At 46.6% G+C, this 576716-nt stretch overlaps 2 protein-coding genes across 6 annotated transcripts; one reads left to right on the top strand and one right to left on the bottom strand.

Annotated features, from left to right (window-relative positions):
* Positions 1-6556: 6556 nt before the first annotated feature.
* Positions 6557-23777, top strand: LOC138569965 (repulsive guidance molecule A-like). Its single transcript, XM_069648458.1, has 3 exons — positions 6557-6715; positions 14031-14524; positions 22437-23777. The coding sequence occupies exons 1-3, from the start codon at positions 6637-6639 to the stop codon at positions 23109-23111; spliced, it is 1248 nt and encodes a 415-aa protein (XP_069504559.1). The 5' UTR covers positions 6557-6636; the 3' UTR covers positions 23112-23777.
* A 66514-nt stretch (positions 23778-90291) lies between these two features.
* Positions 90292-563990, bottom strand: CELF5 (CUGBP Elav-like family member 5). 5 transcript variants are annotated; one of them, XM_069648412.1, is made up of 13 exons: positions 563545-563989; positions 492202-492284; positions 344500-344551; positions 199738-199866; positions 198020-198099; positions 176504-176650; positions 163126-163270; positions 132060-132206; positions 131168-131233; positions 130180-130263; positions 108284-108427; positions 106141-106310; positions 90292-103397 (listed from the first exon to the last, which is right to left on the bottom strand). In XM_069648412.1, the coding sequence occupies exons 1-12, from the start codon at positions 563774-563776 to the stop codon at positions 106183-106185; spliced, it is 1437 nt and encodes a 478-aa protein (XP_069504513.1). In that variant the 5' UTR covers positions 563777-563989; the 3' UTR covers positions 90292-103397; positions 106141-106182. The 5 variants fall into 5 exon arrangements, with proteins under 5 accessions (XP_069504513.1, XP_069504521.1, XP_069504546.1 ...); XM_069648420.1 differs by having other exon boundaries at positions 344503-344551; positions 563545-563988; XM_069648445.1 differs by lacking the exon at positions 563545-563989 and adding an exon at positions 562325-562420.
* Positions 563991-576716: the final 12726 nt, after the last annotated feature.

The raw sequence follows: 576716 nt of genomic DNA, 5'->3' as shown, positions 1-576716 counted from the left end.
CATTATTTGCTTATTCTTAATTTTCCTCTGATCTAAGTGTATATTTATGTATTATGTGTAAAGCTTGAATTTTCTTCAAGCTAAATCACATTTAAAAATAAATAAATAAAGAGACAGAATTGTTTAACTTGTGAGCTCAAAGCAGAAACTCACAATCTTCACATCGCATATGTCTTGCAATTCAAGACATCATTCTATGAGGATGAGTTTTGAGATCACTGAAGAGTAGAGCGCCCAATTAGCATTACTTGATCAGAAGGATTTCAAGTAGTGTTGTAGGTCAGGCTGTTGATGTCGCGGGGCACAGCGCGGCAACAGGAGAAGCAGAGTAAAGCAATGTAAAGCAGGCCAATAAATCAGGAGCTGAGACAGGAACGTCTTGACTGGTCTTTAATCAAACTTGAACTGCCGAACTGGCGGTAATCCCGCCTTCCCAATCACGTGGGTCGCAGCCCACTCATAACTGCAATAAACAGAGGACTGTTCCTCTCAAACACAAATAACAACAATGGAAGTAGGACATTACATCTCCCCCCTCCTTAACAAACAATTTACTAGTGTTCAGTTGAATTCCTCAATCCATCTCATGGGTCTGCGAATGATCCGTTTGGATGGGCTGCGCAGAGGTGGGGCCTGGTTCACTGGGGTGCCGTCACTATCACTGCCGCTATCGTCAGCATCTCTGTCCTCTTCATGATACTCAGAGTCTATCTCTGAAGAGTCATTTGGCAGTGTCGTTGAAGTGTTGATGGGGTTGTCCGTGTTATTAAATGTCCTGAAGAAAGATGAGTTCCTGGTGACCGTGCCCTATGAGTTGGCTGCCGTTATCATCGAGCCCTGGATGTGGGTTACTGTCAGGGGGTCCGGCTTGAAGGCAGGCATATCCTTCGTGACTTGTTTTTGTCTTACTAAAACTTGACCCCCAACTCCGATTTGGCTCGGTCTGGCCTGTCTCCGTGTGTCTGCATATTTCTTCATTTTGTCTTTGCTCTCTCGGTCTTTGCTTCTGGCGTTAATTGCATGCAAGTCTTCGGCCTTGGCTCGTATGTAGTGAGGGAGCCTTGTTTTGATGACACGTCCGAACATTAGCATTGATGGGCATTCCCCTGTCGAGCTGTGAGGCGTATTCCGGTATTCCCGCAGCAATGTGCAGATGGCTTGCATGAACGATCCATTTGTGATGGAACAAATCTGGAGCGTGCGTTTGAGATTTCCCATAAAACGTTCCACCATTCCATTTGCTTGTGGCCAAAGTGGTGTGACTTTGTGGTGCTGAAATCCTAGGTGTTCTGCGAACATTGCAAAGTCATTTCCAGTGAAAGGAGGTCCATTGTCTGATTTGACTCTGGAGGGAATGCCATAGTCCGCAAAGGTTTTGTCCAGTGCTGGTATGACGGCTTGTGCACTAGTCGAGTGGATCAGGTGAACCTCTGGGAATCGCGATATTTCGTCTATGATCACTAGCACATATTTGCCGTTTGCCAAACGCCCAAACATGTCCACTGCTACTTCGTCCCACACCTGCAGAGGCATCACAGATGCTTGAACTGGTTCCGGAAATGTGCGAGGTGCCACCGCCTGGCGCGGTAGTCATTTCTTTAGTATTTGTTCGACCCGCTCGTCTATGGATGGGAACCACACTTTTGTTCTTAATTGTCTTTTGGTTGATACTATCCCCCTGTGTCCAGCGTGTGCAATGTCTAATATCTGGTTCTGCAGGGCTGCAGGAATGACTATTCTGTTTTCTTTCAGCAGTAGGCCTTCCGGTGATGTGGACAGGGTGTCACGGACGAGTTTGAATGTGCGAAAGTGTTGTTCCTCCTCGGTGGACAAGAGTGATGCCCCTCTTTGTCTGTTCTGCCACTGGTTGGATTTTAGACATGCCTGTACCGTCTGGAGCAGATGGTCTTTCTGTGTCGCCTCCAGCAGCTGTGCTGTGGTGACGGACTTGGGTAGTGCACTGTTAAACAGATAGCGTAGATATTGGTTTGCTTTGTGTGATTGCCGCTCACCTTGAGCCGGAAGTGGATATCGCGACAGAAAGTCTGCGGGATTGTTGTCCTTGCCCGGGTGGTGTATTATTTTGAATGAATACTCTTGTAGTCTCAGACCCCATCTGGCGATGCGTGGTGGCATTTTGGCTGTTGGTCTGCCATAGATGGTGGTGAGGGCCTGGTGATCCGTGATTATGGTAAACAGTCGTCCATATAGGAATAAGTGGTAATGTTCGCATGCCCATACTACTGCCAGGCTTTCCTTTTCAGGTTGGGAGTATGCACATTCTGTGGTGGAGAGGCTTCGGCTTGCATAGGCTACTATTCTCCTCGGGGAGTCAGGTGATGCTCCGCGTTTGGATTGCGCTAGGATGGCTCCTAACCCAACCGGGCTGGCGTCTACTGTGAGTTCCGTGTCCAGATCGGGGTCGTAGTAAGCCATGCATGAGACTGTTGCAATCCGTTTTTTAATTTCTTGAAATGCTTCTTCGCAGGTGTCAGACCATTGGAATTCTTCATTCTTCCCAGTGAGCAGTCGTAGGGGCGTGCTCACGGAAGCAAAGTCCTGGATATATCGAGTACAGTAGCTCGCCATTCCCAGGAATGAGCGTACTGCTGATACTGACGTGGGTGTAGGGGTTTCTACCAGTGCTTGGACCTTTTCCGGATCTGGTTTTAGTCCATCTTTTGAGAAGATATGTCCGAAGAATTTGAGAGTGGATTTGCTAATCTCACATTTGTCTGGATTGAGTGTGAGATGGGCGTTCTCTAGCGCCATGCAGACTCTCCTTAGTGTGTCGTCATGACTGTCTTGCATGGTGCCGAAAATTAATATGTCGTCCGAATAGTTTAAACAATTGGGAATGTGCTTTATCACCTGGTGTATTTCGTTCTGAACGATTTCTGCAGCTGAAGATACCCCAAAGCTGAGTCTTTTATATCTGAACAAACCAAGGTGGGTTGAGAAAGTAGTGATATATCTTGAGTCAGGGTGTAACTCCAGCTGATGGTATCCCTTATTTAAATCTAACTTAGAAAATACTTTGGAGCCATGCAGTAGGTGCATCATATCAGTCATTCTTGGGGCAAGGTGTCGTTCTCGCTCTATGGCCATGTTTGGGGCCCTCATGTCGACGCATATGCGAATGCTGTCCTTGTTGTCCTTCTTCGGCACAGGCACAATGGGGGACACCCACGGAGTTGGTCCCGATGCTGGTTCTATGATATCCTGGTGTAAGAGTGACTGAATTTCATCCTCATGTCTTTGTAGGTTGAGGGGTATACCCCTGTAATGTTGTGCTATAGGAGGGACCTGCGGATTGATATGCAACTTGACTTGTTTGTCCTTCAATTTTCCTAGGACTGTGAACAGGGACGGGAACATTTTTGTCATCATGTCCTTTGGGCTAGTCGTGTATGCTGACATTATTTGATACATTATTTGAATGAGACCCATTTGAATTGCCGATTTGAAGCTTAGGATGCTGCCGCCTGGTACATCCCCTTTTATGACATAAATTTTGATCCTTTGACTCTTGTCTTTGTATTGACAGTGGGCAGTAAACATCCCTTGGCAATTGAGCGGCTTGTTAGAGCCGTACGGATAAATCAATGTGTCTGCTTCTTTCAGTGCCTTCTTGTGGGTGAGTAATCTGTATGTTTCATCATTTATGACATTGACTGTCGCTCTCGTATCAATCAGAAATTCTCTGTTTTGTCCATTTACTTGTAGTAGCAGAGTGGGGCTGTATTCCGCAGCTATGCTGTTCCCAATAGCGTGTACATATCCCCTTTTCCTGTCTCCGCTGGATGAGGACGACTGAGACTCCCGTCTTCTGTGAGGCGAATCTTCTAGATATCTGATCTTTTGTCTGGAGTGTCGTCGTTGTGAATCATGTCTGGTATTGGTATGTCTTGAATATTCTCTTCTTTCTTCCCGCCTTCTCTCCTCTCGCGGGGTGTCGCGTGATGAATGTTGAGATTTATGTCTGGAGGCTGTGGGTGTCTCTTGCGGGATCTTGAGCTTTCTCTTGCCGAGTTTTGATCTTGCTGCCTCCGTGTGTCCCCGTTTGTGTCCCCTGGCTGGAAGAAGTTGATGTTTCTACACACTGATTGGAAGTGATTTTCACCTCCGCACTTGTCGCAGTTGTGTCCGATGGCAGGACATGGACCTACATGTGGAAATTTAAAACCACACCTGTAGCACTTTTTTTGTTCCGCGGGGTGAGGGTCCCTTGATGTCCTGATGGGGCATAGTGAAGCAGTGGAGGCAGACTGTGTAATTTTGATGTTACCTAGAGATTCCGTCTGCTGCATGAGAGCGGAGTCAGCTCGTGCAAGTTGTAGTATTTCTTCAAGTGTTCTGCTTTTCTGAAGTAGCTTTTTTCTGAATTCATGTGACGCGCAGCCGGCAATGGTTTGAGATTTTAGTGCTTCATCCGTTGAATATTTGTCGAAATCGCAATATTTTGCTCTTTTCCTTAGGCGCATTACGAAATTGTCCATGGTTTCACCGCTTTCTTGTGTTGACGTGTGAAAAATGTGTCGTTCATAGTCGACATTTCGCAGTGGTGCAAAGTAGGCATTCAGTGCGTCAATGATACCTTGGAATGTGTCCGTGTTGGATTCAGGCATTTCGAAAACGATGTCACGTACCACTGGGCCCAGTGAATGGAGTAGGATGCCTCTCAGACGGCGCTTCTCCCTTACCCCCAATGCATCGATGTAAATGTGCAGCTCTTTGAGCCATCTGGCCCATCTGGGGGCGAGACTACTAGTGTCCGCCATGTCAAATGGTGGCAGAGCTTGTAATTGTAATGATTCTGAACCACTATCTTTGTGAGTGGCTTGGCGAGGTGTGGAGCTGGAGGAAGGGCTCAGGATTCCACTGTCCAGATTGTCCTCCGACATGATTGATTACTCCCAGATAACGGTAAGGCCTTGTTTGTGAAACACACACACGTGGCGGAGCCATGTGAAGTAATGCAGTGTCCGTTTTATTTCCAAACGTGTTGCAACGGTATTTGCTTGGAAATGTCCCTGCACCGCGTTATGGGCGCACGCGTATTGATACGCCGACTCCCACGTGCATTTCGCGGTGAGTATAGCACGTTTGCCGGCTGTCTCTGGCCGCTCCCGCGGGTGCCGTTAAACGGGCGATGTACCTTTCTTGGATGAGATTCTTGCGTTGCGTGGGTTGCAAAACAGCTCCGGAGACTGAATCAAGCGTGATGAGACGGTTTCAGCGTCGGAGTGGCTATTCGACTCTCCGGGCTCCGTTGCCGTTCTGCAGAAAACTCGTTGCCATTGTTGTAGGTCAGGCTGTTGATGTCGCGGGGCACAGCGCGGCAACAGGAGAAGCAGAGTAAAGCAATGTAAAGCAGGCCAATAAATCAGGAGCTGAGACAGGAACGTCTTGACTGGTCTTTAATCAAACTTGAATTGCCGAACTGGCGGTAATCCCGCCTTCCCAATCACGTGGGTCGCAGCCCTCTCATAACTGCAATAAACAGAGGACTGTTCCTCTCAAACACAAATAACAACAATGGAAGTAGGACATTACAAGTAGTCAATTGTATGTTCTCAAAATGATGTTTGCTATTATGCAAATCACCAGGATTGGGATCCTTGAAGAGATAGGGTGCTGGCCGTGTGCCTCAACATGGGCTTGAGCTCCACACTTTAGCCTCGCCCACCCCTACCTCCAACTGCAGGAAAGGGGAGAATGGACCCAGAGACATGTTTTTTCCCCATTTCCGGAACTGCACACATGTATAGGACTAAAATGAGAGGACATGCACATTATTTGCTGATGTAAATGCTTTAATAGTTTCATTGAAACGCTAAGGATGAAACATCTCCAAGGTGGTGCCATGGTCCCTTGTTCCGCGCTTAGAAATCTCTGGGTATTAAGCGCGTTATAAATACGCACCTAAGACATATTCCTGTGACAGCGACTCGATGCCTCCGGGCTGTGTGAGCGCTTTAAAAAGGCAAATAAATAAACAAATGAAATGGTCAAAGACATGATTGCGTCGTCGACCATTCCCTTCATGTTTCTAACATTTAATAACTTTAGTTTTTTACAAATCGTCCTAATTTTACAGCATTATGGATAATACAGGATTCAAAACATACACAATCAAAAACTGTCACCGTATCAAAAATGACTGAGCGGGTTTTACTAGCGACTACAGCTTAACGATAAGAGGGCGGTAGAAATGGACTCGCATCATTATAGCAGTCAGGGCATGTGTTACTGTTCTGGTTGACAGTGAAATCCGTAATTCGAAAGGTTAGCAATCGACATTTTAGCGAATTCTTAAAGGGCGCCGAAATACCCGGTCTGAAACGAGCCCCTTAAGACTGGCACAAGATATATGCAGAACTGGAGAGAGGCCAGCCTGGTGTGTACATTAGCCTCGCGAGTAATGATTGGCTGAGCCCGTTGTGAAGGGTGGGCTTCAGACTGGTTAGAGGCAGTTCCGATGGCGGTTTTGGCGCCCTCGATTGGCCGAGTTCCTAAAGGGGCGGGATTTACGCACGCTGCCTCTGGCCGGTTTAGCCTGAAACCCGCAGACGCACTTAATCCACCGAGGAGTCATACAGGAGAAAGCGGCTCTCGGAGGCTCGAGCCGGATGGATGGGCATGGGGGAGGAGCTCCTTCTGCGGCTGCGCGGAATCATGCTACTGGCCCTTTGCGCATGCGTGACTCCAGCAGGTATTAAGTGTGCACTGAACGAGCGGGCTTTAACTACCGAATGTGTTATTTGTATGCCGTCGCGAACGCATTCCTTTGGTGTAGCATAGTAGTGCAATTTAAAGGCAGAAAGAGCGAGAGTGTCGATTGAGCAATATCTAAATTTACCTGAATCCGTGGAAACTTTGGGGGACGTGGTTAAGACTAGTGCGAGTCGATATTCCTGGATGCAGTTGAGGAAATATCGACAATCTTACTATCATTGTGTGAGCACGATATTGATGGAAGTAGGGACTGGAGAGGGTGGGTACAGTTGAGGGGGAATGGGTCTCAACGGGAGGCTGCTAGAGAACTACTGGTCCTAGCCCCATTCAGGCCCCAAAACGTGGCCCCTCTGTATCGGGCTTAGCCCCCACCATTTCACAATGTTACTTTGTCTCATGCTCCACCTTGTTCTGTCTCCCCACATCTCAGTTACTCTGCCGGTTCGGGCATTCTGTTGTGTTTCTTGCTTACTGCTTGCTGTCTACTGTGTTGGTGGCATACAGCACTTGCTGCCCTTTGCATGGTCTCTAGGGTCTCTGGAGAACGAGGGAGTTTTGGTTATGGTAAGCGAGTAATAATGAAGATGGCATTAAATAAAAGAATGCATTGCTGCGGATGCGTGCAGTTTGGGGGTACATTCTGGGGTGTTATGTTAGCGGTACTTGTATAGCGCACCGTCACCAACGGAATTGGTGCCCTGGCGGATCTGTAAACAGGAAGGGTGGGTAGGGTTAGTGGTGTGTTTTATGGAATGTAGATGGGGTCACAGCGTGTGAGGGGTTAGAACAAAAGTTTAGTTGGGGATAGTTGTAGAACTCTCATTAAAACGTGCATGCCCCTTTCACAGCCCCCCAAAGCACTGTTGAGCTGCCTCTTTCTGTCCCCAATGGCAGTTACTTAGTGCCTCAATTAAATCAACCTTTTTGGCAGGTCTAGAGCTACAAAGCTTGCATATTAACATTCATTGTTTTTGATGCCTCAGGCTTCTGAGTATTCTGCTGCTGTGCTGTGCTTATTCATAGCATGATTTTGGAGTTGTAGCTTATATTTGTGCGCTATGAAACTTGCTGATTTGGAATAGCTTCCTTGATTTGTGTATTGTAGAAGTAGTGTTGCTCGTTTTCCACTAGCCCTAGGTCACCATAACAGAACTGATCTTTAGGAGGCTTCTTGTGCAGCCTCCTCCCATCCATTATACCGGCAAGCACTAACTGCATTGCCCCCCACCCCCCGCCAATCCCTTTTTCTGTTTTGTTTATGCGTATCGAATTACGATGAGCCGAACTCGTGGTTTGTCTGGGAATTGGACCATGTGTCCCGTGTTTTACTTCCCTCATTTGAAAATCCCTGTCCTGGAGACACGGGGTTGGTGTGTGGGCCAGTATCGATAGGTCGTGTCGCGTGTTTCTGTGACAGATGTCATGTTCCTCAACTATCTTGTTATTTGCTTCGTCCCTCTGTCTCCCCTACTCGTTGCCTGTCCTTGACGCTTACATGGATCCCGGCTAAGATCTGTAACACTCTTTTTGGCCATAACTGCTCGATTACTGTCACTTAGTCAAACGGTGGTCCGTGGCAAGATTTCTCGTCTAAAACTATCATTACCCATTGTCCACAGTAGCCTCCGCTCCACGGTTCTTATTGCCAGCCAGGATATAACAAGAACTACGCTGCTTTATCTACGAGCGGATTTTGGGAACCCAATCCATCACCTCCCACCAATATTGGACGGAAAACTTACGTCTTCCGCAGAATATGTACTTTTGTGAGTCGCATATTTCTGTGAGCTACACTGCAGATTGATGGGCTTCTGGCGGGAGCCTCGTGTTTGGTCTCTCCGTCTTGAGACGGCTGCGTTAGTAGTGTGTACGGTGTGGACCGTAAACTCGAAGCTATATATATATCCGGGCGCTGTCAATACGTGTGTGTTACCCCGCTCTTGCACACACACGGCCTACACACATCGTTTTTATTTTTTTATAGGGGAATCGGGAAACTTTCCTTGCGGGCTTGCGCCTTCACCGCCCCGCCCCCCAGCCGGAGAGCTGGGCCTGTGGCCTCTGCCAAAGAAAACAATCTGCTGCTCGGAGCACAGAGGCGCCTTTCTCCTCCCAGCTGCAGCGCAGAGACCAGGCTGGGACAGGAGCAGGGTTGGGGGCAGGGGTTTCCGACGGGGGAACTGTTCGAGGTTCTCTTTCTAGGGCGGGGATGGGTGGGCGCTTGACTGCATCACACCTCGGAGGCGGCAGCTTTGTCCAGCAGCCGTGCTTGGCCCCGTCCTTTCAAGCGGGGGATCTGTTTTTGGGGAAGGGTTGCTGCATGTTGTGCACCTGAAAGATTTGCATGTGTTAAGAGGGAGGTGAATGGACTTGGGGTGCAGAGGATGAGTAACAGCGTGGAATCTAGCCGGGAGGTCTTTGTCTAATGGGGTGGGAATACATACACACAAGGATGTAAATATTGCAGAAGGCACGTGCAGTTTGAAGATACGAAGACGAATTTACTAAAAAGTAAACGGCCTGGGCGGGACTGCCTGGGTTTGCCCGTAATGCACTTTAGCACCCTTTGCCCAATTTTGGTCCTTTGTGCTCCAAGTGTTAAAATAAGTTAACGAAACGTGTACTGGCCGCTCATGTGCCATTATACATTCATGCAAGCTTGAGAATGGCATGCACGTGTTGGTGTATTAGTTGCATTCCTTGCCCTTTCTCAGCATTTTGAAGGAAAATTCCCTGAGTACAACTTTCTTGTGTCCGGTTTTCACACCCCGTTTTGCATTCCACTGACTTGCAAGATCAGTCCAATGTTTGGGGGTGGGGGCGTGTAAATCCCTCTGATTCTTATCTGGTTCTATGATTTTTGTATTTGCATCATTTTAGTTGCTTGGCAAATAGAAGTTAGCTTTGTTAGGACAGATCAGAAAGCTTTGTAACCGGCGACATCTCATATTGTCTAAATCCTAAATGTCAGATGAAAGGGATGCCAGGCCTGTGATTGGCTCTCAGTCCGGCCTGTTGTATCCCTTTACTCTTACTACACTCCATCCTTCTTGCTCATCAAAGCTCTCTACACTATGCCCCAGGCCGCCTGGAAGGCGGTCATTGATTTTTAGCCCAATTTCTCACTGCAAGTTACACTTTTTTTTTTTTTTTTTTTTTTTTATTGATCAGTCTTTTAGCTAAGACTGTCAGTTCATCACAATTACACCTTTGTGTTTGTTCCAGGTTCTTTTTGGATCTATGGATAGACTCTTTCGTACTTGTGGGGAGTCTAGACTCTATACCTGGACAACTTTGTCACCCGTTATAAATGAGCATACTCTGGAAAAAAGACCACACCTCCCACCCCCTACAACATTGATTATGGCCCACCTGTTAACCAAAGAAGCAAACTAGCCAATACTTCTTATTAATTATAACGTATATACCACTTGCAGTGTTGGAAATTGGTTAGTGGGCACCCAATCCCCTTTAATACCTATTTGTAGAGTTTAAGGTGATGGCACTGTTACTCGGTACGAAACATTGCCCGTGAGCCTATATGCTTTGGTCCCTCATTTGGCAATCTGCTCTCCCGCCCCACCTGCACTCTCCAAACATCATCCGCTCTGACTTGACCCAAAATGAATCTGAATTCACTGTGCTACCTGCACGGGTAGGGAGGTAAATGCCCCCAGACTGGTGCTAATTGAAAATCTTGTTAAAAGGGCAGAATTCCACAGCGATTGGTATTTTCCCTCTTTCGATTCTTGGTGGAGTTTACAGTTTGGGAATCTGTAATCTTGCTCGGAAGTCTCGCGTGACACGCGCCTGTCAAAGGGTGACAGTGCGTTGTGGAACGGGATTTGAAGGAGCAGATTGATACGTATCTCTCAGGGCTTACGTAAAGGGAACACGCTTCCCGTGTGTTTTCAATGAATTATTATTTTTTTGTATAAAAAAGTGCTACTTCCAGTCAGTCCTGTGTATAAGGCGTCAATCGGTCACTTTTCCTCCCTAAAATGGGCAAATACTCCACCCAAAAAAGGGAATGGGTGCACAAGGGCCCATGCCGCGGCTCCTGTGTATGTTTGGACCAGTAGTACGCATAGTACTATTACTCATCCAGAGTAGTACACTGGATCTTTTAATGTGCATAAATAACTACCTGCAAAGAAGTGTTTTATTAAAAAAAAAAACTTTGCGGCTTTAGAACTGAAACATATTTTGACTTCCTTATTAAAAAAAATATTCCCATTGGGACTGTCAAACAGCTTTTTACTCCGCCAGAAAGTCTGTGCCATGCACTTGGTATCACTGCAAGTGAGACACTAAAGCAAAGGAGCGCGACCCCCAACACAAATTGTTTTCAATTCATATTTTCCACTTATTCTACATTGACAACAGATTGTCTTTATTTACTAGAACCTTTCTCTTCTCCCGGAATCCTGACTGCCTTCTTGCTATAGTAAGCACGTGTACTCCTTTCTGGTGAACGTTTGTTCCTACTTTTATGCTTTGCTTACGCCCTCCTGTATGGCTGCTTGTGATATCCTGGCTGCTGTCAGTCACCCACCTGTAAAACCGAGGTGACTGCTGTAGTGAGTGCCTGTGCTTAATTTTGCGGCTTGCTTTGGGCTTGGGACTAGGCCATCTGCAAACAATTATGCTCATACTGCTGGTCAAGTTTCCGATTAGTCATTTATATTTAGGCTTTCTTTACAACAGACAGAGCTGGGTTTTGGCCGACCTTAAGAAACAGTCTTCATTTTGTACTTCTGTTGTACTCCTGTGGTGTTGCCTCAGATACTCCAAAAATAATGTTAATGTATATGTCTGTAGTTGGACTAACATCAAAATATATGAGACAGAGCTAAAAAAACAGGTTGCACAAACCAAATGGGTTCCTAAAACTGTATATAAACTTTAAATACATATTAAGAATCAATGACTCTCTCAATTCACAAATTCCTAAACTAAATTACAAAAAGATCTGATTAGATGATCACATAAAAAAACAAGGATTTTGTCAATTACAATCAGATGGTTAACATAAAGTGCAAAATACATTACCAGCTTATGTTGAATGTATCGGTTTCTAATCATTATTAGATAACACAAGCTGTTAAAACCCTTATACATCCAGGAAATTGTCTCGAGGTGTTTCTGTTCTTAGGGAGTTTCTCAGAGAACATTCATCAGGAGGGTTGTCATAATCACAAATCCAAATTAAAACAAATCAACTGCTTCATAAGAGGAAAAGTGTGGTGTACACGTGCAACCTGTAAATTAAAAGAAAGGGGGACAGATGAGGAGCTGGATCTATAGCTAAATACATTTGTCTTATTCCCCGAGGTGTGAATAAGAGGACCAAACATCAGGTTTCTATGACCTTTCGTGGTGCTCGTGGAGGCTCGCAGCGTAAGTTACTCGGGTTGTGGTAGGCTGCCAAGTAGCTAAAGACCTGTAATAAATACACGAAAACCCTTGATAATAGTTTTTCAGATGAGCTAAAAAAACAATCCTCGAGAAATTCCGCAGTTACAGAGGGAACTGATAAGGAGGTGAGAATACTCATTAGGCACACCTGAATGGTGTATATTATATGTAGTAAACTCAGAAGAATGAGACAACGCCCATGATGTGGCTCCACTTCAGAACGACGGGCCACTGTCAGTAGTTATAATCTTAAGTCACCACGTGCGTGTTGATAGGACTATGTAGTCACTATAAGGAGAGTGAGTGGGGTACACTCAGTATTAGGTGACAGTTAACCCAGACTGTCTGTAATTGGAGCTCGGAGAGAGGAGTGCAGCTGGGGCACCAGAGAGGAGTATTCGAAAACGCTGAGCAGCATAGACTAACACAGGCAAACATTGAATTCATCTTTGGAGTGTCTGGCACACCACAGTAGCACGACATGAAATCCAGTCTTTAATTCATTTTTGTATTTTGTAGAAGCGGAGAAAGCCCCATAGGCATCAAGGCGCAGAGTTTTGACATATTCACATCTGGGGTTGTGTTTTCAGTCAATGGTAGGAATCGGGATCATCTTCCTGTTACCTCATCAAGGAGTTGGGAATACAAGTTGGTTGCCTTCCACTGTTGGGGTGACCAGATATTCAAGACGAAAAACCAGGACGGCAAATCCAGCCCACCCCATTCCACAGTATTTCCTTCACTGCTCCTGCATATACATTGCACCCCATCCCACTGTATTTCCATCACTGCTCCTGCATGTGCATTGCACCCCATTCCACAGTATTTCCTTCACTGCTCCTGCATGTGCATTGCACCCCATCCCACAGTATTTCCATCACTGCTTCTGCATGTACATTGCACCCCATTTTTCCTTCACTGCTCCTGCATGTACATTGCACCCCATCCCACAGTATTTCCTTCACTGCTCCTGCATGTACATTGCACCCCATTCCACAGTATTTCTATCACTGCTCCTGCATGTGCATTGCACCCCATTCCACAGTATTTCCATCACTGCTCCTGCATATACATTGTGCGGTTTTGCATACTAAGGAAAAGGGCCTTGGCTCTGATATTACAGGCCTGGCTGTTTTTGTTTTCCCCAACCCATCTCAGTGGCAAATGCAATTAACGTATGTGGTGGGTAAGGTTGGGGGTTCGAGCCCAACCTGTGATGGCAGCATTCTGAGGGTACTTTTGAATATTTATTTACTTGACAATTGTTGCCTTGTTGCCGGTTAAGTTGTCACCCACCCTTTCCACAGAACCGGGATGGGGTTTTTAAATGTAGACAGAAGACCCAATTTTGGGTCAGTGCCGGCAATACCTCTTGTCACCCTGTCCCATATGCACGTTTGTTGACGTGGCCAGGATTTGAGGAGCACGGCTAGTGTGATTTCAGGGCAATGGGCCCTGGCCATATTTTTTAGGGAGATCTCCAGATCTAGTAAAGCGTGAAGGCTGCTGCACCTTGCATAGGAATCCTATCCTGTCGATGGTTTCTGGGAGCCGCACCTGTTCTATGGGGGTTGTGATTTTAACCTATGCGAAAATCTACGGTGGCGGGTATTTTACTATGCTGCCAGTTTCAACCCCAATTCGTAATTGTATTTGTAATCTTAGGATACCATGTCGGTGTTAGGACTCCGGATAGGTGTCAACAACAATGCAAGCGTGGGACTGAAAGCAGCTGCCGGGTTGCTGTGCACGGGGTGTCCCTAATCTTTAGCTTGTGCTCGACCAGCTCTTTAAGACGCACCCATGGTGGCAATGTAAATGGTGAATGCGCCAGGGCAGTCCCACTGTTCTAACACGTTTTCTGTTCTCCACAGTGTATTGCCAGCAGTGCCGGATCCAGTGGTGTAACACCGAATACCTGTCTGCCAACTCGCCCAGCCACGCGGCGCCCGACGAGGCGCAGTCCGACGTGGACTACTGCATCGCGCTGCGCGCCTACGCCCAGTGCACCCGCAAGACTGCCAAGACCTGCCGGGGGGACCTGGTCTACCACTCGGCCGTCTTTCGCATCCGCGAGCTCTTCTCCCAGCACAACTGCTCCAGCGATGGGCCCACCTCCTCGGCCAAGGCTCGGCACACTGTGGACCCTTTGCTCGCAGAGGCCTGCAACTACGAGAGCAGGGCCAACGTCCAGAGGCGCTTTGCCCACTGTGGATTGTTTGGGGACCCCCATCTGAGGACCTTCAAGGACGAGTTTCAGACTTGTAAAGTGAAAGGGGCCTGGCCTCTTATTGACAATCAGTACCTCTCCGTCCAGGTCACCAACGTCCCTGTTGTCATGGGGTCCAGCGCGACCGCTACAAGCAAGGTAAAAGCAACCTATATTGTGGGGGGAGGGGGAGGTTTAACAAACTCAATTTCCAACCTTATACCTACTTTTAATACCACGTAAGTGGCCTGGCAAGCCTTGGGGGTCGGCCTCTGTCAGAATTCATGCTGGTGCGCTTCGTTTCTCAAGATACAACCCATAATGGCCTACCACTGACGCCCAACATACACTGGTCAGAATGGTCCATTAGCGCCTTAGTAACATTTTAATGTCTTGGACTGTGGTGGTAATATGCTGCCCTCTTGTGGCCATCCATGGAAGTTAATGGACTTCTCTGTACACAACGCCATCTAGCCATTGAAATGATCGCACATCTGCCTCTCCCGCTAAGCTGCTGTCCCCCCTCCACGTTTTCTTTCAGAACCATGCAATAACTGGCTATATTGCCGTGTTACATTGTGGGATAGTAGCTACTTATTTGTCGAAAGTGTTTTAAAAAGCCGCGTCTGTGTGATGAGTCCCGAGCCTCATCGCATTGCAGGCTATGTTCTGTATTGTTCTCCATGGTTTAGTTGGGGAATGTCAAGCTTGAAATTCCAAACTCGGAGTTTACGTGACATTTTGAAATCAGTTGTTGTTATGGTACACATAGTAACAATGGGTTATGTGGGTTTTCCAAAAAGTAAAGGATGTGCCGATTAGGCATAATGTAAACTAGTAGAACAGGGTATAAAATTGGTTGACCTATTTAGTGTCTGGGTGGGACCTAGAAGAGCCTGGTTAGATTGACACCAACAGCTACCAGGAGATATATTCATTTTTTATTGTGCATTTGTAAGGCGTGTATACATCAAGTACATTGTTTCAAAGCGCCCGCAGGGCAGCAGACAGGGCACATGGGAGCACAAGGAAAATATACTACTCAGGAAGAGAAAGAAAGGTGGTCCTACTAGGCCTTGTGAGCGTGCAAGTGCAAAGGGAGAATGACTAAAGGTGCATGTTATGAAGCCTGCATTGGAAGGTCAGTAGGTGCTAGTCGTCTGTTAGTGTACGTTGATTTGGATATTTAGAACGAGTTTGTGACTAAATTAATCGCATAGCAGCACAGCTGGTGTAAGATGTAATGGATGGATTCGGTATAGGATGTAATTACCAAGTTTAAATTACCGATCTCACCAAAAGACCAAAACAAGGATACCTCCAAACGTTCCAACTACTAAAAGTTCGAAACCTTTGGTGGTATGTTTGTTTTGGTGGGGTTGGTTTAAAAAAAAAGGCAGCAGGGAGGTCCCCCCCTCCCCACACTTTACAGTATAGTGAGTGGCGGTTGCAAGGGGCACCCCTGCAGCTGACCTGGAAAAAAAATCGGAACTTTTAAATGCAGGCATTTCCATGGCGGGGAATCTTGCTGCGCAATACATGGATTCCACAAAAGGTTTACGCCAAAAGCAATTTACATGACCAAGGCCCCCAAGCCCACATCCCATTGCCCTTTCACTTAAACGGAAACGTCTTGAGTGCTCTTCAAAACTGGTGGAGCATCGCAAGAATCCTGATCTCTCTGGGGATACTGTGCCTCAACGTTTTCCCAAAGACTCCAAATCTTCTACCTCTCCTTGACACACATACTAATGGGGGGTGGGGGAATGGTGACGAGCAGCAGATCTCTTGAACATAGGCACCTCGAAGGTTGGTACTGACAAATATTGTCTCTTAAATGGGCACGTGCTAATCAATTAAGGCGTTTAAAAATGAGGCACGTCACCTTAAACTTGATACAGCCCTCTACGGCCAATCAATGCTAGCTGAGAAGGGGGGAGGGTTCCTGGGCTGATATGCCCACATCTAATGGCCACATTCTGAGCTTTTTGGAGCCACTACTGTTTAGCCAGGATGCTCATCAACGGACTATTGCAGTAGTCCAGATGGGCATTTGATGCACCCACCACTGTCGTGCAATCTTTATCTGGGATAAACTGTAGATCCTGCCGTAACAATTGCAGTGAATAAAAGACTGCCTGTACCTTCACTCCTATCTGACATTTGCTATCAAGATTGTCCTGCCAGATGCAACCTTGGAAGCGAGCCCCAGCACAGTACTTAGAGGGGAGGTACTAGCAATTCTTTAGCGGTTTTGAGTAGACTTCTGGGATTAAACAATATAAGCTGTTTTAGACTCCTTTTAACTGGAGCTGATTCATGTCCATCCTCTCACTTCTTTCAGACATTGCTTGACCTTAATGAGGTTCCTCACTTTCCAATTTTGATGAAGATCTGGGCCTCATCATTGTAAGAGTGATAGTTCATCCCGGGGCCCCTCAGAATCGCCATCAAAGGTTGTAAATACAAGTTAAAAGGTGACAGTGAAAACCCATGTGGTGGTCCACATCCCTTCGCAATGGGGTCTGAGATATAACCCCAGACCCCAGTTTGACCTGCTGTGGTCCGGCAGGCATGATCCAAACCATTTCATAGCATACTCAGACTTTGCATACTCAGACTTTACCTATCACTCACAGCCGGTCGAGCAGAATGTGGTGGCCACGGAAAGGTCCAGCATCACTAATGGCTCTCCCTGATCCGCAACCCCTAAAGATCGTCCTGTACAGCCAACAAGTCTGTCACTGCACCGAGCTTGGGTCGAAAACCTGGTAGACCCCTTTCAAACAGCAACTCCTTTTCCACGTGATCCTGCAACTGGCAGGTAACTACCTTCTTCAAAATGTTAAGTGCCCCACAACTGGACGGTAATTTTGGAGGTTGATGCAGTCCAGATTCTTTTTTTTCTTTCTTTTTTTTTTGCATCAAAATAGTACTTTGTCCTCAGGTGCACTTTTCCTGGGTTTAGAAATATATTGAAAAACTCAGTCAAGATTGCTGTAATCTCTTGAGCCATACTTCTTGCTGCGCAAGCAGGCATGTTGGACAAGGGAGGTCGGGCTGTGATTAATGACTGCACATAATCCTCAGATACCTAGTGAAAGTCAAATGGGGCAGTCAGGCCATCGGCCCAGCTTGTGCTTTAGCCATAATATTTTAAGTTCAATTTTCACCTTAAAGAACCCATTAAAAATATTGGCCTGTGCAAAAGACGGTTCAATAATAGAAACATTGCAACTATAGGCTGACAAAACGTGGACACATTTCGCTTGACTGATTCTTGGCTACAGCTATTTCCTTATGTGGGAAGTCCCTCCATGCCTTAAAAATGGCTTGTTTATGTCTGCTCAAAGCCATCCTTGACCTGCTACACCCCTTCTGGGGTTCTGACTTCCCATTCCCGATTCTTTTTACTAACCAGTTTACAAAGGGGTACTACATTGAGTAGCAACCAGGGTTTAGATGTCCCCTTCTTAGGCCTCAGAGGTGCAGTATTGGCGCACATTGCATCCATAGTTCTTGCCCATGAGGTAAAAAATTCCTCACTCGCTAGTGTTTCTTTCAATAGTAGCTAACATTTGTCTCGTTCTGTAGTCTTGTAAATGTCTCTACATTTCCGGGCTAGTGCTAAAGGCCTGTCCTTAGTATCTAATGTATTTCCTGTTGGGAGAAAAAATGCACAAAGTGAACAGATAAGGTACTTCAGTGATCGAAATAAAGATTTGAGGAGCAGGGGTTAAAAGCAGCTCTTTGGTATTCACATCGCAGAGTGAGCAGGAGCTACCTGTGGGGAACGAGGCGCTAGTAAATGTGCTGCAAATAACTTCCACATGAGGGGCTAACAATACCTTTTTATGATTGCCAATTATGCCCTAATGTATCCCAATATACCATTATACACTTTTACAGAGGTACTCTTGTTTATGTGTCTATTTAGAGTCCAGCATAGATGTTGTCAGCCGGACCAGGCTGTACCGAGGACCTGAATAGCTCCCAAGAGTTCCCATCACTGTATTTGTAGTCCTACATTTATCGCGAGAAAGTAACAATTGGATTACAGGGGGGAGTGGTCCCTAGAGGGCGAACTCCCCCAGGGGAAAGTGTGCCCATGATGTAGGGTATGCTCTGGTCCCTGTGTTGTGCACCAAGCTGGGAGAGTATCCTCTAGACTGGCCGAAGGGTTGGGATTGGTGTAGTGGTGACCGCACACACCTCTGCATGCACTGAAACGTAGAATCCAACATGTCTTACAATGATCAGCCGAAGTCTGCCACGAATGGGCAACACATTTGTGCAATCGCTGCGCGCAGAGTTAAGTCCTTGTGCGTTGTTTGGTCTTGATGCCACTGATTTCCAGCTACGAGTTCCCTGCACTTAAAGGGGGGCCCGCGGGACTGCTGTAGTCCGTTGCTGCCCCTCATTTGTGTTCAGTTCCCCAGGCTGCTCTTCATTCATGTATTCATGCATGCATGCCGGCTGTGACCCTGAGGACACCATAATGCTTTCTGCAGGCCCCTGGACTATTCCCGTACTGTCGTAATGCAGAGGCTTGCTGATAACTGTCGCACCAGGCAGTAGGCCTGCTGCAACTTCCTCTATTATCCCCCCTGTAGCAGAAGTGCCTTGCTTCTGTGGGGCAGGACTGCCGGGGTAGCAGCCAATGACCGAGCACACATTCCCTCACCATGATGCCCTGCGAACCGATCGGGCCACGTTCCTTTTCGCTGTGCCCTTTCGCCAGTGTAGGCAAACCCAGGAAGGGCTGTCTGAAGTGGGCCCAGCCCAGCAGCCATGACGCGGCCCCAGGTGAAGTATGTTATATTTGGCAGGTCCACCCACATGCTGCTCAACCTGGTTTGGCCCCATGACAGGTGAAAACGGATTTCCTTTAATTGTCTGGTCGGGTTAATGGCCTGGCAGGTGAATGATCGGATTCTATGGTGGGTGACAACCCTCAAATGTGTGTTCTGCATCTAGGTTGTTCCTCTGACAGTGCAACTTAGTTCCTCCCAACGCTCACTAACCAATCTGTACCACCACTATGGGGGTAACCCACCACTCATTATCCTATATGGCATCAGAGGGTGGGGGTTCACGGATCCACTGCACCGATTTTGAGAAGGCATGACATGTCCACCGAACATTGTACTGGTGCCGACATGACAAGTACTGATGTAACGTCCTTTCATTAAGGTGACCAGGTTTTTAAAATAAAAAATGGTGTTGCCACTAACATAAAGGTAGGAGTACTGCTCTGTATTGGGGGTGGGGCGGTGAGTATGGTCATGGCGGGCGGGGGGTGAGAGGGTGGCGTCCAGAATTTCCCCCCTGGGATATAAACTCTTGGGATATGGCTACGACTGTAAAGGGTGTTAACATCATTTGCTGATTGCTAGTAAAGCCTTCTTGCATGTCACCATTTCAGTGTCACTGAAGGTTGGGGTTTCGAGCCCATCCTGGGATGGCAGAACTTTCTTAAGTGATAATGTACATTTTCAAACTTACTATAATATTCATATGGTATATAACTTGTACGTTGAATCATTGCTAAACAGTCATTGGGCATCGCTGTTAAGATTTAAACTCTCCCTGAAATCGCGGTTGCCATTTTGCCAGTGTTCACCATCCCTCTGCCCAAAAGGCGGGGCTGTTTTTAAAAATATCTGGGCAGGGGCCCAATTCTGGGAAAGTGAAACTGCAGCGTTTGGTCACCCTACCTTCCAGCCAGCCCTACAAGGGGTACATCAGCCACGTAATGGGCAAATACTCCCAAAAAATATAATCGGAAGTAAACATACTCCTAACAAATAGGAAACGGCCACGTAGGACCAGGTGCCCCTGCTTTCATCCACACAGGTATATGGATATGCTTGGACAAGTAGTGGACATGGGGCCACACGAAGACACTACTATCATCACTGCCTGATTGGAAGAAGTAAACATGTATCTTTTTTAATGTGTTGGAATAACAGTGCAAGGTCATTATTATTATGACATCACCGTTTTGAAAAGAAAATATATTTTTACTTGCTTATAAAATACTCCCATTAGGAATTGGACTTACATTTACTCCCAGCTTTAAGAAATGGGGAGTAAAATACTCTTACTTCAAAATATGATCTGGTGCGCTGCTTCCACCCAAGCAGTGCACCCATACTCCCAGATGAAGAGCATGTGTAGTGAGCGGTTACTTGAGCACAGTGCCCTGCTCCTGGATCAAGGACTGGTGTGATGAGTTGCAATCTCAGTAGAACAGGAATTTTTATGATGATGATAATAATAATAATAATTTCGCATTTATATATCGCTACGAACCCTCCGGTATCTGAGCGCTGCTTATTATTACCCAGTGTGTGGTACTCATTTATCGACCTCGGAATGATCAAGGGCTGAGTTTGGCCCTGCCGGGGTTCGAATCCGCGTTAGCAAGCTCTGCACGGATGTCAAAGCAAGCGCTCTACTCTTACTCCAAACTATGTGTGTAGCCTATGTTTTCGCAGAATTCAAGCAGCCATAGCGGCTAAGGTCATGGCTGGAATAATCGAGGAGCCGCTATACTGGTAGAAATCATGTCGAGAGCTCTCGCTGCAGCCTGCCACATACCCTGTAGAATTTACCTGGCTAGTCCCTGAATAGGTGCAGCCGTGCACCACGCTGGATGCCATTTCCGTCTGTATGGCAATACAAGAAGTTCAGTCATGATCCTCGTTCTGCGTGTGTGCACTTGTGTGGGTGAGGTGGTGTCATCTGGAGGATGAATATGGGATAACCTGTTTGCAGTAAATTGGAATTGAGGCAGATATTTGGAGCTAGCCGCCCCCGTGCTTTAGACCAACCACATAGGGTTTAGTGGCATTTATATTTTTCCAAATTTGTGGCAAGATAAATGTTGTCGAAAAATATGCACATTTTGTGTTATTTATGTTTAAATTAGTTAATGGAAGCTGATAATCTTCTGTGTCTAATACTTCTGTCTTCTGGCCTCGGTCTTCTGCCTCCAACTCTGCAGGTCAAACATTTCTCCAAGCAGAGAGTGGGAGGTAGATTCCCTCTCCTTGGCTGGTGTCTCCCTCTAGAACATCTTCTCCCGCCCCGCCCCTCAGACTTGAGCCACCAGATCTTAAGTTCTGGAAACTTCTCAAGACCTTCATTTTCTCCTCTTCCTTCCCTCCCCACCTGCTGCTGCGATCTTCAGTCATCCAGGGACTAGACCCCTCGCCCCCTCCTACCAGTCCTTCCCAGCATCTTGTGCCACCTCTTGCCCTCGGCTCCCTTTCTCGGACTATCCCAATCCACTCCTCCTGTCCACTGCACTTTCCTCCCTTCCACCCTTGTCTTGTGGTGCCTGGAACACTTGTGTATAGGCACCATATAAATGTATGTACTTATTGTGCAAGGATTGGAGGCCATCTACCAAGTAAGGATTTGTTTCATGTCCGTGATATACACGGCTTGGAGGCACAATATCAAAGTGTCCTGGTTATGTTTGTATTTATTATGAGTGGCAGGTGGGTAAACTTCATTTTGTGTTTTTAGCATTTCGTCTGAATTTCAGATATTTTGCAGCACATTCAATAAAAAGTTTATTTTGGGTGCTTTTTTTGGTTGTTGGTGGTGCAATATCGTTATAGGCTGGATGAATGGTCGGTTTTAAATTCATTTGTTTTTCAACTTCTAAAATAGGACGAACATTTTTTAGTAACCCTTTCATGTTTTGAACTTTAGGACCTTCTTTCACTCGACTGGTATTGCTGCGAGCGGTACTAGAAAGTGTCCTACCTTACTCCCGCAGGAATAGAAGTAGGTAGGTGATGAGGGTTACCTTATACAGTGAATTCCGCAAGTGCGCAGGGTTCCTAATCCTAGTGTACTGTCCATGTTACTGCTAAAATAAGCCAATATTCAAAACCAGCTGCTCTGGTCTGTAGGGCTTGCATTGGGACCTGGCTTGTGCGCTAATTCCCTACACAGGCCTCAATGTGGGATATTGGTCTTGCTCTTCATCTAGTTGGAGTCATTTGTTTTGTGTTCCATGATTTTATGACCTTCATGTTTGTTCCTTTTTTTTCAGATCACAGTGATATTTAAGAGTTTTCATGGCTGTGTTGAGCAGAAGGTCTACCAAGCCACAACGGGAGACTTACCGCTTGCGTTCAGTGATGGGACGAGAAATGGTGGGCATCAGGAAGGAGCAGGCAGCCTCCGTATCGTAGAGAAGCCAGGGTTTGGCCAAATCGAAATCCAGGCAGTTTACATTGGCAGCACCATCATCATACGCCAAGTGGGGCGGTACCTCACCTTTGCCATCCGGGTACCGGAAGATACTCTGAACTTGTCAGAGGAGAGTGGCAGCACCCTACAGCTCTGCCTGCATGGTTGCCCCAGAAATGAACTGATCCAGGAGCACCGACTCAGCCTGGAGCGCGCTAGCCCTCTCTGGCCAGCCTCCCGCAGGGCCTACACTGTTGAGACTGCGACAGAGCAGTGCCGGCACATTTTGCAGGTGGAAGATGTGTATTTCCAGTCCTGTGTATTTGACTTGCTCACCACGGGGGACCCCGAGTTCTCGATGGCAGCACACGGAGCTCTGGAAGACTTGAAGGCACTGTATCCCAGCAGACTGAAACTTAGCGCAGCTGCAAAGACAGTTGGCCTGCCAAGTGGATCCCCTGCAGCACTTGCACATCCCGCTAGCCCTTTGACTTACTGCATTCTTTTCTTTCTCACTGTGCTCTGTTTGGGTTGAGACTCTAAACAAAGGATATTCTTCGGTCTACCACAGAGCAGGAAATCTTCCATAAGAGACTGGATGGGATGTTGGAACGCATTCCATTCATTGAAGCTGCTGCTTTGGTGCTTGAAGACAGCCAACCATCTTGTGTATGCTGCTGCTTTTTATTCTGGCTGTATTATTTTATTTGCCCATGCACCACAAGAATTTCATTAAATCAAACGGTGGGAAACCTAAAATCTTGCATGGCACGTGGCTGGTTGGAGACCAGCAACCCGCCCTTCTTGATGCTCTGAGTTGATCTGCCCATGCCTTCAGCACTACTTTTCTGGGTGTTCTTCACCACAATGGAAGAAGCCTAGACAGAGAGGTTTCCTGACACAAGCGAGGTGATGTCCACATAATGTAGTCGGTTGTGTATTTCTAAACATGGCTGTGACCAGCCTATCCCGTAAGGAGACAATACATTCCTGGACTGTGGAGCCCCTGTCCTGACTCCTGGCACCGTTTCCCATGGCCATTTGAGTAATACAAAAAGAACACCCCTCATTTCTAGATGGACGCTACAACGTGTAAAAGTTTTTTTTTTACATGAGGACTTGTGTAACATTAACTTTTATTTGTCTTGTCGTGTTGTAAACTGTGATATGAACTGGATAAAATTCTTATTTGCAATGTAAATATGGGTTTATAATTGTCCCCCTTTGCAGAAACCACTGCAAAGTCTTTGTACGCTGGTGGTAAAATGCAGAGGTATACCCTGGAGAAAGATGGGTGCTAGCAAAGCCGATCTAGTGCTGTGGATTTTTAGGTCGAGACTAGTTGCTGCTTTAAAGCCATGCTGGCAGAGTGAAAGGGTAGGGTACATGAGCTGTACACTACTGCCAGCAATTCGAGAGTACATGTTAAAGAGGTACTTTTGCATGTTCCCTAAAGTTTTGTGTCCTAATCCTTGCACACCGAAGCGAGTTGGTGTGGATCCGTAATGTCACATGACCTGAAATGTAACACTCCAATAGGTTTTAGGGGACAGTCTGCATTACTGGATCATCAGGGAGAGTTGCTATGTCGGAGTAGGAAACGTACAGGTGGTTGGTTCTGTGAACTGTTTTGTGCAACGTCTCACTCACTTCAGGAATAGTACAAGTGAAGACTTCGAGTGGGGCTATAGGGTCTGGATGGTGGTTGTGTACGTGGAACCCAAGCACAGCTGCCTCCTCCCCCATCTCTGTCAACAGTATGAAATGCAAGACCACTGTACTTAATGCATAAATCCTATTGGGACATGGGCACACAGCTCTGAAAACCGATAACAATGTTCATCGCCTGTGAGCTTTAGTAATTGGCAAATCCAGGTGCACATGACTCTTTTTGACGTCAACATATTTTGAGGTCTTAAAGGGTAGTACAGTGCCTCCATTTTGATGCCCCTGGAACTGCAGATGAGTGGTGTGGGTTCATCTGTCCCTTTGCTCCTCTCCCCCCCCCCCCATCCCCTTTCTGAGTAACCCCTAAAAGCTACACTTGGAACATCCTCTTAAGATTTTTCACCCCTGAAATGTGCACAAGACTTGGCTTATGTTGGTAAGTATGGTTGACAAGACCGAGGTTTGTCATTTCATGCCATCCCGTTTCTTTTCTGTTCTCCAACGGCAAGTAGTGCTGGCTGCCGTAGACCACCCTTTGCTAAATTCATGTTGGGTAACACCCTTCTCCACGGAGTTGTTTTTCTTTTCCTCCCTCATATACAGGGGTGGACTGGCCTTTAGGGAACTCTGCAGATTTCCCGGTGGGCCTCTGCACCCTGGGCCTCTTTTCTGTGGTATTTCCAAATGTTCTCATAGGAAAAGCATTGGGCTTGCTGAAAATGTGTCACATAGGGCCACTTTGAACTTTATTTCCAGGGCCTCTTTTGGTCCCCAGTAATTATTTCCAGGGCCTCTTTTAGTTCCCAGTCCAGCCCTGCTCATATAGGTTCAACGTATGCATCTTGTAAATTTTTTTTTAAAAAGACAGATTTGGGGGTGGCCAGCCAAGTCCCTCCGAATAGAGGGGACACCCTGCTTTGTACACTGGGGAGATTTGTGGCACCTGCAAGAGCAGTCTCCAGAGCCTGTGGGCTGCAGCTCTAGGTCACAACACCGTGCTCTATCCTGTGAACGCTACACTGTGCACTCGGTCACTCCTGAGTAAGGCACTTGATGTATCTTACATTGCACACCAGATGTCTGGTTTAAGCATTGCTGTTTGAGTACAGGTTGGTATGAACACTCCTAATACCGACCTGTGGGAAATGGTGTCCATAAAATGTACAGTCACTGTAGCATTACGCTAATAATAGTTTTGTCAGCTGTCGCAGCCCTTAATGACAAAGGTTCTGAGAAGATTAACTGGAAGGTCCTACTCTGGGAGTCAATCCCTTAACTCTGAAGTGAAAACTAGCTCCCTAAGTAGAGGAGTTGCATTGTGGGTTGTATACCGAGTACCATAGGCAGAGCTCAATTTTAAATTGCCAATGGCGAGGCAGTCATAATTCATTACCCGCCCCCTCCATCCTGCACATACACAGCACACCGTTTCTTACTTGCCAGGATCCATTTATCGCTAGGCAAAGCCTAGTGCAAACATTTTGCAGACTGTTATAGCTACTGCATCGAGTAACTGAAGGCTTTTGCCTCTATTTAAGGGGCGACATGGCATCTTGATGTCCAGTAACTGCCTGAGCTAAAGAGGTTTCACAGCATGGTCTGAAACTACCATCCAGGCATATTGTTTACTAAATGAAACTTTAGAGGTGATGTCAGTTTGGACATTACTTGCTGCAAGTGTACTGTCCCAGCCTTGGCATTGTAAGAGAGGGATCGTTGGTTAGTATAGAATTTCTAAGTTGAGGCAGTTCAGTTTTTGCACTGAATAACCTGCTGAAATTAGATAGGGAACAAGTCTATGATCTGCTGTTGGCAACCAGATCATTATAGAACCCTCCTTCCATCTGAATATACATTAACTGTGCACCTAGTGTATGCCATAGAGCAGAATAGTCCTCCGAAGGAACCCCAATGGAGACCTAGTGATGACCTGGACACACAGACTGATCTATTGTTGACCCATCCATTTTTGCGAAGTGGTGATGCTTGGAAACAGAGCAATTATTTAGGATGCAGAAACCGTACAAAAAGGTGCTGGTACTGACTGTCCTTTACTTATGCAAACATTTTATCATAAACTTGCCTCTTATATATGTATATATATTTTTTGGGGATAGATCGCTTAGTTGATGTATAATATCTGGAGTTGTCCTCTTTCTTGAATAACGATATTGGCAAACCCACATCTCTTTAGGGAACACCAGTTAAATCACTGTGTTAACTTTAAAGCCGTTTCAAACTCTGTCAAAGGCACATCTAAAGTTTCTGTTTTCAGGGTGTTCCCAAGGTGCCATACATGTTTGAGAACCTTTCCCACTAATCGATCTAAATTTTGGAGAACCAGGGATGCTATGCAGTGGTTGGATTGGCAAAATTTGGTTAGCTGGTCGTAACTGGTGCGTGCACCCGGTGGAGGGGGAGCCACGCCGAGGATCGAAATAAGCATTTGACCAGCAGATGCTAAACGTTTCTGTGTTTCAAGAATGCCCGTGAGCATGAGTGGTAATCTAGCATTAGTACCTCTCCAGACCATTGTATTGTTACACACTATCTGATTGGCCCTCGCCGGGTCCTTATCAGCCCAACAAGGCATTGTTCACTGCCATGTCCCTCGGTGTGCCTTCCCCGAGTGGCTGTCATGCAACAGAAGGGACTAGATGTCTCTTCTCCTGTTCCATGGTGGCCATATTCTATGGCCTCAATGGAAAGGGAGTACAGACCTTGTATCTCATTCCATGGCGGCCAGTTTGTGTTTTATATATAAATCTGTTTTTTTTACAGTTGCTAAATGCTGCAGCGTCTTGCAACTAGAAAAAGATGCCATTAGTACCCTGGTCCCATGGGCCGGAGTACTATGGCAATACGCCTCGAGCTGGGGGCATTACCTGTGGTGGCATTCTCAGTCTAAATCTGTACCCGTGTTAGATCCAATTTTTTTTTTTTAACAGCCCTTATTCCTGAATCAAGGAGTCCATAAAACAATTGCAACACCCTGATATTTGAAATTGTCTAACCTGCACAGACAAACGGACATCTGTGTATTGCTCTACTTGTTTTCATTCCCAGAATGTTTATCACACACGTGTTTAAGTGTGTATGCATTATTATCTCTCTGGTTTCATTTCAATGTAGACACATCGCAGACCAGCTAGATGTAGAATTTATTGTGGACTCTACAGAGAATGAGGGGCTTTGCACTGCTAATGGCCCTTTCACAGTGAGCGGTGACTTGTCGGGGGAAAGGGGCCATTGTCAGTCTCTGGTGCCATTGTCTATCTCCATTACACTCGTGTCTGACTTCAAAGAAATGTGCACACACAACACCCTTTATCGTGATTTCAGAGGAAAAACTCCGTGTTTCACACCTCGTTTTCAAGAACAAGGATGCACCCAGCTCAGGGCTTACTGCTTAATTCCCTTCAAATGTAATTGATAAAAGTTGCAAACTATAACTTTGTCAATTATATATGCCTTATTATTTTATAATGCTCATCTATACATTCCCAAAAAAACAGATTTGATGTCACATTGATATGTCTGCATAGCACCAGTTAGCTTGCAGAGTCCAAAGTAGCTCCTGGTAGCTGTTTGGCTTGCCACAATCAGGCTCTCCTAGGCTGTAACCAGTAGTTGAATAGTTCCCATGCATTTCACCCACTGCATTTGTTTGACTGTAGGGGTTCATGTGAGGTGGTTGTGAAGTGAGGTTCGGTAGACTCCCTCCGCCCCCAGCCCTCCTCACCCCCACAATAGGGGGGGAATTGGCAGCCATACAGGGAGCTCCTCATTTTTCTAGCGTCTCTAAGATCAGGCTGTCACAGTGAGAACAGGGAATCCTATGGCCAGCCCTGCAACATAATTGGTGAACACAATTTTTCCACAAACCCCGGATCATTGAGAAATACTTCCCACTTTGAAATGGCATCACCAAGCAAGCGTAACCATTAATGTGTCCAACCAATGACTGCGTTTCATACTTAATTTTCTCAAGTACATTGTCCAATAGGAATCACATCACTTCCACTTGTAGAGCAATAATGACAGACCCAATGTAGCCAAAGTAATCAGAACTGATTCTGACCTAATTCTAGCAATACTGCCTAGCCCAATTCTAGCAATACCGCCTGACTCAATTCTAGCAATACTGCCTGGGCAACTATCAATCATGACTTAGGAAGAAGTAACCCTACAGATACGCTTAGAGCAAGACACTTACTCTATAAACCTGGGTAAATACATGAAAATAGCAACACCAAATGGGAAATCGCACACATCAGAAATTTCCCCCAACTTCCACCAACACAGCTTCACAGATGTGTTCATATCGGTGGTACCAACAGAAACGTGCCACATGAAGGATCTGTTATTACTACATAATCCTACTTAGCATTTTTTAATTTGCACAAATTACTAGGTGCAACTAAGTATTTAATGCAAAAAATATTTTTACTAAAAACTTAAAAAGATGAAGTTCATGTCAATCTTATATGGCGTCCTGGAAAAGATGAGCAATATTTACTTTTGACGACATGCAAAGCCCAAGCAACACTTCGAAAGGTGCTTGCTTTGTAGGTATTTAAGATGGTTGGTTTAGGACTGGGTTGCCCAACCAGCAGAGGCTTTGTTCACAGGCCAAGCGAGGCAGCGTAAAATAACACGTTCTCGCTTCAAGTGAGACTAAATGCGCTGGTGGGGAGGCTGCTGAGACTTTTGCCATAATGGAGCAATTGCCGGAGATGGCCTGTCCTAGAGACAGTACAGAACTTCCTATTGGACACACTCTTACTCGCCCTTCCAAACGCACCAGTCCCGCTCACCGGCAAATCCTTTTCTGGTACTCGAGGCAGTCTCCCGATCCAGCGTCCTCGGTAATAGGTGCGGTGTTCATTTATTGACCCTGTGGAATATTTTTCGCCTTCTTTTACTCCCCTTTATCCTGGTGAGGTTTGGGGTTTGGCTGAAGAGGATTTTTGTTTGCCAGGGGGGTGGTTCCTTGGTTTTCACCACTCTTGTCATGGCAGTAGAGAAAGAATGCGTTCTTAAGTGTTCGTTGCCTGCTAAAGTTCCATGTCCTTGTGGAGGCAAGCTGCTCTCTGTGGCTTTCAGCACTCTGAAAGGACAGATGGGTATGACCGACTGTTCACAGCAGCTATTGCGTTAGAGCTGACCCCACAAGAAATGCTTGAAAAAAAAAAAACATTGAAAAGGTGAGGCTTTTGCATCCATTGTTACAGGAAGTCAAAGTTCTACTACACCAGTGGTGAGAGGAGACGCTGCCTCTCGGAACTGATACCTTTTTAACCTGCTTCCTTAAAGAGAGGTCTCCCATTCTGGACCTGATACGATTGATCAGATGAACTAGGACTCTACTAAGCTTAGCCAGGTCCGAGATTTCATGTTTGCCATCGACCTTGGAGACGCATACCTTTTTAAGTTTCAAAGCAGCCAAGATGCAGCAGGTGTTTGATTTCAGATCGGTGCAACACTAACCTGCCGGCACCAAGAGCCTTGGCAAAATGTTTATCTGTATTGACTGCACTTTTAGGTAGAAATGGTGTGTCTGTACTTAGGTGACTGCCTGAGTTTTAATGTTTTTGCAGTGTCTTCAGCACAACCCATGAAAGCTGCCTCTTAACACATAAATGTTCCTACAGCCAACCTAAAGAGGTCCCTCCAAGTCAAAAGAGCGTGTTTTTGGTAATATAAATAGATGTGGCAGCTTCCAATCCATCAGCATAAATGTTGAGGACCTTTTACGACCCCATTCTTCTTTATTATATGTTCCAGTTCCTTTTGAGAAAGGTAAAGAAAGTGATGGGGATGATGTTCTCTTGTATCCAATGTAACATTAAACATGAGTTGAACACATGAGTGCCACAATAGACCATAGTCTGGATACTTTTCTTAGTCCTGCTTCCTCAGGTCACCAGGGCTACCGATGTATCTCTATAGGGCTGGGGTGACATTTAAAAGGATTCTCAGTACAGGGTGTATGGACAAAATCTCAAAGCAAATCATAACATTTTACTAGAACTCAAGTTGATGGGACTCCCTTGATAATTTTAAACATACATCAAAAGCAAGTCTCAACACAATATAGTAAGTCTATTGTATAAACAAGTGGGGAGTGTGACAGAATGCCATCTAGTGAGGGTGTGACTGCCCTGGCTTTTTTTTTTTTTGTTGGGATAATTAACAAATGTCAGGCGTTTTAACAACAAAAAAGAGGCGTCAAATAAAATGTGTAAGGCCTTCGTAGCCGAGCAAGACAACAGATTTGCATAGATTTCATTATTTGTTTTTCGAAACAACGGAACATCCGACAGGGCATGTCAGTAATACTATCCCCAGTGTGATGTCAACTGTACCCATTATTCCCTCACGCGTCGGACCCTCAGATTGTTTTTTTTCCTGCCATAGTCGGATGCATGTTGCAGAGTTCCTCCTTTCTGGCTAACTCCGTCGATTGTACATATTTTAAAATGGGATTTCTTCCCATCCTTTTGATGCCTATACCACTGTGATCTTCGGTGATGGCTTGCAAGGACAGATTCTTCGACTACTACGTTGACCGTCTTGATGAACTTTGACTGCAGCCTTCTTAGGCCTCAATGGGCTTTGGCCCTTCACAGTAAGTAGAGCGGGGGAGGTCATACCTTTTTTCCTTTAAAGAATGCCCATTTCCCTATTCTTGCTTTTTCCATCGCCAAGCTGCCATCGTTCCATACTATGGAAATAACACCATTTAAATGTTGCCCTTCCTATAACAGGAAGCTTCCCTGGAAGGACTCTCACAGGGAGTGTAACCTCTGCCTCCCCAGGTACCACCCCTGAAAAGCATTGCAAGTTCTGCAAACGTTTTTGGCCCAAGACACTAAAGGACTGTAAGTCTAAGCGCTGGACCCATCACGCCATGCAGGCAGAGGATGCTATGGATGTGGAGGGAGCCTCCAGCAACATCTGCTGAGGGCGAACGGGACCCAACTGTTTCCCGCATGCGAGCCCTTGACTCCATCAGGCAGGCCAGTGGTTTTGCTACAGAGACGACACCCGGCAGCTGAAGTGCCTACACTGCACGCTACACAAAGCACACCCCCATGGCGGACAGTTGACCACTTCATCGACCAATAAGCCACACACCGTGTCGAAGTGAAGGTCTGAAAAACCCCAGTCCTCTGGGCCATCGTAATAGCATTTGCTATATGACATGCCCCCAAAACAGACGCCAAAGTCTGTTTCTGACACTGGACAAAGCGGACAAGCCCTCTGGTACCAGCAAACGTGTGTCGAAAGACGCTTCGACTGCCCTTTCCAATGACTCCAAAATGAGGGAGCTTATCAAAAATGTCCCAGACACTCTCCTAAGTCCAAAACCTAGAAACACAATCTTCCATTCCCATACTCGCTAAATACCCCCTATTTCAAAGGCTAAGAAAACAATGGATCTATTGACACCCTTTCAGGGGTAATGCAGCTCAAACAACCCTCTACATCAGAGAGCATCTCTACCCCTATTCCCACAGGTTTTCCAAGCACCACCCAATGGACCCCTGATCAATTTGACAAAATGCAGAGAATGTCATGCCCTGTTAACTTCTTTTGATTGTCACCCTGATCAACTGTCCACCCTCCAAGGGCCCTCCCAAGGGGAGGCTGCTCAAAAACCAACCTGTCTCCAAAAGACCACGACTAGACACTGCCCAGACAAGTACTTCACAGGACATTCCCAAAGACCTATACTTCATTGACACTTCAGGCTCTCGAGATGCTGTTTAATAGCAGACCTACATGACGTCTACATCATACAATCGCTGGACCATCATGACCAACCCGTGGCAAACTCCCTTGTGGATAAAAAGCTGCAGTATAATGAGCTCCTTTTAAAGGCTGCCCAACATAAAGATCGATACCGAAGAGGCACAAGTCGATAAGGACTTTGTAGAGGACATCCTTGGGATAAGAGGTCTGCAGCTCAGTTTATACGACTCCTGCAGTCCATCCAGAGGTGCTTTCAGCCTTCATTACTTAACCTTAAGAGAGTGGTTAACCCCTGCATTGAAAATGTTCAGACCAGCCCCCTCCAACCCATTATACATGAGGGGTCAATTAAAACCTGACTCTCGTAACTACCTTAAGAAAGAGTGGGCAACCCTTAGCCCCTGCTGAAGCTCCTCCTGACAAGGAGTGCAAAAATATACATACGCTGGGCAGGAAAGTAGTTTTCTCGGCTGCATACCAAGTAAGGCTAGCTAGCAACACAACGCTCTGGGCAAGTTACAACCGCCACAAATGGGACTAGATCTCACAACAGATCGACTTTCACAGAGCCTCTTGAAACGCAGCTTTTAAAAACAGTAGCTGAGGGTAAGCAGGAGATAAATTGCACCCTGAAAAATAATCTGGATGCAGCAGATAATGCAGGCCATATAGTAGCTGAGGGTACTCTCATTAAAAGCACCATGCGTGGCTAAGACCATAAGATGGAATCTCAAGCCACCCTGCTTAATATTTCCGATCAAACCAAACACCTTATTTGGGAAAGCAGTCAAGGATGCACTGAAACGTGCTAAAGGCCAACGTACTAACAAACCTTTTGTACAGAGGTGCGTTTAATACACATCTTTTGAGGACGAACTAACTATAGTCAGGGTGGACAAACTTCATCTTGGGGTTCCTCGCAGGGGCAGTACTCACATCAAAATATTCAAAGGGCACGGAAGGTCTAGGAGTAGAGGCAGCGCATGCTCCACCAGAGGCACCCCCAAAGCAATGACCACCTGCTCCAGGTCCCCTCCCATGCTTCTCCAGTAGGATGTTGCATTTGTCATTTTACCCACGCATGGGAGGGGATCACGTCAGACAAGTGAGTACTTTCCACTGTAGTGGAAGGCTATTGCATATAACTCATACAGAGACTACTCAACCACCTGCCAAGATAGACAAACCACGCAGGAGCAACAGCACATTAAAATGGATTGTGTTCTCACATGTATTCCTCATCTTATGATGTCTTTGTTTCCAGCTTCCACTGCTTTGGAAAACATTTTCAAAGTGTGCTAGTTTCACATGTGCCCTTGCAAAGTTTACATTCTCCCTGAGGGACTGCATAGTGATGGCGGCTGACCACATCCCCAAGGGTGAGGAAAGAGACGGCTTCATGAACCTGACGAGGGATGGCCAGAAGGCTATGTGCGAGTCTCTGAAATCAGGTTTGGGCACTGCTGATGCTGTCAGCAGGTCCATGGCGGGAAGCACTGTCATAGATTTGCGTGGTTGAGGAAATCAGAATTTGCACCTGATGTACAATCCATACTCCTTGACATGCCCTTTGATGGCTCCATTTATTTGGAAATAAGGCTGACTAAAGCCTTGAAAAGCTGCAGACTTCAAAGGCAGTAGCCACGTTCTTAACGGCAGCCACAGCTTCTTCACCCCAGCGGATCAACTTGGAGGGGTAGGTCTTTTCCCTACTACTCAGTTGGAAGGGCGAGAGGGCAGGCTGGTCAAGGAGGAATGAGAAGATTCCCTTGTGGTGGATGAGGGAGAGGTGAAAAGCCCACCTAAGCAGCGGCGTCTTTACCATCAGCCGCTGCTTCAACCGCCTCAAAAACGACTGAGGTTTGACTCACGACACCCTGACTATCACAGCATTTGAAAACATGGTGAGGTATGGATGCATGGGCACTGGAAACAGTAGCCCAGGTTTACTGCCTCCCCTATATACAAAGACTCTGGGATCATCCACCGGGAAACCATTCGCTAAATGTTCCACATCCATTCCCCTTGCAGGAAATGTTGACCCTGCTAGAGAAAGGTGCTATAGAACTAGTACCTGTGATGGAGAGGATGGTGTTCTCCCCATTTTCTAATTCCCAAGGAGACTGGAGGGCTGAGCCCTATCATGGACTTGGGATACTTTAACAAGTTCCACGGGAAGGACACGCTCAAGATGGTCACACTTTCTCAGTTCCTTAAGGCCCACCAGCTCCAGGACTGGATGGTATCGTTGGACCTTCAGGATTCTTACTTTCATGTGCCAATCCATCACAAGCACAGGAAGTACCTGAGGTTCACCATTGCTGGTTTTCATTATCAGATTCGAGTTTTGCCAGGCCTGTCCTCCGCCCTGAGGATTTTCACCAGTGGTGGCAGAAAGTCTCAGGAGAGGGGAATTCAAGTCTACCCCTACCTGGACGATTAGCTGATCAGGCCACGTTCACCCCATAGCCCCAAGAACATCTCCGTATCACCTGCCACTCCCTCCACAGATGGGGCTTCTCCCTCAATTACAAGAAGCCTCACATGATGCCATCTATGAGACTCCAGTTTATTCCTGCATGTATCCTTGGGAAAAGCCTCTACACCTGAGGTGAGGCCTGAAGACATTTTGCAGATGGTCACCAAATGTCACATTGTCAAGTGTCTTCCTGCTGTTGACTTTTTGAGGGTGCTCGTCCTCATGGCCTCCTGCATATTTCTGGTGCCAGAGACTCGCCTGAGAGTGAGATCCCTTCAATGGGCTCTCAGAACACATTGGTCCCAATTCCCAGGCCTCCTTCAGATTGCAAGCAGTTTCTCACAGAACCTTCTGTGATGGGCCTGCCACAACATTCTGAAAGTAGAACCTTTTTGGCAACCATGGCCGGAGAGAACAGTATTGTCAGATGCCTCACTCATGGTGTGGGGATCCAACTCGAACGATCTCACAATCAGCGGTCATTGGTCTCGGGTTTGTACCTTTTTACCTAATATAATGGTTCCCATGAACCAAAAGTTCTAAAAATGCTACCACCAAAGGTTCGAACACCAAAAGTTCGATCCTTTGGTGGTAGCATTGTTAAAAAAAAGAGAAACGTGCTGCGGGGGTGTCCCGAGCATCGCCCCGCTCACTATACTTTGTAGTATAGTGAGCAGGGGTTATGATATGGCATTTATAACGCGCCTATGCACAAGTGTTTTGTGGCGTGCCGAGGCAAGGGAGGGTAAACGGGGGAGACAGACAACGATCTTACTAGGCCAGGTGTCATTCAGATTGCACAAGTGCATGGGAAGGGAGAAAGGGAAAAGTGCGTGGGGGAAAGTGCAAACATGGGATAGTAAAATAATAAGAAATAAAACGGCCAGATCGTGCCAAGTGCAAGGTAAGAGCAGACATAAGTACTGGTAGGTGGATTGTAGGGATACAGAATAACAGTCCCCAGGTGCGGAGGTTGCCAGGGAGGCAGTGCAGGTGTGCAATTGGCGTGGCCTGGGCCCAAGATCAGAACGATTGGCCAGGCAACCAGTGCAGGTTTAGCCAGGAATTCAACAGGAGAGAGGGGGAGAGAAGGCAGAACCAAAGAGGAAGGTTTTAAGGTGCTTCCGGAACTGGAGATGGTTCTCAAGTTTCAGGGTGGCGGGAAGGCTGTTCTAGAGGGAGGCCCCTGCCGAAGAGAGATGTACCACAAACTCGTTGCTTGGAGAAGCGACTAACCCTGAGGGAGTTGGAGGAGGATGAGCGAAGAGCTCGAGAAGGAAGATATTTGGGAAGAGAGAGTTGAAGGTATTGCGGTCCTAGGCTCTAGAAGGCCTTGTGGACAATGCAGAGGGTTTTGAACTTAATCCTTGCAGCCACTGGGAGCCTGTGCAGAGATGTCAATCCTGGCGATATACGATCCCTGGGCTTGAGGCCAAGGATAAGTCTCGCAGTCCTGTTCTGGATAAGTTGAAGAGGGCGGAGCGTAGAGGCAGGTAGATTTAGATAGAGGTTGTTAAAATAGTCCAGCCTAGAGAGAACTAGGGCTCTGGAGACATTGAGCTTCTGAGGGAAGGAGAGGAAAGGAAGAATACCTCTGAGGAAGTGTAGCTGGTAGTATGACTTCTTAGAGACGTCAGAGATGTGAGGAGAGAAGGAGAGTGTGGAGGCAAAGATGACCCAGAGGTTTTTAGCCTTGCAGGTGGGAGCAGGAAGAGGGCCAAGAGAGTCCGTCAAGAGAGCTGCAGGGAAGGAGGGAGTAGGTGTGCCAATGGGTAAAATCTCGGTCTTACTGACATTAAGGCAGAGGTAATTGGTGGCAAACCACTTCTGGATAGCAGACAGACAGTCGGAGATAAGGGAAGGAGAGGAGGAGGCCAAGGGAAGCCTGAAAATGAGCTGGCACACTGAAAATCGGGGTATAGAGCAGTGATGCAGTGGGCAAAAGATATCGGGGAGGAAGGACCCAAGTTGGACCTGGGAGGGTCGGTCGGAGAGGAAAGAGGTCAGCCACACCAGAGCCTGACCAGTGATACCCAGGTTCTCATGGAGACGGTTGAGCAGGATGGCATGGTTGACTGTATCAAAGGCAGAAGAGAGATCAAGCAAGATGAGGACACGGGAGGTTGGAGAGCAGGTCTTCACGGATGTTCAGGAGAGCAGTTTCTGTGCTTCTGGCAGCTCTGAAGCCAGACTGATGGTCATGAAGACAACCAACGGATTCAGTGTGGCGATTGAGCTGGGAGATGGGCAGTATCTCCAGGAGCTTGCCCAGGAAGGGAGTGATGGAGATTGGGCGATAGTTGGCTAGGCAGTAGGGGTCGGCGGAGGGTTTCTTACGAAGAGGGTGCACAAGAGAGTGCTTCAGGGGGGATGGGAAGACTCCAGTGGTGAAGGAGTGATTGCAGAAATCAGCCAGGGTAGGATCCAGGGAGTCGATGTGGTCCTTGATGGTTTTGGAGGAACAGGGGTGAACCTGTTTCAACGAGACTTTCATAGATCAGACTTGTCTAGAAACCTCATCAGCAGAGAAAAGGGGCATGGCAAAGAAGGAGGGAGGAGGGGTTGCTGCAGGAGGGACAGAGGAAGAGCAGGGAATGGAGGGAGGGAGGTGATAGGAGGAGAGTGAGGACAGGATGTCCTGGGTCTTTTAGATGAAGTGAGAAGCCAGTGCCATGCAGAGGGCCTGGGAAGGTACAGGAGTGGTAGAGACTGCGGCAGGATTGGCTAGTTCCTTGAAGATTTTAAAGATTTTAAAGAGTTCAGCCGACTTGTTTGATGCCACAGAGATGCGGGCTTGGATATGAGCTCTCTTCTTGGTGAGGATGGAGAGACGGTATTGTCTTTGAAGCAGGTGGCAGGCCAGTTTGTCAGAGGATGAACATGAAGCACGCCATTTCCTCTTGTCCACCCTGCACTTGCGTTTAAGGGCTACGAGGTCTGAGTCATACTAGGAGTAACACTTGGCTTTAGGCTTCAGGCAGATTCTCATGGCGGGCAAGGATATCAAGAGTATCAGATATAGAGGAGTGGAGGATGGAGAGGGCTGTGTCAGGGTGAGAGTAAGCCAAAGGGGGAGGAGGGGTGTGAAGGTGGTGGCTAAAGCCTCAACTGACACGCACTTCATAGGTCGGATGACCGAGAAGGTGGGTGGCAGTGATGGAGGTGGCTTGGCCTGAGGGGTAGGGAGGCTGAGGTGGGAGGATAGGAGAAAGTGATCACTCCAGGAGAGAGGAGTGGAGAGAGGGACGGAGAGGGGAATGTCAGAGGAAATCAGAACATCAAGAGAGGGCCCTGCAGAATGAGTCGGGCCAGAGTGGAGAATGGTGAGTGAGAGAGAGTCGCAGAGGTCGCGTAAGAGTCCAGAGGAGGGACAGGAAGCATCCAGGTGGATATTGAAGTCTCCAAGGAGGAGTTGAGTGGTTGAGGCCAGGAGTCAGGAGGTGAGGTCCACCCACTCAGAGAGGAAGGAGGAAATCTGACCAGGTGGCCGGTAGATAGTAGCCACAGTAAGGTAATGGCTAGGGGAGAGAGAGCCAGCAGACGAGGCATCAAAAGAGGAGTAGGTCTGCGTAGGAATTAGGAATGACAGGCAGGAATCCACTCGGGGAAGATAAGGGCTACCCCTCCACCGGCTTGGTTGGGCCTGGGCGCAGAGAGGATCTTGTAGCCGTCAGGTAGGAGCGTTCCAAGGCTGGTGACAGAGGGAGGGGGAGGGCAAGGTAGCCGAGGAAAAGGGAGGGGGGGACAGCAGGAGAAGAAAGGAAGTTGATTAGGCGCGGGAAGCGTCTATCAAAGAGAAGGTTGGCCTGAGGGCCTTGGACCAAGACGGTCCCATTAGTGTAGACATTAATGATGACCTTAGAGGAGTGGAAGGAGGCCAGGAGGACGTCTCAACGGGTGCCACCATTAATGGGAGAAGAGGAGAAAGGATAAAGCACAGAGACCGTATGAAGCGTCCATATGTCAGGTGGAGGAGGCACTGGTGTAGGTGTCAACGATAGGGAGGCCTGGGTTGGAGACCAGGATGTCCTTTTTGAACTTCTTCCTACCAGATTTAGTGAGGAGAGCAGGATAGTCGATAGAGAAGCAGTTAGAAAAGATAGGAGAGACAGAGAGCACCCTAGAGTAGGTGGGAGAGGGGGAGAACTGGCGAGAGTAGGCAGACAAGATAGCGAACAGCAATCAAGGACAGATTCTCAGGGTTAAAAGGCTCACAATGCTAACTAAAGAACTGGTGAAAATCCACCTAAGTTTGTGAATCCTGAAAGGGGAGAAAAAGGCCTAGTTTTTCACAGCACAAAAAATGATTATTTAAATGCAAAGACAGTGCGTATTAGAGAAACATGTGGAGAAGCCATTTAAGTTTGAGAATCCTGAAAGGGGAGAAAAAGGCCTAGTTTTTCACAGCGCAAAAATGATTATTTAAATATAGAGACAGAGCGTATTAGAGCAACACAGGGGTCCACACAGCCATGATTCAGAGAGGTGGGGAGGCTAGTGGGACTGACCAGGGAGACTGACTGGCAACTGGCGTCCCCTGCAGACACCACAAGAGCCGCAACTGTGGGAGTCGCCCTTTGCCCAAGGGGCCTTTAGCCATGGGGCTGCCCTGGTAGCACCTGTAGTAAGGCGGGGGGACGTGAACCAACCAATCAGGGAGGGTTGGGAGGGGTAGGAGGTGGGAGGGGACAACCAGCAAACATCATGGAAGGGCAGAGGGGCCAGGGGGCACACAACGAGAAGAAAAAACAAACAAACACGCCTTTACAAAATACAACGGCCCACCAGGGGCTGAATACCTGAGTATGGAGCCTGCAGTTCACCCGCTCGGCCCTGGATGTAAGTGGCAAGCGTGGTGAACTGCTAGGCTACCTAGCTTGGCCCGGCATGACTATCATCCAATCAGGGAGGGCTGGGAGGGGTGGGAAGTGGGAGGTGGGAAGGAGGGAGGGGACAACCAGCAAACACCACGGAAGGGGAGAGGGGCCAGGGGACACACAACGAGGAGAAAAAACAAACAAACAAGCCTTTACAAAATACAATGGCCCACAGAGGGGCTGAATACCGGAGTATGCAGCCTACAGTTCACCCGCTCAGCCCTGGATGTAAATGGCAAGCGCGGTGAACTGCTAGGCTACCTAGCTTGGCCCGGCACGACTATCATCCAATCAGGGAGGGCTGGGAGGAGTGGGAAGTGGGAGGTGGGAAGGAGGGAGGGGACAACCAGCAAACACCACGGAAGGGGAGAGGGGCCAGGGGACACACAACGAGGAGAAAAAACGAACTAACAAGCCTTTAAAAAATACAACGGCCCACGGAGGGGCTGAATACCTGAGTATGGAGCCTGCAGTTCACCTGCTCAGTCCTGGATGTAAGAGCTAGTCTGATTGCCGCAGCCTTCCATATAAAAAGGGAACTGGCGCCCCAGGGACCCAGTGCCAGCGTGAAGAAGGTAAGTGGGGTTTGTTTATGTTGGGGTGTGTCATGGGTGTGTTGTGGGTGGGGGTGTGGGTATGTACATTTGTTCGCATGAGAAAGGTGCAAACATTTTGTAGGTCGCACCTTTCTCACGTAAACTTTCCAGCCATGGGACATTCAGTCGCGGTCGGATCACGTAGATCCGTTGGTCTCCATCCGAGTCCAAACTACACAGCAACCTTTTAGAGCTGGGGGCAATCAGACTAGCGCTGAAAGCCTTTTTGCCCTCTGTGCGGGGAAAGAATGTCCTGATAATGATGGGCAACACTGTGGCCATGTACTACCTCAACAAGAGAGGAGGCGTAGGGTCAGTGCCACTGTGCAGAGAAGCAATGCAGCTCTGGTTCTGGGCAATTCAAGAAGGAGTCTCTCTATCAGCAGTTCATCTAGCCGGAGAGGAGAACACGGTTGTGGACACTCTGAGCAGGCAGAGCCCAGTCTCCTACGAGTGGGGAACTAGCTCAGGAGATCTTCACCCTTTGGGGAACCCCTCAAGTGGATCCGTTCACAACCATTGTCAACCGGAAGTGCGAACTGTTTTGCTCCAAGGAATTTCATCCAAGGGGAGCTCTAGAGCGCACGTACCTAGTGAACTGGGAGTTTCCACTCCTGTATGTGTTTCCTCCAGTCCCCGTCTCACATGATCAGGAGGTTGAGAAAGTTTGGGAAATCCATGATCTTAATTGCCCCGGATTGGTCCAGGAGGACGTAGTACCCAGGACATGTCCATGTGCCCTCCAATACGTCTTCCACAAAGAGAGACGGGTTCTCCATCCAGAGGTCAAGACACTCAGCCTACATGCATGCTTTCTGAGAGGCTGAGGTACAAGGATTGTGACCACCTGGATGAGGTAATTGAGGTTTTGTTTTCGGCCAGAAGGCCAGCAACAAACTCCTTATACAAGTTCTGCAGCTGGTGTAAGGAGAAGGATGGGGATCCTTTTAAATGCGATACATCTGCACTGTTACCTTTTCTATTCATTTGGCAAATCTGGGGCTCCAGATTGGAACAATCAAAGGTTCTCTAACAGCGCTTTCCATATTCAAGCGCAATTTAGAGGCATCCTATTTCAAAATACCCATAATTCAATTTCTTAAAGGACTCCCAAATGTGTTCCCTCCTATACCATTCCAAATACCAAGTCTGGACCTTAAACCTGCTTTTACAGTTTTTGACATGCGCTCCTTTCGAGCCACTCCATTCCTGCCCTTCAACGCTGCTAACTTACAAAACCATTTTGTTAGTAGCGATAACATCACCCTGCAGGATGAGTTGCAGGCATTATCCTGTAAACCTCAGTTTACCACTTTTTACAAGGATAAGGTTAAACCCTCTTTCTTCCTAAGATTGTGTCAGATTACATTTTGTACAGAAAATTGTGCTTCCGGCATTCTTTCGTCCTCACCCTATTAAGGAAAATAGATTCCATAGATTCGATCTGAGGAGAGCACTAAGCTTTTATATTTCAAGGATGGCAAAGTTGTGACAACACGACCAACTTTTCATTGGATGCACAGGACACAAACTAGGTCTGTCAGTCACCAAACAGACCCTATCCAGATGGGTCATACTGGCAATTTCGGAGTGCTACAGGCTAGCTGGGAAAGACCTCTCAAAAGTTTTAAGGGTTCATTGCACTAGGGGTATGGCAACTTCCTCTGCCATTCAGAGAGTAGTTCTGATAAAGGACATCTGTGAGGCAGCTATCTGGTCCACCTTCCACGCGTTCATAAAACATTATTGTTTAGACACTTCTAACAATAAAGGAACATTTGGAAAGGCAGTTCTATGCTCCATTCTGGACAAACAACTCTCAATTCTTACTTCCTTCTCCAAAAGAACCTAATCATACGATGAGGAATACTTGGGAGGACACAATCCATTTGAAGAACAAGTTATTTACCCCTGGTAATGTTCTTTCGACTGGATGTTCCTCCCACATATTCCTCATCGTCCTCCCAACCTACCCCACTGTAGAACGCTACAGACCTTGCGCTCATTTTATGTCTTATCAAGGCCAGTAAGTCTGTATATTGGTGGTAAAAAACCAAACTAAACCCAAAGGGGGCTGCGTGTGGTATATATAGTTGACGGTGACATCAGCCCAGATGGAAGACCTTGAGTGACATCGAGTTGACCGCCATAGCGCCCTCTGCCGAGAGAAAACAAATTCTGAAGCAGCTGAAGCTGGAAATTAAGATATCATAAGATGAGGAATACGTGGGAGGAACACCCAGTCGAAGGAACGTTACCAGCAATAAGTAACTTGTTCTTCTGCTGGAAGTTGATGCTATAGAGATTGTCCTGGCAAATCAGGTAAACAAGGGTATCTATTCAATGTACTTCCTTGTGCCAAAGAAAGACCTTACAATGCACCCTGTCCTAGACCTGCACCTGAAAACACATTGTAAAGACTGGAGGGGAGTGTCTGTACTTCTGCTCTCTATATGGTAGAGGAGAGGACCCCAGACAAGATTCTCTATTATTGGTAACGTAGCAATCAAGGCCTAGCTCAAGGCCTAGCTCTCAGGAGGTGATGCAGGCTGGTTCTTAAGTACAGTGTAGTCCCCAAGCCCCCATAAAGGAATGTCCACACACTGTATTACTGAAAACACAGTCTTTATATAATTAATATTCAAAGGTATTTACACTATCACAATAACGCACTTTGTACTCAGAAATCAACAATGGTAAATATATACAATTCTAAAGTGTACCACCAATATTATCAGACCTCTTTAAAGTGCATCAACTATACTGTTAGAATGTCACACAGATCAATAACAAGGAAACCAGCAATAGAGATAGGAAGGAAAGCAAGATGGTTGACACAATTGGCAGACTACTGTCCCAGCTACCTAGACACAGTTCTGTGTGGAGATCCCCCTACCTGGGCAACCTGTAAAATAAAGATATATAGCACAAGCCCAGTCCATATATTGCTCAATAGTCTTGTTCTCTCCTATAATGTTTTTACCCCCCCTCCAATGTACCTGGTGGAGGAGAGTTCTTCGAAGAAGCGTCGACTGATCCTTCTTGAGTGACCCCCTTTCAAGCAGGAGTCACGGATTGTCGAGAGGCGTCGAAGGAAGTGAACTTGGCGTCGACGGCGTTGATGAGAAGTTTGAGGGTGCCGAGACCACGGCGTCGATCCAGACGGTGCTCGTCGGCGACGTCCTGCGAGGATGAGGTGTGCGGGGCACCTCAGCGTTTGATAGTTCTGGACCGCAAAGAGTTTCAGAAGAACTGTGGGCCAACAAGGGCGCTGAGTCGACAAAGTCTTTGTGGCCTTCAGGTGGCGGGAAACCCACCGGCGGACTCTCCTCGGTGCTTCGGCGGCCTTGACTCTCACCGGCAGGATAAAGCGGTCGTCGGTGCGGACAAGGGAGTCCTTCGATTGAAATGTTCTTAGGCAAAGGAGCGGGCTGCTCCGGTCGTCAGCGGCACAGCGTTAAGCGGTCCCCTCTTCTGGGGCAATACAACTTCGACGGGCCTCCAGCGGTTACACAAACGTGCGAACCCTGGGCGACGGCAATGGACTTTGACAGCGGCGAAGTCCTGGTGCTTCACTTCGTTCTCCTCAGCGGTCCCGTCTCGGGTCGGCAGCCTTTCGAGGGTCTGACTTCCAGGGAGCTTCGGCGAAGGTCAGCAGTGCTCGATGGTCCCTTGGAGCACAGAAGAGGGCGCCTTACCAGGTCCTCTCTCGGATCAGTCTTCGTCGAATTCGGCAGCTTTCAGATCAGGTCGAAGCAAATGCAACAGCAAGTCTTCTTCTTCCAGCTGGGCGTCGAGGATCAGCAGTTCCAGTTACTCTTCAAGTGTAGACACAGCGTCTGAACAATTTCTAGTGGTGAGAGATATACTATTCTGTCACTCATCCACACTGCTGGGTCACACTCAGCAGCCAATCATACAGAAGGGCATTCATGCAGTCAGTCAGCCAATCAGGCACACAGTGCATTCAGGCCATACTCCTCCCTCTCAGACACTCACAACAAGGAATGTGGATTGGGACAAGTACCCAGCCATTCAACACTACACACTGCATTCAGGCCAGTTTTGGGCAGGGCTGTCTCAGTCTTTGTCTCTCATACCAGAAACCAGACAGCCACAACTAGAAGTGCATATTGGTCCAACACTCCATTCACCCAGGTCCCACCCACAGGGTGTACCCAAAACATACAGTCACTGGGAAGGCGCCAGCCAGTCTGGACTGGACTTCACAACAACACCATATATGGAACTTCCACCCAACAGTCAGTCAGGGGGAAGGGACGCTTCCCAGGACTTTGGAAAAACAAGGTAACAGGCAATAGAAAGCAAGAGGCTACTGGAGCCATCTTGTTTTCCATCAGGAATCAACTGATTCCAATGGCAGGGCCTGGGTATCCCAAAAAGGGAGGATACTCAGAGCACCTGTCAAATTCAGCATGGAGCTGCCACCAGCCCATACCCTGCTCTGACCAACGGGTCTGTACACCAAACCAAAAACAGGAAGAGCAGCACTGCCAGGAGTCCCACATGGACCCCTGGGCAGAAAACAACACAGAACACAATGAAAAAGGATTACAGGGCAAGGACAGGGAGGCGCTGTCCCTCCAATGCATTTCCACCATCACACACATATGTCAAGCCACAAAAGTTCTGAATGACAATGCTACAAGAAGTAATCCCACTGCTAAAACAAGGGGACTACATGGCAACATTGGATAAGAAAGATGCATACTTTCATATTTCAATGTTCCCAGCACACAGAACATTTCTGTGCTTTAAAATAGCAAATCCACACTACAAATTCAAGGTGCTCTCCTTTGGCATACCCTCTGCTCCAAGGGAATTCACCAGGGTATTGGTGATAGTGGCAGTGCACTTATGCAGAATATAAATCCCAGTGTACCCTTATCTGGATTACTGGCTGATCAATTTTGAAAGCGAAATACCCAAAAAACAATCAAGCTTTGTTCCAATTGGGGTTTTCAATCGATGAGAAAAAATCAAGCCTCGTTCCAAGCCAAACCAAGCAGTTCCTAGGAGCTTTAATAAAGACAAAGGAGAGGCTAGTCTTCCCCTCAAACAAAAGGGTTCAAAACATACTGCTGCAAATACCTCATTTGCCGGTCAACAAATAACCGCACGCAAGGCCATGCGCCTGCTCGGCACGATGGTTTCATGCAGTTATCTAGTTCCACGTGCACCCAATTCAGGAGTGGTCACTAACCCTAGTACAAGCACTTTGTAGGTGGTCCAAGGTAAATCTGATGAAAGCTAAAGCCTTTCATAATCCTCCAATACAAGCAATAATTACACCAGGCACCTCACTCTCCGGATGTTGAACCCATTACCTTCACCACAAAGCGCATGGCCTGTGAACACAGATCACAGCCCAAAACCACATCTTTCTTCTAGAACTACTAGCAGTACTCAAAGCCCTGCAAGCTTTTCAACTGCATCTAACAGCCCAAGCGGTGCAAGTCCTCACAGACCACACCACTGCCATGTTCTACATAAACTAGCAGGTAGGCACACCCCCTCCAAGTCTGTTCAGGCTATGCCAGAACATTTGGAAGTGGGCACTCATGCGGAAGATGTTGCTAGTGTCTCAACATTTTTCCAGGGGAACTCCATTCTCTAGCAGACTCTCTAAGCAGAGATCCTCTACACGAGTGGCAACTCAACAGAGGAATTCTAGACTAAGTATTCTCCCTCTGGGGTTATCCTCCTTTAGATTTGTTCGCCACAGACCTAAATGCACAAAGCCCATACTTCGCGTCCTGGTTTCCCCAACCCAGATCCAAGGGGAACTCCCTGTGGATGAGCTGGTCAGGGCTTTTCCACCAACACCACTCCTGAGCAGGATAGTGCTGTCAGATCCCTTAGACGAAGTGCTCCTTGTTGACACGTCGTGAAGTATTTAATTCTTCCTACCAATGTGATTCTCAGGGGTACAAGAGGACAAACTGAGAAACTAATTGATCGAAAGATGTTGTAAATTCGTTGGAACCGCAACTGCTTCACGATTTCGAGGATATCCAGGTACTCCAGATAACTACAGAGAAGTACAACTAATTACCAGCTAATATAGAAAACCTCTAATAAATATCTACAATAATCAAAACACTAACCTGCAGAGAAACGTGGCATTAAGCAAAGAAGTTCCATACAAATTGATCCTCGAGACTGATGAGTTCTGGGGACCACAAGAAAACAAAAGGTATTTAGCAATAAGGTAACAAGAGGTACAGAGAAATGGCAAGAGAGAGAAAGTTTTCTTACCAGTGTTCTCAGGATGTGTGAGACCCAGGCGAGTACTTGTCCTTGTCGTCTCTCAGGATTCCACTCCAGTTCCGGGTTTGTGTTCAAATCACCAATCGCCTGTCCCGACGGCACGAGGACGCTTATGGTGCCAAGGCAGTCTCTAGTCCAGCACCCCAACCTATTCCCGCCGGCACGAGGACGCCTAGAGTGCTAGGGAAGTCTCTAGTCCAGCACCTAACCTGTGCCCGCCGGCACGAGGACGCCTAAAGACAACACGGGAAGGAGGGACAGTGGTACAAAAAGATAGGAGAGTAAGAAAAAAAGAAAGCAAGTAAACCCCAGGGAGATTAGAAAACAGAAGGAAGTATCAGAGAGGAAGCGGTCACCAGCCTCCAAGGTCCAAAATCTACTGACACAAAATCACTGGGCAAGAATATCCTAGAACGATCCAAGGTCAAAATTCCTAGAAGCAATATAGAAGGGCAATCCGGGCGAGAAATCCAAAATACGTAATCCGAGGTCAGAAGGAACCAGAAAATCCAAGCATAAACAAAAGCTGCTGTCAAACACGATCAGAAGCAGCGATTGGAGGGCGAGGGAGAGTTAAATACCGAACTACCGGCAGTAAGTCAATCACGTGACCCACTGCGTAAAGAATCACGTGGAAAACTACGCGTCCACTGCTGTAGTCTCCATGGTAACTTCCACACGAAGCGTCGGAAACACGGTTTCCGACGAAGGGGTCTGCAAAAGGTAGTTCGTGGACAAGACACCACCGCCCCCCGTCTTTCATCCGGTAAACGCACCCGCTGCTGCCTGCGAGCGGACAAGGTAACTGGAGGGATGTTGCGAACCTGGGACCGATTTCTGACAGTATCCTCCCCCAAAGGACCCCCATGCCTCCGCGAGGCCAAAAACTGGGAAACCAACAAAGGGGCATGCACATTACGCTCCGGTTCCCAGGTACGATCTTCCGGGCCGTACTCCTTCCAATCCACCAAAAAATACCTGACCCCACGAGAAATCTTAGAATCAAGTATAGCGTTAACCTCATATTCCTCCACACCCTGAACAACCACCGGAGACGGTGGCGCAACAATCCTAGTATGGTCGACACAAGGTTTAATCATGGATACATGGAATACTGGATGTATCCTCCAAGAGCGTGGTAAGTCTAATCTGACCACCAACGGACTCAAGACATCCTTGATGACATAAGGACCAACAAAGCGTGGTAGCAGACACCGACGCCCCGGGATGCGTAGATTTCTTGTGGAAAGCTAGACCCGCATGCCTGGAATGTATTCGGGTGAATCTCGGCGGTTACGATCTGCGTATACTTTGGCCTGCTTCTGAGCTTGTACTAAGTGTTCCAAAACACTAGCTTGGACCACAGACAGATCCTTGATACAAGACTGCACAGCCGGACAATCTGCAGGAAGTTCCCAGTCCAGAGGTAGAGTGCGAGGGTGTTGCCCATATAAGGCAAAAAAAGGTGACGTTCCTGTGGATGAATGACTCGAATTGTTATATGCGAATTCCGCCATGGGAAGGACCGTTAACCAGGATTCTTGATGCTGGAGGATGAGACACCTGAGATACTGCTCCATAGTAGCGTTAACACGCTCAGTTTGGCCATCCGTTTGCGGATGGAAGGCTGTGGAACATCGATCATCGACCCCCAAAGAGGACATGAGGTGCCTCCAAAAACGAGACGTAAACTGGGACCCCCTGTCAGAAACCACGATTTCAGGGAGCCCAAAAAATCGAAATATGTGTCGCAAAAACAATTCTGCAAGCTTAGAAGCAGAAGGCAGACCTTGGCAAGGAACAAACAAGGACATTTTCGAAAAGCTGCCCACCACCACCCACACGGTATCATAACCATCGACCAAGGGTAACTGTACTACAAAATCCATAGTGATCATCGCCCATGGTTTCACCGGTACTGGTAATGGCTGTAGTAGCCCCATAGGTTTCGCCGAGTGTGATTTACATTGGGCACAAATAGCACAGGTCGATATATATTGCGAGACATCTCGCCGCATTGAAGGCCACCAGCACCAACGTTTGAGAAGTTCAAGTGTTTTCTGCGAACCAGGATGAGCTGCAATAGCAGCGTCATGACATAATGCAATAGCCGCATAGCGAGTGCCATGATCGGGCATATAAACGAGACCCTGGACGTAAGGCAGACCATGTACAACGTCCATGTTGTATTCTGCTAATTCCGCTGGCTCCTTAGTTACCCAGGTTTGGAGCGTCGTCTTCAAAGTGGGCTGTAATACACATCCACACACTACTTGTGTTGGCAACATCAAAGACCCATCCTGTAGACGTGAAACAGAACTCCCAAGGCTTCTGGATAGAGCGTCGGCCTTGGAATGCAGAACCCCTGGACGATAAGTCAAGGTGAAGTTATACATAGAAAAGAATTCATGCCAGCGGGCGTGCCTGGCAGTAGTACAAGTCAGAGATTGCAAGGCCAACAGGTTTCTGTGGTCAGTGTATACTTGGACCAGCATTTCAGTACCAAGAAGGTGATGCCGCCAGACCGTAAATGCGTCTCTAATAGCCAATAATTCACGTTCAGTGATGGTATAGTTTTGCTCATAAGGTGTTAACTTCCGTGAATGATAGGCAACTGGATGCAGATCGCCTGTATCAGAGCAAGGCTGGGATAGAACAGCTCCTACAGCTACATCCGAAGCATCTGCTTCGACGTAGAAAGGTTGTTTGACGTTAGGATGCAACAAAACAGGTGCAGAGGTAAAAGCTGCTTTCAAAGATTCAAATGCTCGTTGAGCGTTATCGTTCCATAGAAAAGGTTTCTTGTTACTGGTCAGTTCAGTGAGTGGCGCGGATATATAAGAGAACTGTCTAATGAAACGACGGTAAAAGTTGGAGAAGCCCAAAAACGACTGTAACTCCTTCCTGGTAGAAGGTTTGGGCCAATCTAGTACAGCTTTGATCTTATTTCTGCTCATCTGTACTCCTTTGTTGGTGATATCATATCCAAGAAACTCAACATGGGTCACATGAAAAACACACTTTTCTAACTTCACAAAAAGAAGATGATCACGCATGCGTTGTAGAACTTCTGAAACATGGTGCACATGCATTTCCATGGATGGGGAGTAAATGAGTATATCGTCGAGGTAAACGATAACAAACCTGTTGATCATGTCACGAAGGACGTCATTAATAAAATTCTGAAAGGTGGCCGGGGCATTACAAAGCCCGAATGGCATTACCAAGTACTCAAATAAGCCATATCTGGGCTTAAATGCCGTTTTCCATTCATCACCCCGGCAAATCCTCACTAAGTTGTAAGCCCCCCTAAGATCCAATTTAGTAAAGAACTCTGAAGAACCCAACTGATCTAGCAAGACAGATATCAAAGGAATAGGATACTGATTTCATACAGTACTTGCATTAAGCTCGCGGTAATCTATACAAGGTCTTAATTCACCCTCCTTCTTAGGCACAAAAAACAACGGGGAGGCAAACGGAGAATGAGAAGGACGAATAAAACCTAACTCAAGAGCCTTATCCAAGTATTCTTTGAGAACGGCATCCTCCTTTTGGGTAAGAGAATAAATGCGTCCCGATGGTACCTTAGCCTCTGGTTTGAGATCAATTGGACAATCGTATGGCCGATGAGGAGGCAATTTCTCAGCTTTACCCTTATCGAATACATCCATGTATTGTGTATATTCAATAGGCAAGACAGTGTTTACAACTGCTCCAACAGTGACTGCGGAATCCAATAGGGCCCGACTAGGAGCTGCAAGTATAGAACCTGCCGAGTTACAAACCTGAAGACACCGCTGGGAGCTAAAGGCAATAGCCCCAGTCTCCCAATTGATTACCTGGTTGTGGAGCTTGAGCCAAGGTAATCCCAAAATCAATTTGTATTGGGGTGCCATAATGACGTCAAAGATGATAGTTTCCGAATGGTCGAGACCAATGGTTAACTGCAAAGGTATGGTATGTTCAGTAACTAGTCCAGATAGAAGAGTAGAACCATCAACAGCATTCAACACCTCTGGAACCTTCTTCGGTAGAAGAGGTATACCCCATGTTTGGACATATTGAGCATCGATATAATTTCCAGTAGCCCCAGAGTCTAAGACCGCTTCAGAACTCCATGGCACGGCCTGTTGATAGCTCAAAGAAATGTTAACATAAAAGGGCATAGATATACAGGAACCCTGCATAGAACAGCTCGGAGTAGGGGTTCCTTCTACTGCCAGGCTTTGGCGTTTCCCGACTTGTGGGGCTTCTTAGGGCATCCACGAAGTAAATGGTTAGCAGAACCGCAGTAAAAGCATAGATTGTTTTGTCTCCGGTTTTCTCTCTCTTCCACTGTTAACGGGCCTCTAACTGCACCGATTTGCATGGGTTCTTCAGCGCCAGTTACGGGAACCGGAAGACCAGCAGGGTTAGACAGGTTTACTCTCTTTTCCCCTTTTCTTTCGGCCCGTCGGGCGTCGATCTGGAGTACTAAATCTAGGAAGTCAGGGAAAGATGTAGGGACCACCGGAACCGTGGCTATAGTATCCTTCAATGAGTCTGATAACCCCTTATAGAACAAGGCTGCCTTCTTTTCTTCTGGCCACCCGGTTTCAGCAGACAACTGATTAAATTTAGCTAGGTACGATAACAACGGAGCTTCTCCCTGACGGAGATTTAATAACTCCAAATCGGTGGCCTGAGTCTTATACCGAGTATCGAATACCCGAGTCATAGCAAGTATCAAAGCATCACAATCAAACAATAGCGGGCTGCCCTGTTCCAATAATGGGTTCGCCCAAACTGCGGCCATACCTCCGAGATTCGATAAAACAAAGGCTGCTTTAGTAGTTGCATCAGGAAACGAGGCAGGCCGACACAAAAAATGTAACCTACATTGATTAATGAAGGTCCGAAAGGTTTTAGGATCCCCGGTAAATCTTTCGGGAGGGGCAAGCGGAAACTGGGCGGCCACATAAACAGGTGCAGAATCTGGTCTGGCTGAGGACCCTGCCTGTCCTGAGGTACCCGCGGAAGCCAAAGACGGTGAACCTAAGGCCACTTCCCTGATCCCATCCTGCATAGCATCAATGCGTCGGTGGGTGTCAGAATGGGCAGCTGTCATATCAGCACGTAGGTCGGCCACTAATTGTACTAAGGCGGCCAACGGGTCACTAGTTGTATCCATAAGGAAGGCTTCTGATTCTGTCAGATCCCTTAGACGAAGTGCTCCTTGTTGACATGTCGTGAAGTATTTAATTCTTCCTACCAATGTGATTCTCAGGGGTACAAGAGGACAAACTGAGAAACTAATTGATCGAAAGATGTTGTAAATTCGTTGGAACCGCAACTGCTTCACGATTTCGAGGATATCCAGGTACTCCAGATAACTGCAGAGAAGTACAACTAATTACCAGCTAATATAGAAAACCTCTAATAAATATCTACAATAATCAAAAGACTAACCTGCAGAGAAACATGGCATTAAGCAAAGAGGTTCCATACAAATTGATCCTCGAGACTGATGAGTTCTGGAGACCACAAGAAAACAAAAGGTATTTAGCAATAAGGTAACAAGAGGTACAGAGAAATGGCAAGAGAGAGAAAGTTTTCTTACCAGTGTTCTCAGGATGTGTGAGACCCAGGCGAGTACTTGTCCTTGTCGTCTCTCAGGATTCCACTCCAGTTCCGGGTTTGTGTCCAAATCACCAATCGCCTGTCCCGACGGCACGAGGACGCTTATGGTGCCAAGGCAGTCTCTAGTCCAGCACCCCAACCTATTCCCGCCGGCACGAGGACGCCTAGAGTGCCAGGGAAGTCTCTAGTCCAGCACCTAACCTGTGCCCGCCGGCACGAGGATGCCTAAAGACAACACTGGAAGGAGGAACAGTGGTACAAAAAGATAGGAGAGTAAGAAAACAAGAAAGCAAGTAAACCCCAGGGAGATTAGAAAACAGAAGGAAGTATCAGAGAGGAAGCGGTCACCAGCCTCCAAGGTCCAAAATCTACTGACACAAAATCACTGGGCAAGAATATCCTAGAACGATCCAAGGTCAAATCCTAGAAGTCATTCCTAGAAGCAATATAGAAGGGCAATCCGGGCGAGAAATCCAAAATACGTAATCCGAGGTCAGAAGGAACCAGAAAATCCAAGCATAAACAAAAGCTGCTGTCAAACACGATCAGAAGCAGCGACTGGAGGGCGAGGGAGAGTTAAATACCGAACTACCGGCAGTAAGTCAATCACGTGACCCACTGCGTAAAGAATCACGTGGAAAACTACGCGTCCACTGCCGTAGTCTCCATGGTAACTTCCACACGAAGCGTCGGAAACACGGTTTCCGCCGAAGGGGTTTGCAAAAGGTAGTTCGTGGACAAGACACCACCGCCCTCCGTCTTTCATCCGGTAAACGCTCCCGCTGCTGCCTGCGAGCGGACAAGGTAACTGGAGGGATGTTGCGAACCTGGGACCGATTTCTGACAAGTGCACACGATGTACCAGGAACAACCTACTCTAATCCTGGTAGCTCCTATGTGGGCGAGACAACCTTTCTTTCCACATATGCTCAAACTAGCATTGTACGAACCAATCAAGAACCTGTGCCCCTACAACATGCTGTCCCAGCACGGGATGACGACATTCCACCCACATCCTCAGTCTATGAACTTGGCAGCTTCGCTCCTGAAGTCATAGTGATTGGCCATTTAAAATTACCTTAAAGGTGTATGGAAATCCTCAAGGAGGCAGTCACACATAACACCAGGCATTTCTACTTCAACAAATGGAAAATATTTGTAATATGGTGCCGATCATAGGATGTAAACCCCATTGAATATTCACCTTCTCACGTTCTTCACTACTTCCACTTACTAGACTCTGACCTAGTATTTAACTTCATCAAATTTCACCTAGCGTCTTCGAGTCTATGCACGAATCCAGCCTCAAACACCTAACGTACAAAACAGCTTTTCTGGTAGTCCTCACCTCTATAAGAAGGGTTAGTGAGCTACAAGCTTTGTCAGTGCAAGACCCATTCTTTGTTATCCACAAGGACAAGAACACACTGCAAGTTTCCACCTAAATTTTTATCCACTTGCTTTCAAAATCCATCCAACTCAGCTGAGAAAAACCTCCATACACTGTATGTAAGGATGTAAACAAAATCGCTAAGAAAAACAGATCAATTGTTTGTCTCCAAAGCACCTGGCAGGGAAGGCGATCACGTTTCAAAGAAACACCTTTCCCTGATACTGCTTGCTACTATATGGATATCATGTGATCTAAGCAGATCCACAAACCTCAGAAGAGATACATTAACCACCGTAATTGTATTTCTGGTGCTTCTATCTGCTTAGATTCACATGCGTCCACCCTTCCTCCCCTCTTGGAGTGGAAGGTGCATAGTGGGTTTTCTGGCTTTATCATGTATCGGCTTTGTTACATCTGTGCTCATGCTACACTTCATGCTACCTCATGTCACAAACAAAACAATCTGACGGAACTCGAAGAGTGAAGGACCATGGTTATATTGTCACACTAGGGATAGTATTACTGACGCGCCCTGTAAACGTCCCCTTTCGAGTTTCGAAAAAACACTTAATGGGCCTCATTACAAGTCCAGTGGTTGCCGTGCCGGAAAAGACCGTCAGGCTGCCGCCGGACCGGTAATACCATTCCGCCCCCATGATTGCCGGAATCACTGGGGCATAACAACCCCAGTGACCCGGTAATTCTGGAGGTGGAATTCAGTAAATTCCCATTCCCATGGGGTCCGGTAGGACTCCATCGGGTTGGGGACCATGGAAACACTGGTTCTGTCAATGACAGAGCTGGTGTTTCAATGTCCGCTTGCAGTTGGGTGGTGTTAATCCCGCCAGGTCAGACCTGGCGGTAGTGACACCTCCCGCCTGCAGGACTCGGAATCAGCCGGTCTGGAAACAACGGTGGCAGCGGATTTACTGCCACCATTGTTTCCAGAGCGGCTGACTTGTAATGAGGTCAAATGTAATACTCTGCCACTACCACTAGCTGTCGCACACCCACACAGGAGATATAATGTTTGGAACCTGTGTGTGTGGTGATAATGTTTTTTTAAAAGGCTTTCAGCTCTCTACATACCGCCTGCTTAATGTTGGTGTCCGATAACCAATGTCGCAAATCCCATTCTGTATTTTTCTGTGATCCCAAACTGATGCTTGCAAACATCAAATGGCATAGTTTTGTTCCCCTGCATTATATTCCGGGCCTTCACTTGAAATACTTTGCATGTTTTTCCTGGCTGGACACAGTCTGAATGTACATACATATGGTCTCCTTAAGTCCAATTTGGGCTGGCTTCTGAGATTCTATCCATACACCCTACTCCAGATGTCATGTAATGGCTCCAAATATTACCTTCAACAAAAATATGTAATCTATTTATTCATCCATCAAAGTCGAAGGCTTGTAAAAGATGCATTAGCCAAGTTCAATGAAAAAGGTGACTGAAATCCAGATGCTCTGAATATTCAATGGTAAACGATTATGGAAGATATCCACTCCCAGAGACATTGCTTATGTTGCTGCGATATGAATTACTAAAGCATGCTGCCATTTATCTCATAATCTTCAGTCTAGTCTCTAAATGTTAATACTGACTTGAAAATATTAGCTTTATGATTCTACCATATGCTAGGAAATAGTTCTGACCAAAAGCTAAATTAGCATCTCTTCATCAGGAGTTTTTCCCCTCCTTTGATAGTGATGTGGCTGGGCACATCATTACCTCTGACAAGGCGGGGTGGAGATAGAGGGAGATATGGCATATACATTGGACAGAGGGAATTAAGGAATATGGGAGATGGAGATTAAGAATGGAGACAACCTGGAGATTGCAGATCAGGAGGATTGTTTCTTGGCAGATGTGATACCAATCCGTTGAGAGAGGAGAAAAGCCTGTAGAAGTCAGACCTGTCTGAGCTTGGGGATTGATTACCAAATACGCCACCTGAACTGAGGGTTTGCGGTAGGAGTGTGGTCTGGCAGACTGGGTTCCCTGCTGACTATCCAAAACCAGAAGTTACATCTGGAAAGGTAAATTAACCCCAAATGAAACCGGGTAACATCTTGCATGACAAAAGCAGGGGAGCTGCTATTTGAAAAAAAGGAGTCCGGGTGTTGAGATTTCTACGTCCGTTGATCCTATAATTCCATTGAAAATAAACTGAGATGCGGTTTATTTAAGCTCCTGTCTACTTTGTATTGGAAAACGAAATTTGAAATTTAATACATTTTAGTACCACTTTAATGCAGAGTAGTTTATGTAAAAGATTCACTTAAAGAAAAGTAGTGGTTTAAAATGGTGCAGAGTTGATCATGCAATGATATTGTTGCAACATACCATGACCTAGAGAGAGCGAGAACGCGCTTTACGTAGTTGGGGAAATCTATAGTTCTAGACCAGATGTTTGTGCAACTAATTGCAAGCTGAAAGAATTCATTTGATTAAGAACTGTGTGAAATACAATCCTCTGCATTCTCTTGCCTTTCAATGTCTAGGAAGAGCCACGTGTAATGTGGGAGGGAAGGGGGCTTCATCTAAGTATCTGTTATTGGAGAATGGTGCATCTCCAGCCCAGAAATATAAAGAGACTAAAAGCATTAAATGCAGGCCCCTTTAAAACTGTGTATGGATCTAGGCTGAAAGGAATACATTAATATTCAAGGAAAGCCACACACCCTCTGATAAGTGAACAGAACAATCCAGGTGTAATGAAAGCCCCTTACACACAGAGAACTGCCCCCACACATTCAGAAAGAAATTGTAAATGTGGGTTCAGAAGAGGACATATAGATTCCCAAGAACATTACCTTTAAATTCATGAGGCAATGCAAACAAATCACATTTTGCATGTGTGAATGGCTTAACACATAATTGAATAATTTTCAAAGCAGGGTGGTAACAATATTGCAAACAATAAGTTTAAGTTTAAAATATAGTCTCCATCATTGAACAATACTAAGTAAACACTTTGGAAATGGTGACTTCATATAGTTTTATTTTCAAAAGATAAACTTTGATTTGTAATTAAATATGAACAATATTGTTACTGTACTAAGAAACCATTACAAAGTTTCCCTTCAATACATAATTCATTTTAAATATATTAAAAATAACGAATCTCTGTAACACCATCTCAGAGCAGCTGTGTTTGAATAGACCTGATATCTAATGTTATGTGCGTAATGCCATTATGTCATCATAACTGCATAATTTAAAGCCGCCATTTTGTAAAGGTGGTTCTTGGCATTTGGGTGAGCGCGAATTAAGTGCTGTAAGAAAGGAGTTGGCACTCCTTATCTTAAAGATGGTACTAACTATATAACTTATATCCACAAACATATCTTGTACATACATAATGTAACACTAGTAGGAAAGACGTCTACAGTAAATAGTTCTTTCCCTTTATTCTTTCCTACTTCCATATAGGAGACTTTGAAGATCATCATAACCAGGATGGATTAACTACTCAAGACAAAGAAGTTTTCAAATTAATTAAAATGAAATCTCTATTTTTTAAATATATACATTAACTATAAGAACTCTAATTAACAAAAATCATTATTTAACCAATCCAGGGATGCAGTTATTTACAATTAAAAACACATTCATGTCCTCCTGATGAGCTATGTTTATTGCTGAACACGTGTTGAGGATCAACTGGATTATGAAGATAAAATGTATGCACATTGAAAAGCTTAAATGGATTCATGAAAGGATCAAGTGGAATCATGAAAGTTAACTACATTTTTGGATTCACTGGGGATCAATTAAAATTCATAGAGTAAATTGGATTTATAAAGATAAACTACATATTATGACAATACATGAACATTCATTGGATTCACGTAGATCATTTGGACACATTGTGGTTATATATTAAGAATCAAATGAAGAAAAAATTATTTGGAGAAACCAAAATATATTCATGATTTGAAATCAGTTTTCTTTTTTGTCCTTTTGTTTTTAAAGTAAGATAGTTGAATGTGCAAATTAGAAGAATGTATTGCACACGAATAAGCCACATCACAGCTCTACTTTCTGTACATCTCTCTAAGCAGTCCTCGATTCTTGCTTTACTTCATCACTTGGTTGCCTTGTGTACTGTTGGTCACACTATCCGTTCTTCTACCCTTTATTTTCTAGGATTTGCAGATTCTGTATTTGAATGGTTTTGTTCTTGTATCTCTGATCCCAGATACTCTGTTTCGAGGTCCTCTTTTTCTTGTTCTTCCTCTCCAGAATGGGATCCTGCAAGGCTCTGTTCTTTGTCCTTCTTTTTTTCTTTCCCCTTCTACTCTCTCTGCTATGATTTATTACATTAACTTTTCTTATCACGTCTATACTGATGTCTCTCGAATTTTCTTTTTCTGGATCCCTTCCTTCCACTCTTTATGCTTGTGTCTTGGACATTCAATCTTGTATGACCAATCCCTAACTCTGAATCCTTCTAAAACTAAGGTTCTATTGTTTTACTCCCCACTCCCGACTTCATTTTTCTGCTTATGCATATAGTTTTGGTGTCATCTTCGATTCTTTCCTTCTTATATTTCTAATATTGGCAGGCCTCTTTTCATTTATACAATGTTTGTAAAGCCTGCCCTTTTCGTGATACTAAGCTCCTTGTATCTGTATTTTGTTATTTTCTTTATTACAGTTTGCCACTCTTGATTGGTCTCCCAGACTATCAACTGACCCATTTTCATTCTATTTATATTTCGTTTTAAAAAAATGTTATTTAAACTACCTTGTTTCTCCACTGATGACTTTATCTGCTTCTCTTTTCTGGCTCCCCTTATTTACTTTTTAATGTTCTCTCTGTTGCCTTTAAGTTTTTCCAGAGCTTAGGCCATCCATTTCTCAATCTTATTTCTGGTTTACAGCTTGCTCGCTCCGATTTCAATCTCATTTTCGTCTTGTAGCTGCCAACCCCCGCTCTACCCTGTCTCGTTTCCTTTCCTTTTTCCTCCTGGTCACTAATCACTGGAGCCAACTTCCACTTTCTATGAGATCGCTATGCACCTTTTCTAGATCGCTATGCATCTTTTCTAGATCGCTATGATTCTTTCCTATTTTCCCCTTATGGTTAAAAGAGCATTTTCGTTCACTCGCTCCCTCTTAGCTTTCCGGATTACTGTAATTTTACTTCATTTTGTACTGACTTCATTTGTTCACTGCTTTGTAGGTTAAATACAAAAAGATGGGTTTTTAGGAAATATGTTGTTCATTAAGTTCTATAGAAGTTCATTTCTAAACTGAAATCTTGCTTTTCCAAGGACCCAATGCCAATCATGGAAGCAACCCAAACCCATACTGAATGAGAAAACGATTTGGCTTATGGCATATTTAGATACATTGCTATTTATAAATCATGAAGCGTTTATAATTTGGCAAACGTGTATCTGTAATGATAGAGAAAAACACATAAGATACATATGATGTGATACTGAGGTTAACAAGCCATCTTCTATTTTATGCTGCTTCCATTTTGTTTTTGCTTCTGGTGGGGGCACAAAGAGACATCCTATGGCCAAAACGAATGCTGTAGGCAAGAGGAAGGAGGAAGGAGGGGTGTGTTTTTCATGTGAAAGAAGCTGCTCACCTTAAAATTATGGAGAAAAAAATCTTGACACACAACAATGGCATTCCGTTTTGCAGCCAAATTATAGGAATCCAAAAATGTTCAGTCAACCATAAAAATCATCTGAATGTCTACTTATGGAAAAGGCTTTGACAGGTCTCACTGGCATGGGTAATTTGTGTACCCGAAGCCTGCTGCCCAGCACTGAATGGGCTGACCTAGCAGCCATGGTACGAGTCAAGAAAGCTGAACCATCTCATGTTGTGCAGTCATTTGATGTGTGCATATGGCTGCGATGGGGATGAGCTTGGAGGGACTTGATTGGCAAGGGAGAGGAATTGGTCATTCCGACCGCTACAGTACTTTAGCATATGCATTTTTCATTAAGGGGTATACATTTTAACATATGAGTTCAAAATATGAATAAAAAAGGAACATTAAAACATGCCCTAGACCAACTACCTTGGAAAGTATTGCTCAGGCTTTTTTGCAGCTCACCTTGTTAGGTTGCATATTAACGTAATGCAGACTTCCTTGTTTTAAGCATATTGTGAATTTACATAATGGCATCTTTTTAATCAATGCAGACAGCGTGCTAAAATATGCTTACTTAAACCAATTTTACCTTATTTGTGTGTGTGTGACCGCTCCCAGGTCTGTTTCTGCCCCACATAGTACTGACTTTTTAAGGACGCCTCTGAATTATTCAGAAGAACAAGGAACACTTTGCGGATTATAAAATGTTTACGGAAATAAAAGCCATGAGCTTTTAACTTTTTTTAAAATAATGCACCACAATCAAGTACAGCAAGAAATCTACATAAGTAGGAAGAGCGGTCATGCATGATTTACAGAAAATACAGAAAAGCTGTATTAGCAAAGTCTACATCCTCAAACACAAGGACAGGAGACACAGTAATCGCAGGTAAGTATAGATCATAAGGTTGATACTAGTGCCAAACCTGGCTCTAACTATCCCTTTAGTAACACTGCGCTACACTGCTCGCGCGAATCTATCACCCAGCATTCCATTCCTTCATAGCAACACCTCACATAAGCCAGTATTCACCATGAATATAGATTGAAACACATTGTCACCACTGAAGAAAGCAACTAAAGATAAACACAGGAAAACCCTGAAAATCATAAACAAAGTAATATTGGAGCAAAAACACGTGCTCGCAAGTTCTGCCACTCAGATACACTGCTCGGTTGCTCTACGCTACAGAAACCTACAACAACAGTTACGGAGCGAGGACCATCTGACATCTAGTCAAGCAGAAATGTATCTTCGCCAACCATCAATAACCAACCACGAACATCCACACAAACCAACTGCGTAACAGCCGGGAAGTCAAAAATAATTTACACTGACGGTCCACACTGGGAAACAAACATGATAACGTCTGCCCAGAAACTGGCAATCCCACAACCATTCCTGGCTATCATGTGAAGAACCTGGCCTTGCCGACGACCAGGTGCGACCCCATTTACACAGGCATGCAAAACACTACATATTATATTGCTGCTGCCCAAGTACTTTCAATACATCGAACGATACTCGACCAGCAATCTCCTTGAGTGAGGGCTCGTTGGAAAGGGGAGACTCTCTCCTTCCCAACGAGCCCTCACTGAAGAAAATGGGGCTAGAACTTCCCGAGCAGCACGCAAATTCATGGCGCTATATTTACATGCAGTAGCTCCGAGGCTTCAGCATGTAAATTTCACTTCCTGATGACGTTGACGCAGGTAGCGTGTGCCGTCATCAGTGCTGACCCCCAATCACAGCCTGGGGGTCGGGCACAGAAGCACAGCAGCCAGAGGTTGATTCATCCCACTCCCCCAGGGGTAAGTAGTGCAGAGGACGAGCTATATGGATAGCTTGCCCTCTGCACTTAAGGGGTTAAGTCCCAAAACACCAAAATTGCAGTTCAATAGAAGAGACAATTCGTTTGCTTTTAAAGAATTATTGTCTACTCTATTGAGCTCATACAGGGGTGCAAAGACGTCACCCTGTCCTGGTTTCAACAAAACAGTTTCCCAATGTGGACCTCCTTTTCCTCAGGGCTTACTCATTTTTCTCAGGACTGACTTCATTTTCCAAAATTTCTAGGAGTATCTCCCTCATTTATTTCAAGGCTCTCAGGTAAATATCAGGCATATTTAAAAGTAGAGAAACAGTAATGTGTAGTTAAGGCATAGCCCATCTGGTTCTGCCACTTCACAGAGATGTGAACTCATTATAAACCCAGCTGCTGGAAGCAAGTGGCCAAATGCCTAACCTCCGTTGCTGAAGCTCCTTCTCCACTGGAGCTTTCCCAACTGCCCTGAAGCCCTTCCCTGTGCACCCTCTGCTCAGAAAACCCTCTGCTGACCCCTCCATTCTGGAAAATGACCACCCTATCTCCATCACTCCTTTTTTTGGGCAAACTCCCGGAGGAACTGGCTATCGCTCAGCTGAACCTCCACACTGAATCTATTAGTTCCTTCCACGACCGTCAATCTGGCTTTAGAGCATCAAGAGGCACAGAAACTGCTCTTCTGAACACCTGTGAAGACCTGCTCTCAAATCTTGACACTAACTGTCTGTCCTCATTCTCCTGGACCTCTCCTCTGCCTTTGACATGGTTAATCACGTCATCCTGATCACATGTCTCTGTGACACCCTGGGAATCACAGGTCAGCCTCTGCCATGGTTAACTTTCTTCCTCTCAGACTGTCCATCCCGGATGGAACTCGGAGCCTTTCACTCGACTATCACTTTCTCAACCTGTGACGTTCGCCAGGGATCTAACCCATCCCCCTGGTTCTTCAACGTCTACATGGCAGCCCTGGCACGTGTCATTGCCACTTTCCTCTCTAACATCCAGTGCTACGCAGCTGACACGCAACTATCTTTCAGGCTACCCTCTGTCGCCTCCTCCTCCTTGCTCATTGCGCATATCTGACTGTCTATCTGCTATTCAGTCTTGGTGTGCTGCAAACAACCTCTGCCTCAACATTACTAAGACAGAGATCGTTCGAATTGGGACTCCTGCTCCTGCTTTTCCCACTTTCGCTCTGGCCAGCCTCCCTTGGCCATGTGCCCACACCCACCTACAAAGCAAGAAACCTTGGAGTCAAAGATGACTCCAATCTCTCCTTCTCCTCTCACATTTCAGACATCTCTAAAAACTCTATGAGCTTCACCTCCTCAGAGGTATTCTACCTTTTCTCACTTTCCCCCAGATGCTCACTGTATCCAGAGCCTTGGTTCACTCCAGGCTGGACTATTGCAACAGCCTCTTCCTCAACCTCCCTTCCTCTGCCCTGCACCCCCTGCAACTCATCCATAACAGAACTGCAAGACTTATCCTTGGCCTCAAACCCTGGGACCACATCTTCCAGGGTGGTCCCAGGTGCTGAATTCCCTTCACTGGCTCCCCGTGGCTGCAAGGATAAATTCAAAACCCTTTGCATTGTTCACAAGGCTTTCTGGGGCCTTGGACCTACCTACCTGCAATGCTGCCTAACTAAACACTGTCCCTCACGAGCCTTCCGCTCATCTACCGCCAACCTTCTGCGAGTGAGCCGGTTCTCCAAGCAGAGATTTGGAGGGAGATCCTTATCCTCAGCAGGTGCCTCCCTCTGGAATAGCCTCCCCGCAAACCTTCGTCTTGAGCCGGATCTCCTTAAATTTCGGAAACTCCACAAGACCTTCCTCTTAACCTCCTCCTTCTCTCTCCCACTACCCTGCTAACCCAGCTTCTTTTTTTTACCTCTCATCTGCCTCCTCCTTACAGCATGCTGACTGGCCGCCGGGCGCACTGCAGAGTCTCAATGGTTCCCGGCACCCCCTCCAGTCCTCTCTCGCACTTGCCCCAGGGCCCTACACCCCTCCCACACTCAATGCACTTGAGAAATTAATCCAAGAAAGTGACTCTCTCTGTACTTACCCCAGTCTCAACTGACCGGTTGCACTTGATCCTCTACCAGCCCCCCGTGACCCTCTTGCACTTGCATGATCCATACGCACCACGCCTGATGATCGTCTGACTGTTCTCCCTTGTCTTCACTCCTAAATTGCAGTATCCCCGTCAGGCCTATTTGCTGTCTCCCAAACTGTTTAATTGTATTCTATTACGCACTTACTCCGCCTGTGCAGACTATTATCGTCTCACAATTTCAATGGCTCTGAGCGACTGTTTTTTTTTCCCTTTGTACCCACCCTCCTTGAGCGCTTTGAAACACTTGCCTTTGTATAGGCGCTATATAAATAAACAAAATCATACCAAGCCGATATAGGGTTCTACATCATCCTGCTTGCAATGAAGCCAAAAATCTTCTTCCAGCCTCGTAATATCTTTTGGCGTGCCCGTGAATCACCAACTCGCTTCTAAGCAAGGAGAGGTCTGCATCAAATATGAGGCAGAGGGGTGGTGTCTTTTTCATGGCATGCCTCTCATTACTAAAAGTGAGGATTCCTCCTTCTGCATCCACCATGGGTTGTACTACATGGTGGCCATGCCCAAGTACTCTTAAGGGGCAAACTGAAGTGTGACTGCTGCTGAGGAATTGTGTCCACGGGAGGCAACTGGCACTACTCCCTGGTGCAGCCTGCCCGAGTCACTTGGGCCAGGAGAGGGCTTGACTTTCATTGCAAGACCAGGCTAGACAGGTTTGACCTGACAGTGCAACTGTTTCTCCAAGGATGAGATGTACTCCTGTTTGTTAATTGCACGTTTGTATTTTGTGTATCCTTTTGCACAATATTGCCTGCAATATGCTGCATCTGAAACATTCACGTAGTTGAATGGCATTTAAAATATTCAAAACAATAATCTTCTGCATTATAAATATTTATAAAAGTATTTGCCCTCTGGCACAAACATTTTCATTCATGGAAACTCCTAGATTCTCCAAATCATGAATCTTCCATTCGTCTATTGAGTTTATAAATTCTCTCTCGTGTTAGTATATTAATGTAATCTTCTCATTGTACATTATCCATCCTCTTTCAATGTTGTTCATTTATAAGATCCTCTTGCAATCTTGGGTATTTATAACATTGTCTTTATGTGTATATTTAAAATCCTCCTTCAATTCTGTGTATTTATGAGTTTCTGAACATGTTGTTCGCTACAGTAGTAGCTCAGCAGGATGATATGTGAACCTAGAACACCGGAAGCAGAATGAGATCTCTACATGAACATATTGCAAATAAGTTGTAAGTTGCACAATATGTAATAAAATAAATAAAATTGCCAACCAACCTGAAGTATTCTGTCTCCATGGCAATAGGATGTTGCAAGTTCTTAGTCCTACCTATGTAGTTTTAAGTACTGTCTTTACCAAAATATCTACAGGACAAAATATTAAAAATATTGAAGGGAGGAATCAAATGATTCTATTATAACTTAAATATAGATACCATATTCATGAAATAGAGATCTTAATGGATAAATATTTACTGTATGCGAAGAATTAGAGGTTGAATTGAAAGAAAAAGAGAAAATCAAAGTCTGTTTGCGCATTTGTCCGCTTGCAGCTAGCACACTTTTCCTGGCCCACCCAGAAAGGATAGTAGATGTTTTAACTTGCACATTTTCTTATTCTGGAGTTCTTAATCTTCATGCGGAAGGAGGAGCCCAGGGCAAGGGTTCTCACTTTTAGGTCACTACTGCACAAAGTTTCTAAAGCCCATTTGCTCCCTCCTGGCCTCTTCCCTTTGCAATATAATTCAATGGCATGTATTCACTGCATGTGTAGAAATTCAGGTAGGTGTACCCCTATTTACAACCTCAGATACTGGGGTTAGTCATCATAGTAATTACACAAAGGTGTATCTAAGGTTCCCTACCAGGGCCGATCCCCTCTTGACACAATACATTGTAGACACAAACATAATCTTTTTATCCAAAGCCTAAATAATTTGGCAATTCCTCGTTAGGATAGCCCAGGGGCAACATGCTCATCTTGGAAGCAAGACGACACGGAGCACCACAGGTTCGATCCCCGGGTCCCCGCTTTGTAACCTCTGGGTATTAATCGTATTATAAATAACCTATCATATCATACCCAACAAATGCTCATGCATGTGTAAATCAATGCACACAAACAATATCGGTCCCAATCTAACTAAGACAATTTGTGAATGCCAAGAGCTTCTCCTTATCTCATCACAAAGAAAGCAACATGCAATAACATAGAACAACAACTAATGAAAAGCTGGTTCTTATTGTGTCCAGAATTTCAATGATAAGTACTCAACCAACTGGGTAATATATACAGTTGTATGTCCATAACATAAATTAAAAAAAGAAAGACATTTTCAAATCTTGTATTCAGAAAAACAACAGTCACTGCAACCACTTTTATATTGAATAAGTGAGCTGTGGTACTTGAGTGACATTGCTGCTTTTGTTGCATAGAGTACAATCCGATGACTGCTCCCCGGACAAGTGCATATTTGGGTGAACCCATGAAAATTGCTCGTGGAACACGATGTATACTTTGAACAAAGAACATTACTGTTTTTTCTAACTAAAGGTCAGCATAAGTCAAGTGAGGGGAAAGAAAATCAGTTAAAAGGGGAGAAAAGATACTGTTGGAAAAGGGTCCTGCGGTAGCTGATGTGCTGCACACCAGAGAAGCAGAGTCAGATATTGATATTTTATTTATATCGCGCTCGTACACAAGTGTTTCAGAGCGCGACAAGGCAAGGGAGGGGAGCAGGGGAGAACAAAAAAAATGATTTTACTAGGCCCAGTAACATTGAGGATGCGCATGGGAAAGGGGAAAAGTGCCAAGAAGGGGGGAAAAGTGGAAAGTGCGGGACAGGGGAGAAAGCAGATAAATAATAAATAAAATAAAATAAAATAGATAAATAAATAAAAGCGAGAAATGGTGGTAGTGCAGCCAGCACGTGGCAAGTGCTGAGTTTAGCCGACAGGGTATATCTGATAAGTGCATGAGAAAAAGAGAAGGGAACTGCATGGGTACAGATACAGACCCCAGTTCAGGGGATTGCCCGGAGGCAGTGCAGGATGGGTGGCAGGGTGAGCAGGTACCTGGGCCCGGAGTACAGAGGATGGCCAGGTGCAAAATGCTGAGAGAGAAAACAGATCAGCAGGGGTGAAGGGTGGCAAAGCTAAGAAGCAAAGCGGTGCTTTCGGAACCGAAGATGGTTCTCCTCAAGATCACACTGATAGGCAGAAAAAAAGTATACCGCTCCGAGATTTCCCCCGCCGAGGGGATGGAGGTGATGGAGGTGATGGATGTCTTGGCTGCACATGCATGTGCATAGACATACTGTGCACAGCTGTGGTTTAAACAGTTATGAGAAGTAGTGTCTGCACCCAGTACTAGGTGAAAGTGTGTCTCACACTCTAGGACAATGAAAAAGCAAACATGTAACACATTTTCTTTTTTTATTTTTTATTTTTTTAAACCAATTTATTAAATATTAACAGAAGAAATATATGTAACAAAGAGATACAATAGACAATTATCCATGCAATAATAATGAAAAAAATATATAGAGAAAAAAAAGTATAATAAAATTCATTAAAAAAAAAATAATAATATATATATATATTTACAAAAATGATAATAATAAAAGTAATAATAATAAATAAATCAATAAAAGGGGGCAGAAAAGGTGTGATGCAAAAGTCAAAAAGTAACACATTTTCACACTTATAGCCTCATCTACAGGGCATTTTAAAGTCATAAATGAAAGAAAGGAGCATGGGAGAGAACACACTCTTAGAATAATTGTGTGTTTTAAACTAATTTTATCATTCACAGGGCAGCACTTCATCAATAAGGTTGCTTGGGTAGTAGGATTTTCTTAGCAGTACCATCCCATGTCAGGTGCAACCTGTTGGCTTCTCAGGTTCTCTCTCTGCCCCACCTACGGTCTCCTGATTTCCTAACCTGTCTTTATAGTTTGGCCTATTGGGTGGCAATTTAGCACAACCTATAAAATGAAACTATATCATTATAATACATATAGAGAGAAATGGCATATGAGGAGCGGGACACACATCTTGTAGGTGTTGTTTGGTTATCTGCCCATCCATTGACTGGCCATGGCCATGCTAATTCCTATGGCCATACCCACCCAGTTCCTTCCCCTCCCGCCCAAAACACCTTCTCATGGGAACTCTTTGAGCTTGCTTTAAGCAACCCTTACCATCAAACTTTGCACTCAAAGTGTCTGCCAATGTTTCCTCAAAGTAGTCTTCTGAGAGTTAATTACTTAATTGGAGTTGTAAATGTGCTACAGGTGTGTGTGAAGTAGAGAGCCAGACAGCCGTTATGCAGAATTCAGCCAAGATCTGTTTTTCTTCTTAAAGATAAACTAAAAGGAAACAGCTTGTTTTCAGCAACCCAAAAAGGGAACACACATCTGTGTAGTAATTCTTAACAGTCCTCTAGTAGGGAGATCTCTGAGCCGTACTCCTCTTCCTTCTGGCTTCCACTTTAATAGGCCCAACAGTATTCGATTCCCTCTGGTTCGTGGTCTGTGTCCTGCAGTTCAAAAGATCCAAAAGACACATTGTAGCATTTCTGCCCGCTTTTATACACTGCTCTTGCCTCATTACCCAATCAGCACACACTTCCCCACCCGGGCCAATCCCCTCTATACTGAGGAAGCACCCGCCCCCTTCCCTTTCCATCGGGATCGTGGGCATTTTGCATGTTGCATTTTCCACTGCCTGAGAGTTCCACGTTTTCTCCCCTCCCCGATTCCCACAGCCTATACGGATCTTCATTGCCCTTTCTACTGGTGAGTGAAGTGAAAATGTACATAATAGTTGACACTGATGAGGGTTGGTGCTGCGGTGTCTTTTTCCGTGTCTATACGTTGCCTGTAACACAGACTGACGCTGCATTATGCAGTACGTTCATAGTCAGCATCCTCCTGTGAGGCCATTGTCAAGCCTGACCGTGCATATGAGTCGGGCTTTGCAAATGAGACTTGCTTGTCAGCAACCCAACCTCCTATCAGTCACCCCAACACTGCCATGGTCTCTGGCAGTAATAGCCTTACTGCTGCATTTAAGGGCTACCGCCCGCCTCATGATGAGGCCCTATGTGTTTCCTTCACTGAAGTCCAGTTAAAACGAGCATTGGCAAAACCAACAGTTTTGGCTTCTCTCAGTACTGGTCTTAGATGCACTTCTACTCACACCATTCTGCACCTGCTCATCAATAGTCATTTAATACCACTGCGGAAGTGCCTGGCACGTGCTGTCATGGTATATCACCCCATTTTGCCCTGCAGGGTTGGAGCAACAGGTGAGACACCAACTCATTTCAGAATTACCCTTTATAATAGCAAATTAGGATTGGTTTTTAGATTGTTTTAAAAGGCGCAGTAAACTGAAGACCCTTGAAGGGAATGATGAAGTCTACACTGCAACACTTAGAATATCAATAATAATAAGAATCATGGCTAGGTATTCCCCTTACTTCATAGACACCTGAGGAGAATCGTAATGCGAAATACGAAGGTGGTGTCTCACGAAAAACGCAACTATTATTCTAGTATTCTTTAAAAGAATGTAATGTCTCCTGGAATCTAAGAGGAACAATTGATTTGTCCAGGCGAGTGAATCAATACATAAAATAATGTGCAAAAACCAAGCACTGGGAATTTGAATAGGTTGCCCTTAAGTTGTGGGTATTTTTTGTATGAACATCCTTCAATATTTATCTGTGGTATGTAATGTATTTGGGTTCCTTGTCCTCTGTGAAAAGTATTACTTGTGTGTGTTTAAAATGTGATATTCCTTTGTGATAATTAAGTGGTTTGTACCACATTATTGCTTCTTCAAAGATTACATTCTATTTTTAATATATGAGTTTTTGCATTGACTCACTTAGAACACTAACAGTAGTGCTGAAAACAGTACAATGATGCTCAACACGCTTTACTGCTCAAAGAGGCTCCCAGAGGCCTGTACAGCATTGTATTGCAAAGTAGCTACATAGCAAGAGAGCTTTGGTAGGATTGTTACAAACACAGAATGAGAAGTGTTTCTGTGTTAACAAACATATATTCATTCCTTCATTTATGTTACCATTTAATATAGCAAAGTGCTAATCAGCATCATAGCTTGGTCATATCATACATAAATGCATGCAAACAAGCTCACATATATAGTTATGAGCAGACCAGTACATAACCCCATGGCATACATATAACAAATAACTTTGAGTAGGCACTGAGATCAAATCTACTCTATTTTCTATGTTAAAGGAATAAGCAGCATTTTGCTTAAGAGCTAAGAGAAAACAACATGTCGTTGGTCCTTGAACCAGGCACAATCAGATAATTTTGCTTGAAGCTGTAGTGATAAGAAGGCAGGTCCCAGTCATATTGTTTACCTACATCATATAGCATACAATTGAATTGGGAAGTTAGTTCTAATTTAGATTCAGGAGCAGAAGATTTGCCCACCAAGGGACAGCATTTATCGTAAGTGGGATTTCCCACAAAGAGGCGCTATTAATATGCCAGGGCTGCAGCTGGTGTGTATGCTGGTGCCAGTGCCAGAGGTTGCAGGCGGTGCTAGCTCTGAGATACACTTTAGAGTCATGTTATAGATTGAGATGCAGTGGGTTTTGGCTTGATTGAATAGTGTGCAACAATTCTGGTCCTTAGCTGTTATTTTGGATTAGCATTGAATATTGTCAAATATTGAGATACATATGGTTCCTTTATTGATTTAAGCTTTAGGTTTAATTTGAAATTAAATACGTTTGAGAGCCTTTGCACAATATTTCCTCAAGGCATTGAGCATTGTGATTTGACTTTAGGAGTGTTATGCCTTTTCCTTACAGAAAGGATAAAGGATGGACAGGGCTTTTTGCATTGGGAATGTGAATTAAGCTCTGAGATTGATGTTCATTGATTTAGTTAAAGATAAGTGACATGCTACCATCACACTGATATGTTTGAATCTTATGTTGAACTAGCGAGATGTTATGGGGGAATTGAAGATGTCAAATGTGTTTGAGCAGTGTGTTGGTTCAGCAAGATGAAATGAGGGTTTATAATTGTAAATAAAATGCATTAGGAGCAACCCTGTGGGTAAACTATCAGGATTGGAGGGATTTTGAATTTCTATGACAGCGAGGATTGAAGAGACATAAGCCTTTAGGCCCACATACTATAAATCTAATCCTTGTTGCACCAGCATAATATAGACTCTAAATTGGCTTAGGGGGATGTCCTCTGTGCTCAGTCCAATTGCTGATAGCTTCATCCGTCGCTTTAAAAGAACACTAAACCTCTATCTGAGCTGACAGCTAGGGCTGAGAACAGCCCCCTTGAGGGCATAGTTCTTACTGACCAGGGTGATCTTTAGTAGACCCATGACAATTAGTGCCCAATGTGTGGCGATCAAAGCTCTCCACCACCCTGATTAAGCCATAGCAGATAGAAGAACCTTGTAGTGTCAAGAGAGTGCATGGTTTGGTCTTGTTAAGTAATACGTCTTTTCCTCTGCTAGTGAAGAGCAGCATAGGTTTTGCACAGAAGGCCTTCTAAGAATTAAAAAGACATAAAGATAGGAAGCCAAGAGAGACATGCCTGTCAGCTAGAGGCCATCGCCGTTAATATACATTTCCAGCGCCACGTAAACTGGCAGTGTATTGAGAGATTTACAAGTTGTATCGCTTATGACACAGAAGCAGGTGTACCCTCTGATGGTGCTGCGGAAGGGGTTTTAGAAACAAGGCAAAGGCAACGCTGAATCTGAGCCCATTCTTACTACCTGTGGTGTCCGGCAGGGTGCCTGCACCTCTCCCTGCTTTTACAATATATTTACGGCTCCCCTGTTTGCAATGTTAGACCATGAGAATATTATATTTACCAACTATGCGGATGACACTCAATGCGTCATCCCGCTTCTCGGGTCTCACAGACTGGATGAAATTGCCATTAATAAAGTCTTTACTATAATTGAAACCTGGATGGTTCATAACAAGCTGGCACTAAATAAATCCAAGACCGAACTATTGGTAGTTGGCTCACCGCATACCATTATTAAACTTGGCTCACAGTACGACAATTTCCAGCTGGGTGATAAATCCATCAAACCTTTGAAAAAAGTAAAAACTCTAGGAGTAACCTTTGATCAACATCTGTCGATGAAACAGCATGTTAGTAGTATTGTTTCTTCCTTTGCATACTACATTAAACTTTTAACACATCTAAGGCCTCTCATTTCTCAGGATAATGCAGAAACTATTGCGAGAGCAATAGTAGGCTCTAACATAGACTACTGCTCGAGCCTTCTTATGGGAATTAACAAATCTGAAAGTAACAGGCTACAAATCTGTCAAAATGGGGCTATTAGAGCCGTTATGAAACTCAAACACAGAGATCATGTTACTCTAGCGAGACATGAGCTGCACTGGTTGCCTGTGGCCGCTAGAGTTCTATTTCATACCCTGACTATTGTCCATAAGTGCAGATCTGGGAAAATGCCGGGATTACAACAACTGTTACCCATAAGAATCAACACAAGAGCACTTAGGTCCAATGACTCATTCCTCTTATCTGAACCTAAGTGCAACACTGTCAGAGCAACCGATTCAGCCTTCTTCTCTGCTGGTCCCAGAGCTTGGAATGCTCTGCCGCTGGAGCTAAGATCGATCGAATCTTTAGAAATCTTTAAAAAAAGACTAAAGACATATCTATACCATTAAACAACCTTTTTGCCTGTGATATTCTCGCTCGGCCCTGCTTCATGACACAGTCTTTTGTTTTTCTGTTTTATGTGTTTTGTAGTGCCCTTACGCCTTCGGGTTCATGGCCGCGCTATGCAAATATATTAAAGTAAAGTAAAGTAAAGTAAATTGCAGGTGGAACATACTCGTCATTTACATATGACAAGTACATTCATTTGCAATGCATAGATCAGGTAAATGCTTGGCTATCTGCATACAATGTGTAGAAGATCAATGAAGATTTCATAAATCAGGTGCAGCAGCCTAAGACACAGATTTCCATAAAATAACGCTCTTCACTCCCCTCCCCCCCACCGTAGGCATCCACTGGTGTGCAGCATCTTCTTACACAGTTATACTTACTTCCTTGATACTCTCGAGTCATCTCGGTAATGAGCCTCCACCACAGGCGCACTCTTCCACTGAGCGCAGGATGGTGCTCGGGACCTGGCAGACCTTTGCAAACTCAATGTCTTTAGAGCCTCCTCAGTGATGCGCAGTGAATAGGTCTGCGGTCGCCATACCTGGCCCCCAGGAAGGGCAGCCTGTATACCCTCAGTGGTCAAGGGAGGACTGAGATATCTTGATGGGGCCTCCAAAAATGTAGTCAGGTGGGGGGGCATAGTGAGGGGGTGGGTTCCACTAATTAGAGCATAATAAAAACCACACACTACAAAAGTAGAGCAAACACTGGGCAAGAAGCAACACTGTTTATTACAGCTAGGTGAGCACAAATAAAACGTAACAGTGGATACGCTCTGATCAGAAGTCTGACATCTGAATGGATAACCTGCCCCCCTGAAACTTGAGGAGAACCATCTCTGGTTCCAGAAGCACCTCAAAACCTTTCTCTTTGCTTCTGCTTTCTCTCCTCCTCTCCCCTGCTGATTTCCTGGCTGATACTGAAACTGCACTGGTTTACCTGGCCACCCTCTGTCTCTGGCCCAGGTCCCCTCCTCCACCAATCGCACACCTGCACTGCCCTCCTGACAACCCCCTCACTTGGTGACTGTTTTCTGTATCCCTACAGTCCCACTACCAGCACTTGACACCTGATGCCTGCACTTACCTTTTACCCTTGCACTTGCCACCTGCTGGCTTTACTTTACTATTGTTATTTATTCTATTATCCCATGTACTGCACTGTTCCTCCCTTTTCCCCCCTGCACTTGCCCCCTTCCCATGCACTCGCGCGGTCTGAATGACAAATGGCTTAGTAGGATCATTGTCTGTCTTCCCTCTGTTCCCCCTCTCTTGCCTCGTCGCGCCTTGAAACACTTGTGTATAGGCGCGTTATAAATGCCATATTATATATCATATATCATATATCATTACCTACAGAGGTGCTTTATGCATATGTATGCATATGTAAAAACACCCTCAGTGAGAATTAGGAGCAGATTCAGATGCCTTGTGTACAGAGCACATCAGGCAGGAATAAGCTACTTGTCAACCACTGAGCCAGAACTCTGGCTTTCACAGGAGAGGTAAATGAGCCGGTTCCCAAATGGGTTAAGGAATTCCTCTGGTAATTTGAGACATGAGATTGTAGGTCAGGAACCTTGGTCCTATGAGAAGAAACTGGGATTTGATCCCATCAGAGCTAACAGTGCCAATAAATGCTATGGAATATGAAACAATAACTTCAAGATGGTTTAAATGTGAGCTGGACCATGCGCAGGTGGTGGTTTCTAGAATCGCCAGTTTAATGTTCAGAGAATCCTCTAAACATCTAAAGAGACATCTAAGCAGCAGGAGTCAAATATAAATCAGAGACAGGCACTGTCAGGTCCATCCTCTGATTAAGCATGACAGGGCACCAAACAGGCGACTGAAACCGTGGGCACAAGATTTAACTTCAAAAAGATTCCCTAAAAGAATGTCTACAAAGTCCTTTGACAATTGGCCAAATTCTAGCAACATGCAGTTGAGCACTACTCAGCAAAACCATGAAAACACTACCTCTGAATCAGCCTGAAGTGTAAGAGAATTAAAACTCCCCCTTAGACAGTGACAGGCTTAGATCAAAAATAACAAGTACCTTAAAGAAGGGATTTGCCATCAAACACAACTGACAGTGTGTGAAGTTGGAATTCAGAGCCAAATAAAATGTGCGCTTTTAGCTTAATCCCTGCACAAACAGGAAGCAGCTGTAAATGTATATCCATCTTGCCTAAGTAGTCACACAAAGAAATAAAAGGTTCTCCTTTTAAACATGTCAATGTGAATTTGTATGCAATTAACATGCATGCAGGTCAGATAGCAAAGTGAGTTGAGTGCTTGCGTCTGATATCTGTGCGCAGCCTGCTCTGGCAGGTTTGACTTCCGGCAGGGTCAACTCAGCCTTTCATTCTACAAGGATGATAAATTAAATACCACTTTGGTATAATGATTTCATCTGTTATGTCAGCGCTCTGAGACCCATGGGCGTTTAGCAATATAAAAGAAATAAATGATAATGCATGCACTTACAATTAAAACTAGTGCAGTACAGGTGTGGTAATAACATGAAACAGCAGCATGTGTATGGCTTTGATAGTCACTCCTACATAGAATGCAGACAGTTCAGTGGGTGTGTGCTCTCACAGCTCTCAATTGGGAAGTCCATAAAATCCAATTAAAGGGGAAGTTCGCTCAAAAGTTTTACTGTCCCGATCGTTTGGGCATGTATTTTTAAGAATACTGTAATCGGTCTTTAAAAAAATTCCTATGCATTGTACCTTAGTTTTCTTCAATTTTACACATGCAAAACAACGGGTTGGGCGCTGCCATCTTGTGCTAATCTTATCTGTTGATGTATCGCCCTAAATTCATGAGCCCTCGCGGCAAGAATATAGATTGCCTGCCCCTCAAACTGACATCACTAGACACTTACGCCCCCTTTCACAACGCCAATGCATGTCTCGTGTCACCATTCTCTGTGCGCAAGCTATTGACGTGTCTTCATGGAAATGCCAGGACGCCTCTTTCCTCGACAAGTATAAACAGACCCTTTCTCAGCAGGCAACATTGCAGTTGCTTTTTCATTTGTCTCACTGTATTTAGTTTCGATCGCCTGTGACTCGTTTCTGCTCTGTTCAACTATCTTCCTAGAACGACACCCCGCTAACAGGTACTTACACTAGTAGAACTGATTTAACTCAGTACGTTTCATTTAAATATTTCTCATATTCTGTACCAATGTCTTCACCAAACCTTATTTAATTTCTATTGTGTGAATGTGAAATGTCATAGTTTGTGCCGATTGTTCATTTATTTGCTCAATGGGTATTTGTAACATTCCAATGTATTCTCTTCTCCTTCTTTAACAGTATTTGCTGCATACAAACCAAAACATTTTTATTTTTCAGACTGTGGATTTTGTAATTATTCAATATTCAGGAGCTATGGCAACAATACAGCCCTACCAGTACGAGCCGGAATATTCAGAAGAGGAACTGATTGAAAGAGAAAGAGAAAGAGCCTAGTCGCATGGAAGACGTTTCAACCTGGTGTACCTGCAATTGTTGCAAGGTCATGCCAACTGCTTGGCATGAAGACACTGCACCGCTATGCGTTACCAAGCTGCATGACTTCAGAGCAACCTGCCTCACAAGGTCCGTGTTGCGGATGATGATGGTGTTTATGCACGAACTTCACGCAATAGTTTGCACTCGGAATCCAAGTAATGAGTAAGTAAACTCTAGATCTGATGTAAGTTTGACCACTGAGACGACTAACCTTTCATGTTGTTCTCCTACATTGTTGTAACTTGGAACGATCACTGACAAATGAATTTAGTAAATTGAATACATTTCTCATACTTATTGCAAACCAGAGTGTTCGTCGCTAGATTTAACTTCTGAAAAAAAATGTGTTTTTCACTTTCGACTTAAAAGCAATATTTCTCTATGGCCCAAACCGTTCTGGCTTGAATGGGTGTTCACATTTGTAATGTGTCGATATTTCAAAGCATAAGTACATTTTTTCTGAAAGCTACTTTTTTAAGGGCAACTATGCCATCAAATTTAGGATGCATTTTCAAGTTAATGAGTACACTTAACAGGTTCATTCAAGTAAAATATTTCTGTTTCTCTTTCACAGGTGGTACAGGCTGGTGGCCTATCATGCGTTTACATGGTGGATTCCGCGTTTGATGAGTAATACCTGCCTGTGTCGTTTGAGCCATTCGTGCCAAATTACCAGTGACAGCGGACAGTACAGAGGATTTTTAAACACTGTGCCGCGACCTCATGTATACAATTTGTAGTTTGTTTGTGCCATCAACATCATCAAACTAAATAAAATACAAATTAGTTATTATGAATAGTTGTTTGAATTTTTCAGTGAGTCAAGAACATTCCCTATTGTCTATGAGGGTCATACAAGAAGGTTGGTGCCCTTTTGTGTTTGCCTCGTTACCATCTATCCCCCCTCCAGTGTATAAGTTTGTGTCCCGTGAGCAGTGTTCCGGGCCTTTAGCATTCGCCTCGTCCACATCCACACCCTCCCTTTTGTGCTCGCCTCGTCACCATCTATCCCCCCTCCAGTATCAATGGCAATTTGCACCTGTTGCCGTGCGGTTGCAAGAGGGCTGGGTGAATAGGAACGCTCAAGGTGCCAAACACCATGTATACCTCAAAGGGATCTTCTGCACGGTGACCATTGTTCACATGGCCTCCCCAGACCTGGTGTCTCCAGACTGCCCTTTCAAGACCCCGTCCCTGCAATCAACATATGTTTGTGTCCCTTGAACAGTGTTCCAAGCCTTTAGCGCTTGCCTCATCCACATCTATCCCCTACCTCCCCAGTATCAATGGCAGTTCACACCCGTGGCTGGGCGCTCGCAAGGGGGCTGGGTGGGAACACTCAAGGTTCCAAACACCATGTACACCTCAAAGGGATCTTCTGCACTGTGACAAATTTTCACATGGCCTCCCCAGACCTGGTGTCTCCAGATTCCCCAAGACCCTGTCCCTGCTATCAACATATGTAAGTGTCCCTTGAACAGTGTTCCAAGCCTTTAGCGCTTGCCTCATCCACATCTATCCCCCTCCTTCCCCAGTATCAGTGGCAATTCACACCTATGACCGTGTGCTCCCGACGGGGCTGGGTGGATGGGAACGCTCAAGTTGCCAAACACCATTTACACCTCAAAGATATCTTCCGCACGGTGACCATTGTTCACATGGCCTCCCCAGAACCGCTTTCAAGCCCATCCATCGTCCGCCCTCCCGCCCCAGTATCGATGGCAGTTCGCACCTATGACCATGTGCTCGCAAGGTAGCTGGGTGGGTGTGGATGCTCAAGGTGCCACAAGCTGTGGAATAGCTAGCCTCTGTGTAGCATTGAAAATATACATTACGCATCATACACATATGCAGACTCTTTGTTTTTGTGTTGGCAATAAATGGCTGTGGCTTTTATTAAACATAACAATAATAAATGAAACATGATTATTCTGTATATTTCATAAGTGAACAGGTGTGCAGCGTTATGATAGTTCTGTACTTTTTGGGCACTTGGACCAGGAAACAGGAACTGGCCCTTCTTAGCTCACTGAGTGTCCCCATTGTGGGCTGTCAGGTCTGTGTGTTGGGGACCTTCATCTTGTCTGGTGCACACTCTTCCGTTTGCTGGCAGCTGCCAGGCCTATGCCACCACACCTGAGTGGGTCCAAGGCCACTCGGGTTCACCCAGAAGACCCTTGATCTCCTACAGCTCTGTTTGCATCTCCTTGTTGCTAGTATGTTTAAAATCCCCGTATGGAATAATTCCATCCCATTTACTGATAGGTGTGTTCTATTTTTGTGGAAATGCTCTGGGTCAGAATAGACTACGCTCCCATGTCTTGTGAAGTTCCTGCCCCTGCTTATACAAAATGTTTCCACTTTTTCCATTTAGCTTTCTTCTGGCCATAACTATGGCTCTGTTAGATGCTGCCCCTCTCCAGATATTCCTGGGCAGTATCTCAGACATAAATATTTTGTTATTTCTCCAGTTACATGCTATCCCTTCTAAGGTCTTAGATGTGTCCTGGGTCAGTCTGGGGGGTCCCTGAATGCAACCAAATCTGCTAATCTTTCATGTATGCTGTCTCATTCCCCCCCCCCCGGTGCTTCATCTGGATTTGATTGTGTTTTGAAACGATAGTTTGCTTCTTGTCTCTTTGGTCCACTTTCCTGTCCGATACACAAAGGAATGCCCCAGGATCAATGCTGGGTTTCTCTTTATCTGTTAAAAGATATTGCTTATGTTAGTTCTGGTCTTATATATCTTGTGAAACAATTTGATTTCCAACCTCCTATCTTGTTGAGTACTTGTGTCCAAATGCCCCCACGCCATGCTGACGTGGCTGTGCCTATCCTAAAAGAATGCATCCAATGTTCTGTGATATCCTTTGTCCACATGGCCAGGCCACACCCAGTGTCTCCAGATTCCCCTCTTGAAGACCCTGTCCCTGATATCAACATATGTTTTGGCCCCTTGAGCACTGTTCATGGCCTTTTGCACTTGATGGGGATGATCCCATCCATCCTCTTCCCTAGTATCAATGGCAGTTGGCATCTATGAACAGGGTCGAACTGGGACATAAGATTGTCTCAGGCACCAATGAAAACATGGCACACAGTTCCAAGTTGATATTCATTTGTTTTCGGACACTGTTTGAATAGTACCTGAGGGGGAGTATTTTGAGCAAAAGGTAATGCAAACTGTGCATTTAAAAATATATATTTATTCAGCAATACTGTTCACTACTACTAGCCGCATATTGAAGTAACTCCTCAAACTGGACCACACTGCCCAAAAAAGTTGGCTACTTTGATTTTAAAAAGATGGCCCACGCAAGCATTTTGTGTTTGCGGTTCAGTACTGGCCTTATTGCCCTATGGGCAGTATGAGCAGGCCTTTGCCAGTGCGCTCGCAAGCAGGCTGGGTGGGTATGGCAGATGTGAAACAGTGGCATTGAGGCTGAGTGGGTGTCAAAGAACATGTCACACATTCAAATACACACCCACTTTTCTAAGCCTTTATAAACACCTTGGCCCTCATTATGACCCTGGCGGAGAACCATGGTGCAATTTGCACCATGGTCCATGGTGCTAAGCTGCCAACTCCGCCATGGGGGTTGGCGGACTTACCGCCCCATTCCGACCTTGGCGGGGTGGTAAGTCCCGAATCCCCATTTACCCTTCCCCATTCCCATTTTTGCCCCATAGGGTATAATGGGAGTGGGGAAGGCGTTAATTACGCCACCGTAAATTACGGTGGCGTAATTAACAACAAGTCCCGTAGCGCCATGGATTTTTCCGCCTGCAAAAAGCAGGCATAAAAATCACCATGGCGCTACGGGAACTCGTACTCAGGCGGAAAGGGGCGCCATGGTTTACGCTGGCGTAAACCCCTTTCCGCCAGGGTCGTAATGAGGGCCCTTGACATTTACTAGGAGAAAATCTCTGCAATCCACAAGGTATGTCGTCATCGAGCTACTTGTTCCCCGGCTGCTTGTTCCACGGCTTCTTGTTCCCCGGCTACCTGTTCCCCGGCTACCTGTTCCACGGCTTCTTGTTCCCCGGCTTGCTGAATCGACTCATGTGTTCATCCAAGTAAGGGTAGGTCAGGTATTTGGTTCTGTATGTTTATCAATACCTGCTCCGAAAGTTTCTATTGATTTCCACCTAATGTGCACAGTATTGTAATTTTTATTTATCTCAAAGACTTCACCATTATCGAATGTTTGATGTATTTTGATCCCGGGAAATAGCACATTGCATCACAGTGCATTGTAACAGAATGGAATGTTTCGTGGTCCATGTTTGAAAGCATGTTTTCTTTTGGTGGTTAAACACTCATTCAAAGGACCAGTAATATGTTACAATTTGCGGTATAACAATCAATTCGAGAAGAAAGTGATAGTTGTTTTAATTAGACTAGGTTACACAGGTTTTCTGTATTTATTTAAAACAAACTTTACAGACAAAGCTGTGTAATATTTGCTTTATCCACATTCATAAATTATTATTTGTAATAATTAATTCTATTTTTTCGACAGACCTTACAGACTTTTCAAGAATGCATGTATTTTCATGTATCTTTTTCGGTTGCCCTTCTGTGAGCCATGTCAAAACTCTGGGCACAGTCCTAAATATATTCCCGAAGGATATCAATGTAATAAGAAGATGGATTACAAATTGTGGTTTTCCAGTGGACTAGATTGAAAGTAGAGGCCAGGCTGTCTGGGGAGACATGAGGGCCAATCAATTCTGCGTCGATGTAGCCTGCACTTTACCGGTCATATGTACAAACAATCAGAGTACACAAAAAAGCTTTGACCCAGAATTCTTCGTAAATTGCTTCTAAATGCAATCCCGACTCAATTTCCGCACACACTGGCTCATACGAGTAGTGGACAATGAATTTGTTATGTTTGTTGGTATGTAGGACAGTGGTCTGTATAAATATGTCTTCTCAGTGATCTCTCTATCAATTAAAATAGTGTATTGAAAAAGTAACTTGATGAACGGTTTAGAGATTTCAGTGTTTAAATCCATCTATTTTGTATTACCCAAATAGCCCTCGTTACCAGAATTACCAAACTTTGAAAATGTTTCACTTTAGACTACTTTCTCTATCCACGCTTTCGGGACACTCTAATAAATCAGTGAAATATGACCCTTAGTAGGCCACATTTCTAACACTCATGTACCTTTTCCAATGTACTCTTTTCTGACAATGTACTGAAAATGTATGTGCAAGATTCTTCATCAATGACTTTTCCAGAGTAAACAGCAACCTCAATTGCCTATCAAGTAATTATATTGTATTAGTCCTTTATATGCGATGGAATAATACATGCATGTGTTATGCTTGAAATTTAAACATAATGAACATTATTATGTATAGAATTAGTTATTTACACAAAGTGGCATGGATTGGTGTCTCTCAGTATGGACCACTGTCTGCATCTCATGTTTTCAGTTTAATTTTGCTTTTACATCCATATTAAAACAAGTACTATGTTATAGAGGGATGCTGGAACTTCCACTACAATCACTTCCTTGTTTGCAACAGGTCCAGTGTATGAGGGATGCGTACTTACAGTTTCCTTGCTACAATGAAAGTAAATTCTACAAAAGATATACTTTGAGACTGAACTGCATGTAACCTTGTAAGGTTTGAAACTTTTCTGTTTTTGGTAGTAACATTACACTTCCTTCCTAATGCAGAATAGATTCAAAAGGAAACATTACAAATCAAACTACTTTTGAAGGAAACATTATAATCACTATATTTTACTGGGTCATCTCAGATCAAGTCCTTGGGCCTCATTACACGTGTGCCGGTCCGGTAACAATGTTACCGGAATCAGCACACTACGAGTCTGCGGTCGGGTGCTGTCCCGCTCGCTAGTGTCAGACTTTCACGGAAGCACTGGCACTGTTGCGCACGGTGCCAGTGCTTCCATGCTGCCCATTCCCATTGAGTCCTATGGGACTCAATGGGAATAGGGATTTACATTTTCCGGCGCCTGACTTCACGGACCGCCAGTGTTTCCATGAAGTCAGGTGCCGGAAAGATTTGTAAGTCCGGTGGCAACCTGCCGGTTTTACTGGCACGGTTACTGCCGGACTTGTAATGAGGCATCTCTGAAAGTTATCATGTGAAATGTGAAATGTATATTATGACCAAATCACGAACACAGTTTTTGAGGTTATGTTAATATTTATTTATTTGATTTAATTATCGGTTTATATTGCGCCGAAAGCCTGCGGGCTTTGGTGCGCATACATGTAGGCACGGATTAAACATATAAACGAGACATAATTTCCTACTTAGCTAAAGGTTCCCACCCTTGGGTCAGGTACTTTCATCTAAACAGATATGTTTTCTGTGCTTTTCTGAACTTTTGATAGTTCTTCTATTGTCTCAGCTGTTTCGGAAGGCTATTCCATTTCTGGGCTGCTTTCACAGGAAAGGCCCAGCCCTGTCCACTGGCCATTTTCGTGGGGGCGCAGATGATCTGGCCCCGAACCTCTGATCTTAATGATCGCACTGGTGCATAGAGTGTTACTTTTTCTTTAAGGATAGGCATCTGTGAATCACAGTCATGCACTTAAAAAAAATCCTGTCCTCTACTGTCAGCCAGTGGAGAGATTTCCTGTCCTCTGTGATGTGGACACATGCTCATAAGAATTCTCTATTCGTGTTGCAACAAGAAACCTTATAGTATAAGGTTCGCAATCATTTTATAGTACTTTGTGGAGAAGTGCTCTGTGAAATGATAGATTTTACATTTAGGTTCGATTGACATTTAACTTTTTTGCATGATTCTTCTCTCCAAGGAATGTATTGAAGATGTCAAAATTAAAGAGACACGTGGACCAGAGGTGTACATAACATAATATGAAATACAATTGAGCATCACATCGGATTGGGATGACATTTTGAAAATGTTGTAATGTTTTAACGTCCGTCAAGTTGGTTCTGTTTGTAGATATGTACATGTGTTTCTTTGAGTTGAAAAGACATTTGCTTGATTTAAACCATATAAAAACGCAATTTTTTCAGCTTGGTGTTGTGGTCGGCTAAGCGAAGTCCACAGTTTCTAATCAAATTAAGAAAACAAGGGTACAGAACAAACCAGTTTGTTTTGAAGACGTTTTAAAGCAGATATTTTAGTCATATTATGTCTTTAGTTGAAAAATCATATCTTCTGTATGTGTGCTATACATTGAGCATGTTTTTCAATAAGGACCAGGAGGAAGAGGAGTATAAAGACTCAGACATCACTAAAACAAAAGATGTAGCTTGCCAAACAGATTATACAATGGAGCAACTACCTTTTGAGGCAGAGCGTGGTCCAGTCAATATTCGTGGTTGTGATGCATATGCCAAGTGGCCGGAAAATGAATAGAAACTCACTTGCGTACCATATAAAGTTACCATGGACCATTGCTACTTTGTGAAAAGTCACCCAGATGAAACTGAAGACAGTGAAGATGCATTGCAATTGCTTGCAGACCCATTGACACAATCTACACCCTCTAAAAATGTTACACCCACCAAATATTCAATATTACCTGTTTCTCTAATTCATGCAGAAATATCACCTGGCTAGTCCCCAATTATCTAACTTCTACAATGTTGCATTGTGTGTGCCTTCCTATTGGTTTAGTGCCCATAACTCCCCACTCCCAGGGTCCTGAACAGTGATTGGCTAGAGCTAATGCCCCCTCACCCCCAGCCTGGGATAGAATTTGTTCTCAGCTTGAAATGTACCTTTCCAAGGCAAAAAGTAACTGTCTCTTTTGCATCATAATTATGTGTGAACCACTGATGCACCTGAGTGCACTCGCTCTCAATGCAACATGCATGCCCTACTGTCACAATTTTGTTTCAAATCACGTCTTGGTTTTGCGAAAACTGTCCTACATTCCCAGCAGCATGACTTGGCTTTCTGTCAGCTCTGCTGAACCCCATGTGATGACACCGTGCTCTGGGCCTTCTCTACTCTGAATTAGTTGTATTTTATGAAGACTTAATAACGCCATCTCTACCAGTGTTTACTGTAGTTCAAGTGGGGAATGTTATCTGAAGCACAAGTCCTTGGCTCAGAGCCTTGATTTCAAGGTGCACTTCCATTGTCAGCGTGGATTCCCAGTGCCACTTGCCACTTGCTTCACTGAGAGCTGTACTTGGCTGTGATTTTCCTGAAGCCATGCATGGCTACCACAGTGTGCCATCTTATAATGCATGAATTAATTAGTTATAGCGCTATCAGGTGGTCGAAATGCTTTTGCATTTCCATACGGTTATGTGTTTTTCATGTCTAACGTGGCTGTCATGAGGCCTCTAACATCTTCTTGGCGCTTTTAGTCGAGGCTGTCAATTGTAGTGTCTTTGACAGCATCCAGAGACTCTTCATCTACTCTGGGCAACTGGTGCAAAATGGTGAGTGCACTCATTATTCTTTCTGCGCTTCTTCCTGTTCATGCGTCTGGAGGAAGGGGGAGCAGGGGTAGATTTCGGCCTCCCCTCTTCATCCCCACCACATGCGCCAATAATCGTCCCTCTGGCAACAACCCCTCCAACATCTGGGGTCCACCCCTGGAAACATTTTGGAAAGGTGCACCGGGTCCCATTGCCATCTATATAGTAGTCTCAGGCCGTGTAGTTTATACTGAAAGGCTGTGGATGTCCTGTACCGCTTCTACATAACATTCCCCATAGTTCCTCCCCAATCTCAGGGCCCAGGTCTATTTCCCACTTCCTGCTGTGCACCCCAATGTCTCCTGCCATGGCAGCCAGGAAGGCTTGATACATCTTAGAAACCAGTCCCTTCATAGAGGTCTCGGTGCTCAACACCCATTTGGTTGCCGTTAACTCCTGCTGTACCTTCTCCTTCCATTTAGCTGCCATTAGCACCCTCTTTAGTTGAAGATATTTGAACACAGACAGAGTACCAACACCCAAACTCTCTTCTAGTGTCCTGATGTCCACAAACCCCTCCTCCACCATCTACCCAACTTGCTCCAACCCCACCTAGTATCAATCCTGGAACTGGGCCGGGTCTAGGATATCATCCCTTATCGGGGGGCATATATTATTCAAGGGGAAAGTCCATGTCGTCACCCTGTTCATCTCCCTCTTCCATCTCCACAGCCCCCATAAGGGACCGATAATCTTGTGTACCTGGACAGACCTGGGGATCGACCTGGGAAGCACCCAAAGCCACTCCCCTAGTGTTACCCACCGAAAGCCAGTAATTTTCTATCTGCACATATTGTTTTTGCCCATCTACCCTTAGGTGAGGAACCAAGGCTCTGAATTGCACAGTCCTAAAATACATATGCATGTCTGGGAGCCCAACTCCCCTCTTTTACTTTGGCTGCACCAGCATCCTATAACATACTCTCTGTTTCTGCCCTTGCCATATAATCTTCATGCTCTTCCGCTGTACCTCCACAAAATGGAGGACTGGCATGTTGATCTACAGAGCCTGATACAGAATTTTCGGGAGTAGGGTAATCTTTATCGTGTTCAGTCTACCCAACCAGGAGAGGGTGAGGCAAGACCAGGATTCCATATCCTCGAAAAGCTTTTGCATCATCGTGGAATAGTTGAGTGAGAAGAGATCAACTACATTTCAGGGAATCCACACTCGCAAGTATTTCAGTTTACACCACTCAATTGGAATCCCCAAGTCCCTCAGATCGTCTCTTAAGTCCTCGACGTGACATAAGGGGAAGAGAGTGGATTTATTGGTGTTAACTCTGAATCCCGATACCCTCCTGCAATACCCCAGCTCTCTAATAACCCCTTGTACGGAACCTACTATATTCAATATGTAGAGAAGGATGTCATCTGCATATAAACTCATCTTGTATTCCACTTCTCCCACCTGTATGCCTTCAATCTGTGCTGCCTGCCTGATTTTCATCCCCAGTTGTTCTATGGACAGGGAAAACCAAAGGGGGGCCAACGGGCAGCCCTGAACTCCCCTGAAGTCTTCCCATTGACCAGGACCCTCACCACCGGTTCTGGGTATATCACCCTGATAGCCTGGAGTATCCTCTTTCCAAACCCCATTTTTTGAAGTAAAGCGAAATTTAAAAAAAACACTCGACCCTGTCAAAGGTTTCTCAGCCCCTAGGCTGAGGAGAGCATAGTCCCCTCCCTTTTTCAGCAAATATTCCATCAGGTTCAGGGTATTCAATATAGCCTCTGCATGCTGCCACCCTGCAAAAAAGCTGACCTGGTCTGGATGTATCAGGCGCGGCATCGCCCTCTCTAGATGATTGGTCAAGATTCTCGTGAACATCTTCTTGTCAACATACAGGAGAAAAAATTGAGCGATACGATGAACATTGCATAGGGTCCTTCCCCTCCTTGGGTATCACTATAATCAGGCAATTGATAAATGACCTTGGTGCTACAACTGTGTCCACTGTGTCCATTATATTGTTATAGAATGTCCTCATATGGCGTAGGAGGGAGCCCTCAAATCTTTCGGAAATCAAAGTGTGTATCCATCCTCCCCATTGGGAAGTCAGCATATGGCTGCCCGCACTTCTTCTGGGGTAATCGGATCTTCCAACTGCCTCATCTCGGTACGTGAGAGCCCCATTACCTCAGTGCTTGTGAGGTACTCCTCTACCTCCCCCTCTGTCCCTGGGCAATCCGAGTCATACAAATTCCCATAAAACCACACAAAGCTATCTTGTCCGCCATATCTCTGGAGTATCTCTCCATATCATTCACTGCCACTACCCACCGTTCTGCCCTTTGCGCTCGTGATCTGGCCACTAGCAGTGCACCTGCTTTATCTCCTTTCTTATAATATTTCTGCTTAAGGTATTTCAATTTATGCATCATGTCTCCCACTGTAAGCGCCCTAAGCTCCACTCTCATCATCTGCACCCTCACTAAGTCCGTCTCCTCATAGTTTTTCTCTGCATGCAATGCAGATTCAGTATCCACAATGTCCTTTCAAAATGTATCCTCTAACATCTTACACTCCCTGTTCTTGCAGGCTCCCTCTCTCATTAGTATCCCTCTCCAGGTATCCTTCAAGGCGTCCCAAACCACATTAATGCCCACTTCCCCTGTGTCATTGATTTGAAAATACTCTGATATATCCGCACTTAATTGCTCATAAAAGACAGGGTCCCTATACAGGGAGTCGTTACACCTCCAGTGAGAATCCCCCCCCTGCGGATACCTTCCACATCCATGTCCATCCAAACCATATTGTGATCAGACCACCCAATAGGTCTATTCCCGCAGCTCACAATTCTTCCCCCATGATCTCTGGGAAACAACAAATAATCAATACTTGTAAATGCGCTATGGGGTGCTGAAAAAAAAGTATACCCTCTCTTGCCAGGGTGTGTTGCATGCCATACATCTACAAGCCCTCTGCGCTCCAGGGTTTTACCCGGGTGCCAGTCTGATCTCTCCTCCCTGAGCCTTTCAATCTGCCTCCTCGACTTCCTATCCGTACTCTCATCGGCCCAGGCATTAAAATGTCCTCCCACTACACAGAGGTCTCCAGGGAGCGCAAGCGCCACATCGAGGGCCTCTATAATAAACTGAGCCTAGCCCTGATTAGGAGCCTACAGAGTCCCCAGCACTTGAGCCATCCATAAAACCCTCAACAATCAACATTCGCCCCTCAAACAATTTGATCGCAGATACCGCCTGTAGCTGACACTGCTTATGCAAGAGTATCTCTACGCTTCCTCTCTTGGAAGACCCAGAAGCCCCGTATACCTGCCCTATCCCACCTCCCCATAACTGCCATTCCTCACCAGCCACTAGATTTTTTTGTTTTTTGATTTTTTGAATTTATAACACGCACAAGACCGCACAAACCGTATAGAGGCGCAGATGTAACAATTGAGCAGAGGTTGGATTGACATCCAAGAATGTGAACTAGGTGAGTTTCCTGAATAAAAAGCACATTGGGCGCTGCATTATGAAACTCACACACCAATAGGGACCATTTCATGGGGGAGTTTAGCCCTTTCACATTTTCACCCCTTTCCGGGACCCCATCATCCAACCCTACCTCACAAGTGTGCAGTATCATTTCCATTTTCCGTACGCCCCACCCTTGCCCCAGGTAGATTCACGCTCCAGATCTCGCCCCAGAAATCTTGGGTCATGTGCACCCATCCCAACCTAAGAAACTGAAACAAAACTAACAATAATAACACTGACTGATACTGACCTTGCAACTAGAGAGGACAACGAAAGCTTAGATGCCCTCCTTCCCACTGAGGGCCACCAGGAGCAGATAACGACTGTCCCTCCAGTGGGTCTTCGGGGAGGGGATGTCCTGCCCCCCTGTCCGGGTACAGCCTTTCCCAGGCTGCGCACGCAGTGACACGTCGTCCCAGAGCATCAACTATCCAGGATTCTTCTGTGGGAACAGTCCATTCAGCCGTATTACACGCCTTCTCCTCCTGCGAGGAGCAATTGCCAGTGGAGCCGATCTTCCTCTGGCTGTGACCGGACTCCCCTGATGCTCCTCCTGATCAGCCGCAGCCGATGTCAAATGACCCAGGGCTTGCTCTGCTTCCCGCTGATGTTATTGGATATTCAATTGTGTCCACTTCGAACTTCAATGCGAATGGGTATGCCCAACGATATTGAATGCCCTTGTCCATAAGCCACTTCGTGAGCGGCCTGCAGTATCTTCTCCTCGACAGGGTCAGGTTGGACAGGCCCTGATAAATCTGTATGTGGGAGCCCTCAAATTCTATTGTCTGCCGTTGCCATGTGCATGTGCCAGGACCTCAGATTTGTCCTTGTGACTGGAGAATCTGACAACTACCGCTCTCGGGCCATTTCCATAGGGCTTGCCGCCTCTGTGCGCCATTTCCAGCTGCACAACTTTCCCTCCCTCGTCTTCAAACAAGAGGTTAATCATCACTAGCACCTTTTGTTCTACTCAACTAGGCATTTCTCCATCTTCTTCTTTCAGCCCTAGTGTACGAAGATTGTTCCTTCTCTCCCAGTTCTCCAGATTACCCATTTTGATGGTTACTACTTCTTCTCTCATTTAAAGTTCGGTCATCGGGGCATCCAGGCACATCTCTGGAAGTTCAGCGTTGAGCTGGTTGTTTTCCAAGACTTCCACCTTGTTTTCCACTGTTTCCACTCTCCTCTTGAGGCCTGTCAGAGATGCCTGCAGATCCCCCCAGAGTGCTCTGATTTCTGCCAGAATACTCCAATGTCATCTTTGGTAGCAAACTGCGCCAAATCTATGTCCGTCAATATTCTGCTGCTCCGCACACTGGTCTGGGAGGCTCTGCCAACTCTCTTCGGGGGCTCCTCCTCCATGGATGCAAGTTGAGGACGGAATGGGGGCCCGTACACACGTCCGCTTTTAGGTCTAGGCCTCACAGCGTGTGGGGAACACTGTTACCTCCTGCCTCTTTGTCATTAGATCAAGTGTCACGGGGGGGCGCCCTCCCAGTCTGCTTGGGCCCAGGGATGGTCCTCCTGCCGGTCTGACCTGTTGCACCCACTCAGATCACTAATGCGTAATAATAATGTCCATGCATCTGCAGGGTCGGGCCTTCGGTGTGGGTGCTGCCCACTTGGGCCAATCTTCTGTCTACTGCCCCTCTGGGGCCTAAACTGGTGTTCTAAGCAGGGTGGAGGACCACTCCTAGCTGTCCCCCTTCTCAGCGGCTTACACCTCTTACAGCTGCATGTGCACCAGTCTGCACCCCATCTGGGACCTTCTCGACCTGTGGGGCTCCTCGCTCCTCTGACTACTGCACAACACCACACACGTTTCCTTTGCGGTCTACAAACGGACGTTGGGGTATTCTGCTACCTTTACTGCAGGCGGCTGGTCATCCTGCGCTACCTCCATATCACCACCTGATCTGTTCCGCTGCAGGTCCGGCTGCCTTATACAATGTCTGGAGTACTGCCGGCATCACAGACACCAGGTGTAGGCTATCACCAGTGGCGGGACTGCGCCTAGGGGTGCACCCACTCTTTCGCTGTAGTCCAACAGTTGCTGACACTTTCTCGTCACTTTTACTCCAGTGGGATCGGGAGGTGCTGGTTGGACAGCCATGTTACTATGCTCCCCGTCCCCCCCCCCCCGGTGGTCTCCTGTGTGGTCTGTTTTGTCCCTTCAAAAAAAGGCCACGGGCATTCCGGCTGCTACCCCAAGCGGAGAATTATAATAATGCCATCCTTCGTGTGCTGTACTGGAATTGTTAAAAACGTCTCTTGGTTTGATCGGGCTTATAAACTCAGGTGGTGGTCATTTCTACCTGGAACAGACTACCAAGAAAGGCATTATTGCATAAATAACAGCAGATTGTGTTATTTTATATTGTTGCTTCTAAAGCACTGTAGACAGAACATGTTTATTAGTTTGGGCTATTAGATGTCTCTTGTGACCCCCATAAGCCGGAACTATTGCATTAGAGTACAGATAGGGAGGCATGGCATATGAGGAGGGACACAAAGCATGCAGGTGTTGTTTGGTTATGTGCCCACCCATTGACAGCCCATGGCCATGCTAATATCTATGGCCATTCCAAGCAAGTTTGTGTGCTTTCCTGCCCAAAACACATCCCCATGGGAACTCTTTGAGCTTGCTTTAATCAAGCTTTACCATCAAACCTTGCATTTGAAGTGCCGACCAGTAATTTTTCAAAAGAGTCTTCTGAGAGTTAATGACTTAATTGGAGTTGTAAACCCGCTACGGGTGCAATATAAATCTCTTACCAGGTCTGCCCTCAGCCAACTGATTTATAAGCACTATGCATGTACTTCACTGAAGTCCTGTTTTAAAAACAAGCATTGGCAAACCCAACAGTTTTGGCTTGTGTAGAAGTATTTGGCATTTGCCAGGCACTTCTATTAGATGCCCAGGTACTCGCACCATTTTGCACCTGCTACCATCAATGGCCTGTTAATACCACTATGGCAGTGCCTAGCAAGTGCCTTTCCCATGCCTACAAAAAGCCCAAACGGTTGGCCTTGCCAATGCTTGTATACAATTATTATTAGCCAACAGTAGTTGGTACTCACTGTTACCCAATATAATGCTTATCAGTTTATCAACCTCAGATGCAAACAGGGCCTTGTCAGCCGAGCAAAGATTTGAGCCCTTGACCTTTGAACACAGAAAACAACAACAAACACATAGCACACAGAGCTACATAAGAATCTCTGCAACAAAAAACTGCACACGTCTGGAATTATCAAGTAAAACATTTTATTATTAAATAAATGTTGGGATCTTCAGACCACAGGGGTTTTTGACATTAAGGTCACTATATTCTCAGATTTCAACACCCTGCAGTCGCTTCAGAAAATTGGAATGGATGCAGCACATTCTTAATTTTCATCCTTCAAACAAAATCTGTCTAAAAATTCTTTCAATTTTTTTTAAAGTTTTTTGTTCATTTTCATTTGTACATTGTTCATTTATTTTCGCGTTCACACTGCTTTTAAATGGGCCTCGGAGAGTCTGTGTTAGTGAGCAGCATAGCCTCTCTTCCTATGTATTCTGGTTCCCTGTTACTGCTGGAGGGTAGTGCTATGGCTTTACCGGGGCCCCCACGCAGATCCACTTCTAGCACCTTGGTAGGTACAGTGCATCCAGAGCTTCAGTTAATAATTGGGGTAAGGAAGTCATACAACTCCACGTTTAATAAATTCATGGAAACTGATGCTGGGATCACCAACGACTCGTGGATTGATTCTTTATTGCCGTGGGTACCTCCCTGGATGAACCTTGGTTTGAAGATTCTGATGCCTATTTTTGTCTTTTTACTTATTCTTTTTTGTTCCTGCCAACTAATCCTATGTTGTTGCTCTGCCCAGGACCAAGAGTTGCTGCCATGATGACTGTAACCCTGTCCAAGGTTAGGGCCACCACTGCTTCATCCCATACGGGTACTCAGACTGAAGCTGCTTTGTTTCCTCCAACAAATTGGCCTGCTTGTGTGGAGCAGCGGGTAGATTGCGGAAAGGGTGGGGGCACGAGTTGGGTTGTTTCAGTGGAGGAGTGTGCCCATATTGAGAATGTGGTGAGAGATGGTTGTACAGATGTGCCCCAAGAAGATGATTATAATTTGTTCAAGTTTTAACTAAATGAGGAAATGTCGGGGTGGTCAACGAGGGACCCCATTATTATGAGGGATTCATGTTGTGCACACCATATTGATGACGGGGGGATGGCAGAGAACTGGAGCAGTGTTGCAAATCCATATGAATCGAATGGAGTTAATTATGGATGGGATATATTACTTTTAGTGTTTCAATTGTTTAGAAGGTATACATATTAGATCTTCACGCACATAGTGATTCGCGCCTTGAAAGACTTGTGTATAGGCGCGTTACAAATGCCATATCATATCATATCATATCATAGAAAGATGCAATATTAAAACTGAAAATGCAAAGTGAACACAACACACAATGGGGTGTTTTGCTCTACGGTTAGCTGTTGCACATGAATTCTAAGTATCAGCGACATTCTTGACGGAAAGAAGAATGAGTTACCTAGTAAGAAGGTCAGCATATGAACAGTACAAGGTTTAAAGTCCCGCAAGGGAACAGATGTTATCTCGCCCTTTGTATTAAAATCTTTAGAGGGGATTAGTCATTCATTTGGTGGTAATAAACATGAGGACAAGGCCAGGGTATCCGGCGGTTGCATGTTTTTCCAGGTCATCGGAGGCTGTATGTGGCTGCATAAATTAGAAGGTCTTTAGGAGCTGCCAGGAGTCTGGGGAATTGAGATTGCAATCAGTACTTCAAAGAAGATACTGTTTATGCAGACCTTACTCTATTTACTAAAATACATAAGTGGACCATGTGCAATCACACCTGAAGTTAAAAGCCTTAGACAAGTTATTGCTAGCAATAAATTATGGTTTCAGTACCAATGTTTAACCATGTACTGATGTCATGACCTACTATGGATGAATCCCAAGAAGAGGTGTTTTTAATATGATCTTAAGATGATAATCAAGATAAGACTGGCCAATTAAATGAAAGAAATGGGAAAAGATGGGATTTCTATGAAGAGCTTTTGTCCAATCATATTTGGGGGGCAGGTGGATGGTAATAAAATACCTAGGAGTTTTTTAAATTGTTGCAAAAAGTATATACAATGCCAAATGATGTTGTATTGTTGAGAATTTGGTTAGTTTGGTCCTGCAAAACCATCTAACCGCTCCCTGGAGCTTTCTACAATAAACTTGCCTTATGCACAACTGTGTACTCACTTCTTAAGTGATGGGCCTGTTTTGGGCTAAGGTAATTAAAGGCCCATCCCCACACTTACGTGCTTAAATACTTGCCAGGAAATGACTTCCATGACCAAAAAATGTATGTAGTTTAGAGCCTGGTGTAATCCTGCTCACCTCTTGCTGTTAAGAGTGATAACAAACTTAACACAAACCAACCAATTGGATTTGTAATGGTTTAGTCTAGCCACAAGCACTGGATTGAGGGACTTGCGTGCACAGGCAAATCTGCCCATCGGGGTAAAATTGCCCATTCACTAGTCTAAGAATACTTCTGAGGTTCTACAGATGGATATCAACTTTCCCAACCACTAAAGCCAAAAATGGGGCCAACCTCTTGTTAGCAGGGAATTTTTAAGTCCGAAACCAACTACCCAGCATGTTCCATGCTCTTACCATAATCCACCCTCTACTCCCTACAGGAGCCCCCACCTCGAGGGTAGTTGGCAGCACTCCTGTCTGTGGCATCAACGCTGTACAACCTGAGGCAACTTCCAACTTTGCCCTCCTACTCCAGTGTTCTGATCACCAACTACTCACAATGCAGGAAGTTGGACAGAATTGACTGACATTACGGGTTTGTTATTTTTTTGATGTGAAAACATTTTTACATAGGCCTCTGGTTTTGCAGGACAACACCTGTACTTTTTTTTATGTATTACATGAAAAAGCCTTGTGCTAAAAACCTAAAATGTTGTATCTGCCTGCGGCCCTTAAAACAAGAAAATGTTTGTAAATAGTTAGTACCCAATCGAATTTGGTGGTGATTTTATCAACATTGGAACGATGCATACCATAGAGGAACTCGAAAGGAATCCAACCTGTTATCTGTAATTAATGTACTTATTAAAGTTGTGCATTCTTAACTGCTACGACTGTTATATTGTTATGAATACCGCATCGACCAGTCCAAGCCTACGACTTTTGGCTCTTCAGATATTTTGAACGACAACAGCTATCAGGCCCAGCTAGCACAGTCAACTGTGAAGGATGGTGGGAGCTGTAGTCCAAGACCTGTAGAGAACAACAGGTTGCAGTTCCGACAAGGAAAAAGACATATAGAAAGAAGGAGTCATGCAGAAGAAAGGGATTTTGATGGGAAATATAATAGACCGGAAAATAAATATTCTGCATTCACATAGGTTCAAAGAGAGTGCCCAACAGGATTTGATGAAGTTACATTTCTCCTTCCTTCCATATTCCCAATAGCAGTAGGACTGGGTATATGTCTACATTACTGGCTTTTCATTGCAGGTGCCTTTTTTTTAGAATATTTTCCCCACCTTTTTAAGATTTTTTTTTTTTTTTATTGCTGAAGCGTTATCCCAGCGCCTCCTTTTCTTCTTCCGGATTTAATGCCCTGTCTCCTTTTTCTACCGGTTTGTTTACTTTTTGTTTTAGATTTTCTACTTTGTTGATTCCAATGAAATGTCACATATGACATACCAGGGAGTTGGATTGGATGAAAAGACATGTTGTCGTAGAACTTTCGGGAATGGACTGCGGATATAGAGCGATGGAGCAGAATATGAAAGATAGGGGGCTCAGCCCTGTCCATAGATCCCATCAATGCCCCCCTTTCTAGTGTCACTGACCAACCTTTCTCCTGTTTCCTATGTGTCCAATACCTTTTATTCTAATATCTGTTATTATGTGTTTTTATGTATTAACTGCAAATGTTAGCATCTGATTGCATATTTTAAAAAAAACCTGGACCTCTAGTAGGGGGATTATCCAAAGGCCCAGTGCCCAAAACTGCTTTGTGACCTCTAAAAGCCCACCGTCTTGATAGGTGATTGCAGTGGGATACAGCCAGCAACGCAGAGTGATCCTACAACCTTCCAGCAGTTCAAAGGTCACAGATTGCATCTCTAAAACAGACTCGCCGTGGTACTCCTTTCAATGGTTTTTAAAAAACATTTTAGCCAAGAGAAAAATCTTACATCGTACAAATCACATACGCAACAGATGTGAAGTATAAAAATGGTATTTACACTCTGCAAAGAAAAACACAGCTCAGAGTTCATTTTCGCAGGTGATACAATTGGATGGTTGCTGCCCATCACCACAACAGCCTCGCACACGTCCTTACACACTCATCCACAGACTCTCACCAGTGTAAGGGAAGGAGTGTTACCTGGGGTGGGAGCTAATAAGAATCGCTTGGAAGGGGGTCACCCAAAGCAAGAGAAGCAAAGCAATCCTCCATTTCCAAAATGTCTGCCCTCGGAGCATGCTCAGTGTCTCGATTGGTTGTAAAAACCCACCTGTCCTCTCCAAGTCCATTTGTTGAGTTTCTAGAAGCACCCTTCGGTAGCGCTGCTCGTTTACCAGGTTGCTGATGGAAAGCGACTGTTTGTTACCTGACATAGGATGGCAGCAACAGTGGGATCAGAGGGTGGGCACAGTTTACAAGGCAGACACGGCCTCAAGCAGGCCACTGTCCCCAGCGAGCACCTGATGACTGGCAGACAACCATCGCGCAAAGCTAGGAAAGCATCCAGGCCTATCTACTGTAAGGCTGGGGGGAGGGAGGGAGGGGAAAAAGCCAAACAGAGTTCACTTATGCCTCCTTTCCAAGCCTCATCAGCAATAGCATGGACCAAGTCTGTGAGCAGCACTTGCATCAGTCGATGGAGCGGGCACAAACCCATCCTCTGTAAACTTTTCTTTAAATAAACCTTGTAAATGGCACATATTCTCTGGCATATAACCATGAATCAAATTTCTGCCTATACTTTTCTGTGAAAAAACAAGTTGTCGCAGAAATCTATCAAACAAAATAATGTATATACATACAAACATGGCCTTCCTGTTTGTAGAAGTGCACTGCTGCCTCAGCGACGGGTCTGCGGCTGTCCGTTTTTTGTGTTGGTGCCGTTCGATGACGTGAAAACAGGTCCTACTCAAACGGCACAAGGTTGACTCAGAAAGCACAGCGCAATGTACAAAGCGGCTGGAGGCCCCGGGTGACTGACTTGGGAGAGTCCCCTACGAAAAAAAAGTGTGAACGAAGATGCGGGATTGGCTCCGCCTCTTTGTCCAATCGGAGTCTCTTCCGCAGGTTATGAGCATGTATACATGGAGGTCAACTTCTGTACAGGACTGTGCAGGAGCACATGGTCATAGGGGCGATAGATGGAATTGGACACAGAGTTTCAATCCGAGTCCCCCAGAGCTCAATACAGCTCCCCCCTTACATGAAAAGTGCACCCAGGCTGTTGAGGAGAGGAAGCTATGGAGACCCCTGCCCGTCATCATGTTTGCTCCTCAACCAAGGACATCTTAGTCCCTCTGCTCTTGAGGGGAATCTTCACCCTCCCCCTGAGTTTGGCAAGCTCACCGAGAGGCGGGACAGCACAGGACTCAGCTGTCCCAATGGATGGGTGGGAGGGGCGGTAGAATAGGGAAGGTGCTGGCTTTGGATTCCCAAAGAGAAGGCAGTGGCATGAGAAGTTAAAAAGGTCACTTTTTCTTTCATCCTATTGTGTTTGTAAACACAGTCGGAATAAGAGGAATGTTTAAGAAGATGAAAAATGGAGCGGCCTGTTCCGCCATGTAAAAAAATGCATTATTCCCCCATGTGATATATGCATTGTTTCCCCGTGTAATATGCTGTATGCATTATTCCCCCATGTGATATATGCTTTGTTTCCCCGTGTAATAAACTGTATGCATTGTTCCCACATGCAGTGTGTGCGTAATTCCCTCAGGTAATATTGGCATTGTTTCCCCCATGTAATATATTTATTGGCCTTGCATGTGGTCTGTGCATTGTGCCCTCATGCTCATGATATATGTACATTGTGCCCTGATGTTAAATCTGCACTGTTCTCCTGAAGCCGAACGGTTTCTGACCCTGTTGGCTTGGCATGGGCCAACGAGCCGCTGGGACTGGAGAACCACTTTTGGAACTGTGGGGCTCTTTCATTAAGGCTCACCCGGTGTCATACTTGTGTGTTATAGGCTTCAGTAATCCACCAGCTACCATCCTAGCAGGCGGCACCAAGAACACCGATCCGGCAAAGGAACGAAACAGTGTGGATTGTCAAAAGTACAGGTCAGCCCCCCTTCCTTCCGTCCTGTAGGCCTTAAAAGCAGCTGAAGTGTACTGCTGTCGGCCTGTGTGCTCACTCTGGCACGTTGAAAGGGTGGTGGCAAGTTGGCCCTGGCATACTGGGCTGGATCTTGAAAGTGCTTTGGCCCTGGCATGCCGGGATGGAGCTTGAACGTGTTGCGGCACGTTGGCCCTGGCATGGCGGGCTGGAGCTTGAACGTGTTGTGGCACGTTGGCCCTGGCATGCCGGGATGGAGCTTGAACGTGTTGCGGCACGTTGGCCCTGGCATGCCGGGATGGAGCTTGAACGTGTTGCGGCACGTTGGCCCTGGCATGGCGGGCTGGAGCCTGAAAGTGTTGTGACGCGATTGATTTCTCCACATTATCTAATAAAAGCTAACCCTGATTGCCTTCTGCCCTCAGCTTGGGGGGGGGGGGCGAGCCTTCGTATAGGGTGGAGTCTTCTCCACACTGCTAATGCCCCCGAGTAGAACAGATGCAGGTTCGGGCATGTTCACAATTGGGGTCCTAGTCACAGACGCGGTGCATAGAACTCCTTGAAGGCTGGCTGCTATCTGGCATCTCTTTGGAGTTTGGCACCTACCCGTGGAAGCTCATTTCTCGGTTCTTGAGATGCCCTCATTGGAATGCTGCCTTTTGTTGCTTTTTGTTGCTACCCGTTGTTTTTTTTACTGGGATCATCTGGGAGCACGTATCCGCATTGGGCATGAGTCTGCCAGTTTCACGGGGTCAGTGAAGTGTTTTGCCAGACGCACCTCGACTCAGACAGCAGTAATTCTAGCAGACCTGCATCATCCACCACCATTCTCTGGGTTCTTCTTCCTGGTCCCCAACCAACAATATTAGACCGACAGTGCAGATTTGCACTGCACTAGTGCCAGTTATCAACTGGTTAGGTGCGTTGTGGAACAGCAAATGCCCTAGCCCAGATCAGATGGAGAGATTCTAGACTTGGGCCCCTGTAGGAATAGTGAGGGAGATGCAGGGATAGTTTGGGGGTAGCATGTAATGCCAGAGACAGGAGGCTGGCTTGAGAATGGCCTCTTGGCCAGTGGGCTGCTTTTAGTTCTTGCCTTTGTGCAGTGCAAGTCACTGACCCTTTCTCGTTGGTGGGAGGCTAGTAAATAAACTTTAGAATACTTATTGCATTGACACAGAGCTGAAGCCAAAGCAAGCTCTTCAAGGGAGTCTGTTAGGGATGAAGAGATCAGTGGATGAGCACAGCTCTGTGCTTGGGCACTGCCAATAATTGGACGCAGGCCTGGGATCCGGCATAACTGAGAAGAAGAGATCAGTGGATGTGCACAGCTCTATGCTTGGGCACCGCCAATAATAGGACGCAGACCTGAGATCCTGCATGACAGAGAAGAAGAGATCAGTGGATGTGCACAGCTCTCTGCTTGGGCACCGCCAATAATAGGACGCAGGCCCGGGATCCTGCATGACGGAGTAGAAATCACTGGATGAGCACAGCTCTGTGCTTGGACAACACCATTTACTAGGACGCAGGCCTGGGATCCTGTATGATGGAGAAGAAGAGATCAGTGGATGTGCACAGCTCTGTGCTTGGGCACCGCCAATAATAGGACGCAGGCCTGAGATCCTGCATGACGGAGAAGGAGAGATCAGTGGATGTGCACAGCTCTGTGCTTGGGCACCGCCAATAATAGGACGCAGGCCTGAGATCCTGCATGACGGAGAAGGAGAGATCAGTGGATGTGCACAGCTCTGTGCTTGGGCACCGCAAATAATAGGACGCAGGCCCGGGATCCTGCATGACGGAGAAGAAATCACTGGATGAGCACAGCTCTGTGCTTGGGCAACACCATTTACTAGGACGCAGGCCTGGGATCCTGCATGATGGAGAAGAAGAGATCAGTGGATGTGCACATCTCTGTGTTTGGGCACCGCCAATAATAGGACGCAGGCCTGGGATCCGGCATGACTGAGAAGAAGAGATGAGTGGATGAGCACAGCTCTGTGCTTAGGGCACCGCCATTACTAGGACGTAGGACTGGGATCCTGCAGGACATAGAAGAAGAGATCAGTGGATGAGCACAGCTCCATACTGTGGCACTGTCATTGATAGAACACGGGACTGGGATCCTGCATGACAGAGAAGAAGAGATCAGTGGATGAGCACAGCTCTGTGCTTGGGCTCCATCATTACTAGGACGTAGGACTGGGATCCTGCAGGACATAGAAGAAGAGATCAGTGGATGAGCACAGCTCTATACTGTGGCATTGTCATTGATAGAACACGGGACTGGGATCCTGCATGACAGAGAAGAAGAGATCAGTGAATGAGCACAGCTCTGTGCTTGGGCTCCACCATTGCTAGGACATAGCCTACGTCCTAGTAATGGTGGAGCCCAAGCACAGAGCTAGACTGGGATCCTGCAGGACATAGAAGAAGAGATCAGTGGATGAGCACAGCTCTGTGCTTGGGCTCCACCATTACTAGGACGTAGGACTGGGATCCTGCAGGACATAGAAGAAGAGATCAGTGGATGAGCACAGCTCTATACTGTGGCACTGTCATTGATAGAACACGGGACTGGGATCCTGCATGACAGAGAAGAAGAGATCAGTGGATGAGCACAGCTCTGTGCTTGGGCTCCACTATTACTAGGACATAGCCTACGTCCTAGTAATGGTGGAGCCCAAGCACAGAGCTAGACTGGGATCCTGCAGGACATAGAAGAAGAGATCAGTGGATGAGCACAGCTCTGTGCTGTGGCACCGTCATTGATAGAATACGGGACTGGGATCCTGCATGACAGAGAAGAAGAGATCAGTGGATGAGCACAGCTCTGTGCTTGGGCTCCACCATTACTAGGACGTAGGCCCGGGCTCCTGCTCTTTGGTGACATTATTCCCTGAATGGTGGCACACAGGTGCTGCTAGACACAACAACATGAAAGCAGGTTTCCCTTTGCAGATCTGTTGCACTGAGAGCTCAGTACCTGAGCGCTGTCTCTTTGGATAAGTGGGGTCCCTGTGACCCAGCTGTCTTTACTTTACTCAACTTGTTAATTGCTCGTTTTCAGATGTGGAATTCAACCTACTTGGCCAAGTTTGTCATCTTATGAACTACATTTGGGGTGGCAAAATGATTTTAACATGGCCATAATGATGAAACTCTGCTATGGTTGCACAGGGGGAAACATTGCGAATGCACGTTGAGGGTCATTTTGTACTGCGTGGTGCGGAAAGTGAATGTGTAAACTTGCTTTTATGTTTCCATTTTCAGCTACAACTCATCTCAGTGTCATTCCGAGGCATAGGACGGTAGCAACGCGGAGCCAGCCTCTCCCCTTTGCTTTCCTGCGTCCTCTGAAAAGAGCACTCGCCCTTACTTACGCCTGCATGGGAGTTTCATGCATGTGTACAACCAAAGATTGCAATGGAACACGAATCCCTTATGAACTACCGCCTGCAAAGAGTGTTTAGAGAAGTGTTTTATTTCTCTCAAAGCGAGGATTTCGCCTGGCTTTGCTCTTCTTTCGCACTCTGCTTTGGGGGTGTTGAAAATTGCATGCAGGAGACCAGCAACACGAAAGTCAAGGCACAAGTCGAGGGACCACGTGGGTTGATGGCGTCCGCCCACATTTTTGAAAGTGTGGGTGCCGTCCTCCCTATGTGATTAAGGAAGTAAAAAACAGAATGTGCTGCACGCACTTGACACAAGCTGTGCCACACCCAGGAATCAAGCCGAGGTGGTGGGGCTGGCAGGCGTGACACTTAGCCACAAGACCACATGGATAGCTCCCAAGAGGGCACAAAAATCGGATCTATTGACATTCTATAGTACAGGACGTGTTTTGCTAAAGATTATACGATTTAAAAGGTGCAAATGTTTTATAATTATCCAGCAATAGAATAAGACAATCTGTCCTCTTGGCGCGTGCTTAATGCACAATTGAAGAAAGTGCACCGACTGAATAAGCACGCGCCGAGAAGACAGATTGTTTTAGCACGAATGAGCGTCCTATTCCAGTGATTAACCCCCTGCGAGGCGCCGGAGCAGGGAGGGACAAAACAATTGTGGTGCCCCTGCCCCAACCCCGCCTCTCCCCCTGGCGACCAGGGGCGCGCGGGGAGGCGAGGTGCATTAATCCACCCAGGGCACTGACGTGCGGCAAGAGTCCCCCCACGTATCTTTTTAGACTGGGGTCCTTAGAAAGTGCAAGTGTTGGAGGTCCCCGGCATTCAATTACCCCCATTGTTTTTAAGAATTTTTGCAAAAAGGGACATGTTTGACCCAGTGCAAATACTATGCAAAATAGTCCTGGGCTGATGGAAGGTTTCTGTACCATACACCGCAGTGTGTTTTGGCTTCCTTACTTTTTGCTTTGACCTCCCGAGAGCAACACAGACAGTTTTAATCCATGTCATTTATTGACCCCAGCTCAGCTATGTGAAAGAAATTCTCAGATTTTCGTGGTTTTATTCTACATCTGTGTGCATTATTTACATTACCTGCCTAAATAGGGATTACTGAAAAGTGATTCCGTTCTGTATGTTCGCTACAGGAAAGAGTCCCACTCATATACGGTTTAATTCCATATATGATAATAACAGTCACTTTTTAGAGCACGCAACAAACTGAAATGTCATGTGGCTCACGTATAACGGCACCACTCGAAGAAGAGCCTTGGGCTATGGTGGGGGGCAGAGTGCCATGGGCGAGGCTCTGGGCAGGACAGTGTGAGTTGATCCGGAGCCTCAGACTGTGGGTACTTACCAGTGTGCAATGGCCCCCTTCTGAGCCCTCTGCTCGGCTGAGGCGTGCTTCCCGGGTGCTTATTGGCAATGGGCACATATATTCTGCCCCTCGGCTGCAGCCATTATGGGTCTGTGTACACCAATGGTATTTGTGCTCCCATGTGACCCCTCCTAACAAGGATTTCTAGGTAGGCCACTGCGTTTGGGTTTGGAGGCCTGGGCATCTCGTGGTCGTCTGCTTTGCTTGCTGTGTATATATATCGCAATACACAGGGGATTGTGCTTGCCCTTCGGGCCTCCGCTCCCACAAACACTGATTCCTGCTGGATATTGTCAGTCCGAAGGCCGATGAAGCCCTAATTGCCTCAGATGGTGTCTTTCATCCTTGGATACCTTAAGGCAGAGGTCTGCAACCTGTGGCTCTCCTGCTGTGTTGGACTACAACTACAATGATCTCTCACCACTGACTGCCATGGCTGGGGCTGAAGGCTGTTGTAGTCCAAACGATCTGCAGAGCCAAAGGTTGCACAGCCCTGCCTTAAGGTGTCTTGAAGATAGAAATGGACCGTTTAAATTGCTCCTAATTTAAGGAAAACACCTGAAACCTCAGGTCTCTGATGACAAGACATGTGTATGCCACCTGCTTCCAAGCTATGAGCTTGGCCACGACCCCGCCCCTGCCTGATGAGGTGGGACATGTCTTGCCAACCAGTTGTTTCCTCAGTGGTCCCTGGGAGGAGAGGGCAGGCGGGGGTCAAGTGCTTCCCCCTGTTGCACAAACCATTGTGAATGGGGCAACACAATAAAAGTGGACTTTACAAATGACCTGTCCACTGCCCCTTTTCCCATCAGCCAGCCTTGCTCTTTCTTGTTGTTGTGCACGGGGGATCCCACGTGCCTTAAAGAACCCTCAGTTGAATGTGCTTGGAGGGGGCGCTACGGACTCCCACCTCTTTGCTTGGTGAGCAGGTCTGTAGAGAAAGATGACCTTGCAGCATTGTTGCTGTTAAGGACATCATGTCCAGTACGGCGGACATCCCATATATCAAGCTCTCTATATATCTATATCTGCATCTATACACCTCTCTAGGGTATCCCCACTTTGTTGGGGTTAGGCAGAGGCGTAGACAGGGTGGGGCCTAAGCGGGCAAGGCCTACCAATCATCTGTAAGTGCCACTCAGCAGGGCGGTGTGGGCATTTGCAGGTGTTAATGTGACTGCGGTGGTACCAACTGCATCAGCTTCAGCCCCGCGTTAGACAATCCTGGCTACACCTCTGGGGTTAGGTATATAGAAAGGGGGGATGAGGTGCACGCGGGCTGTCTCCCCCCGCCCACGCATTTTGCAGTGGCTAATCGGTTAAATAAATGTGATGTCCAAGCAAACGTGGTAGATCCCGCTGTATAGAGAGAGCGATATAGATGCAGCTATATATATATGCTGTGCTTTCCTCGCATGATCCCGTACAGGTGACGATGAGGTCAGCGCCCAGATCCAGGGAGCTCAGCCATCAGACTCCATCCTGATGGGCCGAGCGTATGATTCTTGTGCTCTGAAAATGCTGCACTTAAAGTGCACTGGAGCAAATAAACAAATGTCCCTCTCATGTTTCGGAACTAATCTCTTGAAGCTAAATTTTGGAGGTATATAATATGTAAAAAGCCCCCCGCCCATCTAGTTCACATACTTCGTTTCAACCATGACCTCTGACCTTTCCAGTCCAGCCACGCACAGGTATGTTAGAAGCCAGGGGGAGGAGCTACAGTCCCAGCCAACAAAGCCTCCCCGCCAAACGTGAGCGCAATATATAACATCTGACTTGAAAAAATTGGTCCCCTTGGTAGCGTAAAAATAAATTAAGTTGAAATAAATAAATATATATATATCAGGAAAAAAATTGAATTGGCAAAGCAGTGTACGCCTTGGGTGGCTGGCACACCTCGGGACTTCTCCAGGCCCCTGTGAGTTCTCGCTTGATGACGGCTTCCTGGTTAGTTGCTTTGGACCAGGTGTAAAGTAGGCAAGGAGGGACCTCGTGTGGAGGCGCTGGAAGCCGTGTTCAACACACCCTGTTGGAAGGCGCTGGCATAAGGTAGGAGCAAGGGAAAGGGTTGTGGGAGGGGAGGCAGGAGATCCGTTGCAGTGCAAAGTCTTTTGTTTTTCTTCATAGCGTGTCACGGATCTCCTTTCCGAAAGATCTATTTGAAGTTGGTCACCAAAGTCGAGAATGTTCCTTTATCCTACAGCGAGAAGAACGAGAGAAGAAAAAAGATGCAGTCAGGAAACCTAGCTATTACCTTTGATGAGTAGAAGGGTCGGCTGGAGTACATATGCATGGGAGTAGAGCAAGAGATGTGTATGGGTATGGCCTGTACCGCACATTCATGCTAGCCACTGTTTCTGGCTATGCTCACTGTTGGGCCGACCTGCCGCTGCAGAGTTACAGTACCCACCCAGCTCGTTCACTTACAGGTGTCCGGTGGTGGGGCCAGCTCCGGCTTGGGAGGACTTAAACCCTCCCAAATTGAGGAGGTTATAGGCAGGATGCAACCCAAGTGGTGTCAATGGTAACGGGTGCGATTGCAAGAGCCTGTCAAATTTATCACCCGAGGGAGCACAGTACATATGTTTAAACAGGCATTAACATGGCAGCAGCCGCAAACGTGCAGTGGCAGAGGACACAAGCCTGCCCAGGCGATATCAATATACCTCCTTGATGAAGTCAAAGGACTCGTTTCTAGATTCAGCTCTTAGATGGCCCACACCTCCAATAATAAGCATCATTTTGTGAAACCTAATAGCCTCTAAATTAGAGTAAACAATTGATCTGATGTGCCAAAGGAAGGAGTAATAGTGGTTCAGCCGGCTGGGCTCAGAGGATTGTGAGGGGTGCGCTCGCCAGTCGGATGAGTTAATGGCCCCAATCAGAATCAGCTTTTAAAACTGTCATCCAGCCCGTTCCCCCGCAACATTTTGAGACTGGCTTCACCCCTGCTTCTATCCCCCTACTTTCCACCTGCTATTTGTACTGTATTTCCAGGTGTATGATACTACCAGGCTGCCATCAGGTGCACAGGACTTTGAACTTTGCATGCAATGAGACTTTTAAATGCCAACATCAAGCATACCAAGGGCCAGCCTCTTCCATGGAAGGGCTCTGCTGGTTGCTAGAGTACCCTATGTGGGCACGAGGGTAGCTTGCTCAACTACTTTAGATTAAGGCGCTAGATAAATAACACATCATTATCATTACTTTGGGTGTGTTAGGGCAGGTTGTGTAAACTCCATATTTAGGTTGTCAGAGTGCTGTGTGTGGGTGCAGGTTGCGTGCCCCCTGTGTGAGGTACTTATGTGAATTCACTGTTTGCTTGCTGCTTGTGGAAGTTCCATGTGTGCGGCTATGGAGTATGCAAGTTGCCTGTGTGGGGGCAGGATGTGTAAGTTTCTTGCATCAGTGTGGAAAAGCACCTTTCTTTGGAGAACCGTTTTTGTGGAGGAGGTTGTGTAAGCTCCCTGTATGAGAGGTGATGGTACATGCGTGGGGCAGCATACACAGTCTACTTGTTTGATGAGCTGTGTGAGTTTGCTCTTTGGGGCAGAAGACTGTGTTGGTGCTTGACCCCAGTGTGAGAGCAGGTTTTGGGAGTACCCAGTGTAGTGGCAGTATGCGAGAGCTCCTGTTGTGGGGCTGTCTGTGTACTCTCTTTGTATGGGCCAAGGTGTGTGAATTTGAGCAGGGTGCCTTCCCTATGAGGCACGTTTTTGTGTGTGTACCCTGGGTGGGGCAGTTTTCATAAGAATCCTGTTTTCCGGGCAGTTTGTATGAGTTTCTAGCACGGGGCAGGTTGCATGCGCACATCCTATTGCACCGGCAAGATATGCAAGCTCCTTTTGTAGGTATAAGGGCCCGGTACATAGACTTGTGAATCTTTCTTCCAAAACCAACTCCCACATGCAAAACAACGCTCCCAGATGCCAGTTACTCCTGGTTCTGAACCTATCTTATCCCCACTAACACACCCGGCCCTCCTCTCTTGCAGAGCCACGTGAGCGCCTGGATTCTGCCATTGGGTGGTAGCAGTGCGCGGTATAAATCAACATAACATGGCTCTCGCATCTACACACTCATCCGTTATCACATGGTTTGTTTTTGACAAGCGGATGTGGAGTTGTACGACTTTCAGAATGTGTACTAGTCATGTACAAAAACTCACAGAGTTACTACGTTTTTCACAGACACCATTACATTGGGTTTTCCACACATTTATTAGGCAAATTCTGTTTTAGCATTATATATGGTGCTCTGAAGGTGATGTATTTTTTTCTCCTCCGCAAATAGCTGCCACCCAAAAACAATTTCCGGTAACGTATACCTGTTGAACCCAGAAAGTCTGTGCAGAGAAATATTCCCGTAAAACACAACTCGCTGAAACGATCGCTCACAACCAAATTGCTTCCAGACGGAAAGGAAGCTAGAGCCGTACTTGCTATGCGCATGCAGGCACCTCGCGCCTGGCTGCACAGTACCACTTCCGGGTCGGGAACGCCCCTGAGCGATGATTGATAACATTCCTGTGTCTGGGAGAATCGGGACGCACCCTTTCTTCTTCCGTGCGAGCCTCTCACGGTTTCCAGGCTACAAACATATGTACCTAATAATTTCATGTATTAGCACTCATTATTTCATTTTTGGTGAACGTTTTTTGGGCAGAATGGAAACGTGTTTTGGTTTCTGTTAAATCTTCTTTAGTGGTAATGTACTTCTATGGATGTTTTGTTTTTGGCTACGTGCGCTGTATCAGTTATAAACTGCCACACATGCATATTATCATTCTCAGCACAATTTAATTTTTGTGACGTACATGCCGTACATGTGTGCAATGATTCTGAGCTGACACGATAATTGGCGGGCCATTTTATCTGCTAAATAAACGGTGTGGGCTAAACTCTTAGCGTCCAGTCCCGGCATGAGTTCACACTTACCTGCTTCACCATGGCTGTGCCAGCTCGGCGTTGCGCGGCCTGTCAGTAGGGATGGCTGGCATCCTTCGGCCTCTTTAGCTGCACCTTCAATCGCTTCATCCCGATCTGGAACCCATTCATTGCCTGAATGGCGGTTTGGGCACTAGATGGGTTATCAAAACTAACAAAGCCTGTGGAGGACAAGTGATGGTAAAGGGTTAATGCCGTCACTCCTGCACATTCTCATCAATAAAGAACACATTCGGAAATTATCGTACTAGTGAAGTGGAATTACAGCACAGCAGGGGTTAATAAAAATATTCAAGGGCTCTAACACTAATTTATCAGAGAAAGCAAGAGGGAATGAATGTGCCCCGGTGTGTGCGCCTATGTGATAGTGCATACGTGAAAACTCTTGAGAGGTGGAACATGTGAGAGAGTGACTACATGTATGACTGAGGAAACGGAAGTGGAATCAGCATCTTGGGAACTCATTGCGTGGCATGGGCTGCATGTAGAACATGGCTCTTGCTGCTTCTGGTAGGGGTAACATTAGATTATCTATAACATACCTCACACTCTAAGGGTTTGTTGGACCTCTGAGGGCTAAATGAAACTCCTCTATGTGGGACTACTACTGCAGCCGGTATGTGGGCTGATGAATCTCCTCTTTGAGTTATTGTGGGCTACTGCAGCCGGTGTGTGGGGTAATTAATTTCCTCTGTGAGGTATTGTCGGCTACTGCAGGCGGTGTGTGGGATAATTAATCTCCTCTATGAGTTATTGTGGGCTACTGCAGCCGGTGTGTGGAAAAATGAATCTCCTCTGTGAGCTATTGTGGGCTACTGCAGCCGGTGTGTGGGAAAATGAATCTCCTCTGTGAGCTATTGTGGGCTACTGCAGCCGGTGTGTGGGAAAATGAATCACCTCTGTGAGCTATTGTGGGCTACTGCAGCCGGTGTGTGGGAAAATGAATCTCCTCTGTGAGCTATTGTGGGCTACTGCAGCCGGTGTGTGGGAAAATGAATCTCCTCTGTGAGCTATTGTGGGCTACTGCAGCCGGTGTGTGGGCTAATTAATTTCCTCTGTGAGGTATTGTCGGCTACTGCAGGCGGTGTGTGGGATAATGAATCTCTTCTGTGAGGTATTGTGGGCTACTGCAGCCGGTGTGTGGGCCAATCAGTCTCCTCTGTAAGGTTTTGTGGGATACTGCAGCCGGTGTGTGGGATAATTAATCTCCTCTGTGAGGTATTGTGGGCTACTGCAGGCGGTGTGTGGGATAATTAATCTCCTCTGTGAGGTATTGTGGGCTACTGCAGCCGGTGTGTGGGATAATTAATCTCCTCTGTGGAGTATTGTGGGCTACTGCAGCTGGTGTGTGGGATAAATACTCTCCTATGTGAGGTATTGTGGCTACTGCAGCCTGTGTGTGGGCTAATTAATCTCCACTGTGAGGTATTGTGGGCTACTGCAGCCTGTGTGTGGGCTAATTAATCTCCTCTGTGAGGTATTGTGGGCTACTGCAGCCTGTGTGTGGGCTAATGAATCTCCTCTGTGAGGTATTGTGGGCTACTGCAGGCAGTGTGTGGGATAATTAATCTCCTCTGTGAGGTATTGTGGGCTACTGCAGGCGGTGTGTGGGATTATTAATCTCCTCTGTGAGGTATTGTCGGCTACTGCAGGCGGTGTGTGGGATAATTAATCTCCTCTGTGAGGTATTGTGGCTACTGCAGCCAGTGTGTGGGCTAATTAATCTCCTCTGTGAGGTATTGTGGGCTACTGCAGCTGGTGTGTGGGATAAATAATCTCCTCTGTGAGGTATTGTGGGCAACTGCAGCCAGTGTCTTGGATAATTAATCTCTTATGTGAGTTATTGTGGCCTACTGCAGCTGGTGTGTGGGAGAATGAAACCTTAGCTTTGGTGCATGTCATCAGAGCTCATCAGTGTATCTTGTGCTACTTTGTAGTCTGCAGACTATGTTGAAGCTCTAACAGAATGAATAAGCAGCACTTCCCTCCATCCGATACTCTATGTGTTTGTTGGTCCTCATACTTGTGAGTAGTATGGTCGCCTTTCATGCAACTGAGGCTTCCCTGGATGCAACCATACTTACTCATTTCCATCAACACCCGTACACACAAACACATGCACACACATACTTACCGAAGCACTTGCTCTGATTGGTGGCTCTGTCCATAAACACTTTGGAGGAGATAATGTTGCCAAAAGGCAAAAACATCTGCATCAACTCGTTGTCCCCAAATTCTTGGGGGAGATGGTAGATAAACAGGTTACATCCCTCAGGGCCTGGGGGAGATGAGGGTTGACAGTAAGAGTGAGCAGAAGCAAGAATACAAATCACAAAATGTAGAAGGTGCACAAATTGTTGTGTTGGGATCCCTCTAACACAATACAAACACAGTAACCTTAATTAACCCCTAAGGAAATTCCTGGCCCTCCTTCTTACATACCAAGTCACTCGCCTATAACAATGGTACCCGATTACCAAGAATGGTTAAACGGAAAACCTAGAGCCAGGAAAGGATCCCAGAGCACTTTCATTTAGCAGTGAAAAACACGGATAGCCTCTCAGAGTCATTAAGGGCTGTGGTCCTCATTACGAGTTCAGCTGTGCAGTAAAAAAGTGGCAGCAATTCCATTAGCAGCACTTTTCTGGTGATAACGGCTAAACCGCCACTTTTACTGAATTGACGAATTTCGAGTTGGACATTCAAGTGTAGGATTTACGTCCAGCATAACGCAAAAGGCCTGCAGGAAGAGGGCCAAAAAGAGTGGGCTGAGGGTTTCAGGTTATTTGAGAAGGATTGGGGGAAACAAGGGAAAATTGGGTTTGCCCCCGATAAACAACCACGCAATGAAATGCAACTGCGATAAACTGCCTAAATCACAGTCTGTTTCCAGCTTTTGCAAAACACTCCATTGGTTATGAATCCGAAAGAGAATACAATTCTAAATCTTCTGCCTGGTTAAGGGGTGTCGCCAAGGGCTGGCCCCAGCTTATCTTGCTTAGAAGATCTCCCATTATCAACCTCAATCTCAAGATTTATGCCTGTCTGTGGTTCCAAAAACCAGGTGTAAGACAAGGAGCGATTGGAGATCCTTGGAATACATACCCCGTTCTCTTTTTAATAAATCCTTTAAATCCTTCCCTTTTTGCTATCTAAGTTCTTCTTCTCGGTACTGTTTAGCCATCACATACGCTATTCTCCATTCCATCTGCTTCCAGGTGCAGTTTAATTTGACGAGTTTGTGCATTCTTAAATAAATCAAATCAAATTAGATTGCTCCTCTGAAAGGCTTTTATTTTGCAGAAAAACAGGACATACTAGTAGGATGAGCAGAACCTAATGCAAATCACAATTGATCGGCTATCCTCTTGTTTTCCTTATATTAGCAGCAATGATGGGGGGAGCAACCAATTAAGTTGCTCGTATCGTGGGCTGAATCTACCGATCAAAGCCTGTGTTTTCCGAGCAACCTGATGGCTGTTTGCCCCGCTATCTTCCTCCCACCCTACTTTTTGAATTTACCATCCCTCCCAACTCCAGTCCCACTTACCTGATTTCGTCAGCGGCGGTGGTGGTGCCAGCCCTCCCCCACCGCTGCCGCTGGTGCCACTCTGTCTTCCTTCTGGCCACCATGGAAATGGAAGAGGGGCTCCACTTGGAGCCCCGTCCTCCAGCTCCGTGGCGGCCATCTGGAGTCAGTTTGTTGTATGAATTAATTCATTCGTACAAGAAAAAATAGCTGTGAGCACCCCGGGTTACAGGATTGGCAACCTGGGGTGCTAATACCAATAACCACCCGTTCCATAGGTTGGAACGGGTGGTACGGCACCAGGGACCCCTGTTAAAGGCCTTCACGTACTCACCCCCGGGCCGTTACCACCCGTTTCAGTACGTGGAATGGGAGGTTATTGCTTAAGTAGTACCTGGGGAGAAAGCACCAGCCAATCAGGAGCTTAGGAACGTGGGCAATAATTTAAATTAAAACAGAGAAAAGACAATGCAGAATCTTGGACAGGAGGTCTAGGTTGGCGCTAACTAGGAACTCTCTCACCATTATGAAAACTGTAAAAAGCCCAAAGCCACCATTTCACTTGGGCGTCTTGTGGAAGGAAACCTTATGAAAAATTGACACATTCCCCCGAAGAAAATTTGGCTCAAAACTGCGTGTTTACAAAAAAGGAGCCACCTACAATATGGACAGAGCTACCTCTATGTCACAGGGATAGAGAGTCTATTCAGAAAGGTTTTCTTTTCTTTTTAAGAGTCGAGTTGCCAGACAAGGTTTTATTTTAGATGCTTTGTACATGGTCAATATTGTTAATAAGCACTGGTGGCGGGTGCGTGAGCCTATCAGTTAATGAAGAATGAGGGCTATCCGTTATGGATGATGTTCTTTCATTTTCAGAGTCAATTTCCATGTCAGATATCCTCAGGGTGCCTCCTGCTCGTCTCCCTCTTGATGTGGCCTCTATGTCGGTCGGTCCTGGAAGGATGCTGTGGCCTCTGGGCCTGGGAGAGTGGTGATACCGACCACTTACATAAAGGCTTTCTCTAGGGCACGGCATGTCTGTCAGATAGTTTGAAAGGGTTTATTGACTTTATTTTCGAAGAGAATGTTTCAATCAATTGGCCTGTCAATAAACCTTTCCTGCGCTTCTTAAACCGCCCGCCGTGAGGGTCTTCTGATTGGCAAGAAGCCCATGATTGGCAGATGCTTTGGGTGGCTGTCTGATTGACATTATGGGACATTGGACTCGCTTCAACTTGATTTCCTGAAGGAGAAAACAATTCTTAGAGGTTCTCCATCTTCAATTTAGACAAACACAACAATATTTGTCTCAGGCTGTTTTTTTTTACCGGAGTACAATAATCCATCGCTGCTTTCTATAGGACACAGAGCAGCTGTATGATCCAGGATAAAACAATGGCACTGAACAACCTGGGGCCTCTTTCTCGAGGCCCCATGTTGGCTGCATGTGGGGTGTACTCCATCAGCCAAATTTGGTTTATTAGGAAATAACTGGGGACTTGGAATCTGAGTAGAGCAAACTCAGCCTGTCCTGCTTCTCAGATTGATGGAGTAATGACCATGAATGTAGACTATTCTGTGTTTCTATATCTCTAGAAAACTGCAACTCTGCAGCTGTAAAGGTTACATAAAACCCTTAGGCCTGTGGGAATTGCAGGGGGGAGTTGCTCAATTTGCACCTTCGTGACATACGGTGCCCCCCCATGCAATGTTCTTTATTTTTTAGACACAGTGAAAAAAAAGGTCTTGAAGCTGGTGATTCCAGTTCAACACTGTTTTCCCTATGTTTTGTTAAATGTTAAATGTCAACAGTATTTATATCGTGCACCGTCAACCAACAGAGTTGGTCCACAGGCGCTCAGGCGGATCTGAAAACAATAGGGGGCGTGGGTTATGTTAGTCAGGTGAAGAGAGAACAGTAGAGTGAGAGAGAGGTGGTGTGCTGTTGGCAGCTTCAGTTCAGTTTCCACCTTGCGCTGAGCTTCGGTGTGAGTATCGGACCGGGCCGAGACCTTGTGTGCTGTTGGTGCTGTTTATATGTTGTTTGTTGTTGTTGCAGTGTGGTGAAGTGCATGCGGGTTGCTGGGTGAGTGATGGTTGTGTGGGTTTTGTCGGTGAGTTAGATATGCAGAAATTTGAAAAAAAAGTTTGTTGGTTACCTTTCCTGGTTATAGCAGGTCTAGTTTGTTTAACTAGCATTCCTGTGGGTAGGCCTATTTGCGGCTACCTTTCTTGACCATCTAACTGTTGTGAGAGATGGAGTGGCACATTCCTGGTTGTGTTGTGGTGAACTAAGTATGATGGGGTTGGATGTGTCTGCCCCCCCTCTGGTGTTGGTGCTGTGAATTGGCCACCTCCTGTTCCCTTGCTATCTGTTGTGACGTTGGTCTGTTGGAGCTTGGTGTAATTGGGTCAGGGTGCTATTGATGAATCGTCCATGTCATTCCATCTTGGTTTGCTTGTGTGTTCAGTCTTTAGAGTCATCCTGTCGTAGCTAACTCTCAGTTTATGGTGTGGTATATCGTAGAATGTCTTCCTTTGAGTCTGTGTGTAGTAGATCACTTGGTCGGATCATCATTGTTTTAGCTATGTGCCTGCCCCTATGGGTGCTCGTCTAGTTATGCAGTGAAGAGTCAGGATTTGAGCAGTTTCCTGAATAGTAGGTGGTTTCTTGTGTTACATATGTTCTTTGGTAGGTCTTTCCAAGTTTTCAGTGCTTGGTGAGAGAAAGAGGATCCTAAGGGTTTTTTTTGTTATAGGGCTTCGGTTCCAAGCGGATGTCGTTTCTTGATCTGAGCGTTCTTGTTGGTTGATGTAAGCGTAGTTTGTCTCTCAGGAATTCTGCGCCTTGGTTGTGGATTGCTCTGTGCGTGTTGCCCATTGATTTGAATTTGATTTGTTGTTTTATTGGTAGCCAATGTAGTGTTTTTAGCGCAAGTGTGATGTGTTCTCTTTGGGGTAGTTTGAGAAGCAATCTGGCTGCTGCGTTTTATATGCGTTGTAGTTTTTTTAAAGTCATTTGGGCATACCCAGGTATAGGCTATTGGCGTAATCTACTCTGGACATGACGAGAGCAATGATGGTTAAAGTTTTGTTAGCAAATGACAAGAACGGTAGGATTCTTTTTGCTGCTCGCAGGAGAAAGAAGCATTTCTTGAGTAGAGCATTTACTTGTGGCTCTAGGGTAAGTTTATTGTCAATCAGGACCCCCAGGTTTTTTACAATCGATGATGGGGCTGGGGTTGTACTGAGTACCCTTGGCCAAGGGATGTAGTGGTTGTCTTCTCTGTTTTTTGAGATGATCATTATTTCTGTTTTGCCTGGGTTAATTTTGAGGTAGTTCGAGTTCATCCAGTTGAATACCTCATGAAGGGAGTTTTCTAGAGTTGTGTTATCTTCTAGAGCGTCTTGTGATTTGCAGACTATTTGTGTAACATCAGCGTAGTTGCAGCAGGTAAGGCAGTGTCTTTTGATGATTTTGATTAGTAGAAATAGGTAGATGTTGAATAATAATGGGAGAAGGATGATCCTTATGGTACTCCCCATGTGGAATCTCTTGGGTTGGATTTGTAAGGTTTTGTTTTTTTCTTGTCATGGCACCGAGTAGTGGGTGAACCAAATTACCATTGCTCTTTTATGTGAAGGAAGGAACAGTTTTTCTTTGGAGATTTTGTGGATCTTTGTTGTGATCCAGGTGTGTAGTAGATCTACCATTTTGTCCAGGACAGCCTCTTCCATTATTGTTGGTTGTGGTTTGCTGAGTTCAAGAAGTTCAGTCAGGTTGGAGTTTTTGAAGGTTCTCCAGTTTCTTTTCATGGATATCAGTGGTTTATCGTGTTGCTTGTTTATTGGAGTGGTCATTGTGATTACGAAGTGAATGATGAGTTGGTCACTCCAGAGTATTGTTATTGGGGGTGCTGTAATAATAAGTTCTTTATTGGCGAAGATTGCGTCAAGTGTATGCCCTGCCGAGTGGGTCGCTCCTTTGACTAGTTGTTGAAGGTTCATTGCTGCTAGTTGGCCGGTTAGAGACTGTTGTGTTGGTTGTGGTTTCCTCGTCGAACCAGATGTTGAAGTCTCTGAGGACGATCAGATGGTTATGCTCGATGGCTAGGGTGATGATTGCTTCCGTGAAGGCGTCAACGAAGGTTGCATCGTAGGATGGCAGTCTGTATAACAGTGTGAATTTCAGGTTTGTTTTGGGGTTTACTGATAGGCGTAGGATTAAGAATTCACATTTATCGATGTTTAGTGGGTCAATTTGGTAGCCAGATGTTCCTTGTGGATGATTGCCAGCCCCCCCCCCACCTCCCTCTTTTGGTTTTTCTGTTTGCTTGAATGCATTCGAAATTTTCAGGCAGGCAGTTGTTGAGGGGAACTTGTTGTCGTCTAGTCATGTTTCAGTTACAAATAGGATATCGATACCTCCGTCACATAGGAGGTTGTATATTTTGGTGTTATGTTTGGACATTGACCTTGCATTGATTAAATTGCAGTGGATCTTTTTGGTGCAGTTTTGTTTATTAGCTGTTCCTTGTTTTGGTTTGTGGTTGTTCAATTGGGGTACTTCTGTGTTGACGTTGGTTGGATGAAGATCAGCGAAGGCTGCTTCTTCGTTGAAGCATACCGCTAGATTGGTAGCTTGGCTGTTAAATCTTTTTGCTTGTCTACTGGTGCCGATTGGTTCAAAATCATCGAAGGCTTCTTCATTGAATCGGTCTGTTAGGTTAGTGGTTGGGTTGATGGTTATTAGGGCTTCATCGTCTTGTCTGGTATGTTGTGGGTAGCGATGGTGCCCTTCTGTTTTTGTGATGTATGGGGCAAAGGGGTTGGAAACTTCCCACTCTCTTCTTCTCTGCTCACATCTTTTTTCTGGCCGTTTGGAGGAATACTTTGCTTGTTTCAAAATGTCAGTGTTGTGTAGGTATCGAGGCTCTGTGGTTGTTGCGAGGTATGGTGTAAGATATTGTGATTCTTTGCTTAGGTGGTTTGTTCTGATGATAACGGTGTTAAGCAGGGTGTTTTCTGCATTTGAGGCCGCTTCTACTGGGGGCAGTTGGATTTGTGTTTCTGTGTCCATTGTTGCATGATATTGCTCTCTTTCTTGGTGTCCATTTCTGCGTCGGGGCCTTTTGGTTCTGCGTGCATGGATAACAGGGCAAGTGATCGTCTATAATGTATTGTGCTAGGGCAGTATTGGAGTTTCATCTAATCTTGATATGCTTGGTTGCTTTTGGGTGCCATCTATTCTTCCATCAGTGGTTAGGTAGGTTTCCTACAGTTGCACTGTTCGATGGTGTCGGTTGGGTATCGGGCGTTCAGTTGTCGGGGGGTCTAGATTTCAAAGGTGGTAATGGTGTGGTTCCCAGGGTTGTCGGTTGCAGGATGGTGAGACCTAGTTTTCCCCGATGTTATGAAAGTGAGTAGCACGCAATGCTTAACGCCTCAATTGGGGACCTGGACTGCGAGAGGGAGGCTCGTGTTTCAAACGCTCTCAGGTAGTAGTTCGAATAGCTGGAATTGAGACCCCTTGATAACTGGCGGGGGGCGGGTCTAGGTTTCTGAGAGTGACAGGTAGCAATGTAATGCCCAGATCTGAGCTGGCCAGGTGGTGGGGGAGGGCTAGGCTTCTGATAGTGGCAGCAGTATCACAGTACAGACTTTCTGGATGTGAATCAAGTTAATCTCAGTGAGCTCACTAGTGTGCGACTTTGTGCAGGCTAGCATATGTAATACTATAGCAGTGCGTAGCAGGCCAGTAGTCACAGTACTAACACAGTGGGGAGGCTTCCATATGCAAGTCTATATAGTCTCAGCAAGTTGACTAGTGTGCAACATAGGCTAGCAATTGCAATACTAACACAGTGTGGACCGTCTAGGTGTTAATCAAGTTAATCTCAAGAAATTTGCTAGTGTACGACGCAGGGTAGCAACCACAATACTAATTTAGGGAGTAGCAGGCCAGTAATCACAATACTAACACAGTGTGGACCCTTCTAGATGTGAGTCTAGTTGATCTCAATCAGTTGATGGGTGTGTCGACGCAGGCTACCAATTACAATACTAACACAGTGTGGGCCCCTCTAGGTGTGAATCTCAACAGATTCGATAGTGTATGACGCAGGTTAGCAACCACCGTACTAACACAGTGTGGACCCTTCTAGATGTGAGTCTAGATAATCTCAACAAATTGACCAGTGTGTGACACAGGCTAGCAATAGCAATACTAACACGGTGTGGCTCCGGTTAGCAGTTACAATACTAACAGTGAGGAGCAGGCTAATAATTACAATACTAATACAGTGTGGAGCAGGCTAGTGATTACAATACTAACACAGTGTTGCACAGGCTAGCAGTTACAATGCTAACACAGTGTGGAGCAGGCTAGCAACCACAATACTAACACAGTGTGGACCCTTCTAGATGTGAGTCTAGTTGATCTCAATTGGTTGACTGGTATGCGACGCAGGCTAGCAATTATAATAGCACAGTGTTGAGCAGGCTAGCAGTTACAATACTAACACAGTGTGGACCCTTCTAGGTGTGAGTCTAGTATATCTCAGCAAGGTTGACTGGTGTGTGACACAGGCTTGCAATTACAATGCTAACACGGTGTGGAGCAGGCTAGCAACCACAATACTAACACAGTGTGGACCCTTCTAGATGTGAGTCTAGTTGATCTCAATTGGTTGACTGGTATGCGACGCAGGCTAGCAATTATAATAGCAGTGTTGAGCAGGCTAGCAGTTACAATACTAACACGGTGTGCACCCTTCTAGGTGTGAGTCTAGTACATCTCAGCAAGGTTGACTGGTGTGTGACGCAGGCTTGCAATTACAATACTAACACACTGTGGGGCCCTCTAGGTTTGAATCAAGTTAATTTTAACATATTCGCTAGTGTACGACGCAGGCTAGCAATCACAATACTAACACAGTCTGGAGCAGGCTAGCAACCACAATACTAACACAGTGTGGACCCTTCTAGATGAGAGTCTAGTTAATCTCAACAAGTTGACTAGTGTGCGACGCAGTCTAGCAATTATAATGATAACACAGTGTGGTGAAGGCTAATACATACAATACTAGTACAGTGTGGATCAGGCTAGTGATAACAATATTAACACAGTGTTGAGCAGGCTAGCAGTTAAAATGCTAACACAGTCTGGAGCAGGCTAGCAACCATAATACTAAAACAGTGTGGGCACTTCTAGGTGTGAATCAAGTTAATCTCAACAAATTTGCTAGTGTACGACGCAGGCTAGCAATTATAATATCAGCACAATGCTGAGCAGGCTAGCAGTTACAATACCAACACAGTGTGCGGCAGGCTAGTAATTACAATACTGACACAGTGTGGACCCTTCTAGATGTGAATCTAGTAGATCTCAACAGGTTGACTGGTGTGCAACGCAGGCTAGCAATCAGAATACTAACACAGTGTGAAGCAGGCTAGCAGTTACAATACTAACACAGTGTGGAGCAGGCTAATAATTACAATACTAGTACAGTGTGGAGAAGGCTAGTGATTACAATACAAACACAGTGTTCAGCAGGCTAGCAGTTACAATGCTAACATAGTGTGGAGCAGGCTAGCAGTTATAATGCTAACATAGTGTGGAGCAGGCTAGCAGTTACAATGGTAACACATTGTGGAGCAGGCTAGCAACTGTAATACTAACACAGTTTGGACCCTTCTAGATGTGAGTCTGGTTAATCTCAACAGGTAGACTAGTGTGCGACGCAGGTTAGCAGTTACAATACTAACACAGTGTGGAGCAGGCTAGTAGTTACAATACTAACACAGTGTGGACCAAGCTAGCAACCACAATACTAACATAGTGTGGACCCTTCTAGGTGTGAATTAAGTTAATCTCAACAAATTTGATAGTGTACGACGCTGGCTAGTGATTATAATATTAACACAGTGTTGAGCAGGCTAGTAAATTACAGTATTATCACAATGTATGTTATTTTGTTAAGTGGTGGCGATTCCAGGGTAGAGTAATTGCTCTATCACTCCTACCTTGGTGGCTGCTGCTGGCTGACGGCTGCCACTGGCTTCCCCTCATGACACCTGCAGACACGTTCTGGAGCCGCTTCTGTTGGAGCCGCCCTTCGCCTTGGGGCCCTTAGCCGCAGGGGCTGCCGGGCAGAGGGCTGCCCTGGGTGGGTGAGTTAAGTGCACGGAAATGGCCAAACGTTTGGCGGGAAGGAGACGGGAGGTGGGAGGAGGACGGGTAGTGGAAGCGGATAAACAGGGGAGAAGAGAGGGTACATAGGCAGGGGTGGGGTCCTCAGATGGTGAGAAAGGGCTCAAATAGAGGCTCTCAAGCCTATTTACCAAATACACTCACCTGCAGCTCCTCGGGTCGATGGAGCAAGCTGGGTGGAGCGTGGTGAGTACACCAAGAAGGGCCGATGAGGGCGGGCAGGGAGGAGGAAGGGAAGGGGAAGCGGATAAGTAGGGGAAGGGGGTATGAGGGCCGGGGGAGGCTCAGATGGTCAGAAGGTGCTCAAATAGAGGCCCAGGAGCCTATTTACCAAATACACTCACCTGCAGCTCCTCGGGTCGACAGAGTGAACTGGATGCAGTGTGGTGGATACACCAAGAAGGGCTGATGGAATAAGGCCAATCAGGGTATGGTGGCGGGCTGGGAGGTGGGAGGAGGGAGGGAAGGGGATGTGGATAAGCAGGGGAGAAGAGAGGGTATGAAGGCCGGGGTGGGGGCCTCAGATGGTGAGAAGGGGCTCAAATAGAGGCCCAGGAGCCTATTTACCAAATACACTCACATGCAGCTCCTTGGGTCGACGGAGTTAGCTGGGTGCAGCGTGGTGGATACACCAAGCAGGGCCAATGGAAAAAGGCCAATCAGGGTCCGAGGTGGCCTGGGAGGAGGGAGGAGGCAGAAGGGAGGGAAGGAGAAGAGGATAAGCGGGGGAGAAGAGAGGGTACGAAGGCCGGGGTGGGGGCCTCAGATGGTGAGAAGGGGCTCAAATAGAGGCCCCGGAGCCTATTTACCAAATACACTCACCTGCAGTTCCTCAGGGTCGAAGAAAACTATTAAATGCCTCCAACAATAAACAATTGCTAAATGCGTTTATATTGAAATCCTGTGGAATTTACCTGCTTTAAGAAGTTGAGAGAGCGGGAATGAAAGCAGTGCTGGACTGGCCCACCGGGACCCCGGGACTTTCCCCAGTAGGCCTTGGGGCATAGTGCCTCTTTTCTTGCTGGGAGACTTCGGGGAAGGATACACATATTTTGGACATTAATTCAATAAAAATATCAGGCCAGCCTGGGTGGTTCCCTAATAACTGGCTGCTGCATGCTGTATTTCTTTTCTGCCAGGGGCTGACGGGAGCTCACATTGCACAGGTGCAGTGCAGCCGAGGCCGCCTGTGCCGACAGTGTACTGCTGACTCTGCTCTGCTTCTGGCTGAGTGCTCGCCTCGATGGCGACTGAGGCTGAGCGCAATTGCTGCCATCAGGTGCGTGCCACGCCCACGGTGATTGGCAAATACCTCTTTCTCCTACTGTGTTTCTCCCTAGCTCTCCTCCACTCTCTGTGCTCCTGTCTCTGCCGCCTTCCCTGTTTGCTTCTATCTTTTTCTATTTCTAGCTAACTGGCTTCATATCAGACTTTCTGTCTTTCTCACTATATGACCCTTCTCTCTTTTTCCTTCTTTCCGTTTTTCCATCCCCATGTTTTTGCCAATTCCAATCTACCCCCCACTCACCTCCCACTCCCTTTCACTTCTCTGTCTCTAATGCCAAGACTTTCCCCAGAAGTTGCAGATTTATCGGCTAATATTGTGTTTAAATAATAATATAAATATTTCTAAGTTCTTTGTAGCCTGTAATTTTTGTTTGAAACGATACTTGATGTCACAGTTCGCTGGATATTTCAAATGTTGCCACAGTGCACAGGCGCGTAGCTTACTCCAAAATAATAGCAGGGGGAGGTGGTGATTGAGTGGTTCTGTGCTTTTCACAAGTTACACGTTGTATCCACGCCATATTTTGCCTTCGGGTCTTTAATTCCCCGCGTTTGCTTGCAGCATTGCACGGCTCTGCAGTGTGCAGTGCTCCATGAGGTGAGGTACATGAAACTCCATTCAGGTGAACATGTGAACCTAATGGGATGTGTGACCTACTTAAAAAGTGCGACAATGACTTGCACAAAGTCGGGATCGACAATTTATTCCATTTAAAAAAAGAAAAATGAGACTGTTCATCATTGTAGCCCCACCATCAAAGTATATGGTATGGGTCATTATGACCCAGGACCTGTTCCATCTCAAATATCCGCTCAGGCCCTGGGCCACGTTTCCGAAAGAGATGTGAAGAGTAGCACCTTCCCGCTGCCCGCTGAGGGACAAAGACTTAAGTGGTAATGCATAATTCTGTGTTACTCAAGAGATGACTGGCGTAGTCAGTATAAGACCTTAATAACAGAATTTCATTTAAGTCACATAGTAATGTGGCACTGCTTAAACCCCTCAACCTCCCCAGCAAGTGCGTGGGTTTGGACACAAATACCATGTTACACTATCAAGGTGTGATATGATATGGCATTTATAACGCGCTTATACACAAGTGTTTCAAAGCGCGACGAGGCAAAGGAGGGTGAACAGAGGGAAGACAGACAACGAATATATTATACAAGCAAAGTGAAATGCAGGCACCCTGCGTGACCCCAAACTTAACCGAAACTGGAGGGGCCGCTGCCTCCTCGTAAAAGACTCTGCTCTCTCTATTGTCCAGAAATGAAGCAATCCAGCATGTTGCTGGTGGGGAAAAGTGGGCTACCTCCTCCAACCTGACGACCAAAATAGAATGGTCAACCAGGTGAAGGTGGCAGAAAGATCCAGCAGCATCAACATGGATGAGAGACTATGGCCACGCGCTCCAGGAGCCTGGACTTCAATTCCAACAATGCAGTCTCCATTGATTAGATGTTGTGCAATCTGCCTGTAAGCAACGCGATCCAAAATTTTCAACAAAAATGGGGTGTTTGTGAAGGGCCTATAATTGAGAGAAACCTTCATAGGTAAAGCAGGTTTTTTGAGAATAGGGCTAACCCAAGCTTGTTTTAGGTTCGTCAGTACATGACCTTCAGTGAGGGAGGCATTCACAAACTGGCAAATGACTACCAATAAAGTGGGAGGGCATGTTTTAATTATCATGGCTGAGCAGGGGTCACTTTTACATCTGGTGGTTTTTAGTTGTTTCACTACAATCGACAACTCCTCAACCTTGATGGTAGACAAATTGAACTGGGGAATGGTGGCACATCTTTAAAACATCTCCTTCCTTATTTCACTAAAAACTGGAAGGAGGTCATCTTTTCTGTGCACTATATCTGCTCTAATTCCATTCAATTTGTTTAGGATAGCATCCTGGATTTCCTGTGTCCTTCACTAATTGGCTAGTGTTAGAGGAGCTAATAGATTCTTGTTCCGTGAGAATCTTGAAGAGTTCCTTAACCTCATGAATATTAATGAGGGGTATCCTGACAACCAGACATGGATCCGGCCATCACGGTTTAGATTTGGACAACCCTGGAGTAGACACTTGGGCAAGCACTGAGCATGACATTGGATGCAATGCAATTAAAGTTACAGCAGATGTGACAACAGTTGTAATTTCAAAGGCAGTCCAGGGCATTGACCAAAGTGAGATAAGAGTCAAAAGTTCCTTGTGTTGACAGTTTTTATAGCCACAGTGGGAAGGATGCTGATTACTACAGGGGCTGCTGTTTATTCTCCAGCTCACTTACCCAATACTGTACGGATGCAGCAAAATATGCACCACTCTTTTAGGGGGATACACATCCCGCCTGACTAAACCTCTTCTTATCAGAGGACATATACAGCCTCTGAGACACCTATGGCCTCACAGCAAGTATTTATGACTACTGCCTTTATCATTTTGAGGTATGCATACTATTAGATTAGAGAAAGGAAACATACTATAGAAAAATTATTTTATAACACCCTTAATACCGTGGACCTGTTTCTAAGCGCAAGCCCCGGATTCGAACCAGTGTTACTATGCGTTACCTTGCATTGCCCCTGAGTTATCCTCCCAGCCTTCTACTATTGCTAGGGTGATACCAAAATGTGGCACTGTAAGGGGGGGAGGGCTCATTTCTATTCTACACAGTGCCATGCAAGTGAGTCCTGTCTGTCAATGTACACACACCAAATGCAACTACATACATTGCTCTTGCAGCATGTAACACTGCATGTGTGTGATGGGGCTGTGATGATATGACTATTGCTCTGAGTACTGGGATGAGTACTACATACAACGCCTATTCTGCTGCACACTACTACTAAACCAGCAGGGACCCCACTCATATAGTAGAAACGGGCCAGCCCGACAGGTATACCTCCTTCTCCTTTTGTGGTAATGTTTGCCGAGGCAAGACTATACTCGTGAGGAAGGATGTGAGCTAGCACAGAAGGAGTCTAAGCAGCAATAGTATTATGGTAAGAAAAGAAAAGAATGCCCACCTAACTACGTATCCTACTAAAAATAGAATACTTTAATTAAACTAGAAATACAAACACACCAATCAAAAACATTATAACTCACCTCTGTAAGAGAAGGCACAGTATATGTAGACTTTGTAATGAAAGAGGGCATTTTGTTCTGAAGACAATCATTTCCGCAGCAAATTCACATTTACCAACAATGACTTTGAAAAAAAAAAGAGTGGCGTCTTACTAGTCACGCTGACCTTTTGAGGCAACTCAGGGGTTCAGAACCACTTTAAATACCCTGTAGGCTTATATTGGGGGCTTCACAGTGTCGAGTCAGGCTTCTAGGCACTGTCCAATGGGTTGCAAAAGCACTCAGACATTTTGAGTTGGTTGTTCCCAATCGATCGTGGACTTTGAGACACTCAAGTCGGTGGTGATGTCTTTAGTGGTGATCATCCCAAATCAGTGAAGAAAAGGCAGATGATGGTTGAGTTGGGGTTGTGTATCAGCCAAGTCAGCTTGAAGAGGTCCGACGATGCGATCCAGATCTTCAGTGGCTATCGGTTTAAAAAGGCTGATGCGTATGCAGGTGATGAACACCTGCTCGACAGCAGATTGAAAAGCAGCGAATGTCACAGGAAGCTTTGTGTAGTATTTCATGCTTCACACATATTCCATGCTGAGGTAAGGGTGGAATGTGGAGTATGGAATACAAGGAGAAAAATGCAGAGAGAACAGCATTTGAAGAGATTGTGTTGATGAACCAGTGGGCATTTGAATAAACTCCAGTAAATAATTTTACCTCAAAGCACCTAAAAACCTTCCTCTTTGCTTCTGCTTTCTTTCCCCCTCTCCCCTGCTGAAGTCGTGGCTGATTCTGAGACAGCAAGGGTTACCTGGCCACCCATCTGTTCTCGGGCCCAAGCCCTGCCAGTTGTACGCTTGCGCTGCATTCCTGGCAACCCCTGTACCTGGGGACTGTTTTAGGTATCCCTACAGTCCCCAAACCAGCAATTATGTCTGCACTCATCCTGCACTTGCTACCAGCCGGCCGTTCTTCATTTATTTAATGTTATTATTTTATTATCCCACGTACTGCACTTTCCCCTCCCCACGCTCCCCGTACTTTTATTATCCCTCTTCCCTTCCACTTGCGCAATCTGAATGAAACCTGGCCTAGTAAGATAGTTGTCTGTCTCCCCTCTGTTCCCCCTCCCTTGTCTCGTCGCGCCTTGAAACACTTGTGTAAAGGCGCGTTATAAATGTCATATCATATCATATCATATCATATCATATCATATGAAGTCTGTGTCCTTCATCTTTTTACACGGGTGCTTGCAGCAGCTCAATAAAACCCCTTGATCAGTCAAGCCAGCTTGAAAATGGATCACCGTGGGCAAACAGTGCTTAGAGATGAGTCTTTATTTCTGGTTGCTGATGGAACCTTGTCCAGGGACAGGGTGTATCCTTTTTTCCCACTTCTCAGCCAGCTGTAAAATCCAGTGAGCGGGTTCATGGGTGCCAGTGGTCTCAGGTTGCAGTAGACTGTGTCCAGTCAGCAGAAAACCCCAAATGTTCCTCAAGGATGAGTGAGGGGAAGGGTATTTCTACCTTTTTGGAACCTTTCTCTTCATCTCCTTGGAAGGGGGCTTCGTGGCAGACGGTATCCCCAATGAAGTTCCAAGTGTATTCCCTCTTCTTTAGTAGTCCAAAGATGATTCAGAAGATGGGTGGCTTCACTGCCTTAAAAAGGCAAGCTGCAAAAGTGGATTGGCCCTACTAAAGCATTCTGTGAAGGGTTCATTCCTGACTGCTGTTTCAGAATCTTTTACCTGGTAATGGGGGTCCTAGAGAGATATATCTGTGGGAAGTGGGGAGGGGGTACACAAAGTATGATATGATATTGTATTTGTATCGCGCTCATACATAAGTGTTTCAGAGCGTGACGAGGCAAGGGAAGGGAACAAGGGCAGACAAAACAGCGATCTTACTAGGTCCAGTGACATTGAGAATGCGCAAGTGCAGGGGAGAGGGAAAGAGGAAAGTGCATGGGGGAGGGGAGGACTGGAAAGTGCTGAACAAGGGATAAAACATCAACTGGTAGTGCAGCCAGCATGGTGGCAAGTGCAAGGCTAAAGCGCAGACAAGGAGTGTCTAATAAGTGCAGGCAAGGGGACTGTAGGGTTGCAGATACAGACCCATGTTCAAGGGTTGCCAGGAGGCAGTGCGGGTGTGTGGCTGGGATTGGGTCCGAAAATCAGAGGGCAACCAGGTGCCTGGTGCTGAAGCACACAGATCAGCAGTGGAGAGATACAGTGAAGGCAGAAGCAAAGAGGAAGGTATTGAGGTGCTTCCGGAAACAGACATGGTTCTCCTCAAGTTTCAGACAGGCAGGAAGGCTGTTGCAGAGGGAGGCCCAAGCCGAGGAAAGAGATTTACCCCAAACTCGTTGCTTAGAGAAGCAACTGACCCTGAGGGAGTTGGAGGTGGAGGAATGAAGAGCTTGAGATGGAAGGTATTTAAGGAGGCGGAGTTGTAGGTATTGTGGACCCAGGCCCCAGAAATACTTGTGGACAATGTAAAGGGTCTTGAATTAAATTGTTGCAGGCACTGGGAGCCAATGAAGAGATTTCAGGGCTGGAGAGATACGATCCCAGGGCTTGAGGCCAAGGACAAGTCTCGCAGTCCTGTTCTGGATGAGTTGCAGAGGGCGGGGAGTAGAAGCAGGCAGATTTAGAAAGAGGCTGTCGCAGTACTCCAGGCTAGAGGGAACCAGAGCTCTTGAGACAGTGAGTTTCTGGGGAAAGGAGAGGAAAGGAAGAATACTTCTGAGGATGTGCAGTTGGTAGTTTGACTTCTTAGAAACGTCAGAGATGTGAGGAGAAAAGGAGAGTGTGGAGTCAAAGATGACCCCGTGGTTCTTAGCCTCGCAGGTGGGAGCAGGAAGAGGGCCAAGAGAGGCCGGCCAGAGAGTGACAGGTAAGGAGGGTGCAGGTGTGCCGATGAGGAGAATCTCCATCTTACTGGCATTAAGGCAGAGATCATTGGTGGCACACCACTCTTGGATAGAAGACAGACAGTCAGAGAAAAGAGAAGAAGAGGTGGCTGAGGGTAGCCTGAAAATGAGCGGAGTGTCATCTGCATAGCACTGAAAGTTGGAGCAGAGAGTGGTAATCTGGTGGGCGAGGTACCAGGTATTCGTTAAAAAGCCAGGGAGAGAGGTTAGACACCTGGGGAATACCACAGGTAGAGAGTGAGATAGAGGAAAGGAAGGACCCAAGTTGGACCTTGGAGTGTCGATCAGAGATGAAAGAGGTCAGCCAGGCCAGGGCCTGATCGGTGATACCCAGGTTATCACGGAGATGGTTGAGCAGGATGGCATGGTTGACCGTGTCAAAGGCAGAAGAGAGATTGAGTAGGATGAGGGACAGAAGTGATGGTAGAGTCGAGGTTAGAGAGCAGGTCTTCATGGATGTTCAGGAGAGTTTCAGTGCTTCTGGCAGCTCTGAAGCCAGACTGATGGTCATGGAGACAACTAACAGAATTGGTGTAAATATTAAGCTGGGAGATGGCCAGCTTTTCTAGGAGTTTGCCCAGGAAAGAAATGATGGAGATCAGGTGATAGTTAGCCAGGCCTGAGGGGACGGCTGTGGGTTTCTTGAGAAGAGAGTGCACAAGAGAGTACTTCAGAGGGGAGAGGAAGGCTCCAGAGGCAAAGGAGAGGTTGCAGAAGTCGGGCAGAGCAGGAGCAAGGGTGTCACTGTGGTCCTTGATAGTTTTGGATGAACAGGGAAGAACCTGTTTTGATTAGACCTACTATGGGAACCCTAGGAGAAACCAAGATGGGTGGGTCCTTCTGTGGACTGGTGCTTCTCTTGAAACCAGTAAGTTTTGGCCAGTATAATTGTAGATTTCCAGAGACCACCATTTCAAAATAAGACATGTCTCATGTTTAGAATTTCACCTGCCACCAGGCTGTGGTAGCCCCCAATTATGTAATGTTATATCAGTGTTATCCGGTTCCATGTGTTAATATCCCCACAAAAATATCGGCATACAAAAATATCACCATATTTTTGGGGCAATATCAAGGCATGGAACCTGCGGTGGACACCCCCGCAGCCCCTGCATTATGTTTAAAGGAGTGGGGGACACCCATGCAATCCCTGCTCCCAAAAACACCCAAAATTATCCCCCTCAAAAATATAGCCTATGGCTGTTCCAAACAACCATATATAATATACGGCGATATTTGTGGTGGGGATAATATGTAGTGATACCGGCTATCCATGGTTAAATGCAGACCCTGGCAGGTGGAACTTTGGGTTTTATCAGGATTTTGGCAGGAATATACATATCCATTTGTAACTACCAGGCAGATTCTGGGAGGTGTCAGTAGACATACTCAGAAGAGGTACATGTTTGCAGTATACTTTTCAGCATGGAGCATTACAAAGGTGGGGTCTGATTAGAAGACCTCCCTTTCTGACACAGAATTTCCCACATAATCTTGTATAGATTTCTTTTTTTAACTCAGGCTATTGCACCCTCCCATATGGTATTCTGTCACCGGGGCAAATGCGCAGTACGCAAGCAAGTATGTCGTATGACAGTGTATATTATAGTCCCCTCGGGCTGAAGACTGGACAAAATCTTGGAGCACATACTTTAGGAATCATTTGGTTACTCAATAAATATATACAAGACAGTAGGAAAATGCAATTTACACTAAAATATAGATAACATGGTATTTAAACTTACAAGAAAAATAATAAAAGCATATGATAATAAAATATTTTTGTGGATTTTCTTGTTGAACAAAATTCTTTTGAATTTAAAGCAGATGGGGCAGGGTGTTGCCTCCAATGGGGAAAAAAGAAATTGGCCAACCCTGCGTCAAAATATTAGCTTAAAAAACAGACTGATATGAGAAGATGAAAATTAACACAGTGACATACTTAAACATTCCGATCAGCCTATAAAAGGAAAACAAATCAAATTGGAATCCAAAATTAATATAAATCCACAGTTCAAATATCTGTAATGACCCGAGTGCTAAGGGTCACTGATTGTATAATTGGAAAAGGGTCAGTCTGACCCTTGCCCTCGGATAAGTCCCTGGGTGAGGACTTGTGGGAACCCGTTTAGCTGATTTCCATTAAACAGTTTCTTCTCTGCCACCAGCTGAGTAGTGAGGACCATCCAGGCCAGGATGGCAGAAGATGCTGAACCTGGTTGAAGGGTCATATGAGTGTGGAGCCGGTGCCAGGTTCTCTGTGGGATGAAGTTTCATGGGTTATGTGTCCATGACTCAGGTTCAGGCCACACAACACCCGCTGAGATGCTGGTGGCTGCAGGTTAGTCTAGTATCCTTGGGACTTGCCCACCGTTCCATTTTCCATGAAGCACCCAGAAGAGGTATGATTCGATGCCACCCCAAATAAAAATGGCCAAAAATGGGCAAAATGCCCTTAAAACCAAGAAAGTAATTTGGTCAGAAAACAAAGGCAGACAAAAGAAGGGAGCGTGCACTGATATGCGTAGGTGTTGAGGGCACAAAGTGGAGGAAGATGGAGGCCATTGGGGGGCCCACATAAACACACAGAGCATTGGCAATTAATAGAAATCGAGGCAAATTTAGCCAGCATGCCCATTGGGAAGATATAGGCCCGATAATAGAATGTGTACATGGTTACTAGTCGTTTCATTAGTAAATAATGTATACATTGGCCCTTGGCACTCTGCTGTGGCCAGGTCCAAGCTCTGCCTGGTGAAAGGTGTGGACACGCATCCAATCCCAAGTAAGAATAGGTTGTAGCATTGCACTTCCTGACATGGGAGGGATCGTGGCAACGGGGGAAATCTAGACTGTGGGCCTCATTCCGAGTCCGGCTGTAACCCTGTCCGCGCTCATCTCTCCCTCATGGTGCTTTCACATCTCCCATGCGGATGTACCGCACGGATCCCACACGTTGTGCACTTGCAAACACATTTTATTAACGGCGGTGACATGATGAATGTATATATTTTGAGTTGATTGTTTATATTCCTAATTGTCTGCATGTTAGATTCTTTTGAAGTGCAAGTATCAGCGCCGTCTTGGCCTCTTGGCGCTGAAGAGTCCTGTCCGCAGTGTCCTATCATTGGATCATCCTAGCAGCTCAGGAGGTTCTATAGAAGGCTCCTTCAGTGGCTCCTACATTGGGTAGCAGCAGGTTCCATGGTTCAGTTCCAGGAAAGAATGGCTTCCTTGTACATTTTGGAAGCAAAATAGCTAAGGAATTATAGGGACAGAGAACATGCCAGGTCTGATAGTGGACACCTTGCTCGATCAGAAACCATGGCCGCTTTCCATAAACGTGCACCATACAGACTGTCTGGAAGCGTGCGCGCCTGGCCATTGCCAGCCAGTGCAAATACCTCCAGGCGGGCGATGCATGCTTGGAGGTGCCTGTCCAGAACAGTAGTCCAACAGCCAGAGTCCTCACTCTTTGCAAGGGGGTTCTCCAGGCTGGCGATACATGCTTAGAAGTGCTTGTTCAGAACAGTAGTCCAACAGCCAGAGTCCTCACTCTTTGCAAGGGGGGTCTTCAGGTAGGCGATGCATGCTTCTTGGAAGTGCCTGTCCAGAACAGTAGTCCAACAGCCAGAGTCCTCACTCTTTGCAAGGGGGTTCTTCAGGTAGGCGATGCATGCTTCTTGGAAGCGCCTGTCCAGAACAGTAGTCCAACAGCCAGAGTCCTCACTCTTTGCAAGGGGGGGTCTCCAGGCTGGCGATATATGCTTGGAAGTGCTTGTTCAGAACAGTATTCCAACAGCCAGAGTCCTTACTCTTAGCAAGGGGGGCTTCAGGTACAGTGGGATCCTTAGGAAGATTCTGTTGGAACAGTCCACACGAGACTGCACTAATTTTCCCAGCGCACACGGAGCAGAACAATGCCATGTGTCATGGGTTCGATACCCTGATCGGGCTGTTTCTGCGGTTCATAAATGAAACCATGTGTGGGTAATAAGAGTGGCACTGATTATAACAGTGCTGAGAAGTTGAAGGAATCTGGCATGAAGTGCTACATGAATCACCAAATTAATATTATCCTTATTCTTATTAACCATGATAATAGTTGTGTATCTGACCCTGGGCTTATCCGAAAGTATCTGCCACTCCCACATTCACCCCACGCACCCACAGCTGATACTGTCATGACATACAGAAGGAAGCTGAACTGAAACAAGTCTCCTGGTGGTTACAGGAGGCCGCTGGCTGTTTCCAAAGGCTGTCCTCTGTGAAGTCGAGCACCCACGGACTAAGCCTTCCTGGATAAGAGGGACAATGAAGTGCTTCCCAACTAGTGCATATGGATCACTAATAATGGCTCCTCTCACAACCTATCCTGGCTGTCTGCAAGCCAATAGCAGGTGGGAGTTTTGCAAGGAGTGGAGTCAACAACATCAGCGTAAATGTTCCTAAAGCGTGCAGGTGCCGCTGCTACTCTGCAGTGTGTGTCAGGGTTGTGAGAACTGCTCGGCCCCACCCTCAAAATAACCCTGTTGTTGTAATAGGAGCATGTTGATTGAATGGTATGATTGATGATCATTAGATAAAAATGTTTGTAATGTCTTTTTAAATGTGTTTTTATGAAAAATAATTCAAGAGATTTATGTTTTGCAAAATTGCATTCAGCTTCAATAACTATCCCCATTAGGGTGTTAACCCTGCTAATGATTTAGACAGGGACCCTCCACCCGTACCTGTGTTACATACAGGACCTCTAGAGAGGGGTAGTCAATCTGTAACTTACACTTTCTCTCCTTTAGACTCTCCCTTCCAACAGATTTGACCCCCCGTCAACAAAAATTAGGGAGTACCCAATTATCTCTTCCCTCCTTCTCAGAGGTCATGAGACACGAGGTGCGGGTGTGGAGGGCAGATTGCAGATTTTGGGGCGGTCCTGACAGTGGAAAGGGATTGCAAGAGTGCGAGGAATGTGCCAGGTGCTGCTCATCGCTTACCTTCTCGCTGTTGATGCTGCAGGATAGGAGGACCTTGAGGAACCGCCTGGGCCACAGGGGTCAAGGCGGCCGTCGGATAAATGGCTGCATGGACAAGAACACATATGGTTAGGTTATTCTGGACAGTCTCCTTGGGCCCCTGCAGATGTCCCCAGGGTTTGCCAGATGTTTAACATGTTGAGATGCTGCAAAGATCCAGCCATCAATCTTTTATGAACACTTTACTCAGCGCTAATGCCAAACTACTCGAATTCTCCCCACTTTTTGGTGACATTCCAGTGGGGTTTCAAAAGCACGTCATTGTAAGCTGCTAGCTACAAAACAATAGCTTTCATATGATACGATCTGGCATTTACAGCGCGCCTATACACAAGTGTTTCAAGGCACGACGAGGCAAGGGAGGGGAACAGAGGGAAGACAGAGATAGCGATCTTACTAGGCCAGGTGACATTGAGATTGCGCAAGTGCAAGGGAGAGGGGGAATTGGGAAAAGTGCGAGGGGGAAGGGGAAGATCAGTACACAGGATAAACAGTAAATAAATAAGAACAATAAATAAGAATAAATAAGAAGTGCGGCCAGTTGGTGGCAGGTGCAAAGCTAAGTGCAGACATCAGGTGTCGAGGGCTGGTAGGGGGTTTACCAAATATTTCTTTATTTCTTTATTTTTTAATTCTCTTTATTGGTTACAGATGGGATTTATTTAGCCATTTAGGGAGTTATTTTGTTGATTGGGTTTACATTTTGTAAGACTTATTTTAAATTCTTGGTATTGCTGCTTTTTCAATTGTATTGTATCTAGCTTTCAAAATGATTTCAAATGCTCTCTGTCTATTGACTTCTAATCAGCAGACTAAAGTTGAGCCTAGGTAATGCTGACACACCTGACTTCTGCTCTATGATATGATACGATAAGTCATTTATAACGCGCCTGTACATAAGGGTTTCTATACCCCAGCAGGTGGCCCATATGAAACGACAAACGAGTACCTGCATACTGCTGCAGGCCGGCGAAGGCTGGGTGTATCGTCTCTGCCGTTAACGAGGGACTTTGAGCTGAAAAAAACATGGGGAGAAATGCGAATCAGGAGATGGAAACACAAGATATGTGAACAGACAACAACAAGGTTGGGCGCCAGGTGTCGGCAGCCATTCATTGGTGCAGAGCAGACATTGGGTTAGCCAACGAGCGATCGTGTCGATCCATCTCTAGCGATCACGTGCAGGTTTATGGTGGCAGCCATGATAGAGCGGTTCCATGTTCTTTCATCGACAGGTTTTCTAATGCCTGCTATTTCAACGTGGAAAGAATAACGAAAACGTTCATCGATTGCTTTTATTTTATTTTAGGGGGGTGCCACCCCAATCCCTCCCTCACCCACCACTTTTAAACTATTCTGGCCCCCCCAACCTCTTAACAGCCCTTTCCCACACCTCCAAAAAAATCGATGAAACGTTTTCGTTATTCTTTCCACGTTGAAACAGCCGGCGTTAGACAACCTGCCGATAAAAGAATCTCGTACCGATAGACCTTCCGTTCAAGGTGACGAAAACACAGAGTAAGTCATATACGTGTGCAGAGTGCCCAAGGGTTAAACATAAGGAGAAGCTTCGGGTCTCCACACATGACCATCCGTATTTATTACAGTGTCTGTGCTCATGGTCCCAAATGGATAACCTTCCCAAAGCCAGACAAGCTGCCTGTTCGATGCATGCACCCAAATATGTCAACAAATAAATCAGAGGATTATGATACGCAAAACTTATTTGTAAAATTCTCGGTCTGAAGAACAGATTATTTTAAATATTCATAAAGAAAGGTGAGGTGTGGCGACTCATGCCTTGTGATATCTGTAAGGCCAGGGGAAGGGGCGGTGGGTACCTGGGTAAGGCACGAGTCCATTGGTGTAAATTGTCTCTAGTGCTGGGTGTCCATTGGGAAAAGGCATCACCCCGGTAAAGCCATTTGTTAACGGCGCCACGAGGCCGGGAACTGATGCAGTGCCAATGACTGGAGGCGAGTGCAAACCTGCAGGAAACAGAAGCCATGCAAACACAGGAAATTCATTTAGCATGTGTAGAAATACTGCGCTCCAGACAAGGTTAAAGGGCTATGAAGCCAGGATTGTATCCTTTATGCGCGCATTAGCCTTTTCTAGTATTGTTGGTTGTTTTTTTGTGTGCAGGGAATGTATGCTTTCTCTTAACCTGTGTCACCTTTTTGATTTAATATGTTCCATTTGTTGTTGGTCAAGATAATAAGTTATAACAAAAAAATAGTGACTAATCACCCCTCCCTTAACTATACACCTTACTGTTAGGCACGCTCGTTTGTCATGCTAGGTGTATTGCAAGCATGTCAGAATCCAACCATCTTAGAACACATTATTCAATATGTATATAACTTTATTCGTCATACTCTCAAGATTCATATACAAATGAATTGGTGTACAAAACATTCAAATATTCTCAACAATAGACATTTCATAAGCATTTCATAAGCAAACTCATCATAACAAATTATAGTGTTTAGGGGTTAGTATCATTGTGGTTCGATATATTTAAAGCTATTTATCGTCTGAGACAGGATAATAAGTGTTATTAAATAGTGGGTCATCACATATCTGGACTCGTCCTGATCAGTTCTTTGATTTATAGATGTACGTTTCCTCCTGGAGAGACCAGGGAATAGCCAGGTGCCCGTTTAGGTTTTAGACGGGGTTGTCTACATCCTTAAGAACGGTCTCTCTTAGATGATAAAGCTCTGGATAAAAAAACACTGCCTATAAGACAAAGACTATTTTCTGGAACAAAAGGCACGCTCATGTTCACACTAGGAAGGCATATTCAGTGGCTCTGAACCGCAGGGGTGGCATGTGGGGCATAGCTGCAATGCCCTATTCTATACACACATTTCAGGTAGAAGGACTCTTCATGCTTTTATACACCGGCCATAACATTCGTAGTGCCTGCTTAGCATATCCCAATGCTCCAACCACGAGGATATCACACTATACTGCCCGTATGATCCTTAATGAAAGTCAACCACATATGTGGTTGTCCCTTGAGAGCCATCTACCCGGGTTAATCAAGCTATGCTTAATTAAGCGCTACCCTGAAAGACAAGGATACTTCTCTGAAGCAGGAGACATGCTTCTGAGCTAATTTGCAAACCCACAATTCATTTCCACTGGCTCTGAACTGTCGGTGAGCTTCCAGAGATGACTACTGGGTGGAGCAGTGGAACATGTGGCATAACTGGACTAGCCTATTCTACGCTCTATGTATATATCTTCTCGCTTTCTTAGTCCAACACTCAGGAGAGGGGACATCAAGGAGGGTAATCATGCCTCTGGAAGGTCTGTAAGGGGTCAAACAAAGTTTCAGGAGGATTCGATCTTCGAAAGAGACGATGTACCGTGCTATGGTTGCAGGTCCCAGGGTATTGGCGAATAGCAGCCAGAGAAGGTCACAGCTCATCGTGGGATGGCTCAAATTGTAGGTTGTCTTGGGACTCATTGGGCCCACGAGTCCAAGGGAGGGAGTCCTCCTCCTTGGAGCTCCCCTGTTGCATGGAAGATGGGGACAAGACTGCAGCGGTCATTTGGCGGGCTCCGACAGTCACTAGAAGTTGCTGCATGTAGTTCATGTCATCCTCTGCATCAAGATTCTTCATTCCAGTGGTGGACTTTCCTTCAGCCTATTGTTCCATCCCTCTTATGCTATAACCCAGCCAATCAGCAGGCATACACCATGAACACTATGGGTGGTGACTGTCCTTTCAGGACAGCCAGCCTCCCAGTTGGAACTGGTTCCAGGCAGGAACAGCAGAAGAAAAAGAGCAGCAGAGTGTTTGAGTTCTCCCCTGTTTTCTGTCTTTGCAGACACACTGGCTCCTAGGTGGGATTTCCCAGGGAAACCCGCCAAAGACACAAGTCAAACCAAGGCCTCACCCACCCTGCATGGCAGAAGAAGGAACAAGAAAGGACAAGCCATCTTGAATTGGCAAAAAAAGAGCACTGTCACCATCAGTGGTAACCATTCTGTGCAATACCACAGCTGTGGGTACAGCCTGTGAGTACAAATTATACACAAGTGGATAGGATATAACCACTGCCACCAGTCATTCAAATTGGCTTGTCACCGTAACCAAAACGTTACAGGAGTAGTGAGGAACAGGATACAGTGTAACCCCTCAGCACTCCACAAAATGTGGGGTGTGCTGATCCCACAATAGAAAAGATAGGAAGGATATACAATATCCCCCAGTCCTTGGGAACATGCGTTCTCACAAGGAACATGGCATAGAATAAAAAGGGAAGCCCAAAGGGCTTCCACCAACACTGCACAGAGAGTGCTGTGTGCTGCAACAGTCAATGACAGATGCCACAACACTTGGGGGAAAGCATGACTCCAAGAAAAACATATTTAAAAAAATACAAAGTGTCCCATAGATAAAGCAAAAAAATGAGTGCGTTCCCACGCACTCAGGAGAACTGACCTAAAAAAAATCAAGAAGTGCTGGGGACTCACGGATGGAGGAGATTGTAAATACAAATGAAAATCGACCCAACAGAAGGTCCACATCTCCCTTTTGGGCTGCTTGGGTCTGGTAGAAAGGTTTGAGAGAAGTCTGTCTTTGGAAAGTGATCTTTGGCCCATAGACATTTCTGCCATCTCAGCCTGATCACATGACACACCAGGCATGTTAGGAGCCGAATCCTGGCTGTAGACAATTCTTCATGCCATCTATGCCTATGGTTGGTCTGCTAAAAGCACCTTGAAGGGTTTAAGATCCTCAACATTGGCAAACCACATCTGCCCCTGTTTTCCTCTGCTAATTGGCAGCTTGCAAGTGAGGCTTTACGCTCAGGGCAATTCTTGCTCGATTGAACCAGTACATCGATTTTCACAAACCCCAGGGGTTACGGTTATTGCAGCAGAAGCAGCTCTGCCTTTGCCGAATGCAGAACACACCACCCACAAATCGAAGGAGATCAGACATCCCCTGAACATAGTCCTGTGAATCTCTAAACATGCTGACAAACACTTCGAAAACTATGCCAGAATACAAAGGTTACATTTTTAAGCATAATTCACTAGAGGCGATATACGATCGTCTGTCCTGTGCACGAGGCAAAGACTGCACCATGGAGGCTAACGCATCAAACAGGATTTTAAATAAAGGTTGACCTTAAACACATTGATCGCAAGGTATTCACAGGGACACACCTGGCCATGGATACTCACTGTGGGTAAAGAGCCAAAAACACCCCCAGGCTGTGTGCCCCTCCTCACATAGCACTGCTTCTCAAAGGTTTCTCTGGTGAAAATACACTGCAGGGCACCTTTCCCTTTTAAGCCACAGAGGCACCCGAACGTAGATGCCTTTTTTGCACAAACAAGCGTGTGGCAGGGGTTGTTTCTTCACATTTCTAGGTGCTACCTGACTTCAGAAGTGGGGTATTACACTTTGATATGATAGGTTATTCATAACCCGCTTAATACCCAGAGGTTTCTAAGCGCGGACCCGGGGATCACACCTGTGGTGCTCTGAGTCGTCTTGCTTCCAAAGTGAGCGCGTTGCCCCTGAGCTATCCTCCCAAGACAAATACTGTTTGAAATACAGAGAAGACTAACACAGGGGAGGCTCACTGCAGAAGATCCCCTCTGACCTCTTTAAGAAGCGCCAATAGGAAATGATAAATTGGCTAAAAATAATGTTAAAAAGAAATTAGACCAGGGATGCAAAATAAAAGATTCTATGTGATATGGTGACTGCAAAATGCCCGCGGCCAAAAAGAACGAATTTATTTTGCACTTAGCGACACATTTATATGCGGGGGATAACCCCATATTTCCCCCATACTCCGCTTTCAATAAATGGTTACAGTTGAAAAGTGTACATTTTAAAAAAAAAAATCTGTCTTTTTGCCCGCAGGATTTTTTGCGGCGATCATATCACTGGACCCCAAATAAAGAACGTTTTTCAGGAAGGCATTTTCACATGGCACCCCATGCAGTAATGAAAAAAAAGCGTCTTCTTGCGTAAAGTTCCTGATGACAAGAGATTATATCATAAAATGCCCCACCATGACCTGCAACCTTCTCACAGCAACCTATGTGTTCCCCACTACAAACATCTCCATACCCAAAATTAAGGAGAAAAATATCACCAACTCAAAATCTCGACATTTCTTTTAAAACACACGCGAATACGAGACCACAAGAGGGCAGCAGATAACGTTTTTTCACCAGATTACAAGACTTGTTGCAATGAGAGAAGACTTCCCATCTACAACAGGGACACATGCCTGAAGCTCTAAGCTAATATTAAGCAATACATCCAAAAGCCGGGAACATATTTATAATGGGGATCCTACCCCACCTCCTCTCCCCACTGGCAACACTTACAGATTAAGAAGGCATATTACAAGGTAAAATAGACAACCATTTGACTTACCATTAGTTTCCAAGAAAAGCCAGCAAATCCATTCATTGTAAATCAAGGAATACAATTATAATTCATATCTTCATATTTCAAAAATAATTTTAAAAAACAATATTTGAAACAATTTCCGGATCCCTATCGCTGAAATCTCTATATGAAATTTCATTTGAATCTGTTCGTAACTGCTGAGCGCAAAAGGTTGTGGGCTCAAAATGTAGCTATCCCTAAAACCTGTAGATTTTGCGGTTTATATGAAGAGACTTTCAAACACCTAACTATATTTTGTACCGCCTTCCGTATGGAGAGAACGAGATCTTTGGGGACAATCATCCTGAGTCGACCGAGCTTAACTGCAGATGACTGGTGGCAAATCTTATTCGATGAATCTGATCGAAAATTAACATTGGCCCTAACATTCTTTTTGGATGCATTGAACAAACGGATAAATGAGGATCTATGAGGTTTCAACCAATTGAACTATGTATTTACGATGCTACGATAGTTTTCTTCTTTTTTTTTGTTTGTTGCTCAGTCTTCCTCTTCTATGTTGTGATGTTTAATGGAGTACTTAGTTTTTTTGGGTAATTTTAAATAATGGGAGCTTTGTTTTTTTCCTGAAGACATTATATTTTAAAGGTTTGTAACAAACTAATAAAATAAAAAAACAATATTGTGAAGTATGTTTATGGGGAAAAAAAGCCTAATCTTTAAGTAATCCTGGTGTGTGTTTGACACATTACAATTAATGACTCCGGACTCAGTGGGGAAACAACCACTGACAAAGCCAACAGTGCAGAAACATGCCGAAGGCAGTCTTCCTTACGTCGTGCCTTTGCTGTCGTTTGCATTTCATACTGTTGTGGGCACACTTTCTTTTCTGCTCATTTTTGTTCTTGTGCTAAAAATTGTTTGTATTGTTTGTTTCTTTGTTGTATGCGCCCATACGCCTTTGGGTACCCGGTGCGCAATAGAAATAATAAACATAAACTTAATAATAAACAGTGTGTGCTTTTTTGCATGCATGGGATAGACGTGGGTAAGGCCAAGGCCATCTTAAGCATTTTTGGGGCCTGGGGCACGGTCACTTTTGGGGCCATCTTCACCGAACCAAAGGAATGAAGGGACCCAGAATATCTGGTCACGCTCGCACCTCCCCACCCATCGCGATCACAACCCATAGCTCTGTTTTCTGCCTCACAGCGATGAGAATAAGCACGGGTGCTCCCCTCCAGTCCCAGTACCCTCTTCTTTCTTGCTGCAATCAGAATGATAAACCAGCAGCATTTCAAGGTCCACATTAACAGTCCATGACAAGGGTACTTGTGTTCTAGCGTAAGACAGGACACTTTTCATCCAAAGCAGTCACGAGGACAGTGTACTGGCAACAGTATAAATGCAGGGCAAAGATCGTACGAAAAAGGTGCACAAGGTCCAGAATAGACAGAAGACTCAGATTAGCAACCTGAAAGAATGCAAACATGCTCAATCATGGATACAGGAGACCAACTGGAAGCCAGGAGAAAGCTACACATACCATAGCAATGACAGAAGCTACCAGGAAGGTGTCCACGTCCAAACTGACTGAGATGAAGAGCGACATGGTTTTCAAATACTGTTGCCATTGGAGAGCACAGAAATAAGTGGCTGCGGTGCGCAATATATCAGTGCCCAATATTATAGAGGAAGGAACACTATAGTCAGTGAAATTCTGAGTGAGGCCTTTTTGAATATCAGACTTTGAGAACAAAATCATTCTGATGAGCAACAATTTTGAAGGGTGTATGGCAATTTTAACAGGTTAGGCAAATCGAGATTAAATGAGATGCCCTGGATCACACATTGGTTAAGAGGTGACGCTGGGATTTGCAGCCAATCTCCAATTGCTGCACTTTACCACTTTCTTTTCCAGTTCTTAACATGAATTAAAATAATCCAGTTATATACAACTCATTTAGAAAGTACACAAATCACATAATCCAGCATAACCATTTTAAAAATAAAATGTCAGAGAACTATATGAAGCAAAATAAGATTGATTCTTGCATCGTTGTCTCCATCATCAAGGAAAGTATATAATAACTGATGTGCTCCTAAAAGATCTTAAATGGATTTCTCTTTTGTATTTTAAAGTGTTAAATACATGAAAAACACAGGCTTGTGATATAGTTATTTATAAATGTGCATACATTGTTAAGAAAAGCAGAAACCTTCCATATCTGGTCCGCTTTCTTCTGTCTAGAACCCCTTCCACTCCAAAGGCCTCCATAAAGCGAAAGATTGAGTAATGGGCTAAACAATGTCACCAGCATGCGAGAGGGCAAATCTTTTCACAGACAACAGCACAGTAATGTCAGTGATATAAGATGATGGCCCTCATTACAACCTTGGCGGAGGACCATGGTGCTATTAGCACCATGGTCCATGCCGCTAAGGTTACGATTCCGCCATGGTGGATGGCGGAATTACCGCCCCATTCCAAGGTGAGTGGGGCGGTAATTACCCATTCACCATTTGCCCTTCCCCATTCCCATTTTTGCCCCCATAGGGCATAATGGGAATGGGGAAGGCGCTAATTACGGCACCGTAAATTACGGTGCCGTAATTAGCTCCAAAGTCCCTTTGCGGGTTGGATTTTTAACGCCTGCTAAAAGCAGGCGTTAAACACCAACCCGCAAAGGGACACTTGTAATCAGGCGTTAAGGGTTAACGGCGCCGACGGCGCCGTTAAACCCTTAACGCCTGAGTTGTAATGAGGGCCGATGTGTCCAGGATCATTGTATTCTCTGGTGGAAAAGCCAGTGCACAAGCATGACAGCTTTGGTTTCACAGTCTAGAATTTGGATACCTAATCACTTCTCCGGATTAACACGTTATGCTCATCATTGGAGGTGGCTGCCTGGTTTCACAACTCCCCCTCCGAACAACCCAATTTCTAGACCTTCCCATACTGATGGTATGTTTGTTTTAACAGCAACCGCTATCCGGTGCAGGCTCATTGCTGATAATAGCACCTGTTCTGCTACAAAGTACATATTCATGCAGATTTATCAACTTCAGACATAGGAAAAACTGGGGCGGCTTTGCTGGAATTTGGTATTGTAATCTTGCATATGAAAAACAGATCTATGCAATCCGTGCTTAACACACTGAGCTATCTTCCGAACCATTGCAGCACTCAAATGTATAAATAAGCATTTCAACTTTGGCTGTTGCACATGGTCACTATAGTCCCCACAGAAAGGGGAGAAGGCTACTGGAGTTGTGCTATAGTGAACACACAAACTATGTATGCCACAGTGAACACAGAAATCATTACAAACAGACAGGCAACAGCTTTAAAGCCTCAGCAGCACACCATAAACTATCCTGATGTGTGCTATTTAAGTTTGGTGAACGATAGGAATGGACTTCTTTAGATCAGACAGCCTTGTGAAGCCCCCTCCAAGGTGGCGGTCCGGGGCAATGCCCCTTTTTCCCTCCCATTTAAATGACATGCCAGATCCACACTGAGCAGCTAAAATATAGTTTTAAAATGCTAATTCAAGCAGAGGTTTCACTAAAGATAACTTAGAAAATAGTCCTTCTTCCCATTATTTTTTGTTTTAGATATTAGGTGGCACTAAAGCGCCACCTATAAGCCACAACGATTGCATTAGTGTATAGCTAGGCATTAGAGTACAGATAGGGAGAAATGCCATATGAGGAGGGACACACAGCGTGTAGGTGTTGTTTGGTTATTTACCCACCCATTGAATGACCATGGCCATGTTTATCCCCATGGTCAATCCCACACAGCTCGTGTCCCTCCCTGCCCACAGCACATCCTCCTGGGATCTCTTTGAGCTAGCTGTATCAAGCCTTAGAATAAGACGTTGTGCTCCAAGTGCTTGTCAGTGCTTATTCAAAGCACCCTACAGAAAATTAATGACTTAATTGGGGTGGTTCAGCCACAAGCACTATGTGGGTCCTTCACTGAAGTCCTGTTAAAAACAGGCATTGGCAAAGCCAACAGTTTTGGGTAGCATATACATATTAGGAATTTGCCAGGCACTGCTATTATATGCCCAGGTACTCGCACCATTTTGCTTTCCAGCTGATACCATCAATGGCTAGTTAATAATGCCTTCCCCATGCCTACACAAAAGCCAACAATGTTGGTATTACCAATGCTCGTTTATTATTATTAAACAAAAATAGAGAATCATAGGCTGCACGTATTTCATATTCTCCATTTTCTCACTTTATTCATTTTGGTTGAAATTGGCAAAAAAATGAGCACAAAATGTGGGTGCACAGAAAAATAGAACCACATCTCTCTTTTTATTTCGATAGGCATGGTTTTTATTAGGGCGATGTATCCCCCTACGAAAATAACATGTTTTATTTTCACTTTTATTTGTTAAGCAGTTAAATGAAGTCTCTACTTTTTGTGTGATAGCTATTACCCGGGTGAAGTGGCAGCCCTTTTGGTTGGGCCTCCTGTTGTAAACAGTGGGGGAATGGAGGCCTTCAAATATGTGGGTATGAGCCATTAAAATGAGCCTTGTGTGCTAGGCGTTGCCACTTGAAACATCACATCACATCATTGCAGCTCAGAGCCAGAGCCATTGTAGATGGTAAATGTTAGGTCTGTGCTATCCTCGACATGAAGCTTCTATATGTCCATGTTGTGTTTTGATATGGAACTAGCGTGGATGAGGGGACAGGTCATTTTGTTGTTCCATTCTGTCCTTCGGTGGGTGCAGGGGGAGTTCTTCCTTGTTGTATGGTAATGGTGATGATGCTGACAGATGACTCGTGTTTGTCTTCAAAGAGGCTTAGAAGGCGCTTCTTAGAATCAAGATTATCTTCCTGGCTGTAATGTTGGTTGGTATGTGGGTGATGAATGGTGTGTTCTTCAGTGACCACTAGTGTAGCGACGCCCCCCCCCCCCCACACTCCCCGTGATGCATGGGGCCCTTTCACACCAGTTCTTGGGGGGCACAAGCCAGTCCTCCCCCAATAGGGTGAAGGCTGATCCGGGGCTTGCAGCAGGCGAAGGAAGCGCCCTTTGGCAGGTGTAAAATGAAACATTCAGCTCCAACCCCTTCTCCTCCAGATTTCTTGCAGCTCACATACAGGAACCAGCAAGCTCTCGCAGCATGGAGGAGCTGAGGGTGGCCTGAAGTGACAGACCGAAGCTCGGATAACAGGTAAGGAGGCTTTAAAAATATGTGATGTGTATTATGCATGTGTGAAGTGCATGCCAGATGTAGGTATGTGCTATGGGTCAGTGAGTGGTGGGTGAATGAGAAGACATGTGATAGTGTGTGTTTTTGAATGCTCTGGGTGGCTGGGTGGTTGTGTGCCTGTGTAGAGAATGCAGTGAGAGGGGAATGTAAGATCAGGTGTAAAAGTAAGAATGTGAAAGTGACTGTTCTGGATGTGTGGGTGTGTGCCTGTGTGGAGAATGCAGTGAGTGTGGATGTGAGGGAAGGTATGTGTGAGTGCCTTGTGGGTGAATGAGTAGAAATGTGCTAGAGTTTGTGTTTGAATGTCCTGGGTGTGTGGGTGCCTGTGTGGAGAATGCAGTGAGAGTGGATGTAAGAGAAGGTGTATGAGTGAGTGACTGCTGGATGAATGAGTAGGAATGTGATAGTGTGTGTTTGAATGTTCTGGGTGGCTGCATGCCTGTCTGGAGAATGCAGTGTGGGTAGATGTGAGAGAAGGTGTATGAGTGAGTGACTGCTGGATGAATGAGTAGGCATCTGATAGTGTGTGTTTGAATGTTCTGGGTCGGTCTGTGCCTGTGTAGATACTGCAGTGTGAGGGGACGGGAGAGAAGGTGTATGGGTCAGTGAGTGGTGGGTGAATGAGTAGGAATATGATGGTGTGCCTTTGAATGATCTGGGTGGGTGCATTCCTGTGTGGCCAATGTAGTGCAGGTGGACGTGAGAGGTTTATCGGTGAGTGAATGGTGGGTGAGTGAGTGAGTCTGTGTGTGTGTAAAGTTCTGGGTGGGTGCCAGTGTGAGTGTATGTGAGAGAAGGTATATGGGTGAGTGACTGGTGGGTGAACGGGTATGAATGTGATTGTGGGTGCATGTCTGTGCGGTGAAAGTAGTGTGAATGAATGTGAGAGGATATCTATGGGTGGGTGAAAGAGGATGCGTGTGTGTGTGGGGGGGTCCTTGGGAGACTCGGGAAAACTAGAGCTTTTTTTTTGACACATCCTTTATTCACCTTGCTTGTTTTACTGGTATTTACGGGCAATGAAAAGTTAATGTATGTCATTACCTGGCTAGACTGACATTTTGGTACAGCCAGTCAAGCCATTGCTTACTGTGGCATGACATTTATTACTTGCCATCTTTGATAAAGCAAGCATGATAAGTAGTATCACCTCGCTAGACTGACGTTCTTCTGTAGCGGCCTGTATATTTCTTACTGTAGCATGACTTCTTATTAACTGAACATCTATGATGAAGCAAGGATGATATGTGTTTTTATGGGTCTAGTCTGGCTTACATTGGAACCATTTTGGATATGTTTTCTTATTGTGACATGTCACTTTTTTTTTTAATAACTCTGTTTATTGAATTTAAACAACAGAACATAAGAGACGTATGAGAATAAGACATGAATCAGCAGTATACATGTTGAAGGCAATCGTCCATATCAACAGGGCCCGTGGGGCCGAGGACCAAAAGACAACAATAGGACCAGGCAGGCAAACAAGGCAAGCAGCACTATCGGTGCACCCCCACCCGCAGAGCTTATTGAGCGTCTAGCCATTTACCCCATATTTTCTCAAATTTGCGGGGGCAGCCCCTTGCATTATAGATTCGGCGCTCTAAGGTTGCGCATCTGTCCAGCTCATTACTCCATCGGTTCAGGCTCAGTGGTTCGGCCGATCCCCACTTGGCCGCTATAAGTCTTTTGCCCGCCCCCAACGCAGTTGCCAAGAACATTTTCTCATATTTGGACAGGTCTACTCCCCCCCCAATGCCCAATAGTACCATCTTGGGGTCCCTGGGAATTGGTGTCACCAGAGCGGCTGAGATTGTGTTAACACATTCCGCCCAGAAGGCCTGTATCGCCTGACAGTCCCATATCATATGGTAGAAGGTGGCGGGTTCGGTTTTGCATCGGACACATGTCTCGTCTTCTATTCCACCCCATCTGGCCATTGCAGTGCGTGAGTGATATGAACGATGTAAGATCCTCAACTGTATTAGTCTAAGCTTGGATTCTATCCCAATTTCTCTGGGGGACATTAACGCCTCTACCCAATCTTCAGGTTCCAGGGGGCCCAGATCCCTTTCCCACTTTGCCTTTAGCCCGTCGAGTTGTGGAGCCCCGAATGAGCTAAGGGCCTGATAGAGAGTGGAAGTGACCCTAGAAGAGATGTACTGCGGGAGAATATTGGTCTCGATGGGAGAGCAAGGGGGTAGGACCGTTGTGTCGGGGAATTGGGCGCAGATTGCGTGGGACAGTTGCGCATGCCGAAACCGGTCCATGGGTGCCAGGTCAAATTGTTTGCGCATTGTCTCAAAGCTCAGGAGGCGGCCCTCTTGTATTACTTGTGCTAATGTGTGTATTCCTTTGGTCAGCCAGTGACCGAATGAGCCCATTTTTACCAGTTCCGGGAGGAGCGAATTGTGCCATATGGGTTGCGACAGTGTTGGCTGGCCTTCCCAGCCGATTAGTTTGTGTGCGGCCCGCCAAGCTCGCCGGATGTGGTGGGTCATTTTGGGCAGCACCGGGAGTTGGTCGCGGGTGGCGTAGTGGACTTGGAGCGGTGTTAGTGTGGACATGGTCTCCAGCACTATACGGATGTGTGGCTGTGTGGGGTCTGCGTGCATCCAGTCATTCACTACTTCTATCTGTGTGGCCAAGTAATAGGTGCGTATGCAAGGTAACCCGATGCCTCCCTCCCACACCGATCTCTGGAGCGTGTCAAGGGCAATCCTGGATTGTTTCCCTCCCCATAGCAGTGTGCGCAGATTCTTGTCGATGAGTGCGAAGGTTTCTCGGGGGATGGGGAATGGGGCGTTCTGGAGGACATACAACAGTCTGGGAAGGGTCATCATTTTGAATAGTGCGGCCCGGCCCATTAGCGACAGGGGGAGAGATTGCCAGTGGGGGATGTCTCTATTGAACCGCTCTATTACTGGTTGCATATTAAGTCGGGGGAACCCACCGAGCGCCGGGTCGAGCCGTATACCCAGGTATTTGAATTCCCTGATAGAGACGTGATATGGGCAGGTCACCGCGATCGCAGACTCGCCACCCTGAATCGGGAAGAAAATGGTTTTGGCCTCATTAACCTTTAGGCCTGCAAAGTACTGATATTCCCTGAGTATGAGGGAGACCGCCGGGCACGAGATACTCGGGTTACTGAGGTATATGAGCAGGTCGTCCGCATAGAGTGAAAGGCGGTCTTCTCCCCCTCCCGGCCAGACGAAACCGTTCCAATTGGTGTTAGCTCTAAGCTCAATCGCTAGTGGCTCGATGGCCAGGAGGAAGAGGAGTGGAGACAGCGGGCATCCCTGTCTCGTGCCCCGACCCAGGGGGAATGGTTTGGAGGACATGCCGTTCACCCTCACCGTGGCCTCCGGGGATGCATATAACAGTCTTACCCAGGATATAAATGTCTGCCCCAAGTTCATCCTGGCCATGATCTCCCACAAAGCATCCCACTCCACAGAGTCAAACGCCTTTTCGAAGTCCACCGCCAGGAGGGCGAGTGGGGCCGGTATTTCCTTTGCCCTGGATAGCGCCAATTGGACCCTGCGCAAGTTCATCCGAGTTGACTTATTGGGCATAAAACCACATTGGTCCGTGTGGACTAGGGTCTCAATCACTTGCAGTAGTCTGTTGGCGAGTGTTTTGGCGAGGACCTTCGCTTCGCCATTAATCAAGGATATCGGGCGATAGGAGGCGCATTCCTCTGGGGGTTTCCCAGGCTTATGTATGACCACTATGCATGCCTTCCTGAGGTCTGGGGGAAGTGCTCCCAGTTCCCCGCTGCGTAGAAACATGCGGTACATGTGGGTGGGAAGCATGCTACCAAGGCACTTCCACGTTTCTGTTGGGAACCCATTGGGGCCCGGAGTTTTCCCGGGTTGGAGTTGTGCCAGTGCATCTTGCACCTCGGTGTCAGTAGTGTCAGCATTCAGGAGGTCTGATTGGTGCTGCGGGAGTGTCGGAATCTCGATGTGGTCGAGGTATCGGGCGGGTTCAACTGATGGATTTCCAATGGGTGGGGTATAAAGATTTTTGTAATAGGTGGCGAATGCCTCGACGATATCTGAATCTTCCGTCAATAATGTCCCATCCGGAGATCTGATTGCCCTAACATGTCCCCTGCTCTGCACGCGTCTCTCCAACCAGGCCAGTGTCTTGTTAGCTTTGGCGCCCCTTTCATATATTTGGCTTCGGACTAACTGGTGAGCAGTTTGTGCATCGTCTAGGGACAGGTTACTGAGGGCGTCTTGCGCCGTGAGCATCGCCTCCTTTGCTTCTTGGGTGTTTTGTATAAGGGTTTGTCGCTCACACTCCAGGACGCGTGCTTCTGCTTCCCTGACCTTCTGGACTTGGCCTTGTTGGTAGGCGGAGACAGTGGAAATAACCTCCCCTCATAGGACTGTTTTGTATGCCTCCCAGATCGAAATCGGGCAGTCTACCGAGCCCTCATTGAGTTCGAAATATGCTGCTGTCGTCTTCTCTAGCTCCTCCGCAATTTCAGGAAGACGGAGATGGTATGTATTTAGGCGCCAAATAACGATCCAGGCGGCAGGAGGAGTTCTTGAGGGTTAAAAGAAGCGGGGGAGTGGTCCGAAATGCCTCTTGCGAGGAATACAGCGTCGAGGAGCCTGTGGGTTATGTTGCGGGGGATGAAGGCATAGTCGATCCTGGAGAATGATTTGTGGACCCCTGAATAGAAGGAGAACCCTGCCTCGTCACCATGAAGTGTGCACCAGGTGTCCACCATTCCTGAGGTTTCCGCGAACGTGGTGAGCGGCGTGAAGGTGGGATGTGTTCCAACTCTCCTATAGGTTCTGTCGATTGTGATGTCCATTACTTCGTTAAAGTCCCCTCCGAGCACCCACACATCCGCCTCCTCCTCCAGGAGCAAGTTCTGTAATTCGGCGAGCAGTTCCTTCGTCAGCGTGGGGGGGGCATAGAGTGCTGCCAGGCCCCATCTCTCACCCCAGATGTCCGCCAACATCAGCACATAGCGCCCCCGGGGGTCCACCCTGATCTTCCTAACCTGGAGAGGAACTCTCTTGTGAACGAGTATCATTGTGCCCCTAGCCCCTTTCGTGAATCCGGCATGGTAGACCTTCGAGTAGTTGGATCTTTTGAAAAAGATGGTGTTTGTACCTGTCAGATGCGTTTCATTTAAGAGGGCAATGTCTGGCGAGTGTCGGTTTAGGTACTGGAGCACCAGTCTTCGCTTTATGCTGGAGCTGAGGCCATTGACGTTCCAGGACAGTATCAACACTTTGTTGGAGTTCATCCTGTCAGCGTGAGTCTATTTGTTGGGGTATCTGAGAGGATTAGTGGCCGTTTCATTTTTCCCCCGGGGGCGTACGTTGTTTTCTTCTCGGGGTGGGGGGACCCCCAGCGGCCGCCTCGCACCGGAGTGCCTGAAGACTGGCAGATACCTGCGTCTCTGATCCTGGCCCAAAATAGTGTTTGTCTGACTTGCCTGCTTTCGTCGGTTTCCAGCTTTCTTTTCTGGTGATTTCGCTTCTTCGAATCCCCAAAACTCCACCCACCCTGCACTTCCCCTCCAACTGGGAGCACCTGTCACCCAAACATCGAACTTATAACTTGGTGAACTTATACTTCGTCGGAATGACCCGACCTAGGGTGGTAGCTCCAGTGGAGTCGCCTTGACTGTGCTTGAAACTGCGGTGTCAAGGTCGTGGTGGCCGCAGTGGTGTAGTTTCCATGGTGTCTCTTGGTGACTTCAGTACTGTGATGCCCATGCCTCATCCGTTCTCAGTGGTATTCCTGGGGGGGTGCCTTGGTGTTTCTGTTTCGGGGCCCATCGGAATAGGAGACGGCGAGTCCTGCCAGGGCCCGGGTTTGCGAGCGGACGGCCCAGAGGGCGAGCGTCGGGCCGCCGGCCCATTAAGGATCTGTGTTTCGAGCCAATCCCATGCTTCTTTGGGGTTGTGGAATAGGTGCGTCGTTCCCTCGTAGTGGACCTTGAGCAACGCCGGGAAGAAGAGGGCGAACTTAATTGACAGAGAGTGAAGTTTTTTCTTAACCGAGTCAAACGACTGGCGGGCCCGCTGGACCTCTTTAGTGTAGTCCGGATAGAACCCTACTTTATAGCCGTTGTATGTGATTGGGCCGGAGGCCCGTGCCATCTGGAGGATGGCGTCTCGGTCTCGGTAGTTCAGGAGGCGTGCAATTATAGTTCTCGGCGGGGCTCCTGGGTTAGGTCGCCCAGTGGGTACCCTATGTGCTCTTTCGATAGAGAAGAATTTCGACAGTTTCTTGGGGGCAAAGATGTGGGTCAGCCAGTCTTCTAGGAAGAGTTCGACACTGGGGCCTTCCTCTTTCTCCGGGATCCCAAGAATCCTGAGGTTATTGCGTCGTGCCCTGCCCTCACTGTCTTCGGCTCGGTATTCTAGTTGGTTAACCTTCTGGGCAATTATGGCGAGTTGTTGTTCCAACTGGCGGACGTTATCTTCTGTGTCCGACACTCTTTGCTCCGCTTGTCCGACCCTGGACGATAGATTGCGAAGATCCTGACGTAGGAGAGATACGTCCGTGCAGACTCCGCCAATTTTGAGTTCCAGCGATGTTCTCGAGTCCCCAATTGCCTTCATTAAGTCGCTCAGGGAGAGTTGGGGGTCCTGAGCTGCTTCCCCGATATCCGCTTCCGCTGGGGTTTGCATTTCCAGGCGGGGGGGGGCCTCCACAGTGTAGAGGTCCATTTTGCTTTGTAGGGTTTGCCTCTTAGCCTTGTCCTTGCCCATGGCGGAGTTGGGTATTTTTGTGAGGCGCCAAGTCCGGATGGGTCGTATTGGTGCCCCCCAGGGGGTTGTTGTGAAGTCTGAATTGGGGTAGGTTAGTCGGGCGACGGTCTTTCACTATTGTGTCCCTGTTCGGGAGTGTCGGCGGGATTGCTTTGGCCGCTGGGAGCAGACCCCTGCTATGGTTGGCCCGTCGTGTTTATTGGAGGGTCGTAGGCCCACAGAGATGGCATCCGCATATATGCCCACCCAGGGTCCGTGTTATGTTCTTTTCGTGAGTGGCGTGTGGGGGGCGGCTGCCGCGGCCCCCCGCTGTGCGCGCTACCTTGTGCTGCCCCTGGAGGCTGTTAGTTGTGTTAATTGTGGGGTAGTTCCCTTGTCGTTGGCGGTTCCAAGGGTCCCTGGTCAGGGTTGGTCCGGTAAATTTCGGGGTTTACCCCAATGCGTGGTCACACACGGGGTAATCTCCCCCCAGTGGAGTATCCGCCCAGCTCCTTATCCTTGTGAAGTTGTGGTCCTTACATCGGGGGCCTCCGTCCCTCCCAGGGCCGCAGATCGTTTGTGGAGGGTGCTGCAGGCGTTGTCACCAGTTCTGGGTGCTAGTGGTGATGGGGGAGGAGAGCATCCCCAGTCCCCTCAGCTCCGTGCCCCCCACAGATGGACCTCTGGGTTCACTTTTAGGCAGGGGTGTGCCGCCTCTTTAATGCGGGTCGGTATCCCATCATTCGCAGGCTGGAGGAGGGGAGGGGGGGGTTTGCCCTTACCTCGTTGATGCTGATGGGGGAGCGCAACACCGCGTTGCCAGTTTTCGTGTCACGGCTCAACCCCAGGTGTTGCAGTCCCGCAGATTGTGGGTGAGGGGGGGGTGGAAAGGCCCCGGTCCCGCGGCGCACAGCCCGCCTCCGTTTGCGCCACCGGGTCAGGTAGCACAGCGTAGATAGCCCCCGCTGTCAATGTCCAGATGCCCCGCGCACTGCAGGTGTCCAGGGTCGCTGCAGCTTCAACGCCGAACGTCGGCAGCGGCTGTGTCCGCGGTTCGGGCACTCGTCAGCCACCTCAAGTAGGGAGCTCAGCAGGGGGGAGGGCCCCGGGCGGCAGTCTGGAGGAGCCAGAGCGATGCCGCAAACAGGCGTCCCTGGCCCACTCGCTCCCCTGGGGCCTCAATGGCTGCCGCAGCCCATGGGGGGAGGGGCGGAGGAGCCGCCGTCAACCGACCAGCAATGGCGGCGAGGCTTGCGCCGGCGCGCGCAGGGACGTCCCTCCGCAACCCCCACTGGTCCGATTATGCTCATGGCTGCAGCTGGTAGCGCCTGGATGGGTCCGCCACTGCTGTGTTGCTTCGGGTGGTCGGGCGAGTTCTCAGAGCAGAGTATTTTCAGGATATTTATCGCGGCCACCGGGAGCCGACGCGATTAGTTCCTCATGCGCGGCTCGCGCATGCGCAGTCCGACATGTCACTTTTAATGGCTGAACCAACAGGAGTATTTTTGTTTACATAGGAGTACTGGCATATATTGGCTGAGCCAGCTGTGTGCCTAGTGTCAGGAATGACACTATAAAAAATATCTCAAAGAGAACATGAGTATGAACTAGCATATGTTGGCAGAGCCAGCATGAAAATATTTTTTATACTTTCATATATTACAGGGACCGGCATGACAATGCATTGGGAAATCCGCTTGCGCACGTTTGGTGATTTGCATCTATTGTACTTTTTTCATGAGTTACCCTACACCCTATAAAAGCGATTGCAAAATGCCTGGCCTTTTACCCACATTTTCACAGAAAGTGTGCTGTGTAATGCACCATTTTAACCCATTATTCCAAACATTTTCTCATGGGAGGGGAAGAATCCCCCTGAACTCCTCAAACTTGTTTTCGTTAGTTCGGGCCCCCTCACTATGCTCAGTTGCCATCTCTTATTTGTGGCCAATATCTACACCCCCAATATAACAACTCACCAGCCACCGATGGTGGCTGGAATATTTGAGGACCAGGCACCGCCCCCTTCTTTCTACACTAGTCGAAACATTTAAGCTTTGATTAAAAAACATATTTACTTTTCTCACTTGGAGTAGCGCATCCCCCTGCAGCAGGGTACGACGTCCATTCATCGCCTGTTTTTTTAATGCATTTTTGTCACAGATTTCTTTATGCAAAAACTCATTGAAAAATGTGCGGGGGTGGGTAAAGGAATTTAAGGGGTAAGGGGGTGTGGGGACTACATTGTAAATAGCTGGGAAGGGGGAATTGAGGGGAGTAACCGCCCAAAACAAGAACATTCAATGAGTTTTTGCGGCAAAAAATCAGTGGCAAAAAAAGCAGAGGAAATAAAAAACAGGCGGTGGAATGACATAACACCAAAGCGCCATACTCATCATGGACACTGCGTACACATGGTTGTCCGATCCGGTCCTGAGTATAGTATTCCCTGTACTTTGTTTAGTAGCTCGGGGGGAGCGGGCCTCAGCATGACTCGCTGGGGGGCCCAGATTTTGTGCTCCGCCACTGGAGGAAGAAAGGAAAAAGATAAATGGTAAACAAAATATATCTCATCATTCAGGCATGGATGGCCACACACGGTCTATGTCTAAATGATGAGAAAACCGAAATCCTGCTCCTCGGATCCAATACCAATCTCAAAAAACTCAGTTCCAACTATAAGGCCTTCAACATTGATGGCAACACCATCACAGTGGCCAAAACAGTGAAAACACTAGGCTTTCACCTTGATGCAACCATGTCACTAAAAAAACAAGTTAACTCACTAGCATCCTCCACCGCCTACACATGCAAGCTAATTAGGGCAAGCAGAGCCTTCCTCACCCAAGCTAGCTGCATCATCATAGCCAACGCCCTAATACTATCCAGACTGGACTATTGCAACGCCATGTACCTAGGAGCCAACAAATGCATAACCAACAAACTACAGACACTACAAAACAACGCTCTCAGAACAGCCCTCAACCTACCCTCTAAGGAACACATCTCCAACAAAAGGAGAGAACACAAATGGCTTAAAATCCACGACCGCATCTCCCTCAAAACGGCATCACTCACCTACAAATGTTTAAACAACGCAGCCCCCCCCCTATCTCGCATCCAGAATAAAGAAAAAAACGTCCACCCGCCCCACCAGATCGATTAATTCCTACTGCCTGCAGGTACCCAATTTCAGACAAAAGAAAACCGGCGGCAGCAGCTTCCCTGTCTTGGCAGCCCAACACTGGAACGCCCTCCCACTCTACATTAGGACAGACCAATCCTACTATAGCTTCAGGCGAAACACCCTCACTTGGCTGCGGGCCAATGACCCTCACGACTAACCCTGCCATCTAATCTGATCATGCCAGTGCTATAACCTGACTACCATGCACAGCCTTAAATATGTAAATATGTAAATGCAACCGAACTGCCCCTATGCACAGCACTAAATATGTAAATTTGTAAGCTTTCGCTCAATTATATGTATATATGCACATCCCACACAATGTAACTGTAAATGCAATGCTCTTTTTCTCATGCCTATCTTATTCTGTAACCAAGTTTTTATGTAATCCTATCTTCCTGACCTCTGTTGCGCCCTGTTACCTCTGGGTTTTGCGCGCTATACTAAATAAATAAACAAACAAACAAACAAACAAACAAACATAAATGGGATGTAGCCATGTGGAGCAGGAAATGGCATTCAACAATAAATATATCCACAATCAGATTGTGAGGTGCAGCAATCCAGGAGCGGTTATGCCATGCAATGCAACCATCCAGGGACCATGGCAAGGGACGCATGGCTACTGATTTATGAAGTGCCACATTTCAGCTACTATGAGAGTAAAGCTATGGAATTCGGCATAAAGGATTTTATGCAACAGCCCAGGATCTATGATAGGGGATACTCAAAAACAGGGTGCCTGCCTCTTCCATTATTTGCCCAGGCATCAATACATAAACAAAATGCTCAGGGCGATTCCAGATTAAGCTTAACCCATTCAATTATTCTTCATACAGGTGGTTGTAGTTTTATTCTGAGCAATTAAAAATTATTCAAACACAACAATAACCAAAACAGTGTTCCACAGGAGTGAAAATGCTGTACAATACTTGTACATTCGCTTTGTAATTCAAAATATTGCACAATCGCAAAACACAGCACCTGTTACTGACCTAGGGATATCTACGTCTATCTGCCTTCTTTATTAGGGTAAGCGAGCAGTGTTAATGTGTTTCACTGCAAAGCTCTCCGCTTGTTGACACAATAGTGTTTCGGCCTCATGAGCTGCAGAATGGTTATCTTGTTATAACAGCCTTCTTCAGGACAGAGATGTTTGTTCTCATCTCTCTCGGGAGTATTCCTCTTTTCAAATATTGTGCACGTATGGCTAGGTAGCATGGGAATGTTGTCTGAGCTTGGCTGTGTTATATCTTGTTCTCTTATTTTCTGTGATGTTTTATTCGTTTCTCCTAACTCCAGCCCCGCGGTCCGGAACTCTTTAGTTTACTAGCACATGGAGAGCCCTAGCTATAACAGAAACACATTTAAATTACCAAGTAAAGCCCTGCTGGCGCTTCTGACCAAAAATCAGGAGACACAAATAAAACATCATGGAAAATAGAAGAACAAGATACAACACAGCCAAGTTCAGACAACATTCCCATGGTACCTAGCCATATGTGCACATGGCTTGATGAAGTTGCACAATATTTGAACACAGGAATCCTCATGAGAGAGATGAGAAACAAATACCTCTGTCCTGATGAAGGCCCTTATAACAAGAGCGCCATTCAGCAGTTCATGAGGCTGAAACTCTGTTCTATGATAGGGGATACAGGGAATAAGAGTAGTAAATGGGGATCCAAACCATCTGTTACGGTAGTAAAAGGCAACAACCAATTTATGGGTGAAAGAACAGTCTGTGGAAACAAGATGAACATTTGAATGCAGCAGTACTGGCAATAATCTATGAATGCAATAGCAAAATGGATCTATGAGTGCAATCAATCTATAAGTGAAATCAATCTACTATGAATATGACAACCGTCTATGGATGCAGAATAATCTATGGCTGCTGCAAATGTGTATGGGTGCCAGACTGCATTTGAAAGCAATAGCACTCTGTGGAAGCAGTTCAGACTATGAAAGCAAGCACTCGATTAGTGCAATAGCTCCATGGATGCAAATGTATTTAAAGGATCAACTGCACATCAATGTTTGCACCGGCAAGATCCATCTGTGAGTGCAATGTCAGTCTATGGAGGCAAAACCATCTAAGGGATCAACTGCACATCAATGTTTGCACCGGCAAGATCCATCTGTGAGTTCAATGTCAGTCTATGGAGGCAAAACCATCTAAGGGATCACCTGCACATCAATGTTTGCAGCGGCAAGATCCATCTGTGAGTTCAATGTCAGTCTATGGAGGCAAGATCCATCTGTGAGTGCAATGTCAGTCTATGGAGGCAAAACCATCTAAGGGATCAACTGCACATCAATGTTTGCACCGGCAAGATCCATCTGTGAGTGCAATGCCAGTCTATGGAGGCAAAACCATCTAAGGGATCACCTGCACATCAATGTTTGCACCGGCAAGATCCATCTGTGAGTTCAATGTCAGTCTATGGAGGCAAGATCCATCTGTGAGTGCAATGTCAGTCTATGGAGGCAAGATCCATCTGTGAGTGCAATGTCAGTCTATGGAGGCAAGATCCATCTAGGAGTGCAATGTCAGTCTATGGAGGCAAGATCCATCTGTGAGTGCAATGTCAGTCTATGGAGGCAAGATCCATCTAGGAGTGCAATGTCAGTCTATGGAGGCAAAACCATCTAAGGGATCACCTGCACAACACTGTGTGCACCGGCAAGATCCATCTGTGAGTGCAATGTCAGTCTATGGAGGCAAGATCCATCTGTGAGTGCAATGTCAGTCTATGGAGGCAAGATCCATCTGTGAGTGCAATGTCAGTCTATGGAGGCAAGATCCATCTGTGAGTGCAATGTCAGTCTATGGAGGCAAGATCCATCTGTGAGTGCAATGTCAGTCTATGGAGGCAAGATCCATCTGTGAGTTCAATGTCAGTCTATGGAGGCAATCAGTTTTATGGGGGAAAGATCATCTATGAAAGCAACAGTATCTGCGAGTGCATTAATAGCCTTTTGAATAATAAACTCTCACTGTACTAAGAACATCTATAACTGCTATGGAAGAAAGCGACCTGTGAGCAATAGCAACCTACTTCTGCCAGTGCACTAACCTCATAGGATGCAAAAACACACTGTGGATGTAAGCCAACTCAGTCTATGAGTGCAAACAATGTATGGGCATAACAACAATCCATGGAAAAAAAACAAATGTTCCATGAGGATGACAACAGTGTATCGATCTAACACCATCCAGGAGTGCAATAATAGTCTATAGGGCGCAGACTGTGAGTGCAGTAACAACATCAGTCTATAATGTATAGCATGCATAGATGTATTGCTGCCGTCCACCTACCACTCCCCTATCAGTCTACCGATTCAAGCAGGGCTGTAAGTGGGCTGGAGCTAGCTGGGACAGAACTCCAGCAGTCTCTGAAAAGTGTCCTCTATCCGGGGCACCCCTGAGTTCTCCAGGAGCCCTTCCTTTGGCCAAGCTGACCCAACTGCTCGTGTGCTCATGAGCGCGCTTTGGGCAGTGTGAGCTCACCTCGACGTCCAACCTGTTGTGTCAGGAGGGGCGGAGAGTGAGATGATCGCCACTGCGGGGGATCAGTGCCACAGTTCGGAAACAAAAGAAGAGGTGGCGAACAGTGCCTCTCTCCTGTCCTGCAAACAGCCTGACAGTGTGGGGCAGATGCTGCAGCCTGATAGTGATGAATTTAACAATTCCAAGGAGCTATTCACACTTGTTTTAATATTTAAACAAAGCGTGCTTCACCCAAACATTAAACGCATAACCTGTGCGTTTTTGAAAACAGAAAACAATGGCAAATTTCAACTGGTGTGCGCGTTGTGTTGTACTGCCCTCAACTGCCCCAGGGGGGCCTGCACAGATGAGGAAGACAACCTTCCATCTGAATTCTGAACCCTGCCACTGCAAAGGAATTCTGACTTCAGCCAAAAGCACTGCTACAATCACTGCAGCGTCAATCACACACGCACAGCCAGCAGGTGCACGACAAGTAGGTAGGTGCAGCACAGGCCAATGGGCCGGCTCTTGCCGGTATGAGATCCGGCATCAGAAGTCTGGCTGGATCTCGGGATCCAGCCTGACCTGTTGGCTCGGCGATCAAATCTGCTCCGTGAAAGCACACGCAGAGCAGATCACATCACAGAGCCCCCATTTTCGCAGAGGGAATACACACGAAGCTGGGGGCTTGGTGAAATATACCAGCAGTGATTCTAGTATTTGTAGTCTCTCTGTCAATCTCAGTCAAGATGGGGGAAATGTCACAACTGTACACGTTTTGCCTGCCATATTTCTCTGTATGTTTATAAAAGATGGCTTGAAAAGTACACAAACCGTGGTAAGGTACACACACACACACAAATATATAAATCTTTACATTTATTTGTGTATGTGTGACTTTCTATGGTTTGTGCACTTTTCAGGCCATCTTTTGTAAAGCAGAGCATTGTTGAAAGTTGAAAGCCAAACACGGAGGTCAGGAGGGAAGATGTGAGGGCAAGTGAGTCGTTAATATTTGCCCGGGATGTCATGTGGCAAGAGAGTTTACAATCCTGGCGACTGGAGAAGTTATTTGACATGAGTGTGGCCCTGTGCTGCTTTTCAGGGCGCAAGGAAAGCATACACTGGGGTGGACAATGTTGCTTTTTTCAGAGGGCAGACAAAGCACCCCTTGGTTTTTTTTTTGGCTGGCAATCTTGCTCAAGTGTTCTGCTACCAGGATTTCACACAGGTTGCACGTTCCCAGTGTTGACACTTACCCAGAAGACCACACAAAATTGTCATCACAGCACATGTGTCATATTTGGATATTTTGATTTCCTGGAAATATTGCACTATAGATTGCTAGGTTTAAAAGGCGAGTACCTTTTATATTTTGCCAGCGGAGTTATTGCAAAGAAGAAGCATGAAAGAAATTGCACCATTTTTAAACTATTATTTTGAACATTTCCTTTGAGCACAGTTCAACTGCCAGCATCGTCCCATCGGAGGTCCGCCCCCTCAGAAGTCCGCCTCCTCGTAACCCCGCCCCTCCTCCAAACTCTGTCTCTATCCTGGCCCTTGTGGGATCCCCGTTTACATTGTTTCCATTTCCACCACTGAGTAGGGGGGTGTGCTTCAGGGTCAGAGAAGAGTACGAAGAAGGCTTTTCTGTAATCTAATCCAGGGTGGGATTTGAATTTGAAGCAAAACAGTTGTTTTCTGCTGTGTGCGGGAGGCAGGGCCGGCCATAAAGGCAACAGCGCCCTGGGCGAATTGACGCCCCCACTCACCCCTGCGCGCCCCTGGTTAACAGGGGGTAGGGCGGAAAGGTGGCGGGCCGGATGGGCCTCTTTTTTCTTTTTAATAACCTCCTCGCTCCGGCGAGGAGGTAAGGATATGAATAGGGCGTGTCAGAACCCCATTGTCATTGAATGAGCCCGCGCCCGTGGGTGCATTCAATGAGAATGAGGCCCCTGCCACGCCTTCTGCCACGACGCCAGCTCGGGGGAGCCTTTGGAAGACTCCCCTGAGCTGGCGTGGTGGGGTGCTAATGGTGCCTTTTGTCATTAAAGGCGCCCTCAGCGGAGGGGTGCACCCAATGCTGCAGGCAGATTTAACAGCAAAACCCTACCTGCCACACCTTCTCCCACTACGCCAGCTCGGGAAAGCCCTTGAAAGACTCCCCCGAGCTAGCGCGGCGGGGGCTAATGGTGCCCTGAGGGGCATGGTGCACAGAGGGGCATGGCGCCCCGGGCGGTCACCTGGCTCACCTCCCTCTAAGGCCGGCTCTGGCGGGAGGCCTGACAGGGTTCTACGCCATGTGCAGTCACCCAGATGCTTGCCCGTGGCCTGTGGTCAGTAAATACTGTCCTTGCTGAGCTCCTTTTGGGTCAGTAGGGAGGAGAACATGCAGACTATCTACACCCAGACACACCTTTCCAATTCTTATCAGTAAGCCAGCAGCCGCCTGCCACCTTAGGCCGCGCCCAGCACTTTTAGCCAAGCCACACCCCCCCCTGCTAGAGCCCTCCTTCGGTTTCTCATTCCAATTAGAGCTCTGGGTGCAAGCAATGAGTAGATGCAGTAGGTAGCACGTGCTGTGGAACATACCAGGCCAGCCTATGATTGAAATAACAGTCTATAGAAGGACAGACGTGTCTGGGGTGGAGAGGTCGCGGGCAACGCATGGCATGGAGATCTGTCTGTGGGTGCTACAAGCAATCCATTCACCGTGCCAACTAAGGGCCGGAACATTCAAAGCGGCAACACATCTATGCGTGCAATACCAAGCTGGCAATGGGCAGACAGAATACTCAGTGTCCCTTCCTAGTCTGTATTCGTCCAGTTCCGTGCGAGGGCGGGGGCAGAGTAGGGCAAGGTTGAGCCGGCAAACGGGCACCACCTTCAGCCATTGTGTTTTGCCAGCTGCCCAGGCAAGGCTGCCCTGATACTATTGGAGGGCTGGCTCATGTGATCCATGACACAGCCAATCCAAATGCTGGAGCGCACAGGATGCTGGGAGGTAGTTGGGGAGGGCTACCTATGGTCGCAGAGAGAGGCCTAAAAATCAGTTTAGGAGATGCTATGACTAATATTCTTAATCAGGACCAGAGGGGTCCTTTCCGCACATTGGCTGCTGAGAAAACATATGAGAGTCATCAAAAGCCTTGCTTACGCCTCTTCTTTCCAATTAATAAAGAAAGGCTCTGAGTCCGAGCTTTACATGGGCGCAGTGCTGGCGGTGGCAGAACATTGCTCTTGAGTGAGGACCGTGCTGGGGCTCCCGCAATGACTTCCCCGCCTTGATTCCTCAGAGTGCTAAAGTTAATTAAAACATGCGTGACCATCTTTTGCCCAGCAGATGTCACTATCATCCTATGTTTAAAATCCTATCATCCGTTTCACACACTTGAGTTAGATTGTTTTGTAATACACCGAAGGGAAATATGTTTGACTACTGATTAAGTTATATTGAACACCTTTTCAGAATATTTTTTATTTTTTTCCTTCTTAAAACAGTGTTTAGAATGATTTCTTTTAGAAGTGTCCTTAGGATGCATGCTGCATATGATGAATACTCTGATGTTCATTCGTTAGGGGGTCTGCAGCAATGCCGTTTGTGTAGAAAAGATCGATGTGTAGCTTTGCAGTGCCCTCTAGTGGTCAAAATAGACAATTATAGATTAAAGTCGTGCTGCTAAAGGGGGAAAACGGAACCACGCCCCTTTGTTATCACCCACTGTCTGGATCATGATAGTTCTTTTCAAGAGACAGAGGGTTTCAGACCAAGAACAACTAAATCATTCCCGAGACCCTCTCAATGTATTGTGTTTGTAGAAGGTCACTTCAGTTCAGGTCCTCTGACGGGGCTGCATGTTTGCCCGTAGCAAGCACTCTAGAGCAGAGATAACTACCCTGACTACTTCCAAAGGATCCCGTATCAAGCAAGCAAAAGCTCAACAGACCCCAAGCTCCCATCCCGAGTAGCACATATAAAATTATGTACCCCATACATGTTCCAAAATACACTTTAGTGGCCCCACTCCCCAGAGGTCACACCCGTATCTTGTTCAGAGTTTGCAGGAGCTGCCTTGATGGTCTTCTCTAGAGCGGCTCCGTGGGCGATCGCGCCTTTTATCAATATCGATTGGAATGGGGAGTCGGGGAAACTCAAGTGTGGGGCCTCGTTCCCGCCTCTTTAGTAACTGTTGTGAAGTGCCTGTCTTTGAATGTATGAGCTGAGAGAATGTTGATGTGAGTTAGTGGAATGTTTGGTCATGTATGTCGTGTCAAGGTTCCACCCTGGGTCAGCTGGAAGAAGTTAGCCTGGGTGATGGGGCCCAGTGGTTCGCTCTATAACAGCTTGAAGCAACTTACAATAAAGCGTATATGAAGGAACCTACTGAAGTGTCCAGAAGACAGCTTTAATACAGTAACAAACTCAGCGGGAACACCACGTACCTGCCCTGGTGGTCATCCCTAGAGCGGCTTACTGGGCGATCCCACATTTTATCAATATCGATTGGAAAGGGGAGTCAGGGACACTCGGGCGCGGGTCCTCGTTCTCTCCACTGTTCGCTGAGCCAGGGGTCCATGCATACGGATTTCTGTTTCCAGGTGAAAGAGCAAGCATGTCGCTTGGCTAAATCCTCAAAGGTACAGGATTGGGATTGGGAAGGGGCTGGGGGGGGGTGGGTTTGGAGCCCCAATTTCCTCTTCTGTCTCTCTGTATTGGGGTATGAGAGAGGGGGCATATTAGGAAGGGGCTGATTTTATGGAGCTCCTCGCGTGCAGGAGGGTGGGGGTGTGGCTTTTGAGCTGGGCTTTATTTTCAGACGATAATAAGGTTCTGTTTATGTTATAACGTATCTCTGTCAAGGTGAGGGCTGTCCTAGACCATCCTAATGAGGACCTGGCGTATTCACGTGGCATAGCAGGAGTGAGCTATGAAGCACCCATTGGAAGCTAGAGAGTCAAATGTTCCTGTTAAAAAAAGCAGCTAGCAAACTATTGGAACCTACTCAAAACATATCCCCAGGAGTAGGTATGGCATTGGACACAGAGGCGAAAAGAGGCCTGAGCTAGGCACTGATGAACAAAAAAGATGGCGCTAGGGACCCAACGCTGCCCAACAGTCTCACACCTCTAGCTCAGGTTCCGCGCTTATGAAATGTGAGGGCAGCTGCCCTGGGTAGTGCACAGTGGAACAGGACTAGAGGGCCCATGCAGACAGGGCTAGGAGGTTCAGTACACAGTAAGAACAAAAGCGCTTGAAGGCAAGGGAGGGAACAAGGGAAAATGCAATGACATTCTTACAGGCCATGAACAGTAAGGATGTGAAATTAACTATCCTACTCAGCCTGACAACATTTCAGAGCAAGAGCTAAGACATAGATAAGACATGGTAATACCCTTAGCTAGTACCACCTTTTGCTGATTTCTCCGTGCATCATCCGATTTGTACATACGACATAGCAGGCATATATTCCGCTGTTCCTATATTAAGTAGTAAGTAAACACGCACACACCTTACAGCACCTTACACCTTACCTTTGGTTCTCCAGATGTTTTGGACCACAATTCCCATAATATCTGGCTAGTCACTATGTTGGTTAAGAATGATGGGAGTTGTAGTCCAAAACATCTGGAGCGCCAAAGATTGCAGACCCCTGCCTTACAGTATGAGTCCAGCATTTTTGAAATTCTTTCTAATCAAATGTTTGGATGTAACTCTATTGAGAGAACCTGGTTGGCCCATGCAAGTAGTTCATGACACTGTCCCAAATAAATATCATGTTTACCGAGCCGAAGACGGCGCCCCTACACCGTGAGAAGCACTCCTGCTCACACTTGGCCTACTGCAATCGCTAGCTAAGGATGTGGGCACATAACTTTTCAAAACTTAAAACGATTAAGAAATACATCCAATTATTATTCAAGGACAAGGGTGTTTGTTCCCCCCCTCCCCAACTTTTGTGGCACGCCATTTTGTCCCACTGATTTGGCAGGGGGCCCTTTAATGTAGATGTAATTCCCCCCAAGATTTTCAGCAAAGTTACTCCACTGGTGACTGGAGTGATTCTTCGGGTCTGCTGGTACCAAGCTACACAGGGATGCACACTTCTGTGTCACTAACCTTTGACCCAGTCCATACGCACAGCTACGACAGGAGAGCTGCTTCATCGAAGAAGTATTCTGACCACAATTCTGGGCAGGCAAGAACTCTGATTTGAGAGTTGAAGTGCCGCAAGGCAACCACTCAAGAAATCCTGCCGCTGGCTCTGCCGCTAATGGTGCATAGTCACTAGGACAACAGGTTGCTGGGAAAGCCCATAAATGGCACAATTAACCTGGCAGGATCGTCCTATTTAGTGGCAAGCTAGAGGGCCACCCTCTGGAAAACACCCTGAGGGAGGATTCACGCAATAGACCTTTGGAGGCTGTATTTCTCCTGCCAAGATGCCCTTGCTTGGCAGAAGAAAGGTTTCCGGGGCGCTGAGACAGAATGCCTCTAGATGTATTGCGATATCCTGCCATATTGCATGGCGGTGGGAGTCGTGCTTGCTTTTGAGAAACAGTGCTTGAAAGTGCCTTGAATCAGAGCCTGTCAGTGCTGTGCCCAGTCTCCAAAGGACATGGCCAGGAGGATTCAAAAGGGCCTGTCCAGGGTTATTTGGGGGTGGGGGGAAGTACAACAGGATAGATCCCTGTAATTAAGAGAAGTGATCAAAAAAGAAATGGGTCAGGACAGAGTACAACTCTGTTGGCTCCAGACAAGTGTTACCCGGTACTCTGATCTGGCAGCAGAGTCTGAATAGATGAAATAGCAGCAAGAAACTTCAAAAGTCAAATCTGCAAAAGTGGGTTACTTCTGGAAAATAATTCTCTGGACGTTCAGTGCATTTATCTTTTTCAACTTTGTACCTGAAATGCATTTTATCAATCACCACTGAAAGACCTGGAAGAGAGAACGTTGCTTTGCTGGAGGACAACCCTGGAGAGTCAATTGCTGACCAATCTCTCCCCAGCCCTTCACTCATTCTCAGACCCTCTAGTAGAAACCTAATGCTATTGCAGGCATTTCTTAAAGAGTTTCCTCCTTTTAACTTTTGACTGTTTTTAGTATATCTATTGGTATTTTGTTAAAACTATGCTTAATATCTTTTGACGTGCATTAATTTAATTATAAAACATTTAAGTTTATTTTCTAGCCTGATTTCTCGGCTTTTCATCACAGAACTATTTAGTGGTAGCTAGTAATACTTTGTAATTGTTCTTATAAATCCCTTGGGTTAAGACCTAGTGACATTGCTTCTAACTGTACTGGATTTAGATTGTTTGATGTCTGAATTCCCCTAGCATCTCTGGCATAATTAGAGCCTGAGCTCAGCCTCCGCTACCTAAATGTGAGCCACTGGTATATCAGCAAGACCCTTAGCCTGCCTCTATTTGGGAATAGCTGACTGGGTGCATCACAGCGAACATAGAGAACGTTAAGCCTCTTTCCGCTGTCTATCTTGACTATCCCAGGTCTTTCTTTACTCATGGTGATGATGTAAACAAGGACATGAGGAGTGTAGATAGGACTGGAGGCCTGATCTTCTAGGAACATCTATGTGTCATTGTTTAGTCTAACAATTCACCCAATGCATGTACCATCGACCCAAAGCAAACATACACAATGCACTAACACCCTGCAATGAAGGCAGCCCCAGGTCCTCCTTATTTACCACCCAATAAATGACTAACATAAACAGCTCGATAGCCTCTCATCCACAATACAGGCACCCCTTCCCCCCACACACGTTTCTTTCTCAGTCTCTTTCTCAGTCTCTTTCTCAGTCTCCTCCACTGTCATGTATGAGGTACTGACCGGAAGCTGGCGTTATCGAGGTGGCAGGAAGTCCATTCAAGCTGACTGCTCCAATCTGCTGAATGTGGCAGGGGGGAAAGGCCACACCAGGACTCAGGTAGCTTCCGTGCGAGGTGGAAAGGACTGTTGTCTGCTGCTGCATCAACTAGGAGAAAGGGATACACATCTATCAATACAGGTAGTGCTATGTTTGCTTTCCCTCATCCTGTTTTAGCTGCTCCCCTCAATCAGGAAAATGCACACTGATCAGGCACACAGTGGGGGGTAAACTCCTTGCCTTATGGAGGAACAGGTGGGGGATGCTGCTACATTCAAAAGAGTGTGTGAGGCAAGGTGACAAATGGTATGCAATGTTTCCCTGTGGTTAATGTGTTTAATGCTATATCACTGGAGTAAGTATCATGTGCAATAGAGTTTTTATTGTGATCAAACGTATAGGACTGTTTCAGGCAAAAACTTTTTTTTTTTACAGTGATACTCAGCAAGAGGTGATCTTTAATTTGATAATTTAAGGAGAAATGCTCAACATGTTTCGGTCAATTATTTTTGGTTAATTAAACTGTCTTCAGGATCAACACACTGCTGCAGATGAGAATAACAAAAAGACAACCGTAAGTGTTGACTCTTCTAAGCAAATGTTCTCAGCAACTAAATAAAAAGAATGCCACATAGATTCATGCACTTTATGTTTTCTTATTTGCAATACCCAATTATTACAAGGTATAGTGGGTAGCCAGGCTGAAGGGTGACCTCACCCTTTACAAGTGATAGTAAAGGTATTCAATACAGAACAACCAAAATGCAACCCTTCAGCCTGGATACCCACAACCAATTGTTTTGCGATTTAATGTTCGCATTTTGGTTGTTCTGTATTGAATACCTTTACTATCACTTGTCACTATAGGTGGTGGGCACAGATGAGTTGGAAAGCACCATTGTGTTGTATTTCTGTATACTTTTAAACTCAGTTGCTATTTCAGTCTCATTAAGGACTTATGAAAGATTAAGAACTGTTTACTCTTAATGCAACGTACCTTTTTCTCAAAAAAAGATTGTTAACGCATGATTTTGAAATGCAGCAATAACTGACAGCTAAATAAAATTTAAGCTGCCCCCTCTATGGTTATTTTTTGTCTGAACTTCCTCAAACTCTAGGAGTACTAATACATCTAAAGCGATTTTGTATGTATGCGACATGATAGAATAAGCTAAGGCCTACTGAAGTTAATGAGTAGACCCCAGAATTCTAGACGTCAGAGCAAACCCCCTTTTTGAAACAGGCAAATTAATAGACATTAGGTTAGCAGAAAAGTTGGGCTACCACTACAGGAAAATCAAAGATCAGAGGGAGTACAATTTGAAGATAGATCCCCGTTGACGTCAGGCCCTATCACGCAACCGACACAATCGTTACAAATGGTATGTACATCCGGACATTAGAAGGAGATTACTTTTGATCTGATAGCTGCTCCTTAGTTTGGCCTCATTTGCCGGATGCCCTGGTTAGTGAAGCACAATCCCGTGATCAACTGAGCTAAACAAGAAGTGTCCTTTGAATCCCAATGGTGTAAGGGGCATGCCCAGGATCTGATGTGCCTTGCCACATTCTTGAAGGAGGGTGCTCAGGTACAGCAATTTATAGGGGCTGTGGAGACAGTTCTTCCTCCCCAGTACAGAATGTATGCAGAGGTGTTTGAAAAGGGGCGGGCTAAGAGGTTGCCTCTTCATCAAGTATATGACTGTGTAATAGAATTGGAACCAGGTGCTAGATTGCCCTATAGTCGAATGTAGGCTCTCGCTGAGGCAGATAACCAACACTTGAAGGAATATATAGATGATATGCTAGAGAGAGGTTTTATATGGCATTCCACCATACTAGTATTGTCCCCTCTATTTTGTGTGCCAAATAAAGAGGGTACGCTCAGGACATATATCGATTATCATGCCCTGAACAAGGTGACGATCAAAAATCAGTTTCCTTTGCCATTGATCACACTCCTCCTCAATCAAGTCAAATCAGCAGTTGTCTACACAGAGTTGGATTTACTTGGGGAGTACCATTTAATCAGAGTCAAGGCAGGAGATGAGTGGAAAACAGCCTTCAGAACAAAGTGTGGACTTTTTGAATACTTAGTTATACCATTTGGTGTGTGTAATGCTCCCGCTGCTTTCCAGCATTTCATGCAGGAAGTTTTAATGGATTACATTGATGTCTTCATCATTGTGTACACAGATGCCATTTTGATTTACTCAGAATCAAAGGAACAGCATGTGGGGCATATAAAAGCAGTATTGCAGAGGTTACATGAATACCAGCTTCATGCTAAACTGGAGAAATGTGTATTCAACATGGAGAGGGTGGAGTTCTTGGGATTTATTCTAACACCAGTAGGCATCATTATGGATAGTAAGAAGGTGAAGACAGTAACAGGTTGGCCTTCACCCCAGTGTGTGAAAGACATACAGTCCTTTTTAGTATTTGCCAATTCTTATAGGAGATTTATCAGTAATTTCTCTCACATTGTGACACCCATTACACAGTTGCTCAGAAAGTCAGCACAATTTATTTGGGATGAAGGGGCAGAAAGAGCATTTCAGGAATTCAAGAAGGCGTTTACAAGCACACCTGTGTTGAGACACCTGGTCCTAGAGAGACCTTTTTAGGTGGAAAAGGAAGCATTCAACTGGGCATTGTGGGTGGTGTTGTCCCAGAAGGATGAGGAGGGCATATGACATCCAGTGGCATATTACTCTCAAAAACTCACTAGGTGCAATCACAATTACTCCACCATGGACAAAGAACTGTTGGTTATTAGAGCTGCATTTTTGGAATGGAGATATCATTTGTTGGGCGCTAGACATCAAGTGACAGACCATAAGAATGTAGAATACTTTAATATAGCTCAGACCCTAAGCCCTAGACAACTAAGATGGTCTCAGTATTTTAATAGGTTTGACTTTGTGCTGACATACCACCCAGGAAGGAAAAAGGGGAAGGTGGATACGGTGTCCAGTCTACAACATTTAGAACATGTGGTTCCAAAGGTGAAGCCTCTCAGAACTCCTGGAAAGATCATTGGGGCAGTTACTGAGGACCTATTAGGACAAGTGTGCAAGAGTATTGGGAGGAATGAATTAATGGTCTGGGTGACTTGTCACACTTCCCGGACAGTTTGGGAGGGTCTTCCATACCATTTAGGATGGTTGCATTTACCCACTAAGGAACGGCAGGAGAAGGCTCTGTATTGGTGTCACAAATCCCCTTTGGCTGTGCATTCTGGGGAGCAAAAGACCAAGTGTAAGTTGGAAAAATATTTTTGGTGGCCAGAAATGAAGAAAGATATACACATGCACATTCAGGAATGTGAGACTTGTATGCAGTGTAAGGCAGATCACTCCAAGAAAATGGGATTTCTGCAGCCCTTGCCCACACCCATGAGTCCACGGACTCATGTTTCTATGGATTTCATAACAGACCTTCCAAAAGATAACAAACATGATACCATTCGGGTTGTGATAGACTATTTCTCCAAGCAGGCTCACTTCCTTTAACGTGTTGGGGTTCCTAGTGCCAGTCAGTTGGTGGACGGTTCTTGCAGCATATTATAAGGTTGCACAGTTTGCCAAAGAGTAGTGTATACAATAGAGGACCACAATTCCCTTCTAGGTTTTGGCTTGCCTTTTGCAGAATGTTAGGAACCATTTGTGCGCTCTCTACCAGCTACCATCCTCAAACGGATAGGCAGACAGAAAGGGTTATCCAGACTATGGAACAGTATATTCAGTGCTATTTAGGGGACGGTATGTCATATTGGGTGCAAGCTTTACTTCTAATGAGTGCCTTTATGGGTATGAACAGAACATGATACTGGAAATATTGGCTGAATCAGCTTGGATTCCCACCCTTGAAGAGAAAAAACAGTTGCTTCTTGACATTAGGTGAAAGGCACCACACAATTTAGAGAAAGCTAAGGCCGCCTACAGGGCTCAGGCAGATAGGAAACGGCAAAGTGCGCCTAGGTATAAGGTGGGGGACAGAGTGTGGTTATCCACCCGGAATCTACAACTGGTGGGACCATGCAAATTTGCATCCCGGTTTATTGGGCCATATGAGATTGAAAAATGTGTGTCACAGACAGCGTTGCGTTTACGGTTATCCAAGAATTTGAAGATACATCCGCTTTTCTATGTGTCTTTGCTTAAACCACTGCATTTTTTTTACCAATATATTCTTTTGACTCTACGTCTGTTTAGTGCATGTGCAGCAACTGCTACATGTAGTTGTTTTATACTGCTTATCTCGTTTCTACTTATGAAATGGCATATTTCTGGGTACTCAGTTACAGAGACTGCATGGCGGAGCATGTAGTTGCAAAACACGCTCTCAAATCAGAGTGTGTGAGGTTAAAACACATTACCAAGCCAGTGTGGGCAAAGTTAGGTGAAGGACTCATTGGTTGCAACATGTTATGTATTTGTTTTGTCTCCTCATGTCACACATTGCCTGTCAGGCCATGAGCCATGTGAATCATGTGGGGGAGATTCCCCAGTTGTATGTTCCATTATGCTTGTTCATTTAATGTTGCTCACTATCGTCTGCTTATCATGTTTTGTACTTAGACTAGCTGTTGTTGGTTACTCAGGTTGAACGGTGAATGAATGTTAATCTTTGAATACATGTTCATGACTCCATCTATGAATACATGTTTTGATGTCAAGGAAATGTTCAGGGGAGATTACTAGTGCAAGTTTGTGTTTCATACAAGTTATGCAACAAACAGGTGAGATCAGGTCACAGGAATATGTGTTACATGGTATCAACCTGCTCTTTTTCCTAATTTCCCCTCTACACATCCAATCCTCCTACCCTAACCCTCTTTCCAGTTTCCAAAACTCCCCCTTCCTATCCACAACCTCTTCCTAATCCCTCTTTCCCCCATTGGCTGCCACGTGATTACCTGTACCCCCAACATCAGGGACCCGTGCCAACCACGGTGGGAGGGTCGATCCAATTCAGCTTCTGTGGTTCGGGAGAGGGTGTCGATGCTCTCCCTCATATTGTCTTGACACAATGATTCTGATGGATACCAATGGATTCTCGTGAAAGCGCTATTAAAGCAGGGTTTACTTTCAGTGACATTGTCCGACACGTGTTTCATGCCTTTTGTTATTCTCAAGGCCATGAATAATGTTTGCAGGAAGTAACTTCCTTTGGATATTAATGTACATTGATAAGTATCAACAATACAGAACGTGGGGACAACGGGGTACTTTGATTCTTTCAATTCCTCAGAACAATATATCACATTGATGAAAGAATCACTTTTAAAGGCTCGTATTTCAATCACTCTTGCCCTATAAAAAGAACTGTGCTCACCCTTTTGAAATATCAAGATTATCCCCAGTGATATGTGATGTGCTGCCTATCTATAAAAGTGGATAGAAAAGAAGAAACTAATCCTCACCGTAATGTGTCACTATTTAGCCAAACTGTAATTACTAAACTAAACCTACATTATTAAAAAAAAGAATATAAAAACATTCAGAAAACCTTTTTTTTCAAACAAGGAACAGAAAGGAATCTCCATTCTTTATTCTATCTTCCTCTATGTCCCTAAAAAAAATAGAAATGTGGTTAGAAAATGATTATGTATTGAGAGGTTGTTTGCTAGACAACACTACCGAGGAGCTGATTTCCTGAGGGTATCTCTAAAATTATGAGATATCCCTATTCTTATATAGTGTCGACCGGTTTCAGTGACATCAAATTATTAGATCTCCTTCTTTAGGACTGGTTATGACCATGACTATTGGAGCATTTTAATTCCTATGAATAGTGTTTATGATAAGTATCATCACCTTATAACTGTGGGATCCGCAGTTACATCTAGAATTGTGGAGCTGGTGGTCCGTGAGGTGCCAAGAAAAGCGTCTGAAGATGCAGTGGTGATCCACCATGCAGGATTGTGAGCATGCCTTAGTGCATTAATGGAATCAAAACTGTCTCTGGATTGGGATTTTTTGGGGCTCCCTTACCAAAATGAAGCAGATGTGGACAAAGAAGCTGACAATGTACTTCATTCCCACAACGTCTTGGATTTCCTAATGTGCACACCGACACACATATATGTATGCATGCCTACACACAAATACACACACACACATCATGCTCATATAGATGGAGACTCACCGAACACACAGAAAACACGCACATTGGCAGAAAAACAAACATACTCCACATAGACTAATACACAGTTACACAGATACACATACATATGCAGACAATAACATACGACGCCCATGCACACACACACACAGATCCTCACGTACAATGCAATGCATACATCAAAAAGAAGCACAAACAGAGAGTGTGCCTGCCACGAACCTCCACCTCCCAAACACACACAAAGACATAGACACGCACATGAAGACTAATCTCACACACTGTGGGCTGCAGAACCATGGTAGTCTATTTTTAGCACCCTCAGACTGCTGTGGCTAGCCTTGCTCGTGCTCTGGGCCTTTCACCTTCCAAGCCACACTTCGGGCTTTCTAGGTCACGCCACAGAAGTGAGAGGGGTGTTGTGTTCTACACATTACTGTCCCCAGAGGGCACCCTACACGTGGGCAATCTCCCCTCCCCCACACTCCTGTAAACCCGTGCATCAGTGGCGGCCCTTCAGGGAGGGAAATTAAGCTACAATGTGATATCAGAGTTTGGAGGGCTACAATATTATGAATATACAAGCACAATCATTGTACTAGAAACATAAGAGAAACAACGGGTGAAATACACAAAAGCAAAATAAATGAATCCTGGAAAGCAAAGAATTGATCACTGGTTCCTGATTCCGCGAGCTACCCTAAATCACGTGGGTAAGCCCAGACGTGGGTCCCACGCTCGATGTTGCAGGGGTGCCAAGCTGCACATCACACACATGTCAGGAGTCCAGCATGGGATGCCTTATGCAGGAAGGTGCAAGGCTCCTTTGCATAGGTCTTTCCTAGTTCTGTATAGGAAACAATGCACTGAAAACGATAGCATGGAAGGTGGCACAGATGAATTCTCAGTGGTCATGATTGATTTAATGATTTCTGTATATGACATCTGATTTATTCATGGAGGACCAGAACACATCTACCAATACAACAAAGCACTTTCTGCATTTGGATGTGGGCTCTAACAAAGCTAGGCTGGCTATAAAACCATTAACCATTACCGCCATTCGGTCCCGCAGACGTACCACGAGTTTACACGTGGAGGTAAGGCGGTGTTAATCCCTATGTTTGGAGTCCATTGGATTCACTGCGAGCAGTCATGCAGATGAGGCCAATCGGGTTTTTTATTTAGGTGAAGGAGAGGATTCACCTCCAGCAATGTGCCGGGGTTAGTCCGCCTCTTCGCCTCTTATTTCAGAATTCAGTGGTGTGCTAAAGTGGCAGCTCTTTCGCTACGGTCTTTACATTTCTTTATGGCCTCATTGTCTTTCATCTCTTGTCTCTTTTTATCTTCCCTCTTGTTCTCAGTCTCTATTTCTATGATCAGTTCCTGCCTCGTGTGCTCAATCACAAGTTTGTTCTTTTTGTTTGCCTGCTCCACTCTACTGGAATGCACTCCCACACTTTCTTCGTTCTATCACCTCCTACGGTCTATTTCAAACTACTAAGAGCCATCTCCTTCAGTCCTGATGTAGATCTTGGTGATGTTATATATTTTGTAAACTTGATTTTATTGTATTATAAGTGTGTTCTGTACAGTGCTTTGGAGAAAAGTGCGATATAAATGTCAAATAAATACAAATGGAAATACTGCCATTTTGCTGCAATTCTTCGCACACTGCAAAACTCGTCATGTGGGCCTATGTGATGATGCACAACGAGAACTTGCACAACGTCTATGTGATAAAGATTTTCAAAAGCCATGACACCCCTTTCCACATTTTGTTTCCTCCTTCGAGTTAGCCAAGGATGACTGTGGTCTCTCTTTTGTATCACCTACTAGACTGAACTGATTGACTATAAGCAGTAGTTGTGTAGAAAAAGAAGGCTCTACAGAGAGTCTGTGAGATCCATGCACTGCACATATCAGAAGGAAGCACAAAGGCGAACTCTTTCAGCCTTCCCTACAAAACGAGTGTGAATTCCATCCCGAAATAAGGGTGCCGGTAGCAACGTACCAGCACGCTTTCCGGACTGCCATACTACGAGAATGCCAGTTGGGGCATGGTTCCCCCGGCAGGCCTGACCTGCCGGACTTTTAGGCCCGACTTGCATGTCTCTCACTGAAGCACCGGTACCCACATTCCCATGGAGTCCTATATGACTCTATGGGAATGGGGATTTACCGTTCCGCCACCACTTGTGATCAGTGTTACGTGTTGATGGCAACCTGCCGACAGAACTGGCGGGTAACTGCCAACCTCTTAATGAGTCCGGCACTAATGTCACCATTCTATCCATGTCACTGGTCCCCCAATTAGAATCCCTCTTGCTATAAAAAATCTAACAGTTCTTACCCCAACAGAGACCAAAGGAGGCCCTGGAGTATGTACCCACAGCATTCTATTATTATGCTGTTATGCCAGCGGAGGTCCTTTTCTTTAATGAATTCATTTAGCCACTCTGGTTGCACTTCCTCAGTCCTGGACATTGGTTGGAGTCATCCATCTATGGTCTGAAAATGGTTGCTTTCCAGATGTTTCGGATTATGACTCTAATGATCTCTCACCATTGGCTGTGCCGCTAGGGTTAATGGGACTTGTAGACCAAAACATCAGGCGAGTCAAAGGTTGCAGACATCTGTACTATAAGAACAATAATTATGTCCAAACATAGTGCTTAGTATCCTTCCTTGAACCGCCACAAAAACTGTTTAACAGACTAGTCCTCAACAGCCTGATTCATCAGCGCTGCCTAAGAAAAATGTTTTTCCCATATTCGGCGAAGATGGATTTGTTGAATCCATCTTTGCCGATTACGAGTAGCTGAACCTGTGAGGCCGACTGTCCCGTACAGTGAACACAGAATCGGCAAAGGTATAGTACACTTTCTATATTCAGCATTCACTGCATGGGGCTGGGAAGTTGAGTGAGGTATGGCAAAGAGTAGCAGGTAAGGAGATTAGGGAGAGGGGGGATTGGAGGATGAGAGGGTTAGGAGGTATTGAGTGAGTTAGAGGGCCTGGGGGGGTGGAGTGGGTAAGTGCGGTCAGAGTAAATCAGGCAGATGGGTCTCAGGACGGGTTGCACGGAGGCAGACCCCCCTCATTCAGTGTACAGAAGGAAGTGAGGTGGGGGAGAAAGGTGCATATGGGGTTGAGACCACCCGTTAGCAAGGAGAGAAGGGGCAGGAGGTTGGAGGATCACATTTTATGGATTTGGGCAGGTGGGCACGCGGGAGAGGAATTTGGGGATTGGGTTTTTTTAAGGTGGTGGATTTAACTAGATGTGAGCTGGTCGAATCACATAGAACCAGAAAAATATCTTGCTAATGGCCTAGGTTGTTGCTGGTGTGTGGTGTGAGAAACCTAAGCGTATTCTCCCATTTCTCCCCCCCTTTTTACCTATCACCATACCCAGTTCTTCCCATCTCAGCCAAGACATATAAAGGAGTATACATACCCTCCGAGAACTACCTGTCCCACAATGCCTCACATACTGACAAATGGAAGGGAATGCTGGGAAATGGGAGGAAAGTACCCAGGCCTGAAATTTGAGATCCCCCCTTTCACCTACTCAAGCCATAACCCTCTCTTCTTTAGTCAGGGGTCAGTTACGTTCATACCCCATATGCCCCTCCCCAATCACTGGGACGAAGAAGAACAAGCAAAGAGCAAAGGCAGATTTTGCATAGGGATCAACAGAGAACAGCTTCCTATGGAGGAAAACTTCCATGTTGTCACCTTAATGAAGTCAGACAAAGGGCCTCATCACGAGTTTGGCGGTAGCCCTTAAATCTGGCGGTAGCGCTGTTATCGCCGGATTTAAGGGTCCGCCAAATAACGGCTTCGGCTGATTTCCCCCCAGCTCTGAGCCGGGGGGAAATCTGCCAAGATTGTGCTGATTTTCGGCACTTTTACTGCCGGCGGGAAATCCGCTGGCAGTAAAAGCGCGAAATTTCCCCATTGAGCCCAATGGGGAATGGGGAATTCCCGAATGGGCACAATGGGGAATGGGCAATACCCGTTCCACCAAACCCGTGATCCAGCACTAATAGCGCCTGTGGGTTTGGCGGTAGGGCTAATAACGCCAGCGCTATTAGCGCCAGCGTTACCGCCCAACTCGTGATGAGACCCAAAGTCAGGAAATTCATTTAAATCATCCACACCTGACTTCACTTGGCCAATATTCAATCTATAAAAGGTGTAGTTCTAAACAGCACAGTGAGTGAGCTGGGAACCTGTTTCACACTGAGGAGACCGCAAATCAGTGGAAAGCTGGACCAGTGGTGAGGAGGAGCACAGCGTGCCAGATTGCCGACCCACTGAACAAGAAAGGCTTCAGCACGGCAAGGAAGCCGTTAGCAAAGAACTTGCTACAGACTTTGTGTGGACATGTGCTTATTCCCTTGGGGTAAAAAGAGTCTAGGCATCAGAGGTGCTGTGAGAGGGAGCCCTGATCCCAAGGCTGAAGGAAGGAAACTGTTACAGTGGCACACGGCAGCCCGTGAGTGTCCAAAGTTCAGAGGAGCCCGGTGCGCGTGTGTGTAAGGATTAAGTAAACACAACTAAAGGAACATTTTGTATACATGTGAAGTGCATTGCCACCAAGGAAAGGGCATGTGACAGCAAGATTTCTGAAAGGCAAGTAAGAGAAAGAACAGTATAAACAGGGTGCAGAAGCAGTGCATTCTAGAACCAGAAGTTTAAAGTATGTGAATATGAAAAGAAAAATGCAAGAACAAAGGCTTATGGGACTTGTGGCCCGAAAGTGAAAAGTGAAACTAAAAACATCAGAGCCACAAGCCACAGACAGGATATCAGGGGGGACCCGTACAGGTTTGGGGAAAAGATACTGTGCATTTTCGAAAGGCCATGATGTTAGGAAGTAAGAAGGAACAAGGGAACTTTCTTGAACTGTGAAATCAAAGTGGCCCGAGCCCGAACGAGGGAGACCAATTGCAAATATTGTGGAAAGGGAGCTTGAGCCTGAACAAGGTGGACTCATGGTCCGAGCCTGACGGAGGGAGACCAATTGAAGATTTTGTGCCAAAGGGGGTTTGAGACCTGTGGAGGGCGTCCCGGGGTGAACAGTAAATCACCCCAGAAGTTGTACATGTGAAATCCTAAGAAGAAAGGAACTATAATGTTTGTTGTTTTGCATCAGGCCCCCTGGAATAAGAGACTTTGAATGGCAAAGAGAATTTGGCACAGAATGTCCAGATGTTGAGGTTTCAAACTGCATCCTTGTGCTAGAGAAGCCAGAGAGTGTGCTAAGCTCAAGTGTGCCACCTTGTCCCGTGCTGAAACGTGGGAAGTGAAGCTAATGGCTTGAATATCCTGACATATCATTTGTTGAACACTTTTCTTTTGCATAAAATTGTTTCCCACACTATTTGTATTTAGAAGTAAGGATTGGCAATAGGTTTATTAGTGTAGGCCCTTTTATTTTGACAGACTCGACTAGGACTTCATTATTATTATATGGTGGTTGTAGCTTGCTCCCATGTTTAGATTTAGGGTTAGATAGGTGTTTTTTAAACCCGATTTAAGTTCAATAAACACCCTTGAGCTGTGATCACTTGTGTCTGTCTTACTATTGATACTATGCCTTGCTTACAGTGGACAGCTCAACACTGCTATACATGGTACCTGGTGATGATTGAATATGTCACACTTAAAGGTTCCTGTTATTTCATTTTTATAGGCTTGGAATCTGCCTTTATTGTGTTAGCTCAGGCAAAGCATCAGCAATTTATGGTATTAGAGATGGGCGCTTTCACCCGTTTCTAGGCAATTGCTGGCATTTTAAATTGAACAGGGCATGTGTTGATTCCATGCCCTTCCACCCGGCAGATGTAGGTTTCCTCCTGCATGCCAGAGGTGGTGGCGCAGGCGTCCCTCCTTCAGCACCGTTCGCAATTTCTAGGTGGAGGCTGAAGACAGGACCCGCTGCAGCAATGTCGCATTGAGGGTGGTTGGAGCATGGACATGGTAGAGGTACTAGAGGGGGAGAAAATGACCCTAGTGTACAGCACGCAGTGGCATTTCAGAGTGTGGCACCGTGTGACTGCCCAGTAGTAATAGACAGACACTAGGAAAGCAGGGACACCCACTGGCCAGACTTCGGTATTGGTGGTAGAGGTCAGTAGATTGACATGTGGAGGCCACTCTATGAGGTCGGCTGAAGACCAGGGAAGAATATCAACCAGTGACAATTATTGGCCAAGCTTACTATATATGTGCTGCATGCTGCAGAGGTCATTGAAAAGTGCAGCAATGTTCCAGTTGCCACGCTGACCATACGTGCTTGCGGAGGCCATTACAGTCACTTGTTTTATTGCAAGGCAACTTCTGAAACATGGCTTTTTATGTCCCCTCTGAATGTTCTGTAGTCTTCAGTTCTAGGCAGTTGAAAGGAATATGACTTTAGCTAATGTCCTGAATGTACAGAGCGACCGCCAAACATTGATGACGCCGAAGTATCTGTCGGATTGATGGCGGTGCCCAGAAGTCTACAGTGCCTGGACTTCGGCCTTCCATCCTGAGGTACCAATGCACGGTGAGGAGTTCAGAAGTGCATTGGACTGTGGGCGAATAAATAAGGGCCCCCTTTCTTAGCATGGTTTGTGTCCCCTCAACAAGGGGGGGAAGCCAGCACTTGGCTTGGGAGGGCTTAAGCCCTACCAAATAGAGGAGGTTACAAGCAGAAGGTAGCACTCTGCCATTACACTCAGCACATCTTCTCACATGAGACCCGGGCGGTCACAAGACGTTGTCAAATGTCTCAACTGGGTTCTTCATTTAAACAATTATTAACAATTATTAGCATGTTAGCAGCAAATGTGTAGCGGCAAAGGACAAAAGTCTGCTCAGGCGATATACATATACCCCCATGATGAAGCCAAAAACGTAGCTGCTGGACTCAGCCTTTCGACGACCCATGCCTCCAATGAGCACGTAATAGGCCAAGGAAAGGCGCAATTGCTAGTCAGCCTCCTGGGCTCAGAGGAAGGGGCTGGCAACAACCCAATGAGTTAATGGCCACACTCACGACCAGCTTTCAAAACTGCCAAAACTTTGAGGCTACCTCCGCCCCGGCCACTCACCCGCTGGATCAAAGAATCACAGGTTGGCAAGTAATCAAAAAGATTTCATTGGACCTCACACCTCATCCCAGAAATCGCATGGCTGCGCCGCGCAGGGCCACCAGGTACTCACCGCTTGTGCGTACGCACTGTAAGGGCTGAAGGGCAGTGTGAGTGACGGCGTAAAGATGCCGAGCTGTCCAACCATTTGTTGCATCCGCCGAAGAGTCCGCTCCTTATCCGTGTCGGCAAACTTCACCACCAGGCTGGAGGATGCCCCCTGCGCAAAGAGACAGAAGGTACAGGGCCGACTGGCGTTAAAGGCGATCGAGGGCGGCGAAGCTGGCAGGAGAGAGATAGGAAGGGTGCCAAGGAAGATATACGCGAAACAGGAGTAGAGGGGCAAAAGAGGGAAGGTGTGACAGGGGTAGAACTGAGGAAGGAGGGAAGTAGGGAGTGAGGAAGGAAACAGCGGGACATTTGTAGGAGGAGAAAGAAGAGAACGAAAGAAGGAGGAGGTGGTAAGAAGGGAACTAGGAAAGGAGTAAGAGAAAGAGAGGACGTAGGGACTAAAGCGGGTGCAGGAGGCAAACAACGTAGGGCCTTGTGATACAATACTCTAGAGTGAATTGATGAAAGTAAAAAAGAGATAGAAAAGGTAGGCAATAGGACCCAATGCAGGAAATATGGGATGACAAGATACAGCAAAACAGAAATGACAGGCCAAGGCAGCTAGGAAAGAACAGCCAATGGGGCTGTGCTAACTGCATGTTTGGTGCATTTACAAATGATCCACATACAGTGCTGTGACATGAAATAGCATACCATTGAAGAAAACACGTAGAGAGACTCACATGTGCATCCACACGTAGAGAGACTCACATGTGCATCCACACGTAGAGAGACTCACATGTGCATCCGCACGTAGAGAGACTCACATGTGCATCCGCACGTAGAGAGACTCACATGTGCATCCGCACGTAGAGAGACTCACATGTGCATCCGCACGTAGAGAGACTCACATGTGCATCCGCACGTAGAGAGACTCACATGTGCATCCACACGTAGAGAGACTCACATGTGCATCCACACGTAGAGAGACTCACATGTGCATCCACGCGTAGAGAGACACACGTAGAGAGACTCACATGTGCATCCGCACGTAGAGAGACTCACATGTGCATCCACACGTAGAGAGACTCACATGTGCATCCACAGCATTGCATAATACAAGGGACCCATAAGATCATGGAGGCTGGTCTATGCTCACATTTGCACATACACGCATGCTCTGACGCATGTGTGTTTATACACACAAATATTGAGGCACAGCCTCCCTCAAAGATGCACACAGCAACATACAACGCAGAGCATCCTCCAGCAGACATGCCCACAGCAACACACGAATGCAGATCCCCGACCGGACGCGCACAGTCACAGCCACACACGAGGATAAACATGCTCCAAAAGACCTATTCACAGCAGCACAACACACAATACAATACATACTTAATCGCAGGAACTTAACGAGGCACTTCTTTCGATGCATGTTCACGGCAAAACACGCCATGAGACATGTTAATCACAACAAAGAGTGAGACATGTTCATAGCAACATGCAGTGAGACATCATCAAAGACACAAGCTCATAGCAAAACAAAGCTCACCCTCCAACAGACATGCTCAAAACACCACACAAGAATGAACATCCTGCAGCAGACATGCATGCAACAAAAACACAACAAACTCTTTTCAGCACACATGTCCACAACCACAGATGATGATTAATATACTCCAAAAGACTGGTTCACAAAAACACCACAAAACACATTCTTAGACAAACCTGTTTACAGCAATACACTACAAAATACACACTTCAAGAGACATATCACAGAAGCATGACGAGGCAAATATTTCAATTCATGTTCACGCAACACGCAGCGTGACATGCTAACGACAACAGGGAGACATCCCCAAAGACACATGCTCAACGCAGCACACGAGACTGCTCATAGTCCAGTAGACATGTCCAAAGCAGCACACAAGGATGCTCATCCTCTGGCAGACATGCTCAAAACAGCACACACGGATGCTCATCCTCTGGCAGACATGCTCAAAACAGCACACACGGATGCTCATCCTCAAGTAGACATGCTGAAAACAGCACACAAGGATGCTCATCCTCTGGCAGACATGCTCAAAACAGCACACACGGATGCTCATCCTCTGGCAGACATGCTCAAAACAGCACACAAGGATGCTCATCCTCTGGCAGACATGCTCAAAACAGCACACACGGATGCTCATCCTCAAGTAGACATGCTGAAAACAGCACACAAGGATGCTCATCCTCTGGCAGACATGCTCAAAACAGCACACAAGGATGCTCATCCTCTGGCAGACATGCTCAAAACAGCACACAAGGATGCTCATCCTCTGGCAGACATGCTCAAAACAGCACACACGGATGCTCATCCTCATGTAGACATGCTCAAAACAGCACACGAGACTGCTCATCCTCTGGCAGACATGCTCAAAACAGCACACAAGGATGCTCATCCTCTGGCAGACATGCTCAAAACAGCACACAAGGATGCACATCCTCTGGCAGACATGCTCAAAACAGCACACACGGATGCTCATCCTCAAGTAGACATGCTCAAAACAGCACTCGAGACTGCTCATCCTCTGGCAGACATGCTCAAAACAGCACACAAGGATGCTCATCCTCTGGCAGACATGCTCAAAACAGCACACAAGGATCATCCTCTGGCAGACATGCTCAAAACAGCACACGAGACTGCTCATCCTCTGGCAGACATGCTCAAAACAGCACATAAGGATGCTCATCCTCTGGCAGACATGCTCAAAACAGCACACACGGATGCTCATCCTCAAGTAGACATGCTCAAAACAGCACACGAGACTGCTCATCCTCTGGCAGACATGATCAAAACAGCACACAAGGATGCTCATCATCTGGCAGACAAGCTCAAAACAGCACACACGGATGCTCATCCTCAAGTAGACATGCTCAAAACAGCACACAAGACTGCTCATCCTCTGGCAGACATGCTCAAAACAGCACACAAGGATGCTCATCCTCTGGCAGACATGCTCAAAACAGCACACAAGGATGCTCATCCTATGGCAGACATGCTCAAAACAGCACACAAGGATGCTCATCCTCTGGCAGACATGCTCAAAACAGCACACAAGGATGCTCATCCTCTGGGAGACATGTCCAAAGCAGCACACAAGGATGCTCATCCTCTGGCAGACATGCTCAAAACAGCACACAAGGATGCTCATCCTCTGGAAGACATGCTCAAAACAGCACACAAGGATGCTCATCCTCTGGAAGACATGCTCAAAACAGCACACAAGGATGCTCATCCTCAAGTAGACATGCTCAAAACAGCACACGAGACTGCTCATCCTCAAGTAGACATGCTCAAAACAGCACACGAGACTGCTCATCCTCTGGCAGACATGCTCAAAACAGCACAAAAGGATGCTCATCCTCTGGCAGACATGCTCAAAACAGCACACAAGGATGCTCATCCTCTGGCAGACATGCTCAAAACAGCACACAAGACTGCTCATCCTCTGGCAGACATGCTCAAAACAGCACACACGGATGCTCATCCTCAAGTAGACATGCTCAAAACAGCACACGAGACTGCTCATCCTCTGGCAGACATGCTCAAAACAGCACACAAGGATGCTCATCCTATGGCAGACATGCTCAAAACAGCACACAAGGATGCTCATCCTATGGCAGACATGCTCAAAACAGCACACGAGACTGCTCATCCTCTGGCAGACATGCTCAAAACAGCACACAAGGATGCTCATCCTATGGCAGACATGCTCAAAACAGCACACAAGGATGCTCATCCTCAAGTAGACATGCTCAAAACAGCACACACGGATGCTCATCCTCAAGTAGACATGCTCAAAACAGCACACGAGACTGCTCATCCTCTGGCAGACATGCTCAAAACAGCACACAAGGATGCTCATCCTCTGGCAGACATGCTCAAAACAGCACACAAGGACGCTCATCTTCTGGCAGACATGCTCAAAACAGCACACGAGACTGCTCATCCTCTGGCAGACATGCTCAAAACAGCACACAAGGATGCTCATCCTCTGGCAGACATGCTCAAAACAGCACATAAGGATGCTCATCCTCTGGCAGACATGCTCAAAACAGCACACACGGATGCTCATCCTCAAGTAGACATGCTCAAAACAGCACACGAGACTGCTCATCCTCTGGCAGACATGCTCAAAACAGCACACAAGGATGCTCATCATCTGGCAGACATGCTCAAAACAGCACACACGGATGCTCATCCTCAAGAAGACATGCTCAAAACAGCACACAAGACTGCTCATCCTCTGGCAGACATGCTCAAAACAGCACACAAGGATGCTCATCCTCTGGCAGACATGCTCAAAACAGCACACAAGGATGCTCATCCTATGGCAGACATGCTCAAAACAGCACACAAGGATGCTCATCCTCTGGCAGACATGCTCAAAACAGCACACAAGGATGCTCATCCTCTGGAAGACATGTCCAAAGCAGCACACAAGGATGCTCATCCTCTGGCAGACATGCTCAAAACAGCACACAAGGATGCTCATCCTCTGGAAGACATGCTCAAAACAGCACACAAGGATGCTCATCCTCTGGCAGACATGCTCAAAACAGCACACAAGGATGCTCATCCTATGGCAGACATGCTCAAAACAGCACACAAGGATGCTCATCCTCTGGAAGACATGCTCAAAACAGCACACAAGGATGCTCATCCTCAAGTAGACATGCTCACAACAGCACACGAGACTGCTCATCCTCAAGTAGACATGCTCAAAACAGCACACGAGACTGCTCATCCTCTGGCAGACATGCTCAAAACAGCACAAAAGGATGCTCATCCTCTGGCAGACATGCTCAAAACAGCACTCAAGGATGCTCATCCTCTGGCAGACATGCTCAAAACAGCACACGAGACTGCTCATCCTCTGGCAGACATGCTCAAAACAGCACACACGGATGCTCATCCTCAAGTAGACATGCTCAAAACAGCACACGAGACTGCTCATCCTCTGGCAGACATGCTCAAAATAGCACACAAGGATGCTCATCCTATGGCAGACATGCTCAAAACAGCACACAAGGATGCTCATCCTCTGGAAGACATGCTCAAAACAGCACACAAGGATGCTCATCCTCTGGAAGACATGCTCAAAACAGCACACAAGGATGCTCATCCTCAAGTAGACATGCTCACAACAGCACACGAGACTGCTCATCCTCAAGTAGACATGCTCAAAACAGCACACGAGACTGCTCATCCTCTGGCAGACATGCTCAAAACAGCACAAAAGGATGCTCATCCTCTGGCAGACATGCTCAAAACAGCACTCAAGGATGCTCATCCTCTGGCAGACATGCTCAAAACAGCACACGAGACTGCTCATCCTCTGGCAGACATGCTCAAAACAGCACACACGGATGCTCATCCTCAAGTAGACATGCTCAAAACAGCACACAAGACTGCTCATCCTCTGGCAGACATGCTCAGAATAGCACACAAGGATGCTCATCCTATGGCAGACATGCTCAAAACAGCACACAAGGATGCTCATCCTCAAGTAGACATGCTCAAAACAGCACACACGGATGCTCATCCTCAAGTAGACATGCTCAAAACAGCACACGAGACTGCTCATCCTCTGGCAGACATGCTCAAAACAGCACACAAGGATGCTCATCCTCTGGCAGACATGCTCAAAACAGCACACAAGGACGCCCATCTTCTGGCAGACATGCTCAAAACAGCACACGGGACTGCTCATCCTCTGGCAGACATGCTCAAAACAGCACACAAGGATGCTCATCCTCTGGCAGACATGCTCAAAACAGCACACAAGGATGCTCACCCTCTGGCAGACATGCTCAAAACAGCACACACGGATGCTCATCCTCAAGTAGACATGCTCAAAACAGCACACGAGACTGCTCATCCTCCGGCAGACATGCTCAAAACAGCACACAAGGATGCTCATCCTCTGGCAGAAATGCTCAAAACAGCACACAAGGATGCTCATCCTCTGGCAGACATGCTCAAAACAGCACACGAGACTGCTCATCCTCTGGCAGACATGCTCAAAACAGCACACAAGGATGCTCATCCTCTAGCAGACATGCTCAAAACAGCACACACGGATGCTCATCCTCAAGTAGACATGCTCAAAACAGCACACGAGACTGCTCATCCTCTGGCAGACATGCTCAAAACAGCACACAAGGATGCTCATCCTATGGCAGACATGCTCAAAACAGCACACAAGGATGCTCATCCTCAAGTAGACATGCTCAAAACAGCACACCAGACTGCTCATCCTCTGGAAGACATGTCCAAAGCAGCACACAAGGATGCTCATCCTCCGGCAGACATGCTCAAAACAGCACACAAGGATGCTCATCCTCCGGCAGACATGCTCAAAACAGCACACAAGGATGCTCATCCTCCGGCAGACATGCGTAGTGCAACACCACGATGCACACTTCCTAGCAGACATGTCCACAGCCACAGACCATGATGAATATTCTCCAACAGACTTGCTCACAGCAACACAACACACATTCCCAGACAACCCTGCTCAAAGCAGCACACAGTGCGCCACACTCCTATAGCAACAGGTCACAGTTACAAAGGTTCGGATTGGGACAAAAGTTAGCCCCGAGCAAGAACAAAACGCGACACACAATTCCGAAATTCCGTGTGCTCTTTTTCTGTGTCACGACAGACTGTCCGTGTAGCACATTTCATTTTTTGTAACAATTGTGAAAAATTGGGCTTTTGAAAGGACATCGAGTCAGTAGAACTGGTCATAATGTATATCCCACCGCAAAGTGTACAATATCGTCAACTGGACAACACTGGACCATAAAATGGGCCCATACAAAAACGCATTGGACCGGCCCTTTGGCCATCGCCCTACTGGATCAGCCAATCCGAGCCTGGAGTGAGCCTTCTTGATGTGAAAGCACTGGGGTGGCAGATGCCGCCTTCACAGGGGGTGGGTTTCGCTACACTCAGAGAGGTCAACAGTACTTCACTTGTGGGGGTGTTTGCCGGGCTCGCCCCGGGCATTCATTTAGAGCCCAGGCACGTATTGTCTCAGACTCGGTTTGATTATGAAGTGATGATAGAGCACCCATCAACCACAATGAGCAGCTAAGGGTGGCGGCAGCAGTTGTGGGGTACTGCCCGCCTGCAGTGTCACGGGCATGCTGGAAACTATTTGGGCCTTGGCACTTATTTTCTTCCCAATTAAACACTGGTCACACACTCTATTGCTCCAACGTGTCTGCTCTTATCCCCGGCATGGGCACATGGACTATGGTACTCTGGGGTCATTCACATGCCAGTCACACCCAGCCTGATATATGAAGGGCCTTGCTGGCCCTGCAAGCAGAGGCGTAGCCAGGATTGTCTAGCAAATGGGGCCTGATGCTAATGTAGTTGGGCCCACTGCACTGACAAAAATATCTGTAAATGCCCACACAGCGCTGCTGAGTGGGCATTTACAGATTTTGGGTGGCCCTTGCCCCTCAGGCCCTACCCTGCCTACGCCTCTGCCTGCAAGACCACCACCAGAAAGGCCACACACGATGACGTAACACATTCCGTACCCAGGCTGGTGGAGCCCTGCAAGACAGTTTGAACCTGTAAGTGTGTAGTAAGTGTGCAATACATTGCAAGCGATTCCGAGTAACCGTCCTGCTCAAAGTAGCCAATAGGATGGAGAGTGGTGGGGAGGGTAGGCCGGAGTGTGCCCTTCATGAGTCCTGTCAGAAATGAGAGAGCGATGGGCACAGCTAGAATGCCTGCAGACACGGCGCAGGCTGCAATGTTGCATTTTATGCCTCTGGCACTAGATGTCGCTGCTGTAACAGGGACGATCTGCTCTCTAACTTTTCTTTCTACGTGCCCCTGCGAACTCTACCACAAGCGATATTCGGCCTCCTCACGCATTAATGCGCAACTAACTGCTTCCTTCCTCCGATTGTCTGATTGGTGGTTTTATAGAGCCCTCGAACACGTGACGCAGCAGACCCTCTATCATTGCCACATGGTCATGCATCCCTGTTTCCTCCCTTTAGGGTCTCAGCCAAGGCTTCACTCTGACAGACCACGTGGTATCCAGTGGTCGAAGTGCACAAACAAGCACTGGATCTATCCCCTCCCTTGTTTGCCTACCTTCTCGTGCCCCTCCTCCCTGCCACTGTCTAGGCCTCCATTTTACTAATCTAACTGGTAAGTGGCCCTGCCCTGCATTAAAGCAGTAATGCTGCACTGAGGCCAGTAAATGCCATAGATCAGGAAAAGTAGGGCAACTCCGTCCCCTTACTTCCGCCCACTTCGACCACAGGCTGTACCCGCTGTCTCTTTGCTCCTTTCATGGTCTTAGTTACACCAACTGGCCACTGGGTGCCACTGCTTCTTGAGTCACTATCTGCTCCTATCAGGATTCCTGCTGTTGCCAGTAGATGGCAGTCTGGCACAGAAAGCTGGCGGAATTGGGCTGAAAACGCCAGAGCAGGACATTCCGGAGCCTCCAGTTCGGCGCTGGCCAATTTGGCACAGACGTTTGGCCGCAAGACCCGTTTTGGCGCGCAAAGTTTGCCGTGACCAATTGGGCACGACAATGTCACTATTTTAATCAAATAAAAAAATGAAGCATTACTGCCATCTTGAGCCTGGGCCAGCTGGACTGCAAGACCAAAGACATAACCCCAAAACCGTAGATATCTTATTGTGTTTATAAGCACAAGATATATATATATCAAACCACGTCATGTTTCAGAAAAAGGCAAGCAAAGCATCCAGATTGAGTTGGGTTAATATATGTAATTTGTGCACATGACACAATACAATAGTAAAATATGGGTATTGTCCCACACAACCATGCTGGCACCAAAAGATCTCGACGCTGAACTGGGTGCGCCAAAATGGATCTTACGGCCCAACGTTCGTGCCAAACCGGCTCGCGCCGAAATGCGGTGCTATCTCCAACTGGTGTCATTGGGCAGCACAGAGTATCCATAGTGTGATTCTAGAGTCAATGAGGTTTTAATCAATGAAACCGCACTTACCAAAATTCTGATGGTTAGGCGAAGACAGCGCCCATTCAGACCAAGGGCAGAAAGGGGGATTTGTCTGCAAATTCGGGTGAATCCAATTTGTCTTTTTAAAAGTAGGGCTACCAAAAGCCAGGCTATAATTATTAAAGTTTAATTAGCACCCTTGGTGGTTGCGTTCACTAATCAGGTTTCTCCAAGTAGTGGTTACCTAGTGCAACCATTTTCCCTCCTGCTCCCTACTCTCCCCGCCCCTTCCCTAGCCCTGACAGCTCCCACTTTCCTGACATGGCACTGCCGCGTTGCACCTCACCCTCCAATCACAGGGCTTGCTGCATTGGAAATGGAAGAGGGACATCGCACAGAGCCGGCCCTCCATTTCCATAGCAGCCATGTTGGGTGAGGGTGCCTGTGTGTGAAACGACTCATTGTTTGACACTTAATGTGTTGCAGTTCTCACCCCGAGGGCTAGCCTCGGGATGCTAAAACAACTAAGCATCAGTTCTGCAGATTCATCGAGTGGTAACGGCACCAGGCCCAGCATTAAGGCCCTCACTCTGCTCTGGTATATGACTACGGGCACAGGGCCATTACCTCCCGGTGAAGCCCCCAGCTTGGGTGCTTATTGCTACACTATAACTGTGGGATGTTCGGAGGCCAATGTAAACAATGTTTCAGCAGAAGGCCATAACCACTGTTAAAAGGCCTGTTATTTTCCTCCCAACGTTCCACATTCATGCTCAGTGTCTCCCTTAGCCAGAATTCCACAAGGACAATGCTCACTACCAGGTTTGGAGCGCCTTCCAAACTCTTTTCTTTTGGGTTTTCTACCTGTTGTTAAGATTTAAGATTGGCATTATTGTCCTTGGTGAAGCGTTATAACAGGTGTTATCGCTCCTTACCTTCGTTATGGGCCCGAGGTGAAGTAGAGTGTGTTCTGATTACACCTGTTGTAGCCCTCCCGCAGGCTGTAATGTCACAATACTGATACATTTTAATAACTTTACTAGAGTTGGCAGCTGTCCACAAATCCAGGGTCTTTGTGTTATACCCAAAGGATTGTCCAAGCTAAAAGTTCCTGGGTGTTGGTGGTGGGGGGACATCTGAAAGCAGCAACAAAACATTCTGTGATCTAGTGCACCTCCTGTAACTTTGCTCTTTTTGCGTAGGGCACTGCCTGTGATCTTGCTTTTTTTGCTTAGTGTACCACCTGTGATCTTGCTATTTTTGCTTAGTGCACCTCCTTTGATCTTGCTCTTTTTGCTTCGTGCACCTCCTGTGATCTTGCTCTTTTTGCTTCGTGCACCTCCTCTGATCTTGCTCTTTTTGCTTAGTGCACCTCCTGTGATCTTGCTCTTTTTGTTTTGTGCACCTCCTGTGATCTTGCTCTTTTTGCTTCGTGCACCTCCTGTGATCTTGCTCTTTTTGCTTCGTGCACCTCCTGTAATCTCGCTCTATTTGCTTTGTGCACCTCCTGTAATCTTGCTCTTTTTGCTTAGTGCACCTCCTGTGATCTTGCTCTTTTTGCTTAGTGCACCTCCTTTGATCTTGCTCTTTTTGCGTAGGGCACTGTCTGTGATCTTGCTCTTTTTGCTTAGTGTACCACCTGTGATCTTGCTCTTTTTGCTTAGTGCACCTCCTTTGATCTTGCTCTTTTTGCTTAGTGCACCTCCTGTGATCTTGCTCTTTTTGCTTCGTGCACCTCCTGTGATCTAGCTCTTTTTGCGTAGTGCCCCTCCTGTGATCTTGCTCTTTTTGTTTTGTGCACCTCCTGTGATCTTGCTCTTTTTGCTTCGTGCACCTCCTGTAATCTCGCTCTATTTGCTTTGTGCACCTCCTGTAATCTTAGTGCATCTCCTGTAATCTTGCTCTTTTTGCTTAGTGCATCTCCTGTAATCTTGCTCTTTTTGCTTAGTGCACCTCCTAGAGCTAGAAGCTGCACCCCTTAGCTTTCTGCAAATGTACTTTGTTTCCCAGTGGACCCGGCAGAGACTTCCACCAGTAGCAGTGAGGGAACATTCCAGCACGCATAAGAAATCTAGTAGCGGGGCATTCCCCACCATGTTGTCCGGTGACCCATGAGTCGCTGCGTGCTGGAGGAACAACAGATCTGCAGAGCAGCAGGTTTTGTAGCAATTGTTCACGGTCTGTCCTCATCAACCAATGTTGGTGCGATGTGGTTTATTTTCCTCATTCTCTGTTCTAATCTTCAGACTTGGCCCCCTTCTTCCCAAATATCTACCAAGTAATATGTTCCTTCGTTAGTGACTGAAAAGAACTGGTTAGTACTCAGCAGCCAATGGTCACCCCCTTGCTCTTTGTCCTGTCTTCTTTCTAGTTTCATGTTGATTTCCCCACATCCCACACATCTATGCCCCTCAAATGTCCCTGGCATGTGGGACTTGTCTTTTAGTCAGTAACCTCTCCTGTGGGTACTTTTGTGGAATGTTCCTTGTTAATGAGTGATGTGTGTATTTCTATTTTATGTAATTGTAGCACGTTGGGAGTCGATACAAGTTTGACGGTGCGGGAAAAAGTGTCAGTAAAGTGTCAGCGATTCTGTTACCGCCACTTTCCCCCACCGGCAATTTTCAAGTATGGTAGTAAAGTGGAGGTGATACCTTCAGCGCATAGCTGGAGGTATCGCCTCCACTTTACCTGCAAAAAGTGACGGATCACCTCCGGCGGAATTATGGCTCACGGTAATCCACCATATCTACAATGGAGCCCCATGGATTTAGAAATGGGGACTAAGTCCACTGTTTCCCCCTCAGGCAGTAAATACGCAAGACCAAGAGGCAAGAAAGTTAACCTAGTTTGGCGGTTTTTCCAGCAGAAATACTGGCAAACCTGCAATGAGGGTCTTTCCGTTCTATGAGACATGCCTCTGCCATGAACTGCCCAGGCTAGTGTACACACCTCTCACCACAGGGGTACGTGTCCTGTGACATTTGTGTACTGCTTGCATGCTTGACTCTATCAACCAACAAGAATTCCCAGATCAACCACATCAATGAATCGCCATACAAGAAATGCGGGAAGAAACAGGGACTGTACCCCTGTGAGGGGAATGCTGTACACTCAAGGCCCAGGCCTACGCATCCTTCACCCCGGGCACCTGAGAAATGGCAAAGATTTAATCAAAGTCATCTTTATACTGCCCCACTGCATCCACTGCACTTAGGGTTTCAGGAATGTAAACACGTGCGCGTGTTTCTTTCACATTGAAGGACTAGCGACAGTGGAAAACTGCTCCTTCGCAGCCTGCTGCTAAGAGTGTCGATGAGTGCTAAGCGTTCCACAATGCTCTTCAATAGTGATAAGAGGAAGGTGACACTCACCAAAAAGCTCTTGTGCAAGGAAATATACTTTATATTGACTTTATGGTCAATAAATCTGTGTTTCTGTTTTCACACGACACAATGGCCCGAGTCTCAAAAATGAGTGCAAATGAAAAAAGCTCAGATGATGCACTTTCTTCACTTATGGTCACTGCTGAAAGCCTCCTTATTCTCAAAGGTAACCTGTGCATTTCAGGAGGGGCTGGACAGTGGCACAAATTATAATTATTCTTTTATAGCACGCTTAATTCCAGCAAGTGGTTTCTAATCGCGGGATCGGGATACAAACCTGTGTTGCGCTGCATTGTCTTGCAAACGCATTGGGCCTGAGCTATCCTTCCTCACCACAAAGATGAGTTGTTCAGCTTGTTTGAAAACATTAGTGTTAAGAGCACATTGCTGGGAGCTCTTTTCACTGAGGCGGGCCTGCCTTGCTGAAACGCTCGGGGAGAAAAAGCATTTTGATCCCTGGCTGTTTGGGGGGTGGAAATACAAGTGTGACAGATGCGGTTTAATAAAATTAGTGCTCCTTGCCGGATGTCATCCCACATTGAACTGCTGTGATAACAGGTGTTATTATTACCCAATTTAATGGTACTCATTTATCAACCTCATGATCAGCCATGCCAGGATTGTAACCTGTGTCCTGAGGATGAGCACAGGGGCCTCAGAGAAGTGGCTAACTCAGGAAGCTATCGTGCACGCTGAAAGCAAGATGCTTCCCGGGCAGTGTCAAATTCTCAGGCACTGCGCATGCGCATAGGTCGCATTTTGGGTTCCATGCATCTGCAAGGGAATGGATTGTCCATATAGAGTTTTGGATATGAGGAGCACTAGAACCATTTTTGCCCCCGTGAGTGGGGTTGCATCTTTGAGGCCATTTTTTGGATCACACATTGGGCCTCATTACACAGTAGGCGGTAAGGGTTTACCGGTACCGGTAAGGGCACCGGTACCGGTAAACCCTTACCACCTTACTACAAGGTCCCTTTGCGAGACCCGACCTTAACGGCTGGTGTAGACTAGCCGTTAAAGTTGGGACTCGCAAAGGGACCTTGGTGCTAATTACAGTACCGCAATTTGCGGTACCGTAATTAGCCCCTTCCCCATTCCCATTGAGCCCTATGGGGCAAAAATGGGAATGGGAAAGGGCCATGGAGAAAGGGGGAATTACCGCCACGCCAACCTTGGAATAGGATGATAATTTCCCTTTTCTCCATGGTGGTACCGGTATGGTACCGGCGGCAACCATGGTGCTAATAGCACCATGGTTTTCCGCATTCCGTGTAATGAGGCCCATTATCTCTGTTTTGGTTGTTTCTAGGGTTTTCTTTACGTTCCCTCACAATACTTCCTAATTCCTCTTCCAGGAATCTCTGCTGTAAAGCTTCCTGGATTTTCAGGTGGATTTCTTCACAGTTGTTTGTAGGATTCTTTACTTAGGGAGTGTTTGCTGATCTTTTCAGGTCACTTTCGGTTTTGTGGCTGGGGTTTGGTGTGATGATTTTTCAGATTGATATTTAGAAACTTTGTTAATACAAGGCCTACAAACCTGACACATATAATTTAGGATTTATTTCTGATCTTCACATTAATGCGCCTTCCTTTTCACTGTATTCTTAAATAGAAGTGGTGTGTTATTTTCCAGCTAACACACGTGTCTTTTCCCCTATGCATGTAGCCTTTGAGATGAAAGGCTCCCTATAGTCAGTGGCAGAGCATTATCCATCTCTTGAGTGAAAACGGTCTTCACCCCCAATTCGCTTAGCCCTCCATTGCTGCAGATAAACTTCTCTATATCCCGAGGGCATTCTCCCAGAGCCATCAAGCCCTAGAATTGAAAGCCCAGGCCTGTGCCAATTTACTGAAGCAACGTTGGCCTGCTCTGATTATGCTTTTGAAATAGCGCCACCCTGGCTCCCAATGCTAAGTTGCATCTAGGTGTGCTCACTTGAATTGTTAAAGTTGCCTCTAGGTGTGCTCACTTGAATTAGCGCCACCCTGGCTCCCAATGCTAAGTTGCATCTAGGTGTGCTCACTTGAATTGTTAAAGTTGCATCTAGGTGTGCTCACTTGAATTAGCGCCACTCTGGCACCCAATGCTAAAGTTGCATCTAGGTGTGCTCACTTGAATTAGCGCCACTCTGGCACCCAATGCTAAAGTTTCATCTAGGTGTGCTCACTTGAATTGTTAAAGTTGCATCTAGGTGTGCTCACTTGAATTAGCGCCACTCTGGCACCCAATGCTAAAGTTGCATCTAGGTGTGCTCACTTGAATTAGCGCCACTCTGGCACCCAATGCTAAAGTTTCATCTAGGTGTGCTCTATTTATGCTTTTAAATTAGCCCAAACTAATGTTCACTAAACCTCAGCCGATTTTGCACCTACTCCACGCATTCTAGCCTGGTCTAAGCCAGCACTATATTTGTGATTAGCGCCCAACTGCTATCAATGTCAACAGCTGACTGTATGTTGATTATCTATTTAGCCCTACCTGCTAAATTTCGATTCTAGGTTGCAGCATATTTGTGCCTTGTAAACTACCCAGTATCAGCAAGCTCACGCCAAATTGCCCATTATCATAACAGAATGCAGGCACTGCTAACTTTAACTATGTTCCTATTGTGCATTATACCATCTGACATCCCTTGCACTAGAGGTCACTACATTAAGTTTGATGAAGAGTTAGGCAGACTGAGATGTCCCCGTCACCACCCTATCCCTTGCCCTACACCTTTCCTTCCCACATTACCCCCGTTTCCCACCCGAACCACAACCAAACTACATCTAGCCTCCACTATGTGCACCACACATGACAAGTTGCCCCCGTGCCTATAGCCTCAACCGCCTCCCCTCCTGACATCTCTAAGCGCAACGAGAGATTAACCAGTAGACTACCGTCCAGTAGGCACCCGGCATTAGAATATTCCAATAAGATCATAAGCGCAGTTTCGCCCAGGTTCCACTGACAATAATCGCAGGCGCCAAAAGAAAAGGCGTACAGCCCCTCTGAACAACCTAAGGGACATTAGCCCCAGTCTACCAACAGAGGACCCACAATCACAGCCCACTAAGGGAGCATTACTGAACGTCAGGTGATTGGTAGCACATGCAACTGAGATTTGCTGACTTGATTGTGAACAATAACCTTGACTTCCTTGTAATAACAGAAACTTGGCTGCATGAGGCAGCAGGCCCCTCTATTGCCCTAGCCGTCCCAGCTAATTACTCCATTCTTCAGGCAGATAGACCCACGGCTCGTGGAGGAGGAATAGCCATTATCTTTAAAGACACTCTCAACATAGCCACCCCTACGCCATTGGCATCATGTGAACTCCTCTCAGTCAAGTTCCAAACCTCACCCAACAGCACTATCACACTACATATCATTTACAGGCCTCCAGGACCTCTGGGGTCCTTTGAAGAAGATATCACAGCCCTAGCAGCCGACACCAAACCAACGGCACAAAATATTATCTTAGGAGATTTCAACCTCGGTTACAAGGACATTAGCGACCCACACGCCATCTCTCTAGCCTCTGCACTACTAGAACAAGGCTACACTCAAATTAGCACCAAACCTACACACGAAAAAGGTAGGATACTTGATTGGGTTGCGGTTCTAAATTGCGCCATCACCCCACTAGATCCGACCCCACTAGTATGGTCAGACCACCACCTTATCACCTTTGAACTGCATATCAACAACTTGGAAAAGAAAAAGCCCATTATTGCTCCCCCCTGCCTCACAAGGAATAAACGTAACATCACAGCAGATGCTCTAGTTCCTTTGGTAGCCCCACTACTCAATGCCCTACCGGATACAAATGATCCTAACACTCTAATCAACATCTACAATGAGACTATGACTAAAGCCATCAATGATATTGCCCCGCTAAAACTACGTAAAAGCAAACCCATAGCCCATCTTAACTCGTGGTTCAGTCCAGAGCTGAAAACACTCCGCACTGAAAAAAGAAAATGGGAATCACATTGGAAATCATCCCCCACACCTGAAAACAAAACTAACCTGGCCACTATCACTGCCACTTACAAAAATAAGATAATCCAGCCTAAAAAAGAAACCTATAATGACAGAATAGCCCAAGCCAGCTCCAGTACTAAAGAATTATTCAACATTCTAAGAGAACTAGAGAACCCCAACCCACCGCCAGATATATGCACTAAGGATAAAGCCTGGTGTACTAGCATTCAAAATGCCCTCTCCAATAAAATCAAGGGACTGCAGACCAAAATAGCTGACAAAAGATCCCAACTAACAGTCACTACACCAGCTCCTACACCTACTCCTCACATTAACTCAGGTTTCACATTAAAAAAGGTCACCATTCCTGAAGTTCAAAAAATCATTGCCTCTCTTAAACCATCTAACTGTAAGGGCGATAGCTGCCCAGCCCAGATTATAAAAGATGCAGCTAGAGACCTTGCCCCATTCATTACTACACTTGTAAATTCCTCCTTCTCCAATAACTCTGTCCCAAGGAACCTCAAACAGTCCTGTGTTCTACCACTATTAAAAAACAGACCCTTGACCCGGCTATACCCACTAACTATAGACCAATCACGACAGTCCCCTTTCTATTCAAAATGTTGGACAGAATAGCCTACTTGCAAATACAAGATTATCTTGAAGCTCACAAACTACTCGGCACCCGTCAATCTGGCTTCAGACCCCAGCACGGAACAGAAACCGCACTTGTCGACCTCAAAAGCCAGATCGATGAATTGAAAGACAAAGGCAAGATGGCCATCCTACTCCTACTCAACCTCTCTGCGGCTTTGGATCTGGTGAATCACTCCATACTTTGTAACCACCCATTTCTCCAGTTCTGCAGTTGCCTGGATCCAATCCTTCCTCGCCAACAGAACTATGCGCGTGTTCTCACCGTCAGCAGCTGCTGACCCCATACCCATCACCTGCGGAGTCCCTCAAGGATCCTGCGCCTCGCCCACTTTGTACAACATTTTTACAAAGCCACTATTTGACAAACTGGACCGTCTGGGTGTCACCTACACAAACTATGCGGACGACACCCAGATACTCCTACCCCTCTCAGGAACCTACGATATAGACGTTGCGCGGATCAACGAAGTCTACATCATCATTCAGGCATGGATGGCCACACATGGCCTTTGCCTGAATGATGAAAAGACCGAATTACTACTAGTCGGATCATCGAACAACCTTCTCAAACTATGTCCTCATTATACAAAGATCGTCATCGATGGGAACAGTATTCCCATTGCCAAACATGTAAAAACTTTAGGTTTCTACCTCGATGCCCAGTCTAACCTAACTCAGCAGATTAACATGACCTCATCGGCCACAGCCTACACCGGCAAGTTGATCAAAGCCTGTAGACCTTTACTATCCCCCACTAGCTGCATTAATCTGGCGCGAGCGCTTATACAATCTAAACTGGATTATTGCAACAGTCTTTATCTAGGAGCCAACAAAACCATCTTAAGTAAACCACAGATTATGCAAAATAACACGCTCAGAGCTGCGCTGAATATTCCCAAAAGAGAGCATATATCAGAAACTAGAAAGCACCACAGGTGGCTCTCTATACAGGACAAAATTTCCTTAAAAACTATCTGCCTCACTCACAAAGCGCTTAACCACCAAGCCCCCCCCACCTTACAGATAAGTTTACATGGAAGGTCTCCAATAGATTCACCAGATCCTCCAACATACCACGCCTGGTGGTGCCCAGATACAATCTAAAAAGAGCCAGAGGTTCTAGCTTCCCAGTATTAGCCGCCCAGCTTTGGAACACCCTCCCTCAGAATATTCAAACCATTCAAACCTTTAACAATTTCAGAAGTCAGGCTATCACTTGGATACTAAATAAAATAGAAAACAACAGCTCCTGATACCACTAACCGTTAGGTGATCGGCACATTCTACTGCTATGACCCAACTCTCCTCCGACAAACTCACTCCAGTCCTGAGTGCTGCCCTTGCCCTTACGGTTCTAGGCACTAACAACCCCTCCTATCTAGCAGAACAATACCAACAATGCCTTACCCAAACTATTGACCTACTTGCTCCCATCACCACCAAAACCCGTAGACCTGACAAACGTTCCTGTTTTTGGTTTAATGAGGAACTTGTAGCCTTAAGACGCACAAAAAGATCTCTTGAACACCTCCATAAGAAAAACAATACCCCAGAATCGGCACTAGCCTTCGCTGAAGCCAACAAAATATATAAATCAGCTATAATCACTCAAAAAGCCAATGCCTTCAACTTCCGCATTACTAATCCTCCGACAGCAAAGAACTGTTTACCATCCTTAGAGAGCTCGAAAACCCCTGTCAAACTTCACCACCTTCTAACGCTAGCAAAGACTGGTGCACCACTATACAAAACACACTCTCATCTAAAATTCTCCTACTGCAAAACAAAATCGATAATAAAAAAACGCTCCTAGCTGACAAAACTCCACCCACTATATCAACGACTACATCAAATGCCACTATTGGCCCCCCATTTCAATTTACACCAGTGTCTAACAAAGAAGTATTTGACACCATATGAAACTCAAAGCTTCCAACTGTAAAGAAGACCAATACCCCTCCCATCTAGTAAAACTATGTGCCCCCACCCTCACACCCATAATTACCGAATTCATCAATGCTTCTTTCCTCACAAACACAGTCCCCAACAGTATCAAAAAAGCTTGGGTGACACCACTCCTAAAAAAAAAACATCCCTGGACCCTTCAATACCCACTAATTACCGACCTATTACAACGGTCCCATTTCTCCTAAAACTAATTGACAAAATAGCCTATTGCCAAATTCAGAACCATTTGGAACAACATCAACTATTAGGAGACCGCCAGTCAGGATTCCGCCCCAACCATAGTACAGAGACAGCCCTCCTTGATCTGAAGATCCAAATGGATGCCACTAAAGAAGCAGGCAAACTCTGTCTGCTGATGCTCCTGGACCTCTCAGCGGCCTTCGATCTGGTTGACTACGACAAACTCTGCAACACTCTAGCAAACAACTTCAACCTAGCTCAGAGCGCTACCAACTGGATCAAATCATTCTTGGCTGATAGGACCTCCAGAGTGTCCATCGGCAAAGAATCAGCAGACCCAGTGTCTGTCCCAGCAGGTGTGCCGCAAGGCTCTTGCCTATCCCCCACTCTGTATAATACCTATACTAAGCTATTATTTGCAGCTTTGGATGCCATGGGTGTCATCTATACTAACTTCGCCGATGACACCCAAATCCTCATTCCTCTCTCAGGCAATCATGAACAAGACTCCCTCCTGGTTAACCAAATCTACTCACTCATCCAAAACTGGATGGCCAATAACAGCCTTTGTCTCAATGACGATAGAACGGAGCTCCTCATACTAGGCTCCTCCAGCAAAATCAACACCCTTGAGCCCGCCTTCAAATCATTCACCATCGATGGAACCACAATCATTGTTCTTAAACAAGTCAAGACCCTTGGCGTCTACACCAGAAGAGACCACCACTGGCTCCCCATCCAAGCCAGAATTCTATTTAAAACCCTGAGCATCACCCACAAATGCAGGGCTAACAAAGCTCCCAAATACCTCAACAATACAGTCACGATGAAGCCCCAGACCAGACTCCTCAGGTCCAACAAAAACGCATACCTTGAAACCCCCAGATTCAAAAGAGAGAAAGCAGGGGGTAGTAGCTTCAAAACACTGGCACCTAGACACTGGAATGTGCTACCTACCCACATTATGAACGAAACCTCCTTCCCTAAATTCAAAAGCTTCCTGAATACTTGGCTCTTCAATAAGTTCTAACTGAACTAGAGCACTAATCCGCTCCAATTAACTGTACATATCTGACTGCTTTGCATTTTGCTGTATATTCTTGACTGCCTTGCATATTATTGTATATTATTGACTGCTATTCCTGTGTTCCTCTGTGTACTTTCTAAGATTGCATTCTCCCATTGTCTGTAACTACGCCGTGATACCCCCCGGGTCTGGGCGTATAACAAATGTAATAAATAAATAAATAAAATAAATAAATAAATGTATAATATGTATAATGTTTAATATGTATATATGTACCACTGTAACCTTACCTTGAATGTTCAAACTGTATTCATGTACATAACTGTCTATGCTATGACTTGTAATCTGTACTACCCGACAGCGCCCAATTACCTCCGGGTCAGGTGCGCGATATAAATAAAATAAACAAACAAACAAACAAACAAACAATCAAGCGAGAAGTGAAATGCTCTTCTTCCTCAATTTCCTCGGCCATCCAGCCCCACAGGTGAAAGAGGTTGTATCCCCAATGTTCTTAGTTACCCAGCCCTGAGATCAAATGCTCTGGATCCCTACGAAATCACAATGGGCCTTCAAGGCCCAAATTTGACAGCCTCATCCTTGAGTCAATGTACTCAGCCATCCAGCTCTAGAGGTAAAAAGCTCTGCAGGCGTGGCCAGCAGGCTCAGACTGGCTCATAGGGCAATAGGCCCATGGCCGAAACAAAAACGCAAAATGCTTGCGTGGCCCAGTTTCTTTGGTCAAAGTGGGGCATTTTTCTTGTCAATGTGGGCCAATTTGATGAGTTACTTAACTATGCGCCTAATAGTTTTGAGCAGTGTTGCTGAATAAATATTCTTTAAAATGTACATTTTATCAAAAACCTCCCCCGTGGGTACTATTCAAACAGTGTCAGAAAAGGAATGAATTCCTTGTGGGACACTTTTACGTTGGTGCCCGAGACAATTTTGTGCCCCAGTCCGACCCTGGTGGCCAGCCCTTATTCCCTTCAACAGCACATCCAGCCCTTAAAGTAAATGTTTCGGCACGCATCTGTCAGTAAAGTTTTCGGGCATGCATCTGTCAGTAAATGTTTCGGCACGCATCTGTCAGTAAATGTTTCAGCATGCATCTGTCAGTCTCCTAAAGCATTAGTTGAGACATCTTGGGGCTTTAAAGGCTTTGCCTACACCTGGAAACGTCCCATCAGTAAGTAGATCTCAGCCAAGTTTAACAAGGTCTTCTGTGAGAATCGTCAAGAGTGTGTGGTTCTTGGAATGTCTGCTGCAGGTTAAAATAGGTGTGGCTTGTTGAGGACACACAGACAATGATATTCTACTCACTGGCATGGTCTGACTGCCATGTAGGGCCTGGATAGCTGCTTGAGCCTCAGTGTGGGAGGAAAACTTTACAAAGGCACAACCTGTAAGTAACAAGCAAAAGAGAGAGAAAGAAAAAGAGAGAAAGAAAGTAAAGGGATTGTAGGCGAGACTAAAATAGCAAGCATAGCAATTCAGTGACAGACTCACAACACCACTCACCCTGCACAGGACACTGAATGGCAGACAGACAAGAGAGCAATGTGTCCCCTCGCCTGCTGAGACGAGGAAGTGTCCACACCACCGCGCATCTAGGCTACTTCAGACAGACGGATGAGAACCTACACACCACTGGTCCACCAACAGAGCAATGCTCCACTTGACAACATGGGGGTGAAATGAAACTCTTCTCGGCAAGGGCACCCCAACGCTTATAAATGCTCACCTTGTAAAGAGAAGACACTTGTCTGAGTGTGTGTGCGTGCGTGCTTTCCCCACATCTGTTTTATTCTCTATGCAAACTGTTGGTTGTTTTAACTACATCGAGATGAGATGATGTATTGGAAAGCTATGCCTGTGTCCCTGCAACCTGGGATGCCAGAGAATGTTATGATGTCATCATCCAAGCTCTGTGCCACTGGCTGATGATGCCAGAGTAATAGACGAGAGGAGGTAGGGGAGGGAAGGAAAGGGAAGAGAGTCTGTCCCCGAAAAACTATGACAATACGGTACACATAGATACACAAAACACCCCCAAGTGTCTCCTGTGCACAAAGTGGCCCTTAACAGCATAGAGTGCCTCAGTGTTTCCAGAAGGCTCTATATCGATGACGATGACCATACCACCATCCCCCAGTTCAGTCGCATTCTTAGCTATACTAAAAAATAGAATACTTTATTGACCAGAAGCACCATTTTTTATTTTAAAATGTTATTTTCTGTTTGTTCTTTTACCTTCCTAAATCCCCAAACCAGGAAGTAGAATGACCCTCTTCTCGTGACCGTGTTTGTGGCAACTTGGTGCATTGTGGGTAATTTGTGGTGTGACGTTTGCCCCATCTCTGAGGCCTCGGTCAGCGTTTGCCATGGTTTTCCCGGAAAGGGCAGCAGCTCCATTTTGGACAGAGTGGATCCTCAGAGCCTCAGCCGCTGTTGTCCCTGACGGGCACTAACTGGCAACAAATCCTCCAGAGCCTTTGGATGCAGGGGACAGAGAGTGCCTTCCTAAATTACCCTCAGTGCATCACGGAGCTACTAAAAATGGCGCCAAGTAGAGGCTCTTCCAAATTTCATGTACCTGAAAATTGCACTAGTAAAAAGAACACACACAAATGTTTGCTTTAGGTATCTCAGGTCAGTAAAGTATTCGCTTCCTTTGCAGGGTTTCATTACCCTATAAACTCTGAGATCTGAGGGTCTGGGGAGGGAAAACCAGATCATCCAATCCCAGACTGCGACACATAGGCAGTGTAAGGCACCCCGGGCGATTTAGGTACTTCTGGAAAGCATCCCCATCCCTCCGGGTGTGAATGTTGTGGACTATGACATCTACCCTCAAAACACAGAACAATCCAACCCTGAACAAACCTCCCTGCCAGCCATATCTAATGTCACCCAGACTGCGGGAACGCACCCTCATGCTCCCGTGGGGGCTGGAGGCTCATCTCGGCGGGCAACCCCAGAGTCCAGCCCCGGGGAGATTTAAGCTAGAGACAGGTGAGAAATAGAGATGAAACTCACACCTTTACTGCTTCCATCCGGTCCGCGCAGAACTGTACACTCGTCAATCACCCCAAAAGGCTCAAAGAGGTGGAGCACGTCATCCTCGGACTGATGCTTACTGAGCATGCCCACAAACAACTTCCTGTCTCCTATAGTTAAACATAGAACCATCAATCTTCTGTAAATCTCGGGTCAGGACATTAATCCACAGTTTACTGGCTGCAGGCGCACACACTTCAGCACACATGGCATTGGCGTGAAATACACTCGGCGAGACGGAGGGCACGGGCATGGGAAAGACCTGCATTATGACAACAAGCCCCAAAATGGCGGAATTATGGCGGGAACAGAGTAGGGCTGATGGCACCAATTAACTTCTTAGTATTTCAGACATTTCAGATAACTTACAGCCCAGAGATATAACCAGCACTGCCACTGCAAGGGTTTCAGAGAGGGTCCTGCCGCCACTGCTCAGAGATACAGACAGGGCCTGCCAGTGTTCAGCGGTACAGACAGGGCCTGCCACTGCTCAGAGATACACATGGCCCTGTCACTGCTCAGAAGCTCAGAAACTAACAGGGAACTGTTATTGAATAACGAAACATACATACAGGACACAACATACACACTGGGCCCTGCCACTGTATAGAGATAAAAACATACACAGCGGCACACCGTGTCCTGGCACTGATTAGGAACATAGGCCGGAATCAATCACTGCAGAAAGGAGAGGGTGAGTATTTGGAAATATGGGGACCATTCAACAAACTGTATAATTGAGGCTAAACTATTACCCTGATAGTTGTGTATATATGGCATTATTTTATAGGGTTAGTTATAGTAAATGATTCTACTATATGTCTTCATGGTAAAGACTTGAATTGGTTTATATTCTTGTGTAGTAAGAACATAATTGACCGTTTTAAGATTTAACTCACAAATGTTAATTGATGACTATGTTATGTTTATAAATTTGAAATGACAAATAAAGAGTTTTTAAAAAAAAGAAGGATAGTGACAGAGCCCTGTCACGTTTTAGGTACACAGACAGGGCGTGTTGGTGCTCACTTATACAAACAGGGCCTGTGCACGCAGACCGTCCCTGTCAGTACTCTGGGAGACAGCCAGGGCCCAGTATAAGTGTCATAGTAGCAGCCAACACCTTCTTCAATACCCGTCCCTCTTCTCTTATCTTTCCTGTCCCCTCCTCCTCTCATCCCTTTCCTTGCAGCACTTTGAAGCAGACTAAGGACGACTTAGCCACTTGGCAAGCAGCACAATACATCACGTTCCCTCCTTCCTCCACTCCTGCTCCATCCCATAGTCTCTCCTCTTCCACCATTCTTACTTTTCTTGCTCCTGATTCACTTCTTCTGGTGACCCACAGCTACTGGGCGGATCACCTGAGCATGGCAGAGCATGAACCCTTCACACCCTCACACAATACATCCCGTTCCCTCCTTCCTCCACTCCTGCTCCATCCCATAGTCTCCCATCTTCCACCATTCTTCCTTTTCTTGCTCCTGATTCACTTCCTCTGGTGACCCACAGCTACTGGGCGGATCACCTGAGCATGGCAGAGCATGAACCCTTCACACCCTCACACAATACATCCCGTTCCCTCCTTCCTCCACTCCTGCTCCATCCCATAGTCTCTCATCTTCCACCATTCTTCCTTTTCTTGCTCCTGATTCACTTCCTCTGGTGACCCACAGCTACTGGGCGGATCACCTGAGCATGGCAGAGCATGGACCCTTCACACCCTCACACAATACATCACGTTCCCTCCTTCCTCCACTCCTGCTCCATCCCATAGTCTCTCATCTTCCACCATTCTTCCTTTTCTTGCTCCTGATTCACTTCCTCTGGTGACCCACAGCTACTGGGCGGATCACCTGAGCATGGCAGAGCATGGACCCTTCACACCCTCACACAATACATCACGTTCCCTCCTTCCTCCACTCCTGCTCCTTCCCATAGTCTCTCATCTTACACTATTCTTCCTTTTCTTGCTCCTGATTCACTTCCTCTGGTGACCCACAGCTACTGGGCGGGTCACCTGAGCATGGCAGATCATGGATCCTTCAGTCCCTCACACAATACAAAAGCCTTAAATAGCTTACAGCAGCCCGTCACACAGGCCCTGGAGGGTTAGACTGGGGAAATAATCATGCTGGGTGCTCAATGACATTGACCCGCATTCACCAATCACAATTCATGCCTTACCACAATCGACAGTACGATTGGTTCCTTTCCGTCCCTTAGTGAAATGATCTATAAAGTGTTTTCTACAAGTAAACCTTGCCGATAGGAAACAGTGAACCTGCTTTAATGCGAGATGTAGAGTTTCCAAACAAACACTTCTGACATCACTTATGACGTCACTGAAGAATCCAGATGTTATAGGAGCACTTAGGAGATTACAATTATAGACATATTATGCATGAGGGAAAAGTATTCTATGCAGAACAGTCCTGAGGACGCATATTCACAGGATACCAGACAGTTTGGGAAACGAGTCGCTTCAGGCCTCAATACTGAGTGTAGCAGAGTATGGAGGATACGGTAGGTAATATTACAGGTTTCCAATGGTTCAATCGCTATATAAATGTTTGTGGTGGTTTTAATGAGGAGTTAGCGAAGACAGAATTAATTTATTTTCTTCCAGTGAGTTCGCTGTTGAAAATATTTCTTTATCAGAGGTCTGGAACGCAATTAAAGGTTTGCGTTTGTGCAAAGCCCTGGGGCCAGATGGAGTGCCTGGTGATTTGTATAAGCTTTCCCAGGCTATTGGGATTCCTCTTTTACTCAATCTATTTCAGGTTATTCTTAATACCAGAAGATTGCTGGCTATGCAGTTATTGTCTAATATCATTATGTTGTTTGAAAAGGGGAAACCGCGCCAATTGCCCTCAGTGACATTTGAATAAAAATACTTGGGAGGGTTCCGCTGGACAGGCTTCACGCCTGGCCAGAGGAGGATAAGATCAAGTTTAACTCTCAACTTGGCTTCTGCACGTCCATGGGCACAATCGAACAGTGCCTGAACTTGTCTGTTGCTATTGATGAATAGTATGAAGTCACAGACGTTGCAAAGCATCTGGCTTTCATGGGCCTGTCAATGGCTTTCAATATATTGGGCCTCATTACAACCCTGGCGTTAAGGGGTTAACGGCGCCGTCAAAGGCTGCGGCGCCGTTAAACCCTTAACGCCCGATTCACACTTTAACGCCTGCTTTTTGCAGGCGTTAAAGTCCAACCCGCTAAGGGACCTTGGTGCTAATTACGGCACCGTAACCGTAACCGCCATCCACCATGGCGGAATCCGGCATGGACCATGGTGCTAACAGCACCATGGTCCAATGCCAGGGTCGTAATGAGGCCCATTGAAGGGAACTTTGCTTTGGTCAGTTCTTGATGGCTTCAGGATATTATTAGTTATACAATAACACTGAAACTTTTGTCACCATTGGGAAGAACGGAGAATGTACAGGCACCTTTCAGTTTATTAGAGGGGTCTGCCACGGATGCGCCATGGACCCTCTGTTATTTAATCTTTATGTTGACAGCCAGGAAAAAACATCTTTTAATGAACTGTGCTGATGTTCCTTCCTTTTCAGGACACAAAACAGCCAGTTTAGTGTATGTAGACGATGTGGTCTTATTGGGCAAAATGCCTAGAACTCCACAAATCTTAGTGAATTCCTATGTTGAGTTGATGAAATCAAGGGAAATGAAAGCGGCCAGTTCAAAGTCTGTCTCGCTGTTGTATAATAGGTATTAAAGGATTAACCCACTCCTTTTAGTTGGTGTGATGAAAACTTGAAAAGGGTGAAGACATTTGATTACCTGGGCATTAGATTTTATAGGAGAATAATTGGTCGGCTCATGTTGCAAGACAAACAACATTGTCAAATCAATTGAATTGCGGCCTATCAGGTCAAGTTCAGAGGATGTACCCATTATGGTGCTGGCGTTAAGGGCTGTTTCCTCCCATGTCAGCGATCACAGGTATGGGCCGTTTCTCTGTCAACAGCCAAAGAACTTCTGGATTTTGAAAGTAGTCTCACCGCTTTAATTAACCAATTCAAAATGTACCCCTTATCACTATGGTTTTCAGGCTGTACTATTGACAGTACCACCTTGAATAAATCATATTGGGTGATTTGCTCAGCCTAGAGAATAGACGGAGCTCTAGCTGGGTTAACGATATGCTTAAAATATTGCACGCCCTTGTTTTTTTTTTATTTAGCTAGTAACACTCTTTCTATTTCGACTACAAATGAAAACCAATTTTTGATTCATTTAAGAAGAAGCAATTCATTCAGGTAGAACAGAACGAGAATATCAAAGCAACGGTAAGGCTCTGATGTTTAGGTATTTAAATGTTAGTAATAGGTTTTATTTGTCATGCGTTTATTTGACCATAGCCATGATGTTAATAACAATACTGCATTTTAATTAACAGCTTTTTGTAGAAAATAATAATCATTGACAACACCACAAAGAACAAAGATGCCACTGTGATAACATCTTGCTGGAGACCAACATGTCAATTTTTTTTTTCTGCCTCTGATATGATTGCTGTATTCCGAGCTTACCTCTTTTCTAATTGTGATAAGTACACTGTCACCAGCACATTGTGTGAAGAATCCTGTGGACCCCTAACTGAAACCCTGCCTCAAGTCTCCTCCCAGGTGGCCAGGGGAAGACAGACGCTTCCTGATCCCATCCCTGGGGGTGGTGTACTGGGGGAAGATCACAAGGGCGGAGACAGGGTGAAGGGTAGTGAGGAGAATCTGTGGGATGAGACACTGTATTATTTTTCTGAAAGGAAGATTCTTACTAATGTGCCAAAAGAGGTTATGGCTTATTCTCATTTTAATGTCTCTCAACCTTCTATAAAATCTAAGGTTGTGAAGCCTAAGGTTGTAACATCAAAGCACACTATACCAAAACAAAGACACTTTTTGGTATTTAAAAATAAATGCCATCCTCTATTCCAAGGGTTCACTACAAAGGATTGTGGAAATGTCTTCTCTAAACCATCTTCCTCTATAAAAGTTCAAACACACAGCCCTTCTGTAAAAAATGTTAAGGGAATTAAATACACCTTATATGTAATAAAGAAGTGGAGAAACCTAACTTTGGTAGAATTAACTACATGTCCCAGAACCCTAGAGGAACTGAGATGAGGAAGAGGGCTGAAGAGGCATGTAGATGTAGTGGTCAGGCAATTAAGCCTAATACCCATGGCTGTAGTCAGGCAATTGAAACTAATGGTTAACACCTGAAGGCAATTGACAAACCTGTGAGGCATAAAAGGCCCCAGCAGGAAAGCAGAGGAGGAAGGAGCTGGAGCAGGAGTTGGATGGCTGGCAGTAGTAGTAGCAGAGGAAAAGCACGAGGCTGGCAATTTACGAGGAACTGGGATCAAAAAATGGATGCTGGATTGGAAAGACAGCAGATTTCACCTGCAGGTTCTGAGAGGGTACAATGTTCTCAATACTTATATTGCAGAGGCTGGGCAGAGGAAGACGTGCCGAAAGTGATGTTTCCCCCGTATAAGCTAAGTTTCTGTGATTGCAGAGCCAAGAGCGTGCAGGAGCACAAGGCCAGAGGCAGAAGTCCAAGGTTCTTGGGAGTGGAAGACACTCCAAAGTAAGCTGTCGGACCGGAGAAACCCGTGCTTGAGAAGGGTGTGGGTCCCAAGTGAGCCCAAAGTAGTAGCAGTAGTTGAAGAAGTCGAGGAAGCAGAGTAACCCGCAGTGTCCCTTGAGCCGGTGAGGGAAGCACAGCATTCAGATTCACTGAACAAGCCTTGCCGGTAACTGTAACCAGCTCGAAAAAGGCTTGCGTGTAGTTAAAAGTGAGTAGAAGTTGTTTGTTAGTCTTAAGCAGACTGTTAACAATGGAAAATGTAACCTCTGCATTTATTCTGAAAGGTGCAGTGTTCGCGTGATAAGTCAAAGTTATTACAGCCATCATTTAACTCTTTCATTTTACCGCTGTGATCGCGTGTCCTTAATTGGGTGGAAGGAAGGCTTACTGAATCCATTCCGAACACCTGACATTGACGTTTTATAAGAGTTACAAGAGTTAGAAGTAAAAACTGCATCAAAGGAAGGTCACGTGTCACCAATTGGGGTTCCTGTGGGAAGTCAAATGTTGCCTCATTGATACTACACAGGAATACAATTACATCTAATATTTAAAAATCGACCTTAAAGAGTGGTCGCGTGTATCTAATTATGCTTTCACTTTGAAGATGGAACCTTGCATTATCCCGAATTGACATTCTTTACTATTTTAAGAAGTTACGAGACTGAAGAGAAGAACACACATTACCCAAGCCAATAGGCGAACCCTTTACAAAGTGAAGCCAGTCCTGTTTAAACCCATCCACCTAATGTGTGAAGTTTTCAACAGTCGAGTGGCCTCAGATATAAGTGTGGCGTTGTTACATGAAGCTGACAAAGTGGCACTACGGCCTCTGGGTAATTACTTGGACAGAAAGTTGTGGGAAAGCTGAGGAAGGGGAGGTGGGCACTTGTAAAGAATTTACAGAAGTCAACCTGTAATGCTAAAAGACTCCTGAAGCTGAAAGGAAGTCAGTTTTGTGGGCAGAGGCAGGTTGTCTTTGCAGCAGTTAGACAGACGGAAGAGGCAAAGAGGCTGTTCCTTTTCAGGAATTAATTAAAAGGAAGAGTGCCTTGCCTACCTGAAGAGGTCAAGGTGTCTTGTCAATACATGCCTAAAAAGTCTAAAGTATTGAAATCCTTGTGGCAGTCAGACAGACGGGAGAGGCAAAGAGGCTGTCCCTCTTTAGAAAGTCATAAAAGTGAAGAGGGCCTTGACTACCTGAAGAGGTTGAAGTGTCTTGTCAGACTTTGCCTAATAATTACAAAGTCTAAAGCCGTGGTAGAATCACTTGAACTGTGGTAGCAGATGTCACATTGGAGTGGTTTGAAGTAGTGGCATACTGTGGGACGAACGGGATTGTTCTCATAGTAATAACAGTAGAAGAGTAGTTGTTAAAAGGAAGCAGCTACCCAAAGAGAGGCATCCTGACAAATATACCAAATGTACTGCAGAAGTTCTAACCCATTGTAAAGTTGAAGCTCAAAAAGTCATATAACTATTCCTTTTGAACTGTGGCAGAAAGTCTTCAAGAGAAGATGACCAAGATTACCATTGGTGCTGTTTTATTGGATGGAATTGGAAGGGGATCTTTTCAACCAAACCACAGAATTGTTACCAGTGGAATTTCTGTTTAATGACATTTTATTTTGACTTGGAAATGATAAGAACTGGTTCAAGACATTTCTTTTCCTTTGAACATATGAAGCTGACTTTAAAACCTGGAAAAGGATTTTACCCAGGACAGGTGAATGCTATCCAAATATTATTCCGTTATTGTTTATTATTTTATGTTCCTTTGTCACTTTCTTTGAATGACTGTTGTTTAGAGTGAGGGCCAGTTTACCCATGCTAGCGACTGTTCCCTTAGTCTTTAGACTAGTTAAATAATTTCTCGGTAGAGTAGGGCAAGAAAGACTTTGTTTGCAAACGTTTACTTTGATAAAATGTCTTACTTTGAGAAAACGACAAGCAGTTGTCCGCCTTGCATTACTGGCCTTTTACAATTGGTACATCTGTATGCCCAGGTTACCTAGACTCTACTCGAATTATGATCAGCACACTGTCACAATCACATTGGTACATTTGTATGCCCAGGTTAACTGTGCTCTACTCAAATCATGTTCAGCACGCGGACACTGGCAGATTGGTACAGCTGTATTAGCAGGTTACCTAGGCTCTACTCAAATCGTGAACAGCACGCTGACACTGGCAGATTGGTACAGCTGTATTCCGATGTTACCCAGTGTGGCATGCTGGAGAAAGGGAGTTGGACAAAGGGGTGACATTTCCAATGTGATCTTTATTCAAATAATAATGACAAATACCTATATTTCCCTATCCCTAAAGGGTTTTCCCTAACTGGCTAAAGAATTACTTAGGTGCTCATCGTCAGAGTGGTTGTCAAACTCAAAGGGCCTCATTATGACCCAGGCGGTAGTTAACGGCGCTGGTAGAGCCATTACGAGGTCTGCTCGTGGGTCTGCTCGTGGTAAAACCAGGCATCCTTAGCAGGTCCCGCGAGCAGATCCGGGTGCTAACAACGGGCCCACCATTAACAGGCCAGTTGTTAGCATCCTCCCCATTCCCCTACCGGTTCTCCCCTGGCTCCTGTTACCTCTTCTCTGGTGGGGACACGTCACTATATGTTCCTGGAGTGTTGAATCACAGCGTTTCTGTTGACCCCTCTTCTTGCTTCTCTTCCCTTACCCTGCTGCTTTGCTTTGGCTCTGCGGGATCTCCGGCCAGGCGGTGTTGGCACAGTTAATGGTCCTCTCGCTCCACCTCCTTTAGGTCATGCCAACGCCGGTCGATTTCCAGCTTCCAGTCAGGCCTGCTCTGCGTCAGCCTGCAAAGGACTCCTACAAACTGCTGTTGGCGTCCTCCTGACTGGAGGTTTCCTTCCCAGACATAGTTTCTTGCTTCCAGGTTCTAACTTCCCAGGTCTGCCAGGCTTCATGCCTGCTTTTCTTCTAATTGAGTCCTTTGTTCATTTTTATGTCATACAGCTGGATCCTCCCCAGTGGTGTGTCATTTGTATCCCTTGTGTATTCTTTACCCCCCCTCAGAGCCACCTGCTCTCAGCACCTACTATACTTTGCTAAGGAGTAGTTTGTATAACTCCATAAATCTTCTTCTTCACAGTATTCTTGGAAAATGACCTGAGGTCAGACTGGATGTTTATTTTAGACTTCCCTGTCTTGGTGGTATCAAGAGTGTTGCATTAACATACAGTAGTGCTTTCAGATTGTTTCTCAGCAGACCTTATGGGTTTAATGGTCTCAAGGGTAAGAGGGTTAGGGAATTCCATCATGGTACGGGAGTCCTTATCCCCATGAGGGGAGTCTCTCCCTGTGAGGTCCCGCTTTCGCCAAACCAATGGGATTGTTGCATGGCAGGCTCACCTCTCTAGCCTCACGGGGAAGGGCTCCCTTATGGGGAGAAGTGACGTGATCCCATGAATTGTCACACTGGACTCTACTCTAATCATTATCAGCACACATGTCCCTGGGAAATTGGTACAACTGTATTCACAGGTTACCTAGGCTATTCTGTAATTGTGATAAACACACTGTCACCAGCACATTGGTACATCTGTGTTTCTAGGTTGTCAAGACTCTACTCCAATCGTGATCAGCACACTGTCACCAGCACATTGGTACATCTGTGTTTCCAGGTTGTCAAGGCTCGACTCCAATCGTAATCAGCACACTGTCACCAGCACATTGGTACATCTGTGTTTCCAGGTTGTCAAGGCTCTACTCCAATCGTGATCAGCACACTGTCACCAGCACATTGGTACATTTGTGTTTCCAGGTTGTCAAGGCTCTACTCCAATCGTGATCAGCACACTGTCACCGGCACATTGCTACATGTGTATTCACAGGTCAGCTAGGCTCTCCTGTAATCACAATCAGCACACTGTCACTGGAGACATGAGGGCAAATCCCAACTCTGGTAGCGACTGGGGTAACTGAAAAAACAAAGACGAAAGAAGTCGTCCCTCCAGGAATTAATTAATTGGAACAATTATTTAAGACAACAATGTCTTGGTGATGCTGAGCAGGATTAATCAATCACATTACAATAAATCAAAGGCAATAATACAGATATCACTCGTGGGAATGTAAACACTCACACCCTTGTCTGTTACATGTTCCATGCACAGAGGTATAGCCAGTGCTCTATCATTTCTGAGGTATACAGTGAGGGCATCATGTCTGCTCAGAGATACAGGTGTGGCTCTATTACTGCGAGAGATACAGACAATGCTCGATCACGTGTCATATATTTAGATACATTGTGGGCACTGTCACTCCTGGAGGAACAAATAGGATTCTTTCAATGCTCAGATGTCTAGGCAGTGCTCCGTCACTTTCCAGACATATGTGGCAGACGCTGCTGCTGCTCCGAGATATGTTACAGCCTCTGTCCGTGCTAGAGTCCATGGCTCAGACGTCTAGGCAGTGCTCCACCATTTTCCAGGCATAACTGACGACCGCTGCTGCTGCTCCGAGATATGTTACAGGCTCTGTCAGTGCTAGAGACCAAAGCCAGTTCCATGTATTAAAATCGTGGCAAAAAGGGCCATGAACACAAAATATTGCGGCAAAAAGGCTGTGGTTTTGCCTCTGCAATCCATGTAAAGGATGCGGGCACACCCCCCCCACAAATCCCAGACCCATTATGCCATTTAAGAGGAGCGGGGAACACCCCTGCAACCTGAACTCCCCTTAAATGGTGTAATGGGGTACACCTTTAACGGGTCAAACAAAGGCATTTGTGCAGCGATTTTTTGGTCAGGCGACATTTTTGCCGCAGTTTTATCACTGCATACCCCAAAACCCAGACATCTAGGCAGTGCTCCATCACCTTTCAGGCATACCCGGCGGGCGCTACTGTCAGTCCACTGGCATGGTCCGGAAGTTCCCTGTCAATCCTCAGGCATGGTGACAGACCTGCCTCAATGCTCCAACCTACAGAGGGGGCTTCCTCCGTCGCTGCTCAGGCATAGCCACAGGGCCCTGTAACTGCTGTGGCCGACATACAGGGCCTTGCCGCTACTCAGGCATGGTGACAAGCCTCCCTCAATGCTCCAACCGACCTACAGACATGGCTCTCTCTGTAGCTACTCAGGCATAGCGGCAGGGCTCTATCCTGGCTGTAGCCTACAGACAAGCCTGTCACTTCACACGAATCCAGAGTAATACAGATGGGCGAGCTCATATCAGTGAACGGGAGAGGAAGTTGCGCTTGAGCGTGCGAAGCCTTGAAGGCCATGAACACATCTTGGCAAGTTTCAGGGTGAGCAGAAAGCTATTCCTTATTACAAGTGACAGCATCAGAGGCTTGCTACTGCGCATGAAGTCAACGAAAGGAAAGATGAGTCTGGGGTGACTGGAGAGGCAACAAGTCTGCCGGCGTGAACAGTGTGAAGAGTGCACTCATGCAAGGATTAGAGTGTTCTGAGAACACAGATATCCACGGGTGAACTCGTGCACAGGCTGGAAGGTCCTGAACATATTCCGCACCCTTCTCCCAGACACACAGGACGCTCAAGCAAGGATTCGAGGGTCCTAACCCTCTCCAGTCTCCCTGCAGCACTAAAGACGCTCGCACAGAGAAAGGAGTGTTCAAAGCCCCGTGCAGACTCCATCTTGGCTGGGGAAAACAGGACTATTGTTCAAGGAACGAGAGGTCTCAAAAACCTGCAATCTCTTTCCTGCCACTTTCCCGCTTCTTCCACCTTGCATTCAGAACATCAGCCAACTAATGCACACTCAGCAGCTGCTCGGACACTCATAAGGCCTCCTTATTATTGGCAACTCATTTACAGCAGGGAACAGCCACATCATTAAACATCGCAGCTGCTTCGGTGAAATATAAATCTCACACCATCAATGTGGCTGACACATAAGGCTTCACGAGTCTGTCATTTATAACCTCAAACTGCCAGGACCCAAAACAGAGAGCCAACTTCTCAGGTTCCATTTTAAAACCAGCTCATTTCAAAAGGGACCTAAGGACGATATATGGTGCTTATGGGTCTTTCATAGCCCTCCCGAGATTTCTGAAGCCTGTGTTATTATTAGTCCTGCTGACAGTAAGAACACATTTCGGTAGATAGTGTACTGTGGCGTCTCATTTGTGTTTACATGAGAGCTAATGAATCTGGAGATGTCTAGACATGGTATAATATTTTGGGTGAATCAACCTGCAAAAATTATATAATATGCTTTTCCAAATTCGTGTTCTATATTGACTGGTCTACCCTGCGTATGTTCTGAAAGAAAACGTCCAAAATGACAGAGAATAAAAGCCTGAATGTGTGATTTGACAGAATTTCAACCGTTCAAAAATTCCGCTCCACCAAATCACGCACTCGGTGCTGGGGGCTGCAAGGGTGTCCCCCGCAGCCGATCCTGAAAAACCACAATAAAAACAAAAAAAGGAAAGGACCCTGTGGCGCCTGTTCCCGATAACGGAAGTGAAAGGGAACAGGCGTCGCAGGGACACAGCGAGTCGGCGGTCGCTGCAAGGTACGTAGGGGGTCAGGGGGATAGGGGTAGGGGTGGGGGGCGGGGTATGGATGGGTGCGATCCTGGGGTCCAAGGCGGAAATATTTAGGGGAGAAAAGACCAAAGGTTATTTCAGAAAAATAATCTTCGGTCTTTCCTCGCTCGAACATTTCCGTCAGGGTCTTTCAACACCAATCCGTTCTGAAACGGTTATATCATGTTCTTATTTGTAAAAGCAAAGTTTTTGAAAGGACTCATTTTATAAATGGACACAAAATGTCTCCCTGCAACTAATTATCCCAAACAAATCTGCACGTTTTTCTTGAGATAAATGGGTCCTTTCAAAATTTGGTACCATTTCATCCCCAGAATCACCACCACATGTTTCCAACAAACATCTAACTCCCATCCACTCCAGTTTCTCGGTTCCATCAGCCCCAGTCACAGCGCGGAAAAGCAACAGCATAATGACGCGACCTGCAGCTCTCATCGGTTTAATCTGGCAGTCACACTGGGCTCCGCGGGCCTAATCCCACCCTTACCCCAATTATTCATTTATTCTTGTATTGGTTGTGGCAAGCTGTTTATCAAGTTTCCATCATTGTCCAGCCTTTAACCAACTCTGTGAGTTACTCATTTACCACCCTCAAATACATGCACATTCGTTTTTTACACGTCTGCCCAAAAAACGTAAATGTGCTATTGAGCAATTGCACTATAGAGCCTCTGATAATGACGTTTCCACCATTGTTTACCCTTCCTACGCATATAGTTTCACTCTATACAAAGAAGCTTCTTAACCACTCCAAAGTGATCATTTACCTAATTTCATCAACAAGAATAGGGGTCAGAAGACCTGACTCTGCCCCCACTCTAAAGTGTAGTAGGTGAGCTTCTGACCATTATCTGACAGATGTGGGGATGTGATGAACAGACAGACTAAAGCATCTTCTCAGTTCCTGCCCTCAATTTATATGGGTTTTGTGAGATGTTACTAATTTCAAAATATGTCACTAAAACTCCTCGCCTTTGAGGTAAGGGTGTTTTTCTACTTTTGAGAAACTCATTGATACTTCTTGTATGTCCTATGCAAGCCCTTCCCTTGCTCCCCCAGCTCAGATCCAAAATTATTTGTTTTGTACCAACTGTTCATATTTACATCCATCCGCCCTTACCCCTGAAGAAGGTCCTGCACATATCAGGGGACTGAAACATGTAAGCAAGTGTTTTCCATGCTGAACTTGAAGGCTAGTGTGTCCAATGCGGTAATTGTACTAAATGTACTCCTTTTATTGATTGATAATGTTTTTCTGATGTAAACATTTGTATGTAAGTATCTATATAAGTCTGTACAAACCTGGGTTCTTGACAACTTTTGAAATTTGCCAAGCAGTCAGCATTATTTCTGCGTGATATATGTGTTTTGTTAGTTTTCCATTTTGAACATGTTAAAATAAACTATTAAAAAGGGGTTTGGTTTGATAAACCTGTTGGTTACGTCAGTACGTAGGTATAAAGACCTGTCACGCCACATTATACTACCAGAACTTTAATAATTACCCTCGGGCCCTATATGCTTACATACATTTATCCTCCGAAGTAACCTTTGGTTTGAAATTATCCGAGATCCCTTCCTTTCGTTCAATGCTCTTCACATCAAACATGTTGACCTACAATTCGAGCATATGTGTTTGATTTTTAGCCACGTTAGCATAAATAGGAAGACGCAATAAATTAAAAGCTAGCTCTTATACGTTGTTGTTAACCCAATTTCTGGTATTACTCACAATGTGCCTGCTTAGCGGTTTTCTTTCTAACGAAGAACACTTGCTTTCCTTACAGTTCCCCTCTCTTCCATAAGAAACAGAGATTGTCAAGGTTGCTGTAGTGAGGTAGTAGATGGATGCTGCCAACACTTGGGATATAGGACTGGTAATCCCATACAGCCCTGATTGGAGAAGCAAGATACTCCAAAGTGGCACATGGTTTCTCTAGTATGCAAACCCCACCAATCTGCCAAGAGTAGCCCTTAAGCTATGTTTTTGGCTATGTTTCCGCATGGTAAGGGCTCGTACAGACTGGAAATCCCAAAAGACTATTTCCAAGGAAAATAACAAGCCAACGGGAACAACATCAGTTGAAATTGGCAAAAACGGAGCAACAGAATGAGACTGTCCTGAAGAATTGGTACCAAAACCCATGTTTTGAATAATAAGCTAGGTTAGGTTTAGGACTGCATGCACTATAAAACATACACAGAGTTGCTTTTCTTTTGATCCGTGCCACATGCACTTCATGCACTTGGCTTTGCCACAGTTCTTTAAGTGACAAGTGGCAGATTTATAGTAAAGGTGGAGTTCCGTAACCAGTATTGCAAAGCCATGTTTCTACGCTACTGACATGGTATCAGTTAAAAGAAACATGTTTATTGATCTGAAAACATGTGTTGAGCTGTGTGTACACAATGCAGAGTAAAAGTGGAGACTCTGTTGCCTGCATTTTACTTTACTAAAACTTGCAAATAAGGCACACTGAGCTGCCTTATATTCCAGCCTTAAACTCAAGCAGACCACAGGACAGATGCCACGCCACATCTACGAAACAAAGACACCAGCAAAGACATATGGGGACCTATTGCACTTAATGTGTATGGAAACTAGCCGGAGGCACAGCCACTCACCTGCACACATCTGCTATCATACACTACTTTCAGACACATCACACAACACCACTGCCATAAGAATGCATCTACCCGGATGATGCATCAAATGGAGTCATCACTGATTCCGTGGCAGTGAAATATTCCTATGTGGCCTGGGGACAGCAGATGCTTCCTGACCCTGGTGGTGGTTATACGAGGGAGGATCATATGGGAGAAGATAACTACCGGGGCGATATGGTGACTTCATTGGAAAAGACGCAGTATTCCTCCCTTCCCCATGAGGAATAATCCCAGATACCCAAATTCTCAATGGCTTATTGCTATTCTGGTCAGGCCCCAACTTGTGACCCAGATATCCACAACACACACATAACACCTTTTTCTGATGGGCCTTTTTGTGAAACCTCTGAGAGAAACCACCTGAGATTGAAAGGTCCAAAACCATCTATGGACTCGAACTCCCATAATCCCTCAGGTACTGAGATTATAAGGAGGACAAGGGTGTTTATGCAGAGCTGAAAGAACAATGTGCAGGCTAGTTGTTCTCCAAAACCTAAAGTGTGTTGTACCTTTAAAGATAAAAGCCAAACTGCTAGCGGAGGGAGTGTAGGAGAAGACGCCAGGTCCCAGCTGGAGGCTCACAGATGTGAAGCACACAGAAACCGAGAAGGCTGCGCGACCGTGGGAGAGACCACACAGGTTTGCAGGGAGGGCCATGTAGACATTGGGAGCCACGCAGGAGCTCCTGGGTATCAGACCAATCAAGGAATCAGCATTCACCTATCCGGCCGGGGAGGCAAGCCAACCTGTGACCTTCAGAGCCGTGCGGACCACTGGAGGGACATTTGCACACTCAAAGCTGGAAAAAGGTGGAGGAACCACTCCCAAAAGGTGCAAACCACATTAGAGACACAGAGAAGAACCGGTGAGTCTGCCCAAGGCATCTGGGGTGCTAAGAAACCAAACCATACCAGCAGGTGATTGAATGGTGCAAGGTTGCTGATGCAGAAAATACATACAATTTGTTTAAATGCAGACAAGAAACAGTACAAAGGCAACGTTTTTGAGAATGCAGTCAAGGACCAATTCAACACCCAATAACAATGCATTTTGAATGCAGATAATGCAAAGTGGAAAACCTATCAGACATTCAATATGATGGCATAAGATGCCAGTGTGGGGAAGAAGTGTGAATACATATTATTCAACCAGGGAACTGTGAAACACGTAAGAAGTCCCGGGTGGCGAGTATACCAGGTAGTCTGAAACCCTAAAGAAAGGTCCTGGCAGGTGAGTACACCAGGCCACTGAAACTGAAAAGAGATTCCTGGCAGGGGGTATACCAGGGAATCGGCAAAGATACAAGAAAACTCTACAGAAAGACTGTTGCAGAACTTATTTGTTTAATCAAGAACTTATTAATTAAAGAGACATTTTTGCCATCCTGTTTTGCTAATCCAAGGGAAAGACCACCCTCCACCCCCTGTGGATTAGAGGGTCCTTTCCTTGAAGAACATTTTGGTTGGATGTATTTTGAGTTTGAACACTTTTTACCAACATCAAATCAAAGACATTTTCAGGCACCTTTTTGTTGTTTTGTTTAATGGGTGAGGGTCAGGATTGGGTGTGTTTTGGCCACAAGGACGGCTTTTCAGTTACTGACATCCTGACATAGACAAACCCTTCATTTTAGTTTCTTGGTAGGGAAAACTCATCTTTAGAAAAAGTTTCAGAGAGGCCTTTTCCTAACCCCTTTTTATTTAATAAAGAGTCTTAGTTTGAAAATATGACAACCTTGTGTCTGGCTCTCATTTCTGTCCCTCACATCCCCCACACCAAAAGTTCTGTCTAGCTGGACACATAATGAGTCTCCTGCACTTGCATACTCTCCAGCTACCTATGAGCACCCATCCACATTCCGGCTTGACATGGGTAGCTAACAGGGCACTGGCCCCCCTACATACCTTCGTATTGGCTAAAATGAACACAACACATGCATTCTAAACTCCTCTGACGAAACTCCCATACCCTAGACTTCAGTCTAATGAGAGCATTCACCTACAGGGCATTGAGGCCATAACAATGGGAAAAGGCGCTATACAAATGACAATTACATTGCATTGCAAACAAGTTTGGGTCACCGGTACATCTGGTGATTTTGAAATGTGCAATAGTGCAGGCAAGGTATTCTGAAAGACAGCAATGTTTAATATTTTAATAACTTTCATCTATCTGGAAAAAGTTCAGCCAACACTGGGTAGATCCCATCCTTTCTGTTATCCTCAGAATAGGATAATGGGCCTCATTACGAGTTTGGAGGTAGCCATGCCCTTAATAAGTGCATGGCTATCCCCAAACTCGGGTACGGGTTCCCTGAATGGGGAAATACCGGGTCATTCTGACCTTGGAGGGCCCGGTATTCCCCCATTCAGGGAACCCAGACCTGGTCCATCCCCATTCCCATTTGAGCCCCCATAGGGCTCAATGGGAATGAGGAGCATACTAACAATGGGCCCGTTAATGACGGCCCCGTTGTTAGCATGCTGGGCTGCTTGCGGGTCTCGCTAAGGACGTCTGGTAAAACCAGGCATCCTGAGTGGGTCCCACGAGCGGACCTCGTAATAGGGCGGTAAGGGGTTAACGGCTCCGGCACCTTTACCGCCGCCATTAACCACTTAGCGCCCTCCTCATAATGAGGCTCAATGTCTCTCTTGAGAATGGGAGAAGCGGTTGTTTTTGTGTGTTATGGTTGCTTCATCAGGAACACGGCAGGCAACTCCCTACAAGATATCCAGGTATCCCAAGGTCAGGTTGCTTGATCCTATCAGCAGGAACATGGTGGTGGGAGTAAAGCTTCTTTATAGACCAATCTGTCACCATTTTGGTTGAAAATAAATGATGTTTTGGGTTATAGATGCTATCAGTCAATTCACTAGATGGCACCCAATGTGCCTTCTGTAAGAAGACATAGGTGGACCCAAAGATTAGGGGAATATACTATTATTAGTGAATCGTTAGGCTTCCGATCTACACCAATTACATAACACATAACTGAATTACTCGACATAATACCATGCTGTGCGGAGCCACTTTGAAAATTCTTTAAAGACCATCACTGAAGACATCTGTGGGGGTGATGGGGAAATGAGACCAAGTGGGAGAAGGCAATCCGAGATAACAAGAGGGGGGACACTTTTTTAGATTGGTGAAATTCAGCATGTATGTTTTTGTAGAGTTTTTTTGATGTAAAAAATATTTTTGCAAAATTTGAATTCTGGTGATCCGCATGCTCCATTTCCAAATGAAAGTGGGCTTCATTACGAATTAGGTGGAAATTCTGCGGTAAATCTGCCAAAATATTGCCCTAAGGCATTACCGTTACCGCTACTTGGTCAGCACCCATTGGACTCTCTTGCACTGTTGCGAAACGCACATATTGAGAACTGACAACAAGACAACCACTGCATGCATCAAGTAGACTTGTGAGCTGCTCTAACCGGTGAAGGAGCACCCCCCCAACCCCACCCCCACCCCCAGAACCTGTACTTCACTGAACAGGCCCTGCGGATGCGCCTTCAGATGACGCAGGTGGCAAGTTCCGGCTGGAGTGAATTGAAGGCGTAGCATTTTGTAAGTCCATAGGAAACCTTTTTCACTTCAAAATGCAGGCTACCCTGTCGCACGTGCAGTATGACCTGCCCTTTGATGTGGATGAAACTAAAAAGGCCAGATTTGCTGATTTGTGCCCCTTCCCTTTCACAGATTATGTGCATGGGCTCCCCATGTGACTATCAGCCTAAAATAAATATGCCCGAATTCGATATAGTTTTCCAATTTTCACTTCACTTATAAATGACCTTGTTTGGACCTACAGTCCTTTCATTCTTAACCATAATGAAATTATGTTTATGGTTCTTGATTGTCCTAGACTCTGAAGCGGAGTACGATTTTGGGACTGCGCTGCATTACCTTTAGAAAAGCAAAGTGTAACCAGTGAGGCTTTTACCCTTTCTCTTTTTGCAAACAGCTAGGCTAGGGTGATGTGGGACCCCAACTAGAATGTGCCTGTAACCACTCACCCACTTCTTTTATATCTGCAAACTCCTCGCAAGGATATGGTTGATACCAGGCCTACAGAAAAGGCTGCAGTGAGCCACCAATGCTAGGCCCTGCAGCGGCTGCACCATCAGCTGAGCAGGGACGTAGTTTGGATTTGTTTTTCCTTTCTTACTTATGTGAACGCTTTGGCAAACTCAAGACCATTGAAGGGACCACGAGCGAGCGGCAGAGGTCTCATTAAAGTAATGACAATTTGAAGAAGAAGGTCCTCAAGGGAATCTGTGAGAAACCTGAAGGTGTCTCACCCGCTAGTCCCCAGTGATCTGTCATCGAGGTGGCCAGGGCACAGCTATCGCTTTTGGATCGAGTTCCTGGGGTGGATCAGTGTGGGAGGATCACCTGGGTCTTTGGGGAGTGGAAGTGAGACACTGGATGGCGAGACGCGGTACACCATGTCCTGTAACACCTTTACCCCATCCTACCAGGTAAGATACTTAGGAATTCAACCCCCCCCTTTCCCAGCTGAACACTTTCTCACGGACAACTCACTGTGAGAGAAAACTAATACCCGAGCCGTGTACCTGACATGTCCCAATACAATGGTCAGGCAATTACTGATCATTACACACACCTGACTTCCATCACACTTCCCCAAACGGATAAAAGGCGGAGCACGAAAGCACACTCTGAGCAAGGCAAGGCACACGAGGAAGCAGCTGTTCCAAGGTGGTAGTTAAATACAAGGCGAAAGATGGCAAGACGGAAGAGGATTGCAAAAAGGGAAGTGCCCTTGACCTTTTCCACAAAAAAGATGGCTACTTTCCTGATCCTTCGAGAATAAGAAATGTAAGACCAGGAATCAAGGCTGAACAATCCTGCATTGTTTGTCAGAGGTACCCAGGGCTCTCCCGTGTTGATAGCCAAGGCGGGGAGAATTGTTTGCCGCAGTGGTACTGTCCTTGGCTCCTACAAACAACAAAGCAGAGCCAGTGAAGTCAGCACAGCCAATGAGTTGGGGATACTGATACCAGACCGGTCTTTGTTGAGCTGATGGATTTTCTGATATCGCTGGAGTGCAACCAGTTTGTAGTGGTGTGGGTCACCAAAGATGTATACACTAAGCTGATGGATTTCCTGATCACGCTCGATTGCAACCAGTTTGTAGTGGTGTGGGTCACCAAAGATGTATATACTAAGCTGATGAATTTCCTTATAGCGCCGGTGTGCAACCAGTTTGTAGTGGTGTGGGCCACCAAAGATGTACACATTGAGCTGATGGATTTCCTGATAGCGCTGGAGTGCATCCAGTTTGTAGTGGTGTGGGTCACCAAAGATATAAACACTGAGCTGATGGATTTCCTATTTGCGCCGGAGTGCAATCAGTTTGTAGTGGTGTGGGCCACCAAAGATGTATACATTGAGCTGATCGATTTCCTGATTGCGCCGGAGTGCAACCAGTTTGTGGTGGTGTGGGCCACCAAAGATGTATACATTGAGCTGATGGATAAACTTCACCAAAATGCTTGACCTTCTGTTATTTGAGTAACAAAACAGACAAACACGACTATTTTCTGAAAGCAGACGCCAGTACAATGTATCCACAGGTGTGAAGTGATGTTATGCCTTTTTAAGATGTGCAACAGGTGTCACACTCTGCCCCTTGTCTCACGTGTTTGTCCTTTGAAGTCTTCTTTCTCGGAGGTCTTTCTTTGTTCCTGGATGTTCGGGACTTGTACAAGTATGGAGGGTATCCTCTGCCTCCAGTGTGTAGGCCGGACACCAGCCTTGGAGAGAAGGTAAGCGTTCAATATACCAGGAAGATTATGTGAGTAATGGTCTATGTCCGGGATGGATCTAGGAACCAGGGAGGAGTTGCGGTACTCGCAGAGTGCAGAAGGCAGTATGCGAGCATGGAAGGGACAGGACCAAAGGCCCGGGAAGGAAGAGGAACAAGCGGACCCTCAGGCGGGAGCGCAAGGAGCAGCACAATTAAATACCAGGAAGGATAATTGGAACCGCTAACTAGCAGGGGAGTAGCACGGAAGAAGAGGGAAAGCTAGGTACGCACTTGCCAGGTACTCGGAAAGGTAGCATTGAGATGCGCAAAGCCGCAGGGGCGTTCCTGTTTTCTAGGAAGTGGCAAGTCTTGCGTAAACACTAGACAGCGGCTTCTCTCTGGTGTCGGCCATGTTGGTAGAATAGCGGGTATGATGTTTCGGTGCGTGATGGACCATGAAGTCCAAAAAGGGCAGAAACAGCGAATCATGACAGCGTGCCCCCTCTTAAACCTCGATCCACCGGGTTTACCTGGATGAGTTAGATGGAATCTCCGTACCAAACGGTGGGCATTCATGTTGGACACTGGTTCCCATGTTCGTTCGCTGGGGGGATAACCTTTCCATTCCACCAAGTATTGTAGTCGACCTCTCCTATATCTGGAATCACATATCCTGGAGACCTCGAATTCAATCTGATCATTGATGAGCACAGGGGTAGGTCGATGAGCTGACCTGGTGGATTGAGAATAGGGTTTGAGCTAGGAAGTGTGAAAAACGGGATGTATATTGTTCCAGGATTCTGGTAATTGAAGTCGATATGCCACTGGGTTAATGATTTCCTTGATGGAAAAAGGCCAATAAAATCGAAGGGCCAATTTTTTGGGTCGCAGGTGTCAAGGCAAGAGTATAGAGGAAAGCCAGACCTTGTCGCCAATGGCATACATTGGACCGGGTCTCCTCCTGGTATCAGCGTGTCTTTTAACATCCATCCTGGCTTTATCCAAATGATTCTTAACATCCTTATGTACAGTGACCAGATGTTCAATCCAGGATTCAACCGAAGGAACCGGAGTGGGGTGAGGTAGGAGTGTTGGCAGGACAGATGGATGGAACCCTTGACTGCAAAAGAAAGAGCTTGTCTTGATAGCAGAGTGGTCAGGGTGTTGTATGCAAACTCAGCAACTGGGATTAAAACTGACCAATCATCTTGGACCTTGGCTGCAAAGCATCGTAAATATTGTTCTAGGGTCTGATTTACTCATTTGGTTATCCCATTGGACTGAGGATGATATCCTAAAGATAAGGCACATTGAATACCTAACATTTGGCACAGGTACTTCCAGAATCTGGAACTGTATTGAGGCCCACGGTCTGAAATGATCTTGGAAGGGATAACATGCAGCTTATAGATGTGGTTGAAAAATATCCCTACCATTTCTTGTGCTGAAGGTAACTTGTACAAGGGAGTAAAGTGGGCCATATGCGAGAATAGATCGAAGGTAACCATAATGATAGTGAAAACCTTGGAAGGAGGTAATTCCACGATAAAATCAGTGGCAATTATTTCCCAAGGACGGTCTGGCAATGTGGGTTGATGGAGAACACCTGCAGGTTTTCTATTGTCGCACTTGTACTTACTGTCGACAGTGCAGGCTGGGATGTATGCTTTTACCCGATCGATCATTCTAGGCCACCAAAAATATCTCTGGATGAGATGGAGAGTAGCTGTAATGCCCTGATGCCCGGAATGGAAGGTATCATGACAGAGGTTTATTATCTTGGTTCTCAGGGTCTGAGTAGGTATCACCAATCTCTTGTCCTTAAAAATTTAACCATGTTTAGCAACTAGGGACCATTGGTTGGTCATGGTGTAATCCTTCCAGAGATCAGAAAGTGGTGGGTCAGCATGGACATTATCCAATAAGGAACTGGCCTGGGCCACGAAAATAGTGTCAGGAAACATTTTAGGAAAAGCACGTGCCTCAACTGGTTTGTAATCAGGACGTCTGGATAAGGCATCAGCAATGATGTAGGTAGTTCCGGGTACGTGATGGATGTGAAACTGATATTGGGCAAAAAAAAGGCCCAACAAGCTTGATGACTGTTCCTGCACTCCAGGGATTGCAGGACCTGTAAGTTCATATGATCAGTTTTTACTTGTAACGGGGATTGGGCACCCAGAAGCAGATGACGCCACTCAGTAAAAGCCTGCCGGATGGCGAGCAATTCCTTCTCCAGGACTGAGTAATGGGTCTCACTGGGATTCAGAGTTCGAGATAGGTAAGCAATGGGATGTTCCTCTTTGTCCTCAGACTCTTGTTTTAACACTGCCCTAAAAGCGTAATCCAAGGCATAAGTTTCCACCAAGAAGGGTTTATTGATGTCAGGTTGAGCCAGGACGGGCCCTTGAGTAAACCTTTGCTTTAGTTCTTGGAAGGCAGTCTCTTGTTCAACAGACGAGTTTAAATTAATGTCTTTCTTTAACAATGCAACTATAGGTTGTACTATGGCAGAGAATGTAGGAATTAATTTCCTATAAAAGTTTACAAGTCCCAGGAAGGATTGAATCTGTTTGACTGTTGTAGGAGCTGGCCACGAAAGGATAGAGTCAACCTTGGCGAGATCCATTTCTATTCCTTTGGAACTCAAAACAAATCCCAGGTAATGGACTGTAGGGACATGAAAGATACATTTTTCTGGTTTAGCCAGCAGCTTGTTCTCTCGTAGGCGTTGTAAAATCAAGGTCACGTGTTCTTGATGTAATATGGGATTGTTGGAATATATCAATATGTCATCCAGATAAACAATGACAAAGAGGAACAGCATATCTGAAAAGACTCTGTCCATGAAGTGCTGGAATACCGCGGGAGCGTTGGCAAGGCCAAATGGCATAACAAAATATTCAAAGTGACTGCAGGGCATCCTGAAGGCAGTCTTCCACTCATCACTTTCCTTTATGGGGATGAGATGGTAAGCGCCCCGTAAGTCAAGTTTGGTAAAGATTACAGTGCCATGTACTACTTCCAATATGTCTGAAATGAGTGGTAAGGGATAGAGGTCCTTGAGGGTGCATTGGTTAAGGCCCCAATAGTCCAGGCATGGTCAGAGTTCCTTGGTGTCCTTTTTGGGCACAAAGAACAGAGGCCCCAGCAGGAGACTTAGAAAGACGAATGGTCCCATTGGCAAGATTGGTGTCAAGGTATTCATGTAGTGCTTTTTTCTCCGGCTCTGAAAGTATAAACATCCTTCCAAATGGTATAACTGCAGAGACTTCAGTATCAATAGCACAGTCTTCTGATCGGTGGGGAGGTAGTGACTGAACAATGGCTGTCGAGAATACATCTGAAAATTGTTGATAAATCTCAGGTACTTGGGTAACGTTGGAAACACAATTAGAGGATTGTTCTGGGATCTGGGATTCCATGTATATAGTCTGCATCAAATTCCGGGATAAACAATGAGACAGACAAAATTCGGAACCTAGAAACAAGGATCCGGCCACCCAGTTGATGTATGGGTTGTGTTTTTGAAGCCAGGGCATGCCCAGAACCATTGGGTAATGAGTTACCTTTATGATATCAAAACGTAGCATCTCCTGGTGGTTGTTTATTGAGAGCAATAGTTCCGTGGTTTTCTGGGTTGTGGGTCCAGAAGACAGTGGTTTCCCATCTACCCTTTGACTGCCTGGATAGTTTCTTTGGATTCTCGAGTAATATTGTGCTTTAAGGCCCATTCGTGGTCCAAGAATATTCCCATAGCACCACAATCCACTAGGGCCAGGATGGAATGAGTCTCCTTATTGGCGGAAGACAAGAATGCTTGTAATAGCACCAAGGTGTTTTGATGAAGACAGTTCAAGTAAGGAGAAGAAGCAGAGCAAGTATCTTTCTCCCGAAGCTGGGCTCCGTTCAAGATCGGGAGCTGGCGTTTCCCGAAAGGCGAGGCCAGGCTATCGGAGAGTTTCTTACAAGATGTTTATCAGAAGCATAATACATTAGGAGTCCAGTGTTGATCCTACAAATCCTTTCTTGTGGAGAGATTGGACCCCGCAAGAAGCCACGTTGCATAGGTTCAGGATCAGGGGAGTGTGGAGTGGTTGTTTCTTTAGGACTAGGATAATCCACGGGAACCTTTGGGACTGTTCGTGTCTTTCTTTTCTCTGCCTTTCTCTCTTGAATACGGAAGTGGATTTGTAGAGACAAATCTATCAAAACCTGGAAGGAACCTGGACGGGCTACTCTAGCCAATTCATCCTTGATTTCTTCATTTAATTCTCAACGAAACAAGGAAAAGCATGCCTCCAGGGTCCAATCTGCTTCCTCAGCCAATTGCTTGAAGCGTTACATGAGAGAGCATGTCTTGATTTCCTTGTTGGAACTCCAGCAGCTTCTCCTGAGCACTGTACACTTGTTCAGGGTGGTCAAACATGGTTTTGAAGGCATCCACAAATCCGTCATAGTTGTCCAGGAGCGGGTCACCCACATTCACATAGGGAGTTGCCCAGGCTAAGGCATTTCCAGAGAGGTGTGAGATTATAAATCCCACTTTGGCCCTGGGTGTGGAAAAATAGTAGGGTTTAAATGTGAAATGCACCAGACAAGGATCGAGGCAGGAACGCAATGCCTTATTGCAACCGTCGTATTTGTCCACTATGCCCCCTACCAAGGCACTTTCCTGGAATGCCGAGTCTCTGGATAGCATGAGTTGTTTTAGTGCTGCATTTTCGGCTTTGTGGTTCGGAACTTCTTTTGTCAATTCTTGCATTCCTCTCATGAGGTCCTGGGCAGCAGCCTCCATATTGAATTATATATGAAGTCTTTGGCATCTCATACTGTCACATTCTGCCCCTTGTTTCACCTGTTTGTCCTTTGAAGTCTTCTTTCTCTGAGGTCTTTCTTTGATCCTGGACGTTCAGGACTTGTACAAGTATGGACGGGTATCCAAGGTAAGCATTCAATATTCCAGGAAGATAAGGTGGGTAATGGTCTATGTCCAGGATGGATCTAGGAACCAGGGAGGAGTCACGTTACTCGCAGAGTGCAGAAGGCAGTATGCGACCACGGAAGGGACAGGACCGAAGGCCCGGGAAGGAAGAGGAACGAGTGGACCCTTAGGCGGGAGCGCAAGGAGCAGCACAATTAAATACCAGGAAGGATCATTGGAACCGTTAACTAGCAGGGGAGTAGCACGGAAGAAGAGGGAAAGTTAGGTACGCACTTGCCGGGTACTCGGAAATGTAGCGTTGAGACGCGCAGAGCCGTGGGGGCATTCCTGTTTTCTAGGAAGTGGCAAGTCTTCTGTAAACACTAGACAGCGGCTTCTCTCTGGTGTCGGCCATGTTGGTAAAATAGCGGGTATGAAGTTGCGATGCATGATGGACCATGAAGTCCAAAAAGGGCGGAAACAGCGAATCATAACAACAGGTCAAGGAATGGGTGTAGAGAAGAAACATTCCCGGACTGGCAATTACAGGAGTAGCTAAACTGCTCGGCAGGCAGTACACAATGTGGTAATGAGAGTGCAACATAATCTGCCACTTCCCAAAACATGTCCCATTGCCAAGGTGCCCATGTTAGCACCATGTGCCCATGGGTGCCCATGTTACCGGCATGTGCCCACGGGTGCGCATATTAGCAGCATGTGCCCATGGGGCCCATGTTAGCAGCATGTGCCCATGGGTGCCATGTTAGTAGCATGTGCCCATGGGTGTCCATGTTAGTAGCATGGGCGCATGGGTGCCCATGTTAGTAGAATGTGCCCATGGGTGCCATGTTAGCAACATGTGCTCATAGGTGCCTATGTTAGCAGCATGCGCCCATGGGTGCCCATGTTAGTAGCATGGGCCCATGGGTGCCCATGTTAGCAGCATGTGCCCATGGGTGCCCATGTTAGCAGCATGGGCCCATGGGTGTCCATGTTAGCAGCATGTGCCCATGGATGCCCATGTTAGTAGTATCATATGCCCATGGGTGCCCATGTTAGTAGCATGTGCCCTTGTATCTGTAACTCGGCAGATATGGCATATAATTTCAGTTCACACTAAGCTATGTGCCCTGGGTTTGTGTTGGACAATATCAACAAACGTTATGGATTCGCCTTCCAAGTGCACCACAAAGCCTTTCACGTTTTCCTGCAGTCTGCATTTGATCATGGTGTGTTCAGTGCATTTTTGATATTTATTTTTACGTGGACTGCAATGAGATTTTCGAAAGTCCCTACAATAAAAGCCTGCATCAGTCTTCCTCCCATCAACTGGTGCATTGTTTCTCATGGTGCTTTTGTTTGTTAATTTCAAAACCATGGCAGGCAACGTCAATTTCCTGCCACCGAATGTGGTTTGTGGCTGCTGTGGAACTCTAAACCACCCTGGCCTTCCCCCTGGCACTTGCAGATAAGCCCCCAAGGTGGGTCTCGAGGAGTGAGGCCTGGTGCGAAATGCCCACAGACCGTTGCTCAGTTTCAAAACCATTTGTTGTGGTCACAGATTTATTACATGATGTATTGTATTTAAAAAATATGTATGACATATAGAAAATATGTTTATGACAGTTTGTCCATAAAATGACTGTTCCACTCCTCCGAAAACTAGCGAGGGACAGGACACACTGGCCCAGGTAACACCTCTTGCAAGTTATTGCCCCAAAAATTGTCAAAGACCCCTAAACAACTCACCCAAACCTTAGGGACCAGGTCATGTCAGCTGGATATGCAAATGATGAAGCCCAGTCTGACCCCCAAGCCCTCAGGTCTTCATCGGCCCTTCTTTCTGCCAGTAGACATTACCCATGAGCGCTAACCCCCCTGCCCCACCAGAGGGAACATGGCGAACCAATAATAATGGAGTTGGACACAAATTTGAGTGACACTACTTCCACGGCGCCGCTTTGCAGCTCACATCTAACACGTTGCCTGCTTCTCTTGTTATCTAGTTAAGGGTGAGATAATGAGAAAACCGTAATCCTTGCAGGTGACCAAACTGCAATCAGGAAAACAAAGTCTCCTTATCTCAGGGGCAATTTAAAGCTCCCTAAACTGGCACTGTTGCACCTCCTTTCCCGGGATCCCCAGATAAGTTTGTCTACATCCATCGCTGACAGTCATTCTGTGCTGGGGATGACGTCACCCCCTGAATGGGGCAGTAGTGATCCTCATTTGCAATCCGGGCCCCTGCGCTGCTCCAGGCCTAATGGGGGTGGCTCTATGGAGCACGCTTTCCCCATCCTCTCTCAAACATTAGCACCCTGCGTGTGGGCGCAGCCCAATCAGGAGGCTCGGAATGCTGGCTGTACTGTATGGCACAATCCCACGTTCCTAGCTGCCTGAGCAGCCACCCCCCCTTTCCCCACTCACCTTAACACCTGTGCAGTTTCCAACAGTGGTGCTAATGGTGTTTTTCTTTTCTTCAAAACCCCCCAAAGCAACTTACCTTTCCGGCGCGGCGGCGGGTTGCGCATTGTTGCTGTCCCTCAGTTCATTTTCACTTTGATGACGTTACAGTCATCAACATTGAAAACGGACGTATGCTTTCAGTAGCACTATGCGGCCCAGTCGGAGCCACACGGGAAAAGCAAGTGGTAACGGCACCACCGCCCTTGGTAAGGGATCCTCACTGCGCTCGGGCTCTTACCTTGGGCAGCGGGTCATTACCTAGAGGGTCGCCTTGGGGCATATTGCCTCATTCTTAAACAACAGTCTCTGATATAGAATGAATGGGGGGTATCTTTGAATGTATGTCTCAATCACTGTACCAATCTATCTGTACCTTTAACTGTGTGCACCTGAGGGCGCACCTGTGACTAAATTGTATTCACGCAGTACCTATTACGATATTGGGTGCTGTAATAGTGCCTCGTCAAAGCACCCTTTGACTGTGTGTCCATCAGAGTGTATCTGTGGACATGTCGCAGTTGGTGCCTATCTGAGAGTTTATGCAGTGCTGGAAATGGAAACAATGTACTGGGTCAACCCTCTGCGCCTTGTAGGGGAGGGTGTCAGGTTTTCCATACCCCTGCACAATATCTATTACCAGGAAGGTTCTGGGAGCCTTAGTGGACCAGGAGATATGGTCCCCGTTAAACTCCTACTCTGCTTAATAATGGCGGTATCATTGTCCAGGTTCCAATCAGTGATGTGTTTGAACAGGAACTTGAACGTGTTTCCCTGTTTAGGTTACGAGCATTGAGACATGCTCGTCTTTCAACAATTCTATATCATATTCACAGCGGAGGAATGCTGCGATCTCACACAACCATTGCAAGACCAGGATGACATCCCACCTTTCATCGCACTGAGAGATTTGACCCAACCATGCTGGCGGTGATATTACGATGCTGGCGGTGATATTACGATGCTAGCGGTGATATTACGATGCTGGCGGTGATATTACGATGCTAGCAGTGATATTACGATGCTAGCAGTGATATTACGATGCTGGCGGTGATATTACGATGCTGGCTGTGATATTACAATGCTGCTGATCTTAGGTATTAGGTATTTAGTTTCAACTTTATGAACTTCATGACCAATACGCATGACGATCGCTTTACTTCCATTTGCTTTCACGTTTCCATGAACACACGTGCATGATTATATAAAAAGTGAAAGTGGCTTTCACAATACTGTCGATACACTATTGCTGTTTCCCATCAACAGAGGACTGACTTATCCATGTCGGGTAACCCTAACTGTTCCAATGGTTTTCAAGGGCTGGGAAAGCACCCTGCATTGAAATATAACTTTCATATTGTCTCTCCCCACTTACTGCAGCTCTTCAATCTAGAGGGCATGCTCGGGGGAATCTTCTTGCACTCAGGATTCTCAAATAAGACGTGCGCGAGGAACGGAAGGGGTTCTGATATACTTAAAGTCGGAACTTCCTTCCCTTCTTTGCCTTGGTATACTTAATCCATGCTTTCCGAAGGCCAGGTCTGTATACAAGTTTGCCAGAGGGCAGTGGAGAGGAGGGGGTGTGGAGCTGATAAGGTTGGGGCCGAGGGGGTGGGGCCAAGGAGGTTGGGGCTGAGGGGCGTGCCCCAGGCCAGATCACACGACACAGTATCTCTTCATAAAATCCAATCCTGGCAATTTGCATAAAAAAGAGCATTATGGGGAACATAGGAATGCCCAGAAATTGAAATGTGAATCATATCTTATAGTGATTCAGCAAGAAGCCCTTTTGAGCGAATAATGGAAGTTGAACTCTGCTGTTTTCATTGGCCACAAAACTCAACCTATGTCATTAATTCTACTATAACTGCTTTCATAACTGATTTTGTGATTTTGTAACTATACTTATGCTGCACAACTGTACAAATGTTCTTACCTATGCCTGTAACCTGATGTTTAAGCGCCCATATACCTCTGGGTCTGGAGCGCTATACAAATAAATAAACAAACAAACAAACAAACAAAAGAAAATTGTAAATTGCAGGATAGATATACCAGTTTGGACAACTGCAATACAGTATTTGATACTTTGGGCCTCATCACGAGTTTGGTGCTAATGCAGCGGTTTTCCCGTCGGATGTAAATAGCGCTAACGCCAAGGACCCCAGCGGACAATCCGCAAAATCATGAGTTTTCGTGCACGTGCACAGGGACATGGCGTTAGCGCAAACAGCACGCAATGGGTAGAACCCTTAAATCTGGTGCACCGTGCGCTACCGCCATATCGTGCGCCATGAGCGCGCGCTATTAGCGCGCGGGAAACGCGTCACCGCCGGAACGGGAAACAAAGCAGCGGCCATCTTGGAAATCACAATCCTTCGGAAATCACAGCCCCTGGAAGCCATCCACCCCATCTAACAGCAAAACATGTCACAGGAGCACACTAGAGGCAAGACTGCCCTGGACAGGGTGAGAAAGCCCAAATTCAGCGACCAGGAGCTGGCTGTACTGGTGGAGGAGGCCAAGACACATCATGAGGAGCTGCAGCAGCGCAAAACCAATGGCCAGTGCAGAGCACAGATTTGGCGCAACATCAGCCAAAGGGTCACTGCTGTGGGGCGCTTGCCCCTGGATGGGGAGAATTGCCGCAAGCGCCTCAATGACCTGCGTGTACGAGTCCGCGGCATCCTCTCACAGGACAGGAGTGCAAGCAGGGGCACTGGAGGAGGGTCACCACCACCCCCACCCACCCGAACTCACACCTTGGGAGGAGAAGATGAGTGCCCTGATTGATATTGGAACCATCGAGGGAATTGGTGGAGTGGAGGAAGGCACCGGCATTGATATAACTGCAGGTGAGTCCCACCCAGAATGCATGCAACTGAAAGTACCACACATGCAGACCCTGACTGAATGAATGTGAAGAAATGTGTGTGAGGAACTGCAGACACCCATAAGTGAGCCATACATCCATTGAACCGTAGTGTTGCCTAGACGACCCTGCCCGTGCAGTGCATCAATGTTAGGGGCAGGGGATAGACATCCATAGCCATGTTACAGCCACGAAGAGTTTGAGTGTGCAGGAATATACCCCCAAGACCCTGAGCACAGTGCACCCCAACCACGCATGCAGTCTTGTCACTCAAACATTCCCATGCAGTGTACCTCCATACTCACTCACACCAAGCACCACATGGCGACTGAACAAAATGCAAGTTGAATCCATGATTGATACTGTCTGCAATCCCACTTGTTAGCATGAACTGCATTACACTAATGTAGGTAGCATTTAAATCACACCACACCCTATGTACCCCACAGGCACACGTCAACCCCAATGGGACGAAGATGATGGGGAGGAGGCCACATCATCACGGCGCCCACGGCAGCAAGCCTCCACCAGCACCACTACCCCACAAAGAGGCCGCACGGAAGGGAGCCGACGCAGGCCACCCCCACTCCACTACAATGCAGCCCTACCAGACCGCAGCAGCACCCACATACCTGCAGGGAGGCCACGGCCAGCTCACCCCAAGCCACCAGGCACAGCCCAGATGCAGAGGGACTGACCTGTGGATCGGAGCCCGACGTGGGAGCGACACCTCCACGTGCACATCATGCAGGAGGACTGCATTCACCCGGAAGCAGTGACGCAGAAGGGATGGTCACACCACAGGGAACCCCAAGGCCAGGCACACAGCAAGCACAAAGCCCACATGTGCATGTGCGTTGTGTCCGCACACCACAACCGGACGAGGACACGCCATCATATGGCAGCCCTGAAGACCGGCACTCAGAGCCTGGCAGCCCAATCCAAGCCGGCGCCATGTCCCCATGCAGCCCCCCCCCCCGACAGCACACAAGTGGCAGGCTGGCACTTGCCACACCAGGGGTGCCCTTCATCACAGGGGCAGCAGTGATGGGCCGACTGGACGTGATAGAAGCCAAACAGGCCAAGGTAGAATCAATGGCCAAGGTGCACAGCCGGCACATCAAGGCTATCAGTGCATCCATACGCCATGGATGTAAGTACATAGCGCGTGACAATGCGCGCACATGCAGAGTCATAGAGCAATGTACCGCTGCTCTGACTGGGTTTGGACAAAAGGTGAGGGAGTTGTGTGAGGCAGTGTCAGTACTTGCTGAGCAAACAAGGGAGGGAAACAACCTCATCCGACAACACATGCAGGCAACCAGGTCAGTCCCTTCGACCTCAACCACACCCACGGAGGGATCCCTTGAGCCATCTCCTAGGCGCCGGTCTATGAGCCACCTGAGGTCACACATACCAGAGGGGCCCGGACAAGGAAAACACCCACGACCATCCTAGTCGTACATGGCATCGTTGTTGGTGCGTGATGAGACACATGCACCAACCTGCACAGTTGTGGGGAGTTCACTAGGGGGAGGAGGGATTGTGTGCTGGGTGTTCACTAGGGGAGGGGTGATTGTGTGCTGGGTGTTCACTGGAGGGAGGGGGGATTGTGTGCTGGGTGTTCACTGGGGAGGGGGATTGTTGCACTGAAAATAAATCACGTTTCAAAAATCACAAAGCATGGACAGTAGTGATTGTGGAAAAATTCTATTTAATGGTGAAGTGACATCTGTTCAATTTACCCATCACCCGTATTAGAAAAATACATCAATCAATCCCTGTCTGGCCAACTTCCCCTCCCTCAGCCCAACCCTTTGTGCACGTGCAACACCTTCAGGCACGTCATCACGCTCACTCGCATCCTCTGGTGGCCGCACATGAGCAACAGGGGGCAGTGGCACATTTCTGCGACAGCAGATGTTGTGCAGCATGGCACATGTCAGTACAATTTTGCCAACTTTTTCTGGGGCATTGATGTATGCACCAGAAAAAGTTGGCAAAATTGTACTGCGGTTGAGGCACTGGAAGCGTGCCTTCAGCAGTCCAAATGCACTCTCCACGCTGATCCATGTACGAGCATGGGCAAGGTTGTATGCCCGCTCCGCTGCCATGTGTGGATGACACATAGGGGTCATGCGCCACGTGTACTGGCGATATCCAGAATCACCTGCAGGTGACAGAAAGCCGGTATGGGGACAAGGTATGTCCAGTGGGTGTACAGAGCTCAGTCATCAGTGTCATTTTGCCATACTTGTCATTAGATCAACAACATTGTGGAGTGTGCTGTGCTAAGAGCAGTATTGAATCAATGAGGTACTCTCAACTAGGTACTCCTCTGTTTCAGAAAGTAACTGCACTCATTCACTTGTCACTGGGTAAGGGGCCCTTCCATCTACTTCTGCATGAGAGAAGTGGCTGCCTCATGTGTCATTGCCATTCCCTTTGGCTGCAGTTGCATTTGCTGGTTGTCACTATTCTGTACTGTTCTCCATGCATTTCCTTGGCCATTCTGTGGACAGTGTTTGTGGGATGTACATTGCCATTACTCAGGCTACTTATGGGTGGTGCATTTGTGGATGTGGCAACTTATGGGTTACATTTGCATGACTGTCTGGTGGGCAGGGTGGGGTGTCTGTACTGTGTCAGTGTTGGGAGCCATAGTGCTGCTCACAGAGGAGGCTTTATGGTGGTGGGCCTTCCATATGTCACTGTGCTGCCACTTGTCTTTTACATCCTGAATGGGTGTGTTCTACTGTGTTGGACATGTCCAAGGTTTCTTGTGCAAGCTGCTTGAATGGGAATGCTGCAGTAATGGTGCTGCCTATTGTGATTCATGGATTTCATTGTGTGTAACCCGCCCCATCAGTTGTGGATTGACATGCATTATGGTATACATTTGTACTCACCCAGCAGCCATGTGTTTTGCACTCGGTGCCTTTCCATGTACGCTGGCAGGGTACTGTTGCGTAGGACCATGGAGTCGTGGGTGGATCCTGGGTAGCGGGCACAGCAGTGGCTGAAGGTGAGGTCAGGCCAACATGTCATCTGCACATTGAGGGAATGGTACTGTTTCCGGTTTCTGTACGCTGCCTCATGTGCCTGGGGTGGTACGAGTGCTCCATGTGTGCAGAACAGGGCTGCTATTACATTCAGGACTTGGGCAATTGCATGGAATTGACCCTTCAGCTGGTTCACCTGTGCCTGTGCGGCTGGCAATGCGATGTGCTCATTCACATGATTCAACAGTGCATCGAGCACCTGTCCCAGCATGGCACTGAATGTGGACTGGGCCATTCCATGCATCATGGCAACGGTATGTTGGCAGCTGCCAGTCCCAAGGAATTGAAGCACAAACACAAGCTTCACTAGGGGAGGTACTGCTGTGCTGATGGCTATGCGGCTGCCGATGTCGGCCTGGATTGTGTCCAGCAACTGGGTGATGGTAGCCCTGTCCAGCCGATATTCAGTCACCAACTGGCCATCAGTCAGGGCCCAGGGTGTTGGCCTGGGCCTGGGGATGGCTGGCCGCCTTGCTGGTGCTGCTCTCCTCCTCCTTCTCCTCATCCCCACCACACCCTGCGCTCCCAGGCCCCTGGCCTGGTTGGCTGGCCTCTGTAGATCCAGGCGCAGCAGCTAGAAGTCCACATCAAGGCTCCCGGCTCCAAAGGGCAGCATGGTGTTGGTGAGGGTGTGTTGTGCATGGGTGGGTCCTTTGTAGGTCTCTCATTTGCATTGGTTTCACCTGGGCCCTTATTGCTGTCTCCTCCCTGCTTCTGCTGGTGTAATGGTGTTGGGGAGGGTGTGTTGTGCATGGGTGGGTCCTTTGTAGGCCTCAGAATAGCATTGGTTTCACCTGGGCCCTTATTGCTGTCTCCTCCCTGCTCATGCTGGTGTAATGGTGTTGGGGAGGGTGTGTTGTGCATGGGTGGGTCCTTTGTAGGCCTCTGATTTGCATTGGTTTCACCTGGGCCCTTATTGCTGTCTTCTCCCTGCTCCTGCTGGTGTAATGGTGTTGGGGAGGGTGTGTTGTGCATGGGTGGGTCCTTTGTTGGCCTCAGATTAGCACTGGTTTCACCTGAGCCCTTATTGCTGTGGCCTGTGTTCTTTTACTTCCAGCTTTTTGCTAGGGGTATTTTCGTCAGATTATCCGCCGCTTTTCTGGCACTAATTGCGCCTACGCTGGACTCGTGATTACTGATGTTTTAGCGCAAATGGTTACTAGCGCTTTTACAGCCGACGCTTGTACAGCCGGCTGTACTTGCGCCGGCTGTAATGGCACCGGCGGTATTTGGACTCGTGATCCGATGGACCCTTAAAATCGCCGCTGATAGCGTTACCGCTGATTTTAAGGGTTACCGCCAAACTCGTAATGAGGCCCTTTGTCTGTTTCTGTATACAATCTTCCATGCCGGTTAAAAAGCAGATTGCTCTTGCATGTGAGAACTCGGAGTGCCGCTCGGTCATGTTCTGGCTCGTTTCCTACCCTATGTATATGACAGTACACAAATATCTATGATTGTATGCCAGTCAGTATATGTATGTGGGCTACTCAGTATATCAGTGTATGGGTGCTTGTCAGTGTATATCTAAAGTGTGGCATTCAGAGAAACATCTGTGAGTGTATGCATGTGTGTGGCAGTAAACGTGTTTCTGAGTGTGTTCCAGTGTCCGTGTATCTGGCCAAAGGGCATCCGAGTTTGTGTCAGTGGTGATGTATTTCTGAGTGTTTGCCAGACAGCATTAAATTGAAAGAGTTTGCATCTGGAAATGCGCATTTGTATCCAGACATGTTAAGAAAACAGCCCTGGTACTCAGAGCTTAGGCGCTGAGTACACAGGGGCAGTTCACCCTGTACTTCTGGAACCACGGAGGAAGGAGTGTCATTTTGCCTCTCACCTAACCTCTCTGACTGACTTACCAGATCCTCCCAATTACACTGTCTTAAGATCCCTAGATTCAAGCTGCAAAGGTCAAGGGGCAGCAGCTTCCCAGGTCTAGCAGCCAAAAGATGGAACACACTGCCTGTATCCATCAGAGCAGAACCATCCTATTCCAACTTTAGGAACAGCATAAAAAGATGGCTCACTTCACGGGAATCATAACAACCTGCCCACTCTTTACCTTCCAATGCCTCAATTATATGTAACCTGTAATATATGCACCTATTTCTTTGCATTATGTAACTATGCAACTCTATTCTGCGAGATAGGGCTTCTGGCTACTCCCTATCTGAGCTGAGACTCATTGGGCCTCATTGCGAGGTGGGCGGTAAGGGTTAACGGGCACCGGTAAGGGGCCCGCTATTAGCTCCACCCCATTCCCATTGAGCCCTATAGGGGCTCGAATGGGAATGGGGAATGGTTCTCGGAATGGGGACTTACCGGGTCCTCCAAGGTTGGAATGACCCGGTAAGTCCCTATTTCGAGAACCCGGACCCGGAATGCGGTAAGTGGGTAGCACCGGCTACCGCTTACCTCGTAATGAGGCCCATTGAATTGTTAGCATCCATCTTGCAAAATTAGCAAGCACTGCCCAGTTCTAACTAGGAAGGGCACCTCGTCAATGGACCACCTGAGCCTTAATTATGGTGTGTAGGGGGAAGGAAAGGGGTGAACAGGCCAAAGCTGTTTGGCAGGCGAAGAAGAAATTGGGGGGAAGTTGCAGATGCAAAAGCAGAATGCTCAGGAAAGACAGCTCAGCGGGTTAGGGGACTGTTTCCAATTTGTGCTGCAAAATTTGCTTTAGAATGGGTTGTTTCAACCTGGGTGCGCGTGTAGCTCGCTCGCTTCGCTCAGGATGGGAATTTCTGCCTCCGTAGCAAAAATCAAAAGTTGCCACACATGCGACTGAGATGCAGCATTCCCAAACATGGCGGCAGACGGGAAGACCAAAACCAAACACGTGAACCCAGCACTTAAGACCTCCAGCCACACATTCCTTTTGCCTATAAACACTGGAAGGCGCCGGCTGAGAGCTAGGGGTATTGTTTGCTGGTGAAAGGGGTCCTCTAAACCCCCAACAACAAAAGACCACTCTGCAGTTTACTCCTACGGCCATCAACAAAGGCACACTGCGCAGTAAACCTACAGCTGTCTTTTGTCTCTGATAGCCCTCTTTCTCTGCAGATTTATTTTGTCCCACCAGGTGGGGCTAAAGCACCACCAATGAGGTAAAAATAAAAATGAGTTTGGAAGAGCTGTCCTGGAGTGGCTACTGAGGGCCTGTGCTGCCAAGTGTTAATATGGAGCAAAGAAATTCCAGGAGGTAAGCCAGGCACACAGGTGAGGTCTTTTATTGGCATATAGTGACCAGTTCTGGCGCCCTCCCCTGCAGTATCATGTTCAGCTCATGTGATTTCATACACAATATTATCTCCAGATCTGGAGCCCACACCTCGAGAGTGCGGTTCTCCGTTCTAGAGCATTCACCTGCAGCCAGTGGAGGAATTGGGCGGGAGAAGTTGGCAGCGCTGCTCCTCTACTTATTTAAATGAAATGTTTCCGTTCCTATACTTTTATTTAAAAAAGTAACCATTTAAGCAACTTAACATTAAAATGCTGCAATCGCAGCTGTACATGCAGTTAATGGGTAGGTGGGAGGGGTTGCTTTATTCTAGAGCATGCCCCTTAAGAGGTGGAATGGTGGGTGATGAAATAATTCTGTGGGGGACAATGAATAAAGGTAATGGGGGTCGTTCAAAATACATTTTGCATTTTCGTTCACTGTGGGTTTTTTTGCCATACACAGTGTTGGGGGTGGAATGGAGGAAAGGCGAGACCCAGGTATAGGGTATGTATTGCGCGTGCAACGGGTGTGGTGATGGAATTTGTGGGGAGCGGGGACAGGCCAGTTCCACTTCTTTTCGTACACTTTGACCACTGTCTGCAGCATGGTGTCCAACCTTTGTAGCATAATCTGGAATATTGGACCCAGATCTGGAAGCCACGGCTGGGATTTTCTGTCCAGTTCTGGGATTCAAATCTGTAGTATGGTACCAGGTTCTAGAGGCCTCATATGCAGCATGGTGTCCAGTCCTTGTGACATGTCCATATCTAGAAGCCATCACTAGGATATTCTGTTCAGTTCTGGAGTCCACATCTGTAGTATGGCGTCCAGTTCTAGAGGCTTCACATGCAGCATTTTGTCCAGTCCTTGTGACATGTCCAGATCTAGAAGCCATCACTAGGATATTCTGTTCAGTTCTGGAGGCCTCATCTGTAGTATGGCGTCCAGTTCTAGAGGCCTCACATGCAGCATTTTGTCCAGTCCTTCTGACATGTCCAGATCTAGAAGCCATCACTAGGATATTCTGTTCAGTTCTGGAGGCCACATCTGTAGTATGGCGTCCAGTTCTAGAGGCCTCACATGCAGCATTTTGTCCAGTCCTTGTGACATGTCCAGATCTAGAAGCCATCACTAGGATATACTGTTCAGTTCTGGAGGCCTCATCTGTAGTATGGCGTCCAGTTCTAGAGGCCTCACATGCAGCATTTTGTCCAGTCCTTGTGACATGTCCAGATCTAGAAGCCATCACTAGGATATTCTGTTCAGTTCTGGAGGCCTCATCTGTAGTATGGCGTCCAGTTCTAGAGGCCTCACATGCAGCATTTTGTCCAGTCCTTGTGACATGTCCAGATCTAGAAGCCATCACTAGGATATTCTGTTCAGTTCTGGAGGCCACATCTGTAGTATGGCGTCCAGTTCTAGAGGCCTCATCCGCAGCACGGTGTCCAACCTTTGTAGCATAATCTGGAATATTGGACCCAGATCTGGAAGCCACGGCTGGGATTTTCTGTCCAGTTCTGGGGTTCAAATCTGTAGTATGATACCAGGTTCTAGAGGCCTCATATGCAGCATGGTGTCCAGTCCTTGTGGCATGTCCCGATCAAGAAGCCATCGCTTGGATATTGTCTCCAGTTGTGGCATCCATGTCTGTGGTATGGAGGCCTTGTCTGCTGCACTGAGTCCAGGCCTAATGGCATAGCCTGATCTGTAAGCCATCCCTGGAATATTCTGTCCAGTTCTGGAGTCAACATCTGCAGCATTTTGTCCAGTCCTTGTGGCATGTCCAGATCTGGAAGCCATCACTAGCATATTCTGTCCAGTTATGGGGGACACATGTTACTTCCAGATCTGGGAGCCATCTCTATAATATTATGTCTGGTCTGAAAGCTTCCTCTAAAATACATCATTGGGTTCTGGTGGACATAGCTGGAGCATTGCGCCCCGTTCTGGATACCATATAATGTTTTTTAAAGGCATATGGCCATGGTTCGAAGCATATTCACTGGAGGAAAGCCCATATAGGGGGCATGCGAGCGACTTAAACAGAGTACTGATCGAAGCCATTTTTTGTGGAAGGAGTCGCGAAGAACTAGAGGCCCAAATAAAACACCAGTGGGGTTTCAGAGTGCAGGGGGAACCTCAGAACGGATGCCTAGATATAAGGTCGAAGTGCTAGAGAGGCGCCAAATCCTTGCACATATGGTTAAATTGTGCCAATCCAGTGGCCCTGGCGATCCTTATCTGCCGCCAAGCTCCAAGAGGTTGTGCAATACGGCATTCCTACAGACAAACATGTGCCTTCAAGGTGGCTGCTCACTAACACATGGATACGCATGCGTGCCGACACTGAAAGACTCTTACCAGCCATGGACAGGCGACTAAGCTTTCCCACTCACAGACAGACACACAGTCCCTCACAAATTCTGTACAGAAACGCAGCAGACTCGTTTGGCATCGCACACCCGCCCACCACACAGTTTCTTTTCTCTCTCCCAGTCACACACCTTCTTCCCTCGCGCCACACATCGGCACGCTCCCGCCCACACGCTGTGACATGACACCTTTTTTCTCGTGCGTGCCTCTCCTCAGGCTCACCCAGCCGCGTGCGCAGCCCTTCATCACGCACGGATGCACCCCTCGCAACTCCCCCACAAGGCCATGCCTTCCTTAACTCTCCAGCAGCTTTTTCTCACAGAGGCTGACACAGATGTGTCGCGCGTGCTGCGCTCAGTCCCCTGTGTGATGGACTGCCAGGGCGCAGGGCGCGAGCAGGGCTGAGCACAAAACACCCCCTCGGCTCCAGTCTCTCAAAGCGTTCTTCTTCTGTCCCCTTTAGCGCTCTCTGTGGGGAATCTTCGCTAGACACTGGCAGAGATGGGAGTGTAAAGTAGATCATTGGAACGTCGTTTGCTTATACAGAGTGCACCTTTAGTTCAAAGGCTCAAGAAACGCGTCCTGGACGCTTTCTCTTAAGGCGCTCAGGCTGCAAACACATTTCTTTTATCAGGAACGGAGGCTTTCATTTGCATGGTGGCATATTTCCAACTCGAAGAGCTCGCAAAGCACCCGTTACCTTGCAAATCTGTGCTAGTTATAGTGAGCAACACAAAGCGCCCGTTTAAAGATGTGTTTACATCCATGATGTCTACTATCCTGACATGCAAAAAGATAAAGTTGCTATAAGTCACTACCAAATGTTTTCAACATCAAGAATAACAACGAGCTGGAAGTTTGTGACAAAGAATCTACATTTCTGTCTTTGTTTATTACACAACTTCCTGTATTGCATGTCTTAAATCAATGAAAGTACAGTGGGTGGGGCTAACTAGATTTTTCAGGTTGGAATTATCTTGCATTCTGGGACTTAGAGTTTACTATTCATGATGTGAAAATTAACGCAACAAGGATATTCTTTCGGCTTAAGATGTTGCTATAAGGATTTACATGTCATGTGTCTTTATTATGCAATCTGTGTTTTTTGCAAGTAAATTCTATAAGCGAGTATCACTGCAGGTCTTGAAATCCAACTATCTGAGCCACCCCACTCCCTCCTTTTTGGATGCAGCCAGAGTGCCACCAGTTGTTTTTTCCCACTTCCACCACTGCCCACTAGCTACATCTGCCCTCAGTCCCTACAATCTCAGAACCCCTTAGACAGCGCTTTAAATTGAAAAAAGAAAGTCCAGGTACTCACCAAACTACGAAGTCGGACATTCCGGCGCAGCCCTTGCGGTGCAGGTCGTTCCGGCGCGGCACCTAGGGCACAGGTCCCTTTTGGGAACACCCTATTGTTTGCAGGCAATGCCCAGTGAGATTAAATGATGTTGCAAGGAACACACACTTTTGTTAAGCACTGTTCCAGTTTGTTATGAATTGTGTTAAGAAAGTTTGAATATCTATATTAAATGAGTTTCTTTTTTGCCAATCAAACTAGCAGATATCATAGCTGTAAACTAAGCTTTAAAAGGGGAGTTTTATGATTGCTCGCTTTCGTTGGCTAATAAGAAATTCAGTAGGCAACTAGAGCTGTGTGCGAGTATCCCTTCGAAAACATTTCATCACAACTCCAATTACTGAAACATTTACATATTAGAATAGGCACTGCTAATAACAAAGAACCCTCTTAAAAAAGTAATTTCCCGGGGTCTCCAAATCAATCCCTGCTCCATCAAAGGGCTCCAATGGTAACAGGTGAGGCCCACTTAGAAAAACAGTGCTCGGCGCCTAGTCTGCTGAGAGCACAGTAGATGCATGCTTGTCTCTCCTTTTCCTCTGCAAGCTGGGTCCTGGAGGAGACATTATGGGCACTGCAGGTGGTGGTGAGAAGAGGGAGAGGGATGGGGCCTGCTGTCCCCAGCAAAGGTTAGTCCTTTATGCTGTCATAAAGTAAAATGAAAAGGTTTCATTGTCAATTTGCAACATAGTTGAGTACCGGTACTCTCTTTCAGGCATTGAGAAGTGCAGGTACTCAAATGCTCAAAAATAAGAAGTGCAGGTACTGAGGGCCGGCCCCATCGGCCTCTGCTCTTCCCAGAAGGTATTTTCTAAATATTCAGAATAATTGAATTTAGCACTTCCCATTGGCTTCCTTGTGCTTCTAGTCGTCGTTGGAGTAAGCGTTGTTATTACTCAATTGAATGTACTCAGTAGACTTCAGAGTGTGAATGACTGATTTGGATTCAAACCCGCCTGCCGGCTGCACAAGGTTAACAGACGCAAGGCTTGCTCACCATTCTACCCCGAACAGCCGACCCACTTTACCTTTCTCGCTGTCCGTGTCTCGCCCTTTCCTCCAGAAGAGCTCTTTCTCTCTCAACTACCAACTACGTTTCGGTGGCTCTGTAGCAATCCGTATGACTGCACAACCTTTCTTTTCGTTTTGGAGGGTATGCAACAGTGACTGACTGCCAGGACATCTTATGCTGAGTCTGAAACATGTTATGCTCCATCCAAACTGTATCTTATACATTGACTGACTCCAAAGACATAGGACATGTTTAGCTGAGCCTGAGACAGTGACGGACTCCCGAGACATGATATGCTATGTCTGAAACAGTGACTGACTTCCGGGACAGGATTTGCTACGTCTGAAACAGTGAATGACTCCCAGGACATGTTTTGCTGAGACAGTGACTGGCTCTGGAGACATGATATGCTATGCGTGAAACAGAGATTGACTCCTGGGAAATTGTATACTGCGTCTGCATGTCTCTCGGGACATATTTTGCCAAGCCTGAGACAGTGACTGACTCTGGAGACATGATATGCTATGCGTGAAACAGTGACTGTCTCCTGCAACATTTTATACTGTGTTTGCAACAGTGAATGTCTCTCGGGACGTGTTTTGCCAAGCCTGAGACATTGACTGACTCTGGAGATATGATATGCTATGCGTGAAACAGTGACTGACTCCTGGGACATTTTATACTGTGTTTGCAACAGTGAATGTCTCTCAGGACATGTTTTGCCGAGTCTAAGACAGTGACTGACTCTGGAGACACGATATGCTGTGCGTGAAACAGTGACTGACTCCTGGGAAGTTTTATACTGCGTCTGCAACAGTGATTGTCTCTCGGGACATGTTTTGCTAAGCCTGAGACAGTGACTAACTCGTGGCACAGGATATGCTGCATGCAAAACAATGAATGACTCCGCAACATGATATGGAGGTTAATACATGCATGGGTGCGAAGAACTCGAAGTGTACGACAAGTGCAATCTGACCGGGAGCTGTGTTATCTCAGGTGGTATTTGCATAGCACCTGCTGCCATTGGTATGTATTGAAAAGTAATGAAAGGAGTGGTAAAATACGTGTGTGCATTTATTTCAAAATCACAGGTAGGTAGAGAATGGCTAAGTCGGTGACAGCATTCCATATTGCAAGGCTCAAGGAACGGGTGTTGTGTCAAAATGTCAAGCTAAGTGAACAGCTAGACCGAATTTTGCATGGGACACAGCTGTATTCTATGGGTCATAGTGATGTATGTTTAGGGTACTCTATCAGTCAAATAGCATACCTCTCAAAGGTGTGTGTCTATGTGAACAGCTGGACCGAATTTTCCGTGGGGCTCAGCTGTATTCTGTGGGTGAAATGACAGTGCAGCAAAATATCAGAGGCGAGGCAAAATGTAAATGTGGCAGAACGTCGTAGTAGCAGGACTCAATGGAGCAAACCTAAACTGGAAACACTCAGGTGGAAAAAGGAGGTGTGGCAAAACATAACAGCGGCGAGATTCAAAGCAGCAAGCCCACCTTTGGAACACTCTGGGAAGCAAAATGAAAGTATGGCAAACCACAGCATCAGCAGGATTCAAAGTAGCAAACCTACATCTGGGACACTGCGGGTAGAGAAATGCAAATGTGGCAAAATACCACCGCAAATGCAAGTGCGGCAAAATACACCAGCGGCCAGACTTAAAGCAGAACACCTACATTTGGAACTTTCTGGGAAGCAAAATGCAAGTGTGGAAAAATAAAAACAGTGGCAAGACTCAAAGCAGCAAACCTACACCTGGAACACTCTGGGAAGCAAAATGCGAGTGTGGCAAAATACCACCGCAAATGCTAGTGTGGCAAAATACACCAGGGGGCAGATTGAAAGAAGAACAACAGCATTTGGAACACTCTGGGAAGCAAAATGCAAGTGTGGCAAAATTCCACCGCAAATGCAAGTGTGGCAAAATACACCAGGGGGGAGATTGAAAGAAGAACAACAGCATTTGGAACACTCTGGGAAGCAAAATGCAAGCGTGGCAAACTGCAAAAGTGGCGAGATTCACAGTGGCAAACTTGCACCTGGTACACTCTAGGAAGCAAAATGCAAGTGTGGCAAAATACAACAATGCCAAGATTCACAGTGGCAAACCTGCACCTGGCAGAACGGTGGACCTTGGCTAGTGAAAGCCAGTGGCATGGGTTGCACACCCTCAGTCTAGCTAAATAGCCAGAGCAATGTACGTTAATGGTGTCAGTGACCTAGTTGCATTCATAGGCTGAATAAAGTAAATGACTACAGATTTTTGTTGAGACCAAACAATGTTTTATTCAATGTGTTGACCGCTATACTCTGGCCAATGCCAACAAGCTACAAAGCCTATGCATTTTGGACCAGTGGTCCATCGTCAAGGCATATAGCTGTGCATGTTATTAAGAAGGTCATCAGGACCCCAAACCATCAGTGGAGCAAGGGCAACCCAATGCCGATAGCATAAAGATACATCCATTTTGAACCATGTGGAAACATCGCAAAATGCATGTAGTGGTTAAATCCCGCCACCACAATTACATATTCGATATAACAAATAGCATGGTTAAAAAGAGACAAAACATCGTGAAAATGTCAGTGATCCCATGCTCCAATAAGATAATATCATTGAGTAGTGGGCATCAATAAAGCAAAGCAATGATAACAATGGAAAATGGAAGGAAAAGAGAGAAAAAATAAACAGACTGGAATTAGGCAAGGAACAGTACCAATGTCGGTGCTGTAACTGACTAACTGAGCGGAAATGAAATGCACCACATATGTGGCTAGCGTTTCTTTATGACACATATTTTGCAAAATTCCATCTACCTGGCACATGCGTGTGGTGGTGAGGGTATCTCAACGTGTCACAATCATCAGGTGCCCACCTGGCTTTGCACCCAGTGGCCTGTGCTTTCCAATGAGAGCAAAAAGAGAGGCCCCCGAGAGGGTGTTCTCAGCAATGGCTGTCCTGTGTGTGCACGTAATCCTGAAGATGACTCGGTAGTGGCTGCAAGGCCCCGAGAGGGTGTCCTCAGCAGTGCCTGTACCATGTACGCAAGGCAATGTGCATGGGAAATACTATGCGTATGCGGATCGTGTGGATACCGTAATGGATATAATTGGAGGCTGGAGTGAACCAGCCAGAAAACAGTGCACATTACTTGCAGGAGTAGTGCAAGGAGATGCCCAATCAACTACTTAAGTATCTGAACAAGCCAAAGGGGGCCTTATCTCAGAATAAACTAGGTATGTTAGTGCCTGATATGCAGACTCAAGCGCTGCTCGAAGATGCAAGGGTGGGTAACCTAACTCACGAGGGTGGAGTTAATACTGGTCGGGCATGCAGTAAAACTATGAAGTACTGGGATCATGTAGACTTTAGAGTGCAGTTTATTTAGGTGATGTCTAGGTTGCACAGGGTTTTCTCACCACTACGAGGGAATGAGGCAGAGTGTCAATCTAAACAGATTATGTGTTGCAGGAAACGAACAATGACTAACTAACCATATGCGCCGTGCTGCGTAAGGATGATGACAATCAGCAAATGTATCACCTGCACCTGGGACACTCTGGGAAGCAAAATGCAAGTGTGGCAAAATACACCAGTCAGGAGATTCAAATCAGCAAACCTACATTTGGAACACTTGGGAAGCAAAATACAAGTGTGGCAAAACACTCCAGTGGGGTCAGGAATTCGACCATCTGCATGGTGGGTGTGGGCTCACCTGAGCTTTTTTTAAAAAATTTTACGCAAATGGATGATGGTAGACCTGCCTCAGGAAAATGTGTGGGCCCCTAGAGACATTCTAAGACGCTTTCTCCCTTTTTGCTGAGGCCAAGAAGCCTTTAAAAAAACTATTGTGGTTATTAACCATTCCAACTACCCTTCTGTCAGTTTTCAGAGTGCATCCCTTTCCCGTCTTAGAAAGTGCCTGTTCTCTGCATTCCTTTACATGGTGGGTTGTATTTATTAGTGTTATTGATTGTCTGTTGTGACCATAATAAAGTAGATATTTGTGTACATCCTTGACTAGACACTCCTTCTAATATTGGGTAACAATTGTATTTTTGCTGTGTTGCAAATAACCGACGATCCACAACCTTTTGAGGAGATAAGCCTGCCGTTCCCTCCACGTTACCAAATTCAACAAGCAAACAGGGAGGTAAGATGTCCGAAGGAAGGTGCCCTTTGCCTGTGCCCTTCGACAGCTGCCGGGCAAGGCTGTCTTTGGAGTTGCTCTTACGCAGTTGTGTTCCTGGGTCAGCTGACCCCAGAGGAACACCAATCTGGTGTCAGAGGGTGGGATGAGGGTGGAGCCAAGGTGGGCTTGAGGGAAAGGGATGCAGGGAAGAATGCAGAGGCACAATAAGTAAATGAGCACTGGGGCAAAGAGAAAGGGGGAAGAGAGGGCCAAAAGGCCTGAAAGAGATTCACCAGATATGAGCAGGACAACAAGGAGTTCTTGCACATGCCAGGAATGGTAACAATGGAATTTGTTTGGCCAGGATGTTGTGAATTTGTTCCTGAGTTACCTCACCACAGAGGAACACCAATCTGGTGGTAGGGGGCAGGCAGAGGGTGGAACCAAAGCTGGCTGGAGTGTATGGGAGGCTTGGCAGAGCACAGAAGCGCAAGAAGCAAATGAGGGCAGGTGGTGCAAGAAAGAGTTGAAGAGCGGGCCAAAGGGCTTGAAGGAGGCTCACCGGGTATGAGTAAGACAAGGAGCAGTCTTTGCACACGCTGGTAATGGCAAGAAATTGAGTTCTTTGTCCAGGGTGGCGTAAATGTGTTCCTGGGTCACCTGACCGCAGACAAACACTATCGGTGTCAGGGGCGGGCAGAGGGTGGAACCAAGGCGGGCTGGATGGGAAGGAATGTGGAGAGAGGATGGAAGTGAAAGAACCAAATGAGGGCAGGGGGAGCAAGAACGAATGGAAGAGTGGGCCAAAAAGGCCTGAAAGAGACTCACCAGGTATGAGCAGGACCACGAGGAGTCCTTGCACTCACGGGGAATGGCAAAAATGTCTTCAGGAGCTGGCTTTGTAAAAGGAAGCACAGTCTTACGAATCTAAGATCTTTCAACTTTCTGTCTGGCAAAGAAGTCTTTCTACCGGAGTATTGACTGTGTTGGAAGTGGACCTTTAAAACATCTACGAGGCGCGAAGTTCATGACAAGTGCAGTCTGTGGCCGTCTGACCTGGAGGAAGGAGTATTTTATGTGTGCAGGAACTGGCTCTGTAAAAGGAGTGTCTCACTGTGCAGGAGTGTGGTCTCATGACTCGAGGAGCTTTCTTCTTTCTTTCTGGCAAAGGAGTCTTTCTACTGTGGTTTTGAGTGTGCGGGAGGTGAACCTTTAAAACATCTGCGCGAAGCACGCATGAAGTGCATGAAAAGTGTAGTCTGTGACAGTCTGTGGTGCAGTGAGTTCTCTTTTTTCTTTGTTGCTTTTCATTCTATTTACTTTGCTACTTACTTTTTTTGTTATACCCATTTCATTGCTTTGCCAATACCTCTAATGTACGATCTCAAAAGTAAACATCTTTCGACCTACTTCAAGCAGTTTATCGTATGCTGTAGCGCTTAACTGCACTCCCTCTTCACCCTCCCCTGCTACACTTTCTCCTGCTACTGATTCTCATGAAAGAGTTCCTACTGCCCTGGCTTCTAAGAATATGACAAAGATCACAGACTTCTTTGATCCCCAAAACACTAAAGCCCCTGTGGGTACTTTAGTGACCATGCGTCCTCCTGGAAATCTTATAGTCATGACGCAAACATCTATCCCAGACCCGACTTCTGGTATTGATAATTCTCTCTCAGACACTTTCGGCACTTTTTTGCACTGCTGCACATAACAATCATGTACGCTCTACTTTAGAGGTTCATCATGTCACAGATGGCATGTCAGCCACAACTAACATTGGCAGCACTGTATCTTTGAGGACAACTAAAAATCATGCTCCGATTTCTATGTTTTTCTCAATACCACCAACGAGTTTCACCTGGAGTCTGGAACTCTTGAACATGTTTCTTCACCTCATCCATGTCACTCTTCTCTACCGGCCTCTACTTTGGGTGCCGGGTTGGTAATGGCTTTAAATTTCGTTCTAAATTCTCTCTGCAGGATTTGCAACACTATTAAGGATAAGGTGAAGTTGCAAGAAGTCACCTTGAATGAAATTGATTTGAAACTTGCTCTCATGGGGGGGCCTTTTGGCCAACACGAAACCTAAATGCATTGCGTCTACACAAGCTTCAGATCTCATTTCACTTACATCGTCAATTGTTGATGAAGTTCCCGGCTGTCAACAACCCTAAAGTGAAATTCCTGTACATTCACACTCCTTAATAGTGGATTTGCCAGTTCCACCAGCTGGTAAAGAAAGTGAAGAAAATGACCGAAAATTTACCAAAAAGCCTAAGAATATGAAATCCAAATCCTAAAATACCAGCCGAAGTTCAAGGAAATGTTTAAGATCCTTTGGCAATGCTTCTTCTCAGGAACAGGGATGTGTGGTATCTTTTAATGAAGAAGCAGATTCCAGGACCTGTGATGTACATTTTGTGTCCAATGGGACCACAATCATAAGAAAGGGCAATAAGAAGACAAAAAAGAATAAAAGGAATAGCACATCCTGTGATGTACCAGAGGGTAATATTTTGCCTTTCTTGTCTAAACCTAAAGAAGCAAACAAATATACTTTAACACACACTGCGGCCCAGGAAGTGGGATCTTCTTTCGCTGATCTCATGAACACGTCTGTTTATTTCTCAGATCCTGGTACTTTGGATACATCTTCACATTACCATCCCTATGGACACACATAATATTGATGGGGCCCATAGGCCATGCCTTGATAACTTAACTAGGACTCAAGAGGAGAAAGCCACCCGTAACACTTCTTCCACTTTGATCATAACTGGTATCCAGAACACAAAAACATATTGCTTTGACCAACCAATGTCTTCACATTCAAACCTATGTATTGGAACTTAATCAATTTTAAAACCTGCTCTTCTAATATTTTTTTTATTGTGTAAACATCTTAAATATGTTATATTCAATTCCACTTCAGGCGCACAATTAATTCTGGTCAAATTCATTTAGTTTACCTTTATGGGGACAATTGTACATATATTGTACTAATCTTTCCCAAATGTAAACGTGTACAATATGATTTGTAATGAATCAGAGGTCTTTCTGAAGAAGGATATGAGCTTTTAATTCCCCTGGTAATACATTTTAACTTCAAGGTAAATTTCACTCTGTCTCATTGTGATAAAGGTTCTGTAAGGAACAACCTTATGAATTTACATTGCAATTTTGTGGCTCCTGGGGGGCAGTTTATGAGTGTGAAAAGCACCTGGAGATTCTATATTACATTATTTGTGAATGGCGTGGCAATAATTAACATGCAAACATAATCGTAGTAGAAGACTTTAATTCTATTTATGCAAATAGATCTGTTTTTTCGGAAACATTTCTAAATGTTACGTATGATGCCATCTTTCCAGTCTCCAGAGGTATTTTCCAGATTTTGGAAGAGGTATTTTCCAGATTTTGGAAGAGTGTAAGCTTATCATTCTTAAAGGCAGAGTCGTGGGTGATGTACCAGCTAAACCTACATTGAAAAGAGATCTCTTTGTTTCCATTATACATTGTATTTGGGTCTTTAATCTAGTCTTTCAAAACACTAAGTTCTTTAAGGTAATGGATGTCACCAAAAGTGTTCACATTAGGGTGGCAATATAGGGCTGGGATTATCTGAGGTTAGGACAACCTTGGCCAGTACCAGTCTGATTGGTTCCCTAAACTGTTTTATTTATTTCACAACAAAATTAGAGAAGTAGTTTGAGTTTTTTCTTCTGACTGCACACATCTTTTTTCCCCATTGTGATTTGGCTAATACATTTTTTCTGATGCAAAAAGGAATCATTGAAGTTGACTTTGGTTTAGTTCCTAAAGCCTACGATACACATATACATTTACTAGACTTGATATTATTTAAAAAACAGGGAACTATGTAGAGAGCTTCTTTCCTTGGGGAAATCTGAGTATGGAACTATGTTAAAAATAAACTGAAACAGAATTACAGGAATTGGCTTAAGGCACATAAATAGACTATGATCCAGAGGGATAGCGAACATATGCCTGTTATCTTGGCCAAGCACTGAACTCATTCTTTCTGGAAAATAGAGAATGGACTTATTTTGTCACAGAAGGTTTTGCAGCTTAACTCATTCTTTGATAACATCTGGACTGCCTACTTCTCTAAACTATATTCCTTGAAAATGGATGCTTCCAGTTGTAATAGCCAGAAGACGTCTGCTACATCATGGTGTATGTCCTTTACCTTGGAGGACATCCTTGTGAAAATTGGGTTGTTGAAGAATTCTCTGGCTGCTTGCCCTGATGGACTGCCAAATGTCGTCCTTAAAAATAATCCTATATGTGCTAACATCCTTTTCACATTATTTACACTGATTATATCCTGGAAAAAGCTTCCATCCTCATGGCAAACGGCATTTGTTGTCCCAATATTCAAAAAGTGGGATCTGGTGGACTCTGCTAATTATTGTCCCATTACCATTTTCGATACAAGTTGCAAATTTGTTTCCTCTATTTTACTGGATCACATCATTGTCTGGGCTACAGGTGACAACAGGCTGGATATCTTCCAATCAGGCTTTCGGAAAGGGGGAGGAAACAGGGCTCAATGGTCTACTCTTAAGGCTATTGATTTGTCAATCCTCGGAGAAGCGTAAACTGTTGTATATGGTATTTTTGGACGTGTCTAAGGCTCTTGAAAGAGTCAATAGAGCTAATTTATGAGGACAACGTACATCTTTTGGCATGCCCAATGCACTTCTGGATATTGTAATTTACCTCCATTCCAACTCTTCACTCATGGTTCAATTGGAGGCACCTGGGATGTCAACTAAATGAATACCCATGTTTGATGGTTGCGTCAGCGATGTGTGCTGGTACCCGCATTCTTTATATTTTTTTATTTATATCTTTATCTGGCTTGGTCAAATACCTTTCCACTGAAATTTGAGCCCACCCCATTCATTTTTTTAGCATATGCTGACGACCTCATAGTACTGGATAGAACCCATATTGGTCTACAAAGAACCATTAACATCTTTGAGGGTTATTGTGATATCAATGACCTTATTATGAATAAGCAAAAACTGAAAATCCCCCAAATTACCAGTGTTAGGAAACAATTGTCTTTTTTCTGGGAAACTGAGAATTCACCTATCTTGGGTTTCGTATTAGTTGTAAACCTAACATAGGTGACATATATCAAAATCAGCATTAGCAAGCAATTGTATTTTCAGGTCATTTTACCAGGCTTGACCATAAATATGGCCGATTTTCAGCTTTACCAATAATACACTACAATAAAATGAAGGTGACACCTTCTCTTCTATATGGTGTGGAATGTCTTCGCCCCTCAACCCGTTTTTTGGGTCGCCAAGAAGGTTCAATATGGAAGAAGGTCGTGGCCCTTTCCAATTCTATTCCCAGTGTGGTTTTTCGTTTTGAATTGGGCCTTTTAGCTTTGGTAGCTAGGATTAGGTGGCAAAACTTGCTTTTGCATCGGAAAACCGTCGGTCTATCCTTTGACTTTGCTGCTTACTTTACTGAAAAACTCAATTTTGTTGGGCAATTCAAAGATCTTATCAATCTGGGCTTTGTCCTGCGAGGACATTTTGATAGATATGAACATGTCCAGAGATTGCTTGGTAAGGGACCCCTTTAGGTTAGGAAAGCCATGTAGGGTGTGGACTGGTGCATACGCTGTAATCTGATGAAATCTTTTAAATTATATCACAATTTGTTTTCAGAATCGGAGAAACAAAATACCATTCCTCCATATTTAATGAAATGCCCCTCAAGCTTTGTTTGAATTAACTTCACGAGGCTTAGACTAAATCTCCACTTGACGCATTTGACGCACATTATTGGGTGTTGATCAAAAGTACAATGGCCCTCATTACGACCTTGGCGGAGATCCATGGTGCTATTTGCACCATGGTCCATGGCGCTAAGCTGCCAACTCCCCCATGGTGGTTGGCGGACTTACCGCCCCATTCCGACCTTGGCGGGGCGGTAAGTCCCCAATCCCCATTTACCCTTCCCCATTCCCATTTTTGCCCCATAGGGTATAATGGGAGTGGGGAAGGCGTTAATTACGCCACCGTAAATTACGGTGGCGTAATTAACAACAAGGTCCCTTAGCGCCATGGATTTTACCGCCTGCAAAAAGCAGGCGTAAAAATCACCATGGCGCTACGGGAACTCGTACTCAGGCGGAAAGGGGCGCCATGGTTTACGCCGGCGTAAACCCCTTTCCGCCAGGGTCGTAATGAGGGCCAATATCATCTACGATATTGTAGACTATGTCAAATACAGGATAACATTGAGTAAGAGATATTTGTGAAAAGTTATGTGTAAACTATAACACACTAAATAAAAATATAAAAAAGTTAATGATGAGGTCTCATGGGAGTCATGGATGGCTTAGCTGACCATCTGCAGAACCCTAGCCTGCCACTCAGAAGCTGGGAAGGACTAAAACTAAAAGTCTTCTTGATGGTGTATTCTTGGCAAACTTTCATCGACGACTTGCGAGTGGAACACTTCTTCCCAGTGTCCAACCACCAGAGTGTTCCTCGGTGTGGGCGATGGCCGTGTTTATCTGGGGATGCGTATATACGCTGGAGACACATTACAAGCACTCACTTCCCAGGGATCTTCCTTTGCAGGATCTTGACACTGCCTGCACATAATTCGTCAGCTGCAACCCAGATGACCTAATAAACACCCAGCTATTCGCCCCATGCATTCCCAACCAATCATAGCGCGAATGGGGAAGCGTCTTCTCGAGTCGGGTGCATGTGTAATTAGCACGGACCAAACGAATCAATCTCAGCACCTGCACGTGCACGAGGTGCGATGTTCTCCGGCTGTCCGCGATGTCACGTGACGTAACCTCTTTCAGTCCAAGTGCTCAACCAAATCGGCATCTGCTTAAACCCACACACAAACAGCTTGACTACTGGAAACGATGATCTCTGAAGCCACCAGGGGGCACTGCGATTCTGTTCTGAATAATCCTCAGTGATTCATAGCCATCCTCTAATTTAGGAAATAAAATACACATAATAATACACTAAAGGCACGTCTCTCTGCATATCCTTGGATATTTAGCCCCGTTTAAGTACGTTACTCGCTGCTTTTTCTATTGCTCCCACGCTATCACACTCTTGCTTAATCGCCCTCCAAATTGTTTTTTCCTCCTTTTGCCTGTTTGTATGGTTTCCTGCCCAACCCGATTTGTAGGTCCCACCCGACCCCTCTAACCTCTGCCTCCCTTAGGGGTGCCCGCCCTTCCCGTAGGCCCCGCCCCCTTCCACTCCGGTCATGGCTTGTTTCTTCGCCACGCCCATCTTTCTTACCCCCCCCAGCCTCCGCACGGCCGCCTTCCGCAGGCATGACTCTTATCAGTCTATTCACCTCTCGTGCAGGTCATCGCCTTTTCTCACTATACCTCTCTCCCATCACCCTACTTAAACAAAAAAAAAGCCAGACCGACCGCCGACGCCTGCTCTTCACCCTCTGATTGTCAATTTCGCATGTTGTCCAGCAGCCATGAACATTGCGCTGCATTCTTGGATGTTGAGTTCCGTCGCCATGGAAACGCCTTCTCCCAGGCAGGCTGTCAGTCAAGGGCAGGAAGGCCGCCTGATGGCGCTGAGGACCACTCCGGGGCGAGCTGTGGGGGGCTGCCGACTACACAGTGACAGCCTCCCATGGCAAGAGCGGGGAACTAGGTCAGCTGGCCAGCAGCTGGGGCTGGGGGTGTGTTAGGGGGAGGGAGCATCGCAGTGTCAGCCCTCAGGCTGCCGAGGCTTTTTAAAGGCAGGGATGGCTGTTCAAGGGGAAACATCTTCGTAACACGCGGTCTAATAGTATGCAAACTAGACACCACAGAACCCGTGGCAGGGACACTAGGGAGGGGCTAGGGACAGGAGAGAAGGCATGGTGGGGAGCCGATGTTAGGGCTGTGGGAAGGCGGGGGTAGTGACAGGAGAGCAGGGCTGGTGCAGGAAAGAGGGAGAGAGGGCCAGAGAGAGGACAGAAGTTGGGGCAGTGACAGCAGCGGGGGATGCTACGTGATTTGACAGACCCAGAGCAAAGCATTATCAGTGGAGAGAGCCGGCATGGATAGGGGAGGAGAGGTCAGAATGGGTGAGAGAACGCATGCAGGAGGGAAACGGACAGGGAAGAGGGCCAATCAGGCGGCGGGAGCATGAACAGTGCAGGGTGCAGGGGCAGGAAAGGTACTGGCAGGATAGGGAGGCAGAAACAGAAGGCAGTGCAACGCTCCGATGGTCTATGTGGTAGAACGCATACTAATGGCAGGAAGGCGTGAGAGGGCGACAGGATGGGCGGGGAGAGACAGATGGGTGTGAGAGGGAGAGTCAGAATGGGTGAAAAAGGCCGGCCATTTTCAAGGGATTCGTTATGAACGCATTGAGGTAGATAGCTGTGAGGGAGATATTCGAGTGAGATGGAGGAAAAGAGACCGCCAGGGGTGTGATGGAGGTGTCCTTATCCCTCTGTTGGGCTGAAGAGCGATGCAGGGAATTCTATTGCTTCATTATAACTGAGGTTGATCGTGCCTGTGCTGCTCTCCCTCCGCCAGCTCAGCCGACCCACATGCACATCTTGTCCTGGAGGGGTTCCGCTTGGCCCCATCCCACTTACTGCTGAAGCCAATTGCACCCACTTTGACCCCCATTGGGATCCATCTTTGCACTCCAAGGTGATCACTTGGACAAAGAGTGTCTTTCCAAATGTGACAGTGCTTGCTGCTTGCCCCCAAACCTCAATGGGATTCTCTGGAACCCATGAATGGGGACTAACACCACCCTACCGCAATGTACATCTCCCAGAAACACCACCCAACTCGCAATGAGGCCCAATGGTTCCATAGTAGGATAGAGGCCAGCAACAGATTCCGCTTGGCTTGTCAACCGAACCAGTCGCACTGCCATTAAAAAAGACACAATGCGCTGCTGTCTAAAGAACAGACTTGCATTGTTGTGCGACTCCGCTGTGGTACCGCGCCAAATGCAAGGTGCTCTGCATGGCAGAGCAAGTATATCATGACAAGGGCACTCATGTCTTGCAAAAAAAGTGCAAGAAAATATGCAACGCCGCAACACCTCAGGGCCACCGTACAAAGCTTTCTTCAAATGTTCCTCATTTAGTTGTGTCCGATGCGGAGGAAGCTTGTTGTGTGTGGCAGCTACACACCAATGGCATTCATTGCCCTAACACATGCCCCACCTAGCCCGCCAATCTGTAAATACTTTGCCCTTTATTCAATAAAATGCTGCCTCTGCAGCCCAGCTCTGCTTGTGGCTGCCACTAAGAGCCCACTCGTGCCAAATATGCACGGTGCAGATGCTCGCGCCTTGAAACACTTGTGTATAGGCGCGTTATAAATGCCATATCAAATCATGACTTCTACACATCACTCCGTTTCTTGCCTCTCTTTTCTAAAGCATGTATTGCAGAAAGGGGTCTTCGCCCAACTAGAAGGTGCTCTGGCGGAGCGTGCTTTTCCCGATTTCTTGAAGGCTACGTTTAGAACCATCAGGGAGACATCAAGTATCAAACAAGTCGGAGCAGGGAGTGCCATTGAGTGTGCACACAATTCTGTCAATAAAACCTGCTTCGTTAGCATTAGTGGGAATGCTGTCACTCTGCACGGGATCCGCACCCACCAATAAGGAGCGTGACCAATCACTACTGAAGATGCTGCATGGCGGTGGTATCCCTTGACCCTGACCTCTCCGATTTACTTATGCCCATGGAGAGGGACTGTATTTCAGCCCCTGTCCTATGGCAGCCTTGGAACTGGCCATCAACACGACCAATGGACTGCTCTTCCTCTTCTGTTTGAACGGCCTTCTGGGTACTGAAGGTGTGAACTGCAGAGAATCCCCTCCTTTCTGCAGCCCAGGATTGTCACCATTGGGCTCTGCTGCTGTTGGACAATTTGGTCTGGCCGCTGGCAGAGGAAGAGAGCTCCTTAGGAAGTCTCCGGACACAGACTTGACCGCAGGCCTCCATGCACTTTGTGGAATCACAGGACCAAGAAGGAGAGGGTGGATGATGTTTGTAGGAAGCGGTGGAGTAAGGGAAGGCATTAGGAAAGCATTATGATCCTAATCTGGGGTGCGGCGGGGTCAACCGGCGTGTTGGTTGGCTGAGAGAGGCTGCTGTTACTGAAAGATTGCAATGACAATTGTCACAATTTGAGTGAATGCTAGAAAGAGGTGTACATGGTACTTTTTGATGGCTCTTATGAATCTATCAAGATATGTCATTCCACCCATTGAGAAGACTAGGTCCCTATAAAAGAGTGGCAGAAGGCGTCATGCAAACAGAAGCCAGATGTGGGGCATTTTTCCAGAGCTGCGTGCGATTGGTCAATTCCAGAGTTTGGTTGCATGAAATAAGACTCACCGGCCTCCATTTGACTGAAGCTTTATTTATGGAATAGTGAGAAGCATGGCCACTAGATCTCACACAGATTTTTTAATGGCAATGATGCAGGATTATGCTTTTATGAGAATGGAGAATATCTTATGTAAGGATCTTTCCATCAATCACAAAATCTTGAGGATGATTTAGTGAGTTGCAGCACGGTGAGGCTTGACAATTCAACCTTTGCATGATTACTCCATCAAAGGGCAATGGCCAAATGAGCTGAAGAAATAGGCCTGGACTGACTATTTGCGAGATGTCGGTGTCTGCAACCTATGGCTCCCCAGATGTTTTGGACTCCCAGAACTCGTCACCATTGACTAAGTGGGGCTAGGGCTCATGGGAGTTGTAGTCCAAAACACCTGGAGACCCCATACATGTATATGCTGCCCAGAAGTCCTGGAAAAGCATAGAGAATGTCTGGCTGACTTCAGAATGATCTGAGCGCCAGTATAGACTGGCGCCATCACTTGCCTGAGGAAAGTGGTTGAGGAGAAAGGTGAGAATAGGTTCATGCAGAGGCGTTGCTGGGGGGGGGGGCTGAAGGGGCTATAGCCCCAGGTCATTTGGTTGCAGCCCCGGATAGAAGCTCAGGGGCTACAACCAAAAGGCTAGCTAGCGCCGAGTCCGAATTTACTGTTTTGCCATTGTTATTATTTCCCCTGTTCCCTTCCCATTTAGCCTTGTGGTGCTTTGAAACACAATTCTGTTGTATGAGGTGCCTAACAAATGCTCAATAAAATAAAAAAAATAAAAATAAAAAGCTTAGTGAGCATAGGAAAGATGTTTTTTAGATTTAAATGGAAGGTAGAGTGGGACGGAGAGGATTGGATTTCAAGGAGCAGGGAATTCCAAAGTTTAAGCTGGAAACGGGAGGGGGCACCCAGCGGTTTGGGCACTGTACGTCGGAATTGGCCTTGGCAGCAGAAAGAACAGGAGGGAACAGAAGAAAGCAAAGAAGCAAGGTGGGAGGAGCTAGACCATGTATACATTTAAATGTGATTCAAAGACAAGATTCAAAAGATAGCCAAGGCAATGAGCATAGAGAGGCAAAAAAGGGAGCTATAGATGTACAGATAAGAGGCAGGATTGGGTGTGAGTAGAAGATTTAAATATTGAGCAGGGTAGGATGAGATAATAGGCAGGGAGACCAACGAGTAGGGCAGAACAGTAGTCAAGACAGGAAGAAACCAGTGTAGAGATAAGTAGCTTGGTGTGGAAAGACAGGAAGGGACACACATTGCGTTTATTGTATAGTTGATAGCAGCAGGAAAGGGCCGTATTGGAGATATGGGTGTTATAAAAGAAGAACAATCAAAGTAGGCACTGTGACTAATTGTGGGATTCATCACTTCTCCCCAGAGAACCTTTCCCTGTGAGGATATGGAAGTGAGCCCACAATGCAACATTCCCCCTAGGGGTGGCGATAAGTTGGACCTCACAGGGAGAGACTCCCCTCTTGGGGACAATGACTCCCCCCGCAGAGGAACTCCCTAAAGATCTCTCTCTTGGACCAACAGCAACATGAATGCTTCAGAAAGACCCAGCAGGCCAGACCACTGTTTGTTATTGTGCCATAAAGTCCAAGATCCCACCTGAAGAAACATCTGGTAAAACTACTGTGAGGATGAAGAGTGAGCGTGTAATATCAGTCGCTCAATGGTTTGAAACCAGCAATGCTGTGACAAGGAGGAATGAGCGAGTAATGGAGAGTGCTAAATTGGAAGAGAAAAGGGACTATAATCTTCCACTAGGGAGGGCCCAGCTATGAATCATAAAAACAAAAGGAGGACCACTGTCCATGGGAAGTGAAACTCAGGAGTTTCAAATCAGCAGTATCGTGGAAGCTGACCGAGACCGGGAGATCCTCCACAGGGAGGAAGTAACCCGCTGGCCTGTGCAAGAAGCATTAAGAGAGCTGAAGGCAGCGGGGAGCAGGAAAAGAAAACCCCAGGAGAAGGAGCTAGTCATGAGTGGTGGCATGACCCATGAGAGGAGGACTGTGCAGTTTGGCAATGATGCCGAGACTGTTGTAATGCTGACACCACGGAGCCGCGGACATGAAGCAGAGAGGAGTGGTACGAAAACTGAAGATGTCCTGACCAGAGGAAGAGAAGTCCCTATCCTGCATGCATGCCTGGTGACACCAATCTGTGGGAATAAAGGTAACGGGGGAGAGGGAGAACTAGAAAATCATTCTAGTTTGAGGTATGTTCACGTGTGGCTTACTACTAGAGCTGCAGTTGCTTATACTCTTAATTCATATTCTTTTTCAAAGAAAATATGGGAATTAGTTGTAGTATGTTATAACATCTTTAGTTTTTAATTGCTTGAAGGCAAAATTTCATCCAGAAAATCAGTGCTACTATTAGTAATTCGCCAATGCATTTCGGACTGAGTCCGTCTTGAGGGATAGGGCACTGCATAATTCAATAATCAATAACAGTATTTCCAAAATTGTAATCAAAAAGAAAAACAGAATCCAAAATATATTGTAGTATATAATTCACCCCATTGTTTATATGCCATTATTATTATGTGCAACCATCACATTAAGAAAGTTATCAATGTCAACATACTGGGCCTCATTACGGCTTTGATACAAGAAAGAACTGAGAGAGTGAAACACATCACGTCACTCATCCTACTCGTCCCAGTGATACGAGAAAGAGCAGAGTGTGAAACTTATTACAGGAATGATCCTACTTGTCCCTGTGACATGAGAGAAAACCAAGAGAATGAAGATCATTACAAGATTCACATTACTTGTCTCAGTATTAGCCAAGGGGCCAAGAAGATAATAATTATTGGGTCTATTATAATTGCCCCGAAGAGAAAATCAGTAAGCCAGAAGAGGAGAATCCTAATATGGTTATCTTACTCATGCGGAAATAAAAGAACCATGGGAATACAAGGAAGAGGAACAACTTACATAGGTATTCTATTTCTCCAGAACGAAAAGAGAAAGAGACTTTCATAGAAACTTGAGAAAAGCATAACAGGTGAAATACAAAGACCGAGAAAGCCGAGGAGGTTAGTATACAAAGATCAGAGAAAGGGTAACCGAAGACTTGCAAAAGTCTCCTAAAGGAACTGAACAAGCTAATGCAAGACATATCCACAAACAATCTAAGAGTTATATACTTAGGCTGGAGAAGCCTATCCAGGAGAAGGGTGTCATTCTCCGGGACTTTAGTTGTTTTGCATTAATGGTAGGGTCAGTGCCGCTTCCTTTTAGATGGAGGACAGCCTGTTTGCTTTGGACTTCACCACAGATGACAAGCACCATAGTTAGTGTTTTTAGGAAGGGAAATCCTCAGGTTAGGGATAGGGAGGCATTTTCACGTATTATTTTAAGAAAACATTAGCAAGAATGCCAGAAACGTGTCTGTCTCCTTCTTCTGACCTGCCACAACATCAAGATTATGGGCAGAGGTGGAAAAGGGGGACATTAAATGCAGAAATGAAGATGGTGGGGAAGATGGAATAGTGAGGGAGGGAAAGAAAATAATCTCAGTCTTAGAGGGGTTAAGATGTAAAAGGCAGCATGCACCCCAGATTGAATTGCAGAAGGACAAGAGAAAATGGTTAAATGAAGTGAATCAGAAGAAGAAAAGGAAGCATAGATTTGTGAATCATCAGCACAAAAGTCTGAGATGAAGGCCAAAAGAGGAAATCACAGAAGATTGAGGAGACGTATAGAGTGGGGTAAGTAGAGGACCTAAGACTGAGCCCTGACGGACGCCTGTGAAGTAATGCAAGAGTGGAAGTGTGTTTACTTGCCCACGAGTTAGAGAAAGAACGATTGGCAAGATAAGATTACATTCTTGTACATCAGTACCTGAGAGCTAGACAGAAGAAATAGTGCAGAGAAGAGTGGGGCGTTCCAACATGTCAAAGGTGGCAGGGATATCCCAAAGAGTACAGATAGAAGAAAGTTTAGAGTATGGAGAAGATGACAACACATAAGAGACACATAGAAGAACCGTTTCTGTGGAAAGAAGAGGGTGGAATAAAGATTAGTGTGTTGGAAGAAGATAGTGGTAATTCAGATAAGAAGCAATCTAAGAGTAAACACCCGCTCTAAGCTCTCAGAAAGCAAATGAAGGAGAGAAATAGGGTGACAATTAGCAGGGAGAGAAAGTATTTTTAGAATCTAGAGTATGAGCTCATGTTTGAAGAAGCAGGGAAGTGAGCCGAGGTGAGGTATTTATTAGTGAGTTTAGTTAGGAAGGGAAGAATATCGGGATATTTCTTTATTTACTTATATTCAGGGAGGAATCAAAACCAGACTTTAGGAATAAGAGGCAAAGGCCAGGGATCAAGAGGGGAGGCAGGTGGGTTGACATACGACTGGAAAGAAATTGTCAAGATCAGCTGGGGTGGGAGTGGAAGAGAAATAGAATTTCAGCGGATTGATAATGTTAGTAAAGCAATTAGCGAAGAGGATAGAGAAGGATCAGGGGTAGGAGGTGGGAGGATATTATTTAGAAGTTGGAATAGGTGCCAGGGATGGGAGATTGGGAAAGAATGAGGTATAACAAATAGTGTTTTTTGCACAAATGAGTGCAGAGTCATAAGAAGAATGTAGAATAGATAGGCAGATGATATTGATAGGTAGGGTAAACTTTTTCCAGCGTCTTTCAGCACGCCGCAGCAGTGACCAGTGACAGAGAAGATAACGAGTAAGCCATGGCTGGGGTTGTTTTCAGGAGGTGTGAAAAGGATGTAAAGGTACTAGAGTGTCCACTATAGAGGTATGGGTAGAATTAATCGCAGAAAGAGCTGGGTTGATTGGAAGAAGGTCAAAGGGTTTCACTAGGATTGCTCAAAAAATGTGGCCGGGTCCCATTTGCTTGAATTTTCTTTTATTTACCCATTTTGCCGCAAAAATAGCAGTGGGGACCAACCGCAACACCCTCCACATCCACACCCCCACCTTAATATATACTTAAACCTTCCCCCCTGAACTAGTTTTTCAGAAAAATATGTCAAAAAAGGAAAAGAGCAAATGGGTATAAACGGGTCATAGTAAGAGAGTAGGGAGAGCAGCAGGGATAGCGAATGAAAGTAGATAGGTTACAGGACCTGAGGTTAGGGCCGTTGAATATATGAGAAGAGGTAGTAAGCTTGCAATCGATAGGAACTGAGGAAAAGAAGGATATTAAGTGATCATCAGAGAAGGAAAAGGTGTAGCAGTAGTGTTGGATATCCAAGGGCGGAGGAAAAAAAGAGAGGGGGGATCCAGATTACTGAGAAAGAGGATGAGGGAGTTGAGCAAGATAGCAAGATTCAAGCAGTCTAAGAAGAAGGGAGGAGAAGTAACTCAGGAGAAAGAAGGGGAAGGAAGATGGAAGAATAGAGGCAAAGAGGGAATCAAGATCTTCCTAGAATCTTCCTAGAAGGAAGAAAATGGTGCACAATTAGGAAAGATGGCGTATGGCATAGGGCTTAGGGCTTAGAGGAGGAAATAACGTGAAATTCAAAGGAAGAGAATGGAGAAAGGCCAACTAAGGAAGTATAGTGTAGGAAGAATGATAAAGAGTACACACCCCACCACCTCTGCCTGTCAGGTGAGGAGAATGGGATAGTAAGAAAGGCAGTATTAACAGTATAGGAGTGAGTGACCAAAGTTACAATTAGAAATAAGAAATGGAGATTGAGAACATAGAAAATATCTAGGATCGTATGTGCTTTGTGGCGTATAGAACAGCCGCTGAGCAGGGTGATAGGATGGTGAGAGGGAAATATATGACTGGGATCAAAATTAAATTATCAGTGTTATATGAGTAAGCAGGGAGGCACTTGGACCAATGGGATCGGACAGGGCCAGTAGTCATGGGCAGGTGGTAGGAGAGTATAGTAGAGCATGAGACTATGATTGGCGAAGAGTGTGTACCAAGTCGCAGAATGATGGAAATGGTTCCCAAAGCCGTATGATGGAAAGGTAAGCTGTGACTATTAGTATGGACAGGGAGAGATGAGAGAAGAAAGAGTAGCATTGCCAGTGCTGGTGGGGTTGCACAGACTCTGATCATATAGCCATCGAGATTGTGTCCAACCGCAATAAACTAGAGCGATAGAGAGAAATGCCCTTAGGGGATGCCGCCCTTTGGAAGGGGCGCCCAGGGCTGAGAAAAAGGGTGCCTGACGTCATGTGAGAGATCATGGGTCATGTGACAGGGGCCTCACAGAGCCCATGGCCCAGTGGAGTGGGGCAGGCAGGCGAGGTGCGCGCCCACGGCATGCAGAATATGACAGCACGGTGTAGGGTAAGGTCCTTGATCCTCAGATGGTAAAGCAGGACGGGGAGCAGTAGTTTAGCACTAGTACAGTGCCTGCAGTGACTGCTTTGGGGAAAGTCATGTACCCAGACAGTGTGAGGAGGTACAAAAGGGCCTAACGGGACCTGGGCAGGCAGTAGAGGTCGAAGGACAAGTCAATGGTGATGCAGCGAGAAGAGATTTGATCATAGAGAGGTGATGGGAAGAGAGTGGCCAGAGCAACGGAAAGCTTGTGAACCCGAGTCGGATGGCCAGGATATCCGGGAATCTACCAACACAGCCTGTGCCAGGCTCCTTTCCACCGGGAAACTGCACCGGGAAGACACAGTGACAAACGACCACACCTGACACCCCAGCTGCAGAGTGAGGGAGTGAAAGAGAGTGATTTAGGTAGTGACCCCTAAGGGGGGCGCTGACAAACTTTGGAGACACTTTAGATACCTTCATCCATCCTGTTTGTTGTTTAGGCCCCAACCTGTACACCAATCCCAAATAAACCTTTGTTCACTTTAGGTTCGAGTCATGTTGTTTATTGATACCTGGTGGCCGTCCTGACAGCTAATAAAGCAAGAAGAGATGGCGATTCAAGCAGAAGAAGGCGATCAAAGCAAGAGACTGAGATCAAAGCAAGGGTAGGTTCAGAAAGTCAGAGAAGGTGCAGAAAGCAGGAGAAGGCGCAGAAAGCAAGTGAAGGTGAAGAAAGCAAGAAGAGATGGTGATTCAAGCAGAAGAAGGCGATCAAAGCAAGAGACTGAGATCAAAGCAAGAGTAGGTTCAGAAAGCAGGAGAAGGCGCAGAAAGCAAGTGAAGGAGCAGAAAGCAAGAAGAGATGGTGATTCAAGCAAAAGAAGGCGATCAAAGCAAGAGACTAAGATCAAAGCAAGAGTAGGTTCAGAAAGCAGGAGAAGGCGCTGAAAGCAAGTGAAGGAGCAGAAAGCAAGAAGAGATGGTGATTCAAGCAAAAGAAGGCGAACAAAGCAAGAGACTGAGATCAAAGCAAGGGTAGGTTCAGAAAGCAGGAGAAGGCACAGAAAGCAGGAGAAGGAGCAGAATGCAAGTGAAGGTGCAGAAAGCAAGACATGGTGATTAAAGCAAGAATAGGTGTCTCTCTCCCTTGCTGACCTTCCTGGCCGCTGAGCTGACTGGTTGCCTGGCTACCCTCAGACTGTTACTGGGTACCAGGCTCCTCCATGACCAGCCTCCCCTGCTCTTCCTCCGGGCCACCGCACACTTAGGGGCTGTAACTGTAACCCTACACCCCTCTGACTCCTTTTGCTTACCCAGAGCCATGCTTCCCCGGCTGCTGACACCCAGAGGATGCTGTTCTGATGGCACTTCGCTATAACATGCACTTTCCCCTTCTCCCTACCCCTGTACTTTGTGTTGTGTGCACTTGCACGATCTGAATGACACAAGGCATAGTAAGATCATTTGTTTTATCCTCCCTCTGTCTTCACCCCCTTGTCTTGTCACGCCTAGAAAAACTTGTGTGCAGGCGTATTATAAATTACTTATATCAAATTATATCATTTCATATCTGCTGGTGGGCTGCCGGAGCCCTTTGGAGTCTTTCTACAGTGGCTGTGCTGGCTACCGGAGGTGGAGCAAGTAGCTCACTCATTCAAAAGCTCCCTTGAGCATGAAGCGTGCGTGATGTGTCATGCAGTGTGTTTTGTGTTTTTTGTGTGCTCTTGGGCTTGCGGCTCAGCCTAAGGGCTCAGAAATCAGTGACCCCTGAAGAAAATCACCAGCGAATCAGCGTATGGGAGAAATAAAGAAATGCGATTTGACGGGAATAACCAGCCAGTGCAAGTAGGAGTCTGTGTATTTTTACCAACTGACCTTGATTATTTATTGCTTCTTCTTTATTCCTTTTTTTTTACTCATGGAGGCTGCTCTCTAAACTTTTATTTTGGCACCTCGTGGTGCAGTTCCTATCCCAGATCCGCCGAGGACCTTAGCAATCATGGCCACCCCACGCAGCATTGTAACCAACTGATCATGCCTCCCAGCTTCAGAGGGAGGCCCGCCCTGATTGACTGGCCATACCCACATCATCATTTGGCCTATGTTAGATCTGGAGCCGGCAGCCGTTCGCAGCCGCCCTCTAGGGCTGTGAGTATAAATGCTCCCTGAAGGAGAGCCCAGCCCTATTGTGACAAGACCACACAGACCAAGAAGAATACAAACCCACGACTACATACTCAACCCGAGAAGATGGAGTAATGAGGCTCAGGCCTCGGTATCCAAAAATCACAGCTGATGGATAAAAATGTATCAGCAAGAAGAAGAACAAGCACGCCTTTCGTTCTTTACTCGTGGAGTCGTGGAATCGTAACCAGCTGATCGTGCCTCCCGGCTTCAGAGGGAGGCTCGCCCTGATTTGCTGGCCATGCCCACATCATCCATTGGCCTTTGTTGGATCCAGAGCCGGCAGACGGTCACTGGCCCCTGCAAATAGGGCCTCATCTAAGTGCCAGGTAGCCCCCCTGTCTGGCACTGTCTGGGCCTTGGAGGGCTGTGAGGACCCCGCCACCTACCACTTTATAAACTTCCATCTTGCCATGCCGTTGTTTCCTGCACCCACCGGTAAGCAAACAACATACTGCATTGTGGTTTGCTCCCTCCTATTACTGCCACCTCCCACTCTTGGCCACTAGGCGTTCCCGCTGCTCTTGGGGTCAAATCGACTTTTATGCTCCCTCAGACTACTACACTTCTTCCACGATTGCCAGCATACCTATGTGTGAAATGCAGACCTTTCTTTCCTCCAACTATTGTTCTCATAATGTTTCGCCCACAACGTTGCTCATTCGAATTGAGGTGTGCTTTCAAATCCATGCATCCCCCATTTTGTGCTGCACTTAGTGCATTCTTGAAAATTCAAACTTAGGAGTGTTTTTTAAATTCTTGCCTCCCTTGGCTGCTAGGTGGCCTTGTTAGTTTGCCGTGCACTGTGCGCCCTCTTCAACTGTCCCTTCTCCTCCACCTCGATGGCACTCTCCATCTCCCCCATCTAACCTAACTGCTACTCTATCAGCTATCCCTCCTCTCTCACGAAGTCTGGAAGATTTTCTTTTTTAAAAGATCTCTTGGCCTCTAATCCTGGCCTACCTATTGCTGACACCTATCTCACTGCTACGTCCAGACAAACTATCTCTGATTTCCTCTTCTTTGTCCCCTCTCCAGACCTTTGGACCTACCATTTAATCTCTACCCTCTCCCCTTTTTCCTCTTCACCCATTACTGGAGGCACTATATAGGAAGTACTCTTGGCACAATTCCCATCTAGATGCATCATTAATGTCTATCACAATGGCACTATAATGGCCCAGGGTCCTCAACCCAATCGTTTTCTCTTTGACTGGCGCCTGCTAGCCTTCATCAACTTTCTACCATCTCTTGCTACTCCTCTTTCCTCTCTCTCTGCACCCCCTCAACACCTCTGGTGGGTGTACCATCTCCCTCTATCCCTCCTTGGAAAGTGTGATCAATAGGGCTCTTGGCATCCCCCTGATCTATCCAGGTAAATCAAGTAGTGAAAGCACAATTGATCAGGGTGACGGCCCTCATCAACTTCCTACCTTCTCTTGCTACTCTTCTTTCCTCTCTCTCTGCACCTCCCTCAACACCTCATATGGGTGTACCATCTCCCTGTACCCCTCCTTGGAAAGTGTAATCAATAGGGCTCCTGGCAACCCCCTGATATATCCAGGTAAATCAAGTACTGAAAGCACAATTGATCAGGGTCTCCAAACAAGAACACCACACCAATATATTCAATAAATCATATAGCAGAGGCCATTCCTGTATTGTTTTATAAAAACAATTTATTTTTCCCTTGGCCTCTCTTCCACCCCCACTCACTCTCTCCTCCTACTCACCTATCACAACGGATGAGATCTCTAGAGTAGTTCGCTCTATGAAGGTCTCATCCAAACAGGTTTCTCCCTGTTCTTCCAGAACCATTAAGGACATCTCCTCTCTCGCTCCGGCCCTTGCTGACTTCTGTAGCCACTCCTTCACATCTGGCTCTTTCCCTTCCTCTCTCAAGCACTCCCTTGTGCATCCCCTCCTAAAAAAGCCTTCAGCCGACTGCTCGTATCCGGCCAACCACTGCCGTATCTCTACTGCACCCTTCCTTGGGAAACTCCTGGAGAGGTTGGTCTTCCAACTGACCCAACACACTGAGCTCGTTGGTTGTTTACACAACCATCAATCTGGATTTCGAGCATCCCTAGGCACAGAAACCGTTCTCTTTAACACCTGTGAAGAACTGCTTGTAAATCTTGACTCTAACTCTCCTGCTGTTCTTATTCTCCTTGGCTTCTCTTCTGACTTTGACACAGTCAACCATTCTATCCTCATAAAGTGGCTCCAAGATTCTCTAGATATCTCAGACCGGGCACTGGACTGGTTGATCTCCTTCCTCACTGACCGCCGCTCGCAGGTTCTACTGGGTTCCTTCTCCACCACCACTCTCTATCTCTATACATATGGTGTTCCCCAGGGCTCTATCCTCTTGCCCTGCCTCTTCAACATCAACCTTGCACCTCTTGCTCACCTGATTTCCACCTCTCCTCGTTTCCAGTTTTACGCAACTGACCTTCCTTCTTCCTCTTCCTCCTCCTCTATCATCTGCCACTGTCTGTCTGCTATCTATCCAGTCCTGGTGCACCTCCAATGATCTCTGTTTTAATGCAGTAAGACTGAGATTCTTCCTATCGAGACACATATTCCCTGTTTCCCTCCTGCACTCTGGCCGCCCTCTATGGGCTCTCCTCCTTCTTTGGGGTCATCTTTGACTCCTCTATCTCCTAACACCCTGGACCTTGCCAAGAAGGCCCACTTTCAACTTGATCTCCTTACAGGCACTCTCCCTTTTCTCACCTTCCCCCAGTAGCTCAATGTCACTAGAGCTCTGGTCCTCTCCAGGCTGGATTATTGCAAGAGCCTCTTTCTCAACCTACCCCTTTATTCCCTCCGTCCTCTTCAACTAATCCAGAATAGGGCTCCGAGACTTATCCTTGGCCTTAAACCCAGCACTGTATCTCTCCAGCCGTATAATCTCTCAATGGCTCCCAGTTCCTGCAAGGATCAAATTGAAGAGCCTCTGCATAATCCATAAGGCTCTCTGGGACCTGGGACCACGCTACCTGCAACTTTCTCTCACTAAATACTGTCCCTCTTTAGGCTCCAATTCTCTGCTGTTCAAACGCTTCCCCAAGCAGAGAGCTGGGACAGATCTCTCTCCTTGGCTGGCTCCCTCCTCTGGAACAGTCTTCCTCTCCACCTTGAACAAGGTCACCTCAAGTTCCGCAAACAACTCAAGACCATTCTCTTCTCCTGTTCTTTCTCTCTCTCCCTTCCGTGCTACCCATTCCCACAGCCGCTGAGATTGGTGGCCCGGTCCCTCGAGAGTCCAATAGGGTCCTGGCAGTTCGCCCAATCACACCAGCTTCGAATGGGGTTTAGAACGTACACCTCCACCCCTGCCCCCTACTTTTTCTCTGCACTTGCACGTTCTGAATGTCACAAGGCCTAGTAAGACCGATGTTTGTTTTCTTATTTATTCATTGTCATTTTCATTGTTCATTTGCTCCCTTCTTCCCTTCCCACTTGCTGTGTGGTGCTTTGAAAAACTGGGCCTCATTATGAGTGCGGCAGTAGGGGGTTAACGGCACCGGTAAGGATGCCAGTGCCGTTAACCCCCTACCGCCGCATTCCGAGGTCCCTTAGCAGGTCCCACTAAGGCCGGCTGGTTTTACCAGGGAGCTAATAACGAGCCTGCTGTTTGCGGGCACGTTATTAGCTCCTTCCCCATTCCCATTGAGCCCTGTGGGGGCTTGAATGGGAATGGGGAATGGTTTTCAGAATGGGGACTTACTGGATCCTCCAAGGTTGGAATGAACCGGTAAGTCCCCATTCCAACTACCCGGACACGGGTTTGGAGGCAGCCAAACTCGTAACGTCCCCCACTGTCTTGTTGTATAAGCGCCCTATAAAAAACCAATAACCAATAAATAAATAATACATTATTGTGATTTTATTTGGCTATAGTGAAAAACTGCCTTTGAACGACGGATCAGATTTTCACGTTACTGTATCCGTATTGGTAAAAACGTTAACTGTGTTTTACTGTTTTTAAAATGGCATCTGGTTTACGAAGTCCTCACCTGTGCCTAGTCAAGATGTAGGCCCGAGTGCGAGGGATGACAGTATTTGTCAGCTATAACAACGGAGCACCAGACACTGACTAACCCTACTCCCAGCAATAGCAACACATGTGGCAGCACGAGTGCACAGATTCATAATGTTCATAACGCCGAAGTTTGACGAGGCTAAGCGGTGAAACGTGCCGAGACCAGCTCTTGCTTTTCTCTCGAATCAACAGGGGGGCATTACAGACAAACTGCTCTTTGGGGGGGTTGGGACGTGATTAGGGGTGCACGGAGGCCTTCGCAACATATGGTAACCGTGGATGGTATTATTGACTTGAATGACTCTTTTAATGCCCTCCTGTCGGCCAGCAAGGACCTGTTAAGAGAGATTACAGACATGGAGCTAACAGCGCATTTTGATCAAATGGAACCTAAACGGAGATCTAAATCACCAGCCAAGGACATTTCTGTCCAGTGCAAAGGGTAAGGGAATCCCTGTTTCACCTTTGCAATAAAAGAGGTTGTAATGTTTTCTGGGTGAACTTATCGACTTGCAATGGACAATTATCGAGAGGAGGGGCACAGATGAAAGAGCTTCACAGGGGGGAAAGGGAGGGAAGGAATTTGCCTGAAAATGATAGCTTACTGGTAAAGGCAACAGTTGCCACTCTTGTTCTATATGGAGGGACGTGGTAGGAACTCAATCCGTCTCAACATCTGTACCGGTGACTTCAGGAAACATGAGTATGCGCGTGCTGGGAAGTACGGGCAGTTGAAGAGGAACAACCTGGGTCTTCTTCTGTGAAACCGGTGTTTTCCCCTTCATCTTCACTCCCTGATTTATCAGTGACTCAATATAGGTTTCCTGCTTCGCAAAATGTGTCCGTTATTTAATCTTTACTCCCCCAGACTCCTGATTGTGACCGAAAGGATGTCTACTCCCCAACTCAATCCAAGATGGGTTATGATCAAGTAAAATTGAGTAAGACAAGTAGGATTGCGGAAGTGGTCACTCAGAAGTTATTCCATTAAAAACACTAATGAGCCAGATAGAACATTTTAAAAAAGGGGAGTCATTGACGAAGGGCCTCCATTACCTCAACTAAGGGATGTGATCGATCATATTGGAAAAGATAAGGAATTCATTTGAACTGGCTATCACTTCATTGCATGATAAAGTGGGGGCGGGGTTTGAGTGAACAGGGTGGCGTGATTTCGGGTCTGGCGCAAAAATTCTCTTTCATTGAAGGTTTCATTTTAGGTTTGAAAGAGGAAGCGAAAAAGAGATACGCAGGAATGGAAGGCGCCACTCATTCGATTGCGTCTCTGACAGAGTTAACATTGAGGCCCTGATTCAAAGAGCGTCTTCCAATGGGGTTTTGCCATTATAAAACACTTCTGTGAATTAGGCACTAAGAGTCAAAGATGTGTATAGGGTGGAGCTGCTATAGGACGACCTATCGCCTGTGTCATCACTTAGCCCAAATATTATCCAAGTGGCAGAAGAATTAATGGAAGAAAGGTATGACGAAAATATTTTGCCAGTAGTTGCAGAAGAGGACGAAGTTCAGGTATTAGATTTTGACATTTTTCATCAAAATAAAACCCAAAATTTGGGGGAGGGTTGAACGTAAATTAAAAAAAAATTAAGAATAAAAAAGCTGTGAAAAAGAATGTTATGAGAAGCTGTAGGAAGTTTCTACATAATGTAACTCTTCCCCCGTACAAAAGATTGTCGCAGGTTTACAAAACCCTGCAGAGATCTTAGAGGCCGATAATTTATTTGTGGCACAAGAACCAGTTGTGGCTAATAGGGTGATGAGAGGGGCTTCTAGCGTAGAGAAGTATCAGCATACAGAGGGCTTTGGCACTCCCGGCAATGGTACGGAACGGATACGTTGGGTCAGTTTACCGGGGTAACAAAGGGGGAGGTCCAGACTGAGTGTGTTAGAAATCACAGGGTTTTCGAGGGAGAAAGAGGATTAAGTGCCAATATCCCCGATATGAACAAGGAGGAAAGGAGAATTGTGCCACTTACGAATATCAGCGACAAACCCCATTAGGAAAGCGATTTATGATCTTGGAGGAATGAAGACATGGAACAGGTACAGGGTGTGGAGCTACGCCAGTGTGGGACCTAGTGGAAAACATTCCCTATCTTTTCAGTGTAGTAGGTTAATTCTAGAGGAATTACCTCTGGACCGAGAGACAGTGGTTCTAATAGAGCACATTTGTTTACGTCTCTTAAAAAGAGCACCGACCCTTGCACAGTTAGTATCTCGGATATTGACTTTGTAGAATTCTTTAATGATCACTCGCTTGACAAGGTTGTGCTCCTCTTTAACTTAAGCCTGGTTAGAGACCATGTTCTTGCTGAGGCAGATTCTATTAGAGCCTGGGCTTATGATATATTTAAATGTAGCCCGAAATAGCAGGAGAGAACTTCAGAAAAGGGTGCTGCTGCCCCAAACCCACCAGAACTTTTGTCCTGACCCTGCCCCACCTCTACAAATTCAGTGCTTCAGAGGTGGAGTTGTGAAAAGACTGAAAACTTCAAAATCTACAGGGGGCCGGAAAATGGAAGAGAACGAAAGTTGTGGGATATTGGCACAAAAGAACACTAGGGTTTTTCGGGCCATAATGAAATCTAATGAGGGCCATCAAACCTGTGCACAGATAAATCCAATTGCCGAAGACAAATGGATTACTCATTTTAATTCCATATATTCGTATGTGGGTGAGCCTATACATTCTGTAGTGTTTGATGCTCATGGTCTCTGGAATGGAAGGTGGAGGAGCTGGCAGTAATGATTACCAATAGCAAGAATTCAAGGGTACCAGGCCTTTATGGTCTGGTAACAGTAGTACTGAAGGGAAATATACATCTCTGAGCAAATGTTCTGCATGGCATCTTTGTGAAAGTAATTGTATCAAAAAAAGTCCCGGCTTCATGGCTATGCTCTATTATAGTGCCAATCCATAAAAAAGGGGCTGTGCATTGATCTCGTTAATTATAGGCCGATAACATTGTTAGATATTCCATCAAAGATGTTTGCAGGCTTGGTTCTGTGAGAACTGGAAAACCGGGTCAAAATTAATCAGAGATTGGACGTCTTCCAGACAGGTATTTGCAGGGGAGTGGGAGCGATCGTCAATGGGTACATTCTTGGCCTGCTTAAAAAGGAGGTCATGGAGACGTCAAGGTCTCTATATATAGCATTCATTGACTTTTCCATGGCCTTCGATAATGTATCTAGAAGTAAATTATGGGCCAAGCTGGACACGTGAGGGTGGCCACATTCGCTGCTGGCGATACCCATTGCCCTACACACAAATACACGTGTCTGAGTAAGGTTAAACAGGATGGGAAGATTGTCTGACCCAATTCAAAGTGAACTTGACCTCAAACAAGGCTGCCTTTTGGCAACTCTTTTATTTAATCTTTTAATATCAGATATTGCCACTTCTTTTAAAACTGCCCACTGCTTTCCCCCCAATATTGTCAGAACACCTGTAAACTACCTGCTATATGCGGACAATATGGCCCATATGCTGATAGGTCTACAACGCCAACTGGCAGACATTAAAATCTATACAACACTTGAATGGCCCAAAGTTTGGAATCATATATCTAAAATCACACCTTCAGCAACACCAACAATGTTCTTTTTTCACCACAGAACTTTCATTACTCCTGTAACTCTTTTCAAATATGGCCTATTATTAGATGCCAAATGTTGGAGCTGCCTTCTCTCCCCAGGATCCTTTAAACACATGATCCTAGATTGCAAATGTGTTTCAGTGTTCTGGACAGATGTTTGGAAAGTCATCAAAAACATGTTTAATATGTCACTGGACTTCTGTCCTCAGACTCTCTTTGCTGGTAGTACTATTGTTCTAGGTATCACATGCAAATATAGCAAGCTATTGTTTGATTTTCGTATTATGTTAGCCATAAGAACAAATACATCTAATTGGAAAAACCTAGATAAACTTAATCATAAAATATGGTGGGATGTAATTTGTAATACCCATAGATTAGACTCTCGTAACACCTCCACTACATCTTTATTTTGTAAGCATAAGCTCAAATGGAAACCCTTCACTGAATTTCTTGCTAAGCCATCAATAGTTTAACCAGTTTTATACATGAAGCATGTTATGCACTCTTCTTTTCCTCCTCCTCTCCCCTCTCCTGAAACTTAGTACTCCTTTCGTGGATGTCTTGTTTTTGTACGTCATGTCTTGTCCATTTATATTCTCCCCTTCCCCCCCTTTTCATCATCCAAAAAATGTAAATATTGTGTACTTGGCCTTATTATAATTTATCTTACAAGTTAAATATTATGCTGCTACTCTTCTATGCATTATGCAGATACTACTTATCAATTGTTTTTGTTATGCCATGTATGATCATATCATAATAACAATCTTTAAAAAAAAAGTCTATACAACAGCAAAAGACAAACGTATTCACGTACTTAAAACAAAGATGCTCTTGTTTTGAGCCGGTAGCAAAAAGAGCAACGTTAACTTTAAATGGTACTTGACGAAAAGGGTGCTTGGAAGTGTGGACAATTTCATCTATATAGGTTTTTATTTATTTGAATCTAAAGCGAAATTGAGTTTTTTAAATATAACAAATTAAAAACGACTGCATTAGCAGTACATACAACACAGATTAATAAGAATTATGGCTACTTTTCATTAATCCCAGCGATTGAATATTACATTAAAAAGGTAACCCCTGTTCTTGCATATGATGCTGGAACTCTGCTATTTGACCTTAACAGAGACTGGCTAAAGCTCGAGGGTCTTTTCTGGTGAGGGGTCCTAATGCTTCTGCCGGGCGTTCTAACACATGTAACACGATTTGCACAAGGGATACATTCACTTGCAGCTATAGTAATATGCATGAATTTAAACATTTGGAGTAAAATTCTTTCGGCAGAGGAGAGTTCTGTTTGATGACACCTGAAACAACGAATGAACAAACGGCTCAGATGAATAAATGGGCCTCAAAGTGCAATGATTATATAGGTATTATAAAAATGCGCAGGTCAGGATTGGCGTAGGCAAGGCTCACGCATGCGCCTGAACCTCTGTTCGGAAGGCAGGGGATTGAACGCTCATTGAAGACCTGTAGATATCACAAGGAGGAAGGAACTATTGAAACAATTTAACACCTGCTGCTAGAATGGCAAGTTTTATCCTTGCGTCGAGAACTGCATTTTAAACACTTCATTAAGAATTTTAGAGTATTGCCATGTGGTTTAATCTGGCAGAATATTTTTTCTCAAACATCGAAAGCCTGGAGATTGGTGGTGGTGTGTTTTTTAAAACAGTTGTTTCCAGATGACGCTAAGATAATCCGATGAAATGGCCAATAGAGGGGCCCTGAAATGTATTTAGAACTGCATATTATGGTGGTGTATTTCTAAATGGGCTGTGATGAAATGGGGTGTTTATATATACGATGATGATGAATTAGTCTTACAATCAATTAATTGTTGTTTTATTGGTGTTTATGAGTATGCATTATTTTTCTTGGGACTTTTGATTGTTTTTTGTGATTGACTTGTATTTGTTGAAAGGTTCCTTGTAGAACTATGACACTAATAAAAGAAAATGTTTAACAAATACAATGTGTGTCCCCATCAACAGTCGCCAATGCATTTGGGAAATGCTCCAGTTTGTAAAAAACCTCTCCTCTCGCAGGATTGTGAGAAGGGCTTCCGCTGGGACCATCCTGTTGGGTAATTGTATAGTTCTGCAGAAGCTTACATTTGTATTTCTTTCCCCAGCTCACCTGTTTCTACCAAGTGAAGGTGGCACACATCAGTAATTCACACATGAAAACACAGGGCTAGAACTTGGCAGCACACAAGAAACAGGCCTGAAAATGGCACAGCTGAGGCTCAAAGTCCTAAGCTTGCAATGTTACAGGTCAATTGAAAGATGGCGTCCTATTATGTGCTCACGTCTTAAGAATGTTACTGATATTCACAGTAAATGTATCTTTATTCAGATCGCCATTAGTCACAGGGAATCAATGATATCATTAAAACCCTCCTGAAGACGTTACATGTATGAGCAGAGAAACACGTGTTGACAATCAAGCAAAAAATGCGAGAATAAAATGGTAACTTAAAGTATCTTCTTAGTTTCCAATTACATTCATTTGTGAGCATGTATTTCAACCACAAACATAAACCTTTGAATGCACTTCCCGCCCAAGAACTGCAGCAAGGCAGAGAGGGTTGTACGCAACGCCTGCAAGGACAAAGTGTAGATGACGGCTAATAATAAACCCAATAATATTCATAATAATTGCAAGGCTCACTTCTTTTGCTTGGCCACTCCACCGTCAGTGGTTCTGCACCCTTATTTTATCATGTTGGGAGGTTTACTTGGCCTTTTTTATTTATTTATTATTATTTATATGTTTCTCCTCTGCTTTGCACTTTCCACTTCTCCCCCCTACCATGCACTTTGCCCCTCCCCCTCTCCCATGCACTTGCACGTTCTCAATGTCACTGGGCCTAGTAAGATCGCTGTTTTGTTCTCCCCTGTTCCCCTCCCTTGCCGTGCTCTGAAACACTTGTGTACGAGCGCGATAGAAATAAAATGTCAATCAATTACAGATGTTCCTTTGGGTGAGAGTGGGTTTCACTAAAATTGTGACATGGTGATGTTATTGAGCTTGTCACATTGTATCTAAGCCCCCCTGGGACTCATCCTCTTGCAGCTCACCCTTCTATATTTGACCATTCTGCATCTCACTCCCTATATACCACCCTTTGCAACTCGCCCACCTGCATCTGACCTGCCCCGGGGCCCACTCTGCGATATATAACCCTTCGAAAGTCACCCTCCTGCATCACATTCTCAGTCAGCTCACCCTCATGTAGTTCAGCCCCTGCAACTCACCCTCTTGCATCTGTCCTGCCAGAGGCCCACTCTCGTACTTCACACACTTAGAAGGTCACCCTCCTGCCTCACATTCTCATTCAGCTCACCCTCATGTAGATCTGCCCCTGCAACTCACCCTCTTGCATCTGACCTGCCCCATGGCCCACTCTCTGATATATAACACTTAGAAAGTCACCCTCCTGCCTCACATTCTCAGTCAGCTCACCCTCATGTAGTTCCGCCCCTGCAACTCACCCTCTTGCATCTGACCTGCCCCATGGCCCACTCTCCGATATATAACACTTAGAAAGTCACCCTCCTGCATCACATTCTCAGTCAGCTCACCCTCACCCTCTTGCATCTGTCCTGCCAGGGGCCCACTCTCGTACTTCACACACTTAGTAGGTCACCCTCCTGCCTCACATTCTCATTCAGCTCACCCTCATGTAGTTCCGCCCCTGCAACTCACCCTCTTGCATCTGACCTGCCCCATGGCCCACTCTCCGATATATAACACTTAGAAAGTCACCCACCTGCCTCACATTCTCAGTCAGCTCACTCTCATGTAGTTCCGCCCCTGCAACTCACCCTCTTGCATCTGACCTGCCCCATGGCCCACTCTCCGATATTTAACACTTAGAAAGTCACCCTCCTGCATCACATTCTCAGTCAGCTCACACTCACCCTCTTGCATCTGTCCTGCCAGGGGCCCACTCTCGTACTTCACACACTTAGTAGGTCACCCTCCTGCCTCACATTCTCATTCAGCTCACCCTCATGTAGTTCCGCCCCTGCAACTCACCCTCTTGCATCTGACCTGCCCCATGGCCCACTCTCCGATATATAACACTTAGAAAGTCACCCACCTGCCTCACATTCTCAGTCAGCTCACTCTCATGTAGTTCCGCCCCTGCAACTCACCCTCTTGCATCTGACCTGCCCCATGGCCCACTCTCCGATATATAACACTTAGAAAGTCACCCTCCTGCATCACATTCTCAGTCAGCTCACCCTCACTCTCTTGCATCTGTCCTGCCAGGGGCCCACTCTCGTACTTCACACACTTAGTAGGTCACCCTCCTGCCTCACATTCTCAGTCAGCTCACTCTCATGTAGTTCCGCCCCTGAAACTCACCCTCTTGCATCTGCCTGTCTTGGGCCCACTCTCGTACATCTCACACTTAGAAGGTCACCCGCCTGCCTCACATTCTCAGTCAGCTCACCCTCATGTAGTTCCGCCCCTGCAACTCACCCTCTTGCATCTGACCTGCCCCATGGCCCACTCTCCGATATATAACACTTAGAAAGTCACCCTCCTGCATCACATTCTCAGTCAGCTCACCCTCACCCTCTTGCATCTGTCCTGCCAGGGGCCCACTCTCGTACTTCACACACTTAGTAGGTCACCCTCCTGCCTCACATTCTCATTCAGCGCACCCTCATGTAGTTCCGCCCCTGCAACTCACCCTCTTGCATCTGACCTGCCCCATGGCCCACTCTCCGATGTATTACACTTAGAAAGTCACCCACCTGCCTCACATTCTCAGTCAGCTCACTCTCATGTAGTTCCGCCCCTGCAACTCACCCTCTTGCATCTGACCTGCCCCATGGCCCACTCTCCGATGTATTACACTTAGAAAGTCACCCACCCGCCTCACATTCTCAGTCAGCTCACTCTCATGTAGTTCCGCCCCTGCAACTCACCCTCTTGCATCTGACCTGCCCCATGGCCCACTCTCCGATATATAACACTTAGAAAGTCACCCTCCTGCATCACATTCTCAGTCAGCTCACCCTCACCCTCTTGCATCTGTCCTGCCAGGGGCCCACTCTCGTACTTCACACACTTAGTAGGTCACCCTCCTGCCTCTCATTCTCAGTCAGCTCACTCTCATGTTGTTCCGCCCCTGCAACTCACTCTCTTGCATCTGCCTGTCTTGGGCCCACTCTCGTACATCTCACACTTAGAAGGTCACCCGCCTGCCTCACATTCTCAGTCAGCTCACCCTCATGTAGTTCCGCCCCTGCAACTCACCCTCTTGCATCTGACCTGCCCCATGGCCCACTCTCCGATATATAACACCTAGAAAGTCACCCTCCTGCATCTCTCAGTCAGCTCACCCTCGCCCTCTTGCATCTGTCCTGCCAGGGGCCCACTCTCGTACTTCACACACTTAGTAGGTCACCCTCCTGCCTCACATTCTCATTCAGCTCACCCTCATGTAGTTCCGCCCCTGCAACTCACCCTCTTGCATCTGACCTGCCCCATGGCCCACTCTCCGATATATAACACTTAGAAAGTCACCCTCCTGCATCACATTCTCAGTCAGCTCACCCTCACCCTCTTGCATCTGTCCTGCCAGGGGCCCACTCTCGTACTTCACACACTTAGTAGGTCACCCTCCTGCCTCACATTCTCATTCAGCTCACCCTCATGTAGTTCCGCCCCTGCAACTCACCCTCTTGCATCTGACCTGCCCCATGGCCCACTCTCCGATATATAACACTTAGAAAGTCACCCACCTGCCTCACATTCTCAGTCAGCTCACTCTCATGTAGTTCCGCCCCTGCAACTCACCCTCTTGCATCTGACCTGCCCCATGGCCCACTCTCCGATATATAACACTTAGAAAGTCACCCTCCTGCATCACATTCTCAGTCAGCTCACACTCACCCTCTTGCATCTGTCCTGCCAGGGGCCCACTCTCGTACTTCACACACTTAGTAGGTCACCCTCCTGCCTCACATTCTCATTCAGCTCACCCTCATGTAGTTCCGCCCCTGCAACTCACCCTCTTGCATCTGACCTGCCCCATGGCCCACTCTCCGATATATAACACTTAGAAAGTCACCCACCTGCCTCACATTCTCAGTCAGCTCACTCTCATGTAGTTCCGCCCCTGCAACTCACTCTCTTGCATCTGACCTGCCCCATGGCCCACTCTCCGATATATAACACTTAGAAAGTCACCCTCCTGCATCACATTCTCAGTCAGCTCACCCTCACTCTCTTGCATCTGTCCTGCCAGGGGCCCACTCTCGTACTTCACACACTTAGTAGGTCACCCTCCTGCCTCACATTCTCAGTCAGCTCACTCTCATGTAGTTCCGCCCCTGAAACTCACCCTCTTGCATCTGCCTGTCTTGGGCCCACTCTCGTACATCTCACACTTAGAAGGTCACCCGCCTGCCTCACATTCTCAGTCAGCTCACCCTCATGTAGTTCCGCCCCTGCAACTCACCCTCTTGCATCTGACCTGCCCCATGGCCCACTCTCCGATATATAACACTTAGAAAGTCACCCTCCTGCATCACATTCTCAGTCAGCTCACCCTCACCCTCTTGCATCTGTCCTGCCAGGGGCCCACTCTCGTACTTCACACACTTAGTAGGTCACCCTCCTGCCTCACATTCTCATTCAGCGCACCCTCATGTAGTTCCGCCCCTGCAACTCACCCTCTTGCATCTGACCTGCCCCATGGCCCACTCTCCGATGTATTACACTTAGAAAGTCACCCACCTGCCTCACATTCTCAGTCAGCTCACTCTCATGTAGTTCCGCCCCTGCAACTCACACTCTTGCATCTGACCTGCCCCATGGCCCACTCTCCGATGTATTACACTTAGAAAGTCGCCCACCTGCCTCACATTCTCAGTCAGCTCACTCTCATGTAGTTCCGCCCCTGCAACTCACCCTCTTGCATCTGACCTGCCCCATGGCCCACTCTCCGATATATAACACTTAGAAAGTCACCCTCCTGCATCACATTCTCAGTCAGCTCACCCTCACCCTCTTGCATCTGTCCTGCCAGGGGCCCACTCTCGTACTTCACACACTTAGTAGGTCACCCTCCTGCCTCTCATTCTCAGTCAGCTCACTCTCATGTTGTTCCGCCCCTGCAACTCACCCTCTTGCATCTGCCTGTCTTGGGCCCACTCTCGTACATCTCACACTTAGAAGGTCACCCGCCTGCCTCACATTCTCAGTCAGCTCACCCTCATGTAGTTCCGCCCCTGCAACTCACCCTCTTGCATCTGACCTGCCCCATGGCCCACTCTCCGATATATAACACCTAGAAAGTCACCCTCCTGCATCTCTCAGTCAGCTCACCCTCGCCCTCTTGCATCTGTCCTGCCAGGGGCCCACTCTCGTACTTCACACACTTAGTAGGTCACCCTCCTGCCTCACATTCTCATTCAGCTCACCCTCATGTAGTTACGCCCCTGCAACTCACCCTCTTGCATCTGACCTGCCCCATGGCCCACTCTCGTACATCTCACACTTAGAAAGTCACCCACCTGCCTCACATTCTCAGTCAGCTCACTCTCATGTAGTTCCGCCCCTGCAACTCACCCTCTTGCATCTGACCTGCCCCATGGCCCACTCTCCGATCTATAACACTTAGAAAGTCACCCTCCTGCATCACATTCTCAGTCAGCTCACCCTCATGTAGTTCAGCCTCTGCAACTCACCCTCTTGCATCTGCCTGTCTTGGGCCCACTCTCGTACATCTCACACTTAGAAGGTCACCCGCCTGCCTCACATTCTCAGTCAGCTCACCCTCATGTAGTTCCGCCCCTGCAACTCACCCTCTTGCATCTGACCTGCCCCATGGCCCACTCTCCGATATATAACACCAAGAAAGTCACATTCGCAGTCAGCTCACCCTCACCCTCTTGCATCTGCCCTGCCAGGGGCCCACTCTCGTACTTCACACACTTAGTAGGTCACCCTCCTGCGTCATATTCTCAGTCAGCTCACCCTCATGTAGTTCAGCCTCTGCAACTCACCCTCTTGCATCTGACCTGCCCCATGGCCCACTCTCCGATATATAACACTTAGAAAGTCACCCACCTGCCTCACATTCTCATTCAGCTCACCCTCATGTAGTTCCGCCCCTGAAACTCACCCTCTTGCATCTGACCTGCCCCATGGCCCACTCTCTGATATATAACACCAAGAAAGTCACATTCGCAGTCAGCTCACCCTCACCCTCTTGCATCTGCCCTGCCCCATGGCCCACTCTCCGATATATAACACTTAGTAGGTCACCCTCCTGCGTCACATTTGCAGTCAGCTCACCCTCACCCTCTTGCATCTGCCCTGCCAGGGGCCCACTCTCGTACTTCACACACTTAGTAGGTCACCCTCCTGCGTCACATTCTCAGTCAGCTCACCCTCATGTAGTTCAGCCTCTGAAACTCACCCTCTTGCATCTGACCTGCCCCATGGCCCACTCTCTGATATATAACACTTAGAAAGTCACCCACCTGCCTCACATTCTCATTCAGCTCACCCTCATGTAGTTCCGCCCCTGCAACGCACCCTCTTGCATCTGACCTGCCCCATGGCCCACTCTCCGATATATAACACCAAGAAAGTCACATTCGCAGTCAGCTCACCCTCACCCTCTTGCATCTGCCCTGCCCCATGGCCCACTCTCCGATATATAACACTTAGTAGGTCACCCTCCTGCGTCACATTCGCAGTCAGCTCACCCTCACCCTCTTGCATCTCCCCTGCCAGGGGCCCACTCTCGTACTTCACACACTTAGAAGGTCACCCTCCTGCATCACATTCGCAGTCAGCTCACCCTCACCCTCTTGCATCTGTCCTGCCAGGGGCCCACTCTCGTACATCTCACACTTAGAAGGTCACCCGCCTGCCTCACATTCTCAGTCAGCTCACCCTCATGTAGTTCCGCCCCTGCAACTCACCCTCTTGCATCTGACCTGCCCCATGGCCCACTCTCCGATATATAACACTTAGAAAGTCACCCTCCTGCATCACATTCGCAGTCAGCTCACCCTCACCCTCTTGCATCTGCCCTGCCCCATGGCCCACTCTCCGATATATAACACCAAGAAAGTCACATTCGCAGTCAGCTCACCCTCACCCTCTTGCAGCTGCCCTGCCCCATGGCCCACTCTCCGATATATAACACCAGGAAAGCCACATTCGCAGTCAGCTCACCCTCACCCTCTTGCATCTGCCCTGCCAGGGGCCCACTCTCGTACATCCCACACTTTGAAAGTCATCCTCTTGTTTCTCATTCTTCGTCATCTCGCTCTCATTTAGTTCAGACTCAGCAACTCGCCATCCTACACCTCACCTGGTATTTACCCTCCTAGCTATCACCCTGCCATATGTCACACTCTATCAGCTCTCTCTCTCTGCAACAGCCTGTCTCCCCCATCATCCTCCCAGGGCTAGCACTGCCCTGCGTATCATCCGCGTATCATCCTTCTGTATCTCAGCCTCCTGTTTCCCTCTTCTCCAGCATCTCGCGCGCGCCCACGGCTCATAAACATTCAGCTCGCCTCGTGCATCTTCCGCTGTCTCTCACCCTCCTGTGCTGCACCTTCATGCAGCTCAACATACAGCGCCTCCTTGCTTTTTGCAGCTCACCCTCAAACAGCTCAACATCGTGCAGTTTATCACCCACAGCTCACTTTCGAGAAGTCCATCCTTCTGCAATTGACCTCTTCCTGTAACCGCCTCTACCCTTGAAGGGATCTACCCCCCCGCCCCCCGGAAGCAGTCATGCAGGTCATGGAGGGTATTACAGGTCACCAACCAGACGCGCACAGACTTCTCCCTCAGGCCCAATGTAGGGTTAGGTGATCCGGCGTCACGATGTCATCGCTTCGCGCCAGGCCAGGTCACTTATTAGATTGCCTCATGCCTGTGAGGTCTTTCGGGTCACGGTGCATAGTGAGGGCTTTGCTTCCCCACCCACCTCAATTAGATGGGAGTTCTACTGCCCCAACAAGCGACGGGAAGGGATATGATATGATGTGATAGGTTATTTATAAGCGCTTAATTCTCAGAGGATTCTAAGTGCAGACCCGAGGATCGAACTTATGGTGCTCCTGTCGTCTTGCTTCCAAGGTGAGCAGGTTGTCCCTGAGCTATCTTCCCGAGACTGGTAGCAGGTTAGGCACCGGCGGACAACAACTTCTCTGGTGTGAGCGTGTTCTTACTTGGCCACCTACCAGAGAGAGGCATGTTGAGATAGCAGCACGGACAGGTTCAGCGGCACTACTATCCGGGGCCTGTAAGCGCGTGTTGTGCCGTCTAACAGCGTTTTGCGGTTCAGCGAGACAGAACCGAGATAGGTTGCTAACAAATGGACCCGTTAAGAGAACTGAACCAATTTATCAAGTGATAAAGCCTGAACCTCGAGTAGACCAGGGGGAAGGCACGAGATGCTTGGAGGAAAGGGCGTTAGTCCCAGAAATGCTCAAATCACCCATGCATCCCTTTAAGTAGACCCCATCTTGCCAGCTGGTGCACGCTTCCAAAGGGGGGGCGTTTCCTCCCTATTAATTTGACCATTTACTTTTCCTAATAACGATCCCGTGTCAGCTTAATTTATCACCAAGCCCGGGTTCAAGGTCCTTCTTTGTATATTAGACTAATAGTTGGCACCCAAGTTTCCGTGTGTGTACGTAGGTTATGTCTCAGTGAGCACAGAAGATGGAGGAACAGCCTGGCCGCGGAGCCGCCATGACACCTCCACAATATTGTCAAATAATATCTCCTACTTAATTGCCTCCTCGGTTGCCAGGGGCAGGCTGACCGACGAAAAGACTTTCTGTCAGGGCAGGGCTTCAGAAAGGGCCATCGAACAAAGAGTCATCATGACACGTTTCGGCATGTAGCCGACTCTTTCCCGCCCAGACTGGCCCTTCAATAACACCAACTTGTCACAAAATCACAAAATCCTCAAATCTTGACTGGCTCGTCCACCATCAACTATGTTAATCAGTGCTCTAAATGGAAACATGAAGGTGCTGGTGCCCCCCAATCTAGGATTTAAGGGGGCCAAGGATGAGCCACACAAGGGGCCAAAAAGTGTCCTTGCGCCAGAGCCCTGCTGGGTCTCCTAGTCCCATTTCTATTTCTCTCACTGTGTGTGCCCCTCTCCATCTCAGCAGTTCTCTATTTGCCTCACTTTCTCTGCCTGTCTCTTTGTGCCTCACTCTTTGTATCCGTTTCTATTGGTCTCTCTTCCCAAAGACTCACTCCTCCTCCCCACACTCCAGTCATGTTCTCACCCCCTCTTTAACTCTCTGTGTACGTCATAGGTGAGTACTGGTACCCAGTGCTTTAAGTGGGGTAAGAAATTGAGGGGGGGCCCTCGTTTGGAGGCGTGGCCTCCAATATGGGCGTGGCCTAAAAGTGCACAAATCATAGTAAGGTGCGCAAACAAATATATAAATGCATTTGAGCATTTATATATTTGTTTGCGTACTACTATGGTTTGTGTATTTTTCAAGCCTTCTTTTATATTCATAGCAATGTTACATATTTCTATGTTTATAAAAGGTGGCTTGAAAGTGCACACACCATAGTAAGTTACGCACACTTGTGTGCTTACCTTACTATGGTTTGTGTACTATTCAAGCTGCCTTTTATAAACATAGACATTTGTAACATATGTCTATGTTTATAAAAGACGGCTTGAAACGTAGGCATCTTTTATAAAGCGTTGAGGACGGACAAAACCCAAGGTGGCTTTGTCCGTCGACAAAGCTTTATAAAAGTTGCTTTGAATTGTGTACGATTCAAGCCATCTGTTATAAACATAGAAATATTTCTACGTGTATAAAAGATGGCTTAAACGTACACAGTTGAAGGCATCTTTTATAAAGCCTTGCCAAAGGAGAAAGGCGCCTCGGGCTCAGTGATCTCTGCTCAGAGCACTGACCCCGAGGCGTCTTTCACTCTCTGCGAACCCGCGGGCTCCGTGATCTAATCTACATATTAGATCATGGAGCCCGCGGGTTTGCTGAGGGTCAGTGACCTGGCGAGGGGAACTAAGGGACTGTAGCTTCCTCTGATGGCCCCACAGATGAGGGGTCATCAGAGAAAGTTACAGAGACTGACGGAAGTGCCAGCCAGTCACAGCGACGCTGTGGCTGGCTGGCACTTCTGTCAGCTTGCCTGACGTTTAACTGGCGGGCGCATCTCTCGTTGCGGCTGCGGCCGCGGCGGGATAATGCGTCCTGCCATGGTGGTGGGGCTGGGGGGCCCCGGCAGGGCCCCGGCTCAGCCTCACTTTTTGGAGACTGCCGGGGCCCGGCCCCGGCAGGCCCCGGCCCACTTAAAGCACTGCTGGTACCCTCCCTCAGCGTGGAGAAGTCCAGGCACTCCATATTGTTACATAGTAGAAGTGTGGATACCAACGCTATCTAGGAGCAGTTCATGTAAAGTGCTGTTCCTAGGGCGATTAAGGCTTGGAAGAGGCATGGTCTCCTCCTAGTTGTTTCCCCGGTGCACCTCTGTGATTGCGCCTTCAGAGCGAGAGTGGCAAAGCCTCGTGTTTCGTGCCATACTCTCTTCCTCAGCAAAACGGTGGTCAGATGTCTTTTACCGGCACACAGGCACTGATAAAATACTAATGGCATAACAATACAGGGAAAAGAGACCTCTCCCTCCCTCACACAGAGGTGCATTGTGGGCCGAATTAATCATTATTATCAGGGGGAAATCCCTGGCACCCGGGCGGCCTCCCTCAAATTGTCTTTTATGAAAAGGAGACGTCCCACAAAGAGGTGGACGCACCGGGGCGTAAAGGGGGGAGAGGGCATATAAACATATAAACTCAATTTTGCACGTTTTCCATAGAGCACTGAAGTGGAATTGTTTTGCTGGAATTACCCTGTATTATATAGAATATCTGAGTGCTTATATTTATTTTCGTATGGAAAATAAATTCCTTCTGCTTTCTCCTAATACATACCTCTAAAACTTTGAAGACCAAACATGTCAACTAAATCATAATAATAATTTGCATTTATATAGCGCTACGAACCCTCGTCTGAGCGCTGCTTATTATTACCTACGGTGTGTGGTGCTCATTTATCAACCTCGGAAGGATAAAGGGCTGAGTTTGGCCCTGCCGTGATTCGAACCCGCGTCAGCAGGCTCTGCACAGACGTCAAAGCGAGCAGCACCACACCCCACCCACGGCAGATCTTCTCTCCCCTCTGGGAACAAATACTGACAAGGCCCCCTAAGCTCCAAAACGCAAAACGGCTCATAGCACATGTCGAGGTTCAGAAACGCGGCCGTCCAGTCGCTCGCCCCGCCTCCCACGGGCCCAGCGAAAAGTCATTCTCTAGGAAAAGCAGGTGCTTGTTTTAAACAATTAAGTGCGCCCGTCAGTCGATAAGCGCAGGCGCTAATGTCCATCCGGGTTGAAAAGGTTTTACTGGCCAGTAATTCCCCGCTAGGGGTGTTGCTGTCCTGTTAATCACTCCTGTCTAGCATCCGTTTAACTGGACGCCGGGTCAGGAGGTGATTGACAGCTGCGCTGTGATTTGCCCCGGGCCCCAAGTAACCTCTTTGCAAGAGGAAGGGGCGGGGGCTGGAAGTGCGAGGTTCAGGGGTGGAGAGGGGCACATGTAGAAAATATTCTCCCCAGGGAGTGGAAACAGACGGATGTGCCTAAGAGGATGAGGGGTCAGACGCATAAGAGGTATAGAAAGTGGGCGTGGCATCCCTGGTCAGCAGGGTCTCACTGCAGAGGGATGCACTGACCAGGGGTGGGAGACCAGAGGTCAGGGGCAGAGAGAGGAGACAATGCCAGTAATCAGATGAGGGTAGCCGCTAGAGAGTTGGGGTGAAGAAGCCCCCAGATTAGGGATGGCGTCCCACAGAGGAAGATTTGGTAATGTTCCTCGAGTGCGGGTGATATCCACAGGGAGAGGAGTGATGTTCATGAGTGAGAGGAGGTGGTGTACTCAACAGAGGGTGAGTGTTATGCCCTCAGTGTCCCCAGAGAGACGGGGTGATGCCCGCCAGTGAAGGGGCAATGCCCACCAGACAAAGGATCGGGTGATGTCCCTCCTAGAGACAGTGAGGACCTTCTGGGAAAGGGATAGCAGTCACAGAGAGCGGCTTATATCCCCAGGGAGGTGCCTTACTCTATGATGCCCCCAGAGAAAAGGGCTGATGCCAGCAGAGGGTGGGCATGAGTTCAGCAGGTTGAACTGGTGAGTCATGGGTTGGGGTAGTGAAAAGGAAGTCAAAGAAGAAGAAGTGTATAGTGCTTTACGAATCAGCTTATCCAATTAGCTTAGCTAAGGACGACATACCTAAGTATGTATTTCCTGATCTTCTTAGGAAGGATGCGAGGAACACCGCCTCAGAAAAAGAATTCCAAACTATTGAGGCATGACATCCTGATGCTAGATTGGCTATTTTCAACTCTTTATTTCAGAAATGGGCAGATACTAGTTGATGTGTTTCTACTCTCACCTGCACGGGTTAATCAGCATTTGGCGCGGGCAAAGTTGCTGCAAGTGGACGAGTGTTTGTGTCACAGCATATTTTGAAGTGGAATTCCACCTCCAGTTAGCGCCTGGGCCGGCTACTCAGGCATGCAGTGATATGGTTGGCAACTCTTGCTCCAGTATTACAAGGGTATTACCCAAATTGACCTTTTACAATTGACCTTTTGCACAATTGACCTAATTATAGTGGTCCTAATTGACCTTCTGCACAATTGACCTTTATATTATTTTAGTTATTTTATATATGCATTGGGTTGATTTTGGATTAAAAATAATATAAGGGGATTGGGTGGGGGGGTTGCAGGGGGTTTTGGATTGGGTGGGGGCTTGCGGGGGTTCCCCCCTGCATATATGTCCTAATCAACCTTCTAAATTAGGTCAATTCTCCCGAGGTCAATTGTGAAAAGGTCAATTAGTATATGCCAGGCTGATTCCCAAGACGGTTGAGTAGGCTTTGGAAGGCTACTGAATGGAGTACTTTCTCCACCAGAGCGGGAGGGTGCCAGGAATCGGAACATAGGCTTTTTTCCTGAGGAAATACTTTTGGTTAAGTGTGCATTTGTCAGATTGTCAAAGTGGTTTGAAGAATTAGTTGGGAATCAGGGGTGTTGCTAGGTTTGTAAAAGATCTGGGGCTACGCTATTATTGGGACTGTAAGGACTCGGGGCTAGCTAGACTTTTGGTTGTAGCCCATGAGCTTCTATCTGGGGCTACAACCAAAATATCAGGGGCTTAGCCCCCCCCCACCTCCCTCCCCCTAGCAACGCCTCTGTCGGAAAATCAACTGCAGCATCTAATTATCTTGCTTCTGGGACAATGGTTGTGGGAGTGTAAGTCACCTGGTTGGATTGGATCAGTTTCGGATGTTCTGATTACTGAAGTCTGTGGAGCGTTGGTTTGATTTTATTATACAGAGAGATTCCATCCAGGATGCCTGCTGGTCCAGAGATATTTTCAGTTTATGGATCTTTTCAAGAGCTAACAGGAGTGGATAGGTGTCATATACATACCACTGTATGGTCCGTACCTCTGTTATTAGTGCACCACTGACGCCATGTCGAGGTCGTACTGGATTGTGCATAGAATGGAACCCTGGGGGACACCACATGCGAGCATCAGGGAAGAAGATCCAGAGGAATGGAGTTATCCAAACTGAGTACCAATTGAGTATATTGCTAGCTATATCAATTCATGGCTAGTGTATGAAGCAGGGCATACATTGACTGGATCAAAGGCGGGTTAGAGACAGATAGCAAGCACTGCCTTCATGCAACGTGTGCAGAGCTGCACCTAGCACTTGGTGTGTGATGGCTTCTGTACCAGACTTCAGCCTGAATATTGACTAAGGGTCTCATTGAATGATGGTTGTATTCATGTATGGCTGCCATCATAGGGAAGCTGCTTTTTTAGTTTAATGTACCCTGCCCAGAACACCTGACAAGTAACTACTAGTGCAGAGATGTTTCTGCTGGTGAAGTTTCATTGTCAAATCAAGAAAATGAATTTCTTGCTTGCTATTGGTCATGGTGAAATCAATGTTGCCATGGCATTGATTGAGCCACCATAAGAAATCCTGAAGAAGAGCTATTGGTCCATTGCAAACAAAGATGATGTCAATATAGCAATGCCATGTTTCATTATTTTCGCAAAAAGGGTCGGTGTCTTTATTCGGTCCTCGAACGCAGCCATGAATAAGATGGCCACGCTGGGTGCATTCTGCCATTTGTTAGAATGTTTTTGAACAATTTGGATTCACTGACGACTTGCGTGTTTCGCGCAAAAACGTGTTCTGCAAGTTACTGTATATAATTAATTCTGATGGGAACACCCCCTTTTTAGTTACTTTGTCTCTCCAGTTCCCATCAGAGTGGAGACTTTCTCCGTTTAGCATTACTACAGAACACCCGACAAATGCCTTCTACTGCCCACGACGGGCATTGCCTTGATGGGAAAAAAGTCCCACCGGGCCACTGAGCGCATCACCCGAGCTTATTGGAGGGAAGATTGAGGAATCTCCAAGCCTGCCACAAAACATACTAAGGAAGGTGCAATTGGTTCTTGCTGCCCTCATAGTTCATAGTTCAAGCGGCCTTTTCTCTAAACCAAAGCCCTATCGCACTCTCCCACGGAAGCGCTAACCAGATCCGAAGTGCTGTAGTCTATCAGATCTTGGGATCTTCCCTCTGGATAACATACTCCGAATTGTCTCTTCAAATCTATAGACATATAGAAGCAGATTGGCACTCGTGAATCGCATAATTCTGACTTGCACCGATCAGTATAATATGTTTTTCATCCGCCTCTCCCGCTATTTCACAAATGACCCCTTTTCTTAAAAAGCCATGCACAGGGTCACGATAAGTGGCAGGTGGGTGCTATACACGACCACTTACATTACGCTGCATCACATGCCACACTATGGGCCTGATCACGACTTTGGCGGTAATAGCCCTACAGCCGAACTCCCCAGCGCTAATTGCGCCGGATCACGAGTTCGGCAGTAATGTTAATCCTCATTCCCCATTGAGCCCATTCTGGAATGCCCCATTCCCCATTGGGCTCAATGGGGAATTTTCGCGCTCTTACCGCCGGCGGATTTCCCGCTGGCAGTAATAGCGCAAATTTTTGGCGGATTTCCCCCCAGCTCAGAGCTGGGGCAAAATCCGCCGAAGTCCTGATTTGGAGGACCCTTAAATCCGGCAGTAATAGCGCTACTGCCAGATTTAAGGGTTACCGCCAAAGTCGTGATCAGGCCCACTGTATCTTACATGCTCAAGCTTTAGACCAGCAGAGCTATCCCCCTGAATGAACAGCCCATGCATTACAAAACGCTAGAAAATTGCCAGGTAACCGACGAGAGCCCTACTGGCCAAAACATATCTCTTTTTGTAGCTTTTGGAACCCTCTCCCTTTTGGGGACCCCCTATGAGGACAGCTAACACCTTGTTGTGAATATGCTAATCCCTGACAGCCCCTCTCTATCTCCCGAAGGACTGTCCTAAAAAATGAGATGAATTCTGCATGACTGCTTTTGCCCCGGTGCCATCATTTAAGCTTTGTAAGGAACTCAGACAGAGACCCTTACATAGCAAGGGCCCAGAGAGTGTAGAGTCCATTCCCATTCAAGAGCGCTGTCTTATTGGACTGTCTATCCTATAACCACCACCAAATGCTTTTCTTTCACTGTCAGCATGCTTCTCTTCACCTGCCTGCTGGTGTCTCTAGGGTGGTGCCAGATCGGACCCTTGCCCCTTTCTTCATATGTAGACATATGGAGCACAACCCCAGCTGTGGGTGCCCGTGCTTGGTAATCCGGTCGTTAGGTATGTGGATATCAACAGGGCAAGCTAAAGCTGAGGCATCAAACAGATCCTTAGCACACATGCATTGTATTTTTTGTGCGCAGAGAGGACAATCATTAGAATTAGATTTATAGTCATCAGGGGCACAACCTAAGTCTATGGGGACATACATTTTACCTGGGGTCTAGCTGGCCCTATTAGGCAGAGAGAGAACAGAGTTCTGCAGCTTCCTGGACATTACTTGAACAAAGACTGGAAGCCTATTGAGACTTTCCCATCCGTAAACTATCGGTGTGCAAGCACTTGCTCTTTCTGTGAGCGCCCCTCTTGTGTTGGAATATTAGATAGCTCAGCAAGTTGTGCGACTTGCTGAAATCTGTAGGTCACCTGTACAGCACTGCACCTGCTTTCGACCTTGGAGAATCTGACAGGACAGGTTCCCAAAGAACTGTCCAGTTCGTTTGGAAAACACTGTGGTTTGGCTCTGACTACTATTCAGATTCTCCATTTAGTAGTAGGACAAACAACAACCACGCCTCTTTTCCTGAGGGAAAAGATACATTGAACATGCTATTTTTCATTCCCGCTTGAGGCGCTCGCAATTTCAGCCACATGACAGTTTGGTGCCCTGAAGATGGACTTCATGTCCGAAATGCTTTGGCCAATATCGTCAGCCTGGTTTATGATTAATGGGCTGTGAAAACATCAATACAGAACAAGATTCTTTAAGGCCATGATGGAGTAGAGCATCGTTTGAAGAAAAACACCGTGAATATAATCTTGAAAGTAGAGTTTGCTCTATAAGGGTGCACCAGAACCTTGGGAGGGTCGCTGGGTTTTTCTCGTGGTTCTGTATTTCTTCCAATGAGCCTGGTGGATCTGGTGTGCGCCGAATACTTTAACTGCACATTTTATGAACCGATCTAACCATCAACAGAGTTAAGAAGTAAAGATAGGGTGCTGCCAACCTTGCCTCATTCAGTGAAATTATTACAGGCAGAGTTTTATTTTAATGTGAATGCCAGCGTGAGTAATGAAACTGCAGAACTGTTCGTGGCCCGCCTGCTTGTTGGTATTTAGAATGGCATCGGTTTAGGCTTATAATTCAGCCTCGGAGAAAGACCTGGGATTTAAAGGTTGCCCTGTCAGTGACTTGAAGCTTGATGCCATTGTTGGCACCCACATGTGTGTAGGAGGTTGGAATTGTATGAAGAGGCCTGGGAGAATGCGGGAACAGACGAACATAGTTTCAAAGAACTGAAGGTATTTGCAGGGCCATCTCCTATTTATTGTGGTCCGTGTTGTAACAGAATGCAATGTTTGGCGTCTTGGCATCTGTTTCCCAAACTCCTATAATAAAGAGTACATTAAAGATGGGAGATTCAATGACGTCAGTGCCTTGAATGCAGCATCCGTTAGCTGATGGAGCGCTCATAAGCATTCATTTTAAAGGAATTGTGTAGTCCATCTTTCAAATTGACAGGTTGATTTTTTGAACATCTGAATGAGTTTGCTGTAACACTAAATTGATTTCTGCTCTTGCTCCTGAGTTTTGCAAAAGGGGTCCTTTAGAGTCTTGAGCATCCGAATCAGCTTTTGTAGATGGTGATGTTTTGCAAGCCAAGGTTTGCTAATGTGTCCCCATCGGGGATGTAAATATTGATAGCGCATGCTTGTAAACCACAGGTTTCTCGAAGCTAGGGTGTCCCAAAACATCCTATTCACATGTGCAAGTTTCCGCACGCAGCAGGATATGTGTGACACATGGGTTGGTGGTAACATTTGTTTCCAGCTGAGTCCCTACTGTGAACCCTTTTGTAAATCCAGTACTGGGTCTGGTGGCCAGACTTGTTCCTGGGAGAGAGTGAGCGGGATACAGATGTTTCCATATATAACCATGGCCACCACCTGTCTTGGAGAGCAGGGTCTACAGTTGTTAAGAACCAAAGATGAAACATGTTCATGAATATTTTCTAGATTTAAGCTATAATTAACACCTGTGAAAAAACCTGGGTCTAAGTCAGTGAAATTTGAATGAGGCAGCCCCCAGTCATTCGGTGGCTTGGAACATTCTGAATTCAGGAAATCTTTTTACTTGGGAGCTGGGTTACATTTCAGTCTCCAAACTCCTATTTAATCCAAGGGTCTGCATTCTCACCTTGGCGAATCTAGGAACAATCCCCCAAAACACGAAGACGCTTACACAAATAGGATACCAGAGGAAGAGCTACCTTTCCTGTACTTTTACAAGAACTGCTCTAATGGTACAGTTTCGTCTGGTATCCATGGACATAACACTCTTAGAAAACAGAGGGAACTGAGGAACTAGAAATTCCTTTCCTTTGCCAGCAGGCACTGCAGAGTCTCAAGCTTTCAATAACCCCCTGGTCTCAGGAAAGGTTTCTTTGCAGTCCCCGTATAGACCAGATAAGAAGAGGCGAAAACACTAAAAGCGCACACCAAGCAACAGATTCCAAGGCCTCCGGTTGCTGCCAATGACAGAGAACTCCGGACACAGCCGAGTTTCAACACTTAAACCATGTGCTCAATGGAAGACTTGATTGACCTAGTCATTGCACGTATCTTGATCATGAAAAGGGTCATGCAAATTGTGAGGAGTCAGGAAAGGAATGAAACTCGCACACAAGTTAGTTATGTTTTTGGTTAAAGATTTTTATTGAAAACAAAAGAGTTGGGAAAAGACCTCTCTGACCCTGCTCTAAGATACATTTCCCTACCTAAAACCAAAAACTAACGATCTGCCTGTGTCAGGATGTTACAATCAAAATGATCCTTGTGTCCAAAAGTTCTATTCTGACCCTCACACTATAAACTAAACTGTAAGGTGAAAAGGGAAATGCCTTTAACCTTAGGTGATTGCAAAAGAGTTTCTAAAGGAAAAACAAGCAGCTCAACCCAAAAGTTCTCCATGAGTGAAAAGCCTTGGCTCCAGAGGGTGATTTCCTTTCCCTGGAATTCTCCTCAGTATAAATGATTCTTGGTCCAACAGTGCTTTGCGTCTTTTTTGGCCCACAACACAACTGTTATTTACAAAGCTGTTTCGCTTTGTAGTTCCACTTCTTTCAACAAGTTCCTTTTGTCTAGTAAACACAGATCTATATTTCTTCTTGCAGACTTGCAACTGCCTGGAATACTCCCCTGGCAGGTCTTCTATTTCACTTGTATTTGCCTGGTATACTTGTCTGCCAGGGCTTCTTGTACTCATACACAATATTTACCTGATTTACTCTCCTGCCAGGACTTCTCATATTTGCACATTGTTCTTTTTATGACTTCTTGTATACTGTATTCATATACAATTGTAATTGCCTAGTTTACTCTCCTGCCAGGACTTCTTATGACTTCACGTTGATCCTCTTTTACTTCATCGGTTGGGCATACCCTCTTGGTATATTACATCTCCCTGATGCATCATTCAATTTGGATTCCACCATATTTTTATTTCATCCAATCATATCTTGTTAGGGGTCCTAATCACCAGATTCTTTCTTGTCTCTTGTTTCTCATTTCGATTTGGCTTTTCCACATATTTGTATTCAATACAATCATACCTTGTTAGGGGTCTTAATTGTAAAATGCTTTCTTGTTTCTCATTCAGTCTCTTTACTTTTTCTCCTTCTGTGGCTTTATCTATTGCAGTTTGTATTTGGTGTGGTCGCCAACATGCCATGGGGTCCCCACAGTGTTTGAGCTGACTCACCTACTCTTTTTGGCATTACCGGCCCTGTTCACACAGCAAATATGTACCACTTGCTCTTCCCTCTGGACTGGGCTCACTGCACTCCGGTGTCTCCCACAGAATTCGCCTCAGCACGCCTGTCTGGTTCCAGATCCCGGTAGGCAAAACCTTGCTTTCCATGGTTTCCGCAAACCTCAGAGCTTTCCACTGCCTCCTGGCGTGTCTGTGGCGTGACCTGCAGCATTTCTCTTTTCCCCTTCTGGTGAGCCGCTGGGTTCTGTCACACCGGTTCGTGCCCCCAGACCTCACAAGCTTTGCGGATGAAAGACATGTCTTACCCCAAGCAACAGCAGCCCTCATGACTTGGAGTCTGGCCTTTCAATCACCCGCATACAGGTGCACTTTGAAAATAATTAGACCGCTTATTGAGCATGGGGCTCCTTTAATTCTGCATTGCTCCTTCCCTCCTCCTCGTCCCAGTATTTGGATGATTGTGGCAAGAGGAGTCCATTGTTGTCAGGTAACACAGATTACATGAAAAGTCACTTTCAACAGTTCCAAATGAAATACCAGTTCTATATGGTGAATAATTAGAACTGGAAAACGTTGTCTTGGATCTTCAGCATTTTAGACCAGGGATGGAAGTCTGATCTTCAGAGCTTTGTGAAATGGTTTCTCTAGTTTCCCTTACATGGGGTGTAGATGTATGCCAATAGGCTATGTGGGTATTGGGCCTAAAAGTGTCATCTTCACCAGCAAACAGGGATGCCATGTCTTATTCGGCAGAGCCATGACATCCCCGCAGAGGCTGTCTCCTCCCATGGGATCCTCCCTCATGTAGCCACCCCCAGGGTCAGGATCAGGTAATGATTGTTGTCTCCTGGCCACATGGGTAGAGGTTATCAGCGAGGAATCAGTGATGACTCCATTGGATTCATCGCAAAACTCACTGATACACCAGGTAAGTTAAAATATGTGACCTGGAATTACAAATCTTAACCTAGAGTAGAGATGACAAGAGCAGTAGGACTGGTGCCCTAATCCTTCCCCGCAACACAAAATGTGCTACACACCAAAACGACACAGCTGTGGTGCGCCTACTCCACTGAGTGCATCTTGCACATTACTGTTGGTACTGTTGTCAAATGAGAAATGATATCGTGCCTCCTATTGCAATGAATATATGTATATTGGCCTACGCCAAGCTGCTTGTAAGTCACTTGCGAAGAAATCCGTGTTGCAAGGTCCTGACCTTAAATCAATGTAAGCCGCCATTTTAGGTCAATCCGCCATTTTAGCTTTGCTTTGTAAAGTCACCCTGTGAGTTAAAATGGTGGACGATGTCATTCCAAAATACAACATGGCCGTCTTGACCTTGTGTGTAGCTAATATGTAACTTGCCTGCAGGCCACTTGTTGAGGTCGTGAACTGAGACCTTGTCCTTCGTTGACCTGTGTGTAAAGGATTACTCATGCAATGAAACTAATCCACGAGCATATGTTAAGAACAATGTATTCAAATACTGAACTAAGAACACTTATTTAACTACATTGTATTAATGTTTGAGAAGACGTGTATGGGAAATCCCAGAATACACAGTTGCCGTTTAGGCTTGTTGACGTATGTATTAAAGGCAAACTAGTTACATGTGGATATGCAAACTCTGCATTAACCCTAGATCAGTAATGTATTAGAGGAATATTAACCTGAAGTAGGGTTGGACATCATGTTCGCAAATAATATAAAAGAGCAACGAATTCTAATGTACAGCGTCTCTCACTGAATACACCGAACCACGCTGTAGTTTGCTGTGTTGCACTGAGGCCCGATAGCTATCTGATTTTTTTTCTGTTCTTTGTAACTGATTCAGTATAAATTAAAGATCTTTTGTATGTTCCTTTGTAACCCGTGTTCGGTGTATTTCCTTTTGGGGTACTCAGCCTTGATATTTTGATTTTGTTTTCACACTGTCACCACTGATATGATTTGATAGGTTATTCATAACGCGCTTAATACCCAGAGGTTTCTAAGCGCGGGCCCGGGGATCAAACCCATGTTGCTCTGTGTCGTCTTGCTTCCAAGGTGAGCACGTTGCCGCTGAGCTATCCTCCCGAGACAACCAGTGCCTAGTGAGACAGAATGCCATATGTGATGTCGAAATAGCTTGAGCTGTTTTGGGATTTTTTGTAATAAAAGTGATACAGGTAGCTCTGTCTCCAAAAGTGAGGCCTGCTAATCAGAATCCCCTTTCATAAGGCTCACACGTGTGAATATTCAGAGCTTTCTACTGACACTTAGCAGTTGGCTTGTAGTTTGGCAAAATGCCATTCACAAAGTGACATCTGCATTCCTGATAGCAGTTGTGAAGGCCACAATTACAGCATGTCAGGATCTGCCTTTAACTGTGGGCAATAGTGAGCCTAAATTAAATTGTATAATAGTGGGCCCCAGCATCGGGTGGTCTCTGGGACTCCAAAATTATATTGACCAAAACCTATTGAAGTCATTTTAGTATCAGCTTGGATTCTTGTGACCCTCCCAGCCAGAGCCTCCAATGTATTCTCTGGTCCTTACTGTCTAGTAAGACCCCAATCTCTACCTTTTCAAAGACTTCTTCAAAAGGTTTTTGAGTGTCACTCAAACCAAACTATTTGGGCTTAGTCCTAGTAAAAGCCTCCCAGGCCGATAGGAAGCACCCATAGGAGCTAGGGAGGGGTCCAGTGCTTCAAATGGCAGGCTCTGCCAGGTCAAGGGGAGTCATACCTGGGTGTTAATTAACATAGACCTTTTGATGTATGAGAGAGAGGAAGGGTGGGGTAGAGTAGCAGAGGCCTAGCTTGGATTGTCTAACAAGTGGGGCCTGAAGCTAATGTAGTTGGGCCCACCGCAGTGACATCACATCTGTAAATGTCCACACACAGCTGCTAAGTGGGCATTCACAGATTTTGGGTGGCGCTGGCCCACTCAGGCCCTACCTTGTCTACACCTCTGTAGAGTAGCCCAGGAGAGGACTTTCCAGTGAGAGAAAAGAGCCATCATCTTGGATTTCCATAGTGCTACCACAATTCCTGTCCCCCTTCCTATTTCCTGCAGACAAAACACTCTGGGTATGACATCACCCTGCAAGATGTTTCTGAAACACTAGCCAGGATTGGACGCCTTACAGAAGGCTAGAAAGGGACCAATGTGCTTTAGCTTTTTTCCTCTCCCCTTAGTTAATTTATCCGTGGACATTTGAAGAAGGATTCACCCGGAACCTGGTTTGGAGTACAGTCTGCTCCAAAGTCCTCTGCCACTGAGGTGAAGACCAAGGTCTTGGAAGCCCTTAAGACATGAATGGAGAGGCTTAAGACAGGCTTCTGCCTGTCTTAATGCCACCATTCATGCTCGGGGGGATTTTCATTGTTTTTTGAAGGCGGAGTGTGGGGGTGTAATGGGAGTTTCCGCCTCCCATTTGCCCTTCGCCTTCAAAAACAATGTGGTTTCACGCCAGCATGTGTTTTTCATGCTGGTGTGAAACCAATGATTTATTATCGAAACTGCCTGCTTTTTGCACCAGCAAAAAGCAGGTGGTTTTTAAAGGAAATCATTGTAAACGCTGCCTGCCATACGTACATGACAGGCAGCGTTTACTCTATTTTCACCGTGGAGTGCAAATAGAGAAGTGTAAGGAGGCTTCTGCCATCTCTTTACACTTCTTATAGTAATATTATTAGTAATCATCATAACAATAATAATAACAATATTTTATGTTGTGCACACAGCAAATGAATTAATCTCGAAGTCGTTTTTATTGCTTTGCAGAAAATGGCAGAAGAACAGGGGAAGTCCCAAGAAAAAATTACATAAGGGACCAGGGAGAGGAATCTAATTTGGGTACTCACCCCATTGGTCACGGGTAGAAACACCATGCCGATTTCTTTTACCACGTTTGCATACCACGCACGAGTAAATGTGGTTGGGGGTAAGTAAATAGAGAGCAAGAATGGGGGTTTTGAGGGTAGTGCAGGTGGTCTCGCCCGCATTTTGGGGTAAAAAAATCAGCAAATTAATTTGCTGTGTTTACCTGCTGGCAACATGTTTTGTTGTTCTAACATACAGCGGACCAACTAGAGGAGCTAGAAAAATATTCCCTGAAAGCCAGTAGGGGGACAAGATGACTCAAGGAGTAGGCAGAAGATGGACGTGGCACACAGGAAAGGAAAGAGGGAAGAATTATATGGCAGAGCACTTCAGAGTACACCGTCTCTAGGGATGTAAAGAAAGAACATCCGAGGGAATGTTGAGTTTTGGGTGGAGAGACAAGCAAATTGCGATCGAAGAAAGGGGTGGAAGGTGGTTTCTCAACCAAAAGTATGAATGATGACTATAGACAACCGTTAACTGGACCTCTTCGAGGTACACCATCCTATAGCACTGTGAGAGGGGTACCAAAAACCAAGCAGGATATGATGATTCGACCGGTGTGTCAGAGGGTGGCAGTGGCATAGGCGTACCCAGAGGGGGCAAAGAGCCCAATTGCCCCCATTTGCTGTTTTGCCCCACTTAATTGGTGGCCTGCCCCCTCTGGTAAAGAACTCTACGCAGACGTCATTCGTGTGCTTGCAGGCTCTTTGTTTGCCTAGCATGTGTTCTCTTTTCTGGCATGAAAGGGACACCACAGGAATCAATGGGCAGTGCCGGCTGGTGAATATGTTAACTGGAGGGGGGTAAATATATGTTCCAGATATGCTTCAGCGACCGAGTGCAGCGAGGGAGGCCGCACCAATGAAAGTGGGTTCTGGGTTCTTGTCCCCCACAAGAATTATTTTAAAATAATGGATTAAAATGATGCATTTTAGAGCACACTTTTTTGAAAAATTGGTTTTGTAGGATAACTCATGAAAAAATCCAATCGATGCAAGTCACCAACAGGCAAATTGCAAGTGGACAGGCAAATTTCTGTAACACATTTTCATGATGCCTTTTTGCACAATATGTGCCAGTATAAAACATGTTCACGCTGGCTGTGCCCATACATTTCCATGCTGATTCCAGCATTATACCCTAGAATTCCCATATAAGAACATACTCATGGTTGTTTAGCATTAATGCCAGTAATGATACTATAAGAAAACGTGTTCATGTTTGTTCTGCCCACATATGGCAGCATCCCCATGTAAGAACATACTACAGTTGGAATTACCATTAAAATGCATACCAAAGTATGAAAACATGTCCAAACTGCCTGTACTAAAATGCCAGTCGAGCTACATAATAACAATTATCATGCTTGCTTTATTAAAGATACCCAATACTTAATGTCATATGGCAATAAGAAATGGCTAGACTGATTGCATAAAAGTGACGGTCTTACTTCATAATAACACTTATCATGCTTGCTTTACCAAAGATGCCCAATCCAAAATGTCATACCACAATAAGAAATGGCTAGACTGGCTGCATTGAAATGCCAGTCTAGCTACACATTTAGGCTAATTTTGCTTGCTTTATCAACCATGCCCAGAAACAAATGCCATGCCTGCTCCATGGTGCGCCAGCATCTTGCACTCAGACATAATCAGATTAATAATGAATGTGATTATGTGTGATTGCGAGGTGCTGGGGGCCGAAGGGGCAGATGTGCGTCAGGACCTGGGGTCCCAGGTTACAGCCATGGCATTTTTTTATCGGGTATAGATGCCAAGGAAAAACTGTCATGCCCGCCCCCTGAGGCCCCGAGCGCCTCACAGGCACACATTTATTGTGTACATGTGACGTGCTGGGGGATCCCAGTCATGGTATTTTTTACTGGTCATCTATCAGATTCCCATTAATAAATGGCATTCCTTTCCACATTGCCCTCCAGCGCCTCACATGCACAGATAGTCAATTGTGTGTACTTGCGAGGCACTGGGGGGCTTAGGGATTGGGCTTGACATTGCATGTGAGGCGTTAGGATACCCAGCGGACTGGGCTGGCATTCTTTACTGGGCATACCCAGTTAAAAATGCCATGCCTGGCCACTGGGCCCCATTGCCTCATACGCACACGGTGAATGTGATACTGTCATGAACCGCCGTCTGCGTCCCTTCTGGACTTCATGGTCCCTGACACATAAGGGATTGAACTCAGTAATCCTTCCAACATGGCCGCTTGATGCGGAACGCTGCTTGCCAGTCTCTGCGTTACACGCTCTACGTTCTACAAAACAGACATGCCCCGCGGCTCTGTGCGTCTCAACGCTACTGCTTGCCGTAGCTGGACGTGTGTTGCCGGAGTTCGCTCGGGGCTATTTTCCAGATATCTCTATTCCCGGTTACCTGATTCTTCCTCCTTTTCCCTTCATCCCTCAAACTTACCGAATTTCCTGGATTTTCACTCGCGCTCGAGCCACGGTTTCCGTCCCTCCTCACGCGGACATTGTTCCTTTCTGGTTCCGTCCTGGACAGTCTGAACGAAGCACGCTGGAATCCGAAGACCCGCGCACAGGCTTATATAAATCCCGGACCGTGCGGAGGAAGTCACAAAAGAAGGTTGCAAGCAAACAGGAAAGACAGGTGAGAAGGGGAGAGACTTGTGACAGATTGAGACGCCTAAAAATCGATACGGATACAGGGATGGAAGCCACGGTTCAAGACGTCATGCGAGGCATGCAGGAACTCACCAGAGAAGTTCAAAACCTTAAGGCTGAGAACGCTGCCTTAAAGCAGCTGGTATTGTCTCGTGATTCTGCTACCAAGGAAAGTGTGTTATTGGGAGGAGTGGTGGACAAATATAATGGCTCTCCAAAGACCCTTCGTGCCTTCCTTGATTCATACTTGGTGCATTTCACCTTCAAGCCCTACTACTTTTCAACCCCTAGAGCAAAGGTGGGGTTTATGATATCACACCTCACTGGTAACGCACTAACCTGGGCAACTCTCCGAGTCAATTCGGGCGACTCCCTCCTGGATGATTAGGATGGATTTGTGGAAGCCCTAAAGACATGTTTGATCGTCCTGAGCAGGTTTACAGCGCTCAGGAACGTCTACTTGATTTTCGACAAGGATCCCAGGATATGCTTACCTATGTAACCCGGTTCAAACAACATATGAAGGAAGCTGATTGGTCCCAAGAGGCCAGTTTCACTCTCTTTCACAGAGGCTTGAATGAAGAAATAAAGGACGAGCTAGCTATGGTAGCTCGCCCTAATTCCTTCCGGGCCATCTTGGACCTTTCCTTGCAAAATGATTTTCGAATCCAGGAAAGAAAGGTGGAGAAAAAGAAGTCGCAATCATCATTCCAAAAGGCTGTCTTAGACCACCCTTCTAGCCCAGAACCTGCAGTTTCTCCAACCTCAGATCCAGAACCCATGCAACTGGGAGCATTCCGTGGACCCATTACCCCACACTGGTCTCTGCATGTACTGCGCCTCTAATAAACATCTTGTCAGAGAGTGCCCTATTGCTCTTCCACGGCGTTCAGGAAACGCCAGCTCCCGATCCTAGATGGGGCACGGTTTCAGGAGAATGATGTCTGCTCCACATCAATTCCTTCCTTGAACTCCCCTGGACCAAATAAGCGTGTGATTCTTCAGGCCTTTCTATCGCCTTCCAACAAATAATCTTACCCCATTCTGGCATTAGTGGATTGCGGAGCCATGGGTATATTCATAGATCATTATTGGGTCACTACTCACAACATTCCACATGAAACACGAGAGACTATGCAACCAGTAGAGGCAATTGATGGAAGACCCCTATCTTCAGGACCCATACCCCTTCAAACCAAAGAGATCCTACTCTCTATATATCACCATCAAGAGAGGATCAAATTTGACATCATAAGATCTGCCCACTATCCAATGGTTCTAGGCATGCCCTGGCTGCAGAAGCATAACTCCTAGATCAATTGGGCAGCAGGCTCCTTGTTTCTTGGTTCTGAACACTGTATGTACCACTGCTTATTCCTAGACTCCTTACCAAAGTCCTCTGAAAACTCGCAAGAAATCCAGCAAGTCCAGTCACTGTCTCTAACATCATCCGAATTCCCAGGGCCTATCAGGCTTACAAAGATGTACTTTCGACTGCCATAGTTCAAGCTCTTCCTCCTCACAGACCTGAGGATTGTACCATCGATACTGAACCTTCAGCAGTGATCCCTTTCGTGAGAATGTTTATTTTATCAGAACCCGAAAAGAGGGCCCTCGGGGAATACTAACTTGGAAAATGGCACTATACGACCATCCAAGTCCCCGGCGGGCGCTTCGTTATTTTTTGTTCCCAAAAAATATACCAAGGAGCTTAGACCATGTCTAGATTACCGTGGCCTTAACCAGTGTACTCTCAAGGACCGCTACCCATTGCCTCTCATCTCTGATATCCTGGAAGCAGTAAGAGGTGCAGTAGTATTCACAAAATTAGATCTCAGGGTTGCCTACCATTTAATTCGTATAAAGAAAGGTGATGAATGGAAAACAGCCTTTAGAACACCCTTTGGCCATTTTGAATACCTGGTTATGCCCTTCGGACTTGCTAATGCTCCAGCGGTCTTCCAATGTTTTATAGACCGGGTGTTTTCTGACATGCTGTTCCTCTTTGTCATTGTATATCTGGACGACATACTGATATACTCCCAGGACCATCTGAAACATGAAGAACATGTAAAGGCAATTTTACAACATCTACGTGAACATAAGCTCCTGGCCAAACTCGAGAAGTGTCTTTTCCATGTATCAACTGTTCACTATCTCGGATTCGTTCTTAGCCCAAAGAGGATTGGAATGGACTCCTCAAAGGTAGATTCCATTCTATCCTGGCCCGTTCCAACGACTGTAAAACAAATTCAATCCTTCCTGGGGCTTGCTAACTTCTATCGGAAATATATACCAGCCTTTTCGGAGATTGTACATCCTATTGTTACATTACTAAAGAAGGATAGCCCCTTTCAGTGGACCTCAGTCCAAGATACGCCCTTCCAGCAGTTGAAGTCGGAGTTTATACAAGCTCCCATCTTAACTCAACCCGACATTGATTGCCCTTTACTTGTGGAAACTGATGCCTCCAACTACGCCATCAGGGCAGTCCTAAAACAGGAACTTGATGATAAGTTAGAACACCCTATCGCCTACCTTTCTCGCACCTTGACTCTCAGTGAAACTCATTATTCCATCCTGGAAAAGGAACTGCTAGCCATTCGCCAAGCCTTCACTGATTGGCGTCATCTTCTCCTGGGAGCCAAACACCCGGTACAGGTCCGCACAGACCATCGGAATCTTCAAGTCCTGCAATCCCTAGAATGTAGAAATAGTTGTCCTGCCCGTTGGGCCTTCTTTTTTGCTCAATATCAGTTTCAAATCCATCATCTTCCTGGAACACACAACATAATAGCCGATGCCTTGTCCAGATGTCCTGATTACGAAACCATTGAAGATCAGACTTTTCCTAAGATGTTTCCCCACACAATATTTGTTGCCCAAGCAATCACCCTTCTGGAGGATATTCGAATTCAAACTCAGTCCTCTGAAACCTGGAAGGAGTTTAAGAGAAGCAATCGATGTAAACTCAAGACAAAGGATGGATATCTGTTCAAGGACAATCGCATGGTCATCCCCACTCCTGGACTGCAGCAAAAGATCACAAGCCTATGTCATGATACCCTTCATTTAGGACACCAACACTCTCCGTTTAATACAAAGGCAATTCTGGTGGCCGAGGATGAAAGAGGATGTCCGGATCCATATCCAGGCATGTGCAGTTTGCAATCAGATCAAACATGATAACAAGAAACTGGGAGGTCTACTGCTTCAACCAGCAATACCAACTAGACCCTGGGAATTCATCGCCACAGATTTTATCGTGGAACTACCATCCTCCAGGGGATACACAACTATCATGGTTCACATTGATTTGTTCACTCATACGGCTCATTTTACACCTTTATACAAATTGCCAGCCTCATCTGAACTCGCCGGAATCTTCCTGGAACACATATTCCGACATCATGGGCTACCCTCCAAGAGCATTTCTGACCGAGGACCCCAATACATATCCCAGTTCTGGAAGCAAGTATGTCGTATATTGGGAATCCAACGTTCCTTGTCCTCAGGTTATCACCCACAGACCAATGGAGCCACTGAACGTGTAAACCAAACTCTGGAACAGTATCTTCGTTGCTTCGCCACCAAGGTCCAGGATGATTGGTCACTCTTAATCCCTGTGGCTGAATTCGCTTACAAAAATTCAGATCATTCAGCTATCAATACCAGTTCTTTCTTCTGTAGTCAAGGATTTCACCCTTCAGTTCTACCTTCCATTCTCCCACACCCTACCCGGTTCCTACGTTTGATTCCCTTATTAATGTACACAAAGAAGCAAAGGAACACTTACAAAAGGCCAGAAAAGACGCTAAACATCATGCCGACTCCAAAAGAAGACCTGAGCCTTCTTACTCAGTAGGCGATGAAGTCTGGTTATCCTCGAAACTCCTTCCTCGACATCTGCGACCAAATAAACTGTCTCCCAGGTATTACGGGCCCTTTTCTATAAAAGACATCGTCAATCCAGTGGCCTTTCGACTTCGGCTACCTGAATCTTGGAAGAGGATCCATCCTGTCTTCCACACCTCTCTGTTGAAGCCATATGTTCAGCCCTCTCGGATTGCTCCAAGATCTACCCCAGTGATTATCAATGACCAACTCGAATATGAGGTTTCCAGAATCTAACTCTAGATACCGACGTGGTCAACTACAATATTTGGTTGAATGGAAAGGATACCCTCCCAGTGAGCGCACCTGGGAACCCGTGTCAAACATGAATGCTCCCAAGCTGATTCGAAGATACCATTTTATACATCCGGGCAAACCCGGAGGAGCTGGACTTCAGAGGAGGCATACTGTCATGAACCGCCGTCTGCGTCCCTTCTGGACTTCGTGGTCCCTGACACATAAGGGATTGAACTCAGTAATCCTTTCAACATGGCCGCTTGATGCGGAACGCTGCTTGCCAGTCTCTGCATTACACACTCTACGTTCTACAAAACAGACACGCCCCCGCGGCTGTATGCGTCTCAATGCTACTGCTCGCCGTAGCTGGACATGTGCTGCCGGAGTTCGCTTGGGGCTATTTGCCTGATCTCTCTATTCCCGGTTCCCTGATTCTTCCTCCTTTCCCTTCATCCCTCAAACTTACCGAATTTCATGGATTTTCGCCTGCGCTCGAGCCACGGTTTCTGTGCCTCCTCACGCGGACATTGTTCCTTCCTGGTTCCATCCTGAACAGTCTGAACGAAGCATGCTGGAATCCGAAGACCCGCGCATGGGCTTATATGAATCCCAGACCATGCGGAGGAAGTCACAAAAGAAGGTTGCAAGCAAACAGGAAAGACAGGTGAGAAGGGGAGAGACTTGTGACAGATTGTGTGTATGCAAGGCAGTGGGGGGGCACTACGGTCAGGAATGCAGGCATGCAGGAATGTGCAGGAACCAGGAAGCGCTCTTTGCTTCCTGGTTCCTGTTCGTGCTATGCAGAAGCTGAAGCACTGGTTTGAAACCTCAGAACCGGGGTAGAAGCTGTGTTAATTTAAATGTATATGCATGCGTGTATGCTTGTATTGTGTGTATTGACTGAGTGTATGATAATAAGTGCACCTGTGAATGAGTGAGTGCATGATGCGTGTGAATGTTGTATGAATGTGTGTGCATGTGTGTTTGTGCTGTGCCAGGGAGCTGATTTTTGCAGGAGGGTTGAGGGGGGGTTTGCAACAACAGTATTTAAAAAATTCTGTTGGTGCACAACTCTCCTCTCCACCAGCCATAATTAGCTCTCTGTGTGAGGTGCTAGGAAGATGGGTGGCAGGCATGGAATTTTTCATCTGGGCATGGTAGATGCCTGGTAAAAAATACCATGACTCACATTGATTGTGTGTGTGTGTAATGCGCTGGGGGGTTATGGGGCAGGCATGATATTTATTTACTGGCCATCTATGATAAAGCAAATATGATAAGTGTTATTGTATAGCTAGAATGGCACTTTAATACATCCAGTCTATCAATTTCTTAATGTGGCATGACATTTTGTACCGGGCGTCTTTGATAAAGGAAGCATGAGAAGTGTTATTTTGTGGCTAGACTGGCATTTTGGTGCAGCTAGTCTAGCCACCTCTTGCTGTGGCATGGCATTTAGTATTGGGCATCTTTGATAAAGGAATCATGATACGTGTTATTATGTGGCTAGACTGGTATTTGGATATAGCCATTTTGAACATGTTTTTTGTGGCATGGCATTTTTAATGGTAAAGCCACTTGGAGTATGTTCTTATGTGGTGTACAGCCATATATTGGCAGAACAAGTGTGGACATACTTTCTTATAGTATCATTACTGGCATTATGTGCAAAGCAAACATGAATATGTTCGTGTATGAGATTACTGGCATATATTGGTGCAGCCAACATGAAAATGTATGGGGAAGTTAAGCCTGAAAATATTTTTATACTGGAATATATTATGGGCCAAAGACATCATGAAAATGTGTTGGGGGAATGCTTCAATGTACTGTTGGTGACTTGCATCTATTGGATCTTTTTCATGAGTTACCCTACAAAACCAATTTTTTTGTTGCGTATTTATTTATTGAACACTTGTATGGCACCTATACAGCAGAAAGTGTTTCAAGGAGCTACAAGACAAAAAACGGGGGGTGGGGGAGGCGGCATTGGAGAAAATAAGAATAAAGATCCTACTAGGCCTTGTGACAATCGGATTGTGCAAGTGCAATAATTAGAAGTGCAGGGGGATGGGCAGGTCAAGGGAAGTGAGAAGGGGAGAAGTGCTGGAGGGAGGCGCCTCAGGGGGGCTGGGCAAGTGCTAGGTGGTGCCCAGGTGGGCTAGTGCCAGGGGAAGCCATGGGTAGGGTGATAGTGCCAGGGGTGGGAAGACCAGGCTAGAAGGCTAATCAAGGAAAGGAGCCTGAGGGCAAGTGTCAGCAGGAAGGGGTGAGAAGGGGAGACTTGACGAAGGATGGCCTGCACCTGCGAGACTCATAAGGGACACAGGCATCCAGTCAAAGCGGCAGGAGGATGTAAGCAGGGGAGAGGGAGAGAGAAGGAGGAGGAGAAAAGGAAGTCTTGATGAGCTTCCAGAACTTAAGGAGATCCGTTTCAAGAAGGAGCGGGGCAAGCAGGCTGTTCCAGAGGGAGGCTCCTGCTAAAGACAGTGATCTACCCCCACTGTCTGCTTGGAGAAACGGCTGATCTGCAGGGAGTTAGAGGTAGAGGACAGAAGGACTCTAGCAGGAATGTATTTAGGGAGAGAGAAAAACTGTTTTTTTACCCAATTTTTCAACAACAAAAAAGTGTGTCAAATACACCATTTTAAGACATTATTTTTCAAATTAATTCTCAGGGGGGGCAACTCCTCTTGATTGGTTTGGGCTCCCTCGCTATGCTCGGTCACTCTGGCATATTTGGGGAAGTATTTTTGCATCTCCAATTTAAAAATTCAACAGAAGCCACTGGGATGCACAGCCAGAAACAGAAAACTGTAAATAATTCTATAGGGCCAACGTGAGATTCCTGCAAGCATTGCTAAAGAGCCAAAGGAGCAGTTGCCTAATTTCCCCTTGTACTCAGCGTCTTTAGGTGATATTTCATCTGGTAAACAGACTGTCCTGGGCTATGATTTGAAACTGAGGTATGAGTGATATCGCTTCTGTTAAGCTGACGCTTTTTGACTGGTTATTATTTAAAGCTGAGCTGGAGGTGATGTCTCCTCTGCTAAATACCACCTCTAACTACACATTATTTGAAGCTGTGCTGGGAGTGATGTCTGGTAGAGTTAAAATAATGCAGTCTCTTGTTGTGTGCATAGTGCATATTTGCAATTGAATGTGATTGAACATTTTAGGATGTATATTTTTTTTTTATTTGACAGTTGTTTTGGTCGCGAAAAATTCGAGACCTTTCAACTTTAAAATACATACATGATTAAAAACTGTTACAAAATTAGAAAACAATAGATAAGTATTAACATATTATAGAAAAAGAAACTCACATTAAACTTTAGAAAATTACAATCAAATCCAAGTCATCATAAGAAAAATATCAAATTTTCACATGTAAAAACCAAAAGAATCATCATTTTGTCGTTGCATATTTTGCTATTTTCAGCTGATGCAAGTAATTTACAACAGCATATCTTACTGCCTTTCTTTTGGTATAGAATAGTAGGTCCCATAAGTAGGATGTATATTGCTGCAAAACATTTACTGTCTTAAACTTGGTCTGAACATGCTTAATGTACATTACTTTAACCAGCTTGGTAAAATATAAATATAATTAAATCAGTTTGACTTATTGACCCTTGATATGCCGCCACCCCACCACAACTTTATTGTATTTGTGCCCCCTGGTTTGCTCCCCTAATGCTGAATTCTAGTGACGCCGCTGTGCAGCCGTGAGGGTGATGTGAGAGAGAGAGCTAATTTCCTTTGGCTAGAGGGTCTCCCAGGCAGGGGATCCCCTGCTCGTCCGTCTTGTGACGCAGCGGTTTTCCCGCAACGAGGCTGACAGGCCCATCTCTTTGAGGCGGCCTCGCCGAGGCGCGCTCGTTGTTTCTCGGCTCGTGGTCGCTTTTTCTGCCTTCCTTGGCAGCTCTGCAATAAAGACCTATTTGCATCCAGACAGAAAAACTATAAAGTCAACGCCGGCTCGGTTCAGAAAGGCAGGCCTGTGGAGGAGGCACAGGGTCACGCATGCCTGTTCTCATGGCAGCTCCTTGATGTGGGATCATTGGTTTTCCTCATCTAAGAGAATTACTGCTGCACAACCCACTCCTCCCCTCCTCCCCCAGTCCCTTGTCAAAGCACCAGAGACAATCCTCCTGGCCGGTAGCCGGGCTGGGATCAGGACCATGGAGAAGGCAGCGTCAGGGCAGGAAATAGAGTTTAGAAACTGGAACAGGAAACGACTTCAGGAGGACTCACTACCGTAGGTCTAGTCAGGAATGCTGTGTGCTCGTGTTATGCTTCCCCGGACGCCACTTCCTCTAAGTTGTGCAGACACAATGCAGTGGGTTCTGGTGCTAGGATGGTTTTTTAGGAGGAAAAGATTTCGGGGGTGCACGCACACGCACACGCACACACACACACACACACACACCAGAAGGCTCCCGTGCTGGGGTGGTCTGTGAGATGTCTCTACGTATCCCTGGCTCTTATAGGTAGGGACCTGCCGCAAGATGTCCTGGGGGTGGTTTGCTAATGAGAGCTGATTCCTACCTCCGTGCTGATGAGAGGTTCTGGTGCTGATTTGGTATACAGTCTTTTGCCCACAATCTATTGGTCGCGGGCAAATAGAGATCACACCAAAGCCCACACACCGCCTAGGCTGAGCACCGCCCCACGCCGCATATGCCGGAGAGCAGGTAAGTATGTATGTATGCATGTGTGTTCGTTTGTGGGCGGGGGATAAATGTTTGTGGCTGGGGAGCGTAAGGGGTGTTCAGTGTATGAAAAAACCCAATTAAAAGATAATCTAACCAGTGCGGGAGAAGTTGGGTGTGGTGGATGGGCGGTGGAGTTCTCTGAGAGAGGTTCAGGGGCTAAGACACCCAGAAATTGGCATTTCCCCGCCAGTTGAAGGGTACTTCAAGAAGTCTTAAAAAAGCAGGCTTTTTTGGATGTGGTGTTCAACGGGCGGGTTGTAGACATAGAACCGTTGACATGAGGGAGATGTTCCCTACCTCTAAGGTGTCATGCGCACTGCATCAGGTTCTGATGATGGTTTCACAGTGAGAGATGCTCACCTCCTAGTGAGGTGCCCGGACCCTGCTTTAGGTTTTGGTGCTGTTTTGTTAGTGAGAGATGCTTCGTGCCCCCAAAGTGGTACTGGTGGTGGGAAGCCAGCAACAGAGGTTCTGGTGCTGGTGATGTTTTGTTGGTAGGAGGTGTTGCTTACCTCTGAGGTGCCAGGGACACTGTATTAGGTTCTGGTGGTGGTCATGGTGTATTATTGAGAAATGTCCCTTACCTCTGAGGGGCTGGCCACACTGCATTCAGTTCTGATGCTGGCTTGTTAGTGAGAGAGGTTTCCTGCATCTGAGGTGGTGCTGGTGGTGGGAAGCCAGTGACAGAGGTTCTGGTGCTGGTGATGTTTTGTTGGTAGGTGGTGTTCCTTCTCTGAGGTGCCAGGGACACTGTATTAGGTTCTGATGGTGGTCATGTTGTATTATTGAGAGATGTCCCTTACCTCTGAGGGGCTGGCACACTGCATTAGGTTCTGATGCTGGTTGGTTAGTGAGATGGCTTCCTGCATTTGAGGTGGTACTGGTGGTGGGAAGCCAGTGATAGAGATTCTGGTGCAGGCTTGTTAGTGAGAGGTTTTGCTTAACTCTGAGGTGCCAGGGACACTGTATTAGGTTCTGGTGGTGGTCATGGTGTATTATTGAGAGATGTCCCTTACCTCTGAGGGGCTGGCACACTGCATTAGGTTCTGATGCTGGTTGGTTAGTGAGATGGCTTCCTACATCTGAGGTGGTACTGGTGGCGGGAAGCCAGTGATAGAGGTTCTGGTGCAGGCTTGTTAGTGAGAGGTTTTGCTTACCTCTGAGGTGCCAGGGACACTGTATTAGATTCTGGTGGTGGTCATGTTGTATTATTGAGAGATGTCCCTTACCTCTGAGGGGCTGGCCACACTGCATTTAGTTCTGATGCTGGCTTGTTAGTGAGATAGGCTTCCTGCATCTGAGGTGGTTCTGGTGCAGACTTGTTAGTGAGAGGTTTTGCTTACCTCCGAGGTGCCGGGGACACTGGTTTAGCTTCTAGTGCTGGCGATGGTTTATTAATGAGAGAAGTACCTGGCCTCTGAGGGTCCAGACACACAGCATCAGGTTCAGGTGCTGGAGCATGTTTGTTAGTAATAAAATCCCTCTTAGGTGTGCAGACACACTTCATTGAGCAAAAGGATTGTGGGGGTAGGGCCCTATTCAGGAGTGCGCACACCTGGAAGTCTTATTGGATGATAAGATCAGATATTGGTAAAGCTGCTGTCGTGTGGATGGTAAGGTGATCTCCCACTGTCACCTGAACTAAAACAAATTGTAAGGGGTAACCATCTGCACAGGCTGCGCTTGTTACATGTTGTATGCTCACTAGGTGTGATAAGTTTGAACAGGGTGGATGAGGAGTGTTCACAAAAAGACACAACTGATTTATGGTGCAATTGATTAGTAAATCAAAGAGCCCAGCTTTAATTCCTCAAGTCAATAATAGGACATATTGATTTAAAGTGCCCCAAAAACAAATGAAACATTCTTGGTACACATGGGTACACATTTCATGTGAGAAGCTTGATACTAAAAACAGATAAATACCGGGCAGTGTCCTGCCGGGCAGTGTCCAAAACAAAGTCCATGCATATAGTGCCAAAAATACAGAAAATGCCAAACAAATGCCAAAAAATGCAGAAAATGCCACAGATGTCAAGACATACAGAAAATGCCGTCAGGAAATGCAAAAAAATGCCAACACGTGTTTCAACCTATGAGGTCGTCATCAGGGCATATAGATACATATAGTACATTGGGCTATAGTGCTGATGCTAAAACCTGAACTGTGTTCATTCTAGAAACCTGCCAGGGGGGGGGGGGAAAGGTGTCAAAGCAAGGAGCAATTAGATATGGGAGAGAAAAGACGAAAAGAGAAAAACATACTGTTTAAATTGCTGCGTGCATAACATGACTCTAAAGGTAAGTATGTAGGCTATAAAAAATAAAGCATACCTTATTGTAATTGTTCTCTGTCAAACTATAGAAAAACACACTTCATTGAGTTCCAGCGTTGGGATGGTTTGTTAGTGATACAAAAGCCTCATGTATCTGCGATGTGCAGAAACAATGCACCCGGCGCGGTCCTAATGCTGGTTTGTAGTAACAAAGGCGTCTATTGCCTACAGTAGAAACAATGAAGCTGAAAGAAAACTCGATGTCTGTAAGTATAACAGTTGGCCAGCTCTGAGTACAAACAGGTATCAATGTGGTGGGGATCAAGAGGGAGGGAGGGAGACGACTGTAGCTGAAGTGGTAGGTTTTACCATCAGGCTCTGCACCATATTCAGCCCATAGTTTGGCCTTGAAGTGGAGGAGCTACCTTCAGTACCCCCAAAAGTACAGTTCGACAGTGTAGTAAAAGCGATGGCCATTGAATTACTGCCACTTTTTTGCCACACTGTCCAAACTCGTAATGAGGCCCAATGTCTTGTAAGCAGTGGAAATAGAGCCAGTGAGGAACCTGTCCTTAGAAACACTGCTGCAAATCTCTCCTCTGAGATCGGGGCAGATGATAAATATGTCCTTTATGAAGGGACCAGAAGCACAGTCAGATGGCCTTATGGAATGTGCCTGGTCTGACACTATTAAAACGGCTGTTTTGTGCTCCTTACTGTATTGATTAATCCATTTTGTATAAAACTATATGCAAGTTTATCACATAATTCCCGAGTGGGCTTCAATGTTGAGCTAAACACAGCAGGATGTTTAAGTGAGTCTAACCTTTAGAATAATTCCTCCTCCAGGGAATTAGCCTCCAAATAACGATTGGGATAACATGTTATTTTTCTGCCGTCTGCCGTGTGAGAGCCAACTTATCCCCATTGTTCTAATGGGGTCTCCATGTAGGTTCTGGTTGTCGTTCCTGGCTTGCATAATCATGATCTGTTGGTTTGCCTTCACCCTCGAGCATGGATTGCCTGGTCTACAACCGAAGGTAACCATTTCTTCACATCACTTAATGATTTGTGGTGGTAAGTCAGGTAGAAAGAACTAACTTGGAGCCCACTCCTTTACAGGGGTAGATAAAGTCATGCTTGCAGTTGTCCCTGCCAGAATTCAAACTGGCAAAACTGGCAAAGTGCAGGCTTGCCCCATGTCACATGAGCTCTCCTCCCTTTCGATTGTCATTGCCAGTGATCTGTAAGATCCACCTGGGCCTCTGAAGAAGTCCGCAATCAAGTTCTGGGAGACATCTAAAACACAAACAAGGTGAAGTTCTTATTAGGCCTTATTAAATATTACCAAAGGTCTGTGGACAGCCATGGGACCTTGTTGGCTCCAGCTGAATGAGCTCTTGGACAGAAGACTGTCAAACTGGCTTTCATAGACTGAGAAAATATCAGTGAAGTTCCTGTGCTGTATGCCCAAATTGTTAGATGCAAGCTCTTTGGGTAGAATGGCACAAATGATTGTGGTGTACTGGCGTTCCCTACTTCAGCTAAAAGAAGGATGTTACTTCCAAAGAAAAAAGTTGGGCTTCCATTAAAGAGTGTTGCGCCATAGCTTGGGTCCTGTAAACGTTAATTTATCACAGAGCCTATATAGACCGTTTATTCAAAGCACCGAACAAGAAATTGACAGTACAATAATAATGAAAAAGGCAAAGGCATGAACCAGTAAAATATCTCATAAATTAAATACTTTTAACAAGGCAAACGTTTAAGAAAATGCACACTGCAACAAATGAGACATAATACTTTTTTTAAATGATTTGGACAGCAAAAATGTCCAGAGGTAAAGAGTTTCATCATTTAGGGTCTAAAAGTTGGACAGATTGTAAACAGGAAGGTGCACACAGAGGCCGTGGGACAGAAAGAAGAAATTGAGAAGCAGGACGAAGTTCTCTAGATGAAAGATAGAGAGAAATCAAGGAACAGAGCTGAGAGTTGGCCAAAACGGTTTATAGTGATTTTTTCGAATGGCATATTTTCGAATGACATTTTCTCGACACAATTTTGCCAAAATTTCTTTTTCGAATGTTTCTTTTTTTTAATTAAATTTTTGAAATGGGGGTTCCCCTAACCCCCTTTTTTTAAACACTTTTTTTACTTACGAAACCAAAAAAATATGTAAAATAAAAAAATAATACATTCGAAAAAAAAAATCGGCAACATGTTTTCCACAAAATGGTGTTTCGAAAATAAATCAGAACACCTTTTGAAAGCCAGGCATTAAACTGGTATGCAAAACGTTGTTTCACCGGGAGCCAATGATGGCAAGCCAATTAAATAGAAATATTAAAAGATGTAGGAAGCAAAAGAAAATTCTCACTTCAAAATGCAAGATTAAACATAAAGGAAGTGCATCATTAAAGAGAGCAACATATAGAGCAGCAGTAATTAAGATGGGATAAGATGATAGTTTGCAATAGTATTTTAGCAGAAGCAAAGTTTATTAAATGGCAGATTTTCCCTATATTAAAAAGGTGGAATCGACAGGATTGGGCTTAAGCAGCTATTTGAGTTTGAAGCAAAAAGAAGAGTTGAAAATAAAGCCAAGCTTCCGCGCTTTATGTCCAATTGGAGCTGAAGTGGAGGAAAAGAAATTGCTGGAGGGGAACAAATCGAAGAGGAGACATGAAAGAACAGAATTTCAGTTTTTCTGGTTAAGGCAGAGGAACCAAGAAGATATCCAAGCTGTAATAACCGAACGACAGGAGGAAAGATGCTGATGGACAGAGTCATGAAATGTGGAGAGGGAAATAAAGAGCTGTATGTCCTCAGTGTACAAATGATCCTGAAATCCATGGTCAGAAATCAAGGAGGCCACCAGAGAAGTAAAGACTGAGCGCAAGAGAGGACCCAAACAAAACCCTGTAGAACACCGCAGGAAAGAGGGCACACCTGCAAAACTGAACCCTCCCATGATAAAGTGAAAGAACAAATAGAAAGATAAGAAGAAAACCACTGAAGAGCGACATCAGAAAACCCCAAAGATGAGTGCTTGCAGAGAAGTGTGGGATGTTCAACCGTATCAAAGCTTGGCCTGAGATCCATTAGACCGAGAATAGATGAACGTTCAAGAATACGGGCATGTAATATTTAATTAGTAACAGAAAGAAGAGCTGTTTCAGGTAAGAAGCCCAGACCGAAGCCAGATTGATTGGAAGGGAGCCGGTTGAGAGAATCCAGATAAACGCTAAATTTCGAATAAATTAGAAACTCAGGCAGTTTAGACAGTTAGACAAAAAGTAGAGAGATTGGACAGAAATGTGACTGTTCAACAGAATCCAGGGAAGATTTATTGAGCAGAGGGAGTATAGTAGCAACTTTAAAAGATGAAGGAAATGTACCAGATTATACAGAGAGATTAAAAAGATAATTTAGTACAGGAGCAAAGTCAGGAAGAACAGATTTAATTAGGGAGGCAGGCCACGGATCAAAGGGGGCAGGAGTGGGATGGGAACAGGAACTAGAAGAGATGACATCACTCTCAGAGAAGAACATAAGGCCCAGTCCTCGGGCTAACTGAATGGGACTCTGCCCTCAGAAGGAGACAGGGAGGATCCAGTCCATAGGGTAGCTGGACGAGACTCTGCCCTCAGAAGGATATAGGGAGGGTCCAGTCCACAGGGTAGCACAACGAGACTTTGCCCTCAGAGGGACACAGGGAGCGTCCAGTCCACGGGGTAGCTGGACAAGACTCTGCCCTCAGAAGGACACAGGGAGGGTCCAGTCCACAGGGTAGCTGGACAAGACTCTGCCCTAAGAAGGACACAGGGAGGGTCCAGTCCACAGGGTAGCTCGATGAGACTTTGCCCTCAGAGGGACACAGGGAGGGTCCAGTCCACAGGGTAGCTGGACGAGACTCTGCCCTCAGAAGGAGACAGTGAGGACCCAGTCCATAGGGTAGCTGGACGAGACTCTGCCCTCAGAAGGGTACAGGGAGGGTCCAGTACACAGGGTAGCTCGACGAGACGTTGCCCTCAGAAGGAGACAGGGAAGATCCAGTCCATAGGGTAGCTGGACAAGACTCTGCCCTCAGAAGGACACAGGGAGGGTCCAGTCCACAGGGTAGCTGGACGAGACTCTACCCTCAGAAGGACACAGGGAGGGTCCAGTCCACAGGGTAGCTGGACGAGACTCTGCCCTCAGAAGGATACAGGGAGGGTCCAGTCCACAGGGTAACTCGACGAGACTTTGCCCTCAGAGGGACACAGGGAGGGTCCAGTCCACAGGGTAGCTGGACGAGACTCTACCCTCAGAAGGACACAGGGAGGGTCCAGTCCACAGGGTAGCTGGACGAGACTCTGCCCTCAGAAGGATACAGGGAGGGTCCAGTCCACAGGGTAACTCGACGAGACTTTGCCCTCAGAGGGACACACGGAGGGTGCAGTCCACAGGGTAGCTGGACGAGACTCTGCCCTCATATGGACACAGGGAGGGTCCAGTCCACAGGATAGCTGGACGAGACTCTGCCCTCATAAGGACACAGGGAGGGTCCAGTCCACAGGATAGCTGGACGAGCTTCTGCTCTCAAAAGGACACAGAGAGCGTCCGGTCAATGAGACTCTGCCCTCAGAAGAACATAGGAAGGGCCCAGTCATCGGTCTGACTGAACGACGACCCTGCCCTCAGAAGGACACAGGGAGGGTCCAGTCCGCAGGGTAGCTGGACGAGACTCTGCCCTCAGAAGGACACAGGGAGGGCCCAGTCCGCAGGGTAGCTGGATGAGACTCTGCCCTCAGAAGGACACAGGGATGGTCCATTGCACATGGCAGCTGGACGAGACTATGCCTTCAGAAGGACACAGGGAGGGTCCAGTCCACAGGGTAGCTGGACAAGCTTCTGCCCTCAGAAGGACACAGGGAGGGTCCAGTCCACGGGACTCTGCCCTCAGAAGAACATAGGGAGGGCCCAGTCATCGGTCTGACTTAACGACGACCCTGCCCTCAGAAGGACACAGGGAGGGTTCAGTCCACGAGACTCTGCCCTCAGAAGAACAGGGAGGGCCCATTCATCGGGCTAACTGAACGAGACTCTGCCCTCGAAGGACACAGGGAGGGCCCAGTCCTCGGGATGACTGAACGAGACCCTGCCCTCAGAAGGACACAGGGAGGGTCCAGTCCGCAGGGTAGCTGGATGGGACTATGCCATCAGAAGGACACAGGGAGTGTCCAGTCCACAGGGTAGCTGGACGAGCTTCTGCCCTCAAAAGGACACAGGGAGGGTCCGGTCCATGAGACTCTGCCCTCAGAAGAACAGAGGGAGGGCCCAGTCATCGGTCTGACTGACCGAGACCCTGCCCTCAAAAGGACAAAGATAGGGTCCGGTCCATGAGACTCATGAGAGGGCCCAGTCCTTGGGCTGACTGAACGAGACTCTGCCCTCAGAAGGACTCAGCGAGGGCCCAGTCATCGGGCTGACTGAAGGAGACTCTGTCCTCAGAAGGACTCACCGAGGGCCCAGTCATTGGGCTGACTGAACGAGACTCTGCCCTCAGAAGGACTCAGCGAGGGCCCAGTCATCGGGCTGAATGAACGAGACTCTGCCCTCAGAACAACACCGAGAGGGCCCAGTCCTCGGGCTGACTGAACGAGACTCTGCCCTCAGAAGGACACAGGGAGGGTCCAGTCCTCGGGCTGACTGAACGAGACTCTGCCCTCAGAAGGACTCAGGGAGGGTCCAGTCCTCGGGCTGACTGAACGAGACTCTGCCCTCAGAAGGACTCAGGGAGGGCCCAGTCCTCGGGTTGAATGAACGAGACTCTGCCCTCAGAAGGACTCAGCGAGGGCCCAGTCATCGGGCTGACTGAACGAGACTCTGCCCTCAGAACAACGCCGAGAGGGCCCAGTCCTCGGGCTGACTGAACGAGACTCTGCCCTCAGAAGGACACAGGGAGGGCCCAGTCCTCGGGCTGACTGAACGAGACTCTGCCCTCAGAAGGACTCAGGGAGGATCCAGTCCTCGGGCTGACTGAACGAGACTCTGCCCTCAGAAGGACTCAGGGAGGGCCCAGTCCTCGGGTTGACTGAACGAGACTCTGCCCTCAGAAGGACACAGGGAGGGCTCAGTCCTCGGGCTGACTGAACGGGGCTGACTGAACGGGACTCTGCCCTTAGAAGGACTCAGGGAGGGCCCAGTTCACAGGCTAGCTGATCCACACACATGAGGCCATAGCGGAAAGTGGTTTTCATGCTTATCGGCGCTACAGAACCAGGCACTGCAGAAAGCTTGTTGAGCTTTATGATGACTTCTCTAGTATTTAAAGACACGCAAGTCGAGTGCCCAGTGCCCAAAATACTACAGGAGAAACATTTATGGAATGACTCTGCACACGCGCTTGCCATGTCTTGGCAGCGGGCTGAATAAACTGGCAAGGGCGAGGATATATATTTCTAGGCGCTGTGCTCAGGTTACGAGGAAGGTTTTGAAATGAAACAGTCCGTTCTGTAAGTGTCCCAGTCGCCGAAGTTCAGGCCACAGACCAATCCCTACCGCCCGGCTGCTGAGTGAAGGGACCCCTTCCTCGTCTCCCAATGTACACCTCTCATCCCCCCAAAACTACACTGGTACCAATAAAACAGGGAATCAAATTCAAATCAATGTGCATTATGCACCGAGCAATCCTCGACCAAGGTGCAGAGTTCCTAAGGAACAAATTACGCCTACATCACCCAACAAGGACAATCAGATCGAGCAGCGACATCCGTTTGGAACCAAAACTCTACAACAAAAGAAAATTCGGAAGATCTTCTTTCTTTCACTTCACCCCAAAAACTTGGAACGAGCTACCATAGCACGTACGTAACACAGGAATTCACCTCCTATTCAGAAAACTGCTCAAATCCTGGCTCTGCACCCCATAACTCGAATAACACCTACTGGGGCATATACACAGCTGAAACAATGCTGAGTGAAGAAACCGATCCTCCCGACTCCCCTAAACTACCGCCCATAAACAGAAGTTAAGGAAGAACAATCTACGGCATATCAACTTACCAACAGAGAGATAGATATGGTAACACGATACCATAGAATGAACACAGATAGATCGGGATGGAAGAGCAAGGGGATATATCAATAACACCATGGCCTACAAACTACACACAGGCAACAATGGACCACTGACAGAAAATAGATACCAAGGGAATGGGTGATTGCTAATTTACAGCAACAATACCAGAGTAGGAGACAAGTCACGCCCCTACCTATTACACTAAGTTCAAAAACAACATAGCTGGGAATGTGCCACGTCCTCACTCATAACAATTAGACGGACAGGAAAGAAAAGTGGAAAATATGCCTACCTATAGGACAACCGGACACGTAGAACAATATTTATAGGGAATAATAGATATATAACCCACTAACCCTATGCTGAAATCTCTGCATATCTAACTCACACGTAAATCCACACAACCATCTTCTCGGTCAACAAACCGCATGCACTTTACCACACCGCAACACAAACAAACAACACATAAACCGCACCAACAGCACATGAGGTCTTGCATCGGACCGGTATTCACACCAAAGCTCAGCGCACTGTGAGAACAGAAGTGAAGCTGCTAACAGCACACCACTTCTCTCACTTTCCTATTCCCTCTTTACCCGACTAACCCACCCCGCCTTCTTGTTTGCAGATCCACCTGAGTTTCTGGGGACCAATTGCGTTGGCGACGGTGCACAGTAGAAATACCTTTAACATTAACATCCCTTCGGCACCTGTAAATGAAGTACCGGGACCTGAGCACACTCTCAGTTGTGATCCCCAAAGCCTGCGGACAGCGCAGAGACATGCACTGTTCTCATGGGAGGGGGATGGAGAAGTGTGTGCCCCACCGCCCCTTTCAGTATGAGGATCCTCTCGAGTTACTTGGATTTCCCAAGCCACACAGTGCCCGAGGAAAGAAATCCCATTGTGACAAATCAACTTCCAGGGCACCAGTGGTCCCGAAATGAATATCGGTTTCTAAACCATCAATCAGCCACTCACCTCTAATACACCAGAAGGGATCCGAAAAGATTGGAAACACAAGCAAATTATAAACCTCCTTGTCCAATTTTCGAAATGTGGATGGAATGGCAGGCTTATCTCTGCAAGGTTGTGAATCGTTGGTTAGTTGCAACACAGTGAAAATACAATTATTTCCCTAAGATAAAAGTGACTGTCCCGTCAGGGTTGTATTAAAATATCTACTTTATTATTATTCAACAGACAGTTCTAGCACACTCAAAAATGTACCCCCCTCCCCCGCCTGTAAAGGAATGCAGAGGACAGACAGTTTCAAGAAGGAAAAGGGATGCACTCTGGATACTGAAAGGAGGGTAGTCGGTAAAGTAATTAATCACAATAGTTCAAAGATACTTAGTTTCAACACAAGAGGAGCAAGGGGAGCAATGGGTCATGAAATGTCTCTAGGGGCCTTCGGAGAAGGACCAGGGAGACAGAACCACAATGTACCTCGTGCTTGTAGAAGTTCTTGGTGCTCGACAGCGTTGAGTCGGTTTCAGGGAGCTTTGCAGTTTCTGCGACAGAGTTCAAGATGGGAGACAGCTGCAGGTATAAGGTGGCAGGCAGTTCGGCGAGCGAGGCTGGTTGGATGGCTGCAGGCTGGCCTACACAGTGGCTTGGGGTCAGGAATTGTTGTCTCTATGCTGGTCGGCAGGTCTGAAGCACTGGTCGAGGCGTCTCAGACGGTGTTAGAGACTGCGGTGTGACAACAGTCAGCGGTCCAGTCGATTGCAGCTCAAGGGGCTCGACTGGCTCAAAAATGGCCTTTAAGGCGGATGTTGGTTAATGCTTGTCGATGCACTCCTCCTAGCTTCTTTGCTGGGCTTGTGGCATTCCTTAAGGCGGACAGCCCAAAGCTGAGGAGAGGGTTGCAGGCACCAGCCTTGTCCTTGGTTTGTTTCAAAGACTCTCTGGCACTTTCTACCTAGGAAGCATGCTGCAGAGCCTAGCAGGGCACGCTGTGTGCTGGCTGGGTACCGGTTCTGGAGCTGTGGGAGGGGTCTCTGGATTCAATATCCCTCTTTGTTCCCTGGGAGATGTTTAGGGGAGGGATCTTGCTTCCATCTCAGATATTCTGGCCTCCCTTCATGGGTGGAAGCTGTAAGGCAGACTGTACCTTCAACCAGGGTCCAAATGAGTTCTTCATATTACTCTGTTGTAGTGTGTCTCTGAGAGTGGGTGACATCACCGATGGTGGAATGTGGTGATGTCAGTGAGTGTGGAGTGCTGAGGTGTTATGTTCTGCAGTACTGTTCTAACACTTATAGTTAGTTGGAGATCTAAGCTGGCATGAAGGGACGTGCCGGTGTCTTCCTGTCATATACTTACCAATAAACCTACAGATAACTTACCTGCTGGTCTGGGAGTTACTTCTGGTACCACGTTATTTCATACTCCTTGCAAGGTCTTCAGATGATCTACCCAAAAGAGGGGCTCAGCCCTCTTTTAAAGCCAAATGAACCACAGTGATTGGTGTAGGTTAAGCCTACCTTAATGAACCAACAATCTCCTGTGTGCCTGAGGTCATAACCAGAGTGCTTTGCAACAGAAAAGGTAAAGGGGTGAAAACATGTAATACTATGTCCCACCCATATTCCTGTCTGTTGTGGATCAAAGGGTCATCTGGTTATTTGAGGTCTCTTTGGTTCCTGATTAAAGCAGCAGGTCTCCCGAGAAGCTACGGCGAGAACAGACTTTCTGTCTCTGTCAATCCACATAGTCATACCTTCTGAATGGGGCCCCCCTGTGGGGGTTGCCTACTGAGATGCGGGAGCTGGCTTCAGGTTGACACAGTGCATATGAAAGGTTGTAGGGGTTTCCTGTCTCTTTTGTTAGTGCTGTGACCAGTTCTCCCGTGGGTCTGCTTGAATGAACTCTGATTAGTATGCAAAGCTGCCACCAGCAGCTAACAAAGGACAGCACGGATCCATGGAGCCTTTGTTAGTTATTAGGCTGGCTTGGCAGGAGGAAGTTTTTGCCTTCCCCCTCTGAGATGCCTTGATGTACCTTGGCTGTCATATTCCAACAAAATATGACAGGGGGGATGGCACCTGTAGGCTGTGTCCACCCAGAGTACATGGGTCTATGTGTTTGTTGTGCAGTAAGCATAGGAAAATGTGTGCGGATTAGCCCCACACATTTTCCAGAGGTTGATCTACCATTATTTAATTTAATTTAAAATACAAAAAAAAGCCCAGGCAAGTGCACACCCACCATGCGGAAGGGCGATTCCTCACACCCATCCTGACTGCAATCTTTAATACCGCTAGCAGGGGAATTAAACAAGGACACTGTGTGGTGTGGCGGAGTAAGGTGAAAATATAAGGTTGTGGGAGAATCGAGGGCACTAAGAAGGCAAAAATGGAGGAGATGAGCTCCACATCACACACACACACACACTATCAGCGTGTAGAGTGGAAAGGAGGGGGGAGTGGGAAGAGGCAATGGGCGGCTGTGGTGGAAATGAGGCAGGCAGAGGGGACAATGGGGGAAGAACCGGAAATAAACAGCATGTTGGGAAAGAACCAATGACAAGAAGGGTCAGAGGGAATGGAGGGGCAATGGGTAAAGAGATAACACAAAATAAGCCGAATGGTGAGAAAGAAACTATATGAGGAAGGTTGAGAGAAAGAGGAGATGAGGATAGAGGGGGCAATGTGGAAACAGATAACAGGAAATAAGCTGAATGGTGAGAAAGTAACAATGACAGGAGGGGTGAAAGAATGAGGGAGGAGAGGAGAGGGGTCAATGGATAAAGAGATAACAGGAAATCAGCTGAATGGTGCGAAAAAAACAATGCCTGGAGGGGTGAAAAAAAAGAGAGGAGGGGAAAGGAGGCAATGTGGAAAGAGAAAACAGGAAATAAACTGAATGGTAAGAAATAAACAATGTCATGAGGGTTGAGAGAAAGAGTAAGGAGGAAGAGGAGGCAGTGGGGGAAGAGATAATAGGAAAAAAGCTCAATAGTGAGAAAGAAACAATGGCACGATGCGTGAAAGAAGGAGGTGGGAGGGGAGAAGGGTCAATGGGTAAAGAACAGAAAATAAGCCAATTGGTGCGAAAGAAACAATGACACAAGGGGTGAAAGAAAGAGGAAAAGAGCGACTAGGAAATAAAAGACGAGGATTAAAGCCAGAAGAGTGGAAGCAAAATATAAGGGGGCAAAGTTGCTGGAAATGTGGATAGGGATGTCAGAGCGGACAAGGAAAAGATTCAAATACCGTCAGGAGTGCAATGCGAAGGACAAGCGGGGTTGGGGGGCGGAGGAGGGTGGAGGAGAGGGTTTAAGAAGGGAGCCTAGGGTAGAATTTCAGAAGTAGAGCTATGCATAGAGAGGCCAGACAAAAATGAGAGAGTAGGAAGTGGGCAAAGCGATGAAACGTGTGGGATGGCAGTTAGAGATGAGGAAGGAAGAGAGAAGATTACATAATGAGGAGGTCATTAAAGGGACAGAATAGAAGAATGGGGGTTAGGCTAACAAAACAACAAGGGGCGAGAGGAAGGAAGGCAGAAAGAGAGGGAGGGTGGAAGGGAAGGAAGGAAGGGAGGGAGGAATGGAGAAGGAAGGGAAAGGAAGAAGGGAAGGAGGGAGGAATGAATAGAGGGAAGGGGAAGAAGGAAGGGAGGGACGGAAGAGCAAGGAAGGAAGGGAGGCGGAGGAAGGGAGGCAGGAAGAAGAGTGAAGGGAGGAAGGAAGAAAGCAAGAAAGAGCTGGAGGAAGGAAAGGGCAAGGGAGGATGGGAGAGAGGGGGGGAGGGGAACGGGGGGGAGCAAGGAAGGGAGGGCAGGTGGGAGGGATTAAGAAAGTAAGGGAGGGAGGGAGGGAGTGAAGGAAGGGAGTGAAGGAAGGGACAAGGGAAGGAGAATAGGCAGGGAAGGAGGGAGTGAGGGAGGTGGAGAGGCAGGTAGAGGAAGAGCGAAAGAGAGGGAGGAAGGAATAGAGGGAGGGAATGGGGAAGGAGGAACGGAGGGGGAAGGGAGGAACGGAGGGGGAAGGGAGGGGTGGAAGGGGAAGGAAGGGAGGCGGAGGAAGGGAAGCAGGAAGAAGAGGGAGGTAAGGGAGGAAGGAAGAAAGGAAGAGGGGCAAGGGAGGATGGGAGAGAGGGGGAGGAGGGGAACGAGGGCTGCAAGGAAGAGAGGGCGGGATGGTGGGAGGGATGAAGGAAGGACGGGAGGGAGTGAGGAATGAAGGAAGGGGTAAGGGAATGAGAATAGGGAGGGGAGGAAGGAGGTAGGGAGAGAGGGAGGGTAGAAGGAAGGTGGGGAGGGAGAAAGAGAGAGAGTGAGAGGGGAGGGAGGGAAGGAAGGAAGGAAGGAAGGAAGGAAGGAAGGAAGGAAGGAAGGAAGGAAGGAAGGAAGGAAGGAAGGAAGGAAGGAAGGAAGGAAGGAAGGAAGGAAGGAAGGAAGGAAGGACTGAGGTGTTCAAAGAGAGTGGAACATAAAAGAAGGCAGGACCACAGCAAAGGGTAACAGTGAAGAAAGGATCACTATGTGAAGGGGAGAAGGAGAGTTTAAAGAAGGAAGAAGAAGTGAGAACTACATGCATCTGGGCGCAGGTTTTAGGTAGGATATACCATGGGGACCAGCACCCCCAACACCCCACTTCTACTGGAATCAATCTATTCTGAATAGAGACTTAATTATCCACAGAAACCGAGTCATTTTCTGTACGGAAATCCCACCACACTGGACTGAAGTCAGCCATCTTCGTGGAAGCCCCAGACATCCCCGTGGCAGAACCAGGTCTCGTGCAAGGAAAGCCATGCTCTCTGTAAAGGATCTAGGGTTGTGTGGTGATAACAGGCCTCTCTGCCCAAGAACCACCTCCATACAGGAAGCAAGTTGGCAGCGACCTTTGGCTCTCCAGATGTGTTCCACTAAAACTCCCATCAGCCTTAACCATCATATCCAATGGTGAGGGATCATGGGATTCGTAGTCCAAAATACCTCAGGTTTCAGGCTACTTTAACAATGCCTCTGCACAGACTCCAGGACTCTCTGCTCTGGGATCGGGTTTCTTTGTGAACATGCCAGGGTTTGTTGTGTAGTTGGCAGTGCCAGACCTCTCGGCAGGGAAACCAAACCATTCACGGTTGCATAGTCTCTCTATGAAGAAGTCAGGCCTCTGCACGAGAATCAGGCCTATCCGCTTAGTAATTTGGCTTCTCTGCAGAGGAGCCATTCCTTAACATGGAAGTGTCTATCTAAAAGAATCAGGCCACTGCATGAGATCCAGCCCTCGCGGCATGAGAGAGACATGCCACCATGCCCAGGGATCCAGACTTCTCTGCAATGCTCGGCCTGACATTGCTTGATCAGGAAAAAAAGGCACTGCTCACCTTTCCGCCTCCTTGACCACCTTGCACCCTCGGCGGTAAGGACTTCGGACCCAGCTCTTGGGTCATTGGGTCATGCTAAGGATTGCATACACATGGAAATGCAGCTGTAGTCTGCATTGGCTCAGACAAAAGACACAAATATCTCCCAGAGGAAGGATATTTATAGGAAGCACTTCTTTACCTCCGGTACATTATAGATTTAGTGTGCATTTGGTGTGACTAAAGAGTTAGAACTCTGTCATCAAATCTCTCGAGTTGGGCTTCTGGCATTTTGGTGCTTAGTCTTTCCTTGATTTCTATGGACAGAGCAGCATGGGCCAAGTTCCTGCATTAGCCTATGTGTGTATTTGTGAGATCTTACGCTTGCAATTATTGTTGTTCTCCTCACTGTTGACAAGTGACTGAAACATTCACAGCAGTGGGTCGGCAACGTGCAGCTCTCCAGATGTTATGCACCATGACTCCGATAATCACTCACAATTGCCTATGCTGGATAGGGCTGATGGGAGTGGTGCCCCAAATGTCTAGAGAGCCAAAGGTTGCAGACCCCTGGAGTTATATCCCCTCTCCTCTCCGCCACCGCCATCCCCCACACACTCTTCACAGCTCCGTACATTGATCATCATAGACTTTTTTTTGGCAGGTTGCAATGGATTTTCCTGTAGATTGTGTTTTATGTGCTTGTCCCTTGTTACCATGGTTACAAGCGAGAGGTATAACGCAATGAAGTAATTACGCCCGGGTTCTATTGCATCCATATCGAGCGCGAGAAGTCGACAGTCGCACAGAACCTTCAGGAAGGAACCGGAAACCTGGGTTATCTTTTGCGCCGGTCGCTTTTTCTACCTCCTCTGCTGGGAAATAATGATTTCATGGGAAATGGATATAAGGGATGGATACTCTATTTAGCAACATTATGCAATGCTTGTATGCAATATTTTACCCCTTTAGTGACTGACTATAAATATGCATTTACATTAGTTTAATTAATTCTCGAGTGGCCTTGTCCGTCGAGGTGGTACTGACATATTTTGATTCATATTATTTCTTTCCGTAAGTGTGATGCCTGTATGGGCCAAGTACCTGTATCCTCTCCTTAAAAGAACTGGACCCATGAAAGGAAACTACGACCCTTTAGATGGACCAAGTGTCCTCCCCAATACATACAGGCCTCCTTGTAAAATAACCTGACCTCTGCACAGGAACAAGACCTCACCAGGCCTTGTTGTAAATTAGCCTAGCTTCTGCATGGGAACCGAGCCTCTCTGCAAGAGACCCAGACACTCTGCAAGAGACCCAGGCCTCTCTGCAAAGGAATCTGGCCTTTGCAGGGGAACAATGCTTCTCTGCGAAGCAACCAACCTCTCAGGAAATCCAGGCCTTGTTGTAAATTAGCCTAGCCTCTGCATGGTAACTGACCCTCGCTGCCAAGCACCCAGACTCTGTGCAAGAGACCCAGGCCCACCTAGAAAGTAACCTGGCCTTTGCAGGGGAACAATGCTTCTCTGCGAAGCAACCAACGTCTCAGGAAATTCATGCCTTGTTGTAAATTGGCCTCGCCTCTGCATGGGAACCAAGCCTCTCTGCAAGAGACCCAGACACTCTGCAAGAGACCCAGGCCTCTCTGGAAAGAAATCTGGCCTTTGCAGGGGAACAATGCTTCTCTGCGAAGCAACCAACTTCTCAGGAAATCCAGGCCTTGTAGTAAATTAGCCTAGCCTCTGCATGGTAACTGACCCTCGCTGCCAAGCACCCAGACTCTCTGCAAGAGACCAAGGCCCACCTAGAAAGGAACCTGGCCTTTGCAGGGGAACAATGCTTCTCTGCGACGCAGCCAACCTCTCAGGAAATCCAGGCCTTGTTGTAAATTAGCCTAGCCTCTGCAATGGAACCGAGCCTCTCTGCAAGAGACCCAGACAGTCTGCAAGAGACCCAGGCCTCTCTGGAAAGGAATCTGGCCTTTGCAGGGGAACAATGCTTCTCTGTGAAGCAACCAACCTCTCAGGAAATTCAGGCCTTGTTGTAAATTAGCCTAGCCTCTGCATGGGACCCGAGCCTCCCTGTCAAGGACCCAGACTGTCTGCAAGAGACCCAGGCCTCTCTGGAAAGGAATCTGGCCTTTGCAGGGGATCAATGTTTCTCTGCGAAAGGAACCAACCTCTCAGGAAATCCAGGACTTCTTGTAAATTAGCCTAGCCTCTGCATGGGACCCGAGCCTCCCTGTCAAGGACCCAGACTGTCTGCAAGAGACCCAGGCCTCTCTGGAAAGGAATCTGGCCTTTGCAGGGGATCAATGTTTCTCTGTGAAAGGAACCAACCTCTCAGGAAATCCAGGACTTCTTGTAAATTAGCCTACCCTCTGCATGGGAACCGGGCTTTGCTGTCAAAGACCCAATCTCTTTGTGGATGTTCCAGGTCGCTCTGGGGATATTCTCAGCCTCTGCACTGCAACCAGACCTCGCCCTCAAGGACCCAACCTATCGGGAAGAGGTCCAAGCCTCTCTGTAAAGGAACCTAGCCTCTGCACGTGAATCTGCTTTCTCTGTGGAGGTCCTAAATACCCTGCTAGCGATGCAGGACTCACATTGAAGGAAAGAAACAGGCCTTTGTAAAGGATCCACCGCTTCCTCCAAGAGATACAGACCTGTTTATAAATGCACCAGGCCCCTCCACGAAAACAATTGGTCAAGAGACCCAGGGCTCTCTGTAAATTAAACCAACCTCTGCATGGGAGCCAGTCCTCGGTGTCACGAATGCAATCTCTGTGAAGGTGATTTAAGCCTTTCTGTGCTGAAATCTAGCCACTGCATGGGAACCAGGCCTTTATGTGACTCAGCCTAGCCTCTGCATAGGAACCAGGCCTTTCTGTGATGAACCCTAGCCTCTGCACGGGAACCAGGCCTTTCTGTGAAGCAGCCTAGCTTGTGCATGGCAATCAGGCCTTTCTGTGATGAAATCTAGCCTCTGCATAGGAACCAGGCCTTTCTGTGATGAAACCTAGCCTCTGCACGGGAATCAGGCCTTTCTGTGATGAAATCTCGCCTTTGCACGGGAACCAGCCCTTTCTGTGATGCAACCTAGCTCTGCATGGGAATCAGGCCTTTCCGTGAAGCAGCCTAGCCTCTGCTTGGGAACCAGGCCTTTCTGTGATGCAACCTGGCCTCTGCGCGGTAATCAGGCTTTTCTGTGAAGCAGACTAGCCTGTGTATAGGAGCCAGGCCTTTCTGTGGTGCAACCTAGCTCTGCATGGGAATCAGGCCTTCCCGTGAAGCAACCTAGCCTCTGCATGGGAACCAGGCCTTTCTGTGATGAAATCTAGCCTCTGCATGGGAACCAGGCCTTTATGTGACTCAGCCTAGCCTCTGCATAGGAACGAGGCCTTTCTGTGATGAAACCTACCCTCTGCACGGGAATCAGGCCTTTCTGTGAAGCAGCCTAGTTTATGCATGGGAATCAGGCCTTTCTGTGATGAAATCTAGCCTCTGCATGGGAACCAGACCTTTCTGTGAAGCGGCCTAGCCTATGCATGGGAACCGGGCCTTTCTGTGATGAAACCTAGCCTCTGCACGGGAATCAGGCCTTTCTGTGAAGCAGCCTAGCTTATGCATGGGAATCAGGCCTTTCTGTGATGAAATCTAGCCTTTGCACGGGAACCATCCCTTTCTGTGATGCAACCTAGCTCTGCATGGCAATCAGGCCTTTCCGTGAAGCAGCCTAGCCTCTGCATGGGAACCAGGCCTTTCTGTGATGCAACCTGGCCTCTGCACGGTAATCAGGCCTTTCTGTGAAGCAGTCTAGCCTGTGTATAGGAGCCAGGCCTTTCTGTGATGCAACCTAGCTCTGCATGGGAACCAGGCCTTTCTGTGATGCAACCTGGCCTCTGCACGGTAATCAGGCCTTTCTGTGAAGCAGACTAGCCTGTGTATAGGAGCCAGGCCTTTCTGTGATGCAACCTAGCTCTGCATGGGAATCAGGACTTTTTGTGATGCAACCTAGCCTCTGCATATGAACCAGGCCTTTCTGTGATGCAACCTAGCCTCTGCAAGTAATCCAGACCTCTCTCTAATTTAGCACCTGGGAGGGGTAGCAGCCAACCAGGTTGGTCGGATCAGAGCCATTAAGAAGCCAATGTTATGGCAGTATTGTGGATGCTCGTGGCCTCACTCTGCTCCCCTCAGGCTCCCGTTGCCCACTCCCATTTTCATTGTCCTAAGAAACTCACTTACCTTGCCCGGCGCATCCTTACCCTGCTCCCAGAAGCTGCTCCTTCAGGACCACCATGGAAATGTAAGAGGGGCTCTGTCCAGCACCACTCGCTTACGAATCCATGGAAACCATCTTAGAATTAACCCACGCTAACGGCAATGAAGACCTCGAGGTCCAGGCCTCTCTTTGGAGAACCCAAACTCTCTGTGAGATAACCAGGCCTCTCAGCATGGAATAGAGGCCTTTGTGTATGGAAGCCAGTATTCTGTGCACTGCTCTGCTTGCCTGGCACTTCATACACCGCAGAGGCCAAGGTGAGTGTCTACTAAGACCCCGACCCCGAGAGGCATCCATAAAAGAATTTATAGTGGTTTAAAAACCAGGAGCAGCGGCCTCAGTGCTTTTGTCCCTTTTCCCTTTCCCGCTCCTCTGCATTTGAACCACATCCCCACCACCCAGCCCTCCCACACTCCATGATTGGGCTGTATGCCGTAGTCACAACAAGCTCCAGCTGCCTGGTGCATGGCGTGCTGCTGGCCACCATTCTTACTCCGCAGAGGCCAAGGTGAGTGTCTATTAAGACCCCGACCCAGACAGGCAACCTTAAAACAATTTATAGTGGTTTAAAAACCACGAGCTGCGCCCTCCGCGCTTTTGTCCCTCTTCCCTTGCCCAAGGCAAAGGGCAGCTCCAACAGTGGCAACAGTTTCTATTCGATATAGGTCAAGGATACCGTCTTAAATCTTTTTTTGCCACTCACTCTTACATCGCCACTTCGTAACATCTACTGATTTTCCTCTGTTGGCTTTGTAGGATGACTTCTGCTCCTTTCTTGTCCTCTCCGGATTATATGTTTTGTTGTTTGTTCTCTTTTCTGTCCCTCGTACGCGCCCTTAGGCCTTTTGAGTTAGTGGCGCAATACAAGAACACAGATAGATAGGTAGGTAGATAGATAGATAGATAGATAGATAGATAGATAGATAGATAGATAGATAGATAGATAGCTCCAGATAGTGCCTGCAGGTGTCAGCAGGGGAAGCCAGTGGCCAGCCGTCAACCAGCAGCAACTACCAAGTTAAGTGTGGCATGGGTGGGGAGTAGAGCAATCACTCTAGTCCAGAAAGCCCTGCCACTCTGCCTTACCTCAGAACATAGCCAGCCAGGCTTATATTACTAATCAGATCCACAAAGGGTGAGGATTGTTGAATTTTTAACCGAGCTACACTGGGACGGTTGTTAGGGTTGGCTCTTTTACTTGCATGTGTGCTGAGCCAGGATTGATGTCACCTTCAGAATGTAGGCTGTGAGTCTGGAGTGTGAGGTTAGAATGTTTGGGGTTGAATGGATTCTAACCCAGGCAGTTAGATTATGTGAGCCTGGGTGGTGGGAGCCAGTGGGCTCCTGTCCCTTTCCTCTTTATCTCCTAATGACTTGTTGACATCTGATCCTGTAACCTAAGAAGCTAATAAAGTAACCACTATGCGTACCTGGCCTGTGTATCCTGAGTGTCCCTTGGAGTGAACCCTATGACCAAGAGCCGGTCATAACAATTGGCGACGAGGATGGTCCAAGGTATGGTGAAGGAGGACCTTGGAGTGGACACCAAGTGAAGCAAAAGGAGATGCAGGTACCTGTGTGATGTCATGTGAGAGAGGAGAAGAGACTCTGCTGCGGGGGGTGCAGGCAAGAGGACAAGTAAATGAAAGGAGAGAGGGAGAGCCCACTGCCCCCCATAGACTGGTTGCACCCACCACCCAGGGCTGTTTGAGCCAGTCCACCCAGGGCTGGAAGGGACAGCCTGTCAGAGGAGACCCCTGGGAAGAAGGTAGAGTGCCCTCTTTGAGGCCAGGAGTCATTAGAGGCTGTCCAAGAGTCTGGAGAAATGGAAATCACCCAGGGCTGGAAGGGACAGCCTGTCAGAGGAGACCCCTGGGAAGAAGGGAGAGTGCCCTGTTTGAGGCCAGGAGTCATTAGAGGCTGTCCAAGAGTCTGGAGAAATGGAAAGCACCCAGGGCTGTTTGAGTCAGCCACCAAGTACTGCTTTAGTCAGCCCCCAGGGCTGTTGCAGGCGACCACCAGTGCTTTAAGTGGGCTGGGGCCTGCCGGGGCCGGGCCCCGCAGTCTCCAAAAAGTGAGGCTGAGCCGGGGCCCTGCCGGGGCCCCCCAGCCCCACCACGCCATGGCAGGACGCATTATCCCGCCGCGGCCGCAGCCGCAACGAGAGATGCGCCCGCCAGTTAAACGTCAGGCAAGCTGACAGAAGTGCCAGCCAGCCACAGCGTCGCTGTGACTGGCTGGCACTTCCGTCAGTCTCTGTAACTTTCTCTGATGACCCCTCATCTGAGGGGCCATCAGAGGAAGCTACAGTCCCTTAGTTCCCCTCGCCAGGTCACTGACCCTCAGCGAACCCGCGGGCTCCATGATCTAATATGTAGATTAGATCACGGAGCCCGCGGGTTCGCAGAGAGTGAAAGACGCCTCGGGGTCAGTGCTCTGAGCAGAGATCACTGAGCCCGAGGCGCCTTTCTCCTTTGGCAAGGCTTTATAAAAGATGCCTTCAACTGTGTACGTTTAAGCCATCTTTTATACACGTAGAAATATTTCTATGTTTATAACAGATGGCTTGAATCGTACACAATTCAAAGCAACTTTTATAAAGCTTTGTCGACGGACAAAGCCACCTTGGGTTTTGTCCGTCCTCAACGCTTTATAAAAGATGCCTACGTTTCAAGACGTCTTTTATAAACATAGACATATGTTACAAATGTCGATGTTTATAAAAGGCAGCTTGAATAGTACACAAACCATAGTAAGGTAAGCACACAAGTGTGCGTAACTTACTATGGTGTGTGCACTTTCAAGCCACCTTTTATAAACATAGAAATATGTAACATTGCTATGAATATAAAAGAAGGCTTGAAAAATACACAAACCATAGTAGTACGCAAACAAATATATAAATGCTCAAATACATTTATATATTTGTTTGCGCACCTTACTATGATTTGTGCACATTTAGGCCACGCCCACAATGGAGGCCACGCCTCCAAACGAGGGCCCCCCCTCAATTTCTTACCCCACTTAAAGCACTGGCGACCACCCAGGGGTGTCAGAAGCATCCTGCCCCATGGAGCCTGGGGCAAGGATGGCCTGTTGGAGTCTGCCAGGAACAGGCCCCCTGGTACATGAGGAGACATTGGCAGGGTTGCATGAGGCTGCCCCAGTGTGCCACCATTTCCTGAGTGACTATGCCAGCATTATTTAAAAAGGGGAAGTGTAATTTCCATGCCAAGTAAGCGTAATTGTGCCTTTTATGCACCTGGAGGCTAAAGGTTTTAATGAGAATAGACGCTATGCTGACTTGGTCTGAGGTGGGGACCATGCAATGAGAAAATGGTTACTGTTTGGGTTTGGGTATGATAGTAGTTTTTGGGGATGATTAGTTTATGCTTGCAGAAGAAATTTTGGAGTTTCATTTAAAAGTAAAATGTCATAATGGATTGAGCAACGATGTGGCAAGCAGTGACTGAAGAGTACTGTTGTGCATTAGTAGTGAATTACCATGAGAAGTATTAGTGAGAATGATGTTGCAGTTAGAATAGGAGATGCATTTTATTTTAGATGTAACCATTTTGAGGCATTGCAGGTTGGTTTTAGAGTTGGTCCCAGTTGGCAACATGGACCTTTAGGTCTCATTTAAAGTTGGTTTCCACATTTGTGTTGTGACAGGGGTTGTGTGTGAGTGGCACATATGAGGTTGATTGAGGTGGACAATCAAAGGGTGTTGATCCTATTATGCTTAGTATAACGTTTTGAGGCATTTTAGCATATTAGGTTACCTGTTTAATGGCGACATGGACTTTTAGAAAATGTGACTTGGATGTACTATGTTTCAATGTTCTGATCATCCTAAGACTATGTTTTGCTTGTGTGTGTGTGGTGTGAGATTTGTGATCTTAAAGCACAATAAGAGTGATGTTGGTCATTAATGGTTACCACAATCTTTGAGTCATTTCAGCATTTAGAGTTGCCCATGCTTTGGCAACATGGACTTTTAGGAAATGAGATCTGCAATTTATAATGTGATTATTGGTATGTCATTGCAATGCTTACTATAACCATTTTTGAGGCATTGTAGGCGTGATGTTCTGTTTGTGCGTGTATGGATGTGCAACCCATGATGACTGCCAGAGTGACTGCAGCGCTCCTTAGCAGTTAACATTCTATGCTGGGGTTGTCTGTATTTTGAACATCCTGTGTTTGTGTGTGTGTTGTAGCAGTATGTGAATGTTTTAGTGTTGGTGCATGACCAGTGTTGGGTTTTGAAATCTTTTTTATTGTTTTTTGGAATATGTTTTAATTGATGTACATGACCAGGGTTGGTCAGGGGACTCTGCGGAGTTGGAGGTGTTTGGTGTTTTGAGGCTCTGTGGGGTTAGTGATGTTACTAGTGGTAGGCTAGTATAGAAGCTAGTTGGAACTTTGATTAATTGGTTAGTGACTCTGAGGGGTCCAGAGGTACCTAGTAGGAGACTAGTACCATAAGCTTTGCAAAGCTGTGTTTTTGTGATGATTGGTGGCTCTGAGGAGTTCACATGAAACCTAGTGAAGCTTTTATGTTGTTTTGGATTGTGGCTCTGCGGAGCAGTCCAGAGGCATCTAGCAGGGGACTAGTGCCTGAAGCTGTGTGAAGCTTCTATGTTGTTTTTGAAGGTGTCTAGCTCTGCGGAGTTTACTTGAAGCTGTGTGAAGCTTTGATGTTTTTGGTGACCCTGGAGTTGTTAAGGTCCAGGGATTGCTTGGAATTCTGGAGATGCAAGTTACATGGCATTTAGTGTTTTCTTTTAACTTTAGATGACTTTTGGAATTGTTCTTGAGTCCGCTCTTGATTAATTTCAGAAGCCTGGCAACGTTTCATCTGCAGCTGTGTTCACTTTGGGGTGTTTATTTGGTTTTGAAGGGCTCATTTGTCTGGCCAACATTTGTAGCGTTATGCTGGTGGTGGTTGTTTAGTGACAGCTGGTTGCATTTCTTTATTGGTGTGATGAGGTGAGTGACTGGTGATTAGGTGTGTCTGTGTTGCTTGAATTTTGGAATGAGTTGCAGCGGCATGAGTTGTGACTGTGGTTTCTTGGTGACCCAGGTAGATTGTTGGGTTGTTAGTAAGTATCTTGCGCAGTTATGACAGTACCTGGTTTTTCCCGGTTTTGGGAGTTAGTACTCGGAAGTGGCAGTCCGAGGTTCCTTTGTGGCAGAGAGGAACGGAAGGAGCTTTGTGTTGGTTGGTCTTGGTAGTGTTGTGGTTTGTTTGCCGAGGTGGGCGGTTAGTGCTCGAAAGTGGCAGTTCGAGGTTCCTTTGTGGCAGGCGGGAACGGAAGGCGATTTGTGATGTTTTTATTGGTTAGGAATGTTAGTTGTGGCGGCTGGGACTGTCATAGGATGTTAGTTATGCCTGTTTGTTCAATCTCTGGGGTTAGCGGAACTCTGCTGAGAGTGAGGTGTGTCTTGCTGTTGTGAAAGTGTGTGTTGTTCTTTATGCAAGAGGAGGAGGTGTTAGGGTTGCTTTCTCTAAGTGTGTGTTTGAGGTGTGTTTGTTTGTTGTAGGAAAGGAGGTGTTAGGGTTGGCTCTTTTACTTGCATGTGTGCTGAGCCAGGATTGATGTCACCTTCAGAATGTAGGCTGTGAGTCTGGAGTGTGAGATTAGAATGTTTGGGGTTGAATGGGTTCTAACCCAGGCAGTTAGATTATGTGAGCCTGGGTGGTGGGAGCCAGTGGGCTCCTGTCCCTTTCCTCTTTATCTCCTAATGACTTGTTGACATCTGATCCTGTAACCTAAGAAGCTAATAAAGTAACCACTATGCGTACCTGGCCTGTGTATCCTGAGTGTCCCTTGGAGTGAACCCTATGACCAAGAGCTGGTCATAACAACGGTGCTGTAAGAGTTGGCCTGTGTCGCACTCTTGGGGAGCTGTTCATTTTGCCTCGAGCCACAGCTAGATGGTGCCACTTTGGGATGGAATTGTGATTATTACGATAGAACTGTGAATGTTAACCTGCTTCACTCTCTTAGGGAATTGTCAATATTAGCAATCTCCTACTATATAGTACACTCAAATCTAGGTGTAACAAACCATCCATTGCTGTTATATTACGAAAACCTACTGCATTACATTATGGAACCCTACTGTATTGTGAAACCTAGGCCTCTATCCCACTATACAGGACTCTCAAATCTAGGTGTAGCCTCCATCTTTCTCTATTATATGGTGACACCTACTGTATTGTGAAACCTAGGCCTCTAGTTGGGAGACATATAACCCATTAACCAAAAAGCTCAAATTTCGGCATACTTAACTCACACAAAAACCTACATAACCACCCTCGCACAGCAAACCGCATGCACTTCACCACACCACAACAACAAACAACACATAAGCCGCAACAACAGCACACGAGGACTGATATCGATCCAATACTCGCTCCCAAGCTCAGCGCACAGTGAAAACCGAACTGAAGCTGCCAACAGGACATCACTTCTTTCATTCTTTCACTATCCTACTCACTCTTCACCTTACTAACCCATCCCGGCATCTCGCTTGCAGATCCGCCTGGGTGCCTGAGGACCAATTCCGTTCGTGACGGTGCACGGTACAAATATCTTTAACATTTAACATACTACCTACGCAGGAAGAAAGATGCTGCACAGCCTTCTGTGTCCATGCACACTTGGCAGTCCCTACGCCAAAAACGTCACACCCAATGGATGAAGCACTGGATATGGCGCTCCAGGGTTCACTTGCCAAAGCTCCATATTTGTGTGGGAGTCTCCCTTATTGGCTGCCAGTTTTTGAACGTCATGACATCATCCTGTCTCTCCAATGAATGTTAAAGAGCAATTAAGGAGTCTTTGTACCACAGGCCAACCCGAATGCTCTTGAATTGAGTTTCTATATGATGTCAAGCGGCAGTTCCTATCATACTGTGAAAAGTAGCGAGTGAGTGGGCGGTGCCTGAGCTGTGTCTGAACTTCAGAACTAGACCTGAGTTCAGAAAACAAAAACGAAAGTTCGAATTGCACAGTTAGGATATGCCTGCCTTTCTTCCCTGCTGCCAGGTTTGGGTTCTGCGTAGGGACCCTAAACGACTATAGGGATAGACGAGGTGAAGAACAGGGTCAGACTGGGGCATACATTTGGCTCGGGCACCAATGAAAAGTGGTTGAATGGCAATTCATTCATCGAGCAGTATCCACTTTTTTGGTGGGGGGAGGGGTTAATATATGTAACAAATTTAGCATTATGAAGAATATATGTCAGTAACACTTGTGAAAACGTACAGCATTACAGTGAAGGGTCTTATGAAAGTGAAAAATGTGTTTCAAAACACTGGCTCGCACTAGCACGTTGGGCCTGCACTTTGATACCACCCGGACAGTCTCCACTGGCAGCACAAGCACCACACGTAGGATACCACCATAGAGAGTGTTATTTACCAGTACTCCTGGAGCGTTCATCTGGACAGTCTCCACTGGCAGCACAAAAACCACACGTAGGATAACACCATAGAGATTGTTATTTACCAGTACTCCTGGAGCGTTCATCTGGACAGTCTCCACTGGCAGCACAAGCACCACACGTAGGATACCACCATAGAGAGTGTTATTTACCAGTACTCATGGAGCGTTCATCTGGACAGTCTCCACTGGCAGCACAAGCACCACACGTAGGATACCACCCTAGAGAGTGTTATTTACCAGTACTCCTGGAGCGTTCATCTGGACAGTCTCCACTGGCAGCACAACAACCACACGTAGGATACCACCATAGAGAGTGTTATTTACCAGTACTCCTGGAGCGTTCATCTGGACAGTCTCCACTGGCAGCACAAGCACCACACGTAGGATGCCACCATAGAGAGTGTTATTTACCAGTACTCCTGGATTGTTCATCTGGACAGTCTCCACTGGCAGCACAACAACCACACGTAGGATACCACCATAGAGATTGTTATTTACCAGTACTCCTGGAGCGTTCATCTGGACAGTCTCCACTGGCAGCACAAGCACCACACGTAGGATACCACCATAGAGAGTGTTATTTACCAGTACTCCTGGATCGTTCATCTGGACAGTCTCCACTGGCAGCACAAGCACCACACGTAAGATACCACCATAGAGAGTGTTATTTACCAGTACTACTGGATCGTTCATCTGGACAGTCTCCACTGGCAGCACAAGCACCACACGTAGGATACCACCATAAAGAGTGTTATTTACCAGTACTCCTGGAGCATTCATCTGGACAGTCTCCACTGGCAGCACAAGCACCACCCTAGAGAGTGTTATTTACCAGTACTCCTGGAGCGTTCATCTGGACCGTCTCCACTGGCAGCACAACAACCACATGTAGGATGCCAACATAGAGAGTGTTATTTACCAGTACTCCTGGAGCGTTCATCTGGACAGTCTCCACTGGCAGCACAAGCACCACACGTAGGATGCCACCATAGAGAGTGTTATTTACCAGTACTCCTGGATCGTTCATCTGGACAGTCTCCACTGGCACCACAAGCTCCACACATAGGATACCACCATAGAGATTGTTATTTACCAGTACTCCTGGAGCGTTCATCTGGACAGTCTCCACTGGCAGCACAAGCACCGCACGTAGGATACCACCATGGAGAGTGTTATTTACCAGTACTCCTGGATCGTTCATCTGGACAGTCTCCACTGGCAGCACAAGCACCACACGTAGGATACCACCATAGAGAGTGTTATTTACCAGTACTCCTGGATCGTTCATCTGGACAGTCTCCACTGGCAGCACAACAACCACACGTAGGATACCACCATAGAGAGTGTTATTTACCTGTACTCCTGGATCGTTCATCTGGACAGTCTCCAGTGGCAGCACAAACACCACACGTAGGACTGCAACAAGCACATGTTTTACTAAACCAAACTATTGGCTTTTATATCGATGCAGGGTGCAGTGGTTCCTCCCATCTACCCTGGATATATTTTCCCTCTCGGGTTACTCTTTCTGGGGGCCTTCAAGAAAGGAGGCTGTGTGGTGTCACCCTGTCCATGTGGACCTAGGAATACGGTGACCACTGAATGCTGTGCCTGGGGTGACTGTGTGTGTATTCTGCCCACAATGGATACTTATCACACATGCAAGTGTCACACTTTGGGCTCCTAGCAATCACTTGGTGGTCTGAGTGTCTGCAATGACATTGTATACCAGGACCCCACTTCCTTGATCCTCCAACAATGCATGGAGCAGTGGCGGCTGGAGAATGTTGTGACTGAAGGGGCGTAAAGAAGCGTGTGAGACTTTGCATAGTGAGGGAGCCGAACCATGCAAGGGAGGATCCCGGGGAAGGGGAAGAAGGTGGAGGGAGCCCACAAAAAATTACACAAAAATATGAATTGTGTTGAAATGGTGCACTTTATAGCAAATGTCGTGAAAAATTGGTTAAAAGTCATGCAAGTTGCAATCAGTTCTGTAAGGCAATGTGCTGGTCTTGGAAGCAAGACCACACAGAGCAACAGAGCTTCGAATCCCGGATCGGCGCTTAGAAACCGAAATCAGGTATGGTATTAGGCGCGTTATAAAAAATACGATTAAACTTAAAAATTAAAATAATGTGTATATCCTAGCCAACAGATACCAGGCCACTAACAGCACAAAGGAGCATTGTACAACATTTTCCTGCTTTCTGCCCCCACAATATATAACAGCAATGCCACTATTAAGCACATGTTCACGTTCACTTTGCACACGTTACATATGATAGTACCGACAGTGCAAAACTATATTCATGCTGGCAGTGCCCGAAATATGCCAGCATGCTGCTGTAAGACCACACTTTCATGCTGGCTGTGCCATATGCCAGGACTGCAGTGTGGAAATGTTGTCATACAGCCAGTGCCTGTATATGCCAGGATTGTCCTGAGAAAACAATGCCAGGCACATCATTCAAACGCAGTTTCTGGTGCCCATGCCTGACATTGACAACGTAACACCCCCACCCCAGCACACACATACCATATCCCCTTTCATTTGTAAAGTGCGTATGCATGACAACTTAGAATGCATTATCAAAATATGCATGTCATTTTTAAATCATTACCCAGCCCTCCCGACACAGCAGTCATATTACAGATGCCATTTTAAATAAAGTGCTGCAAAATGTTACATTTTGGGTGAAACAGCCACGGAAATGTTTTAGTTGCTAGTGCACAACAGAAAGTACTTTGTCCAACACCTGCATCTTGATGGCAAAGCAATTCCCATGCAACCTTTTCCAAATGGTTCTATTGCACTCCAACTGCCATTGAGCTAAGGTTCAGGAACACTCATCCCCAGCACAGCGCAGCATCAGGTCCAAACGCATCCCCTCTAAGCGCTGTGTGTTCAATCGGCAAAAACAGCACAACTGAAGAGCACAGGGGGGAAAACCCTGGCAGGCGGCCCCCAATAATGCCTGCCCTGAAAGGTGCCTGGCACCCTGAAGAACGGTGCTTGCAGCCCCTTTCCAATAACAGACACATGCATTAAAGACTGCCCCTGTCCCTGTCAAGGTTCTAGCAACACTCCAAGCAAACCAAGTCTCAGTATTTGTTCTTTCGCCTCCATCAATCCTTCGCTATAAATGCTGATCGTTGTACCCCCAACACTCAAAGCAGCACATATCCAAGTTTGACTCGCTTGCTTCAAGGTGGCGAGAAGGACGCTGCAGACAGAGATCCGAAGACTGACCGCCTGGTTTTCATTCAGTCAGCTACACTTTGAGCTGTGCCAAGTGTTGCGAGTGCATGAAAGAAAAAAACCCCGAATGAATTCACACGACATTGTGCCCTGTGGATTATTTCATGTAGTTTCCTTTCATGCATTCATATATATCGCGACATGCAGAATTAAGGAATTTTAAGAAACCCTTTATTCGTCCTTTAGCAAGAGCGAGTCCCTTCGTTCACAGTGCCAGCAGGCAGTACACCAGGACCAACTCTGCATGTGGGTCATAAACACACACAAGCTGCACGACCCAGGGGGCCATTCCAACACCCCGCAAAGACATGCTTTTAAGAGACTAGTTAGTGGGTGTTTACATTATGAAACACGTGCATGCATTAAAACACCAGAGAACCAATGGTGATATTTGCTTTTGCCATAAAACTATATGAGAGTTACTGAGCTTGGATTAAGGGATTCGAGTTCTCAGCTTTGGTCGCCATCACCTCCCTCCACCACGAGCCTTCCTGGCTGGCTGGGCCTGAGTGAAGAACACATTCAGCCTTACAGTGGAGTCTGCCATTAAACCCAATAGTTGTTATTCTTCTGGAACCATGGCTTTCTTCATTCTCTTCATTCTGCAGCAACATTGCCAGCTGCCGCACCCTGTCACAGTACACATTCAAATTCAATTGGTTAAAGAAATAGCCAATCAATTGTGAGCATGACTGACAGCAGACAGTGGCTTTGGATTGGCCCAGGTCTGCTGTCAGTCACACAGAAGCCGAAACGGCATGCTGGAAGTGACGAAAAGTATTCCTTGGGGTTGTTTCTTTCTTAACGCCCCCAGGCATCATTTTCAGCTGTGTCTATTGGCTTTTCAGTGCAGCCCAGGACTGCGCATGTGCAGTGGGGATGGCTGCACATTCAGTGCAGTGTCACCATGTCGACGAGTGACAGGATTTTGCAATTACTCGTGGACATAGTGGGGGAGTGTCATGGTTGGTGGGACACCACCCCTCCTGCATCCATGGGCCAGCCTCGCCTGCATGTCAGCTATTCAGGATTGGATGTGAAATAATTTACTTAAGAAAGACAGTGATAAGACAAGCGGCTTTATCACAAATCACATCCCCCATTTCTGGACCTGCATCTAGCTCCTCTATCGGACCTGCCAGTTCTTACTCTCGGTCTGTCAAAAAACCTGGGCATTCTTCCAAATCCTGACCTTTCACTTCTCCCCCAGATCAGCATTGTCAGCTCATGCTAATTCCTCCTCTAGCCCCTCAAGGACGTCCTCGATTATTTCACATCCATGAACAAGCTTGATTGCTAATGCTCTCGTCTTTTCCAGGTCGGAATTTGATGGAAAAAAAGTCTAGCATGGGCTTCCTTCCTCTTTTCTGGTTTTAAAGTCATCGGAATGTGGATGTAAATCTCACTGGCCTCGGAAAAAGCCAACAGCCTTACCTACCACCATTTGCTGCCAATCACCAAATCCAACACATTCTAGTCTCTCAGGATATAACGCCAAACTTGGAGCCACCTTGGTCTTCTTTTTGTCAAACACAGAATACTATAGAAACCACTGCTTCTCCGTGGACACACTTCTATCCACTCATCTCTCCGGCAAACTATGTTCCGAGGCCTTCCCTGACATCATTTCCCACCTGTGGAACAGCCTCCCTCCCAATATTTGGTCCACCCCTGACCAACATGCCTTGCAGATACTCTTGAAAGAGCTGGTTCCTCTAGCAGTAAATGTCTTGCTTTGACTGTGCATGCAGAGGCCACCGTGGTGATGCATGTTTTTCTATACACACACACACACAGATATCCTTGACAAAGACAAGCTACACTAGTTTTACAAGATAACCACACAGTCATTACAAAGGGGAGGAGAAGCCTATGAGGCCTAACTGCCATTAGTAAGAATATTTTACTCCACGGAACCAACAACACCAATTACATATAAAGTAGACTCTTACTACATAGTAATTTTACCTTTGAAATTCTCATAACCGGGAAGTGGAGCGATCCCCTACTTGTCACTTTGTAGGAGTGCTTCTTGGTGCATGATGGTTTCTTGATGACAGCTTTCACGGTTGTCCAACTCTAGGCCTCGAGGGCCGGAAACATGTCAGATTTTTAGGATGACCCTCATTAATTTTCATGAGATAAATTTGCATACAATGATTCTAAACGTGTGCACATTTTTTCTCATGAATGCTAATGAAAACCCGCCAGGTATCCGGCCCTCGAGGCCTGGAGTTGGACATTCCTGGAGATCTCTCTCCGAGCGGCCGGATCTTTGCCTTGGAGTGCCAGCAGGGGGCAGCAGCAGCTGAGGCTCTGGGGATCCACCCTGTCCAGGCTGGAGCTGCTGCCCCCTATTGGAACCTCATGGTGAAAGGCCTTTCTTTTCTGGGGTGGCATTACAGATATCCCACAATGTTTCAGGGTCCTCCTCAAAGTGCGCTGATTAGAGGCGGTGCTCAATTGGTCGGTGGGCCGATTTTAAAAGTAAAAACATACTCCGGAAGAGTTTATTTTGCAAAATAAACCTGGTGGTTGAGATAAGTACATACTTTCCTTTCATAAGAAGAAGACACTATGATGAAAGGCTCTTCCTACTGGTGAGAACGTGTATGCTATATTCTTGACCCTAGCTTCACAGTGCTAAGAACGTGACATACAGGCTGGTGATAACAGAGTAACGATAGAACTTGAGGCAGCCCAAACTAGGTGAAAGTAACTACTATGGGTAGAGGGGCATCAGGGTAGCGGGGACTGTGGCCAGTGTGTGGCCTAACCCCATGGACCCTCAATAACCCCGGTATTCACATTCCCAATCTTCATCTCTCACCACTGCTAGAGTCTGGATCTCACACAATGTACTGGAGTTTATGGGCCTGCTATATCGCCACAAGTATAGTCTTTTAACCTACCCAAGCACTGTTGCTTCCAGTATGAGGAGGCTCAAAAGCACCACCCCTTTTTAAAATTAAGTAATTAGCCAATTCATCTACATAGTGGCCCGTATTTCATGTGTAGAGCTTCTTCTTGAATGACGGCTCTGCAATGATTTTGAATCCTCCCATCCTCAAGGAGTGTCTTGCCACTGTCCCTTGCCCTGTGTGCGCGCCAACACTACATAATGACCCAGCAGTTCCTGGCATCTCTGGCAGTGTGGCGTGCCAGTTCCCAGGTGCAGCTGCAAATAGTGCTTGTCTGGCCCACATCAAGCATCCAGTGATAGACCCGCCACTGACTTCTTTCGTGGTGGCAAATCACTCAAGTCTCAATGTGGCAGATCATCAGTCTTGTGGTGTGCTGGTGCCAAATCACCCAAGTGCTGTTTTGCCTATTACCAAACACTGATGTCTACTGGTGCCATGTCACCCAAGTGAAAAGGTAGGTGATCAACACCAACATTTCATGAAGCATGAAAAATTGCAAAAGTCTGGTGATGCCAATTCTCCCAAATGTTATGTTGTCTGGTATCAAGTCACTGACACTTGCTGGTGCCAAATATCCAAAATCATCTTGTGAACCTTAATACAAAATCATTGAAGTCTTGCACGGGGGAACCAAATCACCCAGGTATCATGGTTCCTGCCACCCTATCACCCAGGTCCTGCAGAAGTTGGTGCCAACTCAGCCATGTGTTGTGTTGCCAGGCACCAAAACATCATTGACTTATGGTGCTTGAGTAAAGAGGAGGCACTTTGCAGATCATAAACCCCCATTTCTGCATGGCCTGTGGCCTTGTAGAGTAGAAATCCATACAGCTCTGGCTTTCCTCGCATGTGCAGGCCTAACAACAAGGGCTGGGTAACAGCCATTGGGAAGGGGCACCGAGTGGCGTTAGAAGGGTCACTGAGTGCATAGCTAGTTCCATCTTCTGGAGGAAATGCCTTCAGGGTTGTCCAACTCCAGCCCTCGAGGGTCAGGATCCTGATGGATTTTCAGGATATCCCTCATTAATATTCATGAGGAAAAATGTGCACATATTTAGAATCATTGTATGCAAATGTATCTCATCAATATCCATGAGCGGTGTCCTGAAAACCCGAAATGGATCCAGGCATCGAAGCCTGAAGTTGGACAACCCTGAGTGCAAGCCTTTGTACATTGTGCACCAGCCTCAAATTGAGCAAATTCCCAATGCTTTGTTTTTTCCTGACTTGCTGTAGTGCCAATTGGTTTGGCAATCCTGTTGGAGGTGAAACACATTCAGGGAGGCATCGAGAATACCTACTCCCCACCTGATTGGTCATTGTGTAAGAGCACAAAACATGGGGCACTCAGAAGTGTCAGGATCAATGAAGCAATTCGGTCATTCAAGGACAGTGGCAATAGCTCATCAAATACACATTACGGAGGTCTGGCTACATACAACAAGTCGCCACTCCCCTTCCGGAACCTAGCACATAATCCAGACTCCAGCCATTGGTCATCACAGGATCATACTTTAAATACCACCGTTCTGCCTTCTATTCCCACCCCCTTGGCACCCAAACCATGGCAGCCATCGAGACGGTAAAGAAAGACAAAGACAGATGACAACTACCTCCACGGCTCTCACTGTCCGCCGGCTTCACCTGGATGGGACGCGCCATCTGAAAGTGAAGGAAAGAAAGAATTAAAAATCGGCTTCTCTCCCTCATAATATACAGAAAACTGGGGGAGACTGGGTCACCGATAGTGGGAGAGATACATGCAGAACATTATTTGCATTGCAAAATATAGTGCGAAGGCCTAGGGCGGGATGCAATAAGAGGTTGTAGTCTGTGATTGGTCCGTCCCAGAATCTCCTAACGGGCACCATCTCTACTGAGAGATTAATCTGTGGTGACCAATCGGAAGAGTACCTCGAGCGGATGTTAAGGGAATACAGATTATGAATGGTCTGCAGCCCAAGACCTTCTAAAGAGATCCTTGCCTATTGGCAGAATACAGTCTGAGGATTGTCCTGAGCCGTGAACCGCCTAACAAGAATACAGTCTGCAAGGATGCGTCAGAACAGTACCACGTGAAATGAGTCATCCCTATTGAGAGAATACATGGTCTGCAGCGCAGAACCTCTTAACAAGCATCAACCCTATTCAGAGAATACAGTCTGCAAGGACACGTCAGACCAGTATTACATGAGACGCGTCATCCCTATTGAGAGAATACATGGTATGACAGTGCAGAACCTCCTAACAAGCATCAACCCTATCAGAGAATATAGTCTGCAAGGACGCGTCAGACCAGCATTACATGAGACGCGTCATCCCTGTTGAGAGAATACATGGTATGACAGTGCAGAACCTCCTAACAATCACCAACCCTATCAGAGAATATAGTCTGCAAGGACGCGTCAGACCAGCATTACATGAGACGCGTCATCCCTGTTGAGAGAATACATGGTATGACAGTGCAGAACCTCCTAACAATCACCAACCCTATCAGAGAATATAGTCTGCAAGGACGCGTCAGACCAGTATTAGATGGTATGAATGGTCTGCAGCACAGAACCGCCTAATAAGCACTGTCCCCTATTCGGAGAATACAGTCTATGACAACCTGTCATAATGGTACCTCGTTTGTCGCTCCATCCCTATTGAGAGCATACATTCTGTGATTGTTCCGCAGCCCTGAACCTCCCAATGAGCAGCATACTTATTCAGGGAACATAGCCTTCAAGGACCGGTCAGAACAGTGTCACGTGAGATGCATCATCCCTAGTGAGAGCATACAGTCTGTGGATGGTGTGAAACTTCTGACAAGATAATACAGCCTGTGAGGACCTGTCACGAGTACCTCAGAGGAGCGCCATGCCTATTGAGAGAATACAGTCTGTGAGAACATGTCATGAGTACCTCAGAGGAGCGCCGTGCCTATTGAGAGAATACAGTCTGTGAGAACATGTCATGACTACCTTGGAGGAGCGCCGTGCCTATTGAGAGAATACAGTCTGTGAGGACCTGTAACATGTACCTTGGAGGAGCGCCGTGCCTATTGAGAGAATACAGTCTGTGAGAACATGTCATGAGTACCTCGGAGGAGTGCCGTGCCTATTGAGGGAATACAGTCTGTGAGAACATGTCATGAGTACCTCAGAGGAGCGCCGTGCCTATTGAGAGAATACAGTCTGTGAGGACCTGTAACATGTACCTCGGAGGAGCGCCGTGCCTATTGAGAGAATACAGTCTGTGAGAACATGTCATGAGTACCTCGGAGGAGCGCCGTGCCTATTGAGAGAATACAGTCTGTGAGAACATGTCATGAGTACCTCGGAGGAGCGCCGTGCCTATTGAGAGAATACAGTCTGTGAGAACATGTCATGAGTACCTCGGAGGAGCGCCGTGCCTATTGAGAGAATACAGTCTGTGAGAACATGTCATGAGTACCTTGGAGGAGCGCCGTGCCTATTCAGAGAATACAGTCTGTGAGGGCCTGTAATATGTACCTCGTCGGAGCGCCGTGCCTATTGAGAGAATACAGTCTGTGAGGACCTGTAACATGTACCTCGTAGGAGCGCCGTGCCTATTGAGAGAATACAGTCTGTGAGGACCTGTAACATGTACCTCGGAGGAGTGCTGCACCTATTGAGAGAATACAGTCTGTGGATGGTTCACAGCCCAGACCTCCTAACAGATACTTTCCCCTATTCAGGGAATACAGTCTGCGAGGACCTGCCAGAAGAGTGCCTGGAAGGGGAACCATCCCTATCAATGGTCCTCAACCCAGAATCTCATTTATTTATTTATTTATTTTGATATTTGTAAAGTGCACCTAACCCGGAGGCAACTGGGCTCTGGGTTACATAGGAATGATGGTTACGGTAGTTACATATTGCAGCTGTTTACAGGCTGTGCAGTAGTTGCTCCGGTTATCCAGTAAAAGACATTTTATGCATGGCGTAACATATACAGTTGGTACCAGGTATCAGTACAGGGAGATTTGCTGGTCATATTTAAGACAAGAATTATATAGTTGTCGTTCCTCTATGTATCTTGTGAAAAGAGCCAGGTCTTAAGGCCTTTGTGGAAGAATCAAAGGGAAGGTTCTTATCGAAGCGCTAAAGGCAAAGAATTCCATTGTTTGTCCGCAATCACACGGAAGCTGCAGCCTCTGGCTTTTTGGTGCCTGAATCTAGGGATGGCAAGGAGGCATGTGTAGGCCGAGTGGGTAGGTCTATTGGTTTGGGCCTTGGAGACTTATCTAGCTAGACAGATCGGGGTACTGTTTGATAGGTATTTGTGGGTCAGAGATAAGGTTTTGAATGTAATGCAATCCTGGACCAGCAGCCAGTGGATATTGCGTCTAGCTGATATGTGATCTTTTTTAGGGATATTGAGTGCTGCTCTTACAGCATTGTTCGGGATGATTTGTAATTTGTTAATGTTGCATGAGTTAGATCCTGCAAAGAGGGAGTTGCAGTAGTCAATCCTGGACTGGCTCTGGCTAGGGTGATACAGTTGAGAAAAATGTGTAGTTCCTATTGGTAATAGAAACTCCTGTCCCCTGCACACCATTCAAGAGTGGAAAGGTGGTGATACAGTTGTCAGAGTTCAGAAATGGTCTGCTGGCGTTGATCAGTTTGTCGTTGTACGCTGCGGCCGTGGCAATGGCATTTACCTGCCTTGTTAGGGATAGCGAAGAGTCTAGATATACTCCTAAGGTTTTTACCTCTTTGGATACAGTGGGCCTCATTACGACCCAGGCGGTAAGTTACCGCCTGGGCCGTGACTTTACCACCATGGCGTAAACTGTGTTTACGCCATGGTGGTTGGTAAATCCCCATTTACCCTTCCCCATTCCCATTTTTGCCCCATAGGGCATAATGGGAGTGGGGAAGGCGTTAATTACGCCACCGTAAATTACGGTGGCGTAATTAACTCCATGGTCCCTTAGCGCCATGGATTTTAACACCTGCTGAAAGCAGGTGTAAAATCCGCCATGGCGCTAAGGGACCTCGTACTCAGGCGGTAAGGGTCGGCGCTGTTTACGCTGCCGTAAACCCCTTACCGCCTGGGTCGTAATGAGGCCCAGTGACAATGTTTCCATCAAAGCTAAAAGATTTATACGAGTCAGGGAGGTTATTTAGCCGAAATTGAGTGCCAATGAGGAGTAATTCCGTTTTCTCATCATTTAGGAAGAGCTCATGTTGCGCCATCCAGGCTTGAATGGTTAAGTATATTTTGTTCAGTGCTTTGGAGTCGGTGTTATAATTTCCAGTGATGGGCAGGAGTATTTGAGTGTCATCCATGTAGTTAGTGTATGTGACGCAACAGTTGGTCTAGGAGGTTGAAGAGTGGCTTGGTGAATATGTCATAAAGTGTTGGCGAGACACAGGAGCCTTGAGGCACTCCGCAGGTGACTGCAGCTGGGGGACTGCCGTAGTGGTTGAGAACACACTCATTAAGCGGTTGGACAAGAAGGATTGTATCCATTTTATGGCTTTGTTTGAGAAGTTGGCAGCTAGGACGGGGTGTTGGCAGAGTATATTGTGATTTATCAAATCAAAGGCTGCTGAGAGGTCGAGTAGGAGGGGGATGGCTAGATTACCCTTGTCTTTCATCTCATCCATTTGGATTTTGAGGTCTAAATGGGTGGTTTCCGTTCGATGACCAGGGCAGAGGCCAGACTGGCGGAAGCCAAGGAGATTGTGCATTTCGAAGTATCTTTGAATTTACAGGTAGTATTTTCAGGAGGAATAGTACTGTTGTAATAGGGTGGTAATTAGTGGGAACATTGGGGTCTAGTGTTGGTTTTTTAAGAAGTGGGAGTACCCAGGCTTCTTTGAGATTTTCTGGTACATTGCTAGTGGAAAAGGAGTTGTTAATCAAGGTCATGATGAAGGAGTCAAGCTCTTCGGCCCAGTCTTTTATGCGAGAGGCTGGGCAAATGTCTCCTTGACATCTGGAGGGTTTCAGGCCATTGATGATTTTGGTGGTTTCAGTGGTGGTTACAGGGGTGAATTCAAATCTGGGCATGGGGCTAGAGGGTATGGGTCGCTGATCAGGGTTTTGGTTGGCTGGGGCAAGTTTAGTTTTCTTTGCTGTGATTTTGTTTTGGACTAGGGAGATTTTGCCGAGGAGGGCATTTTGGATGTTTACGCACCATTATAGATCTTTAATACAGTGGTCTGGTGGAGGGGCTGGTGTTTTGAGTTCACGTAGAAGGGTGAAGAGTTTGCTTGTGTCAGAGTTTGCTTTTGCAATTCTCTCATTGTACGAGTTGCTTTTGGATTGGAGTATGGCTAGTTTATACTCTTTTGCCAGGGCATTGTAGCGTTGTTTGTTTGCAGGAGAGGATGTTTTTTTCCATGCGCTCTCAGTGATTCCTTTTGAAGAGCTTAAGACTTTGAGACTTGGGGTGAACCAGGAGTTTAGGTGGTCTGTTGGTTTGGGTTTCTCGGTTGCCCAAGGGTGCTACTTTGTTGACAGCGTCTTGGAGGGTTTGGTTGTAAAGAGAAACCATCACCGTGGGATCGGGGTTGGTCTGTAGGATGGTAGTTAGAGGTTGAAGCAACAGCAGTATGTTTTCTGGCGTGATGTTTCGTGAGCTTCTTGAAGGTGCATCTGAGGCTTATTGAGGCTGGATATTTAGTTGAGCTAGATCATTGATAGAGAATATGATGACATTGTGGTCTGACCAAGGGCACATATTGTTTGCTACTATATTGGTGTAGCATTTGTGATCTGCTAGCCAGTGTAGTGTGCTGCCTTAATCATGTGTGGGGTTGGATATTCAGTGGGAGAAGCCTTGAGCTTCAATGGTGATAGCAAGGGCAAGTGCCTGGGAGTAAAAAGGGTAATTGAGACCTAGGTTGACGTCTCCCATAAAGATGGCCTTAGTTCTAGTTTTGAGTCGTTTGTTTCTCTGATGGAGAGACGGGTGGTAGTTAGGAGTTTCTGCTGGCTAGTGACTAGATTGGTTGTAGTAGAAGGGGCCTTAGTTCTAGTTTTCAGTCATTCATTTTCTGATGGAGAGAAGGTGTGCATGTTAGGAGGTGCTGCTGGCTGGTGACTAGACTGGTTGTAGTAGAAGGGGCCTTAGTTCTAGTTTTGAGTCGTTTGTTTCTCTGATGGAGAGACAGGGTGGTAGTTGGGAGGTGCTGCTGGCTAGTGACTAGACTGTTTGTACTAGAAGGGGCCTTAGTTCTAGTTTAGAGTCATTTGTTTCTCTGATGGAGGGACGGGGTGCTTGTTAGGAGGTGCTGCTGGCTGGTGACTAGACTGGTTGTAGTAGAAGGGACCTTAGTTCTAGTTTTGAGTCGTTTGTTTCTCTGATGGAGAGACGGGTGGTAGTTAGGAGGTGCTGCTGGCTGGTGACTAGACTCGTTGTAGTAGAAGGGCCTTAGTTCTAGTTTTGAGTCGTTTGTTTCTCTGATGCAGAAACGGGGTGGCAGTTAGGAGGTTCTGCTGGCTGGTGACTAAACTGGTTGTAGTAGAAGGGGCCTTAGTTCTAGTTTTGAGTCATTCATTTTCTGATGGAGAGAAGGGGTGCTTGTTAGGAGGTGCTACTGGCTGATGACTAGACTGGTTGTAGTTGAAGGGGCCTTAGTTCTAGTTTTGAGTCGTTTGTTTCTCTGATGGTGAGACAGGGTGGTACTTGGGAGATGCTGCTGGCTAGTGACTAGACTGGTTGTACTAGAAGGGGCCTTAGTTCTAGTTTTGAGTCGTTTGTTTCTCTGATGGAGGGGCGGGGTGCTTGTTAGGAGATGCTGCTGGCTGGTGACTAGACTGGTTGTAGTAGAAGGGGCCTTAGTTCTAGTTTTGAGTCGTTTGTTTCTCTGATGGAGAGACGGGTGGTAGTTAGGAGGTTCTGCTGGCTGGTGACTAAACTGGTTGTAGTAGAAGGGGCCTTAGTTCTAGTTTTGAGTCGTTTGTTTCTCTGATGGAGAGACGGGTGGTAGTTAGGAGGTACTGCTGGCTAGTGACTAGACTGGTTGCAGTAGAAGGGGCCTTAGTTCTAGATCTGAGTCGTTCATTTCTCTGATTGAGAGACAGGGTGATTGTTTGGAGGTGCTGCTGGTTGGTGACTAGACAAGATGCTGGTTGCTTGTACCTATTCTCCATGGAGCATGCTGTCTTGGAGCTTAGTGCTGTCTTGTGTGCAGTGGTCTGTTGATTGGCTGAGGACTGGAGATGCAGTGCCTTGGCCAGAAGGAGTGATAGACGGGATGTGGGTAGCTTTAATCTCGAAGGAGCATTGTTTCAAGATATATGAGGCAGTCTTGTGTGCAATATTTTTCCTGTTTGTAGTAGTGTGGATTGGCCATGCCGAGGAAGGAAGGGTGATGATTGAATGTTTTGTGAGTTGGGAAGCACAAGTGCCATTTTTAAGGAGAGTAGGTGTTTACATTTGGTGATGGAGAGTGGCAAGTAGTTGCTAGGGTGATTTGTTGGCTCAAGGGCAGCAGTAGATTAGAGTGCCAGAGCGGGAATAGGGCTAGCCATTATGCATGGTTCTTTGGACTGTGTTGACTATTGTGTACATGGCGGGTCTAAGCTAGGGAGGCTTGACAGGGGATGTGTCAAGGCCAAAATGGCCTGAAAACATTTAGAAAAACACATCTAAATTGGTAAAGGGCCTGCAAGCATTTAGAAAAACACATCTAAATTGGTAAAGGGCCTGCAAACATTTTAAAACACATCTAGATTTGATTGGGTCCAGGAGCCTGCAAACATTAAAAACTCATCTAAATTGGTAGAGGGCCTGCAAACATTTAAAAATACATCTAGATTTGATTGGGGAATGGGGCCTGCAAACATTGAAAAGAATGGATCAGACATCATACAGAAGAGCACCCTGAGGATCAGTAGTGCACGACATTAAGAACGTACGTGATAGAATGCTTCGTTTGGTTCAAGTCTCAGAGGGCAGCACGGTCAAGTGTTTTTCAGAGCTGGTTGAGTGAATTCCGACAGGATTTGGTGAGACACAAGGCTTTTTAGTCGATCTGCCCAGTAAGACATATGTGAGGAGTTGGCTACATACTGCATGGAGAATGAGTGCAGGCTTGGTAGGTTTGTGTGGAGATTAGCTGTTACCTGGGTTCAGCTAACCGTTGATGGAGATTGGTTCCTGGTAATATTGGTAGAGAGGAGGGCGTGGGGCAGACTGTAGCTCCTACATGCTCTGACAGGCTCAGACAGAGCCTTGGTTGTGGGCCTTTGGAGGGGCCGGGCATCCTTGCCAGCCGGCTTCAGTGATTGGGCCTTTCAGTGTTGCGCTGGCCAATCACGTCTCTGGCTGGTCGGGGAAAGGCAGGCACACTACGTTCAAGCTATGTGGCTGCCATGCTCAAGGTCCTCAGAGCTTACAGGGCCTCAGTGCTGCCTGGTGGCAGAATTCAAATATGAGCTCCAGGGACAGCTTCAGTAGCGCTGCCGGAGCGTGTTCACAGAGTGAGGGATGGTGCTGCCAGTGATGCAGCTTTGGCAAATACAGGGCGCTGAGTGTGCCTATTCACATTTTTTAGCCCAAATGTGCTTGATGCTCCATGTAGGTGCAAGCGCTGCTCCTGCAGCCTCATGGTGGGAGGTGGGGTGGTCGCTGATGTGGTGCATCACGATGCATCCTTCACATAATACAGTTTGTGATGAACTTTCAGAACAGCACCGCTTGAGGTGCACCACCCCTTAAAAATATAGGAAGGGTCCAGGGGTGAAGAAAAGGATGAAGAAAAGACTTGCGAACAGTTTCAGAGGATCAGGAGAGCAGTGACTGAAAAAGCAGATCTGGAGCATGCGATTGGTGGTTTGCCAATGTGGTTGATTCTTGAGTTGTTTAGGGACCACCTTAGACTCCAGTGACAGCACAAAGATGCAGAACAGACCTCAAGATCCCTGGGAAGAATGATAACTTGGAGATTCCCAGGTCAGGGGACAGAGCCAGTGGAGTGAACAGGTCAGCGGTTGCTGTTGATGCAGGGTTCATATATCATCCTCGGGTACAGGATCTAGCTTCTGAGGATGGGGTCAGCTTGGGGAGACCCCAAGGTAGAACAGAGCTGGAAGAAAAATTGCAAAAATCCCACTGCAGCAGAGGCAGCCATTGAAGGAGGACCGGTAAGGTGAGAGTGGTTGCAGGGCTTGGGACAGCATGGTCTCTGCGGCTTCCCAGGTGATGGGAGATGGTGCAAGAGCACTTTCCTGGGGTTCTGTGATGAAGATTCTCAGGTCAGTTTGGCTCTGAGAGTTGCAGGCACAGTCAAGAAGTTCAGGAAGATGAGGCCTTTGGTTAGGAGCTGTGATCCAGTTGTCTGCACTCGATTAGTGGAAGAAGCACTGCTGAGGGTTCCCTCTGGTCCTCCTGGAGAGGCAGAGCTTTGCCATCGGATTCTTCAGAGCATCAAAGGATGCTTTTGTCTTTCAGAGTGCAGGTACAGAGATCCAGCTGTAGATTAGGCTAGTGGGCAGATCTACTTTTCTCCCCTTTGGGAATCAGTGAGTGAACACTGCAACCAATCACACACCAAGCATCATTCAATCCGAGGAGCAGTCAGCCAATGCTGTAAGGGTGAGTGTTGTGACGCCTGAAATTACACCATGCCCCGTGTGCATTACACGCTCAGAATGGTTGTATGCTTGAATTACTACCACAGTCACATTTGTCAAATAGGTGGTCATTATTATGTCCCAAAATGCACTGTGATTTTTTGCAAAGCAGCAAGCCTCCCACAATCCGGGCCATGTGCATACCACCCAATAAAGTGTCTTATGTAGAAGGGCTGCACTGCTTCTAAGTATGAGGGTCTTTTCCTGGCCTGTCTCTGGCAAGCTTCTTCTATTACCTCCCAATCACCTGTGGGACCAGGCGACACATCTTCTACGTTTTCACACAGGAGGAACAAAGTGGTCTGCTGGACCACATATAAGGCCCCAATCATATCACACAGAAATATCGGTGCAAAAATGTATTCATATTTTGTGACAGCTAATTAATAGTCTACTTATCCCTTCAACCAACACTAGGGGCCTCATTACACGGTAGGCGGTGGACCAAGGTGCTCTTAGCACCTTGGTCCATGCCGGTAAAATACCGGCACCGCCTTGGTGGAAAGGGGAATTACTGCCCCCATTCCAAGGTTGGCGGGGCGGTAATTCCCCCTTCCACCATTTCCCTTCCCCATTCCCATTTTTGCCCCATTGGGCATAATGGGAATGGGGAAGGTGCTAATTACGGTACCGCAAATTTGCGGTGCCGTAATTAGCACCAAGGTCCCTTAGCGGGTTGGTTTTTAACGCCTGCTAAAAGCAGGCGTTAAAGTACCAACCCGCTAAGGGACCTCGTAGTAAGGCGGTAAGGGTTAACGGTCACCGGTACCATTACCGGTGACCGTTAACCCTTATCGCCTACCGTGTAATGAGGTCCTAAATGTCCCTGTGTAGGTGTCAATCCCTAGAAAGCGCTGGAGTGCCACTTATATAGAGTGAGGGGACAGAAGACGAGACATTACCCTAGCTGTTTCTGACAAATTATATTGCCATAAGTGCAAAGGTAATCAGCTGAAAGAAGTTAAGAAGTTAAAAAAAAAGTCTGGAAAGGAAACGGGCTAGTGAGCACCGAGGGGAGTTGACTACACATGTATGTTCCCATTGAACACTGGGTGTCCAGTTAATAATGGGGCAGCCTAAAGCAAATGGTCAACCGGTTTCGGTGGGTTCTATTATTGCTTTTTTCCACTTTCTTCAGGACCTATTGGATACTTAGCGTGACATTCGTGGAACAGGTAATCCTAAGGTCTTGGTAATGGGCCTTAATTGCTTTTCTGCCTGTTGCCATTATTCGTGAGTTGTCACCTCCAATTTTGTCCCTCATCTCTCCAGCAGACATGGCACAGCTGGATCAGCATATACTAAAATCCCTCTTTGTTAAGGAGAGCATTTAAATGGAATGCTATTCATAACAGATGGTGCCATTGTTTTCCACAAGTCCTTACATTTCAAAGATAAGAACTGTATTCAGGACATTTTTGCGCTGAAAGCACAAAGAACGAGTAAGCTACCCAAGGACAACTAAAATATGTTGGGACTAAAAAGTTGTAAACTCCCTTATTTCCATGTGAGCTTATTTGATCAATCAAAAAACATTTTAGTTGTAGAATCTCATATTTTCCTCACATTTTATATGAAACCTTTATTTGTCATGCAATGAAAAACAACCAAGTTACTGTTTCACAAACCATGTATTGTTGTGGGTTTTCAAACTTGAAATTGCATGTACAAAAATCACAGGCCATTTCTTTAGTCGAGTGCTGAACTGCATTCTGGTATTTGTAGTTTTCAGTTCAATATTGGGGAAACTAACGCTATAATCAAACTCTTTTTTTAACAGCATATTTCTCTGAGGAATGTATATATTTGTCAGAGGGATTTAATATGATTTGTGCACTTTTGATGTCCTCGCCATAAAACCGACTATTTTTGAAAGCAAGGGGGAGGAGGGGAAAGGAGAAAAAAGCAAGGGGGAGGAGGGGAAAGGAGAAAAAAGCAACGGGGAGGAGGGAAAGGAGAAAAGAGCGAATGAGTCATGAGGATTCGCCAGGGACGTGTGAAGAGAGGTTGCTGGCTTGGAGAGGTTGTTTTACCCTCGCCTCCCTGTGCTGATTTTGTTAACATCTGAAGGCCTGTGAAATGACTTACTCTCACTGCCTCAAGAGCTCTTAGGTAAATAGACTCTGCTCGGCTTGCACTACAAGGCAACCCTGCAGTAGAGTCACTTTGCTCTGTCTACCCCAGGCCCAATCCGTGCTCTCAAATCCCTGGAACCTGGGGTCGCAGCAAAAGGCATCAGTTTCGGTACATTGCTAGCCTTAGGTTTCAGAAACAATAGAAGCATTGGCGGGAGGTTCATTTGACAGTCAAAGCCATTTGAATTAAGAGCATATTGCTATTTTGGACAACATGGCCAAATATACAGACCCCCAAAAAATTCAAGCAATCACGGAACCACTGCACAAACATTTCACTCCAGTTATCAAAGCACGATCAGAGTTTCTTGCACTGCGTTCTAAAGTCAGATGGTGCTTTCAAAAGAAACAATACGTCTACAAAGTCCATCTGGGATGATATGTGTTCAAGTGCCTGTGTTGCAGATTGTGCTCCAGTCCGGACTTTACCATTTACCCATAGTCTCTGCTCCCGGGCAAATGCTTTTATGTCACTGTGCCTTATCTGCCAATAAGAGACCCAGCTACTCCAGGGAAAGGGTCATTATATTGTACTCTATATAACAGTGCCAGAGTCCGTTCATATATTAAACATCACAAATTTGCGCCTCTTGGCTTACCACTTGCAACATCTTTTAATGTAACTTCCCCTGGGGATCCTTGAGTGTCAGACTCATTCTATGTCCTCATTTTCTTTCCAATTAGGTGGGCCTGCATAACTTTTTTCGCTCAAAGCCCACCAAACTCTGGTCCAGTCCTGCCCACATAGGTGTTGTTTGACGCCCTACCTTTTCATATGTGTGCCATATTTACAGAATTAATTAGTTTATATACTGGAGGTATGATTTATTTACAACCAGAACCAGGGAGAGGGCAGAGAGGAGGTATGTAGAACCCCCGCGAGATAATGCGGAGTGACCGCAAGCACATATTTGCAGGGGCGCAAGATGTATTGTTTGGGGCAGATGGCCCTTGCCTATACTGCCTGCTCCAGGCCACAACCCTCACTCTTTAGCCACGCCCAGCACGTATGCAGCACCACATTTTGAGAGCCCTTCCTTCATTTCTAATGCAGGTTATCGTTGCCAGGGCAAACTAGAGCACCACATTCGGGGGCACAACATCAATGTGCGGGGATCCCGTGAGTGCAGACAGGTAAGCACAGTAAATAGCCTGTACAGCGCCCCTCCAGGAAACCACCACCAAGAACTCGCTGGGCAGCAGGGTGTTTGAGAATAGACTTGCCATAGGATCCAATGCAGAGAAAACACCTGGGGGCCCAGATGTTGAGAGCGGAGGAAGCAGTGTGCGTGTGTCCAGGCCACTCGCCCAGGAGGGAAAAAGCACAACCCTGAGGCCAAATACATACTGACCTCGTTGTACCTTTCCCTCTGTGTGAAGTGAATGCCACGCGAACTGCAGTGCATGCTGCAAGCTCTCCGGAAACACATGCCCAATAAAACCTTCTCGACAAAGGTATGTGGGTTTCCCTCCATCTCTACGTCAGGCACGCAGGGAGGAGGTCTATCCTGTCTGCTCGTGCGATGTCTCCCAGCACGCTGCAGTGTGTCTGCGGACAGCGTTCGGCCTGTGTAATAACTTGGTACCTGAAGAACACCCGGACCAGCAGGTAAGATATTAAGTAGGTTTATTGTAAGATAGTTTCCAGGAAAAACATTTGCATGTCCCCTCTAGCCAGCGTATTTCTAACTGTCAAGCATAGAACCCAGCTTCAGAGAACAACACCCCAACACTCCACTCAAGCTGACATCAACACATTCCATGTTACAGTGATGTCACCACCTCATCTCAGATGCACATTATAACACTTCTCCCTCCTTTCTTTTCTTGAACAAGGAGACATTCCACCAAAAACCACCACCAGACAAACCCCTACATACAGGTGTGGCCAGCACGTAATGCACCAATTTACCAACTCCACTGGCGACAAGAAACTGCCACCCAGAGGACACCTATAACCCTGAACACTACAAGGACACTCCAGATCTATCCAGATCTATCAAACTAGGAAACTAGGAAAAGTGCTCAACCATAAAACCATGGAACACAACAATACCTACATGGCACCCCCAGAATACTAACTGAGCCATAACTAATTGGACAACATAACAACCCGTGTCAACCAAAACATCCAACTCCAACTCCGATTCCACTCCTCCCTCTATAAACAAAACAGTGAGGAACCCAATGCAGTCTAAAAAGGGTTAACTCCTCCCATGAACAGAACTGGACAACCCTCGAGAAACAAAAACAAAAAACTAAGCACCTCCACCTGTTCCAAGCTGCCCCTCGGAACCTAGGTCCTGCCACGACCCAGCATCCACACAGATAAACTACATAACACTCCTAACCCCCCTGTGCACAAACATCCTTCCGCCCTAGTCTGCCCCCTAGGACACCAGGGCTGCAACCCCCGGGCACGAAACACACAGCTCAACCAGAGCAACAACAAGCACAATAACGTAGAACAGTTCACCACAGCACCCCTAAAGGGTACCCCAACACCACAAGAACATTTGAACACTTGAGAACCCAACCCAAAAGGATTGCGGAAACATAACCACCCTGAACCGGCTCACACCAACACACCACAGTACACACACCACGGACCCCTGGTCCAGCCTACGGCACAACACAGCACACCTACCACTTACCTTGGACCCCAAGTCCAGCCAACTGCACAACCGCAGCACACCTACCACTTACCTTGGACCCCAGGTCTAGCCAACTGCACAACCGCAGGACAACCACTCACACAATGGACCCCAAATCCAGTCCAGGACAAAGCAGCAGGACACTACACCACCAGTGCCCTTCACCTGCACCACCATAGACGCCACTTGAAGGCCCCAACTAGTAGATTGCTATTGGGACACCGAATAGAAGCACACTGCAACAATAGCACACAATCCTTACACACACACTGACCATGTGCACCTCTGCTAAACTCACAGGGCATACAATGAAAACCTTGCACATAAATAGAAACATTGTATTACATATGCAGATATGCAGCTACACAGAACATTGGCACAATGGTCAAATAACAGATGGCATGAATGAGGCACCATTGGTCTGAAACACTGCCCGAGACAGAGGATAAAACTGCCGTTAACACCATAATCACCCACGACCGCCCCCGCCCACGAGTCCAGCGAAAAGCAAGAGTGAAACCCAACCTGTAGAAAATATTGTTAGACATCAAATAAATAATTTAACAAATAAGGTAAAGTTATCACCATAAATCATCACATGTGAGTACCCCCACCCAAAAGTCCAAATTCCCAAAGGTTGAGTCCCGCCTGCAAGAAAAATGCAGATAGACATTGTAAATTGAAATGCAACCACACTAAAAACCTCACAGGCACTCAATTATGCATTTACTTCACAACCCTAAACGCACACCCACATACACAGAAACACAACAGTCAGCGCGCGCATCCTATCACTCACACGGGCCCATGATACACACACACTAAAATCCAAAATACAGCCGGCAACAACACATATCTCTCACTAGTGAAAAATGTTCTTCATGATCATGAACGTCCTCCTCCTCGCAACGGACTGCAGTGATACGAAACACAACTGCTCCCACACCCGCGCAGCTCCATAACTCCAATAACAGGGCGCAGACAACTCATCCATTGTACATGAGCTGATGCACTTGCAGAGCAACAAATACGCTTTACCGCATGCCACCGACACGAGATTAAAACACCCATCGCAGTTCATACGGTTGTCCACACTAGACAAATCCTCGTTGTAGCCATCGTCCCAATCATGTGGACTCCTAACGGCAACCGAAGGACAAACTGAATTGTCATTGCCACGCCGCGTACTCGTAACGGAGCACAGTCCTTCCTTGCGTTCCAGCAGCTCACGCTGGAACGCACGATACGACGGGGAAAACGTGACCTCTGACGCCAGCTGGAAACTCCACCGGTCTTCGATACTTCCGCGTTCCAGCTCCTCGCGCTGGAACGCATGACCCTTAGAGCGCAACGTCATCATTTGCTCCGAGCTATCATCAAAGCAACATCTACCCAGCCTTCCAACGGAGGCGGAACCTCCAGGGTCCGTGGCAACAGAGAACCTCTTCCTGGACACTCTCCTCGACAGCATACAGCACGGAGCGTCAAGGCCGACATGGGAAAGCGTTACTTCCATTCCATCAAACACCTGCATGGCAGTCCCACTCTCCCCGGCACCAAATGCTATCCCAATGCTTCCCTCACATGCATCTCCGCCCAACAGGCGGATCATTCCAAACCGGACCTGCAGGCGAAATGGGGACAGCTCACAGCACTGCCCGTGCGGACAGCTGCGAAGATGCAGAAGGTGCTCCTTGGGAACCACGCACACTGACGCGTGTGCCACAAACCTCACACCAGCTCCCGATTCCTGTGCTGCCGGACACAGTCCACTGGAGAACATACAGGGACTTCTCAGGGCACCGCACACCGATCTGTGTGCCGGCAGGCACCCCTCAGCACCACCCGGTAACAGGGACTGGCGGCCAACCTCAGCACCACCCAGTGACTGGGGTCTAGCGGAACGGGTCAATTGAAACTGGTGTACTCAACACAGCACTGCACACCGATACGTGTGCCGAAAAACCGTCCGCTGCACCACCCTGCAACTGGGACTGGCGGCCCCTTATAGCAGCTGTGCCCAACAGCACTGCACACCAACCTGTGTGACGACTGGGCTCCTCAATCAGCACCGCCCGGCCTGCTGAAAAGGGTACTCAGCCCAGTCAAAACAACTCTGGGCCATAAACATTCTTCATGGACATGGATTCAATGGAGGGCAATGTTTCCTGGCTCTGGACTGTCCCCTCCTCGACAGGATCCCATCCTCGTCGCCAGTGTAGTAACTTGGTACCTGAAGAACACCCGGACCAGCAGGTAAGATATTAAGTAGGTTTATTGTAAGAAGGTTTCCAGGAACAACATTGGCATGTCCCCTCTAGCCAGCGTATCTCTCTAACTGTCAAGCATAGAACCCAGCTTGAGAGAACAACACCCCAACACTCCTCTCAAGCTGACATCAACACATTCCATGTTACAGTGATGTCACCACCTTATCTCAGATCAACATTATAACAGCCTGCTAATGCGACGTGGAGTAGTCTGGACTGTGTCACCCTACACCAGCAGGCACGTGGGCCCCAGAGTGGTAATAAGATGGTGTTTATTGACCTAATTCGTAATGTATAGGCAATTACAGAGTGCTGCGCACACAGGCCACATTGGTGGAGGGGCGGGAAAGCGTTCGCCATAGAGGTAATCGCATGGACCAAATACTCGGTGTAACCGTGGTTATATTTGGTAGAGACACATTGGTTCTCTGGCAGAAGATACTCAAGTATGCACAGGTACTGAGAATGCTGCCTCCTGCCAATGATATGAGGACTGGGTCTGGAATCAATGGCAGGTTATCACCTATCCTGACAACACAGGCTTTGCATAAAGCGTGGACATCGCAGGTGGTAGCGGGCAGATGGGTCGGAGAGAGTCCGGTGGGCTGGCTGTTTCTCTAATACCTTGGTTGCTCTTGACCCATTCCGAAGCATTAAGACGAGCGGGGAAGGAGCAAGCAGAAGAGGGAGGAGGCTATGCACTGTTATGTTGGTTGCTTCTCATGGGGCTTGTGTGAGTATGGGGTGAGGGTACACAGTGTGGTAGGGAGGCTGGGTACACAGTGTTAGGTTTGTTGCTCTATGGAGCTTGTGTGAGTAGGGGGTGAAGAAAGTGGAGGAGACAGTGTTATGTTGATTGATTTGTCTGGTGCTTTTGTGAGTAGGGTGTGATGGGGAGGAGGATACACTGTGTTATATTGGTTGCTTTGTATGGAGCTTGTGTGATTAGGGGGTGAAGAGAGTGGAGGAGGGTACACAGTGTTATGTTAGTTGCTTTGCATGGCACTTATGTGAGTAGGTGGTGAATGGGGAGGAGAGTACTCAGTATTATGTTGGTTGCTTTGCTTGGTGCGTGTGTGAGTACAGGGTGAAGAGAGTGGAGGATACACAGTGTCATGTTGGTTCCTTTATATGATGCTTGTGTGAGTAAGGTGTGAAAGGGAGGTGGAAACACTGTGTTATGTTGGTTGCTTTTTATGGGGCTTGAGTGAGTAGGGGGTGAAGTGGCAGGAGGGTACACAGTGGTATGTTGGTTGATTTGTATGGAGCTTGTGTAAGTAGGGTGTGAAGAGGGAGGAGGATACACTGTGTTATATTGGTTGCTTTTTATGGTGCTTGAGTGAGTAAGGTGTGAAGAGGGAGGAGGATACACAGTGTTATGTTGGTTGATTTGTATGGATCTTGTGTAAGTAGGGTGTGAAGAGGGAGGAGGATACACTGTGTTATATTGGTTGCTTTTTATGGTGCTTGAGTGAGTAAGGTGTGAAGAGGGAGGAGGATACACAGTGTTATGTTGGTTGATTTGTATGGATCTTGTGTAAGTAGGGTGTGAAGAGGGAGGAGGATACACTGTGTTATATTGGTTGCTTTTTATGGTGCTTGTGTGAGTATGGGATGAAGAGGGAGGAGGGTACACTGTGTTATGTTGGTTGCTTTGTATGGAGCTTGTGTGAGTATGGGATGGAGAGGGAGGAGGGTACACTGTGTTATGTTGGTTGCTTTGTATGGAGCTTGTGTGAGTAGGGGGTGAAGAGGGAGGAGGGTACACAGTGTTATGTTGGTTGATTTTTATGGTGCTTGTGTGAGTAAGGTGTGAAGAGGGAGGAGGATAAACGGTGTTACATTGGTTGCTTTTTATGGTGCTTGAGTGAGTAAGGTGTGAAGGGGAGGAGTATACACAGAATCATCATTTCTAAATTCTAAGCATGATAACAGGACCGGCCAATCTTACTTGCGTCCATGTTATGGGATTGAGATATTATGATCATCGCTGTAGATATGTTTGGTGTCCAAATGTGTATGGAAGATATTTTGGGTTTGCAGTTGTGACAGGCTAGATTTAAAGCTGACAATCCTGCGAGAAGAGGATGCCACTGGAAAAACGAAGCCAATTCAGGTTCGAATAAAAAGGAAAATTTGTAAACTGAACACCTTGAGACCAGTGTCTGTTTTTCTTCTTTACTTTCTTCTTTAATAAAAAATGAAGAACACTGTGAGTCCTGTAACACACTGCAAACAACAAAACAAACTACACAGAGCCGCGCACAACAGCACATGGGAGTCTACTGAGCCCTAAATTGCCCCCAAGCTCAGCGAACGGTGCAAACCGAACTGAAGATGTCAACAGTACATCACAACCCTCGCTATACCTCTTCCCGCTATGCCCTAATAGCCCATCCCACACGCTTACCTTTCCGATCTGCCAGAGCAACAGGGGACCACTCAGGTGGTGATAGTGCACAGTATAAATGATCTTTAACATTAACATGTGATATCAATATCTACCGGTGTCATTTGCATCCTGGAATCTTATTGGCTACCGTATGTGCCGCATTGTGCACTGTTTGCAATGGAACACACCCGAGTTTGTTTTCAGGCACTCTGGGTCGGTGGGGACGAGCCGGAGACACCTTATCAAGGGTGTTTATCTTTCACATACCAAAATTACAGATTGAGTTAAGTGCAGCCTGCAATGTGCAATGCGATATTCCATAGGGTATTTTTTCAGCGGTTGTGAAGAGTAAATGGTAACATGCAAAAAATGTGCTTTTGGCAAGTGGATTAATTTAGGCAAGTCCTACTAAGCGTTTTATTTGTAATTAATAAGATACATTGAAAGGTAAGGCTCAATTAAGACATTTTGGGTACAGAACAGTGGGGTGCCCTCAGTAAACACTTACAACAATTACCGTGACATTAATGAGGGGGCATAATTAGCGGCGCCTGGGAAGAGGCCTGCTCCAGGACTCCAGCTGCTGTCATTTTGATATTGATTAACAGTTCATTAGATGGATTTCTGGATAGAAACCTTTTGCCCCTAGAAATGATCAGGGGAACGGGGTGATAGCTGGGACATGCTGGGATGCAATATGGCGCGCTGGCTGCGCACAGCAGCTCGTCCGCGGCGGAACAGTCTCTTAAACGCTTACAAAATATGTCTGCACGCTGGCCGGCACTGAGTGCGCCAATAACACGCCGTGTCTGCCGGTTCAAAGACTTGATGTGCTTTTTTGGGCTGTGGGATCCTTTTCATGACGTAATCGCCCATCACTACAAGGCGGCTGCGCGCTTGCTTTGCAGGCGAACGAGGTGTCATTTCCCATTAACATCCTGCCCTCCACACCTTGCACCATATTCCCTGATCAAGGGGTTTCCATCCCAGTATGAGGACACAGGGAGAATTGGTGGATAAGATTATTTGACAACTCAAGTGGTTCCTCATCTTACAAGTTCTCAGATGTTGTAACCTCAATTACACCAACTTTCTGCACATTTCGTTTTTTATTAGTCTGCATATCACTGTGAGGCACAGATGAACGAGTAAACATATACTGTTCTTTTTACGCTGCCTTGCAATGATGAGAGAGTGAGGATGGTTGTGGTATGGATGGGTGCGATTGTGACGAAACACAAAGGAACTCATTTTGTAAAAATGTTTGCAGAGCAACGTAAATGGCTCCCCGCTGTCAAATTTTAGTCATTTGCACAGCAGGGTGCAAAGCGCAGTGTACAAGCATGTACGCCGCCTTTTGCGCAGCTTCACATTTGCGCGCAGCTTCACATTTGCACGCCGCAGTGCAAAGTGAGTAAACGCTGCCTGGCATGCTGGCCTATGCTAAACTGTGTTCAAAAATACAATTAAACCCTGCCCGACATGGGAGCATGTCGGACAGGGTTACATTGTAAACGCCAAGCAGCGTTTACTTTTGTCTGTGAGCGCCGCTTGCGATGCTCGCATGTCGCAGAGGGTTTCGGACAGGGTTACATTGTAAATGCCAGGCAGCGTTTACTTTTGTCTGTGAGCGCCGCTTGCGATGCTCGCATGTCGCAGAGGGTTTAATTTCAATTGTGAACACTGCTTACAGTGGGCACATGGTAAGCTGTGTTCAAAAATACAATTAAACCCTGCCCAGCGTGCGATCATGTCAGGGAGGGTTAATTGTAATTGTAAACGCTCCCCGTCGAGCGTGTACAATGGATCCCTACGGGATCTGCATGCTTTATTCTGGTGCATAAAGCAGGCGGATCTCCAGCGTTTGCCCTGGCCTGAAAATCCAGGCCGGTGGCCGGTGAAAATGCTGGAGTGGCGAAGAGGAAAGTTCCGCCCCTTCGTCTTCACCATACAAATGATTTAAAAACGAGCCGTGGCGTGAATTCAAGGTGTTAAAGCCTTATGTAAGGTTTTTACACCTTAAATTCACCCTACTGCTCCCATGAACATGAGCCTCAAAGCCTTGATGTGGCCGAACGGATCGTCGAGATAGATTCATGGGGAACAGGATTTATTTTTAAATTAAAAAAAAATTTAATCAATTTCCAATAATCAGGATTTGCTTGTGTAAGTACTGCAGAGGTAAACTAATTATGCATATTCCATGCCTCATTTCTGACTCCCACTTGCATTCCCAGGCACCCCTTAACTCCTCCACCGTCATTGTTATGATGATTTTGGATATAGAAGGCAAACACTTTAGAGGACTGGCCAAAATGTACTACGTGGAAATATTGACTTCAAGAAACTGACACGCAAATGTATCAGTATTTAGGAGGCCGCCGATGTCTCTGCCTTCTACAGTATGAGGGTGAGGGATCAAATGCATAACAAAGTGATGAGTGTGTGGGGCGGGCCAGACTCCACACCACTGATGCACCTGAACCAACTCTTTACTAAATAAAGTGGTACCAGAAAATGTGGGGGCCCCTCTCTCTGCCCTTGTTTCCACCTCTCTTCATTCAGGTGGCATTACTTTTACAAAAAGAGTTTGCATGTTCTTTTCAAAGAGTCATTTTTACTGTGGGTTATTTTTCATTCGTTATTCTGAGCACCGTATGACCGTGTGAACGGGAACATATGTTACGTATTTTTGGGATCCCAATAGCCACTGGATTGTAATCTCAGTACCAAATCCAGTCAGCAGGAGACGAAAAGTGCCACTGAGCCCTTTTTGACTAACCATGTGGGGAGACTTAACGAAGAGTTCGAATTTGAATAGATGTTTTTCCCTGAAAACGGAATGTGATCATACCGCGCGCTGGCGATTGGACCGGCTCTCGCCGGATCCAAGATCCGGCACCAGATGTGTAGCCGGATCTTGCAATCCGGAACGAGTCAGCGCTGGGGAAAAAAATAAAAAAATTAAAGAAAGCGCCCGCGAGCAAACTGTAACTTCCCCTGGTGACCCCGTGCAAGGGGTCACAAGAGGAAGTCACAGTCCTCAGCCACAACGTGGTCCTCAGCCACAGCCCGGTTTACATGGGCCCAATTATTTATTTATCTGTGCAATGTCTGTCGGATACTGCATGAATAAATAAATGTACAGGTATCTGACAAACATTGCATGAATAAATAAATAGCCCTATTAACAATGAAACTGTCCCACACGATGCAGCCACCAGAGGGGAGCTGCAGGAGCTGTGGCGGGTGTGGTTCAAGTAAAAGAAAACGTTGCTTATGGCGAACAGAAATCACCCTGTTTGAATAGTACCCAAGGGGGAGTTTTTTTTTTTATAAAATGGGATGGAAACTGTGCATTTTAAAGAATATTTACTCAGCAACACTGGTCAGAACTATCATCCGCATAGTGAAGTAACTCATCACCATTGCCACGGAAGTGGTTTAAAGTGGAATTGATCTATAGTTGGAGAAGAAGCAGCATGAATGAAATTGCGCCGTTTAAACTATTATTTTGGACATTTCCTTTGATCAGAGGTCAACTGCCAGCTCTGCCCCCCGAAACTCCACCTCCTTTGGCACCACCCACCAAACTCCGCCCCCACCCCGGCCCTTGTGGGATCCCCCACCAATTTGTTTCCATTTCCACCGCTGATGATACCTATCTAAAAGCATTCAGCAATTTATTCCAAAACCTAGGCCAACACTGATAGCCTTCAGCTCTCTCCGGGCATTGTGTGCTGTTTCCGGGAAGCAACATCCTAGTTCTGGATGCCCTCCCCGGAGACTAAGCGGAGCGGTCTGGCGGGTGATACCCACAGGCTTCCTGCCACTGGCATTTCTGCTAAGCCTAAAATTGGAAACATAATATTCTCCCAATGTAGAACTCAATGGCGCTCCACCTTACTAGATGTCACATGATCACCTCTCCTGGCGGTGGTTGGCAGCCGAACGTCAGCATTTTCGGCTCTTTATATTTTCAGGATTCCATTTAATGGAACAGGTCCATAAAGGAAGTGGCAACAGCCAAGCTGAGAATTAATTAAAAAGCCTGCTGCTACAAATTAATTAACCATTTGACCACTCTCCTGCGCTGCTCTGACAAGGCATTCTGCTCCACTGTAAACCTCAGCTGCTCATGTCCCATTAGAAAATGATGATCTTTTTTAAAAGCAAAAAATGTGAAATATTTGCCATAAAATAATAATGCTATACTAATGATTTTTTATGTAGTGCTTCGTGCCAGATTCCCCCTGAGTCTAATTGCTGTAACAATATATATCATCATTGCATACGGAGACAGGCAGCTGGCGAGCCCCTCGTCTTTTCCCGCATAGTGTTCACACATTGCACAAAAGTGCTCTCAGATTCCTTTTTTAAAAATTCCCTTTAGTAATCTGGCTTCGATGCTCAATGGAACACCTAAATTGTTATTTTAATAAGCCATTTTCTTCAACAGTGTACTAATGTTTGACAAAAAACTACAGAGGCTTTCATGCAATGCATCCCGCATTGAAACAAGACACCGTCGTACAAGGAAAGACAATGTTAAAATGTTCATTACACTTTCAGGACTCGAACTTTTTGGGAAAAAGTTGGGAAAGTTCAAGGTGCCTTGCAGGACATGCATAATGTCATTCAATCACCTTGAAATTCTCGAGCCTCAACGAAGTTTGTGAAATTTGTTTTGTTAAAAGACAAGGTAAACCTTTCTAAATGTGAAAAAAATGTTCGAATACATCATTAAACTGCATACAAAAATATAAAATGACTTGAAAAATGTATAATTTTTATTTTCATTTAAAATATATATATATTACAATGACAATAATAACAATTGACAATTACCCAAACAAAATAGGATTACGCAATTAAAAAAGCCTGGATTTGGGACGGTGACCGCGGGTGACTGATCACCACATTTTTATGCAGCATATTTCGTGGGGTCCACTCCCACAAGACACACATTCTATTTTTACCCACTCCCTGATCACGCATCTCCTCTAAAATATGCTGGAAAAAAGGTGTAAATTGTCCCTTTCCCAAATGCATTGAAACAGCTGAAGCAAGTTACTTGCAAAGCCCTTTGGAAAACCAGTCATGTCTAGAGGTGGCCTCTAGGATTCCGACAAAGACTGGAAATACCTTCAAGAATCTGGTACCTATCAACACACGCTAGTAAAATGCCAAAACCAGTCCACACAGGCAATGTCTTCAAGAATCTAGTAGCTATCTACAAACGGTAGTAGAATGCCAATATCAGTCCACACTGGCAATGTCGTCAAGAATCTGGTACCAGTTTAAGTACCCTAGTAGAATGTCAGTACCTGTCCACACTGAGAATGTCCTCAAGAATCTGGTACCTACCTGCACGTGCTAGTACACTGTCAATACCTGTCTACACTGGCAATACTTTCAAGAATCTGTTACCTATAAATACACGATAGCAGAATGTCAATAACTGTCCACACCAGCAATGTCTTGAAGAATCTTGTACCTATCCACACTGGCACGTCTTAAAGAATCTGATACCTATCTACACCTGCTAGTAGAATTCCAAAACCAGCCCACACTGGCAATGCCTTCAAGAATCTGGTACTTATCTACACACACTAGTAGAATATCAATAACTGTCCACACTGAGAATGTCCTTAAGAATCTGGTACCTGTCTGTACATGCTAGTAGAATGTCAATACCGGTCAACACTGGAAATGCTTTCAAGAATCTGGTACCTATAAACACACGCTAGTAGAATGTCAATAACTCTCCACACCAGCAATGTCTTCAAGAATCTGGTACCCATCTACACACACTAGTAGAATGTCAATACCTATCCACACTGGCACGTCTTAAAGAATCTGATACCTATCTACACATGCTAGTAGAATTCCAAAACCAGCCCACACTGGCAATGCCTTCAAGAATCTGGTACTTATCTACACACACTAGTAGAATATCAATAACTGTCCACACTGACAATGCTGTCAGGAATCTGGTACCTATCTGCGCATGCAGGTAGAATGCCAAAACCAGTCCACACCAGCAATGTCTTCAAGAATCTGGTACCCATCTACACACGCTAGTAGAATGCCAATGCCAGTCCACACTGGCAATGTCGTCAAGAATCTGGTACCAGTTTACGTACCCTAGTAGAATGCCAGTACCTGTCCACACTGAGAATGTCCTCAAGAATCTGGTACCTACCTGCACGTGCTAGTACACTGTCAATACCTGTCTACACTGGCAATACTTTCAAGAATCTGGTACCTATAAATACACAATAGCAGAATGTCAATAACTGTCCACACCAGCAATGTCTTGAAGAATCTTGTACCTATCAACACACACTAGTCGAATGTCAATACCTGTCCACACTGGCAATGTCTCAAAGAATCTGGTACCTATCTACACACGCTAGTAGATTGTCAATACCTGTCCACACTCGCAATGTCTTCAAGAATCTGGTACCTATATACAGACACTAGTAGAATGCCAATACCAGTCCACACTGGCAATGTCTTCAAGAATCTAGTACCAATTTACCTACCCTGGTAGAATGCCAGTACCTGTCCACACTGAGAATGTCCTTAAGAATCTGGTACCTACCTGCACATGCTAGTAGACTGTCAATACCTGTCTACACTGGCAATACTTTCAAGAATCTGTTACCTATAAATACACGATAGCAGAATGTCAATAACTGTCCACACCAGCAATGTCTTGAAGAATCTTGTACCTATCCACACTGGCACGTCTTAAAGAATCTGATACCTATCTACACCTGCTAGTAGAATTCCAAAACCAGCCCACACTGGCAATGCCTTCAAGAATCTGGTACTTATCTACACACACTAGTAGAATATCAATAACTGTCCACACTGAGAATGTCCTTAAGAATCTGGTACCTGTCTGTACATGCTAGTAGAATGTCAATACCGGTCAACACTGGAAATGCTTTCAAGAATCTGGTACCTATAAACACACGCTAGTAGAATGTCAATAACTCTCCACACCAGCAATGTCTTCAAGAATCTGGTACCCATCTACACACACTAGTAGAATGTCAATACCTATCCACACTGGCACGTCTTAAAGAATCTGATACCTATCTACACATGCTAGTAGAATTCCAAAACCAGCCCACACTGGCAATGCCTTCAAGAATCTGGTACTTATCTACACACACTAGTAGAATATCAATAACTGTCCACACTGACAATGCTGTCAGGAATCTGGTACCTATCTGCGCATGCAGGTAGAATGCCAAAACCAGTCCACACCAGCAATGTCTTCAAGAATCTGGTACCCATCTACACACGCTAGTAGAATGCCAATGCCAGTCCACACTGGCAATGTCGTCAAGAATCTGGTACCAGTTTACGTACCCTAGTAGAATGCCAGTACCTGTCCACACTGAGAATGTCCTCAAGAATCTGGTACCTACCTGCACGTGCTAGTACACTGTCAATACCTGTCTACACTGGCAATACTTTCAAGAATCTGGTACCTATAAATACACAATAGCAGAATGTCAATAACTGTCCACACCAGCAATGTCTTGAAGAATCTTGTACCTATCAACACACACTAGTCGAATGTCAATACCTGTCCACACTGGCAATGCCTCAAAGAATCTGGTACCTATCTACACACGCTAGTAGAATGTCAATACCTGTCCACACTCGCAATGTCTTCAAGAATCTGGTACCTATATACAGACACTAGTAGAATGCCAATACCAGTCCACACTGGCAATGTCTTCAAGAATCTAGTACCAATTTACCTACCCTGGTAGAATGCCAGTACCTGTCCACACTGAGAATGTCCTCAAGAATCTGGTTCCTATCTACACATGCTAGTAGACTGTCAATACCTGTCCACACTGGCAATGCTTTCAAGAATCTGGTACCTATAAATACACGCTAGTAGAATGTCCATAACTGTCCACACCAGCGATGTCTTGAAGAATCTGGTACCTACCTACACACGCTAGTAGAATGCCAATACCAGTCCACACTGGCAATGTCTTCAAGAATCTGGTATCAGTTTATGTGGTATCCAGTAAAAAGTCGAAAACATTTGGTCGAATGCAAAAATGTCGAAAGAAAATTTCGAATGTGTTTTTTTTATTTGTATGTTTTTTTGGGGTTTAGCTAGTAGAAATAAATTGTAAATAAAAGAAAAAAACGGGGGGTTGGGGTGGAACACCCCCATTAAAAAAATTAAAAAAAACATCCGAATTTTTTTTTCCGACATTTTATTTTTCGACATTTTTGCATTCGACTTATTCACTATAAACCAGTTTACGTACCTAGTAGAATGCCAGTACCTGTCCACACTGAGAATGTCCTCAAGAATCTGGTACCTATCTGCACATGCTAGTAGACTGTCAATACCTGTCCACAATGGAAATGCTTTCAAGAATCTGGTACCTATAAACACACGCTAGTAGAATGTCAATAACTGTCCACACCAGCAATGTCTTCAAGAATCTGGTACCTGTCAACACCCACTAGTTGAATGTCAATACCTGTCCACACTGGCAATGTCTTCAAGAATCTGGTACCTATATACAGACACTAGTAGAATGCCAATACCAGTCCACACTGGCAATGTCTTCAAGAATCTAGTACCAATTTACCTACCCTGGTAGAATGCCAGTACCTGTCCACACTGAGAATGTCCTCAAGAATCTGGTACCTATCTGCACATGCTAGTAGACTGTCAATACCTGTCCACAATGGAAATGCTTTCAAGAATCTGGTACCTATAAATACACGCTAGTAGAATGTCAACAACTGTCCACACCAGCAATGTCTTCAAGAATCTGGTACCTGTCAACACCCACTAGTTGAATGTCAATACCTGTCCACACTGGCAATGTCTTCAAGAATCTGGTACCTATATACAGACACTAGTAGAATGCCAATACCAGTCCACACTGGCAATGTCTTCAAGAATCTAGTACCAATTTACCTACCCTGGTAGAATGCCAGTACCTGTCCACACTGAGAATGTCCTTAAGAATCTGGTACCTATCTGCACATGCTAGTAGACTGTCAATACCTGTCCACAATGGAAATGCTTTCAAGAATCTGGTACCTATAAACACACGCTAGTAGAATGTCAATAACTGTCCACACCAGCAATGTCTTCAAGAATCTGGTACCTGTCAACACCCACTAGTTGAATGTCAATACCTGTCCACACTGGCAATGTCTTCAAGAATCTGGTACCTATATACAGACACTAGTAGAATGCCAATACCAGTCCACACTGGCAATGTCTTCAAGAATCTAGTACCAATTTACCTACCCTGGTAGAATGCCAGTACCTGTCCACACTGAGAATGTCCTCAAGAATCTGGTACCTATCTGCACATGCTAGTAGACTGTCAATACCTGTCCACAATGGAAATGCTTTCAAGAATCTGGTACCTATAAATACACGCTAGTAGAATGTCAACAACTGTCCACACCAGCAATGTCTTCAAGAATCTGGTACCTGTCAACACCCACTAGTTGAATGTCAATACCTGTCCACACTGGCAATGTCTTCAAGAATCTGGTACCTATATACAGACACTAGTAGAATGCCAATACCAGTCCACACTGGCAATGTCTTCAAGAATCTAGTACCAATTTACCTACCCTGGTAGAATGCCAGTACCTGTCCACACTGAGAATGTCCTTAAGAATCTGGTACCTACCTGCACATGCTAGTAGACTGTCAATACCTGTCTATACTTGCAATGCTTTCAAGAATCTGGTACCTATAAATACACGATAGTAGAATGTCAATAACTGTCCACACCAGCAATGTCTTGAAGAATCTTGTACCTACCTACACACGCAAGTAAAATTCCAATACCAGTCCATACCAGCAATGTCTTCAAGAATCTGGTACCTACCTACACACGCTAGTAGAATGCCAATACCAGTCCACACTGGCAATGTCTTCAAGAATCTGGTACCTATCTACACACGCTAATAGAATTACAATACCATTCCACAAAAGCAATGACTTCAAGAATCTAGTACCTAACTACACACGCTAGTAGAATGCCAACACCAGTCCACACCGTGCAATGAATTCAATAATCTGGCACCTATCTGCACACGCAAATCGAATACCAATAACTGTCCACACTGGAAATGTTTTTAAGACATCAGCAGTATTGCACAATCCTTTAAAGCAGCTATTGTCCTCTATGTTTCCCCTGCTATTTGTTTTTGCTAGGTTACTCGCCATTTGAATAGCACACATTGGCCACTGGTATAGGCTTACAACACTGCAAGCATAGTCTTCTGATTGGCACCTTCATTACATCTGTCATCCAAAGCATTACCAACATCTGGCAGTCAACTAAAATAGGACATTGGCTACTTGGTGGGCAGTGTGAGGTCATCTCCATGGACAATGGAACCCAAATATTGGGCTGGTCTTGGACCACATTCAAACAGAGCAGGAACGGAGAAAGACACCGGACTGTTTGAATCTTTGTCAAATGAGATGACGTTTACAGATATTTAAGTATCCACACCTAACCTCTGCCAGCTGTTGTTGACAAACAAATTTAATAATTGTTCCTTTAACGTACTACTTCATTAGATTGTGTGACTTTCTTATTTAATTGATCTAAACTCCATTTTGATAAATAGTGTCATGGAGGCCAAAAGGGGCACACATATGACTGGACGCAAGACTTCTGATTTCAGTCTTATTTTTCAGAGTACCAGAAAACAAAACTACCATATGAAATATCCCTCCGGACACCCAAAGGCAAACCTAAGTCTCTCACCCCCTTGGTCCATGGTGGTTGGCCCATTTTCAGCCAACTATCCAGATGTGGTCTTCCCGGGTCCCAAACCCACAGCTATTTGGCTCTTTGTCACCTCTGCTATCTTTAAGTAGTACTTAATGCTTCTTCAGGGCTTGAAGTGGGAGCCAGGACCTTCCGCAGCCACCCTTTACTTTCCAGGCCCCTCTTCCTCTATCCAGTGCAGTGCGCTGAGCCTGTCTGGCTCACAGAGTTCTCACTACTTTGATCTCGCTGTCTTGGCCTTGTGCCTCATCCTATCTCTTCGACCTTCCTTGGGCTAGCTCAGCCTTCTTGTACCGTCCTGCTCTTACTCCTGAATATACTTGTTCACCCGTTGTCACTTCTTCTAACTCCCCAACAATTCTCCTGATGTTGCCTTCCTCTTTCTACACACTCTATGCACTCTGACTGCCAGCCAGAAACTGCTCCAACAGTCTAAACCTCTGGGCTGAGCTGCCCTGCTGATATAGGGAAATGGAAGGGTATTGCCCCATTACTGCGCAGACTGGCACCATGACTCTGAAAATGTCGAAGCGGTTAAAACAAATTTAGGCAAAATTATAGATGGGAGTGGGGTTGGGGTATACAATAAAGTGGGGATAAGTGGAGGAGGCTGTGGGGGGTCTCCCCAACATTTAATTTCACCTAAATGAATTGTCACCGATTGGACATTTTCGGAGTTGCAGTAATTACTGTAGAGTAACCAGATAGATCCCATGGAAGTACATCTTTACATTACTTCGCCATACATTCACTTTGACACCTTTACTTCTACATAACTTTATTTCTCCTGTCTTCCACTTCTCCTAGCATTCACTTTGTCATTGCAAGGGGTGACTCTCTCTACCCCCTTCTTTTTTACCTTGTCTTCTTAACCCTGCCACCTTAACCACACCCTGACTTTAATCTAACCATAACCACATCCATTGCCACTTTCACAACGTGAAGATGCAGATGAAGTAAATGACTGAAGAAGTACATGCATGACAAAGTAAAGGCCTGGCAAAGTGAATGTAGACGAGCTAAGTGCAGACAAAGATGTTTGGGCAAAGTAAAGGGGGGATACCAGTTAGATCCTCCCTTTCCATGTGTGAGACTCTGGTTAAAAATCTGAAGCTGTGATCCGAACATTTGAAGGGATGGGATTGGCTGTGGGTCCCAGCTTCCTATGAGTCAGAACATCAGTGTAGGGACCGGGAGTAGTGTATTTTAACCCTGGCAGCCATTTTGGAATTCAGATGTGGTTCTTCTGAACAATGGAGAGCTGCCTGTGTCTGGCTGGGACAAGTCTGTCATTGAACCCTGGGCCAGTATGGAGGCTTGGGGAGAAGTACGGTGCGTGTATCATTTAAGTGCTACTTACGCCAATTTTCTTAGCTTACTAATTCTAGTCTTACTTACGCGATTCTTTATGAGCTTAGCAAATCAGCCGCCCCACTATGTCTCAGTGCTGGAGGTGTCTATGGGCCTCATTACGACCCTGGCGGTAATCGCCCGTCATTACCGCCATGGCGTAATGAGCGTTTACGCCGTGGGACGATGGGGTAAAGAGCGCCACATCACGACCCATCGCGCACGAGCATTACGCCATGGCGGTAATGCAATTAACGCCATGGCGGAAAAGGCCCCTACCGGCATCGCTAAGCGAGCAAGGTGCCCTTCCGCCAGCGTAACTAGCGGCCACCGTAATTTACGGCCACCGTAATTAGCGGCGGCCGTAAAAGGCCAAACCGGAAATAGCGTCATCGCGCCGGAACGGGAAGCAGCCCGTCGGCCATCTTTAAAAACACAATCCATCGCCATCCTACCAAACAACACCAGACCCAACCCTGACACCTGTCCCAACCAAACACCCACCCATCCAAGTTCCCGAAAATGCCAAAATCCGTGAAAAAGGCATGTGACCGCCTGCGCCAGGAGCGATTCAGCCGGGAGGAACTCTGCATGCTAGCGGAGACCCTGCAGGACAACGCAGGTGTTGTTTTCTCCCCTGAAATGACCAGGGCAGCAATCGGGAAGAAGAAGGCCATCTGGGCCCTGGTGGCTGAGCGCGTCAGCGCGGTGGGGACCGTACCCCGCACCCCACAGCAGTGCCGGAAGCGCTGGGATGACCTGCGCATACGGGTCAGAGCCGTCATCTCAGCAAACCGCAACCTTGCCCAGGGAACCGGTGGAGGGTCGGAATCCCCCCTGAAACTCCAACCGTGGGAGGAGATCTGTGCCACCACCATCGGCATGGAATCCATCGAAGGCGTTGGAGGGATGGAAAGGGGAGCCCCGACATCAGGCGATGAAGGTAGGTGCCTCATACAAGACATGCCATAGTCACAGCAGTCCAATCATGTGTAGCACAAGGTTGCCCTAGAGTGTAAATGCAACACAAATCAATACTGCCCATAGCCACATGCGAGCACCACCCTGCATACACTGCTGGCACCCGCATACCTGCATCCACATACCACACTAAAAGGAGTCAACCTGCATGGCACTGCCTGAAATCTGCCTCATCCACTGGCCAAAATAATGTCAACCATTGTCATTCCAAAGTCCGTAGACCCATCAATAACGCCCTCCCACCTTTGCTCCACCACAGGCACAGAATCACACCCAGAGGACCAGGACACCCCTGCGCCGAAGAGAGCGAAGTCCAACAACAACGTCCCTGCACCCTCAACCTCAGCTGCAGTGAGGCAGACCCCACGACAAGCAGGTCCCACTGCAGGCATACCGGAGGTCCACCGGCAAGCACCCCTGTTGGCAGCAGGCCAGCAGCAGCTGCTCCACCTCCACCGACATTGCCTGCCACAGAAGGCAGGGGGTCAGCGGCCAGCAGCAACATCGGGGAGACAGCTGCAACAGCTGCATGTTCTGACTCGGACATGGAGCAGGAGGTCAGAAGCCCCACTGACCAACTACATTCCCCCTGTTTCTCAGACGCCAGCCCCCATGAGGGTGACACACAGGGGCACACTGAGGCAGAGGAGTGGCCTTCCACCCCATGCCCTGTCCACACTCCACAGGAGGGGAGCAGCCCCTCCATCACTCCACCTGCACTGGCCATGGGCCAGCACGGCCAGCAGTCCCTCGAGGACATCACTCAACGGCAGCATCAACTGTCCGCAATGCTGGATGAGCATGCCGCGGAATGTGTGGGGGCTAGGTTTAGCATTGAACAGGCCGCGGAGACACTAAGGGCCGAAGTGGCGCAGAGCACTGCCACCCTGAGGGATGCCATGCAGGCCATGTCCAGGGACATCTGTGCCGAACTTGCGGGCTTGCGTCGTGCGGTCACTGACCTCACCCACACAGTACAGGAGCTGCATGCACAGGGGCAGCCAGGGACATCCTCCACTGCCAGTTCTGCGCAGAGCAGCCCCGTGCGACGTTCCGGACGCAACCTGCGCTCCACAGCCAGGGGTGCCCCGGGGGCCGGGAGAGGGGGCTTGTGACGGCCTGTGGACACTGTCACAGGCATCTGTTGACACCTACATGGGGTGTGTTGGGGTGTGCAGGGGGGAGGTGGGAGGTGGGAGGGGGTGTGTTGGGGTGTGCAGGGGGGAGGTGGGAGGTGGGAGGGGGTGTGTTGGGGTGTGCAGGGGGGAGGTGGGAGGTGGGAGGGGGTGTGTTGGGGTGTGCAGGGGGGAGGTGGGAGGTGGGAGGGGGTGTGTTGGGGTGTGCAGGGGGGAGGTGGGAGGTGGGAGGGGGTGTGTTGGGGTGTGCAGGGGGGAGGTGGGAGGTGGGAGGGGGTGTGTTGGGGTGTGCAGGGGGGAGGTGGGAGGTGGGAGGGGGTGTGTTGGGGTGTGCAGGGGGGAGGTGGGAGGGGGTGTGACACGACAGTTCATAGTTCCAATACACTTTTTCCTTTCGAAAAAAGAAATGTGTGGACATTTTCATTGCGTATGTGTGCTTTATTGGTGTACAGTCCACAGTGTGCATGTCCCAGAGACACACAGTGCCCCAAGTGCAGTCTCTATGCGATAAACACCAGCCGTGTGTGCTAGAAGCAGTGGTCGATGATACTTTGGCGCATGGCACGCCCCTCCTGTGCATCGCCTCCTCCATGTGGTGGCGCCCCATCTGCACCCTCCTCATCCTCATCGTCAGGTGGTTGCAGTTCTGCGTCAGGGGGCAGGGGCACATTCCGTCTGACGCACATATTGTGCAGCATGACACATGCCATGACGATCTTTGCCACCTTCTCATGGCCATACAGGAGTGCCCCACCAGACCTGCTGAGGCTTCGGAACCGTGCCTTCAGGAGGCCGAAAGTCTGCTCTATGACCACACGAGTACGTGTATGTGCACGGTTGAAGTCCTCCTCGTGCTGGTTCTGCGGGTTCCGGACTGGTGTGAGGAGCCACCTCTTCAGGGGATAGGCTGCATCACCTGTATGTAGGCGAGAATGTATGTGTCAGTCATGTTGTCTGATCAGGAACATGATGTTCCACCATGGCTGGCATGAAACTGTTACCTTGGCTCACTTCTACATGCACTAATTGATTCACACAATGCAACCAGTATATGCTCATTGCTGCCATGGCCTGTTTTGCATGCCATCACCCTATGTATGCAGAGGGGTTGTGTGCATTGTGAGTGCCCTTCCTCTGTCTCCGTTCTCTGTGTTACTCACAGCCAGGTGGAGTATGCATCATCCCCCCCCCTTTCTGCCAGGTGGAGTATGCATCATCCCCCCCCCTTTCTGCCAGGTGGAGTATGATCACCCCCCCCCCCCTTTCTGCCAGGTGGAGTATGCATCATCCCCCCCCCCTTTCTGCCAGGTGGAGTATGCATCATCTCCCCCCCCTTTCTGCCAGGTGGAGTATGCATCACCCCCCCCCCCCTTTCTGCCAGGTGGAGTATGCACTGGTACGTCATTCCCATGCCCACTTCCATAACATTGCACTCACCGAGTAGCCAGGATCTTGGGCCTGCATGTCGCTCCATGTAGCGTGGTATTGTGGAGTTCCTCAGGACCAGTGAATCATGGGTTGATCCGGGGAATCGGGCACAACAATGTGTGATGATCTTGTTGGAGTCACAGACCATTTGCACGTTGATAGAGTGGAACTGTTTCCGGTTGCGGTACGGTACCTCCATGGCACGTGGAACCACCAATTCCACATGGGTGCAGTCGATGGCACCAATGCAACCGGGTATGCTGGCTAGTGCATGGAAACCCACTTTGGTGTTTGCAATCTCCTGGGCAGTCCGTGGTAATGAGATGTGGTCGTCTGTGTGCTTGAGGAGGGCATCGAGCACTTGGATGAGTGTTCGTGAGAATAATGGTTGTGAAATGCCATGCAGGTGCCCCACTGTGTGCTGGTAGGTGCCTGTGGCCAGGAAGTGGAGTACAGCCACTACCTTCAGTAGGGGGCGATGGCGGTTGGACTTTCTATCATGCTGACGATGTCGTTGTGTGTCATGTCTACGATGGCGGTGATGGTGTCCCGGTCCAAACGGTACAGGGTGTGGATCTGCTCAGCAGTGAGGTTGTTTGGATTGGCTCTGATGCGTGGGATTGGGGGCTGCCTGCGTGGTGGCACTGGCTGTGCTGGTGGGGCTTGCTGGGTCTGCCTTGCCCTCCTTCTCCTCCTGCGTCTCCTCTGTGCTGCCTGTTGTTGTTGTTGCTGTTGTAGTAGCACATGCATTGCTATCAGGTCCTCCAGCCCCAACATTGCTAGTCGTATTGGCATCATTGTGGAGTGTGACTGGGTGTGGGTAGGGGTGGGGTGTGCTCTTTTTGTACTCCCCTGAGTCTGTATTGCCTTCACCTGTGCTGTTTCTGTGCACCTGTGGCAGCTGCATTCACTTGACATGGCCCTTTACGGTTGGTTCGCGATGGCGTTATTTGCACCATGGCGGTAAGGTACTTAGCGGCCTCGGTGATGGCGTTAGGTGCATGTCCGCTTGGGTCGGCATTTGCGTACCTTTCTGCCATGGCGCTAAGTACGGTGTGGGTGGTCGCGTGCGCGCACCCTAAGCGCAGTTAGCGGCAGCGTTAACTACGATGCCGCTATTGGCATCGTAGTTTACGGTCAGGAGTCATGATCGGACCTGGCGGAAAACGATGGCGGTAACCATTTACCGCCATCGTTTTTCACTTAGCGCCAGGGTCGTAATGAGGCCCTATGTCTCAGTGAGGCATGTTGTGGCTTGGTGCTGTGTGTGCACCACTGTTCTGCATGTGTGTTTGGGTGTTTCTCAATGCGGTGCATTCCCGTGGGTTCAGTGCTGCACATGCTCGCTTGTGTCTCAATGCTGCGTGTACATGCATGTCTCAGTGCTCATGCGTGTCTCAGTGCAGTCTATTACCCCATCCCACCCTCCACAAATCCCTCGCTCCATCTGTACATCCATTAACCTTCCCTCCTCCATGCTGCCCTCAATCCCACAGCTCACCTATCCATCCACATCCCTCCCTCCATCCTCGTCCCATGTCTCGACCTACATCCCTCCTTCCTTTCCCCATCGACCCCCCCCTATATCTGCCATCCCTCCTGTCCTGCATCCTCCATCGAACCCTCTCTTCAGCCAAACCTCTCTCAATCCTTACTCCCGGCCTCCCGGCCTCCATCTCCCCCCTCTTAATTTCTTTCCATGCAGAATGCTATGCTTGTTTAAATACTACGGGTGCGTGTATATCTTTATTACATTTTAGTACCCAGCTAGAGACAATCAGATTGTTACACACAGTCTGATTGGCCCTCACTTGGTCTTTACACAGAATCCCTTCAATGTTCAACTTCCTTCATATCCCTGGCGGGGGGGTGGGGGGTGTGGCAGCCCCTCAGCCAATAAGGAGGCTCGGAACGGGGTAATCCTCGCTCCGAGCCACCACACGGCTGGAAGCTGCCATCCTCCCCCACCGGGGATTCAGGTATTTTCTCACCCCCCTTGCACCCCTGCCCCCCTTCAAACAATCCCCTCCCCTCCCTCCCAACCACACTTACCTTCTTTTTGGTCCTTTTTCGAGGGCAAACTTGCTGGAACAATTCTGTTCCCAGCACGTCCGCTCCCGATGGCAGCCATGGAAAGGGAAAATGCACTTCTGTTTTCCCCGGCAGCCATTTTTTTGACTTTTTTTGGGTTTTTTTTCTGTTCCGAAATGCTGCAGCGTTTCGGGACAGAAAAACAATGCTATTAGTACCCTAGTCTTGCGGGCCGGATTACTAATAGCAATTAGACCCTCGCCACCAGGGATGGCATTTGGGGGTCGCCAGAGGTCGCAACTGCGACATCTGAGGTCTCCCTTGGGACCTCTGTGGTCTCCCTCACAATGTGGCTCTTTACTTCTGGAGTGGCTGGCTTTCTTGTTCAGGCCCCTTAAAAAAAGAAGAAAAATAAGAATAGGAATGCCACAAGTCTAACACTTTCAGCACCAGCACTGACCCTAAATAAGAAAGAATAGGAATACCAAATAATGTGTCTTTCTGGAATTCTATACAATAATTGCTACCCTCATTAAAGGTTTATTTCAGGCACACTTCAGGGGGTGAGTATTTAGTCTGTTCTTAAATGCCTCAACTTTTATCCTTCTGAGGTCGATAAATGAGTACCAACACAGGTTGGGTGATATTGGGTGTATATTTTTTCTATATAAAGTGCTTAAGCATAAGTGCTATCTAATAACACATCATTATTATTTGGCCTAGGAGGTCTGCTTTCATTCACAGTAATTTGGTAATATGGGCCTATACACACTCATCTTAACGATGCATATGGCGTTCCATTCTTGTATGAAATGTACATCACATTATAGTGATATCATAACCATACTTTTCGTAGTGTACAATGCTATGTGATGCCACTTCCTTTTTTGTCAATGGGTCAAAGGTTGTGTTCCATCGTTTCCCGCGATATCACTTCAGGGTGGGGTCAAATGACATCACTTCCTGTGATGTCATCAGGGGATCAAGGGGCATGTGATGTGACTTCCGCTACCGCTGGCATTTTGGTGAAATGACGTCCCTGCTCGCCACGGGGGCATTACTGAGTCAGGTAATACCCTGGGGCCTTCGTTAAGGCCCTTGCTTCGCTCAGGCCTGTAACTATGGGCCCCGGAGCATTACCTGACTCGGTAATGGACACGTGGCTCGGGGCTTATTGCTTAAATATCACCTGTGTTTCCGGCAATGCTAACTTTTTATGTGTAAATGTCTCCAGGGATTCCGAACAATGCTATTCGTATCTGTGTTACATTCTATCATGCCGGCTTCCTGCAATGGTAACCTTCTTTTCCTCGTTAACATGTGTTTCTGTCTCTGAGCATTCTAAACAATGTACTTCATGTGTTACAATCAACCTGTGCTTATATAATACACCTGCTTCTTGCACTGGAAGCCTTTTTTTCCTTTGTTAACATTTGTTTCTGAGCCAGAGATTCCAAACAATGACTCCCTCTGCACTGGTGAGACTTTGACCATCGCATCTCTACCCGGGTCCTCATACCGCCCAAGGCACTACACTCTTATGCTGCATACAATGAGCACTAACCCGTTACACATATGCTCTCACGATTCTCCCTGCTGCACCACCACAAAGTGCCTCCACCCACATCAACAGACCGATCTTGTTGCGCCCGGCAAGCGGCATTGTGCACAAATGTGCTCTTCTCCGTGCATTCACTTATGCTCTGTACTCACTCACTGCCATGCCTCACATGCACCTTCTAAATTGATTCTAGCATTGTGCTTTTAAATTGATTCTCTAGGTGAGTGCTTTTAAATTGCTTCTAGCTGTGTGCTTTTTAATTGATTCTAGCCGTGTGCTTTTAAATTGATTCTCTAGGTGTGTGTTCTAAATTGATTCTATCTGTGTGCTTTTAAATTGATTCTCTAGTTGTGTGTTCTAAATTGATTCTAGGTGTGTGCTTTTAAATTGATTCTAGCTGTGTGCTTTTAAATTGATTCTCCAGGTGTGTGTTTTAAATTGATTCTAGCTGTGTGCTTTTAAATTGATTCTCCAGGTGTGTGTTTTAAATTGATTCTAGCTGTGTGCTTTTAAATTGATTCTCTAGGTGTGTGTTTTAAATTGATTCTAGCTGTGTGCTTTTAAATTGATTCTCTAGGTGTGTGTTTTAAATTGATTCTAGCTGTGTGCTTTTAAATTGATTCTAGGTGTGTGCTTTTAAATTGATTCTAGGTATGTGCTTTTAAAATGATTCTAGGTGTGTGTTTTTAAATTGATTCTAGCTGTGTGCTTTTAAATTTATTTTAAGGCCTGTGTTTCTAAACTGATTCTAGGTGTGTGCTTTTAAATTGATTCTAGGTGTGTGTTTATAAATTGATTCTAGCTTTGTGCTTTTAAATCGATTCTAGGTGTGTGTTTTTCATTTGATTCTAGGTGTGCGCTTTTAAATTGATTCTGTCTGCTTTTAAATTGATTCTAGCTGTGTGTTTTTAATTTGAATCTAGGTGTGTGCTTTTCATTTGATTCTAGGTGTGTACTTTTAAATTGATTCTAGCTGTGTGTTCTTAATTTGGTTCTAGGGGAGGCTTTTAATTTGATTCTCTAGGTGTGTGTTCTAAATTGATTCTAGCTGTGTGATTTTAAATTGATTCTCTAGTTGTGTGTTTTAAATTGATTCTAGCTGTGTGCTTTTAAATTGATTCTTTAGGTGTGTGTTCTAAATTGATTCTAGCTGTGTGCTTTTAAATTGATTCTAGCTGTGTGCTTTTAAATTGATTCTCTAGGTGTGTGTTTTAAATTGATTCTAGCTGTGTGCTTTTAAATTGATTCTCTAGGTGTGCGTTTTAAATTGATTCTAGCTGTGTGCTTTTAAATTGATTCTCTAGGTGTCTGTTTTAAATTGATTCTAGCTGTGTGCTTTTAAATTGATTCTCTAGGTGTGTGTTTTAAATTGATTCTAGCTGTGTGCTTTTAAATTGATTCTAGGTGTGTGCTTTTCGGTGTGTGCTTTTAAATTGATTCTAGGTATGTGCTTTTAAAATGATTTAAGGCGTGTGTTTCTAAATTGATTCTAGGTGTGTGCTTTTAAATTGTTTCTAGGTGTGTGTTTATAAATTGATTCTAGCTTTGTGCTTTTAAATCGATTCTAGGTGTGTGTTTTTCATTTGATTCTAGGTGTGCGCTTTTAAATTGATTCTAGCTGTGCGTTCTTAATTTGGTTCTAGGGGAGGCTTTTAAATTGATTCTCTAGGTTTGTGTTCTAAATTGATTCTAGCTGTGTGCTTTTAAATTGATTCTCTAGTTGTGTGTTGTAAATTGATTCTAGCTGTGTGCTTTTAAATTGATTCTCTAGGTGTGTGTTCTAAATTGATTCTAGCTGTGTGCTTTTAAATTGATTCTAGCTGTGTGCTTTTAAATTGATTCTCTAGGTGTGTGTTTTAAATTGATTCTAGCTGTGTGCTTTTAAATTGATTCTCTAGGTGTGTGTTTTAAATTGATTCTAGCTGTGTGCTTTTAAATTGATTCTAGGTGTGTGCTTTTCGGTGTGTGCTTTTAAATTGATTATAGGTATGTGCTTTTAAAATGATTCTAGATGTGTGTTTTTAAATTGATTCTAGCTGTGTGCTTTTAAATTGATTTAAGCCGTGTGTTTCTAAATTGATTATAGGTGTGTGCTTTTAAATTGATTCTAGGTGTGTGTTTATAAATTGATTCTAGCTTTGTGCTTTTAAATCGATTCTAGGTGTGTGTTTTTCATTTGATTCTAGGTGTGCGCTTTTAAATTGATTCTGTCTGCTTTTAAATTGATTCTAGCTGTGTGTTTTTAATTTGATTCTAGGTGTGTGCTTTTCATTTGATTCTAGGTGTGTACTTTTAAATTGATTCTAGCTGTGTGTTCTTAATTTGGTTCTAGGGGAGGCTTTTAATTTGATTCTAGGTGTGCTCAATCCAATTTACCTTGATATGCCCCCACAATCCGCATCCACCTGCACATTCAACCTCAAACACAACTCTAGACTTACTCTAACACACAAGCCTAGGCCCTCTGACATACCCCAGGACTCACACCTGAACCCACCTAGCCTTAACCCTTGCATATATGCGCCCAACCCAAGTTCACATATCCACCGGTTGGTTAGCCGGCCCAGTAGGAGGCGTAGCGTAAAGCATAAACCTCTGCCGCTCCACGCTGTTCGCCGTTGCAGCCCGCAAAGATAAACCGCCTGCCAAGATGCACGGTTCCTGTCTGTAGTCCAAGAATAATAATCTGCATGTCAAACTTCTCTCCAATCTAGACCATGCTACCCCCCACCTACTTGGTTCCTACCCTCCTCTCAGACTAACAATCTAACCTCCATCACTGTCCTGCTCCCTGCCCTCCTGCCCACTCCCCATCCTTCACACACGATTAAGCCTACAACTCATGATCCACAACCCTCCCACACCATCCCAAAAAGCAACACTCATCTTCTCCGCCCACTCAACCTCTCACCCCCCCCCGGCCAGCCCCGTGCAACACACTCTGCACCCTTGTGAACCGAAAACCTGCTAAGCTTAATACCTCCACAGCTGCCACCTCCCCCTTTAATCTCCCTCCCATCACACCCTTAGCCACCCACCCAGCCATCTATGCATTCTCCTTCCCTACACAGACACTGTGCAACTGCAGATTAAAAATATTGCGTGCCCGTACATTACCAACCCACCACTCCTCTTGCCCAAGAGGCACGTCCACAAGAAATCGTCTACGCGGCCTGCGCATCCATACCTCAACAACCAAATGCAGCCAACCTAGCCTGGCTCTCCACTCGCCCAACAGTAAACCAAAAACCTGTCTAACTGCACACTTACAACTCACTGTACCCCTACCTCCCCTCACAACATAAATGCACATACACAGAGAGCCCACCCCCACCTACCCTAGTCACTGCTCTGCCACAGTCACCACCAGCAAAACTCACATAAAAAAGTGTCTGCCTGCATGAACTAAGGAAAGTTCACAACACTTATGAACTCAGCAAGCCCCACATTCTCATTCGCCGTCATCTCTAGCCAACTATCCTGTGCTGCACCTGCCATAGCCACCCCACCAGACAACAGAAAAAGACACAAGCCTCTTCAAATCCACTCTTCAAACCACCACCTCCTCTGGTCACTTCACTAGATCGCCACTGTATCTGACCGCCTCTCCTGCTTGCCTTCCATGCACAAATGCAACTGTACACACCAATTCAGAAGTACCCTCCCCGTATTCTGCTGATCTCATGCTCACTACCTATGACCTGACTCCCAAAATGGTATATCCAATTGCAGCCCCAGCTCTTAAACATGCTACTCCCGTAAATCCTCTGCACACTAAGGCTGATACTAACCCATCACCTGTTATGCCGAAAACTCGCATCAATACACCCACCCACGTTGGATCCAAGTTAAGTACAGCTCACTCAGCCAGCTCCCTTGCCACCACCACCCGTGGCGTAATTAGCAGCCTCTCCATGTCTCTCACCAAACCATTTGCCTCACTCCAATGTGCCCTCATTAATGCCCGCTCCCCCCAAGCACACGCTCTAGAAATCTGTGACCTGCTCACCGCAAATAATCTGGACCTCTTAGCAATCTCCAAAACTTGGCTACATGAAGTCTCTGGCCCAGCCTTATCCTTATCTCCACCCCAAGACTACAACATCTACTTTCAGGACCGCTTACACCAAAGGCGGTGGAGTTGCCATCATAGCCAAGAAATCCCTTCTCCTAAGACAGGTCACCAACTCCTTCAAAGGTAACAGTGACATTTTGTCCCTCAAACCTACCACCTCCCCCAACTGCACCATCACAATACACATCGTTGGCCACCGCCCGAGCCCCATGGCTGACTTTCATTAGAACCTCATACATTTACTATCCAACAACCTAAAAATCTCCTCCAAGTCCATTCCACTAGGAGACCTGAACCTCGGGTTTAATGACCATGAGGATTCATGAGCCAAATCTCTAGCCAAAGCTCTAGACATCCTCCTCGGGTTCAGTCAATCGATCACCAACCACACACACTCTAAAGGCTGCATCCTGGATTGGATAGCCAACCACCATTGCTCTCCATCCATCTGCTCCAATGCCCCCTGCCACTGGACATACCACCATATCAACCACTTCTCCATCCCCATACCTACGAAACAAAAAGCTCTCACCACCCCACTACCGCCTCCCCCAGCTCGCAGTTCAAGGAAACTTACCAAAGGGATGCTACTGCCCTATCTAGAAACTCCTGCTTTCAGGCCTCCTTTCTCCAATGACCCCACAATTCTAGCTGATCTATACAACTCTTCACTAAAGAATGCAGCCAATGCCATAGCTCCCATGTCAGCGAGGAAAGCCAAAACTGTCAGACATGCAAATGCCTGGTTCACCCCAGAGCTACTGGAACACTCCTCCATGAAACACACCGCCCTCCCCACTTGGCAAACCTACACACTTGAATCCACAAAACTAGAATTTAACAAGATAGCCGCCCAATACAACAAGGCAATCATCTCAGCCAACTCCGCCCCCTTCAACACTAGGAGTACCAATGCAAAATCTAGAACTAAGGAATTCTTCGCCATCTTCCGGGAACTAGAAACGCCAGATCCTACAATGCAGGTGATATCTAAAGACGAATCGTGTTCTAACATCCAAACCACCATGCTCAACAAACCTCACCTTATGCAGATCAGAATCCTAACCAACCAGAACACACTGTCCTCACCTTCAGCCACACCCACCACTAACCCCTCTGCCCAGGTCTTCCCCCTCTTCTCCTTCAATGATGTCATGGAGCTCGAAATCCTAACCCACCTGAGACACCTCAAACAATTGAACTGCAAAGGTGATGACTATCCAGCCATGATCATTAAAGACTGTGCTATCACATTGGCCCCGTTTCTCACAGCATTTATCAACACCTCCTTTGCCACAGGACTGATCCCTACTAGCCTTAAGGAAGCCTGGGTACGACTACTTCTAAAAAAGCTGTTACTTGACCAGCCTCCCCCAACAACTAGAGACCCATAACTACAGTCCCTTTCCTTTTCAAAATCCCTAGTAGCGTACACTCAGATCCAACACTTCCTCAAAACCAACAAGATCCTGGGCCTACGGCAATCCGGCATTCGACCTGGTTACAACACAGAATCTGTTCTGCTTGACCTGAAAAACCAACGTGATATAAAGGATGCAGGCAAGCTGGCCCTACTCCTCCTCTTGGGCTTATCAGCCCCATTTAATCTAGTGGACCACAACATTCTATGTCATCACCTCACTTCCTCAGCACACTTCTCACCCAATGGCACAGCCTGTATCAGCTCATTCCTGCAAAGAAGAGCATAGCGAGTGTTCACAGATCAGGCCTGTGCATCTCCTACCACCATCCACTGCAGAGTCCCTCAGGGATCCTGTATCCATCCCACTCTCTACAACATTTTCACTAAGCCTCTATTTGACATCCTAGACTCCATTGGCATAGCTTACGCTAACTATACTGATGACACCCAAGTCCTACTCCCACTCTCCGGTAACTACGAAAATGATGCCAAGGCACTCAACACAGACTACTCCAATATTCAGGCCTGGATGTCAGCCAACCTTCTCTGCCTCAACAGCAATAAGACTAAAATCCTCCTAGTAGGCTCCCAGGAAACCCTAAATAAACGTACCAACCAATACACCACTTTCACAAACTACAGCATACAGATCCCTGTCCCCCCATCGGTCAAACCCTTAGAAGTCTACCTTGATGCCACCCTCTCCATGCCATATTAAGTCAGCTCCACACTACACCGAATTGATTAATGCAGCCAAACCATTCTTATCCACTGAGAACTGCCTCTTCATCACCAGAGCCATAATAGGCTCAAGACTGGATTACTGCAACTTCCTCTTTGCTGGCACTTACATCAAAAAACGTAATGAAACTCCAAATAATCAAAAACAACTCACTTCGAGCTGCTCTCAACATTCCCAAAAGAGAACACATATCTGCTGCCAGACGCGAAGCCTACTGGCTCCCCATCCAAGAACGCGTCTTATTTAAAACTCTCACCATCACTCACAAGTGCATCACTCACTACCTTTCCTCAAAAGTAGTGAGAATAGGCTCTTCCAGACCCATGAGAACACCATACTCCCACCGACTCATAATTCCCAGAATCAAATGAGCCAAAGCAGGTGGTGCTAGCTTCCCTTTCATTGCTGCCAGACAATGGAATTCCATGCCACTCAACCTCAGAAATGAACCCTTCCATCCTGCATTCCGCAAAGTTGAACTAACCTTTGCCTGTACCCCCGCTCTGTGCCTCACCCCTGCGTACTCATGTTCCCTGTAACCAACTGAACTGTGTACATCACATATGCTGTCATGCATCACTGTAACTAATTCTTGTACCTCTGTAACCAATTCACCTACCGTTGTTATATCTTCAATACTCTCTATATGTACCACTGTAACTAAGGAGCCTACTTACCTCTGCAACAGCGCCACAATGCCTGCGGGCTGTTTGTGCGGTATACATATAAAAAAATTAAATTAAATAAAATTAAATGTGGTTCCCTCCTATACTATCATGTGCAATACGCTTGCTGTCTTACATTGTTTCACACATTCCGTGTGCATGTACAAATATATAGATGGCATTTTTCAAAGAAAAATAAATCTCTTCAGTTTTGCTGATCTGATTTTTCAAAATATTTTCTGATATGTTTCCTGAAATCATGTTTTTTGGGGTGTATGGAAAACACAATGCAATATGAAATTGTTCATGAACTTTCCCCAAATATAGCATTAATATTCAGATCTGCCCAATTAGTGGCATGCCAACTTTCGTTAGCTTTGTCAATGAGGTCAAAATATACAGAGGATAATGTTTTTTTCATTTTTCGATGAAAAGTCTCATCTAACCTTTTATTATGGTATACATGGTATTTATTGAGTGCGCACCTAGCTTTGAGAAGCAACAGAGCACTTTACAGAGGTAAGAACAGAACAGATATAGAGCGGGGGTAGGATACAGAGGGGCACAGAGGAGGGGTATAGCTGTACAGGGTGGCAGGGAGGAGAGGGGCGGTCGGTGACTAGCGAGTCAGGTGGCTCATGGGGCTGGGTGATGGCCTACGTCATGAAGAGAGACTCCTTCAAGAGGCAGCTCTTGGGTTCTTTTATCAATTATTGGATGTGGGGGCAAGTCTGATGCTGACGGGAGGAGGTTCCATAGTCTTCATTATAGGCAGAGAAGGTTTGTTTTCTGGTTTCCTTTCTGCAGCAGCTGATTTCTGGCTGCTGGGTTCTGGCTTCTGGTGGTGCGTCGTCTGCCAGAGATGCTGAGTTTCTCCGCAAGGTAGCTGGGTGATTGAGGGTGACTGCCTTATAGATGATGCAGCAAGACTGCCAGTGAAGGTCATTGAGGGCGGGGGTGATGTGGTTGTATCTGCGTAGACCCTTGATGCGGCATGCATCTGTGTATAGGGTACTTCTCAGGGGCACAAGGGAGGACGACAGGAGGCCTTCGCGTATGACATTGCCCCCTTGCAAGTGGGATAGAACCAGTGCTTGAACTGTGGATCTAAAGCTGTCCGGAGGGAGGAAGGTTTTGACTTTCCACAGGAGTGAGAGCTGATACCGAGCTGTCTGAAGGAGATGATATCACCACCCCAACACAATAATATTTATAGCTATCAGTCTGTGTTGTAAATGGAGGCAGTCCACATCTGCAGAAAAGTATGTGCTGCTTTATTCCTCAATTTCATAATAAAAATATCACTATAATTATTCTCATGAATGTCAAGCAACCATGTTTAGTGCTGATGCTGCTGCTGTCCCATCTCCTTGTTTCCAGTCTTTATCTTTTCGTTTATGATTCACTTCCTCAGAGTGTAGGAGGAGTAGGAAATTCCATAGGCAGAGAGAGAAAATCTGCAGTAAATTTCTAAAATGTGTCACATCTGCAGGGATTTTTTTTAAATGTGCACTGTAGGTGTGACTGTCTCTAGTCATAAGGGCATTGCAGGTCACTTAGGAGTTCCACAAACATATCTAGAGGCACAAAGCTGCAGGGTGAGCGCCTTTCGCCAGATTGTAGAATGTTAAATTTTCTTGCAATATCCTTTTTCTTTACAGCTGGAAGTATTGTATTCCTTATACCACATAGGTGCTACACCCCTTGCACTGTCAATTCATCCTGCCATTTTCCCAGTGTTTAATTTGTCTCTGTCTTCATTGCCATTTTAATTTTGCTTTACTTATTTTATGCTTGTTTTTATGGCCCTGTACCTTTGTTTCATTATGCCTTTGCAATACTCGTTTTTAAGGCCCTGTACCTTTTTTGTCATTATGCCTTTGCGATACTCTATCTCTATTACTTTCCTTGTATTGGTATCCCTGTGCTGTTTTCTTTCTATGTTTAATCTTCCACTTTTTCCTCTTTTTTCCCTTTCTATCTTTTTGCTCTGTGTGTTTGTTCCTGCCTTGCATGTCTCTTTTCTTCTACTTGCTCCCACTTTATATTTTCCAGCAATTATATTACTCTTTTGATTTGTTTATTTGATTTCTCCTCTTTTCTGTACCTTTAACAGCTCTGTCCTTGTTCCAGTATTTACTATTTTGTTTCAATAAAGCCACCCTTTATTTCATTTCAGTCCTCTTTCCCTTACCATGTGCATTGCTGCTTTTCTAAAAAGCAGTCCACCTATACAAACAAACTGTGCTGCTCTCATAAACAATCTGTGATCAATAGGAACCTGCTGGAAGATGCCTCTCTGCGGGCAACGTGCATTCAGATGTTATTATCAACTGCAATAAGTTATTACAGTTGGATGTGATGTCATTCTCTTAGTACATGAGAGTAATGATGTTTATCACTAGGTTTGCTTAGAATTTGGGACATTCTATGCCAGCCCATATGTTAACTATCTATAAAGAGAAGGGTGTCGCAGTTGGGTCGTATGGATGCGAGATATGGGCTAATACCAACCTGACCACGCTGCAGACTGCAAACAATGGCCCTCATTACAAGTCTGGCTTTAACCCTGCCGGTAAAACCAGCAGGTAGCCGTCAGACCCGTACTGATTTACTGGCACCTGACTTGCAAGAAACACTGTGGCATTACAAGCCCGGCGGTCCGGTAAGCCAGGCACCAGTAATTGTAAATCCCTATTCCTATTTGGGACTCAATGGGAATGGGGACCACGGAAGCACAGGCACAGTTAACAACGGTGCCGGTGCTCAGTGAAAGTCTGCGGCTGGGTACCGTTCCACTCGCCAAATCTGCCCTGAAGGGTGGTACGGCACCTGGCGGCAGACTCGTAGTTTGCCGGTCCAGAAACAACGGTGCCAGTAAGCTTACTGGCATCGTTGTTTCCGGACCGACAAACTTGTAATGAGGGCCAATGGACCTCATTACAAGTCTGGCGGTAGCTGTGCTGGTAAAACCGGCAGGCTGCCACCGGACTTGCAAGATTTGCCAGCACCTGACTTGCTGGATTTACCGGGGCATTACAGCCCCAGCAGTCCGGTACGTCAGGCGCCTGAAAAGGTAAATCCCCATTCCCATTTGACTCCCATAGGACTCAATGGGAATGGGGGCATGGAAGCACTGGCACTGTGTGCAACAGTGCCGGTGCTTCCATGAAAGTCTGCAAGCGGGTGCCTGGTAGGCAGGACGGCAGCTGCTCGCAGACTCAGAGTGTGCCAGTCTGGTAACAACAGTGCCGGTAGGTCTACCGGCACCATTGTTACCACACTCGTAATGAGACCAATGTCTTCTTAAGGAAGCTTTCATCTGTGCCCCAGTTCACTTAGAGTTGTATATCTCACTTGAAACTGGGCAGCCCTATAAACCGGACCTGACTTATGCTAGATCTTTTATATTCTGGCATACTGTTTGGACCGAAAAGGGAAATGATTTAATCATATTTATGATTCAGATTTTGCTGACGCACAGTGGTTGGGGTAAAACGGACTGGTTGGGTTACAGTCAATCTTTACTTTCCAGGGCTGGGCCTGCGTGATGAGTCAACTTCCGGGCACCAGTGGTCTAGGGATGAATATCGGTTTCTAAAACATCAATCAGCCCCACAACTCTAGTACACTAGAAGGGATCCGAACAGATTGGAAACACAAGAATATTATAAACCACCTTGTCCAATTTTGGTAACATGGACGAACAGCAGGCTTGCCTCCACAAGGTCATGGATCATTGTTTAGTTGCAACACAGTAAAATACAATTATTACCCAATGATAAAAGGGACTATCCAGTCAAGGTTGTATACAAATATCTACTTTATTATCACAACAGACAGTTCTAGCACACTACAAATTACAACCCACCCTGTAAAGGAATGCAGAGGATAGACAGTTTCAAGAAGGAAAAGGGATGCACTCTAGATACTGACATGAGGGTAGTCGGTAAAGTAATTAATCTCAATAGTTCTAGGATACTTGGTTTCAGCACAAAAGTAGCAATGGGTTGTAAAATGTCATTAGGGGCCTCTGGAGAAGTACAAGGGGGACAGAACCACAATGTACCTTGTGCTTGTAGAAGTTCTTGGTTCTTTGCAGGGTCGAGTTGGTTTCAGGCCACTTTGCAGATTCTGCGGCATAGTTCAAGATGAGAGACAGCTGCGGGTATCAGGCGGCAGGCAGAACGGCGAGCGAGGCTGGATGGACAGCTGTTGGCTACACGGTGGTTCAGGGTCAGTAATCGTTTTCTCAGTGCTGGTCGGTAGTTCTGAATCACTGGTTGGCGCGTCGCGGATGGCTTAAGTGACTGCGGCATGACAACAGTCAGTGGTGCAGTCGGTTGTAGCTAGAAGGGCTTAAATGTCTCAAAAACGTCATTTCAGGGAGATGCTGGTAGATGCTTGTCGATGCACTCCTCCTAGCTTCTTCACTGGGCTTGCGTCATCCTTTTAGGCGGATGGCCCAAAGCTGACGAGGGTGTTGCAGGTACAGGTCTTGTCCTTGGTTTGGTTCCGAGACTATCTGGCACTTCCCACTTAGGAAGCTTGCTTGCAAAGCCTAGCAGGACATGCTGCATGCTGGCTGGGTACCAGTTTTGAAGCTATTTGGAAGGTCCTCTGGATTCAGTTTCTGTGTCTGTTCCCTGGGAGATGCTTCCCTCTTGGAAATCCTGGCCATCCTTCACTGGCAGAGGCTGTAAGGCAGACTGTACCTTCAGCCAGGGTCCCAATGAGTTCTTGTTACTTCTTGCAAAGTCTTCAGATGATCTGCCAAATGAGTGGCTCAACCCTCTTTTAAAGCCAAATGGGCCCCAGTGATTGGTTTAGGCTGAACCTACATCAACGAACCAATCCTGTGTCCCCACCAAAAATCTTCTGTTATGCGTTAGGTCATAACCAGAGTGCTATGCAACAGGAAAGGTAAAGGGGTGAAAATATGTACTGCTAAGTCCCATCCATCTTCCTGTCTGTTGCGGATCAAAGGGTTTCCATGGTTAATGGAATTCTCTGTGGTTCCTGATTAAAGCAGGTCTCCCTTGAAATTGTGGTGTGAACAGACTTTCTGCCTCCATGAAATCTCATACTCCTACCCTCTGATTGGGGGTCCCCTGCCGGGGTTGCCTACTGTAAACACATGTACCAGACATTACACTTCACTGCCCTTGATACTGAGGGGCAGGAGCTGACTTCAGGTTGACACAGATGCATATCGAAAAGGTTTTGGGGTTTCCTGCCCTTTGTTAGCTCTGCAACCAGGCCTCTAACAGGCCTGCTTCAATTAACTCTCATCAGTATGCGCTGCCACCAGCAGGACTGACAATGGGCAGGGCGGATCCATGGAGCCTTTGATAATTAATACGGCTGCCATGGCCGGAGGATGGTTTTCCCCCTCCTCTTGTGATGCCTTCCTTTACTCCTGGCTGTCACATTCCAACTGAATAGGATGGGGTGCAGCGCCTGTAGGCTGTGTTCACCCAGAATACAGGTATCTAAATGTTTGTTGTGCCGTGAGCATAGGAAAATGAGTGTGGATTAGCTCCACACATTTTCCGAGGTTGGTCACCCATCATGCAATTTCTTTAAAAAAATATCTTAAAAGGCCCAGGTGGGAGCACAATTAAAATTGGACACCTCCTAGTAAATAGAAGGGAAACGAGCACGCTGACTAGCAGGTTAGGACTTTCCTACCCCTTAGTCCTTCGGGCGGCTTGAGTAGGGACCTGACCTTTGTGAGCTATCAACAACACCAGACTGTGCTTACTAGTGCTAGGATGGATGTTTTGCCCTTAGCAGCATGAAACTGTAGATGGAACGGAGGAGGTAGCCACCAGTGTCTATGTTGGGCAACAGAAGATTTGGTTAATTTTTTTAAGTTTTGCCCCATTTACACAAACCTTTGAAAGTTCTGGTTGAAAAGTCTTCTTAGGGATAGTGGTTTTAGACATTATAGACCTGCCTTTTTCATTGTATAAATGTGGTCAGAGGTGAAAGTTGCATTTGTGCTGGGATCCTATCTAAACCAGGCATGGTAACGCAGAACAAGGATTATTAGAGCCTTAGAGGCATGATCATTGCAGGGTTTCTAATCCCTATCAAAGGCTGATACCTGAATGGGTCTTCTGAACCTTTTGTATGCCTTTTGACCTTTACACTGCATGTTTTCATTGTTCTGCTACGTGGATGAGCTGCTTATTGTGGACATGTGCCGTGGATTTCATGTTTTCATGGGAATTGTAGTTCGTTGATAATTGTTCAATCTGTATATGTTTTGTAATCTTTTATGGCAGTGTTCGCCGAAATAAAGAATAAAGAAAGTTATGTGTTACGGGCTGCCGCACCTTTAAGAGGTGGCCCCACCCATGATGGGGCAGTACTAGGGATGCTGAGTTGGGGGGAGTTCCGGGATAGGTGCGGTTCATGCCAGTTACTGTTGTACGTTTAATAAAGAAGGTTATGATCCAATACTTTGGCTATGTATCCTCCTTTAGGCCCTATGTGAAACAGGGCAACACTGGTGACGAGGTGTTTTCCCCACACGCCGGAGTCCTCCTTGCCTGCAGTCTGCTGCGCATCATAGTTCCTGGCAGTCCGCCAGGCCTCCTCCTCCTCCTGACGCAGCCGCCGATCCCACTGCGCTTTCACTCCAGCCTCCTGGTAGTCCGCCAGGCCTCCTCCCAATGCCGGTGTTCCACCGCCTGCCGCCAAGCCTCCTCCCAATACGGCCGGTGCCTTCCTACATGCCGGCGCTCCACCTCCTCCTGATCTGGATGCTGGCTACACCCAAAGCCCAACGTTCTATGCCGCCCACGCGGCTTCGCTGATGCTGCTGCGACAAGCCACCTGAAGGAAGAGCAGCTACATGAAGCCTGAAGCCTCCAGCTGACACGAGGACACGCCGCACATTGCTAGAAACGTGTGCAGGCAACGGTGAGCAGCCGCTTCCCCAGCACATGCTGCATTTCAACACCCAGTGGGGGTTTCCCTTATATGAGTCTAATGAGAAGATTTCCGAAAAAAAAATTCTAAAAAATCCTTTAGACTCATTTGGAAATAAATTGTATACTAATACTAGATATTTGAGGGATTTCCAACCTCTATTTGATTTGTTTAGATTGTTGCTCAAATTAGAAAACATGAAACTGTCACTATGAAACTGTTTAATTTATCCTTTCCTTTCCCTTTTTTTAAATCAGAGGAGCTTTTCCTCTCTTGCTCTTTCCCCTTATTCTGAGCACTGGGTTTTTCGTTTGTTCACATTTGCACTTATCAGCATCCGTTTCCTTTATTCTTTAACCTTGGTTATGTGTAACCATATGTTTGATGAATGATGTAAATAATTGTTTCATCTCCCCTCTCCATGTTTACGATTCGATGTATAATTGTTGTGTTTTTTTAATTCTGTTATTCAACACCTGTAATCTTTGTTTGCAACTTTTTACAGCATTAAAACAGTATAAATTATACACTGGAAATGTTGTGGTACATGTGGTCATCTTGTTTTTCTATATATTTCACCATGCATGAATATGGTTGTAATTAGGGGTGGTATTTGATACAAGAAAAATACCCATTTACTGAAAGGCACTCCACCAATTCAGCACACTAGGCAAGGTGCTGAGTGCTTTGTTTCTTGCTTTGCAGCATTATCTTGTTGTGTTATTTAGCATTTCACCACCCCTCCTGGAAATAACTGGCCACGAACCAGCATTAGCCTCCCAACCCCCAGTGAACATTTGTTCTTTCAAAGAGAACCCACGGCCTGGAAGCCAGGGCCTGGAATATTGAACCACACGGTTTTGGACACACAGTCCACAAGTTCGTGCCCAACGGGTGCACAGTGCTCACCAAGCCACCCACCCAGCTCTGCCATCCCCTGTGTTCCCCCCACAGCAACGAGTGTCTCCTCACACCCAGACCTCTGGCAGCCGAATCCTACCATCGACAGTCAGTGCGCCATAATGGGCACATCACTGTCCCAAAATGAGCAAACCAACATCACCCCAGCCGGTCCGTGCAGCCAAATCTATCCAGTTACGGATGCCACTACTTTTCACCACAAGCCACAAAAGGTCCGTTGTGGACTGAGTAAGTGGAAGATTTTCACCATTTTGTGAGGGGTTCAGGAGACGGCGACTCGCCCCACATAAGGGACATTTTCCTCAACCTGGTGGGGGGGGGGGGGATAAAGACCAATGTTAAAACCATCCCAGCAGTGAACAAAATGACTTTGCAGCCTTAATCCAAGCCCTTGACAAACTACTCATAATCGAACCCAACCGCTATTATGAAAGATATCTTTTTAACCAGTGCTCGCAGAAACCACAAGAAACTGTAGACAAATATATAACTCGCTTAAGGATAAAAGGCGCCCACTGCCAATTTGACGCATTCTCCTTAGATGAAGCAATACGCTTGAGGATCATCGAAGGCTGCGTATCACCAACACTTAAGAAGCAGCTGCTGAAGAAGCCCCACATTATCCCTGAAGTCAGCGAATTTGCTCGCATCTTTGAGAGAGTTGATGCCCAGGCCGCGTCCATGGCTGGTACCAGCAATCCAAAACAAGATAACACTGAACTCATAGCAGCCATCCAGCCACCCCACCTCGCCAAGGAGACAAAGGAACGTACCCATACAGGCCACAAGCCCTAGAAGTTCCACGACAACAGAGACAATGTTACCGCTGTGGCATGGCATTTCCACACTCAGGGTCCTGCCCAGCGTTATCACAATGGTGTACGAACTGCGGAAGAGAAGGACATTTCCAATCAGTGTGTAGAGAAGGTAAACCATTCCCCACGATACGACCTCAAGCACCCGTCAGGATGCCTTTCTGCCCGCCTTTTCCCCAATATGGACCGCAAAGGTATAATTAACCGTACCAATGGCAATACGTGAGAGCCATCGACGAATACCAAGGTCAGGAATACCCACAAACGCAGGACTATACAGAACAATCACAATACCTCACGGTTGAATATGACAACCCACCGGAAGGATATGTAGAGGATGTGTACTATCACAACCCCACAACAACTACAAACACCATGTACTATGACCCGCACAACCAGAATGAGTATGTCAACCTCGTGCTCGACAGTAAAGAAGCCAGAGAAGCCCCGAAAATACCAATCAAAATGGGCAACAGTCTGTTTTACTCCATGGTGGACTCAGGCGCCACCGTGAAGATCATGGGTGAGCAGGACTACATGAGAATCTAAAATCCACCGGCGCTAGAACATCACAGTCCAGAATCTTCCGATGGGGGGCAGCCACTCCCCTACAGACCATTGGACACATTACACGTCGCCTTCTCTTAAATGGCTGACAAGTGGACACCACCATCCACGTTATCCAATCCCTCACCAAAGGGCAGTGCTTCCCTAGCTACTACACCGCCTCACGCCTGGGACTGATTGATATCCACGTGGGAGCGGGAGACACCATCACCTCAACCATGATTCGGCTGGACTCACACGAGCAGATCGGGACTATCCTCCACAGGCCATCCCAAAACCTCATTACCAAAGCGGACATCATGCAAAAATTCCCGCAGCTGTGCACTGGCCTAGGAAAACTCAAAGGTCCCCCAATCAAATTAGACATTGATCCAACAGTGACACCCATACTGCAACACCCAAGGAGGGTCGGATTCCACCTCCAGGAAGCGGTCTCCAGAGAACTTGAGCAACTACTCGTTGATGGAATTATCAAGCCCGCAACAAGACCAACACCCTGGGTCTCCCCCTTAGTCATTGTACCCAAAGATGGAGGCAGACTACGCCTACGCGTCGACATGAGAGTGGCAAACACCAACATTCAGCGCGAAAGACACCCAGGCCCATGCATCGAAGACATGATTGTGCAGCTGAACAACGCTTGCATGTTCTCCAAACTCGATCTAATTCAGGGATATCATTATCTGGAACTGAACCCTGACTCCAGAGGAATAACAACCTTTGCGACACATGACGAGCTGTTCAGGTACCGAAACTAAACTTTGGCATATCGTCCGCCGCTGAAATATTTCAGGAAGCAGTGCGACAGATCATCAGACCAAACCGGGGAGCTTTAAACTACAGTGATGATATCCTCATCTTCAGCTCGTTGAAAGGAGCCCATGATGCCGCTCTACTTGCCACATGCAAGGCAGTACAAGCCGCTGGCCTCACACTTAACATCGAAAAATGTCGGTTCAGCAAGTCAAAGCTCAAATTTTTCAGCCACATTTTCTCGAGCGAGGGGATGACGCCTGACCCCGAGAAAGTGGACACAATTAAAATGCTGAAAGAGCCACAACAGGTGGCCGACGTCTGCTCTTTCCTAGGCATGGCTGGATACTGCACCAGATACATACCGCATTATGCCTCACTCACAGAACCACTCAGGAGACTCCTACAGAAAGAAGCGACAGTTGACTGGACCCCAGCGTGCCAGCGCGCTTTCAGCGCAATCAAACAAGCTCTCATGGAAGTCCACCGCCTAGCCTATTTCAACCCAGGCTGACACATGGAGGTGATAGTCGAGGCCTGTCCAGTTGGCCTAGGAGCCATTCTAGCACAGACGAGTGGCGCAGACGTCAACCCCAGACACGTCATAGCATACGCAAGCAAAGCACTGTGCACCCCAGAGGCGGCCTACTGGCAGGCCGAGAAGGAAAGCCTGGCTGCAGTCTGGGCCTGTGAACATTTTCACAATTTCCTAATCGGAAAAAAAATCACTGTGATAACGGACCACCAGGCACTACTCGGAAATCCACATACTAAGATGCCTCCAAGAATTGAGCGATGGGGCATTCGCCTTCAAGAATATGATTATGACATCATACACCAACCCGGTGGCGACCTAAACCCTGCTGCTTACCTGTCGCGACACCCGGTGGGGGCCCCACTGACCCAAAGAGGTGATGTCGCTTACATCAACTACGTAGTAGCAAACTCACACCACCCGCACTATCAATGGATATGGTTGCAGCGGCCTCAGCAGTGGAAACGGCCTCACTTGCCTTCAGCCTCACATCGACCAACAAGTGGAGGGACCACCAACGGGCAATGTTAGTTCGCCCGGGGGTGTGCAAAGAAGAAATCGAAAGACTGGCCAGAGTACATAATGAGCTAGTCGTCAAGGACCACAACATACTACTCAGGGGCTACCACATCGTCATCCCAGCCGCCCTGAGAGCAGATGTCATCCGCACTGCACACGAAGGACACTGTGGTGCAGAAAACACAAAAAAAACAACTACGACGCCACATCTGGTTCCCATTCCTGGACTCAGCAGTGGATGAATGGATAAAGAACTGTCATGCCTGCCAGTGCACGTCACCAGCCGAATTTCCTGCTCCTCTACAACACACACAAATACCGGATCATCCCAGGGAAAGGGTAGCCGTGGTCTTTTACAGACCCATGGAATCAGAGGCCTACTTCCTCCTCCTGATTGATGAGTACTTATGATTCCCCATCGTCAAGAAACTAGCCACCACAGCTTTTCCCCAGGTGACTGCAGTACTAAACGAGTACTCAGCGAATGGGGCATCCCCAGGGTGATCAAGTCCCACAACGGACCATCTTTCAACGGATACGAGTTTGCAGCGCTGGCAAGACACCTAGGGTTCAAGCACATGAAGATTACACCTCGACACCCGCAAGCAAATGGAATGGCGGAACGATTCATGGTGTCAATAAAGAAGACGATCCAGAGAGCTCGTAACGAAGCAGTCAACCCACATCAAGCGCTGTGCCGACTCCTCAGAGACTATCGAAATACTCCGCATGAGGCCACGAGCAAAACTCCAGCAGAACTCATGGTCCGGTATGAAGTGCACACCCGCATCCTACAAAACCCATCGGCCACAGAGAACACGGACACTGAAGTAGCTCAACGAGATGCAGAAGTGAAAGCAGGAGCAAAGCAGGACACTGACACCAGGCGCAAGGCAACGCCGAAAGACTTTCAGATTGGGGACGAAGTTCTAGTGCAACAGCCATGATCAGAAAGACAGACCCATGGTTTGCTCCCAGCCCCATGAGAGTCACGGCTGTGAAAAGAACAATGGTGACAGCCCAAGACCACGACAGGCCCGTTATGAGGAACTGCCAACAATTCAGACACTACCTCAAAAGAGAAGAGAGTGAATCTCCTCCGAGGGCCTGCAGCCCGGTACCTCGGGAACCACGGGACGACCTGTGGATCCCACCTGCGGGAATCGTCGACGGAACAGAACATAGCGAAGACGCCCAAGCTGGAGTAGAAGTAGAGGCCCGGCATGAAAGGCCACAGCGGGTGATCACGAGGCCAATAGGACTGGTCGAAGAATGTTAGCCTGACATCTGGACATTTGTCCGGGGGTGGTGTTACGGGCCGCTGTACCCACAAAGGGGCAGTACTAGGGACGCTGAGTTGGGGGAGTTCTGGGATAGAAGCGGTTTGCGCCAGTTACTGTTGTACGTTTCATAAAGAAGGTTATGATCCAATACTCCGCTATGCGTCCTCCTTTAGGCCCTATCCGAAACAGGGCAACATGATATTTATCAAATACTTTTGCATGCATATTAGAAGTGTTTGTGAACAAGAAGAGCGCACATATAATGATTGCTCTACCCATAGGACTAGGTCGATTAGGAGATAGACTTAAATTCACATTAGATAAACAGATAACATTTCAAATCACTCATATTGCAGCCATTTTGTCAAAGCTCCACAGAAAAAGACTGCTTTTGGTTGTCATGTCGATTGGCACTGGGGCTAACAGCACTGCATGCCAGGGGATGGAGGGTGCTAATCATGACTTTCTTCCTCCCCCTCGACCATCTTCCATGATGCTCCCTGAAATCTTGCATTTCTACTACGGCTCTAGAACGCGCTCCCTGAAAGGATCAGCACTACAAGACGCGATCAAGAGGTGTGCGGTTGTCATGGTAACGCGTTAGGAGTGGAATGGGCCCGTCACGCGCCGAGCCTCGTGTGAGAAGTTCATCCAGCAGTACTTACTGTTTCATGTATATGTTTGGCTTTGGCGACAGGCTCCAATACAAAGGAGTAACCATTCTCTTTCTTCCATGGGCTTCTAAGCAAGGCCTGTGTGGCTTCTTCGGTCTGGAGAGAGCTTACCAGTAAGGGTTTGTATTGTTACTTCACCTAAATGGTACACATGTCTCGCATATGGGCTTTTTACACGCAACTGCTCGCTAGTTTGGGTGTGTGCGTGTGAGCTAGTGTGAGCCTGTGTGTCCGTGTGTGTGTTCCGGCGTGGCAGTGGTGGAAATGGAAAAAATGTGGTGAGGGATCCCACAGCACAAGGGCCGGGGTGGGGGAGGGCGGTGCCCGAGGCAGCGTGCTCTAAAGGGGTCGGGGCTCGTAGTGGACATCCAGCAATGCTGGTATACTAAAATAAATATTAAAAAAAAGAAAACAAAGCGCCTGCGATGGCAGCATTGACTTTCCAAAGCCGCGGTAAAAGGCAATGCTGCCGTCGCGTGCGCTTTTCTTTTCTTTTTTTTTTTTTAACTATTCCAGCGCCGTTCATGGGCTTGGGCGGGTGACTCTGGCCGGATCTCAGATCCGCCGAGAGCCGGCCCAATGACCAGCACTGTATGTCGGACTCTTCTTGGAAATAATACCATCCAGGGCAAAAGCCGACGGTAACGAGTGTGGACGGGATCCTCCCACTCTGATCAGGGTGTGAACACCGCCCCCCTTAGGGCTGTGTTTTGCAATGGCCACAGCAAGCTTACTGACCTCTCTTGAAGCGCATCGCATGGCCACCTAGGAAGGTCCAGCAACTGTAATTCCCCTCCCCCCTTCCATCCCCCCCAGCCCAGACCCAGCCTTGGGCTTTAGAAAGAGCACATAAACCTTTTGATGGTAATATGCGTGGGTTTCATGAAAAATGGGTAACACGGCAGAACGCAATGTTGAAGGATTTAAAAAAAGCAACACTGAGATTTAGTGGCTCGTTGCTGAGGATTTGACCCATTGGGAGGGGAGATGTCACGAGTAAGGTTGAGTTTACGTCTGAAGACTGGATGGATCTTTCCATGTAGATTGACGCAAGGAAGGTATTCCAGAAAGAAGTCCCAGTGCTGAGACTATGTGGCCTCCTCTAGAGGCGCTTTGTGAACTAAACACCTGCAGGAGATTTGTCTGAGCAGGTGAGGCAGTGAGCCAGGGAGGTTTTGGTTTTGATCTAACTTGGTACCTCATCACAAGACACTTACATTGTAGGCCATCTGCTAGCCTTCTCGCACTGCCAGACCAGTGAAATTATTGTCCCAGGGAGAGGGAGTCCCATGACTTCCTGCTCATGGCTAGTGTGGCTACTGGGTTTGGCGCATACAGTAGCGAGGGGATCTGGTCTTTAGGCAAGCCACGGTGTATGTAGTTAAGTGACACCAGATCTGCACACAGTGGTGGCCACTATGTATAGAGTGTTCTGATGATGTTGGACGTGGCCTCATCCAGTACCAATACACGTGCAACCTCTGATGACACGCCCACTCTGAGCCGCCTACTTGGGCATTCAATGACATCTTAAAGTCAAATGCCATTCTTAGGCGTTTGGCCATGGTGCAGGGTTTTAGGGGTGGGTTGGATATCCCTGGTACCTTCGTGCTTCTCTTAGCTTGATTAGGCATACCAGGGCTCGAGAAGATGAACTCAGATTTCTTTGTTTAGCGCCAATACATTTCTAGCCATCCAGGCCTCATAGGCCAGTAGACATTGTTAGGGCAGCCTGGGTCTTGTAAATGGAGTAGTGCATCACGAAAGCAGAAGTAATAAGTCATCATACCTACAACGGCCTAGTTCCCTTGTAGTTAGGCCTTAAATATTGGAACAAGTTTCTGCTCCTTCTAAAAACAGAACACAACTCTAAGAGATTCAAAGGAAACCGGAAACGCTGATTGAATAACTGCAAAACCCTAACCTAAATGCCTCCACCCCTGGACAGTGAGTTCACACTCAGCCATCCATGTCTTCTGTTTTACCTCAGCACTTAACCTCTGCAGCGGCTAGCACTTTCAACCACCAGCTGATTTTTTTGCCGTTTTTGCTGTCCTCGCACCAGCGTGCTTTGGACATGCAAACGGTTATTGTGCCGAATCAACTTTCGGGGCACCAGTGGTCCAGGCATGAATATCAGTTTCTAAACCATCAATCAACCCTACAACTCTAGTACACCAAAGGCATCCAAACAGATTGGAATATAAGTAAATTATAAGCAAATTCAAGTAGTTACATTCCTATGCACCCATGTTTTGCTTACAAAAGAAGACAAATGACCTCTTTCCTCAGTGTTCCAATAATACTTTTGAAAGAGAGAAAAACAGAAAAATTAAAAACACATTCGAACACTGAGGAAAGAGGTCATTTGTCTTCTTTTCTTGGCAAAAGGTGGGCACATAGGAACATGTTAATGTAACTACATGAATTTGTTTTTGAATCAAACGGAGTCGAGGAATACTCTCCCATGCGACCCTGAAAAGGCAATCATCAAATACACACAATGGTGCTGAGGTCCAACTATAGGAACCCCCCCCCCAATAGGTTCCTCAGAAAACCTTCAAGTAAATTATAAGACCTCCTTGTCCAATTTTGGTAAACTGGACGGAATGGCAGGCTTATCTCTGCAAGGTCATGGATCGTTGGATAGTTGCAACACAGTGAAAATACAATTATAACCAAATGATAAAAGGGACTGTCCAGTCAAGGTTGTATACAAATATCTACTTTATTATTATTCAACAGACAGTTCTAGCACAACACAAAATATTACCCACCCTGTAAACGAATGTAGAGGACAGACAGTTTCAAGAAGGAAAAGGGATGCACTCTGGAAACTGCCAGGAGGGTAGTTGGTAAAGTAATTCATTGCTATAATTCAAGGATACTTGGTTTCAGCACAAAGGGAGCAATCGGTCATAAAATGTAAAAGCTCTTGGTGTTCAACAGTGTAGAGTGAGTTTCAGGGCGCTTTACAGCTTCTGCAAAAGAGTTTAAGACGGGAGACAGCTGTGGGTATCAGGCGGCAGGTAGCATGGCGAGCGAGGTTGGATGGATGGCTGCAGGCTGGCCTACATGGCAGCTCGGGGTCAGGAATCGTTGTCTCAGTGTTGGTTGGTGGGTCTGAAGTACTGGTTGAGGCGTCTCAGACAACGTTAGCGACTGCAGCATGACAATAGTCAGTGGTGCAGTCGGTTGCAACTCTAGGGTCTTGAATGTCTCGAAAAATGTCCTTTAAGGCAGACGCTGGTTGATGCTTGTTGATGCACTCCTCCTAGCTTCTTCATTGGGCTTGTGTCGTCCTTTAAGGCGGATGGCCAAAAGCTGAGGAGAGTGTTGAAAGCAATGGCCTGGTCCTTTGTTTGGTTCAGAGACACTCTGGCACTTCTCACCTAGGAAGCTTGCTGCAGAGCCTAGCATGGCACACTGTGTGCTGGCTGGGTACTGGTTCTGGAGCTGATTGTAGGGTCCTCTGTCTTGGAAATCCTAGCCTTCCTTCACTGGCGGAAGCTGTAAGGCAGAATGTACCTTCAGCCAGGGTCTAAAGGAGTTCTTCTTTTGACTCTCTGCAAAGTCTTCAGATGATCTGCCCAAAAGAGGGGCTCTACCCTCTTTTAAAGCCAAATTGGCCCCAGTGATTGGTGTAGGCTATGCCTAACTTAATGAACCAATCCTGGGTCTCCGTCAACATGCTCCTATATGCATGAGGTCATACCCAGAGTGCTTTGCAACAGGAAAGGTAAAGGGATGAAAACATGTACTACTAAGTCCCACCCATCTTCCTGTCTCTTGTGGATCAAAGTGTCTCTCTGGTTAAGTGAGCTCTCTGTGGTTCTGGATTAAAGCGACAGGTCTCCCTTGAAGTTGGGGTGAGAGCAGACTTTCTGTCCCCACCAAACCACACACTCGTACCTTCTGAATGGGGTCCGCCTGCGGGATTGACTACTGTAAACCGCTGTCCCAGACATGACATTTCACTGCACTTGATACTAAGAGGCGGGAGCTGGCTTCAGGTTGACACAGAGCTGGCTTCAGGTTGACACAGATGCATATCAAAAGGTGTTGGGGCTTTCCTGTCTTTTGTTAGCTCTGCGAACGGGCCGCTCATGGGCCTGTTTAAATTATCTATCAGTATGGATAGCTGCCAACACAGGATAGGAGGGATCCATGGGGCTTTTGTGATTTAATCAGGCTGGCTATGGCAGGAGGAAGGTTTTGTCTTCCCCTTTTAAGATGCCTTGATGCACTCCTGCTCGTCACATTCCAACTAAATGTGACAGGGACAACTGCGCCTGTAGGCTGTGTCCACCCGGAGTACACATGTCTATTTGTTTGCCGTGCAGTATTTCAAAAAAGCACAGGTGAGCGCATACCCACTGTGCGGATGGTCGAATTCCTCACAGTTATCTTACATGTTCTTGTTTCTCATCTTCTTTATGTAGTGAGTTTAATGCGCTCACAACCAATACCTTTTCTTACATCTGTAGCAAGATGCTTATTTTCCCTCTGTGTAACCCCATCCTATAGCCTATTTCAGTATCTGGCTACTATATAACATTTTTCCAGTGACAGTCAGTGCCTCTAACCAACCACATGCCTGTCCTGGGAATTTACCCCATATACGTTTATTACTTCTTTGACTATTTGTGTTGTAAGTATATCTCCTCCTCTGTTCTTGCTGTTTTTTTATTCTATGCTACATATTTGGATTTCTGCCTTTGCCACACTGCAAGTGCAACATGGATCTGTATCACGCCACACTTACAGCGTGGCAAAGAACTGGACAGTGGGAAGAGGCGGGTGGGGAGTTGGAGAGTACGGGGTGTTATGTGGTGGGGTGGGTTGGGGAGGAGAAGGGACGGCATGCGAGCAAACGCAGACCCATTGTGAGTGACTGATGTAAGTGCAGGAATGATGCTTGGGGGTTGGGAGTAGGTTGGGAAGGTTGAAGGGAGGTGAAAGGGAGGTGAAAGTGGATGAAACCCCCCCCACCTTTTGTGTGAGCTTGAGGCAAGGGCTGAAGTGGGGGAACACCACCTTTGAAGTGGCTACGGTATGCCGGGGCAGAGTGGGAACAAGGTTCAATGTATTTACTGTTGGAAAAGACTTGTGCAGTAAATACATCCGAAGTAGAGACATGGAACCGTATAATGCTTGCATCCCTGGTGCTTTGTGAAGCAGTGCTCATGTAAGTTAGTGCCCTTACAAAACCCCAAATAACATATAATCAAAATTAAATACTTGCAGAGATCGTAGGAGTGTCTGAGGGATTAAAGTCGCTGTATCAGAGGTTCATAGAGACAGCACTTCCCATTTAACGTTTGATTATTACTGTAAAGAAATGAAGCAAACCAATGGGGAGAGTGCTCAGGGACCCGTGCTATATCACCCACCAGATCAAGCACACGTCATCATGAATATCATCAAAAACTGCACAGATGTACAAAGGGCCAACAGAAAACTGACAGCTTTCTCAGGGCAGGTCAGACTAGCTGCAAGGCCCCATACCTATCACTGCTCAGCCATCTCAGTCCACACCTGCAATGAGTTAACACTCAGCTGGTTCCTCCTCTTTGAACCCATGCAAATTAACCCATCAACCCACCAGACAATCACAGTGACTAATCAACATGGGGCTTGAAGCGCCCAACAATTCTGATTCAGTCCTTTCTGTACACATCCAGGCATCACTGTATTGCCTCAGTTTAATGCAATGCGGTTGCAGAGAGGCATATGCACACGTCATCTATAGAGCCCACCCCTCGCCTCTGTCATACTGGAAGAACAGCAAGAAAACACTGTAAATGACACCTGGTATCATCCCAATACCACATCGGAGATATTAGAGACATTATGCGCTCAGACAACCGCATGAAATGTATCCCCAAACTGATGCAGTAGATATGAGCCTGCAGACACCACTGGACATTGAAAAACGATAAGTAAAGTCAGACAGATGTAAAGTGACGCCATGAAGAGAAGATAAGAGTTTGCACTTAAACCAACATATGAATATCTAAAGAATGTACATGACTGAACTCACAACGTAAACATATGCGAAGATAAGTAACAAGAGATGTAATAGATGTATATACGCAGAACTAAAACGCGGGTAAAGCAGCTTTGTTCAGAAAATGGATATCAGCATCGTGTAAATGTTAGCAAGAAGCCTCGAGAAGGGAAAGACCAAGGCTGCAGAGCTAACAGGCACTGGAGTTCAGGTATATGCAAGAACAAAGGGTATTTGCTTTTCTCAGAATCAAGGATGCCACAGCAAAAAGCAACTGCAAGGTTTGAAAGGAGTCGAAGAGGATAAGCTCCACACGAAGGACATATTTCTCTTGCATTAAGTAAAGGAGTGAATAGTTGGAAGTGTCAAGTAATGGTAAATTAAAACTGCAGAAAGCCCATGCAGAATAGAGCAACCACGTCTCCAGAGGCCAAGGAGAGTAATAGCACCCAATATAATTGAATCAAATAATTTTTAATAGAAGGACAAAATGGATAAAATAATAATCCCCTCACACGTGATTCAGAACTAGAAAACAAGGCCTATTCATAAGGCTCCAGATGAAGGTAGCGATGTACCTTCACTCCCTTTAAAGTTCAGAGGAAGACAACAGTCAGCAAGGACAACTGCAAAGTAGAAGCCTTGGCTCAGGACCTAACCGATGAGAGATGGTAGGCTAATTAGCTAAGAAAGGCAGCTGTCTGACATTGTTCTCTTGCACCTGGTTTGTTGCTTTTGTGCTGTTAACAAGCTGAATGTCCAAGGTTGCTAAGAGAGTACCAACAAATCAAGCGGGCCTATGTGTTGGTGGTCCATACATTGCAGAAGCCTATCCACTGCTGGTATTACATTATCTATATGTTATGTAGTTAGAGGTAGTTCAAGGCGTGCCTACCAGATAAGAGGCATCCAATTATGATACTAACACCAATAAACTATAAGCATATGTTTCCCTTAACCAATTTCTCCACCTAGTAGGTTTTTACTGTTAGCCACGTAGGATGATGTCATAGCGGATGTATATTGAGATATAAAACCTTTTGCGTAAATGACATGGATTAAGAGTGTGTGAGCTGCCATCTGTTTGTTCACCAGGTTTCCCTACTCTATTGAAGTGATAATAGAGTAGTATTTTGCCATATTCCTTGAGTCTGTCTGGTTCTTTCGGCCTGAGATAATTTATTTTTGTAATCCCACTTGGCACTTGGAACGCTCCAGGTGCTATTGCACATTTTGTAGTGGTACGGATGGTTCAGATTCAGACTCTCAGATATTTGACATCTTCCACCATCAGCTGGAAGAACACAGTGTTTCCTGTGGAGAGCGGGAGAATACGTGTGTAAATCGTGAGAGTCAGAAGTTGCCTCTTTGGAAAAATTCCTGTCCGGTCCCCACGGGCACCCTGCGGACTGAAAGCAAAGTGGTCAATTGGGGAAGAATTGATACCGAAGGGCTTGAACTGAGTAATGGAGGTAAGTAGAACATTGAATGTGGCAAATAAAAGGGCAAGTATTATAGTGTACATGTAAATATATAAAGTGGGGAAACGTAACGTATTAATTGAAGAAGAGATACCTCAAATACCTATTCTCAAGGAGATGGAAGAAAACACATCACACTCCAGACAGAGTATTAAGTAAGGGATTTCTGAGACAAGGCCGCCATGAAGGATGTCTTTTAAACTCCAAAATGGGGTAAAGTAGAGATGAGGTACTTTTACTAGAGAAAGTAAGGAAGACGATCGTAGAATATGTTGTGCACATTTGTTTGGGGTTATTAATATGTTAGTTTAGGAAGTTAATTTGGTTGAAAAAGACACTTTTTTGTTGTGATAAATTTGGCTGTAGATTGGAAACTATAGTAATAATGTGACCCTAAAAACAAAAAATTGGCGCCACTCATAGGAGGGTAACAGTTGAGAATAATTATAACAAGACAAGATTCTTAATAATAAAACAACAGGATAGCAAGAATCAATAGAACTATAAGGAAGAAGCAAAGAGAATACTATTGTGTAGGCTTGCAAAGAATTTTGGAAAATATTTTGGAGGAATGGGTGGCGATTGATGGTGCTTGTCTGAATTTGATTATCTGTGATATAAATAGTTAAAGTAATTACAGAATAAAACATCCGTTAAGTATTGACAGTTACAAATGACTTGTCATTATGGGGGACACTCCCCTTATACACTTGTGCAAAATATTACAGAGGTACACAACAAAGATTTAGAAATATTTTGCTGAATGGGTAAAAGGCACCGCTGATAAAATGTTCATGCCTTGGCCTTAAAAGTGTTCCCTATCAAGAACAGTTTTGCATTACATGACAACATACTTACATGCTGCATATACAGGGAAAACGTTACAAAAAAGGTTAGACATTTTAGAGCTATGGCAAATGTATCAGAGTGAGAAAGAAGACCCGCCCGAGAAGGAGTGGATGCTTAATCAGCATGTAGGGGAAGGCACAATGCCGTTGGCTCCGCTTTCTCCTTCTGGAGACAATAGTACGACCAATGAGAACCAGGGATTCTATCCCTTAAAGGAGCTAAAAGCAGCAGTGGGTATAGTAATCTGATATATGTGCCTCCCCCCCGCACTTATAGTAGTGAAGACAGTACAGAAAAAAGTAAGACTAAAGAACACAAATATATGTCTGCGTGTAAGGAATATGAGAAGTGTAGCGAAAGAAGGGACATATTGATAGAGTTAGATGAAGAGACCAAGAGACAAAAAGGAGAGAAAGATAAAGCTATTGAAGTGACAATTGTATAGAATGAGTAGATGAGAGGACTGACACTACTCAAATTAAATGGAAATGATATCAATGATGGTAAGGAGAAAAAGGGCATCCAAATATGAAAAGAAAAAAGAGGGGCAACGAAAGGAAGAACAAAGAAGATATGAAGAGCAGATAAAGGAGAGAGAGAGAAAAGATGGGGTGAAGAAGAAGCGGGGAGAAATAGAAACACAAAGATTCAAAGAAATAAGGTTGCAGAGAAGGCGAGAAGAGGAAGAGAAGAGGGAGATGAGAAGATGGGAAGAGCAAGAGCAAAAAGAAATGGGAAGACAGAGGGAGGAGGAAATAGATCACATCATTAATAGATGTGTAATACAAGTTGAAGAATAAGAACAATGGGAAAAAAAGAGTAGGTCACAACAGCCCTGCAGGGAGCTGCACGAGATACCTAGAGTACCGACATGGTCTGATGAGCATGAGGCAGAAGGCATAGGGAAAGGGATTGGAGAATTATATAGGCGAATGAGGGTAAACGAGGGGACAAGACAGTTACGAGACCGAAGGGAGTATCGAAGGATCTCCACCGAGAGAAACAAGAGGTAGAACGGATGATGTAATCATGGGCAAAAATAGAACGCTGTCCCTAAGCAGATTAGATCTTGATGACAAGGAAAGCGATAACAGCCATATCTGTTGGGGTATAATGAACAGATGAAGAAAGGGAAGAAAATGAGAGAGCATGAGGAGAGGGCACATGTGGCTCCCCAACAGACCCACATATAGAAAGAGAAGTAAAGTGGTGAGATTTAGAAGCACGGGAAGGAAAAACACCAGAACCCATACCATATCCTGAATGACCACAAGGATGGTCGCATAATGTAGGGGAAATGTCCCTGCCTTTTGTAGGTAGATTGATGTCATTGCCAGAAAGAAGACGAGTGGGTGAAATCAGCCCCACCTGGAAGACAAGAAGCATGGGCGGATAAAATTATATAACTGGATTTACACCGTTCCTGTTATAAGAGAAAGGGGGAGGATGACCACAAAACATACCATGTCTACAAATGGATAAAGATAATATGAAATGTAAATTGCCCAGTTTGACTGCAGGAGTGGGAAAATCGATTAATGAGTTAGAAAGAATGACAGCGGGAATGACATTAGCAGTGCGTGACGTAAAAGACCTATTAGCAGCTATTCTAGGGGAGATAGCTGATGACATTTGGAGACGAGCATGATACAAGAGTGTAAAAGCACAAAACAAAACACAAGATGGAGCACCATTTAATAATTGTAGAGCAGATGTGTGGAGGGCCCTTGGACTACAATATCCTGATACATCAGACATGGGCGCGATTATGACATGGAAAACGTTGCTTATATTCTAGAGATTCAAGAACGTTGATGTCTTGAGATGAGAGAATTGTGGGCTAAAACCGTAGCATTATTCAATCATATTTGATGACAGGGACTGCCCGAGCCAGTGTAAAGGCAGATGAAAAAACAGGTAGGGATGGATGCGAAGCCATGGCCAAAAATACAGTTGACTATCGTACATCATTGTTGATTGTTACATGAGAAGAATACGAAAAAAGCAGAGAATAGGAAGCTTGAGGAAACAAATTTAGTTCAGAAAAAGTTGTCGAAATTTGCTGTCGATTGCTGTCGATGGAGCTGTACTGACGAGAGGCGAAGGAGTGGTTACACAAGAGTTACCACCTACACAGCCAATCAATGTAGGGTACCCTGTAGATCAGCACGGGTACAATTCTTCGCTATGTGGTAGAAGGAATGGACCTAGAGGATGAGGAGGCAGATTTAAAAACCCTCATGGGGAGGAGGATTTCATGGAGGACAGCCGCACCAGTGGTGGAATTTTGGGCGGATGGGGCATATGGTCCAAACATGTAGATGTAGAGGGGGCATGCAGCAGAACTGGAAAGCTCCACAAAGGGGGCTGGTTATTTCCCACAATATAATACAGAACCACTGGAATATTTTTCCCAAGATCACACACAATATCAGACAAATATGCAGAAAATACAGCAAACGCAGCAGATTCTGCTGTAGATTCCACAGTTGCCACAAGGGCAATCACAGCAAGCACCTATCCAAACATAACAAATACAGACCCAACAGTATACTCCAATGCAACAGGCAATGATGCCACAGTGGACGGCCAATACAGGAGCTCTACAAACACCTACACCCAGGATAGGGAGTGTGACAGTAGTAGGAGGGAATCCTTTTACGGGTACATGGATGAATTTATATCCACAATAGGAAAGCCCACACAGTAACCGGATGTGTTCAGTACTATCTCTGACACCAGACCCCCAAGAGGAACCAAGGGTCAGGGCAATGATAGGAGGCAAGACATTTCTGTTTCTTGTAGACACAGGAGCGACTTGTTCTTGTGTTCGAGAGGGAAAGTATCCAATGTCTGGCATTGCCATGAATGTGCAGGGATTCTATCGGGCTATGAGTTTGGTTCATTTTACTGATGAATTATCAATTTCACTATTGAATTCTCGACAGACACAAGTTAACATAATAGGTGGCAAAACTTAATATGACGATATCTTTTACTGACAAAGGGATAATATGTTCCACTCCACAGATACATTACATGAATGTAAGAGAATTTTTATAGCATTTAGAGGCCCAAACGCATTACGAGGTGTTCCTCTAGATCCAGAAGATTGTTTGTATGGAGTGAATATTTTGCTGACATGGCTTTCTGGATTGATAGGTAAATTGCTGAGGATACCTGCCAATTTTTTGTTTAGACGAGAAGTACCTATGGATGAAGAGGATGGCCAGGCTATTCCCACAGAACTGGAGGAAGTGATAGTGAGGGAGGAAAGGGTGATTATTCATGAGACAGATGATGAAGGAATAATATGGAGAAAAGTAATAGCTCTTGACAAAGGGTATAGACTAACACTCGACTTGACATACGATGAGTATGTATTTTTCATAAGTCTCACCTATTGGATGAAAGTGGAGAGTAAGGAAATACCACAGAGAATGGCAATGGTAAGAAAGAAGACATAATTTTTCCAGACAGATCTAGAAAGGGTGCCAAGCATCTCATGGACCAACAGTCCATATGATGTGGATTTATTGAGCAGAGCAGGAGCAGTTAAAATAAAGCTTAAGCCAGGAGAAATGTTACTTTGAACCAACCAGTACCCCATGTCCAGAGAAGCAGATGATGGAATATTTGAAATCATTTCAGCTTTGATACAGCAGGGAATATTGAAGCCATCAGATTCCCCATGTAACACAGCTGTGACCCAGCAAAGAAATCAACAGGGGGGGTCGTGTAGATTTATTCAGGATCTGCCCCCTAAACAATATTGTTGAAGCAGAGTTTCCTCTGATTCCGAAACCAGCTTCGATATTATGTAACATCCCAGCTAAAGCAAAATAGCTTACAGTAGTAGATTTAAAGAATGCTTTCTTTTGAATTCCCTTTCTTGAGGACTTCCAAAATTTGATATAGAAATCAGAGGTGGATACATACAAGATTACCACAGGGGTACTGTGAGTCCCCATCAATCTTAAATACTGTCCTTCAGATGGACCTAGGAAACATACAATTTAAGATCACAATAATTCAATACATAGATGACGTATTAGTGTGCAGTGAGACAGAAGAGACAGAAAAATGCAAAGATTCAGTCCCGTTAATGACAGTATTGGCAGGAAAGGATACAAAGTGGATAAGGAGAAACTACAGTATTGTCAGGAAGAGGTCCTGTAAATAGGGCAGCTAATATCTCAAGAAGGGAGAAACGTGACACCTGAGAGAGCAGAAGCAATCACAAAAACTCTAAGACCTGAGACAATGAGGGAAATCCAACAATGTTTAGGCCATCCCAATTATTGTAGGGCCTGGTTTTTGATTACAGTACATATATTAGACCACTTTTAAATGAACATAAAAAAGCGCAGACAAGTAAAAGTGAGATTGTGTGAACAGACGAGATGACAGAAGGATTTTGAGAGTTAAAAAGAGTGATTTGTACAGCCCATCTATTAGGGATTCTAGACTATAATGGGGAGTTTTATTTATTTTTGCATTCAAATGGAGTGGTGATTACAGCAGTTCTTATGCAGAAGACAACGTTAGGACATGGGCATGGACATAAACCATGTGTTTATTAAAGTGGGATTTTAGACCCAGTAATGAGAGGGCATTACCATTACGAACAAGCATTAGCTGCTGCTGTTTTCACAATTGAAAAAGTTGCAAGTATTACAATGTGGTGCTCAATGACACTGTACATCGAGCATTCCTTTTTTGCCATTTTGGAGAAACCTAAAAGCACATTGACTACACAAAAAGTGTCAGGATATGAAGTGACCATTTCAAACCCAGCGATTAAAACTGTTAGCTGTAGAGTAGTGACATTTATAGCAGAAGCAGTAGAAATGAGGATTATGTACATGATTGCACAACATATACTGAGTTTTATGATGATATACAGGTTTATGAAAACCATCTAGGACAGTGAGACTTTTTATTCATTGATGTTTCTTCAAAAATTGGTCAAGCGACATGAGATAGGCATACAGGTTCAGCAGTAGTGAAGTTAAAACAGAATAGTGAATTTGTAAGTAGTTAACAAGTGCAAGACGTCCTTCACATTGTTCAACACCGGCTGCTGAATTAGTGGCACTTATCGCTGCAGTCCAGAGATTTGAGGATGAGGAGGTGACAGTGTACTCTAACTCCGCTGATGTGACATAAACCATACATGTGGGATTGTCACACTGGACTAAGAGGGGTTTCCTCCATGCAGACGGCACACCAGTGCAACATGCAGCGCTATTAGACAAGGTACTAAAGCTGCCATTGGCTATAACCGTGGTGAACTCTGCAACCTATACTAAGAGGGCAGATGAGATTTCTTACGGTAACAAAGCCACAGACACTGAAGCAAAAAGAACAGCATATTCTCCTAATATTTCTAATTTTGAAGTAGAAAATGTTAAGTAAATGTCAGAACAATGAATGACAATGAAGGAAGGTTTCAATATGTTATCCATTGTACAGTTAATTGAGCAGCAAGGTCGAGCTCCACAGGAAGAACATGATTTATGGGAAAAGACTGGGGTGTTCTTTATCCCCACAGAGGCTATATGGTGATAAGATAGTACTAGAAAGCCAGTTATGCCCTAGCATTATTGAAAGTTGCTCTGGTTCAGCCTCACTGTCCTGCACGAGAAACTGTCCTGCAAGAGAATCTTGCTGCCATGATTACAGAAGACTGATTTTCACCAAATTTGTTACAACACATTGCACAATTTATTGTGTACTGTATTGTCTGTCATAAATCCACAGCAGGGCAGACCTTGCAAACAGTGAGAGGGGCGGCAATACCCTGTCCCAAAGGTCCTTTTCAGCAAATGCATATAGATTATGTGGATATGTTGCAGACATGCAATGGTTACAGATATATGCTAGTGGCAGTATGCCCCTTTTCCAGATGGATTGAGTCAGGTCCATGCATGCACCCCGATGCCACCGACATATGCTGCCCAGTTTCTCATACCTGAGGTGTTTTCTAGATGGTGTTTATGCAAAGTCATGAGGTCTGATAATGGGCTACATTTTGTAAATAAGATGTTCAAACAGATACCTCTTCTATTAGGCATTAAGCACACATTTTCACCCGCTTATCGCCCACAGGCGAACTTAATTTGTGAGCATTTAAACAGACTCCTCAAAGAGAGGATAGCCAAGATAAAGATGTCTTTGAAGAAGGGATGGCTATATTGCCTACCTCTTTGCCCTACTTGCATTGAGAAACCAGCCCGGCTCAGGTGACCACCTGACTCCACATCAGTTAGTGACTGGACACTGTATGCGAGTATCCTTTGCACCTCCTACTCAAATAAAAATGGATGCCCATAGTGTAGAAAACATATTAGGGGATAAGATGCATGTTTATTTAACAAATATGACCGCTAGTGTTTCTTTTATTTCCCAACAGATAAAAAATTGGAGAGGAGATTGAAGAAGACAGCCAAACGATTAACCCAACCAAACTTTTAAAACCACTTAGTTTGTATCCTGGAGACAAAGTACTCATTAAAAGCTTTGTCCATACTTGGAATAAGCGCCATTTCGAAAGACCATACCTAGTAGAGGAGGTCACCTCCGCAGCTGTAAAGATTCAAGTAAGACATGCTTGGTTGCATCTGAATGATGTAAAGCTCTACAAAGGAGAGACCCCTACACCTCTGGTACCCGTTGACAGTGAAGCAAGAATAGAAGTGCCGCGAATAAAGACCAGATTGGCTACCAAGAGCCAACAGGAGTCATCAAAATAAAAACAATTTGAACTTTCGATCATTCCCAAGCTCAAAGGAAAACTACTAACTTTTCAGTGTTCACAGAATTATCATTGCTAGGTAAAGGAGACAATGGGGCTCATTACGGGGTTGCCGGTAAAACCTGCCACCGGGATATCACAAGTGGCAGTGGTAATTAGTTCACTGAAGCACTGGCACCGTTGCTATCAGTGCCAGTGCTTCAGTGAGAGACAGGGAGGTAGGAGCCTGAAAACCCAGCATGTCAGGCCGACGGGGGGATCCGTGGCCCCTACTGGCATTCTCGTAGTATGGCTGTCCGGAAAGGGTGCCAGTACTTCGCTACTAGCACACTTATTTCCAGACTGCCAAACTCGGAATGAGGGCCAATGTTTTGAAGAAAAGAAGAGCACAAAACACTTTTAGGCCGATTCATGGAATAAATGTGCGCCGAAAATCCCGGCGCAGAGGGGCCAATACGTGCGCTGCGCCGAAAATCAGCGCAAAGCGCAGGGAAACCAGCGCACGTCGATTCATGGAAGTCCGTGCGCAAGAAAAGCAGAGGACGTGCGCCGAAAAAGCGCGCGGCGCAGGCTGGCGCACAGGTCAACCAACGTCGTGCGCCACGGCCACTGCGCCATCACTCCGAGCGCAGCGCACAGCTCTAAAGTAGGCGGAACACAGGGCGGGACACTCGGAATGGGGAATAAAATGGGGCACAACACTCGGAATGGGGAAGAATGTGGGCGGCACGGGGAAAGTTCAGGAGGCAAGTGCGCGGAACGCCCACACGCTCGCATACAACACGTATTCATGGAATAGAATAGGGCAAAAAAGCGCACGCTCAAAGCAGCGCACAGGCACAAACAGGCACAAACACGACCGCCACAAGAAAGCAGGCGGTAGCGTGTCTGCGCCTGCAAGAAATGTGCGCTAAAAGGCGCGCCAACAAATAGCACCTATATACAGACATGACCAATGTACAATACTGTTGCCCTCCTGGACAAATGACGTACAAAGGGGTACCCACAAACACAGACACGCGCAGAGAGAAAAAATAAACGTGTGCGTGCATACCGGGGTGCGCGGTAAGTTCCACACGCGATATGGGCTGGGCGGGTACGTGGATTGCAGGGGTGCGCGGGAAGTTCCACACGCGATATGGCAGGGAACGTGGATTCGAGGGGTGCGCGGGAAGTTGCACACGCGAAATGGCCGGGTACGTGGATTTCTGGGGCGCGCGGGAAGTTCCACACGCGATATGGCAGGGAACGTGGATTTGAGGGGTGAGCGGGAAGTTGCACACGCGAAATGGCCGGGTACGTGGTTTTCAGGGGCGCGCGGGAAGTTCCACACGCGATATGGCCGGGTACGTGGATTTCTGGGGCGCGCGGGAAGTTCCACACGCGATATGGCAGGGAACGTGGATTCGAGGGGTGCGCGGGAAGTTGCACACGCGAAATGGCCGGGTACGTGGTTTTCAGGGGCGCGCGGGAAGTTCCACACGCGATATGGCCGGGTACGTGGATTGCAGGAGTGCGCTGGAAGTTGCACACGCGAAATGGCCGGGTACGTGGATTACTGGGGCGCGCGGGAAGTTCCACACGCGATATGGCAGGGAACGTGGATTTGAGGGGTGCGCGGGAAGTTGCACACGCGATTTGGCTGTGAGCTCCCAGGCATTACCTGTACACCCTCCACGGCCCCTGCAGGCAGCACACACCACAGGGAACTACCCTGCACACCTGCTCATGTCTCCCACCACCCCCACCCCCAGCACTGTGGGCAACCTGCCAGCAGGCCCCCACCCATGGCCAACCCATGTCTCCCACCACCCCCACCCCCAGCACTGTGGGCAACCTGCCAGCAGGCCCCCACCCATGGCCAACCCATGTCTCCCACCACCCCCACCCCCAGCACTGTGGGGGCCCACCCAGCCTATTCGCATGTGATAATTCCCACGCACCCCTGTGATACACGTACCCTGGCCAATCGCGTGTTGAACTTCCCGCTACCCCTGTAATACACGCACCCTGCCTGTTCGCGTGTGATGATTCCCGCGTACCCCTGTAATACACGTTCCCTGGCCTATCGCGTGTTCTACTTCACGCGTCCCCCTGTAATACACGTTCCCTAGCCCATCGCGTGTTGAACTTCCAGCTACCCCTGTAATACACGCACCCTGGCTGTTCGCGTGTGATGATTCCCGCGTACCCCTGTGATGCACGTTCCCTGGCCTATCGCTTGTTCTACTTCACGCGTCCCCCTGTAATACACGTTCCCTGGCCCTTCGCGTGTTGAACTTCCCGCTACCCCTGTAATACACGCACCCTGGCTGTTCGCGTGTGATGATTCCCGCGTACCCCTGTAATACACGTTCCCTGGCCTATCGCGTGTTCTACTTCACGCGTCCCCCTGTAATACACGTTCCCTGGCCCATCGCGTGTTGAACTTCCCGCTACCCCTGTAATACACGCACCCTGGCTGTTCGCGTGTGATGATTCCCGCGTACCCCTGTGATGCACGTTCCCTGGCCTATCGCGTGTTCTACTTCACGCGTCCCCCTGTAATACACGTTCCCTGGCCCATCGCGTGTTGGACTTCCCGCTACCCCTGTAATACACGCACCCTGGCTGTTCGCGTGTGATGATTCCCGCGTACCCCTGTGATTCACGTTCCCTGCCTAGTCGCGTGTAGTACTTCCCGCGTACTCCTGATTTGGAGATTGCCCGCTTTGCTTTCCTTGTTTGCCTGCCCTGTGAAGTGGTCCGGGGTTAGCGCAGCCCTTAGCGATGATTTAGCGCTTTTGATGGCTTTTCCGTGCGCGAGGGCGTTCTTGGGGGCGTTACTGGCGCTGCTGCAGGCTCGCTGCGATTCTCTGCGCCACGGCTGTTTTGGGAGCTTGAAATCCATGAATACGCTGTGCGCGGAAATCTGTTTTAGCGCACGTGCCTGGCGCAGACTATCGCAGGCGCACGCTGTGCGCCAGCCGCGTGCGCTACTTGTGCGCTGGATTCTATGAATTAGCCTGTTTATGTTTCCTATAACCTTGCACACATTCTTGTATGCTGTTTTTACATATATACTTTGATCCTATCCAGCTCTTGTGAGACAAAACTTTGATATTGTCACCTTTTTTGAAAATCCTAAAACAGCCCCCATTATCCTCAGGATTATCATTGCAGTATTATTACAATTTCTGTTACAAAAGTTGTGGTTACTATAAAAAGTAGCAAGGACTAAACGTTGATAAAGAAGAATGGGAATATTCCATTTTGTAAGATACACCTTGTTAGCAAGAAGACCGACAAATGTGCAAAACAAAGTACAGCACATTCATTATTTTGTAATATTTCTTGTAACTGCATTTTGTACAATGTTTTGTCTTTATATCCTTCTTATAGCATTTCATCAAATCAGGTTTTTTAATATAGTTGGAGTGCCCATTAATGAGACATCTGTTTATATTCCTAACAAAAGCATGAGTGACATTTTCCCTGATATTTGCAAACAAATTAATTGGCTTAAGAGGGATGCTGGAGAAGATTATCAGGATATAAATGCATACCTTCATAAAGTCAGCCCATTTGAAAATGTGGTACCAACACATTAGTAAGGTGGGAAGAGGAACGTCAGAGAGCTGGTATCTATGTTCTCTCATCCCTTACTCCATGAGCACAGCCAGAACAGGTATAGCAAGAGAAATACCTACACATGATGCAACGTGCCTCAGCTATTTAGTAGCATGCATGACAAGAGGACAATTTGACGGGAAGGGGGCAATCCTACGATGGATGTAAAAATTCCAATATGAAGATGTCTACATAAAAACACAGAAGATGATAAAAGACCGAAGATGGAAGAGCAAAATGATCCTGTACTGATTGGGTGGTCTGAATAAAGGAGAGATGAAGATTATTGAACAAAAGAGACTGGGTTGTGCAGATACATGGGAAACCAGGATTGCCAGGATCCTGAGAGAGACCTCAGCTATTGGTGGATGGACAAGTAGCCATCAGTACAGGATGTGAAGAAGGATTGTTGGGATATAGTTCACACCTTTTGATGAAAGCACCAGTGAAGATAGTGCAAGTAGTAAATGATGAATGTCTTAAGGAATGGGCCAAGTATTCAAAGTTATTAACATGGGTCGATGATGAATAAGGACCCGTAGCTAAAATGCAAATGAAGAATGCAACACTGTGTTTCAGAAACAGTGGTCAGACCAAAGTTGGAGAAAATAAAGTCTGCAAACACATAATTAATGTGCCAGGAATGGAAGGAGGTACTGCTGTACTGATGGACCACTATTGGGCTTGTGGATCTAGAGCTTGCATGAAGTTGCCTCTTAATTCGAGAGGAATATGTTCTATGGTAGAAATACATGTTCCTGCATTGGTGATCCCCAGAAACGATCCCACATAGACAGCTTTACAAAAATGGAGGCACATCAAAGAAAGAAGAGGTCACTCAACCTCACCCGGTAGAAGAGAGAGAATTACTTTTCGTGAAAATCAATAGAAGTGTATCACAACATTCCAGATGAGCTTCGACTGTTCAGTAGGACAGCAGTGATATTTACAGCCATCTTCATGGCACGGATTCAAGCTGCAGCTAACACCAGGTGGTTACAAATCACAAAGTGGGAGCTGCTACAGACAATTAACATGGCAATAAAAGGATTTAATGCAATTTAAGAAGAATTGAGGGCCTTCAGACTCATGACCCTCCAAAACAGGTATATCCTGGACTTAATTGCAGCAATGGAAGGAGGCATGTGTGCCAAGATTGGGCCTTCTTACCGTATATGCATACCAGCCCATGATGGAGAAAATTGAAGCCTGACACAAGCTATAACTCTGTTGTGAACTCTGCAGAAAATGGTGGAAGAAGTCGATGAAATTGAAGATGAAGATTCGTTTTCATACCTGTTTTCATGGATTCCAACCTGGCTGGTGAATGCATTCAAGATACCGGGAGCAAAACTAGTGTTAGTGTTGCTGGGATTCTGTTTTATAAGAATAATCAGAGGCCAATGTAAGAAGAGAGCGAAGAAAGCTGTTGAAATGAAGATAATGATCGATGTGAATGCTGCGACTGACAAGCACAAACAAACTGAGAACACCACCCATCAGCACCTGAAAAGAAGCTATATGGCATCCCCAGTAACAAAGTTTTATTACCCCAAGGATCATAAGAATTATGTGGGACGTTGGGTGTTCTGTTCACTGACTGTGGCATGTTGCTAAGTGACATGGAGTGTGGATGAACACATAAAGAATGCAGGTGACTTGAGGAGCATGACAAATATATGGATTCCAAAGAAACCACAGTGTGAAGAAAAGTTTAAGAAGATTGAGGAGGTGGTTGAGGACGCGACCCGAGGGAGAATGTAGAGAGGCAGATGTACACATCATTTATAGAGCCCAGCCCCTCACCTCCATCATACTGGAAGGACGGCAAGAAAAAACTATGCATGGCACCTGGGATCATCCAAATACCACATAGGAGATATGAGAGACATTATACGCTCAGACAACTGTATCAAAGGTATCCCCGAACTGATGCAGTAGACATGAGAGCCTGCAGATACCACTGGACTTAGAAGAACTATAACTAAAGTCTGACAGATGTGAAGTGACATCATGAAGAGATGATATGACGACACACTGAAACCAACACATGAATATCTAAAGAATGAAGATGTGACTGAAATGTAGAAGCTTGCTAATGTAGGAAATAGAATGCGGGTAAAGCAGCCATGTTGAGAAAATAGACGTCGGCATCATGTAAAAGTAAGCGAGAAGCCTCGAGAAGGGAAAGACCAAGACTGCAGAGCAGACAGGCACTGGAGTGCACATCTGTGCAAGAACAATGGGTATTTACTTGGATCAGAATCAAGGATGCCACAGCAAGAAACAACTGTAAAAAAGGGTAAGCTACATATGCAGGACATATTTCTCTTGGATTAAGTAAAGAAGTGAATAGCTGCAAGTGGCAAGTAATTTTCAATTAAAGATGCAGAAAGCTCATGCAGAATAGAGCAACCAAGTCTACAGTGGCCACGAAGAGTAATAGCACCCAATATAATTGAATCAAATAATATTTAACTGAAGGACAAAATGGATAAAATCATGAGGCCTCATCACGAGAATGATGGCATCCTGGCGGTAATTGTGCTGGGATACTGCCAACGCAAATAGTGTTACTGCTACTCGGTCCAGCGCTATTAGCGCTGGATCACAAGTAGGGGTAATGCAGTAAATCCCCATTCCTCAGTGGGTCCAAGGGGTTTGGGGTGGATATTAGCGCCGGCACATTTAACGCTGTGCTGATATGGCTGAAATTGGGTAGAAAGGAGAAATTTTTACCTCCAGCAAAATGCTGGAGGTAAAGGTCCCACCTTCCACCCAACTCATGATTGGGTCAACCCTTAAATGCAGCAGTAATAGCATTACAGCTGAATTTAAGGGCTCCTCACACATGATTCAGGACTGGAAAACAAGGCCTATTCATGAGGCGCCAGACGAAGATAATGATGTACCTTCACTCCCTTTAAAGTTTTGAGGAAGAGAACAGTCAGCACAGTCAACTGCAAAGAAGACGTTTTGACTCAGGGCCTAACTGATGAGAAATGGTGGGCTAATTAGCTAAAAAAAGCAGTTGTCCGACGTTCTCTTGCACCTTGTTTAGTTGCTTACGTGCTGCTAATTGATACTGATATGATATTTTATTTGTATCGCGCTCATACAAAAGTGTTTCAGAGCGCGACAAGGCAAGGGAGGGGAACAAGGGAGAACAAAGACAACAATCTTACTAGGCCCAGTGACACTGAGAATGTGCAAGTGCATGGGAGAGGGAAAGGGGAAAAGTACATGGTTGAGCTGAATGTCCAAGGTTGGTAAGAGAGTGCCAACCAATCATGAGGGCCTATATGATATGCTGGTCGACCATATATTGTTGCAGAAGCCTAACCACTGCTGGTTTTACGTCATTATGTGTATTTTACATAGTTAGAGGTATTTCAAGGTGTGCCTACCAGTTAAAAGTCATCCAATGATGATACTAACACCTATACAAACTATATGTATATGTTTCCCTTAATTAATCCCTCCACCCATTAGGTTTTTACTGTTAGCCACGTAGGATGACGTCATAGCTGATGTATATTGAGGTATAAAACCTTTGTGTAACTGAAATGCATTAAGAGTGTGTGAGCTTCAATCTGTTTGTTCACCAGGTTTCCCTACTTTATTGAACTGATAATAAAATAGCCATATTCCTTGAGTCTGTCTTGTTATTTGGGCCTGAGACTATTTATTATGGTAATCCCATTCGGCACTTGGAACAAGGTGCTATTGCACAGGCTAACTGTGGCACAGTTACAGGGGTTCAAGTAAAGGTTTGATGTTCAGGTTCTGACCCCTAGTTACTTCTCTGCGACCCCTGCTCAGGGATTGCAGAGGCAGTGTCTGTGAAAACTAAAATAAAACAGGTTCTTAGAGCCCGTTTAATTTTCAGAAATCACTGTGAAGTTGGACTTTCTCTAGTGTTTAAGACAGTGATTTCCAAAATTAAAATCAAACAGGCTCTAAGAATAGCACTTGATAACTTGCAAATCTGTGAAAGTTAGATCACGCAACACGACAAAGCACTCTCTGAAAGATGTTTTGATATTTATGACATCTACTAGGTTGACATGCAAAACAAAAAGTTAGCTTTTATGCGGCTAGCCGGATGTTCTTAAAATCATGCATAAGAATGTTCTGGAGGTTTGCGATAAAGAATCTCCATATCTAACAGAGTTTACTGCACATCTTTTATAGTGTGTCTTAAAGCACTGAAAGTACAGTGGGTAAATAGATTTGCCAGGTTTGCCTTATTTAGCATTCCAGGACTTTTCAATTAAGCTACAATGATACTATGTTGGCCTAACATGTTGCTATTAGGATTTACATGTTGTCATTTTGTTTTCCTCTGCAATTTTTGTATTTTGCAAACAAACTCTATAAGCGAGTATTATTGTAGGCTTTGACATCCGAAACTTAAATATGTATACGAAGTAGCGCCTGGGAGGTATGTGGTCCAGTGCCTAAATAGCAGAAAGGTTTACAATTGCTGATTCGTTATTTGACCAAAGTGTGTGAGGCTGGGCAAATAATGTCATCTCACTCTGATTTAGCTGCAAGCATTGTAATACTTATAAGTGATTAAGTTCACACCTTTAAGATGGGACAGATTTAATAGGTTTAGGGACAAAATGGCACACCCCAGTGCTCCTCTGTTAATGGCCCCATAAAGCTGTCACCTAGAACTGCATTATTGTTCTACTGTCCCACCTCCATTCCATTATCACTTGAATTGACAGGCAGATATATAGTCTTAACAGCAAGTCAGTGCACCAGGGATTCTAGTAGAGCAGACTAACTGCGTCAGAACCAAAATTACACTTTCTTCACTGTTTCTGCTAGTCACAGATGTTGCGTGGTTCATGCAGAGTAATGCCCCACGCAAGAATGAGTGAAACTCTTTGCTATATCCTGTTAGGCTGTTATTGCATTTTTTCAATTTACTTTGTAACCTCTTTATTTACGTAGTAAGAGAAAACAAAACACAACAAATAAAACACAAGTCAATATCAAGGATAAAATACCATACGCAGTGATAAGGCATCTTGCCAACATACACAAAAATATTGCTATCCAATATATCATAAATGCATTTTAACAGCAAAACATAGTAGAAACCAAGTCTAAACAAACATTCCCTAAAAATAAACATAACCTAACACACGTTAACAACAAAACACACCACACACACCCACTCATAGACACACCCATGCAACACACCTAAGCCCCCACCAAACTTCTAGACACAGCACAGCACAAAACCATCAACACTACCTGTATATATCGTTAAAGGGTGCCGACAGTTCCAGATAAAGGTCCTCCCGGTCTTGTTTCAGAAACAAAACCTTTTTGAAATTGGACAAAATCTGCAATTCAGTGCGCCAATTCTCCACCTGCGGCTTTTTTGGAGTCTTGCACATCCACAGAACCTGCTTCACCGCCATCACTAAGGCGTTGTCCATCAGTTGTCCATGATTTGATCAAATGCGAAAGGTCAGAGGGAGAAAAAACCCAAAGTCATTTAAGCAACTTTCCTTTTTTTCTCCCCCAGACATTTCTGGTAACGCAGACCGCACCCCCTTACTTTCCTTTTGGCGGAACACTTCTCTGTGTGCTGCCGATTCCGACATTCCACTGCGATGCCGGTTCCCTTCACCTACGTGCATGGGAACCGGCGCCACAGGTTCCTTTTTTATTTTAATTTTAGTGTTAGGTCACGGAGACATGCTGCATCCCCCAATGCGATTGTAGGGAACAAGGGTGTGGGGATCACCCCCGTAACCCCTGCTCCCCATGTTCACTTTAATGGCACTGAACGGGATATTTATTCAAAATGCTCACATGTTCGTAATTTTCGTTCAGCCTAAATTCGAATAAATATCCCATTCGTTTTTTTTATTCTGTAATGTCTACGCATTCCTTATCAATCCGTTGTCTATACCATCTGGCAATCTCACATCTCTCCCTACCCAATAATAAAATAATCTGTAAGGGCATCCTAGGGAAAGTCATAGTCAAAATTGCATCCAACCTGTCCAATACGTCACCCCAAAAATCGCAGACCATTAAGCAACCCCCACAAGATGTGTAAAAAAGTGCCTCGTTCCCTACCACAGTCCAAACATACATCATTGCCTAACAAGCCCAAAACATGCATCCATCCTGGGGTCCAATGCAACCGTCCTAAGATCTTCAGTTGGGTAAGCCTCAAATGTAAATCTAACTTACCCCTAAAGTCTGCCTTTAACATATAATCCCATTCTCTGGCCGAAATAGCACACCCTAACTAACGTGCCCAGGTCAGTCGCAATTTATCCCAGGATTCAACATACAAAGGGTTAATAGGCATTGTGCTGTTATTGAATCTTTTATCGCACACCATCTGCCATTTTCACACGTTCTGGGAGCTTCAGCATCTGCAAGTGATAGCGTAGGGGGCTAACGCAGTAGCAGGGGATGAAGTTATTATTGGTTTGTTACCCCATTGATATGTGCAGATCTGAAAAGATAGGGCTTTCTGTGGAGCGTAAGATTTCATGGTTTTGAGAGCCATCTACAGCAGTGGTTAATATGAGCTTCATGTTGCTACGGTACTTGTTGGGGTAATTGTATGTCAGTCAGTCAAAGTGCTGCTTAAGGAGTGTGGAGAGTTCTGTTTATGTGTATCTGGTGTAGGTAAGTGTGCTGGTTTGGGAAATTGAGTGCAGACAAGTGCCTTTGGATCGTGTATGTTCCATTGTGTAACCTGTGTTGTCTGGTGAATGGGTTGAGTGCCGAGCGATGGTCAGTTAGGGATGGAGATAGAATGATTTTTGAAGTGGTTACTGTTATATACATTTCTTTCTCCAGTCATTGTCACACTTGATTGCATGGACACACCATGCAAAAGTGGCAATTCAAGGCTTTCAAAGTGCACTTTAAGCAGCAACAGCACACAGAAAATTGAAGCGTCCTTTGGTTGTTTCTGCCGGTGACTCACCAGGGAGCTAAAGACTAAAAGAGGGATAGAGCAGAGGAGCAACTTGCAATGGAGCCAAAGGCCAGTAGAGAGTGACTCACCAGAGCAGACGAAGAGCAGAGGTGCAATGTAGCCGAGCAGCCATGGAGCAGAGGGTCATCTGGTCAGAGAGATTTGCTTTTGCCTTAGTTTTGCTACTGTCTAAATTTAGTTTTGGCTTCAGCACTGGAATACAGATAGGAGGGAGATGTCATGTGAGGAAGGACACACAGTTTGAGGGTGTTTAGGTATTTACCAACCCATTGTCTGGCCATGGACATGTTAATCCCTATGGCCATTCCCATGCAATACCTGCCATTCGCTGCCCCAAACCCATCCTCCTGAGATCTCTTTGAGCAAGAGGTAGCTCTAGCAAGCAGTCAATTCAAGCTTTGGGCAGCCAGTGTTATTTCTAAGTATGCCACACTGGTGTCAAAGGTCATTTGATATCACTTCCTGTGTTGTCACCGGGTGTGTGATGTCACTTCCGCTACCCCTGGCATTTTGGTGAATTGACGTCACTCGTGTGTCCCATTGTACCTTTATGCAGAGTCAGTGGGAACAAAGGCATATTTGTATAGCACTGACTGCTCTAGCGAGTGAAAAGTAGCTCTCGGTAGCTGGAGGTGCCAAGCTCCCAACTCCCAGTAAATTCATACCCAACAGCTACCTCCTCATGTTAAAAGAGGGAACAGCATCCCAGGGAGGGAATCTGTGAAAGAGTGATATGTGTAGATGCATGTCAATAGATATCATGCAAATCCCTTAATACCGGTAGAGGAACAAGACAGAGAAGACAGTAGAGGTAGGAATGGGTGTTTCCTAGAGGATCGAAGAAGGATCATGTCTTCAGAACACCAATGAAAACCCAAAGGGCAACTGCCAGGTTAGAGGATGGGAGAGAGCTGGCACTGCACTCTGTTGGGAATTTGAATGTGTAGCACACTCTTACTTGTGTCTGCCCACTAGGCAATCAGAATAGGGGATTGGAGGGCGTTCAGGAGCTTCTGGCCTTCTCAGGAGCCTACAACCACAGCGAAGAGCTTGTGAAAAACAGATTGCTTTCTCTTTTTCTTGCAGCTATCTGAATCTTAACTGCTAGTGAAAAGTGTCTCGAGGTGGTCCTAATATGGCACACAAATTAGCGCCATATAAAAAACTAAAGCAAACCTACACTGCATGCATAATATTGAAGCACTGGACAAAGAGGCAGAAAGGAGGTGTAGAGAGGCAGATGTACACGTCATCTATAGAACCCACGGCCGCACCTCTGTCCTGTTGGAAGAACAGCAAGAAAGTACTCTGCATGACACCTGGTATCATCCCAATACCACATCGAAGGTCTGAAAATCGTTTAGCACTCAGAAAACCGTACCAAATGTATCCTCAAACTGATGCGGTAGACATGAGTCTGCAGCCACCACTGGACATAGAAGAATTATAAGTAATGTCAGAGAGAAGAGAGGTGATGTCATGAAGAGAGAAGACATAGAGACACACTAAACATGATGTATGGATGTCTAAAGAATGAAGATATAACTGAAGTAATGAAGTAAATATGCATGCAAATACAAAAAAAACCATATACAAGACAACATAGAAGCTTGCTAAAATAGGAAATATAACACGAGTAAAGCAGCCATGTTGAGATAATGGACGTCGGCATTACATAATAGTAAGCAAGAAATCTCAAGGAAAAATACCAAGGCTGCAGAGCTGACAGGGGCTGGAATACAGATTTGTGCAATAACTGTCAGGATTAGTCAGGCGAGTACAAAGGCAGCGAATATGGCAAGGGAAATGTGCACAGTGAATAGCTTCGAATTAAACTACGTGCACACAGGAACAACGACTCGTGTATGCTAGAACCCAGGAGTGCAAATAGAGTGTGACAACAAAACCAATATATGAAAAGGGATGTGGGGTAAGCACCTGACCGCGAGGAAAGTCGGCAAGCGCCTTACCCCCAATTGCTGTTACAGGTACTGACAGCGCTAAACCCACGTGGAGGGCAAGCAATGACAGGATCTGTGAACTAACACTCTTGATGGTATTAAATAAGGGAACTAAAGAACAGTACTCACGAGGACGAGATAAACCTCTTGAATGTCAGCAAGCCCACGAACCCTGTTGATGAAACTGGGACCCAGAAAGGCTATAACAGCAATGGGAGGAAAACTAAATACCTAAGTTGGAATAGTGATTACAAATTAGTGAGGAAAACATAAGCATTCACACAGGAGCTAGCTACAACCGCACACCACACCTAATAATCAAATGGGAAATAAATGCAGAAATGCAATGGAAAACATGTTATGGATCCCAATAGAAAGTAAGGATCAGGAGCAGGGAAAAACGAAATAACCAAGGCAAACTTCCCCCTACCCCTCCAAGGAAAAGACAGGAAGCTAATCTAAGAGGAAGGCTAAGGCATACGGGTTTACAGCAGCAAAGGACAAAGTCAAAGAAATATAGAACACAGACAAACTGGGCTGCATCTAAAAGGGGAAAGCACTGAGAAATGCTGCCTGCAAACAGAGGAAGACAAAAAGGGAATCAAGGGAGCAGAAATCAATTTAGCGCATGAATCCGAAATCCAGGGCGGAGGAACAAGAAAACAGGAACTAGGTACATAAGCTAAGAACAAGGAACAAGGGACTAGTCACAACAGGAAACACTGCAACGATGACCAGCCCTGGACTGAATTAAACTGAGGCTTTTAAAGCTGCTTAACGAGCACAACCCTCAGGTGTGCCGCCTGCTGCACCTGCAGCCACAGGTGTTGCCTATCCTCCACCCAACTGTGTCCTGCAAGTGAGAAGGTGAAGCAGTGAGCCAGGCATTCTGGGAAGCATAGTCATTTGATCAAAGTAGCATGCTGGCTGCCAAAAACCTGGAATGGATCCGGAACGGAAGTAACTTGAAAAATAAGGTTTTAGCGCTCCCAATTCATCACAGCACTGTAGCATTAGGTTCGGAGGAAATGTCCAGTAGGGAATAAACCCCAAAACCTGCCCCCAAGTGGCGGGAACGGGAGCGAAGGGAGCGAATCGTGACAATAACAAAAGGTATTTGCTAGGCTCAGGTTCAAGGATACCACAGCAAGAAGCAACTGTAAGGAACGAAAGGATTCAAAGAGGATAAGCCATGCACGCATGACATATTTCTATTAGGTTAAGTAAATGAGTGGATAATTGTGGGTGTCAAGTATTGAACAATCAAAGGTGCAGAAAGCGCATGCAGGACAGAGCAACCATGTCTCCAGAAGTCAAGAAGAGTGATAGCACCCAATATAATTGAATAAAAGAGCACTAAATGAAAGGTCAGAATGGACAAAATCATTGTCTCTTCACACGTGGTGTAAGGCCCGAAGACAAGGACTATTCATAAAGCTCCAGACGAAGATAGCAATGTACCTTCACTTCCTTTAAAGTTCCAAGGAAGAGAACGGCCAGCAAGGTCAACTACAAAGAGGAAGCCTTGGCTTAGAGCCTTACTGATGAGAGATGGTAGGCTACTTAGCTAAGAAAGGCAGTTGCCTGACACTGTTCCCCTGCACCTGGGCTTTGTTGCTTATGTGCTGCTAACGTGCCAAATGTCCAAGGTTGGAAGAGAGTGCCAACCAATCATGAGGTTCTAAATAATGATGGACTATACATTGTTGCAGACTCTATCTGCTGCTGGTATTATGATAGTATCTGTATTTTCTGTAGTTAAAAGTTGTTCAAGGCATGCCTACCAGATAAGGGGAATCCAATGATGATACTAACCTGTATATGAACCATAGGTATATATTTTCCCTTAACCAATCCCTCCACCCAATAAGTGTTTACTGTTTGCCACATTTGGGCCTGAGCTCATTTATTTGGTAATCCCATTCAGCACTTGGAAGGCTCCAGGTGCTATTGCACAGAGGTAAGACTTTGTATTCACAGAAACTCCTCAGCAACAAAGACCATCGTCACAGCAACTTCTACAACTCCCCCCAAGCGTCTCTTTCACCACATTACCCCATTCAACCCTAGAATGACATAGGCCTGGTGGGCCCGAGCCAGCCTCCACACACCTCCCCCCTAAACCAAAAAGAAAAGTAAAGTTAAGATCAAGGGAAACAGAAAAACGAAAATGCATAAACAGCACAATAATACAAATTACAATTAAAATATCCAGAGCGTTAAACTGTGAACATAAACAGTGGAATTGCAAAAATGCATTAGCTAACATGATCTTTGAACCACACTGGTCCCTCTCCCTTCTCACCATGCTGCCCATACTACGACAAGAGCTGCTCTCCTCACTTATACCTGCAGAACTCACATTACTCACATCACACACAGAAGTGCTACTTCGCTACCCCATCCCACAGTCATCACCATACACATACACCAATCCCGAACATTCCAACACTGATCCACCATTCTTCACACCCTATACTGCATCCACTGTATCTTGGTTCCAAATGGATCCATCCTCCACTCTCACTGCATTATCCAGAAATTCCAGGACCTTTTTATGTTCTGAAAACTTCGACCTTCCTGTGGCTACACACATGCCCTTCCTGTTCCTCACCCACCAAACTAACATCACCTTAATACTCGGTTTGGTCCTCTTTCTCAACCTAACATCATAATTGACATCTTCCTCCTCACAACCTCATCCCAATCCTCCATGTCTCCACAACCCTTAGCCACGCTGTTGACCCAGGTGGGATTGAGACCAATGTTGGCCTCCCTTCCCCTCATAATCTTAAAAGGTGACATGTGATTGACCACATTGGGAGACACTGCCATATTCCACAGCAGTTTCCAAACTGCACCCTTTACCTCTATAATATTCCTCACCAATTGTCCAATCACACCTACCAACACTTTGTTGAAGTTCTCAACCAAACCGTTCAACTGCGGTCTACACAATAATGTGAATTTCCACTTAATACCTTGCTTCACTGCAACATTCACCATTTCTGTACTTCTAAACTGTGTACCATTGCCACTCACCACCACCAAAGGATAACCCTCTCTCCTGAACACTTGCTCGAGGAACCTGATAACTTCATCACTTGAGATCTGCTAAAACCACTTCACTGCTGCCATCTAGAAAAATAAAAGACCAAAACAATCAAGAATCTACAATCTTTTCCTAAAATGTCATATGGGCCCAAATTGTCAATCGCTACACGCGACTATGCACCCGCAGGCAAAGGAGCCAGCAGCAATTCTTGTCTATGAGTCTTCAACACCTTGTCACAATTGCGACACGCTCCACACTCCTTCATCACCTACTCCACCATGACATCCATTGCAGGCCACCAGTACCTCTCTCTCAACTTTCTTTTGTTACTTGTACTTCTTGAGTGCCCCTTTATTAACCAATTTCTCCCTTAAACACAGGCACCACCAAGACTCTTCCTCTCAATAGAAAATCATCTTTTATCGTCAACTAATCCTTGATCTCCCAGAGCCCCTTAACCTCATCCGTGACCTCCTTCTTATTCGGCCATCTATGCTACATCGATACCCTACTAAGAATAGCATCCGACTCCAAGCCACTCTTCCATTCCTCTTTTCTGAATACTGCATATTCATCCACGAGCACCTTCTCAAGATAGGCCACCATTTCCTCTTCCACCTCCACCGCCTTTTCATCATTTTTCTCCTCCAATGGTGCCCTTGACAAAAATCAGCAGTACAGTTCATAATTCCAGGTACATACTCCACTCTGAAATCATACTCTTAGACTTTCAAACATATTCTAGCAATCCATGGGGTAACCCTCAACTCCCCTTTCGCAGAGAGCACCTCAACTAATGGCTTGTGATCCGTTTTGACCAGGAAGTGCCTACCCCACACATACATCCTAAAATACTCAATTACCCACAACAAGCTAGCAACTCCCTCTCAATAACAGACTACCTGCTTTCCCATTCTGTTACAGCTCTAGATGCATGACAAATTGTCTTCTCCTCCTTTCCAATACCTTGAGAGAGTACAGCTCCTAACCCTTTCACACTCGAGTCCACAGTGATGATGCACTCTCCTTCCTCCTTGAATCCACCCAGATTCTTGCCATTACAAATTCTTTCCTTAATGAACTTTAACGCTTCTTGTCACTTCCCATCCCATTCCAATTTCACCCCTTTCTTTAAAAGTCTATGAATGAGTTACGACAATGCAGCAAAGTCTTAACTTGTTATAAAATTCTGCAAGACCTAACAATGCCCCAACTTCATCCTTGTTCTTGGGTACTGGTGACTCTCTTACAGCTTCACGGCATCCACCTTGGAGTAATACCCCTCCCCACTCACCACTTGGCCAAGATATTCCATCTCCCTTACTCTGAAATGGCACTTACTCGGTTCATTCGTCCACCGTTTGTCTCTTAATTTGCTTAATACCTCATTCAGTCTCTTATCATTTTCTAACACATTCCTCCCGTACACCAAAATGTCATCTTGGTACACCAGTGTACCCTCAATCCCCTTAAGAATCTTGTTCATCACCCTTTCAAATACTGACACTGCTGACGCTAAGCAGCACAGCATTCTGCGAAAGAAGAGCAGACCAAATCCGTGATGAATGTCATCAGAATCTGGTAATCCTCTGTGAGAGCTATCTGATGATATGCTGCTGATAAGTCAAGGCTTGTAAACATCACAGCATCTCTGACACTGTTTAACATCTGTGCAATTATAGGAAGCCCACATTTGTCTACTATAATGTCTCTATTGACATCCCTGAGATCTAGACACATTCTGATCTTTCCATTCTTCTTGCATGCCACCACGTTGGGGCTAACCCATTCTGCAGCTCTACTCTCTTAATTATGTCCCTGTTAAGAAGTCTGAACATTTCATCACAATCCTGTGAGAAAATCCTTTCAAGCATCCCCCTCAGTAGCATTGTTGTGTACAAACAACACAGGTTCAATGTTCCTGGGATCAAGCCTAATTCCCAACACTGCTTGATCCCACCACCCTAAAATGTCCTCTCCTTTCTTTTCCACATGTATGTTTATCACTGCTAACCTTCTATTATATTCCACCATGGCCTGAAACAACCCTTTCATGGCAATCCTAGACCCCTCACATCCTCCAGGGTCCCTGATGTTGGAACGTTTGAGCATTCTCTTCAGACCTGCCTCTTGCAGTTTCTTCCACCTGCCCTCAGACAAAATCAAATAAGGTGAGCAACTGTCCACCACAACCCTCACCTGAAAACCATCAGTTCTGATCTTGCAACTTGGACACTTCATGTGAGAATAATCTTCACTAGCCCCTTGCACAATCACTATGTGGTCTTCGTCATATGAGCTCTCATGCTCTTAACCTTCTTGAATGCACAATACTTTCTTCTACCTGTGGCGTGTGATTGCAAAATTACCCTTTAGACGACAATTGAAACACTTTTGATTGATAGCAGGACATCATTTTGAGCTGGCGAAATCATCTCCTCGACCACACCTGTAGCACCTCCTTTCTCACCATCTGAAAATGCCAAAGACCTTTCCCTTTCCCCTTTGGGCTCACTCTCTTTTCTTGGGTCTTCCTTCTTTGCGCTGCTCTTCTTATTCCTTTTCGTGACCAAATTTACTTGACTCTGTTCTTTGCTCGAGTCAGCTTTGCATGCCCCCACCACGTCTGCCTTTTTCTTTTCCTTTGTTCTTCATGAACACAATTGTGTGTGCTCCACCTTTTTCGCAATCGCAATTGCTGCTTTGAGTGTGGGATTCTCACACATCCATTACCTCTTCTGAACTACTGGGTTATTTGTGTGTATAATAATGTGTCCTTTATAAGTTCATCTGTTCCCATCCTGATAGTGAATTCACATGTGCTTGCTAGTGTCCTGTGAGAAACCAGAAGGTGTCTCACCCACTAGTCCCCTGGGATCTGTCATCCAGGTGGCCAGGACATGGCCTTCACTTTTGGATCCAGTTCCTGGGATGGACCAGTGCGGGAGGATCACCTGGGTGAGGGGTCTTCGGGGAGTCAAAGTGGGACACCGGATGGTGAGAGGCAGTATCCCCTTCCCTATAACACCTTTACCCCATCCTACCAAGTAGTTTAGAGGAGGTTCCAGACATGACCTGCACCCCTGTCCCTCAGTTCGATCTGCCAGGTAGGTACCCGCCAAGGGGCGTGACGTATGAAGAGCAAATGAACCAACAGAGAGCCGCACTGGGACTCTGCCCAGTATACATTAGGAGATCCATGCCTGTTGAAGTGCCCAGAACAAGACAACCCAAGGCAGCGCGGTACCCGATCCGACAGCCATGCCAGCCGCTGATACGAAATGAGGAATACCTTCATGCGGTCCACGAAGAGACCCAAAAGCCTTAATGAAAGGCCAGTAGAAATAACATAAGTGCCTGAACAGACTCGCAAATGAACAAAAGTGGCTATCGAAGACAAGCACGCCGGGTGCGAGTAGCCACGAAAATAAATGTAATGGACACAGAGAAGAGACAATGTTAAAACGTAAGGAAATGGTGCTACGAGACAAAATGGAAGCAACTGTCTTGTTAAACGTGTGTAAATAGGCTTGAAACGCAAGATGCTAAGAAACCGATACTGCTTGAAATGCTTAGTAGAATAATAGAAGTGGCATGCGCTGACTATATATCTATCTCAAGAAGCACATTATACAAGTGCGACTCCATTTTGTAAAAGCAGAAATGTACCCAGGCAGCCAGAGGCCTGACAGGCCAAGTTTTCGAACGCCAGCCGAAGGCAAGAGAAGGAGCAGAATCGAAACTCAACAGAGAGCTGCTCATGCCTAGGAAATCGAGGTCAACCAAAGAAGGGGAGGAGAGCATCAACTTGCAAGAATCAGGCTCTGGAGCATACCAGCGCACCCGTGAAGGTCAAGATAAGAGAGGCCCAGGCAAGTGGCAGAGCCAAAGCAGAATTAAATGCAATAAAAGCTGGAAACTGAAGCAGATTCATGGTGAACAGACATGTGACCAGCCAGGCGCGAAGAAGTACCACCGCCTGATGTCATCCAGAACCCGAGGATGCCATAACTTCTCCTGATAAGAGACTGCAGTTCCAAGGCCATACCCAGCCAACTAATTGACACATAGCCCTAAGATACTGATTGATGGAAGGGAGGCAGGGTGAAACTTGGGACACCAGGTACCTGGGTTTCCATTCTGCATGCTGCTAATTAAAATGGGGATTTATGTCTAGGGGTGTAACCCGCCCAATCACAATAGACCAAGTAATCTAGGGTCCTATAGCCAGTAGAACCAATGAGACGTCGTACTTGTAGTGACGTCGATCACGAGTGGTGTAGAGGGTTGGACATAGACGCCCACCCGATAAGAGTTATCCAATCCGCATGCTCTGTTACCATACTTAAGTTACCTTTCCTAACCAATTATATTGCATGATGATTTTTGTAAAGTTAGACGTCAATGATGACAAGTTTTATGCATAAAAGTGGCTGTTCAACTGAAGTTCGAGGAAGTCGGGGCGAGAGAGGTGATCGCAATGCTGCTGATTTCCATTTGTTTTCCCTGTTTGATGTACTTGCCATTAAACGGACTTCCCTTTGCCAACGTACTGAGTCCTCATTATTGAGTTGTGCTGGAGTATGTGAATCCTGCACCCCCTGTCCTCACATGGTGCAGCTATCTTGTCTTACAAGCTCAGGGGGGTGAGTACTGACCTATGGGCCCGTCAGTAATTTCCTCCCCTCTCTGAAGAGTAGGATATTTAGGAACTCTGCCCCCCTTTTACAACACAAACACTTTCACACAGACAGCCTGCTATGGGAGAAAACAGACTAACACCCGAGCAGTATACCTGACGTGTCCCAATACAATGGTCAGGCGAGGTCAGGCAATTATTGACCATCACACACACCAGACTTCCATTAAGTTTCCCCACACAGATAAAAGGAGGAGCATGAGAGCACACGCTAAGTGAGGTAAAGCACACAAGGAAACAGCAGTTTTGAAACGAGAGAAGAAAGATGGCAAACAGAAGGGGACCTCACGGACAGAAGTTCCCTTTACCTTTTCAACAAGGAACTGTTACTTTCCTGACACCTCGAGAATAGAAAGCATAAAACCAGAAAATCAGACTGAAGAATCTTGTATTGTGTATCGGAGATACTCGGGGCCCTTCCCCGTCAATAATCAAGGTGGGGAGAAGCAATATCTGCCATGGTACCATCCTTTGCTCCAAGAACAAAGCAGCGTCAGTGAAATCAACACAGCCGGTGAGTTAGGGAGACCGATACAAGACTGGTCTGTGTTGAAGCCAAGGTTGCAAACAGCAATATTGTGTGGCACGCGCTGGAGTGAACATTGTTAATATGCTTGTGAAAAGAGACACAAGTAATGTTGAACTGCTCTAGAGTGAATGAACTCTAAAAGCAAGATATAACACCTTTGACAGAGTGGTCCGGCACTGCGTGGGTCCTCAATACGGGGTCTCTGTAAGGTATCCAGCTAAGGAGTGGCAAAAGTGAAAGTGAGAAAAAGGTTATAGCATGAAGAGAATAAGTAATTGTGAATCGAAGTGGTCCTGCGACGAGTCGAGCAAACTCCTGCGCACAGTCGAAAGTCTTTGATTTTGATGAAGTAGGGAACGTTTGAAAAAGTAGATACATTTGGTCCGAGCCTGGTGGAGGGAGACCAATTGAAGGTTTTGTGTTAAAGTGGGTCTGAGCCTGGCAGGGTGGCACCCGGGGTGAACAGTAAATCAACTGAGAAGTTGTATATGTGAAATCCTAAGAATAAAGGAACTTTAATGTTTATCGTGTTGCATCAGACCCTCTGAAATAAGAGGCTTTGGCACAGAAGGCCCTGATATTGCGATTTTTAGCTGCATGCTCATGCTAGAAAAGCCAGAGAGTGTACTAAGCTTGAGTGTGCCTCCTTGTCCCGTGCTGAAAAATTGTGGAAGGGAAGCCAACGGCTTGAATATCCTGATGTATCATTTCTTGAACACTTTTCTTTTGTATAACATTGTTTGCCGCACTTTTTGTATTTAGAAGTAAGGACTGGCAATAGATTTATCAGCATAGGCCCATTTATTTTGCCAGACTCAACTAGGACTGCGTTATTGTTATTTGATGGTCGTAGCTTGGTCCCGTCTTTAGATTTAGGATTAGATGGATGTTTATCAAACCCAATTGAAGTTCAATAAACACCCTGTGATCACTTGTGTCTGCCTTACTGTTTGATACCATGCCTTCCTTACAGTCCTTAGAGCACTGGCATACTTCTCCACCAACTTTTCTTCTTGCTTACGAGTATAGAAATTGTATCAATGTATTGCTATATTTGTCTTGGGTGCATAATAAGTGTCCAACTAAAGGAGTGCTTTCTGGTACTCATCCGGGTCACCTCCTCCTTGAGCATATGCCATTGTTGATAATTCTCTTTATTTCAATAGACTTTCTTGTCCAAGAGAGTGCAAGAGCAACATCATTTTCTTGATAGGGGTCAATCCATCATACTCGACTGCACCCAAACCGTTATTCCAATATTGTCTCCAGTCACAGCAGGGCATAGTGGGCGCCCCTGGGTTTGGCAGGAAAGTTTCAGGAGGATGCACTGTCAGCAACATCCTCCCCCTATCTCTGCTACAGGCCCGCAGCAACAATCCTGCACTCACTCAGAAATGACTTCAGCGAATAGAACACACAACGGTTGCTTCACTGTGATGCACTGGGCAAAGGCACTCCGTTGATCAGACATAAAAGTTTCTTGAGTGTTTTTTTTTATTTTAAAAAAATAAAAATGTTCACTGCCATATGCTACTGTAACAACATTCCCAGATCGGTGCAAACAATAGGGTGTTTAGCGCTCACACAGCAAGTGCAGCAGCACAATGGAACTCTTTCAGTACTGGGACGAGCAAGATGCTCTGCAAACTCCCGGTAATCCATTCAGGCTTTACTCTAGTTGTTGCTTCCGGTTGCCCTGCACCAAGATGGCCACCACGTTTGCTTTACTTTAACCCGCAAGCTCTTTAACTGCTGCTGGTGCGAGACCCTTGCTCGCTCATGCTCTTGGACCCAGAATTCCCACCCCGGGCCACTAGAGATGTGCCGCAGGGTTTCTGCACTCCTTCATGACCCGCTGGCGGTGCAGGTCACACACAGCTCACCTGTGGTTCCCTTGCTCGGAAACGCGGCACACTGCGAGCTCCACCTTCTCCCGGCTTCGGCTCAGTCAAGATCCACCAAACATCGTCACCAAAATGAAGCAGTGGGCACTGAGGCAGAAAGGAGGCAAGTCTGTTTCTTCACAGAAACCCTGCCGCAACAAAGACCATCATCACAGCAACCTCGAAAACTCCCCCCAACCATCTCTTTCACCACATTTCACATTCCCCCATTCCACCCTAGAATGGCACGGGCCTGGGCCGGAGTCAGCCACCACAAATATCAAGTCCCTGTGAGAGGGCATAGCATCCTCATACATCCCTTACCTGTACGGGAGGCGGCTGGGTTATCTATAGTGGGCAATCAACAGCGTTTGTGTTTTCGAGACAATGGTAGGAGGCAAAAAACAGCCACAGCTTTTAGGCCACAAACCAATGGCTTAGTTCTTGGGTACCACCAATGGCTATGGCCAATGCGTCTGACGTGTGTTGAGCTGAGTCAAATGTGGCCATCTGGGGCAAGTGTGCAGGCCTAATGCAGTTGCCGAGGAGAAGGGCTTTTGTTCAGGGATGGGCCACAATGTGTCAGGTGGTTTGAACATGGCAAGGTTGGAGCAAGTGCACAGGCCTTGGCGAGGTGTTCCCAGCTACCACTGCAGGCGGTCTGTTATTTATGTGCAGGGCTAAGGCAGAGTTTGCCAGTTAGGAACAAATCAGCAGGGCTGGGAAAAGAAAGCAGGTTTATGAAGGTCTTCGAGGATTTGGTTTGTGCAGTGCTGGGACAGAGTGTGTCCGTCTGAGGAAAGTATGCAATGCAGGCTTAGACCAGGGGCTGGAGGATGGGACTTGTACATACGACTAGGGCAGGTACACAGGGCGAGGGTTTGAGTAAAGTGCATGGGCTTCTGTACAAGGCTAGAGTTTGTACACAAGACTGCTGACGGAGGTGCAATGGCCGGGTCAGGTGCAACATATTTGGGCAGGTGCACAAGGATGTGCCAGGTTCCCAGCTCTAAGAGTCTGTCTACACGTCTGAGGCAGGTGCAGAGGCCTCGTGAAGTGCGATGCACAGTGAAGTGGTTTGCATGGCAGGGTCGGGGAAAGTCAGTGCTTTAAGTGGGATAAGAAATCAAGGGGGAGCCCTTCCAAGTCACAAACAAGATGACAGGCAGGGACATTGAAATGTCTGGTACGGCATAAAAATCGCAAGTAGGGAGCTGCAGCATACATAACTGACAACACAGAGGCAGTGGGGGTTTGCATCATTGCATGTAAGGCAGTAAAACCTATTTTATAAAGATGTGTTAGCTATAATGTAATTAATCAGCAATACAAAATATCGACTCAAAATATTAAGATATAAACACGAAATCAAATCAAATTAGGTCAATACAGGCTCTACTACCTCAGTTCTTTTTAAGGAAATCTCTGATGTATATGTATTAATGAATGTTATTCGATCATTCTAATGCCAACATAATAATCTTGTGCAGAAATCAAATAAAAATGATGTCTTTTATATGATCCTTCAGAGTATTAAAAACACAATTGGGAGACCACCAGGGGGTGCAGGAATGATGGCAGCCTGATTCCCCCAGTTCTTGACCTGCTGAATATTCCCTGGGTTCGCCCAGCGGGCATGACCCCTCAGTTGAAAAAGAGATGCCACCGCTCTCCTACCCTCCCACCCCCCATACCAAGTGCGGTGAACACTTGGTCGTTGGCCGACATTTTAAAGCCAGAGTCGCAGTGAGAGAGCATTTGCGGCATGGCGGTCCTGTGTTGGTGGAAACCTCTGAAGCCTGCAGGGTTGTGGCAGCAACACAGTGGCACCCCCAGAGGCTCAGGGGAAGGTAGGTGGAGCCGGAATGGGGGTTAGAAAGCGGCAGTGGAAACGACTTGCCTGAGGTTTGCCCCCTGGCTGCACATAGGTCCCGGTGGATATGAGGCTTGATAGAGAATGCTTTTCTGGAGGTGGTGAGGTCTGCAGTGAGGTTTATAGGACTAAGTGCCAGGAGACATTGAGGCAGGCTGCAGATGGTGATTCCCCGTTCTCTTGGGGGCAGTGAATACAATAAGAGGGTCTTGTTTGCTCCTGAGGCCAAGCGCATGGTCAGCGTGGCCCTGACGCATCCCGCCTGATATCCAGAATTGTTTCAGGTGACAATTCTCTGGAAGGGTTTGCAATTAGTAAAGGAACAACTTCCTTCTGTTGCTAAGGGAATGCACGGTACCGAAGAAATTGAGGCAAATTGTTTATAGTGAAGCTTGTCATTATCAGGAGGCAAAGGGTCTGCGTGAGAGTGAAGGAGAAGCCTGGATAGCCTCCACAGTAGATGAGGCATCAAGTGTACTAGATTTTGGAGAACATGTAAGGCTGCCCTGACAAAAAAACTGCAGAGGAAGTGGAAAAGGTCTGGGGCCTGTCCCTGCTCAATACCTACAGCATTTAAGGAGGTAGGTCATTCTGGAGGAGATGGTGGAAAAAGTGTCTTCTGGGAGTCAAGGAAACAGAATGAGGACTGAGAGAGTGACAAATAAGCTTATTTTGGGCATTAATGTATGTCTGAAGGTGCTGCGCTCCGATATTCAGGCCTCTATAATGGAAGTGATAGGACACATGGACTGGGTCTAGCATGAAGGAGTGGAGAATAATCAACTCTCCGCTGACCTAATGAAAAGGAGATACGAGGCTCGTCTGATGCACCTGGAGGCGTAGGAAGCAGAATTGATCTTGAAGATTGACAACAGATAAAGGCATTGTAATTTGCAAATCTGCAGTGTCCTAGAAGCAGAGGGGAACACCCAAAAGAGTTGAAGATCAAAGCCATCATAAGGGATCTCTTCAAGGATGAGGGTGGAAAAGACATCATCTTGGAAAGAGCACATAGGGGAGGGAGGACGCCCAGTGACGGGGTAGCATCCCATAACCATGAAGAGTCACTATTACCACGCAAAGATTGAGGTAATTCTGAGATTGAGGAAAGTAGGATCCATTGACTATGTGACAAAGTTCTCCAGCCTGACTCTCCAGAGGAGAAGAGAATGTAAGCCCTTAACATCTGGCACAATGGATCCGCCCTTTCCTTTGTCAGCTGCTGGTGGCAGCCTTGCATACTAATCAGATTTAATTCAAACAGGCCCGGGGGGCAGGTTGCAGTATTAACAAAGGAAAGGGAAACCCTAACAATCGTTGATAAACACTTTGTCATTGTGCAGTCAGATCCTGCCCTAAAGTATCAAGGGCAGTGAAGTGTCACGTCCGATACATGTGTTTACAATAGGCAACCGACAGGAGGACCCCATTCAGAGGGTAGGAGTATGTGATTTGATGGAGACAGAAAGTCTGTTCTCGCCACAGCGTCAAGGGAGAGCTTCCGCCAGTGAAGGAAGGCCAGGATCCACAAACAGGGAAGCAAGATTCCTCCCCTAAACATCTCCAGGGAATAGAGGGAGATACTAAATCTTCAGAACTGGTACCTAGCCAGCACACAGCCCAAGCCCAGGACAAGGCTGGTGCCTGTAAAACTCTTCTCAGCTTTGGCCCGTCCACCTTAAAGGACCACACAAGTCCAGTGAAGAAGCTAGGAGGAGTGCCTTGACAAGCATCAACCAGCATCCGCCTTAAAGGAAATTTTTGAGGCAGTCGAGACCGTTGAGCTGCAACCTACTGCACCACTAACTGATGCTAACATCATCCGAGATGCCTTGACCAGTGCTTCAGGTACACCAACCAGCACTGAGACAACAATTCCTGACCTTGAGCCGCTGTGTAGGCCACCCTGCAACCATCCGTCCAGCCTTGCTCGCCAAACTGCCTGCTGCCTGATACCAGTAGCTGTCTCCCATCTTGAACTCTGTCGCAGGACCTGCAAGGAGCCCTGAAACCGATTCATCATTGTCGAGCACCTATAACTTATACAAGCACAAGGTACTTTGTGGTTCTTTCCCCCTGATCCTTCGCCAAAGGCGCCTATAGACATTTTACGACCCATTGCTCCCTTCGTGCTGAAACCAAGTATCCTTGAACTATTGTGATTAATTATTTTACCGAGTACCCTCTTGTCAGTATCCAGAGTGCATTCCTTTTCCTTCTTGAAACGGTCTGTCCTCTGCATTCCTTTACAGGGTGGATTGCATTTTGTAGTGTTGCTAGAACTGTCTGTTGAATAATAATAAAGTAGATATTTTTAAACAACCTTGACTGGACAGTCCTTTTAATCTTTGGGTAATAATTGTATTTTCGCTGTGTTGCAACTAACCAACGATTCACGACCTGCGGAGATAAGCCTGCCGTTCTGTCCACATTACCAAAATTGGACAAGGAGGTTTATAATTTGTTTGTGTTTCCAACCTGTTCGGATCCCTCCTGGTGTACTAGAGGTGAGGGGCTGATCGATGGTTTAGAAACCGATATTCATCCCTGGACCACTGGTGCCCCGGAAGTTGATTCATCACGGCACTGGGCTGGGATGTGTCAGCATAGCTGGGTTTGTACAGAGGGCTAAGACAGGTGCAAGTGCAGAGCGCCGGAGCAGTGACGATGCAGTGCGCTGTGGCAGGTGTGGTGTGCTGGGACAGGCACACACGTTTGTGGCTTGGGTGTAGATCTGGGGCCTGACCATACCCACTACGTTGGGATTTGTGCACGGAGCTAGGTCTGAGCAGAGGGCTGCGGCACGTGCAGAGGACTAGGGCTTGCACACAAGACTTGAGCCTCGACTTATGCACTGAGCTGGGATTCTAGCACAGAGCTGGGTTTGTGAAGAAGGCTGTGGCGGGTGCAGAGCTCTGGTATCAGGAGGAGTGGATGAGGTAAAAAGCCATTTTGTTTGAAATGTCATGGCGGGTCCAGAGGGAACGTGTCTCTAGAATTGGCAATTCTGTGGGCAAGACAACCCTTTTCATCCTTTGGACGGCCTGCCTTTTCAGAAGGGCACAGGGTGCAAACAGCCCACTATTGGAATTAGGCGCCACACTCCAATGGGGCTTAACGGGGGGCATCGGGCCTGCCCTGGATCACTCCCAGAAAGCGGCGCGCGAGTCTGACTTCCGCCCAGACAGGGATATTCTGCTTTGCCGGGGCCTGTGTGGAGAATTTGATGCGCGTGCGGGAAGGCCCTTCGCTTTCAATGCTGCGAGGAAAGGAAATGCCTCGCGGCGTTGCAGATTTGGCCTTGTTTTTACGTCAGCTGTAGTATTTAGACCGCAAGCAAGGCCGACATGTGCCGGTTTCATCAGCCCATACACAGAGGTTTGGTGGAGAGGGGGATCAACGTGAACCTTTTCCATCTTCTGAAGCCCACCTCTTTAATTTCAAAGACCCCCTCGCCCCCCTCGAGAAAATACACACAAATAAGTGTCCATCTGTAAAGGCGATAGTTGAGCATCCCTCTGGTTCAAAGCGGGAGAGCGGAAGGCCCCTAAGAGCCAGTTACCATGACAACCGCAAATGTCAGCTTCCATGTGGCGAAAAACCGTTTCCACGGCAACCCCTATTCTACACAAGGTTCTGAAAGCTGGAGTGACAGGACTGTTGGGGGTGGGGGGATATCTCAGGTGCTCCGTTTCCTCCCGAGAATCAGATAATCATGAGGCGTCCCATCCCCCACCCTAAATCCCCCTCGCTCCCGCTCCCCAAGCCCACTCCCCCTTTCCGCGGAATCCATCTGGCCACTCTCCTACAGGTGTACTGTCACCTCATCCAGCGAGAAGCAAGGATTCGCCCATCTTCCCCAGATTCTGCCCTCTGGTCCACTGGTGCCCTGCCACACCCCCGCTGGCCCTGTTCTGGCCCATTAGTCATATGATCCATATTCAGCTGTCCCTGGTTATGCTCTATCCATCCATGCATCCATCTCCCGCGTTCACACATTCCCCCATTCCCCCTCTGTGACGTTCGTTCATTCACTTGCACCCCATTTACACGGCTGCCCGGCCCCCATTCACCCCACTCTCTGCCCACCTCACAGCCACACGCCCGTGTATTCATCTACCCGCCTTCCCATTTACCCCCACCAGGTCCTAGCTACCTCACATTCATCTATTTACCCTCCCATTCATCCATCTGCCCCCCTTAACCCTCCTCTTGCTCCGATTCCTTGGACCTCTGCCAGGTCTCAGCCTGGGCACCGGCGGCATCCAGGGGAAACCTTTGCAAGAATCGCACGGAAACAGCGGAGCCTCGTGCCCTTCCCTCCCATCGGGCTCTTTGCTGTTCTGCCGCTGTAGTCCGCCTGTAGATGTGACGTCTCCCTACCCCTATCCTAAAGTGTTCCACCAGCTACCCCTAGAGGGCGCAGCCTCGACATACCCGTGCAGGTGCTGTCACATAACAAACACTAGAGGCGATGGGCTCTCTAACTCTGTGCCAGTCCCCTAGGGCCCATCTCTCTGGACCAATCCCATACGCCGTCTGCCCCTGATGGGTAAAGACAGTTCTCTCACACCAATGCCCTGGCTATCTAGACTGTGCCCCTACGCCCAGCCCCTGGCGATCTAGCCCACGGGAAAAGAGACAGTGTAACTTAGGACTGTACCGCTAGCACAACCGGCCCCAGCAACAAGAAACGCTGTACCCATGTGCCAATCGCCTGCACTCTCAAGCCCTAGGGCTGAATGTCTGTACCCCTGTGCCACTCCTCTAGGCCATTCAGCCTTATGGATGAGACAATGTAGCCACGGGTTCGATCCCCGGGTCCGCGCTTAGAAACCTCTGGGTATTATGGGTCCGCGCTTAGAAACCTCTGGGTATTAAGCGCGTTATAAATAACCTATCATAAATCATAAATCATAAATCATAAATCATAGGAGATACAGTCCAATACATCTGTAGAGTGACAGGTTGGTGACCCATATAGATGAGAGGCTTTGATACCCTATGCCATTGCCCTAAACCACCCAGCCATAGGGATAAGGGACTCTGACCCCTGTGCAAATGCCCTAAGCCACCCAGTCCAAAGGATGAAACGCTGTGGATCCATGTGTCACGCCCCTAAACCATTGAACCCTAAGGATGAAAGACTACGAACCCCTGTGCCAACCCCGAAACTATCTGGCCCGCGGAATGAAAGACTGTCAGCCTCTGTGCCAATCGGCTAAACCATCCAGCCTGAGGGATGAAACACTCTGAATCCCCATAAACCATTGAGCGCTAAGGAGGAACGTCTCTGAGCCAGAGCGCCAGCCCCCAAACTATCCAGCTCTTGAAATGAAAGATCATGAGTGCCTGGGCCAGCCACCTTAACACGTGAGCCCTTAGGGAGAAAGACTCCGAACCCCTGTGCCAATCCCCTAAGCCACCCAGCCTTAGGGATGGGAGAGGCTGGGCCCCTCTGCCAATCCCCTATACCACCCAGCCCTAGGGAGGAAACACTTGGAATCCCGGTGCCAGTCCTCTAAACCATCCAACCCTAGGGATGGGGGGGGGGGGTCTGAACCCCTGTGCCAATCCCTTACCCATCAGCTTTAGTGATGAAATACTCTGTACGGCTGTGCCAATCTTTAAACCATCAATCCCTATGGCTGGGAGTCTCTGAACTCCTCTGCCAACCCCCAAACCATCCACCCCTAGGGATGGGAGAATCTGAACCCCTGCACCAATCCCTAACCCACCCAGCTTCATGGATGAAACATCCCGAACCCCTGTCTAGTCCAGCCCCACAGAATTCACTAACCTAGTGCCAAGTCCCTGCACTAGGGATACCCATGCTGGAGCATGCTGCACCCAGCGCTGGCATTGAGAGGCTCTTTACGCTGTGCCAGTCCGCCCACCCGGCCCATTCGGCGGGGGGCATAAACTTGCGCAACCCTCCTAAACCTTCTTGGCCAGGCTGAATTCCCTGAGTGCTGACGATTTACAAGGGCGTACTTTGTTGATGAATTAAGTCTGATTTTCTCTTTTAATTATTGAGCTGATCATTAAAAATGTATCATCTTGTGCGTTTGTGAAGAGGAAGGTCCATTAAGGATTGGAAAGCGGAGTGCTGAGCCAGGCCCCCACTCCTCCGCGCACTATCCAAGAGCGTCTTTCCCGCAGGCTCGCAGATCCTGGCTGGTTAAATACTAGTGGAGTGTGTGTGAATGGACAGACCGCAGGCTGCCTGGACACATGGAGGCCCTGATGAAAGTACATGGTAAGGATGACACGTTTCAGCCATTAGCTGTTAGCTCTTTTACACTGTATGCAGGGCTGGGGCATGACATAAGCCCGGGCACCAATGAAAAAGTGGCCCACAAACAGCATGGTGACAATTCTAGTAGTACCGGGAGGGGGAGGTGGGGTTCTGGTCAAATATGCTGAAACTAGTGCTTTTTAAAGCCCATTGGGCTTGTGATATAGGTGAAAACTACCAGCTTCAGGGTGCAGTAACTTATCAAACGGTCTGATTTGTCGGGACTTTTGGGACTAGCAGTATAGACCAGTCTGAAAAGGACTGTTGCCGGGGTCTTCTTGTAGGAAGATGCATCTGCACCAGCTGTTTGGCCCTCCTCCGCCCCCACCCCTCCGCCCCCACATCTCAGAAAACAGATTTGGAGAGTGATACCAGATCGAGCTGTCGCCGCAAAAGAACAACCGCCTGACGCTTAACCCTCCTGCTCCTTCCACTCCCCTTCAGAGTGAAACACAAACGCCCGATTCATGGAAGTGTTTTAAAATGGCGAAATCCCATAGGAAAACCTTCCACGAATCAGGCACGATATCTGTTCCTGTCAGACTGTAATATCCACTTGCACTGGGGGGCCGGATGCACATCTCGACCCCTTTAGTGTAAAGAACACCAAACCTAGAGGCATTAAAAAGAGGTTAAAGTACTATTTGTTCATATAAATAAATCGCCCATTTAAAGAAGCTACTATGCAGAATGTCAGCTGCAACATAAGATTGCGATGTGTGGCTGTTCGCTTGTCGTTGTGCTTTATATAGCGTTAACATGCTGCATTGCGACTCCCTCTAAGCACTTTGAATCACCACTTTGTCCTAGAATTAGCGTAGACAAAGAACATGTTTTTTTTTAATGCAGAAAAGTTCATGTCCCTGGCTTCAAGGGACTCCGATCTCCCAAGCATGAACAGTCCCTACTCGTGAGCCTCTTTGGGACAGAAGCAGTCGAGGACCTGCTATTTTAAGAAAGCTGTCGCCAGTTCCTGCCTTTTTGTTGGTCGCGTCTGGCCTGATAGGCCGCAAGGGCGCTGCCCCCCTTGTTTTTTGTGAAAAGATGTAAGTTCGGAATCAGATTCTAAACGTCCCTCCTTCACCTCCTCTAGAGCAGAGTGTGTGGACAGAGGCCGTGGGTGTTGCAGGTGGAGGGCTGGGCCTGAGCCTGTCCCCTGCTATGGACACTATGGAGCTGGCATTCAATAGGACCCCAAAGTGCCCCTTTGGGGAAGCCATAGAGTGCAATATTGGGAGGCTAGCTGGGCAGAGGAAGTGGGCTCCTTTTGCCTCCAATCTGTGCAAAATGAGTATAGGGCTGACTGACACGAGAGGAGACATACTCATACAGCGGCGCAGTGTGTGCCATTCGAGCCACCATGTGGCGGCGACCAGCTAAGTGCAGCTCTGTTTGTATGTATATATGTACGTGTGGGTTTGTGTATCGTTATCTACGTATGCATGAGTGAGTGCATGCATGTGCGAATGTATGTGAAAGAGCACAGAAGAATGCATGTGAGTGTTACTGTGAGTGAAGTGTTTATGTGAATCTGATTGTGAGCGTGGGGGAGAGGAGGGGTGATGATTTGGGTAAGGAGAGTAAGGGAGTCAACAAGGCATAAGCAGTGAAACATGGGAGCCGGCACGCAGACATGCCTTCCAGTGTGGCAAAACAGCATAATGGGCCAAACCAACATTACTGATTGTATCCTAGAGTCAGACTACTGGCCTATAATGGTGCAGCCAGACTGGACATGTTTTGTTAACCAGGCATTATTGCTTCATTATGGGCAAAGCCAATATGAGCGTGTTATTACATGTGGATACTGGCATATGTTTTTGATGCCAGCATGGGCATGTTTTCTTTTTGTGGCATAACTGCATTATGGGCAAAGACAATATGAGTGTAATATGAGGTGGCACTACTTGCATATATTGGCACAGATATCCTGAACATGTTTTGTTACAATGGCAATATTTCTACATTATGAGCAAAGCCAATATGAGGTTGTTCTTAGGTGGGGTTACAGCCAAGACAAATGTGTTCTTAGTGTTACAGTACTGGCATTATTGGGCAAAGCCAATAAAAGTGTGTTCTTAAGTGGGTAGAAGTATTGGCTTTAGGCTTATTGAACAAAGACATAATGGTTTATGTGTTTACAGTTGCATTTGGCAAAGCAAACCGAAAGATGTTCTTACAGTGAAAATGCTGGCGTCCCGCGTCCTAACAATACTTGACTAAATACGCCTGTGTACTGTTCGTGACTTTGCACCTACTTAATTTTTTTAAAACTTGTTATCCTACAAAACAGATTGTAAATTGTGTGGCTTCTTGCCCAATTTTTTTTTATAGAAAGTGTGCTGAAAATTTATCATTTTAACCCCTTATTTAAAAACAATTCTTGGGAGAGACTCCATCTTGAAACTCCTTTGTTTTTTTTGTTCTTATTACTGAGAAATGTTTACACACTCACCCATTGACACATATAACCTGTTGCCACTGTTTCTGAGCAGCTGAATACCCCCCCCCCCTCCCCCAAATGTCCTCAGAGAAACATGGACAGTCCAGGCCATCTTCACTTTTAATCCTAACCAGGAATGACGAGACCCAAAGCCCACATTTGTCACGCGGCTGTGCCCAAAACTGCGGAGTTGCCCTGATCCTTTCCTGCCTGGTCATCGTTATTTAGCAAAGTCAAAAACCACTGGCCGAGCTTCTATAGGTTCTCTACATGCATTCAAGGACACCCCAAATCATTATTAAGTAGCAACAAGGTCGCTGGCTTATTGGTTAGAATCTGCCCAATGTTCTCACAGCTCTCCCAGCCGCTCGGAACCGCACGCAATAACAATATCTGCTTTCAGTTTGCCCTCCGCCCCCGTCACAACTCTAATAAACCTAACTGTAAGGCTGATCAGTGATGCAAATAGCAACGTGCCAGCCGGAGATGCTACGTTCCTCAGGGTATGCCACGCGGGCACCCTGGCTTCATCATGGAGCTTCATTGGTTTGTTTGACATGTTGGCCAATACAAAGAAAACCATGTTCCCCATTGAAATAAACAGAAAAAGATGGATCAGAGAAACATGAGCAAAGAAATAGTGATATGAAACACGCAGAGCTATGGTAACAGCCAGGAGCCATTACAATCACTGTTATCGCATTTGCCAGCATATCCATGTGCTTTTCCCTATATGTTGTAATCTATCAGCACATGCAAGTCATTTCTGGCCTGCTCTAAACCTTCTAGAATGCTATCAATAATCTCTGCTGTTGACCTAATTGTCCAACATTGCATATACTTCCATATTTCATTATACCACAAAGTGTGACTAGCCGTATAGACCTCTGGAGGAGTCAATATCACTAGAAATAAGGCCCTTCCCGAAATGATTGGCCAAGGCGAAAGTGGGTATTATCCTGTGATAATGACTTCTCCCTTCAATCCTAGGATTAAATTCAACTTCCTTTTGCCCGCTACAGGTTGTGTTCTTCCCCTTTTTATTTCATCTGCCGCTACCAGATACAGGGACATTTATTGCACAGTTGCAATATCTGTCCCAACCCACAATATAATTCTGTCTTCGCCGCATTTCCTTATATCACGTCCATTTCAAAGTGTTTTTAGCATAGTACGGCGTTCGTTTCAATATGGTGGAGAGAGAAAATCTGCTCTGAATGCCTGCACCGAATCCATAGCCAGAGCTGAAGGCCTCCATCACAACCAGACACCGACGGACACTGGCGATCCGGCCACCACCTCAATATGAGCTGCTCCGGGGCCTGGTGGAAAATAAGACCAAAGGACACAGCAGACTAAGCTGCCAATGTGCTCTAGCTGCTCGTGAGAAAGAGATGCTAATTAATGGGGCAAAAGATACAATCTGTACTTTCCTATTTGAATACTGTAACTCCATGTACTCAGGACTAACCAATCAACAAATTAAACAATTACAGCTCATCTAAAAACTATGCGGCCGCTAAATTCTGGACCTCCGGCATCTCATCTTTCGAGTCCTGATGGCCTGGCAACGGGTTCCCTGTGGATTCCAGAATACGGTTCCACGTTCCTTGCCTGATTCACCGCCACGTCCACGGTAAAAGTCCCGAATGCTCAGAGTGCTATTGCGCCATCACGCTCCAGGCTGCAATGCATTTTAGATCATCTAGCGATAATCTCCAGACTACCCTGAAATTCAGAAAGAAACAGCACAACCTCTGCAGCCACTGACCCTACACTATGGAATGACTTAACCAAATCTCTTGGCCTGGACTCCAACTACACCAGGTTCAAAAGCGGCCCTTCCAGATGCGTAACACGCCACAAGAGGACCCGCCAGCACCACCTCAGGATCCTCCACCTGAGCGTCAGCAGCACTGCGATGGCCTACCGCAACCCCAATATTCAGACGACACTTCGTCCAACTGCGCCCTATCTTACTGGGTCCTGGGTAAGACTGGCCACTGAGTCGTGAGACCCCTGGCTGCTTATCGCTGACCCCAAGGTGCGGCGAGAACTCCATAACTCGGCGTTCCAGCACTCAACGATCATTCTCGCTTGTTTTTTATCCTGTGGGCACGCAGGAGTCTACCCTGCCATGCATTGTGATGGGTTGTACCCTTTCCCAGTTTTGTACTCACGTGCCCTCATCGGCGCTTTGAAAGAAAACTGTTGTGGCCTTGTAGGGTATAACATAGCAATAACAGGGCTGGTCTATGGCTTCATGCGGACTACAATTCTAAGAGAAAAAAGACTCTGTAAAGGGCACCTGTCAGATTGGAAGAAAGTGCTTTTGAGAGAATAAACTGTGCACATGCTTTTGCCACGATCATCAAAGAATAAAAATAATAATAAGGTGAATCATCTTGCAAATTAGGCGAGCATCCTCCGCCTTTGGTTTGCCTGAAGTCTAACAAGGGTTGTCTACAGTTCTCAGTGGGTTGCTATGGTCACCCAGGTCCGGCTCAGACATAGGCCACAATAGGCCTCTGCAACTGTCACTCAAACATATGTGTATCCCCCCCCCCACCCCTCGATTCACTGCACCTCATAGTTCTGGTATCAGGTAATAATGTTGCCATGAAAAAAGCCGTCAGGATGGCGACTTTCTAAAAAGAAAAATGCATTAGTGATGCACCCTCCAGGCTATAAAACACTTTCCCCAAATATTGTAGGACTGGAGGTGATAATGTATCATTATACCCCTCCTAGAATATTTGGGGAAAGAATTTTGGTAGCCAAGAAAAAGTTGCCAGAAACTGACGACTTTTTCACGGCGACTTTTTTACATGGATTCCTATTTCTTGGTTGGTCACTTAAGACTTTATCAGTAAGCAAAGCAGCACCCGTGTGCCGTGTCATTTGCATGTATTGAAAAAAATAAAAAATAAAATACCCCTGTTTGGATCCAAATCTTATGTACGTTCCATCAGGGATCCACTGCACCCTGCGGGGAAATGAGGCAGACTCGACGAGCGACATCTTGGAGAGTCAGATGGGAGATGGAGGCGTGTTTACTCAAAACAGAGCTGCCATCTGCCTGCCTTTCGGGTGGACCGCCCTCCGGATTCCATGAAAAAATGCATTTCATCCGGACCACTGCTACTAAGAAGTCCAGTCTGTTTTCTCGTTTCCTCTTCTTAAAGAGACACCACTCTGCTTTTTTAAAAAATTCTCCCTAGAATTCACGTTTTTGCTGTGGATTCGTCACAGTCCTCAAATACCAGGAAGTAGGAAGAGTGTGGCCACCCTGAGCAGCAGCCTGGTGCACTCTGGGTATTCTATGAGGGTGCTTTGTCTGCAGCAGTGGGCCCCGATGATCTTACACAGGAAGAGTTTACAGGGAGTGGAGATAGCAGTGGTCGCTGAGGCTCATGGGATTGCCTGATTGAGGCTTGCCGCCGCCCGCGCGCGCGCTGCAATAATTGCAGATTACTCACAATGCACCTGCAGCTCTACAAGATGCTCCAAACTGTGTCCACTCGCCGATTTATCGTTTTAAGGACTCTGCATGTTCAACACGTTTTACTGGCAGTTAATGGTGAAACGATAACGCCACACGTGGCTGCTGCCTAAAGTAGAAACGGTGGATAGGATGGGCCTGCATCAAAAATGAATCCCTCATTTGGGGTCAATAACGCATTCTCTTTCCATGGAGCCCGGCTTGGAGCCATATATCCTCTTTAAAGCAAGAGCTGGCTCCTACCCGAGAACCTGTGATCTATCTACGTATCAGCGGAGTGACAGAGCAACCGGCAAGTCACGAGTTCAAATCCCATCAACGCCAACTCAGCCGTTCATCCTTCCAAGGTCAATACATTGGCCCTCATTCCGAGTTTGGAGGTAGTCATGGCGCTATTTGCGCCATGACTACCTCCAATACTGGTACAGAGTCCGCCCTGGTTCAATGGGGATTTACCGGTCTATTCCGACCTTTGCGGGACCGGTAAGTCCCAATTGAAGCAGCCATTCCCCATTCCCATTTCAGCCCCCATAGGGCTCAATGGGAAGGGTCAAGGCGCTAATAACGGTACCGCAAATTGTGGTACCATTATTAGCTCTGAAGTCCCTTAACAGGTCTCGTACATAACGCCTGGTAAAACCAGGCTTTAAGGAAGGGACCCGCTAAGGGTCCTCGGAATAGGGCGCAAAGGAATTACTGGCACCCATTCTTGGGCTGCTCTCAGTCTGTCTTAAGGTCTTGCTGTGTTTTCATTTTTAGCCCATTCTTCGTCCCACTTTCCCTAATTCAGGGCATAGATGGCATCGTTATATTGTCTCGGGAGGATAGCCCAGGGGCAACGTTCTCGCCTTGGTAGCAAGACGACTAGAAACCTCTGGGTATTAAGCGCGTTATAAATAACCTATCATATCATGTGGAAAGCAAAGGCAATCCATACAGAAATGTAGCACGCCAAAAAAGTCACCATTATTTACACCTTGAGTTAAACAAATAATATGCATATCCGAGAACCTGGCAAATGCCTGTTTAATATCTATAAGCAAGATAAAGCCGTTGACTTTGCCAATGCTGGTTTTGACAGGACTTCAGTGCAAGGTACAGATGTTAGGACACACATGTTGCTTATAAACCAAGTGGTTGACAGAAATCTTGGTTACGTTAAGACTGGGGCCTTGTCTACAGTAGCAATTAAGCCATTAACTCTCAGAAGCCTTCTTGAAAAGAGCATTGTCTGGCTTTTTACAGCACAAAGTTTGATGTTATAGCGTGATAGAGTCAGCTTAACGAGAACACAGGAGGGTTTGTTATGGGAAGGGAGCATCAGGTAGTGGGTGGGAATGGACACAAGGATTAGCAGAGCCATGGGATGTCAAGTCAGATGGAGGGTGAATACCAAACAATGCCCACAGTCTCTGTCCAACTTCACATGCCACCCCCCCCCCCATGGTTAATCCAAGGCAATAGTGTTGGCATATGGTGCGAAAGCACCACCAAATACCCAAAGCAACACAAAAAAAACTAGGCCCTACTGAAAAAAATACTAGATTCTCCTAAAAAGCGATCAGTGACTTGGAACCACTAAACTCAGCCTAAGAGATGCATACATGCCAACATCATCCATTCCATCCAGAAGAGTAGTCCAGTCGTGGTTTTATCAGTGCATTTCGGGAATTACAGTCCTGACTTCATAATGGGGGATGGAGAGAGCCAGGACTACAAATCCCAGAATGCAAGGTTAAAACTGTTACTGGACTACCGTCTCCCGTCAGAATGTTGGCACACATGTATATGCTTGGTGTAGGCAATTGCCCTCTCAGTGAAAACCCAAAGAGCTATCTCAGAACAAGTTTTCATCGGCAGAGGGGGAGGGGGGTCTTGGGTCTTCCTATGCCTCCTCTTACGCCCAGCATAGTGAGTTTTCAGACCTCCCCCCTCAGGCAGAACTTGTGAACATCCGCAGCACCTGTTACTGCCGGGCGACCCCACCGCCCCCTGCTTTCACTCTGTGCCTAATTACAGTGATTCGATGACAAGGTTTGCTGATGCTAATTTCACGTTCTATTGTGCTGCGCGTGGAGCCAGGGCACCCACTCCCATCTACACCCTGTGATTGAAGAGGAAGGCCTACCCCACCCAGGCCTAAGAGTGCAAGCCTTAATTAACTCAACTCCCCATCGTCATGGCAACCTGTAGCCATGCGGCGTAGGGGTACCGCTGCCTCTGCGCTATATCTTCTCCCGAAGCTTGGGGGATTGGGAGAGTTCGGGGCTCGGAGTAAGGTGGGGGCGGCACTCGTGCTTTGGCAGGAACCCGAACTCCCTGCTTGCCCAAATGGAAAGCTCTTCCTTGTTCAATGCTGAATAGCGGAAGTTGCCGGGAACGTGATTTTAGTGTGCGCAGGGACATGGAGGCCCCTCTGTAGCCCAACCATTTCTTCCCCGGGAATGCGAAACACGCAGCAGGGAAGGTGCTGGCCGAGGGCTCGTTAGCAGAATATGATGTCCCCTCGAAACCAGCGCACCCCTCTCCCGCTCAACCGGCACTCGTCTCGTGGCGCCCTCCAGGCGTGGGAGGCGCGTGAACGCGGGGCAGTAGCGATGCTGCAAGGCCCTCAGACTCGCCACCAAACGCCAGGCACTTGCAGGCTGCGTGTTCTCGCGGCGACAAGGCCTTTCGCGAAATATGCAAACTGGAAAGGAAATAAGCCCAGGGAGGCATTTCTTCCGCCCCAAACAATTTGAAAACGTGTTAAAAAAAAACACACATGATTGCTTGTGCTGCGAGGCTGCTTCACTCGGGGAGATGCAGGACTGCTTATACCATCCATCACAGTCATGTAATTCTGACATGATAAACAGAAATCTGGCATTTTCCCTGCGCTATATTGAGAACTGTCACATATGATTCCCTCAATGTCACACAGAAAATGCACGTAACATTCTGTCTGTGACATCACCAACTATCAGGCAGCCTACATGGTCCATGACACCAGAGCCAGTTTTTTCATTCTTTGTCGTTGACACCACAAACGCTCATCTAGCGTTTTTATGACCACACAAACAGTACCCTAGCATCTGGTGTCTATAGCACCGGTCATCTAGCTATTTCTGTCAACCAAAAACATACCAGCACACAGTGACTGGTTTTTCCAAATTGAAGTCACTAACAGCACATCAACGCTCTCTTGCGCTTTCCCCTCTCAATCCTACTGTAGAGGAGCAGACGTGTGTCATTGGTAGCACGCGCCACCTCACCCCCTACCTATTGGATGAAGTACAGGAAGACACTGTGCATGACACCAGGTATCATTCCAATACCGCATCCAGTGTATGAGAGACGATATACACTCCGACAACCGTATCAAATGTACCCTCGAACTGAAAGGGTAGTGGGAGATTTGCAGGAACCACTGAGTGAAGTTTGACAAGAGCAGAGTGACGTCATGAAGAGAAGATACAAAGACGCACCAAAACGATATGCAAATACTTTATTAAAGATGTAACTGAAGTAATAAGAGAGAAGAAAATGTAACGTGACTAAAGCAGCCATGATGAAAAGATGGACGCCGGACTCGTGTTGAAACAAATGAATCTACCTCAGAGACAGACCAGGGCTGCAGAGTCAGGAGATGCTGGAAAAACAGCTTTGTGGGAGGAACGAGGAATATCTATTGGACTGGGATCAAGGATGCCACATCAAGGAACAATTACAAGGCACAAGGGGAGTCAAGAGGATAAACCATGTACGTACGACATATTTCTCTTAGCTTAAGAGAAGAAGAAAACATCTGCAAGTGCCAAGTAGTGGACAATCAAAGACACAAAAAGCCTATGTGAGGTAGAGCAACCAAGTATGCAGAGGCTAAGAGGATTAATGACACCGAGCCTAATTGAAATAAATAGCACTAAATAAAAGTTCAAAATGGACAAAATCATGGTCTCCTCACACGTGATTCAGAACCCGAAAACATGGCCTATTCATTAAGCTTCAGATGAAGATAATGGACCTACACTCCCTTGAAATTTACAAAGCAGAGAACATTTTGCAAGGTCAACTACAAAAAAGAAGCCTTGGTAGGGGAATGACCGATGAGAGATGATGGACTAATTGGGCAAGTGGGTAGTAGTCTGGTGTTGTTCTCTACACCTGAGTTTCATTTTGCTTACGTGCTGCTAACGAGCTGAAAGTCCAAGGTTGGGAGAGAATGCCAACCAATCATAAGGGTTTAGGCAGCAGTGTGGTATACAATGTTGAAAAAGCCAATCCGCCACTGGTATTCTGCTACAATCTGTATTATACATATTTTGAGGTAGTCCAACGCGTGCCTTCCAGATAAGGGGCATCCAATAATGACACTAACACTTATATAGGTACATATGTTCCCGTAACCGATCCTTCCCTTCAATAGGGTTTGCAGTTTGCCACGTCAGATGATGTCATAATCGGCATGAAGCTTTTGTATAATCAGATTGTTATTGTGAGTGTGTGGACTACACATTGCTGTTTGCCAGATTTCCCTACTTTATTGAGCTGATAATGAAGTAGTGCTTTGCCATATTCTTTGAATGTTTCTGGTTGTTTGGGTCTGATGTCATTATTGTTAATTCCATTTGGCACTTGAAATGCTCCAGGTGCCACGGCACACTACTAACTGACCCATCCCAAGCCCCTTCCTTTTCAGATCCACCGTAGCGCCTGGAGACCATGAAAATGGCCAATGAAAACCTAAGAGTGTAATTCGATGAAGTTCAGAATTCACATTAAATGCTGAGTGATGTGCTACAACATACAAGAGCATAACACTCTATAAGATGACATTTTAGAGGTCCAAAAGTAGCCATCCCACTACCTACTGTTAATACCGTAAAGTTTAAAAATGCGATTTGGTGATGTGTGAAATTGGCATAATTAACAAGGAGAGGTCCATATTAAAAAAAAAATAGCATCTTCCTCTGAATAGGTCAAACTATATTCCTACAGAAATGTGATGCTGAGTCTGAAAATATGCAAACCATATTCACAGCAAATGTCAGAAAGAGACGCAAATAACCTAAATGCATAAAATCACATGGATTTCCTTATCACTTACCAAGTTCCGAAAGACACCAGCTCAATTGGACTTGTCCTGTTTACTACTGTACAGTCTTGTGGCCCCTAGTGCATATTATTTTCGATGATAACTGTTGACTTGGCACGTTCTGAGGAATCACAGAGTCTCACGCCAGATCGCACGTTCATTTAATGGCAGTGGGTGTTGTCTTATATTGCTCAACCTCTGTTATACTTTTCATGTATGTCTTGGCATATTTCTGCTTTGGGTTCCATGGAAAGTCTTTAACCTAGGATGTCTGTCAGTAAAAGCATCATTTATAAGTGGCATAATCGCTTACATCAGGCATTCGGCCTACGGTAGCAGAGTTGACTTTGCACAGTGATTAAATGATGCTAGTTCATTAGCTCCACATCTCCCACAGCTTGCATGAGTGAATTCACCCTCATGAATTACTGGAGATTCAACTTTTTGAGGTTCGGAATGAACCTGGTGGTAACTAGGGAGACCCTTAGGATAGGAAATAAAAATGTTGAGATGATGGTGTATGTGATCGATGTGACTCAGGGTTAACACAAAATGTGAAATATTTGTTGATGGTATGTTCAGGTACTCTCGCTCTAAGAATTAAGTTCTTTAGGCGTTTTGTTCATGATTCCCATTGGTTGACAGGGAAGGGATTTTGGAAAAGACTATGGGACGGGAATTAGGTTTTCTTATCGTTAGAAGTTTTGAGATTCTTAAAAGAGATTAAAACCTCAAACAAGACTTGAATGTTTATTGGGCTGTTTTATCCGGAAATGAAGTCTGAGCTCTCCTAAAGAAACAGATAATCTGAATGAGATTGGAATCCTAGTGACTAAATTAATGTAGGGGGGGCATACATTGAGAAATACTTTGAAATTTCCTTTGTCTCTTTCTCTGTTTCTTTTATGAAATGTATTTTATTTTAAAGATTTTATAAGATAATGAATGAAACTGATTTTAGTGATGTAGATGATAATTGATTTGATGTAAGATTGATTAATTTACTGTTTTTGTTCTCTTCTTGTGTATTGTTGTTTGTGTAAAAAGTCAAATTCTGACTGTGACACAATACAAAAAAGAAAAAAAAAGGAATAAAAAGGGGAAAATAGCAAGCTCCCTGAATGAGTATTAAAGAACACATTCAGAAACCATTTTATAGATTGTAATAAACAATTATTGAACAATTTCTAAGATATAGTAATCAATATGATCAGTTTAATTGATAATCTCAAAGTTCAACAGAAAAATAAAATATATTAATTCATATGAACATGTAATTGTTGTGCATAATTCACATCATGTAACATCTCGTCTAAATAGTTCTTTCGATAAATTAATACAAGTTATGTTGTATTCACATAATGTATTGTGCTAGCAAGAAACAGATTCAAGACATATAGTACACGTAAGGGTCAAGGTTACAAAGGATTGATTTAAGTCCAATTGTGCACAAAGTGTTTCAGAAGTGGTCCTGAACCAATGGTGGACAGGAATTACCCACTTGCACCCAAACAACATTAACTCTCCCTTTGGAAAATATAAACTAATTAATTTAATCGAGGTGTGCACTGTCTCTACATTTGTCCTAGCAACCATGCATGCCCTGTCCACACAATTACCCAATCACGACCAGCACCGCCCTCTAACCAGAGCATTTAAAAGAAGGACATGACTAACACGACACAAGATCACACTGAAAGCAAACATGTGCTGTATAGGAGCAGTGACGTTGCAAAGCATGTACATATGGTATGATTATATCCATATCTGCATGGTAATGTAGAAATCGTTATAAATACAACTATACAAGCTGCTTAGAAACCAGCGGTTTGAATACCACAGTAAGAACCAACAAACAATTCCAACCCAAGAACATGGGGTTAGTGGCCACCCGCTTCAATCAACTGGGATATGCGCCCATTTGTTTCAGGAACCATCCAAGATTCAAACCTATTTGCTTGCGTCACCTGGGAGTTATAGACAGTTGTTTTAACAATATTTACTAAAAGGCCCGTTACCTCTGTAAGCATGGGACTCCTGTAACTCTCGAGTAAGACTGAGAAAATACAGCAGCGACTCACTATATCGAGGTCTGAGGGTCTGAGATGATGGGGTGCAAACTTCCTACAATGATACATTTGAGTATGAAATAAACAATGAATAAACCACAGTAAAAGCAATAGTGGAACGACTTAATGTAAAAATAATGTCATATGAATACATTTGATGAACATGAAACAAATGAATTCCAGTGCATGAATACATTTGCAAGAGAAATAGCGCAAGTGGAAAACTGAACTAGAGAAAACCTTTAAGGACATGCAACTTCTTCGGTAGCACAAGAAAACCAAGAACATGGATTAGGTAGAATTTGTATGTGAAAGAGTGAAGTGAGCATGAATTATGTGACTCATGAATTAGTCAACATTATAAAAAACAAGCAATGGCAAAGCCAAACATTTTGGCTTTTGTGAAGATACTGAGTCCGCGTTTTCTGTGCACTGCCATAATGGTACCACCGGGCCATAAAATGTTGAAAGCTGGCAAATGCTGCTAGTGCATGGGCAAACTATAGCAGCGCCTGACAAATGGCTAACTAATGTCTATATAAGAGCCACAACTATTGACTTTGCCAGTGCTTGTATTTAACAAGCATTCAGTGCAATAACACACCGACTGTTTATAAATTAAGTGGCTCAAGGTACACGTAAAACAGCTTTATAACACCAGAAGCTGGTTTGCAGTTGCAATTAGGCGATTATCTTTCAGAAGGCTGCTCAGAGAGCACAGAGTGAGACTCTAAGAGATCCCACGGGGATGTGTTTCAGATAGGCTGGGGGAGGTAGTGGATAATGTGGACATGGCTATATGATGTGATATAATAAGTCATTTATTACGTGCCTGTACGCAAGTGTTTCTAGGCACGACAAGATAAGGGAGGGAAGACAGAGGGATGACAAAACAAGCGATCCTACTAGGTATTGTGTCATTCAGATCATGCAGGTGCGATGCGCAGAGTGCAGTGGGGGAGGGGGAGTAGAAGTGCCAGGGGGAGGGAAGGGGGAAGTGCAATCAGGGCAGTATTTCTCTGAGTAAGTGCAGCCAGGGCGGTACAGCTCTGGGTAAGTGCAAGGAGGCAGGGGACTGTAGGGTTACAGATACAGCCCTTAAGTGCTTGGTAGGCCTGGAGGCAGTGCAGGGGGTACTGGTCATGGAGGAGCCTGATACCCAGTGAGACTCTGAGGGTAGCCAGGCAACCAGTCAGCACAGCAGACAGGTAGAGTAGGGGAGAATGAGAGAAAGCAGAAGCAAAAAGGAAGGTCTTGTGCTGTTTCTGGAACTTCAGGTGCTCTGGCTCAGGTTTGAGAGGTGCAGGGAGGCCATTCGGGAGGGAGGTACCTGCAGAGGACAGAGATCTCTACCCCCCCCTCCACTCTCTGCCTGGAGAAGGGTCTGACCCTCAGAGAGTTGGAGGTGGCTGAGCAAAGGGCTCGAGAAGGAAGGTGTTTAGGAAGAGAGAGCTGGATGTAGTGCGGACCCCAGCCACAGAAAACCTTGTGGACAATGCAGAGGGTCTTGAACCTGATCCTTGCAGCCACTGGAAGCCAGTGGAGAGATTTCAGGGCTGGAGAGATACAGTCTGTGGGCGTGAGGCCAAGGATAAGTCTTGCAGTCCTGTTCTGGATTAGTTGCAGAGGGCGGAGAGTAGAGGAAGGCAGATTTGGAAAGAGGCTATTGCAGTAGTCAAGCCAAGAGAAAACCAGGACATTGGGCACAGTGAGCTTCTGGGAGAAAGTGAGAAAAGGAAGAATACCTCTGAGGAGGTGCAGCTGGTAGTGGGCCTTCTTGGCAAGGTCAGTGGTGTGAGGAGATAAGGAGAGAGTGGAGTCGAAGGTTATTTGCCTCACAGGAAGGAGAAGGAAGAGGGCCCAAGGAGGGCGGCCAGAGAGAGAGAGAGGGAAAGCGGGAGCAGGGGTCCCAATGAGAAGGATCTCAGACTTATTGGCATTAAGGCAGAGATTGTTGGAGGCGCACCACTCCTGACAATCAGGAATGAGAGAGAAGAGGAGGCTGGGGGAGCCTGAAGGAGAGCTGTCATCCGCATAACACTGAAAGTTACAGGAGAAGGTAGAGATAAGGTGGTCCAAAGGGGCCAAGTTGACATCGAAGAGCCAGGGTGAGAGGTTAGAGCCCTGGGAAAGATCACACATGGACAGAGAGGTGGTGTAGAGAAAGGACCCAATTTGGACCTGGAAGGGTCGGTCCCGGAGGAAGGAGGTCAACCAAGCCAGGGCCTGATCCATGATGCCCAGGTTGTCACAGAGATGACTGATCAGGATGGCATGATTGACCATGTCAAAGGCAGAAGAGAGATCAAGAAGGATGAGGCCAGGAGGAAGGCTACAATCGAGGTTAGTGAGCAGATCTTCACGGTGTTCAGGAGAGCAGTTTCTGTGCCTCTGTCCGCTCTGAAGCTAGAATGATGGTCATGGAGACAACCAACAGATTCAGTGTGAACGGTAAGCTGGGAGATGGCCAGCTTTTCCAGGAGTTTGCCCAGGAAAGGAGTGATAGAGATCGGGCATTAGTTTGCTGGCAGGAAGGATCAGGGGTGCACAAGGGATTTCTTGAGGGGAGGGGGGAAAGTTACAGTGGCAAATGAGTGATTGCAGAAATCTGCCAAGGCTGGAGCAGAGGTGTCAATGTGGTCCTTAATGGTTCTGGAGGAGCAGGGGAGCAGCTGCTTTCACAACACTTTCATAGATCGGACTTGTCTAGAAACATCGTGAGGTGTGGCCGGAGACTAAGAGAAGAAAAGAGGAGAAGAGGGAGAGGCGACCAGAGCGGGGCCAAAAGTGGAAGAGGGAGAGGAAGAGGTTTTAGTGGTGAAATGAGAAGCCAGAGCCATACAGAGGGCATGGGAGGGAACAGAATAGGTGGATACTGCAGAATGATTGGCCAGCTACTTCCAGATTTTAAAGAGTTTGTCCACGTTGTTAGAGGCCGTAGAGACACAGGCTTGGATATGGGCTCTCTCTTGGACAGGACAGAGAGTCTGTATTGCCTTTGGAGCAGGCGGCAGGCCAGATTGTCAGAGGATGCGCCCAATGACCTTCACTTCCTCACAGCCACCCTACACTTGCGTTTCAGGGTGGCGAGGTAGGAGTCTTACCAAAAGTTGCACTTGGAGGTAGGCTTCATATGGATTCTCGTGACAGGGAAAAGGACATCCAGAGTGTTGGAGATAGAAAGATGGAGGTCAGAGAGGGTGGTGTCAGAGTGTGAGTCAGCAGCAGGAGTAGGAGGTGCAGAGAATGTGGCGGCAAAGCCCTCCACTGACATACGGTGCATGGGCCAAATGACCGAGAACGTAGGTGGCAATGCTGGTGTCGGCGTCACCTGAGGGACAGAGCCCATGAGAAAGGAGTGGTGAGAGGGGTCGAGAAGGGGATGTCTGAAGAGATGAGAGCGTCAAAGGTGTGCGCCAGGCTGAGTGTGTCGGACCAGAGAGTAGAATGGAAAGAGCTAGAGAGAGTGTCGCAGAGGTTGTTGAAGAGCCCCGAGGAGAAGTTGAGAGGTCAGCCCACTCTAGAAGGAAGTGGACGACCTGGCCAGGTGGCCTCTAAATGGTGGCCACAGTAAGAGAGAGGATAGGAGAGATAGAGAGCCTGCAGACCAGGCATTCAAAGGAGGAGTAGGCCTGCGTAGGAATGACAGAAGCAGGGATCCACTCTGGAAAGTTACTATACCTCTGGAACTGTTGGTTCTGGGTTCAGAGAGGATCTTGTAGCCATCAGGGAGGAGAGTGTCAAAACTTGTGAAAGAGCTGGCTGTGAACCATGTCTCTGTGAGTGTGAGAACATCCAGGTCAAGTTCTTCAAAGAGGTGGCAGATGTCAGAGGAGTGCTTGACAGCAGAGCGAGAGTTGAGAGTAACAACATGGAACAGGTTGCCACATTTGAAAGACTTATGTTGAGGGCTATAGGCTTGGAGTATGCCCAGGGATGGTGGTAGAGGGGCCCGAGAGTGGGCAGAGCAGGTTGAAGGAGATGACATTGTAGCCAGAGAAGATGAGGCGGGTGGCAGAGAGTTGATTGAAGAAGGAGGTGGTGGAGGAGCCATACAGGTGCTGGTAGGAGTAGCAGGAGAAGGAAGGAACTAGCATGGCCATGGCAAGTCATTGGGTGGGTAAATAACCAAACACCCAAAGGCCAAGTGTCCCTCCTCACATCTCCACTATCTCCGATCTTCACTTCCCTTGAAAACAGTTTCAGCTTCTAAGCAGCACTTTGAGTGCCACCTAATAGCCAAAAGTAAAATGTACCAAAGTATTGACGAGCCTGAAGGGGAAAAGGTAACAACGCTACATGGGTAGAAAAAGCTTAACTGCACCTGCATTAGAATTGTGATACCATATAGTATTCATTAGGCTCTGTAAAGTGGATACGTGGTCCGGGTACTGCAAATCATTGACCTTAGAGTCTGGTAGACACCCGAGCTATATTAAGCCATTGCAGGTATCAAAACAGAAAATCCAACCGGTGCAATCGTGTCCACACCCTTAAACTCACACGTGGTTAATGCCATTTCTACAGGGCAGTCCACCTGACGAGGAAGGCCATTAGATAGACATGGAACCAATAACGTGAAACTGACATAAAAATACCGTGCAGATGTCCTTGGGGTGAAGTAATTCCACAAATAAATAAAACCATGTGCAAACATTGATACCGCCTGGCAGCGCGTGCCTTTTCGTCGCTCCACAGTACTTGCCATGAACAGACACGGACTATGCCACGGCCTAGCATCAAATCTCTGAGCACCAACCTCATTGCTCAGCAGACTAACCTGCTCAACAGCGTGAGTCACCCATGTAAACACCAGCAGCACCACCCTCCGCAGCTCCATGATACTCCTACCCTGCCTCTGTAAGCAGGGCTCAGTATAGTGACACACATCATGACACTGTGCAACATGGCGGTGTGCATCACCAAAGACACAGGCGCTCCACGGCATTCTCGAAAAAGCAATACCCCTTACATAAGGTCTGTGCCTACTCTTCCGCCTATCGCAGAGAAAATAAAAGGATGCCAGCAGGGCGCATTGCGGCAACCAGTACTCCGACTGCTTCTCCAGTCAACATCGGTCCCAGGCCACATCAGAAATTGCCTTGCCCAGGCCATCCCATGCTGGACTGGCAACTGAACTGCAGCAGTAGGCAATAGGTGGCCCAGCACTAGTCAGCCCTGCCTGTCAGAGCTGCCCCTCACCCACGCGCCCATCCTACTGAGTGCAGTGGAATGCCTGTCCAACGATGCACATTCATACCTGGCCCAGGACCTAAACAGATATACACCTGCCAGAACGCTATGTTCTTCAAACAGCCATCTCCTTACCCTAACTAGGGTTCGCTGAAAAAAGCAGGCGGCTCCAGCTTCCCAGCCTGCGCAGCCCCCTTTGGAACAATCTAACCCTCTCCTTGCGTGCGACCCCCCGCCACCTTTCATTCTGAAAACATCTCAAACTCACCTGTTTTGCTAAACTGTTATACCTTGTTTGACTTGCCTCACCTCCTGTAACTAGCGCCTAGATGCCCGTGGGCTTTGTGCGCTGCTATAAATACAAAAATCAAATAAAATAAATAGTAAACTAATAAAAAGGCTCACACCGGAGCCCAGTATATCTGCAGGTCAAGATCCGCGGCACACTATCTCCCCAAATACAGAGAGAAGGCACAACACAGCAGTTCTGCCCAAACGCCATGGTGCACCGACCCCCTTGGCTCCCTGCTGGCACCAAGGGCAGGTAACAGGTTCCAGCTCCATGATGTAACTCCTTTCCAGGCCGCCGAATTCAAGTCAGGGTGACTTTAAAGTCTTTCGGGGGCAAAGTGGTGGTGTTCCTCACATGGTGGCTGCTGTGAAGGAATGGGTAGAACCAGGAGTAGGCAGAAAAGGAAGGTCTTAATTCTTTTGTTGCAGCATTTATTTGTTTATTTATTGTTTGCTTGTTAGGCGCTCATGCAATAAGAATATACTGTTTGAAAGGCCCACAGGGCAGGGAGTGAGGGGGGGAGTACATTACAACACAATATTAAGAGTTGAGGGGAAGAGGAAGAGGGACGAACCTACTATGCCTTGTGAGTATTCAGAACATGCAAGTGCAGAAAGGAAGAAGGAAGAAGGGGTAAGTGCCGACAGGAGTCTGAGCTTGTGTGAGAGCCATGGAGGAAGTGCTAGGAATGTTGAGTGCTACACAGCCAGAGGCGTGGGAGGTGTAAGTGCGAGTCTCCAGAGAGGAGGGTGTGCAGATGCAAAATGCTGTGGATAGACAGGAGATGGGAATAAACGGTAAGGGAGGTCAAGTCCCCAAAGATGCATAAGGGCCAAGGACACTGATTCAGCAACTGTGGGATTACCAGAGGAGAGAAGGAGGGATGAAGGAGGAAAAGAGAAAAGTCTTAAGGAGCCTCTGGAATTTGAGAAGGTCCTGCTCAAGGCACAGGGGGAGGCTATTTCAAAGGAGGGAGCCCAGAGAGGAAAGTGAGCGACCCCCTGCCCTCTTTTTAGCAAAGTGCTCTACACACAAAGAGTTGGTGCCAGAGGAGTGAAGAGGTCTAGTGGGAGAGTATATAGTGAGATAGAGTTGAAGATAGTGTGGTCCCCGGGCCCAGACAGCCTTGTGTATGAAACAGAAGGATTTGAATTTAATCCTTGCAGCAACCGGAAGCCAATGAAGATTTTTCAGAGCAGGAGAGATGCGTTCCGTGGGGTTACCAAGGATACATCTCGCTGTTCTATTCTGAATATGCTGAAGGGGTTTGCAGAGTGGAGGAAGGAAGATTCAAGGGAAGCCTATTACAGTAGTCAAGTCTAGAAAGAACTAGAGCTTGGCTCACATTGAGCCTCTGCGGGAAAGTGAGAAAAGGTAGAATTCCTTTGAGAAGGAAGAGCTGGTAGTTGGACTTCTTGGCAATATCCTGAGTGTGAGGGAGGAAAGAGAGAGAGGAGTCGAAGATGACTCCAAGGTTTCTGGCTTCAGTTGAAGGAGCAGGGGGACCGCCCACGCATTCGGTAATTAAGAAGAAGAAGAAGAACCCAAGGAGGAAGGCCAGAGTGAAGGGAAGAAAGAGGAAGCAGTGCTCCCAATGGGAAGGATCTCAGTTCTACAGACGTTGAGGCAGAGATCATTGGAGACGCACCAGGGCTGGTTGGCAGAAAGGCAGTCAGGGATGATGGAAGGTGCAAGAGGGTCAGCAGGGAGTCTGAAGAAGAGCTGTGTGTCATCTGCGTAACACTGGAAGTTGCAGGAGAAGGAGGAAATGAGCCGTGCAAGGAGAGCAAAGTAGTTGTTAAAGAGCCAGGGAGAGCCTGGGGGACGTCACAGGTGGAGATGGAAGTAGGAGAGGAGAATGGGCCCAGGATGTCTTGGGAAGATTGGTTAGTGACGAAAGAGTACAGCCAGTGCAGTGCCTGCTCCGAGATACCAAGTGTATCGTGGAGCCTTTGTATGAGGATCCAATGGTTAACTGTGTCAAATGCAGAGGAGAGATCAAGAAGGATAAGGACCGCTGGGGAGTTGGAGTCAAGAGATGCAAGCAGTTCTTCACGGGTGTTCAGAAGAGCAGTTTCTGTGCCTCTGGATGCTCGGAATCCAGATTAATGGTCATGGAGCCCACCCACAGGTTCAGTGTGAGATTGAAGTTCGGGCAAGGCCATCTTTTGAGAAGGAAGGGATGATGGAAATCGGGCGATAGCTGGCAGGGCAGAGGAAGGTTTTGTCAGGAGTGGGCACACAAGGGAATGCTTTAGGGGAGTGGGGAAAGATCGAGTGGTAAAAGAGTGATTGCAGAACTCTGCGAGAGCAGGGGAAAGAGAGCCAATGTTATCCTCAATGGTCTTGGATGAGCAAAGGGAGACCAGTTTAGAAGAGACCTTCATGGAGCGGACAACTCTGGTAACCTGGAGTGACAGGTGAGAAAGAAGGAAAGGAGGAAGGAGGGGTGTGGGGGAGGGGTGTGGGATGGGATTTGGGGGAGTGTAGAAAGTGAGGCCAGAACGTCCTGTGTTTTGGTGGCAAAGTGTGAGGCCAATGCATCACAGAGGTCCTGTGAAGGAGAAGGAGAGGCAGAGACTCTGGAAAGGTTGGCTAGTTCCCTGCATATTTTGAAAAGTTCAGCCGAGTTATTGGACGCGCCGTAGAACTGTGCCTGAATGTGGGCTCTTTTCTTTGCAAGGATAGTGAGTTTGTATTGCCTTTGGAGCAGACAGCAGACCAGTTTGTCAGAGGATGAGCCTGAGGTCTGCCACTTCAATTCTGCTGCCCTGCAATTTTGTTTCAGGGCTGCAAGTTCGTAGTCGTACCAAGTGTTATGCTTTGAGTCAGGTTTCAGACAAATCCTCGTGATTGGGGCAAGAACGACAAGGGAATTGGTGATGGACAGGTGTAGGTTGCTGAGGGCAGAGTTAGAGGTAAAATCAGGGGTGGGAAGGTGAGGGGTAGGTAGGTGTAGGCGACGGCAGCCGCTGTCACTCGTTTCATCGGGCTGGTGTCAGTGAACGAGGTTGGTTGGTCTTTTTGGGGGGCGGTCAAGGGGCCAATGAAACCCAGGTGAGAAGACAGGAGAGAATGGTCGGGGAGTGAGAGAGAGAGGTCCGAGTGTATGAGGGCATCCAGAGTGTGTCCAGCTGCATGGGTTGGTCCAGAAGGGAGAATGGAGAGGGGAAGCAAGAAGCAGAGATCAGTGAATAGAGAGGTTGAGGAGCCAGCGGAGTCCAATTGACTGTTGAAGTCACCCAGGAGGAGAAGGTTAGAAGTGGAAGCAAGTAAAGAAGAGCAGAAATCAGCACATATAGAGAGGAATAGGGAGACGAGACAGCGCCTGGAGGATGGTAGATGATAGAAATGGTCAGGGTGGAGGTGAGAGAAGTGACCAACTTGCAGACCAGGCTTTCAAAAGAGGAACAGGTCTGGGTAGCTAAGGTGGATGCAGGCACCCACTCAGTGAAAATTAAGGCACCTCCCCCCTGCCAGAGTGGTGAGGTCGAGGCTTGGAGATGGTCTTGAATCCAATAGGGAGGAGAGAGTCAAATGCAGTGACTGAGCTATCATTGAACCAAGTCTCGGTAAGCGCGAGAATGTCGAGGTCAATGTATTCAAGAAGGAGACAGATGACAGAGGAGTGTTTGTTGGCTGAGCGGCATTAAGAGTCTCCAGGTGGAGGTGGTAAGTGCTTTTTAAGGTTTACTGATGTGGGGTATAGGGGTGTGGTACACCATTCAGAGAAGGGGGAAAGAGAGTAGAAGGGGGAGATGCAGGCGAGGGAAGGAAGTTAACGAGAGAAGGCAGGATGGGGTCAAAGAGTAGGAGGTTGGGTGGTGGGCCCAGAACCAGGATGATGCCGGTGTGATAGACATTAACGAAGCAACGAGAGGATGCAAAGCCCGCCAAGAGGACTCACCACTTGACGCCACCGTTAATAGAAGAGTTTGAGGAGGGAGATAGAGTGGAGATGAGATGGGGAGTCCAGCATCCAGGAGAGGGGATAGAGAAAAGGATACCAGTGAAAACATCTCCAGTGGAAGCACTGACATAGGTGTCTGCAGTGGGACGTCCCGGGTTTGCACTCAGGATATTATTTTTGTGCTTGTTCTTGCCACACTTGGAGAGGGATGGGGGATAGGAGATAGTGTAGCAGTTAGAGAATGTAGGAGAGATGGAGAGAGCCATCGGAAGGCAGAGTTTTAAGTCAAGGAGTGAGAGAGTACTGCACAGTCCTGGCCAACTCACTAGGAAGCCTAGTAGGCTGCGTGAGAGAGAATGAGATGGGATCACAGGGAAACACAAGCACCCAAATTCGAATTTAGCAGCACACCCTGTCTGCTAACCAGGAGTGGTGTGCCACCAATGATCTCTGCCATAAATGCCAGTAAGACTGAGATTCTCCTCATCGGCACACCTGCTCCCTCCTTTCCTGTCACTCTCTGGCCGAACTCTCTTGGCCGTCTTCCTGCTCCCACCTGTGAGGCTAAAACCTCAGTGTCATTTTCGACTCCACACTATCCTTCTCTCCTCACATTTCTGACGTGTCTAAGAAGTCACACTACCAGCTGCACCTCCTCAGAGGTATTCTTCCTTTCCTCTCCTTCCAGAGCTCTGGTTCTCTAGGCTGGACTGCTGCAACAGCCTCTTTCTAAATCTGCCTGCCTCTAATCTGCGCCCTCTGCAACTCATCCAAAACAGGACTGTAAAACTTGTCCTTGGCCTCAAGCCCAGGGATTGTATCTCTCCAGCTCTGAAATCTCTGCACTGGCTCCCAGTGGCTGCGAGGATTAAGTTCAAAGCCCTCTGCATTGTCCACATGGCCTTCTGAGGCCTGGGGCCTCAAAACATTCAACTTCATACTCTCTCTTCATAAATATCTTCCTTCTCAAGCTCCTCGCTCATCCGCCTCCAACTCCCCCAGGGGCAGTCGCTTCTCCAAGCAACAGGTTGGTGGTAGATCTCTTTCTTCGGCTGGGGCCTCACTCTGGAACAGCCTGCCTGCCTCTCTGAAACTTGAGGAGGACCATCTCTGGTTCCGGAAGCACCTCAAGACCTTCCCCTTTGTTTCGGCTTTCTCTCCTCCTCTCACCTGCTGAACTCCTGGCCGAAACTGAAACTGCACTGGTCACCTGACTACCCGCTGCTCTCGGGCCCAGGTCCCCTCCCCACCAGTTGCTCACCTGCACTGTCCCCCTGGCAATCCCTGCACTCAGGGGCTGTTTCTATATCCCTACAGCCCCCTACCAGCACTTGACACCTGATGTCTACACTTACCCTTGCACTTGCCACCAGCTGGCCGCACTGCTTATTTATTGTTTTTATATTACTGTTTATCCTATGTACTGCACTGCCACTCCCCTTTCCCCTCACACTTTTCCCCTTCCCCACTCCCCTGCACGATCTCAATGTCACCTGGCCTAGTAAGATCGTTGTCTCTGTCTTCCCTCTGTTCCCCCTCCCTTGCCTCGTCGCGCCTTGAAACACTTGTGTATAGGCGCGTTATAAATGCCATATCATATCGTATCATATATGTAGCAAACACGGAATACAGATGGTGCACAGGGAATCAGAAGCACCCAAATTCGAATTTAGCAGCACACCCCAGAAAACGATTTTAAATGCAGCAAACACTGAATGCAAATGGTGCACAGGGACATGGAAGGACCGATATACATGTATGAATGAAGTAAATGTAGTAAAAAGGAATGAGGTTAGTTATGATAATCAATTGAGAGTACAGCATTGGCAATGCCACGGGAGAGTTAGAAATGGTAGAACAGCCACACTCACAATCATTACTGTAGGGATCATAGGAGGACTTTGATCCAGATACAGAGGAGCAGTCCATGTGTCATTCCGGGGGACGCAGCATAGTTAGATTAGAGCTTTTTATGGCCCTCACAGCCCGGACAAGCGCAGACAGGCTCCTTTTTCGAAAGTGGGCCTTTGAAATAGTGGCTGGCTATTCGCCTTCCGGCTCCTGATTGGCTAGAAATGGAGAGAGCAGGCCAATCAGAATGAGGCAGGGTCAGGTAGCTGAGCCATCATTGCTTGGAATAATGAAGTGGCCATTTTAAAGGTGAAAAGAAGACAACGGTACTGCATGCCCCAATGGCCAAAAACACAGCCAGAGCATTAAGTGCACACCTTGGTGGAGGAGTGCATAGCAGCAGAAAAGTGAAAGCCAACAATGGCGAAATTAATGAATTCCATGCTCACCGCCATGCATGCTCAAAATGCACTAAAAATTGCAGTCCCAAGCTCCTTCTGGGCTTACAATCTCAGCTATGATGTTGGAATTTACAGCTCTGCTGTAGAGATGATGAAATTCAGCTTCTGATGCAGCCAGCAGGAAGGAGCTGCTCGTTTCAGGTGAGGTGGACATAATCAGCATAGGGTAGGCACTCGGCGGAACACATTCCAAGCCACACCCTAAAGAACTCCTTACTACAATAGGTAACACAGTCCCATATACACACTCACCAGAGCACCTATCGTTCACTCACAGACTCACAAATTGTCTCATTTGGAAACCTCTCTACTCACTTCACATGCACACACACACCACAAATACAGACACACATAATTCCACAGTCCATGTGATGCAGAATATCACAGAACCAAACTCAGTCATGTTGCTTTCTCTATAAAACTACACACATGCATCTAGCATTCTCTATCTATGAAACCACACACATGCATCTAGCATTGTCTGTCTATGAACCCACACACATGCATCCAACATTCCCTGGCTATGAAACCACACACATGCATGCTGCATTATCTGTCTATGAACCCACACTCATGCATCCAACATTCCCTGGCTATGAAACCACACACATGCATGTAGCATTCTTTGTCTATGAAACCACACACATGCATCTAGCATTCTCTGTCCATGAAACCCCACACAAGTATATTGCATTCTCCTTTCTATGAAACCACACAAGTCTCTTACAGGCTCTGTCTATGAAACCCCACACAAGTTATATTGCATTCTCCCTTCTATGAAACAACATACAAGTCTCTAGCATGATCTGTCTTATGAAACCACACACATGCATCTCCGATTATCTGTCTATGAAACCACACACATGCATCTAGCATTATCTACCTATGAAACCACACACAAGTCTCTAGCATTCTCTGTTTTATGAAACCACACACATGAATGTAGCATCCTCTCTCTTTGACAGCAGTCATGTAAAATGTCCCATATCTCATTCATGTAGCATTCTGTCTATCATGCCACAGTCCTGTAACATTAAATATGGCATCTCAGTCAACGACCATCCTATTACACCACATCGCAAAAAGGCATGTAGATCTGTGTTTGCCATCACAGCCATGTGGTGGTATTGATTTGTGACATTACTACCAGGCGTGTAGCCTTCTCCATGACACCCAAGAACGCAAGAACGCATCACGCATTCTGTAAGCTCACAAATAGTCTTGTGTTTGGTTTTGGTTTTATTTGCTTATATAGCGCACTGAACCCTGAGGTAGCTAGGGGTGTTATTTTCTCTTGGCAATAAAAACAGCCATGTTGAATCTTCTTGCCACCACTTCCCAGTGTGCATTGCGTTTTGCCTACAGTACCACAGGCATGGGGACCCTTTCAATAGTCACTAAGGTTTAAAGCATCAGTAAAATATTGGCAGAGTTTAAAGTCACGGTGTCAACCTTACTTCTCCTTCCCTATTTAGGGAGGGAAGCGGTATTAGTGGCGATGCGTCAAGTGGGTTTGTATTCTAGACATATCGCCCTGTACTAGTTACCCACCCGGGATGTCACTTGTGGTAAACGAGATGTCACCCAACAGTGCTTCCATACTGACAGGGCTGTGGGCGTTGTGTTCTGTGGCATATGGGTTGTCATCTCGTGCAGGCTGTCAGTGTGCGTGTGCTGCCAGTGCGGTTCCTAATGCTATGCGAGCAGAGATCTCAAGTCCACGCTCTCGGCACTCAGTCATTCCCTAGGAAACCCTGCGAGGTGATATCCACTCTGCAGTATGACACATCCGCGCCAGAGCCAATAACATCGAGCTGCACGAGGTGACATGCACTCTACCTTATGAGAGATATGTCAGAACTAATAACTGCGAACCACCAGTACGAGGTGACATCCATTATAATGTCGGAGACATTAATGTTCAAACAAATAACTTAGAGCCTGCGATATGTGACATTCACTACACCACGCGAGTCCTCACACGCCTGAGACTGGCTAGCCACTGCGCAGGTCTAGACGTCAATGTTAGAACCAATAACTTCAGCACGAGATGACACCCACTATACAGTATGAGACATAGGTGGCAACGCACATAGCATGGGGCCTGCCTGAGATGACAAGCGCTGTTCCAGATGTCACGCCCGTTACATGTGGGAAATTATATCCCAGAACCCTCAGGAGTCCTCAGTTGTTCTCCTGTGGCCAGTGCAGGGAATATGCCAGAACAGGACGGGGTGGGGCTCCGGAAAAATGTGCCACCCTGTCCACAGACACAGAGGTGTGCCCAAAACACTCGTGCTTTAACGAGCAGGCTTCGAAATAATCTGCAGCACTGCCTAGTCTTCGTGTTAGAAGATACTTCCAGTGAGACATGTCCTGATGCCGAGTTATTACACGTGCATCCCACGTTTCAACAAACAGATGCCTATGAATACTGCAACCACAGCCTCACATACTTGGTGTAGCTATCCAGACTGGAATATATGTCCTGCAACGTAGAGACATTTTTTTCATGAGATGATTAATGTGACCAATTAAAACTGCAGACCCCAACTTCCATTGTTCCCTCAAAAGGGTTTGTTACTGAATCCCAATAAGACATGTTTCAAAATAAAAATTCTGGACATACTTATGTTCCCATAATCCTCTTTGCTTTTATGCAAATTGCCAGGATTGCTTCAATGAAGAGATACTGTATTGCATGACCTGGCCTGGGACCAGCACCTCGGCCCCGCCCACTCCTCCCCCACGGCCCCATCCCTCCAAGGAAGAGAGGGTTTCCACAATGCATGTTTCCCATTTCCACCACCACCTGTGGCAAAACAAAGCAGTGGCAGCCTTTGTTTTGCAGCACAGACTCCACTACTGGGCCACGGGGATGGAAGGATGGATTCGGTCTCTATCAGATGCTATTAGATACCACTCACTCACTCACTCACAATGTTTGCATGAAGGTAGAACTGTTCCTCTTACATGCAGTGCATGCTTTACTAGAGTCAGCAGAATATCCAGCTGCCACGGACCCATCAGTCATGAACGCGACTCACACACAGATGTCCTTACTGGCAATACTGACAGACCACACTCTCCTTATGAAGGACCAGGCTCTACAGTTTTAGGCTCCTTTATTTACAATGCGCTTAATACCCAGAGGTTTCTAAGCGTGGACACGGGGCTCGAACAGGGGAAGTGTAATGTTTTGTTGGAGTAAGCATATATTTTGTACGTTAGGAGGTCAAGCTCCCGGGAGGATAGCTCAGTGGCAACGTTAAGACGACACGAAGCAACACAGGTTCGATCCCTGGGTCCACGATTAGAAACTTCTGGGTATTTAAGCGCGTTATAAATATGCAACTAAGACAACAACAAAAAATTCTGTAACAGCGCCCCGGGCTGTGTGAGCGCTTAAAAATGCAAATAAATGAAATAAATAAGCCATCGCTGGGTGACATAGGCAGGAGTAGTCCTGAGCAAGACATGGAGGAAGTCCTGCTGGAACGTGCCAGAGTTGAATGTCAACTCTCGTACCCACGAGTTAAAGTGCCAAGGACGAGTATGCGTGTCCTTTTTGCATAGACTTGTATAATAGCCTGGCACTTAAGGGGATGGCTTATGTATAAAAGCACTTTAGGGGCTCATTGCTTAAGGGATAAGAAGGGAGTCTCGCACTTAATCCCGCAAGACACCGAACGTTGAGTAGGGGCCACTCCGGCTTGATGATCAATGCACCCCGGAAGATTAGGACAAGAGGAACTTAGTTATAAGTGGATGTCGAGGTGTGTTTGTATAACTGGGCAATGTGTATGTGACGAAATATACCTACATCTGCAAATACCAGGGGCAAAACAATACGGTTCCATGTCATTTTATCGTGGAATGTTTTTTCGCTGGGTTTTTTACCGCAGATTTTTTTAATGAAAAAAACTCATCGAATTCATTTCTTTCTTTTTTTGGCAGTGGTTCCCCATGCCCTTTAATTTTTTATATATTCTCTAACACCCACACCCAATTAATATATTTTTCAACTCCCCCCAAAAAAATGCAATGAGTTTTTTCAGCAAAAAATGTGCGATAAAAAGCCGAGTGAAAAAACATCCCACGATGAAAGGACATTGTACCAACAATACACTGATGTCTAGTTTAATTTACAGACAAGGTACTTCCCATGTGTCCCTGTGAGAAAAATTGCCTGGCTGACTTCACCGGTGCAACTGGTCGGTGACCGTCAGATCACCTTTTGGGGTTGCAGCTCTGGGCGATGCCAACCAAGAACCCCACTAAGAATCCAGGTGCCCTCGACAGCACGATATTGCTTGATATAAAGGACTGCTTGCAGATACGGGGCCTCATTACGAGTGCAGCGGTAAGGGGTTAACGGCACCGGTAAGGATTCCGGTGCCGTTAACCCCCTACCGCCGCATTCCGAGGTCCCTTAGCGGGTCCCACTAAGGCCAGCTGGTTTTACCAGCCGCCCTTAGCGGGAGCTGCTAAGGGACCAGGGAGCTAATAACCGGTCCGCTATTTGCTGGCCCGTTATTACCTCCTTCCCCATTCCCATTGAGCCCTATGGTGGCTCGAAAGGGAATGGGGAATGGTTTTCAGAATGGGGATTTACCGGGTCCTCCAAGGTTGGAATGACCCGTTAATACCCTATTCCGATAACCCGGACCCGGTACGCGGTATGGGGGTAGCCATGGCGCTAATAGCATCCTGGCTACCTCCGTACTCGTAATGAGGTCCATGGTCCTATGTAGAGTGCTGGCTCTGGCCCGCCTGTTGCAGAACAGGCCGAACCAGCTATGCGAGTTCTTTCAGGAATGCACCTCAGGGTCTTTAAAAGCTGAGACCACTGCGGCCCATCTTTTCATCACTTCAAAACACTGTGACTTGCACAGAAGGGCCCGTTTTACGGCTGGCATTCGGGTTTCCTGTTGTACCCACCTGCCAGGTACCAGGCAGTGCAGAGCTCACCAGCTTGCGTATTTTTCCTGTTTTATTGTGAGAAATGATTTTTAATTAAACAGTCATCTCACAGTTATTAACTCTGCTCATGGCATGGATGCCAGCCACCGAGGTACACACCCCCCCCCCGGCCCCTGATGGGATCCTACAGGCAATTAATGGTTTACTAGGGGAGGACTTTGCCTCCTGCTTCCTATCACTGGCTGGAGTTCACAAGGTATAGATTTCCATCAGCCCAGTGCTAGTAGCATACACGTGATGTTCTGTTTTTTGAATATTCAGTGGTCATCTCGCAAACAGGTCTGGCATTACACCAGGGCATTATTGAAAAACACCTATGAATTGACACAAGAGAGAGTAAAGCGAATAACTCACCCAAGCACTAAACAAACATTGGAAAAAGGACCCAAGTGGCAAGGATGTGGGAAGCGTATACCAGTCACCTTACCTCTTTCCCAAATTAACCTATCACCATTCAGTTGGGCCCCCAGCGTTTCTCGATGGAGCGGCTCTTTAAATAGACCGGTCCAGATTGTAGCACAGTCAGGGGTGGACTGGACACCAAAAGAGGCCCTGGAAACAATATTCAAAGTGGCCCGATATTACACATTTTCAGCAAGCCCAAGTCTTTTCCGATAAGAAAACGTGGAAATAGGCTACCACACAACAAAGGTCCAGGGTGCAGTGGCAAACTGGGAAATCTTCAGAGTTCCCTATAGGCCTGTCCACCCCTGATCACAGTGCCAGAAACCACTCTTTTACATCTATTCACACATTAGAAGGGGCACACCACCCACAGGTACTATAGCTCTCTATGATTATTACCCCATAAATAGGAGTTTTCCAATAACACCATAGGCATTCTCCCACAAAAGGTCTCATCTTCCTTTCTTCTCTTTCCCCCAGAAGCTCACTGTCTCCAGAGCTCTGGTTCTGTCCTGGGACATCATTGCACCAAAATGCCAGTGGTAGCGGAAGTGACATCACACAGCCCTTGACCCCAGATGACATCACAGGAAGTGATGTCATTTGACCCCAACCCGAAGTGATATCGCAGGAAGCGATGGAACACGACCTTTCAACCATTGACAAAACAGGAAGTGGCATCACCTAGCATTGTACACTACGAAACATATGGTTACAATGTCACTATAATGTGATGTCCATTTCATACAAGAATGGATCGCCATATGTATCGTTAAGATCAGTGTGTATAGGCCCATATTACCAAATTACTGTGAATGCAAGCAGACGTCCATGACCAAATGATAATGATGTGTTATCATATAGCAGTTGTGCTTAAGCGTTTTATATAGAAAAAATATAACCCAATATCACCGAACCTGTATTGGTACTCATTTATCGACCTCAGAAGGATGAAAGGCTAAGTTGAGGCTTTTAAGAACAGACTAAATAAGCGACTCACCACCTGAAGTGTGCCTGAAATAAACCTTTAATGAGTCTAGCAATTATTGTATAGAATTCCAGAAAGAAACATTATTAGGTATTCCTATTATTTCCGATTTAGGGTTAGTGCTGAAAGTGTTAGACTTGTGGCACTCAGGTTCTTATTTTTCTTCTTCTTTTTTTAAGGGGCCTGAACAAGAACGTCAGCCACCCCAGAACCAAAAAGCCACATGGTGCCGGCCACAGCGCAGGAGCTTGCAATAAAAAATAAAATTTAAAAAAAGTGTTTTTTGGGGTTTTTATTTTAGAGGTCGCAAGGGAGACCTCAGAGGTCGCAATTGCGACCTCTGGTGACCCCTAAATGATGTCCCTGGTTCTGTCTAGGCTGGACTACTGCAACAGCCTCTTTCTAAATCCGCCGGCCTCTACTCTCTGCCCTCTGCAGCTCATCCAAAATAGGACTGCAAAATGTGTCCTTGGCCTCAAACCCATGGATCGTATCTCTCCACGACTGAATTCTCTGCACTGGCTCCCAGTTGGGGCGAGGATTAAGTTCAAAACCCTCTGCATTGTCCACAAGGCCTTCTGGGGCCAGAGGGCTCAATACCTTCAACTCTCTCTTCGTAAATATCTTCCTTCTCTAGCTCTTCGCCCATCCGTCTCCAACTCCCTCAGGGGCAGTCGCTTTTCCAAGCAAGGAGCTTGTGGTAGGTCTCTTTCTTCTGCTGGAGCCTCCCCCTGGAACGCTCTCCCTGCCTCTCTGAAACTTGAGGACAACCATCTCTTGTTCTGGAAGCACCTCAAAACCTTCCTCTTTGCTTCTGCTTTCTCTCCCCTCCCCTGCGTACCTCCTGGCTTAACCTGAAACTGCACTGGTTACCTGGCTACCCTCTGATCTCAGGCCCAGGTCCACTCCCAGCCATTGCCCCCCTGGCAACCCTTGCACTCGGGGACTGTTTCTGTATCCCTACAGCCCCCTACCAGCACTTGACACCTGATGTCTGCACTTACCCTTGCACTTGCCACCAGTTGGCCACACTTTTTATTGTTTAGTGTCTTTATTTATTTTACTGTTTATCCTATGCACTGCACTGCCTCCTCCCATTTCCCCCGCACTTTTCCCCTGCCCCTTGCCCCTCCCCTGCACTTGCGCGATCTCAATGTCACCTGGCCTAGTAAGATGGTTGTCTCTATCTTCTCTCTGTTCCCCCTCCCTTGCCTCGTTGCGCCTTGAAAAACTTGTCTATATGCGAGTTATAAATGCCATATCATATCATATCATATATCTTGTGGCCAAACCAACAGGAGTGTCAGAAGATATGCGGGTGCCTATTTCAAAATGATATTTGTGGTCCCATTGCCTACAGCTAGGAAAATCTCCCAGAATATGTCAATAATACAAACTCATTGATATGGTGTAGCTTAAGGCTAGCCAATGGAAAGGGGAGGTGGAAAAATGATGACTATTTTTGGGCTACAGCATTTCCTGTTGGTGCAGTTTTGTATGGTTGCAGAACATATCCGATCACAACATCTATATTAGCAGTGAAGGGAATAATGCATTTAGTGTGAAACAGGTAACGGACTTTGGTTGGTGGAGGCAGCTTTGTGGTGCATAGGCCATACCTGTAGCCTAGTGAGCGGAGGATAGCACAGGGGCAATGTGCTGTTCTTGGAAGAAAGACCACGCAGAGCAACAGAGGTTCGAATCCCGGACCGGCGCTTAGAAACCGAACTCACAGCCGTATTAAGCGCGTTATAAGAAACCAATACATAAATAGCAGAGAATATGTTTCCGAATACAAACTGCAATGAGTGATTTCCCTGGTATTATCACTGAAGTTGCATAAAATGAGCAGCTGCTTGAACTTCATTAATCTCCAAGCACAGTCACTGGCCTGCACCAAAGAGTTGAACATGTTGTAAAACACCTTTTAAAGAGGTCTGCCTTTGACCAGCAAGTGCACATTTAAAGTGACACAGCCTTTAGTTTGTAAAGACGGATGCTTCCTTGGGCAATATGTGCACACCTAAAGGCTTCACCCTGTGGCAAAACACCATGTAAAGCAACAGAGGGAGGGGTTGAGTACTTACCAAACCAATTTGAAGAAAAAGTTTGGTGATTTCTGAGTAGGTGAAATTGGATTAGGTGAACTCTACGGTATCGGACACTTCACACTGGCCGCCTTGCAAGATGAACCTATCAAGGTGAAGCCAGCCGCTATTCCTCCCGCGCCAACTGTGGGCGTGACTCTCCACCATTTGCTCTAACTAGGGAAATAATAGCTTGGCCTATTCTGTGACTACTACAACTATTCCTAGATCCCAAGTGACTGCACTGCCTTGCTAAAGTCACCCTCAGCTTAGCCCTCTTAACTTTGACTATTAACTTAACTATTAACGAAAGGAGGAGGCGGGTCTACTGCACATGCCTTGCCTCTGCCGTAAGCTAGTGGAGCACAGGGATTGGTCAAATTCTTCAGCAGGTGATTCAGTTGTAGCCACAGCTGAACTATCAGGAGTGGCTGCTGGCATATATTGGGAAGATGGCGGAGACGAAACGCAGGTTCCTAAATCTGGGGTTATTACTGGCTAGAAGGGGAATACTGATGTAGTGGAAGCAAAAGCAACCACCCTCTGGACATGTCTTCAAATTACCAAGCCCATAGCTCTGCTGGCCCATAATAAGAAATGTTTTTACAGAGACAGCATCTCTCAAGGCCCCCTTAATAAAGATGCTGCGGGGCCCCTCCTGAGACCAAGTGCTGAAAATATAGATGGAGTGAAGGGGGGACGAAGTAAGTTGCTTGCGAAATAAGGACAACCAACAGCAGTAAAAACGGAATTGCCAAAGGAAATTGTGGATCCCCTGCACATCACTGAAAAAGGGACCCAAAAACATATACAGGAAATAGGGTCCCTTAGACAAATATGAAGAAGCCAGTCAGTGGAGTCTACACAAAGAGACGAAGAAGAGAGGCAGTGGAGGTCCTATAGACCAATGGAGAAGAGCGATAGTGGACATCCAACAGATAGGAAGGAGTTAGGCAGTGGAGGCTCTATACACATATGGAGCCTCCATATGTGTATAGTGGAGGCCATATAGACACGTGGAGAAGAGAGATAGTGGAAATCCTACAGACTGGAAGGAGCAAGGCAGTGGAGGCCTTATAGACAAATGGAGATGAGATACCTTAGCAACGAAACTTCCTTCCTAAAGTTCAAGAAACATCTAAAAGTTGTCAAGAAACAATACTAACTATTGTTGTTCAACAAATACTAACAGCGCAAGTGCAACCCAGCCCTTCCCCTCAGTCTGAATGTTGCCAAATCTACATGTACCTTGCGTCTTTTTGTGGAACCCACCTGTCCCATTCATAGCCTTGTAACAATCTAAGTTTCCCAAGATGTATGTAACTGCTCAAGATGCCTAAAATACATGTAACTGCCTAAGACTTCCAAGATGTATGTAACTTATCAAGATGCCTATGATGTCTGTAACCTATGCCGTGATAAGGGTTTGGGCGTGTAATAAAATGCTATAAATAAATAAATAAATAAATAAATAAATAAATAAATAATGGACACCCTACAGACTGGAAGGAGTTAGGCAGTGAAGGCTCTATACACATATGGAGGATAGAGGCAGTGGAGGCCATAAAGACACACAGAGAAGAGGGATAGTGGACATCCTACTGACAGGAAGGAGAGAGGCAGTGGGGGCCCTATAGACCAACAGAGAAGAGCGATAGTAGACATCCTACAAACAGGAAGGAGTTAGATAGTGGAGGCTCTATATACATATGGAGGATAGAGGCAGTGGAGGCCATATAGACACATGGAGAAGAGAGATAGTGGACATCCTGCAGACAGGAAGGAGTTAGGCAGTGGAGGTTCTATACACATAAAGAGGATAGAGGAAGTGGAGGCCCTAACGACACATGGAGAAGAGAGATAGTGGACATCCTACTGACAGGAAGGAGAGAGGCAGTGGAGGCTGTATACATATATAGAGGAGAGAGGCAGTGGAGGACTTATAGACAAATGGAGAAGAGAGAAAGTGGACATCCTACAGACAAGAAGGGGAGAGGCAATGGAGGCCTACAAACATATGGAGGAGGGAGGCATTGAGGCCCTATTGACAAATGGAGAAGAGAGATACTAGACACCCTACAGACATGAAGGGGAGAGGCAATAGAGGCCCTGTAGACATATGGAGGAGAGAGGCAGTGGAGGGCCTACAGATTTATGGAGGAGAGAGGCAGCGGAGGGCCTACAGATTTATGGAGGAGAGAGGCAGTGGAGGGCCTACAGATTTATGGAGGAGAGAGGCAGTGGAGGGCCTACAGATTTATGGAGGAGAGAGGCAGTGGAGGGCCTACAGATTTATGGAGGAGAGAAGGAGTGGAGGCCTTGCAAACATGAGGGAGAGGGTAAGTTAAATTAATCAATGAGAGAACCACAGAAGGTTCTCCAAATAGGTAAATAAGACAAACAGAGGGGCAGAGTTCTGAAAACAATGTCAGGACAAAGGTTAGTGAAGGCACCAAATCATATGAAGGAAATGGCCACTGGCGACCCAAGGAGACAAAAAGCCATTTAAAAGCAAACAGAGGCTACGGTGCTATCCCCAAGGGTACAGAACATCAACTGCCAACTCATGCCGCATAAACTACGCTCGAATAAAAATCCCCCTACCTCTCCAGGTCCTCTGGGCTTGCACCCAAGTTTCTCTCTCCCGCCTGCCTACCTACTATGTACACGAGCTCGGATTGCCCTTACTCGTATACCCAGCTGGGTGACGGTCTATCAACACCAACGCACAGATGAGAGAAACAGGCAGTAGAGGTACCGTTAGCATATTAGATCCAGCGACAGCCATTACCTTAATGGTCAAGGTAGTGAAGACCCTAGAAATGTACCAGGGAGGCGAGCAGTACATATCCTATATACGTAGAACATTAAACAGAGACAGGCGGTAGAGGTACCTAAAAGCTAAAGGCAGGTGTTACAGGATCCATCAACTCACAGCCAGGTGAGGGCCAACAGAGGCCCTTTAAAGATGCAAGAGAGCAGTGGAGACCCAGAATGCAATGCAGGCTCTCTGAATACATTAACCCAGGCAGTTGAGGTTCGGAAACCTATAAGAGAGGCAACAAATGCAGGCTGTGTGATCGTGTTGCGGGAACAGGCTGAAGAGGAAGATATATGGGGCGGACGCTCTATAAGCTCAAAGTGGGACCAGTGACAAGTAAATCAACAGCAGGGCAGCTGAAAACCAGAGCCTGTATCACACCAGTCCTATGGTCTTTGCATTGACTTCCGCCGGAAATGTGTGCATAAGCCATTGTGCTCACTGGGGAGAAGGTGCATGGCATGTGCAGCAGGACATCATCAATCAATGCCCCTCCAAGATCACCCCAGTCCAGGATAATAGCCTGCTCGGTGGCAGGCCGCTGAACTCTGGGAGGAATAGCCTGCCATCCTATTGGGAGCACTAGGGGACCATCTCTGGCTCAGGAAAGAGCCGAAGACACTAAGTTGCCTTTGATTCGCGATGTTGGAGATTGCTTTACTCATGTAGACGCTGTTACTTCCAAGATACATCCGGGCCTTGTAGTCTCCTCGTCCCGTTGACGGTCCTCCTGAAGCACTTCTTCACACTTGTCCTTGCATTGGACCCACATGGTCCTCTGCACTTGCCCACCCCTCTCTCCCTTGCACTTAACTCTTCCTGGATGTTCCAAGGCTTGGACGTTAAGGCCCACTTCACTTCTCCTTTTGTTTGCCTTTAACCCCTTTCCACTTTGGTTGCAGTGAAGCGACTGCCCGGCTGGCGCTTGTGTTTGGTGCCTTATAAAACAACAATAAATATATAAATAAAAGAGGCGCGAGGCGTACAATGGGAAACATGGAGGGATAGGCTTCCATGGCAGTGAACCAGATTGTTGCTTTCTTGAGAAGTAGGACAGAAAAATGAGAGTAGGTCAGGGCTTATTATTGCAATGTGACTGAACCTCTGGGAACAGGATCATGGAAAACCTGCCCTGAAACCAGTGGGATTAGTGGGCTGGAGGATTCGGATTCCATCCCTGAAAGCAGTGGGATGGAGGATTCCATCTCTGAAGCCAGTGGGCTGGAAGATTCCATCCCTGAAACCAGTGTGTTGGAGGATTCCGTCCCTGAAACCAGTGGGCTGGAGCATTCCATCCCTGAAACCAGTGGGCTGGAGCATTCCGTCCCTGAAACCAGTGTGTTGGAGGATTCCGTCCCTGAAACCAGTGGGCTGGAACATTCCGTCCCTGAAACCAGTGGGCTGGAGCATTCCATCCCTGAAACCAGTGGGCTGGAGCATTCCGTCCCTGAAACCAGTGGACTGGAGCATTCCGTCCCTGAAACCAGTGGGCTGGAGGATTCCATCCCTGAAACCAGTGGGTTGGAGGATTCCATCCCTGAAACCAGTGGGCTGGAGGACTCCATCCCTGAATCCAGTGGGTTGGAGGATTCCATCCCTGAAACGTGTGGGCTGGAGGATTCCATCCCTGAAACCAGTGGGCTGGAGCATTTCATCCCTGAAACCAGTGGGCTGGATGATTCCATCCCTGAAACCAGTGGGTTGGAGGGCTGGAGGATTCCATCCCTGAAACCAGTGGGCTGGAGCATTCCATCCCTGAAACCAGTGGGCTGGATGATTCCATCCCTGAAACCAGTGGGTTGGAGGATTCCGTCCCTGAAACCAGTGTGTTGGAGGATTCCATCCCTGAAACCAGTGGGCTGGAGGATTCCGTCCCTGAAACCAGTGGGCTGTAGCATTCCATCCCTGAAACCAGTGGGCTGGAGCATTCCGTCCCTGAAACCAGTGGGCTGGAGCATTCCATCCCTGAAACCAGTGGGCTGGAGCATTCCGTCCCTGAAACCAGTGTGTTGGAGCATTCCATCCCTGAAACCAGTGGGCTGGAACATTCCGTCCCTGAAACCAGTGGGCTGGAGCATTCCATCCCTGAAACCAGTGGGCTGGAGCATTCCGTCCCTGAAACCAGTGGACTGGAGCATTCCATCCCTGAAACCAGTGGGCTGGAGGATTCCATCCCTGAAACCAGTGGGCTGGAGGATTCCATCCCTGAAACGAGTGGGCTGGAGGATTCCATCCCTGAAACCAGTGGACTGGAGGATTCCATCCCTGAAACCAGTGGGCTGGAGGATTCCATCCCTGAATCCAGTGGGTTGGAGGATTCCATCCCTGAAACGAGTGGGCTGGAGGATTCCATCCCTGAAACCAGTGGGCTGGAGCCTGAAACCAGTGGGCTGGATGATTCCATCCCTGAAACCAGTGGGTTGGAGGATTCCATCCCTGAAACCAGTGGGCTGGAGCATTCCATCCCTGAAACCAGTGGGCTGGAGCATTCCATCCCTGAAACCAGTGGGCTGGAGGATTCCATCCCTGAAACCAGTGGGCTGGAGGATTCCATTGAAAACACTGTGAACGGTGCACCAGGCAGATAAGGGCAGTGTTGCTCTGAGAAACTGCCTCCCCCTGCCCCCAGGCCCCACCCACCTGCCAGCCGCAAACCACTGATTAACAAATGCACTCTTGATCAAATGATAATTCAACCAACTCCAACATGGTGGCTTGGCAGTACAAGAGCCCAGGCTATGAAATACCCGAATATCCAACCTAAGGGCAGAACCCAGCCATTTGCACTTCCAAAAGCTCTAAAAAATGGGGTTGTCCACCCTGGCCTTCAACGGAGATCCGCCTTCACACAAGGCAGCCAGTGAGGAGTACTCAATAGGGAATCGCCCTCACTCAGTTGGACTCTAACTCCTGGTTAATGGCCTTGTGCTCTGATTTAACTGGACTTGACGTGTGGTGTTCTACAGGAAAACCTAAATAAATGAAATAAAAAGTCTGGCTGGTCCCGTGTCCCCTTGAAGGGCTGATTGTATCAGCATGTGGGGGTCGCCTGAGGATCGCTATCGGAGCAGTGGGCGAAGCGACATTGGGGAGCATGGCTCACATGGAGTAGACCATGCCAAGTTTAACATTGAACAGTATTCCTCCCCTGCATGGCACAGCAGTGTTCTGGGAGGTACATGGGCATCTGATTGGCACACATTTAGAATCCCTTTGTCAATAAGGTAGAACTTTCTTTGGTGCAAGTGATGGGATGTGGTCACTTGCGCCACAACCTTTTTATGAGTCAGACCCTATGGACCTGAGGGTCCTAAATATACAGCCAGTGAAGGTCCAATCACATATAACACAGGCAGACAGTAATGGACCTGACACATTTACAAGAGGTGGGCAGTGAAGGTCCTGACACATGTAACAGGGGCATCCATCAAAGGCCCTACATGTATAACAGAGGTAGGCAGTGAAGGCCCGGACACATGTAACAGGGGCATCCATCAAAGGCCCTACATGTATAGCAGAGGTAGGCAGCGAAAGTCCTGACACATGTAACAGGGGCATCCATCAAAGGCCCTACATGTATAGCAGAGGTAGGCAGCGAAGGCTCAGACACATGTAACAGGGGCATCCATCAAAGGTCGTACATGTATATCAGAGGTAGGCAGTGAAGGTCCGGATACATGTAACAGGGGCATCCATCAAAGGCCCGACATGTATAGCAGAGGTAGGCAGCGAAGGCCCGGACACATGTAACAGGGGTATCCGTCAAAGGCCCTACATGTATAGCAGAGGTAGGCAGCGAAGGCCCGGACACATGTAACAGGGGTATCCGTCAAAGGCCCTACATGTATAGCAGAGGTAGGCAGCGAAGGCCCGGACACATGTAACAGGGGCATCCATCAAAGGCCCTACATGTATAGCAGAGGTAGGCAGCGAAGGCCCGCACACATGTAACAGGGGCATCCATCAAAGGCCCTACATGTATAGCAGAGGTAGGCAGCGAAGGTCCGGACACATGTAACAGCGTTACCCATCAAAGGCCCTACATGTATAGCAGAGGTAGGCAGTGAAGGTCCGGACACATGTAACAGCGTTACCCATCAAAGGCCCTACATGTATAGCAGAGGTAGGCAGCGAAGGCCCGGACACATGTAACAGGGGCATCCATCTAAGGCCCTACATGTATAGCAGAGGTAGGCAGCGAAGGCCCGGACACATGTAACAGGGGCGGACACATGTAACAGGGGCATCCATCAAAGGCCCTCCATGTATAGCAGAGATGGGCAGCGAAGGCCCGGACACATGTAACAGGGGCGGACACATGTAACAGGGGCATCCATCAAAGGCCCTACATGTATAGCAGAGGTAGGCAGTGTAGGTCCTGACACATGTAACAGGGGTATCCATCTAAGGCCCTACATGTATAGCAGAGGTAGGCAGCGAAGGTCCGGACACATGTAACAGCGTTACCCATCAAAGGCCCTACATGTATAGCAGAGGTAGGCAGTGAAGGTCCGGACACATGTAACAGCGTTACCCATCAAAGGCCCTACATGTATAGCAGAGGTAGGCAGCGAAGGCCCGGACACATGTAACAGGGGCATCCATCTAAGGCCCTACATGTATAGCAGAGGTAAGCAGCGAAAGTCTTGACACATGTAACAGGGGCATCCATCAAAGGCCCTCCATGTATAGCAGAGATGGGCAGCGAAGGCCCGGACACATGTAACAGGGGCGGACACATGTAACAGGGGCATCCATCAAAGGCCCTACATGTATAGCAGAGGTAGGCAGTGAAGGTCCGGACACATGTAACAGGGGCATCCATCAAAGGCCCTACATGTATAGCAGAGGTAGGCAGCGAAGGTCCGGACACATGTAACAGGGGCATCCATCTAAGGCCCTACATGTATAGCAGAGGTAGGCAGTGAAGGTCCGGACACATGTAACAGGGGCATCCATCTAAGGCCCTACATGTATAGCAGAGGTAGGCAGCGAAGGTCCGGACACATGTAACAGGGGCATCCATCTAAGGCCCTACATGTATAGCAGAGGTGGGCAGCGAAGGCCCGGACACATGTAACAGGGGCATCCATCTAAGGCCCTACATGTATAGCAGAGGTAGGCAGCGAAGGTCCGGACACATGTAACAGGGGCATCCATCTAAGGCCCTACATGTATAGCAGAGGTAGGCAGCGAAGGCCCGGACACATGTAACAGGGGCATCCATCTAAGGCCCTACATGTATAGCAGAGGTAGGCAGCGAAGGTCCGGACACATGTAACAGGGGCATCCATCAAAGGCTCTACATGTATAGCAGAGGTAGGCAGCGAAGGTCCAGACACACATAGCAGAAGGAAGTGTTGAATGTCATGACACATAGGGCCCTGCCCATAAACGAGAGGTAGGCCGGGGTGGCCAGGGCCACATATAGCAGAGACGAACATCCAAGGCCATAACAGAGATAAGCAGTGGAGGCCTAGACACATACAACAACACTCTGCATTACAATTCTTCCCACACACAACATATGCAGGCAGCAAGTCCCTGCCCCATAGAACTAAAACGGGCACTAGAGGCTACTGCACATATAACAGACGCAATCAGAGGAAGCCCAGACATGCGTAGATGCAGGAAGTAAAGGTCCCCACGCGTAGCAGAGAAGGGCTTCAAGGCCCACGCATATGCAGCCTAGCCAGGCAGTGCATTGTTTCCTCTCACGTGCCATTCCCGGCTTGTCACATTTTGTTCACAAGTTCTATTCCGGGACAGCAGGGCACACACACATCACAGATCCGCAGCTGAGCTCACCCCTAATAAGGCAGATACTGCACCCAATGCAAATAGGCACCGCGCCGTGTTCTTAAGGATCGTGGATGGTACGAAGCGGCGAATGATTTCTGCATCAGTCTTTTCAAGCATTGCCGGAGCGCGGTTATACACCTAGAACCCCCTACCGCCCGCCGGCCTGGGTGATTTCACCCCCACGCTTTCCTCCCCTGGTTACATCCCCATTGTTAGATCCCACGCCCTTGTTTCTCTGCTCCCGTACCTTGTTCTTCACCCTATGTTTGTAAAGCGCTCTGTGCCTTCCCAGCGCCAGGCCTGCGCTCAATATATAACCTAATAATAAACCACCTTAACGTTAAGGCCTGCAGGATAAAACCCCACCTTTTGTACCGGTGTTTTGATTGGGCCAGCTTCCCTTGCCCGAATTTGGAATGCGTAGATAGCACGGTTGCCAAATTATACAGAAATGTTACAAAAGGACAAAGATCGGGGTTCATTCAAGTTAGAATTTGTGGAGAAAAACATAACAAGGTCTTAAAGTTATGGAAGTAGGATTTTAAAAGCACAGCGCTTGTGAGTATGAAACATTTCAATAGCAAAGCTAGTTGTATGCCACTCCACTCGCCCTACTGGCATGATAGGAGCTAATTCCAAATAAGTGAGGTCCCATAAAGCCAGAGGTCAAAGTGGGAGGGAACAAAAGGGTACAACGTTCCCTTACTTTATGTGACATGGAGTACTGGTCCAGAATGGTAGGAAACGCCATGAGTTGTTTTGTTTTTTCACTGCTGGGGATTCGAACCAAGGCCCTGCCAATAACAATCCAGTGTCTCATCTGATTGTGCCACCTCACAAATGCTTATTTCATCAGACTGCTTGGGACATGAAGCCCATTTCCAACCGGTAAAAGCCCAGCCTGGCAGCGATCTGCGGATTCCTGTAGGCGCATCAGTGTCTGCAGGTGATGGGAGTAGTGTGTCAGTGGCCATATTCCTGGCCATGTCCCTTAAGAGATGCCAATGGTGGGTGATTGGAAGGGGTGGCTGCATAAAGCCGCATGCCTGGGGGGGGAGGAGGGGGCAATGCCACACTAATGGTGGCCATTTAAATGCACATTATTTCACTGGCTTCTTCAGTCTTGCTAGAACTGTTCTCAAACACAGCGTTGTGGGGTGCGGTGGAGGAAAGGAGGGATCCTCTGAGGGGGGTCTGATTTGGTGTTGCGGGGGAGGGGTGGGAAGGTGAGTATGGGAGAGTGGAGGGAGCAGAAAAGGGGCCGGGGCAGTGGGAACATTTTCCACTACTGTTTTTTTCTCCACTTCGACCACTGCATGAAACCAGGGATTCTGCAGCAATGGGCAGGGATGAAGTCAATGGGCCACATTACACGTAGTGCGGGTTCATGCCGGTAATTTACCGGTACCGCCTTGGAGGAAAGGGGAATTACCGCCCTATTCCAAGGTTCCGAAGGCGGTAATTCCGCCTTCCTCCATTGCCCTTCCCCATTCCCATTTTTGCCCCATAGGGCTCTATGGGAATGGGGAAGGCGCTAATTACAGTACTGCAAATTGCGGTACCGTAATTAGCACCCTGGTCCCTTTGCGGGTTGGTTTTTAACGCCTGCTAAGAAGCAGGCGTTAAAGTACCAACCCGCAAAGGGACCTCGTAGTAAGGCGGTAAGGGTTTACCGGTATCGGTGCCCTTACCGGTACCGGTAAACCCTTACCGCACTACGTGTTATGAGGCCCAATGTATGATGGTCATTTTTTGGAGTTCGTCTTTGACGCTGGTGTTTACAAGGGGTCCAACTTTTGAGGGGACAGTCTGCAGGCATGATTGCAGTCTCGGAAAAAGCTCAGGACTCTGCAATCCCCCAAGGACACACTTTCCTAAATTAACAGGCAACACCATTCCAAAGACACCGAGGTAGTGGAAGAGTTGCAGCCTGGTGCATTACACTGGAGCATCTCCCAATACCACCTCCTAATTAGTCCAAGTTCAGGCACCTTTATATAAGGTGTGGCTCTGTCCTAATTGATGAACGGAGTGTGGCCAGAGAAGCATGTCCGCCCTATGCAACCTTCATGGTATCTGCCATGAAGACGCTACTCGTGTACGTGCCCGCCCACCCCCCTCTCACGGCGTACAGCCCAATACGCTGGAGCACTTGTACTCACCCCGGGAAGAGTCTTCTGTTCATGCAGTGCAGTTTGGGCTTTGATGGCAGAGTCCCTGGCACAGTATGTCAGGAAGGCACAGCCTGTGGAAACAGAAGGGGTAGCGGAGTCAGGCACATACGTACATGTAATGACAGACTTGAGCAGTAGACAATAATGAATGAATGATGTCATCAGGATCACCTGCAACGAGGGTCTAAACACTTTGTACGATGTGACTCACAGGACCGTTCTTCTAATGGAGCAAGCCAAACTACGAGTCCCAGCATGCAACGTGTTGCTAGGTGAAAAAGCCAGGACTTGATACAGGTGAGGCTCATAACATGTGGCCACTTGTGAATTCTGACCGTGCGCACTACCTACAGATCAATACGTTGATATCCAAATGTATCACCATCAGTCCAATCGGTCATTGGATTGGAATGCTCGCTAAAGGTCCTCGAGGATCAAATCCAGGCATGCATTCGGGGTTTGCACAATTAATATTCATGAAATAAATGTACCTGTAATACATGCGAATAGGAATACATTTCATTATTACTTGGTGTTACTGAAAATCTGGAGTGGAATCTTGGGGTCAGTCAGTAAGGCCCCATGCAATAGATTATGGCAGGTGGGTAGCTTGGTCTTTCAGACTTTGATACATGATAAAGCAGATGCAAAAACTCGAGCAGGTGTGCTTTAGACTTGTAGCCAGACATGATTCCAATATTGGCAAATATTGAGCTTGCTTTTTAATACAAATAGAAGAATCTCCCCATTTCACTAGTTTTCTTATAGTCCATTGAATTGTTTGAATATGACATGTTTCAAAAGCAGGTCACCACTGGGCCCCGAGCATTGCAAGACGATCAACAAACAATTCAGGCACAATAAATATGGTGATTTCCTTGTGATATGATATGGTAGTTTATTTATATAGTGCCTATACACAATGTGTTTCAAAGTGCTTTGTGGGCAAAGGGAGACCGCAATGCCTAACAGGATCAAATACACAGTAACCAGGTAGCTCTCCCTGGACTCAACAATGTATGACACATCCAAATCATTAAACCTGGTTCCCCAAAATGATCAACTCTGACAGATTCCCTTCACTCATCATTCCTTGAGACCTGGGTAATGTACCTGGTTCTTCTAAATTATCCATGCTGGCATTTGCTCCCTGGCTTTTTCTTTGAACGTGCCTAATACCAACATTTTACTTTCTTTCAGCAAACGGGAGAGATTACTAACAGGGAATCTCCCTGCTCTTAAAAAACGTCCTGCCAAACAGCTGAGAGTCCAACAGTATGTCGTTTTCCAAAATGGTGGAAACGAATTTTAACATTATGCTGCTTTCTTGAGAAACAATGCAAACTGCTCGGCGACACATGAGATAATTTACTCATAACTACTAAAGTATCCGTTTCAACAATTGCAGTGACATTGTGCACATTCTAGCTGTAACTAGTTCACAATCTACCATATGTGTGCATTTTCCTTGTCAGGTGACTTTACTACAAAAAAAGTTATCAACCTTCTACAAACTGGCCTGCAGCTACATACATTACGCCAATTCTCCTTGTACATTTGCACATGTTTGCGGTTCATTTTATAATGTCAGGCACATGCATTAGGTACAACATCAGTATCTTTACATTATTGTCCAGGAGGATACAGCCATGAATACAGGTATAATTACTAGCCAACAAAGGCGTACAACAGCCCCGTGATAGGGATCTGCAAAACCAACATTGTGAAAATGGGAACTAACATATAACACGAATGCTCAATTATTAGGCCCGCCTTCCCTAGGGGGACCCGGCCAGAGCACTGTGTACTTGTTCCATCTGCTCTGGGCATGTTACCAAAGGAAGTGATACTGAAATGGTGGTGGCGCCCTTCTAGGCCAGACTCAAGTATAGCAGGCCGACAGCTGTGAGCTGGCTGTGTGCCTCACTGGCTGAAATGCACACACGCATAATAGCACCTCCCAAATTCTCCCAAATGTGTGGATTCCCGTCCCTCCAAGGGCGCTCAACCAAAAGCGCGTTTGGACCATAATTGTGGTGAAAGGCGCTATAATAAATGGCAAAATGTATGAATGAATGACTGGAAGCATTGTCCTATTTCCAGGTGACGGTGGGTAAGGTCTCTATTTATTGCTAGCCATGCCACTGGGTTTTGTACCTTCTGGGGGTAGGCCACTTGGACATGGACAGACAGAGTTCATAGTGGCAGTAGGTAAAGAATTGGGAAGAGGTTACTAACATGCGCCAACCTAATTCCTACAGATTTCAAGGGTGAGTCATCCAGTTAGTATTGTATAATTGAAATAAGGTCCAGATTATGGTATAAAAAAAATCCAGTTCAATATTGATGGTATTCTTGAAATCCTCTTTATTGTCGTAATTTGATAAGAAGAACAAACAAAAAAAGTCCTGCCTGGTGTTAGCTTCACACCATATACATTTTAAATCAATTGATATACGCAGATCCTTATTATACTTCAGTTCCTATGTCCTTAACTCTCGACACGTGTTTCCCCATTGAAACTGTCAATGGTTCATCAGGAGACGGAAAGTGATTTCATAATTGTGATGCAGTTTTGAGGGTTACATTTTCATCCAAATGATTTTTTAGATGCTTCAGGTAAGTGGTAGATGGCTGATGTGTCCAAATACTCTTTAGGAAATGTTAGCAAAATTGCCTGATGTTCATTATTTTTAAATTCAAATGATCAGAAATACTCTTTCATTCCTAGTGGTTATTTAGTCCTGTCTGGCCGTGATAAGCCGTTGAGAGGTTGCCTGGACGAGTGTATAGTGGCATTGAACAAGGTACAGAGGGTTCACCACCGCTTTCGGATTCACTTCACTGGTGACCAAGGGAAAGTCATAATTTCCCTGATGAAGCCTCTAATGAGGGGAAACTCTGGTGGCAGACATATATGGGAGCCTCCATGCGTGACGGTTAATGATCATTGATCATTAGAAGCCTCAACACGGGCCCTTGTGTGACTTCGTCAACAGAAATATGAAGCAGGGCAAAATCACTTTTATCGCACAAGCAGATTTGTAATGGGTGCAGTTACCCCACCTCCACAAAAGGGTGTTGTGGGTAAGAGTTAAAAGGACAATGATAATGAGGCATGCATAAGGTGGAGCCTACATCTTATTTCCCGCTACAAAAAGGGGTGCACCAAGGTTGTGTATTAACTTCATCATTGTAGACATTATGCAGATACCCACTGATGCCCCCAGAGTGGGGAGTGATAAGATCCCAATTATCCTTTTTGCAGATGATGCTATTACCATTTCCCAGACACCTTCTGGCCTAGAAAAAACAGGTGCAAAGTGTTCAATCGTGTTTCATTGAAGATGGGTTGGGGATTCATCAATCCAAATCAAAAGCTATGGCCTTCCATCCCGCAAGGACCAAGACCCCTGAACTAGTGCTGTCAATCGAGAGTATATCAATGGAGCAAGTACCTGGTTATGATTATTTAGGAATCAGACTTTAGGGTACATGTACTTGGACCATGAAAATCACTAAAGCTGAACACATTCTTGGCAGAACTTGCAATGAGATTGGTAACTATGCAAAACAACATGGCAATGGGGCCATCACTTGAAGTTTACAAAAGCCAAGCAAAGTCTTCTGCGTTATATGGCTCTGAGATCTGGTGATACAACTAAGGCTAGTAGACTTACAACAATAGAGCCCTCCTTCCTAAGTGCCTAAGGGAACTGCTAATACCCCCGTTAAGGTGGAAGTCAGTTGGTTTGGGATTTTGTTTGACCTGCGGCTACAATCGGCGTGATACTGGGCTCGAATCTGGTCCACACTGCTATTAACTTATTTTAAGGAAGAACTGATTCATGTTCAATCTCAAGACCGAGCATCAGCAATTCCTTGGCTTAGACATGTAAGAACAATGCATTTAACATTGAATCTATGATGATGCTAAAAGTACTGAAACAGTGGGAGACCAATAGTAATATGAAGAAACCCTTAAAAAAGGAAAAAGCAGGGCGACAAAAATTCAAAATAGTAAAACAAAATAGAGGATCAAAAACTATGCATTTTGGAAGTTCCGCCTCAAACCAGAATAGTTCTCTGAATCCGGGAACCAAAGAGATGTATTCCTGAGATGGTCCTAAGGATTTTGGAGCAAATATCCACAAAGAAGCATCTGAAAAGAGCAATCTGTGGCCCCTTCCTCAAGCAGCACTTTGATTCTTGGGCCTCAGTTAGAATTCTTACGATTGGCTGAGATCTCAGGACCAGGGGAACACTTGAACTCTACTACCAACGCCTGGTTGAAGTCATCCAAGGCTTCGGGCTTGCTCTACTCCTGGCTGAGGGACAGATCATTAGTGATGTTGGTACCAGGGAGTAAGTTAACCAAGAGCCTATTCTTCACCATCCCATCACCAGCCACTTTCTGCTTCTTTTTTTGTGCGAGTACCTATCGCAAGAGCGAGGGAATGGGCAGAGTAGGGAACGCAGCACCATATTTAAAGCTTTCAGTGTATGTGCTGCCATCAGGTTGAGCAAGGCCTTTGTTGATGTTAGGCCAGGTGAACCAGTTGGGTTCCTGGAGAGTGTACACCTCTGCTTCCAAATAACTGTTCAGCGTTCGTTACTAGGATCAAAGAGACGGCAAGTGGTCAAGGCACAATACGACCCAGGCGGTAAGGGGTTTACGGCGGCGTAAACAGCGCCGACCCTTACCGCCTGATTCCGAGGTCCCTTAGCGCCATGGAGGATTTAACACCTGCTTTTAGCAGGTGTTAAAATCCATGGCGCTAAGGGACCTTGTTGTTAATTACGCCACCGTAATTTACGGTGGCGTAATTAACGCCTTCCCCACTCCCATTATGCCCTATGGGGCAAAAATGGGAATGGGGAAGGGTAAATGGGGATTGGGGACTTACCGCCCCGCCAACCTCGGAATGGGGCGGTAAGTCCGCCAACCACCATGGCGTAAACGTAGTTTACGCCATGGTGGTAAAGGTACGACCCAGGCGGTAACTTACCGCCTGGGTCGTAATGAGGCCTAATGTGTTCTTATAACAACGGGTGCGAAAGCCTGAGGACATAGGGTCTTTGTGTCTTTTGTGCCTATTGATTTTGGCCAGTTGGTTTGTGCATGCATTATTGCAGCTCACCCATATCTGGACTGGACCAAAAGTGGGAAACAGAAATATGTTGACGCTTTCGAGAGGCAACACCCCTCACCCCCGTTACAAGAGCAAAAGAGCGGAAGGCGTCAGCTTTTGTGTTAGTGCTCCAACCCTATGGAACTCGCTTCCAGTCGCCATCAGAAATTAACAAAAAAACGCATAAAACTTGGTTGTTTGACAGGTATGACCTGTTAGCTATTGCTTAACAAGGCTAATGTCTGTCTCAGTTGTTCCTCTACTTTCTGGCTATTTTACCTAACGCTGTGATACCTTTGGGTTTGGGCGTTACAAACATTTTACAAATAAATAAATAAATAAACCCATGAGCCTCCTGCTAAATATCTGGAGCCTAGTTTGTTGGAGAAAAGATCGAGATGCTGAGTACTCACTATTGTTTGCACGCTCAAATTGCACATCAGAAACAGCACTGGCTGATTGGCAGTACCTGGGTATTACCAGCATATGGCTAGCTTGACAACAAACATTTAAACCTGCAACGATAATACAGACATTATACAACACAGGAGAATGAGCCTTCCGTTGCCGGTCTACACTAAGCCCTTTCTGTGTTAATTTGCTTTCTAGTGAGTCTCCCTTTTTTTACACCCATATTCTCATTTCATTGCCTGGTGATTCTTGCACTCAGTAAAGATGCAAGATATCACTGCTGATAACCCAGAGCTTTAATTTCTGTGGACAGAAATTGCTATTTCTCATTAATGATAGATGCATCCAGATACAGATACACATTCTAGTTGAATTCTGGTACTTAAACTAAAACAAATTAGTAATTAAAACAGAAAAGGGTTCAGCGGCTCTGCCCTTACCCGGGATCATATCAGAGGTGTAAAACGAATCAAATTTGTGACTTCAATGTTTGGATTCTTGATTCCCTTAAATCTACTGCATTACGGTTCAGGCCCAAGGAATCAGGGGTAATCAACTATTATATTCTGGCACAGAGGTATTTATGTCATATTGTAATGCCCTAGCAAAGATCACCGCAACAGTACCAGGAAACTGAGTAAGTCTGGCTGGCATAGCCTTTGTGAGTATTCCAATGTTTCAAGAGCATCACCAATGCTGCCATTCCCGGGGAGGCCTTTCACTTCGTAAATGTAAACACTTCGTAAATGTAATCCTGCAGATTAGGCATCAACATTTCTGCAAATATAGTCCTGAATCCGCCAAGTGGGCACATCCCTGTTCCTATCACAGCCTTCGTTTTACTATTTGTAAATCTATCCCCATCTTTTTGTCTATGCCAAGTAATACTTTTTCTTTGTTGCACTAACAGGTTTTTCATTCCAATATAATGTGTGACTTGTTAACCAAACTTTCCAGTGTAATGTGACATGTTCTCAATATCATCAAAGCATCTGCATGGTGTGCATGGCTAGCCAGGGTGATGATCTCAGACTGGCAAGAGCACAAGAGCGGTACAGTAATTTTATTAGTGGCTGTATCGATGCATATATAGGATCAATCAAGGGCAAAGCTAAGCAGGAAGCAACGGTGCCGTGTCCATATGGGACACGCCTTAGAGGTTACAAGTAAGACTGCAGGTGTAGCAGAGGAGCTGGGATAGATAGGGGGAGGAGGATGGGGAAGGGGCTCCAGAGGGGCTTATCTGCCAACGTCATGCCACAGGTAATGACGGGAAATCCTTTCAGCATGGATGGCTTCTGCAGAGGTGTCTAATGACAATAGCTTTCTCTGGCTGGACATGGGTATGACCACGTGTTCATCTTCTGGGATTATGAGTGGACTTCTGTTTTTCCATGCTCGCATGCATGTGCCCTGCAAGCATTCATGTTGGACGTCTGGAGTACTGTGCAAGGTTCTGTACCATGATCTCCCCACATGAATCTATCTGTATTCTATGGCAGGCACTCAAGATCTCAGAAATCTCTCCTTATCCAATTGGCTTGGCAGACATTCATGATCTCAGAACTCTCACCTTATCCTGTTGGCCTAGTGGGCACTCACGATCTCAGAAATCACTTCTTATCCTATTAGCCTGCCAAGCACTCACGATCTCAGAAATCACTTCTTATCCTATTAGCCTGCCAAGCACTCACAATCTCAGAAATCACTTCTTATCCTATTAGCCTGCCAGGCACCCACAATCTCAGAAATCACTTCTTATCCTATTAGCCTGCCAAGCACTCACGATCTCAGAAATCACTTCTTATCCTATTAGCCTGCCAGACACTCACGATCTCAGAAATAATTTTTATCCTATTGATCACAGAAATCTCTCCTTATCCTAATGGCCTGGAAGGCATCCAAGATCTCAGAGATCAATATTTATCATAATGGCTTTGAAGGCACTCAAGATCAAATACATCTTTCCTTATCCTATTGCCCTGGCAGATATTCAAGATCTCAGAAATCTCTGTACCCTATTGGCCTAGCAGGCACTCTGCATCACTGAAATTTCATCATACCCTATTGGTCTGGCAGACACTGAATAGCTCAAAATTCTCACATTATCCTATTGGCCTGGCAGGCACTCAAGAACTCAGAAGGCTCTCATCATAGTGACCTGGCAGGCACTCAAGAGCTCAGAAGGCTCTCATCATATTGACCTGGCAGGGACTCAAGAACTCAGAAGGCTCTCATCATATTGACCTGGCAGGCAATCAAGATCTCAGAAGGCTCTCATCATATTGACCTGGCAGGCACTCAAGATCTCAGAAGGCTCTCATCATTTTGGCCTGGCAGACACTCAAGATCTCAGAAAACTCTCGTCATGCTGGCTTGGCAGGCAGTCGAGATCTCAGAAAGCTCTCCTTTTGGCCTGGCAGGCAGTCGAGATCTTTGAAATCTCTCTGTTTCATATTGCCCTGGTAGGCATTCAAGATCTCAGAAATGTCTCCTTATCCTTTTGGCCTGGCAGGTCCTCAATATCTCACACATTTTTCCTTATTCTATTGACCTGGCAGGCACTCAAGATCTCAGAGAGTTCTCCTTATTCTATTGACCTGTCAGGCAGTCAAGATTTCAGATCACTTCCCTGTGAAATGCCACAAGCAATCGCTGTTCTTGAAACAAATATTAAAAAAATTAGGGGCTTTAATTAAGAATAATTATGTGACTTGAATTCTCCCAAAATTGTGCACTGAATTAATCTTCTTTCCAATGTAAACATTGTGATTAATGTGTTTCTCAGAAAGGTGCACTAGAACATTTCAAAGCACACCAAATTGTATAGCTTATGTGACAAATCTGAGGATGTTGTCCTTTCTCTGCTAGGGGGTGACCTTTCCCAGGAGTCTGAGACAGTGCGTCCACAGTACAATAATCCCCCTCCCGGGGTGGTGCATAGCGAGAGGATCACCTGGGAAGGGAAGCCCCTTACGGTTTTCAGGAGACGCGAAATAAACCCTGCTGAAAGACCTTCCACCCCTTTTCAGGACTTAAATCCCCCTCCCATATGTCCTGATAGGACTGATACGTTTTTTGTGTGAAATCAACCCAACTAGTTCATTCTTGCAGAGTAAAGAGCTAAGCAATAATGACATTGACTTCTTGCATCTGAAACCAAGTACTGAGACAAGGAAGAGGACTTTGAGGGTGAAGATCACTCGGCTAAATGAGCAGTTTATTTCCTCAACAAAGCAGATTTGTTCAGAACAACTTGCCGGGGAAGGAGAGAGAAACGTAGCCTGAGAGACAGCTACTCTGTAGCTCACTTACCGAATAGATACAAGAGTTTCTTACCGTGTCCACAGCATCGCTGAGGCGAGAGCGTACCACACAAAGCATATGGGACACCGCAGGCGAACAACCGAACCAAGAGCAAACTCAAGAGCTACCGAAGTCTCGAGAAGGGATCCCGTCCCACAGAAAACATAAACTGAAACCAAAGGTACACGGGCTGGAGGGGATTGATAGGAGGTCCATGGAAGCCAGATGAAGCACAGAACAATTGAATGAGGGTCAGAAAGTCTTGTGAACTAATGCATTAAAAGAAATACAGAGAAGCAACAAGGTAGATAACCCAGTGATTAACAAATGCATGACAAGTGAATACATGATCAGTGAACCCTTAGTTTGGCAGGTTAGTGAATTAGGCTATTACAGACAACAATTGCGAGTCTGCGACCCGCCCTATATAAAGCAGAAAGCATAAGGGAGTCCGATTGGCTATGGTTAAAGAAATCATGTCAGGTTTGCTGCTTTTTGTCACTAGTGCTGTGAACCATGCTTGTCAGTCAGGCTCAATTCCAGCTGAACTGAAACAAGCAACGGTCATATCCCTAATGAAGAAACCGTCCCTGAACTCATCCGCGTTAGCACATTTCACCCGATTTCCCTTTTCCCTTTCTCTATGAAATTACTTGAATCACTGGTTTCACCTCTGCTCTCCTCTTTTTTGGAAACATCCCTGCTTTTTGACTCCTTTCAGTCTGGATTCCGGCTGGGGCAAGGCATGGACAGTATCCTGGTGTTCGTGGTTGATGATCTGACTATGCTGGTGGTTCAGGATGGAGTGGGGTCCTGATTCTGGTAGATCTGTCAGCAGCCTTCGACACTGTTGACCACTCCACCCTGATCTCCCGGCTAGTTACGGCTGGCCTCGCCGGGTCCGTCCTGGCATGGTTCACCTCTTTTCTGTCTGAGAGGAGTTGGTCACTGTTGCTTTCACCTTTTCTATCTTCAGCATGTGCCCTCACCTGCGGTGTTCCTCAAGGCTCTGCCTTGTCCCCCATGCTTTTTAATATCTATGTTCAGTCGCTAGTTCGTCTCATCCGCTCCCATGGGTTCAAGTGTTACTCCTATGCCAATGACACTCAAGTGCTGGTCCGATTAAACAAGGCTATGCGAATGTCTCTTTGCAGTGGGAGAGTGGATGAATGCGATCTGGCTCAAACTGAATGGGGACAAGATGGAAGTCCTGGTGGTGGGTTCTCCTTCTGGATCTCTTCTTTGGACTCCCTCATTTTGGCCTTCCATACTTGGTGAGCTTCCTGTCCTTGTGACAGTTGTCAGAAATCAAGGGGTGCTGCTTTCTTCTGCAGGTGAGAGCAGGTGAGCGCAGGTGAGCGCAGTAAGATTGGGCACTTTCTGCTAAGAGTCCTTCGGAAAGATGCTCCCCTTCCTTCCTCCCCACCTGCGGACGCTGGTAGTAGCTTCATTAATAACTAGTTGTATAGACTATTGTAATGCTCTGTACCTAGTTCAACCCTTGGGCACCATTCATGGATTACAGTTACTGTAAAATTTGGAAGCTAGAGTAGCCACTAATTCTCCGTACAAAGCTCATATTAGCCTTGTGCTATGGCCTTGCATTGGCTCCCGATAGCTCAAAGAATAAATAAAAAATCACGTTGCCTGGTTCATCGGGCCCTGCGTGTATTGGGGGCCGAATATCTTAGGGAAAAATTCCATTGTTACATCCCGGTTAGATCACTTCGCTCACTAAGGCTAATCTGTTGGTCATTCCCAAAATTCGACTGCCCCGAGTGGGAGGCTGTGCCTTTTCTTTTGTGGCTGCAAAACTGTAGAATGAACTGCCTATGGCCTTGAGAGGGATGAAAAATCACCTCCTTTTCCAGCGGGCCCTGAAAATCTTTTTGTTTTCGTTCACTAATGTGTACTGTGATCTGGGAATCCTCGCGCCAAGATGCCCTTGGGTGAACATGTTTGTTAGAAATGTCAGTAACATAACATAACATCAGAGACTCCACGTAAGAGCACGATTGGAAACAAGGAACACTACGTTTAGTGGGAGAAAAACAAAGGTTCCATTGCGAGTCAGGGACCTACACATATATAAAGCAGAAAGCATAAGGGAATCAGAGACTCTGCATGAAAGCAAGATTGGAAACAAGGAACACTGCGTTTGGCAGGAGAGTAAACCAAACATACTAAAGAGGTCATTGCGAGTCTGGGATCAGCACCCAAGGGAGAGAACAAGGATAAAAGCCTCTGGGGCCCTAATTGGAAATGGCACGAGCAGAAGCCCTATATATAACACAAAGACAATATATAAGATAACTGGGTCTTGGCAGGAGAGTATAACAAGACCCTTCAAGTATTGAGAGTCTCGGATTCATACCCAAATAAAAGGTTGGAACCGAATGGTTATAGAACCCTGGCACGGAGGAGTGTGTTGTACTTCTGGAGAATTCTTTGTGTTTTGGATGCCAAGAGACTGGCAAGACATTTTGACCTATTTAAGTCTAGGGGAAAGGAGCAACCCCTTTAAATTGCAACATCATTTTCTTGAACATTGTTTTGAATCCTTTGGTCACCCACCTGGCTGCACGTGGTGTACTTTGTGAAGAAGTCCTTGTGTGTTTTGTATGAGAAGAGTCTGGAAAGACATTTGTCCTTTTGTAGTCAAGGGGAAATGAGCAATCGTCTTCAACATTGTTTTGTACCTTTTTGGAAGCCCAACTGGCTGAGTACATGTATGTTGCCTTGATGAACACTATTTTGTCAGAGTGAGATCACCCTTGCACCATTTTGATAGTTTATAGTGTCAGGGACAGAGTTAGGTTTTGGGCGGGGGACGTGACTGGGATAAACTTTATACTTTTGGACATCCTGACTGATTTTACTAGTTCTTTTGAGGCAGGGAAATTCCTCAGTATTAGTATTAATCCCTTTTCCCTGCCCTTCTTGATCAATAAAAGTCTATACCCCAAAACATACCACCCTTGTTTCGAGCCTTACTAGAAGTACCTCACACTTATTTTTGCTAGTTTATTTTAAAAATATATGGATAAAAATCCATTCTTACTCAAAATTCAAATCAATACAATTCATCAATATATGTATGTTAACACAAGAAATGAAAATAAATTACTTTTCAACACCCTACAGTTATCCCTTTGGACTTCAATCTAATCCCAGCCTATTGTATCCGTCAAGTATCATATCGTCTTCATCTAAAATTGCTGGTTTGTACACTTGTTTGTAGCTACCAACATATGGTCTCATTTGTTTCAGTGGATATTGTTTCTCTTTTCCAATCTCATTAGTGTAAAAGTGACTTTTAATTTCATCCAATTGGACTGCCGTGGCTCATCATTTCAATGGTCACCCATCTTTTCTAACGCCTTGAACACCCTTTGGACGAACTGTATTAGAAGATTGTATTCAAGAAGGAGTTATGGACCTTTACATTAGAACAACCCCCTGCCTCTCATGTCCGCTGAAATTACAATTCTATTGTGCGAGAGTGCCTCATATACCAACCAGTCCTCCCGCAACATTCGGGGGGTGACCATGAGCTACCATGTCTCTGATGCCAACAGCCCATACTCACCGCCTAACCCCTCCATCCGAGCAAAGATGTTAATAGGAACTGGTCAATACTGTTCGGCATGCTCTAGCCCCCAGAAAACTGCATAAAGTAAACCTAAAATACCTCGAGCACAAAACATTAGGTCGCCCCAGTGCAAAGAACAGCATTCAGGCACCTTGCTGGTGGCAGCGCTGTGCTTAAATGCCTCAACATCCCACATGGTCAAAGGGTGCTTCTTAACACACTTCTGTTGCCTGACACCAACACCCAAGGGTATTAGAACCTTCTATAGCTCAGTGCTCGACGCCACTCCGTAAAGGGGTACGGTACCACACGTAACCGGCGAACTGTACAGGTCCCTATACAGGGAGCACTCTCAGAAACCTTAACACAACTCTCTAGACAAGAATATCAGCATAACAATATGTGGTTTAAGGCCCCAGCAAGCCCTCGTCGCGTGTGCTAAAACAGGGTTTCCCTGCTGCACTCACTACAGTCGTGGGGGACATGGCGAGCGCTTATAGATGGACTCCCCCATCCAGCACTTCCCCCAAAATAATCCTGGAGAGAATGGTAAAGGAACCCAGTAACAACATAGGTGGGTTGTGCTTATTTTCTGGGCAAGTTGTTTTTAGGTAGAATGTATGGCATGGAGATATTAACTACATAACGAGGTTATTGCCGGCGAGATTTTGTCACGATTATGACTGGGCACCCCGCTGATGGCATGGGCAAGAGTACGTGCTTCTGTGTGAGCAGAGTGGAGTGTGTGCACCAGTCTCTGCTCGAGAGAACAGGAATGAGGTTGCGTAATATTTCAAGGCAATAGTTTAGCGTCGTATGCCAGTTTGTGCAGCATCCCCGCAAGAGCGGGAAGAGAGATACACTCCGCCATTTTGGACAGAGACCACGCAGGAAGCCTCGTCTATATCATGTGCATGTGAAACGAAATTAACCGCCATGCAAGATGCAAACCTGTTATCATAGTTCTGACCGCTGCTTATTTAAAATAAATGAAAACCTAGCATAATAAATATATATAATTTTATGCTCATCGTAAAGCTAGGAGACTGCCAGTTTACATGCTTCTGGCTATCAAACGTGCGCAATATTAATCAGTGAAGTAAAAAATGTTGACTCCCGTCCACACGCCAGCTCGACATGTGTAGTTTACAGGGACTTGGCCTCCCCACCTACCTTCGGATTGGCTAAAATACGCACACGCATTCTAAACCTCTGGCGAATTTCCCATACCTTCACCTCTGTCCCCTGAGGGTGTTCATCTACAGTGCTTTGAGTCCACACCAATTGGATAAAGGCGCTATACAAATGACAAATGGCATTACATTACATACACAAAGCCACCAGGGAGCGATTGGCAACATGGCAGCTTTGTAAAGGAGCTCTCTGAGGTCTTTAAACATACTTCAAAATCCCGCCTCAATGATTTCATTTCAGGCTTCTGCCAGCCTGGTCCTGCGGACATTCTCCCATGTGGGGCTCCGCTGGCCTGTCTCCTTTCAGCTGTTATGCGTGACAACCTGGGGGAGGGAATGGCCCAATAGTTGAGGCTCTAGAGCAGCCCAACTAGAAGGGGCCGAGCACTGCGAACAACAGGCTGAGGGCAATGCCAGCTGCGACATGCTTGACAGATCCATGTAACACCTACCTGTGGCAGGACGCAGAGACTGGTGGGACGGAGCTGCTCCTGCGCGCGGCAGCTCGTGCACCTTGGTCGCCGGGTGAGCTGCTAATAATGAGGAGTGAGTGGGTGGCCTGCGTGGTGTAGGAGTTGCCACAGTAGAGCACAGGTTTCCTGCACAGAGGGTAGAGCAGCATAGCCCCTTAGGGTGCTACGCTGAGACACTGCTGCCTTTGAAGCAAAAGCAGAGTGGGCTCCAGTGGGTGGCGTGTTTCTTCTCACATTGTCCATGGGAGTGGAGCTCTTCACTCCTTCATGATAATATTATTTAAATGCAGAAAAGACTTCACCCTCGATGATCCCAAATGGTGAGCTGCCTACATTTCTTTTTAAATTCTCCAGGACCCCTGTCAGAATGCTTGGCTGCCAAAACGAACTCTCCAGACATAAGTAGCTCTCTGCTCACCGTGACCGCACCACAATTCCAAACTGCTCAGCCTGACAAGGACCCAAGGAGGATGACAGTGTGAAACATGGATCGTTGTCTAGACAACCATCGTAGGACATGGCGGGAGGAGGAATTTCTCTGCCGGGCCGGGCAGGATTAGCCACTGTGGGGATGCACTAGACAATTCAAGAAATGCAGGGTTTCTTTGCAACAATTGGCTGGAAGCAGGACGACGTCACGAGTCTAAGATCCCTCCAGGCTAATCTGGCAAAAGAGGCTAGAAGTTTCACAACAGTTGAGTGCAGGGGTAGCTCGGTCGAGTACCAGGTTCCAGCCCTGAAGCGCGCAGTATAAACTAGGAACTCTCAGGGGTGAGACAGAACTGTGATGACCTTGAATGGGGCTCTAGGCCGGATTAACATTAACATTCCTGCCTTAGTGGAGAGTGCTATGAAGGGCAAGATGGGGTCCCTTTGTTGAAATCCTACTCAAGTAGATCCGGTTTAATTCTGCCTTCTCTGTATACTTCCCTGCTGACAGAACCCAGAGGTCACTGGTACCACGCGTGCGGCCCGGAAAACTGCCTAGGCTCGTTATCACCAGAATTCTAAATTACAGAGACTTTGGCCCAACGTTGAAACATACAAATAAGAAAGAAACACTGAAAAGGGACTATGATAGGGTCCTCCAGCCAGGTACATTAAGTTCCAATATATAAACTCAGCCTTTAAAAAATACTATGCAAAACTGTACGCAGCTTGTGATATAAAACCAGCCTGTAAGTGGGGATTACCCGGGGAGATGCTGCTTCCCATGCTGGGAGCAGACTCTGTGTCACTTCTTGATGTTCTGATCATGAACTGGGAGAATTTAAAGGCCTTTGAGTAGCTACGAAGGAGTAATTCACCCGGCTTAGATGGGCTTACTTCAGACGTTTGAAAAGAATTCCAGACCATTTTGACTTCTCATTTGTTGAAGTGATGGGAAGAAGCTAGTTAGAAGCGCTCCCTCCTTGACTCACAGGAGTGGTGATAATAGTATTAATGCTAAAGCTAAATAAAGACTGCACTAACTGTGGGTCCTATTGTCCCATACGTTTGAGAAATGTTGACAAAGCATTTTGTGAAAAGGTCCAAGGCTCCAGCTTGCTGCCTCTGATGACTTCAATTATTCACGGAGCCCAATCTGGGTTTATACCCGGTATGTCCAAGGCCCTAAATCTACATAGGCTATTCAACATCAAATCCCAGATTGTTTCTGCATGGAAAGCTCTGAGAGCAACACTGTGTGCCAAAAATAATTCAAATCAGGTCTGTGGGAGTCATTAGCAGACTGGATTTTGGTCCTTAGCTCCATTCACGTGTCAAGCTATAACTCTGGGGCACTTTGGCCAGAGGGCACACACATGGTGCCATATCACCAGGCTTCCCTTAAGCTTAAGGCATAGGTGTTCCCTCCCTTATTGTTCACTCCAGCGACTGATCCTGATCAAAACCAAACCTTGGTCCATAAGGCAAACCAGATCCAATTGATGGTGAATTTGTATCCCTACTCAACTACTTGGAGCACCCGGCAGCTAACAAACATACTGTTCATGAGTGCTTCTGTGTGCATGCATAAGACAAATGGCCTTCCTTCCCAGTGGTACTTGCCACTCCGCTTGCCCTTCAATATATCCTACACTCGATGGGATGTGGACATCTTGTGTTATACCACTTTATAACATGTGGCGGCTCAAGGCCAAGAGGAAATAGAGTGCACATTTAAATCAAGACTTTTCAGACGAGCAATGGTACTGAGTCTGCAATGTAACTACAACAGGTTCAATGAACTCCAGATTAAAATTAATTAAATGTAGACTTCTGAATAGGCAGTGCCACTCCCCTGCTAAGACGACACCGCTTGCTGGGGGGTCTGAAGGCTGAAGCCCCAGGTGCCGATCCCCATAGGTAGACTTCTTGCATATTGCTTTGGAGGTGTGCTTAGATTATCCACTTCTGCAACGGGCACGGTGCGTCACAGAGATGCCTCAATGCCTCAATGTACCTTCTGGGACACTTAGGGAAAATGTAACGTCCTTAGACACAACCTCGTAAGCCTGTCCTTTCTCAAGGCCAAGGCAGTGGACCTCCAAAACTGCACTTGTGACTGAGGCCCACTTACAGGTTCTAATGTGGGCTAGTAACTGTGAGGACCTCCACAGCTCTATCCCCTCAACAAAGCACAAGCCACAAAACCTTTGGGGTGATTTGAGAGTGCAACAGAGGGCAGACAAGCACGCAGCAGCGCGCCAACTATTGAATCCATGTGTAATAAGTCTGAGATCAATGCTTACATTTAAAACTCGTACGTATAGCATCATTTCCAGTAATTTGCATCCTGTTTCTGCATCACCTGGATTAAAGGGTTCCATGTAATAATGTCCCCTCAAAAATATCGCCATGCAAAAAAGCGCTGAAAAATGGCAGTTTTTTTAGGGGACATTATTACATGCAACATGTAGGGGACAAACCCGCAACCCCCAAACCTTTTTTTTTTAAAGGGGAGCGGGGGACACCCCAGCCCCTCCCCAGTCCCTATATATATATGGTCACCTATATAATGTCGCCCAACATTTTCCCGGCGACATTATATACGGCGACCATATATATAGGGATATTATTACCTGAGACCAATTATTGTACTTATCCAATACACGTTGTAGCATGCTATGATGTCAAACAATGTTCAAATACACTAACTACAAATTGCACATCTGCGTGCGCACACACACACACACACACATTGTTTAGATGTCTGGCTTTTTTTATTGCTCATATAGAAGTAGCATCAGACACTCTGTAACGGGAACGAGGTTTTGCCTGATAATTATTTCCCGTACTTCCCAGGAACAGCCTGCCTGAGTATTATACAGCTCAAGCAGTGGGGCACCCCGCGTACTCAAGATCGTACAACGCGCTCGTGGGGTTCTGGTGACATTTACAAATGACCCGCACTCCGGCCTCCTGGTTTATTATCGCCTCGCCAGGACGGCGCGCTGTCTTGATAGGACCAAAACGCGCGCGTGCTCGCCCCGCGTCCTATATTGGCGTTATCGCCTCTGCGCAGTTTTACAGTGAATCCCAATTTTTCGCCTGTGATCGGAATAGCGTAAATCTGATAGCAGTCATACTTTTTTGTTGCATCGAGGGTATGTGTGCAGCCTGTTTCCATGGTGACACAAACCTGCTCTCAAACACAGAATTCCACAGATAAAAATATCCCCCCTCTGCTCTTCCTCCCCTCTGGCTTCGACATGTGGCAGAGAAAGCGGTCGCGAGCGGGGGGATTTCAGACTATTGATTTTCATGCTAGAGAGAGGTTGTTGTTTTTTCTGCAAGTAATTTTAGGGTTCGGCAATCATTTCATACACGTGCCAGAGAGAAGATCCATTTATCGAAGATTCTAGAGTTTTCTGGAACACACATATAACCCGCTTTCCCTTGGAAACTAGCAAGATTCAGAAATTGTTATCGAGGATATCACTTTATCACACACACGGGTTGCACACAAGCAGTGGCCAATTAGCGCTCACACCCCCATTCCGAGCCATATGGTCATCCATGGGAAAGAGCCCGGCTGATTGCACGTCGGCACAGTTGGCCTCTTTCCTTGGATTCTGAGCCATCTACTGAAGCTGCGGAGATAGATCCGTCCAAAATTACACACGTGCAGAGAAGGGGCAGTGGGGGGGTGGGGGGGGGGCGGTGATACCCCCATCTTTCCATTCACTTCACCACATGCATGCAGGGATCCAGAGGGATCCCCACCGTGCGCACATGAACACAGCATAGACCAGGATTGTCTGCAACTACCACCAAAAAATGGCATCAGTGTTGGCACCATCGGATTGTCGTGGCAACCAACTCATTCCCATGGGAGCGACCCCGTTCCATTAACCATCAAATCCAAATACTCTCCGTCCTTATTCAAACAAAAAAACAAACTTTGGTTCTCTACTGCACAAGACTAAACTGCTCCAGCATTCCACCTCAGGACCTCAGTGTACCATCTGTCCAGCGTTCGTAAGCACATTTCATATGCTAACTGTAGATAATGCCCCATATTACTTTATATATTGTGATTATAATGCTACTGTATATATAGTGCCCACCTCTATTTTGTTAGGTTTCTATATTGTATATCATGCACACTATGTTTTGTTTATCCAGTGCCTCTCCTAGTCATCACGTTTTCACACTGTACCTGTTACTGTTTGTACAATTGTTGTACCAATGTTTTGCGCCAATATATGCGCCCGGATGCCCTTGGGCCTGGTGCGCTATACAAATAAACAAAATACAAATACAAATACAAATACACTGCCATGCGAGCTACCGATCCCATGGGGCGTGACAATTTGCCGCATAGGTGCCGGAAATCCTTACAGTGCAAGGGATCAGAATAAGTGAAGGAAGTGTGCACAGACATGCTTTGCAGGGGCTTCCTAGTAGTCACATCATGGCCCTATTCCCTCTCGCTCGCTCAAGGGTGCGTGAAGCTTGGGCCGAGGATCTCCCAATAGTCCAGTGTCCTCCAGCTGCTCCCCAAGCATGAGGGGGGTTTCTGCACACTGTGCTTGCAGTGTGGAAAGCGTGCTCAGATGTGTGCCGTAACCTGACTGCACCTCGTGGCTTGCTTCCAGAGCACAAACCATACATAAAGCAATGAAGCGGCCTCGCTCTTACACCCTCACTGCTCGGATGACCCAGGTCACTGTGAGGGATCGATACGATCACTGCGACCCCGAAATTGCTGACTTTTGAACAATTTTGAACCCCTTTACACCACATATATATGCCGGGGAGACCGCTGCAGCCTCCCCTTTTTGCATTATATACCATTATACCCCCCTGAGGTTCTGTGAGCGACATACACACAATCCCGAACGTGTCCCTAATATGGGGATGAACACAGACACACAATCACATGCGCGTGTGTCTGCGTGTGTGGATGTGTGTGAATAAGTGACTACATATATACGAACACATATATTTAAAAAGGAAACACATTGTTTAAAGCAGGTGTGGCCACAACACATGTCATAATGTCGCAAATGTTGTGAAATACCAACGCTAACAATGGGCTAGTATAACCACTATTATGCCAAACAATAATTTGCACAAAATACACAAAGCGCTCCAAGGGCCTGATTCACAGCACGTTTTCCTATGGGGTGGCGCCATTAAATGATGTTAATCGCGGCAGAAACAGGGAGAATGCACCCTCTGCTCAGCCCCGGTTTATTGTACTTGCAATCGGTCAGCCTGCATATACTTAAAAAAAATGTTTTATTTCTGTGTATATAATATACATGATATGATTGGTTATTTATAACACACTTAATACCCAGAGGTTTTTAAGCAGGGACCCGGATCGGACCTGTTGTGCCCCGTGTCATCTTGCTTCCAAGGCGAGCACGTTGCCCCTGAGCTATCCTCCCAAGACCATATCAAACAAACATTTCATTTCAATTCAAATGAATGATTCATTTGGTATCCAAACTCGGAGAGTTATGGAGGGTTGTGTGCCAGTGCCACCACGGTTCCCTCTCAAAATGCCACAAGACATCAAGTGCTTAGTACCTGGGCAAACGGGTTAGCTCTTGGGGAACCAGAGCGAACAAATTACTCATGTTCTTTTGGAAGAATTATTCTTTATTTATTTTTTACTCTCCATAAAATCCTTGAACCCTTCAGAGCATACATTACTCTTATTGTTTCACTGAAACAGTCTCATGCCCATGGTGATATATCGAAACCCAAAAGGATATTTTCGCCACTAATAATGGCTTGCTGCAAATCATTAAACATTTTTACCCAAAATGTTACTAAAGCTAAAACCAGTGATACTTGAGGAGTTGTCATCAGTCTATTCCAAAGGTCTGGAGCAACCACCGCGGCGGCCGAATTCACGCAAGGGCCTAGGAAAGATATTCAATATGGAGCTTTGGAGTCTCCACACAGTCCGAATGGCACATTCTGCCACTCCTCAAGTCTTTAGGTATTCCTAAGCGGGGGCCAACTATTTCTACAGTCGGTAAACAGTTTGTATGTACTTAGGCTCGGTGACTGTTAGAATGTGGTGTGATGCTTCGAGCTGTTGGCAGACATGTCGTTGGGCCATCACATTACTCCTTGACCTGTGGGACTCGCAGTCTGTCCTCTCTGGGCGTAGAACTGGACACAGTAAATCAGGAGTCTTGCATGTCACAGGGCAGTGTGAACAGTTTCCTGACAGCTGTGTCACCTACCACATCGCTAACCGGATGGCTTACGCACAGGTACAGTTCTTAATTGGGCCCAGAGGTCAAAGTGGCCGGGAACTAAAGGGTACGACGTTGCCTTACTTTCCTTCTTTAGACATCATCGTTCCCTTACTATATGTGATCTGGAACACCGTTCCAGGATGGCAGAGCAGGCCATATTTTAATTCTAATTTTATTTTTAATAGCTGTTCTCCTGCTGGGGAATTGAACCTCAGCCCCTGCGGTAACGATCCTCTCTTACACCTCAGCTGCTTGGTTCACTCTGTTTATTTGAATAGAGTACTATTTCCAAGCCACTGAAAAACCTAGCTCGGCAACGATCTGCTTTTGAATTGCGACAGGGCAGGAAACTTTGCAGGTAATGGGGGAGCGGCGGGGAGGGTGGTCTCTGTCTGTGTAGTAATGGGCAAGTCCTGTAAGAGGAGCGAATGGGTGTGTGAATGGTTCAGGCAGGCTGCGTGCTGTGTGGTAAATGGTAGTCATTTGAATACATTTTCTTATTTTCTTCATCATTAATAGCACTGTTGTAAAACATAGTGTCCTGGAGTGGATGAAAGGAATGACCCAAGTTCGGGGATTGAATTGGGTGGGAGGTCTTGGCAATGGGGAGGAGCAGAGGGAACATCTTAACCCTAATTTTCTATTTTTTTTTCTCAGCCATCACAGGTAACCCCTCTCGGCCATCACAGGTAACCCCTCTCGGCCATCACGTTTCCTGCCACCTTTCGATGGAGTGGCCATGTTGTGAGGAGAGGGAGCAGCACATTGCTGGAACTCTCTGCAGCTGTAGCGGTCCACGTTGTCCAGTCATTTTTTCAAATACAAAAGTTTCGAAAGACAACCTTTCAAATATTTTTTTTCGAAATGCCATTCTTTCGAATGACAATTTCTTCGAAAAAAATGTGAAAGTGCCGTTGACATGGGTTAGGGTTAGGGTTGGGGCTTGGGTTAGGGTTGGGGGGTGGGAGGGTGTACACTAAAACCTTGAAAAGTTACATGGAGCTGTCCAGTGCTGAAATTAAAGCACTGGACAGCTCCATGTAACGTTTCAAAGTTAGAAAAAAAGCATTTAAATGCCAATATACACAAAAACTTTGAAACGTTACATGGAGCTGTCCAGTGCTGAAAATACAGCACTGGACAGTTCCATCTAACGTTTCAACGCTACAAAAAAAGCATTGAAATGCTACTTTTAACATGTAAAAGTGCATTTCAATTGAAACCAATCCTATTGGCGATGGATTGGTTTAGAAAGAAACGCACTTTGCATGTTAAATATAGCATGTCGCAGCTTTTGTTTTTGAAAACTTTAGTTTCAAAACTTTTGTTTTTCCGAATCTTTTGATTTGAAATTATCACTATAAACCACGGTCCACACCTGCTTTGGCGCGCGAGCCTGGGAAAGAAGAGGCGGGCTCACTGGGAATTAGGCAAGACCCTCACCTTTCTAGACCCATTGTTCCTCATCCTGTTATCAGTGAACATCTGGGGGAACAAGTAGAATGGTCTGTGGTCTGAATGCTAGTCCATTGACAGATGCTAGGTAAGCAGTCTGCAAGGTGGCCTCACATCTTGAACTGGTTTAGGTTGCTTGTTTTACGCTGCCTTGGACTAAACATCTGTTTTGCTGCTGCATTCGTGGAGGTGTCCAAGAATGTGATTGTATATGTTTTTTCTTGTTTCAAGTGGGAAATCTTCCAGGAGCTAGTGCCACCTCCAGAAAGGAAGATGCTACCATGTCAGCAAAACCTCCGGAGCATTGGTGGCCATGACTGGGCGAGCTGGCTGGGTCTGGCGTCCCTGTCCAGAGTGGCTAAGGGGAAGTAGACATACAGCCCAGGAAGCATTGGACCAATGTCAGTTTCAGAGCAGGGTCTTATTAGCAGAGGAAATCGACACGCATTTGCTCTGTGGGACTGGAGATCGGGAAATACCACTTCTGGGCATTGTAGGAGGGCACCAAGAAGTCACCAGACAGCAGGACAGGCATGGCAGGGGCAAACGCTGCAATGCAATATGGCGCCCCTGGCAGAATTATGCATGGATGAGTCTGAGCGCAGGCTGATTCTGTGGGCATTCCTGCTCCCATTTTAAGGTGCCGCCACAGTCAGTGAACAGGTGGTTCAAGGGATAACGTCATGTGACCTCAGCCAGCTGGTGCAATGGGAAGTCTGCTGGGTCGGACAAGGCTGTACGAGATGTAGGATTTCAATATCTAAAACAGACCAAACAGGCAAAGGGGTGTGAGTAGCTACGGGAGAGGCAGCGGAAAAGCCATGCAATCAGTGGTTAGATGCAATCTACAGGTAAGAGCGGCCTTTATCGAAGAAGATGGATTGCCTCTGCAGCTGTATCAGTTCACAAGCATTTTGAGGAGATGTTTGGCTGAGGAGGGCCTGTATGTAAAACAGTATGGCCCTCATTACGACCCTGGCGGAGATCGTGGTGCAATATGCACCATGGAGCACGGCGGAAAGCTGCCGATACCGCCATGGGGGTTGGCGGATTTACCGCCCCATTCCGACCTTGGCGGGGCGGTAAATCCCCATTCCCCATTTTACCCTTCCCCATTCCCATTTTTGCCCCATAGGGTATAATGGGAGTGGGGAAGGCGTTAATTACGCCACCGTAAAATACGGTGGCGTAATTAACAACAAGGTCCCGTAGCGCCATGGATTTCTCCGCCCGGAAAAACCAGGCGGAAACCGCTCCATGGCGCTACGGGAACTCGTAGTAGGGCGGAAGGGTCCGCCGCGAATACCGCTGGCGTAAACCCACTCCGCCAGGGTCGTAATGAGGGCCTATATGGCACTCACGCGGTTAGGATTTGTATAGCAGCAGGCGCCGGCCTCACCCTAAGACACCAGCAGGATTCTAGGCAGGCGGAAATCCGGCTACTTCACAGCTAAGTGCAAACCAGTGGCAAAAATACTACAAGCAATCCCACAGCTGGGCACTCATTAGTGACGCAACATTGATTCGCTGGTCACCACCATTGGGCCATAGCAGAATTTTCCCCTCTGCCATTTTGCCCTCATGTGGGTGAGGGCTTTGACAGCTGTCCAGGGAGCAGTAGCCCGGCTGCGCGACGGGTAGGTACATTGTAAGTTCTAAGTGAAGGTCAGGGCGTACAACGGTTTTCCCACCAAGTGGGTTTCTTGTGCACGGTGTACAAAAAGAGAGCATATCCGGCGTCCTTAACCTGTAACGGGTGTAATGGTGGACGAGGGTTCACTAGCCAGTCGCCTCAATAGAACAGTGAGTTGCCTGCCTGAGACCTTTGGGGAGTGGCAGGTGTGTGCGCAGGACTTGCCATTCATTCTTTTAGAGTGCAGGGTTGGGTGTGACGGGTGGTGGAAGGGCAATAACTGATTAGAATTACTGTGAAGAGGCCAGGTGGGTTACCGGTCACACCAAGTCATCTGGTTCCCAGTGGGGAGCCTGAAAGAGCCAAGCAGGAGTTTGCTGGAATGGGTTTAGCGCACAAGCCACATCTCCGGGGGTTAAGGGAGGGCTTGGGGCTAGGACAGCCAGGTCAAGGGGTGCTGTACATCCCACTTCAGGACACTAGCCCATGCCCTACTACCAGAAGTGTCCATGCTCTTGGTAGCAGATCAAGCAGGTGATTCATTACAGCAACTGCCCTCTATCCTTTGCCGCTCTACCAATGATGAAGGGCGTGGCTTGAATGGAGCCACGCCTAAGTGCAGCGTCTTAATTGTTTGCAAGTCAATGATTTTGTGTCTCCACTTATTGAGGGCGCATTGAATCCGTGTACGAGTGCTTGTCAGTGGAGAGGGCAGGCTGTGCACGACAGCAGCTGCCCTCAACTCCCTACCGGCAAATAGGCTCTCCTGGAAAATTATCCACCAGAGAACGCCAGGGAACAGGGAGTCCCTTTCTGCAGACACCAGGGGATCAAGAGGCAGAGAACTGCATGCTGGGTACCTCTCAGTCCTACTCCCTACCTCACTTTGCTCCCCAGCTTCTAACTCACGATGACACCTTGATTCTAATTGTGATCAACCCTGATTTCTCATCCACTCTCACCCCACCCTCTTCCCACTCCTCGACTGTATGCCTGTGCATATGGGCTTCATAAGGTGCAACCCTCGCTGGGGAACAGCGGAGCGCTGTACATAGGGGACGCACCCAGAGGGTTACTAGTAGGTCCAAGGGGGGGGGGCTCCCTCCATAGCACCTACATAAGCCGCAAATAGCACTATACAAGCCACTTCCATGCATTGCTCTTTTGGATAGTATCCATTGCAGTCGCACCATTACATCGGCCTTTGACGACATTCGCTACTATGTGACTTGTGTAAAGTTACTCTTAATAGTGATTGAACTGGTTGCACTGGCACTTGGGAATGGGCATTTGGCAGCATCCTCAGTGTGTATTGAAACAATCCAATGAAGAGCTCTGCTCAACAGTGTTCATGTTTGAAAGAATGGTAATAGAACAAAGTGCTTAGCTGTTACAGTCCTCTAAGACAAAAGGGAAAATGAAAAAAGTGTGGCTTACATGTAGCATCCTACTCCGATTTGCATTGTGATAAAGAATGTTTGTTTTTGCGGCAGTTTCCAGCAAAGCATTGTGGGTCGGAGCACAAAGCATGTCTAGGCATGCGCATTGATGACTCAGGCCACTACAAGCTTGGGCAAAAGCGTCTATTTGGAGTGATTTTGATGAACTATATGCCTAACTCCTGTTGTACATTCCCACCCATCCTCCCCCTTTTTTTGCTTTCTGTTTCTTCACATATGGCATCTGATTTGATGATATTAATATGTATTCTTTTTTGGATTCTTATGTATCTGTTTGCTGTTATTGTTATACTAGCGTTGCCAACCGGCGTTGCACGGGTCTTTAGTGGACATGCACGCCGGGGTCTGCCATAGCCTTGTATGTGTTTTATTGTGTAATTCTTCCTATTTTTGAAAAATCGCAAAAATTGACAATCTCCCGAAATTGCCTATACTGATAGAACAGAGTCAGACCCTGCTCCATCCCTGCAGGGTGAATGGTTGGGGTTGGTCAAATGTCACTATCGCCAGTACAACCCAGACTGGTATGCCGACCTTATGACCTAACTTCCTATTTTTGGAAAAGTAAAAAAATCGGCAAACTCCCGAAAATCACTGCCCTGTGGAGGGCAAATGGGTAGGGTTGGTCAGATTTCACCATCGCCAGTACCCCTCAGATTGGTATGCCGACCATATGCCAGAATTTCAGCCCACCAACTGTTGGACTGGAGCTGGAGCCAACAATCGCAAAATCAGCAATCTCACGAAATCGCCCATACTGATAGCACAGCGCCGGACCTGCCCAGTGCTTGGCGAATGGGTGGAGTTGGTAAAATGTAACTATCGGCAGCACTCCCCAAACTGGTATGCCGGTCTTGGGCCAAAATTTCAGCCCACCATCTGTTATGGTGCTGAAGCCAACCCAGAACACACAAACACACTTTCACAAATACACATATAGATTGTAAAATAATAAAAAGATTACAAAAAAGAAAGCTGCAGGTTTCGGAGAAAACATCAAGTTCTGTCTGTGTAGTGGGCGGAGGGGCGTGTTCCATACATTTGAATGGAGGGACCAAACATTATTTTTTCTGTGCATGCCAGAGCTGACGAGCAGTTAATGAAAGCGTGCATTTTGAAGTGCTGCTGCGAGGAATAAAAATAGCTAGATTTTCATCCCACTTTTTTTCTAAAATGGCTGAAACAATTCTGACCAATTTAAAAGCATGCACTAACTGAGCAAAAGCTCTACATGCGCGTGAAAACATTTGAAAAACTGGTGCAGACATTTATGGTAAATTTGACATGAAATGTGTCTTATGTAAGATCCTGTCCAATCATAGATTCATATGTGAGCTATTTAACAGTCAAACTCCTGGATCAATATTTACCAAGATTCACATATTCATCCGAATGTTATAAAAATCTAATCATGCAAAATAAATTGCACAGGGTTCCAAAGGTTACAAGGCAAAATCCATTGTCGATTTCCTCTGGAACCAATGTAGCCGTAACAATGGTACTCCTGCGATGCCCACGCTCATTTTACATGGCATGTGATTGGCCAGAAACCAATCGTCTTTCTCTGTTATTGACTGAATTTCAGAGATTACAGCCAGTATTGTCTGTTTTCATGTAACACCTCACTGGCGCATAAGAAAACCAAAAGGCACGGAGTGGTGGTGGTCGCTTGTTACAGCACTGTTAACGCTGAACGGAATCCATGCTGTCAGCTTAAACTCACTCTCCCATGTTTAGGGTGACCAGACTTCCCAGTTTTCTCGGGAAAGTCTGGCGAAATCGGCCTCCGTCCCTGGGTCACGGGAGTTTTTGATTTTATAAACCCCGTCTCGGATTTTCAAGGGTGGGTGGCTGCGGTCCCGGTTTTTGCCGGGACCGAATTTCGAAATCCCAAAATCAGGTCAGGTGCAACTCTTCCTGCGTGAATGGGGGCGTGAAATACTTTTCACGCCCCCATTTTCTCCCTCTTCGCCTCCCAGGCGCACTCCTCCAATCAGAGGAGTCTGCCTGTGAGCACACCACCTCCCCGCCCCCCACAACAGACTAGCGATATAGAAGTAGACTGTTTTATTTATATTTACGTTAGTCCTACTTCTATTTCTATGGCCTGTCTCGTTTTTTTTTTCAATAATCTGTTCACCCTACCCATGTTGCACTTTGAACACGGATCATTGTGACTTGATGATACTTCTGCCCGCCCCAACTCTCCCACCATCCAATATTAGCAGTCAATCGTCTTCAGTGCTGGATCAGCTGCCAAAAATCACCACTGTGCCCGTGTCCTCTTGCAAATAGAAACTTCTTAGATCTTACTGAATCCTGGTTCACAGGTTACTTTTTAATGGTTGTCCACAGAGCTATTCCAACAGGACAGAACAGATTGGTTAAAACACCTGAGTAAGGGAACTGTAGCCCTTGCCACAGTAGATAAAGAGCGTATAAGCTCAAATCACGGCTCTTTTCAACCCAATGGAAGCTCAGCCTAATAGCTCACGTCTTAAGCTCAGGCTCTGTCCACTGGTTTTCTAATGAAGTTGCACTGATTTTTCTGTCTCGCCGCAAATTCACTATCCTGGATAAATGGATTCTCTGGTTCGACAAGCGGAAAAGAAAAGTAACATGTTCTCTTATGGGGAATCCTCGAAAAGCATCATCCTTCAATGAAAGGCGCAGCCCTTTTGATCCATGATATTATTGACCCCAAAGGAAGACAGTATTGCCCGAGAGGCGCAACGTTCTGAAGAGCACAGGTGGAGAATTGTATTCTGTCCTCCATTGGGCCAGCTTGCTCAAATTATACACTCTATCGCAAAGAAAATAGGAGACGCCAAAGTACTATTGTCATCTCGTGCAGACACAGAAAGATATATCGGGGAGCTTAGAACATCACTGGATAATAAAATTGAAAGTATTAATAAGTACATTGTGGGAAAAAACTGGTTATACTGTCCTAGTCTAGCAGACTGATACTAGGAGATACCTGGAAGCTATGAGCTGAACTCTTAACCGATAGGAAAAAACCTTTGGCAATGCTGCATGCACAGTACCCTAATAAATGACATTTCCTGAAATATAGTATGATCTCGTGGACCTATAATCGGGAATTGTCCAACGAGAAGCTACTAACATTATTTTCCCCTTTTCTTCCTTACTTTTCATCTTTTGTCACCAGTCCACATTTGTCATGGCTTGCTGGGTCCACCCTCATAGTCAGGGTGGCAGCTAACCGAGACAAAGCGAGGATGCATGCAGAGATCATGGAATCTAGGGGGTTAGATGATAACCATTACAAAATCCTAATGCTTTCAAACAGTGGGACAAAGAACATGGAGACTCTGAAGACGCTCAGCGAGCTTAAGAAACGTTCTGCAGCAAGCTTGCCCGTAACACTGCCACATTACAGATGACTTAGAGCAGCAAAAGGGATCTCTTCTGGGACTTTGAAAATTCAGAATCTCCATTGAGGTGGATCCTCGGGCCCGTCCAGAGGAAACAGATAAAATATGAAGATGGACTATGTTCAATTCAGACTGTTCAATTCCCAAAGAAGTTACTATGATTACATCGAACTAACCGTTAACTTACTCATGGGGAGGGCTATTCGATTGATAAAGAAGTTGCTATGAGCAACTCTGATATACCCTTTGCTTACTCATAAAGTGGGCTATTCGATTCACAATAGGCTTACTCCTGATCTACTCAGAAGTCAGAGTTACTCAGAGTAACTTCTTTGTGAATTGAATTTTTAGTTAAATAGACTTCATCAGGAGTACCTAAGATTTACTCATAGTAACTTCTTTGTAAATGTGGCTAGAGTTTCTTCATGGAGTGAGGAAGAGGTGCCATACTCATTCATAATCCCCCAGAGCCTAACATGACTTTTTCAGGAAGGTGATGCCCCTCATGTATTGACCGCCCGGCTATCAACCATTGGAATGCACAGTGCTGCTACTTACTTATGTGTCCATTATAATAAAGACACGTTCATTGATCTGTGCTCTTAGGTGCGTATTTTGATGTGTCAGTAACTATGCAATACTGTACTAAAGTGTAAAACAATAACTTACTGGCATAGAAAGTTATTATGTGTGACTTAAAGATGCGCATGATAAACTGAAGAAATAAGACAATTGGAAGAACTGTTGCTCTATATAATACTAACCCACCACCACCAGTGATTACAAACAGGTGCCTTGAGAGACGCAATTGAAGTATTTTTAGAAAATGATTGAGACCTTGGCTTTGACAAAGCCCTAAATTGGGTGAAACATTAGCACGTGCCACCAATTGCTTAATGTTGGCTTGACTAGTAACTCGTCTTAAATCATATTTTTGGAACTTAATTAAAAAAATGTTTTTAACTTTTCTGATGTACTATTTCATTTGCCTTTGTGCAGTACCAAACTACACAATCTTTTTATCTCTGACCTGAGAGATTAGCGAAAATCGGTCTCAGCTTGAGTGCAGCAGCCGGCAAACTAATGTCACTATCCAAACAGCAATACGTAAACGTGTAGAGGCCCACAAACCTGCATAAGTGTGCTGAGCAATTCTGCGGCAGTGCAGGGAGGTTTTGCAACATTTGCAACGACCTACCAGAGAAAAATTACATCTGTGTCGGCTGGCCACTGCAAATGTGCACCGCTCTGGAGAAGTATGTCTAATCTGGGTCTCTAAGCGCTATAGCTCCATTTGATGATGCTGTAAAGTTCTGTAACTAGACAACGGTTGGGATTAAAGCAGAGGAATTCTGAGCCTTTCATCAAGCTGGCTATGCTAGAACCTGCTAGGACGTAATATATGCCTGTCTAGCGCTTGAGCCACCCTTACACCACTTCAAAGCACCAAGGGGACAAGGAACAGGAGCAGGGATCAGAAAAGTGGGAATGATGGGATAGAGGATTGGGAAGAAGGGAACACGATGTTTTCTTATACTAGTCGCTTCAGCTTCAGAGCACTACAGGAGAACACAGGAAAGAAGGAAGGAACATGCAAGTGATGGAGAAAAGAGGCAAGAGGGAAGAAGGCAATGCTATGTTTTGTCATGTAAGTTACTTACCTCACCCAGGGACACATCAAAGTGCTGAGAGGGATCAGAAGATTGAATTAAAAGGCAGGAAAGGTAAGGCTGGAACAGGAACGATGGGAAGTGGGTATGACGTAGACGGAAGGACGGAACATGTTGTGTAGGGCCAGTTGCTCCTGCCCGGCTTATTTCTGCCATTGCCCCCTTTAAAGCACTGAGAAGGAACAGAAGGGGGTTTTACAGTGGTGGGCATGCTGCGGCCCACCTGATGTTTTGGCCTGCAACTCCCATCCACCTTAGCCAGCAAAATGAGTGGTGAGGGATCATGGGAGTTGAAGGCTTGAACAAGTAAAGGGCCTACGCTTGCCCATCAACGGAAGTGTCTATCGATGCAAGGCAGACAGAACGAGAAAGTCTCAAAGACCCAAGCACGCTGGCTGAAGCCTACGAAGGGTCAATGAGAAGGTGGTCTGGAGAGGAAGGGAAGGAATGGTGTACTTCCAGAAAGGAGAGTAAGTGCCTGGGCCACACCCTCCTTATACAGTGGGACAATCGATTTCTTTGGGCGGCACAAAGAGAGGGAAGCCACAGCAAAGGGCCATGAGGGCCAAGTCCTACTTGCCAGCTTATTTATTTATTTATTACATTTGTAGAGCACACAAAACTCACAGGCATCAAGGCGCTGGTTGCAAAAGGGAGAAGGGGAGGGCAAAGAAGCATGGAGATTGTCAGAAGAAAGGTTCATTGTCAATGGAATAAACTGTTTTTTAGTTGTGTCCTGAAAGGCCATTATGAAGGTTCAGAGCACAGGTTAAGAGGCAGGTCGACCCACAAGTGGGCGGCAATGACTGGGAAGTTGGAACCCCCAAGCTCTAGTGTGTCTGAAGCGCGGGGTGGTCAGTCTGTGGCTGTTGATTGGTCTTGTGGGTCTAGCTGGAGTCAATAATGACCCAAAATACATGGACTGGAAGACACCAGCTACATTGGACTCCATTAGTAACACCGGAAAGGACTACGAGAGATACACGACGTTACTGTCATATGATTGGTACAAGAATGAAACTCTAGACCTATTACAACCATTCTTAGTAAAGGGCTCTGGCCGCCACTGCTGCAGCTGAAGATTCCAATCCCGTTTAATTGACTGTGCTGTTAATTAAACATCAGCAAAAGGCTACACCCTCAGCCCCTCTCCCAGAGCACACCAGGTGTGCCATGTCACAATCCCGCATGGACAACAGCAACGTTTAAACGGTAATGTACTGAGGCCAGCATTTTAGGTCACTAAGGCGCCCTTTTAGTTTGTCTCATCTTGAGTTGTTGTGGAAAAATGAAAACATATTCATGTTTGTATGAACCCCCATACAGCTCCTTCTTGCAGTCAGATATCCAAAACCGACGTCAAGGGTCTCCTTTTGGATAATGCGTGTTGAGTGAAATTAAGATGTGGGCGCCCTCCCTAAGCTGAAAGCTAATTCTGCAATGCCCAGCTGGTGTGATGTCTCGGAGGGTCCTCTGTGGGGGTTATTTGGGGAAGCACAGGGGGGTAGAGGGAACACCGCGTTGCCCAGCGATTGAGGAGCGGTGGAAGAGGATGGTGGGCGAGTGCAGAGAGAGGGTTGAGGGGGGGGCACGTCTCTTCTCTCCAGCGCAGATAGCAGTCTGTGGCGTGGGAGGATGGTAATGATGTGGGCGATCACGAGTGAGAGCATTAAAGCGGGGTTTGTTCCATGTGCTTAGTTATGTCAGATGTTTCCGCAGTCCTCGCGGGGCTTCAAGAGACTTCTTGGCGCTTCCCATCTACGGCGAATTAATGCACGTGCGCTGTGTGTCCAGCGACTAGCGGCCTGAGCCAAAACGCTTCCTCTGTGCATGGCACCACCCTGCCTCGCCTCCTCGCAAGGAGCAGGACTTTGGGCTTGGCCACCTTACTCCGTATGCAGGCTTCTCGTGGCGCGTAACCCCTTGACTGCTGGGCTTTACAGGCATGGCTATGCAAATAGTACGAGCATGCTCGTCCTCGGCCATTTAAGCTGCTTCTAAGTGCGGTAGAGGAAGAAGGGAACATGAAGGGGAGAGGCAGGGTAGGAGTGAGAGGATGAGGGCGAGGGGGCGAGGCTGGAATAGAAATCAGCATGTTCCAGTGAAAAGAAACAGGATCTGAAAGCGTTTTATAACTTTGCTGGTAAATGGATGGGTCCAGAACAGAGAGGTTCTAGGCTGGGAGTGCACTCCCTCTTCCTCCACAATCCCTGCAGACAGGCGCTCGTCTCCTTCACTTACTCACGCCCACATTTCCCCGAGGGAGCCCCGAGGTATAGTGAGTGAGAGGAAGGCAGGAGCTGAAGATCCAGTCAAGTGAACAGCCCTCCCATTTGGTAGGCACCTGAGGCTTTGGGAATTGTGGGTGCAAGGGGGGGCCCCGGCCCTGAAGGCTAAGGGACAGCCTGTGGCGCGGTCTGCTAGCCCAGGGAGAGCCGGGCTAGGCTCCAGCTCCCAAGGCCTGACCATGGGCTGCTGAGGTGATGTGAGGAATCAACTTCCGGGGTGGCCCAGAGAGATGAATATCGGTTTCTGAACCATCAATCAACCCCACACCTCTAGTACACCAGAAGGGATGATCCGAACAGATGGAATACAAGTACATTATAAGGCCTCCTTGTCCAATTTTGGTAATGTGGATGCTTATCTCTGCAAGGTCGTTTCTTACCCAATGATAAAAAAAAAGACTGTCTACGTTATTATTACTACAACAGACAGTTCAAGCACACTACAATTACAACCCACACTGTAAAGGAACACAGAGGACAGACAGTTTCACAAAGGAAAGGGATGCACTCTGGATACTGACAGGAGGGGAGTTGGTAAAGCAGTCTTACTGTTCAAGGTTATTTTGGTCAAAGCACCAAAGGACAAAAGGGTCGTAACTGTCTCTAGGGGCATTCAGAGAAGGACCAGGGGGGCAGAACCACAATGTACCGGGTGTTGAAGAAGTTCTTGGTGCTCAACAGAGTCTAGGCGGTTCCAAGGCACTTTGCAGCCTGTGAGACAGAGTTAGTGGCGGGAGACAGCTATGGGTACCAGGTGGCAGGCAGTTCACCAAGCGAGGCTGGAGGGACGTCTACAAGCTGTCTGGTGCGGCGGCTCCAGACTAAGAATTGTTGTCTCTGTGCTGGTTGGTGGATCTGGAATGCTGGTCGAGGCGTCTCAGATGGCTCTGGTGACTGCGGAATGACAACAGTCAGCGGTGAAGCCGGATGTTATTCGGGGGCTCGACTGGCTTGAAATTGTCCTAAAAAAGATGGATGCTGGATGTTGCTTGTGTGGCACTCCTCTTACCTTCTTCGCAGGGCTTATGGCCTTTCAAGGCGACGGCCCAAAGCTCAGGAGAGTGATTGCAGGCAACAGCCTTGTCTTTTGTCCAGAGACTCGCTGGCACTTCCCACCTAGGAAGCTTGCTGTCAACACCTAGCAGGGGACGGTGTTTGCTGGCTGGGTACCAGTTCTGGAGCTGCTGGATGGGTCCTCTGAGTCCAGTATCTCCCTCTGTTCCCTGGGAGAGGTTTAGGGGAGAGATCTTGCTTCCCTCTTGGAAATCCTGACTTTCCTTCACTGGCAGAAGATGTAAAGTAGATTGTACCTTCAGCTCAGGTCCAAATTAGTCCTTCTTACTCCTTGCAAAGTCTTCTGATGAGCTGATGAGTCAGGGGCTCAGCCCTCTTTTAAATCCAAATGGGCCCCAGCGATTGGTGTAAACTAAGCCCACCTTAATGAACCAATCCTGGATCCCCACCAACATTCTTGAGTGATGCTACAGGTCAGAACCAGGGCGCTTGGCAACAGACAGGGGAAGGATGACAACATATACTTCTAAGTCCCACCCATCTTCCTGTCTGCTGTACATCAAAGTGTCTCCCTATTTAACTGAGCCCTATGCAGTCGTTGATCACAACATGGGCCTCCTTTGAAGTAGGGAGTTGCAGGCAGACTTTCAACTCCTACAATTCACATGCTTCCCTGCTCTGAAAAGAGTGGTTCCAGACAGGACATTCACTGCCCCTTCATACCAAGGAGGGGTGTTAGTACCAAGTTGACACATTGCATTACAAAGAGGTGTCTGGTCTTTGCTTTCCATTGTCACTCCCTGCACCCAGGCCTTCCCTGAGGCATACTAATTAACATTCTTCAGTATTCGCTGCCACCAGCAAGGTTTCACAATGGAGATGCAAATCAATGTAGCCTTGAAATTCTAATCAGTCTGCCCATGGCCAAAGGCTTTCGATGTTCCCACGGCTGTCAGGTTTCAGCTACACATGACAGGGGAGGGCGGCACTGGTAAGCTGTGTCCTCCCAGAGTACATGACTATTTTTCTGCAGTGAGCGTAGAAAATGTGCGCGAGAATGGTCCATCATTCATTCTTTTTAAAACAAACAAAAAAGGCCCGGCGAGCACACTTTTCCCATGCAGATGGTCGAAATTCCTCACAGGTGACTGCACCGTAGAGGCTCCAATAAAGAAATGGCTCCGGCCACAATGGTGAGCCTTAGGGGTGCATGGAGGACTCAGGCTTCAGAGGAGACACAGTCCTTTAATGGGATGGGAAAGATTTCAGAGTGTAGAGTTACAGCGTCTGGCACTTGTAGCTGGAGAGTAGGGTGTCAATGTATGTGGTCGGTCATGAAGCGGGTGTCTGCTTTTAACAGACATTCAGGAAACCTTGATACATTGACATAAATGTCTGGAGTGTCACTCTGCATTTACATTCTTAATATGACATTGCCAGGGCAACGCAGAGCTGGGAATCATGGGCCCGTACCACATGTGACGTCCACAGTAAGGTCAGGCCTGTGCAGCAGCAGAGGTTTTGACTCTGTAACGTAAGCCACCTCCATGACAAGTTAGGGCCTGTGCAGATCTGGGAATCAGTGTACCACATCATATACCCATGGTAAAAGAGGGTCTGGCCAGTCCTGCCAATCATAGCACTATGTCACGAGCAGGGCTGGCCTTAGCGGCGGCAGTGCCCCAGGCATCAAAACAAAATTTGGCATGCCTCCCCCCACACATCCCTGGTCATGCGGGGTGAATGCCACTTATTTCAGCTGGCACCAATGCGAAAGCATCAGTGCCCATTTGTTATTAAATGCACCCCGCTCCTGACAGCAAGGTACATTTCATTTCAATAGGGTGCCAGCCTCGCCTTCTACCACCATGCCAGCTGGGGGGGACCTTGAAAGATTGCAGCACTGACATGGCGTGGGGCTAATGGCGCCCCGAGCTGTCGCCCAGGCAGCCCTGCCCTAAGGCTGGCCCTGGTCACGAGTCATTGCAATGCTGTAAGGTAGTGTCTGTGTAGTGTTGAGTCATGGCGCTGTAACACGAGCCACCTCCATAACGAGGTAATGGTGCATCAAGAGACACGCACCAGTTGCACATGTGCAGACCATAGCATTCTGTCATGAGCAGTGCCCATGGTAAGAGATATCCTGTGCAGAACTGGGGATCATGGCCCTGTGCCAACAGGCACGTCCATGGAAAGGAACACACTGTGCAGAAGTTGGTGTCATTCCACATATCATGAGCAACATCCATGGGAAGACAGGGCATCTGCCGAGCAGAGAATCGGTGCACAGTACCACAAGCCATGCCTGTGTTAAGAGATGGTTGTGCGCAGAGGTAAGAATCATGTCATGGTACCAAAAGCCATGTTTATGGTAAAGGGGGGAGGGGCGATATAAAGATGGGAATCACGACATAGTACCACACGCCATGTCAATGGCAAGGGAGGCCTGTGCAGAGCTAGGCATCATGGCCAAGTACCACACGCCATGTCTGTGGCAAGGGAGGGCCCGCATAGAGCTAAGGAAGCAATTGTGGCATTTGTATCACAATACACGTCCACGATGTGGCGGGGCTTGTGTATGTTGAGAAATGCCTGTGCAGTGGTAAACCTTGTGGCAACAACACAAGGTCCACATTGCAATCAAGTTGCCTACTACAAGCCATTTCTATTATCAGTGAAGTAAGACAACCCCAGAAATTAGACTTTCTGAGGATTTAGCCCTGTGTTTCCAGACATTTCTGCAAATCTAGACATCATCTCAAGAACGGTAAACAGGTGTCTGGAACATTTTTTTCTCATCCAACCCCTTGATCAATTCCCATGTACATGAAGGGTCATTCTGAGCAGAGTGTGGTCAACAGCCGTACCTCAGTCTTGGAGAACATGTACTCTTTCGATTAATGTCCTTCTAGATGAAGGGTCATTCTTAGCAGAGTGTGGTCAACTGCCGTACAGCAGTCTTGGAGAACATGTACTCTTTCGATTAATGTCCTTCTAGATGAAGGGTCATCCTGAGCAGAGTATGGTCAACAGCCGTACAACAGCCATGGGCAACATTAACTCACAAACAGGTTGTTATGGTTTTGGGGTTAATTCAGCACCTCACGTTTTGCCGGGTGCTCACTGGAGAAGAAGAATGGGGCGGGGGCAGCAAGTTTCAAGCTGTGAAGGTGAAGTTTCTTCTCGGCGGATGGTTCTTAAGCACCATTCTTTAATTGACATAAATATCCATGGACCACAGATAGAGGCAACAAACTCCACATTTCCAGACTGCTGGACCCAGCACTGAGAACGCATAACCACCAAACTCCATGGTCTTGATGAAAGTGATCGCTGTCAGACATCAGAGCTACCAGGGCTGTGCCTGACTGCTGCCTCTGCAAACAGACAGACTCTTTCCCCAGTTTGCAGTGGGCTGGCCTACAGGGAAATATAGTAAATTCCTGATTGGTGACACTAGTCGGTCAGGCCTTTCCCTGTGGGCCAGTCTACCCATGGCAATGGTTAAGATTTTGAAATCTAATTGTTGCTGGAGGGGTATCTGACAATGAGTGCGTAGAATATCTTTCATATGTTTTCTGTTTTTTTTTAATGCACGTGTGGCTGCCACATGTCCACTCAGATATCCTTGGCAGTGCACTGGCAGTCTTAAATTGGGACCCCTGGTAAAATCTCTTCTCCCCCCCCTACGCACCAGATGAGCCTGTCATGCCCCCCGGATTCCTATGGCATTCTTATGCCCATGGGAGAAGCCCGTGGTGCCTGTCCTGGCGATTACATCAACGCCGGCATCATCGCCGGTAAATACTACATCTCCCGATAGGTCTTGCGCTTGGCAGGAATCCTTGGAACGCTTTTTCCTTTGCATGCGTTCCACGCCTCTTTTTTTCTTTACTTCCTATATCTAGCCACGCCCCCAGAAAGCCGGTGCTCCTAAACCGTTGTGTTACGCGAGCAGCGCGTCTCGGAAGAAGTTTTCCTACTTATTGTTTACCTGGTTACTGACTTCTGTTTACCCTTTTATGACCTCGTTATCTGGTTTCTGATTCTGTTTTGGTGCCTGTCTGATCTGTCCTCCCCTGCTCGACCACGGAACTCGTACCGGACTGTCTTGGGATTCCGCTTCTCATGTCTGGCTCCCGGCTCCTTCTCTGATCCCTAACCCTGTATCCCTTACCCGCTCCTGGTTACCCGCTCTTCGAACGAACAAGAAAATACCCTGCATTCCGGTGTTTGAGAAAGGAAACACCACGTCTTTTTCTTCCTGAATCCTGTTTTTCTGCACTGGGAAGAACAGTGCGGACCGCTTACACCTGGTGACATTCTAGCTTGGTTTGTTTTTGGATTTTGGGACGCTCTGCTGTTTGCATCACTTTCCTTTGGATTTTGGGACGCTCTGCTGTTTGCATCACTTTCCTTTGGATTTTGGGACGCTCTGCTGTTTGCATCACTTTCCTTTGGATTTTTGGGACACTCTGCGGTTTGCATCATTCCCCTTTGGATTTTGGGACGCTCTGCTGTTTGCATCACTTTCTTTTGGACTTTGGGACATCAGCGACACCAACCTTGGCACTCTCTGTAAGTCGCCGTCTGACCCTCGCCCACATCTGGTCTTGTGTGTTATCACAAGTAGGTATTCCGCAGGAAAGAAGGAATACACAGGTAAGCTTGTGGGTCTCGGAGGGTGTAGAGGGGTTGGTTTTTGCCATCAATGAACAGTATGTAATATTTACCTTGTTTGTTTCTTCCCTCTAGTTCCGCTGTGCGTTCCGCCTTTTTGCCTGAGCCCTTGGCCTGACAGGTTTTATTACCCTGCAAGCTGTGCTCTCAGGAAGGAAGTCTGAATGACTTCAGTGGCATCTGGTCCAAGTGGTTTTCCAGACTTACGGTGGAACATACAGAGTATGACAGATTTAGGAGCCTAATATTGGTGCCTGTCTGTTTGTGATGGATCCTAATGCGGATCCCATGGCTGCTATGATGCAGGCCTTTACCACGCTCCGCACAGACATGGCAGCAGCACATGCTTCTCTGCATCAACGAATGGATGTCATGCAAAGCTTTGTGCAGCCCTTGCCTGCGGATGAGGAGTTTGGGGATGCTCCCGCTCCTGTACCACCAACCGTTCCTCCGACACCCCTAGCCGGTTTAGCGCTGGTGGTACTACCTGGTCCTTTTCCATTGGCCCCACCAGAACGCTTCACGGGAGACCCCAAAACGTATAGGACATTCATCAATCAATGTCGTCTACATTTTCTATGCCGTCCTTTGGCTTTTCCCAATTCCACAACAAAAGCAGCCTTTGTGCTCTCTCATTTAGGGGGTATGGCTGCAGCCTGGGCGAATCCGTTACTGGAGTCTGATGACCCTGTTTTGTACAATTTTGATGCCCTACTAGTAGCAATGAACCTGGTTTTCGATGCCAGATATAAAGCTCAGGCTTCAGACCTAGAGTTTCTGGCGCTGTCTCAGGGTAAACAACCCCTTTTGGCATACCTAGCCCGGTTCAATCGGTTGGCTGCAGAAACTTCTTGGCCTGAACAGAAAAAGGCAGCTATCTTCTATAGGGGCTTGTCAGACGAACTTAAGGACGCATTATCTGTTGTCCCCTCTGTTCCTTCAGTATTTACTGATTTGCTTGATTTAGTGTTGCAGGTAGATGCTCGTCTGCAACAGAGGCGTGGAGAACGCCGATGTCCTGAACTACGCCCTGGTAAACCTGAATTGGTACCCTCTCCAGTCCCTGGGGATGTAGAACCCATGCAGATTGGGGCAGTAAAAGGTCCTCTCTCGAAGGCAGAGAGAGAGAAGACTACAACACAATCTGTCTGTATTGTGGACAGACGGGACATTTCATTCGCGTATGTCCTAAACGCCCTGTTAAACGGGCGGGAAACGCCATGACCCGTCCCTAAATCGAGCCGATGTGACGGGTCAGCCTTGCAATGGTTCACTTCTCTGTCCAGCTGCCACACACATATACTTGGATATGTCCTTTCTATTACCCAACTCTCAAACCTTTTTTAGTCCAGTCATGAAAGATTCCGGGCCTACCGGTAATTATATGGACGAACAAGTGGCAGTAACCCATGGTATCCCGGTAGACCCTAAAGATAAACCAGAAGCTATCTATGCAGTAGATGGCTCCTGTCTGGTTTCGGGTCATTTCACAAAACAAACACAACCTTTGCAAATGAGTACGGCGGAAGGGCATACTGAACACCTGTCTTTCGATCTTATCTCTGCACCTCAGTTTAGGATTATTCTGGGCCTCCCTTGGTTGCAAAAACATAACCCCATCATTGATTGGGTGAAACAAACAGTGCTTTTTTCCTCTCCTTTATGTAAGGTGGATTGCTTTCCTGGTCAGGGGATGCCTCTCCCCTCTCCATGCCTGGCTCTAATATCAAGCACACGCACTGTTAATGCAACTAATAAGACGGCACCTGAAATACCTTCCGTATATCAGGATTTGGTTGAGGTGTTTGACAAAGGTCTGTCGGAACAACTCCCGCCTCACCGGGAATATGATTGTCCAATTGATTTGGTACCCAATGCCATTCTCCCTTACGGGCGGATATATTCCTTGGCACGACCCGAGGAGGAGCACTTAAAGGGCTACATTGAAAAGTTTTTAAGACTTGGTGACATAAGACCTTCCCGTTCTCCAGCTGCATCTCCGATCTTTTTCGTCTCAAAGAAGGAGGGGGATCTCCGCCCTTGTGTGGATTACCGTGCACTCAACGCGGTGACTATAAAGAACCAATATCCATTACCCCTCATTTCGGAATTACTGGATCGCCTCACTACCGCCAAAATCTTTACGAAATTGGATTTGAGGGGGGCCTACAATTTGGTGAGGGTGCGCGCAGGCGACGAGTGGAAGACGCCCTTTAATTGCAAATACGGCCTCTTTTAATACCTGGTGATGCCGTTCGGCCTTTGTAATTGCCCCGCAACATTCCAACACTTCATCAACGACATCTTCCGAGACCTGTTGGATGTTTTTGTTGTGATATACCTGGACGACATATTAATATTCTCCGAAACATTATCACAGCATGAGGAGCACGTACGGACAGTATTAATCCGTCTTCGTGAACACGGTTTATATGTGAAAGCCGAAAAGTGTGTCTTTCACGTTTCCTCTGTGGAATTTCTGGGTTTCGTGATATCATCTCAGGGGGTTCACATGCATGATGCAAAGATTCGAGCAGTTCTTGACTGGCCTACTCCTACCTCGCTTAAGAGTTTGCAATCCTTCTTAGGATTTGCTAACTTTTACAGACGCTTTATTGCATCATTTTCGTCTATTGTAGCCCCGTTGACATGTTTTACCAGCTCTTCAGTTCCCTTTTGTTGGGATACTCAGGCCCAGGTCGCCTTCCAGACCCTGAAAGAGGCTTTTACTACAGCCCCAGTCCTGCTACACCCAGATCCCCTATTGCCTTTCATCATTGAGGCTGACGCCTCTGCCATTTCCCTTGGGGCTATCTTGTCTCAGAAATGTCCCACAACTTGGCAACTACACCCCGTAGCCTTCTTTTCCAGAAAACTGACTACCCCGGAAAAACATTATACCATAATGGAGCGGGAGCTATTGGCTATACAAGCTGCTTTTAAGGAGTGGCGACACCATCTACTGGGGGGACGGCATCCTGTTACTGTTTATACGGACCACCGTAACCTTCAAGCCCTGTCTACAGTGAAGTGCACCCACTCGAGACAAATCAGGTGGCATTTGTTTTTTGCACAATTCAATTTCATTGTCACTTATCGGCCAGGCCCTTTGCATGGCAAAGCCGATGCACTTTCTCGCATCGGAGTTGATGCACCCCCCGAAGAGACAGTCCTTCCTGTTTTGCCAAAAAACACTGTTATGTGTGTTTGTGCTGCGACTAGTTCCTTATTAGAACAGATCCGCCATTGGACAGCGGACCATGAAACGGTTCTTCAAGGGTTGCAAGCACGTTTTATATCAGGACTGCCATATGTACAGGAACGCCTGTATATCCCTGATGTCCGGACTCGGTTGCAGGCCCTAAACTGGTCTCATGATACTCGTTTAGCCGCCCACCCAGGACAAACCAAAACACTCAACCTACTCCTCCGTCGGTGTTGGTGGCCCAATATGAAACGGGATGTGGCAGATTTTGTATCAAAATGTGCCGTATGCACACAATGCAAATCGGTCCCTGGGAAACCTGTAGGGCTTCTCCAAAGAATGCCCATCCCGCCACGCCCCTGGCACACTGTGTCACTTGACTTCGTGGTAGAGCTTCCACCGGTCCAGGGCTTGACCACTATTTTGGTGGTCGTGGACACTTTCACCAGAATGGCTCGGTTTGTCCCTTGTAAAGGCGTCCCCTCTGCTCCTGCATTGGCCAAGTTATTCTTCGAACAGGTAGTTTGTCTGTTCGGTCTTCCATTGATTGTTGTCTCAGACCGTGGATCCCAATTCACCTCACGCTTTTGGTTGGCTCTCACCCGATTCCTTGGCATCGACGTTCGCCTGTCATCATCATACCATCCTCAGACAGACGGACAGACAGAACGACTTAATGCCACCATGGAGCAGTACCTTCGATGTTTGTGTCTACAGTACCAGTCGGACTGGCTGTCCGTATTGGGGGCTGCGGAATTCGCGTACAACAATGCTTGTCACGCATCAGTTGGCTGTTCTCCCTTCTATGCCATGTATGGCCAACATCCGCGGGTTTTACCGTCCGCCCTTCCTTCTGTGGCACAGGTACCCGCAGCTCAAGCTACGGCCCAATCTTTGCTGTCTATCCGCACTGCCGTGCTTCAACATCTACATCAAGCGCAGGACCGCATGAAAACACATGCTGATAGGCACCGCCGATCAGCCCCGGAATATCGCCCGGGGGATAAGGTTTGGCTATCCACTGTGCATCTTCATATACCGGGCAAACGTAAACTGAACCCTCGTTACATAGGTCCCTATCCCATCACGCAGTGCATTAACGCAGTCGACTATCGCTTGGGCATACCTCCCAGTTGGAAAATACACCCCGTGTTCTATGTCTTTCTATTGCGTCCTTACATTGCTGGTACGTGACTCTTCGATCGACCAGCCCCCATTACGATTCAGGGTGAAGAGGAATACGAGATGCAGGCCATATTGTATACACGACTGGTCCGGGGTGTCCGCCGTTATCTAGTAGACTGGAAAGGTTATGGTCCGGAAGACAGTACCTGGGAGCCCGCTTCCAACATTCATGCTCCGCGTCTTTTGCGGGCGTTTCTCCAGTCTCGCGGATTGCGACCCGGGGGAAGCCCGTCTTTGAGGTGGGGTACTGTCATGCCCCCCGGATTCCTACGGCATTCTTATGCCCATGGGAGAAGCCCGTGGCGCCTGTCCTGGCGATTACATCAACGCCGGCATCATCGCCGGTAAATACTACATCTCCCGGTAGGTCTTGCGCTTGGCAGGAATCCTTGAAACGCTTTTTCCTTTGCATGCGTTCCACGCCTCTTTTTTTCTTTACTTCCTATATCTAGCCACACCCCCAGAAAGCCGGTGCTCCTAAACCGTTGTGTTACGCGAGCAGCGCTTCTCGGAAAAAGTTTTCCTACTTGTTGTTTACCTGTTAACTGACTTCTGTTTACCCTTTTATGACCTCGTTATCTGGTTTCTGATTCTGTTTTGGCGCCTGTCTGATCTGTCCTCCCCTGCTCGACCACGGAACTTGTACCGGACTGTCTTGGGATTCCGCTTCTCGTGTCTGGCTCCCGGCTCCTTCTCTGATCCCTAACCCTGTATCCCTTACCCGCTCCTGGTTACCCGCTCTTCGAACGAACAAGAAAATACCCTGCATTCTGGTGTTTGAGAAATGAAACACCACGTCTTTTTCTTCCTGAATCCTGTTTTTCTGCACTGGGAAGAACAGTGTGGACCGCTTACACCTGGTGACATTCTAGCTTGGTTTGTTTTTGGATTTTGGGATGCTCTGCTGTTTGCATCACTTTCCTTTGGATTTTGGGACGCTCTGCTGTTTGCATCACTTTCCTTTGGATTTTGGGACGCTCTGCTGTTTGCATCACTTTCCTTTGGATTTTTGGGACACTCTGTGGTTTGCATCATTCCCCTTTGGATTTTGGGACGCTCTGCTGTTTGCATCACTTTCTTTTGGACTTTGGGACATCAGCGACACCAACCTTGGCACTCTCTGTAAGTCGCCGTCTGACCCTCGCCCACATCTGGTCTTGTGTGTTATCACAAGTAGGTATTCCACAGGAAAGAAGGAATACACAGGTAAACTTGTGGGTCTCAGAGAGTGTAGAGGGGTTGGTTTTTGCCATCAACGAACGGTATGTAATATTTACCTTGTTTGTTTCTTCCCTCTAGCTCCGCTGTGCGTTCCGCCTTTTTGCCTGAGCCCTTGGCCTGACAGGTTTTATTACCCTGCAAGCTGTGCTCTCAGGAAGGAAGTCTGAATTACTTCAGTGACATCTGGTCCAAGTGGTTTTCCAGACTTACAGTGGAACATACGGAGTACGACAGAGCCGTTCCTGGACCTGTGCATCCAGGTGGAGTTTTTACCTTCATGGTAACAAACTGGTATGGAGGGTAAAGGATGGCCTGGGGTGAACCTGTTAATATATTGTGCAATATACACACTGGGCGGAGGAGACCTTAAGCACTCAACCTCCACCCAGGCACATAAACCCCCAACACCCTGACTAATATGAGCCACAGAGCTGGATTGGCCTATAGGGAAATGAGTGAACTTCCCAAGTGGAATTTTATCACTCGCTCCATGGACCAATGTGGGCTCAACATAGCCCCCAGCTAACTGTATCCTTACATCATGACTGCTGCACCCAAGAACGGTGACACATGCCCTGCCAAACCCAGACAAACAAGATATCACTATTTTTTTTTTTGTTTTAATTGTATAATACAATTTTTACAAAATAAAGCTACAGTCCCCCATTAACTGTTCGAGTTCCCCACAAACAGAGCTGCACAGTCTTTCTTTGACCTATGCTGCAATCCACGCGTAGTTCCATATCTGATTCAGCACCGGGGTCAAGAACAGGGTCCACGTCCCCCACAGAAGTGGCAAGGTAATGACACCCAGCTGGCTATCCTGCAAATCCATATCTGCGGTCAAGTAAGCAGGTCGATCTCTCGAAAAAAGCCTACCACCGCGATCACCCAAGTGGTCCTTTCCCCACTTAGGAGCCGGCACCACCATTCCTCTTCCTCATAGACATATAGGTTTTTGAACAAATGTCTGAGATGCCTCTGGCGGGGGCCCGTAACACCTAAGCAGTTGAGCAAGAGGTGTCTTATGGTTTCAGCCATCTCTAACTTCTTGCAGAATCTGCATGCTTCGTCCGGGGCCAATTTTCTACGGAATAGGACTTCCCTTGTGTGAAGGATATTAAGACGGATTCTTAAGAAGTTCATCGTGAGTTTGGAATCCGGTCCTCTTAATAAGTAAGGTTTGAGCTCGTTCACTTTAGACAACAGTGGAGGAAGGTCTTTAAACAGTTTTGAGGCGGTAGCTTTTTCCAAAGTGTCGATCCAGTCTTGATTTAGAAGTTGAGATTTCACCTTGGCGGGGTTGTTAATTAGTTCATCTTTAGAACTTCCAGCGCTCTCTAAGATTGAATCGATCTTTGCCATCCAACTTGTGAGCATTTTGCATGATCCAGACCGGATTTCGTACTGGATTTCTTGCATGATCCGTGGAGGACTTGGGAGTAGGCACTTTCGGAATAACATTGCTTCGTTACGAGAGACAATAGAGGTCAAAGATTGTAAAGAAAGTTCCGTTCTTATTATCATCATTGGTAACGAATCAGGAAGGTTAAGGACCTTTCTCCAATAGAAACCTTCCACTTTTAACCAGAAAGATGTTGGCAGGTTCGGTAAGGCTTCTGCTCCATACGTGAGCGTCGGGATCACTTTAGCCTTGTAGAAGGTCACCACAGGGGCCATAGGGAATTTTCCGTATTTTTTCAGTATTGCCCGAGATTGAGAGATAAGAAGTCTCGCCTTAGACATAATGTTCTCCTGCATCAATTTTTCCTTGCTGTTCTTGTTAATGATAACTCCCAAGTATTTAAAGCTGTCTACCAATTCAATTTTGATGTTATTAACCGCCCATGTGAATTTCTCCGACTTCCTTTCGTTTCCTCCCAAAGTCATGATTTTGGTCTTTTCCAGATTCATCAAGAGATTGTTCTCTTTGAGCTAGGCATCGAGGTCATTTATCTGTCTCTGGAGGCCGATTGGAGTTACATCAAAGAGAATTATGTCGTCCGCATATAGCAAGCGTGAAATTTTGCTGGATCCCAATGTCGGAGGGAACATCCGGACTCTAGCTTCGTACTCTTTGAAGTCGGCCGTATATGCGTTATACAGGGCGGGAGCTAGGGGGCATCCCTGCTTTACCCCTCTTACCGTCTTCATCCAGGCAGATAGAAGGCCTTGGTTGTTGAGCCGGACACATATTGTGGTTTCCGTATATAGGGCCTTTATGGGTTCCAGTATCCTTGGGGGACAGGCATGGAGATGTAATTTTTCCCATAGTCGTTGCCTGTCTACCCGGTCAAAGGCCTGGACCAGGTCGATGAATGCCATATAGATCTTGGGGCTGCCCTCGAATACTTTGGCTTTAAGTGTGCTCACTGCCAGAACATTAACCAAGGTACCGACATTTTTCACGAAACCCGCCTGGAAGGGATCCGACAGGCCAGTCACCGAGATCCAGTTACTAAAGTTGTCCAGGATTAGAGCACCAAAGAGCTTTCCTATGGAGTCTAGTAAAGCGATGGGACGATAATGTGAAGGGTTGTCTTTAGCTCCCTTTTTGAAAATAGGGACCAAAATCGCTTTCTTCCAGGATGATGGAATGGTTGAGAATCTAACACAGTTTGAGAAAACTTCTTGGATAAATGGGGCCCAAACTTCCAATTTGTTCTTTATGTCGAAATTGGTTATGCCGTCAGGTCCTGCCGCTCTGGATCCATTGAGCTGAGATATTTTTCCTTTAATTATGTTCAGGTCCGTTGGGATTTCCCACAGTTCTCCTGAGCTAGGAGTCCAGTTCTCTGTCACCTTATCCCGGACTCCGTAAAGGTTTTCAAAATGTGATATCCAGGATTTTTCACCGATTGAATTTTGTAGTGCCTGGTTCCCTAATTGAAAGTTACCTTTAATCAATGACCAGAAGTCGCGTACCTTGTGACCACTAATAGCGCTCAGCATGTTTTCCGCGTCTAACTGGTACCTATTTGCTTTAGTTGACTTCAGCCAGACTTTGTAGGCTTTTACTGCAGTAACGGCTTCAACCTTCTTGCTCGGTGACATTGTTTTTGCTGCCTCCCGTTGCAGCTTTCTGACCCCTTTTCTTCAAGTAACTAGCTGTTCGTTGTAAGTATGAAGTGGGGCCTTAATTCCGTGTTTCAGCGCATTATTTTTCCGGTGGTAGACTGTCAGTAAGGGCAGATATTCAATCAAGATTGGTGGGCTTAAGTGCTTAATCAGCTTGCGTTCCTTGTATTGATTGGTTAGATTAGAAATGGCTGCTTCCGATAGTCTCAGCCTTATCCCACTCTGGTTTACTAGCAGATTCTGAGCACCATACTCCGCCTTTCTTCTCCGTGACTTCCACGAGAAAGTAAGTAGGTTATGGTCGCTATGCTGCGTTCTTATAGTTGTGAGGGATAAGCACAGCGGCAGGAGGCTCCTAGACACCTGGATGTAATCAATTGTTGCCGCTTGATTTCCTCTTTCCCAGGTTGGGATATCTTCTGTCTTCTTACCGGCCCTTTGCCCAAGGATATGCATCTCTCCTGTGTTTAAGAAGTTGTGCCACATGCTGTTTCTACCTTGGGACTCTTTAAGTTCGAGAGTTAGATCCATGTTCAAATCTCCCGCAATGATCACGTCACTGGAGGTAGATGTTATTAAAAAGTCATCTATTAGACTCTCAATTTGTGCGAGAAAAAAGTCGTTGTTCACTCGCTTTGGGTTCCAATATACGTTAATCAGAAGGATTTCTGATTTATGATTGGAGTCCGGAGGGCCTTTCGGCCTTTCCCACTCCAAAAGCGTAGCCAAAAAAAATTCTGAGGCTAAGAGTGTCTTGGACAATGATAGCCCTGAGCCCACTCTTAAGGCCGTAATTAGGCCAGATCTCGGCCTACCTCTCTCCCCTCTAAGGGCGGGTGAGTGTGCCATTTGAAAACCATCTAGCATTGGTGGCTCCATTAGCCACGTTTCCTGCAAACATAAGACGTCGAAGCTCCCAAAGTTGACATCTGAAGAGACCGTTAGATGGCCGAAACCTCTGGTGTTCCACGATCCCAATTTCAGTGATATCTCCGAGACTTCCGTGGGGATCGGTGCCTTCCCTGATAAATCACCGGAAAGGACGTCTGATGGCTACTGCCCACCAACTTGAGAGTGAGGTGGGTACTTGTTATTTCTCATTCCTTCCCCAACCGGGTACATTTTCCCCGATAGATTTCTGCCCTGCTGCGATATTTCATCTGCTTGTTCCACACGTTGAAAAATTCTTTGCGTGACATTTCGTGTCGAGAGTGGTACCAGTGGAGGACCTCTCTCCACGCTCCTTCTCCTTTCTGTGTCGCGTCGAGTGTTCAAATTGTTAGGGGCTCTCCGAGTCCGATTTTCATCATGTTTACTAAACACTTGAGGCCTTGTGGGTGTTTTGTGAGGCAAAAAGTTTTGGTCATGATCCTGGTGTCTGGGTCGATAGTGGGACCGCTCCTGCAGAGGCGAAGTTGGTGTTTTGCCCTCCATAGCATTTGACAGGTCAAAGCCCAAATTATGTAATTTATCTCTTGCATTCCAGATTTGGTCTTGAATATGGTTCGATCCTATATGTAAGAACGAACTATCAGTTCTTCCATTAGGATTCGGTTCCAAAATATTTATGTCTTTTGTAACATCAATATGGGATAACCGGCTCTCCTGGAACAGTTTGAGTAGGGCCTTTCGATTTAATATCCAGCTATCCTGTCTTTCTTGTGTTCTTTGGAGTTTGAATGTTCTTGTCATCGTTTTCCTTTGCCCAAGCAGTGGTGGGCTATTGAGGCGAGTGGATCTGCCCTCCCGCCGTCCTGTACCCAACAAGGTGTGGGCTCTAGATCTATAGTGGAGTTTGGGTTTATCCAATGAAGGGCTCCTGTACTTTCTGCTCTCTTGTTGAACCCAGGGAGTTTTCACCCCGGGGGAGCTGCGACTTTGATGTGGATCTCGGGGATGGGCATCAACTTGGTTTCTCCCATGATGCCTCTTACCCAGTGCTGGACCAAGATTCCGACTTACTCTTCTCTGGGGCGAAGTAGTTTTTACCACAGCCCGCGGAGAAGTCGAGGGAGAGTCGAGAAGCAAAGCCTTTGATTTCGATTCGTCCTTTTCTCTGTTATCACGAGTTTCCGTTTTTTTTTTTTTTTTTTGAGCCAACGCTTGGGGAATTTCTGATTCTGATTCCTCAACCGTGTAAGTGCTCATATTCAGTAGATCGATTGAGCTGCTGAAGCCCTCTCGCGACCTTTCTAAGCTCCGAGAGGTCAACCGCGTCTTCTCCGCGGGTTTTAATTTGAAGACTTGACGATTTTGTGTTGGCGGAGTGGTTTTTCCTTGATTCCTCAAGTCCTTGTTCTCAGGCTTAGCCTTTTGTATGGGCTCTCGCTGGGGCTTATTTTTTGGAACTTTCTTCCCCTTGCAGACTGGCTCACTTTGACCTTTGTGTTGAAATATTTCAAAGGTAGATGGAATTTTCATTGTGGAGAAGTCTATTGGTTTCGCAAATGGTTGAATTGCTGCATTTCCTGGGAGGGTGAATGCCACTGATCCATTTTTCCTTCCTGATTTACTGGCAGATCCACTCAGAGACTGGCCCTCCTTTGTGTTATACTCCAGCTGATCAGCAATTTTCGCCAGAGATGGGGGTCTCTCTATAGGCCGTGCACTCCCCTCTGTGTCCCCTTCCACTCCACAACCTTGGGTCGTCACAGGGGGTTCATTCGCCCCAGGCCGGTCTATAGTTTGTGTCCCTTGGGTGTTTCTTTGCCAATTTGCCGAACTTAGTTTGGGGATGACTGACCTTTCTGCGGACTCAGGTCGACTCCCTGCACTAAAGACTTCCTTGTCATCGCCTTTATGATGTTGAAGTGCAGTGATGAAGCCCTCTAGAAAGGTCAGTTTAGTATGCTTATGTGTAATCAGAGTAGTTTGGTCTTTTAAAGTGTCGCTGATTGCTTCATATAATTTCCCAAACGGAGCCAGTGCGATGGTAACTGAGGACAGCATGGTCATAAGATTCTCTTTTTTCAAGGACATTTCTAGCACTTGACTAGGAGGATTTTCGCCTTGCCATCTAGGAGTCAGCAGAGAGCCCCGATCTTTGGGGTGTCTCGGGCTTTTATCGTTTGAAGGGTCATCCCCTTCAATTTGTAATTCCGGACTGATCGCTATAGGTTGAGGGATTCGCGGAGCGGGCGCTTTGGGCAACACAGGAGGGCCCCTGTCCGAAGCTGGGGGCCGATGTGTCTCCCATATTGGGGTTCCCAGCGAACCCAGGCCCACTACTTTCTTCATCGTGTCTGATAAATTATCAGAAGACAAGATCACACTTCCAGGGGTGCTGCTTCCCACGGGTATTGTCTTGGCATTCAGCTGAGTTATGACAATCTCTCTGTTCAACCAATCGCTGGGTGCAAGACCAGGACCGGGTTCTGTGCTACCCTTCCCAGTTACTGCTTCTGCACCCATACTAATTGGGTTAAGAGTCCGATTCCCTTGAGGCGGCAGATGTAATGAGTTATTAGCCACTTTCTCTGGCTGAAGAGTCATCTTAGGGGGAAGGTTCGAATGTAAGAAATGCATTGCTCTGTCTTCCACTATGGCCAGCAGTTCTGCATCTGATATATCTTGACGTCCTGCTTCCTCCATTCGTGTTTTTTTCCCAAAAAACTCTTTCAGAGTTGATATCGATTTCATACCATGAGAAGAAGGGTGTTTTTTACCCCCACCTGTCCTCTTTTATATGGGGGTTTAGCCCTTACCGCTCTGCGAGAAGACATCTTGTGGCTGCCTCCCGCCATTTTCGGCGAGTTGCCTATTATCTGGTCGGTGTTTGCTGATATATCAGCCACATCCGTTCCGAGTGGTGGGGCGAAGTTAGATAAAAGTGGGGAGGGTTCTTTTGTGCCGGTGTTCAGCGCCGGAGTTACCAGCCGCGGAGGGGAAGTGCAGATTTGATCGCCCCCATCTTCTAAAGCAGACCCCGCCATCTCCCGCCCCTCGTTTTCTACCTCTCCCACCTCACCCACAGATTCGCCCAAGGCTTGGGGAGCTGATAGTGGAACAGCTGATTCCGGGGGTGTTCTTAGCTCCTCCTCTCCCTCTGTGTTGTGTATCATGATCACTATCCGCTTCCGGGCGAAAGTATATCTTTGGGTGCGGGCGAAAGTATATCTTTGGTGCCCCCTGGACTTGGTACTTTCTCCACAAGGGAGTCCAATTTTCGGGGCGAATGCCAGGACCCCCCCCTATCGTCTCCCGTGAGGGTGTCGTAGGGTGCTCGAGGCAATCTCCTTCCGCTCCTTCAGCACACAGTGGGGCTACCTCCGGGTTCATTGTCCTTCCACACCCCACTTCTAGGCCCTGAGCTATAAGGGCGGGTGATGTAGCGGATGGTGTAAGGGGAGACACAGGACACATAGATGTTAAGATATCGTCTAGCGGGTTTTCTAAGACTCGTCCCGCAATCGGCGCTGTATTAGACGGCGAACCTTCCACCCCCGAGATTCAATCGGAGGAAACATAAAGTCACTTACTTCGTTCAGCTCGGCAGGCCGAATAGTGTTTACCTGTGTTACTTTTCCCGCGTGTTTTATGCGGGAAATCCGCTGCAATCTCAGGGTTGCCAGTTGCTCCACACTTTCTGGCGAGGTTACACAATCCTTGTTGTTGCATGGTGGCAGACGAGGTTTGCCGTTTCTTAATAAGCGCTTGTCCTGGTCCTCCAGCCCAAGTTTCCGCTTTGCGTGCTCCTCTGTAGCTGCCATCCACCGGGCCTGAGGAGCGATAGATCTGTATGCAAGCAGGATACGTTCGTTGCAAACTCGTCAAGCAGTCACGCGGGCCCGCGGACTGCTGACTGCCCTTGTCAGTCCCTTCGCGGTCCGCTTCGCGGAAGACTGGAAGTATGTAGAGTGGAGGGCTCGGGACACGCCACTGAGCACACGCCTCCAACGGTAGAGCCAGAAAAAATACTCGAAAGATGGAAGTGTATTGAATTTTCCATACAATTAAATTACGTGCAGTATCAACAATAAGCGGCTATTTGGAATACATTCATCGCCCATCAGCCACTGCAGACCCGTTGTGCTGTGGCATGTTGTGATGGGGCTGGTGCACACCAATACAAAGCAATTAGCACAGGCTTCTTGTCACCAGGTGTGCTCTTGGCATGTTGTGATGCGGCTGGTGCACACTTATATAAAACGATCAGCACGGGCTTCACGTGACCATCTGTGCTCTGGCATGTTGTGATGTTGCTGGTGCACACCAATACAAAGCGATCAGAACAGGCTTCACGTGACCTGGTGTGCTCTTGCATGCTGTGATGGTGCTGCTGCACACCTATACAAAGTGATCAGCACAGCTTCACGTGACCATGTGTGTTCTTGGCATGTTGTGATGGGGCTGACGCAGGCTTAACGTGACCATGTTGTTGAGCGATAGATTAATACGATGTGCATAGCTACAGCCTTTCCCCCAGGCCAATACCGCTGTAACATCTCTACGCTGTTCGCAGCATACCTGGAGATTTTTTCTGTATACATCACTATGGTAACATTGGAGATGGGCGGCCCATAACAAGATGGCTGGCGTTACCATAACCAGAGCACGAACATGACCACGTTCACGTAGAACCCATAAGAAGCCACCCAGCATTTAACCACGACAGGAACAGGTAAGCACTGCGTTGCAACTGCTTTGTGAGTTGCGGTGCGCTAGTTTACTACCTTTCTGTCTGCTAGGTTCTAGCATTCTGATTTCCTCTATTGTCCTTGACTTCCCGCTGCCGTACCTTCGGGTCCTTTCAGCGCCGGCTCTCTTTTGCTCCTGGTTCTCAGCCCTGTGTTCGCTCTCTCTCTCTCCTTGCCCTCATTTGGTTTCCCTTCAAGCTGGTTTCCGCAGCTTGGATCACTCCGTATCCCCTCTGCTGGTGCATTACTGCCTTGTCCGCCCTTCTCATCTCTTCTCCCTGGTGTGTACTTCTATTCTTCTATCACCATGGAGCTGCTTCTCTCTCTGCACTTCTCGTCTGTTATTTGGACCTACTGCATAGTTGGGGATTGTCTGCTTCTACATCACTTATCAATCCGCCACGCCACCAATCTACCTAAGTTGTCTGTTCAACGTACGTAGTTCAGTGAACAGGACTTTCGAGGAACTACAAGTTTTTCTTTCCTGAGGACACAGTTCTCCGGGTTTCCCCCGTGCCACCCAGATTCATACCTTGGGTTGGCACAGTGGTGGCTTGGAGTGATTGGCCTTATCTCTTCGCCCCAAAGGACGTAAGATCCAAAAAGGCGACAAACGAGAAAGAGGAGGCCAAGTCAAAGAAGGTGAGACATGATACTGACAACCGCCTAGGTGAGAAACGTTACTCATACCGCCCAAATCCCACCCATATACCAAGCAGATAAAGCAGAAGATTAACACAATTTAAGTTTAAGGTAGCACAGTTAAAACTAAGCTAATGTTGCGACATCACATGTGCGTGCATTAGACACAAAGCAATTGTACACACAACACAAAGAAGGTAAACACTAGGTCAAATATGCATATATATTGTGAGGAATTCGGCCGTCCACACGGTTGGAGTGTGCTCACATGGACTTTTTTGAAACTTAAATGAAATTGAATGATGGTAGATCATCCTCCAGAAAATGTGTGGGTAATCTCCACACATTTTGCTATGCTCACCACACGAAATACATATAGACCGGTGTACTCTGGGTGGACACAGCCAACATGTGCGGTCCCCTCTGTCTTATTTATTTGGGATATGACAGCCAGGATTACACCATGTCATCTCTGAAGGGGAGGGCCAATCCTTCTTCCTGCAATGGCCAGCCTAATTAACTAACAAAGCCTCCATGGATCCGCCCTGTCTTTTTGTTTACTTCTGTTGCTGGTGGCAGCTTCACATACTTACATTGCATTCGTAAGACATGAAGAATACTTTTATAAGCAATATATAAACTGAATGCATCAGGAACAACATGTGTACATAACTCACTAACAAAGGAAACCAACAGTAATGGACAGCCATCTTTTCCAAAATAGAAACAGAAGTACCCTTCTAAGTAAATGAAAGGCCATCAAGGCTTCACAAGAACTCATTATGCTGAAATTACAGGAATGCAGATCTGTGCAGAGCTCAGACAGTAGCTGTGCAGACCAAGCCAAGGTTATTGAGGAATTAAGGAGGGTCTGAATGTCTCAGAGAGAACACAAGATAACAATTTCCAAGATGCAAACCATATATTCTGAGATTAATTGGAAGAACAACTAGCCTTTGTGAGCCAGGTGCAGGATCATTATAAACCCATCGACTTCAACGGGAATGGATCAAAAGAGTCCTCAGTGGTAGAGAAAATCACAACACTTGCACTAATACTAGCTACATTTACAATAAATGCAGGGAGAAATAATTCCAAATGTGTTCCCACCACATATGACCCATAATTAAACAACACTGTCTATTCATTAGCAACGGACACAGATAAACCACCTGCCCTACTCTGTGCGCATATTCCCAGACACAAAGTGCTGTACAAGGCCAACCATAGAGGAATTACTCTGGTTCACAGCCTAGGACTAAGGGATGGTATTGTTTTTAATTAAAAGGAAAACAGTCTATGGACCCTTTTGCCCTTACTCCTATTTGGCTCATGTCTTGACAACCTGTCAGTTGTCCAAGGTTGGTCAGTAGAAAGCCAACCAAACAAAACCCCCTGAGGTTATTCCAGCCAGTACGTATTCTGCCAAGCAATAGGTTATTGTAGAGATGATGCTTACTTATAATTGTCAGGTTAGAGGTGGCCTCAGGAGGAGCCACCAGATTGTGACTATCCAATTAGGAAGGGAACCCCTATAGAATACATATATAGTTATCCTTACTAACCAATCCCTTCACACTGTAGGTTTTGGTAACTAAGATTGTAATGTGGCATCGGTTATGACGTTTGTCCACCTCAAAGGCTGTTGATTTGTATGGAAGCTCTCAGAGCTGTGACTTTTTTGCTTGTGTGCTGTCCCTGCTTTATTTGGATGTTAATAACACAGGGTTTTGCTTTTCACTTTGTCTACTTCCGTTTTTGAGTCTGGTTTATCTAACTCCTGATCCTCTGTGTAATTTTGGGGTTTTCCCTGACCATGATTACAGATGGTAGCAGAGGAGATGGTTTGTTTGTGTCCTCGGATTAGGGGTAACAGAGATGGGCGGCAGGAGCCCCCTAGGAGAAAATTCCTGTCTGGTCCCCACAGAACACCCTGTACGGCCGAAGGGCAGCTGGCTGTTGGGCAAGATTCGATACCGAAGACCTTCAACAGATCCACTTGCGTACGTATTGACAACAGGCCTGGCAAAACAGGGAGAAGGTATTGTTTTGTGTATTGGGAGAATTTTGATGAAGTAAATATCTTTTGGTAAGGCTCAGGAAAGACCACGTGGTACACTTTGTTACAGGGTAGTAATAAAGAGAAGGATATCCTCACCAAGAGCTGGGAAGATGGCAGTAGTGTATGCATTTGTGTAGCAGTTGCTGGTGCCAGCCTTATGTTGTAAGGCAGTTCAGCTTTTGTGAAATGTGAACTTTCTGTGCATATTGGTGTATAATGTGGAGGGTGTGAAGTTTTGGTGTGGACTATGGAGTATGGTCTGGTGTGGGAGTAGCAGAGTGTGGTTGATCAGGGTGAGTAGCAGTTGTTAGGTCACTCAGAAGGTTTGGAAGGATCAGTGGGGTGGGGCCGCTCGGAGTGAGTGGCGTTTGTGGTATTGTTTTGGAGTATTGGGTAACGCGAGAGGCATGGTCTCGCAGTGAGACACATAAAAGAAGTATTGTTGGGAAAGGGCATCAAAGGGAGGTAAAATGAGTATGAGTTAGAATTTAAATAACAGTATTGGTAAGTAAAACTGTGATGTATTATCATGGGAGACACTCCCATTATTCATTTGTGTAAAGCATTACAAATACACAAACATAGTTTGGTCTGCAAACTACCAACACTGACATCGGGAGCAGGTAAATGCATTTATGAATTAGAGAGAATGACAGCCGGGGTGACATTAGGATACATAAATAGCTTGCTTGCTGCCAAATTAGGAGAGCATTCAGATGACATTTGAACATTGGTGGGCTACTCTGGAGTGACGGCACAAAATACTGACCATGATGGAAAACCCTTCAACAATGGTCATGTTAATTAGTGGTGAGCGCTCAGGGTTCAGTACCCAGACTGGAGCGCTATTATGACTCGCAAAATGAGAATGGACAAAGATCCAAAGATGTATATTCAGGAAAATTGGAGGTTAGAAATGAGAGAACGGTGGGACAAAAATATATTTTTTTTATTCTATCAGGGGATTCTCGGGGAAGTACAAATATAATTGAAAAAGATTGTGGGCATGGAAGCGAAGCATGGGTTGGAGATTCAATTGACTATTGTTCACCATTGCCGGTTAAAGCAAGAGAAAGACAAAGGCCCTCATTACGACCCTGGCAGAGTGGGTTTACGCCAGCGGAAATCATGGCGGACCCTTCCGCCTTACTACGAGTTCCCGTAGCGCCATGGAGCCTTTTTCCGCCTGCTTTTTCCGGGCGGAGAAATCCATGGCGCTACGGGACCTTGTTGTTAATTACGCCACCGTAATTTACGGTGGCGTAATTAACGCCTTCCCTACTCCCATTATACCCTATGGGGCAAAAATGGGAATGGGGAAGGGTAAAATGGGGATTGGGGATTTACCGCCCCGCCAAGGTCGGAATGGGGCGGTAAATCCGCCAACCCCCATGGCGGTGTTGGCAGCTTTGCGCCATGGTCCATGGTGCAAATTGCACCATGGATCTCCGCCAGGGTCGTAATGAGGGCCAAAGAGAATTGAGGACAGGAAGATTGAGGACGCAAGATTAGTTCAGAAAAAACTGTCAAAATTCTTAGTGGGAGTGGCAGTATAGACAAGCGGAGGGGAAGGATTTAACACACAAAGGCCAAGCAGACACAACCAGCACCTAACAGGAATTTTGCAGGAAGAGGAGAGTATAATTATTTCCCACAAGGGTTCGTACCTAGGGGCAGAGGGTTTAGATTTCAAGCTCCACAAGGAGGATGAGGTTTAATAGGGGACAACCTAGGTTCAGGGGACGGACACAGCAGTGTTGGACATTTGGAAAAATGGGGCACATTTCACACGTATGCAGAAGCAGGGGAGGGAGGCAACAGAATTGGCAAGCAGCTGATCCAAGAGGGGACGGCTTATCCCCCACTGTATAACACAGAGCCACCTGAATATTACACCCAAGATCACACAGAGTATCAGGCACAAGCACTGCAAATACAAAAGACGCAACAGGGGATGTCATCCCAAACACAACAGGTATTGATGCAAACACAGCAGGCTCTAATGCAGATACAGCAGGCACTGATGCAGACACAAGCACCAAGACAACAGAATCCAGAAACGCGATGGAACATGAACATATTGTCACAAGCACCCACACCTAGAATAGGGGGTTGACAGTAGTGAGGGGATTACCTTTTATTAGTGCAGGACTAGACATATACCCACAATAGGACAGCCTACAGGAAGACTTGATGTGTTCTATCCTATCAGTTACACCAGACCCACAAGAGGAACCGAGCATCAGGGTAACCATAGGTGACAAAATATTTTCCTGTTTTGTAGATCTGGGGGCGACTCAATCCCGTGTTAGAGAAGAGAAATTGTCAATGTCAGGCATTGTCCATGAATGTGCAAGGATTTTCTGAGGTGAAGACTATGTTTGCTTTTACAGGCACTTTACCCAGTACTATTGGAAAAATGATATGTCCATGCAGTGTTGTATTCCCGCAAGACACTAGTTAACATATTGGGGAGAGACTTGATGAGCAAATTAAACATGACAATATAATTTCCTGACCAGGGGATAATATCTTCTACCCTAGGAATTCACTATGTAAATGTACACACATTTATAACAGCATTCTATGGCCAGGAAGTACAAAGGTGAGTGCTATTAGCTCCAGAGGTATTCCTTTGTGGAGTACACATATTGTTAGCATGGCTCCAAAGAATGCAAAACAGACTATTGCAGTTACCTGTAGAATGTTTGTTTCGACCTGAAGTTTTCACAGACATGGAGGTAGGGTGGATAATTACAATTGAACTACAATCAGCAATAGTGTGGGAAGACAGAGTAATTTTGCATGGAATTGATTTGGAATGGATAAACTGGAGGACAGTGATAGCTCTTGATGAAGCGCATCAACTGATTGACATAACAGATGAAGACTTGTTTACAGATGATGATGCAGATGATGAAGTGATATTTAACATAAGTCTTACTAATGAGTTTAAAATTGAAAACTGGGAGATACCTCAAAGAACGTCACTTGCGAAAAGGGTAGCATCATTTCTCCAGGAAGATTTGGCACAAGTACCAAGCACATTGTGGACCAGCAGTCCATATGACGTTGGTCTATTAAAAGAGTAGCGGCAGTGAAAATTAAATTAAAGCAACAAGTTATTGTAACTCGACTGAGACAATCTTCCCTGTTGAAAGAAGCTGATGAAGGTATTAATGATGCCATTACTGCCCTGATGCGACAAGGAATATTAGTGCCATCAGTATCCCCATGTAGCACAGCTGTGTACCCAGTGAAGAAAGTGACTGGGGGGGTTGTGGAAATTCATCCAGGACCTACGCCCCTTGAACAATATTATTCAAGCAGAGTTCCCATTGGTCCCGAACCCAGCCACAATATTGTGTAACAGTCCATCCAAACCTAACATTTTACAGTGATTGATTGAAAGAATGTTTTCTTTTCGATCTCATTACATGAAGAGGGTCAGTATTTGACCTTGTTTACCTATCATGGGATCAAGTTGAAACATACTTGTTTGCCCCAGGGGTAATGTGAGTCACCCTTGGTTTTCAACCGGGGTCGCTACAGATGGATAAGGGAAATGTGCAACTTGATAGCATGGTAATACAACATGTAGGTGACATTTTAGTGTGCAGCAAAATAGAAGAAGAGGCAGGAAAGACGCAGTAAAACTGATGACAGCATTGGCAGGAAATGGGTACAAAGCTGACAAAACCAAAAATGCAATATTGTCAGGAAGAAGTACTATACACAGGTCAGCTAATATCAAAAGAAGGAAGGAAAGTTACTATTGAAAGAGCAGAATCAATAATGAAAACCTCCAGAACAGAGACAGTGAAAGCATTACAGCAAACTCTAGGTCTTTGCAATTACTTCAGAGCATGGGTCTTTGACAACAGCATGTATGTCAGACCACCTTTGAAAGGACTCAAAGAGGTACAAAAATAAAACAGTGATATAGCCTGGACAGGTCAGATTATAGATGCCTTTGATGTACTGAAGATACCAACAATAATTCACCCATGCTAGGATCCTTGAATACAATGCAGAATTATTTTTGTTTTCCCATTCAAACAGGGTAGTGATGACAGCTGTCCTTGCACGTGGGATACAAGCCATTAGCATTTCACAGTGGGATCCTTTATCCAGTCATGAGAGACTATTTATCCATGCGAACAACCATTGGCAGCAGCAGCCTTGGCGAGTGAGAAATCTGTCAGTATTACCATGGGATGCTCAGTCACATTATATGTTGAGCATGCCTTATTTGCAATCCTTAAAAAACCCAAAGGCACACTGACCACATAAAGAGCATCTGGCTATGAAGAGATGATATTCAACTCATTGATTAAAATTGTTAAATGCGGAGTAGTGAACCCAGCTAGATTCATAGCAGAAACAGTAAATGAAGGAGACAATGTTCATGATTGTGCAAAGTATACTGAGTATTATGATGAGATACTGCATGTCGAAGAAACTGTTCTGGGGGGACAATTGTTTTCATTGCCAGGTCCTTGTCAATAGACTAGAGCACAGGCGAATGGCACAGCGAGACAACAGTGATAAAAGCAAACCTGACTGATAAGTTTGAGGCAGTGGTAAGTACCGGATTGCCATTGCATTTCTCAGCACAATTAGCTCTGATCTTGGCACTTGAAGCACCCGAAGATGAGGCGGAATGGTGTATTTCGACTCAGCCTCTGTGACGTCAACAGTACACACAGGACTGTCCAGCACTGGGAAACCAGTCATGTCTTTAGGGCTGCTCAAAGTAGCATTAGGCCAATTGCACCACCCAGCACAAACATCAAGAGAGAGTTTTGCAGTAATGATCTTGGAGGATTGGTTTGTTCCAAACCTGGAGGAACATGTTTCAGATTTCATTACGTTTGCCTGACCTGCCAGAAATGTATGGCAGACCATACCTTGTGAACAGTGAGAGAGGCAATACCCCATCCTACTACACCATTTTAGCATCTGCATATAGGCTATGTAGATATGATCCAAATTTGTAATGGCTATGTATAAATGCTACATGTTGTATGTCCGTTTTCCCGATGAATTGAAGCAGGTCCATGAACACATCCGGATGCCATATGTGCTGCAAAGATCCTTGTCCCAAGGTTGGGAGTGTGTGAAGTGCTCCGATCTGAGAAATGTCCGCATTTTGTAAATGAAGTATTTGAGCACATCACTATCCTGCTGGGTATTAAGCATAAATTCCCATCCGCCTACCACCCACAAGCAAACAGCATTTGCTAACACCTCAACAAACTCCTAAAAGAGTAAATTGCCAAGCTAAAATTAACACAAAAAAGGTTGTCTCCATTGCCTTCCTTTCGCTCTATTTGCATTACATAATCAGCCCGGCTCAAACCATTACCTGACTCCACATGAGCTGGTGATGGGACACCAAATGCACAGATCCCTTGCTCCTCCTACTCAAGCTCACACTGATGCAGAGAGTGTATCTACTGTTTTGAGTCAAGAAATGCATAATTATTTGATAGCTATGATGGAGAGTTACATTTATGTCTCAACAGCTTCAAGTACGGCAGTGGGAGTCGAAGAAGACTTACAAAGCAGATGAACAAGTTGATCCTGCAGCCTGCTCAAGACATTAGTTTTGTTCCCTGGAGATGCAAGAACTTTACTAGATGGTGGCCCAAGCCCAGTTTTAATGGACATATTTAATGGACATATAATGAAGCGGTTACACTGACAGCATTGGAGCTCCAAGGCAGGCGTGCCTGGCTACACCTTGGTGACGTTAAACCCTACAAAGCAGAGACCCCCCTGACTGCCAAACCTGAGAGCGAAGATGAAGAGGAAACAGGAAGAGTACAGGCAAGGTCCGTGACAAGAGCAAATCGGCAGCAAGAACAGTAAAAGACATTGGTTCCTCTATAGATACACAGACAATTAAGTGAACAGTTGTATAACTAAACTTGCACAAAAACAAAGCATGGCACTTAAGCAGCATAAAGAAGAGTAACAAATGCTTCCTTTAACAATTATATTTTTCATGGTTTTATCCTATTTGATGAACACTTAACCCTTTTAGGAGCCTGGTATATAAGTATTGCTGTAACATAAAAGCCTATTTTGTTTTTGAAAGAGGTTTTCTTTACGATACTAACACAATTGTTCCTGTGAATAGCTATTCCTTAAAGAGACTAAAAAAGAAATTTCTTTTGATTGGAAACATGGGATTGGTTTTTGATATTAGATATTCAATTTTAGCATTAAGGAGAAACAGCACTCCTAGTTATCTGCAAAAGGTGGACATGTTAGTAATAATGCTTATAGCAAAATTGATTTAAATCTTTTTGTCTTTATTTTATTATACCTATGGCATTGAGAGAATTGGTCCATTAATGTAGTAATGTAATGTAATGTAGCCAGAACAGTGTACAGTCATCTCTCCACTATCACAGTAACACGTGAAATGATAACAAATGAATTCCCTAGAGCAGCGACACAGATGAAGAGACTGAAAATAAGTGTGTCAGATGACTTTTGGCACATGAATAAATATATTACTAATTCCCCTCAAGGCACTAATAATTTGTGGTAACAGCACATGAGCAGTTTATGGAGAGAGATGTCTGAAGAGAGCTATTACGTCTGTTCCCTCATCCACATACGCCAATAGCACTTCCAAGATATTCATAGCCACAGAAATACCAGTAAATAGAGCACATTGTCTAAAGCACTTAGCACTTTGCAAGACTAGGGGACAATTCCAAGGGAAATGGGCCATCTTGTGATGGATGTCAAATAAGATATTCTCTTATGAAGATAGCTATAAAAAACAAACGCTATGATGGATGATCCTTGGAGAAAAAAATAACGTGATATAATACATATTAGAAGGCTTGAATAAAGGAGAAGTTAGAGTAACTGATCATAAGCTATTACAGTGCACCAATGCTGCAGAAAGAGAGAGGCCTGGAACACCTGGTTGCTGAGAGAGACCCCAATTATTAATACATGGACACGTATTTACCTCAGAAGGTTGGGTTGAAGAAATGATGGGATGGAAAGCACAAGCACTCCTGACAGTACCAGTAGAGGTGATGCAAAATGCAAATGATGTACAGCTTAAAGAATTAACATAATATTCCAACTTACTCACATGGGCTGAGGATGAAGCAGGTCCCCCTACCCATAGTGTAAGAAATGCCACATTATGTTTGAAAAACACTGGCCCAGTGAAAGCTGGCGAGATGAAGGATGCAAATGCATAATGGATATACCAGGTATGGAAATTGGCACAGCAGTGCTCATGGACCACTATTGGGCTTGTGGTTCAAAGGCTTACATGCAATTACCTCTGAATTGGAGAGGCCTATGTTCCATAGTGCTAATAGGTACACCAGCGCTAGTAATACCTCAGAGTGAAGTACAAATTGGCAGGTACCCCCGAATGGATGCACACCTAAGAAACAAAAGGTGCCTTAGACATAGTAAAAGGGAAAAATATTTTTCGGCTAAATTAATCAAGGCTTATGATGACATACCAGATGAGCATAAGTTGTTCGGTAGAACGGCAATGTTCTTTATGTCCCTCTTCACTCCCAGTTTGCAGGCAGCCATGAATGCAAAGTGGTTACAAATAACCAGATGTTAATGCAACTGTGAGAGGCTTTGATGCCATAAAAGAAGAGCTGAGGGTCATAAAGTGTGTGACCCTCCAGGATCGTTATGTCCTCTATTTAATAATGGCCATGGAGGGTGGCATGTGTGCGAAAATGGTGCCTTCTTACTGCATGTACACACCCTCCCACGATGAAGAGAATGGAACCCTCACAGAGGCCATAGCCACCTAAACAGAATTGCACACATAAATGTTGGAAGAGATTGAAAATGAGGACTGGTTTAACTACTTGTTCTCTTGGATACCCACCTGGCTAGCCAATGCATTAAAGATACTAATAGCCATAGTAGTATGCATATGACTAGCTTCCTGCATTCTAAGAATAGCAACAAACGGTTGCAAAAGGACTGCCAAAGGGGCAGTTGGAATGGAAATAGTGATAAACCTGAATGCTCACATGCATGAGTATACCCAAACCGATGACTGGCTGATGCCCAGGAAATGGGAAGCCCTATCGACCAATCAGGATCAATGTTTACTTTTTCTCAGGATCCTCAGAATTATACTGGGCATTGGCTACATTGTGAATCTAATGGGGAATGCTGCTATATGACATGTAGTGTGGATGAACATGTTAGACACACAGGCACCGTGGGGGCGGTGACCAAAGTATGGATGCCCAAAGAACACTTTATGGGGAGGGCAAGAAATATGGTGTGGTTGAGGACTTGACTGGAGGGGGGAATGTTAAGGGACAGATAAATACGTTGTGCATAGCTACAGCCACACCCTTGACCCAATACCACCCAGGTGAGAAGCGTGATTCACTAAGACAACCATATCACCCATATCGCAATCAGGTACAGCAGGAGATGAATACAATTAAAGTTTAAGATGGCAGAGGTAAAACTAAGCTAACATTGTGACATCACATGTGCAAGCATTAGACACGAAGTAAAAGTGCACACAACACAAACAAGGAAAACACTTGGTCAAATATGCATTGATACACAAAGAATATTAACATTGTATCCATAAGACATAAAGAATACTAACATAAGCAATATATAAGCTGAATGCAGGAGGAACAACATGTGTATATAGCTCACTAATATAGAAAACCAACAGTAATGGGCTGCCGTTTTATCCAAAATGGAAGCCACAGTATGCTTCTAAGTGAATAAAAGGACTCAAGGCTTCACAAGAACTACAGAAATACAGATCCGTGTGGAATGCAGACAGTAACTGTGCAGACCAAACCATGGTTGTTTCAACTGTATGTAAATGTCTAACTTGTGCAGATGTAAGAAGTGCACTACATAAATAAAATAAATAAATAAATAAATAAATAAATAAATGAATAAAAGTTTACTGAAAAAAAGGAGGGTCTGAATGTCTCGGAGAGAACACAAGATAACAATTCCCAGGACACAAGCCATATGTTCTTAGATTAATTAGAAGAACAACTAGGGTTTGTGAGCCAGGTGTAGGATAATTGGATAATTATAAACCCATAGACTTCATGGGGAATGGATCAAGAGAGTCCCCAGTGGTAGAGAAAACCATAACACTTGCATTAATATTAGCTAAAATCCCAATAAATGCAGGGATAAAAAATTCCCCAAGCGGTCTCACCACACTTGACCCAAATTAAAGCACACTGGCCCTCATTACGACACTGGCGGAAAGGGGTTTACGCCGGCGTAAACCATGGCGCCCCTTTCCGCCTGAGTACGAGTTCCCGTAGCGCCATGATGATTTTTACGCCTGCTTTTTGCAGGCGGAAAAATCCATGGCGCTACGGGACTTGTTGTTAATTACGCCACCGTAATTTACGGTGGCGTAATTAACGCCTTCCCCACTCCCATTATACCCTATGGGGCAAAAATGGGAATGGGGAAGGGTAAATGGGGATTGGGGATTTACCGCCCCGCCAAGGTCGGAATGGGGCGGTAAGTCCGCCAACCACCATGGCGGAGTTGGCAGCTTAGCGCCATGGACCATGGTGCAAATTGCACCATGGTCCTCCGCCAGGGTCGTAATGAGGCCCACTGTCTATTCATTAGCAACGGAAACAGATTGGCCACCTGCCTTACTCCTCACGCATATTTCCAATCACGAGGCGCTGTACAAGGCCAACTACAGAGGAATCACCCTGGCTCACAGCCTAGGAATAAGGGATGGTAAATGTTTTAATTAAAAGGAAAACAGTCCATGGACCGCTCTCCCCTTACTCTTGTTTGACTCCTGTTTTGACGACCTATCAGTTGTCCAAGGTTGGTCAGTAGAAAGCCAATCAATCAAAACTCACCAGGCTATGCCACCCAGTAAGTATTCTGCAAACCAATAGGGTATTGTAGAGATGATGTTTACTTACTATTATCAGGTTAGCTGTGGTCTCAGGAGGAGCCATCAGATTGTGATTATCCAATTAGAAATTAACCCTTATAGAATACATATATAGTTATCCTTACTAACCAATCCTTACACCCCATAGGTTTTGGTAACTAATATTGCAATGTGATGACTGTTATGATGATTGCCCACCGCAAAAGCTGTTTTGTATGAAAGCTCTGATAGCTGTGACTTTTTTGCATGCATCCTGTGCATGCTTTATTTGGATGTTAATAACGCTCATTTCACCAAAATGCCAGGGGTAGTGGAAGTGACATCACATGACCCTTGACCCCCTGATGACATCACAGGAAGTGATGTCATTTGACCCCGCCCCGAAGTGATATCGCAGGAAGCGATGGAACATGACCTTTCCGTGCTTTATATAGAAAAAATGTACACCCAATATCACCCAACCTGTGTTGGTACTCATTTATCGACCTCAGAAGGATGAAAGACTGAGTTAAGGCATGTAAGAACAGACTAAATCAGTGACAGAAGTGTGCCTGAAATAAACCTTTGATGAGTCTTGCAATTATTGTATAGAATTCCAGAAAGACACATTATTTGTTATTCCTATTCTTTCTTATTTAGGCTCAGTGCTGAAAGTGTTAGACTTGTGGCACTCCTGTTCTTATTTTTCCTCTTTTTTTAAGGGGGCCTGAACAAGAAAGCCAGCCACTCCAGAAGTAAAGAGCCACATGGTGCTGCCCACAGCCCAGGAGCTTGCATTACCAAAAACAAAAAAAGTTTTTTTTTCGGTTTTTTTAAAGACAGAGTATGCAAGGGAGACCATAGAGGTCGCAAGGGAAACCTCAGAGGTCGCAGTTGCGACCTCTGGCGACCCCTAAATGATGTCCCTGATAACGCTGGGTTTTGATATGATATGGCATTTGTGACGTGCCTATACACAAGTGTTTCAAGGCGTTTCAAGGTGTTTCAAGTGTTTTGCCTTGCACTTTGTCTACTTCCGTTTTTTAGTCTGTTTTTTCTGTCTCCTGACCTTCTCTGTAATTTGTGGGTTTTCCCAGGCCATCATTACAATATGTGCTCTTGGCATGTTGTGATGTGGCTGACGCATACCTATACAAGCTGAATAGCATGGGCTTCACATGGCCATGTGTGATATTGGCATGCTGTGATGGGGCTGACACATACACCTATACAAAGCGATCAGACGGGGCTTCACGTGACTTGGTGTGCACGTGGCGACTGGCGCACTCCTATACAAAGCGATCAGCCCGGGCTTCACGTGACCAGGTGCGCACTTGAAATGTTGTGATGGGACTCGCACGGGTTTCAACTGAGATTTTTCAGTCTGATTTATTTTGAGATTACTAGCGTCCGCTGGGTCTGAAACACGCACTCGCCGCGCCCCCGTCAGAAATATCATTTAACCGCTGCCACCTCAAAGCAAGTGTTTTTTTTTCTTCCGGTTGTGTGGCAGGTGTTCTCCATCTTCCCAATTGAAACTATATTTGGAGCCTCAAGGCGACTGAAGATGAAAACATACAAAAAGGAGCAGCTGATTAGGGGGAGGGAGGTCTCCCAAAGCGGTCCTGCTACATGTATGCTAATAGGAGGGAACACCTTGTCTCTGGGAGGGGGAGGGGGGGTCACGCCGACCTCCCTCCCCCGCATCCATACGCCCCTCATGCCCCTACCCCCACACACAAAACAGAACGGAATATCGTTTTCTCTGAAGGGGCTGTGCGTTTCTGTGCTGGGTAGAAATACAACATTACACACGATGAAAGCTCCCAGACATGCTCTTTGGGGAAAATACACAGGCATCAAATATCGAAATGAAGAGACGAAGGAGCGTTGGGAAAAGGACGGGATCAAAGAGGAAGACGGGGGTTAATCGGCAAAGGAGAGGGATTGCAAGCTGCTGGGGGGAGAGGCGGAGGGGGTTAAAATAGAAGGAGGAAACGAAAGGGTGAGGGCGGCGCAGAAAGGTGAAACACGCCAGAAGAGGCGAACGTGGGAGGCAAAGGGGCGCAGTGGGTGGGCGGGCTCTGCGCTGGGAGAAATAGGGCGCAAAAGGGCGATGGATGCTGATTGTGGGGAGAAGGAAGACACGTCCTAGTGGGGCGTGATTGTGGCAGAGGTGAGACGGGCTGGTGAATGCAGGTACTGATGGACACGCAGCTCTGTGAACCAGGGAGGGCAGGGGCTGGCAGAGACGCGGGGCTGGAGAACGAGAGGACGCCGGGAGGCACCCAGTGATGTGATGGGGTAACATGCGTAGGCGGTGGGAGAAAGGAGGACACGAAAGTGGACGGGGAACATGGTGTAAGAAATGAAAAGGAGGGGAAACATGGAGAGGTGGGGTAGAAGGGAGTGACATGGGCAGTTGCGAACAGTGTGGGTGGGCAAGCGGCAGGGCCGAGGAGTAAAGGGGGCAGTGGCTGAGAGGGGCAGGGTGTGGATCAGAGAAATACAAGAGACACAGCGCGGTACGAGGGGTCTATAATGGGTGTTACGAGATAAATGGCGGTCAGAGAAATGAAGGGGCAGTGTGTGATGTGCAGGGGTAAACGAGGGGCAGGACAATGAAAGCGACAAACTCCGTAACTGGCGGGGGAAAGGGGAAGGAAGAGGAATGAGGGGAGAAAGTGGGTGATGTGCAGAGATGGGTGGGGCAATATAGCCATGAAGGGAGACAGTGGGTGATGGGGAGAGATGAATGGGAGAATAAAGGAATCAAGGGAGGCAGTGGGTGATGTGGGGAGATGAATGGGAGAATCAAGAAATGAAGTGAGACAGTGGGTGATGTGGCGAGATGGGTGGGGCAATAGAACCATGAAGGGAGACAGTGGGTGATGTGGAGAGATGAATGGGAGAATAAAGGAATCAAGGGAGGCAGTGGGTGATGTGGGGAGATGAATGGGAGAATCAAGAAATTAAGGGAGACAGTGGGTGACGTGGAGAGATGAGTGGCAAAACAGAGAAATGAAGGGGCAGTGTGTGATGTGCAGGGGTAAACGAGGGCAGGACAATGAAAGCGAAAAACTCCGTAACTGGCGGGGGAAAGGGGAAGGAAGAGGAATGAGAATGAGGGGAGAAAGTGGGTGATGTGAAGAGATGAGTGGGGCAATAGAACCATGAAGGGAGGCAGTGGGTGATGTGCAGAGATGAGTGGAAAATCAGAGACTTGAAGAGAGACGGTGGGTGATGCGGAGAGATGAGTGGGAGAATCAAGAAATTAAGGGAGACAGTGGGTGACGTGGAGAGATGAGTGGTAGAACAGAGACAAGAAGGGAGACAATGGGCGATGTGGAGAGATTAGTGAGAGAATAGAAACATGAAGGGAGGCAGTGGGTGAAGTGCAGAGATGAGTGGGAGAACAGAGAGATGAAGGGAAGCTGTTGGTGATGTGGAGAGATGAATGGAAGAATCAAGAAATTAAGGGAGACAGTGGGTGATGTGAGGAGATGAGTGGTAGACTAGTGAAATGAAGGGAGACAGTGGTTGATGTGGCGAGATGAGTGGGAGAATCAAGAAATTAAGGGAGACAGTGGGTGACGTGGAGAGATGAATGGAAGAATCAAGAAATTAAGGGAGACAGGTGACTTGGAGAGATGAGTGGTAGTATAGAGACATGAAGAGAGACAGTGGTTGATGTGGAGAGATGTGTGGTAGAACAGAGACATGAAGGGAGACAATGGGCGATGTGGAGAGATGAGTGGTAGAACAGAGACAAGAAGGGAGACAATGGGCGATGTGGAGAGATTAGTGAGAGAATAGAAACATGAAGGGAGGCAGTGGGTGAAGTGCAGAGATGAGTGGGAGAACAGAGAGATGAAGGGAAGCTGTTGGTGATGTGGAGAGATGAATGGAAGAATCAAGAAATTAAGGGAGACAGTGGGTGATGTGAGGAGATGAGTGGTAGACTAGTGAAATGAAGGGAGACAGTGGGTGACGTGGAGAGATGAGTGGCAAATCAGAGAAATGAAGGGAAACAGTGGGTGATGTGGAGAGATGAGTGGCAAATCAGAGAAATGAAGGGTGGGTGATGTGGAGAGATGAGTGGCAAATCAGAGAAATGAAGGGAAACAGTTGGTGATGTGGAGAGATGAGTGGCAAATCAGAGAAATGAAGGGAAACAGTGGGTGATGTGGAGAGATGAGTGGCAAATCAGAGAAATGAAGGGAAACAGTGGGTGATGTGGAGAGATGAGTGGGAGAATAGAAACACGAAGGGGGACAGTGGGTGATGTGGAGAGATGAATGGAAGAATCAAGAAATTAAGTGAGACAGGTGACTTGGAGAGATGATTGGTAGAATAGAGAAATGAAGGGAGACAGTGACCGAGGGAGAAGTGAGAAGTACATGACAGGTCAGAAATGAATAGGAGTGTATGATTTGGGGAGAGAAGGTATGGGGTTCGGGACAGGAAGATGAAGATGAGGCTGGTTGTGGTGGGCCTGGGTTTAGGAGTGTGACGGGAAGATGAAAGGGCAGTAGATGGGGTGGACATGGGAGAGGGCCCCTGTAATTAGTGGGCAGAAAAGGGTGCCATGGGTTGGGCTTTATTGAGGCTGCAGGCGCTGTGCTGCCGCCTCATTTCATCCTTCAGTGGCTTTCTGGGGAGGGGGGGGGGAGTGGCTTCCTGACAGGCCTGTTGGGGGGCCCGGGGGATAGCTTCTGCCTGGGCAGAAGCAGCCTGTTCGTGTGCTAGATGGGTACCGTTTCCATGTGGGCATCGTCCAGTGTCCGTCCTGGGCACAGCGAGGCGGGCACGGTATAGGAGCAGCTGTAGGTAGAGCCTTGTGCCTGTATTTCCTTGATGATGGGGGCGGGGGGGCCTGGCACTGCCCCGATCCGCATACTACTCTTCACGGCGGCCCCCGCATCTACCTACCGCGGTCGGTTTAGTGTGACGAGCAGAGGTTTTGGGGGGCGGGCATCTTTTGCTGGCGTGCGCCGGGGGCAGCATCGTGTCAGAGTTGGAGTCGCTTGTATTTTGGGGTCCCTGCTGTTACCCCGCACACCGCCCACCTCTCTGCACGCCACTATCTGTTATATGGGAGAGTCGGGTATTGGGAGAGGGGGCGGGGGCACCTCTATTTTTCGTGGCTGGTGTTCTCGCGTCTCCCCACCCCATTGGTGTATGCTCTTGTCTATATGAGGGGTCACATGTATTTGGCGTATCAGACAGGCCATATTCATGAGTGTGTCAGTGAGGGCAGTCATATACTCTCGCTAGTGGTGTGGGCCATGGGGGGCGGAGGGCGGTAGTCGGGCATTGTTGTGGCTGCCCCCCCTTCTCTGTGTTCTTGCCCCCGCGCATACACAGGATGATGGTTGGCATGGGGATGCGGGCATGTTAGGGTAAGGGGAAGCGGCACTTGTGTGTTGGGGTTGTGGTGGGGGAGGGGGCTCCCCGCCGGGACGCCCCTCTCTTTGTGCTGTTTTCAGTATATACAGTATGCGAGGTTGACGGGTGGGAAGACGTTACATTCGGGGCAGGGGGGTTGTACACGGGCAAGGCGGCTGCCCTCAGGAAGGGGGTCCCCGGGGCCGTCACTCACGCTGCAAATGCCTTCTTTCTCTGCGGCTTTGACAGTCAGGAGCGGCAACTACTGGGGAGGGAGCGCTATATCAGGGGTACTAGGGAAACTGGGCATCAGATGATCAAGGGACAGTGGTATTGGGGGACCCCCAAAGCCCCGCCACCTCCTTATCTTTGTGCGTGGCCCCGCGGGACTGGCATTGAGAACCTGTATTTAGGTGGGTGCCGAGGGCGATGCCGCACTGTTGGTTACGATCATCGGTATTTCTGGAGCACAGAGAGCTGCATCGCAGGGTGGGTGTGTTCGGGAATGGTCTTGCCAGTGCAGCTGGGGGCAGCATCGTTTGGGGGGCGGCGACAGCTTTGCCTGCTGCAGGGCCCCCACCCCACTCACCTTTGTGCATGCCGGTGTACCTGTCCTTTAGCACGGTGAGCTCGTAGATCTTGCCGAACTGCTCGAAAAGGGGCTTCAGGTCCTTCTCCTCCAGGTTGCGGGGGATCTGTCCCACGAAGAGCTTGATGGCATCCAGGTCCTTCATGGTGTCCTGTGGGGGCTCGGGGCCGCTCATGGGGGAGGCTCGGGGCTGCAGCTGCCTTCTCGCCTCGCTCTCCGTCAGTCTGGCCATATCCAGCCCCAGCACAGGCTGGATTAAGAAGGGGAGGAGGAGACAGAGCGCTCAGCTGGAAACAGCATCTCCAGCATCAGGACCACAAAGAGGGGCGAGGCAGCGCCACCTGGTGTCCGCGACCAGGTGATGCGGCATCAGGACGAGATAGAGCCGCGCGACCAGGTGCCAGCAAGAGGCAACTGCAGCGGCAGGCTCACACATGCACTGTCACATGGTGTCGGCCGCAGGAACAGTAGAACAAGGAACACAGAGCCGTACCACCTAGAGTCAGCACAGGCGCAATATTACAATCATACATGCCATCTAGTTTCTGCAACACGACTGTAGTGCTCTGGTGTCAGAAATAGTGTTGTGGATCAGCAGGGCCTTTCAGGACAACCCCACCTGTCGTTGGCATCATGGAACTGCAGCACCAGGCAGTCCGCACCTGAGCAACAAAGCACGCCAATGTTATTGTGGCACCCTACTCGGTATACGCTCATTTTCAAAGCTTGGTTCCACGTAGAGTTTTTTTCATGTGTTTGAGAGTTCAATTATGTACTGTGGTGTGACGAATAAACTTCCGGGGGACCAGTAGTCTAGGGATGAATATCAGTTTCCAAACCATCACATAGCCCTACACCTCTAGTAGACCAGAAGGGATCCGACCAGATTGGAAACACAAGTAAACTATAAACCCCCTTGTCCAATTTTGGTAACGTGGACAGAACGGCAGGCTTATCTCCACAAGATCGTGACTTGTTGGTTATTTGCAACACAGCGAAAATACGATTATTACCCAATGATAAAAGGGACTGTCCAGTCAATGTTGTATACACCATCTACTTTATTATTATTCAACAGACAGTTCTAGCACACTACAAAATGCAACCCACCAGGTAAAGGAATGTAGAGGAAAGCCAGTCTTAAGAAGAAAAATGGATGCACTCTGGCTACTAACAGGAGTGTAGTCTGAAAAGTAATAAATCGCAATAGTTGAAGGATACTTGGTTTCAGCACAAAGGGAGAAATGGGTCATAAAATTTCAGTAGGGGCCTTCGGAGAAGGACTAGGGCGAAAGAACCACAATGTACCTTGTAGAAGTTCTTGGTGCGCAAAAGTGCAGAGTCGGTTTCAGGATGCTTTGCAGCTTCTGAGTTCAAGATGGGAGACAGCTGCAGGTATCAGGCGGCAGGCAGTTTGGTGACCCAGGCTTGATGGACGGCTGCATGCTGGAATACATGGCGGCTCGGGGTCAAGAATCATTTTCTCAGTGCTTATTGGCCAGTCTCAAGCACTGGTTGAGGCATCACGGACAGCGTTAACAACTGCGGCGCGACAACAGTCAGCGGTGTAGTCGGTTGCAGCTCGAGGGGCTCGACTGGCTCGAACATGTCCTTTAAGGCGGACGCTGGTTGATGCTTGTCGATGCACTCCTCCTAGCCTCTTCACTGGGCTTGTGTTGTCCTTTAAGGCGGACGGCTCAAAGCTGAGGAGAGTGTTGCAGGCAGATGCCTTGTCCTTGGTTTGGTTAAGAGACTCTCTGGCGCTTCCCACCTAGGAAGCTTGCTGCAGAGCCTAACAGGGCACAGTGTGTGCTGGCTGGGTACCGGTTCTGGATCTGCTGAAGGGCCCTCTGGATTCAGTATCTCCCTCTGTTCCCTGGGAGATGTTTAGGGGAGGGATCCTGCTTCCCCCTTTGGAAATCCTGGCCTTCCTTCACTGGCGGAAGCTGTAAGGCAGACTGTACCTTCAGCCAGGGTCTTGTTACTCCTTGCAAAGTTTTCAGATGATCTCCCCAAAAGAGGGGCTTGAATCTCTTTTCAAGCCAAATGGACCCCAGTGATTAGCCTACCAGTGAAGCCTTAATGAAGCAATCCTGGGTTCCCACCGACAATCTCCTGTATGCATGAGGTCATAACCACTGTGCTTTGCAACAGAGGTAAAGGGATGAAAACATGTAATACTATTTCCCACCCATCTTCCTGTCTGTTGTGGATCAAAGGGTTTTTCTAGTTAATTGAGCCCTCTGTGGTTCCTGATTAAAGCGGCAGGTCTCCCTTGAAGCTGCGGCGGGACCAAACATTTGGTCTCTGCCAAACCACATGCCATCTGAGTGGGGTCCTTCTGCGGAGATGACTACTGTAAATACATAGTTCCAGACATGACAGAACACTGCCCTTGATACTGAGAGGCGGGAGCTGGCTTCATGTTGACACAGTGAATATCAAAAGTCATTGGGGTTTTCCTGTCTTTTGTGAGTCCTGCGACTAGGCCTCCCATGGGCCTGTTTGAATTAACTCTGATCTGTATACGAGGCTGCCACCAGAAGCTATCAAAGGAACATTTGGATCCAATGTGGGGTGAAATATAGCCCCAGATGCCCTAAATAAAGAGGCTAGAGTTAGTTCTGAGGACTCACCAAAACAAAAGGCCAGCATAGAAATGATGTTAGACATAAGGCCTCTGGAACTCAAAGGAAAGAAAGTGGGCCTCAATTTCAAAATAACATTTGTGCAATGCATTTCATGATGGGAAAGAAAGACACGTGGAAATGATGTTTTGACAATCTATGGAGAGCTGCACCGACAGATATGAACGCCCGGCAGTGCATAGTATCTTCAATGGGATGCCAGAATTGTGTTTCAAGCAGCCGCAGTGAAACGGAGCATTTTACATTTGAATTAATTAAAAGAATGTCATTTTCGTTTTTCCCTCATCCAGATTAATCATATGCTCAGCAAAAAGCCCACCAGACCTTCAAGCCTGGGAATGGTGTTCTCATGTACATGTACCAGTCCGAAATAATATGTGGATATTGTTAAATTGTGTGCCGCATAAGATGTCATTTAAAGCAATTGTGTGTAACATTGAAAGGCCATGTGCTGCTGGCCATTTCTTCAGATGTGAAACTAAAAACTCAAGGACCTCCCCCTGTTGCTCTGGAGATTCAGGCCTGGTTGTCTTCAATCCATCAGTGCCCTTATTTAAAAATACAAGCAGGAATACTTTTGAGATCAGAAATGCGGTGGAGACCATATAAAGCCATGCCTGTTCTGGCAGCACTGGTGACCTACAGGTCACAAGTCCCATAAAAAGTGTATTAGTGTGGCCATTAGACAGCCCTGCTTATATAATGTGTCGGAAGAGAAGAACTGAAACTTAAAAAAGGTGGGGGCCACAGAGAGAAAGGAGGGAAACTGCACATTGACTTAAAATGGGAGAAATGCATTTTGTCGCATTAAATGGACAGCGTCCATCGCACAATGTTCATTCCAAGGCTTTTATTAAAGATGACAGTCAACCCCTTCTAACCATGCTAAAATGACTTTGATGGGATAAATAGAACAAAAGCTATTAATGAAAATGTGATTTGGGCCTTCCCGGATTACCAGAGATGGAGAAGTTGATAAAAGCATGCCAATCATAAGTAATATGATGCCCGTAAAGGGGCACATTTTTCGCTGATTTGGTTCCTGAGTAATAGAAGAAAAACTGTATCTCTGCACAGAAAGGACTTGCAGAATCCATACTAGTCTTATCTAATTCGCCTAAAAATATAGCCCTCAGAAATGTATTCATACATGTAAAGTTTTGGAAATTAAGGGTACTTGCCATGTGTGGTCCGAGACCCCCAACCGGCCCATAGAGTCGGGGTTTGCTCAGAAGCACTTTAAGACGAGCTAGCGGCACCCGTGAGATGGATGGGGTACAGATTTATTACTCCAACACCAATCAATAAGGACAACTCAAATGGTTTGGCAAAGGGAGTCCGTTTAATGACAAGTACAAAAAACGGGGAGTTATGAATATCAGCAATGGTGCGATCTTCCTTCTCGCTTCAACTCCAATGAACTTCATAAAAATCCTAACATTTATACTAAAAACTCATCATCCTTGATGTGTAACACTCAAAAGTTGACATGCAATTCTATTGGTTAGGAAAAGTTAACTTTACTATAGTTATTATATCTGTATATGGTAACGGAGTGAGGGGATTGGAAAAACACTGTCAGGTGGGCATCTAAGCCTTTCCTTCAAAAATGACTACTGCAGATGTCACTAAAAGTACGATGTCCCATTGGTTCTACTAACTATAGGACCCTAGATTACTTGGTCCACTGTGATTGGGTTGGCACCAACCCCATGCATACTTTTTCACTTTGCTTAGCAGCACGCAGAATGGTCAGCCAGGTTCAAGGTGCCCCTCAACTCACCCGGCCTTCCTCCAATCAATCATTACCTTAGTGGCTATGTTTCAATTATTTCACAGTGGTTGGCCTCAAGGCTGCATCTTCTGCCTCGATATCTTCTTCTGGCTCACAGCCATGCATAGGTGTGGGGGTCTTGCTCTGTTCGTTCGGCTGGTCACGTGATTCAGACACCGTGGATTTGCCTTTTCCTCAACAATTAGTGTATTTGATTTTATGTTCACCCAACACCTGCCTTCGCCTTCTTATCTTGCCCCTTCAAAGCAGTATATGCTGGTCCTTGCTTCAGTTAATTGTAGCTACTGCTTGTTCATTTTGATGGATATGACCTTGGTTCCTTAGGCACGAGTTGCCTCTGCTGAGTTTCGTTTCTGCTGCTCAGTTCCAGATTTTGTTGACTGTGAAACCTTTCTCGAATGTAATTTTGTTGATTCTGCTTTTTGTGCAAAGTGGAAGTATACTTCATATAAGGTGCTTTATTTGAGGTAGATATGTAAATGGCGCTTGCCGCACTATCCCTCTACTAAGCATACTAAGCCGCACAATTCTCTTCGCTTTCTTGCGGTTCCAAGCATATGTACACTTGTAAACTGGTCAAATATCTTTGCCATGCTTCCAGCTTAAGCTTCTTTCATTTGACATCGCCTTCACACTCTAAGTTCACGATATCCTTGTTCCTTGCGTTTCATCTCTTTATGTCATTCTCTGGTCGTCATTTCTTCTACATTTGAGTCAGTTTTAGGTTCTTGTGACGTCACCATTCGTCTTCCATTAAGACCTTTTTGGTTCCTTCAGGGACTGTACTCAGACGATGTTCATTCCGTTTCATTTGTTGATATGGTTTTCTCAATGGATACCTTACTGTCCATGGTTTCCTTGGTATTGGTACTTCAATAGGTGCTGTTCTTCTGATAGGTACTGGACAGAGCCCTACTGCGGCACTCTGCTGGTTTATTTGCTCATCCTACTTCACATATCTCAGTGTGAACGTTCTTGGCACTTCAAAATGGGTGATTGGAGTGCAGGCTTTATTTGGGACCTCCTCTACACTCCACCCTCTGGGCAATTCATCGACCACATTCACCTCCTTCTTTGGATCCAGCTTCTTTGGCTCCTTTGCATTCACCTTAACTTCATCGCCTGGGTCCATTCTTTCTTCATCTCCTGTGTCTATACATGATGATCTGAAGAAATTTCTCTTTGGAGTCCATATTTTTATTACTCCTTTTAAACTTCTTGCTGTTCTCAGGTGTTCATCCTTGTTCCATGTCATCAGCTGACATTGTCCATTTGGGCTGCAGTAAACCCATCTCCCCACATAGTTTCTATGTTTTCTGGGATAGAGAAACTTTGTTCCTTCTGGTGCATGAATGCTGGCCTTTGCAAAATTTCTTACCTCCTCATCAGTCAGGTCTTTGGGCTCCCATCCTGCCTTCATATCAATCATGATCTTCATCCCTCTGGCTTTCTTTGCAGTTTTCTGGCACTGGTGTACTCAGGAGACCCCGGGCCGGGCCATAGAGCTGAGGTTTGCAACAAAAGTACTTTAAGATAAGAAAGCTGCACCTTGAGATGGATGGGGTGCAGATTTTTTACTCCAACACCAATCAATAAGGACAACTCAATGGTTTGGAAAAGGGAGTCCGTTTAATGACAAGTACAAAAAACGGGGAGTCATGGCAATCAGCAGCGATGCGATAGTCCGTCTCGCTTCAACTCCAACGAACTTCATACAAACAGTGACATTTATATTCAAAACTCATCATAATGACATGTCACACTTAAAAGTTAACAGGCAATTCTATTGGCTAGGAAAAGGTAACTTTAATATAGGTACTATATCTGTATATGGTAACTGAGTGAGGCGATTGGGTAAATACTGTCAGGTGTGTGTCTAAGCCCTTCCTTCAAAATTACTACTGTAGACATCACTAAAAGTACAACGTCCCATTGGTTCTACTAACTATAGGACCGTAGATTATTTGGTCCATTGTGATTGGGTTGGTACCAACCCATGCATACATTTCCACTTTGGTTAGCAGCACGCAGAATGGTCAGCCAGGTGCAGGGTGCCCCCTCAGCTACCCAGCCTTCCTCCAATTAAGGGTACAATCAAGCATCACTTCAACAACTATGTGTCAATTATGTTACTCTGGATGGCCTCGAAACTGCATCTTCTGTCTGGGAAAGTTCCGATATCTCTTCCTGGGCGGATGCCAAGCGTAGGTGTGAACTCGTGCTTCTCCTCGGTCGGATGGTCCTGTGATGCAGACACCATGAATTTGTCTAATTTCTCTCAATTTGTGCATTAAATTCTTATTTGGCTTGCCACCTGCCTACGCTCCCTTATCTTGACCTTTCAAAGACAGGATATTCTGTTCTTCAGTTTCAATTAGATGTAGCTACTGTTCGTTCCTTCTATTGGTATGACCTTGGCTCTCCTGGCACAAGTTGTATCTGCTGAGTTTCGATTCAGCCGTCACTTCTCATTTTGCTAGAATATGAATCTTGTCTTGCTTGGCCTCTAGTAACCTGAGTTGATTCTGCTTTTTGTGCAAAGTGGAATCGCCTTATAATACAGTGCTTCGTTTTGAGGTAAATTATGTATAATGGCACTTGCCGTGCTATTCTTCTAATTAGCATAGCAAGCCGCACTGTTTTCTTAGCGGTCTTGCGGTTCCAAGCATATGTGCAGGCGTAAACTAATCGACTGTATTCATTTTGCTTACAGCTTAACTCTCTTATGCTTTGATAGCTTTCTATCACTTTAAGCTCACAATCTCTTTTCTGAGGGCATTTCGTGCCTTTGTGTCATTCTTGGTTTGTCATTTGTTCTATCTGTGAGTCCGTCCGGGCTCTCGTGACATCACCATTCGTCTTCCATTAAGTCCTTTTTGGTTTCTGCTGGGACAGTACTTAGGCAATCTTCATTTCGTCTAATCTGTTGGTAGGGTTTTCTCAATGGATACCTTACCTTCCATGATTTTCTGGGTATTGGTACTTCAATAGGTGCTGCTCTTCTGATGGGTACTGGGTAGAGCCCTACTGCGGCTCTCTGCTGGTTTATTTGCTGATCATGCGTCACATATTTTGATGTGAACGTCCCTGGTACTTCAAAATGGGCGATGGGAGTGCAGGCTTTATTTGGGACCTCCTCTACACTGGGATATTATTATCCTCTACATCGATCACTTTCACCTCCTTCTTTGGATGTAATTCACTTGATCCTTCTGTATCTATCTTCACTCTATCACCTGGGTTCATTCCTTCTTCATCTTCTGGATCTATACATGATGGTTTGAAGAAGTGTCTCTTCGGAGTCCATATCTTTATTACTCCCTTCAGGCTTCCTGCTGTTCTTACATGTTCGTCTTTATTCCCATATAGTTTCTGTGCTTCCTGGGATAGAGAAACTGTGTACTACTGGCGCGTGCCTGCTGGCCTTCACGAAGTCTCTTATTTCTTCATCAGGCAGGTCTTTCGGCTTCCATCCTGACATCAATCATGATCTTCATGCCTATGGCTTTCTTCGCAGTTTTCTGGCATTGCGAGATTACTATCTTGATAACACAAAATCCTAGTAATATCATCACTAGCAGGGCTCCTAGGAACTTGAATATGTCTGACATTCATTGTGGGATCCAAGAGAATAGTGATCCAAACCAGCTGTCATCATCAACTTCGTCAGTTTCGCTGATCATCTGGTTCTGTAGCTTCATCAGCATACCTATGGCTTCTGTTAAAGTTCCATTTTCCTTGTTGTGAGAAGGTATAAATGTGCAACATGATTCTCCTATTTTTGCACAAACTCCTCCATCCATAGCTGTAATCATGTCAAGGACATATCTGTTCTGGAGAGCCATCAGTCGGATGGCTCTTAGCTCTTCCTTGATTGCATTGAAAACTTTTATGGTCGTTTTGATGGTCTGTAGTAACTCCCATCTGTTTATATGCAACCATTTAGTATTTACTCCAACTTGGATTCTTGGCATAAAAATCGTTGTGAACACTGATGAGGTGAGGCTGAACAGCCTGTGCTCATATGGGATTGCATGAAAAGCTTCTTCTGATTTAGCAGAGAAGTAATTCTCTCTCTTCCTCTGAGTTATCAGTTCCACAGATCCCTTCTTCCTCAGGTGAGCATCTGCTTTCGGGAAACTGTCAATATTCAGGTCACTTTCCGGAATCACCAATGCTGGAATGTGGACATTCACTATTGTGCATATACCTCCCTAGTCTCTTGGCAGTCTGATGTATGCCTTGGATCCACATGCCCAATAATGATCCATAATTACTGCAGTTCCATGCATCATTCCTGGAGCGTCAAAAACTCGTCCACAGTTCTGATTCTCTCCCATCTTTCTTGTGCCATTATTCCTGAAGCAGAATTTTGGGCATTCTAGTTGCACTATCTGTAAGGGTCCTCCTCTGTCTTCGACCCATGTCAATAGTTTTGCAAGTTTCAACCATAATGGCTTGCAGCCATTCTGAACGATGTCAACAGTTTCTTTGAAGAGTCCAGTGATCACCCAGGCTCTGCAAATCACCACTCTTTTTTCCCACCCATCTGGTGAAAGCATTGTTCCCCAAATCGGCATTTGGCTCTATTCTTCCACTTTCAAACTTCCTCTGGACTTTTTCCTTGGATGTTTAGTCTCGGGTTCACTTCCCATCTTATTCCTGCTCCTTTAACTCCAGGCTTCAGGTACCTGATCACATGATTCCTAGTATGCGCTCTGTTTCTTGTCTTAATGTCTTGGACTTAATCATCTTCGTCAGGATAGGCTGTTTCAGTTACCCATATTAATGAGGCATCACTACACATTGGCCTCTGGTCTTGCACATTGCTACGTGTGACAGACAATGTGCTGTCTGGACATCAATTTCTACAGCTACGAAGATCTTGGACCTCCCCATGCAGTATGGTAGGAGTGCGCAAACAAGGCATTCCCTCTCTGAATTTCGTCTTCCAACTGCCTTCATGTGTTGGTACCAAATGTTGTTTCCCAGATGTGCTGTGCTGTCCAGGTAGTCGTTTAGTTCATTGTCATCTCCATGCATGCTTCTCTTGATTCTTAATGTTTTCCTTTAGTTGGCTATGACTACATCCCTGAATGCATCTGTATAGCTTTTTCTTGCTGGAGGATTCTCAGGTATCCTGGTCCATGGTGCAGGCCTCCTCATCTGCGCCATTTGAGTGGACAAGAGTATGGCAGCTCTTTCCTTCTTCTCATACATCTTGCTCCTGCTGGTTACAAATGCCCATGCCAACCAGCCTGACACTGGTCCGGTGTACGGTTGTATTGTAGTACTGGTACTTGTCTCTTGCGATGGGACCTATGTGCTTGGTAATACAGTTTCTGGGATTTTGTTCTTCAGTTCCTCTTGCCCTTCCCTTGCTCTGGCTATGTGCGGAACTAATGAGACTACTCTCAGTTGTGTCCATGCAGAGAATTTCTCAGAGTTGGCTCTTATTTTCTTAAGAGTTTCTGATATAACTGCTTCTGTTGGTTTTTGCTTTAATTCTTGTTTTCTCACGACATCTGCTGTGGAGATTCTTATGGCAGGCAGTCTCTTCTTCTCTGCTGCTTTGGTTTGTGGTTCTGCAGTCATTGACACTAGGCCTGTTTCGTGTGCATTCAGTGTTTACATGCGTGTAGTTGTCAGTGATATTACTTCATTCATTCCTTGCCGACCCTATCTCTGGCTTTTCTTTTCGTTCGTTACCACAAGTGTGTGTGTATCATTGCTAATCACATCCCTTTCAAGTTAATTCACTCCACCGTCAGATCTTCTATGGACTGGAATGACTATGTAAGGTTTGGGTGCCTTTGTAGGTGTCATGCGTACATCATTAGGTGGGTGCACTGAAAGTGGAGTGCTTTGTGCACCAATAAAGAATGCAGTTCTGATCGTTAATGACAGTAAATCAATTATGAATATGATGCATAGGTACATTATGCCCCTGTAGGTCAGGCGGCAGCATTTTCTTCCAGAGAAACCTGGTCTTCTCTTCTCCTGTGGTAGGACCAGATTGCTGCTCTGAACCCCCATCTCAATCATTTATCAAATGTCAATTTTATTGCATTCCCTTAACCAATATCGTCTTTCGAGTTCTGTGTTTTAAAAGTGTTAGGTGCTCCACAAGTGTCCCCCTTCTTCGAGAGTGACAAATTGTCTCTTGTGTCAGGATACAGTTCCTTTGCTAGACTATGGGAAAAATCAAACCAAATAACATCTTCAGTAAGTCCTTTTACTGCACATGTTCAAAATAGGTAAGCTCCCAATCCACTCCCCTGATTTGCTTCATTCCTGAGGACATGGTGTATGCTGGTCAATACGAAGAGTAAGGACAGAAAAATATCAAATGCCAATGAAGTTCTTCACACTGCTTCCTCGATCTGTCCCTCGGCGAAAGCTTTTTTAGAATCTCCTCAGATAGTTCTGTTGATGGTTCGAAAGCTCTATTTGCAGTACAATTCCATGCAAAAGCATGCATATCTGTGCAACATTAGCTGGATTTCTGGTGAACGTGAGGACGTCAACATCGATTGGTCTCTCCACTAGCTCTGGAAAGTCAGTGACTAGATAAAATGGACATTATGAGCCAACCTGCTGTCTTCCAGTGACACGGACATTTGTCCTGTCTTGCTGAGGTTCGGAATTATATGTTTTCTCCTAAATGTGAACAATGTCTGCACTGTCCGGTCGTGTGGAGTGCAATTAGAATTATGCGTTTATTTAAAAGATGGCTTAAATGTTCTGCATTTGCTGGGTCTCGAAGGAATTTGAGTGTATCTGTTGTTCTCCCGATAAGAGTTGGACAGTCTTCGATTATGCGAAAGATCAGTGTGTTGATGAGCTCATCTATTTCCGCCTGTGTTGGGAACATTTGATTCTTTCTCACTGTACTCAGGGAGTAGGATACATTATTCGGCAATGACAGTGAGGAGTTGGTTTATTGTCTTTTTGTTTTCAGGATCTTGTAGGAAGTCAGTGGCACTGGTGAGCCTCCCTACCAATGATGGGTATGATCTTAGCACTAGATCAAAATAGGTGACCACATCCTTGGTGAAGTACCTACTGCGGGACAACATAAGTGATTCTGAATAGGGTCTTGGTGTGGAACAAGTCGGGATACTGTGTTTGCTTCCAATGTAAGTGTCCTCGGTCAAAATTTGCCATATTCATTTCTCAAAGCTTAAGTATGCCTCAGTCCAAAGTTCAATAGGCAATAGCCTGTGTTGTGGCTTACACATGCAACTTTCTTCTTCACCCTACAACTAGGTTGCACAGAGTGTCTGTTTTTTTATGTCCTTCTCCCCTTTTTTGCTTAGAGGAAGTGCCCAATTCAAGCCATAATTTGCAAAAAGTTCTTTGTCTATGTCTGGCTGGTCATGCATCCTTCTTCCGCGTCATGGATCTCGCCTGCACGTGCTGGGGTTCTACCCCATTGCTCGTCGATTCCTCTCATTGGGGTGCAGGCAGGGGGCCTTCTCCGATGTAGGATTTGATATCGCCGAGAAAAATCCAAGCTCTCCTGCCTTGTAGCTTCACTGCGGACGGAGTGCAGCCCTCCACTGTAAAAGGACAATTGAATCTTGGCTCGTCCCACTTTTTCCTTGTATGAATCTTCACAAGGACGGCATCTCCAGGGAAGACGGATGGAACACGTAAACCTTGAAATTGGTCTGTTGTAGTATCTCCTTCTGTGTTCTGTGCTGCTAAGCACCCTTTTCGTCGTCGCTGCAGCTGCTCTGAAATCAAAGTAAGGCAAGATGTCATGCAGTTCAGATAGTTTTGCATTTCAGTCCCTAAAACCTCTCCTGTTGACTGGGCATCACATCTAGCTCTATCTCGTGGTGTCAGAGGAGTTCTCATTCTTCTTCCTGTGGCTATCCCGTTTGGCGTAAAATGATGGTCAGACTGGTTGGTTCCAAAGTGCGTACAGTGCCAGTGGAAGGCAGTGCAACCATCCCTTCTTTACAGTAATCTTCAACTTGGCTATCCTTTCCTTTAACAAGCCGTTGAGCTTCTCACAGATCCCATTACCTTGTGAATGTTACACTGACGAGAACTTGTGCTTTATACCAAGCAGCAAGCTAATCTGCTTGAACACTGCATTGACAAAATGAGGGCCATTATCTGACCTCATGACCTCGCACACCCCCCACCTGGTGAAAACTTCTCTCACAAAAGATGTGCCCGCACAGGTAGAGTCTGGGTGTGTACATGGACCTGCCTCAATACATCTAGAGAATGGACACACCACAACAATTAAGTATCTGTATCCATTACATACTTGAATCATGTCAACGTAATCGACATGCAAGTGTTGAAAAGACCCATTTGGCCTTGGGATGACTCCTCTCATTACTTTTCATGTGTGCCGAGCCGTGAATTGCTGACAAATTATACAGTTTACCATAAAGAATGCAACGTGCTCCGCTAAATTCGGTATGAACCAGTCTTCTGCAAGTGTTGCTGCTAGGTTTTCTTTTGTCATGTGCTCCGGGTAATGTAACTGCTCCGGTGCTATTTTTAATAGGGCTACAGGCATTACTGGTTTACCAGTGGTGTCTTGTCACCACAAGCTGTCAGAGGGGTTTAAAGAACACCCTCAACGTTTCCACAGGTTCTTCTCTTCCTGTGGCGCCTCCCCTTGGAGTTCCATTAGCTGTGTTTGCCTCAAATTACTGTAACTTTCAGGTGCAGTTAGTGTAACCATCATTCGCTCGTTGGCATGG

The sequence above is a fragment of the Ambystoma mexicanum genome, chromosome 1p (genome assembly GCF_040938575.1).
Source record: "Ambystoma mexicanum isolate Mex_15411 chromosome 1p, UKY_AmexF1_1, whole genome shotgun sequence".
In the NCBI taxonomy this organism is placed as follows: domain Eukaryota; kingdom Metazoa; phylum Chordata; class Amphibia; order Caudata; family Ambystomatidae; genus Ambystoma; species Ambystoma mexicanum.
Note: the sequence above shows the minus strand (reverse complement) of the source record. Positions and strands in the feature narration are given on the sequence as shown.

Bases quoted from the DNA above. Each gene is read 5' to 3' on its own strand.
- CELF5 (XM_069648412.1), bottom strand. From the start codon at position 563,776: ATGGCCAGACTGACGGAGAGCGAGGCGAGAAGGCAGCTGCAGCCCCGA. The intron at 198,100-199,737 runs GTGTGAGTTTCA...TGTTACTTACAG, and splicing joins ACCGGATGGAAGCAGTAAAG to GTTGTGCCTTTGTAAAGTTT. The intron at 106,311-108,283 runs GTAAGTATGTGT...TGTCCTCCACAG, and splicing joins CAATCAGAGCAAGTGCTTCG to GCTTTGTTAGTTTTGATAAC.
- LOC138569965 (XM_069648458.1), top strand. From the start codon at position 6,637: ATGGGCATGGGGGAGGAGCTCCTTCTGCGGCTGCGCGGAATCATGCTA. The intron at 6,716-14,030 runs GTATTAAGTGTG...TGTTCTCCACAG, and splicing joins CGCATGCGTGACTCCAGCAG to TGTATTGCCAGCAGTGCCGG. The intron at 14,525-22,436 runs GTAAAAGCAACC...CTTTTTTTTCAG, and splicing joins GCGCGACCGCTACAAGCAAG to ATCACAGTGATATTTAAGAG.